The 576,716-nt window shown below is 39.7% G+C and overlaps 3 protein-coding genes across 3 annotated transcripts; 2 read left to right on the forward strand and 1 right to left on the reverse strand.

The window, feature by feature from the left end:
• The first annotated feature begins 16,092 nt into the window (after positions 1 to 16,092).
• commd8 (COMM domain containing 8) lies at positions 16,093 to 18,605 on the forward strand. Its single transcript, XM_079262197.1, has 5 exons — positions 16,093 to 16,160; positions 16,494 to 16,646; positions 16,739 to 16,885; positions 16,964 to 17,113; positions 18,487 to 18,605. Exons 1-5 carry the CDS (start codon positions 16,116 to 16,118, stop codon positions 18,505 to 18,507), a joined length of 516 nt encoding a protein of 171 aa, XP_079118323.1. The 5' UTR covers positions 16,093 to 16,115; the 3' UTR covers positions 18,508 to 18,605.
• A 13,747-nt stretch (positions 18,606 to 32,352) lies between these two features.
• gabrb1 (gamma-aminobutyric acid type A receptor subunit beta1) lies at positions 32,353 to 350,271 on the reverse strand (the record flags this gene model as incomplete). The annotated part of the gene is made up of 8 exons (XM_079262436.1): positions 350,196 to 350,271; positions 350,046 to 350,113; positions 339,358 to 339,578; positions 337,494 to 337,576; positions 330,791 to 330,934; positions 326,454 to 326,606; positions 33,124 to 33,374; positions 32,353 to 32,691 (listed from the first exon to the last, which is right to left on the reverse strand). The coding sequence occupies exons 1-8, from the start codon at positions 350,266 to 350,268 to the stop codon at positions 32,353 to 32,355; spliced, it is 1,332 nt and encodes a 443-aa protein (XP_079118562.1). The 5' UTR covers positions 350,269 to 350,271.
• Positions 350,272 to 464,225: 113,954 nt separating this feature from the next.
• Positions 464,226 to 531,274, forward strand: gabra2a (gamma-aminobutyric acid type A receptor subunit alpha2a; the record flags this gene model as incomplete). The annotated part of the gene is made up of 8 exons (XM_079261956.1): positions 464,226 to 464,334; positions 465,886 to 465,953; positions 490,725 to 490,945; positions 494,669 to 494,751; positions 494,852 to 494,995; positions 511,764 to 511,916; positions 512,010 to 512,212; positions 530,972 to 531,274. The coding sequence occupies exons 2-8, from the start codon at positions 465,951 to 465,953 to the stop codon at positions 531,272 to 531,274; spliced, it is 1,110 nt and encodes a 369-aa protein (XP_079118082.1). The 5' UTR covers positions 464,226 to 464,334; positions 465,886 to 465,950.
• Between the last annotated feature and the right edge of the window lie 45,442 nt (positions 531,275 to 576,716).

Below are 576,716 nucleotides of genomic sequence, written 5' to 3' on the forward strand. Positions count from 1 at the left end.
CATCAGGTCACATCGGGTCACATCAGGCCACATCGGGTCACGTCAGTCATATCGGGCCACATTAGGTCATTTCAGGTCATATCGGGCCACATTAGGTCATATCAGGTCACATCAGGTCACATCAGATCACATCGGGTCACATCAGGTCACATCGGGTCACGTCAGTCATATCGGGCCACATTAGGTCATTTCAGGTCATATCGGGCCACATTAGGTCATATCAGGTCACATCGGGTCACGTCAGGTAGTATCGGGTCACGTCAGGTCATATCAGGTCACATCTGGCTACATCGGGTCACATCAAATCATATCGGGCCACATCAGGTCACATCAGGTCACATCGGGCAACACCAGGTCACATCAGGTCACATCGGGCCACATCAGGTCACATCAGATCACATCGGGTCACATCAGGTCACATCGGGCCACATCAGGTCACATCGGGTCACGTCGGGTCACATCGGGTCACATCAAATCATATCGGGCCACATCAGGTCACATCGGGCCACATCAGGTCACGTCAGGCCATATCGGGCCACATCAGGTCACATCATGTCACGTCAGGTCACATCGGGTCACATCAGGCCACATCGGGCCACGTCAAGTCACATCGGGTCACGTCAGGTCATATCGGGCCACATTAGGTCATTTCAGGTCATATCGGGCCACATTAGGTCATTTCAGGTCATATCGGGCCACATGAGGTCACATCTGGCCACATCAGGTCACATCATGTCACATCATGTCACATCATGTCACATCATGTCACATCAGGTCACGTCGGGTCACATCGGGTCACATCAAATCATATCGGGCCACATCAGGTCACATCAGGTCACATCGGGCCACATCAGGTCACATCAGGTCACTTCGGGCCACATCAGGTCACATCAGGTCACATCGGGTCACATCGGGTCACATCAGGTCACATCAGGTCACATCGGGTCACATCAGGTCACATCGGGTCACATCAGGTCACATCAGATCACATCAGGCCACATCGGGCCATGTCAGGTCACATCGGGTCACGTCAGGTCATATCGGGCCACATTAGGTCATTTCAGGTCATATCGGGCCACATTAGGTCATATCAGGTCACATCGGGTCACGTCAGGTAGTATCGGGTCACGTCAGGTAGTATCGGGTCATGTCAGGTCATATCAGGTCACATCTGGCCACATCAGGTCACATCATGTCACATCAGGTCACGTCGGGTCACATCAGGTCACATCAAATCATATCGGGCCACATCAGGTCACATCAGGTCACATCGGGCCACATCAGGTCACATCAGGTCACATCGGGCCACGTCAGGTCACATCGGGCAACATCGGGTCACATCAGGTCACATCGGGTCACATCAGGTCATATCGGGCCACATCAGGTCACATCAGGTCACATCAGATCACATCGGGTCACATCAGGCCACATCGGGTCACGTCAGGTCACATCGGGTCACGTCAGGTCATATCGGGCCACATTAGGTCATTTCAGGTCATATCAGGTCACATTAGGTCATATCAGGTCACATCGGGTCACGTCAGGTAGTATCGGGTCATGTCAGGTCATATCAGGTCACATCTGGCCACATCAGGTCACATCATGTCACATCAGGTCACGTCGGGTCACATCGGGTCACATCAAATCATATCGGGCCACATCGGGCCACATCAGGTCACATCAGGTCACATCGGGCCACATCAGGTCACATCAGATCACATCAGGCCACATCGGGCCACATCGGGCCACGTCAGGTCACATCGGGTCACGTCAGGTCATATCGGGCCACATTATGTCATTTCAGGTCATATCGGGCCACATTATGTCATTTCAGGTCATATCGGGCCACATTAGGTCATATCAGGTCACATCGGGTCACGTCAGGTAGTATCGGGTCATGTCAGGTCATATCAGGTCACATCTGGCCACATCAGGTCACATCATGTCACATCAGGTCACATCGGGTCACATCGGGTCACATCAAATCATATCGGGCCACATCAAGTCACATCAGGTCACATCGGGCCACATCAGGTCACATCGGGCCACATCAGCTCACATCGGGCCACATCAGGTCACATCAGGTCACATCGGGCCACATCAGGTCACATCGGGTCACATCGGGTCACATCGGGTCACATCAGGTCACATCGGGTCACATCGGGTCACATCAGGTCACATCAGGTCACATCAGGTCACATCAGATCACATCGGGTCACATCAGGCCACATCGGGTCACGTCAGTCATATCGGGCCACATTAGGTCATTTCAGGTCATATCGGGCCACATTAGGTCATATCAGGTCACATCAGGTCACATCAGATCACATCGGGTCACATCAGGTCACATCGGGTCACGTCAGTCATATCGGGCCACATTAGGTCATTTCGGGTCATATCGGGCCACATTAGGTCATATCAGGTCACATCGGGTCACGTCAGGTAGTATCGGGTCACGTCAGGTCATATCAGGTCACATCTGGCCACATCGGGTCACATCAAATCATATCGGGCCACATCAGGTCACATCAGGTCACATCGGGCAACACCAGGTCACATCAGGTCACATCGGGCCACATCAGGTCACATCAGATCACATCGGGTCACATCAGGTCACATCGGGCCACATCAGGTCACATCGGGTCACGTCGGGTCACATCGGGTCACATCAAATCATATCGGGCCACATCAGGTCACATCGGGCCACATCAGGTCACGTCAGGCCATATCGGGCCACATCAGGTCACATCATGTCACGTCAGGTCACATCGGGTCACATCAGGCCACATCGGGCCACGTCAAGTCACATCGGGTCACGTCAGGTCATATCGGGCCACATTAGGTCATTTCAGGTCATATCGGGCCACATTAGGTCATATCAGGTCACATCGGGTCACGTCAGGTTACATCGGGTCACGTCAGGTCACATCGGGTCACATCAGGTCACGTCAGGTCATATCGGGCCACATCAGGTCACATCATGTCACATCAGGTCACGTCGGGTCACATCGGGTCACATCAAATCATATCGGGCCACATCAGGTCACATCAGGTCACATCGGGCCACATCAGGTCACATCGGGTCACATCAGGTCACATCAGGTCACATCGGGTCACATCAGGTCACATCAGGTCACATCAGGTCACATCGGGCCACATCAGGTCACATCGGGTCACATCGGGTCACATCGGGTCACATCAGGTCACATCAGGTCACATCAGGTCACATCAGGTCACATCGGGTCACATCAGGCCACATCGGGTCACGTCAGTCATATCGGGCCACATTAGGTCATTTCAGGTCATATCGGGCCACATTAGGTCATATCAGGTCACATCAGGTCACATCAGATCACATCGGGTCACATCAGGTCACATCGGGTCACGTCAGTCATATCGGGCCACATTAGGTCATTTCAGGTCATATCGGGCCACATTAGGTCATATCAGGTCACATCGGGTCACGTCAGGTAGTATCGGGTCACGTCAGGTCATATCAGGTCACATCTGGCCACATCGGGTCACATCAAATCATATCGGGCCACATCAGGTCACATCAGGTCACATCGGGCAACACCAGGTCACATCAGGTCACATCGGGCCACATCAGGTCACATCAGATCACATCGGGTCACATCAGGTCACATCGGGCCACATCAGGTCACATCGGGTCACGTCGGGTCACATCGGGTCACATCAAATCATATCGGGCCACATCAGGTCACATCGGGCCACATCAGGTCACGTCAGGCCATATCGGGCCACATCAGGTCACATCATGTCACGTCAGGTCACATCGGGTCACATCAGGCCACATCGGGCCACGTCAAGTCACATCGGGTCACGTCAGGTCATATCGGGCCACATTAGGTCATTTCAGGTCATATCGGGCCACATTAGGTCATTTCAGGTCATATCGGGCCACATGAGGTCACATCTGGCCACATCAGGTCACATCATGTCACATCATGTCACATCATGTCACATCAGGTCACGTCGGGTCACATCGGGTCACATCAAATCATATCGGGCCACATCAGGTCACATCAGGTCACATCGGGCCACATCAGGTCACATCAGGTCACTTCGGGCCACATCAGGTCACATCAGGTCACATCGGGTCACATCGGGTCACATCAGGTCACATCAGGTCACATCGGGTCACATCAGGTCACATCGGGTCACATCAGGTCACATCAGATCACATCAGGCCACATCGGGCCATGTCAGGTCACATCGGGTCACGTCAGGTCATATCGGGCCACATTAGGTCATTTCAGGTCATATCGGGCCACATTAGGTCATATCAGGTCACATCGGGTCACGTCAGGTAGTATCGGGTCACGTCAGGTAGTATCGGGTCATGTCAGGTCATATCAGGTCACATCTGGCCACATCAGGTCACATCATGTCACATCAGGTCACGTCGGGTCACATCAGGTCACATCAAATCATATCGGGCCACATCAGGTCACATCAGGTAACATCGGGCCACATCAGGTCACATCAGGTCACATCGGGCCACGTCAGGTCACATCGGGCAACATCGGGTCACATCAGGTCACATCGGGTCACATCAGGTCATATCGGGCCACATCAGGTCACATCAGGTCACATCAGATCACATCGGGTCACATCAGGCCACATCGGGTCACGTCAGGTCACATCGGGTCACGTCAGGTCATATCGGGCCACATTAGGTCATTTCAGGTCATATCAGGTCACATTAGGTCATATCAGGTCACATCGGGTCACGTCAGGTAGTATCGGGTCATGTCAGGTCATATCAGGTCACATCTGGCCACATCAGGTCACATCATGTCACATCAGGTCACGTCGGGTCACATCGGGTCACATCAAATCATATCGGGCCACATCGGGCCACATCAGGTCACATCAGGTCACATCGGGTCACATCGGGCCACATCAGGTCACATCAGATCACATCAGGCCACATCGGGCCACATCGGGCCACGTCAGGTCACATCGGGTCACGTCAGGTCATATCGGGCCACATTATGTCATTTCAGGTCATATCGGGCCACATTATGTCATTTCAGGTCATATCGGGCCACATTAGGTCATATCAGGTCACATCGGGTCACGTCAGGTAGTATCGGGTCATGTCAGGTCATATCAGGTCACATCTGGCCACATCAGGTCACATCATGTCACATCAGGTCACATCGGGTCACATCGGGTCACATCAAATCATATCGGGCCACATCAGGTCACATCAGGTCACATCGGGCCACATCAGGTCACATCGGGCCACATCAGGTCACATCGGGCCACATCAGGTCACATCAGGTCACATCGGGCCACATCAGGTCACATCGGGTCACATCGGGTCACATCGGGTCACATCAGGTCACATCGGGTCACATCGGGTCACATCAGGTCACATCAGGTCACATCAGATCACATCGGGTCACATCAGGCCACATCGGGTCACGTCAGTCATATCGGGCCACATTAGGTCATTTCAGGTCATATCGGGCCACATTAGGTCATATCAGGTCACATCAGGTCACATCAGATCACATCGGGTCACATCAGGTCACATCGGGTCACGTCAGTCATATCGGGCCACATTAGGTCATTTCAGGTCATATCGGGCCACATTAGGTCATATCAGGTCACATCGGGTCACGTCAGGTAGTATCGGGTCACGTCAGGTCATATCAGGTCACATCTGGCCACATCGGGTCACATCAAATCATATCGGGCCACATCAGGTCACATCAGGTCACATCGGGCAACACCAGGTCACATCAGGTCACATCGGGCCACATCAGGTCACATCAGATCACATCGGGTCACATCAGGTCACATCGGGCCACATCAGGTCACATCGGGTCACGTCGGGTCACATCGGGTCACATCAAATCATATCGGGCCACATCAGGTCACATCGGGCCACATCAGGTCACGTCAGGCCATATCGGGCCACATCAGGTCACATCATGTCACGTCAGGTCACATCGGGTCACATCAGGCCACATCGGGCCACGTCAAGTCACATCGGGTCACGTCAGGTCATATCGGGCCACATTAGGTCATTTCAGGTCATATCGGGCCACATTAGGTCATATCAGGTCACATCGGGTCACGTCAGGTTACATCGGGTCACGTCAGGTCACATCGGGTCACATCAGGTCACGTCAGGTCATATCGGGCCACATCAGGTCACATCATGTCACATCAGGTCACGTCGGGTCACATCGGGTCACATCAAATCATATCGGGCCACATCAGGTCACATCAGGTCACATCGGGCCACATCAGGTCACATCGGGTCACATCAGGTCACATCAGGTCACATCGGGTCACATCAGGTCACATCGGGTCACATCGGGTCCTATCAGGTCATATCGGGCCACATCAGGTCACATCGGGCCACATCAGGTCACATCGGGTCACGTCAGGTCATATCAGGTCATGTCAGGTCACATCGGGTCACGTCAGGTCATATCGGGTCACGTCAGGTCATATCGGGTCACATCGGGTCACGTCAGGTCACATCGGGCCACATCAGGTCACGTCAGGTTTCATCGGGTCAAATTAGGTCACATCAGGTCATATCGGGCCACATCAGGTCATATTGGGTCACATCGGGCCAAATCAGGTCACATCATGTCACGTCAGGCCACATCGGGTCACGTCAGGTCATATCAGGTAACATCGGGTCAAATCGGGTCACATCAGGTCATATCGGGCCACATCAGGTCACATCAGGTCACATCGGGTCACATCGGGTCACATCGGGTCACATCGGGCCACATCAGGTCACATCAGGTCACATCGGGTCACATCAGGTCCTATCAAGTCATATCGGGCCACATCAGGTCACATCAGGTCATATCGGGTCACATCAGGTCACATCAAGTCATATTGGGTCACATCAGGTCCTATCAAGTCATATCGGGCCACATCAGGTCACATCAGGTCACATCGGGTCACATCGGGCCATATCAGGTCCTATCAGGTCATATCGGGCCACATCAGGTCACATCAGGTCACATCGGGCCACATCAGGTCACATCGGGTCACGTCAGGTCACGTCGGGTCACGTCGGGTCACATCAGGTCACGTCAGGTCACATCGGGTCACGTCAGGTCATATCGGGTCACGTCAGGTCATATCGGGTCACATCGGGTCACGTCAGGTCATATCGGGTCACGTCAGGTCACATCGGGTCACGTCAGGTCACATCGGGCCACATCAGGTCACATCGGGCCACATCAGGTCACGTCAGGTTTTATCGGGTCAAATTAGGTCACATCAGGTCATATCGGGCCACATCAGGTCATATTGGGTCACATCGGGCCACATCATGTCACGTCAGGCCACATCGGGTCACGTCAGGTCATATCAGGTAACATCGGGTCAAATCGGGTCACATCAGGTCATATCGGGCCACATCAGGTCACATCATGTCACATCAGGTCATATCGGGCCATATCAGGTCACATCATGTCACGTCAGGTCACATCGGGTCACATCAGGCCACATCGGGCCACGTCAAGTCACATCGGGTCACGTCAGGTCATATCGGGCCACATTAGGTCATTTCAGGTCATATCGGGTCACGTCAGGTCACATCGGGTCACATCAAATCATATCGGGCCACATCAGGTCACATCAGGTCACATCGGGCCACATCAGGTCACATCGGGTCACATCAGGTCACATCGGGTCACATCGGGTCACGTCAGGTCACATCGGGTCACGTCAGGTCACATCGGGTCACGTCAGGTCACATCGGGCCACATCAGGTCACATCGGGCCACATCAGGTCACGTCAGGTTTTATCGGGTCAAATTAGGTCACATCAGGTCATATCGGGCCACATCAGGTCATATTGGGTCACATCGGGCCAAATCAGGTCACATCATGTCACGTCAGGCCACATCGGGTCACGTCAGGTCATATCAGGTAACATCGGGTCAAATCGGGTCACATCAGGTCACATCAGGTCATATCGGGCCACATCAGGTCACATCATGTCACGTCAGGCCATATCATGTCACGTCAGGTCATATCGGGCCACATCAGGTCACATCATGTCACATCAGATCACATCGGGTCACATCGGGTCACATCAGGTCATATCGGGCCACATCATGTCACGCCATGTCACATCAGGTCATATCGGGCCATATCAGGTCACATCATGTCACGTCAGGCCATATCGGGCCACATCAGGTCACATCATGTCACGTCAGGTCACATCGGGTCACATCAGGCCACATCGGGCCACGTCAAGTCACATCGGGTCACGTCAGGTCATATCGGGCCACATTAGGTCATTTCAGGTCATATCGGGTCACGTCAGGTCACATCGGGTCACATCAAATCATATCGGGCCACATCAGGTCACATCAGGTCACATCGGGCCACATCAGGTCACATCGGGTCACATCGGGTCACATCGGGTCACATCAGGTCACATCGGGTCACATCGGGTCACGTCAGGTCACATCAGGTCACATCGGGTCACATCGGGTCACGTCAGGTCACATCGGGCCACATCAGGTCACGTCAGGTTTTATCGGGTCAAATTAGGTCACATCAGGTCATATCGGGCCACATCAGGTCATATTGGGTCACATCGGGCCAAATCAGGTCACATCATGTCACGTCAGGCCACATCGGGTCACGTCAGGTCATATCAGGTAACATCGGGTCAAATCGGGTCACATCAGGTCACATCAGGTCATATCGGGCCACATCAGGTCACATCATGTCACGTCAGGCCATATCATGTCACGTCAGGTCATATCGGGCCACATCAGGTCACATCATGTCACGTCAGGTCACATCGGGTCACATCAGGTCATATCGGGCCACATCAGGTCACATCAGGTCACATCAGATCACATCGGGTCACATCAGGCCACATCGGGCCACGTCAAGTCACATCGGGTCACGTCAGGTCATATCGGGCCACATTAGGTCATATCAGGTCACATCGGGTCACGTCAGGTAGTATCGGGTCACGTCAGGTCACATCGGGTCACGTCAGGTCATATCGGGCCACATCAGGTCACATCATGTCACATCAGGTCACGTCGGGTCACATCGGGTCACATCAAATCATATCGGGCCACATCAGGTCACTTCAGGTCACATCGGGCCACATCAGGTCACATCGGGCCACATCAGGTCACATCGGGTCACATCGGGTCATATCGGGCCACATCAGGTCACATCAGGTCACATCGGGTCACATCGGGCCACATCAGGTCCTATCAGGTCATATCGGGCCACATCAGGTCACATCGGGTCACATCAGGTCCTATCAAGTCATATCGGGCCACATCAGGTCACATCAGGTCATATCGGGTCACATCAGGTCACATCAAGTCATATTGGGCCACATCAGGTCATATCGGGTCACGTCAGGTCACATCAGGTCACATCAGGTCATATGGGGCCACATCAGGTCATATCGGGCCACATCAGGTCACATCAGGTCACATCGGGTCACATCAGGTCACATCGGGCCACATCAGGTCACATCAGGTCACATCGGGTCACATCGGGCCACATCAGGTCCTATCAGGTCATATCGGGCCACATCAGGTCACATCAGGTCACATCGGGTCACGTCAGGTCACGTCGGGTCACGTCGGGTCACGTCGGGTCACGTCGGGTCACGTCAGGTCACGTCAGGTCACATCAGGTCACGTCAGGTCACATCGGGTCACGTCAGGTCATATCGGGTCACGTCAGGTCATATCGGGTCACGTCAGGTCACATCGGGCCACATCAGGTCACATCGGGCCACATCAGGTCACGTCAGGTTTTATCGGGTCAAATTAGGTCACATCAGGTCATATCGGGCCACATCAAGTCATATTGGGTCACATCGGGCCACATCATGTCACGTCAGGCCACATCGGGTCACGTCAGGTCATATCAGGTAACATCGGGTCAAATCGGGTCACATCAGGTCATATCGGGCCATATCAGGTCACATCATGTCACGTCAGGCCATATCGGGCCACATCAGGTCACATCATGTCACGTCAGGTCACATCGGGTCACATCAGGCCACATCGGGCCACGTCAAGTCACATCGGGTCACGTCAGGTCATATCGGGCCACATTAGGTCATTTCAGGTCATATCGGGCCACATTAGGTCATATCAGGTCACATCGGGTCACGTCAGGTAGTATCGGGTCACGTCAGGTCACATCGGGTCACGTCAGGTCACATCGGGTCACATCAGGTCACGTCAGGTCATATCGGGCCACATCAGGTCACATCGGGTCACATCGGGCCACATCAGGTCACATCGGGTCACATCAGGTCACATCGGGTCACATCGGGTCCTATCAGGTCATATCGGGCCACATCAGGTCACATCAGGTCACATCGGGCCACATCGGGTCACATCGGGCCACGTCAGGTCACATCGGGTCACGTCAGGTCATATCAGGTCATGTCAGGTCACATCGGGTCACGTCAGGTCATATCGGGTCACGTCAGGTCACATCGGGTCACATCGGGTCACGTCAGGTCACATCGGGTCACGTCAGGTCACATCGGGTCACGTCAGGTCACATCGGGTCACGTCAGGTCACGTCAGGTTTTATCGGGTCAAATTAGGTCACATCAGGTCATATCGGGCCACATCAGGTCATATTGGGTCACATCGGGCCAAATCAGGTCACATCATGTCACGTCAGGCCACATCGGGTCACGTCAGGTCATATCAGGTAACATCGGGTCAAATCGGGTCACATCAGGTCACATCAGGTCATATCGGGCCACATCAGGTCACATCATGTCACGTCAGGCCATATCATGTCACGTCAGGTCATATCGGGCCACATCAGGTCACATCATGTCACGTCAGGTCACATCGGGTCACATCAGGTCATATCGGGCCACATCAGGTCACATCAGGTCACATCAGATCACATCAGATCACATCAGATCACATCGGGTCACATCAGGCCACATCGGGCCACGTCAAGTCACATCGGGTCACGTCAGGTCATATCGGGCCACATTAGGTCATATCAGGTCACATCGGGTCACGTCAGGTCACATCGGGTCACGTCAGGTCATATCGGGCCACATCAGGTCACATCATGTCACATCAGGTCACGTCGGGTCACATCGGGTCACATCAAATCATATCGGGCCACATCAGGTCACTTCAGGTCACATCGGGCCACATCAGGTCACATCGGGCCACATCAGGTCACATCAGGTCACATCGGGTCACATCGGGTCACATCGGGTCACATCAGGTCATATCGGGCCACATCAGGTCACATCAGGTCACATCGGGTCACATCGGGCCATATCAGGTCCTATCAGGTCATATCGGGCCACATCAGGTCACATCGGGTCACATCAGGTCCTATCAAGTCATATCGGGCCACATCAGGTCACATCAGGTCATATCGGGTCACATCAGGTCATATCAAGTCATATTGGGCCACATCAGGTCATATCGGGTCACGTCAGGTCACATCAGGTCACATCAGGTCATATGGGGCCACATCAGGTCATATGGGGCCACATCAGGTCATATCGGGCCACATCAGGTCACATCAGGTCACATCGGGTCACATCGGGTCACATCAGGTCATATCGGGCCACATCAGGTCACATCAGGTCACATCGGGTCACATCGGGCCATATCAGGTCCTATCAGGTCATATCGGGCCACATCAGGTCACATCGGGTCACGTCAGGTCACGTCGGGTCACGTCGGGTCACATCAGGTCACGTCGGGTCATATCAGGTCACGTCAGGTCACGTCAGGTCACATCGGGTCACGTCAGGTCATATCGGGTCACGTCAGGTCATATCGGGTCACATCGGGTCACGTCAGGTCATATCGGGTCACGTCAGGTCACATCGGGTCACGTCAGGTCACATCGGGTCACGTCAGGTCACATCGGGCCACGTCAGGTCACTTCAGGTTTTATCGGGTCAAATTAGGTCACATCAGGTCATATCGGGCCACATCAGGTCATATTGGGTCACATCGGGCCACATCATGTCACGTCAGGCCACATCGGGTCACGTCAGGTCATATCAGGTAACATCGGGTCAAATCGGGTCACATCAGGTCATATCGGGCCATATCAGGTCCTATCAGGTCATATCGGGCCACATCAGGTCACATCGGGTCACATCGGGCCACATCAGGTCCTATCAAGTCATATCGGGCCACATCAGGTCACATCAGGTCATATCGGGTCACATCAGGTCACATCAGGTCATATCGGGTCACATCAGGTCACATCGGGTCACATCAAGTCATATTGGGCCACATCAGGTCATATCGGCTCACGTCAGGTCACATCAGGTCACATCAAGTCATATTGGGCCACATCAGGTCACATCATGTCACGTCAGGTCACATCAAGTCACATCAGGTCACGTCAGGTCATATCGGGCCACATCAGGTCACATCATGTCACATCGGGTCACATCGGGTCACATCGGGCCAAATCGGGCCACATCGGGCCAAATCGGGTCACATCAGGTCACGTCAGGTCACATCGGGTCACATCGGGCCAAATCGGGTCACATCAGGTCACGTCAGGTCATATCGGGCCACATCAGGCAACATTAACATTCTATATTCTGCCGTCTGTTGGCAGCAAATTGTAGTAGCTCTGACTTGCTATCTTGATTTCTTTTAAAGTACAAACTCTTTTCACATAGATATTACCTCAAAATAATTTGAGGTAATATCTATGTGAGAAGAGAAAATTATTCTTTTTTCCTGAGGATTTCATGCCGGTTTGGAGGGTGTGCTGCAAGGAAGATTTTTCTGCATATTTTTGCTCTTTCAAGTCTTGTTATGATGAGTCTCCATGGCAACGAAAGACTTGTTTACAATTGGGATCAACTGATTAACCTCTCCCAGATCAGGATCATCAGTGAAACAACACATCAAATCCTGATGGAGTTGAAAAGAAAGAGAAGAGGATGCAGAGCGGGAGTGAGACAGCGGAGAAAGCGATGGAGATTTAAACCATTTCTCCCGACCGTCTTAATAGGTAATGTGAGATCGCTAGCTAACAAAACGGACGAGCTGGAGATGCTAACAAGGTCTCAGAAAGAATGCAGAGAGTGCAGTATTATGTGCTTCACCGAGACATGGCTGCATGAACACATCCCTGACTGTAATGTGTCTGTACCGGGCTTTAAAACGGTCCGTGCAGACTGCAGTAGACAACACAGCGGAAAGCTAAAGGGTGGTGGAATTGCAGTGCTGGTTAACCAGCGTTGGTGTCATCCTGGACATGTTACTGTCAAGGAGAAGATATGCACAAGGGACATGGAACTGTTAGCTGTGAGCTTCCGTCCATATTATTTACCCAGAGAGTTTACCTGTGTTATTCTGGTAGTGGTTTATATAATACCTGGTACCGCACCAGACACAGCCTGTGATGTCATCAGCTCCGTCGTTGCTCGGCTACAAACACGGCATCCAAACTCATTCATGGCGATCTCCGGAGACTTCAACAACGTCTCCCTCTCTGCAACTCTACCAACATTCCAGCAGTTTGTCAGCTGCTCCACCAGAGAAAATAAGATGTTGGACTTCATTTTATGCAAATATGAATAATGGATCCAGTTGTTCTGCCCTGCCTCCTTTAGGAAGATCTGACCATAATCTGGTTCTTCTCACCTCCACCTACAAGCCCATCGTTCAGCAGCAACCAGTCATCACAAAGACTATCAAAATCTGGTCTGCTGAAGCTGAAGATGCTCTTAGAGGAGGCTTTGAGGCTACAGACTGGAACGTCCTCTGTGAACCTCATGGAGACGACATCAACGCCATGACTGAGTGTGTGACAGATTACATAAACTTCTGTGTGGACAGCATCGTCCCAACAAGAACAGTGAGGTGCTTCCCCAATAACAAACCCTGGATCACCAGTGACCTGAAAAAGCTGCTGAACATCAAAAAGAAAGCCTTCAGGGATGGAGACAGGGAGTTATTGAGGGCAACACAAAAACAACTTAAAACCCAAACTAAGAAGTGCAAGGAGGACTACAGGAAGAAGTTAGAAAGTCAGCTCCAGCAGAATAACCTGAGGGATGTGTGGTCTGGAATGAAGAAGATCACCGGCTTCAAGTTAAAGGGGGACCAGCCTGATGGAGGTCTGGACAGAGCTAATGAGCTGAACATATTCTTCAACAGGTTCAGTTCACCCCCTACCTCCAGCCCAACAGACCACACACCCTCCATAAGCCCACTGCTTTCCTGTCACGCCTCCAATCTGTCACCCTGCAGCTCAGTCATGGACCAGAACACAGCTTCATCTCCCTCCACATCAGGACATCCTGAGACCTCCACCTTGTTTGTCTCACCTTGATGGAGGTCAGCAGCACTGGTGCACCACAAGGAACTGTACTCTGGCCATTCCTCTTCACTCTGTACACCTCAGACTTCCAGTACAACTCTGAGTCCTGTCATCTGCAGAAATACTCTGATGACTCTGCAGTTGTGGGGTGTATCAGGGATGGACAAGAAGCAGAGTACAGAGAACTGGTCAGTCAGTTTGTTAAATGCTGCGGTGACAATCATCTCATATTAAATAGCAGCAAAACAAAAGAGATGATTGTTGACTTCAGGAGGAAGAAGAATAAACAAAGCACTGTTTCCATCCTGGGAGAGGAGGTGGAGGTGGTGGAGGAATACAAGTATCTTGGAGTTCAGCTGGACAACAAACTGGACTGGAAATGCAACACTGACTACATCTACAAGAAAGGTCAGAGCAGACTGTACTTCTTAAGGAAGCTGAGATGGTTTAACGTCTGCACCAAGATGTTGCATATCTTCTATAAGTCTGTTGTGGAGAGTGCAGTCAGCTTTGCAGCATCTGCTGGGGTAGTAGCATCAGAACCAGAGACTTGAAGAGAATCAACAAACTGATCCAGAAAGCTGCTTCTGTGCTTGGAGTAACTCTGGAGCCGCTGGAGCTGATTGTCCAAAGAAGAATGCTGCACAAGCTGATGAAGATGATGGAGGATTCTTCACACCCTCTCCACAACACAGTGATGAAACAACAAAGTGTGTTCAGTGAGAGGCTTCTTCAGGTCCCATGTAAGACTGCAAGATACAGAAGATCATTCCTGCCAGCAGCCATCTGCCTCCAGAACAAGACCTCCTCTAGTTATTATTATTATATACTACAATATTTCCCTTTGGGGATTAATGAAGTGTTTTTCGTTTCATTTTCATTTTATTTCATTGGGTCACATGACCCCCAGAGTTTAATTAAAACAGTCTTTATGGAAATCTGTGGATGAATCTGGTATATGGTGACTGTGTGAACAGACCTGAAGAGATAAATCATGGATGTGTGACGCTGAGTGACCCAGAACCAGGACCTCTATGGGTCCGATGGACGGATCTTTTCCAGAACCCGGCTTCTCTATCAGGGTTCAGACCAGGGTGAAGAATACCAATACTTTATTTTCAGATGGTGGATTTATATTCTATGTTTGCGGGTGGTGGTACTTTAGGTACTTTGTGTACTTCCTGGACTGTGTAAATGTGAGTTAAACCTCGTGACATCAGCTGGAAGCTGCTGAACCGTGAATGCATCATGACTGTGAACGGAGTGAAGATGAAACCGGAATCTAAAACCAGACTTCCAGAAACGATTAACCGACAAAAACCGGACTTTAGGAGGACATCGTGTCCTTACAGAAACTCACAGTGAAGCTGAAGCCTGGCGGCTCCGTCCTCCATGTCTGTCCCGGACCGGGACTTCCGTAAACCAGGTGTGTCGTCCCGCATCAGCGGCCTGTGGTCGCTACCTCCGCCGGTCTCACGGTGACTTCCAGCGGTGTCTCCTCCATGTCCCTCCGAGACAAACATGCAGCAGCAGGATGTGAAAGCTGCACTTTCTTCCGCTGATAAAATCACTTTCACATCAAGAAACCTCAAATTATTCCTCTAACTCCCTTTCTCTCGATGTCGCCTCAATAATTCAACAGTTGTAAGTTTAACTTTTTACGTTCATTCCAAGAAATGTGGAAATTTCCCAGCAGCATTGGAGGCACCGTCACGTGACTGAAGTCAGCTGATTGGCGGCTGGAGGCGGAAGTGGAGGACAACATGGTGGATGTGCTGAACAGACTCTCTGACACGGACTGCATCGCGGTGAGAAGACACATTTTAGCCTTTTATTGGTGGAATGAATATAAAAACCAGAAAATCAGTAAATGCTCAGATAGTGAAAGCGACCAATCAGAGGAGCACATTTTTCTCCTCTTCTTCTATGGCTATAAATAATGTAGTTTGTTTACCCGGTAAAATCCAACCTTAAACTTTTATTTAACCATTTAAAGATGAAAAGTCCTTAAAGATGCAGCAAAAAACAAACAAAATGCTTAATTTCTCTGTGATTCACGCGCCCTGTGGGCCAAAGTGGTTCAAACTAAATGTGAACAGAGAATCCGGTTTCACGCTGAATTCTGGTTTCCATGGCAACAGCTGTGTCACGGCGTGGTGGACGGTCTGTGTGGACGGCCATGTCCCCGCCAGGTAGACTACAGCGACACCTGGAGTCCGCGGGAGTGGCTGCACCTGCTGCGTTCCCTCACCACCATTTTCCGACTGGCGGGGGGCGGCGTCTCCGATGAGGAGGTGAGGGGGGGTGGGGGGGGAGTCCTGGTCTGGGTCTGGGTCTGGGTCTGGGTCCGGGTCCGAGTCTGAGGTCCGGTTCTGTCCCCCTGCAGGTTCTGGTCCGGCTGGAAGGAAGCCGCCACGCCAAGGCGGTCCTGGGAGTCCTGCGAGGCCGGCAGGAGGAGATCCGCCGGGCCCTGCTGGAGAGAACCGCCGCCGTCTCCTCGGCGGTCCTGCAGGACTTCGACTGGCAGCTGAAGGTGAAACCCGACCCGGTCCACCAGAACCGGACCCCCTTCTCTGCTCTCTGATTGGACAGTCTTCTTCTTCTCCTGCAGCTCGCGCTGTCCAGCGATAAAATCTCGTGTCTCAACGCTCCGTTGCTCCGCCTCCACCTGGACCTGTCGCCATGGCGACGGCCGGTCGCCATGGAGATGACCAGAGACGAACTGAGCATGCTCATAGCTTCCCTGGAGGCTGCTAATAAGGTCACGCCATGACACCTCCTCCTCCACCCACTATGCATCTCCCCCTCCACCCACTATGCACCTCCTCCACCCACTATACACCTCCTCCTCCACCCACTGTGCACCCCCTCCACCCACTGTGCACCCCCTCCACCCACTATGCACCTCCTCCACCCACTATACACCTCCTCCTCCACCCACTATGCACCCCCTCCACCCACTATGCACCTCCTCCACCCACTATACACCTCCTCCTCCACCCACTATGCACCTCCTCCACCCACTATACACCTCCTCCTCCACCCACTATGCACCCCCTCCACCCACTATGCACCTCCTCCACCCACTATACACCTCCTCCTCCACCCACTGTGCACCCCCTCCACCCACTATGCACCTCCTCCACCCACTATACACCTCCTCCTCCACCCACTATGCACCCCCTCCACCCACTATGCACCTCCTCCACCCACTATACACCTCCTCCTCCACCCACTATGCACCCCCTCCACCCACTATGCACCTCCTCCACCCACTATGCACCTCCTCCACCCACTATACACCTCCTCCTCCACCCACTATGCACCCCCTCCACCCACTATGCACCTCCTCCACCCACTATACACCTCCTCCTCCACCCACTATGCACCTCCTCCACCCACTATACACCTCCTCCTCCACCCACTATGCACCCCCTCCACCCACTATGCACCTCCTCCACCCACTATACACCTCCTCCTCCACCCACTGTGCACCCCCTCCACCCACTATGCACCTCCTCCACCCACTATACACCTCCTCCTCCACCCACTATGCACCCCCTCCACCCACTATGCACCTCCTCCACCCACTATACACCTCCTCCTCCACCCACTATGCACCCCCTCCACCCACTATGCACCTCCTCCACCCACTATGCACCTCCTCCACCCACTATACACCTCCTCCTCCACCCACTATGCACCCCCTCCACCCACTATGCACCTCCTCCACCCACTATGCACCTCCTCCACCCACTATGCACCTCCTCCACCCACTATACACCTCCTCCTCCACCCACTATGCACCTCCTCCACCCACTATACACCTCCTCCTCCACCCACTATGCACCCCCTCCACCCACTATGCACCTCCTCCACCCACTATACACCTCCTCCTCCACCCACTATGCACCTCCTCCACCCACTATACACCTCCTCCTCCACCCACTATGCACCCCCTCCACCCACTATGCACCTCCTCCACCCACTATACACCTCCTCCTCCACCCACTATGCACCTCCTCCACCCACTATACACCTCCTCCTCCACCCACTATGCACCTCCTCCACCTGTCTCTCTGAACAGATGAAACACAGTAAGATCAGCAGATAATGTGTCTGTCTGTTATTCAGGTGGTGCTGCAGCTAAAGTGAGGAATCCCCCCCCCCACCCCCTACCAGATGATGACGATGATGATCTGGAGTTTGTTCTTCCTGTTTCCTTGAAATAAATAAATCTTTTCCATCAGAAAGTTCTGGATTTCATCATCAATACGGTCAATACACTTCCTGCTGACGCACACAGTTGACCCGCTGCTAGCATAATGACATAGCTCGGCGACGTAGCTACGTCTAGCGTGGCGACGTAACTCGGCACCGTAGCTCGGCGACGTCTGCGCTACGTTTAGCAGTTTTTCAGAACGTCTGGAGACTAAAGAAAAAGTGTGGAGACAAATCTCCGTGGAGACAAATTGCTGCGGAGACAAACCGCTGCAAAGACAAACTGCCGTGTGTGTGCCTGTTTCCCTGGCAACCAAGTCCACACCAGGTTCTCATCAGGAAATCAGCAGCAGCAAGATAAAATGCCAGCTCAGTTCACCAGTCATCGCCTGATTGTTGTTTCATCAAGTGAGCATGTTTCTTGCCTGCCCGTCAACCTGCCATTCTGCCCAGGAAAACAATAAACCCTTCCGAGTATCCACATCCAATCTGCACTTGGGTCTTTGTTTGTCCCACACTACAACAGAACATTCAGGCCATCAGGTATGGATCCAGGTATGGATTCTAACCCAGAAGGCGCCGCCGGACAACTTCAGCAAGCCCTATCCAGTCAGAATGCTCACTTACCTCGACATGAGCAGATGCTTCTAACTTTGGACCAGAATTACCACACCATCCTTACGCAGTTGTCTCAACTCACCAGTCATGTGGCTGGTCTAGCCCAGCCTGCTTCCAATCAGCAACGGGTTCCTGACTTATCCAGGCATCCTACCGCTTCTGCCACCCCGGTAAGAGAGACACACATCCCGGACCCCAAACCTTATGCCGGGGATCTGGGTAAATGTAGAGGGTTCTTACTCCAATGCTCACTTGTGTTCGACCAGAAGCCCATCACTTATGCCAGTGACAAATCCAAGATCTCCTACATCATCGGACTTCTGGAGGGCAAGGCTTTGTCATGGACAGAAGCAGCGTTTGAACGACAGGGTTTCAGGCACATGTCTTATCCAGCTTTTATGGATGAGATGAAGAAGGTGTTTGACCATCCAGTGAGAGGGGGCGATGCCGTTAAGCGGCTGATTAATCTCCAAGGAAAAATGTGTGTTGCTGAGTTTGCTGTGGATTTCAGGACTGCGGATTCGGGCTGGAATGATCAGGCTCTTTGTGGAATCTTCACAAATGGTTTAAGCAGCCGGCTTAAGGATGAGCTTGCCACCCGTGATGCATCAGATTCCCTGGACGACCTGGTTTCCCTCTCAATAAGGCTGGACAACCGCTTACGGGAGAGAGACAGAGCGGCAGACTCGTTCTGAGCTGTATTTTCCCGGCTCCACCATCGGAGCGGTCCGCCCTTCCCTTCCTAGCACAACACAGTCCGAGGAGCCCATGCAGCTGGGCCGAGCTCATCTGTCCACGGAGGAACGACAGAGGAGGACGACAGAGGAGGAGGGACACCGGCGTTTGTTTTTATTGTGGAAGACCAGGACACCAGAGAGCTGTCTGCACAGAACGGCCAAAAGATCTGGGTCGTCAGTAGCTGTGGGAGTACTGACGACCACCACTCCAAAGGTAATTCCCCACACAAAGACACTCATTCCAGCGGTGCTATATGTCAAGGGTTTCTCTCATCCAGTACAGGCTTTAGTGGATTCTGGAGCTGAAGCAAACTTTATTGACAAGGAATGGGCTGCAAGGATTAATCTAGACCTGGAGTCTCTCTTCCCTCCTGTTTCTGCCCGGGCTCTGGATGGTAGCATTCTTTACTCCATCACCCAAGAGTCTGTTCCGGTTAAACAAATTGTTTCGGGAAATCACCAGGAGTTTATCAGTTTCTTTGTTGTAAACTCACCAAATTCACCCCTGGTTTTAGGACACCCCTGGTTATCGTTACACAATCCCCATCTGGATTGGACTACTGGGAGGATTATTAACTGGAGTTCTTATTGTCATGCAACTTGTCTTCACTCTGCCATCCCATCTGGTATAACCACTACCAGTCATTGTCCCACTTCTCAGGATTTGTCAGACATTCCTCTAGCCTACCATGACCTCGCTGAGGTGTTCAGTAAAGAGAGGGCCCTTTCTCTTCCTCCTCACCGACCATATGACTGCGCCATAGACTTGTTACCTGGGGCTCCGTTGCCAGCCAGTCGTCTGTACAATCTTTCTAAGCCAGAGACTGAGGCCATGGAGAAATATATTTCGGATTCGCTGGCTGCTGGTTTAATTAGACCTTCTTCTTCCCCTGTTGGCGCAGGTTTTTTCTTTGTATCTAAAAAGGACGGTTCTCTCCGGCCTTGTATTGACGACCGGAGATTAAATGCTATAACCATAAAGAATAAGTATCCTCTGCCACTTCTTGAGTCTGCCTTCAACTCTCTCCATGGCTCAACAATCTTCACAAAGCTAGATCTCCGCAACGCATATCATCTGGTCAGGATAAAAGAGGGAGATGAGTGGAAGACAGCCTTCAAGACCCCACTCGGCCATTTTGTGTATCGAGTCATGCCTTTTGGACTTTGTAATGCCCCTGCTGTTTTCCAAACCTTAGTTAATGATGTGCTGAGAGACTTCCTGAACCGTTTTGTTTTCGTCTATTTAGACGATATCCTCATCTTTTCCCACAACCTCACCGAACATATACAACATGTCCGACAAGTCCTGCAGAGACTTCTGGAGAATCGCCTATTCGTTAAGGCCGAGAAGTGTGATTTTCACAAGAACACTGTTTCTTTTCTCGGATACATTTTTGAGAGTGGGCGGGTCCGAGCAGATCCTGAGAAGGTCAAAGCTGTTACCGAATGGCCAGTCCCAACTTCTGTCAAGCAGCTGCAATGTTTCTTGGGTTTTGCTAATTTTTATCGCAGATTCATTCGCAATTATAGCTGCATCGCAGCTCCCCTGACAAAACTTACATCGCCTACAGTCCCATTTGTCTGGTCTGAGGCGGCGGCTCAGGCTTTTGCCAAATTAAAGGATCTATTCACCACTGCTCCTGTCCTCCTCCACCCTGATCTCAACCATCAATTTGTGGTGGAGGTTGATGCTTCAGATGTCGGCGTTGGAGCTGTGTTGTCCCAACGATCCCCGGAGTCTCAGAAGTTACATCCTTGTGCCTTATGTCTCGACGTCTAACACCAGCTGAGCAGAACTACCATGTCGGTGATGGGGAACTCTTAGCCATAAAACTCGCCCTGGAGCAGTGGCGCCATTGGTTGGAGGGATCCAAAGTGCCATTCCTCATCTGGACACACCATAAGAACCTGGAATACCTACAGTCTGCAAGACAAATGAATCCCCAACAGGCCCGTTGGTCTCTTTTCTTCAATCAATTCCACTTCACGCTGTCATACAGACCTGGGTCCAAAAACCAGAAACCGGACTCTCTCTCTCGCCAATTTCCACCCAAGACTGCAGTTTCCCCTGATATCATCTTACCTGCAACCTGTGTTGTAGCCACTGTTTCCTGGGAGGTGGAGGACACGGTTAGAGAAGCCCAACAGCAACAGCCTGACCCTGGCACAGGTCCCCGTAACCGCCTTTATGTCCCCAATTCTGTACGTTCCCAAGTCCTCCAGTGGGGACATTCCTCCCGCCTAGCATGCCACCCTGGTTCCGTGCAAACACTTTCTTTTCTGAAACGCAGATTCTGGTGGCCCACAATGGATAAAGATGTTCGGGAGTTTGTTGCAGCCTGTACGATGTGTGTGTATAAGTCATCGCATCAGCCACCTGCGGGATTTCTTCGTCCATTACCTGTTCCAAGCAGACCCTGGTCGCACATTGCTCTGGACTTCGTCACTGGTCTTCCAGCCTCAAGAGGTAACACCACCATCCTCACAGTTGTTGATCGCTTTTCCAAAGCTGTTCACTTTATTGCCCTTCCCAAGCTTCCTGCTGCCAAGGAGACAGCCAACCTACTTGTTCATCATGTCTTTCGGCTCCATGGTCTGCCCACAGACATAGTATCAGACAGAGGACCCCAATTTACATCCCAGGTATGGAAGTCGTTTTGTCACTCACTCGGGGCCACTGTGAGCCTGTCGTCTGGTTTCCATCCCCAGACCAATGGCCAGGCTGAGAGGTCTAATCAGGATCTGGAAACTGCCCTGAGATGTGTGGCTTAGGCCAACCCCTCCTCCTGGAGTGACCATCTGGACTGGGTAGAGTACACTCACAACTCCCTTACCTCTTCTGCTTCAGGCTTATCACCTTTTGAATGCTCCCTAGGATATCAGCCGCCCCTGTTTCCAGCACAGGAGGAGGTTTCTGTACCATCGGTCCAGCTACACATCCGCCGCTGCCAACGGATTTGGAGGAAGGCTCGGACTGCGCTCCTTCGTGCTTCCGTATGTACCTGCCGCATGGTGGATCGTTATCGGACTCCTGGACCCCATTACACACCTGGCCAAATGGTTTGGTTATCAGCAAGGAACATTCCATTGTGTACTGATGCCAAGAAGTTGGCCCCCCGCTTTTTGGGTCCTTTTGAGGTTGAGCGGATCATTAATCCCACCGTGGTCAAACTGAAACTCCCCAGTTCCATGAGAGTCCACCCTTCTTTCCATGTCTCCCAACTCAAGCCTGTTTCCTATAGTCCTCTCGTCCCGCCCGGCTTGTGGCGGGTCGTCCTACCTATTCTGTCCGGCGTCTCCTGCATGTGCGGCGTCGGGGTCGTGGCTTCCAGTTTCTGGTGGACTGGGAGGGGTATGGTTCTGAGGAGCGTGCCTTGGTTCCGCGCTCGTTTATTCTGGATGCGTCCCTGGTCCGGGATTTGCGTGCCTGTTTCCCTGGCAACCAAGTCCACACCAGGTTCTCATCAGGAAATCAGCAGCAGCAAGATAAGGCCAGCTTAGTTCACCAGTCATCGCCTGATTGTTGTTTCATCAAGTGAGCGTGTTTCTTGCCTGCCTGCCCGTCAACCTGCCTACCTGGCCACCTGCCATTCTGCCAGGAAAACAATAAACCCTTCCGAGTATCCACATCGAATCTGCACTTGGGTCCTTGTTTGTCCTACACCACAACAAAACTGCCATGGAGACAAACCGCTGTGGAGACAAACCGCTGTAAAGACAAACCGCTGTAAAGACAAACCGCCGTGGAGACTGTGGTGGAATTATGCGTATAGTGTAGTTTTAATATGTTACTCATTTATTAAGTTAAGATATATATTCTGCATAGTTAGAGTAGTTCAGTAAGCTTGCTTTGGTAGATTCATGCATAAAACTAAGTGTTCTGTTCAAGGCCTGTTTCAGCTTTGACTGTTGTTATCTCCAAGCTAGCAGTTGTTTTGACTAGTGCTGCCAGGCAAGGGTTGTTTGTGTCTGCTTAAAGAACGCTGTAGCACTCTGAGCAGGGGCAGAGCTCTCGAGACCTCTCGCCCGCAACATCTGTACATGCCCAATAAATTGAACAGAAAACAGTTGATTTATAGATTTATTTCTCATCGGATAAATTCCACGACAATTTGGTGTCAGAAGTGGGATCCCATGTGTTTCTGCTGGGACCGGACTGAGGGGCAGGCTGCCGGAATCCAAACAGATTCATCTTCAAACCTCGAATAGGCCTTAAGAGTGACGAGGGCCACAGTCACCGGTTTCGGTCGATCACGAAGGGATCTCAACCCACGTGTGGATTTATCTGGTGAGAAGTATATTTTTCCAAATTATAATTTGATTGAAAGTGGTTTTTGATATAATATTATAGACTGAGTGATTCTTAATACTAATCGAACTGAAACAGTTTTGTTTATAAAATTGTCGACTGTTTTCATAATAATGGTGGTTGTGCTCCTTTTCCCCAGGACTGACTTTGACAATAAATAAAAATAAAGCAAAATTAAAACAAAAACAGAGATATAGACTCTACGAGATCAGGTTCCAAAACGAAGCCCTGTGAGTGCGAGATCAGGTTACTAAACGAAGCCCTGTGAGTAGAAATACGAGATCAGGTTCCAAAACGAAGCCCTGTGAGTAGAAATACGAGATCAGGTTCCAAAAAGAAGCCCTGTGGGTAGTACTACGAGATCAGGTTCCAAAACGAAGCCCTGTGAGTAGAAATACGAGATCAGGTTCCAAAAAGAAGCCCTGTGGGTAGTACTACGAGATCAGGTTCCAAAACGAAGCCCTGTGATTGCGAGAACAGGTTACTAAACGAAGCCCTGTGAGTGCGAGATCAGGTTACTAAACGAAGCCCTGTGAGTAGAAATACGAGATCAGGTTACTAAACGAAGCCCTGTGAGTTAGGACTGACATAACAGAAATATAAGACCAGGTGACGATGGGGACTATAGGGGGAAAGGAGGAGCAACCTAAACCAAATTTTATGAAGGTGTTTTTAAAGCAGCAATATGTCAGTAAACTATTTAACGTTCTGCTGTGAAGAATGTGGGTTTCCAGAAGGAAGCTTTATGAGCATGTATCAGATGAAAAAGTTGGAACAGAAAAGAAAAAAAAGAGAGAAAAAGCAGAAATACATTAAAGTGTGGGCTGGTTCACTCTCCATAAGAGGAATTAAAAATAGAGGTCTGACCTGCTATTCTCTGGAGAGTTGTGTGGAAATATTGTAGGAGATTTTTGTTGTTTTTGGTGACTCTTTTCATGGGTGGATTAAAACTGTGATTGGCTGGTTTGGTTGACATCACAGGGCCATAGCGGCCATTCACACAGAAATCAGTGTGTGTGTAAGATTGCTCATATGGTGGCAAGTCCCGTGAAGGATCTGCAAATGGTAAATGGTAAAGAACAAGAATATATATATGTATATATAAATATATATATATATATATATATATATATATTAAAGATTGAAAATCAGATCACGGGCATTTCTCCAAAAGATGACAGTAAAACCTGGTTCAGGCAGACTCTGTTAGATGTGACAGGACGTGCCTGGATGGATCAGGAAAGAAAAGAGAGAATATTATCTTCCCTTAACAGTTTAGTGAAGAGGAGGTTAGAGATTAAATGACAGACAAATATGTATTATTGCAAAGTTTAGCAAATTGTAAGAACTTCAGAAACAACTGTTAGATGTAGAAAATGAGTTCAGAGCACATCTAACATGTTTACATGTATTTTACAAACTACTGATCAGTGCAGGTGGAGGAGATCAGGAGAAGCTTGGATGAGGAAGGCAGAGCAAAGGAAAGGAAAACATGAGAGAGCGATGTGAGGAAGAAGAGTGTGTTCATTCAAGGCCTTATGCTCACTGAAGGGGATGATGTCATAGCATTTTTAGTTGTAACAACACATTGGATGAAGTAAAGAATAAACCGAAAGATGAGGGACGTGATGTGTGGTGTTGGGAGCTGATTCTGTTGGGTTGGTGTGCATTGCGTGGACTGGATGGGCTTCTGTTTAATCCCTTTCAGACATTAAATGGTGACTTTTGTTTCTTTAAGATTACAGTTATTTTTATGTTTATTATGACTAAATAAACTGACGTTGACTGAAAATAAACGGAGGAAGACTTTGGGCTGTGCTTGTTAAATACCCAGCTGAGAGAGATCTCAAGCTTTAAAACAGGAATGACACACCAACATCATCTTCATGTGTTAAAGCTGCGTTATCTTCTTGGCGAGGTCATGTTCAGCTTTCCCAGGGAAACACTGAGTTATGGATCCACTGCCACTATAGTCTCACACAGATACAGTTATGATCCAAAGTCCAGGATTTTCACAGCACAGAACATGGTCCACATGATATGTTTAACAGTATTCAACAGAAGAACATTATAATTATGAGACTATAATCACATGACTAAATGATTCAGATGCAGCCTCAGAAGCTCGTCTGCTGCACGGCGTCGACCACGGCAGCTCACCGCCCCTTTAACCCTTGTCAGCATGCACCATGGTCTCCACAGGGACCCCAACATGTTAACATGCCCGAGGGGGATTAGGGGGGTGGACTGGGGAAGGGAAAGTTTTGGTCTCTCGGGGGGGGGGTGACTGTAGTGGATCTGATTCCTGAGCAGACCGAGTGGTCCGAGCTGAATGATTATACACACCTACATGTATTCCTGGCATTGTATCCACATGACCAGGCCACACAATTAGGCCAGAGATCAAACATTTTCATTATTTCTGCTTAGCTTCATACCACATGAACATGCATACAAAGTTCTGCAGTCCTGCAGACTTTTGCAACTGAAAAAGGTCCCAGTATTTTCTCTGCTCTGCTGCTGTGAAGCAAAACATCAGTTCTTACAGACAAAACAACTTCTGGCACGCTCTACATCTCTAGCTGTGCCTTATCACAAAACATTTATCTTCAGTGTCTCTGACAGAACATGCACCAGGCAGGCCGTTACGGTGGCAAACCTGTTTAAAGACAGCACACAGATGATCTCTGAGTATTCCTGGCTCGAGTACGTTTCTAAATTTTCAGCCCAGACAACATAAGGCTGCATTAACTGTATGACAATAAATAAGAAGGTAATTTCCTGGCTTCGGTGTACGCCATTCAGGTGCAATATGTCCGATCGAAGAAAAATATTAGGGAGGGTTGGAATCCTCCATGTTTTTATTTGCTGACAGCCCGGTGTCTTAGTCCTGATCTGACTAAGTTAGTCCGATTAATTTCACATCAAGTGCTTTTATTTGACGAAGGGAAGCAACTCTTGTGAAGGCTGCCAGTAGACAGCCCGGTCTCTGGCTCAACATGCTCAACAAACAAATATTTGTACCCTGTACGTCTTCAAAATACCATAAACGTGAGGCCGATCATCTGGGATAATATTGGTCTTTCCAAGGTTAAGCTAGTTATGCTAAACCGTTAGCCATAGCCTTTTCTGATACACACCTTTGTGTTAAGTCCAGTGGAGAAGTGTGTGTAACATTGGAAAACATTCTCAAGAAGGAGGTGTTGCTGTGTGTGTGTGTGTGTGTGTGTGTGTATGTGTGTGTGTGTGTGTGTGTGTGTGTGTGGGTCTTGTTGTAGTGGATGAAATCATCTTTAACATCAGTGTTGGATGTTTTATTCCCACTGTCAATCGACACACAGTCCTACATCCAGCCTCTCTACTCCCCGCTCCTGTCGATGACACCATGACTGTGTGGCTGGACTGGCCATCCTCTGCACCCCCAGACCTGACCTCTCTGACCGACCTCGAGTTGACCCTGACTTGATGGCTCCGCTCTCAGAACCCAGACCCAGGTGTGGGTTTTGGAGCACTGTGGAAACACTGTGGTTTCCTGACATCTGATGGTGACCCAGTTCGTCACCGTCGCCTTATTGACTCCCTTCTTTCTGCCATTTTGCTCCCTTGACAGGTTGCTGTATGCACATGTGCACTAACTTCTGACCCTGTCTCTACAGGTGACTCTCCTGCAGATGAAGGCTGCGTCTCTGACCCACCCTCCTTTTACAGCCTCTCCCTTCCTCTTTTCTCTCACGGCCCACAGATGGAGAGATTTCCTCCTTGGTCTCTCTCAGGCCTTCCTTGGACCAAAGCACTTCCTATCATGCTGTTGTCCATGCACATGCGTAAAAGGGGAGGACCCAAAAGCCCCCCCCCCCCCCCCCGTAGATTCTTTTCACAGGTCCACCCGAATGGGCATGGGCCCCTCCGAGGCTCCCCCTCCAGACACGGCCCTGTGTGATAGTAATGTTTTAACATACTGTGCTGATCTCATGTGAACCATTTCAGGCATTTGCTCTCAGGTTGCTGCAGACCTTCCTGAACCAGCGTCTAAGTAGCTCCGTTTACTTCAGCCTGGAGACTTTGTACTGATGAGAAGCTTCAAACGTCAGTGCTGGGACCACCTGTTTCAGATTCTTCTGGCGACCCAGACAGATGACCGTGCTACTTGGCTACCGTAATACCATATCATTGCTGCAGGGAGGTTCCTGCACCGACCGTGGCTCTCCGGCTTGCTGCTGATCCTGACGCAGCAGTGTGACGCACCACCCAGCAGAGGGCAGAATAATCCCTGTGGTAGCGTGGGTAGTGAGACAGTCTACTCTCACACCTGAAGACCAGCCGCCGTTCTCAAGCAATCTCAGTGTGGAGTGAAATTAGCGTCCACCTGCAACAGTAGCATGCCAAGCTCCAACGCAAGCTCCGCCCACCCGGCATCATGGAGAGAGATCGACCCTGGCATCCATTTAGGGTTCATGTCTGATCATTAACGAGCTCAATGTGTTGCTTGGTTATTTTAGCTATCATGATTGTGTTTCCTATTGTCTTCTTTAATCAATCTGCTTCACCCCCTGTTAACCGCTCTGCCACTCACTACAGTTCCTTCTTTGCCCCGCGGTCGCTGAGTGCCCAGAGGGGTTCTAGGGGCAACCTCCGGCGGTTAAAAGTGAAGCCTATGCTGAAGTGCATTCGGCTGCAGTTGCCCCTTCATCCGCTAGGGGCTGGCTCCAAAACAGAGCAAATCCCCATAGACTCCCATGTCACCTTGTTCCCATGCGGGTCCTTTTTATTGACAGGTACCAATCTCTGGCTTCAAGGACGAAGGACATAGAACAACCACGGTTTTTAGCCGGTGATCAATGTGACTTAGCTTTAGCCCGCTTACATCCTCCTCCTAGTCGATATCGGGGTGGTACTTTTAGTAACTCCTGTTGTCATGTGAGGTTATTTGTGTATGTTCCGGGCCCTCGCCGGGACCCGTTAGAAGATTTTCTCTTTGCAGTGATGTCGCGTTGTCGCCTCGTAGCTTGGCTGAGTCCTATGCTGATTTCCCTGTTGTCGCTCTTTTCCCGGGTCCCAAGTCTGAACTTGAGAAGTAAGTGGATGGTTGCTTTGTGATGATGACTGGCATGTCTGCTCAGAGTAATAATTGGATATTGCTGGCTGAGAAGGTAGACGTGTTTGTTGGAGTTGCCTGTGTGGTCTACCTGGGGCCCAGACCTGTGCTGCATGTAGTTACCCCTCCACCTGAGTTTGACTCCACCTGTATGATTGATTTGCTCTCTTCTGAAAACCCTAACCCTATCCCTTTCAGATATGTATTTCCTTGGATGTTCCTTTCCTTCTTACCCGCACACAGTCCCCTCCTCTCTGGTTCAGGTGTGACGAAGTGAGATTTTACTTGCTTCATGAGCTCCTCTCCGGGTTCTGGTTTTGTTGAGGTTTTGGTCTGTGCTTGGTGTGACAGTGTTTATGCTGTTAATTTTCTGTGGCCTGCGCCGGCCTTTGGTGGTGGTACGGTGGTCTGGTTCTTGGGGGGCGTGCTGCCATCGAAGTGGGCTGGTATATATGCCCCTGTCACCCTTCTCTTGCCTACAGTTGTCTTCCTGGGTTTCCCATCTGCCCCCTTATCTGGTCACTCGGTCCAGGCACTCTGTTCATCCTGACGACTCAGCTGCTTCTGCCTACGTCAACGCTATTGGGGTTCCATTGCAGTACTTGCTGCCCTTTTTGTTCTGTGTTTGCTGTGTCGTCCCGTGTATCAGAGCCTTGATGGTTGGGCTGATTGACTCTGCCTTAGGATGTCGCATTCCTCGGCTTGTTTATTACTCTCTTCCTGCTTCGGATCTCCCTCACTTTGATCCTTTTTCCTTCTTTGATAGTGATGGCTTTTCTGATTCTGACTCTGACACGTGAGTGTTTTTCCTTTCAGGATGTTTTTCTTCAACCCTGCCAGGAGTGACCATTCTGATGTTTTAGTTTCCTGCATCTCTTTGGGTAGTTAGTGTTATTTTATGGGTTTGTTTTGTTGCTTTATGTTCATGAATTGTGTTTCTTTTGTGTTGATCCTGAAAGGATCAAAAGGGGGGAATGTGGTGGAATTATGCGTATAGTGTAGTTTTAATATGTTACTCATTTATTAAGTTATATTAAGATATATATTCTGCATAGTTAGGGTAGTTCAGTAAGCTTGCTTTAGTAGATTCATGCATAAAACTAAGTGTTCTGTTCAAGGCCTGTTTCAGCTTTGACTGTTGTTATCTCCAAGCTAGCAGTTGTTTTGACTAGTGCTGCCAGGCAAGGGTTGTTTGTGTCTGCTTAAAGAACGCTGTAGCACTCTGAGCAGGGGCAGAGCTCTCGAGACCACTCGCCCGCAACATCTGTACATGCCCAATAAATTGAACAGAAAACAGTTGATTTATAGATTTATTTCTCATCGGATAAATTCCACGACAAGACAGACCGCTGTGGAGACAGACCGCTGTGGAGACAGACCGCTGTGGAGACAAAGCGCCGTAAAGACAGACCGCCGTAAAGACAGACCGCCGTAAAGACAGACCGCCGTAAAGACAGACCGCCCTGGAGACAAACAGATGTAAAGACAAGCCGTTGTGGAGACAAACAGATGTAAAGACAAGCCGTTGTGGAGACAAACCACTGTAAAGACAAACCGCCGTGGAGACAAAATAATTACACACACACACACACACACACACACACACACACACACACACACACACACACACACACACACACACACACACACACACATATTTATGTACACTGCTCAAAAAACAAAGGGAACACTAAAGACAATGTAGATCTGAATGAATGAAATATTTCTATTAAATACTTTGTTCTTTCCATAGCTGAATGTTCTGACAACAAAATCACACAAAAATGATCAATAAAAACCAAACATATCAACCCATGGAGGTCTGGATTTGGAGTTCTACTCCAAATGAAAGTAGAAAAACACACTACAGGCTGATCCAACTTTGATGTAATGTCCTTTAAACAAGTCAGAATGAGGCTCAGTAGTGTGTGTGGCCTCCGCGTGCCTGTATGACCTCCCTACAACACCTGGGCATGCTCCTGATGAGGCGGCGGATGTTCTCCTGAGGGATCTCCTCCCAGACCTGGACTAAAGCATCCGCCAACTCCTGGACAGTCTGTGGTGCAACTTGGTGTTGGTGGATGGAGCGAGACATGATGTCCCAGATGTGCTCAGCTGGATTCAGGTCTGGGGAACGGGCGGGCCGGTCCATAACATCAATGCCTTGGTGTTGCAGGAACTGCTGACACACTCCAGCCACATGAGGTCTAGCATTGTCTTGCATTAGGAGGAACCCAGGGCCAAACGCACCAGCATATGGTCCCACAAGGGGTCTGAGGATCTCATCTCGGTTCCTCCTTGCACAAAGAAGCAGGTAGCGATCCTGCTGCTGGGTTGTTGCCCTCCCACGGCCTCCTCCACGTCTCCTGATGTACTGGCCTGTCTCCTGGTAGCGCCTCCATGCTCTGGACACTACGCTGACAGACACAGCAAACCTTCTTGCCACAGCTGGCATTGATGTGCCATCCTGGATGAGCTGCACTACCTGAGCCACTTGTGTGGGTTGTAGACTCCGTCTCATGCTACCACTAGAGTGAAAGCACCGCCAGCATTCAGACCAAAACATCATCCAGAAAGCATCGGAACTGAGAAGTGGTCACCACCTGCAGAACCACTCCTTTATTGGGTGGGTCTTGCCAGTTGCCTATAATTTCCACCTGTTGTCTGTTCCATTTGCACAACAGCAGGTGGAACTGGTTGTCAATCAGTGTTGCTTCCTAAGTGGACAGTTCCATTTCACAGAAGTCTGGTTGACTTGGAGTTACACTGTGTTGTTTTAAGTGCTTTGAGCCGTATGTGTGTTTGTATTATATAAATAAATTATATATATATATATAATACGTTTGTGTATAAATTTATTTATGTATAATTATGTATAATTGATTAAACTGTATTTACATTGTAAAGACCAAGAGTAGCTGTTCCAAGAGAAGATTTATACAATGGAACGAACCTTCCTGCCTGTACAGAACCAGTTTCTTAAGGAAGTGCGTACGTGACTTGTGCTCACTAACGCTGCCCTAGTGAACATAGTAGAGCCAGTAAACCAGGTTGAAGAAGGTGAAGGTAATAGGAAAAATGACTCGGGACCACTTGTCTATGGCGTTGACGTCTGTAAGGGCCGGGATCTTGACTTTGAGCTGAGAGGCCCGTCTCCTCAGGCGACTCTTCTTGTGTCTACTTAGGTCCATAGCCGGTCGTCCATACAGGTCTCCGCTGGTTATGGGCTTGCGGTACTGTATGCTGGCACTGTCGTAGGAGAACATGGTGGCCCGAGGGTCGTTGAGAGTGCTCATCATATCTTGTCCTCCCACCTCGGTGTGCAGGTTGCTCAGGAGAATGTTGCCATGGGCATCAACCTAAAAGAAGAAAAGTGTTTTGAGAACAGCATCAGATTCTGAGGCTAAAGCAGAATAAAGATTCATCTCCACGTCTTCCTGCTACTATCTACCTGCTATCCTCACTGCAGCACCTCCACCTCAGCTGCATCCCAAACATCTTGTTGGCTTTATTCCAGCCATAGAGGATCATTATTTTCCTGCTTTTCTCATCACTTGTTGATCTTTGGCTGCTCCTGATTGGACGCTACTGTGAGTTTAAGCCTTTGTAGATCAGCTGAAGGCTTACACACTGCTGTTCCTGTTGGTGGAAGGCGTCCACCTTGAGGGATGTCTGATGGACTTAACTAAATGAATTAGAAAAATTTATCTCTCGTTCCTGCAGAGGAAGCTATCGTGGCATGGTTAGAAACCACCTGGTCAAACTGAAAACAGTACAATGAAGTTCCCCACCTGCACCTTGTTGCTCTCCAGCCGGCTCTTATTCTCATTGTTAGACTTTGCTTTTTCCATCGCCTTCTTCTGCAAGTGAGGACCACGGCCGAAAAAAATGTAGTTGACAAAGGCGTACTCTAGCAAAGCCAGAAAGACGAAGACAAAGCAACCCATCAGATAGATGTCAATGGCCTTGACATAAGGGATCTTGGGCAGGGTCTCCCTGAGGTGGGTGTTGATGGTGGTCATCGTTAGCACCGTGGTGATACCTGCACAGACAACAAATTCACACGTCTTTCAGATTTCTCACAGAGGAGCTATGTAGACCAGCTGAGAGAAGTTAGAGAATGAAATAGAAGTCTGGTGTTCAGCTGGATGAAAAAAATCATTTACAGCATTTATGTCTGGCTTTACTAAACCTGATGAATGCCAAGACTATTTACTGTTTAGGTTGACTGCTTGTGTTTACCATTTACTGTTTACGTTTACTGCTTATGTTTACCATTTACTGTTTACGTTGACTGCTTGTGTTTACCATTTACTGTTTACGTTTACTGCTTATGTTTACCATTTACTGTTTACGTTGACTGCTTGTGTTTACCATTTACTGTTTACGTTGACTGCTTGTGTTTACCATTTACTGTTTACGTTTACTGCTTGTGTTTACCATTTACTGTTTACGTTTACCATTTACTGTTCACCTTTACTGCTTACGTTTACCATTTACTGTTTACGTTTACTGCTTACGTTTACCATTTACTGTTTACGTTTACTGCTTGTGTTTACCATTTACGTTTACCATTTACTGTTTATGTTTACTGCTTATGTTTACGATTTACTGTTTACGTTTACCATTTGCTGTTTACGTTTACCATTTACTGCTTATGTTTACCATTTACTGTTTACTTTGACTGCTTGTGTTTACCATTTACTGTTTAAGTTTACTGCTTATGTTTACCATTTACTCTTTACGTTGACTGCTTGTGTTTACCATTTACTGTTTATGTTTACCATTTACTGTTTACGTTTACCATTTACTGTTTACGTTTGCCATTTGCTGTTTACGTTTACCATTTGCTGTTTACCATTTACTGCTTACGTTCACCATTTACTGTTTTCATTTACCATTTGCTGTTTACGTTTACTGCTTATGTTTACCATTTACTGTTTACGTTTACTGCTTACGTTTACCATTTTCTGTTTACGTTTACTGCTTACGTTTACCATTGTCTGTTTACATTTACTGCTTATGTTTACCATTGTCTGTTTACATTTACTGCTTACGTTTACCATTTACTGTTTACGTTTACTGCTTACGTTTACCATTTTCTGTTTACGTTTACTGCGTACGTTTACCATTGTATGTTTACATTTACTGCTTACATTTACCATGGTCTGTTTACGTTTACTGCTTACGTTTTTCATTTACTGTTTACGTTTACTCCTTACCTTTGCCATTTACTGTTTACGTTTACCATTTGCTGTTTACGTTTACCATTTGCTGTTTACGTTTACCATTTACTGTTTACATTTACCATTTGCTGTTTACGTTTACCATTTGCTGCTTATGTTTACCATTTACTGTTTACGTTTACCATTTGCTCTTTACATTTACTGCTTACATTTAACATTTTCTGTTTACTTTTACCATTTGCTGTTTACCATTTACTGTTTACGTTTACCATTTGCTGTTTACGTTTACATTTACCTTTGCCATTTATTGTTTATATGTACCATTTAATATTTACATTTACCATTAACTGTTTACATTTCCAATTTACTGTTTACCATTTACTGTTTTGCCATTTACAGTTTACGTTTATAATGAACTGTTAATTAACTTATAATTAACCATTCTCTGTGTGCCATATACAGTTTGCACTTATGAATTACTGTTTAAATTTACCCTTTACTGTTTGTTTACAATTGACTTTTTTATTTAGTGTTTACGTTAAGTATTTACTGTTTACATTTATCATTTTCTGTTTACATTTACCATTAACTGTTTACATTTCCAATTTACTGTTTACCATTTACTGTTTTGCCATTTACAGTTTGCATTTACAATTTACTGTTTACGTTTACTGCTTGTGTTTACCATTTACTGTTTACGTTTACCATTTACTGTTTACGTTTACTCCTTACAATTGCCATTTACTGTTTACTTTTACTGCTTATGTTTACCATTTACTGTTTATGTTTACCATTTATTGTTTACGTTTACCATTTACTGTTTACGTTTACCATTTACTGTTTACCGTTTACTGTTTACGTTTACTGCTTATGTTTACCATTTACTGTTTACCATTTATTGTTTACGTTTGCCATTTACTGTTTACGTTTGCCATTTGCTGTTTACGTTTACTGCTTATGTTTACCATTTACTGTTTATGTTTACCATTTACTGTTTACGTTCACCATTTACTGTTTACATTTACCATTTGCTGTTTACGTTTACCATTGTCTGTTTACATTTACTGCTTACATTTACCATTTACTGTTTACATTTACCATTTGCTGTTTACGTTTACTGCTTATGTTTACAATTTACTGTTTACGTTTACCATTTACTGTTTACGTTTACCATTTGCTGTTTACGTTTACCATTTGCTGTTTACGTTTACTGCTTACGTTTACCATTTAGTGTTTACATTTACTGCTTACGTTTACCATTTAATCTTTACGTTTACTGCTTACATTTACCATTTTCTGTTTACATTTACTGCTTACGTTTACCATTGTCTGTTGACATTTACTGCTTACGTTTACCATTTACTGTTTACGTTTACCATTTACTGTTTACATTTACCATTTGCTGTTTACGTTTACCATTTGCTGTTTACGTTTACTGCTTATGTTTACCATTTACTGTTTACGTTTACCATTTGCTCTTTACATTTACTGCTTACATTTAACATTTTCTGTTTACTTTTACCATTTGCTGTTAACCATTTACTGTTTACGTTTACCATTTGCTGTTTACGTTTACATTTACCTTTGCCATTTATTGTTTATATGTACCATTTAATATTTACATTTACCATTAACTGTTTACATTTCCAATTTACTGTTTACCATTTACTGTTTTGCCATTTACAGTTTACGTTTATAATTAAATGTTAATTAACTTATAATTAACCATTCTCTGTGTGCCATATACAGTTTGCACTTATGAATTACTGTTTAAATTTACCCTTTACTGTTTGTTTACAATTGACTTTTTTATTTAGTGTTTACGTTAACTATTTACTGTTTACATTTATCATTTTCTGTTTACATTTACCATTTGATGTTTACTATTTACTGTTTACATTTACCATTTACTGTTTGTTTACCATTTACTGTTTGTTTACAATTTACCTTTTACTGTTACATTAACTATTAACTATTTAACTATTTACTGTTTACATTATCATTTAATGTTTACCATTTACAGTTTGTTTGGAATTTAATATTTACATTGACCAATAATGTTTATCCTTTATTGTTTGCATGTACCATTTGATGGTTACATTTAACATGAACTGTTTACATTTGCTATTTACTGTTTAGCATTTACAGTTGTTTATTTAATATTTACATTTACCAGTTAATGTTTACATTTCCAATTTACTATATACCTTTTACAGTTTATGTTTACCGTCAACTGATTACAATTTACCATTTACGTTTACTATTTGCTGTTTGCCATTTACAGTTTGCATTTACAATTTACGGTTTACGTTTACTGCTTGTGTTTACCATTTACTGTTTATGTTTAGCATTTGCTGTTTACGATTACTGCTTACGTTTCCCATTGTCTGTTTACATTTACTGCTTACGTTTACCATTTACTGTTTACGTTTACCATTTACTGTTTACGTTTACTCCTTACATTTGCCATTTACTGTTTACTTTTACTGCTTACGTTTACCATTGTCTGTTTACGTTTACGTTTACCATTTACTGTTTACGTTTACCATTTGCTGTTTACGTTTACTGCTTATGTTTACCATTTACTGTTTACGTTTACTGCTTATGTTTACCATTTACTACTTACGTTTACCATTTACTGTTTACGTTTGCCATTTACTGTTTACGTTTGCCATTTGCTGTTTACGTTTACTGCTTATGTTTACCATTTACTGTTTACGTTTACCATTTACTGTTTACGTTCACCATTTGCTGTTTACGTTTACCATTTGCTGTTTACCATTTACTGCTTACGTTCACCATTTACTGTTTACATTTACCATTTGCTGTTTACGTTTACTGCTTATGTTTACCATTTACTGTTTACGTTTACTGCTTACGTTTACCATTTTCTGTTTACGTTTACTGCTTACGTTTACCATTGTCTGTTTACATTTACTGCTTATGTTTACAATTGCCTGTTTACATTTACTGCTTACGTTTACCATTTACTGTTTACGCTTACTGCTTACGTTTACCATTTTCTGTTTACGTTTACTGCGTACGTTTACCATTGTCTGTTTACATTTACTGCTTACATTTACCATGGTCTGTTTACGTTTACTGCTTACGTTTACCATTTACTGTTTACGTTTACCATTTACTGTTTACATTTACCATTTGCTGTTTACGTTTACCATTTGCTGTTTACCATTTACTGCTTACGTTCACCATTTACTGTTTACATTTACCATTTGCTGTTTACGTTTACTGCTTATGTTTACCATTTACTGTTTACGTTTACTGCTTACGTTTACCATTTTCTGTTTACGTTTACTGCTTACGTTTACCATTGTCTGTTTACATTTACTGCTTATGTTTACAATTGGCTGTTTACATTTACTGCTTACGTTTACCATTTACTGTTTACGCTTACTGCTTACGTTTACCATTTTCTGTTTACGTTTACTGCGTACGTTTACCATTGTCTGTTGACATTTACTGCTTACGTTTACCATTGTCTGTTTACGTTTACCATTTACTGTTTACATTTACCATTTGCTGTTTACGTTTACCATTTACTGTTTACGTTTACCATTTACTGTTTACGTTTACCATTTGCTCTTTACATTTACTGCTTACATTTAACATTTTCTGTTTACTTTTACCATTTGCTGTTTACCATTTACTGTTTACGTTTACCATTTGCTGTTTACGTTTACATTTACCTTTGCCATTTATTGTTTATATGTACCATTTAATATTTACATTTCCAATTTACTGTTTACCATTTACTGTTTTGCCATTTACAGTTTACGTTTATAATTAAATGTTAATTAACTTATAATTAACCATTCTCTGTGTGCCATATACAGTTTGCACTTATGAATTACTGTTTAAATTTACCCTTTACTGTTTGTTTACAATTGACTTTTTTATTTAGTGTTTACGTTAAGTATTTACTGTTTACATTTATCATTTTCTGTTTACATTTACCATTTGATGTTTACTATTTACTGTTTACATTTACCATTTACTGTTTGTTTACCATTTACTGTTTGTTTACAATTTACCTTTTACTGTTACATTAACTATTAACTATTTAACTATTTACTGTTTACATTATCATTTAATGTTTACCATTTACAGTTTGTTTGGAATTTAATATTTACATTGACCAATAATGTTTATCCTTTATTGTTTGCATGTACCATTTGATGGTTACATTTAACATTAACTGTTTACATTTGCTATTTACTGTTTAGCATTTACAGTTGTTTATTTAATATTTACATTTACCAGTTAATGTTTACATTTCCAATTTACTATATACCTTTTACAGTTTATGTTTACCGTCAACTGATTACAATTTACCATTTACGTTTACTATTTGCTGTTTGCCATTTACAGTTTGCATTTACAATTTACTGTTTACGTTTACTGCTTGTGTTTACCATTTACTGTTTATGTTTAGCATTTGCTGTTTACGATTACTGCTTACGTTTCCCATTGTCTGTTTACATTTACTGCTTACGTTTACCATTTACTGTTTACGTTTACTATTTACTGTTTACGTTTACCATTTACTGTTTACGTTTACTCCTTACATTTGCCATTTACTGTTTACTTTTACTGCTTACGTTTACCATTGTCTGTTTACGTTTACGTTTACCATTTACTGTTTACGTTTACCATTTACTGTTTACGTTTACTGCTTATGTTTACCATTTACTGTTTACGTTTGCCATTTACTGTTTACGTTTGCCATTTGCTGTTTACGTTTACTGCTTATGTTTACCATTTACTGTTTACGTTTACCATTTACTGTTTACGTTCACCATTTGCTGTTTACGTTTACCATTTGCTGTTTACCATTTACTGCTTACGTTCACCATTTACTGTTTACATTTACCATTTGCTGTTTACGTTTACTGCTTATGTTTACCATTTACTGTTTACGTTTACTGCTTACATTTACCATTTTCTGTTTACGTTTACTGCTTACCTTTACCATTGTCTGTTTACATTTACTGCTTACGTTTACCATTTACTGTTTACATTTACCATTTGCTGTTTACGTTTACTGCTTATGTTTACAATTTACTGTTTACGTTTACCATTTACTGTTTATGTTTACCATTTGCTGTTTACGTTTACTGCTTACGTTTACCATTTACTCTTTACGTTTACTGCTTACATTTACCATTTTCTGTTTACGTTTACCGCTTACGTTTACCATTGTCTGTTTACATTTACTGCTTACGTTTACCATTGTCAGTTTACGTTCACCATTTACTGTTTACGTTTACCATTTACTGTTTACGTTTACTGCTTATGTTTACCGTTTACTGTTTACGTTTACTGCTTGTGTTTACCATTTACTGTTTACGTTTACCATTTACTGTTTACGTTTACTGCTTATGTTTACCATTTACTGTTTACGTTTACCATTTACTGTTTACGTTTGCCATTTGCTGGTTACGTTTACTGCTTATGTTTACCATTTACTGTTTACGTTTCCCATTTGCTGTTTACGTTTACCATTTGCTGTTTACCATTTACTGCTTACGTTCACCATTTATTGTTCACATTTACCATTTGCTGTTTACGTTTACTGCTTATGTTTACCATTTACTGTTTACGTTTACTGCTTACGTTTACCATTTTCTGTTTACGTTTACTGCTTATGTTTACCATTTACTGTTTACGTTTACTGCTTACGTTTACCATTTTCTGTTTACATTTACTGCTTACGTTTACCATTGTCTGTTTACATTTACTGCTTACGTTTACCATTGTCTGTTTACGTTTACCATTTACTGTTTACATTTAAAATTAGCTGTTTACGTTTACCATTTACTGTTTACGTTTACCATTTACTGTTTACGTTTACTGCTTATGTTTACCGTTTACTGTTTACGTTTACTGCTTGTGTTTACCATTTACTGTTTACGTTCACCATTTACTGTTTACGTTTACTGCTTATGTTTACCATTTACTGTTTACGTTTACCATTTACTGTTTACGTTTGCCATTTGCTGGTTACGTTTACTGCTTATGTTTACCATTTACTGTTTACGTTTACCATTTGCTGTTTACCTTTACCATTTGCTGTTTACGTTTACCATTTGCTGTTTACCATTTACTGCTTACGTTCACCATTTATTGTTTACATTTACCATTTGCTGTTTACGTTTACTGCTTATGTTTACCATTTACTGTTTACGTTCACTGCTTACGTTTACCATTTTCTGTTTACGTTTACTGCTTACGTTTACCATTTACTGTTTACGTTTACTGCTTATGTTTACCATTTTCTGTTTACGTTTACTGCTTACGTTTACCATTGTCTGTTTACATTTACTGCTTATGTTTACAATTGGCTGTTTACATTAACTGCTTACGTTTACCATTTACTGTTTACGCTTACTGCTTACGTTTACCATTTTCTGTTTACGTTTACTGCGTACGTTTACTATTGTCTGTTTACATTTACTGCTTACATTTACCATGGTCTGTTTACGTTTACTGCTTACGTTTACCATTCACTGTTTACGTTTACCATTTACTGTTTACGTTCACCATTTACTGTTTACATTTACTGTTTACGTTTACCATTTGCTGTTTACCATTTACTGCTTACGTTCACCATTTACTGTTTACATTTACCATTTGCTGTTTACGTTTACTGCTTATGTTTACCATTTACTGTTTATGTTTACTGCTTACGTTTACCATTTTCTGTTTACATTTACTGCTTATGTTTACCATTGTCTGTTTACATTTACTGCTTACGTTTACCATTTACCGTTTACATTTACCATTTGCTGTTTACGTTTACTGCTTATGTTTACAATTTACTGTTTACGTTTACCATTTACTGTTTGTTTACCATTTACTGTTTGTTTACAATTTACCTTTTACTGTTACATTAACTATTAACTATTTACTGTTTACATTATCATTTAATGTTTACCATTTACAGTTTGTTTGGAATTTAATATTTACATTGACCAATAATGTTTATCCTTTATTGTTTGCATGTACCATTTGATGGTTACATTTAACATTAACTGTTTACATTTGCTATTTACTGTTTAGCATTTACAGTTGTTTATTTAATATTTACATTTACCAGTTAATGTTTACATTTCCAATTTACTATATACCTTTTACAGTTTATGTTTACCGTCAACTGATTACAATTTACCATTTACGTTTACTATTTGCTGTTTGCCATTTACAGTTTGCATTTACAATTTACTGTTTACGTTTACTGCTTGTGTTTACCATTTACTGTTTATGTTTAGCATTTGCTGTTTACGATTACTGCTTACGTTTCCCATTGTCTGTTTACATTTACTGCTTACGTTTACCATTTACTGTTTACGTTTACCATTTACTGTTTACGTTTCCCATTTACTGTTTACGTTTACTCCTTACATTTGCCATTTACTGTTTACTTTTACTGCTTACGTTTACCATTGTCTGTTTACGTTTACGTTTACCATTTACTGTTTACGTTTACCATTTACTGTTTACGTTTACTGCTTATGTTTACCATTTACTGTTTACGTTTACTGCTTATGTTTACCATTTCCTACTTACGTTTACCATTTACTGTTTACGTTTGCCATTTACTGTTTACGTTTGCCATTTGCTGTTTACGTTTACTGCTTATGTTTACCATTTACTGTTTACGTTTACCATTTACTGTTTACGTTCACCATTTGCTGTTTACGTTTACCATTTGCTGTTTACCATTTACTGCTTACGTTCACCATTTACTGTTTACATTTACCATTTGCTGTTTACGTTTACTGCTTATGTTTACTGTTTACGTTTACTGCTTACGTTTACCATTTTCTGTTTACGTCTACTGCTTACGTTTACCATTGTCTGTTTACATTTACTGCTTATGTTTACAATTGGCTGTTTACATTTACTGCTTACGTTTACCATTTACTGTTTACGCTTACTGCTTACGTTTACCATTTTCTGTTTACGTTTACTGCGTACGTTTACCATTGTCTGTTGACATTTACTGCTTACGTTTACCATTGTCTGTTTACGTTTACCATTTACTGTTTACATTTACCATTTGCTGTTTACGTTTACCATTTACTGTTTACGTTTACCATTTGCTCTTTACATTTACTGCTTACATTTAACATTTTCTGTTTACTTTTACCATTTGCTGTTTACCATTTACTGTTTACGTTTACCATTTGCTGTTTACGTTTACATTTACCTTTGCCATTTATTGTTTATATGTACCATTTAATATTTACATTTACCATTAACTGTTTACATTTCCAATTTACTGTTTACCATTTACTGTTTTGCCATTTACAGTTTACGTTTATAATTAAATGTTAATTAACTTATAATTAACCATTCTCTGTGTGCCATATACAGTTTGCACTTATGAATTACTGTTTAAATTTACCCTTTACTGTTTGTTTACAATTGACTTTTTTATTTAGTGTTTACGTTAACTATTTACTGTTTACATTTATCATTTTCTGTTTACATTTACCATTTGATGTTTACTATTTACTGTTTACATTTACCATTTACTGTTTGTTTACCATTTACTGTTTGTTTACAATTTACCTTTTACTGTTACATTAACTATTAACTATTTAACTATTTACTGTTTACATTATCATTTAATGTTTACCATTTACAGTTTGTTTGGAATTTAATATTTACATTGACCAATAATGTTTATCCTTTATTGTTTGCATGTACCATTTGATGGTTACATTTAACATTAACTGTTTACATTTGCTATTTACTGTTTAGCATTTACAGTTGTTTATTTAATATTTACATTTACCAGTTAATGTTTACATTTCCAATTTACTATATACCTTTTACAGTTTATGTTTACCGTCAACTGATTACAATTTACCATTTACGTTTACTATTTGCTGTTTGCCATTTACAGTTTGCATTTACAATTTACTGTTTACGTTTACTGCTTGTGTTTACCATTTACTGTTTATGTTTAGCATTTGCTGTTTACGATTACTGCTTACGTTTCCCATTGTCTGTTTACATTTACTGCTTACGTTTACCATTTACTGTTTACGTTTACCATTTACTGTTTACGTTTACCATTTACTGTTTACGTTTACTCCTTACATTTGCCATTTACTGTTTACTTTTACTGCTTACGTTTACCATTGTCTGTTTACGTTTACGTTTACCATTTACTGTTTACGTTTACCATTTACTCTTTACGTTTGCCATTTGCTGTTTACGTTTACTGCTTATGTTTACCATTTACTGTTTACGTTTACCATTTACTGCTTACGTTCACCATTTGCTGTTTACGTTTACCATTTGCTGTTTACCATTTACTGCTTACGTTCACCATTTACTGTTTACATTTACCATTTGCTGTTTACGTTTACTGCTTATGTTTACCATTTATTGTTTACGTTTACTGCTTACATTTACCATTTTCTGTTTACGTTTACTGCTTACCTTTACCATTGTCTGTTTACATTTACTGCTTATGTTTACCATTGTCTGTTTACATTTACTGCTTACGTTTACCATTTACTGTTTACATTTACCATTTGCTGATTACGTTTACTGCTTATGTTTACAATTTACTGTTTACGTTTACCATTTACTGTTTATGTTTACCATTTGCTGTTTACGTTTACTGCTTACGTTTACCATTTCCTGTTTATATTTACTGCTTACGTTTACCATTTACTCTTTACGTTTACTGCTTACATTTACCATTTTCTGTTTACGTTTACTGCTTACGTTTACCATTGTCTTTTTACATTTACTGCTTACGTTTACCATTGTCTGTTTACGTTCACCATTTACTGTTTACGTTTACCATTTACTGTTTACGTTTACTGCTTATGTTTACCATTTACTGTTTACGTTTACCATTTACTGTTTACGTTTGCCATTTGCTGGTTACGTTTACTGCTTATGTTTACCATTTACTGTTTACGTTTCCCATTTGCTGTTTACGTTTACCATTTGCTGTTTACCATTTACTGCTTACGTTCACCATTTATTGTTTACATTTACCATTTGCTGTTTACGTTTACTGCTTACGTTTACCATTGTCTTTTTACATTTACTGCTTACGTTTACCATTGTCTGTTTACGTTCACCATTTACTGTTTACGTTTACCATTTACTGTTTACGTTTACTGCTTATGTTTACCATTTACTGTTTACGTTTACCATTTACTGTTTACGTTTACCATTTGCTCTTTACATTTACTGCTTACATTTAACATTTTCTGTTTACTTTTACCATTTGCTGTTTACCATTTACTGTTTACGTTTACCATTTGCTGTTTACGTTTACATTTACCTTTGCCATTTATTGTTTATATGTACCATTTAATATTTACATTTACCATTAACTGTTTACATTTCCAATTTACTGTTTACCATTTACTGTTTTGCCATTTACAGTTTACGTTTATAATTAAATGTTAATTAACTTATAATTAACCATTCTCTGTGTGCCATATACAGTTTGCACTTATGAATTACTGTTTAAATTTACCCTTTACTGTTTGTTTACAATTGACTTTTTTATTTAGTGTTTACGTTAACTATTTACTGTTTACATTTATCATTTTCTGTTTACATTTACCATTTGATGTTTACTATTTACTGTTTACATTTACCATTTACTGTTTGTTTACCATTTACTGTTTGTTTACAATTTACCTTTTACTGTTACATTAACTATTAACTATTTAACTATTTACTGTTTACATTATCATTTAATGTTTACCATTTACAGTTTGTTTGGAATTTAATATTTACATTGACCAATAATGTTTATCCTTTATTGTTTGCATGTACCATTTGATGGTTACATTTAACATGAACTGTTTACATTTGCTATTTACTGTTTAGCATTTACAGTTGTTTATTTAATATTTACATTTACCAGTTAACATTTCCAATTTACTATATACCTTTTACAGTTTATGTTTACCGTCAACTGATTACAATTTACCATTTACGTTTACTATTTGCTGTTTGCCATTTACAGTTTGCATTTACAATTTACTGTTTACGTTTACTGCTTGTGTTTACCATTTACTGTTTATGTTTAGCATTTGCTGTTTACGATTACTGCTTACGTTTCCCATTGTCTGTTTACATTTACTGCTTACGTTTACCATTTACTGTTTACGTTTACCATTTACTGTTTACGTTTACCATTTACTGTTTACGTTTACTCCTTACATTTGCCATTTACTGTTTACTTTTACTGCTTACGTTTACCATTGTCTGTTTACGTTTACGTTTACCATTTACTGTTTACGTTTACCATTTACTGTTTACGTTTACTGCTTATGTTTACCATTTACTGTTTACGTTTACTGCTTATGCTTACCATTTACTACTTACGTTTACCATTTACTGTTTACGTTTGCCATTTACTGTTTACGTTTGCCATTTGCTGTTTACGTTTACTGCTTATGTTTACCATTTACTGTTTACGTTTACCATTTACTGCTTACGTTCACCATTTGCTGTTTACGTTTACCATTTGCTGTTTACCATTTACTGCTTACGTTCACCATTTACTGTTTACATTTACCATTTGCTGTTTACGTTTACTGCTTATGTTTACCATTTACTGTTTACGTTTACTGCTTACATTTACCATTTTCTGTTTACGTTTACTGCTTACCTTTACCATTGTCTGTTTACATTTACTGCTTATGTTTACCATTGTCTGTTTACATTTACTGTTTACGTTTACCATTTACTGTTTATGTTTACCATTTGCTGTTTACGTTTACTGCTTACGTTTACCATTTCCTGTTTATATTTACTGCTTACGTTTACCATTTACTCTTTACGTTTACTGCTTACATTTACCATTTTCTGTTTACGTTTACTGCTTACGTTTACCATTGTCTTTTTACATTTACTGCTTACGTTTACCATTGTCTGTTTACGTTCACCATTTACTGTTTACGTTTACCATTTACTGTTTACGTTTACTGCTTATGTTTACCATTTACTGTTTACGTTTACCATTTACTGTTTACGTTTGCCATTTGCTGGTTACGTTTACTGCTTATGTTTACCATTTACTGTTTACGTTTCCCATTTGCTGTTTACGTTTACCATTTGCTGTTTACCATTTACTGCTTACGTTCACCATTTATTGTTTACATTTACCATTTGCTGTTTACGTTTACTGCTTATGTTTACCATTTACTGTTTACGTTTACTGCTTACGCTTACCATTTTCTGTTTATGTTTACTGCTTATGTTTACCATTTACTGTTTACGTTTACTGGTTACGTTTACCATTTTCTGTTTACATTTACTGCTTATGTTTACCATTGTCTGTTTACATTTACTGCTTACGTTTACCATTGTCTGTTTACGTTTACCATTTAATGTTTACATTTAAAATTTGCTGTTTACGTTTACCATTTACTGTTTACGTTTACCATTTACTGTTTACGTTTACTGCTTATGTTTACCGTTTACTGTTTACGTTTACTGCTTGTGTTTACCATTTGCTGTTTACGTTTACTGCTTATGTTTACAATTTACTGTTTACGTTTACCATTTACTGTTTACGTTTGCCATTTGCTGGTTACGTTTACTGCTTATGTTTACCATTTACTGTTTACGTTTACCATTTGCTGTTTACCTTTACCATTTGCTGTTTACGTTTACCATTTGCTGTTTACCATTTACTGCTTACGTTCACCATTTATTGTTTACATTTACCATTTGCTGTTTACGTTTACTGCTTATGTTTACCCTTTACTGTTTACGTTTACTGCTTACGTTTACCATTTTCTGTTTACGTTTACTGCTTATGTTTACCATTTACTGTTTACGTTTACTGCTTACGTTTACCATTTTCTGTTTACATTTACTGCTTACGTTTACCATTGTCTGTTTACATTTACTGCTTACGTTTACCATTGTCTGTTTACGTTTACCATTTAATGTTTACATTTAAAATTTGCTATTTACGTTTACCATTTACTGTTTACGTTTACCATTTACTGTTTACGTTTACTGCTTATGTTTACCGTTTACTGTTTACGTTTACTGCTTGTGTTTACCATTTGCTGTTTACGTTTACTGCTTATGTTTACAATTTACTGTTTACGTTTACCATTTACTGTTTACGTTTGCCATTTGCTGGTTACGTTTACTGCTTATGTTTACCATTTACTGTTTACGTTGACCATTTGCTGTTTACCTTTACCATTTGCTGTTTACGTTTACCATTTGCTGTTTACCATTTACTGCTTACGTTCACCATTTATTGTTTACATTTACCATTTGCTGTTTACGTTTACTGCTTATGTTTACCATTTACTGTTTACGTTTACTGCTTACATTTACCATTTTCTGTTTACGTTTACTGCTTACCTTTACCATTGTCTGTTTACATTTACTGCTTATGTTTACCATTGTCTGTTTACATTTACTGCTTACGTTTACCATTTACTGTTTACATTTACCATTTGCTGTTTACGTTTACTGCTTATGTTTACAATTTACTGTTTACGTTTACCATTTACTGTTTATGTTTACCATTTGCTGTTTACGTTTACTGCTTACGTTTACCATTTACTGTTTATATTTACTGCTTACGTTTACCATTTACTCTTTACGTTTACTGCTTACATTTACCATTTTCAGTTTACGTTTACTGCTTACGTTTACCATTGTCTGTTTACATTTACTGCTTACGTTTACCATTTACTGTTTACGTTTACCATTTACTGTTTACGTTTACCATTTACTGTTTACGTTTACTCCTTACATTTGCCATTTACTGTTTACTTTTACTGCTTACGTTTACCATTGTCTGTTTACGTTTACGTTTACCATTTACTGTTTACGTTTACCATTTACTGTTTACGTTTACTGCTTATGTTTACCATTTACTGTTTACGTTTACTGCTTATGCTTACCATTTACTACTTACGTTTACCATTTACTGTTTACGTTTGCCATTTACTGTTTACGTTTGCCATTTGCTGTTTACGTTTACTGCTTATGTTTACCATTTACTGTTTACGTTTACCATTTACTGCTTACGTTCACCATTTGCTGTTTACGTTTACCATTTGCTGTTTACCATTTACTGCTTACGTTCACCATTTACTGTTTACATTTACCATTTGCTGTTTACGTTTACTGCTTATGTTTACCATTTACTGTTTACGTTTACTGCTTACATTTACCATTTTCTGTTTACGTTTACTGCTTACCTTTACCATTGTCTGTTTACATTTACTGCTTATGTTTACCATTGTCTGTTTACATTTACTGTTTACGTTTACCATTTACTGTTTATGTTTACCATTTGCTGTTTACGTTTACTGCTTACGTTTACCATTTCCTGTTTATATTTACTGCTTACGTTTACCATTTACTCTTTACGTTTACTGCTTACATTTACCATTTTCTGTTTACGTTTACTGCTTACGTTTACCATTGTCTTTTTACATTTACTGCTTACGTTTACCATTGTCTGTTTACGTTCACCATTTACTGTTTACGTTTACCATTTACTGTTTACGTTTACTGCTTATGTTTACCATTTACTGTTTACGTTTACCATTTACTGTTTACGTTTGCCATTTGCTGGTTACGTTTACTGCTTATGTTTACCATTTACTGTTTACGTTTCCCATTTGCTGTTTGCGTTTACCATTTGCTGTTTACCATTTACTGCTTACGTTCACCATTTATTGTTTACATTAACCATTTGCTGTTTACGTTTACTGCTTATGTTTACCATTTACTGTTTACGTTTACTGCTTACGTTTACCATTTTCTGTTTACGTTTACTGCTTATGTTTACCATTTACTGTTTACGTTTACTGCTTACGTTTACCATTTTCTGTTTACATTTACTGCTTACGTTTACCATTGTCTGTTTACATTTACTGCTTACGTTTACCATTGTCTGTTTACGTTTACCATTTAATGTTTACATTTAAAATTTGCTGTTTACGTTTACCATTTACTGTTTACGTTTACCATTTACTGTTTACGTTTACTGCTTATGTTTACCGTTTACTGTTTACGTTTACTGCTTGTGTTTACCATTTGCTGTTTACGTTTACTGCTTATGTTTACAATTTACTGTTTACGTTTACCATTTACTGTTTACGTTTGCCATTTGCTGGTTACGTTTACTGCTTATGTTTACCATTTACTGTTTACGTTTACCATTTGCTGTTTACCTTTACCATTTGCTGTTTACGTTTACCATTTGCTGTTTACCATTTACTGCTTACGTTCACCATTTATTGTTTACATTTACCATTTGCTGTTTACGTTTACTGCTTATGTTTACCCTTTACTGTTTACGTTTACTGCTTACGTTTACCATTTTCTGTTTACGTTTACTGCTTATGTTTACCATTTACTGTTTACGTTTACTGCTTACGTTTACCATTTTCTGTTTACATTTACTGCTTACGTTTACCATTGTCTGTTTACATTTACTGCTTACGTTTACCATTGTCTGTTTACGTTTACCATTTAATGTTTACATTTAAAATTTGCTGTTTACGTTTACCATTTACTGTTTACGTTTACCATTTACTGTTTACGTTTACTGCTTATGTTTACCGTTTACTGTTTACGTTTACTGCTTGTGTTTACCATTTGCTGTTTACGTTTACTGCTTATGTTTACAATTTACTGTTTACGTTTACCATTTACTGTTTACGTTTGCCATTTGCTGGTTACGTTTACTGCTTATGTTTACCATTTACTGTTTACGTTTACTGCTTATGTTTACCATTTACTACTTACGTTTACCATTTACTGTTTACGTTTGCCATTTACTGTTTACGTTTGCCATTTGCTGTTTACGTTTACTGCTTATGTTTACCATTTACTGTTTACGTTTACCATTTACTGTTTACGTTCACCATTTGCTGTTTACGTTTACCATTTGCTGTTTACCACTTACTGCTTACGTTCACCATTTACTGTTTACATTTACCATTTGCTGTTTACGTTTACTGCTTATGTTTACCATTTACTGTTTACGTTTACTGCTTACGTTTGCCATTTTCTGTTTACGTTTACTGCTTACGTTTACCATTGTCTGTTTACATTTACTGCTTATGTTTACAATTGGCTGTTTACATTTACTGCTTACGTTTACCATTTACTGTTTACGCTTACTGCTTACGTTTACCATTTTCTGTTTACGTTTACTGCGTACGTTTACCATTGTCTGTTTACATTTACTGCTTACATTTACCATGGTCTGTTTACGTTTACTGCTTACGTTTACCATTTACTGTTTACGTTTACCATTTACTGTTTACGTTCACCATTTACTGTTTACATTTACTGTTTACGTTTACCATATGCCGTTTACCATTTACTGCTTACGTTCACCATTTACTGTTTACATTTACCATTTGTTGTTTACGTTTACCATTTGCTCTTTACGTTTACTGCTTATGTTTACCATTTACTGTTTACGTTTACCATTTACTGTTTACGTTTACCATTTACTGTTTACGTTCACCATTTGCTGTTTACGTTTACCATTTGCTGTTTACCATTTACTGCTTACGTTCACCATTTACTGTTTACATTTACCATTTGCTGTTTACGTTTACTGCTTATGTTTACCATTTACTGTTTACGTTTACTGCTTACATTTACCATTTTCTGTTTACGTTTACTGCTTACCTTTACCATTGTCTGTTTACATTTACTGCTTATGTTTACCATTGTCTGTTTACATTTACTGCTTACGTTTACCATTTACTGTTTACATTTACCATTTGCTGTTTACGTTTACTGCTTATGTTTACAATTTACTGTTTACGTTTACCATTTACTGTTTATGTTTACCATTTGCTGTTTACGTTTACTGCTTACGTTTACCATTTCCTGTTTATGTTTACCATTTGCTGTTTACGTTTACTGCTTACGTTTACCATTTCCTGTTTATATTTACTGCTTACGTTTACCATTTACTCTTTACGTTTACTGCTTACATTTACCATTTTCTGTTTACGTTTACTGCTTACGTTTACCATTGTCTTTTTACATTTACTGCTTACGTTTACCATTGTCTGTTTACGTTCACCATTTACTGTTTACGTTTACCATTTACTGTTTACGTTTACTGCTTATGTTTACCATTTACTGTTTACGTTTACCATTTACTGTTTACGTTTGCCATTTGCTGGTTACGTTTACTGCTTATGTTTACCATTTACTGTTTACGTTTCCCATTTGCTGTTTGCGTTTACCATTTGCTGTTTACCATTTACTGCTTACGTTCACCATTTATTGTTTACATTAACCATTTGCTGTTTACGTTTACTGCTTATGTTTACCATTTACTGTTTACGTTTACTGCTTACGTTTACCATTTTCTGTTTACGTTTACTGCTTATGTTTACCATTTACTGTTTACGTTTACTGCTTACGTTTACCATTTTCTGTTTACATTTACTGCTTACGTTTACCATTGTCTGTTTACATTTACTGCTTACGTTTACCATTGTCTGTTTACGTTTACCATTTAATGTTTACATTTAAAATTTGCTGTTTACGTTTACCATTTACTGTTTACGTTTACCATTTACTGTTTACGTTTACTGCTTATGTTTACCGTTTACTGTTTACGTTTACTGCTTGTGTTTACCATTTGCTGTTTACGTTTACTGCTTATGTTTACAATTTACTGTTTACGTTTACCATTTACTGTTTACGTTTGCCATTTGCTGGTTACGTTTACTGCTTATGTTTACCATTTACTGTTTACGTTTACCATTTGCTGTTTACCTTTACCATTTGCTGTTTACGTTTACCATTTGCTGTTTACCATTTACTGCTTACGTTCACCATTTATTGTTTACATTTACCATTTGCTGTTTACGTTTACTGCTTATGTTTACCCTTTACTGTTTACGTTTACTGCTTACGTTTACCATTTTCTGTTTACGTTTACTGCTTATGTTTACCATTTACTGTTTACGTTTACTGCTTACGTTTACCATTTTCTGTTTACATTTACTGCTTACGTTTACCATTGTCTGTTTACATTTACTGCTTACGTTTACCATTGTCTGTTTACGTTTACCATTTAATGTTTACATTTAAAATTTGCTGTTTACGTTTACCATTTACTGTTTACGTTTACCATTTACTGTTTACGTTTACTGCTTATGTTTACCGTTTACTGTTTACGTTTACTGCTTGTGTTTACCATTTGCTGTTTACGTTTACTGCTTATGTTTACAATTTACTGTTTACGTTTACCATTTACTGTTTACGTTTGCCATTTGCTGGTTACGTTTACTGCTTATGTTTACCATTTACTGTTTACGTTTACCATTTGCTGTTTACCATTTACTGCTTACGTTCACCATTTATTGTTTACATTTACCATTTGCTGTTTACGTTTACTGCTTATGTTTACCATTTACTGTTTACGTTTACTGCTTACATTTACCATTTTCTGTTTACGTTTACTGCTTACCTTTACCATTGTCTGTTTACATTTACTGCTTATGTTTACCATTGTCTGTTTACATTTACTGCTTACGTTTACCATTTACTGTTTACATTTACCATTTGCTGTTTACGTTTACTGCTTATGTTTACAATTTACTGTTTACGTTTACCATTTACTGTTTATGTTTACCATTTGCTGTTTACGTTTACTGCTTACGTTTACCATTTACTGTTTATATTTACTGCTTACGTTTACCATTTACTCTTTACGTTTACTGCTTACATTTACCATTTTCTGTTTACGTTTACTGCTTACGTTTACCATTGTCTGTTTACATTTACTGCTTACGTTTACCATTTACTGTTTACGTTTACCATTTACTGTTTACGTTTACCATTTACTGTTTACGTTTACTCCTTACATTTTCCATTTACTGTTTACTTTTACTGCTTACGTTTACCATTGTCTGTTTACGTTTACGTTTACCATTTACTGTTTACGTTTACCATTTACTGTTTACGTTTACTGCTTATGTTTACCATTTACTGTTTACGTTTACTGCTTATGCTTACCATTTACTACTTACGTTTACCATTTACTGTTTACGTTTGCCATTTACTGTTTACGTTTGCCATTTGCTGTTTACGTTTACTGCTTATGTTTACCATTTACTGTTTACGTTTACCATTTACTGTTTACGTTCACCATTTGCTGTTTACGTTTACCATTTGCTGTTTACCACTTACTGCTTACGTTCACCATTTACTGTTTACATTTACCATTTGCTGTTTACGTTTACTGCTTATGTTTACCATTTACTGTTTACGTTTACTGCTTACGTTTGCCATTTTCTGTTTACGTTTACTGCTTACGTTTACCATTGTCTGTTTACATTTACTGCTTATGTTTACAATTGGCTGTTTACATTTACTGCTTACGTTTACCATTTACTGTTTACGCTTACTGCTTACGTTTACCATTTTCTGTTTACGTTTACTGCGTACGTTTACCATTGTCTGTTTACATTTACTGCTTACATTTACCATGGTCTGTTTACGTTTACTGCTTACGTTTACCATTTACTGTTTACGTTTACCATTTACTGTTTACGTTCACCATTTACTGTTTACATTTACTGTTTACGTTCACCATTTACTGTTTACATTTACTGTTTACGTTTACCATTTGCCGTTTACCATTTACTGCTTACGTTCACCATTTACTGTTTACATTTACCATTTGCTGTTTACGTTTACCATTTGCTGTTTACGTTTACTGCTTATGTTTACCATTTACTGTTTACGTTTACCATTTACTGTTTACGTTTACCATTTACTGTTTACGTTCACCATTTGCTGTTTACGTTCACCATTTGCTGTTTACCATTTACTGCTTACGTTCACCATTTACTGTTTACATTTACCATTTGCTGTTTACGTTTACTGCTTATGTTTACCATTTACTGTTTACGTTTACTGCTTACATTTACCATTTTCTGTTTACGTTTACTGCTTACCTTTACCATTGTCTGTTTACATTTACTGCTTATGTTTACCATTGTCTGTTTACATTTACTGCTTACGTTTACCATTTACTGTTTACATTTACCATTTGCTGTTTACGTTTACTGCTTATGTTTACAATTTACTGTTTACGTTTACCATTTACTGTTTATGTTTACCATTTGCTGTTTACGTTTACTGCTTACGTTTACCATTTCCTGTTTATGTTTACCATTTGCTGTTTACGTTTACTGCTTACGTTTACCATTTCCTGTTTATATTTACTGCTTACGTTTACCATTTACTCTTTACGTTTACTGCTTACATTTACCATTTTCTGTTTACGTTTACTGCTTACGTTTACCATTGTCTTTTTACATTTACTGCTTGCGTTTACCATTGTCTGTTTACGTTCACCATTTACTGTTTACGTTTACCATTTACTGTTTACGTTTACTGCTTATGTTTACCATTTACTGTTTACGTTTACCATTTACTGTTTACGTTTGCCATTTGCTGGTTACGTTTACTGCTTATGTTTACAATTTACTGTTTACGTTTCCCATTTGCTGTTTGCGTTTACCATTTGCTGTTTACATTTACTGTTTACGTTTACCATTTGCTGTTTACCATTTACTGCTTACGTTCACCATTTACTTTTTACATTTACCATTTGCTGTTTACGTTTACTGCTTATGTTTACCATTTACTGTTTACGTTTACTGCTTACGTTTACCATTGTCTGTTGACATTTACTGCTTACGTTTACCATTGTCTGTTTACGTTTACCATTTACTGTTTACATTTACCATTTGCTGTTTACGTTTACCATTTGCTGTTTACGTTTACTGCTTACGTTTACCATTTTCTGTTTACGTTTACTGCGTACGTTTACCATTGTCTGTTTACATTTACTGCTTACATTTACCATGGTCTGTTTACGTTTACTGCTTACGTTTACCATTTACTGTTTACGTTTACCATTTACTGTTTACGTTCACCATTTACTGTTTACATTTACTGTTTACGTTTACCATTTGCTGTTTACCATTTACTGCTTAGGTTCACCATTTACTGTTTACATTTACCATTTGCTGTTTACGTTTACTGCTTATGTTTACCATTTACTGTTTACGTTTACCATTTTCTGTTTACGTTTACTGCTTACCTTTACCATTGTCTGTTTACATTTATTGCTTATGTTTACCATTGTCTGTTTACCATTTACTGTTTACATTTACCATTTGCTGTTTACGTTTACTGCTTATGTTTACCGTTTACTGTTTACGTTTACTGCTTGTGTTTACCATTTACTGTTTACGTTTACCATTTACTGTTTACGTTCACCATTTACTGTTTACATTTACTGTTTACGTTTACTGCTTACGTTTACCATTTACTGTTTACGTTTACCATTTACTGTTTACGTTTGCCATTTGCTGTTTACGTTTACTGCTTAAGTTTACCATTTACTGTTTACGTTTACCATTTGCTGTTTACGTTTTCCATTTGCTGTTTACGTTTACCATTTGCTGTTTACCATTTACTGCTTACGTTCACCATTTATTGTTGACATTTACCATTTGCTGTTTACGTTTACTGCTTATGTTTACCATTTACTGTTTACGTTTACTGCTTACGTTTACCATTTTCTGTTTACGTTTACTGCTTATGTTTACCATTTACTGTTTACGTTTACTGCTTACGTTTACCATTTTCTGTTTACGTTTACTGCTTATGTTTATCATTGTCTGTTGACATTTACTGCTTACGTTTACCATTTACTGTTTACGTTTACCATTTACTGTTTACGTTTACCATTTACTGTTTACGTTTACTGCTTATGTTTACCGTTTACTGTTTACGTTTACTGCTTGTGTTTACCATTTACTGTTTACGTTTACAATTTACTGTTTACGTTTGCCATTTGCTGGTTACGTTTACTGCTTATGTTTACCATTTACTGTTTACGTTTACCATTTGCTGTTTACCATTTACTGCTTACGTTCACCATTTATTGTTTACATTTACCATTTACTGTTTACGTTTACTGCTTACATTTACCATTTACTGATTACGTTTACTGCTTGTGTTCACCATTTACTGTTTACGTTTACCATTTACTGTTTACGTTTACTCCTTACCTTTGCCATTTACTGTTTACGTTTACTGCTTACATTTACCATTTTCTGTTTCTGTTTACTGCTTATGTTTACCGTTTACGTTTACTATTTACTGTTTACGTTTACCATTTACTGTTTACGTTTACCATTTGCTGTTTACGTTTACCATTTGCTGTTTACTTTTACCATTTACTGTTTACGTTTACTGCTGACGTTTACCATTTACTGTTTACGTTTACTGCTTGTGTTTACCATTTACTGTTTACGTTTACTGCTTACGTTTACCATTTTCTGTTTACGTTTACTGCTTACGTTTACCATTGTCTGTATACATTTACTGCTTATGTTTACCATTGTCTGTTTACATTTACTGCTTACATTTACCATGGTCTGTTTACGTTTACTGCTTACGTTTACCATTTACTGTTTACGTTTACCATTTACTGTTTACGTTCACCATTTACTGTTTACATTTACTGTTTACGTTTACCATTTGCTGTTTACCATTTACTGCTTACGTTCACCATTTACTGTTTACATTTACCATTTGCTGTTTACGTTTACTGCTTATGTTTACCATTGTCTGTTTACATTTACTGCTTACGTTTACCATTTACTGTTTACGTTTACCATTTACTGTTTACGTTTACTGTTTACGTTTACCATTTGCTGTTTACGTTTACCATTTACTGTTTACGTTTACTGCTTACATTTACCATTTACTGATTACGTTTACTGCTTGTGTTCACCATTTACTGTTTACGTTTACCATTTACTGTTTACGTTTACTCCTTACCTTTGCCATTTACTGTTTACGTTTACTGCTTACATTTACCATTTTCTGTTTCTGTTTACTGCTTATGTTTACCGTTTACGTTTACTATTTACTGTTTACGTTTACCATTTACTGTTTACGTTTACCATTTGCTGTTTACGTTTACCATTTGCTGTTTACTTTTACCATTTACTGTTTACGTTTACTGCTGACGTTTACCATTTACTGTTTACGTTTACTGCTTGTGTTTACCATTTACTGTTTACGTTTACTGCTTACGTTTACCATTTTCTGTTTACGTTTACTGCTTACGTTTACCATTGTCTGTATACATTTACTGCTTATGTTTACCATTGTCTGTTTACATTTACTGCTTACATTTACCATGGTCTGTTTACGTTTACTGCTTACGTTTACCATTTACTGTTTACGTTTACCATTTACTGTTTACGTTCACCATTTACTGTTTACATTTACTGTTTACGTTTACCATTTGCTGTTTACCATTTACTGCTTACGTTCACCATTTACTGTTTACATTTACCATTTGCTGTTTACGTTTACTGCTTATGTTTACCATTTTCTGTTTACGTTTACTGCTTACCTTTACCATTTACTGTTTACGTTTACCATTTGCTGTTTACGTTTACCATTTGCTGTTTACTTTTACCATTTACTGTTTACGTTTACTGCTTACGTTTACCATTTACTGTTTACGTTTACTGCTTGTGTTTACCATTTACTGTTTACGTTTACCATTTACTGTTTACGTTTACTGCTTATGTTTACCATTTACTGTTTACGTTTGCCATTTGCTGGTTACGTTTACTGCTTATGTTTACCATTTACTGTTTACGTTTACCATTTGCTGTTTACGTTTACCATTTGCTGTTTACCATTTACTGCTTACGTTCACCATTTATTGTTGACATTTACCATTTGCTGTTTACGTTTACTGCTTATGTTTACCATTTACTGTTTACGTTTACTGCTTACGTTTACCATTTTCTGTTTACGTTTACTGCTTATGTTTACCATTTAATGTTTACGTTTACTGCTTACGTTCACCATTTTCTGTTTACGTTTACTGCTTACGTTTACCATTGTCTGTTTACATTTACTGCTTATGTTTACAATTGCCTGTTTACATTTACTGCTTACGTTTACCATTGTCTGTATACATTTACTGCTTATGTTTACCATTGTCTGTTTACATTTACTGCTTACATTTACCATGGTCTGTTTACGTTTACTGCTTACGTTTACCATTTACTGTTTACGTTTACCATTTACTGTTTACGTTCACCATTTACTGTTTACATTTACTGTTTACGTTTACCATTTGCTGTTTACCATTTACTGCTTACGTTCACCATTTTCTGTTTACGTTTACTGCTTATGTTTACCATTTACTGTTTACGTTTACTGCTTACGTTTACCATTTTCTGTTTACGTTTACTGCTTATGTTTATCATTGTCTGTTGACATTTACTGCTTACGTTTACCATTTACTGTTTACGTTTACCATTTACTGTTTACGTTTACTGCTTATGTTTACCGTTTACTGTTTACGTTTACTGCTTGTGTTTACCATTTACTGTTTACGTTTACCATTTACTGTTTACGTTTACTGCTTACGTTTACCATTTTCTGTTTACGTTTACTGCTTATGTTTATCATTGTCTGTTGACATTTACTGCTTACGTTTACCATTTACTGTTTACGTTTACCATTTACTGTTTACGTTTACCATTTACTGTTTACGTTTACTGCTTATGTTTACCATTTACTGTTTACGTTTACTGCTTACGTTTACCATTTTCTGTTTACGTTTACTGCTTATGTTTATCATTGTCTGTTGACATTTACTGCTTACGTTTACCATTTACTGTTTACGTTTACCATTTACTGTTTACGTTTACTGCTTATGTTTACCGTTTACTGTTTACGTTTACTGCTTGTGTTTACCATTTACTGTTTACGTTTACCATTTACTGTTTACGTTTACTGCTTACGTTTACCATTTTCTGTTTACGTTTACTGCTTATGTTTATCATTGTCTGTTGACATTTACTGCTTACGTTTACCATTTACTGTTTACGTTTACCATTTACTGTTTACGTTTACCATTTACTGTTTACGTTTACTGCTTATGTTTACCGTTTACTGTTTACGTTTACTGCTTGTGTTTACCATTTACTGTTTACGTTTACAATTTACTGTTTACGTTTGCCATTTGCTGGTTACGTTTACTGCTTATGTTTACCATTTACTGTTTACGTTTACCATTTGCTGTTTACCATTTACTGCTTACGTTCACCATTTATTGTTTACATTTACCATTTGCTGTTTACATTTACTGCTTATGTTTACCATTGTCTGTTTACATTTACTGCTTACGTTTACCATTTACTGTTTACGTTTACCATTTACTGTTTACGTTTACTGTTTACGTTTACCATTTGCTGTTTACGTTTACCATTTACTGTTTACGTTTACTGCTTACATTTACCATTTACTGATTACGTTTACTGCTTGTGTTCACCATTTACTGTTTACGTTTACCATTTACTGTTTACGTTTACCATTTACTGTTTACGTTTACTCCTTACCTTTGCCATTTACTGTTTACGTTTACTGCTTACATTTACCATTTTCTGTTTCTGTTTACTGCTTATGTTTACCGTTTACGTTTACTATTTACTGTTTACGTTTACCATTTACTGTTTACGTTTACCATTTGCTGTTTACGTTTACCATTTGCTGTTTACTTTTACCATTTACTGTTTACGTTTACTGCTGACGTTTACCATTTACTGTTTACGTTTACTGCTTGTGTTTACCATTTACTGTTTACGTTTACTGCTTACGTTTACCATTTTCTGTTTACGTTTACTGCTTACGTTTACCATTGTCTGTATACATTTACTGCTTATGTTTACCATTGTCTGTTTACATTTACTGCTTACATTTACCATGGTCTGTTTACGTTTACTGCTTACGTTTACCATTTACTGTTTACGTTTACCATTTACTGTTTACGTTCACCATTTACTGTTTACATTTACTGTTTACGTTTACCATTTGCTGTTTACCATTTACTGCTTACGTTCACCATTTATTGTTTACATTTACCATTTGCTGTTTACGTTTACTGCTTATGTTTACCATTTTCTGTTTACGTTTACTGCTTACCTTTACCATTTACTGTTTACGTTTACCATTTGCTGTTTACGTTTACCATTTGCTGTTTACTTTTACCATTTACTGTTTACGTTTACTGCTTACGTTTACCATTTACTGTTTACGTTTACTGCTTGTGTTTACCATTTACTGTTTACGTTTACCATTTACTGTTTACGTTTACTGCTTATGTTTACCATTTACTGTTTACGTTTGCCATTTGCTGGTTACGTTTACTGCTTATGTTTACCATTTACTGTTTACGTTTACCATTTGCTGTTTACGTTTACCATTTGCTGTTTACCATTTACTGCTTACGTTCACCATTTATTGTTGACATTTACCATTTGCTGTTTACGTTTACTGCTTATGTTTACCATTTACTGTTTACGTTTACTGCTTACGTTTACCATTTTCTGTTTACGTTTACTGCTTATGTTTACCATTTACTGTTTATGTTTACTGCTTACGTTTACCATTTTCTGTTTACGTTTACTGCTTACGTTTACCATTGTCTGTTTACATTTACTGCTTATGTTTACAATTGCCTGTTTACATTTACTGCTTACGTTTACCATTGTCTGTATACATTTACTGCTTATGTTTACCATTGTCTGTTTACATTTACTGCTTACATTTACCATGGTCTGTTTACGTTTACTGCTTACGTTTACCATTTACTGTTTACGTTTACCATTTACTGTTTACGTTCACCATTTACTGTTTACATTTACTGTTTACGTTTACCATTTGCTGTTTACCATTTACTGCTTACGTTCACCATTTACTGTTTACATTTACCATTTGCTGTTTACGTTTACTGCTTATGTTTACCATTTTCTGTTTACGTTTACTGCTTACCTTTACCATTTACTGTTTACGTTTACCATTTGCTGTTTACTTTTACCATTTACTGTTTACGTTTACTGCTTACGTTTACCATTTACTGTTTACGTTTACTGCTTGTGTTTACCATTTACTGTTTACGTTTACCATTTACTGTTTACGTTTACTGCTTATGTTTACCATTTACTGTTTACGTTTGCCATTTGCTGGTTACGTTTACTGCTTATGTTTACCATTTACTGTTTACGTTTACCATTTGCTGTTTACGTTTACCATTTGCTGTTTACCATTTACTGCTTACGTTCACCATTTATTGTTGACATTTACCATTTGCTGTTTACGTTTACTGCTTATGTTTACCATTTACTGTTTACGTTTACTGCTTACGTTTACCATTTTCTGTTTACGTTTACTGCTTATGTTTATCATTTACTGTTTACGTTTACTGCTTACGTTTACCATTTTCTGTTTACGTTTACTGCTTACATTTACCATTGTCTGTTTACATTTACTGCTTATGTTTACAATTGCCTGTTTACATTTACTGCTTACGTTTACCATTTACTGTTTACGTTTACTGCTTACGTTTACCATTTTCTGTTTACGTTTACTGCGTACGTTTACCATTGTCTGTTTACATTTACTGCTTACATTTACCATGGTCTGTTTACGTTTACTGCTTACGTTTACCATTGACTGTTTACGTTTACCATTTACTGTTTACGTTCACCATTTACTGTTTACATTTACTGTTTACGTTCACCATTTGCTGTTTACCATTTACTGCTTACGTTCACCATTTACTGTTTACATTTACCATTTGCTGTTTACGTTTACTGCTTATGTTTACCATTTACTGTTTACGTTTACCATTTTCTGTTTACGTTTACTGCTTACCTTTACCATTGTCTGTTTACATTTATTGCTTATGTTTACCATTGTCTGTTTACCATTTACTGTTTACATTTACCATTTGCTGTTTACGTTTACTGCTTATGTTTACAATTTACTGTTTACGTTTACAATTTACTGTTTATGTTTACCATTTGCTGTTTACGTTTACCATTTGCTGTTTACCATTTACTGCTTACGTTTACCATTTTCTGTTTACGTTTACTGCTTATGTTTACCATTTACTGTTTACGTTTACTGCTTACGTTTACCATTTTCTGTTTACGTTTACTGCTTACGTTTACCATTGTCTGTTTACATTTACTGCTTATGTTTACAATTGCCTGTTTACATTTACTGCTTACGTTTACCATTTACTGTTTACGTTTACTGCTTACGTTTACCATTTTCTGTTTACGTTTACTGCGTACGTTTACCATTGTCTGTTTACATTTACTGCTTACATTTACCATGGTCTGTTTACGTTTACTGCTTACGTTTACCATTGACTGTTTACGTTTACCATTTACTGTTTACGTTCACCATTTACTGTTTACATTTACTGTTTACGTTCACCATTTGCTGTTTACCATTTACTGCTTACGTTCACCATTTACTGTTTACATTTACCATTTGCTGTTTACGTTTACTGCTTATGTTTACCATTTACTGTTTACGTTTACCATTTTCTGTTTACGTTTACTGCTTACCTTTACCATTGTCTGTTTACATTTATTGCTTATGTTTACCATTGTCTGTTTACCATTTACTGTTTACATTTACCATTTGCTGTTTACGTTTACTGCTTATGTTTACAATTTACTGTTTACGTTTACAATTTACTGTTTATGTTTACCATTTGCTGTTTACGTTTACCATTTGCTGTTTACGTTTACCATTTACTGTTTACGTTTACTGCTTATGTTTACTGTTTACTGTTTACGTTTACTGCATGTGTTTACCATTTACTGTTTACGTTTACCATTTACTGTTTACGTTTACTGCTTATGTTTACCATTTACTGTTTACGGTTACCATTTGCTGTTTACGTTTACTATTTGCTGTTTACCATTTACTGCTTACGTTCACCATTTATTGTTTACATTTACCATTTGCTGTTTACGTTTACTGCTTATGTTTACCATTTACTGTTTACGTTTACTGCTTACGTTTACCATTTTCTGTTTACGTTTACTGCTTATGTTTACCATTTACTGTTTACGTTTACTGCTTACGTTTACCATTTTCTGTTTACGTTTACTGCTTATGTTTACCATTGTCTGTTTACGTTTACTGTTTACGTTCACCATTTACTGTTTACATTTACTGTTTACGTTTACCATTTGCTGTTTACCATTTACTGCTTACGTTCACCATTTACTGTTTACATTTACCATTTGCTGTTTACGTTTACTGCTTATGTTTACCATTTACTGTTTACGTTTACTGCTTACGTTTACCATTTTCTGTTTACGTTTACTGCTTACGTTTACCATTGTCTGTTTACGTTTACCATTTACTGTTTACATTTAGCATTTGCTGTTTACGTTTACCATTTGCTGTTTACGTTTACTGCTTACGTTTACCATTTTCTGTTTACGTTTACTGCGTACGTTTACCATTTTCTGTTGAAATTTACTGCTTACATTTACCATGGTCTGTTTACGTTTACTGCTTACGTTTACCACTTACTGTTTACGTTTACCATTTACTGTTTACGTTCACCATTTACTGTTTACATTTACTGTTTACGTTTACCATTTGCTGTTTACCATTTACTGCTTAGGTTCACCATTTACTGTTTACATTTACCATTTGCTGTTTACGTTTACTGCTTATGTTTACCATTTACTGTTTACGTTTACCATTTTCTGTTTACGTTTACTGCTTACCTTTACCATTGTCTGTTTACATTTATTGCTTATGTTTACCATTGTCTGTTTACCATTTACTGTTTACATTTACCATTTGCTGTTTACGTTTACTGCTTATGTTTACAATTTACTGTTTACGTTTACCATTTACTGTTTATGTTTACCATTTGCTGTTTACGTTTACCATTTGCTGTTTACGTTTACCATTTACTGTTTACGTTTACTGCTTATGTTTACCGTTTACTGTTTACGTTTACTGCTTGTGTTTACCATTTACTGTTTACGTTTACCATTTTCTGTTTACGTTCACCATTTACTGTTTACTTTTACTGTTTACGTTTACCATTTGCTGTTTACCATTTACTGCTTACGTTCACCATTTACTGTTTACATTTACCATTTGCTGTTTACGTTTACTGCTTATGTTTACCATTTACTGTTTACGTTTACCATTTTCTGTTTACGTTTACTGCTTACCTTTGCCATTTACTGTTCACGTTTACTGCTTACATTTACCATTTTCTGTTTCTGTTTACTGCTTATGTTTACCGTTTACTGTTTACGTTTACCATTTACTGTTTACGTTTACTGTTTACGTTTACCATTTGCTGTTTACGTTTACCATTTACTGTTTAAGTTTACCATTTGCTGTTTACGTTTACAGTTTGCTGTTTACGTTTACCATTTGCTGTTTACCATTTATTGCTTACGTTCACCATTTATTGTTTACATTTACCATTTGCTGTTTACGTTTACTGCTTATGTTTACCATTTACTGTTTACGTTTACTGCTTACGTTTACCATTTTCTGTTTACGTTTACTGCTTATGTTTACCATTTACTGTTTACGTTTACTGCTTACGTTTACCATTTTCTGTTTACTGCTTACGTTTACCATTGTCTGTTTACATTTACTGCTTATGTTTACCATTGTCTGTTTACATTTACTGCTTACGTTTACCATTTACTGTTTACGTTTACTCCTTACCTTTGCCATTTACTGTTTACGTTTACTGCTTACATTTACCATTTTCTGTTTCTGTTTACTGCTTATGTTTACCGTTTACTGTTTACGTTTACCATTTACTGTTTACGTTTACCATTTACTGTTTACGTTTACTGTTTACGTTTACCATTTGCTGTTTACGTTTACCATTTACTGTTTACGTTTACTGCTTACGTTTACCATTTACTGTTTACGTTTACCATTTACTGTTTACGTTTACCATTTACTGTTTACGTTTGCCATTTGCTGGTTACGTTTACTGCTTATGTTTACCATTTACTGTTTACGTTTACCATTTGCTGTTTACCATTTACTGCTTACGTTCACCATTTATTGTTTACATTTACCATTTGCTGTTTACGTTTACTGCTTATGTTTACCATTGCCTGTTTACATTTACTGCTTAGGTTTACCATTTACTGTTTACGTTTACTGCTTATGTTTACCGTTTACTGTTTACGTTTACTGCTTGTGTTTACCATTTACTGTTTACGTTCACCATTTACTGTTTACGTTTACTGCTTATGTTTACCATTTACTGTTTACGTTTACCATGTACTGTTTAATTTTGCCATTTGCTGGTTACGTTTACTGCTTATGTTTACCATTTACTGTTTACGTTTACCATTTGCTGTTTACCTTTACCATTTGTTGTTTACGTTTACCATTTGCTGTTTACCATTTACTGCTTACGTTCACCATTTATTGTTTACATTTACCATTTGCTGTTTACGTTTACTGCTTATGTTTACCATTTACTAGTTACGTTTACTGCTTACGTTTACCATTTTCTGTTTACGTTTACTGCTTACGTTTACCATTTACTGTTTACGTTTACTGCTTACGTTTACCATTTTCTGTTTACGTTTACTGCTTACGTTTACCATTGTCTGTTTACATTTACTGCATATGTTTACAATTGGCTGTTTACATTTACTGCTTACGTTTACCATTTACTGTTTACGTTTACTGCGTACGTTTACCATTGTCTGTTTACATTTACTGCTTACATTTACCATGGTCTGTTTACGTTTACTGCTTACGTTTACCATTCATTGTTTACGTTTACCATTTACTGCTTACGTTCACCATTTACTGTTTACATTTACCATTTGCTGTTTACGTTTACTGCTTATGTTTACCATTTACTGTTTACGTTTACTGCTTACGTTTACCATTTTCTGTTTACGTTTACTGCTTACCTTTACCATTTACTGTTTACGTTTACCATTTGCTGTTTACGTTTACCATTTGCTGCTTACGTTTACCATTTACTGTTTACGTTTACTGCTTGTGTTTACCATTTACTGTTTACGTTTACCATTTACTGTTTACGTTTACTGCTTATGTTTACCATTTACTGTTTACGTTTACCATTTACTGTTTACGTTTGCCATTTGCTGGTTACGTTTACTGCTTATGTTTACCATTTACTGTTTACGTTTACCATTTGCTGTTTACGTTTTCCATTTGCTGTTTACGTTTACCATTTGCTGTTTACCATTTACTGCTTACGTTCACCATTTATTGTTGACATTTACCATTTGCTGTTTACGTTTCCTGCTTATGTTTACCATTTACTCTTTACGTTTACTGCTTACGTTTACCATTTTCTGTTTACGTTTACTGCTTATGTTTACCATTTACTGTTTACGTTTACTGCTTACGTTTACCATTTTCTGTTTACATTTACTGCTTACGTTTACCATTGTCTGTTTACATTTACTGCTTACGTTTACCATTGTCTGTTTACGTTTACCATTTACTGTTTACATTTAAAATTTGCTGTTTACGTTTACCATTTACTGTTTACGTTTACCATTTACTGTTTACGTTTACTGCTTATGTTTACCGTTTACTGTTTACGTTTACTGCTTGTGTTCACCATTTACTGTTTACATTCACCATTTACTGTTTACGTTTACTGCTTATGTTTACCATTTACTGTTTACGTTTACCATTTACTGTTTACGTTTGCCATTTGCTGGTTACGTTTACTGCTTATGTTTACAATTTACTGTTTACGTTTACCATTTGCTGTTTACCTTTACCATTTACTGTTTACGTTTACCATTTGCTGTTTACGTTTACCATTTGCTGTTTACTTTTACCATTTACTGTTTACGTTTACTGCTTACGTTTACCATTTACTGTTTACGTTTACTGCTTACGTTTACCATTTTCTGTTTACGTTTACTGCTTACGTTTACCATTGTCTGTTTACATTTACTGCTTATTTTTACCATTGTCTGTTTACATTTACTGCTTACATTTACCATGGTCTGTTTACGTTTACTGCTTACGTTTACCATTTACTGTTTACGTTTACCATTTACTGTTTACGTTCACCATTTACTGTTTACGTTTACCATTTGCTGTTTACCATTTACTGCTTACGTTCACCATTTACTGTTTACATTTACCATTTGCTGTTTACGTTTACTGCTTATGTTTACCATTTACTGTTTACGTTTACTGCTTACGTTTACCATTTTCTGTTTACGTTTACTGCTTACCTTTACCATTTACTGTTTACGTTTACCATTTGCTGTTTACGTTTACCATTTGCTGCTTACGTTTACCATTTACTGTTTACGTTTACTGCTTGTGTTTACCATTTACTGTTTACGTTTACCATTTACTGTTTACGTTTACTTCTTATGTTTACCATTTACTGTTTACGTTTACCATTTACTGTTTACGTTTGCCATTTGCTGGTTACGTTTACTGCTTATGTTTACCATTTACTGTTTACGTTTACCATTTGCTGTTTACGTTTTCCATTTGCTGTTTACGTTTGCCATTTGCTGGTTACGTTTACTGCTTACGTTCACCATTTATTGTTGACATTTACCATTTGCTGTTTACGTTTACTGCTTATGTTTACCATTTACTCTTTACGTTTACTGCTTACGTTTACCATTTTCTGTTTACGTTTACTGCTTATGTTTACCATTTACTGTTTACGTTTACTGCTTACGTTTACCATTTTCTGTTTACATTTACTGCTTACGTTTACCATTGTCTGTTTACATTTACTGCTTACGTTTACCATTGTCTGTTTACGTTTACCATTTACTGTTTACATTTAAAATTTGCTGTTTACGTTTACCATTTACTGTTTACGTTTACCATTTACTGTTTACGTTTACTGCTTATGTTTACCATTTACTGTTTACGTTTACCATTTTCTGTTTACATTTACTGCTTACGTTTACCATTGTCTGTTTACATTTACTGCTTACGTTTACCATTGTCTGTTTACGTTTACCATTTACTGTTTACATTTAAAATTTGCTGTTTACGTTTACCATTTACTGTTTACGTTTACCATTTACTGTTTACGTTTACTGCTTATGTTTACCGTTTACTGTTTACGTTTACTGCTTGTGTTCACCATTTACTGTTTACATTCACCATTTACTGTTTACGTTTACTGCTTATGTTTACCATTTACTGTTTACGTTTACCATTTACTGTTTACGTTTGCCATTTGCTGGTTACGTTTACTGCTTATGTTTACAATTTACTGTTTACGTTTACCATTTGCTGTTTACCTTTACCATTTGCTGTTTACGTTTACCATTTGCTGTTTACCATTTACTGCTTACGTTCACCATTTATTGTTTACATTTACCATTTGCTGTTTACGTTTACTGCTTATGTTTACCATTTACTGTTTACGTTTACTGCTTACATTTACCATTTTCTGTTTACGTTTACTGCTTACCTTTACCATTGTCTGTTTACATTTACTGCTTATGTTTACCATTGTCTGTTTACATTTACTGCTTACGTTTACCATTTAATGTTTACATTTACCATTTGCTGTTTACATTTAAAATTTGCTGTTTACGTTTACCATTTACTGTTTACGTTTACCATTTACTGTTTACGTTTACTGCTTATGTTTACCGTTTATTGTTTACGTTTACTGCTTGTGTTTACCATTTACTGTTTACGTTCACCATTTACTGTTTACGTTTACTGCTTATGTTTACCATTTACTGTTTACGTTTACCATTTACTGTTTACGTTTGCCATTTGCTGGTTACGTTTACTGCTTATGTTTACCATTTACTGTTTACGTTTACCATTTGCTGTTTACCATTTACTGCTTACGTTCACCATTTATTGTTTACATTTACCATTTACTGTTTACGTTTACTGCTTACATTTACCATTTTCTGTTTACGTTTACTGCTTACCTTTACCATTGTCTGTTTACATTTACTGATTATGTTTACCATCGTCTGTTTACATTTACTGCTTACGTTTACCATTTACTGTTTACATTTACCATTTGCTGTTTATGTTTACTGCTTATGTTTACAATTTACTGTTTACGTTTACCATTTACTGTTTGTTTACCATTTGCTGTTTACGTTTACTGCTTACGTTTACCATTTACTGTTTATATTTACTGCTTACGTTTACCATTTACTCTTTACGTTTACTGCTTACATTTACCATTTTCTGTTTACGTTTACTGCTTACGTTTACCATTGTCTGTTTACATTTACTGCTTACGTTTACCATTGTCTGTTTACGTTCACCAATTACTGTTTACGTTTACCATTTACTGTTTACGTTTACTGCTTATGTTTACCGTTTACTGTTTACGTTTACTGCTTGTGTTTACCATTTACTGTTTACGTTTACCATTTACTGTTTACGTTTACTGCTTATGTTTACCATTTACTGTTTACGTTTCCCATTTGCTGTTTACGTTTACCATTTATTGTTTACATTTACCATTTGCTGTTTACGTTTACTGCTTATGTTTACCATTTACTGTTTACGTTTACTGCTTACGTTTACCATTTTCTGTTTACGTTTACTGCTTATGTTTACCATTTACTGTTTACGTTTACTGCTTACGTTTATCATTTTCTGTTTACATTTACTGCTTACGTTTACCATTGTCTGTTTACATTTACTGCTTACGTTTACCATTGTCTGTTTACATTTAAAATTTGCTGTTTACGTTTACCATTTACTGTTTACGTTTACCATTTACTGTTTACGTTTACTGCTTATGTTTACCGTTTACTGTTTACGTTTACTGCTTGTGTTTACCATTTACTGTTTACGTTCACCATTTACCGTTTACGTTTACTGCTTATGTTTACCATTTACTGTTTACGTTTACCATGTACTGTTTAATTTTGCCATTTGCTGGTTACGTTTACTGCTTATGTTTACCATTTACTGTTTACGTTTACCATTTGCTGTTTACCTTTACCATTTGTTGTTTACGTTTACCATTTGCTGTTTACCATTTACTGCTTACGTTCACCATTTATTGTTTACATTTATCATTTGCTGTTTACGTTTACTGCTTATGTTTACCATTTACTAGTTACGTTTACTGCTTACGTTTACCATTTTCTGTTTACGTTTACTGCTTACGTTTACCATTTACTGTTTACGTTTACTGCTTACGTTTACCATTTTCTGTTTACGTTTACTGCTTACGTTTACCATTGTCTGTTTACATTTACTGCATATGTTTACAATTGGCTGTTTACATTTACTGCTTACGTTTACCATTTACTGTTTACGCTTACTGCTTACGTTTACCATTTTCTGTTTACGTTTACTGCGTACGTTTACCATTGTCTGTTTACATTTACTGCTTACATTTACCATGGTCTGTTTACGTTTACTGCTTACGTTTACCATTCATTGTTTACGTTTACCATTTACTGTTTACGTTCACCATTTACTGTTTACATTTACTGTTTACGTTTACCATTTGCTGTTTACCATTTACTGCTTACGTTCACCATTTACTGTTTACATTTACCATTTGCTGTTTACGTTTACTGCTTATGTTTACCATTTACTGTTTACGTTTACTGCTTACGTTTACCATTTTCTGTTTACGTTTACTGCTTACCTTTACCATTGTCTGTTTACATTTACTGCTTATGTTTATCATTTTCTGTTTACATTTACTGCTTACGTTTACCATTTACTGTTTACATTTACCATTTGCTGTTTACGTTTACTGCTTATGTTTACAATTTACTGTTTACGTTTACCATTTACTGTTTATGTTTACCATTTGCTGTTTACGTTTACCATTTGCTGTTTACGTTTACTGCTTGTGTTTACCATTTACTGTTTACGTTTACCATTTACTGTTTACGTTTACTTCTTATGTTTACCATTTACTGTTTACGTTTACCATTTACTGTTTACGTTTGCCATTTGCTGGTTACGTTTACTGCTTATGTTTACCATTTACTGTTTACGTTTACCATTTGCTGTTTACGTTTTCCATTTGCTGTTTACGTTTGCCATTTGCTGGTTACGTTTACTGCTTACGTTCACCATTTATTGTTGACATTTACCATTTGCTGTTTACGTTTACTGCTTATGTTTACCATTTACTCTTTACGTTTACTGCTTACGTTTACCATTTTCTGTTTACGTTTACTGCTTATGTTTACCATTTACTGTTTACGTTTACTGCTTACGTTTACCATTTTCTGTTTACATTTACTGCTTACGTTTACCATTGTCTGTTTACATTTACTGCTTACGTTTACCATTGTCTGTTTACGTTTACCATTTACTGTTTACATTTAAAATTTGCTGTTTACGTTTACCATTTACTGTTTACGTTTACCATTTACTGTTTACGTTTACTGCTTATGTTTACCATTTACTGTTTACGTTTACCATTTTCTGTTTACATTTACTGCTTACGTTTACCATTGTCTGTTTACATTTACTGCTTACGTTTACCATTGTCTGTTTACGTTTACCATTTACTGTTTACATTTAAAATTTGCTGTTTACGTTTACCATTTACTGTTTACGTTTACCATTTACTGTTTACGTTTACTGCTTATGTTTACCGTTTACTGTTTACGTTTACTGCTTGTGTTCACCATTTACTGTTTACATTCACCATTTACTGTTTACGTTTACTGCTTATGTTTACCATTTACTGTTTACGTTTACCATTTACTGTTTACGTTTGCCATTTGCTGGTTACGTTTACTGCTTATGTTTACAATTTACTGTTTACGTTTACCATTTGCTGTTTACCTTTACCATTTGCTGTTTACGTTTACCATTTGCTGTTTACCATTTACTGCTTACGTTCACCATTTATTGTTTACATTTACCATTTGCTGTTTACGTTTACTGCTTATGTTTACCATTTACTGTTTACGTTTACTGCTTACATTTACCATTTTCTGTTTACGTTTACTGCTTACCTTTACCATTGTCTGTTTACATTTACTGCTTATGTTTACCATTGTCTGTTTACATTTACTGCTTACGTTTACCATTTAATGTTTACATTTACCATTTGCTGTTTACATTTAAAATTTGCTGTTTACGTTTACCATTTACTGTTTACGTTTACCATTTACTGTTTACGTTTACTGATTATGTTTACCGTTTATTGTTTACGTTTACTGCTTGTGTTTACCATTTACTGTTTACGTTCACCATTTACTGTTTACGTTTACTGCTTATGTTTACCATTTACTGTTTACGTTTACCATTTACTGTTTACGTTTGCCATTTGCTGGTTACGTTTACTGCTTATGTTTACCATTTACTGTTTACGTTTACCATTTGCTGTTTACCATTTACTGCTTACGTTCACCATTTATTGTTTACATTTATCATTTGCTGTTTACGTTTACTGCTTATGTTTACCATTTACTAGTTACGTTTACTGCTTACGTTTACCATTTTCTGTTTACGTTTACTGCTTACGTTTACCATTTACTGTTTACGTTTACTGCTTACGTTTACCATTTTCTGTTTACGTTTACTGCTTACGTTTACCATTGTCTGTTTACATTTACTGCATATGTTTACAATTGGCTGTTTACATTTACTGCTTACGTTTACCATTTACTGTTTACGCTTACTGCTTACGTTTACCATTTTCTGTTTACGTTTACTGCGTACGTTTACCATTGTCTGTTTACATTTACTGCTTACATTTACCATGGTCTGTTTACGTTTACTGCTTACGTTTACCATTCATTGTTTACGTTTACCATTTACTGTTTACGTTCACCATTTACTGTTTACATTTACTGTTTACGTTTACCATTTGCTGTTTACCATTTACTGCTTACGTTCACCATTTACTGTTTACATTTACCATTTGCTGTTTACGTTTACTGCTTATGTTTACCATTTACTGTTTACGTTTACTGCTTACGTTTACCATTTTCTGTTTACGTTTACTGCTTACCTTTACCATTGTCTGTTTACATTTACTGCTTATGTTTATCATTTTCTGTTTACATTTACTGCTTACGTTTACCATTTACTGTTTACATTTACCATTTGCTGTTTACGTTTACTGCTTATGTTTACAATTTACTGTTTACGTTTACCATTTACTGTTTGTTTACCATTTGCTGTTTACGTTTACTGCTTACGTTTACCATTTACTGTTTATATTTACTGCTTACGTTTACCATTTACTCTTTACGTTTACTGCTTACATTTACCATTTTCTGTTTACGTTTACTGCTTACGTTTACCATTGTCTGTTTACATTTACTGCTTACGTTTACCATTGTCTGTTTACGTTCACCAATTACTGTTTACGTTTACCATTTACTGTTTACGTTTACTGCTTATGTTTACCGTTTACTGTTTACGTTTACTGCTTGTGTTTACCATTTACTGTTTACGTTTACCATTTACTGTTTACGTTTACTGCTTATGTTTACCATTTACTGTTTACGTTTCCCATTTGCTGTTTACGTTTACCATTTATTGTTTACATTTACCATTTGCTGTTTACGTTTACTGCTTATGTTTACCATTTACTGTTTACGTTTACTGCTTACGTTTACCATTTTCTGTTTACGTTTACTGCTTATGTTTACCATTTACTGTTTACGTTTACTGCTTACGTTTATCATTTTCTGTTTACATTTACTGCTTACGTTTACCATTGTCTGTTTACATTTACTGCTTACGTTTACCATTGTCTGTTTACATTTAAAATTTGCTGTTTACGTTTACCATTTACTGTTTACGTTTACCATTTACTGTTTACGTTTACTGCTTATGTTTACCGTTTACTGTTTACGTTTACTGCTTGTGTTTACCATTTACTGTTTACGTTCACCATTTACCGTTTACGTTTACTGCTTATGTTTACCATTTACTGTTTACGTTTACCATGTACTGTTTAATTTTGCCATTTGCTGGTTACGTTTACTGCTTATGTTTACCATTTACTGTTTACGTTTACCATTTGCTGTTTACCTTTACAATTTGTTGTTTACGTTTACCATTTGCTGTTTACCATTTACTGCTTACGTTCACCATTTATTGTTTACATTTATCATTTGCTGTTTACGTTTACTGCTTATGTTTACCATTTACTAGTTACGTTTACTGCTTACGTTTACCATTTTCTGTTTACGTTTACTGCTTACGTTTACCATTTACTGTTTACGTTTACTGCTTACGTTTACCATTTTCTGTTTACGTTTACTGCTTACGTTTACCATTGTCTGTTTACATTTACTGCATATGTTTACAATTGGCTGTTTACATTTACTGCTTACGTTTACCATTTACTGTTTACGCTTACTGCTTACGTTTACCATTTTCTGTTTACGTTTACTGCGTACGTTTACCATTGTCTGTTTACATTTACTGCTTACATTTACCATGGTCTGTTTACGTTTACTGCTTACGTTTACCATTCATTGTTTACGTTTACCATTTACTGTTTACGTTCACCATTTACTGTTTACATTTACTGTTTACGTTTACCATTTGCTGTTTACCATTTACTGCTTACGTTCACCATTTACTGTTTACATTTACCATTTGCTGTTTACGTTTACTGCTTATGTTTACCATTTACTGTTTACGTTTACTGCTTACGTTTACCATTTTCTGTTTACGTTTACTGCTTACCTTTACCATTGTCTGTTTACATTTACTGCTTATGTTTATCATTTTCTGTTTACATTTACTGCTTACGTTTACCATTTACTGTTTACATTTACCATTTGCTGTTTACGTTTACTGCTTATGTTTACAATTTACTGTTTACGTTTACCATTTACTGTTTATGTTTACCATTTGCTGTTTACGTTTACCATTTGCTGTTTACGTTTACTGCTTACGTTTACCATTTACTGTTTACATTTACTGCTTACGTTTACCATTTACTCTTTACGTTTACTGCTTACATTTACCATTTTCTGTTTACGTTTACTGCTTACGTTTACCATTGTCTGTTTACAGTTACTGCTTACGTTTACCATTGTCTGTTTACGTTTACCATTTACTGTTTACATTTAAAATTTGCTGTTTACGTTTACTGCTTATGTTTACCATTGTCTGTTGACATTTACTGCTTACATTTACCATTTACTGTTTACGTTTACCATTTACTGTTTACGTTTACCATTTACTGTTTAGGTTTACTGCTTATGTTTACCATTGTCTGTTTACATTTACTGCTTGTGTTTACCATTTACTGTTTACGTTTACCATTTACTGTTTACGTTTACTGCTTATGTTTACCGTTTACTGTTTACGTTTACCATTTACTGTTTACGTTTACTGTTTACGTTTACCATTTGCTGTTTACGTTTACCATTTACTGTTTACGTTTACTGCTTACGTTTACCATTTACTGTTTACGTTTACCATTTACTGTTTACGTTTACCATTTACTGTTTACGTTTGCCATTTGCTGGTTACGTTTACTGCTTATGTTTACCATTTACTGTTTACGTTTACCATTTGCTGTTTACGTTTACCATTTGCTGTTTACCATTTACTGCTTACGTTCACCATTTATTGTTTACATTTACCATTTGCTGTTTACGTTTACTGCTTATGTTTACCATTGCCTGTTTACATTTACTGCTTACGTTTACCATTTACTGTTTACGTTTACTGCTTACGTTTACCATTCATTGTTTACGTTTACCATTTACTGCTTACGTTCACCATTTACTGTTTACATTTACCATTTGCTGTTTACGTTTACTGCTTATGTTTACCATTTACTGTTTACGTTTACTGCTTACGTTTACCATTTTCTGTTTACGTTTACTGCTTACCTTTACCATTTACTGTTTACGTTTACCATTTGCTGTTTACGTTTACCATTTGCTGCTTACGTTTACCATTTACTGTTTACGTTTACTGCTTGTGTTTACCATTTACTGTTTACGTTTACCATTTACTGTTTACGTTTACTGCTTATGTTTACCATTTACTGTTTACGTTTACCATTTACTGTTTACGTTTGCCATTTGCTGGTTACGTTTACTGCTTATGTTTACCATTTACTGTTTACGTTTACCATTTGCTGTTTACGTTTTCCATTTGCTGTTTACGTTTACCATTTGCTGTTTACCATTTACTGCTTACGTTCACCATTTATTGTTGACATTTACCATTTTCTGTTTACATTTACTGCTTACGTTTACCATTGTCTGTTTACATTTACTGCTTACGTTTACCATTGTCTGTTTACGTTTACCATTTACTGTTTACATTTAAAATTTGCTGTTTACGTTTACCATTTACTGTTTACGTTTACCATTTACTGTTTACGTTTACTGCTTATGTTTACCGTTTACTGTTTACGTTTACTGCTTGTGTTCACCATTTACTGTTTACATTCACCATTTACTGTTTACGTTTACTGCTTATGTTTACCATTTACTGTTTACGTTTACCATTTACTGTTTACGTTTGCCATTTGCTGGTTACGTTTACTGCTTATGTTTACAATTTACTGTTTACGTTTACCATTTGCTGTTTACCTTTACCATTTACTGTTTACGTTTACCATTTGCTGTTTACGTTTACCATTTGCTGTTTACTTTTACCATTTACTGTTTACGTTTACTGCTTACGTTTACCATTTACTGTTTACGTTTACTGCTTACGTTTACCATTTTCTGTTTACGTTTACTGCTTACGTTTACCATTGTCTGTTTACATTTACTGCTTATTTTTACCATTGTCTGTTTACATTTACTGCTTACATTTACCATGGTCTGTTTACGTTTACTGCTTACGTTTACCATTTACTGTTTACGTTTACCATTTACTGTTTACGTTCACCATTTACTGTTTACGTTCACCATTTACTGTTTACATTTACCATTTGCTGTTTACGTTTACTGCTTATGTTTACCATTTACTGTTTACGTTTACTGCTTACGTTTACCATTTTCTGTTTACGTTTACTGCTTACCTTTACCATTTACTGTTTACGTTTACCATTTGCTGTTTACGTTTACCATTTGCTGCTTACGTTTACCATTTACTGTTTACGTTTACTGCTTGTGTTTACCATTTACTGTTTACGTTTACCATTTACTGTTTACGTTTACTGCTTATGTTTACCATTTACTGTTTACGTTTACCATTTACTGTTTACGTTTGCCATTTGCTGGTTACGTTTACTGCTTATGTTTACCATTTACTGTTTACGTTTACCATTTGCTGTTTACGTTTTCCATTTGCTGTTTACGTTTGCCATTTGCTGGTTACGTTTACTGCTTACGTTCACCATTTATTGTTGACATTTACCATTTGCTGTTTACGTTTACTGCTTATGTTTACCATTTACTCTTTACGTTTACTGCTTACGTTTACCATTTTCTGTTTACGTTTACTGCTTATGTTTACCATTTACTGTTTACGTTTACTGCTTACGTTTACCATTTTCTGTTTACATTTACTGCTTACGTTTACCATTGTCTGTTTACATTTACTGCTTACGTTTACCATTGTCTGTTTACGTTTACCATTTACTGTTTACATTTAAAATTTGCTGTTTACGTTTACCATTTACTGTTTACGTTTACCATTTACTGTTTACGTTTACTGCTTATGTTTACCGTTTACTGTTTACGTTTACTGCTTGTGTTCACCATTTACTGTTTACATTCACCATTTACTGTTTACGTTTACTGCTTATGTTTACCATTTACTGTTTACGTTTACCATTTACTGTTTACGTTTGCCATTTGCTGGTTACGTTTACTGCTTATGTTTACAATTTACTGTTTACGTTTACCATTTGCTGTTTACCTTTACCATTTGCTGTTTACGTTTACCATTTGCTGTTTACCATTTACTGCTTACGTTCACCATTTATTGTTTACATTTACCATTTGCTGTTTACGTTTACTGCTTATGTTTACCATTTACTGTTTACGTTTACTGCTTACATTTACCATTTTCTGTTTACGTTTACTGCTTACCTTTACCATTGTCTGTTTACATTTACTGCTTATGTTTACCATTGTCTGTTTACATTTACTGCTTACGTTTACCATTTAATGTTTACATTTACCATTTGCTGTTTACATTTAAAATTTGCTGTTTACGTTTACCATTTACTGTTTACGTTTACCATTTACTGTTTACGTTTACTGCTTATGTTTACCGTTTATTGTTTACGTTTACTGCTTGTGTTTACCATTTACTGTTTACGTTCACCATTTACTGTTTACGTTTACTGCTTATGTTTACCATTTACTGTTTACGTTTACCATTTACTGTTTACGTTTGCCATTTGCTGGTTACGTTTACTGCTTATGTTTACCATTTACTGTTTACGTTTACCATTTGCTGTTTACCATTTACTGCTTACGTTCACCATTTATTGTTTACATTTACCATTTACTGTTTACGTTTACTGCTTACATTTACCATTTTCTGTTTACGTTTACTGCTTACCTTTACCATTGTCTGTTTACATTTACTGATTATGTTTACCATTGTCTGTTTACATTTACTGCTTACGTTTACCATTTACTGTTTACATTTACCATTTGCTGTTTACGTTTACTGCTTATGTTTACAATTTACTGTTTACGTTTACCATTTACTGTTTGTTTACCATTTGCTGTTTACGTTTACTGCTTACGTTTACCATTTACTGTTTATATTTACTGCTTACGTTTACCATTTACTCTTTACGTTTACTGCTTACATTTACCATTTTCTGTTTACGTTTACTGCTTACGTTTACCATTGTCTGTTTACATTTACTGCTTACGTTTACCATTGTCTGTTTACGTTCACCAATTACTGTTTACGTTTACCATTTACTGTTTACGTTTACTGCTTATGTTTACCGTTTACTGTTTACGTTTACTGCTTGTGTTTACCATTTACTGTTTACGTTTACCATTTACTGTTTACGTTTACTGCTTATGTTTACCATTTACTGTTTACGTTTCCCATTTGCTGTTTACGTTTACCATTTGCTGTTTACCATTTACTGCTTACGTTCACCATTTATTGTTTACATTTACCATTTGCTGTTTACGTTTACTGCTTATGTTTACCATTTACTGTTTACGTTTACTGCTTACGTTTACCATTTTCTGTTTACGTTTACTGCTTATGTTTACCATTTACTGTTTACGTTTACTGCTTACGTTTATCATTTTCTGTTTACATTTACTGCTTACGTTTACCATTGTCTGTTTACATTTACTGCTTACGTTTACCATTGTCTGTTTACATTTAAAATTTGCTGTTTACGTTTACCATTTACTGTTTACGTTTACCATTTACTGTTTACGTTTACTGCTTATGTTTACCGTTTACTGTTTACGTTTACTGCTTGTGTTTACCATTTACTGTTTACGTTCACCATTTACCGTTTACGTTTACTGCTTATGTTTACCATTTACTGTTTACGTTTACCATGTACTGTTTAATTTTGCCATTTGCTGGTTACGTTTACTGCTTATGTTTACCATTTACTGTTTACGTTTACCATTTGCTGTTTACCTTTACCATTTGTTGTTTACGTTTACCATTTGCTGTTTACCATTTACTGCTTACGTTCACCATTTATTGTTTACATTTATCATTTGCTGTTTACGTTTACTGCTTATGTTTACCATTTACTAGTTACGTTTACTGCTTACGTTTACCATTTTCTGTTTACGTTTACTGCTTACGTTTACCATTTACTGTTTACTTTTACTGCTTACGTTTACCATTTTCTGTTTACGTTTACTGCTTACGTTTACCATTGTCTGTTTACATTTACTGCATATGTTTACAATTGGCTGTTTACATTTACTGCTTACGTTTACCATTTACTGTTTACGCTTACTGCTTACGTTTACCATTTTCTGTTTACGTTTACTGCGTACGTTTACCATTGTCTGTTTACATTTACTGCTTACATTTACCATGGTCTGTTTACGTTTACTGCTTACGTTTACCATTCATTGTTTACGTTTACCATTTACTGTTTACGTTCACCATTTACTGTTTACATTTACTGTTTACGTTTACCATTTGCTGTTTACCATTTACTGCTTACGTTCACCATTTACTGTTTACATTTACCATTTGCTGTTTACGTTTACTGCTTATGTTTACCATTTACTGTTTACGTTTACTGCTTACGTTTACCATTTTCTGTTTACGTTTACTGCTTACCTTTACCATTGTCTGTTTACATTTACTGCTTATGTTTATCATTTTCTGTTTACATTTACTGCTTACGTTTACCATTTACTGTTTACATTTACCATTTGCTGTTTACGTTTACTGCTTATGTTTACAATTTACTGTTTACGTTTACCATTTACTGTTTATGTTTACCATTTGCTGTTTACGTTTACCATTTGCTGTTTACGTTTACTGCTTACGTTTACCATTTACTGTTTACATTTACTGCTTACGTTTACCATTTACTCTTTACGTTTACTGCTTACATTTACCATTTTCTGTTTACGTTTACTGCTTACGTTTACCATTGTCTGTTTACATTTACTGCTTACGTTTACCATTGTCTGTTTACGTTTACCATTTACTGTTTACATTTAAAATTTGCTGTTTACGTTTACTGCTTATGTTTACCATTGTCTGTTGACATTTACTGCTTACATTTACCATTTACTGTTTACGTTTACCATTTACTGTTTACGTTTACCATTTACTGTTTAGGTTTACTGCTTATGTTTACTATTGTCTGTTTACATTTACTGCTTGTGTTTACCATTTACTGTTTACGTTTACCATTTACTGTTTACGTTTACTGCTTATGTTTACCATTTACTGTTTACGTTTACCATTTACTGTTTACGTTTACTGTTTACGTTTACCATTTGCTGTTTACGTTTACCATTTACTGTTTAAGTTTACCATTTGCTGTTTACGTTTACAGTTTGCTGTTTACGTTTACCATTTGCTGTTTACCATTTATTGCTTACGTTCACCATTTATTGTTTACATTTACCATTTGCTGTTTACGTTTACTGCTTATGTTTACCATTTACTGTTTACGTTTACTGCTTACGTTTACCATTTTCTGTTTACGTTTACTGCTTATGTTTACCATTTACTGTTTACGTTTACTGCTTACGTTTACCATTTTCTGTTTACTGCTTACGTTTACCATTGTCTGTTTACATTTACTGCTTATGTTTACCATTGTCTGTTTACATTTACTGCTTACGTTTACCATTTACTGTTTACGTTTACTCCTTACCTTTGCCATTTACTGTTTACGTTTACTGCTTACATTTACCATTTTCTGTTTCTGTTTACTGCTTATGTTTACCGTTTACTGTTTACGTTTACCATTTACTGTTTACGTTTACCATTTACTGTTTACGTTTACTGTTTACGTTTACCATTTGCTGTTTACGTTTACCATTTACTGTTTACGTTTACTGCTTACGTTTACCATTTACTGTTTACGTTTACCATTTACTGTTTACGTTTACCATTTACTGTTTACGTTTGCCATTTGCTGGTTACGTTTACTGCTTATGTTTACCATTTACTGTTTACGTTTACCATTTGCTGTTTACGTTTACCATTTGCTGTTTACCATTTACTGCTTACGTTCACCATTTATTGTTTACATTTACCATTTGCTGTTTACGTTTACTGCTTATGTTTACCATTGTCTGTTTACATTTACTGCTTACGTTTACCATTTACTCTTTACGTTTACTGCTTATGTTTACCGTTTACTGTTTACGTTTACTGCTTGTGTTTACCATTTACTGTTTACGTTTACCATTTACTGTTTACGTTTACTGCTTATGTTTACCATTTACTGCTTACGTTTACCATTGTCTGTTTACATTTACTGCATATGTTTACAATTGGCTGTTTACATTTACTGCTTACGTTTACCATTTACTGTTTACGCTTACTGCTTACGTTTACCATTTTCTGTTTACGTTTACTGCGTACGTTTACCATTGTCTGTTTACATTTACTGCTTACATTTACCATGGTCTGTTTACGTTTACTGCTTACGTTTACCATTCATTGTTTACGTTTACCATTTACTGTTTACGTTCACCATTTACTGTTTACATTTACTGTTTACGTTTACCATTTGCTGTTTACCATTTACTGCTTACGTTCACCATTTACTGTTTACATTTACCATTTGCTGTTTACGTTTACTGCTTATGTTTACCATTTACTGTTTACGTTTACTGCTTACGTTTACCATTTTCTGTTTACGTTTACTGCTTACCTTTACCATTGTCTGTTTACATTTACTGCTTATGTTTATCATTTTCTGTTTACATTTACTGCTTACGTTTACCATTTACTGTTTACATTTACCATTTGCTGTTTACGTTTACTGCTTATGTTTACAATTTACTGTTTACGTTTACCATTTACTGTTTATGTTTACCATTTGCTGTTTACGTTTACCATTTGCTGTTTACGTTTACTGCTTACGTTTACCATTTACTGTTTACGTTTACTGCTTACATTTACCATTTTCTGTTTACGTTTACTGCTTACGTTTACCATTGTCTGTTTACATTTACTGCTTACGTTTACCATTGTCTGTTTACGTTTACCATTTACTGTTTACATTTAAAATTTGCTGTTTACGTTTACTGCTTATGTTTACCATTGTCTGTTGACATTTACTGCTTACATTTACCATTTACTGTTTACGTTTACCATTTACTGTTTACGTTTACCATTTACTGTTTAGGTTTACTGCTTATGTTTACCATTGTCTGTTTACATTTACTGCTTGTGTTTACCATTTACTGTTTACGTTTACCATTTACTGTTTACGTTTACTGCTTATGTTTACCATTTACTGTTTACGTTTACCATTTACTGTTTACGTTTACTGTTTACGTTTACCATTTGCTGTTTACGTTTACCATTTACTGTTTAAGTTTACCATTTGCTGTTTACGTTTACAGTTTGCTGTTTACGTTTACCATTTGCTGTTTACCATTTATTGCTTACGTTCACCATTTATTGTTTACATTTACCATTTGCTGTTTACGTTTACTGCTTATGTTTACCATTTACTGTTTACGTTTACTGCTTACGTTTACCATTTTCTGTTTACGTTTACTGTTTACGTTTACCATTTGCTGTTTACGTTTACCATTTACTGTTTAAGTTTACCATTTGCTGTTTACGTTTACAGTTTGCTGTTTACGTTTACCATTTGCTGTTTACCATTTATTGCTTACGTTCACCATTTATTGTTTACATTTACCATTTGCTGTTTACGTTTACTGCTTATGTTTACCATTTACTGTTTACGTTTACTGCTTACGTTTACCATTTTCTGTTTACGTTTACTGCTTATGTTTACCATTTACTGTTTACGTTTACTGCTTACGTTTACCATTTTCTGTTTACTGCTTACGTTTACCATTGTCTGTTTACATTTACTGCTTATGTTTACCATTGTCTGTTTACATTTACTGCTTACGTTTACCATTTACTGTTTACGTTTACTCCTTACCTTTGCCATTTACTGTTTACGTTTACTGCTTACATTTACCATTTTCTGTTTCTGTTTACTGCTTATGTTTACCGTTTACTGTTTACGTTTACCATTTACTGTTTACGTTTACCATTTACTGTTTACGTTTACTGTTTACGTTTACCATTTGCTGTTTACGTTTACCATTTACTGTTTACGTTTACTGCTTACGTTTACCATTTACTGTTTACGTTTACCATTTACTGTTTACGTTTACCATTTACTGTTTACGTTTGCCATTTGCTGGTTACGTTTACTGCTTATGTTTACCATTTACTGTTTACGTTTACCATTTGCTGTTTACGTTTACCATTTGCTGTTTACCATTTACTGCTTACGTTCACCATTTATTGTTTACATTTACCATTTGCTGTTTACGTTTACTGCTTATGTTTACCATTGCCTGTTTACATTTACTGCTTACGTTTACCATTTACTGTTTACGTTTACTGCTTATGTTTACCGTTTACTGTTTACGTTTACTGCTTGTGTTTACCATTTACTGTTTACGTTCACCATTTACTGTTTACGTTTACTGCTTATGTTTACCATTTACTGTTTACGTTTACCATTTGCTGTTTACCTTTACCATTTGTTGTTTACGTTTACCATTTGCTGTTTACCATTTACTGCTTACGTTCACCATTTATTGTTTACATTTACCATTTGCTGTTTACGTTTACTGCTTATGTTTACCATTTACTAGTTACGTTTACTGCTTACGTTTACCATTTTCTGTTTACGTTTACTGCTTACGTTTACCATTTACTGTTTACGTTTACTGCTTACGTTTACCATTTTCTGTTTACGTTTACTGCTTACGTTTACCATTGTCTGTTTACATTTACTGCATATGTTTACAATTGGCTGTTTACATTTACTGCTTACGTTTACCATTTACTGTTTACGCTTACTGCTTACGTTTACCATTTTCTGTTTACGTTTACTGCGTACGTTTACCATTGTCTGTTTACATTTACTGCTTACATTTACCATGGTCTGTTTACGTTTACTGCTTACGTTTACCATTCATTGTTTACGTTTACCATTTACTGTTTACGTTCACCATTTACTGTTTACATTTACTGTTTACGTTTACCATTTGCTGTTTACCATTTACTGCTTACGTTCACCATTTACTGTTTACATTTACCATTTGCTGTTTACGTTTACTGCTTACGTTTACCATTTTCTGTTTACGTTTACTGCTTACCTTTACCATTGTCTGTTTACATTTACTGCTTATGTTTATCATTTTCTGTTTACATTTACTGCTTACGTTTACCATTTACTGTTTACATTTACCATTTGCTGTTTACGTTTACTGCTTATGTTTACAATTTACTGTTTACGTTTACCATTTACTGTTTATGTTTACCATTTGCTGTTTACGTTTACCATTTGCTGTTTACGTTTACTGCTTACGTTTACCATTTACTGTTTACATTTACTGCTTACGTTTACCATTTACTCTTTACCTTTACTGCTTACATTTACCATTTTCTGTTTACGTTTACTGCTTACGTTTACCATTGTCTGTTTACATTTACTGCTTACGTTTACCATTGTCTGTTTACGTTTACCATTTACTGTTTACATTTAAAATTTGCTGTTTACGTTTACTGCTTATGTTTACCATTGTCTGTTGACATTTACTGCTTACATTTACCATTTACTGTTTACGTTTACCATTTACTGTTTACGTTTACCATTTACTGTTTAGGTTTACTGCTTATGTTTACCATTGTCTGTTTACATTTACTGCTTGTGTTTACCATTTACTGTTTACGTTTACCATTTACTGTTTACGTTTACTGCTTATGTTTACCATTTACTGTTTACGTTTACCATTTACTGTTTACGTTTACTGTTTACGTTTACCATTTGCTGTTTACGTTTACCATTTACTGTTTAAGTTTACCATTTGCTGTTTACGTTTACAGTTTGCTGTTTACGTTTACCATTTGCTGTTTACCATTTATTGCTTACGTTCACCATTTATTGTTTACATTTACCATTTGCTGTTTACGTTTACTGCTTATGTTTACCATTTACTGTTTACGTTTACTGCTTACGTTTACCATTTTCTGTTTACGTTTACTGCTTATGTTTACCATTTACTGTTTACGTTTACTGCTTACGTTTACCATTTTCTGTTTACTGCTTACGTTTACCATTGTCTGTTTACATTTACTGCTTATGTTTACCATTGTCTGTTTACATTTACTGCTTACGTTTACCATTTACTGTTTACGTTTACTCCTTACCTTTGCCATTTACTGTTTACGTTTACTGCTTACATTTACCATTTTCTGTTTCTGTTTACTGCTTATGTTTACCGTTTACTGTTTACGTTTACCATTTACTGTTTACGTTTACCATTTACTGTTTACGTTTACTGTTTACGTTTACCATTTGCTGTTTACGTTTACCATTTACTGTTTACGTTTACTGCTTACGTTTACCATTTACTGTTTACGTTTACCATTTACTGTTTACGTTTACCATTTACTGTTTACGTTTGCCATTTGCTGGTTACGTTTACTGCTTATGTTTACCATTTACTGTTTACGTTTACCATTTGCTGTTTACGTTTACCATTTGCTGTTTACCATTTACTGCTTACGTTCACCATTTATTGTTTACATTTACCATTTGCTGTTTACGTTTACTGCTTATGTTTACCATTGTCTGTTTACATTTACTGCTTACGTTTACCATTTACTGTTTACGTTTACTGCTTATGTTTACCGTTTACTGTTTACGTTTACTGCTTGTGTTTACCATTTACTGTTTACGTTTACCATTTACTGTTTACGTTTACTGCTTATGTTTACCATTTACTGCTTACGTTTACCATTGTCTGTTTACATTTACTGCATATGTTTACAATTGGCTGTTTACATTTACTGCTTACGTTTACCATTTACTGTTTACGCTTACTGCTTACGTTTACCATTTTCTGTTTACATTTACTGCGTACGTTTACCATTGTCTGTTTACATTTACTGCTTACATTTACCATGGTCTGTTTACGTTTACTGCTTACGTTTACCATTCATTGTTTACGTTTACCATTTACTGTTTACGTTCACCATTTACTGTTTACATTTACTGTTTACGTTTACCATTTGCTGTTTACCATTTACTGCTTACGTTCACCATTTACTGTTTACATTTACCATTTGCTGTTTACGTTTACTGCTTATGTTTACCATTTACTGTTTACGTTTACTGCTTACGTTTACCATTTTCTGTTTACGTTTACTGCTTACCTTTACCATTGTCTGTTTACATTTACTGCTTATGTTTATCATTTTCTGTTTACATTTACTGCTTACGTTTACCATTTACTGTTTACATTTACCATTTGCTGTTTACGTTTACTGCTTATGTTTACAATTTACTGTTTACGTTTACCATTTACTGTTTATGTTTACCATTTGCTGTTTACGTTTACCATTTGCTGTTTACGTTTACTGCTTACGTTTACCATTTACTGTTTACATTTACTGCTTACGTTTACCATTTACTCTTTACGTTTACTGCTTACATTTACCATTTTCTGTTTACGTTTACTGCTTACGTTTACCATTGTCTGTTTACATTTACTGCTTACGTTTACCATTGTCTGTTTACGTTTACCATTTACTGTTTACATTTAAAATTTGCTGTTTACGTTTACTGCTTATGTTTACCATTGTCTGTTGACATTTACTGCTTACATTTACCATTTACTGTTTACGTTTACCATTTACTGTTTACGTTTACCATTTACTGTTTAGGTTTACTGCTTATGTTTACTATTGTCTGTTTACATTTACTGCTTGTGTTTACCATTTACTGTTTACGTTTACCATTTACTGTTTACGTTTACTGCTTATGTTTACCATTTACTGTTTACGTTTACCATTTACTGTTTACGTTTACTGTTTACGTTTACCATTTGCTGTTTACGTTTACCATTTACTGTTTAAGTTTACCATTTGCTGTTTACGTTTACAGTTTGCTGTTTACGTTTACCATTTGCTGTTTACCATTTATTGCTTACGTTCACCATTTATTGTTTACATTTACCATTTGCTGTTTACGTTTACTGCTTATGTTTACCATTTACTGTTTACGTTTACTGCTTACGTTTACCATTTTCTGTTTACGTTTACTGCTTATGTTTACCATTTACTGTTTACGTTTACTGCTTACGTTTACCATTTTCTGTTTACTGCTTACGTTTACCATTGTCTGTTTACATTTACTGCTTATGTTTACCATTGTCTGTTTACATTTACTGCTTACGTTTACCATTTACTGTTTACGTTTACTCCTTACCTTTGCCATTTACTGTTTACGTTTACTGCTTACATTTACCATTTTCTGTTTCTGTTTACTGCTTATGTTTACCGTTTACTGTTTACGTTTACCATTTACTGTTTACGTTTACCATTTACTGTTTACGTTTACTGTTTACGTTTACCATTTGCTGTTTACGTTTACCATTTACTGTTTACGTTTACTGCTTACGTTTACCATTTACTGTTTACGTTTACCATTTACTGTTTACGTTTACCATTTACTGTTTACGTTTGCCATTTGCTGGTTACGTTTACTGCTTATGTTTACCATTTACTGTTTACGTTTACCATTTGCTGTTTACGTTTACCATTTGCTGTTTACCATTTACTGCTTACGTTCACCATTTATTGTTTACATTTACCATTTGCTGTTTACGTTTACTGCTTATGTTTACCATTGTCTGTTTACATTTACTGCTTACGTTTACCATTTACTCTTTACGTTTACTGCTTATGTTTACCGTTTACTGTTTACGTTTACTGCTTGTGTTTACCATTTACTGTTTACGTTTACCATTTACTGTTTACGTTTACTGCTTATGTTTACCATTTACTGCTTACGTTTACCATTGTCTGTTTACATTTACTGCATATGTTTACAATTGGCTGTTTACATTTACTGCTTACGTTTACCATTTACTGTTTACGCTTACTGCTTACGTTTACCATTTTCTGTTTACGTTTACTGCGTACGTTTACCATTGTCTGTTTACATTTACTGCTTACATTTACCATGGTCTGTTTACGTTTACTGCTTACGTTTACCATTCATTGTTTACGTTTACCATTTACTGTTTACGTTCACCATTTACTGTTTACATTTACTGTTTACGTTTACCATTTGCTGTTTACCATTTACTGCTTACGTTCACCATTTACTGTTTACATTTACCATTTGCTGTTTACGTTTACTGCTTATGTTTACCATTTACTGTTTACGTTTACTGCTTACGTTTACCATTTTCTGTTTACGTTTACTGCTTACCTTTACCATTGTCTGTTTACATTTACTGCTTATGTTTATCATTTTCTGTTTACATTTACTGCTTACGTTTACCATTTACTGTTTACATTTACCATTTGCTGTTTACGTTTACTGCTTATGTTTACAATTTACTGTTTACGTTTACCATTTACTGTTTATGTTTACCATTTGCTGTTTACGTTTACCATTTGCTGTTTACGTTTACTGCTTACGTTTACCATTTACTGTTTACGTTTACTGCTTACATTTACCATTTTCTGTTTACGTTTACTGCTTACGTTTACCATTGTCTGTTTACATTTACTGCTTACGTTTACCATTGTCTGTTTACGTTTACCATTTACTGTTTACATTTAAAATTTGCTGTTTACGTTTACTGCTTATGTTTACCATTGTCTGTTGACATTTACTGCTTACATTTACCATTTACTGTTTACGTTTACCATTTACTGTTTACGTTTACCATTTACTGTTTAGGTTTACTGCTTATGTTTACCATTGTCTGTTTACATTTACTGCTTGTGTTTACCATTTACTGTTTACGTTTACCATTTACTGTTTACGTTTACTGCTTATGTTTACCATTTACTGTTTACGTTTACCATTTACTGTTTACGTTTACTGTTTACGTTTACCATTTGCTGTTTACGTTTACCATTTACTGTTTAAGTTTACCATTTGCTGTTTACGTTTACAGTTTGCTGTTTACGTTTACCATTTGCTGTTTACCATTTATTGCTTACGTTCACCATTTATTGTTTACATTTACCATTTGCTGTTTACGTTTACTGCTTATGTTTACCATTTACTGTTTACGTTTACTGCTTACGTTTACCATTTTCTGTTTACGTTTACTGCTTATGTTTACCATTTACTGTTTACGTTTACTGCTTACGTTTACCATTTTCTGTTTACTGCTTACGTTTACCATTGTCTGTTTACATTTACTGCTTATGTTTACCATTGTCTGTTTACATTTACTGCTTACGTTTACCATTTACTGTTTACGTTTACTCCTTACCTTTGCCATTTACTGTTTACGTTTACTGCTTACATTTACCATTTTCTGTTTCTGTTTACTGCTTATGTTTACCATTTACTGTTTACGTTTACCATTTACTGTTTACGTTTACTGTTTACGTTTACCATTTGCTGTTTACGTTTACCATTTACTGTTTACGTTTACCATTTACTGTTTACGTTTACCATTTACTGTTTACGTTTACCATTTACTGTTTACGTTTGCCATTTGCTGGTTACGTTTACTGCTTATGTTTACCATTTACTGTTTACGTTTACCATTTGCTGTTTACGTTTACCATTTGCTGATTACCATTTACTGCTTACGTTCACCATTTATTGTTTACATTTACCATTTGCTGTTTACGTTTACTGCTTATGTTTACCATTGTCTGTTTACATTTACTGCTTACGTTTACCATTTACTGTTTACGTTTACTGCTTATGTTTACCGTTTACTGTTTACGTTTACTGCTTGTGTTTACCATTTACTGTTTACGTTTACCATTTACTGTTTACGTTTACTGCTTATGTTTACCATTTACTGTTTACGTTTACCATTTGCTGTTTACGTTTACAGTTTGCTGTTTACGTTTACTATTTGCTGTTTACCATTTACTGCTTACGTTCACCATTTATTGTTTACATTTACCATTTGCTGTTTACGTTTACTGCTTATGTTTACCATTTACTGTTTACGTTTACTGCTTACGTTTACCATTTTCTGTTTACGTTTACTGCTTATGTTTACCATTTACTGTTTACGTTTACTGCTTACGTTTACCATTTTCTGTTTACGTTTACTGCTTACGTTTACCATTGTCTGTTTACATTTACTGCTTATGTTTACCATTGCCTGTTTACATTTACTGCTTACGTTTACCATTTACTGTTTACGTTTACTCCTTACCTTTGCCATTTACTGTTTACGTTTACTGCTTACATTTACCATTTTCTGTTTCTGTTTACTGTTTACGTTTACCATTTACTGTTTACGTTTACCATTTACTGTTTACGTTTACTATTTGTTGTTTACGTTTACCATTTGCTGTTTACGTTTACCATTTACTGTTTACGTTTACTGCTTACGTTTACCATTTACTGTTTACGTTTACTGCTTGTGTTTACCATTTACTGTTTACGTTTACCATTTACTGTTTACGTTTACTGCTTATGTTTACCATTTACTGTTTACGTTTACCATTTACTGTTTACGTTTGGCATTTGCTGGTTACGTTTACTGCCTATGTTCACCATTTACTGTTTACGTTTACCATTTGCTGTTTACGTTTACCATTTGCTGTTTACGTTCACCATTTGCTGTTTACCATTTACTGCTTACGTTCACCATTTATTGTTTACATTTACCATTTGCTGTTTACGTTTACTGCTTATGTTTACCATTGTCTGTTTACATTTACTGCGTACGTTTACCATTTACTGTTTACGTTTACCATTTACTGTTTACGTTTACTGCTTATGTTTACCGTTTACTGTTTACGTTGACTGCTTGTGTTTACCATTTACTGATTACGTTTACCATTTACTGTTTACGTTTACTGCTTATGTTTACCATTTACTGTTTACGTTTACCATTTGCTGTTTACGTTTACAGTTTGCTGTTTACGTTTACTATTTGCTGTTTACCATTTACTGCTTACGTTCACCATTTATTGTTTACATTTACCATTTGCTGTTTACGTTTACTGCTTATGTTTACCATTTACTGTTTACGTTTACTGCTTACGTTTACGATTTTCTGTTTACGTTTACTGCTTATGTTTACTATTTACTGTTTACGTTTACTGCTTACGTTTACCATTTTCTGTTTACGTTTACTGCTTACGTTTACCATTGTCTGTTTACATTTACTGCTTATGTTTACCATTGTCTGTTTACATTTACTGCTTACGTTTACCGTTTACTGTTTAGGTTTACTCCTTACCTTTGCCATTTACTGTTTACGTTTACTGCTTACATTTACCATTTTCTGTTTCTGTTTACTGCTTATGTTTACCGTTTACTGTTTACGTTTACCATTTACTGTTTACGTTTACCATTTACTGTTTACGTTTACCATTTGCTGTTTACGTTTACCATTTGCTGTTTACTTTTACCATTTACTGTTTACGTTTACTGCTTACGTTTACCATTTACTGTTTACGTTTACTGCTTACGTTTACCATTTTCTGTTTACGTTTACTGCTTACGTTTACCATTGTCTGTTTACATTTACTGCTTATTTTTACCATTGTCTGTTTACATTTACTGCTTACATTTACCATGGTCTGTTTACGTTTACTGCTTACGTTTACCATTTACTGTTTACGTTTACCATTTACTGTTTACGTTCACCATTTACTGTTTACATTTACTGTTTACGTTTACCATTTGCTGTTTACCATTTACTGCTTACGTTCACCATTTACTGTTTACATTTACCATTTGCTGTTTACGTTTACTGCTTATGTTTACCATTTACTGTTTACGTTTACTGCTTACGTTTACCATTTTCTGTTTACGTTTACTGCTTACCTTTACCATTTACTGTTTACGTTTACCATTTGCTGTTTACGTTTACCATTTGCTGCTTACGTTTACCATTTACTGTTTACGTTTACTGCTTGTGTTTACCATTTACTGTTTACGTTTACCATTTACTGTTTACGTTTACTGCTTATGTTTACCATTTACTGTTTACGTTTACCATTTACTGTTTACGTTTGCCATTTGCTGGTTACGTTTACTGCTTACGTTTACCATTTACTGTTTACGTTTACCATTTGCTGTTTACGTTTTCCATTTGCTGTTTACGTTTACCATTTGCTGTTTACCATTTACTGCTTACGTTCACCATTTATTGTTGACATTTACCATTTGCTGTTTACGTTTACTGCTTATGTTTACCATTTACTCTTTACGTTTACTGCTTACGTTTACCATTTTCTGTTTACGTTTACTGCTTATGTTTACCATTTACTGTTTACGTTTACTGCTTACGTTTAGCATTTTCTGTTTACGTTTACTGCTTATGTTTACCATTGTCTGTTGACATTTACTGCTTACGTTTACCATTTACTGTTTACGTTTACCATTTACTGTTTACGTTTACCATTTACTGTTTACGTTTACTGCTTATGTTTACCGTTTACTGTTTACGTTTACTGCTTGTGTTTACCATTTACTGTTTACGTTTACAAGTTACTGTTTACGTTTACCATTTGCTGTTTACGTTTACAGTTTGCTGTTTACGTTTACCATTTGCTGTTTACCATTTACTGCTTACGTTCACCATTTATTGTTTACATTTACCATTTGCTGTTTACATTTACTGCTTATGTTTACCATTGTCTGTTTACATTTACTGCTTACGTTTACCATTTACTGTTTACGTTTACTCCATACCTTTGCCATTTACTGTTTACGTTTACTGCTTACATTTACCATTTTCTGTTTCTGTTTACTGCTTATGTTTACCGTTTACTGTTTACCATTTACTGTTTACGTTTACTGTTTACGTTTACCATTTGCTGTTTACGTTTACCATTTGCTGTTTACGTTTACCATTTACTGTTTACGTTTACTGCTTACATTTACCATTTACTGTTTACGTTTACTGCTTGTGTTCACCATTTACTGTTTACGTTTACCATTTACTGTTTACGTTTACTCCTTACCTTTGCCATTTACTGTTTACGTTTACTGCTTACATTTACCATTTTCTGTTTCTGTTTACTGCTTATGTTTACCGTTTACTGTTTACGTTTACCATTTACTGTTTACGTTTACCATTTACTGTTTACGTTTACCATTTGCTGTTTACGTTTACCATTTGCTGTTTACTTTTACCATTTACTGTTTACGTTTACTGCTGACGTTTACCATTTTCTGTTTACGTTTACTGCTTGTGTTTACCATTTACTGTTTACGTTTACTGCTTACGTTTACCATTTTCTGTTTACGTTTACTGCTTACGTTTACCATTGTCTGTATACATTTACTGCTTATGTTTACCATTGTCTGTTTACATTTACTGCTTACATTTACCATGGTCTGTTTACGTTTACTGCTTACGTTTACCATTTACTGTTTACGTTTACCATTTACTGTTTACGTTCACCATTTACTGTTTACATTTACTGTTTACGTTTACCATTTGCTGTTTACCATTTACTGCTTACGTTCACCATTTACTGGTTACCTTTACCATTTACTGTTTACGTTTACTGTTTACGTTTACCATTTGCTGTTTACGTTTACCATTTGCTGTTTACTTTTACCATTTACTGTTTACGTTTACTGCTTACGTTTACCATTTACTGTTTACGTTTACTGCTGGTGTTTACCATTTACTGTTTACGTTTACCATTTACTGTTTACATTTACCATTTGCTGTTTACGTTTACTGCTTATGTTTACCATTTACTGTTTACGTTTACTGCTTACGTTTACCATTTTCTGTTTACGTTTACTGCTTACCTTTACCATTTACTGTTTACGTTTACCATTTGCTGTTTACGTTTACCATTTGCTGCTTACGTTTACCATTTACTGTTTACGTTTACTGCTTGTGTTTACCATTTACTGTTTACGTTTACCATTTACTGTTTACGTTTACTGCTTATGTTTACCATTTACTGTTTACGTTTACCATTTACTGTTTACGTTTGCCATTTGCTGGTTACGTTTACTGCTTACGTTTACCATTTACTGTTTACGTTTACCATTTGCTGTTTACGTTTTCCATTTGCTGTTTACGTTTACCATTTGCTGTTTACCATTTACTGCTTACGTTCACCATTTATTGTTGACATTTACCATTTGCTGTTTACGTTTACTGCTTATGTTTACCATTTACTCTTTACGTTTACTGCTTACGTTTACCATTTTCTGTTTACGTTTACTGCTTATGTTTACCATTTACTGTTTACGTTTACTGCTTACGTTTACCATTTTCTGTTTACGTTTACTGCTTATGTTTACCATTGTCTGTTGACATTTACTGCTTACGTTTACCATTTACTGTTTACGTTTACCATTTACGTTTACCATTTACTGTTTACGTTTACTGCTTATGTTTACCGTTTACTGTTTACGTTTACTGCTTGTGTTTACCATTTACTGTTTACGTTTACAAGTTACTGTTTACGTTTACCATTTGCTGTTTACGTTTACAGTTTGCTGTTTACGTTTACCATTTGCTGTTTACCATTTACTGCTTACGTTCACCATTTATTGTTTACATTTACCATTTGCTGTTTACATTTACTGCTTATGTTTACCATTGTCTGTTTACATTTACTGCTTACGTTTACCATTTACTGTTTACGTTTACTCCATACCTTTGCCATTTACTGTTTACGTTTACTGCTTACATTTACCATTTTCTGTTTCTGTTTACTGCTTATGTTTACCGTTTACTGTTTACCATTTACTGTTTACGTTTACTGTTTACGTTTACCATTTGCTGTTTACGTTTACCATTTACTGTTTACGTTTACTGCTTACATTTACCATTTACTGTTTACGTTTACTGCTTGTGTTCACCATTTACTGTTTACGTTTACCATTTACTGTTTACGTTTACTCCTTACCTTTGCCATTTACTGTTTACGTTTACTGCTTACATTTACCATTTTCTGTTTCTGTTTACTGCTTATGTTTACCGTTTACTGTTTACGTTTACCATTTACTGTTTACGTTTACCATTTACTGTTTACGTTTACCATTTGCTGTTTACGTTTACCATTTGCTGTTTACTTTTACCATTTACTGTTTACGTTTACTGCTGACGTTTACCATTTTCTGTTTACGTTTACTGCTTGTGTTTACCATTTACTGTTTACGTTTACTGCTTACGTTTACCATTTTCTGTTTACGTTTACTGCTTACGTTTACCATTGTCTGTATACATTTACTGCTTATGTTTACCATTGTCTGTTTACATTTACTGCTTACATTTACCATGGTCTGTTTACGTTTACTGCTTACGTTTACCATTTACTGTTTACGTTCACCATTTACTGTTTACATTTACTGTTTACGTTTACCATTTACTGTTTACGTTTACTGTTTACGTTTACCATTTGCTGTTTACTTTTACCATTTGCTGTTTACTTTTACCATTTACTGTTTACGTTTACTGCTTACGTTTACCATTTACTGTTTACGTTTACTGCTGGTGTTTACCATTTACTGTTTACGTTTACCATTTACTGTTTACGTTTACTGCTTATGTTTACCATTTACTGTTTACGTTTGCCATTTGCTGGTTACGTTTACTGCTTATGTTTACCATTTACTGTTTACGTTTACCATTTGCTGTTTACGTTTACCATTTTCTGTTTACGTTTACTGCTTATGTTTACCATTGTCTGTTGACATTTACTGCTTACGTTTACCATTTACTGTTTACGTTTACCATTTACTGTTTACGTTTACCATTTACTGTTTACGTTTACTGCTTATGTTTACCGTTTACTGTTTACGTTTACTGCTTGTGTTTACCATTTACTGTTTACGTTTACAAGTTACTGTTTACGTTTACCATTTGCTGTTTACGTTTACAGTTTGCTGTTTACGTTTACCATTTGCTGTTTACCATTTACTGCTTACGTTCACCATTTATTGTTTACATTTACCATTTGCTGTTTACATTTACTGCTTATGTTTACCATTGTCTGTTTACATTTACTGCTTACGTTTACCATTTACTGTTTACGTTTACTCCATACCTTTGCCATTTACTGTTTACGTTTACTGCTTACATTTACCATTTTCTGTTTCTGTTTACTGCTTATGTTTACCGTTTACTGTTTACCATTTACTGTTTACGTTTACTGTTTACGTTTACCATTTGCTGTTTACGTTTACCATTTGCTGTTTACGTTTACCATTTACTGTTTACGTTTACTGCTTACATTTACCATTTACTGTTTACGTTTACTGCTTGTGTTCACCATTTACTGTTTACGTTTACCATTTACTGTTTACGTTTACTCCTTACCTTTGCCATTTACTGTTTACGTTTACTGCTTACATTTACCATTTTCTGTTTCTGTTTACTGCTTATGTTTACCGTTTACTGTTTACGTTTACCATTTACTGTTTACGTTTACCATTTACTGTTTACGTTTACCATTTGCTGTTTACGTTTACCATTTGCTGTTTACTTTTACCATTTACTGTTTACGTTTACTGCTGACGTTTACCATTTTCTGTTTACGTTTACTGCTTGTGTTTACCATTTACTGTTTACGTTTACTGCTTACGTTTACCATTTTCTGTTTACGTTTACTGCTTACGTTTACCATTGTCTGTATACATTTACTGCTTATGTTTACCATTGTCTGTTTACATTTACTGCTTACATTTACCATGGTCTGTTTACGTTTACTGCTTACGTTTACCATTTACTGTTTACGTTTACCATTTACTGTTTACGTTCACCATTTACTGTTTACATTTACTGTTTACGTTTACCATTTGCTGTTTACCATTTACTGCTTACGTTCACCATTTACTGTTTACCTTTACCATTTACTGTTTACGTTTACTGTTTACGTTTACCATTTGCTGTTTACGTTTACCATTTGCTGTTTACTTTTACCATTTACTGTTTACGTTTACTGCTTACGTTTACCATTTACTGTTTACGTTTACTGCTGGTGTTTACCATTTACTGTTTACGTTTACCATTTACTGTTTACGTTTACTGCTTATGTTTACCATTTACTGTTTACGTTTGCCATTTGCTGGTTACGTTTACTGCTTATGTTTACCATTTACTGTTTACGTTTACCATTTGCTGTTTACGTTTACCATTTGCTGTTTACCATTTACTGCTTACGTTCACCATTTATTGTTGACATTTACCATTTGCTGTTTACGTTTACTGCTTATGTTTACCATTTACTGTTTACGTTTACTGCTTACGTTTACCATTTTCTGTTTACGTTTACTGCTTATGTTTACCATTTACTGTTTACGTTTACTGCTTACGTTTACCATTTTCTGTTTACGTTTACTGCTTACGTTTACCATTGTCTGTTTACATTTACTGCTTATGTTTACAATTGCCTGTTTACATTTACTGCTTACGTTTACCATTTACTGTTTACGTTTACTGCTTACGTTTACCATTTTCTGTTTACGTTTACTGCGTACGTTTACCATTGTCTGTTTACATTTACTGCTTACATTTACCATGGTCTGTTTACGTTTACTGCTTACGTTTACCATTTACTGTTTACGTTTACCATTTACTGTTTACGTTCACCATTTACTGTTTACATTTACTGTTTATGTTTACCATTTGCTGTTTACCATTTACTGCTTACGTTCACCATTTACTGTTTACATTTACCATTTGCTGTTTACGTTTACTGCTTATGTTCACCATTTACTGTTTACGTTTACCATTTTCTGTTTACGTTTACTGCTTACCTTTACCATTGTCTGTTTACATTTATTGCTTATGTTTACCATTTTCTGTTTACGTTTACCATTTACTGTTTACATTTACCATTTGCTGTTTACGTTTACTGCTTATGTTTACAATTTACTGTTTACGTTTACCATTTACTGTTTATGTTTACCATTTGCTGTTTACGTTTACCATTTGCTGTTTACGTTTACCATTTACTGTTTACGTTTACTGCTTATGTTTACCGTTTACTGTTTACGTTTACTGCTTGTGTTTACCATTTACTGTTTACGTTTACCATTTACTGTTTACGTTTACTGCTTATGTTTACCATTTACTGTTTACGGTTACCATTTGCTGTTTACGTTTACAGTTTGCTGTTTACGTTTACTATTTGCTGTTTACCATTTACTGCTTACGTTCACCATTTATTGTTTACATTTACCATTTACTGTTTACGTTTACTGCTTACGTTTACCATTTTCTGTTTACGTTTACTGCTTATGTTTACCATTTACTGTTTACGTTTACTGCTTACGTTTACCATTTTCTGTTTACGTTTACTGCTTACGTTTACCATTGTCTGTTTACATTTACTGCTTATGTTTACAATTGTCTGTTTACATTTACTGCTTACGTTTACCATTTACTGTTTACGTTTACTCCTTACCTTTGCCATTTACTGTTTACGTTTACTGCTTGTGTTTACCATTTACTGTTTACGTTTACTGCTTACGTTTACCATTTTCTGTTTACGTTTACTGCTTACGTTTACCATTGTCTGTATACATTTACTGCTTATGTTTACCATTGTCTGTTTACATTTACTGCTTACATTTACCATGGTCTGTTTACGTTTACTGCTTACGTTTACCATTTACTGTTTACGTTTACCATTTACTGTTTACGTTCACCATTTACTGTTTACATTTACTGTTTACGTTTACCATTTGCTGTTTACCATTTACTGCTCACGTTCACCATTTACTGTTTACATTTACCATTTACTGTTTACGTTTACTGCTTACGTTTACCATTTTCTGTTTACGTTTACTGCTTACCGTTACCATTTACTGTTTACGTTTACTGTTTACGTTTACCATTTGCTGTTTACTTTTACCATTTACTGTTTACGTTTACTGCTTACGTTTACCATTTACTGTTTACGTTTACTGCTTGTGTTTACCATTTACTGTTTACGTTTACCATTTACTGTTTACGTTTACTGCTTATGTTTACCATTTACTGTTTACGTTTGCCATTTGCTGGTTACGTTTACTGCTTATGTTTACCATTTACTGTTTACGTTTACCATTTGCTGTTTACGTTTACCATTTGCTGTTTACGTTTACCATTTGCTGTTTACCATTTACTGCTTACGTTCACCATTTATTGTTGACATTTACCATTTGCTGTTTACGTTTACTGCTTATGTTTACCATTTACTGTTTACGTTTACTGCTTACGTTTACCATTTTCTGTTTACGTTTACTGCTTATGTTTACCATTTACTGTTTACGTTTACTGCTTACGTTTACCATTTTCTGTTTACGTTTACTGCTTACGTTTACCATTGTCTGTTTACATTTACTGCTTATGTTTACAATTGCCTGTTTACATTTACTGCTTACGTTTACCATTTACTGTTTACGTTTACTGCTTACGTTTACCATTTTCTGTTTACGTTTACTGCGTACGTTTACCATTGTCTGTTTACATTTACTGCTTACATTTACCATGGTCTGTTTACGTTTACTGCTTACGTTTACCATTTACTGTTTACGTTTACCATTTACTGTTTACGTTCACCATTTACTGTTTACATTTACTGTTTACGTTTACCATTTGCTGTTTACCATTTACTGCTTACGTTCACCATTTACTGTTTACATTTACCATTTGCTGTTTACGTTTACTGCTTATGTTTACCATTTACTGTTTACGTTTACTGCTTACGTTTACCATTTTCTGTTTACGTTTACTGCTTACGTTTACCATTGTCTGTTGACATTTACTGCTTACGTTTACCATTGTCTGTTTACGTTTACCATTTACTGTTTACATTTACCATTTGCTGTTTACGTTTACCATTTGCTGTTTACGTTTACCATTTTCTGTTTACGTTTACTGCGTACGTTTACCATTGTCTGTTTACATTTACTGCTTACATTTACCATGGTCTGTTTACGTTTACTGCTTACGTTTACCATTTACTGTTTACGTTTACCATTTACTGTTTACGTTCACCATTTACTGTTTACATTTACTGTTTACGTTTACCATTTGCTGTTTACCATTTACTGTTTACGTTCACCATTTACTGTTTACATTTACTGTTTACGTTTACCATTTGCTGTTTACCATTTACTGCTCACGTTCACCATTTACTGTTTACATTTACCATTTACTGTTTACGTTTACTGCTTACGTTTACCATTTTCTGTTTACGTTTACTGCTTACCGTTACCATTTACTGTTTACGTTTACTGTTTACGTTTACCATTTGCTGTTTACTTTTACCATTTACTGTTTACGTTTACTGCTTACGTTTACCATTTACTGTTTACGTTTACTGCTTGTGTTTACCATTTACTGTTTACGTTTACCATTTACTGTTTACGTTTACTGCTTATGTTTACCATTTACTGTTTACGTTTGCCATTTGCTGGTTACGTTTACTGCTTATGTTTACCATTTACTGTTTACGTTTACCATTTGCTGTTTACGTTTACCATTTGCTGTTTACGTTTACCATTTGCTGTTTACCATTTACTGCTTACGTTCACCATTTATTGTTGACATTTACCATTTGCTGTTTACGTTTACTGCTTATGTTTACCATTTACTGTTTACGTTTACTGCTTACGTTTACCATTTTCTGTTTACGTTTACTGCTTATGTTTACCATTTACTGTTTACGTTTACTGCTTACGTTTACCATTTTCTGTTTACGTTTACTGCTTACGTTTACCATTGTCTGTTTACATTTACTGCTTATGTTTACAATTGCCTGTTTACATTTACTGCTTACGTTTACCATTTACTGTTTACGTTTACTGCTTACGTTTACCATTTTCTGTTTACGTTTACTGCGTACGTTTACCATTGTCTGTTTACATTTACTGCTTACATTTACCATGGTCTGTTTACGTTTACTGCTTACGTTTACCATTTACTGTTTACGTTTACCATTTACTGTTTACGTTCACCATTTACTGTTTACATTTACTGTTTACGTTTACCATTTGCTGTTTACCATTTACTGCTTACGTTCACCATTTACTGTTTACATTTACCATTTGCTGTTTACGTTTACTGCTTATGTTTACCATTTACTGTTTACGTTTACTGCTTACGTTTACCATTTTCTGTTTACGTTTACTGCTTACGTTTACCATTGTCTGTTGACATTTACTGCTTACGTTTACCATTGTCTGTTTACGTTTACCATTTACTGTTTACATTTACCATTTGCTGTTTACGTTTACCATTTGCTGTTTACGTTTACCATTTTCTGTTTATGTTTACTGCGTACGTTTACCATTGTCTGTTTACATTTACTGCTTACATTTACCATGGTCTGTTTACGTTTACTGCTTACGTTTACCATTTACTGTTTACGTTTACCATTTACTGTTTACGTTCACCATTTACTGTTTACATTTACTGTTTACGTTTACCATTTGCTGTTTACCATTTACTGCTTAGGTTCACTATTTACTGTTTACATTTACCATTTGCTGTTTACGTTTACTGCTTATGTTTACCATTTACTGTTTACGTTTACTGCTTACCTTTACCATTGTCTGTTTACATTTATTGCTTATGTTTACCATTGTCTGTTTACCATTTACTGTTTACATTTACCATTTGCTGTTTACGTTTACTGCTTATGTTTACAATTTACTGTTTACGTTTACCATTTACTGTTTATGTTTACCATTTGCTGTTTACGTTTACCATTTGCTGTTTACGTTTACCATTTACTGTTTACGTTTACTGCTTATGTTTACCATTTACTGTTTACGTTTACCATTTACTGTTTACGTTTACTGCTTATGTTTACCATTTACTGTTTACGTTTACTGCTCACGTTTACCATTTTCTGTTTACGTTTACTGCTTATGTTTACCATTTACTGTTTACGTTTACTGCTTACGTTTACCATTTTCTGTTTACGTTTACTGCTTACGTTTACCATTGTCTGTTTACATTTACTGCTTATGTTTACCATTGTCTGTTTACATTTACTGCTTACGTTTACCATTTACTGTTTACGTTTACTCCTTACCTTTGCCATTTACTGTTTACGTTTACTGCTTGTGTTTACCATTTACTGTTTACGTTTACTGCTTACGTTTACCATTTTCTGTTTACGTTTACTGCTTACGTTTACCATTGTCTGTTTACATTTACTGCTTATGTTTACCATTGTCTGTTTACATTTACTGCTTACATTTACCATGGTCTGTTTACGTTTACTGCTTACGTTTACCATTTACTGTTTACGTTTACCATTTACTGTTTACGATCACCATTTACTGTTTACATTTACTGTTTACGTTTACCATTTGCTGTTTACCATTTACTGCTTACGTTCACCATTTACTGTTTACATTTACCATTTGCTGTTTACGTTTACTGCTTATGTTTACCATTTACTGTTTACGTTTACTGCTTACGTTTACCATTTTCTGTTTACGTTTACTGCTTACCGTTACCATTTACTGTTTACGTTTACCATTTGCTGTTTACTTTTACCATTTACTGTTTACGTTTACTGCTTACGTTTACCATTCACTGTTTACGTTTACTGCTTGTGTTTACCATTTACTGTTTACGTTTACCATTTACTGTTTACGTTTACTGCTTATGTTTACCATTTACTGTTTACGTTTACCATTTACTGTTTACATTTACTGCTTATGTTTACCATTTACTGTTTACGTTTACCATTTACTGTTTACGTTTACTGCTTATGTTTACCATTTACTGTTTACATTTACCATTTTCTGTTTACGTTTACTGCTTATGTTTACCATTTACTGTTTACGTTTACTGCTTACGTTTACCATTTTCTGTTTACGTTTACTGCTTACGTTTACCATTGTCTGTTTACATTTACTGCTTATGTTTACAATTGCCTGTTTACATTTACTGCTTACGTTTACCATTTACTGTTTACGTTTACTGCTTACGTTTACCATTTTCTGTTTACGTTTACTGCGTACGTTTACCATTGTCTGTTTACATTTACTGCTTACATTTACCATGGTCTGTTTACGTTTACTGCTTACGTTTACCATTTACTGTTTACGTTTACCATTTACTGTTTACGTTCACCATTTACTGTTTACATTTACTGTTTACGTTTACCATTTGCTGTTTACCATTTACTGCTTACGTTCACCATTTACTGTTTACATTTACCATTTGCTGTTTACGTTTACTGCTTATGTTTACCATTTACTGTTTACGTTTACTGCTTACGTTTACCATTGTCTGTTGACATTTACTGCTTACGTTTACCATTGTCTGTTTACGTTTACCATTTACTGTTTACATTTACCATTTGCTGTTTACGTTTACCATTTGCTGTTTACGTTTACTGCTTACGTTTACCATTTTCTGTTTACGTTTACTGCGTACGTTTACCATTGTCTGTTTACATTTACTGCTTATGTTTACCATTGTCTGTTTACATTTACTGCTTACATTTACCATGGTCTGTTTACGTTTACTGCTTACGTTTACCATTTACTGTTTACGTTTACCATTTACTGTTTACGTTCACCATTTACTGTTTACATTTACTGTTTACGTTTACCATTTGCTGTTTACCATTTACTGCTTACGTTCACCATTTACTGTTTACATTTACCATTTGCTGTTTACGTTTACTGCTTATGTTTACCATTTACTGTTTACGTTTACTGCTTACGTTTACCATTTTCTGTTTACGTTTACTGCTTACGTTTACCATTGTCTGTTGACATTTACTGCTTACGTTTACCATTGTCTGTTTACGTTTACCATTTACTGTTTACATTTACCATTTGCTGTTTACGTTTACCATTTGCTGTTTACGTTTACCATTTTCTGTTTACGTTTACTACGTACGTTTACCATTGTCTGTTTACATTTACTGCTTACATTTACCATGGTCTGTTTACGTTTACTGCTTACGTTTACCATTTACTGTTTACGTTTACCATTTACTGTTTACGTTCACCATTTACTGTTTACATTTACTGTTTACGTTTACCATTTGCTGTTTACCATTTACTGCTTACGTTCACCATTTACTGTTTACATTTACCATTTGCTGTTTACGTTTACTGCTTATGTTTACCATTTACTGTTTACGTTTACTGCTTACGTTTACCATTTTCTGTTTACGTTTACTGCTTACCGTTACCATTTACTGTTTACGTTTACCATTTGCTGTTTACTTTTACCATTTACTGTTTACGTTTACTGCTTACGTTTACCATTCACTGTTTACGTTTACTGCTTGTGTTTACCATTTACTGTTTACGTTTACCATTTACTGTTTACGTTTACTGCTTATGTTTACCATTTACTGTTTACGTTTACCATTTACTGTTTACATTTACTGCTTATGTTTACCATTTACTGTTTACGTTTACCATTTACTGTTTATGTTTACTGCTTATGTTTACCATTTACTGTTTACATTTACCATTTTCTGTTTACGTTTACTGCTTATGTTTACCATTTACTGTTTACGTTTACTGCTTACGTTTACCATTTTCTGTTTACGTTTACTGCTTACGTTTACCATTGTCTGTTTACATTTACTGCTTATGTTTACAATTGCCTGTTTACATTTACTGCTTACGTTTACCATTTACTGTTTACGTTTACTGCTTACGTTTACCATTTTCTGTTTACGTTTACTGCGTACGTTTACCATTGTCTGTTTACATTTACTGCTTACATTTACCATGGTCTGTTTACGTTTACTGCTTACGTTTACCATTTACTGTTTACGTTTACCATTTACTGTTTACGTTCACCATTTACTGTTTACATTTACTGTTTACGTTTACCATTTGCTGTTTACCATTTACTGCTTACGTTCACCATTTACTGTTTACATTTACCATTTGCTGTTTACGTTTACTGCTTATGTTTACCATTTACTGTTTACGTTTACTGCTTACGTTTACCATTGTCTGTTGACATTTACTGCTTACGTTTACCATTGTCTGTTTACGTTTACCATTTACTGTTTACATTTACCATTTGCTGTTTACGTTTACCATTTGCTGTTTACGTTTACTGCTTACGTTTACCATTTTCTGTTTACGTTTACTGCGTACGTTTACCATTGTCTGTTTACATTTACTGCTTATGTTTACCATTGTCTGTTTACATTTACTGCTTACATTTACCATGGTCTGTTTACGTTTACTGCTTACGTTTACCATTTACTGTTTACGTTTACCATTTACTGTTTACGTTCACCATTTACTGTTTACATTTACTGTTTACGTTTACCATTTGCTGTTTACCATTTACTGCTTACGTTCACCATTTACTGTTTACATTTACCATTTGCTGTTTACGTTTACTGCTTATGTTTACCATTTACTGTTTACGTTTACTGCTTACGTTTACCATTTTCTGTTTACGTTTACTGCTTACCGTTACCATTTACTGTTTACGTTTACCATTTGCTGTTTACTTTTACCATTTACTGTTTACGTTTACTGCTTACGTTTACCATTCACTGTTTACGTTTACTGCTTGTGTTTACCATTTACTGTTTACGTTTACCATTTACTGTTTACGTTTACTGCTTATGTTTACCATTTACTGTTTACGTTTACCATTTACTGTTTACATTTACTGCTTATGTTTACCATTTACTGTTTACGTTTACCATTTACTGTTTACGTTTACTGCTTATGTTTACCATTTACTGTTTACATTTACCATTTTCTGTTTACGTTTACTGCTTATGTTTACCATTTACTGTTTACGTTTACTGCTTACGTTTACCATTTTCTGTTTACGTTTACTGCTTACGTTTACCATTGTCTGTTTACATTTACTGCTTATGTTTACAATTGCCTGTTTACATTTACTGCTTACGTTTACCATTTACTGTTTACGTTTACTGCTTACGTTTACCATTTTCTGTTTACGTTTACTGCGTACGTTTACCATTGTCTGTTTACATTTACTGCTTACATTTACCATGGTCTGTTTACGTTTACTGCTTACGTTTACCATTTACTGTTTACGTTTACCATTTACTGTTTACGTTCACCATTTACTGTTTACATTTACTGTTTACGTTTACCATTTGCTGTTTACCATTTACTGCTTACGTTCACCATTTACTGTTTACATTTACCATTTGCTGTTTACGTTTACTGCTTATGTTTACCATTTACTGTTTACGTTTACTGCTTACGTTTACCATTGTCTGTTGACATTTACTGCTTACGTTTACCATTGTCTGTTTACGTTTACCATTTACTGTTTACATTTACCATTTGCTGTTTACGTTTACCATTTGCTGTTTACGTTTACTGCTTACGTTTACCATTTTCTGTTTACGTTTACTGCGTACGTTTACCATTGTCTGTTTACATTTACTGCTTATGTTTACCATTGTCTGTTTACATTTACTGCTTACATTTACCATGGTCTGTTTACGTTTACTGCTTACGTTTACCATTTACTGTTTACGTTTACCATTTACTGTTTACGTTCACCATTTACTGTTTACATTTACTGTTTACGTTTACCATTTGCTGTTTACCATTTACTGCTTACGTTCACCATTTACTGTTTACATTTACCATTTGCTGTTTACGTTTACTGCTTATGTTTACCATTTACTGTTTACGTTTACTGCTTACGTTTACCATTTTCTGTTTACGTTTACTGCTTACGTTTACCATTGTCTGTTGACATTTACTGCTTACGTTTACCATTGTCTGTTTACGTTTACCATTTACTGTTTACATTTACCATTTGCTGTTTACGTTTACCATTTGCTGTTTACGTTTACCATTTTCTGTTTACGTTTACTGCGTACGTTTACCATTGTCTGTTTACATTTACTGCTTACATTTACCATGGTCTGTTTACGTTTACTGCTTACGTTTACCATTTACTGTTTACGTTTACCATTTACTGTTTACGTTCACCATTTACTGTTTACATTTACTGTTTACGTTTACCATTTGCTGTTTACCATTTACTGCTTAGGTTCACTATTTACTGTTTACATTTACCATTTGCTGTTTACGTTTACTGCTTATGTTTACCATTTACTGTTTACGTTTACTGCTTACCTTTACCATTGTCTGTTTACATTTATTGCTTATGTTTACCATTGTCTGTTTACCATTTACTGTTTACATTTACCATTTGCTGTTTACGTTTACTGCTTATGTTTACAATTTACTGTTTACGTTTACCATTTACTGTTTATGTTTACCATTTGCTGTTTACGTTTACCATTTGCTGTTTACGTTTACCATTTACTGTTTACGTTTACTGCTTATGTTTACCATTTACTGTTTACGTTTACCATTTACTGTTTACGTTTACTGCTTATGTTTACCATTTACTGTTTACGGTTACCATTTGCTGTTTACGTTTACAGTTTGCTGTTTACGTTTACTATTTGCTGTTTACCATTTACTGCTTACGTTCACCATTTATTGTTTACATTTACCATTTGCCGTTTACGTTTACTGCTTATGTTTACCATTTACTGTTTACGTTTACTGCTTACGTTTACCATTTTCTGTTTACGTTTACTGCTTATGTTTACCATTTACTGTTTACGTTTACTGCTTACGTTTACCATTTTCTGTTTACGTTTACTGCTTACGTTTACCATTGTCTGTTTACATTTACTGCTTATGTTTACCATTGTCTGTTTACATTTACTGCTTACGTTTACCATTTACTGTTTACGTTTACTCCTTACCTTTGCCATTTACTGTTTACGTTTACTGCTTGTGTTTACCATTTACTGTTTACGTTTACTGCTTACGTTTACCATTTTCTGTTTACGTTTACTGCTTACGTTTACCATTGTCTGTATACATTTACTGCTTATGTTTACCATTGTCTGTTTACATTTACTGCTTACATTTACCATGGTCTGTTTACGTTTACTGCTTACGTTTACCATTTACTGTTTACGTTTACCATTTACTGTTTACGATCACCATTTACTGTTTACATTTACTGTTTACGTTTACCATTTGCTGTTTACCATTTACTGCTTACGTTCACCATTTACTGTTTACATTTACCATTTGCTGTTTACGTTTACTGCTTATGTTTACAATTTACTGTTTACGTTTACCATTTACTGTTTATGTTTACCATTTGCTGTTTACGTTTACCATTTGCTGTTTACGTTTACCATTTACTGTTTACGTTTACTGCTTATGTTTACCATTTACTGTTTACGTTTACCATTTACTGTTTACGTTTACTGCTTATGTTTACCATTTACTGTTTACGGTTACCATTTGCTGTTTACGTTTACAGTTTGCTGTTTACGTTTACTATTTGCTGTTTACCATTTACTGCTTACGTTCACCATTTATTGTTTACATTTACCATTTGCCGTTTACGTTTACTGCTTATGTTTACCATTTACTGTTTACGTTTACTGCTTACGTTTACCATTTTCTGTTTACGTTTACTGCTTATGTTTACCATTTACTGTTTACGTTTACTGCTTACGTTTACCATTTTCTGTTTACGTTTACTGCTTACGTTTACCATTGTCTGTTTACATTTACTGCTTATGTTTACCATTGTCTGTTTACATTTACTGCTTACGTTTACCATTTACTGTTTACGTTTACTCCTTACCTTTGCCATTTACTGTTTACGTTTACTGCTTGTGTTTACCATTTACTGTTTACGTTTACTGCTTACGTTTACCATTTTCTGTTTACGTTTACTGCTTACGTTTACCATTGTCTGTATACATTTACTGCTTATGTTTACCATTGTCTGTTTACATTTACTGCTTACATTTACCATGGTCTGTTTACGTTTACTGCTTACGTTTACCATTTACTGTTTACGTTTACCATTTACTGTTTACGATCACCATTTACTGTTTACATTTACTGTTTACGTTTACCATTTGCTGTTTACCATTTACTGCTTACGTTCACCATTTACTGTTTACATTTACCATTTGCTGTTTACGTTTACTGCTTATGTTTACCATTTACTGTTTACGTTTACTGCTTACGTTTACCATTTTCTGTTTACGTTTACTGCTTACCGTTACCATTTACTGTTTACGTTTACCATTTGCTGTTTACTTTTACCATTTACTGTTTACGTTTACTGCTTACGTTTACCATTCACTGTTTACGTTTACTGCTTGTGTTTACCATTTACTGTTTACGTTTACCATTTACTGTTTACGTTTACTGCTTATGTTTACCATTTACTGTTTACGTTTACCATTTACTGTTTACATTTACTGCTTATGTTTACCATTTACTGTTTACGTTTACCATTTACTGTTTACGTTTACTGCTTATGTTTACCATTTACTGTTTACATTTACCATTTTCTGTTTACGTTTACTGCTTATGTTTACCATTTACTGTTTACGTTTACTGCTTACGTTTACCATTTTCTGTTTACGTTTACTGCTTACGTTTACCATTGTCTGTTTACATTTACTGCTTATGTTTACAATTGCCTGTTTACATTTACTGCTTACGTTTACCATTTACTGTTTACGTTTACTGCTTACGTTTACCATTTTCTGTTTACGTTTACTGCGTACGTTTACCATTGTCTGTTTACATTTACTGCTTACATTTACCATGGTCTGTTTACGTTTACTGCTTACGTTTACCATTTACTGTTTACGTTTACCATTTACTGTTTACGTTCACCATTTACTGTTTACATTTACTGTTTACGTTTACCATTTGCTGTTTACCATTTACTGCTTACGTTCACCATTTACTGTTTACATTTACCATTTGCTGTTTACGTTTACTGCTTATGTTTACCATTTACTGTTTACGTTTACTGCTTACGTTTACCATTGTCTGTTGACATTTACTGCTTACGTTTACCATTGTCTGTTTACGTTTACCATTTACTGTTTACATTTACCATTTGCTGTTTACGTTTACCATTTGCTGTTTACGTTTACTGCTTACGTTTACCATTTTCTGTTTACGTTTACTGCGTATGTTTACCATTGTCTGTTTACATTTACTGCTTATGTTTACCATTGTCTGTTTACATTTACTGCTTACATTTACCATGGTCTGTTTACGTTTACTGCTTACGTTTACCATTTACTGTTTACGTTTACCATTTACTGTTTACGTTCACCATTTACTGTTTACATTTACTGTTTACGTTTACCATTTGCTGTTTACCATTTACTGCTTACGTTCACCATTTACTGTTTACATTTACCATTTGCTGTTTACGTTTACTGCTTATGTTTACCATTTACTGTTTACGTTTACTGCTTACGTTTACCATTTTCTGTTTACGTTTACTGCTTACGTTTACCATTGTCTGTTGACATTTACTGCTTACGTTTACCATTGTCTGTTTACGTTTACCATTTACTGTTTACATTTACCATTTGCTGTTTACGTTTACCATTTGCTGTTTACGTTTACCATTTTCTGTTTACGTTTACTGCGTACGTTTACCATTGTCTGTTTACATTTACTGCTTACATTTACCATGGTCTGTTTACGTTTACTGCTTACGTTTACCATTTACTGTTTACGTTTACCATTTACTGTTTACGTTCACCATTTACTGTTTACATTTACTGTTTACGTTTACCATTTGCTGTTTACCATTTACTGCTTAGGTTCACTATTTACTGTTTACATTTACCATTTGCTGTTTACGTTTACTGCTTATGTTTACCATTTACTGTTTACGTTTACTGCTTACCTTTACCATTGTCTGTTTACATTTATTGCTTATGTTTACCATTGTCTGTTTACCATTTACTGTTTACATTTACCATTTGCTGTTTACGTTTACTGCTTATGTTTACAATTTACTGTTTACGTTTACCATTTACTGTTTATGTTTACCATTTGCTGTTTACGTTTACCATTTGCTGTTTACGTTTACCATTTACTGTTTACGTTTACTGCTTATGTTTACCATTTACTGTTTACGTTTACCATTTACTGTTTACGTTTACTGCTTATGTTTACCATTTACTGTTTACGGTTACCATTTGCTGTTTACGTTTACAGTTTGCTGTTTACGTTTACTATTTGCTGTTTACCATTTACTGCTTACGTTCACCATTTATTGTTTACATTTACCATTTGCCGTTTACGTTTACTGCTTATGTTTACCATTTACTGTTTACGTTTACTGCTTACGTTTACCATTTTCTGTTTACGTTTACTGCTTATGTTTACCATTTACTGTTTACGTTTACTGCTTACGTTTACCATTTTCTGTTTACGTTTACTGCTTACGTTTACCATTGTCTGTTTACATTTACTGCTTATGTTTACCATTGTCTGTTTACATTTACTGCTTACGTTTACCATTTACTGTTTACGTTTACTCCTTACCTTTGCCATTTACTGTTTACGTTTACTGCTTGTGTTTACCATTTACTGTTTACGTTTACTGCTTACGTTTACCATTTTCTGTTTACGTTTACTGCTTACGTTTACCATTGTCTGTATACATTTACTGCTTATGTTTACCATTGTCTGTTTACATTTACTGCTTACATTTACCATGGTCTGTTTACGTTTACTGCTTACGTTTACCATTTACTGTTTACGTTTACCATTTACTGTTTACGATCACCATTTACTGTTTACATTTACTGTTTACGTTTACCATTTGCTGTTTACCATTTACTGCTTACGTTCACCATTTACTGTTTACATTTACCATTTGCTGTTTACGTTTACTGCTTATGTTTACCATTTACTGTTTACGTTTACTGCTTACGTTTACCATTTTCTGTTTACGTTTACTGCTTACCGTTACCATTTACTGTTTACGTTTACCATTTGCTGTTTACTTTTACCATTTACTGTTTACGTTTACTGCTTACGTTTACCATTCACTGTTTACGTTTACTGCTTGTGTTTACCATTTACTGTTTACGTTTACCATTTACTGTTTACGTTTACTGCTTATGTTTACCATTTACTGTTTACGTTTACCATTTACTGTTTACATTTACTGCTTATGTTTACCATTTACTGTTTACGTTTACCATTTACTGTTTACGTTTACTGCTTATGTTTACCATTTACTGTTTACATTTACCATTTTCTGTTTACGTTTACTGCTTATGTTTACCATTTACTGTTTACGTTTACTGCTTACGTTTACCATTTTCTGTTTACGTTTACTGCTTACGTTTACCATTGTCTGTTTACATTTACTGCTTATGTTTACAATTGCCTGTTTACATTTACTGCTTACGTTTACCATTTACTGTTTACATTTACTGTTTACGTTTACCATTTGCTGTTTACCATTTACTGCTTACGTTCACCATTTACTGTTTACATTTACCATTTGCTGTTTACGTTTACTGCTTATGTTTACAATTTACTGTTTACGTTTACCATTTACTGTTTATGTTTACCATTTGCTGTTTACGTTTACCATTTGCTGTTTACGTTTACCATTTACTGTTTACGTTTACTGCTTATGTTTACCATTTACTGTTTACGTTTACCATTTACTGTTTACGTTTACTGCTTATGTTTACCATTTACTGTTTACGGTTACCATTTGCTGTTTACGTTTACAGTTTGCTGTTTACGTTTACTATTTGCTGTTTACCATTTACTGCTTACGTTCACCATTTATTGTTTACATTTACCATTTGCCGTTTACGTTTACTGCTTATGTTTACCATTTACTGTTTACGTTTACTGCTTACGTTTACCATTTTCTGTTTACGTTTACTGCTTATGTTTACCATTTACTGTTTACGTTTACTGCTTACGTTTACCATTTTCTGTTTACGTTTACTGCTTACGTTTACCATTGTCTGTTTACATTTACTGCTTATGTTTACCATTGTCTGTTTACATTTACTGCTTACGTTTACCATTTACTGTTTACGTTTACTCCTTACCTTTGCCATTTACTGTTTACGTTTACTGCTTGTGTTTACCATTTACTGTTTACGTTTACTGCTTACGTTTACCATTTTCTGTTTACGTTTACTGCTTACGTTTACCATTGTCTGTATACATTTACTGCTTATGTTTACCATTGTCTGTTTACATTTACTGCTTACATTTACCATGGTCTGTTTACGTTTACTGCTTACGTTTACCATTTACTGTTTACGTTTACCATTTACTGTTTACGATCACCATTTACTGTTTACATTTACTGTTTACGTTTACCATTTGCTGTTTACCATTTACTGCTTACGTTCACCATTTACTGTTTACATTTACCATTTGCTGTTTACGTTTACTGCTTATGTTTACCATTTACTGTTTACGTTTACTGCTTACGTTTACCATTTTCTGTTTACGTTTACTGCTTACCGTTACCATTTACTGTTTACGTTTACCATTTGCTGTTTACTTTTACCATTTACTGTTTACGTTTACTGCTTACGTTTACCATTCACTGTTTACGTTTACTGCTTGTGTTTACCATTTACTGTTTACGTTTACCATTTACTGTTTACGTTTACTGCTTATGTTTACCATTTACTGTTTACGTTTACCATTTACTGTTTACATTTACTGCTTATGTTTACCATTTACTGTTTACGTTTACCATTTACTGTTTACGTTTACTGCTTATGTTTACCATTTACTGTTTACATTTACCATTTTCTGTTTACGTTTACTGCTTATGTTTACCATTTACTGTTTACGTTTACTGCTTACGTTTACCATTTTCTGTTTACGTTTACTGCTTACGTTTACCATTGTCTGTTTACATTTACTGCTTATGTTTACAATTGCCTGTTTACATTTACTGCTTACGTTTACCATTTACTGTTTACGTTTACTGCTTACGTTTACCATTTTCTGTTTACGTTTACTGCGTACGTTTACCATTGTCTGTTTACATTTACTGCTTACATTTACCATGGTCTGTTTACGTTTACTGCTTACGTTTACCATTTACTGTTTACGTTTACCATTTACTGTTTACGTTCACCATTTACTGTTTACATTTACTGTTTACGTTTACCATTTGCTGTTTACCATTTACTGCTTACGTTCACCATTTACTGTTTACATTTACCATTTGCTGTTTACGTTTACTGCTTATGTTTACCATTTACTGTTTACGTTTACTGCTTACGTTTACCATTGTCTGTTGACATTTACTGCTTACGTTTACCATTGTCTGTTTACGTTTACCATTTACTGTTTACATTTACCATTTGCTGTTTACGTTTACCATTTGCTGTTTACGTTTACTGCTTACGTTTACCATTTTCTGTTTACGTTTACTGCGTATGTTTACCATTGTCTGTTTACATTTACTGCTTATGTTTACCATTGTCTGTTTACATTTACTGCTTACATTTACCATGGTCTGTTTACGTTTACTGCTTACGTTTACCATTTACTGTTTACGTTTACCATTTACTGTTTACGTTCACCATTTACTGTTTACATTTACTGTTTACGTTTACCATTTGCTGTTTACCATTTACTGCTTACGTTCACCATTTACTGTTTACATTTACCATTTGCTGTTTACGTTTACTGCTTATGTTTACCATTTACTGTTTACGTTTACTGCTTACGTTTACCATTTTCTGTTTACGTTTACTGCTTACGTTTACCATTGTCTGTTGACATTTACTGCTTACGTTTACCATTGTCTGTTTACGTTTACCATTTACTGTTTACATTTACCATTTGCTGTTTACGTTTACCATTTGCTGTTTACGTTTACCATTTTCTGTTTACGTTTACTGCGTACGTTTACCATTGTCTGTTTACATTTACTGCTTACATTTACCATGGTCTGTTTACGTTTACTGCTTACGTTTACCATTTACTGTTTACGTTTACCATTTACTGTTTACGTTCACCATTTACTGTTTACATTTACTGTTTACGTTTACCATTTGCTGTTTACCATTTACTGCTTAGGTTCACTATTTACTGTTTACATTTACCATTTGCTGTTTACGTTTACTGCTTATGTTTACCATTTACTGTTTACGTTTACTGCTTACCTTTACCATTGTCTGTTTACATTTATTGCTTATGTTTACCATTGTCTGTTTACCATTTACTGTTTACATTTACCATTTGCTGTTTACGTTTACTGCTTATGTTTACAATTTACTGTTTACGTTTACCATTTACTGTTTATGTTTACCATTTGCTGTTTACGTTTACCATTTGCTGTTTACGTTTACCATTTACTGTTTACGTTTACTGCTTATGTTTACCATTTACTGTTTACGTTTACCATTTACTGTTTACGTTTACTGCTTATGTTTACCATTTACTGTTTACGGTTACCATTTGCTGTTTACGTTTACAGTTTGCTGTTTACGTTTACTATTTGCTGTTTACCATTTACTGCTTACGTTCACCATTTATTGTTTACATTTACCATTTGCCGTTTACGTTTACTGCTTATGTTTACCATTTACTGTTTACGTTTACTGCTTACGTTTACCATTTTCTGTTTACGTTTACTGCTTATGTTTACCATTTACTGTTTACGTTTACTGCTTACGTTTACCATTTTCTGTTTACGTTTACTGCTTACGTTTACCATTGTCTGTTTACATTTACTGCTTATGTTTACCATTGTCTGTTTACATTTACTGCTTACGTTTACCATTTACTGTTTACGTTTACTCCTTACCTTTGCCATTTACTGTTTACGTTTACTGCTTGTGTTTACCATTTACTGTTTACGTTTACTGCTTACGTTTACCATTTTCTGTTTACGTTTACTGCTTACGTTTACCATTGTCTGTATACATTTACTGCTTATGTTTACCATTGTCTGTTTACATTTACTGCTTACATTTACCATGGTCTGTTTACGTTTACTGCTTACGTTTACCATTTACTGTTTACGTTTACCATTTACTGTTTACGATCACCATTTACTGTTTACATTTACTGTTTACGTTTACCATTTGCTGTTTACCATTTACTGCTTACGTTCACCATTTACTGTTTACATTTACCATTTGCTGTTTACGTTTACTGCTTATGTTTACCATTTACTGTTTACGTTTACTGCTTACGTTTACCATTTTCTGTTTACGTTTACTGCTTACCGTTACCATTTACTGTTTACGTTTACCATTTGCTGTTTACTTTTACCATTTACTGTTTACGTTTACTGCTTACGTTTACCATTCACTGTTTACGTTTACTGCTTGTGTTTACCATTTACTGTTTACGTTTACCATTTACTGTTTACGTTTACTGCTTATGTTTACCATTTACTGTTTACGTTTACCATTTACTGTTTACATTTACTGCTTATGTTTACCATTTACTGTTTACGTTTACCATTTACTGTTTACGTTTACTGCTTATGTTTACCATTTACTGTTTACATTTACCATTTTCTGTTTACGTTTACTGCTTATGTTTACCATTTACTGTTTACGTTTACTGCTTACGTTTACCATTTTCTGTTTACGTTTACTGCTTACGTTTACCATTGTCTGTTTACATTTACTGCTTATGTTTACAATTGCCTGTTTACATTTACTGCTTACGTTTACCATTTACTGTTTACGTTTACTGCTTACGTTTACCATTTTCTGTTTACGTTTACTGCGTACGTTTACCATTGTCTGTTTACATTTACTGCTTACATTTACCATGGTCTGTTTACGTTTACTGCTTACGTTTACCATTTACTGTTTACGTTTACCATTTACTGTTTACGTTCACCATTTACTGTTTACATTTACTGTTTACGTTTACCATTTGCTGTTTACCATTTACTGCTTACGTTCACCATTTACTGTTTACATTTACCATTTGCTGTTTACGTTTACTGCTTATGTTTACCATTTACTGTTTACGTTTACTGCTTACGTTTACCATTGTCTGTTGACATTTACTGCTTACGTTTACCATTGTCTGTTTACGTTTACCATTTACTGTTTACATTTACCATTTGCTGTTTACGTTTACCATTTGCTGTTTACGTTTACTGCTTACGTTTACCATTTTCTGTTTACGTTTACTGCGTACGTTTACCATTGTCTGTTTACATTTACTGCTTACATTTACCATGGTCTGTTTACGTTTACTGCTTACGTTTACCATTTACTGTTTACGTTTACCATTTACTGTTTACGTTCACCATTTACTGTTTACATTTACTGTTTACGTTTACCATTTGCTGTTTACCATTTACTGCTTAGGTTCACCATTTACTGTTTACATTTACCATTTGCTGTTTACGTTTACTGCTTATGTTTACCATTTACTGTTTACGTTTACCATTTTCTGTTTACGTTTACTGCTTACCTTTACCATTGTCTGTTTACATTTATTGCTTATGTTTACCATTGTCTGTTTACCATTTACTGTTTACATTTACCATTTGCTGTTTACGTTTACTGCTTATGTTTACAATTTACTGTTTACGTTTACAATTTACTGTTTATGTTTACCATTTGCTGTTTACGTTTACCATTTGCTGTTTACGTTTACCATTTACTGTTTACGTTTACTGCTTATGTTTACCGTTTACTGTTTACGTTTACTGCTTGTGTTTACCATTTACTGTTTACGTTTACCATTTACTGTTTACGTTCACCATTTACTGTTTACGTTTACTGCTTACGTTTACCATTTACTGTTTACGTTTACCATTTACTGTTTACGTTTGCCATTTGCTGTTTACGTTTACTGCTTAAGTTTACCATTTACTGTTTACGTTTACCATTTGCTGTTTACGTTTTCCATTTGCTGTTTACGTTTACCATTTGCTGTTTACCATTTACTGCTTACGTTCACCATTTATTGTTGACATTTACCATTTGCTGTTTACGTTTACTGCTTATGTTTACCATTTACTGTTTACGTTTACTGCTTACGTTTACCATTTTCTGTTTACGTTTACTGCTTATGTTTACCATTTACTGTTTACGTTTACTGCTTACGTTTACCATTTTCTGTTTACGTTTACTGCTTATGTTTATCATTGTCTGTTGACATTTACTGCTTACGTTTACCATTTACTGTTTACGTTTACCATTTACTGTTTACGTTTACCATTTACTGTTTACGTTTACTGCTTATGTTTACCGTTTACTGTTTACGTTTACTGCTTGTGTTTACCATTTACTGTTTACGTTTACAATTTACTGTTTACGTTTGCCATTTGCTGGTTACGTTTACTGCTTATGTTTACCATTTACTGTTTACGTTTACCATTTGCTGTTTACCATTTACTGCTTACGTTCACCATTTATTGTTTACATTTACCATTTGCTGTTTACATTTACTGCTTATGTTTACCATTGTCTGTTTACATTTACTGCTTACGTTTACCATTTACTGTTTACGTTTACCATTTACTGTTTACGTTTACTGTTTACGTTTACCATTTGCTGTTTACGTTTACCATTTACTGTTTACGTTTACTGCTTACATTTACCATTTACTGATTACGTTTACTGCTTGTGTTCACCATTTACTGTTTACGTTTACCATTTACTGTTTACGTTTACTCCTTACCTTTGCCATTTACTGTTTACGTTTACTGCTTACATTTACCATTTTCTGTTTCTGTTTACTGCTTATGTTTACCGTTTACGTTTACTATTTACTGTTTACGTTTACCATTTACTGTTTACGTTTACCATTTGCTGTTTACGTTTACCATTTGCTGTTTACTTTTACCATTTACTGTTTACGTTTACTGCTGACGTTTACCATTTACTGTTTACGTTTACCATTTACTGTTTACGTTCACCATTTACTGTTTACATTTACTGTTTACGTTTACCATTTGCTGTTTACCATTTACTGCTTACGTTCACCATTTACTGTTTACATTTACCATTTGCTGTTTACGTTTACTGCTTATGTTTACCATTTTCTGTTTACGTTTACTGCTTACCTTTACCATTTACTGTTTACGTTTACCATTTGCTGTTTACGTTTACCATTTGCTGTTTACTTTTACCATTTACTGTTTACGTTTACTGCTTACGTTTACCATTTACTGTTTACGTTTACTGCTTGTGTTTACCATTTACTGTTTACGTTTGCCATTTGCTGGTTACGTTTACTGCTTACGTTTACCATTTACTGTTTACGTTTACCATTTGCTGTTTACGTTTACCATTTGCTGTTTACCATTTACTGCTTACGTTCACCATTTATTGTTGACATTTACCATTTGCTGTTTACGTTTACTGCTTATGTTTACCATTTACTGTTTACGTTTACTGCTTACGTTTACCATTTTCTGTTTACGTTTACTGCTTATGTTTACCATTTACTGTTTACGTTTACTGCTTACGTTTACCATTTTCTGTTTACGTTTACTGCTTACGTTTACCATTGTCTGTTTACATTTACTGCTTATGTTTACAATTGCCTGTTTACATTTACTGCTTACGTTTACCATTGTCTGTATACATTTACTGCTTATGTTTACCATTGTCTGTTTACATTTACTGCTTACATTTACCATGGTCTGTTTACGTTTACTGCTTACGTTTACCATTTACTGTTTACGTTTACCATTTACTGTTTACGTTCACCATTTACTGTTTACATTTACTGTTTACGTTTACCATTAGCTGTTTACCATTTACTGCTTACGTTCACCATTTACTGTTTACATTTACCATTTGCTGTTTACGTTTACTGCTTATGTTTACCATTTTCTGTTTACGTTTACTGCTTACCTTTACCATTTACTGTTTACGTTTACCATTTGCTGTTTACGTTTACCATTTGCTGTTTACTTTTACCATTTACTGTTTACGTTTACTGCTTACGTTTACCATTTACTGTTTACGTTTACTGCTTGTGTTTACCATTTACTGTTTACGTTTACCATTTACTGTTTACGTTTACTGCTTATGTTTACCATTTACTGTTTACGTTTGCCATTTGCTGGTTACGTTTACTGCTTATGTTTACCATTTACTGTTTACGTTTACCATTTGCTGTTTACGTTTACCATTTGCTGTTTACCATTTACTGCTTACGTTCACCATTTATTGTTGACATTTACCATTTGCTGTTTACGTTTACTGCTTATGTTTACCATTTACTGTTTACGTTTACTGCTTACGTTTACCATTTTCTGTTTACGTTTACTGCTTATGTTTACCATTTACTGTTTACGTTTACTGCTTACGTTTACCATTTTCTGTTTATGTTTACTGCTTACGTTTACCATTGTCTGTTTACATTTACTGCTTATGTTTACAATTGCCTGTTTACATTTACTGCTTACGTTTACCATTTACTGTTTACGTTTACTGCTTACGTTTACCATTTTCTGTTTACGTTTACTGCGTACGTTTACCATTGTCTGTTTACATTTACTGCTTACATTTACCATGGTCTGTTTACGTTTACTGCTTACGTTTACCATTGACTGTTTACGTTTACCATTTACTGTTTACGTTCACCATTTACTGTTTACATTTACTGTTTACGTTCACCATTTGCTGTTTACCATTTACTGCTTACGTTCACCATTTACTGTTTACATTTACCATTTGCTGTTTACGTTTACTGCTTATGTTTACCATTTACTGTTTACGTTTACCATTTTCTGTTTACGTTTACTGCTTACCTTTACCATTGTCTGTTTACATTTATTGCTTATGTTTACCATTGTCTGTTTACCATTTACTGTTTATATTTACCATTTGCTGTTTACGTTTACTGCTTATGTTTACAATTTACTGTTTACGTTTACAATTTACTGTTTATGTTTACCATTTGCTGTTTACGTTTACCATTTGCTGTTTACCATTTACTGCTTACGTTTACCATTTTCTGTTTACGTTTACTGCTTATGTTTACCATTTACTGTTTACGTTTACTGCTTACGTTTACCATTTTCTGTTTACGTTTACTGCTTACGTTTACCATTGTCTGTTTACATTTACTGCTTATGTTTACAATTGCCTGTTTACATTTACTGCTTACGTTTACCATTTACTGTTTACGTTTACTGCTTACGTTTACCATTTTCTGTTTACGTTTACTGCGTACGTTTACCATTGTCTGTTTACATTTACTGCTTACATTTACCATGGTCTGTTTACGTTTACTGCTTACGTTTACCATTGACTGTTTACGTTTACCATTTACTGTTTACGTTCACCATTTACTGTTTACATTTACTGTTTACGTTCACCATTTGCTGTTTACCATTTACTGCTTACGTTCACCATTTACTGTTTACATTTACCATTTGCTGTTTACGTTTACTGCTTATGTTTACCATTTACTGTTTACGTTTACCATTTTCTGTTTACGTTTACTGCTTACCTTTACCATTGTCTGTTTACATTTATTGCTTATGTTTACCATTGTCTGTTTACCATTTACTATTTACATTTACCATTTGCTGTTTACGTTTACTGCTTATGTTTACAATTTACTGTTTACGTTTACAATTTACTGTTTATGTTTACCATTTGCTGTTTACGTTTACCATTTGCTGTTTACGTTTACCATTTACTGTTTACGTTTACTGCTTATGTTTACCGTTTACTGTTTACGTTTACTGCTTGTGTTTACCATTTACTGTTTACGTTTACCATTTACTGTTTACGTTTATTGCTTATGTTTACCATTTACTGTTTACGGTTACCATTTGCTGTTTACGTTTACTATTTGCTGTTTACCATTTACTGCTTACGTTCACCATTTATTGTTTACATTTACCATTTGCTGTTTACGTTTACTGCTTATGTTTACCATTTACTGTTTACGTTTACTGCTTACGTTTACCATTTTCTGTTTACGTTTACTGCTTATGTTTACCATTTACTGTTTACGTTTACTGCTTACGTTTACCATTTTCTGTTTACGTTTACTGCTTATGTTTACCATTGTCTGTTTACGTTTACTGTTTACGTTCACCATTTACTGTTTACATTTACTGTTTACGTTTACCATTTGCTGTTTACCATTTACTGCTTACGTTCACCATTTACTGTTTACATTTACCATTTGCTGTTTACGTTTACTGCTTATGTTTACCATTTACTGTTTACGTTTACTGCTTACGTTTACCATTTTCTGTTTACGTTTACTGCTTACGTTTACCATTGTCTGTTTACGTTTACCATTTACTGTTTACATTTAGCATTTGCTGTTTACGTTTACCATTTGCTGTTTACGTTTACTGCTTACGTTTACCATTTTCTGTTTACGTTTACTGCGTACGTTTACCATTGTCTGTTGACATTTACTGCTTACATTTACCATGGTCTGTTTACGTTTACTGCTTACGTTTACCACTTACTGTTTACGTTTACCATTTACTGTTTACGTTCACCATTTACTGTTTACATTTACTGTTTACGTTTACCATTTGCTGTTTACCATTTACTGCTTAGGTTCACCATTTACTGTTTACATTTACCATTTGCTGTTTACGTTTACTGCTTATGTTTACCATTTACTGTTTACGTTAACCATTTTCTGTTTACGTTTACTGCTTACCTTTACCATTGTCTGTTTACATTTATTGCTTATGTTTACCATTGTCTGTTTACCATTTACTGTTTACATTTACCATTTGCTGTTTACGTTTACTGCTTATGTTTACAATTTACTGTTTACGTTTACCATTTACTGTTTATGTTTACCATTTGCTGTTTACGTTTACCATTTGCTGTTTACGTTTACCATTTACTGTTTACGTTTACTGCTTATGTTTACCGTTTACTGTTTACGTTTACTGCTTGTGTTTACCATTTACTGTTTACGTTTACCATTTTCTGTTTACGTTCACCATTTACTGTTTACATTTACTGTTTACGTTTACCATTTGCTGTTTACCATTTACTGCTTACGTTTACCATTTTCTGTTTACGTTTACTGCTTACCTTTACCATTGTCTGTTTACATTTATTGCTTATGTTTACCATTGTCTGTTTACCATTTACTGTTTACATTTACCATTTGCTGTTTACGTTTACTGCTTATGTTTACAATTTACTGTTTACGTTTACAATTTACTGTTTATGTTTACCATTTGCTGTTTACGTTAACCATTTGCTGTTTACCATTTACTGCTTACGTTTACCATTTTCTGTTTACGTTTACTGCTTATGTTTACCATTTACTGTTTACGTTTACTGCTTACGTTTACCATTTTCTGTTTACGTTTACTGCTTACGTTTACCATTGTCTGTTTACATTTACTGCTTATGTTTACAATTGCCTGTTTACATTTACTGCTTACGTTTACCATTTACTGTTTACGTTTACTGCTTACGTTTACCATTTTCTGTTTACGTTCACTGCGTACGTTTACCATTGTCTGTTTACATTTACTGCTTACATTTACCATGGTCTGTTTACGTTTACTGCTTACGTTTACCATTGACTGTTTACGTTTACCATTTACTGTTTACGTTCACCATTTACTGTTTACATTTACTGTTTACGTTCACCATTTGCTGTTTACCATTTACTGCTTACGTTCACCATTTACTGTTTACATTTACCATTTGCTGTTTACGTTTACTGCTTATGTTTACCATTTACTGTTTACGTTTACCATTTTCTGTTTACGTTTACTGCTTACCTTTACCATTGTCTGTTTACATTTATTGCTTATGTTTACCATTGTCTGTTTACCATTTACTGTTTACATTTACCATTTGCTGTTTACGTTTACTGCTTATGTTTACAATTTACTGTTTACGTTTACAATTTACTGTTTATGTTTACCATTTGCTGTTTACGTTTACCATTTGCTGTTTACGTTTACCATTTACTGTTTACGTTTACTGCTTATGTTTACCGTTTACTGTTTACGTTTACTGCTTGTGTTTACCATTTACTGTTTACGTTTACCATTTACTGTTTACGTTTATTGCTTATGTTTACCATTTACTGTTTACGGTTACCATTTGCTGTTTACGTTTACTATTTGCTGTTTACCATTTACTGCTTACGTTCACCATTTATTGTTTACATTTACCATTTGCTGTTTACGTTTACTGCTTATGTTTACCATTTACTGTTTACGTTTACTGCTTACGTTTACCATTTTCTGTTTACGTTTACTGCTTATGTTTACCATTTACTGTTTACGTTTACTGCTTACGTTTACCATTTTCTGTTTACGTTTACTGCTTATGTTTACCATTGTCTGTTTACGTTTACTGTTTACGTTCACCATTTACTGTTTACATTTACTGTTTACGTTTACCATTTGCTGTTTACCATTTACTGCTTACGTTCACCATTTACTGTTTACATTTACCATTTGCTGTTTACGTTTACTGCTTATGTTTACCATTTACTGTTTACGTTTACTGCTTACGTTTACCATTTTCTGTTTACGTTTACTGCTTACGTTTACCATTGTCTGTTTACGTTTACCATTTACTGTTTACATTTAGCATTTGCTGTTTACGTTTACCATTTGCTGTTTACGTTTACTGCTTACGTTTACCATTTTCTGTTTACGTTTACTGCGTACGTTTACCATTGTCTGTTGACATTTACTGCTTACATTTACCATGGTCTGTTTACGTTTACTGCTTACGTTTACCACTTACTGTTTACGTTTACCATTTACTGTTTACGTTCACCATTTACTGTTTACATTTACTGTTTACGTTTACAATTTGCTGTTTACCATTTACTGCTTAGGTTCACCATTTACTGTTTACATTTACCATTTGCTGTTTACGTTTACTGCTTATGTTTACCATTTACTGTTTACGTTTACCATTTTCTGTTTACGTTTACTGCTTACCTTTACCATTGTCTGTTTACATTTATTGCTTATGTTTACCATTGTCTGTTTACCATTTACTGTTTACATTTACCATTTGCTGTTTACGTTTACTGCTTATGTTTACAATTTACTGTTTACGTTTACCATTTACTGTTTATGTTTACCATTTGCTGTTTACGTTTACCATTTGCTGTTTACGTTTACCATTTACTGTTTACGTTTACTGCTTATGTTTACCGTTTAATGTTTACGTTTACTGCTTGTGTTTACCATTTACTGTTTACGTTTACCATTTTCTGTTTACGTTCACCATTTACTGTTTACATTTACTGTTTACGTTTACCATTTACTGTTTACATTTACTGTTTACGTTTACTGCTTACGTTTACCATTTACTGTTTACGTTTACCATTTACTGTTTACGTTTGCCATTTGCTGTTTACGTTTACTGCTTAAGTTTACCATTTACTGTTTACGTTTACCATTTGCTGTTTACGTTTTCCATTTGCTGTTTACGTTTACCATTTGCTGTTTACCATTTACTGCTTACGTTCACCATTTATTGTTGACATTTACCATTTGCTGTTTACGTTTACTGCTTATGTTTACCATTTACTGTTTACGTTTACTGCTTACGTTTACCATTTTCTGTTTACGTTTACTGCTTATGTTTACCATTTACTGTTTACGTTTACTGCTTACGTTTACCATTTTCTGTTTACGTTTACTGCTTATGTTTATCATTGTCTGTTGACATTTACTGCTTACGTTTACCATTTACTGTTTACGTTTACCATTTACTGTTTACGTTTACCATTTACTGTTTACGTTTACTGCTTATGTTTACCGTTTACTGTTTACGTTTACTGCTTGTGTTTACCATTTACTGTTTACGTTTACAATTTACTGTTTACGTTTGCCATTTGCTGGTTACGTTTACTGCTTATGTTTACCATTTACTGTTTACGTTTACCATTTGCTGTTTACCATTTACTGCTTACGTTCACCATTTATTGTTTACATTTACCATTTGCTGTTTACATTTACTGCTTATGTTTACCATTGTCTGTTTACATTTACTGCTTACGTTTACCATTTACTGTTTACGTTTACCATTTACTGTTTACGTTTACTGTTTACGTTTACCATTTGCTGTTTACGTTTACCATTTACTGTTTACGTTTACTGCTTACATTTACCATTTACTGATTACGTTTACTGCTTGTGTTCACCATTTACTGTTTACGTTTACCATTTACTGTTTACGTTTACTCCTTACCTTTGCCATTTACTGTTTACGTTTACTGCTTACATTTACCATTTTCTGTTTCTGTTTACTGCTTATGTTTACCGTTTACGTTTACTATTTACTGTTTACGTTTACCATTTACTGTTTACGTTTACCATTTGCTGTTTACGTTTACCATTTGCTGTTTACTTTTACCATTTACTGTTTACGTTTACTGCTGACGTTTACCATTTACTGTTTACGTTTACTGCTTGTGTTTACCATTTACTGTTTACGTTTACTGCTTACGTTTACCATTTTCTGTTTACGTTTACTGCTTACGTTTACCATTGTCTGTATACATTTACTGCTTATGTTTACCATTGTCTGTTTACATTTACTGCTTACATTTACCATGGTCTGTTTACGTTTACTGCTTACGTTTACCATTTACTGTTTACGTTTACCATTTACTGTTTACGTTCACCATTTACTGTTTACATTTACTGTTTACGTTTACCATTTGCTGTTTACCATTTACTGCTTACGTTCACCATTTACTGTTTACATTTACCATTTGCTGTTTACGTTTACTGCTTATGTTTACCATTTTCTGTTTACGTTTACTGCTTACCTTTACCATTTACTGTTTACGTTTACCATTTGCTGTTTACGTTTTCCATTTGCTGTTTACTTTTACCATTTACTGTTTACGTTTACTGCTTACGTTTACCATTTACTGTTTACGTTTACTGCTTGTGTTTACCATTTACTGTTTACGTTTGCCATTTGCTGGTTACGTTTACTGCTTATGTTTACCATTTACTGTTTACGTTTACCATTTGCTGTTTACGTTTACCATTTGCTGTTTACCATTTACTGCTTACGTTCACCATTTATTGTTGACATTTACCATTTGCTGTTTACGTTTACTGCTTATGTTTACCATTTACTGTTTACGTTTACTGCTTACGTTTACCATTTTCTGTTTACGTTTACTGCTTATGTTTACCATTTACTGTTTACGTTTACTGCTTACGTTTACCATTTTCTGTTTACGTTTACTGCTTACGTTTACCATTGTCTGTTTACATTTACTGCTTATGTTTACAATTGCCTGTTTACATTTACTGCTTACGTTTACCATTGTCTGTATACATTTACTGCTTATGTTTACCATTGTCTGTTTACATTTACTGCTTACATTTACCATGGTCTGTTTACGTTTACTGCTTACGTTTACCATTTACTGTTTACGTTTACCATTTACTGTTTACGTTCACCATTTACTGTTTACATTTACTGTTTACGTTTACCATTTGCTGTTTACCATTTACTGCTTACGTTCACCATTTACTGTTTACATTTACCATTTGCTGTTTACGTTTACTGCTTATGTTTACCATTTTCTGTTTACGTTTACTGCTTACCTTTACCATTTACTGTTTACGTTTACCATTTGCTGTTTACGTTTACCATTTGCTGTTTACTTTTACCATTTACTGTTTACGTTTACTGCTTACGTTTACCATTTACTGTTTACGTTTACTGCTTGTGTTTACCATTTACTGTTTACGTTTACCATTTACTGTTTACGTTTACTGCTTATGTTTACCATTTACTGTTTACGTTTGCCATTTGCTGGTTACGTTTACTGCTTATGTTTACCATTTACTGTTTACGTTTACCATTTGCTGTTTACGTTTACCATTTGCTGTTTACCATTTACTGCTTACGTTCACCATTTATTGTTGACATTTACCATTTGCTGTTTACGTTTACTGCTTATGTTTACCATTTACTGTTTACGTTTACTGCTTACGTTTACCATTTTCTGTTTACGTTTACTGCTTATGTTTACCATTTACTGTTTACGTTTACTGCTTACGTTTACCATTTTCTGTTTACGTTTACTGCTTACGTTTACCATTGTCTGTTTACATTTACTGCTTATGTTTACAATTGCCTGTTTACATTTACTGCTTACGTTTACCATTTACTGTTTACGTTTACTGCTTACGTTTACCATTTTCTGTTTACGTTTACTGCGTACGTTTACCATTGTCTGTTTACATTTACTGCTTACATTTACCATGGTCTGTTTACGTTTACTGCTTACGTTTACCATTGACTGTTTACGTTTACCATTTACTGTTTACGTTCAACATTTACTGTTTACATTTACTGTTTACGTTCACCATTTGCTGTTTACCATTTACTGCTTACGTTCACCATTTACTGTTTACATTTACCATTTGCTGTTTACGTTTACTGCTTATGTTTACCATTTACTGTTTACGTTTACCATTTTCTGTTTACGTTTACTGCTTACCTTTACCATTGTCTGTTTACATTTATTGCTTATGTTTACCATTGTCTGTTTACCATTTACTGTTTACATTTACCATTTGCTGTTTACGTTTACTGCTTATGTTTACAATTTACTGTTTACGTTTACAATTTACTGTTTATGTTTACCATTTGCTGTTTACGTTTACCATTTGCTGTTTACCATTTACTGCTTACGTTTACCATTTTCTGTTTACGTTTACTGCTTATGTTTACCATTTACTGTTTACGTTTACTGCTTACGTTTACCATTTTCTGTTTACGTTTACTGCTTACGTTTACCATTGTCTGTTTACATTTACTGCTTATGTTTACAATTGCCTGTTTACATTTACTGCTTACGTTTACCATTTACTGTTTACGTTTACTGCTTACGTTTACCATTTTCTGTTTACGTTTACTGCGTACGTTTACCATTGTCTGTTTACATTTACTGCTTACATTTACCATGGTCTGTTTACGTTTACTGCTTACGTTTACCATTTACTGTTTACGTTTACCATTTACTGTTTACGTTCACCATTTACTGTTTACATTTACTGTTTACGTTTACCATTTGCTGTTTACCATTTACTGCTTACGTTCACCATTTACTGTTTACATTTACCATTTGCTGTTTACGTTTACTGCTTATGTTTACCATTTTCTGTTTACGTTTACTGCTTACCTTTACCATTTACTGTTTACGTTTACCATTTGCTGTTTACGTTTACCATTTGCTGTTTACTTTTACCATTTACTGTTTACGTTTACTGCTTACGTTTACCATTTACTGTTTACGTTTACTGCTTGTGTTTACCATTTACTGTTTACGTTTACCATTTACTGTTTACGTTTACTGCTTATGTTTACCATTTACTGTTTACGTTTGCCATTTGCTGGTTACGTTTACTGCTTATGTTTACCATTTACTGTTTACGTTTACCATTTGCTGTTTACGTTTACCATTTGCTGTTTACCATTTACTGCTTACGTTCACCATTTATTGTTGACATTTACCATTTGCTGTTTACGTTTACTGCTTATGTTTACCATTTACTGTTTACGTTTACTGCTTACGTTTACCATTTTCTGTTTACGTTTACTGCTTATGTTTACCATTTACTGTTTACGTTTACTGCTTACGTTTACCATTTTCTGTTTACGTTTACTGCTTACGTTTACCATTGTCTGTTTACATTTACTGCTTATGTTTACAATTGCCTGTTTACATTTACTGCTTACGTTTACCATTTACTGTTTACGTTTACTGCTTACGTTTACCATTTTCTGTTTACGTTTACTGCGTACGTTTACCATTGTCTGTTTACATTTACTGCTTACATTTACCATGGTCTGTTTACGTTTACTGCTTACGTTTACCATTGACTGTTTACGTTTACCATTTACTGTTTACGTTCAACATTTACTGTTTACATTTACTGTTTACGTTCACCATTTGCTGTTTACCATTTACTGCTTACGTTCACCATTTACTGTTTACATTTACCATTTGCTGTTTACGTTTACTGCTTATGTTTACCATTTACTGTTTACGTTTACCATTTTCTGTTTACGTTTACTGCTTACCTTTACCATTGTCTGTTTACATTTATTGCTTATGTTTACCATTGTCTGTTTACCATTTACTGTTTACATTTAGCATTTGCTGTTTACGTTTACTGCTTATGTTTACAATGTACTGTTTACGTTTACAATTTACTGTTTATGTTTACCATTTGCTGTTTACGTTTACCATTTGCTGTTTACCATTTACTGCTTACGTTTACCATTTTCTGTTTACGTTTACTGCTTATGTTTACCATTTACTGTTTACGTTTACTGCTTACGTTTACCATTTTCTGTTTACGTTTACTGCTTACGTTTACCATTGTCTGTTTACATTTACTGCTTATGTTTACAATTGCCTGTTTACATTTACTGCTTACGTTTACCATTTACTGTTTACGTTTACTGCTTACGTTTACCATTTTCTGTTTACGTTTACTGCGTACGTTTACCATTGTCTGTTTACATTTACTGCTTACATTTACCATGGTCTGTTTACGTTTACTGCTTACGTTTACCATTGACTGTTTACGTTTACCATTTACTGTTTACGTTCACCATTTACTGTTTACATTTACTGTTTACGTTCACCATTTGCTGTTTACCATTTACTGCTTACGTTCACCATTTACTGTTTACATTTACCATTTGCTGTTTACGTTTACTGCTTATGTTTACCATTTACTGTTTACGTTTACCATTTTCTGTTTACGTTTACTGCTTACCTTTACCATTGTCTGTTTACATTTATTGCTTATGTTTACCATTGTCTGTTTACCATTTACTGTTTACATTTACCATTTGCTGTTTACGTTTACTGCTTATGTTTACAATTTACTGTTTACGTTTACAATTTACTGTTTATGTTTACCATTTGCTGTTTACGTTTACCATTTGCTGTTTACGTTTACCATTTACTGTTTACGTTTACTGCTTATGTTTACCGTTTACTGTTTACGTTTACTGCTTGTGTTTACCATTTACTGTTTACGTTTACCATTTACTGTTTACGTTTATTGCTTATGTTTACCATTTACTGTTTACGGTTACTATTTGCTGTTTACGTTTACTATTTGCTGTTTACCATTTACTGCTTACGTTCACCATTTATTGTTTACATTTACCATTTGCTGTTTACGTTTACTGCTTATGTTTACCATTTACTGTTTACGTTTACTGCTTACGTTTACCATTTTCTGTTTACGTTTACTGCTTATGTTTACCATTTACTGTTTACGTTTACTGCTTACGTTTACCATTTTCTGTTTACGTTTACTGCTTATGTTTACCATTGTCTGTTTACGTTTACTGTTTACGTTCACCATTTACTGTTTACATTTACTGTTTACGTTTACCATTTGCTGTTTACCATTTACTGCTTACGTTCACCATTTACTGTTTACATTTACCATTTGCTGTTTACGTTTACTGCTTATGTTTACCATTTACTGTTTACGTTTACTGCTTACGTTTACCATTTTCTGTTTACGTTTACTGCTTACGTTTACCATTGTCTGTTTACGTTTACCATTTACTGTTTACATTTAGCATTTGCTGTTTACGTTTACCATTTGCTGTTTACGTTTACTGCTTACGTTTACCATTTTCTGTTTACGTTTACTGCGTACGTTTACCATTGTCTGTTGACATTTACTGCTTACATTTACCATGGTCTGTTTACGTTTACCACTTACTGTTTACGTTTACCATTTACTGTTTACGTTCACCATTTACTGTTTACATTTACTGTTTACGTTTACCATTTGCTGTTTACCATTTACTGCTTAGGTTCACCATTTACTGTTTACATTTACCATTTGCTGTTTACGTTTACTGCTTATGTTTACCATTTACTGTTTACGTTTACCATTTTCTGTTTACGTTTACTGCTTACCTTTACCATTGTCTGTTTACATTTATTGCTTATGTTTACCATTGTCTGTTTACCATTTACTGTTTACATTTACCATTTGCTGTTTACGTTTACTGCTTATGTTTACAATTTACTGTTTACGTTTACCATTTACTGTTTATGTTTACCATTTGCTGTTTACGTTTACCATTTGCTGTTTACGTTTACCATTTACTGTTTACGTTTACTGCTTATGTTTACCGTTTACTGTTTACGTTTACTGCTTGTGTTTACCATTTACTGTTTACGTTTACCATTTTCTGTTTACGTTCACCATTTACTGTTTACATTTACTGTTTACGTTTACCATTTGCTGTTTACCATTTACTGCTTACGTTTACCATTTTCTGTTTACGTTTACTGCTTACCTTTACCATTGTCTGTTTACATTTATTGCTTATGTTTACCATTGTCTGTTTACCATTTACTGTTTACATTTACCATTTGCTGTTTACGTTTACTGCTTATGTTTACAATTTACTGTTTACGTTTACAATTTACTGTTTATGTTTACCATTTGCTGTTTACGTTAACCATTTGCTGTTTACCATTTACTGCTTACGTTTACCATTTTCTGTTTACGTTTACTGCTTATGTTTACCATTTACTGTTTACGTTTACTGCTTACGTTTACCATTTTCTGTTTACGTTTACTGCTTACGTTTACCATTGTCTGTTTACATTTACTGCTTATGTTTACAATTGCCTGTTTACATTTACTGCTTACGTTTACCATTTACTGTTTACGTTTACTGCTTACGTTTACCATTTTCTGTTTACGTTCACTGCGTACGTTTACCATTGTCTGTTTACATTTACTGCTTACATTTACCATGGTCTGTTTACGTTTACTGCTTACGTTTACCATTGACTGTTTACGTTTACCATTTACTGTTTACGTTCACCATTTACTGTTTACATTTACTGTTTACGTTCACCATTTGCTGTTTACCATTTACTGCTTACGTTCACCATTTACTGTTTACATTTACCATTTGCTGTTTACGTTTACTGCTTATGTTTACCATTTACTGTTTACGTTTACCATTTTCTGTTTACGTTTACTGCTTACCTTTACCATTGTCTGTTTACATTTATTGCTTATGTTTACCATTGTCTGTTTACCATTTACTGTTTACATTTACCATTTGCTGTTTACGTTTACTGCTTATGTTTACAATTTACTGTTTACGTTTACAATTTACTGTTTATGTTTACCATTTGCTGTTTACGTTTACCATTTGCTGTTTACGTTTACCATTTACTGTTTACGTTTACTGCTTATGTTTACCGTTTACTGTTTACGTTTACTGCTTGTGTTTACCATTTACTGTTTACGTTTACCATTTACTGTTTACGTTTATTGCTTATGTTTACCATTTACTGTTTACGGTTACCATTTGCTGTTTACGTTTACTATTTGCTGTTTACCATTTACTGCTTACGTTCACCATTTATTGTTTACATTTACCATTTGCTGTTTACGTTTACTGCTTATGTTTACCATTTACTGTTTACGTTTACTGCTTACGTTTACCATTTTCTGTTTACGTTTACTGCTTACGTTTACCATTGTCTGTTTACGTTTACCATTTACTGTTTACATTTAGCATTTGCTGTTTACGTTTACCATTTGCTGTTTACGTTTACTGCTTACGTTTACCATTTTCTGTTTACGTTTACTGCGTACGTTTACCATTGTCTGTTGACATTTACTGCTTACATTTACCATGGTCTGTTTACGTTTACTGCTTACGTTTACCATTTACTGTTTACGTTTACCATTTGCTGTTTACGTTTACTGCTTACGTTTACCATTTTCTGTTTACGTTTACTGCGTACGTTTACCATTGTCTGTTTACATTTACTGCTTACATTTACCATGGTCTGTTTACGTTTACTGCTTACGTTTACCATTTACTGTTTACGTTTACCATTTACTGTTTACGTTCACCATTTACTGTTTACATTTACTGTTTACGTTTACCATTTGCTGTTTACCATTTACTGCTTACGTTCACCATTTACTGTTTACATTTACCATTTGCTGTTTACGTTTACTGCTTATGTTTACCATTTTCTGTTTACGTTTACTGCTTACCTTTACCATTTACTGTTTACGTTTACCATTTGCTGTTTACGTTTTCCATTTGCTGTTTACTTTTACCATTTACTGTTTACGTTTACTGCTTACGTTTACCATTTACTGTTTACGTTTACTGCTTGTGTTTACCATTTACTGTTTACGTTTGCCATTTGCTGGTTACGTTTACTGCTTATGTTTACCATTTACTGTTTACGTTTACCATTTGCTGTTTACGTTTACCATTTGCTGTTTACCATTTACTGCTTACGTTCACCATTTATTGTTGACATTTACCATTTGCTGTTTACGTTTACTGCTTATGTTTACCATTTACTGTTTACGTTTACTGCTTACGTTTACCATTTTCTGTTTACGTTTACTGCTTATGTTTACCATTTACTGTTTACGTTTACTGCTTACGTTTACCATTTTCTGTTTACGTTTACTGCTTACGTTTACCATTGTCTGTTTACATTTACTGCTTATGTTTACAATTGCCTGTTTACATTTACTGCTTACGTTTACCATTGTCTGTATACATTTACTGCTTATGTTTACCATTGTCTGTTTACATTTACTGCTTACATTTACCATGGTCTGTTTACGTTTACTGCTTACGTTTACCATTTACTGTTTACGTTTACCATTTACTGTTTACGTTCACCATTTACTGTTTACATTTACTGTTTACGTTTACCATTTGCTGTTTACCATTTACTGCTTACGTTCACCATTTACTGTTTACATTTACCATTTGCTGTTTACGTTTACTGCTTATGTTTACCATTTTCTGTTTACGTTTACTGCTTACCTTTACCATTTACTGTTTACGTTTACCATTTGCTGTTTACGTTTACCATTTGCTGTTTACTTTTACCATTTACTGTTTACGTTTACTGCTTACGTTTACCATTTACTGTTTACGTTTACTGCTTGTGTTTACCATTTACTGTTTACGTTTACCATTTACTGTTTACGTTTACTGCTTATGTTTACCATTTACTGTTTACGTTTGCCATTTGCTGGTTACGTTTACTGCTTATGTTTACCATTTACTGTTTACGTTTACCATTTGCTGTTTACGTTTACCATTTGCTGTTTACCATTTACTGCTTACGTTCACCATTTATTGTTGACATTTACCATTTGCTGTTTACGTTTACTGCTTATGTTTACCATTTACTGTTTACGTTTACTGCTTACGTTTACCATTTTCTGTTTACGTTTACTGCTTATGTTTACCATTTACTGTTTACGTTTACTGCTTACGTTTACCATTTTCTGTTTACGTTTACTGCTTACGTTTACCATTGTCTGTTTACATTTACTGCTTATGTTTACAATTGCCTGTTTACATTTACTGCTTACGTTTACCATTTACTGTTTACGTTTACTGCTTACGTTTACCATTTTCTGTTTACGTTTACTGCGTACGTTTACCATTGTCTGTTTACATTTACTGCTTACATTTACCATGGTCTGTTTACGTTTACTGCTTACGTTTACCATTGACTGTTTACGTTTACCATTTACTGTTTACGTTCAACATTTACTGTTTACATTTACTGTTTACGTTCACCATTTGCTGTTTACCATTTACTGCTTACGTTCACCATTTACTGTTTACATTTACCATTTGCTGTTTACGTTTACTGCTTATGTTTACCATTTACTGTTTACGTTTACCATTTTCTGTTTACGTTTACTGCTTACCTTTACCATTGTCTGTTTACATTTATTGCTTATGTTTACCATTGTCTGTTTACCATTTACTGTTTACATTTACCATTTGCTGTTTACGTTTACTGCTTATGTTTACAATTTACTGTTTACGTTTACAATTTACTGTTTATGTTTACCATTTGCTGTTTACGTTTACCATTTGCTGTTTACCATTTACTGCTTACGTTTACCATTTTCTGTTTACGTTTACTGCTTATGTTTACCATTTACTGTTTACGTTTACTGCTTACGTTTACCATTTTCTGTTTACGTTTACTGCTTACGTTTACCATTGTCTGTTTACATTTACTGCTTATGTTTACAATTGCCTGTTTACATTTACTGCTTACGTTTACCATTTACTGTTTACGTTTACTGCTTACGTTTACCATTTTCTGTTTACGTTTACTGCGTACGTTTACCATTGTCTGTTTACATTTACTGCTTACATTTACCATGGTCTGTTTACGTTTACTGCTTACGTTTACCATTTACTGTTTACGTTTACCATTTACTGTTTACGTTCACCATTTACTGTTTACATTTACTGTTTACGTTTACCATTTGCTGTTTACCATTTACTGCTTACGTTCACCATTTACTGTTTACATTTACCATTTGCTGTTTACGTTTACTGCTTATGTTTACCATTTTCTGTTTACGTTTACTGCTTACCTTTACCATTTACTGTTTACGTTTACCATTTGCTGTTTACGTTTACCATTTGCTGTTTACTTTTACCATTTACTGTTTACGTTTACTGCTTACGTTTACCATTTACTGTTTACGTTTACTGCTTGTGTTTACCATTTACTGTTTACGTTTACCATTTACTGTTTACGTTTACTGCTTATGTTTACCATTTACTGTTTACGTTTGCCATTTGCTGGTTACGTTTACTGCTTATGTTTACCATTTACTGTTTACGTTTACCATTTGCTGTTTACGTTTACCATTTGCTGTTTACCATTTACTGCTTACGTTCACCATTTATTGTTGACATTTACCATTTGCTGTTTACGTTTACTGCTTATGTTTACCATTTACTGTTTACGTTTACTGCTTACGTTTACCATTTTCTGTTTACGTTTACTGCTTATGTTTACCATTTACTGTTTACGTTTACTGCTTACGTTTACCATTTTCTGTTTACGTTTACTGCTTACGTTTACCATTGTCTGTTTACATTTACTGCTTATGTTTACAATTGCCTGTTTACATTTACTGCTTACGTTTACCATTTACTGTTTACGTTTACTGCTTACGTTTACCATTTTCTGTTTACGTTTACTGCGTACGTTTACCATTGTCTGTTTACATTTACTGCTTACATTTACCATGGTCTGTTTACGTTTACTGCTTACGTTTACCATTGACTGTTTACGTTTACCATTTACTGTTTACGTTCAACATTTACTGTTTACATTTACTGTTTACGTTCACCATTTGCTGTTTACCATTTACTGCTTACGTTCACCATTTACTGTTTACATTTACCATTTGCTGTTTACGTTTACTGCTTATGTTTACCATTTACTGTTTACGTTTACCATTTTCTGTTTACGTTTACTGCTTACCTTTACCATTGTCTGTTTACATTTATTGCTTATGTTTACCATTGTCTGTTTACCATTTACTGTTTACATTTAGCATTTGCTGTTTACGTTTACTGCTTATGTTTACAATGTACTGTTTACGTTTACAATTTACTGTTTATGTTTACCATTTGCTGTTTACGTTTACCATTTGCTGTTTACCATTTACTGCTTACGTTTACCATTTTCTGTTTACGTTTACTGCTTATGTTTACCATTTACTGTTTACGTTTACTGCTTACGTTTACCATTTTCTGTTTACGTTTACTGCTTACGTTTACCATTGTCTGTTTACATTTACTGCTTATGTTTACAATTGCCTGTTTACATTTACTGCTTACGTTTACCATTTACTGTTTACGTTTACTGCTTACGTTTACCATTTTCTGTTTACGTTTACTGCGTACGTTTACCATTGTCTGTTTACATTTACTGCTTACATTTACCATGGTCTGTTTACGTTTACTGCTTACGTTTACCATTGACTGTTTACGTTTACCATTTACTGTTTACGTTCACCATTTACTGTTTACATTTACTGTTTACGTTCACCATTTGCTGTTTACCATTTACTGCTTACGTTCACCATTTACTGTTTACATTTACCATTTGCTGTTTACGTTTACTGCTTATGTTTACCATTTACTGTTTACGTTTACCATTTTCTGTTTACGTTTACTGCTTACCTTTACCATTGTCTGTTTACATTTATTGCTTATGTTTACCATTGTCTGTTTACCATTTACTGTTTACATTTACCATTTGCTGTTTACGTTTACTGCTTATGTTTACAATTTACTGTTTACGTTTACAATTTACTGTTTATGTTTACCATTTGCTGTTTACGTTTACCATTTGCTGTTTACGTTTACCATTTACTGTTTACGTTTACTGCTTATGTTTACCGTTTACTGTTTACGTTTACTGCTTGTGTTTACCATTTACTGTTTACGTTTACCATTTACTGTTTACGTTTATTGCTTATGTTTACCATTTACTGTTTACGGTTACTATTTGCTGTTTACGTTTACTATTTGCTGTTTACCATTTACTGCTTACGTTCACCATTTATTGTTTACATTTACCATTTGCTGTTTACGTTTACTGCTTATGTTTACCATTTACTGTTTACGTTTACTGCTTACGTTTACCATTTTCTGTTTACGTTTACTGCTTATGTTTACCATTTACTGTTTACGTTTACTGCTTACGTTTACCATTTTCTGTTTACGTTTACTGCTTATGTTTACCATTGTCTGTTTACGTTTACTGTTTACGTTCACCATTTACTGTTTACATTTACTGTTTACGTTTACCATTTGCTGTTTACCATTTACTGCTTACGTTCACCATTTACTGTTTACATTTACCATTTGCTGTTTACGTTTACTGCTTATGTTTACCATTTACTGTTTACGTTTACTGCTTACGTTTACCATTTTCTGTTTACGTTTACTGCTTACGTTTACCATTGTCTGTTTACGTTTACCATTTACTGTTTACATTTAGCATTTGCTGTTTACGTTTACCATTTGCTGTTTACGTTTACTGCTTACGTTTACCATTTTCTGTTTACGTTTACTGCGTACGTTTACCATTGTCTGTTGACATTTACTGCTTACATTTACCATGGTCTGTTTACGTTTACCACTTACTGTTTACGTTTACCATTTACTGTTTACGTTCACCATTTACTGTTTACATTTACTGTTTACGTTTACCATTTGCTGTTTACCATTTACTGCTTAGGTTCACCATTTACTGTTTACATTTACCATTTGCTGTTTACGTTTACTGCTTATGTTTACCATTTACTGTTTACGTTTACCATTTTCTGTTTACGTTTACTGCTTACCTTTACCATTGTCTGTTTACATTTATTGCTTATGTTTACCATTGTCTGTTTACCATTTACTGTTTACATTTACCATTTGCTGTTTACGTTTACTGCTTATGTTTACAATTTACTGTTTACGTTTACCATTTACTGTTTATGTTTACCATTTGCTGTTTACGTTTACCATTTGCTGTTTACGTTTACCATTTACTGTTTACGTTTACTGCTTATGTTTACCGTTTACTGTTTACGTTTACTGCTTGTGTTTACCATTTACTGTTTACGTTTACCATTTTCTGTTTACGTTCACCATTTACTGTTTACATTTACTGTTTACGTTTACCATTTGCTGTTTACCATTTACTGCTTACGTTTACCATTTTCTGTTTACGTTTACTGCTTACCTTTACCATTGTCTGTTTACATTTATTGCTTATGTTTACCATTGTCTGTTTACCATTTACTGTTTACATTTACCATTTGCTGTTTACGTTTACTGCTTATGTTTACAATTTACTGTTTACGTTTACAATTTACTGTTTATGTTTACCATTTGCTGTTTACGTTTACCATTTGCTGTTTACCATTTACTGCTTACGTTTACCATTTTCTGTTTACGTTTACTGCTTATGTTTACCATTTACTGTTTACGTTTACTGCTTACGTTTACCATTTTCTGTTTACGTTTACTGCTTACGTTTACCATTGTCTGTTTACATTTACTGCTTATGTTTACAATTGCCTGTTTACATTTACTGCTTACGTTTACCATTTACTGTTTACGTTTACTGCTTACGTTTACCATTTTCTGTTTACGTTTACTGCGTACGTTTACCATTGTCTGTTTACATTTACTGCTTACATTTACCATGGTCTGTTTACGTTTACTGCTTACGTTTACCATTGACTGTTTACGTTTACCATTTACTGTTTACGTTCACCATTTACTGTTTACATTTACTGTTTACGTTCACCATTTGCTGTTTACCATTTACTGCTTACGTTCACCATTTACTGTTTACATTTACCATTTGCTGTTTACGTTTACTGCTTATGTTTACCATTTACTGTTTACGTTTACCATTTTCTGTTTACGTTTACTGCTTACCTTTACCATTGTCTGTTTACATTTATTGCTTATGTTTACCATTGTCTGTTTACCATTTACTGTTTACATTTACCATTTGCTGTTTACGTTTACTGCTTATGTTTACAATTTACTGTTTACGTTTACAATTTACTGTTTATGTTTACCATTTGCTGTTTACGTTTACCATTTGCTGTTTACGTTTACCATTTACTGTTTACGTTTACTGCTTATGTTTACCGTTTACTGTTTACGTTTACTGCTTGTGTTTACCATTTACTGTTTACGTTTACCATTTACTGTTTACGTTTATTGCTTATGTTTACCATTTACTGTTTACGGTTACCATTTGCTGTTTACGTTTACTATTTGCTGTTTACCATTTACTGCTTACGTTCACCATTTATTGTTTACATTTACCATTTGCTGTTTACGTTTACTGCTTACGTTTACCATTTTCTGTTTACGTTTACTGCTTATGTTTACCATTTACTGTTTACGTTTACTGCTTACGTTTACCATTTTCTGTTTACGTTTACTGCTTATGTTTACCATTGTCTGTTTACGTTTACTGTTTACGTTCACCATTTACTGTTTACATTTACTGTTTACGTTTACCATTTGCTGTTTACCATTTACTGCTTACGTTCACCATTTACTGTTTACATTTACCATTTGCTGTTTACGTTTACTGCTTATGTTTACCATTTACTGTTTACGTTTACTGCTTACGTTTACCATTTTCTGTTTACGTTTACTGCTTACGTTTACCATTGTCTGTTTACGTTTACCATTTACTGTTTACATTTAGCATTTGCTGTTTACGTTTACCATTTGCTGTTTACGTTTACTGCTTACGTTTACCATTTGCTGTTTACGTTTACTGCTTATGTTTACCATTTACTGTTTACGTTTACCATTTTCTGTTTACGTTTACTGCTTACCTTTACCATTGTCTGTTTACATTTATTGCTTATGTTTACCATTGTCTGTTTACCATTTACTGTTTACATTTACCATTTGCTGTTTACGTTTACTGCTTATGTTTACAATTTACTGTTTACGTTTACAATTTACTGTTTATGTTTACCATTTGCTGTTTACGTTTACCATTTGCTGTTTACCATTTACTGCTTACGTTTACCATTGTCTGTTTACGTTTACCATTTACTGTTTACATTTAGCATTTGCTGTTTACGTTTACCATTTGCTGTTTACGTTTACTGCTTACGTTTACCATTTTCTGTTTACGTTTACTGCGTACGTTTACCATTGTCTGTTGACATTTACTGCTTACATTTACCATGGTCTGTTTACGTTTACTGCTTACGTTTACCACTTACTGTTTACGTTTACCATTTACTGTTTACGTTCACCATTTACTGTTTACATTTACTGTTTACGTTTACCATTTGCTGTTTACCATTTACTGCTTAGGTTCACCATTTACTGTTTACATTTACCATTTGCTGTTTACGTTTACTGCTTATGTTTACCATTTACTGTTTACGTTTACCATTTTCTGTTTACGTTTACTGCTTACCTTTACCATTGTCTGTTTACATTTATTGCTTATGTTTACCATTGTCTGTTTACCATTTACTGTTTACATTTACCATTTGCTGTTTACGTTTACTGCTTATGTTTACAATTTACTGTTTACGTTTACCATTTACTGTTTATGTTTACCATTTGCTGTTTACGTTTACCATTTGCTGTTTACGTTTACCATTTACTGTTTACGTTTACTGCTTATGTTTACCGTTTACTGTTTACGTTTACTGCTTGTGTTTACCATTTACTGTTTACGTTTACCATTTTCTGTTTACGTTCACCATTTACTGTTTACATTTACTGTTTACGTTTACCATTTACTGTTTACATTTACTGTTTACGTTTACTGCTTACGTTTACCATTTACTGTTTACGTTTACCATTTACTGTTTACGTTTGCCATTTGCTGTTTACGTTTACTGCTTAAGTTTACCATTTACTGTTTACGTTTACCATTTGCTGTTTACGTTTTCCATTTGCTGTTTACGTTTACCATTTGCTGTTTACCATTTACTGCTTACGTTCACCATTTATTGTTGACATTTACCATTTGCTGTTTACGTTTACTGCTTATGTTTACCATTTACTGTTTACGTTTACTGCTTACGTTTACCATTTTCTGTTTACGTTTACTGCTTATGTTTACCATTTACTGTTTACGTTTACTGCTTACGTTTACCATTTTCTGTTTACGTTTACTGCTTATGTTTATCATTGTCTGTTGACATTTACTGCTTACGTTTACCATTTACTGTTTACGTTTACAATTTACTGTTTACGTTTGCCATTTGCTGGTTACGTTTACTGCTTATGTTTACCATTTACTGTTTACGTTTACCATTTGCTGTTTACCATTTACTGCTTACGTTCACCATTTATTGTTTACATTTACCATTTGCTGTTTACATTTACTGCTTATGTTTACCATTGTCTGTTTACATTTACTGCTTACGTTTACCATTTACTGTTTACGTTTACCATTTACTGTTTACGTTTACTGTTTACGTTTACCATTTGCTGTTTACGTTTACCATTTACTGTTTACGTTTACTGCTTACATTTACCATTTACTGATTACGTTTACTGCTTGTGTTCACCATTTACTGTTTACGTTTACCATTTACTGTTTACGTTTACTCCTTACCTTTGCCATTTACTGTTTACGTTTACTGCTTACATTTACCATTTTCTGTTTCTGTTTACTGCTTATGTTTACCGTTTACGTTTACTATTTACTGTTTACGTTTACCATTTACTGTTTACGTTTACCATTTGCTGTTTACGTTTACCATTTGCTGTTTACTTTTACCATTTACTGTTTACGTTTACTGCTGACGTTTACCATTTACTGTTTACGTTTACTGCTTGTGTTTACCATTTACTGTTTACGTTTACTGCTTACGTTTACCATTTTCTGTTTACGTTTACTGCTTACGTTTACCATTGTCTGTATACATTTACTGCTTATGTTTACCATTGTCTGTTTACATTTACTGCTTACATTTACCATGGTCTGTTTACGTTTACTGCTTACGTTTACCATTTACTGTTTACGTTTACCATTTACTGTTTACGTTCACCATTTACTGTTTACATTTACTGTTTACGTTTACCATTTGCTGTTTACCATTTACTGCTTACGTTCACCATTTACTGTTTACATTTACCATTTGCTGTTTACGTTTACTGCTTATGTTTACCATTTTCTGTTTACGTTTACTGCTTACCTTTACCATTTACTGTTTACGTTTACCATTTGCTGTTTACGTTTACCATTTGCTGTTTACTTTTACCATTTACTGTTTACGTTTACTGCTTACGTTTACCATTTACTGTTTACGTTTACTGCTTGTGTTTACCATTTACTGTTTACGTTTGCCATTTGCTGGTTACGTTTACTGCTTATGTTTACCATTTACTGTTTACGTTTACCATTTGCTGTTTACGTTTACCATTTGCTGTTTACCATTTACTGCTTACGTTCACCATTTATTGTTGACATTTACCATTTGCTGTTTACGTTTACTGCTTATGTTTACCATTTACTGTTTACGTTTACTGCTTACGTTTACCATTTTCTGTTTACGTTTACTGCTTATGTTTACCATTTACTGTTTACGTTTACTGCTTACGTTTACCATTTTCTGTTTACGTTTACTGCTTACGTTTACCATTGTCTGTTTACATTTACTGCTTATGTTTACAATTGCCTGTTTACATTTACTGCTTACGTTTACCATTGTCTGTATACATTTACTGCTTATGTTTACCATTGTCTGTTTACATTTACTGCTTACATTTACCATGGTCTGTTTACGTTTACTGCTTACGTTTACCATTTACTGTTTACGTTTACCATTTACTGTTTACGTTCACCATTTACTGTTTACATTTACTGTTTACGTTTACCATTTGCTGTTTACCATTTACTGCTTACGTTCACCATTTACTGTTTACATTTACCATTTGCTGTTTACGTTTACTGCTTATGTTTACCATTTTCTGTTTACGTTTACTGCTTACCTTTACCATTTACTGTTTACGTTTACCATTTGCTGTTTACGTTTACCATTTGCTGTTTACTTTTACCATTTACTGTTTACGTTTACTGCTTACGTTTACCATTTACTGTTTACGTTTACTGCTTGTGTTTACCATTTACTGTTTACGTTTACCATTTACTGTTTACGTTTACTGCTTATGTTTACCATTTACTGTTTACGTTTGCCATTTGCTGGTTACGTTTACTGCTTATGTTTACCATTTACTGTTTACGTTTACCATTTGCTGTTTACGTTTACCATTTGCTGTTTACCATTTACTGCTTACGTTCACCATTTATTGTTGACATTTACCATTTGCTGTTTACGTTTACTGCTTATGTTTACCATTTACTGTTTACGTTTACTGCTTACGTTTACCATTTTCTGTTTACGTTTACTGCTTATGTTTACCATTTACTGTTTACGTTTACTGCTTACGTTTACCATTTTCTGTTTACGTTTACTGCTTACGTTTACCATTGTCTGTTTACATTTACTGCTTATGTTTACAATTGCCTGTTTACATTTACTGCTTACGTTTACCATTTACTGTTTACGTTTACTGCTTACGTTTACCATTTTCTGTTTACGTTTACTGCGTACGTTTACCATTGTCTGTTTACATTTACTGCTTACATTTACCATGGTCTGTTTACGTTTACTGCTTACGTTTACCATTGACTGTTTACGTTTACCATTTACTGTTTACGTTCAACATTTACTGTTTACATTTACTGTTTACGTTCACCATTTGCTGTTTACCATTTACTGCTTACGTTCACCATTTACTGTTTACATTTACCATTTGCTGTTTACGTTTACTGCTTATGTTTACCATTTACTGTTTACGTTTACCATTTTCTGTTTACGTTTACTGCTTACCTTTACCATTGTCTGTTTACATTTATTGCTTATGTTTACCATTGTCTGTTTACCATTTACTGTTTACATTTACCATTTGCTGTTTACGTTTACTGCTTATGTTTACAATTTACTGTTTACGTTTACAATTTACTGTTTATGTTTACCATTTGCTGTTTACGTTTACCATTTGCTGTTTACCATTTACTGCTTACGTTTACCATTTTCTGTTTACGTTTACTGCTTATGTTTACCATTTACTGTTTACGTTTACTGCTTACGTTTACCATTTTCTGTTTACGTTTACTGCTTACGTTTACCATTGTCTGTTTACATTTACTGCTTATGTTTACAATTGCCTGTTTACATTTACTGCTTACGTTTACCATTTACTGTTTACGTTTACTGCTTACGTTTACCATTTTCTGTTTACGTTTACTGCGTACGTTTACCATTGTCTGTTTACATTTACTGCTTACATTTACCATGGTCTGTTTACGTTTACTGCTTACGTTTACCATTTACTGTTTACGTTTACCATTTACTGTTTACGTTCACCATTTACTGTTTACATTTACTGTTTACGTTTACCATTTGCTGTTTACCATTTACTGCTTACGTTCACCATTTACTGTTTACATTTACCATTTGCTGTTTACGTTTACTGCTTATGTTTACCATTTTCTGTTTACGTTTACTGCTTACCTTTACCATTTACTGTTTACGTTTACCATTTGCTGTTTACGTTTACCATTTGCTGTTTACTTTTACCATTTACTGTTTACGTTTACTGCTTACGTTTACCATTTACTGTTTACGTTTACTGCTTGTGTTTACCATTTACTGTTTACGTTTACCATTTACTGTTTACGTTTACTGCTTATGTTTACCATTTACTGTTTACGTTTGCCATTTGCTGGTTACGTTTACTGCTTATGTTTACCATTTACTGTTTACGTTTACCATTTGCTGTTTACGTTTACCATTTGCTGTTTACCATTTACTGCTTACGTTCACCATTTATTGTTGACATTTACCATTTGCTGTTTACGTTTACTGCTTATGTTTACCATTTACTGTTTACGTTTACTGCTTACGTTTACCATTTTCTGTTTACGTTTACTGCTTATGTTTACCATTTACTGTTTACGTTTACTGCTTACGTTTACCATTTTCTGTTTACGTTTACTGCTTACGTTTACCATTGTCTGTTTACATTTACTGCTTATGTTTACAATTGCCTGTTTACATTTACTGCTTACGTTTACCATTTACTGTTTACGTTTACTGCTTACGTTTACCATTTTCTGTTTACGTTTACTGCGTACGTTTACCATTGTCTGTTTACATTTACTGCTTACATTTACCATGGTCTGTTTACGTTTACTGCTTACGTTTACCATTGACTGTTTACGTTTACCATTTACTGTTTACGTTCAACATTTACTGTTTACATTTACTGTTTACGTTCACCATTTGCTGTTTACCATTTACTGCTTACGTTCACCATTTACTGTTTACATTTACCATTTGCTGTTTACGTTTACTGCTTATGTTTACCATTTACTGTTTACGTTTACCATTTTCTGTTTACGTTTACTGCTTACCTTTACCATTGTCTGTTTACATTTATTGCTTATGTTTACCATTGTCTGTTTACCATTTACTGTTTACATTTAGCATTTGCTGTTTACGTTTACTGCTTATGTTTACAATTTACTGTTTACGTTTACAATTTACTGTTTATGTTTACCATTTGCTGTTTACGTTTACCATTTGCTGTTTACCATTTACTGCTTACGTTTACCATTTTCTGTTTACGTTTACTGCTTATGTTTACCATTTACTGTTTACGTTTACTGCTTACGTTTACCATTTTCTGTTTACGTTTACTGCTTACGTTTACCATTGTCTGTTTACATTTACTGCTTATGTTTACAATTGCCTGTTTACATTTACTGCTTACGTTTACCATTTACTGTTTACGTTTACTGCTTACGTTTACCATTTTCTGTTTACGTTTACTGCGTACGTTTACCATTGTCTGTTTACATTTACTGCTTACATTTACCATGGTCTGTTTACGTTTACTGCTTACGTTTACCATTGACTGTTTACGTTTACCATTTACTGTTTACGTTCACCATTTACTGTTTACATTTACTGTTTACGTTCACCATTTGCTGTTTACCATTTACTGCTTACGTTCACCATTTACTGTTTACATTTACCATTTGCTGTTTACGTTTACTGCTTATGTTTACCATTTACTGTTTACGTTTACCATTTTCTGTTTACGTTTACTGCTTACCTTTACCATTGTCTGTTTACATTTATTGCTTATGTTTACCATTGTCTGTTTACCATTTACTGTTTACATTTACCATTTGCTGTTTACGTTTACTGCTTATGTTTACAATTTACTGTTTACGTTTACAATTTACTGTTTATGTTTACCATTTGCTGTTTACGTTTACCATTTGCTGTTTACGTTTACCATTTACTGTTTACGTTTACTGCTTATGTTTACCGTTTACTGTTTACGTTTACTGCTTGTGTTTACCATTTACTGTTTACGTTTACCATTTACTGTTTACGTTTATTGCTTATGTTTACCATTTACTGTTTACGGTTACTATTTGCTGTTTACGTTTACTATTTGCTGTTTACCATTTACTGCTTACGTTCACCATTTATTGTTTACATTTACCATTTGCTGTTTACGTTTACTGCTTATGTTTACCATTTACTGTTTACGTTTACTGCTTACGTTTACCATTTTCTGTTTACGTTTACTGCTTATGTTTACCATTTACTGTTTACGTTTACTGCTTACGTTTACCATTTTCTGTTTACGTTTACTGCTTATGTTTACCATTGTCTGTTTACGTTTACTGTTTACGTTCACCATTTACTGTTTACATTTACTGTTTACGTTTACCATTTGCTGTTTACCATTTACTGCTTACGTTCACCATTTACTGTTTACATTTACCATTTGCTGTTTACGTTTACTGCTTATGTTTACCATTTACTGTTTACGTTTACTGCTTACGTTTACCATTTTCTGTTTACGTTTACTGCTTACGTTTACCATTGTCTGTTTACGTTTACCATTTACTGTTTACATTTAGCATTTGCTGTTTACGTTTACCATTTGCTGTTTACGTTTACTGCTTACGTTTACCATTTTCTGTTTACGTTTACTGCGTACGTTTACCATTGTCTGTTGACATTTACTGCTTACATTTACCATGGTCTGTTTACGTTTACCACTTACTGTTTACGTTTACCATTTACTGTTTACGTTCACCATTTACTGTTTACATTTACTGTTTACGTTTACCATTTGCTGTTTACCATTTACTGCTTAGGTTCACCATTTACTGTTTACATTTACCATTTGCTGTTTACGTTTACTGCTTATGTTTACCATTTACTGTTTACGTTTACCATTTTCTGTTTACGTTTACTGCTTACCTTTACCATTGTCTGTTTACATTTATTGCTTATGTTTACCATTGTCTGTTTACCATTTACTGTTTACATTTACCATTTGCTGTTTACGTTTACTGCTTATGTTTACAATTTACTGTTTACGTTTACCATTTACTGTTTATGTTTACCATTTGCTGTTTACGTTTACCATTTGCTGTTTACGTTTACCATTTACTGTTTACGTTTACTGCTTATGTTTACCGTTTACTGTTTACGTTTACTGCTTGTGTTTACCATTTACTGTTTACGTTTACCATTTTCTGTTTACGTTCACCATTTACTGTTTACATTTACTGTTTACGTTTACCATTTGCTGTTTACCATTTACTGCTTACGTTTACCATTTTCTGTTTACGTTTACTGCTTACCTTTACCATTGTCTGTTTACATTTATTGCTTATGTTTACCATTGTCTGTTTACCATTTACTGTTTACATTTACCATTTGCTGTTTACGTTTACTGCTTATGTTTACAATTTACTGTTTACGTTTACAATTTACTGTTTATGTTTACCATTTGCTGTTTACGTTTACCATTTGCTGTTTACCATTTACTGCTTACGTTTACCATTTTCTGTTTACGTTTACTGCTTATGTTTACCATTTACTGTTTACGTTTACTGCTTACGTTTACCATTTTCTGTTTACGTTTACTGCTTACGTTTACCATTGTCTGTTTACATTTACTGCTTATGTTTACAATTGCCTGTTTACATTTACTGCTTACGTTTACCATTTACTGTTTACGTTTACTGCTTACGTTTACCATTTTCTGTTTACGTTTACTGCGTACGTTTACCATTGTCTGTTTACATTTACTGCTTACATTTACCATGGTCTGTTTACGTTTACTGCTTACGTTTACCATTGACTGTTTACGTTTACCATTTACTGTTTACGTTCACCATTTACTGTTTACATTTACTGTTTACGTTCACCATTTGCTGTTTACCATTTACTGCTTACGTTCACCATTTACTGTTTACATTTACCATTTGCTGTTTACGTTTACTGCTTATGTTTACCATTTACTGTTTACGTTTACCATTTTCTGTTTACGTTTACTGCTTACCTTTACCATTGTCTGTTTACATTTATTGCTTATGTTTACCATTGTCTGTTTACCATTTACTGTTTACATTTACCATTTGCTGTTTACGTTTACTGCTTATGTTTACAATTTACTGTTTACGTTTACAATTTACTGTTTATGTTTACCATTTGCTGTTTACGTTTACCATTTGCTGTTTACGTTTACCATTTACTGTTTACGTTTACTGCTTATGTTTACCGTTTACTGTTTACGTTTACTGCTTGTGTTTACCATTTACTGTTTACGTTTACCATTTACTGTTTACGTTTATTGCTTATGTTTACCATTTACTGTTTACGGTTACCATTTGCTGTTTACGTTTACTATTTGCTGTTTACCATTTACTGCTTACGTTCACCATTTATTGTTTACATTTACCATTTGCTGTTTACGTTTACTGCTTACGTTTACCATTTTCTGTTTACGTTTACTGCTTACGTTTACCATTTTCTGTTTACGTTTACTGCTTATGTTTACCATTGTCTGTTTACGTTTACTGTTTACGTTCACCATTTACTGTTTACATTTACTGTTTACGTTTACCATTTGCTGTTTACCATTTACTGCTTACGTTCACCATTTACTGTTTACATTTACCATTTGCTGTTTACGTTTACTGCTTATGTTTACCATTTACTGTTTACGTTTACTGCTTACGTTTACCATTTTCTGTTTACGTTTACTGCTTACGTTTACCATTGTCTGTTTACGTTTACCATTTACTGTTTACATTTAGCATTTGCTGTTTACGTTTACCATTTGCTGTTTACGTTTACTGCTTACGTTTACCATTTTCTGTTTACGTTTACTGCGTACGTTTACCATTGTCTGTTGACATTTACTGCTTACATTTACCATGGTCTGTTTACGTTTACTGCTTACGTTTACCACTTACTGTTTACGTTTACCATTTACTGTTTACGTTCACCATTTACTGTTTACATTTACTGTTTACGTTTACCATTTGCTGTTTACCATTTACTGCTTAGGTTCACCATTTACTGTTTACATTTACCATTTGCTGTTTACGTTTACTGCTTATGTTTACCATTTACTGTTTACGTTTACCATTTTCTGTTTACGTTTACTGCTTACCTTTACCATTGTCTGTTTACATTTATTGCTTATGTTTACCATTGTCTGTTTACCATTTACTGTTTACATTTACCATTTGCTGTTTACGTTTACTGCTTATGTTTACAATTTACTGTTTACGTTTACCATTTACTGTTTATGTTTACCATTTGCTGTTTACGTTTACCATTTGCTGTTTACGTTTACCATTTACTGTTTACGTTTACTGCTTATGTTTACCGTTTACTGTTTACGTTTACTGCTTGTGTTTACCATTTACTGTTTACGTTTACCATTTTCTGTTTACGTTCACCATTTACTGTTTACATTTACTGTTTACGTTTACCATTTGCTGTTTACCATTTACTGCTTACGTTCACCATTTACTGTTTACATTTACCATTTGCTGTTTACGTTTACTGCTTATGTTTACCATTTACTGTTTACGTTTACTGCTTACGTTTACCATTTTCTGTTTACGTTTACTGCTTACCTTTGCCATTTACTGTTCACGTTTACTGCTTACATTTACCATTTTGTTTCTGTTTACTGCTTATGTTTACCGTTTACTGTTTACGTTTACCATTTACTGTTTACGTTTACTGTTTACGTTTACCATTTGCTGTTTACGTTTACTGCGTACGTTTACCATTGTCTGTTTACATTTACTGCTTACATTTACCATGGTCTGTTTACGTTTACTGCTTACGTTTACCATTGACTGTTTACGTTTACCATTTACTGTTTACGTTCACCATTTACTGTTTACATTTACTGTTTACGTTCACCATTTGCTGTTTACCATTTACTGCTTACGTTCACCATTTACTGTTTACATTTACCATTTGCTGTTTACGTTTACTGCTTATGTTTACCATTTACTGTTTACGTTTACCATTTTCTGTTTACGTTTACTGCTTACCTTTACCATTGTCTGTTTACATTTATTGCTTATGTTTACCATTGTCTGTTTACCATTTACTGTTTACATTTACCATTTGCTGTTTACGTTTACTGCTTATGTTTACAATTTACTGTTTACGTTTACAATTTACTGTTTATGTTTACCATTTGCTGTTTACGTTTACCATTTGCTGTTTACGTTTACCATTTACTGTTTACGTTTACTGCTTATGTTTACCGTTTACTGTTTACGTTTACTGCTTGTGTTTACCATTTACTGTTTACGTTTACCATTTACTGTTTACGTTTATTGCTTATGTTTACCATTTACTGTTTACGGTTACCATTTGCTGTTTACGTTTACTATTTGCTGTTTACCATTTACTGCTTACGTTCACCATTTATTGTTTACATTTACCATTTGCTGTTTACGTTTACTGCTTACGTTTACCATTTTCTGTTTACGTTTACTGCTTATGTTTACCATTTACTGTTTACGTTTACTGCTTACGTTTACCATTTTCTGTTTACGTTTACTGCTTATGTTTACCATTGTCTGTTTACGTTTACTGTTTACGTTCACCATTTACTGTTTACATTTACTGTTTACGTTTACCATTTGCTGTTTACCATTTACTGCTTACGTTCACCATTTACTGTTTACATTTACCATTTGCTGTTTACGTTTACTGCTTATGTTTACCATTTACTGTTTACGTTTACTGCTTACGTTTACCATTTTCTGTTTACGTTTACTGCTTACGTTTACCATTGTCTGTTTACGTTTACCATTTACTGTTTACATTTAGCATTTGCTGTTTACGTTTACCATTTGCTGTTTACGTTTACTGCTTACGTTTACCATTTGCTGTTTACGTTTACTGCTTATGTTTACCATTTACTGTTTACGTTTACCATTTTCTGTTTACGTTTACTGCTTACCTTTACCATTGTCTGTTTACATTTATTGCTTATGTTTACCATTGTCTGTTTACCATTTACTGTTTACATTTACCATTTGCTGTTTACGTTTACTGCTTATGTTTACAATTTACTGTTTACGTTTACAATTTACTGTTTATGTTTACCATTTGCTGTTTACGTTTACCATTTGCTGTTTACCATTTACTGCTTACGTTTACCATTGTCTGTTTACGTTTACCATTTACTGTTTACATTTAGCATTTGCTGTTTACGTTTACCATTTGCTGTTTACGTTTACTGCTTACGTTTACCATTTTCTGTTTACGTTTACTGCGTACGTTTACCATTGTCTGTTGACATTTACTGCTTACATTTACCATGGTCTGTTTACGTTTACTGCTTACGTTTACCACTTACTGTTTACGTTTACCATTTACTGTTTACGTTCACCATTTACTGTTTACATTTACTGTTTACGTTTACCATTTGCTGTTTACCATTTACTGCTTAGGTTCACCATTTACTGTTTACATTTACCATTTGCTGTTTACGTTTACTGCTTATGTTTACCATTTACTGTTTACGTTTACCATTTTCTGTTTACGTTTACTGCTTACCTTTACCATTGTCTGTTTACATTTATTGCTTATGTTTACCATTGTCTGTTTACCATTTACTGTTTACATTTACCATTTGCTGTTTACGTTTACTGCTTATGTTTACAATTTACTGTTTACGTTTACCATTTACTGTTTATGTTTACCATTTGCTGTTTACGTTTACCATTTGCTGTTTACGTTTACCATTTACTGTTTACGTTTACTGCTTATGTTTACCGTTTACTGTTTACGTTTACTGCTTGTGTTTACCATTTACTGTTTACGTTTACCATTTTCTGTTTACGTTCACCATTTACTGTTTACATTTACTGTTTACGTTTACCATTTACTGTTTACATTTACTGTTTACGTTTACTGCTTACGTTTACCATTTACTGTTTACGTTTACCATTTACTGTTTACGTTTGCCATTTGCTGTTTACGTTTACTGCTTAAGTTTACCATTTACTGTTTACGTTTACCATTTGCTGTTTACGTTTTCCATTTGCTGTTTACGTTTACCATTTGCTGTTTACCATTTACTGCTTACGTTCACCATTTATTGTTGACATTTACCATTTGCTGTTTACGTTTACTGCTTATGTTTACCATTTACTGTTTACGTTTACTGCTTACGTTTACCATTTTCTGTTTACGTTTACTGCTTATGTTTACCATTTACTGTTTACGTTTACTGCTTACGTTTACCATTTTCTGTTTACGTTTACTGCTTATGTTTATCATTGTCTGTTGACATTTACTGCTTACGTTTACCATTTACTGTTTACGTTTACAATTTACTGTTTACGTTTGCCATTTGCTGGTTACGTTTACTGCTTATGTTTACCATTTACTGTTTACGTTTACCATTTGCTGTTTACCATTTACTGCTTACGTTCACCATTTATTGTTTACATTTACCATTTGCTGTTTACATTTACTGCTTATGTTTACCATTGTCTGTTTACATTTACTGCTTACGTTTACCATTTACTGTTTACGTTTACCATTTACTGTTTACGTTTACTGTTTACGTTTACCATTTGCTGTTTACGTTTACCATTTACTGTTTACGTTTACTGCTTACATTTACCATTTACTGATTACGTTTACTGCTTGTGTTCACCATTTACTGTTTACGTTTACCATTTACTGTTTACGTTTACTCCTTACCTTTGCCATTTACTGTTTACGTTTACTGCTTACATTTACCATTTTCTGTTTCTGTTTACTGCTTATGTTTACCGTTTACGTTTACTATTTACTGTTTACGTTTACCATTTACTGTTTACGTTTACCATTTGCTGTTTACGTTTACCATTTGCTGTTTACTTTTACCATTTACTGTTTACGTTTACTGCTGACGTTTACCATTTACTGTTTACGTTTACTGCTTGTGTTTACCATTTACTGTTTACGTTTACTGCTTACGTTTACCATTTTCTGTTTACGTTTACTGCTTACGTTTACCATTGTCTGTATACATTTACTGCTTATGTTTACCATTGTCTGTTTACATTTACTGCTTACATTTACCATGGTCTGTTTACGTTTACTGCTTACGTTTACCATTTACTGTTTACGTTTACCATTTACTGTTTACGTTCACCATTTACTGTTTACATTTACTGTTTACGTTTACCATTTGCTGTTTACCATTTACTGCTTACGTTCACCATTTACTGTTTACATTTACCATTTGCTGTTTACGTTTACTGCTTATGTTTACCATTTTCTGTTTACGTTTACTGCTTACCTTTACCATTTACTGTTTACGTTTACCATTTGCTGTTTACGTTTACCATTTGCTGTTTACTTTTACCATTTACTGTTTACGTTTACTGCTTACGTTTACCATTTACTGTTTACGTTTACTGCTTGTGTTTACCATTTACTGTTTACGTTTGCCATTTGCTGGTTACGTTTACTGCTTATGTTTACCATTTACTGTTTACGTTTACCATTTGCTGTTTACGTTTACCATTTGCTGTTTACCATTTACTGCTTACGTTCACCATTTATTGTTGACATTTACCATTTGCTGTTTACGTTTACTGCTTATGTTTACCATTTACTGTTTACGTTTACTGCTTACGTTTACCATTTTCTGTTTACGTTTACTGCTTATGTTTACCATTTACTGTTTACGTTTACTGCTTACGTTTACCATTTTCTGTTTACGTTTACTGCTTACGTTTACCATTGTCTGTTTACATTTACTGCTTATGTTTACAATTGCCTGTTTACATTTACTGCTTACGTTTACCATTGTCTGTATACATTTACTGCTTATGTTTACCATTGTCTGTTTACATTTACTGCTTACATTTACCATGGTCTGTTTACGTTTACTGCTTACGTTTACCATTTACTGTTTACGTTTACCATTTACTGTTTACGTTCACCATTTACTGTTTACATTTACTGTTTACGTTTACCATTTGCTGTTTACCATTTACTGCTTACGTTCACCATTTACTGTTTACATTTACCATTTGCTGTTTACGTTTACTGCTTATGTTTACCATTTTCTGTTTACGTTTACTGCTTACCTTTACCATTTACTGTTTACGTTTACCATTTGCTGTTTACGTTTACCATTTGCTGTTTACTTTTACCATTTACTGTTTACGTTTACTGCTTACGTTTACCATTTACTGTTTACGTTTACTGCTTGTGTTTACCATTTACTGTTTACGTTTACCATTTACTGTTTACGTTTACTGCTTATGTTTACCATTTACTGTTTACGTTTGCCATTTGCTGGTTACGTTTACTGCTTATGTTTACCATTTACTGTTTACGTTTACCATTTGCTGTTTACGTTTACCATTTGCTGTTTACCATTTACTGCTTACGTTCACCATTTATTGTTGACATTTACCATTTGCTGTTTACGTTTACTGCTTATGTTTACCATTTACTGTTTACGTTTACTGCTTACGTTTACCATTTTCTGTTTACGTTTACTGCTTATGTTTACCATTTACTGTTTACGTTTACTGCTTACGTTTACCATTTTCTGTTTACGTTTACTGCTTACGTTTACCATTGTCTGTTTACATTTACTGCTTATGTTTACAATTGCCTGTTTACATTTACTGCTTACGTTTACCATTTACTGTTTACGTTTACTGCTTACGTTTACCATTTTCTGTTTACGTTTACTGCGTACGTTTACCATTGTCTGTTTACATTTACTGCTTACATTTACCATGGTCTGTTTACGTTTACTGCTTACGTTTACCATTGACTGTTTACGTTTACCATTTACTGTTTACGTTCAACATTTACTGTTTACATTTACTGTTTACGTTCACCATTTGCTGTTTACCATTTACTGCTTACGTTCACCATTTACTGTTTACATTTACCATTTGCTGTTTACGTTTACTGCTTATGTTTACCATTTACTGTTTACGTTTACCATTTTCTGTTTACGTTTACTGCTTACCTTTACCATTGTCTGTTTACATTTATTGCTTATGTTTACCATTGTCTGTTTACCATTTACTGTTTACATTTACCATTTGCTGTTTACGTTTACTGCTTATGTTTACAATTTACTGTTTACGTTTACAATTTACTGTTTATGTTTACCATTTGCTGTTTACGTTTACCATTTGCTGTTTACCATTTACTGCTTACGTTTACCATTTTCTGTTTACGTTTACTGCTTATGTTTACCATTTACTGTTTACGTTTACTGCTTACGTTTACCATTTTCTGTTTACGTTTACTGCTTACGTTTACCATTGTCTGTTTACATTTACTGCTTATGTTTACAATTGCCTGTTTACATTTACTGCTTACGTTTACCATTTACTGTTTACGTTTACTGCTTACGTTTACCATTTTCTGTTTACGTTTACTGCGTACGTTTACCATTGTCTGTTTACATTTACTGCTTACATTTACCATGGTCTGTTTACGTTTACTGCTTACGTTTACCATTTACTGTTTACGTTTACCATTTACTGTTTACGTTCACCATTTACTGTTTACATTTACTGTTTACGTTTACCATTTGCTGTTTACCATTTACTGCTTACGTTCACCATTTACTGTTTACATTTACCATTTGCTGTTTACGTTTACTGCTTATGTTTACCATTTTCTGTTTACGTTTACTGCTTACCTTTACCATTTACTGTTTACGTTTACCATTTGCTGTTTACGTTTACCATTTGCTGTTTACTTTTACCATTTACTGTTTACGTTTACTGCTTACGTTTACCATTTACTGTTTACGTTTACTGCTTGTGTTTACCATTTACTGTTTACGTTTACCATTTACTGTTTACGTTTACTGCTTATGTTTACCATTTACTGTTTACGTTTGCCATTTGCTGGTTACGTTTACTGCTTATGTTTACCATTTACTGTTTACGTTTACCATTTGCTGTTTACGTTTACCATTTGCTGTTTACCATTTACTGCTTACGTTCACCATTTATTGTTGACATTTACCATTTGCTGTTTACGTTTACTGCTTATGTTTACCATTTACTGTTTACGTTTACTGCTTACGTTTACCATTTTCTGTTTACGTTTACTGCTTATGTTTACCATTTACTGTTTACGTTTACTGCTTACGTTTACCATTTTCTGTTTACGTTTACTGCTTACGTTTACCATTGTCTGTTTACATTTACTGCTTATGTTTACAATTGCCTGTTTACATTTACTGCTTACGTTTACCATTTACTGTTTACGTTTACTGCTTACGTTTACCATTTTCTGTTTACGTTTACTGCGTACGTTTACCATTGTCTGTTTACATTTACTGCTTACATTTACCATGGTCTGTTTACGTTTACTGCTTACGTTTACCATTGACTGTTTACGTTTACCATTTACTGTTTACGTTCAACATTTACTGTTTACATTTACTGTTTACGTTCACCATTTGCTGTTTACCATTTACTGCTTACGTTCACCATTTACTGTTTACATTTACCATTTGCTGTTTACGTTTACTGCTTATGTTTACCATTTACTGTTTACGTTTACCATTTTCTGTTTACGTTTACTGCTTACCTTTACCATTGTCTGTTTACATTTATTGCTTATGTTTACCATTGTCTGTTTACCATTTACTGTTTACATTTAGCATTTGCTGTTTACGTTTACTGCTTATGTTTACAATTTACTGTTTACGTTTACAATTTACTGTTTATGTTTACCATTTGCTGTTTACGTTTACCATTTGCTGTTTACCATTTACTGCTTACGTTTACCATTTTCTGTTTACGTTTACTGCTTATGTTTACCATTTACTGTTTACGTTTACTGCTTACGTTTACCATTTTCTGTTTACGTTTACTGCTTACGTTTACCATTGTCTGTTTACATTTACTGCTTATGTTTACAATTGCCTGTTTACATTTACTGCTTACGTTTACCATTTACTGTTTACGTTTACTGCTTACGTTTACCATTTTCTGTTTACGTTTACTGCGTACGTTTACCATTGTCTGTTTACATTTACTGCTTACATTTACCATGGTCTGTTTACGTTTACTGCTTACGTTTACCATTGACTGTTTACGTTTACCATTTACTGTTTACGTTCACCATTTACTGTTTACATTTACTGTTTACGTTCACCATTTGCTGTTTACCATTTACTGCTTACGTTCACCATTTACTGTTTACATTTACCATTTGCTGTTTACGTTTACTGCTTATGTTTACCATTTACTGTTTACGTTTACCATTTTCTGTTTACGTTTACTGCTTACCTTTACCATTGTCTGTTTACATTTATTGCTTATGTTTACCATTGTCTGTTTACCATTTACTGTTTACATTTACCATTTGCTGTTTACGTTTACTGCTTATGTTTACAATTTACTGTTTACGTTTACAATTTACTGTTTATGTTTACCATTTGCTGTTTACGTTTACCATTTGCTGTTTACGTTTACCATTTACTGTTTACGTTTACTGCTTATGTTTACCGTTTACTGTTTACGTTTACTGCTTGTGTTTACCATTTACTGTTTACGTTTACCATTTACTGTTTACGTTTATTGCTTATGTTTACCATTTACTGTTTACGGTTACTATTTGCTGTTTACGTTTACTATTTGCTGTTTACCATTTACTGCTTACGTTCACCATTTATTGTTTACATTTACCATTTGCTGTTTACGTTTACTGCTTATGTTTACCATTTACTGTTTACGTTTACTGCTTACGTTTACCATTTTCTGTTTACGTTTACTGCTTATGTTTACCATTTACTGTTTACGTTTACTGCTTACGTTTACCATTTTCTGTTTACGTTTACTGCTTATGTTTACCATTGTCTGTTTACGTTTACTGTTTACGTTCACCATTTACTGTTTACATTTACTGTTTACGTTTACCATTTGCTGTTTACCATTTACTGCTTACGTTCACCATTTACTGTTTACATTTACCATTTGCTGTTTACGTTTACTGCTTATGTTTACCATTTACTGTTTACGTTTACTGCTTACGTTTACCATTTTCTGTTTACGTTTACTGCTTACGTTTACCATTGTCTGTTTACGTTTACCATTTACTGTTTACATTTAGCATTTGCTGTTTACGTTTACCATTTGCTGTTTACGTTTACTGCTTACGTTTACCATTTTCTGTTTACGTTTACTGCGTACGTTTACCATTGTCTGTTGACATTTACTGCTTACATTTACCATGGTCTGTTTACGTTTACCACTTACTGTTTACGTTTACCATTTACTGTTTACGTTCACCATTTACTGTTTACATTTACTGTTTACGTTTACCATTTGCTGTTTACCATTTACTGCTTAGGTTCACCATTTACTGTTTACATTTACCATTTGCTGTTTACGTTTACTGCTTATGTTTACCATTTACTGTTTACGTTTACCATTTTCTGTTTACGTTTACTGCTTACCTTTACCATTGTCTGTTTACATTTATTGCTTATGTTTACCATTGTCTGTTTACCATTTACTGTTTACATTTACCATTTGCTGTTTACGTTTACTGCTTATGTTTACAATTTACTGTTTACGTTTACCATTTACTGTTTATGTTTACCATTTGCTGTTTACGTTTACCATTTGCTGTTTACGTTTACCATTTACTGTTTACGTTTACTGCTTATGTTTACCGTTTACTGTTTACGTTTACTGCTTGTGTTTACCATTTACTGTTTACGTTTACCATTTTCTGTTTACGTTCACCATTTACTGTTTACATTTACTGTTTACGTTTACCATTTGCTGTTTACCATTTACTGCTTACGTTTACCATTTTCTGTTTACGTTTACTGCTTACCTTTACCATTGTCTGTTTACATTTATTGCTTATGTTTACCATTGTCTGTTTACCATTTACTGTTTACATTTACCATTTGCTGTTTACGTTTACTGCTTATGTTTACAATTTACTGTTTACGTTTACAATTTACTGTTTATGTTTACCATTTGCTGTTTACGTTTACCATTTGCTGTTTACCATTTACTGCTTACGTTTACCATTTTCTGTTTACGTTTACTGCTTATGTTTACCATTTACTGTTTACGTTTACTGCTTACGTTTACCATTTTCTGTTTACGTTTACTGCTTACGTTTACCATTGTCTGTTTACATTTACTGCTTATGTTTACAATTGCCTGTTTACATTTACTGCTTACGTTTACCATTTACTGTTTACGTTTACTGCTTACGTTTACCATTTTCTGTTTACGTTTACTGCGTACGTTTACCATTGTCTGTTTACATTTACTGCTTACATTTACCATGGTCTGTTTACGTTTACTGCTTACGTTTACCATTGACTGTTTACGTTTACCATTTACTGTTTACGTTCACCATTTACTGTTTACATTTACTGTTTACGTTCACCATTTGCTGTTTACCATTTACTGCTTACGTTCACCATTTACTGTTTACATTTACCATTTGCTGTTTACGTTTACTGCTTATGTTTACCATTTACTGTTTACGTTTACCATTTTCTGTTTACGTTTACTGCTTACCTTTACCATTGTCTGTTTACATTTATTGCTTATGTTTACCATTGTCTGTTTACCATTTACTGTTTACATTTACCATTTGCTGTTTACGTTTACTGCTTATGTTTACAATTTACTGTTTACGTTTACAATTTACTGTTTATGTTTACCATTTGCTGTTTACGTTTACCATTTGCTGTTTACGTTTACCATTTACTGTTTACGTTTACTGCTTATGTTTACCGTTTACTGTTTACGTTTACTGCTTGTGTTTACCATTTACTGTTTACGTTTACCATTTACTGTTTACGTTTATTGCTTATGTTTACCATTTACTGTTTACGGTTACCATTTGCTGTTTACGTTTACTATTTGCTGTTTACCATTTACTGCTTACGTTCACCATTTATTGTTTACATTTACCATTTGCTGTTTACGTTTACTGCTTACGTTTACCATTTTCTGTTTACGTTTACTGCTTACGTTTACCATTTTCTGTTTACGTTTACTGCTTATGTTTACCATTGTCTGTTTACGTTTACTGTTTACGTTCACCATTTACTGTTTACATTTACTGTTTACGTTTACCATTTGCTGTTTACCATTTACTGCTTACGTTCACCATTTACTGTTTACATTTACCATTTGCTGTTTACGTTTACTGCTTATGTTTACCATTTACTGTTTACGTTTACTGCTTACGTTTACCATTTTCTGTTTACGTTTACTGCTTACGTTTACCATTGTCTGTTTACGTTTACCATTTACTGTTTACATTTAGCATTTGCTGTTTACGTTTACCATTTGCTGTTTACGTTTACTGCTTACGTTTACCATTTTCTGTTTACGTTTACTGCGTACGTTTACCATTGTCTGTTGACATTTACTGCTTACATTTACCATGGTCTGTTTACGTTTACTGCTTACGTTTACCACTTACTGTTTACGTTTACCATTTACTGTTTACGTTCACCATTTACTGTTTACATTTACTGTTTACGTTTACCATTTGCTGTTTACCATTTACTGCTTAGGTTCACCATTTACTGTTTACATTTACCATTTGCTGTTTACGTTTACTGCTTATGTTTACCATTTACTGTTTACGTTTACCATTTTCTGTTTACGTTTACTGCTTACCTTTACCATTGTCTGTTTACATTTATTGCTTATGTTTACCATTGTCTGTTTACCATTTACTGTTTACATTTACCATTTGCTGTTTACGTTTACTGCTTATGTTTACAATTTACTGTTTACGTTTACCATTTACTGTTTATGTTTACCATTTGCTGTTTACGTTTACCATTTGCTGTTTACGTTTACCATTTACTGTTTACGTTTACTGCTTATGTTTACCGTTTACTGTTTACGTTTACTGCTTGTGTTTACCATTTACTGTTTACGTTTACCATTTTCTGTTTACGTTCACCATTTACTGTTTACATTTACTGTTTACGTTTACCATTTGCTGTTTACCATTTACTGCTTACGTTCACCATTTACTGTTTACATTTACCATTTGCTGTTTACGTTTACTGCTTATGTTTACCATTTACTGTTTACGTTTACTGCTTACGTTTACCATTTTCTGTTTACGTTTACTGCTTACCTTTGCCATTTACTGTTCACGTTTACTGCTTACATTTACCATTTTGTTTCTGTTTACTGCTTATGTTTACCGTTTACTGTTTACGTTTACCATTTACTGTTTACGTTTACTGTTTACGTTTACCATTTGCTGTTTACGTTTACCATTTACTGTTTACGTTTACCATTTACTGTTTACGTTTACTGTTTACATTTACCATTTGCTGTTTACGTTTACCATTTACTGTTTACGTTTACTGCTTACGTTTACCATTTACTGTTTACGTTTACTGCTTGTGTTTACCATTTACTGTTTACGTTTACCATTTACTGTTTACGTTTACTGCTTGTGTTTACCATTTACTGTTTACGTTTACCATTTACTGTTTACGTTTACCATTTACTGTTTACGTTTGCCATTTGCTGGTTACGTTTACTGCTTATGTTTACCATTTACTGTTTACGTTTACCATTTGCTGTTTACGTTTACCATTTGCTGTTTACCATTTACTGCTTACGTTCACCATTTATTGTTTACATTTACCATTTGCTGTTTACGTTTACTGCTTATGTTTACCATTGTCTGTTTACATTTACTGCTTACGTTTACCATTTACTGTTTACGTTTACTGCTTATGTTTACCGTTTACTGTTTACGTTTACTGCTTGTGTTTACCATTTACTGTTTACGTTTACCATTTACTGTTTACGTTTACTGCTTATGTTTACCATTTACTGTTTACGTTTACCATTTGCTGTTTACGTTTACAGTTTTCTGTTTACGTTTACTATTTGCTGTTTACCATTTACTGCTTACGTTCACCATTTATTGTTTACATTTACCATTTGCTGTTTACGTTTACTGCTTATGTTTACCATTTACTGTTTACGTTTACTGTTTACGTTTACCATTTGCTGTTTACTTTTACCATTTACTGTTTAGGTTTACTGCTTACGTTTACCATTTACTGTTTACGTTTACTGCTTGTGTTTACCATTTACTGTTTACGTTTACCATTTACTGTTTACGTTTACTGCTTACGTTTACCATTTTCTGTTTACATTTACTGCTTACATTTACCATGGTCTGTTTACGTTTACTGCTTACATTTACCATTGACTGTTTACGTTTACCATTTACTGTTTACGTTCACCATTTACTGTTTACATTTACTGTTTACGTTCACCATTTGCTGTTTACCATTTACTGCTTACGTTCACCATTTACTGTTTACATTTACCATTTGCTGTTTACGTTTACTGCTTATGTTTACCATTTACTGTTTACGTTTACCATTTTCTGTTTACGTTTACTGCTTACCTTTACCATTGTCTGTTTACATTTATTGCTTATGTTTACCATTGTCTGTTTACCATTTACTGTTTACATTTACCATTTGCTGTTTACGTTTACTGCTTATGTTTACAATTTACTGTTTACGTTTACAATTTACTGTTTATGTTTACCATTTGCTGTTTACGTTTACCATTTGCTGTTTACGTTTACCATTTACTGTTTACGTTTACTGCTTATGTTTACCGTTTACTGTTTACGTTTACTGCTTGTGTTTACCATTTACTGTTTACGTTTACCATTTACTGTTTACGTTTATTGCTTATGTTTACCATTTACTGTTTACGGTTACCATTTGCTGTTTACGTTTACTATTTGCTGTTTACCATTTACTGCTTACGTTCACCATTTATTGTTTACATTTACCATTTGCTGTTTACGTTTACTGCTTACGTTTACCATTTTCTGTTTACGTTTACTGCTTATGTTTACCATTTACTGTTTACGTTTACTGCTTACGTTTACCATTTTCTGTTTACGTTTACTGCTTATGTTTACCATTGTCTGTTTACGTTTACTGTTTACGTTCACCATTTACTGTTTACATTTACTGTTTACGTTTACCATTTGCTGTTTACCATTTACTGCTTACGTTCACCATTTACTGTTTACATTTACCATTTGCTGTTTACGTTTACTGCTTATGTTTACCATTTACTGTTTACGTTTACTGCTTACGTTTACCATTTTCTGTTTACGTTTACTGCTTACGTTTACCATTGTCTGTTTACGTTTACCATTTACTGTTTACATTTAGCATTTGCTGTTTACGTTTACCATTTGCTGTTTACGTTTACTGCTTACGTTTACCATTTTCTGTTTACGTTTACTGCGTACGTTTACCATTGTCTGTTGACATTTACTGCTTACATTTACCATGGTCTGTTTACGTTTACTGCTTACGTTTACCACTTACTGTTTACGTTTACCATTTACTGTTTACGTTCACCATTTACTGTTTACATTTACTGTTTACGTTTACCATTTGCTGTTTACCATTTACTGCTTAGGTTCACCATTTACTGTTTACATTTACCATTTGCTGTTTACGTTTACTGCTTATGTTTACCATTTACTGTTTACGTTTACCATTTTCTGTTTACGTTTACTGCTTACCTTTACCATTGTCTGTTTACATTTATTGCTTATGTTTACCATTGTCTGTTTACCATTTACTGTTTACATTTACCATTTGCTGTTTACGTTTACTGCTTATGTTTACAATTTACTGTTTACGTTTACCATTTACTGTTTATGTTTACCATTTGCTGTTTACGTTTACCATTTGCTGTTTACGTTTACCATTTACTGTTTACGTTTACTGCTTATGTTTACCGTTTACTGTTTACGTTTACTGCTTGTGTTTACCATTTACTGTTTACGTTTACCATTTTCTGTTTACGTTCACCATTTACTGTTTACATTTACTGTTTACGTTTACCATTTGCTGTTTACCATTTACTGCTTACGTTCACCATTTACTGTTTACATTTACCATTTGCTGTTTACGTTTACTGCTTATGTTTACCATTTACTGTTTACGTTTACTGCTTACGTTTACCATTTTCTGTTTACGTTTACTGCTTACCTTTGCCATTTACTGTTCACGTTTACTGCTTACATTTACCATTTTGTTTCTGTTTACTGCTTATGTTTACCGTTTACTGTTTACGTTTACCATTTACTGTTTACGTTTACTGTTTACGTTTACCATTTGCTGTTTACGTTTACCATTTACTGTTTACGTTTACCATTTACTGTTTACGTTTACTGTTTACGTTTACCATTTGCTGTTTACGTTTACCATTTACTGTTTACGTTTACTGCTTACGTTTACCATTTACTGTTTACGTTTACTGCTTGTGTTTACCATTTACTGTTTACGTTTACCATTTACTGTTTACGTTTACTGCTTGTGTTTACCATTTACTGTTTACGTTTACCATTTACTGTTTACGTTTACCATTTACTGTTTACGTTTGCCATTTGCTGGTTACGTTTACTGCTTATGTTTACCATTTACTGTTTACGTTTACCATTTGCTGTTTACGTTTACCATTTGCTGTTTACCATTTACTGCTTACGTTCACCATTTATTGTTTACATTTACCATTTGCTGTTTACGTTTACTGCTTATGTTTACCATTGTCTGTTTACATTTACTGCTTACGTTTACCATTTACTGTTTACGTTTACTGCTTATGTTTACCGTTTACTGTTTACGTTTACTGCTTGTGTTTACCATTTACTGTTTACGTTTACCATTTACTGTTTACGTTTACTGCTTATGTTTACCATTTACTGTTTACGTTTACCATTTGCTGTTTACGTTTACAGTTTTCTGTTTACGTTTACTATTTGCTGTTTACCATTTACTGCTTACGTTCACCATTTATTGTTTACATTTACCATTTGCTGTTTACGTTTACTGCTTATGTTTACCATTTACTGTTTAGGTTTACTGTTTACGTTTACCATTTTCTGTTTACGTTTACTGCTTACCTTTACCATTGTCTGTTTACATTTACTGCTTATGTTTACCATTGTCTGTTTACATTTACTGCTTACGTTTACCATTTACTGTTTACATTTACCATTTGCTGTTTACGTTTACTGCTTATGTTTACAATTTACTGTTTACGTTTACCATTTACTGTTTATGTTTACCATTTGCTGTTTACGTTTACTGCTTACGTTTACCATTTACTGTTTATATTTACTGCTTACGTTTACCATTTACTCTTTACGTTTACTGCTTACATTTACCATTTTCTGTTTACGTTTACTGCTTACGTTTACCATTGTCTTTTTACATTTACTGCTTACGTTTACCATTGTCTGTTTACGTTCACCATTTACTGTTTACATTTACTGTTTACGTTTACCATTTGCTGTTTACCATTTACTGCTTACGTTCACCATTTATTGTTTACATTTACCATTTGCTGTTTACGTTTACTGCTTATGTTTACCATTTACTGTTTACGTTTACTGCTTACGTTTACCATTTTCTGTTTACGTTTACTGCTTATGTTTACCATTTACTGTTTACGTTTACTGCTTACGTTTACCATTTTCTGTTTACATTTACTGCTTACGTTTACCATTGTCTGTTTACATTTACTGCTTACGTTTACCATTGTCTGTTTACGTTTACCATTTACTGTTTACATTTAAAATTTGCTGTTTACGTTTACCATTTACTGTTTACGTTTACCATTTACTGTTTACGTTTACTGCTTATGTTTACCGTTTACTGTTTACGTTTACTGCTTGTGTTCACCATTTACTGTTTACATTCACCATTTACTGTTTACGTTTACTGGTTACGTTTACCATTTACTGTTTACGTTTACCATTTACTGTTTACGTTTACCATTTGCTGTTTACCTTTACCATTTGCTGTTTACGTTTACCATTTGCTGTTTACCATTTACTGCTTACGTTCACCATTTATTGTTTACATTTACCATTTGCTGTTTACGTTTACTGCTTATGTTTACCATTTACTGTTTACGTTTACTGCTTACATTTACCATTTTCTGTTTACGTTTACTGCTTACCTTTACCATTGTCTGTTTACATTTACTGCTTATGTTTACCATTGTCTGTTTACATTTACTGCTTACGTTTACCATTTACTGTTTACATTTACCATTTGCTGTTTACATTTAAAATTTGCTGTTTACGTTTACTGCTTATGTTTACAATTTACTGTTTACGTTTACCATTTACTGTTTATGTTTACCATTTGCTGTTTACGTTTACTGCTTACGTTTACCATTTTCTGTTTACATTTACTGCTTACGTTTACCATTGTCTGTTTACATTTACTGCTTACGTTTACCATTGTCTGTTTACGTTTACCATTTACTGTTTACATTTAAAATTTGCTGTTTACGTTTACCATTTACTGTTTACGTTTACCATTTACTGTTTACGTTTACTGCTTATGTTTACCGTTTACTGTTTACGTTTACTGCTTGTGTTCACCATTTACTGTTTACATTCACCATTTACTGTTTACGTTTACTGGTTACGTTTACCATTTACTGTTTACGTTTACCATTTACTGTTTACGTTTACCATTTGCTGTTTACCTTTACCATTTGCTGTTTACGTTTACCATTTGCTGTTTACCATTTACTGCTTACGTTCACCATTTATTGTTTACATTTACCATTTGCTGTTTACGTTTACTGCTTATGTTTACCATTTACTGTTTACGTTTACTGCTTACATTTACCATTTTCTGTTTACGTTTACTGCTTACCTTTACCATTGTCTGTTTACATTTACTGCTTATGTTTACCATTGTCTGTTTACATTTACTGCTTACGTTTACCATTTACTGTTTACATTTACCATTTGCTGTTTACATTTAAAATTTGCTGTTTACGTTTACTGCTTATGTTTACAATTTACTGTTTACGTTTACCATTTACTGTTTATGTTTACCATTTGCTGTTTACGTTTACTGCTTACGTTTACCATTTACTGTTTATATTTACTGCTTACGTTTACCATTTACTCTTTACGTTTACTGCTTACATTTACCATTTTCTGTTTACGTTTACTGCTTACGTTTACCATTGTCTTTTTACATTTACTGCTTACGTTTACCATTGTCTGTTTACGTTCACCATTTACTGTTTACGTTTACCATTTACTGTTTACGTTTACTGCTTATGTTTACCATTTACTGTTTACGTTTACCATTTACTGTTTACGTTTGCCATTTGCTGGTTACGTTTACTGCTTATGTTTACCATTTACTGTTTACGTTTCCCATTTGCTGTTTACGTTTACCATTTGCTGTTTACCATTTACTGCTTACGTTCACCATTTATTGATTACATTTACCATTTGCTGTTTACGTTTACTGCTTATGTTTACCATTTACTGTTTACGTTTACTGCTTACGTTTACCATTTTCTGTTTACGTTTACTGCTTACGTTTACCATTTTCTGTTTACGTTTACTGCGTACGTTTACCATTGTCTGTTGACATTTACTGCTTACATTTACCATGGTCTGTTTACGTTTACTGCTTACGTTTACCACTTACTGTTTACGTTTACCATTTACTGTTTACGTTCACCATTTACTGTTTACATTTACTGTTTACGTTTACCATTTGCTGTTTACCATTTACTGCTTAGGTTCACCATTTACTGTTTACATTTACCATTTGCTGTTTACGTTTACTGCTTATGTTTACCATTTACTGCTTACGTTTACCATTTTCTGTTTACGTTTACTGCTTACGTTTACCATTTTCTGTTTACGTTTACTGCGTACGTTTACCATTGTCTGTTGACATTTACTGCTTACATTTACCATGGTCTGTTTACGTTTACTGCTTACGTTTACCACTTACTGTTTACGTTTACCATTTACTGTTTACGTTCACCATTTACTGTTTACATTTACTGTTTACGTTTACCATTTGCTGTTTACCATTTACTGCTTAGGTTCACCATTTACTGTTTACATTTACCATTTGCTGTTTACGTTTACTGCTTATGTTTACCATTTACTGTTTACGTTTACCATTTTCTGTTTACGTTTACTGCTTACCTTTACCATTGTCTGTTTACATTTATTGCTTATGTTTACCATTGTCTGTTTACCATTTACTGTTTACATTTACCATTTGCTGTTTACGTTTACTGCTTATGTTTACAATTTACTGTTTACGTTTACCATTTACTGTTTATGTTTACCATTTGCTGTTTACGTTTACCATTTGCTGTTTACGTTTACCATTTACTGTTTACGTTTACTGCTTATGTTTACCGTTTACTGTTTACGTTTACTGCTTGTGTTTACCATTTACTGTTTACGTTTACCATTTTCTGTTTACGTTCACCATTTACTGTTTACATTTACTGTTTACGTTTACCATTTGCTGTTTACCATTTACTGCTTACGTTTACCATTTTCTGTTTACGTTTACTGCTTACCTTTACCATTGTCTGTTTACATTTATTGCTTATGTTTACCATTGTCTGTTTACCATTTACTGTTTACATTTACCATTTGCTGTTTACGTTTACTGCTTATGTTTACAATTTACTGTTTACGTTTACAATTTACTGTTTATGTTTACCATTTGCTGTTTACGTTTACCATTTGCTGTTTACCATTTACTGCTTACGTTTACCATTTTCTGTTTACGTTTACTGCTTATGTTTACCATTTACTGTTTACGTTTACTGCTTACGTTTACCATTTTCTGTTTACGTTTACTGCTTACGTTTACCATTGTCTGTTTACATTTACTGCTTATGTTTACAATTGCCTGTTTACATTTACTGCTTACGTTTACCATTTACTGTTTACGTTTACTGCTTACGTTTACCATTTTCTGTTTACGTTTACTGCGTACGTTTACCATTGTCTGTTTACATTTACTGCTTACATTTACCATGGTCTGTTTACGTTTACTGCTTACGTTTACCATTGACTGTTTACGTTTACCATTTACTGTTTACGTTCACCATTTACTGTTTACATTTACTGTTTACGTTCACCATTTGCTGTTTACCATTTACTGCTTACGTTCACCATTTACTGTTTACATTTACCATTTGCTGTTTACGTTTACTGCTTATGTTTACCATTTACTGTTTACGTTTACCATTTTCTGTTTACGTTTACTGCTTACCTTTACCATTGTCTGTTTACATTTATTGCTTATGTTTACCATTGTCTGTTTACATTTACCATTTGCTGTTTACGTTTACTGCTTATGTTTACAATTTACTGTTTACGTTTACAATTTACTGTTTATGTTTACCATTTGCTGTTTACGTTTACCATTTGCTGTTTACGTTTACCATTTACTGTTTACGTTTACTGCTTATGTTTACCGTTTACTGTTTACGTTTACTGCTTGTGTTTACCATTTACTGTTTACGTTTACCATTTACTGTTTACGTTTATTGCTTATGTTTACCATTTACTGTTTACGGTTACCATTTGCTGTTTACGTTTACTATTTGCTGTTTACCATTTACTGCTTACGTTCACCATTTATTGTTTACATTTACCATTTGCTGTTTACGTTTACTGCTTATGTTTACCATTTACTGTTTACGTTTACTGCTTACGTTTACCATTTTCTGTTTACGTTTACTGCTTATGTTTACCATTTACTGTTTACGTTTACTGCTTACGTTTACCATTTTCTGTTTACGTTTACTGCTTATGTTTACCATTGTCTGTTTACGTTTACTGTTTACGTTCACCATTTACTGTTTACATTTACTGTTTACGTTTACCATTTGCTGTTTACCATTTACTGCTTACGTTCACCATTTACTGTTTACATTTACCATTTGCTGTTTACGTTTACTGCTTATGTTTACCATTTACTGTTTACGTTTACTGCTTACGTTTACCATTTTCTGTTTACGTTTACTGCTTACGTTTACCATTGTCTGTTTACGTTTACCATTTACTGTTTACATTTAGCATTTGCTGTTTACGTTTACCATTTGCTGTTTACGTTTACTGCTTACGTTTACCATTTTCTGTTTACGTTTACTGCGTACGTTTACCATTGTCTGTTGACATTTACTGCTTACATTTACCATGGTCTGTTTACGTTTACTGCTTACGTTTACCACTTACTGTTTACGTTTACCATTTACTGTTTACGTTCACCATTTACTGTTTACATTTACTGTTTACGTTTACCATTTGCTGTTTACCATTTACTGCTTAGGTTCACCATTTACTGTTTACATTTACCATTTGCTGTTTACGTTTACTGCTTATGTTTACCATTTACTGTTTACGTTTACCATTTTCTGTTTACGTTTACTGCTTACCTTTACCATTGTCTGTTTACATTTATTGCTTATGTTTACCATTGTCTGTTTACCATTTACTGTTTACATTTACCATTTGCTGTTTACGTTTACTGCTTATGTTTACAATTTACTGTTTACGTTTACCATTTACTGTTTATGTTTACCATTTGCTGTTTACGTTTACCATTTGCTGTTTACGTTTACCATTTACTGTTTACGTTTACTGCTTATGTTTACCGTTTACTGTTTACGTTTACTGCTTGTGTTTACCATTTACTGTTTACGTTTACCATTTTCTGTTTACGTTCACCATTTACTGTTTACATTTACTGTTTACGTTTACCATTTGCTGTTTACCATTTACTGCTTACGTTCACCATTTACTGTTTACATTTACCATTTGCTGTTTACGTTTACTGCTTATGTTTACCATTTACTGTTTACGTTTACTGCTTACGTTTACCATTTTCTGTTTACGTTTACTGCTTACCTTTGCCATTTACTGTTCACGTTTACTGCTTACATTTACCATTTTGTTTCTGTTTACTGCTTATGTTTACCGTTTACTGTTTACGTTTACCATTTACTGTTTACGTTTACTGTTTACGTTTACCATTTGCTGTTTACGTTTACCATTTACTGTTTACGTTTACCATTTACTGTTTACGTTTACTGTTTACGTTTACCATTTGCTGTTTACGTTTACCATTTACTGTTTACGTTTACTGCTTACGTTTACCATTTACTGTTTACGTTTACTGCTTGTGTTTACCATTTACTGTTTACGTTTACCATTTACTGTTTACGTTTACTGCTTGTGTTTACCATTTACTGTTTACGTTTACCATTTACTGTTTACGTTTACTGCTTGTGTTTACCATTTACTGTTTACGTTTACCATTTACTGTTTACGTTTACCATTTACTGTTTACGTTTGCCATTTGCTGGTTACGTTTACTGCTTGTGTTTACCATTTACTGTTTACGTTTACCATTTACTGTTTACGTTTACTGCTTGTGTTTACCATTTACTGTTTACGTTTACCATTTACTGTTTACGTTTACCATTTACTGTTTACGTTTACCATTTGCTGTTTACGTTTACCATTTGCTGTTTACCATTTACTGCTTACGTTCACCATTTATTGTTTACATTTACCATTTGCTGTTTACGTTTACTGCTTATGTTTACCATTGTCTGTTTACATTTACTGCTTACGTTTACCATTTACTGTTTACGTTTACTGCTTATGTTTACCGTTTACTGTTTACGTTTACTGCTTGTGTTTACCATTTACTGTTTACGTTTACCATTTACTGTTTACGTTTACTGCTTATGTTTACCATTTACTGTTTACGTTTACCATTTGCTGTTTACGTTTACAGTTTTCTGTTTACGTTTACTATTTGCTGTTTACCATTTACTGCTTACGTTCACCATTTATTGTTTACATTTACCATTTGCTGTTTACGTTTACTGCTTATGTTTACCATTTACTGTTTAGGTTTACTGTTTACGTTTACCATTTTCTGTTTACGTTTACTGCTTACCTTTACCATTGTCTGTTTACATTTACTGCTTATGTTTACCATTGTCTGTTTACATTTACTGCTTACGTTTACCATTTACTGTTTACATTTACCATTTGCTGTTTACGTTTACTGCTTATGTTTACAATTTACTGTTTACGTTTACCATTTACTGTTTATGTTTACCATTTGCTGTTTACGTTTACTGCTTACGTTTACCATTTACTGTTTATATTTACTGCTTACGTTTACCATTTACTCTTTACGTTTACTGCTTACATTTACCATTTTCTGTTTACGTTTACTGCTTACGTTTACCATTGTCTTTTTACATTTACTGCTTACGTTTACCATTGTCTGTTTACGTTCACCATTTACTGTTTACGTTTACCATTTACTGTTTACGTTTACTGCTTATGTTTACCATTTACTGTTTACGTTTACCATTTACTGTTTACGTTTGCCATTTGCTGGTTACGTTTACTGCTTATGTTTACCATTTACTGTTTACGTTTCCCATTTGCTGTTTACGTTTACCATTTGCTGTTTACCATTTACTGCTTACGTTCACCATTTATTGTTTACATTTACCATTTGCTGTTTACGTTTACTGCTTATGTTTACCATTTACTGTTTACGTTTACTGCTTACGTTTACCATTTTCTGTTTACGTTTACTGCTTATGTTTACCATTTACTGTTTACGTTTACTGCTTACGTTTACCATTTTCTGTTTACATTTACTGCTTACGTTTACCATTGTCTGTTTACATTTACTGCTTACGTTTACCATTGTCTGTTTACGTTTACCATTTACTGTTTACATTTAAAATTTGCTGTTTACGTTTACCATTTACTGTTTACGTTTACCATTTACTGTTTACGTTTACTGCTTATGTTTACCGTTTACTGTTTACGTTTACTGCTTGTGTTCACCATTTACTGTTTACATTCACCATTTACTGTTTACGTTTACTGGTTACGTTTACCATTTACTGTTTACGTTTACCATTTACTGTTTACGTTTACCATTTGCTGTTTACCTTTACCATTTGCTGTTTACGTTTACCATTTGCTGTTTACCATTTACTGCTTACGTTCACCATTTATTGTTTACATTTACCATTTGCTGTTTACGTTTACTGCTTATGTTTACCATTTACTGTTTACGTTTACTGCTTACATTTACCATTTTCTGTTTACGTTTACTGCTTACCTTTACCATTGTCTGTTTACATTTACTGCTTATGTTTACCATTGTCTGTTTACATTTACTGCTTACGTTTACCATTTACTGTTTACATTTACCATTTGCTGTTTACATTTAAAATTTGCTGTTTACGTTTACTGCTTATGTTTACAATTTACTGTTTACGTTTACCATTTACTGTTTATGTTTACCATTTGCTGTTTACGTTTACTGCTTACGTTTACCATTTTCTGTTTACATTTACTGCTTACGTTTACCATTGTCTGTTTACATTTACTGCTTACGTTTACCATTGTCTGTTTACGTTTACCATTTACTGTTTACATTTAAAATTTGCTGTTTACGTTTACCATTTACTGTTTACGTTTACCATTTACTGTTTACGTTTACTGCTTATGTTTACCGTTTACTGTTTACGTTTACTGCTTGTGTTCACCATTTACTGTTTACATTCACCATTTACTGTTTACGTTTACTGGTTACGTTTACCATTTACTGTTTACGTTTACCATTTACTGTTTACGTTTACCATTTGCTGTTTACCTTTACCATTTGCTGTTTACGTTTACCATTTGCTGTTTACCATTTACTGCTTACGTTCACCATTTATTGTTTACATTTACCATTTGCTGTTTACGTTTACTGCTTATGTTTACCATTTACTGTTTACGTTTACTGCTTACATTTACCATTTTCTGTTTACGTTTACTGCTTACCTTTACCATTGTCTGTTTACATTTACTGCTTATGTTTACCATTGTCTGTTTACATTTACTGCTTACGTTTACCATTTACTGTTTACATTTACCATTTGCTGTTTACATTTAAAATTTGCTGTTTACGTTTACTGCTTATGTTTACAATTTACTGTTTACGTTTACCATTTACTGTTTATGTTTACCATTTGCTGTTTACGTTTACTGCTTACGTTTACCATTTACTGTTTATATTTACTGCTTACGTTTACCATTTACTCTTTACGTTTACTGCTTACATTTACCATTTTCTGTTTACGTTTACTGCTTACGTTTACCATTGTCTTTTTACATTTACTGCTTACGTTTACCATTGTCTGTTTACGTTCACCATTTACTGTTTACGTTTACCATTTACTGTTTACGTTTACTGCTTATGTTTACCATTTACTGTTTACGTTTACCATTTACTGTTTACGTTTGCCATTTGCTGGTTACGTTTACTGCTTATGTTTACCATTTACTGTTTACGTTTCCCATTTGCTGTTTACGTTTACCATTTGCTGTTTACCATTTACTGCTTACGTTCACCATTTATTGTTTACATTTACCATTTGCTGTTTACGTTTACTGCTTATGTTTACCATTTACTGTTTACGTTTACTGCTTACGTTTACCATTTTCTGTTTACGTTTACTGCTTACGTTTACCATTTTCTGTTTACGTTTACTGCGTACGTTTACCATTGTCTGTTGACATTTACTGCTTACATTTACCATGGTCTGTTTACGTTTACTGCTTACGTTTACCACTTACTGTTTACGTTTACCATTTACTGTTTACGTTCACCATTTACTGTTTACATTTACTGTTTACGTTTACCATTTGCTGTTTACCATTTACTGCTTAGGTTCACCATTTACTGTTTACATTTACCATTTGCTGTTTACGTTTACTGCTTATGTTTACCATTTACTGCTTACGTTTACCATTTTCTGTTTACGTTTACTGCTTACGTTTACCATTTTCTGTTTACGTTTACTGCGTACGTTTACCATTGTCTGTTGACATTTACTGCTTACATTTACCATGGTCTGTTTACGTTTACTGCTTACGTTTACCACTTACTGTTTACGTTTACCATTTACTGTTTACGTTCACCATTTACTGTTTACATTTACTGTTTACGTTTACCATTTGCTGTTTACCATTTACTGCTTAGGTTCACCATTTACTGTTTACATTTACCATTTGCTGTTTACGTTTACTGCTTATGTTTACCATTTACTGTTTACGTTTACCATTTTCTGTTTACGTTTACTGCTTACCTTTACCATTGTCTGTTTACATTTATTGCTTATGTTTACCATTGTCTGTTTACCATTTACTGTTTACATTTACCATTTGCTGTTTACGTTTACTGCTTATGTTTACAATTTACTGTTTACGTTTACCATTTACTGTTTATGTTTACCATTTGCTGTTTACGTTTACCATTTGCTGTTTACGTTTACCATTTACTGTTTACGTTTACTGCTTATGTTTACCGTTTACTGTTTACGTTTACTGCTTGTGTTTACCATTTACTGTTTACGTTTACCATTTTCTGTTTACGTTCACCATTTACTGTTTACATTTACTGTTTACGTTTACCATTTGCTGTTTACCATTTACTGCTTACGTTTACCATTTTCTGTTTACGTTTACTGCTTACCTTTACCATTGTCTGTTTACATTTATTGCTTATGTTTACCATTGTCTGTTTACCATTTACTGTTTACATTTACCATCTGCTGTTTACGTTTACTGCTTATGTTTACAATTTACTGTTTACGTTTACAATTTACTGTTTATGTTTACCATTTGCTGTTTACGTTTACCATTTGCTGTTTACCATTTACTGCTTACGTTTACCATTTTCTGTTTACGTTTACTGCTTATGTTTACCATTTACTGTTTACGTTTACTGCTTACGTTTACCATTTTCTGTTTACGTTTACTGCTTACGTTTACCATTGTCTGTTTACATTTACTGCTTATGTTTACAATTGCCTGTTTACATTTACTGCTTACGTTTACCATTTACTGTTTACGTTTACTGCTTACGTTTACCATTTTCTGTTTACGTTTACTGCGTACGTTTACCATTGTCTGTTTACATTTACTGCTTACATTTACCATGGTCTGTTTACGTTTACTGCTTACGTTTACCATTGACTGTTTACGTTTACCATTTACTGTTTACGTTCACCATTTACTGTTTACATTTACTGTTTACGTTCACCATTTGCTGTTTACCATTTACTGCTTACGTTCACCATTTACTGTTTACATTTACCATTTGCTGTTTACGTTTACTGCTTATGTTTACCATTTACTGTTTACGTTTACCATTTTCTGTTTACGTTTACTGCTTACCTTTACCATTGTCTGTTTACATTTATTGCTTATGTTTACCATTGTCTGTTTACATTTACCATTTGCTGTTTACGTTTACTGCTTATGTTTACAATTTACTGTTTACGTTTACAATTTACTGTTTATGTTTACCATTTGCTGTTTACGTTTACCATTTGCTGTTTACGTTTACCATTTACTGTTTACGTTTACTGCTTATGTTTACCGTTTACTGTTTACGTTTACTGCTTGTGTTTACCATTTACTGTTTACGTTTACCATTTACTGTTTACGTTTATTGCTTATGTTTACCATTTACTGTTTACGGTTACCATTTGCTGTTTACGTTTACTATTTGCTGTTTACCATTTACTGCTTACGTTCACCATTTATTGTTTACATTTACCATTTGCTGTTTACGTTTACTGCTTATGTTTACCATTTACTGTTTACGTTTACTGCTTACGTTTACCATTTTCTGTTTACGTTTACTGCTTATGTTTACCATTTACTGTTTACGTTTACTGCTTACGTTTACCATTTTCTGTTTACGTTTACTGCTTATGTTTACCATTGTCTGTTTACGTTTACTGTTTACGTTCACCATTTACTGTTTACATTTACTGTTTACGTTTACCATTTGCTGTTTACCATTTACTGCTTACGTTCACCATTTACTGTTTACATTTACCATTTGCTGTTTACGTTTACTGCTTATGTTTACCATTTACTGTTTACGTTTACTGCTTACGTTTACCATTTTCTGTTTACGTTTACTGCTTACGTTTACCATTGTCTGTTTACGTTTACCATTTACTGTTTACATTTAGCATTTGCTGTTTACGTTTACCATTTGCTGTTTACGTTTACTGCTTACGTTTACCATTTTCTGTTTACGTTTACTGCGTACGTTTACCATTGTCTGTTGACATTTACTGCTTACATTTACCATGGTCTGTTTACGTTTACTGCTTACGTTTACCACTTACTGTTTACGTTTACCATTTACTGTTTACGTTCACCATTTACTGTTTACATTTACTGTTTACGTTTACCATTTGCTGTTTACCATTTACTGCTTAGGTTCACCATTTACTGTTTACATTTACCATTTGCTGTTTACGTTTACTGCTTATGTTTACCATTTACTGTTTACGTTTACCATTTTCTGTTTACGTTTACTGCTTACCTTTACCATTGTCTGTTTACATTTATTGCTTATGTTTACCATTGTCTGTTTACCATTTACTGTTTACATTTACCATTTGCTGTTTACGTTTACTGCTTATGTTTACAATTTACTGTTTACGTTTACCATTTACTGTTTATGTTTACCATTTGCTGTTTACGTTTACCATTTGCTGTTTACGTTTACCATTTACTGTTTACGTTTACTGCTTATGTTTACCGTTTACTGTTTACGTTTACTGCTTGTGTTTACCATTTACTGTTTACGTTTACCATTTTCTGTTTACGTTCACCATTTACTGTTTACATTTACTGTTTACGTTTACCATTTGCTGTTTACCATTTACTGCTTACGTTCACCATTTACTGTTTACATTTACCATTTGCTGTTTACGTTTACTGCTTATGTTTACCATTTACTGTTTACGTTTACTGCTTACGTTTACCATTTTCTGTTTACGTTTACTGCTTACCTTTGCCATTTACTGTTCACGTTTACTGCTTACATTTACCATTTTGTTTCTGTTTACTGCTTATGTTTACCGTTTACTGTTTACGTTTACCATTTACTGTTTACGTTTACTGTTTACGTTTACCATTTGCTGTTTACGTTTACCATTTACTGTTTACGTTTACCATTTACTGTTTACGTTTACTGTTTACGTTTACCATTTGCTGTTTACGTTTACCATTTACTGTTTACGTTTACTGCTTACGTTTACCATTTACTGTTTACGTTTACTGCTTGTGTTTACCATTTACTGTTTACGTTTACCATTTACTGTTTACGTTTACTGCTTGTGTTTACCATTTACTGTTTACGTTTACCATTTACTGTTTACGTTTACCATTTACTGTTTACGTTTGCCATTTGCTGGTTACGTTTACTGCTTATGTTTACCATTTACTGTTTACGTTTACCATTTGCTGTTTACGTTTACCATTTACTGCTTACGTTCACCATTTATTGTTTACATTTACCATTTGCTGTTTACGTTTACTGCTTATGTTTACCATTGTCTGTTTACATTTACTGCTTACGTTTACCATTTACTGTTTACGTTTACTGCTTATGTTTACCGTTTACTGTTTACGTTTACTGCTTGTGTTTACCATTTACTGTTTACGTTTACCATTTACTGTTTACGTTTACTGCTTATGTTTACCATTTACTGTTTACGTTTACCATTTGCTGTTTACGTTTACAGTTTTCTGTTTACGTTTACTATTTGCTGTTTACCATTTACTGCTTACGTTCACCATTTATTGTTTACATTTACCATTTGCTGTTTACGTTTACTGCTTATGTTTACCATTTACTGTTTACGTTTACTGTTTACGTTTACCATTTGCTGTTTACTTTTACCATTTACTGTTTAGGTTTACTGCTTACGTTTACCATTTACTGTTTACGTTTACTGCTTGTGTTTACCATTTACTGTTTACGTTTACCATTTACTGTTTACGTTTACTGCTTATGTTTACCATTTACTGTTTACGTTTGCCATTTGATGGTTACGTTTACTGCTTATGTTTACCATTTTCTGTTTACGTTTACTGCTTACCTTTACCATTGTCTGTTTACATTTACTGCTTATGTTTACCATTGTCTGTTTACATTTACTGCTTACGTTTACCATTTACTGTTTACATTTACCATTTGCTGTTTACGTTTACTGCTTATGTTTACAATTTACTGTTTACGTTTACCATTTACTGTTTATGTTTACCATTTGCTGTTTACGTTTACTGCTTACGTTTACCATTTACTGTTTATATTTACTGCTTACGTTTACCATTTACTCTTTACGTTTACTGCTTACATTTACCATTTTCTGTTTACGTTTACTGCTTACGTTTACCATTGTCTTTTTACATTTACTGCTTACGTTTACCATTGTCTGTTTACATTCACCATTTACTGTTTACGTTTACTGGTTACGTTTACCATTTACTGTTTACGTTTACCATTTACTGCTTACGTTTACCATTTACTGTTTACATTTACCATTTGCTGTTTACATTTAAAATTTGCTGTTTACGTTTACTGCTTATGTTTACAATTTACTGTTTACGTTTACCATTTACTGTTTATGTTTACCATTTGCTGTTTACGTTTACTGCTTACGTTTACCATTTACTGTTTATATTTACTGCTTACGTTTACCATTTACTCTTTACGTTTACTGCTTACATTTACCATTTTCTGTTTACGTTTACTGCTTACGTTTACCATTGTCTTTTTACATTTACTGCTTACGTTTACCATTGTCTGTTTACGTTCACCATTTACTGTTTACGTTTACCATTTACTGTTTACGTTTACTGCTTATGTTTACCATTTACTGTTTACGTTTACCATTTACTGTTTACGTTTGCCATTTGCTGGTTACGTTTACTGCTTATGTTTACCATTTACTGTTTACGTTTCCCATTTGCTGTTTACGTTTACCATTTGCTGTTTACCATTTACTGCTTACGTTCACCATTTATTGTTTACATTTACCATTTGCTGTTTACGTTTACTGCTTATGTTTACCATTTACTGTTTACGTTTACTGCTTACGTTTACCATTTTCTGTTTACGTTTACTGCTTACGTTTACCATTTTCTGTTTACGTTTACTGCGTACGTTTACCATTGTCTGTTGACATTTACTGCTTACATTTACCATGGTCTGTTTACGTTTACTGCTTACGTTTACCACTTACTGTTTACGTTTACCATTTACTGTTTACGTTCACCATTTACTGTTTACATTTACTGTTTACGTTTACCATTTGCTGTTTACCATTTACTGCTTAGGTTCACCATTTACTGTTTACATTTACCATTTGCTGTTTACGTTTACTGCTTATGTTTACCATTTACTGCTTACGTTTACCATTTTCTGTTTACGTTTACTGCTTACGTTTACCATTTTCTGTTTACGTTTACTGCGTACGTTTACCATTGTCTGTTGACATTTACTGCTTACATTTACCATGGTCTGTTTACGTTTACTGCTTACGTTTACCACTTACTGTTTACGTTTACCATTTACTGTTTACGTTCACCATTTACTGTTTACATTTACTGTTTACGTTTACCATTTGCTGTTTACCATTTACTGCTTAGGTTCACCATTTACTGTTTACATTTACCATTTGCTGTTTACGTTTACTGCTTATGTTTACCATTTACTGTTTACGTTTACCATTTTCTGTTTACGTTTACTGCTTACCTTTACCATTGTCTGTTTACATTTATTGCTTATGTTTACCATTGTCTGTTTACCATTTACTGTTTACATTTACCATTTGCTGTTTACGTTTACTGCTTATGTTTACAATTTACTGTTTACGTTTACCATTTACTGTTTATGTTTACCATTTGCTGTTTACGTTTACCATTTGCTGTTTACGTTTACCATTTACTGTTTACGTTTACTGCTTATGTTTACCGTTTACTGTTTACGTTTACCATTTGCTGTTTACGTTTACTGCTTATGTTTACCATTTACTGTTTACGTTTACTGCTTACGTTTACCATTTTCTGTTTACGTTTACTGCTTACCTTTACCATTTACTGTTTACGTTTACTGTTTACGTTTACCATTTGCTGTTTACTTTTACCATTTACTGTTTACGTTTACTGCTTACGTTTACCATTTACTGTTTACGTTTACTGCTTGTGTTTACCATTTACTGTTCACGTTTACCATTTACTGTTTACGTTTACTGCTTATGTTTACCATTTACTGTTTACGTTTACCATTTACTGTTTACGTTTGCCATTTGCTGGTTACGTTTACTGCTTATGTTTACCATTTACTGTTTTTGTTTACCATTTGCTGTTTACGTTTACCATTTGCTGTTTACGTTTACCATTTGCTGTTTACCATTTACTGCTTACGTTCACCATTTATTGTTTACATTTACCATTTGCTGTTTACGTTTACTGCTTATGTTTACCATTTACTGTTTACGTTTACTGCTTACGTTTACCATTTTCTGTTTACGTTTACTGCTTATGTTTACCATTTACTGTTTACGTTTACCATTTTCTGTTTACGTTTACTGCTTACGTTTACCATTGTCTGTTTACATTTACTGCTTATGTTTACAATTGTCTGTTTACATTTACTGCTTATGTTTACCATGGTCTGTTTACGTTTACTGCTTACGTTTACCATTTACCGTTTACGTTTACCATTTACTGTTTACGTTCACCATTTACTGTTTACGTTTACTGCTTATGTTTACCATTTACTGTTTACGTTTACTGCTTACGTTTACCATTTTCTGTTTACGTTTACTGCTTACGTTTACCATTGTCTGTTTACGTTTACCATTTACTGTTTACATTTAGCATTTGCTGTTTACGTTTACCATTTGCTGTTTACGTTTACTGCTTACGTTTACCATTTTCTGTTTACGTTTACTGCGTACGTTTACCATTGTCTGTTGACATTTACTGCTTACATTTACCATGGTCTGTTTACGTTTACCACTTACTGTTTACGTTTACCATTTACTGTTTACGTTCACCATTTACTGTTTACATTTACTGTTTACGTTTACCATTTGCTGTTTACCATTTACTGCTTAGGTTCACCATTTACTGTTTACATTTACCATTTGCTGTTTACGTTTACTGCTTATGTTTACCATTTACTGTTTACGTTTACCATTTTCTGTTTACGTTTACTGCTTACCTTTACCATTGTCTGTTTACATTTATTGCTTATGTTTACCATTGTCTGTTTACCATTTACTGTTTACATTTACCATTTGCTGTTTACGTTTACTGCTTATGTTTACAATTTACTGTTTACGTTTACCATTTACTGTTTATGTTTACCATTTGCTGTTTACGTTTACCATTTGCTGTTTACGTTTACCATTTACTGTTTACGTTTACTGCTTATGTTTACCGTTTACTGTTTACGTTTACTGCTTGTGTTTACCATTTACTGTTTACGTTTACCATTTTCTGTTTACGTTCACCATTTACTGTTTACATTTACTGTTTACGTTTACCATTTGCTGTTTACCATTTACTGCTTACGTTTACCATTTTCTGTTTACGTTTACTGCTTACCTTTACCATTGTCTGTTTACATTTATTGCTTATGTTTACCATTGTCTGTTTACCATTTACTGTTTACATTTACCATTTGCTGTTTACGTTTACTGCTTATGTTTACAATTTACTGTTTACGTTTACAATTTACTGTTTATGTTTACCATTTGCTGTTTACGTTTACCATTTGCTGTTTACCATTTACTGCTTACGTTTACCATTTTCTGTTTACGTTTACTGCTTATGTTTACCATTTACTGTTTACGTTTACTGCTTACGTTTACCATTTTCTGTTTACGTTTACTGCTTACGTTTACCATTGTCTGTTTACATTTACTGCTTATGTTTACAATTGCCTGTTTACATTTACTGCTTACGTTTACCATTTACTGTTTACGTTTACTGCTTACGTTTACCATTTTCTGTTTACGTTTACTGCGTACGTTTACCATTGTCTGTTTACATTTACTGCTTACATTTACCATGGTCTGTTTACGTTTACTGCTTACGTTTACCATTGACTGTTTACGTTTACCATTTACTGTTTACGTTCACCATTTACTGTTTACATTTACTGTTTACGTTCACCATTTGCTGTTTACCATTTACTGCTTACGTTCACCATTTACTGTTTACATTTACCATTTGCTGTTTACGTTTACTGCTTATGTTTACCATTTACTGTTTACGTTTACCATTTTCTGTTTACGTTTACTGCTTACCTTTACCATTGTCTGTTTACATTTATTGCTTATGTTTACCATTGTCTGTTTACCATTTACTGTTTACATTTACCATTTGCTGTTTACGTTTACTGCTTATGTTTACAATTTACTGTTTACGTTTACAATTTACTGTTTATGTTTACCATTTGCTGTTTACGTTTACCATTTGCTGTTTACGTTTACCATTTACTGTTTACGTTTACTGCTTATGTTTACCGTTTACTGTTTACGTTTACTGCTTGTGTTTACCATTTACTGTTTACGTTTACCATTTACTGTTTACGTTTATTGCTTATGTTTACCATTTACTGTTTACGGTTACCATTTGCTGTTTACGTTTACTATTTGCTGTTTACCATTTACTGCTTACGTTCACCATTTATTGTTTACATTTACCATTTGCTGTTTACGTTTACTGCTTACGTTTACCATTTTCTGTTTACGTTTACTGCTTATGTTTACCATTTACTGTTTACGTTTACTGCTTACGTTTACCATTTTCTGTTTACGTTTACTGCTTATGTTTACCATTGTCTGTTTACGTTTACTGTTTACGTTCACCATTTACTGTTTACATTTACTGTTTACGTTTACCATTTGCTGTTTACCATTTACTGCTTACGTTCACCATTTACTGTTTACATTTACCATTTGCTGTTTACGTTTACTGCTTATGTTTACCATTTACTGTTTACGTTTACTGCTTACGTTTACCATTTTCTGTTTACGTTTACTGCTTACGTTTACCATTGTCTGTTTACGTTTACCATTTACTGTTTACATTTAGCATTTGCTGTTTACGTTTACCATTTGCTGTTTACGTTTACTGCTTACGTTTACCATTTTCTGTTTACGTTTACTGCGTACGTTTACCATTGTCTGTTGACATTTACTGCTTACATTTACCATGGTCTGTTTACGTTTACTGCTTACGTTTACCACTTACTGTTTACGTTTACCATTTACTGTTTACGTTCACCATTTACTGTTTACATTTACTGTTTACGTTTACCATTTGCTGTTTACCATTTACTGCTTAGGTTCACCATTTACTGTTTACATTTACCATTTGCTGTTTACGTTTACTGCTTATGTTTACCATTTACTGTTTACGTTTACCATTTTCTGTTTACGTTTACTGCTTACCTTTACCATTGTCTGTTTACATTTATTGCTTATGTTTACCATTGTCTGTTTACCATTTACTGTTTACATTTACCATTTGCTGTTTACGTTTACTGCTTATGTTTACAATTTACTGTTTACGTTTACCATTTACTGTTTATGTTTACCATTTGCTGTTTACGTTTACCATTTGCTGTTTACGTTTACGATTTACTGTTTACGTTTACTGCTTATGTTTACCGTTTACTGTTTACGTTTACTGCTTGTGTTTACCATTTACTGTTTACGTTTACCATTTTCTGTTTACGTTCACCATTTACTGTTTACATTTACTGTTTACGTTTACCATTTGCTGTTTACCATTTACTGCTTACGTTCACCATTTACTGTTTACATTTACCATTTGCTGTTTACGTTTACTGCTTATGTTTACCATTTACTGTTTACGTTTACTGCTTACGTTTACCATTTTCTGTTTACGTTTACTGCTTACCTTTGCCATTTACTGTTCACGTTTACTGCTTACATTTACCATTTTGTTTCTGTTTACTGCTTATGTTTACCGTTTACTGTTTACGTTTACCATTTACTGTTTACGTTTACTGTTTACGTTTACCATTTGCTGTTTACGTTTACCATTTACTGTTTACGTTTACCATTTACTGTTTACGTTTACTGTTTACGTTTACCATTTGCTGTTTACGTTTACCATTTACTGTTTACGTTTACTGCTTACGTTTACCATTTACTGTTTACGTTTACTGCTTGTGTTTACCATTTACTGTTTACGTTTACCATTTACTGTTTACGTTTACTGCTTGTGTTTACCATTTACTGTTTACGTTTACCATTTACTGTTTACGTTTACCATTTACTGTTTACGTTTGCCATTTGCTGGTTACGTTTACTGCTTATGTTTACCATTTACTGTTTACGTTTACCATTTGCTGTTTACGTTTACCATTTGCTGTTTACCATTTACTGCTTACGTTCACCATTTATTGTTTACATTTACCATTTGCTGTTTACGTTTACTGCTTATGTTTACCATTGTCTGTTTACATTTACTGCTTACGTTTACCATTTACTGTTTACGTTTACTGCTTATGTTTACCGTTTACTGTTTACGTTTACTGCTTGTGTTTACCATTTACTGTTTACGTTTACCATTTACTGTTTACGTTTACTGCTTATGTTTACCATTTACTGTTTACGTTTACCATTTGCTGTTTACGTTTACAGTTTTCTGTTTACGTTTACTATTTGCTGTTTACCATTTACTGCTTACGTTCACCATTTATTGTTTACATTTACCATTTGCTGTTTACGTTTACTGCTTATGTTTACCATTTACTGTTTACGTTTACTGTTTACGTTTACCATTTGCTGTTTACTTTTACCATTTACTGTTTAGGTTTACTGCTTACGTTTACCATTTACTGTTTACGTTTACTGCTTGTGTTTACCATTTACTGTTTACGTTTACCATTTACTGTTTACGTTTACTGCTTATGTTTACCATTTACTGTTTACGTTTGCCATTTGATGGTTACGTTTACTGCTTATGTTTACCATTTTCTGTTTACGTTTACTGCTTACCTTTACCATTGTCTGTTTACATTTACTGCTTATGTTTACCATTGTCTGTTTACATTTACTGCTTACGTTTACCATTTACTGTTTACATTTACCATTTGCTGTTTACGTTTACTGCTTATGTTTACAATTTACTGTTTACGTTTACCATTTACTGTTTATGTTTACCATTTGCTGTTTACGTTTACTGCTTACGTTTACCATTTACTGTTTATATTTACTGCTTACGTTTACCATTTACTCTTTACGTTTACTGCTTACATTTACCATTTTCTGTTTACGTTTACTGCTTACGTTTACCATTGTCTTTTTACATTTACTGCTTACGTTTACCATTGTCTGTTTACGTTCACCATTTACTGTTTACGTTTACCATTTACTGTTTACGTTTACTGCTTATGTTTACCATTTACTGTTTACGTTTACCATTTACTGTTTACGTTTGCCATTTGCTGGTTACGTTTACTGCTTATGTTTACCATTTACTGTTTACGTTTCCCATTTGCTGTTTACGTTTACCATTTGCTGTTTACCATTTACTGCTTACGTTCACCATTTATTGTTTACATTTACCATTTGCTGTTTACGTTTACTGCTTATGTTTACCATTTACTGTTTACGTTTACTGCTTACGTTTACCATTTTCTGTTTACGTTTACTGCTTATGTTTACCATTTACTGTTTACGTTTACTGCTTACGTTTACCATTTTCTGTTTACATTTACTGCTTACGTTTACCATTGTCTGTTTACATTTACTGCTTACGTTTACCATTGTCTGTTTACGTTTACCATTTACTGTTTACATTTAAAATTTGCTGTTTACGTTTACCATTTACTGTTTACGTTTACCATTTACTGTTTACGTTTACTGCTTATGTTTACCGTTTACTGTTTACGTTTACTGCTTGTGTTCACCATTTACTGTTTACATTCACCATTTACTGTTTACGTTTACTGGTTACGTTTACCATTTACTGTTTACGTTTACCATTTACTGTTTACGTTTACCATTTGCTGTTTACCTTTACCATTTGCTGTTTACGTTTACCATTTGCTGTTTACCATTTACTGCTTACGTTCACCATTTATTGTTTACATTTACCATTTGCTGTTTACGTTTACTGCTTATGTTTACCATTTACTGTTTACGTTTACTGCTTACATTTACCATTTTCTGTTTACGTTTACTGCTTACCTTTACCATTGTCTGTTTACATTTACTGCTTATGTTTACCATTGTCTGTTTACATTTACTGCTTACGTTTACCATTTACTGTTTACATTTACCATTTGCTGTTTACATTTAAAATTTGCTGTTTACGTTTACTGCTTATGTTTACAATTTACTGTTTACGTTTACCATTTACTGTTTATGTTTACCATTTGCTGTTTACGTTTACTGCTTACGTTTACCATTTTCTGTTTACATTTACTGCTTACGTTTACCATTGTCTGTTTACATTTACTGCTTACGTTTACCATTGTCTGTTTACGTTTACCATTTACTGTTTACATTTAAAATTTGCTGTTTACGTTTACCATTTACTGTTTACGTTTACCATTTACTGTTTACGTTTACTGCTTATGTTTACCGTTTACTGTTTACGTTTACTGCTTGTGTTCACCATTTACTGTTTACATTCACCATTTACTGTTTACGTTTACTGGTTACGTTTACCATTTACTGTTTACGTTTACCATTTACTGTTTACGTTTACCATTTGCTGTTTACCTTTACCATTTGCTGTTTACGTTTACCATTTGCTGTTTACCATTTACTGCTTACGTTCACCATTTATTGTTTACATTTACCATTTGCTGTTTACGTTTACTGCTTATGTTTACCATTTACTGTTTACGTTTACTGCTTACATTTACCATTTTCTGTTTACGTTTACTGCTTACCTTTACCATTGTCTGTTTACATTTACTGCTTATGTTTACCATTGTCTGTTTACATTTACTGCTTACGTTTACCATTTACTGTTTACATTTACCATTTGCTGTTTACATTTAAAATTTGCTGTTTACGTTTACTGCTTATGTTTACAATTTACTGTTTACGTTTACCATTTACTGTTTATGTTTACCATTTGCTGTTTACGTTTACTGCTTACGTTTACCATTTACTGTTTATATTTACTGCTTACGTTTACCATTTACTCTTTACGTTTACTGCTTACATTTACCATTTTCTGTTTACGTTTACTGCTTACGTTTACCATTGTCTTTTTACATTTACTGCTTACGTTTACCATTGTCTGTTTACGTTCACCATTTACTGTTTACGTTTACCATTTACTGTTTACGTTTACTGCTTATGTTTACCATTTACTGTTTACGTTTACCATTTACTGTTTACGTTTGCCATTTGCTGGTTACGTTTACTGCTTATGTTTACCATTTACTGTTTACGTTTCCCATTTGCTGTTTACGTTTACCATTTGCTGTTTACCATTTACTGCTTACGTTCACCATTTATTGTTTACATTTACCATTTGCTGTTTACGTTTACTGCTTATGTTTACCATTTACTGTTTACGTTTACTGCTTACGTTTACCATTTTCTGTTTACGTTTACTGCTTACGTTTACCATTTTCTGTTTACGTTTACTGCGTACGTTTACCATTGTCTGTTGACATTTACTGCTTACATTTACCATGGTCTGTTTACGTTTACTGCTTACGTTTACCACTTACTGTTTACGTTTACCATTTACTGTTTACGTTCACCATTTACTGTTTACATTTACTGTTTACGTTTACCATTTGCTGTTTACCATTTACTGCTTAGGTTCACCATTTACTGTTTACATTTACCATTTGCTGTTTACGTTTACTGCTTATGTTTACCATTTACTGCTTACGTTTACCATTTTCTGTTTACGTTTACTGCTTACGTTTACCATTTTCTGTTTACGTTTACTGCGTACGTTTACCATTGTCTGTTGACATTTACTGCTTACATTTACCATGGTCTGTTTACGTTTACTGCTTACGTTTACCACTTACTGTTTACGTTTACCATTTACTGTTTACGTTCACCATTTACTGTTTACATTTACTGTTTACGTTTACCATTTGCTGTTTACCATTTACTGCTTAGGTTCACCATTTACTGTTTACATTTACCATTTGCTGTTTACGTTTACTGCTTATGTTTACCATTTACTGTTTACGTTTACCATTTTCTGTTTACGTTTACTGCTTACCTTTACCATTGTCTGTTTACATTTATTGCTTATGTTTACCATTGTCTGTTTACCATTTACTGTTTACATTTACCATTTGCTGTTTACGTTTACTGCTTATGTTTACAATTTACTGTTTACGTTTACCATTTACTGTTTATGTTTACCATTTGCTGTTTACGTTTACCATTTGCTGTTTACGTTTACCATTTACTGTTTACGTTTACTGCTTATGTTTACCGTTTACTGTTTACGTTTACTGCTTGTGTTTACCATTTACTGTTTACGTTTACCATTTTCTGTTTACGTTCACCATTTACTGTTTACATTTACTGTTTACGTTTACCATTTGCTGTTTACCATTTACTGCTTACGTTTACCATTTTCTGTTTACGTTTACTGCTTACCTTTACCATTGTCTGTTTACATTTATTGCTTATGTTTACCATTGTCTGTTTACCATTTACTGTTTACATTTACCATTTGCTGTTTACGTTTACTGCTTATGTTTACAATTTACTGTTTACGTTTACAATTTACTGTTTATGTTTACCATTTGCTGTTTACGTTTACCATTTGCTGTTTACCATTTACTGCTTACGTTTACCATTTTCTGTTTACGTTTACTGCTTATGTTTACCATTTACTGTTTACGTTTACTGCTTACGTTTACCATTTTCTGTTTACGTTTACTGCTTACGTTTACCATTGTCTGTTTACATTTACTGCTTATGTTTACAATTGCCTGTTTACATTTACTGCTTACGTTTACCATTTACTGTTTACGTTTACTGCTTACGTTTACCATTTTCTGTTTACGTTTACTGCGTACGTTTACCATTGTCTGTTTACATTTACTGCTTACATTTACCATGGTCTGTTTACGTTTACTGCTTACGTTTACCATTGACTGTTTACGTTTACCATTTACTGTTTACGTTCACCATTTACTGTTTACATTTACTGTTTACGTTCACCATTTGCTGTTTACCATTTACTGCTTACGTTCACCATTTACTGTTTACATTTACCATTTGCTGTTTACGTTTACTGCTTATGTTTACCATTTACTGTTTACGTTTACCATTTTCTGTTTACGTTTACTGCTTACCTTTACCATTGTCTGTTTACATTTATTGCTTATGTTTACCATTGTCTGTTTACATTTACCATTTGCTGTTTACGTTTACTGCTTATGTTTACAATTTACTGTTTACGTTTACAATTTACTGTTTATGTTTACCATTTGCTGTTTACGTTTACCATTTGCTGTTTACGTTTACCATTTACTGTTTACGTTTACTGCTTATGTTTACCGTTTACTGTTTACGTTTACTGCTTGTGTTTACCATTTACTGTTTACGTTTACCATTTACTGTTTACGTTTATTGCTTATGTTTACCATTTACTGTTTACGGTTACCATTTGCTGTTTACGTTTACTATTTGCTGTTTACCATTTACTGCTTACGTTCACCATTTATTGTTTACATTTACCATTTGCTGTTTACGTTTACTGCTTATGTTTACCATTTACTGTTTACGTTTACTGCTTACGTTTACCATTTTCTGTTTACGTTTACTGCTTATGTTTACCATTTACTGTTTACGTTTACTGCTTACGTTTACCATTTTCTGTTTACGTTTACTGCTTATGTTTACCATTGTCTGTTTACGTTTACTGTTTACGTTCACCATTTACTGTTTACATTTACTGTTTACGTTTACCATTTGCTGTTTACCATTTACTGCTTACGTTCACCATTTACTGTTTACATTTACCATTTGCTGTTTACGTTTACTGCTTATGTTTACCATTTACTGTTTACGTTTACTGCTTACGTTTACCATTTTCTGTTTACGTTTACTGCTTACGTTTACCATTGTCTGTTTACGTTTACCATTTACTGTTTACATTTAGCATTTGCTGTTTACGTTTACCATTTGCTGTTTACGTTTACTGCTTACGTTTACCATTTTCTGTTTACGTTTACTGCGTACGTTTACCATTGTCTGTTGACATTTACTGCTTACATTTACCATGGTCTGTTTACGTTTACTGCTTACGTTTACCACTTACTGTTTACGTTTACCATTTACTGTTTACGTTCACCATTTACTGTTTACATTTACTGTTTACGTTTACCATTTGCTGTTTACCATTTACTGCTTAGGTTCACCATTTACTGTTTACATTTACCATTTGCTGTTTACGTTTACTGCTTATGTTTACCATTTACTGTTTACGTTTACCATTTTCTGTTTACGTTTACTGCTTACCTTTACCATTGTCTGTTTACATTTATTGCTTATGTTTACCATTGTCTGTTTACCATTTACTGTTTACATTTACCATTTGCTGTTTACGTTTACTGCTTATGTTTACAATTTACTGTTTACGTTTACCATTTACTGTTTATGTTTACCATTTGCTGTTTACGTTTACCATTTGCTGTTTACGTTTACCATTTACTGTTTACGTTTACTGCTTATGTTTACCGTTTACTGTTTACGTTTACTGCTTGTGTTTACCATTTACTGTTTACGTTTACCATTTTCTGTTTACGTTCACCATTTACTGTTTACATTTACTGTTTACGTTTACCATTTGCTGTTTACCATTTACTGCTTACGTTCACCATTTACTGTTTACATTTACCATTTGCTGTTTACGTTTACTGCTTATGTTTACCATTTACTGTTTACGTTTACTGCTTACGTTTACCATTTACTGTTCACGTTTACTGCTTACATTTACCATTTTGTTTCTGTTTACTGCTTATGTTTACCGTTTACTGTTTACGTTTACCATTTACTGTTTACGTTTACTGTTTACGTTTACCATTTGCTGTTTACGTTTACCATTTACTGTTTACGTTTACCATTTACTGTTTACGTTTACTGTTTACGTTTACCATTTGCTGTTTACGTTTACCATTTACTGTTTACGTTTACTGCTTACGTTTACCATTTACTGTTTACGTTTACTGCTTGTGTTTACCATTTACTGTTTACGTTTACCATTTACTGTTTACGTTTACTGCTTGTGTTTACCATTTACTGTTTACGTTTACCATTTACTGTTTACGTTTACCATTTACTGTTTACGTTCACCATTTATTGTTTACATTTACCATTTGCTGTTTACGTTTACTGCTTATGTTTACCATTGTCTGTTTACATTTACTGCTTACGTTTACCATTTACTGTTTACGTTTACTGCTTACGTTTACCATTTACTGTTTACGTTTACTGCTTGTGTTTACCATTTACTGTTTACGTTTACCATTTACTGTTTACGTTTACTGCTTATGTTTACCATTTACTGTTTACGTTTACCATTTGCTGTTTACGTTTACCATTTACTGCTTACGTTCACCATTTATTGTTTACATTTACCATTTGCTGTTTACGTTTACTGCTTATGTTTACCATTGTCTGTTTACATTTACTGCTTACGTTTACCATTTACTGTTTACGTTTACTGCTTATGTTTACCGTTTACTGTTTACGTTTACTGCTTGTGTTTACCATTTACTGTTTACGTTTACCATTTACTGTTTACGTTTACTGCTTATGTTTACCATTTACTGTTTACGTTTACCATTTGCTGTTTACGTTTACAGTTTTCTGTTTACGTTTACTATTTGCTGTTTACCATTTACTGCTTACGTTCACCATTTATTGTTTACATTTACCATTTGCTGTTTACGTTTACTGCTTATGTTTACCATTTACTGTTTACGTTTACTGTTTACGTTTACCATTTGCTGTTTACTTTTACCATTTACTGTTTAGGTTTACTGCTTACGTTTACCATTTACTGTTTACGTTTACTGCTTGTGTTTACCATTTACTGTTTACGTTTACCATTTACTGTTTACGTTTACTGCTTATGTTTACCATTTACTGTTTACGTTTGCCATTTGATGGTTACGTTTACTGCTTATGTTTACCATTTTCTGTTTACGTTTACTGCTTACCTTTACCATTGTCTGTTTACATTTACTGCTTATGTTTACCATTGTCTGTTTACATTTACTGCTTACGTTTACCATTTACTGTTTACATTTACCATTTGCTGTTTACGTTTACTGCTTATGTTTACAATTTACTGATTACGTTTACCATTTACTGTTTATGTTTACCATTTGCTGTTTACGTTTACTGCTTACGTTTACCATTTACTGTTTATATTTACTGCTTACGTTTACCATTTACTCTTTACGTTTACTGCTTACATTTACCATTTTCTGTTTACGTTTACTGCTTACGTTTACCATTGTCTTTTTACATTTACTGCTTACGTTTACCATTGTCTGTTTACATTCACAATTTACTGTTTACGTTTACTGGTTACGTTTACCATTTACTGTTTACGTTTACCATTTACTGCTTACGTTTACCATTTACTGTTTACATTTACCATTTGCTGTTTACATTTAAAATTTGCTGTTTACGTTTACTGCTTATGTTTACAATTTACTGTTTACGTTTACCATTTACTGTTTATGTTTACCATTTGCTGTTTACGTTTACTGCTTACGTTTACCATTTACTGTTTATATTTACTGCTTACGTTTACCATTTACTCTTTACGTTTACTGCTTACATTTACCATTTTCTGTTTACGTTTACTGCTTACGTTTACCATTGTCTTTTTACATTTACTGCTTACGTTTACCATTGTCTGTTTACGTTCACCATTTACTGTTTACGTTTACCATTTACTGTTTACGTTTACTGCTTATGTTTACCATTTACTGTTTACGTTTACCATTTACTGTTTACGTTTGCCATTTGCTGGTTACGTTTACTGCTTATGTTTACCATTTACTGTTTACGTTTCCCATTTGCTGTTTACGTTTACCATTTGCTGTTTACCATTTACTGCTTACGTTCACCATTTATTGTTTACATTTACCATTTGCTGTTTACGTTTACTGCTTATGTTTACCATTTACTGTTTACGTTTACTGCTTACGTTTACCATTTTCTGTTTACGTTTACTGCTTACGTTTACCATTTTCTGTTTACGTTTACTGCGTACGTTTACCATTGTCTGTTGACATTTACTGCTTACATTTACCATGGTCTGTTTACGTTTACTGCTTACGTTTACCACTTACTGTTTACGTTTACCATTTACTGTTTACGTTCACCATTTACTGTTTACATTTACTGTTTACGTTTACCATTTGCTGTTTACCATTTACTGCTTAGGTTCACCATTTACTGTTTACATTTACCATTTGCTGTTTACGTTTACTGCTTATGTTTACCATTTACTGCTTACGTTTACCATTTTCTGTTTACGTTTACTGCTTACGTTTACCATTTTCTGTTTACGTTTACTGCGTACGTTTACCATTGTCTGTTGACATTTACTGCTTACATTTACCATGGTCTGTTTACGTTTACTGCTTACGTTTACCACTTACTGTTTACGTTTACCATTTACTGTTTACGTTCACCATTTACTGTTTACATTTACTGTTTACGTTTACCATTTGCTGTTTACCATTTACTGCTTAGGTTCACCATTTACTGTTTACATTTACCATTTGCTGTTTACGTTTACTGCTTATGTTTACCATTTACTGTTTACGTTTACCATTTTCTGTTTACGTTTACTGCTTACCTTTACCATTGTCTGTTTACATTTATTGCTTATGTTTACCATTGTCTGTTTACCATTTACTGTTTACATTTACCATTTGCTGTTTACGTTTACTGCTTATGTTTACAATTTACTGTTTACGTTTACCATTTACTGTTTATGTTTACCATTTGCTGTTTACGTTTACCATTTGCTGTTTACGTTTACCATTTACTGTTTACGTTTACTGCTTATGTTTACCGTTTACTGTTTACGTTTACCATTTGCTGTTTACGTTTACTGCTTATGTTTACCATTTACTGTTTACGTTTACTGCTTACGTTTACCATTTTCTGTTTACGTTTACTGCTTACCTTTACCATTTACTGTTTACGTTTACTGTTTACGTTTACCATTTGCTGTTTACTTTTACCATTTACTGTTTACGTTTACTGCTTACGTTTACCATTTACTGTTTACGTTTACTGCTTGTGTTTACCATTTACTGTTCACGTTTACCATTTACTGTTTACGTTTACTGCTTATGTTTACCATTTACTGTTTACGTTTACCATTTACTGTTTACGTTTGCCATTTGCTGGTTACGTTTACTGCTTATGTTTACCATTTACTGTTTTTGTTTACCATTTGCTGTTTACGTTTACCATTTGCTGTTTACGTTTACCATTTGCTGTTTACCATTTACTGCTTACGTTCACCATTTATTGTTTACATTTACCATTTGCTGTTTACGTTTACTGCTTATGTTTACCATTTACTGTTTACGTTTACTGCTTACGTTTACCATTTTCTGTTTACGTTTACTGCTTATGTTTACCATTTACTGTTTACGTTTACCATTTTCTGTTTACGTTTACTGCTTACGTTTACCATTGTCTGTTTACATTTACTGCTTATGTTTACAATTGTCTGTTTACATTTACTGCTTATGTTTACCATGGTCTGTTTACGTTTACTGCTTACGTTTAACATTTACCGTTTACGTTTACCATTTACTGTTTACGTTCACCATTTACTGTTTACATTTACTGTTTACGTTTACCATTTGCTGTTTACCATTTACTGCTTACGTTCACCATTTACTGTTTACATTTACCATTTGCTGTTTACGTTTACTGCTTATGTTTACCATTTACTGTTTACGTTTACCATTTTCTGTTTACGTTTACTGCTTACCTTTACCATTGTCTGTTTACATTTATTGCTTATGTTTACCATTGTCTGTTTACCATTTATTGTTTACATTTACCATTTGCTGTTTACGTTTACTGCTTATGTTTACAATTTACTGTTTACGTTTACCATTTATTGTTTATGTTTACCATTTGCTCTTTGCGTTTACCATTTGCTGTTTACGTTTACCATTTACTGTTTACGTTTACCATTTACTGTTTACGTTTACTGCTTATGTTTACCGTTTACTGTTTACGTTTACTGCTTGTGTTTACCATTTACTGTTTACGTTTACCATTTACTGTTTACATTTACTGCTTATGTTTACCATTTACTGTTTACGGTTACCATTTGCTGTTTACGTTTACAGTTTGCTGTTTACGTTTACTATTTGCTGTTTACCATTTACTGCTTACGTTCACCATTTATTGTTTACATTTACCATTTGCTGTTTACGTTTACTGCTTATGTTTACCATTTACTGTTTACGTTTACTGCTTACGTTTACCATTTTCTGTTTACGTTTACTGCTTATGTTTACCATTTACTGTTTACGTTTACTGCTTACCTTTGCCATTTACTGTTTACGTTTACTATTTACTGTTTACGTTTACCATTTGCTGTTTACTTTTACCATTTACTGTTTACGTTTACTGCTTACGTTTACCATTTTCTGTTCACGTTTACTGCTTATGTTTACCATTTACTGTTTACGTTTACTGCTTGTGTTTACCATTTACTGTTTACGTTTACTGCTTACGTTTACCATTTTCTTTTTACGTTTACTGCTTACGTTTACCATTGTCTGTTTACATTTACTGCTTACATTTGCCATGGTCTGTTTACGTTTACTGCTTGCGTTTACCATTTACTGTTTACGTTTACCATTTACTGTTTACGTTCACCATTTACTGTTTACATTTACTGTTTACGTTTACCATTTGCTGTTTACCATTTACTGCTTACGTTCACCATTTACTGTTTACATTTACCATTTGCTGTTTACGTTTACTGCTTATGTTTACCATTTACTGTTTACGTTTACTGCTTACGTTTACCATTTTCTGTTTACGTTTACTGCTTACCTTTACCATTTACTGTTTACGTTTACTGTTTACGTTTACCATTTGCTGTTTTAACATTTACTGTTTACGTTTACTGCTTACGTTTACCATTGTCTGTTGACATTTACTGCTTACATTTACCATGGTCTGTTTACGTTTACTGCTTACGTTTACCACTTACTGTTTACGTTTACCATTTACTGTTTACGTTCACCATTTACTGTTTACATTTACTGTTTACGTTTACCATTTGCTGTTTACCATTTACTGCTTAGGTTCACCATTTACTGTTTACATTTACCATTTGCTGTTTACGTTTACTGCTTATGTTTACCATTTACTGTTTACGTTTACCATTTTCTGTTTACGTTTACTGCTTACCTTTACCATTGTCTGTTTACATTTATTGCTTATGTTTACCATTGTCTGTTTACCATTTACTGTTTACATTTACCATTTGCTGTTTACGTTTACTGCTTATGTTTACAATTTACTGTTTACGTTTACCATTTACTGTTTATGTTTACCATTTGCTGTTTACGTTTACCATTTGCTGTTTACGTTTACCATTTACTGTTTACGTTTACTGCTTATGTTTACCGTTTACTGTTTACGTTTACCATTTGCTGTTTACGTTTACTGCTTATGTTTACCATTTACTGTTTACGTTTACTGCTTACGTTTACCATTTTCTGTTTACGTTTACTGCTTACCTTTACCATTTACTGTTTACGTTTACTGTTTACGTTTACCATTTGCTGTTTACTTTTACCATTTACTGTTTACGTTTACTGCTTACGTTTACCATTTACTGTTTACGTTTACTGCTTGTGTTTACCATTTACTGTTCACGTTTACCATTTACTGTTTACGTTTACTGCTTATGTTTACCATTTACTGTTTACGTTTACCATTTACTGTTTACGTTTGCCATTTGCTGGTTACGTTTACTGCTTATGTTTACCATTTACTGTTTTTGTTTACCATTTGCTGTTTACGTTTACCATTTGCTGTTTACGTTTACCATTTGCTGTTTACCATTTACTGCTTACGTTCACCATTTATTGTTTACATTTACCATTTGCTGTTTACGTTTACTGCTTATGTTTACCATTTACTGTTTACGTTTACTGCTTACGTTTACCATTTTCTGTTTACGTTTACTGCTTATGTTTACCATTTACTGTTTACGTTTACCATTTTCTGTTTACGTTTACTGCTTACGTTTACCATTGTCTGTTTACATTTACTGCTTATGTTTACAATTGTCTGTTTACATTTACTGCTTATGTTTACCATGGTCTGTTTACGTTTACTGCTTACGTTTACCATTTACCGTTTACGTTTACCATTTACTGTTTACGTTCACCATTTACTGTTTACATTTACTGTTTACGTTTACCATTTGCTGTTTACCATTTACTGCTTACGTTCACCATTTACTGTTTACATTTACCATTTGCTGTTTACGTTTACTGCTTATGTTTACCATTTACTGTTTACGTTTACCATTTTCTGTTTACGTTTACTGCTTACCTTTACCATTGTCTGTTTACATTTATTGCTTATGTTTACCATTGTCTGTTTACCATTTATTGTTTACATTTACCATTTGCTGTTTACGTTTACTGCTTATGTTTACAATTTACTGTTTACGTTTACCATTTATTGTTTATGTTTACCATTTGCTCTTTGCGTTTACCATTTGCTGTTTACGTTTACCATTTACTGTTTACGTTTACCATTTACTGTTTACGTTTACTGCTTATGTTTACCGTTTACTGTTTACGTTTACTGCTTGTGTTTACCATTTACTGTTTACGTTTACCATTTACTGTTTACATTTACTGCTTATGTTTACCATTTACTGTTTACGGTTACCATTTGCTGTTTACGTTTACAGTTTGCTGTTTACGTTTACTATTTGCTGTTTACCATTTACTGCTTACGTTCACCATTTATTGTTTACATTTACCATTTGCTGTTTACGTTTACTGCTTATGTTTACCATTTACTGTTTACGTTTACTGCTTACGTTTACCATTTTCTGTTTACGTTTACTGCTTATGTTTACCATTTACTGTTTACGTTTACTGCTTACCTTTGCCATTTACTGTTTACGTTTACTATTTACTGTTTACGTTTACCATTTGCTGTTTACTTTTACCATTTACTGTTTACGTTTACTGCTTACGTTTACCATTTTCTGTTTACGTTTACTGCTTACATTTACCATTTTCTGTTTACGTTTACTGCTTACCTTTACCATTTTCTGTTTACCATTTACTGCTTAGGTTCACCATTTACTGTTTACGTTTACCATTTGCTGTTTACCATTTACTGCTTACGTTCACCATTTATTGTTTACATTTACCATTTGCTGTTTACGTTTACTGCTTATGTTTACCATTTACTGTTTACGTTTACTGCTTACATTTACCATTTTCTGTTTACGTTTACTGCTTACCTTTACCATTGTCTGTTTACATTTACTGCTTATGTTTACCATTGTCTGTTTACATTTACTGCTTACGTTTACCATTTACTGTTTACATTTACCATTTGCTGTTTACATTTAAAATTTGCTGTTTACGTTTACTGCTTATGTTTACAATTTACTGTTTACGTTTACCATTTACTGTTTATGTTTACCATTTGCTGTTTACGTTTACTGCTTACGTTTACCATTTTCTGTTTACATTTACTGCTTACGTTTACCATTGTCTGTTTACATTTACTGCTTACGTTTACCATTGTCTGTTTACGTTTACCATTTACTGTTTACATTTAAAATTTGCTGTTTACGTTTACCATTTACTGTTTACGTTTACCATTTACTGTTTACGTTTACTGCTTATGTTTACCGTTTACTGTTTACGTTTACTGCTTGTGTTCACCATTTACTGTTTACATTCACCATTTACTGTTTACGTTTACTGGTTACGTTTACCATTTACTGTTTACGTTTACCATTTACTGTTTACGTTTACCATTTGCTGTTTACCTTTACCATTTGCTGTTTACGTTTACTGCTTACGTTTACCATTTACTGTTTACGTTTACTGCTTGTGTTTACCATTTACTGTTTACGTTTACCATTTACTGTTTACGTTTACTGCTTGTGTTTACCATTTACTGTTTACGTTTACCATTTACTGTTTACGTTTACCATTTACTGTTTACGTTTGCCATTTGCTGGTTACGTTTACTGCTTATGTTTACCATTTACTGTTTACGTTTACCATTTGCTGTTTACGTTTACCATTTACTGCTTACGTTCACCATTTATTGTTTACATTTACCATTTGCTGTTTACGTTTACTGCTTATGTTTACCATTGTCTGTTTACATTTACTGCTTACGTTTACCATTTACTGTTTACGTTTACTGCTTATGTTTACCGTTTACTGTTTACGTTTACTGCTTGTGTTTACCATTTACTGTTTACGTTTACCATTTACTGTTTACGTTTACTGCTTATGTTTACCATTTACTGTTTACGTTTACCATTTGCTGTTTACGTTTACAGTTTTCTGTTTACGTTTACTATTTGCTGTTTACCATTTACTGCTTACGTTCACCATTTATTGTTTACATTTACCATTTGCTGTTTACGTTTACTGCTTATGTTTACCATTTACTGTTTACGTTTACTGTTTACGTTTACCATTTGCTGTTTACTTTTACCATTTACTGTTTAGGTTTACTGCTTACGTTTACCATTTACTGTTTACGTTTACTGCTTGTGTTTACCATTTACTGTTTACGTTTACCATTTACTGTTTACGTTTACTGCTTATGTTTACCATTTACTGTTTACGTTTGCCATTTGATGGTTACGTTTACTGCTTATGTTTACCATTTTCTGTTTACGTTTACTGCTTACCTTTACCATTGTCTGTTTACATTTACTGCTTATGTTTACCATTGTCTGTTTACATTTACTGCTTACGTTTACCATTTACTGTTTACATTTACCATTTGCTGTTTACGTTTACTGCTTATGTTTACAATTTACTGTTTACGTTTACCATTTACTGTTTATGTTTACCATTTGCTGTTTACGTTTACTGCTTACGTTTACCATTTACTGTTTATATTTACTGCTTACGTTTACCATTTACTCTTTACGTTTACTGCTTACATTTACCATTTTCTGTTTACGTTTACTGCTTACGTTTACCATTGTCTTTTTACATTTACTGCTTACGTTTACCATTGTCTGTTTACATTCACCATTTACTGTTTACGTTTACTGGTTACGTTTACCATTTACTGTTTACGTTTACCATTTACTGCTTACGTTTACCATTTACTGTTTACATTTACCATTTGCTGTTTACATTTAAAATTTGCTGTTTACGTTTACTGCTTATGTTTACAATTTACTGTTTACGTTTACCATTTACTGTTTATGTTTACCATTTGCTGTTTACGTTTACTGCTTACGTTTACCATTTACTGTTTATATTTACTGCTTACGTTTACCATTTACTCTTTACGTTTACTGCTTACATTTACCATTTTCTGTTTACGTTTACTGCTTACGTTTACCATTGTCTTTTTACATTTACTGCTTACGTTTACCATTGTCTGTTTACGTTCACCATTTACTGTTTACGTTTACCATTTACTGTTTACGTTTACTGCTTATGTTTACCATTTACTGTTTACGTTTACCATTTACTGTTTACGTTTGCCATTTGCTGGTTACGTTTACTGCTTATGTTTACCATTTACTGTTTACGTTTCCCATTTGCTGTTTACGTTTACCATTTGCTGTTTACCATTTACTGCTTACGTTCACCATTTATTGTTTACATTTACCATTTGCTGTTTACGTTTACTGCTTATGTTTACCATTTACTGTTTACGTTTACTGCTTACGTTTACCATTTTCTGTTTACGTTTACTGCTTACGTTTACCATTTTCTGTTTACGTTTACTGCGTACGTTTACCATTGTCTGTTGACATTTACTGCTTACATTTACCATGGTCTGTTTACGTTTACTGCTTACGTTTACCACTTACTGTTTACGTTTACCATTTACTGTTTACGTTCACCATTTACTGTTTACATTTACTGTTTACGTTTACCATTTGCTGTTTACCATTTACTGCTTAGGTTCACCATTTACTGTTTACATTTACCATTTGCTGTTTACGTTTACTGCTTATGTTTACCATTTACTGCTTACGTTTACCATTTTCTGTTTACGTTTACTGCTTACGTTTACCATTTTCTGTTTACGTTTACTGCGTACGTTTACCATTGTCTGTTGACATTTACTGCTTACATTTACCATGGTCTGTTTACGTTTACTGCTTACGTTTACCACTTACTGTTTACGTTTACCATTTACTGTTTACGTTCACCATTTACTGTTTACATTTACTGTTTACGTTTACCATTTGCTGTTTACCATTTACTGCTTAGGTTCACCATTTACTGTTTACATTTACCATTTGCTGTTTACGTTTACTGCTTATGTTTACCATTTACTGTTTACGTTTACCATTTTCTGTTTACGTTTACTGCTTACCTTTACCATTGTCTGTTTACATTTATTGCTTATGTTTACCATTGTCTGTTTACCATTTACTGTTTACATTTACCATTTGCTGTTTACGTTTACTGCTTATGTTTACAATTTACTGTTTACGTTTACCATTTACTGTTTATGTTTACCATTTGCTGTTTACGTTTACCATTTGCTGTTTACGTTTACCATTTACTGTTTACGTTTACTGCTTATGTTTACCGTTTACTGTTTACGTTTACTGCTTGTGTTTACCATTTACTGTTTACGTTTACCATTTTCTGTTTACGTTCACCATTTACTGTTTACATTTACTGTTTACGTTTACCATTTGCTGTTTACCATTTACTGCTTACGTTTACCATTTTCTGTTTACGTTTACTGCTTACCTTTACCATTGTCTGTTTACATTTATTGCTTATGTTTACCATTGTCTGTTTACCATTTACTGTTTACATTTACCATTTGCTGTTTACGTTTACTGCTTATGTTTACAATTTACTGTTTACGTTTACAATTTACTGTTTATGTTTACCATTTGCTGTTTACGTTTACCATTTGCTGTTTACCATTTACTGCTTACGTTTACCATTTTCTGTTTACGTTTACTGCTTATGTTTACCATTTACTGTTTACGTTTACTGCTTACGTTTACCATTTTCTGTTTACGTTTACTGCTTACGTTTACCATTGTCTGTTTACATTTACTGCTTATGTTTACAATTGCCTGTTTACATTTACTGCTTACGTTTACCATTTACTGTTTACGTTTACTGCTTACGTTTACCATTTTCTGTTTACGTTTACTGCGTACGTTTACCATTGTCTGTTTACATTTACTGCTTACATTTACCATGGTCTGTTTACGTTTACTGCTTACGTTTACCATTGACTGTTTACGTTTACCATTTACTGTTTACGTTCACCATTTACTGTTTACATTTACTGTTTACGTTCACCATTTGCTGTTTACCATTTACTGCTTACGTTCACCATTTACTGTTTACATTTACCATTTGCTGTTTACGTTTACTGCTTATGTTTACCATTTACTGTTTACGTTTACCATTTTCTGTTTACGTTTACTGCTTACCTTTACCATTGTCTGTTTACATTTATTGCTTATGTTTACCATTGTCTGTTTACATTTACCATTTGCTGTTTACGTTTACTGCTTATGTTTACAATTTACTGTTTACGTTTACAATTTACTGTTTATGTTTACCATTTGCTGTTTACGTTTACCATTTGCTGTTTACGTTTACCATTTACTGTTTACGTTTACTGCTTATGTTTACCGTTTACTGTTTACGTTTACTGCTTGTGTTTACCATTTACTGTTTACGTTTACCATTTACTGTTTACGTTTATTGCTTATGTTTACCATTTACTGTTTACGGTTACCATTTGCTGTTTACGTTTACTATTTGCTGTTTACCATTTACTGCTTACGTTCACCATTTATTGTTTACATTTACCATTTGCTGTTTACGTTTACTGCTTATGTTTACCATTTACTGTTTACGTTTACTGCTTACGTTTACCATTTTCTGTTTACGTTTACTGCTTATGTTTACCATTTACTGTTTACGTTTACTGCTTACGTTTACCATTTTCTGTTTACGTTTACTGCTTATGTTTACCATTGTCTGTTTACGTTTACTGTTTACGTTCACCATTTACTGTTTACATTTACTGTTTACGTTTACCATTTGCTGTTTACCATTTACTGCTTACGTTCACCATTTACTGTTTACATTTACCATTTGCTGTTTACGTTTACTGCTTATGTTTACCATTTACTGTTTACGTTTACTGCTTACGTTTACCATTTTCTGTTTACGTTTACTGCTTACGTTTACCATTGTCTGTTTACGTTTACCATTTACTGTTTACATTTAGCATTTGCTGTTTACGTTTACCATTTGCTGTTTACGTTTACTGCTTACGTTTACCATTTTCTGTTTACGTTTACTGCGTACGTTTACCATTGTCTGTTGACATTTACTGCTTACATTTACCATGGTCTGTTTACGTTTACTGCTTACGTTTACCACTTACTGTTTACGTTTACCATTTACTGTTTACGTTCACCATTTACTGTTTACATTTACTGTTTACGTTTACCATTTGCTGTTTACCATTTACTGCTTAGGTTCACCATTTACTGTTTACATTTACCATTTGCTGTTTACGTTTACTGCTTATGTTTACCATTTACTGTTTACGTTTACCATTTTCTGTTTACGTTTACTGCTTACCTTTACCATTGTCTGTTTACATTTATTGCTTATGTTTACCATTGTCTGTTTACCATTTACTGTTTACATTTACCATTTGCTGTTTACGTTTACTGCTTATGTTTACAATTTACTGTTTACGTTTACCATTTACTGTTTATGTTTACCATTTGCTGTTTACGTTTACCATTTGCTGTTTACGTTTACCATTTACTGTTTACGTTTACTGCTTATGTTTACCGTTTACTGTTTACGTTTACTGCTTGTGTTTACCATTTACTGTTTACGTTTACCATTTTCTGTTTACGTTCACCATTTACTGTTTACATTTACTGTTTACGTTTACCATTTGCTGTTTACCATTTACTGCTTACGTTCACCATTTACTGTTTACATTTACCATTTGCTGTTTACGTTTACTGCTTATGTTTACCATTTACTGTTTACGTTTACTGCTTACGTTTACCATTTACTGTTCACGTTTACTGCTTACATTTACCATTTTGTTTCTGTTTACTGCTTATGTTTACCGTTTACTGTTTACGTTTACCATTTACTGTTTACGTTTACTGTTTACGTTTACCATTTGCTGTTTACGTTTACCATTTACTGTTTACGTTTACCATTTACTGTTTACGTTTACTGTTTACGTTTACCATTTGCTGTTTACGTTTACCATTTACTGTTTACGTTTACTGCTTACGTTTACCATTTACTGTTTACGTTTACTGCTTGTGTTTACCATTTACTGTTTACGTTTACCATTTACTGTTTACGTTTACTGCTTGTGTTTACCATTTACTGTTTACGTTTACCATTTACTGTTTACGTTTACCATTTACTGTTTACGTTTGCCATTTGCTGGTTACGTTTACTGCTTATGTTTACCATTTACTGTTTACGTTTACCATTTGCTGTTTACGTTTACCATTTACTGCTTACGTTCACCATTTATTGTTTACATTTACCATTTGCTGTTTACGTTTACTGCTTATGTTTACCATTGTCTGTTTACATTTACTGCTTACGTTTACCATTTACTGTTTACGTTTACTGCTTATGTTTACCGTTTACTGTTTACGTTTACTGCTTGTGTTTACCATTTACTGTTTACGTTTACCATTTACTGTTTACGTTTACTGCTTATGTTTACCATTTACTGTTTACGTTTACCATTTGCTGTTTACGTTTACAGTTTTCTGTTTACGTTTACTATTTGCTGTTTACCATTTACTGCTTACGTTCACCATTTATTGTTTACATTTACCATTTGCTGTTTACGTTTACTGCTTATGTTTACCATTTACTGTTTACGTTTACTGTTTACGTTTACCATTTGCTGTTTACTTTTACCATTTACTGTTTAGGTTTACTGCTTACGTTTACCATTTACTGTTTACGTTTACTGCTTGTGTTTACCATTTACTGTTTACGTTTACCATTTACTGTTTACGTTTACTGCTTATGTTTACCATTTACTGTTTACGTTTGCCATTTGATGGTTACGTTTACTGCTTATGTTTACCATTTTCTGTTTACGTTTACTGCTTACCTTTACCATTGTCTGTTTACATTTACTGCTTATGTTTACCATTGTCTGTTTACATTTACTGCTTACGTTTACCATTTACTGTTTACATTTACCATTTGCTGTTTACGTTTACTGCTTATGTTTACAATTTACTGATTACGTTTACCATTTACTGTTTATGTTTACCATTTGCTGTTTACGTTTACTGCTTACGTTTACCATTTACTGTTTATATTTACTGCTTACGTTTACCATTTACTCTTTACGTTTACTGCTTACATTTACCATTTTCTGTTTACGTTTACTGCTTACGTTTACCATTGTCTTTTTACATTTACTGCTTACGTTTACCATTGTCTGTTTACATTCACCATTTACTGTTTACGTTTACTGGTTACGTTTACCATTTACTGTTTACGTTTACCATTTACTGCTTACGTTTACCATTTACTGTTTACATTTACCATTTGCTGTTTACATTTAAAATTTGCTGTTTACGTTTACTGCTTATGTTTACAATTTACTGTTTACGTTTACCATTTACTGTTTATGTTTACCATTTGCTGTTTACGTTTACTGCTTACGTTTACCATTTACTGTTTATATTTACTGCTTACGTTTACCATTTACTCTTTACGTTTACTGCTTACATTTACCATTTTCTGTTTACGTTTACTGCTTACGTTTACCATTGTCTTTTTACATTTACTGCTTACGTTTACCATTGTCTGTTTACGTTCACCATTTACTGTTTACGTTTACCATTTACTGTTTACGTTTACTGCTTATGTTTACCATTTACTGTTTACGTTTACCATTTACTGTTTACGTTTGCCATTTGCTGGTTACGTTTACTGCTTATGTTTACCATTTACTGTTTACGTTTCCCATTTGCTGTTTACGTTTACCATTTGCTGTTTACCATTTACTGCTTACGTTCACCATTTATTGTTTACATTTACCATTTGCTGTTTACGTTTACTGCTTATGTTTACCATTTACTGTTTACGTTTACTGCTTACGTTTACCATTTTCTGTTTACGTTTACTGCTTACGTTTACCATTTTCTGTTTACGTTTACTGCGTACGTTTACCATTGTCTGTTGACATTTACTGCTTACATTTACCATGGTCTGTTTACGTTTACTGCTTACGTTTACCACTTACTGTTTACGTTTACCATTTACTGTTTACGTTCACCATTTACTGTTTACATTTACTGTTTACGTTTACCATTTGCTGTTTACCATTTACTGCTTAGGTTCACCATTTACTGTTTACATTTACCATTTGCTGTTTACGTTTACTGCTTATGTTTACCATTTACTGCTTACGTTTACCATTTTCTGTTTACGTTTACTGCTTACGTTTACCATTTTCTGTTTACGTTTACTGCGTACGTTTACCATTGTCTGTTGACATTTACTGCTTACATTTACCATGGTCTGTTTACGTTTACTGCTTACGTTTACCACTTACTGTTTACGTTTACCATTTACTGTTTACGTTCACCATTTACTGTTTACATTTACTGTTTACGTTTACCATTTGCTGTTTACCATTTACTGCTTAGGTTCACCATTTACTGTTTACATTTACCATTTGCTGTTTACGTTTACTGCTTATGTTTACCATTTACTGTTTACGTTTACCATTTTCTGTTTACGTTTACTGCTTACCTTTACCATTGTCTGTTTACATTTATTGCTTATGTTTACCATTGTCTGTTTACCATTTACTGTTTACATTTACCATTTGCTGTTTACGTTTACTGCTTATGTTTACAATTTACTGTTTACGTTTACCATTTACTGTTTATGTTTACCATTTGCTGTTTACGTTTACCATTTGCTGTTTACGTTTACCATTTACTGTTTACGTTTACTGCTTATGTTTACCGTTTACTGTTTACGTTTACCATTTGCTGTTTACGTTTACTGCTTATGTTTACCATTTACTGTTTACGTTTACTGCTTACGTTTACCATTTTCTGTTTACGTTTACTGCTTACCTTTACCATTTACTGTTTACGTTTACTGTTTACGTTTACCATTTGCTGTTTACTTTTACCATTTACTGTTTACGTTTACTGCTTACGTTTACCATTTACTGTTTACGTTTACTGCTTGTGTTTACCATTTACTGTTCACGTTTACCATTTACTGTTTACGTTTACTGCTTATGTTTACCATTTACTGTTTACGTTTACCATTTACTGTTTACGTTTGCCATTTGCTGGTTACGTTTACTGCTTATGTTTACCATTTACTGTTTTTGTTTACCATTTGCTGTTTACGTTTACCATTTGCTGTTTACGTTTACCATTTGCTGTTTACCATTTACTGCTTACGTTCACCATTTATTGTTTACATTTACCATTTGCTGTTTACGTTTACTGCTTATGTTTACCATTTACTGTTTACGTTTACTGCTTACGTTTACCATTTTCTGTTTACGTTTACTGCTTATGTTTACCATTTACTGTTTACGTTTACCATTTTCTGTTTACGTTTACTGCTTACGTTTACCATTGTCTGTTTACATTTACTGCTTATGTTTACAATTGTCTGTTTACATTTACTGCTTATGTTTACCATGGTCTGTTTACGTTTACTGCTTACGTTTACCATTTACCGTTTACGTTTACCATTTACTGTTTACGTTCACCATTTACTGTTTACATTTACTGTTTACGTTTACCATTTGCTGTTTACCATTTACTGCTTACGTTCACCATTTACTGTTTACATTTACCATTTGCTGTTTACGTTTACTGCTTATGTTTACCATTTACTGTTTACGTTTACCATTTTCTGTTTACGTTTACTGCTTACCTTTACCATTGTCTGTTTACATTTATTGCTTATGTTTACCATTGTCTGTTTACCATTTATTGTTTACATTTACCATTTGCTGTTTACGTTTACTGCTTATGTTTACAATTTACTGTTTACGTTTACCATTTATTGTTTATGTTTACCATTTGCTCTTTGCGTTTACCATTTGCTGTTTACGTTTACCATTTACTGTTTACGTTTACCATTTACTGTTTACGTTTACTGCTTATGTTTACCGTTTACTGTTTACGTTTACTGCTTGTGTTTACCATTTACTGTTTACGTTTACCATTTACTGTTTACATTTACTGCTTATGTTTACCATTTACTGTTTACGGTTACCATTTGCTGTTTACGTTTACAGTTTGCTGTTTACGTTTACTATTTGCTGTTTACCATTTACTGCTTACGTTCACCATTTATTGTTTACATTTACCATTTGCTGTTTACGTTTACTGCTTATGTTTACCATTTACTGTTTACGTTTACTGCTTACGTTTACCATTTTCTGTTTACGTTTACTGCTTATGTTTACCATTTACTGTTTACGTTTACTGCTTACCTTTGCCATTTACTGTTTACGTTTACTATTTACTGTTTACGTTTACCATTTGCTGTTTACTTTTACCATTTACTGTTTACGTTTACTGCTTACGTTTACCATTTTCTGTTCACGTTTACTGCTTATGTTTACCATTTACTGTTTACGTTTACTGCTTGTGTTTACCATTTACTGTTTACGTTTACTGCTTACGTTTACCATTTTCTTTTTACGTTTACTGCTTACGTTTACCATTGTCTGTTTACATTTACTGCTTACATTTGCCATGGTCTGTTTACGTTTACTGCTTGCGTTTACCATTTACTGTTTACGTTTACCATTTACTGTTTACGTTCACCATTTACTGTTTACATTTACTGTTTACGTTTACCATTTGCTGTTTACCATTTACTGCTTACGTTCACCATTTACTGTTTACATTTACCATTTGCTGTTTACGTTTACTGCTTATGTTTACCATTTACTGTTTACGTTTACTGCTTACGTTTACCATTTTCTGTTTACGTTTACTGCTTACCTTTACCATTTACTGTTTACGTTTACTGTTTACGTTTACCATTTGCTGTTTTAACATTTACTGTTTACGTTTACTGCTTACGTTTACCATTGTCTGTTGACATTTACTGCTTACATTTACCATGGTCTGTTTACGTTTACTGCTTACGTTTACCACTTACTGTTTACGTTTACCATTTACTGTTTACGTTCACCATTTACTGTTTACATTTACTGTTTACGTTTACCATTTGCTGTTTACCATTTACTGCTTAGGTTCACCATTTACTGTTTACATTTACCATTTGCTGTTTACGTTTACTGCTTATGTTTACCATTTACTGTTTACGTTTACCATTTTCTGTTTACGTTTACTGCTTACCTTTACCATTGTCTGTTTACATTTATTGCTTATGTTTACCATTGTCTGTTTACCATTTACTGTTTACATTTACCATTTGCTGTTTACGTTTACTGCTTATGTTTACAATTTACTGTTTACGTTTACCATTTACTGTTTATGTTTACCATTTGCTGTTTACGTTTACCATTTGCTGTTTACGTTTACCATTTACTGTTTACGTTTACTGCTTATGTTTACCGTTTACTGTTTACGTTTACCATTTGCTGTTTACGTTTACTGCTTATGTTTACCATTTACTGTTTACGTTTACTGCTTACGTTTACCATTTTCTGTTTACGTTTACTGCTTACCTTTACCATTTACTGTTTACGTTTACTGTTTACGTTTACCATTTGCTGTTTACTTTTACCATTTACTGTTTACGTTTACTGCTTACGTTTACCATTTACTGTTTACGTTTACTGCTTGTGTTTACCATTTACTGTTCACGTTTACCATTTACTGTTTACGTTTACTGCTTATGTTTACCATTTACTGTTTACGTTTACCATTTACTGTTTACGTTTGCCATTTGCTGGTTACGTTTACTGCTTATGTTTACCATTTACTGTTTTTGTTTACCATTTGCTGTTTACGTTTACCATTTGCTGTTTACGTTTACCATTTGCTGTTTACCATTTACTGCTTACGTTCACCATTTATTGTTTACATTTACCATTTGCTGTTTACGTTTACTGCTTATGTTTACCATTTACTGTTTACGTTTACTGCTTACGTTTACCATTTTCTGTTTACGTTTACTGCTTATGTTTACCATTTACTGTTTACGTTTACCATTTTCTGTTTATGTTTACTGCTTACGTTTACCATTGTCTGTTTACATTTACTGCTTATGTTTACAATTGTCTGTTTACATTTACTGCTTATGTTTACCATGGTCTGTTTACGTTTACTGCTTACGTTTACCATTTACCGTTTACGTTTACCATTTACTGTTTACGTTCACCATTTACTGTTTACATTTACTGTTTACGTTTACCATTTGCTGTTTACCATTTACTGCTTACGTTCACCATTTACTGTTTACATTTACCATTTGCTGTTTACGTTTACTGCTTATGTTTACCATTTACTGTTTACGTTTACCATTTTCTGTTTACGTTTACTGCTTACCTTTACCATTGTCTGTTTACATTTATTGCTTATGTTTACCATTGTCTGTTTACCATTTATTGTTTACATTTACCATTTGCTGTTTACGTTTACTGCTTATGTTTACAATTTACTGTTTACGTTTACCATTTATTGTTTATGTTTACCATTTGCTCTTTGCGTTTACCATTTGCTGTTTACGTTTACCATTTACTGTTTACGTTTACCATTTACTGTTTACGTTTACTGCTTATGTTTACCGTTTACTGTTTACGTTTACTGCTTGTGTTTACCATTTACTGTTTACGTTTACCATTTACTGTTTACATTTACTGCTTATGTTTACCATTTACTGTTTACGGTTACCATTTGCTGTTTACGTTTACAGTTTGCTGTTTACGTTTACTATTTGCTGTTTACCATTTACTGCTTACGTTCACCATTTATTGTTTACATTTACCATTTGCTGTTTACGTTTACTGCTTATGTTTACCATTTACTGTTTACGTTTACTGCTTACGTTTACCATTTTCTGTTTACGTTTACTGCTTATGTTTACCATTTACTGTTTACGTTTACTGCTTACCTTTGCCATTTACTGTTTACGTTTACTATTTACTGTTTACGTTTACCATTTGCTGTTTACTTTTACCATTTACTGTTTACGTTTACTGCTTACGTTTACCATTTTCTGTTTACGTTTACTGCTTACGTTTACCATTTTCTGTTCACGTTTACTGCTTATGTTTACCATTTACTGTTTACGTTTACTGCTTGTGTTTACCATTTACTGTTTACGTTTACTGCTTACGTTTACCATTTTCTTTTTACGTTTACTGCTTACGTTTACCATTGTCTGTTTACATTTACTGCTTACATTTGCCATGGTCTGTTTACGTTTACTGCTTGCGTTTACCATTTACTGTTTACGTTTACCATTTACTGTTTACGTTCACCATTTACTGTTTACATTTACTGTTTACGTTTACCATTTGCTGTTTACCATTTACTGCTTACGTTCACCATTTACTGTTTACATTTACCATTTGCTGTTTACGTTTACTGCTTATGTTTACCATTTACTGTTTACGTTTACTGCTTACGTTTACCATTTTCTGTTTACGTTTACTGCTTACCTTTACCATTTACTGTTTACGTTTACTGTTTACGTTTACCATTTGCTGTTTTAACATTTACTGTTTACGTTTACTGCTTACGTTTACCATTTACTGTTTACGTTTACCATTTACTGTTTACGTTTACTGCTTATGTTTACCATTTACTGTTTACGTTTACCATTTACTGTTTACGTTTGCCATTTGCTGGTTACGTTTACTGCTTATGTTTACCATTTACTGTTTTTGTTTACCATTTGCTGTTTACGTTTACCATTTGCTGTTTACGTTTACCATTTGCTGTTTACCATTTACTGCTTACGTTCACCATTTATTGTTTACATTTACCATTTGCTGTTTACGTTTACTGCTTATGTTTACCATTTACTGTTTACGTTTACTGCTTACGTTTACCATTTTCTGTTTACGTTTACTGCTTATGTTTACCATTTACTGTTTACGTTTACTGCTTACGTTTACCATTTTCTGTTTACGTTTACTGCTTACGTTTACCATTGTCTGTTTACATTTACTGCTTATGTTTACAATTGTCTGTTTACATTTACTGCTTACGTTTACCATTTACTGTTTACGTTTACTGCTTATATTTACCATTTTCTGTTTACGTTTACTGCGTACGTTTACCATTGTCTGTTTACATTTACTGCTTACATTTGCCATGGTCTGTTTACGTTTACTGCTTACGTTTACCATTTACTGTTTACGTTTACCATTTACTGTTTACGTTCACCATTTACTGTTTACATTTACTGTTTACGTTTACCATTTGCAGTTTACAATTTACTGCTTACGTTCACCATTTACTGTTTACATTTACCATTTGCTGTTTACGTTTACTGCTTATGTTTACCATTTACTGTTTACGTTTACTGCTTACGTTTACCATTTTCTGTTTACGTTTACTGCTCACCTTTACCATTGTCTGTTTACATTTACTGCTTATGTTTACCATTGTCTGTTTACCATTTACTGTTTACATTTACCATTTGCTGTTTACGTTTACTGCTTATATTTACAATTTACTGTTTACGTTTACCATTTACTGTTTATGTTTACCATTTGCTCTTTACGTTTACCATTTGCTGTTTACGTTTACCATTTACTGCTTACGTTTACCATTTACTCTTTACGTTTACTGCATACATTTACCATTTTCTGTTTACGTTTACCATTTGCTGTTTACGTTTACCATTTACTGTTTACGTTTACTGCTTATGTTTACCGTTTACTGTTTACGTTTACTGCTTGTGTTTACCATTTACTGTTTACGTTTACTGCTTATGTTTACCATTTACTGTTTACGTTTGCCATTTGCTGGTTACGTTTACTGCTTATGTTTACCATTTACTGCTTACGTTTACCATTTACTGTTTACGTTTACTGCTTGTGTTTACCATTTACTGTTTCCGTTTACCATTTACTGTTTACGTTTACTGCTTATGTTTACCATTTACTGTTTACGTTTACCATTTACTGTTTACGTTTGCCATTTGCGGGTTACGTTTACTGCTTATGTTTACCATTTACTGTTTACGTTTACCATTTGCTGTTTACGTTTACCATTTGCTGTTTACGTTTACCATTTGCTGTTTACCATTTACTGCTAACGTTCACCATTTATTGTTTACATTTACCATTTGCTGTTTACGTTTACTGCTTATGTTTACCATTGTCTGTTTACATTTACTGCTTACGTTCACCATTTACTGTTTACGTTTACCATTTACTGTTTACGTTTACCATTTACTGTTTACGTTTACCATTTACTGTTTACGTTTACTGCTTATGTTTACCGTTTACTGTTTACGTTTACTGCTTGTGTTTACCATTTACTGTTTACGTTTAATGCTTATGTTTACCATTTACTGTTTACGTTTGCCATTTGCTGGTTACGTTTACTGCTTATGTTTACCATTTACTGTTTACGTTTACCATTTACTGTTTACGTTTGCCATTTGCTGGTTACGTTTACTGCTTATGTTTACCATTGTCTGTTTACATTTATTGTTTACGTTTACCATTTACTGTTTACGTTTACTCCTTACCTTTGCCATTTACTGTTTACGTTTACTGCTTACATTTACCATTTTCTGTTTCTGTTCACTGCTTATGTTTACCGTTTACTGTTTACGTTTACCATTTACTGTTTACGTTTACCATTTGCTGTTTACGTTTACCATTTGCTGTTTACGTTTACCATTTACTGTTTACGTTTACTGCTTACGTTTACCATTTACTGTTTACGTTTACTGCTTGTGTTTACCATGTACTGTTTACGTTTACCATTTACTGTTTACGTTTACTGTTTATGTTTACCATTTACTGTTTACGTTTACCATTTACTGTTTACGTTTGCCATTTGCTGGTTACGTTTACTGCTTATGTTTACCATTTACTGTTTACGTTTACTGCTTACGTTTACCATTGTCTGTTTACATTTACTGCTTAGGTTTACCATTGTCTGTTTACATTTACTGCTTACGTTTACCATTGTCTGTTTACATTTACTGCTTACGATTACCATTGTCTGTTTACGTTTACTGCTTACGTTTACCATTTACTGTTTACGTTTACTCCTTACCTTTGCCATTTACTGTTTACGTTTACCATTTGCTGTTTACGTTTAATGCTTACGTTTACCATTTACTGTTTACGTTTACCATTTGCTGTTTACGTTTACTGCTTATGTTTACCATTTACTGTTTACGTTCACCATTTACTGTCTATGTTTACTGCTTACGTTTACCATTTACAGTTTACCTTTACTGCTTACGTTTACCATTTACTGTTTACATTTACTGTTTATGTTTCCCATTTACTGTTTACGTTTACCATTTACTGTTTACGTTTACTGCTTATGTTTACCATTTACTGTTTACGTTTACCATTTACTGTTTACGTTTACTGCTTATGTTTACCATTTACTGTTTACGTTTACCATTTGTTGATTACGTTTACTGCTTACATTTACCATTTGCTGTTTACGTTTACTGCTTACATTTACCATTTACTGTTTATGTTTACTGCTTACGTTTACCATTTTCTGTTTACATTTACTGCTTACGTTTACCATTTACTGTTTACGTTCACCATTTACTGTTTACATTTACTGTTTACGTTTACCATTTGCTGTTTACCATTTACTGCTTACGTTCACCATTTACTGTTTACATTTACCATTTGCTGTTTACGTTTACTGCTTATGTTTACCATTTACTGTTTACGTTTACTGCTTACGTTTACCATTTTCTGTTTACGTTTACTGCTTACCTTTACCATTTACTGTTTACGTTTACTGTTTACGTTTACCATTTGCTGTTTACTTTTACCATTTACTGTTTACGTTTACTGTTTACGTTTACCATTTACTGTTTACGTTTACTGCTTGTGTTTACCATTTACTGTTCACGTTTACCATTTACTGTTTACGTTTACTGCTTATGTTTACCATTTACTGTTTACGTTTACCATTTACTGTTTACGTTTGCCATTTGCTGGTTACGTTTACTGCTTATGTTTACCATTTACTGTTTTTGTTTACCATTTGCTGTTTACGTTTACCATTTGCTGTTTACGTTTACCATTTGCTGTTTACCATTTACTGCTTACGTTCACCATTTATTGTTTACATTTACCATTTGCTGTTTACGTTTACTGCTTATGTTTACCATTTACTGTTTACGTTTACTGCTTACGTTTACCATTTTCTGTTTACGTTTACTGCTTATGTTTACCATTTACTGTTTACGTTTACCATTTTCTGTTTACGTTTACTGCTTACGTTTACCATTGTCTGTTTACATTTACTGCTTATGTTTACAATTGTCTGTTTACATTTACTGCTTATGTTTACCATGGTCTGTTTACGTTTACTGCTTACGTTTACCATTTACTGTTTACGTTTACCATTTACTGGTTACGTTCACCATTTACTGTTTACATTTACTGTTTACGTTTACCATTTGCTGTTTACCATTTACTGCTTACGTTCACCATTTACTGTTTACATTTACCATTTGCTGTTTACGTTTACTGCTTATGTTTACCATTTACTGTTTACGTTTACCATTTTCTGTTTACGTTTACTGCTTACCTTTACCATTGTCTGTTTACATTTATTGCTTATGTTTACCATTGTCTGTTTACCATTTATTGTTTACATTTACCATTTGCTGTTTACGTTTACTGCTTATGTTTACAATTTACTGTTTACGTTTACCATTTATTGTTTATGTTTACCATTTGCTCTTTGCGTTTACCATTTGCTGTTTACGTTTACCATTTACTGTTTACGTTTACCATTTACTGTTTACGTTTACTGCTTATGTTTACCATTTACTGTTTACGTTTACTGCTTGTGTTTACCATTTACTGTTTACGTTTACCATTTACTGTTTACATTTACTGCTTATGTTTACCATTGACAGTTTACGGTTACCATTTGCTGTTTACGTTTACAGTTTGCTGTTTACGTTTACTATTTGCTGTTTACCATTTACTGCTTACGTTCACCATTTATTGTTTACATTTACCATTTGCTGTTTACGTTTACTGCTTATGTTTACCATTTACTGTTTACGTTTACTGCTTACGTTTACCATTTTCTGTTTACGTTTACTGCTTATGTTTACCATTTACTGTTTACGTTTACTGCTTACCTTTGCCATTTACTGTTTACGTTTACTATTTACTGTTTACGTTTACCATTTGCTGTTTACTTTTACCATTTACTGTTTACGTTTACTGCTTACGTTTACCATTTTCTGTTTACGTTTACTGCTTACGTTTACCATTTTCTGTTTACGTTTACTGCTTATGTTTACCATTTACTGTTTACGTTTACTGCTTGTGTTTACCATTTACTGTTTACGTTTACTGCTTACGTTTACCATTTTCTTTTTACGTTTACTGCTTACGTTTACCATTGTCTGTTTACATTTACTGCTTATGTTTACCATTGTCTGTTTACATTTACTGCTTACATTTACCATGGTCTGTTTACGTTTACTGCTTACGTTTACCATTTACTGTTTACGTTTACCATTTACTGTTTACGTTCACCATTTACTGTTTACATTTACTGTTTACGTTTACCATTTGCTGTTTACCATTTACTGCTTACGTTCACCATTTACTGTTTACATTTACCATTTGCTGTTTACGTTTACTGCTTATGTTTACCATTTACTGTTTACGTTTACTGCTTACGTTTACCATTTTCTGTTTACGTTTACTGCTTACCTTTACCATTTACTGTTTACGTTTACTGTTTACGTTTACCATTTGCTGTTTTAACATTTACTGTTTACGTTTACTGCTTACGTTTACCATTTACTGTTTACGTTTACTGCTTGTGTTTACCATTTACTGTTTACGTTTACCATTTACTGTTTACATTTACTGCTTATGTTTACCATTTACTGTTTACGGTTACCATTTGCTGTTTACGTTTACAGTTTGCTGTTTACGTTTACTATTTGCTGTTTACCATTTACTGCTTACGTTCACCATTTATTGTTTACATTTACCATTTGCTGTTTACGTTTACTGCTTATGTTTACCATTTACTGTTTACGTTTACTGCTTACGTTTACCATTTTCTGTTTACGTTTACTGCTTATGTTTACCATTTACTGTTTACGTTTACTGCTTACCTTTGCCATTTACTGTTTACGTTTACTATTTACTGTTTACGTTTACCATTTGCTGTTTACTTTTACCATTTACTGTTTACGTTTACTGCTTACGTTTACCATTTTCTGTTTACGTTTACTGCTTACGTTTACCATTTTCTGTTCACGTTTACTGCTTATGTTTACCATTTACTGTTTACGTTTACTGCTTGTGTTTACCATTTACTGTTTACGTTTACTGCTTACGTTTACCATTTTCTTTTTACGTTTACTGCTTACGTTTACCATTGTCTGTTTACATTTACTGCTTACATTTGCCATGGTCTGTTTACGTTTACTGCTTGCGTTTACCATTTACTGTTTACGTTTACCATTTACTGTTTACGTTCACCATTTACTGTTTACATTTACTGTTTACGTTTACCATTTGCTGTTTACCATTTACTGCTTACGTTCACCATTTACTGTTTACATTTACCATTTGCTGTTTACGTTTACTGCTTATGTTTACCATTTACTGTTTACGTTTACTGCTTACGTTTACCATTTTCTGTTTACGTTTACTGCTTACCTTTACCATTTACTGTTTACGTTTACTGTTTACGTTTACCATTTGCTGTTTTAACATTTACTGTTTACGTTTACTGCTTACGTTTACCATTTACTGTTTACGTTTACCATTTACTGTTTACGTTTACTGCTTATGTTTACCATTTACTGTTTACGTTTACCATTTACTGTTTACGTTTGCCATTTGCTGGTTACGTTTACTGCTTATGTTTACCATTTACTGTTTTTGTTTACCATTTGCTGTTTACGTTTACCATTTGCTGTTTACGTTTACCATTTGCTGTTTACCATTTACTGCTTACGTTCACCATTTATTGTTTACATTTACCATTTGCTGTTTACGTTTACTGCTTATGTTTACCATTTACTGTTTACGTTTACTGCTTACGTTTACCATTTTCTGTTTACGTTTACTGCTTATGTTTACCATTTACTGTTTACGTTTACTGCTTACGTTTACCATTTTCTGTTTACGTTTACTGCTTACGTTTACCATTGTCTGTTTACATTTACTGCTTATGTTTACAATTGTCTGTTTACATTTACTGCTTACGTTTACCATTTACTGTTTACGTTTACTGCTTATATTTACCATTTTCTGTTTACGTTTACTGCGTACGTTTACCATTGTCTGTTTACATTTACTGCTTACATTTGCCATGGTCTGTTTACGTTTACTGCTTACGTTTACCATTTACTGTTTACGTTTACCATTTACTGTTTACGTTCACCATTTACTGTTTACATTTACTGTTTACGTTTACCATTTGCAGTTTACGTTTACCATTTACTGTTTACGTTTACTGCTTATGTTTACCGTTTACTGTTTACGTTTACTGCTTGTGTTTACCATTTACTGTTTACGTTTACTGCTTATGTTTACCATTTACTGTTTACGTTTGCCATTTGCTGGTTACGTTTACTGCTTATGTTTACCATTTACTGCTTACGTTTACCATTTACTGTTTACGTTTACTGCTTGTGTTTACCATTTACTGTTTCCGTTTACCATTTACTGTTTACGTTTACTGCTTATGTTTACCATTTACTGTTTACGTTTACCATTTACTGTTTACGTTTGCCATTTGCTGGTTACGTTTACTGCTTATGTTTACCATTTACTGTTTACGTTTACCATTTGCTGTTTACGTTTACCATTTGCTGTTTACGTTTACCATTTGCTGTTTACCATTTACTGCTAACGTTCACCATTTATTGTTTACATTTACCATTTGCTGTTTACGTTTACTGCTTATGTTTACCATTGTCTGTTTACATTTACTGCTTACGTTCACCATTTACTGTTTACGTTTACCATTTACTGTTTACGTTTACCATTTACTGTTTACGTTTACCATTTACTGTTTACGTTTACTGCTTATGTTTACCGTTTACTGTTTACGTTTACTGCTTGTGTTTACCATTTACTGTTTACGTTTAATGCTTATGTTTACCATTTACTGTTTACGTTTGCCATTTGCTGGTTACGTTTACTGCTTATGTTTACCATTGTCTGTTTACATTTATTGTTTACGTTTACCATTTACTGTTTACGTTTACTCCTTACCTTTGCCATTTACTGTTTACGTTTACTGCTTACATTTACCATTTTCTGTTTCTGTTCACTGCTTATGTTTACCGTTTACTGTTTACGTTTACCATTTACTGTTTACGTTTACCATTTACTGTTTACGTTTACCATTTGCTGTTTACGTTTACCATTTGCTGTTTACGTTTACCATTTACTGTTTACGTTTACTGCTTACGTTTACCATTTACTGTTTACGTTTACTGCTTGTGTTTACCATGTACTGTTTACGTTTACCATTTACTGTTTACGTTTACTGTTTATGTTTACCATTTACTGTTTACGTTTACCATTTACTGTTTACGTTTGCCATTTGCTGGTTACGTTTACTGCTTATGTTTACCATTTACTGTTTACGTTTACTGCTTACGTTTACCATTGTCTGTTTACATTTACTGCTTAGGTTTACCATTGTCTGTTTACATTTACTGCTTACGTTTACCATTGTCTGTTTACATTTACTGCTTACGATTACCATTGTCTGTTTACGTTTACTGCTTACGTTTACCATTTACTGTTTACGTTTACTCCTTACCTTTGCCATTTACTGTTTACGTTTACCATTTGCTGTTTACGTTTAATGCTTACGTTTACCATTTACTGTTTACGTTTACCATTTGCTGTTTACGTTTACTGCTTATGTTTACCATTTACTGTTTACGTTCACCATTTACTGTCTATGTTTACTGCTTACGTTTACCATTTACAGTTTACCTTTACTGCTTACGTTTACCATTTACTGTTTACATTTACTGTTTATGTTTCCCATTTACTGTTTACGTTTACCATTTACTGTTTACGTTTACTGCTTATGTTTACCATTTACTGTTTACGTTTACCATTTACTGTTTACGTTTACTGCTTATGTTTACCATTTACTGTTTACGTTTACCATTTGTTGATTACGTTTACTGCTTACATTTACCATTTGCTGTTTACGTTTACTGCTTACATTTACCATTTACTGTTTATGTTTACTGCTTACGTTTACCATTTTCTGTTTACATTTACTGCTTACGTTTACCATTTACTGTTTACGTTCACCATTTACTGTTTACATTTACTGTTTACGTTTACCATTTGCTGTTTACCATTTACTGCTTACGTTCACCATTTACTGTTTACATTTACCATTTGCTGTTTACGTTTACTGCTTATGTTTACCATTTACTGTTTACGTTTACTGCTTACGTTTACCATTTTCTGTTTACGTTTACTGCTTACCTTTACCATTTACTGTTTACGTTTACTGTTTACGTTTACCATTTGCTGTTTACTTTTACCATTTACTGTTTACGTTTACTGTTTACGTTTACCATTTACTGTTTACGTTTACTGCTTGTGTTTACCATTTACTGTTCACGTTTACCATTTACTGTTTACGTTTACTGCTTATGTTTACCATTTACTGTTTACGTTTACCATTTACTGTTTACGTTTGCCATTTGCTGGTTACGTTTACTGCTTATGTTTACCATTTACTGTTTTTGTTTACCATTTGCTGTTTACGTTTACCATTTGCTGTTTACGTTTACCATTTGCTGTTTACCATTTACTGCTTACGTTCACCATTTATTGTTTACATTTACCATTTGCTGTTTACGTTTACTGCTTATGTTTACCATTTACTGTTTACGTTTACTGCTTACGTTTACCATTTTCTGTTTACGTTTACTGCTTATGTTTACCATTTACTGTTTACGTTTACCATTTTCTGTTTACGTTTACTGCTTACGTTTACCATTGTCTGTTTACATTTACTGCTTATGTTTACAATTGTCTGTTTACATTTACTGCTTATGTTTACCATGGTCTGTTTACGTTTACTGCTTACGTTTACCATTTACTGTTTACGTTTACCATTTACTGGTTACGTTCACCATTTACTGTTTACATTTACTGTTTACGTTTACCATTTGCTGTTTACCATTTACTGCTTACGTTCACCATTTACTGTTTACATTTACCATTTGCTGTTTACGTTTACTGCTTATGTTTACCATTTACTGTTTACGTTTACCATTTTCTGTTTACGTTTACTGCTTACCTTTACCATTGTCTGTTTACATTTATTGCTTATGTTTACCATTGTCTGTTTACCATTTATTGTTTACATTTACCATTTGCTGTTTACGTTTACTGCTTATGTTTACAATTTACTGTTTACGTTTACCATTTATTGTTTATGTTTACCATTTGCTCTTTGCGTTTACCATTTGCTGTTTACGTTTACCATTTACTGTTTACGTTTACCATTTACTGTTTACGTTTACTGCTTATGTTTACCATTTACTGTTTACGTTTACTGCTTGTGTTTACCATTTACTGTTTACGTTTACCATTTACTGTTTACATTTACTGCTTATGTTTACCATTGACAGTTTACGGTTACCATTTGCTGTTTACGTTTACAGTTTGCTGTTTACGTTTACTATTTGCTGTTTACCATTTACTGCTTACGTTCACCATTTATTGTTTACATTTACCATTTGCTGTTTACGTTTACTGCTTACGTTTACCATTTTCTGTTTACGTTTACTGCTTATGTTTACCATTTACTGTTTACGTTTACTGCTTACCTTTGCCATTTACTGTTTACGTTTACTATTTACTGTTTACGTTTACCATTTGCTGTTTACTTTTACCATTTACTGTTTACGTTTACTGCTTACGTTTACCATTTTCTGTTTACGTTTACTGCTTACGTTTACCATTTTCTGTTTACGTTTACTGCTTATGTTTACCATTTACTGTTTACGTTTACTGCTTGTGTTTACCATTTACTGTTTACGTTTACTGCTTACGTTTACCATTTTCTTTTTACGTTTACTGCTTACGTTTACCATTGTCTGTTTACATTTACTGCTTATGTTTACCATTGTCTGTTTACATTTACTGCTTACATTTACCATGGTCTGTTTACGTTTACTGCTTACGTTTACCATTTACTGTTTACGTTTACCATTTACTGTTTACGTTCACCATTTACTGTTTACATTTACTGTTTACGTTTACCATTTGCTGTTTACCATTTACTGCTTACGTTCACCATTTACTGTTTACATTTACCATTTGCTGTTTACGTTTACTGCTTATGTTTACCATTTACTGTTTACGTTTACTGCTTACGTTTACCATTTTCTGTTTACGTTTACTGCTTACCTTTACCATTTACTGTTTACGTTTACTGTTTACGTTTACCATTTGCTGTTTTAACATTTACTGTTTACGTTTACTGCTTACGTTTACCATTTACTGTTTACGTTTACTGCTTGTGTTTACCATTTACTGTTCACGTTTACCATTTACTGTTTACGTTTACTGCTTATGTTTACCATTTACTGTTTACGTTTACCATTTACTGTTTACGTTTGCCATTTGCTGGTTACGTTTACTGCTTATGTTTACCATTTACTGTTTTTGTTTACCATTTGCTGTTTACGTTTACCATTTGCTGTTTACGTTTACCATTTGCTGTTTACCATTTACTGCTTACGTTCACCATTTATTGTTTACATTTACCATTTGCTGTTTACGTTTACTGCTTATGTTTACCATTTACTGTTTACGTTTACTGCTTACGTTTACCATTTTCTGTTTACGTTTACTGCTTATGTTTACCATTTACTGTTTACGTTTACTGCTTACGTTTACCATTTTCTGTTTACGTTTACTGCTTACGTTTACCATTGTCTGTTTACATTTACTGCTTATGTTTACAATTGTCTGTTTACATTTACTGCCTACGTTTACCATTTACTGTTTACGTTTACTGCTTACATTTACCATTTTCTGTTTACGTTTACTGCGTACGTTTACCATTGTCTGTTTACATTTACTGCTTACATTTGCCATGGTCTGTTTACGTTTACTGCTTACGTTTACCATTTACTGTTTACGTTTACCATTTACTGTTTACGTTCACCATTTACTGTTTACATTTACTGTTTACGTTTACCATTTGCTGTTTACCATTTACTGCTTACGTTCACCATTTACTGTTTACATTTACCATTTGCTGTTTACGTTTACTGCTTATGCTTACCATTTACTGTTTACGTTTACTGCTTACGTTTACCATTTTCTGTTTACGTTTACTGCTCACCTTTACCATTGTCTGTTTACATTTACTGCTTATGTTTACCATTGTCTGTTTACCATTTACTGTTTACATTTACCATTTGCTGTTTACGTTTACTGCTTATATTTACAATTTACTGTTTACGTTTACCATTTACTGTTTATGTTTACCATTTGCTCTTTACGTTTACCATTTGCTGTTTACGTTTACCATTTACTGTTTACATTTACTGCTTACGTTTACCATTTACTCTTTACGTTTACTGCATACATTTACCATTTTCTGTTTACGTTTACCATTTGCTGTTTACGTTTACCATTTACTGTTTACGTTTACTGCTTATGTTTACCGTTTACTGTTTACGTTTACTGCTTGTGTTTACCATTTACTGTTTACGTTTACTGCTTATGTTTACCATTTACTGTTTACGTTTGCCATTTGCTGGTTACGTTTACTGCTTATGTTTACCATTTACTGCTTACGTTTACCATTTACTGTTTACGTTTACTGCTTGTGTTTACCATTTACTGTTTCCGTTTACCATTTACTGTTTACGTTTACTGCTTATGTTTACCATTTACTGTTTACGTTTACCATTTACTGTTTACGTTTGCCATTTGCTGGTTACGTTTACTGCTTATGTTTACCATTTACTGTTTACGTTTACCATTTGCTGTTTACGTTTACCATTTGCTGTTTACGTTTACCATTTGCTGTTTACCATTTACTGCTAACGTTCACCATTTATTGTTTACATTTACCATTTGCTGTTTACGTTTACTGCTTATGTTTACCATTGTCTGTTTACATTTACTGCTTACGTTCACCATTTACTGTTTACGTTTACCATTTACTGTTTACGTTTACCATTTACTGTTTACGTTTACCATTTACTGTTTACGTTTACTGCTTATGTTTACCGTTTACTGTTTACGTTTACTGCTTGTGTTTACCATTTACTGTTTACGTTTAATGCTTATGTTTACCATTTACTGTTTACGTTTGCCATTTGCTGGTTACGTTTACTGCTTATGTTTACCATTTACTGTTTACGTTTACCATTTACTGTTTACGTTTGCCATTTGCTGGTTACGTTTACTGCTTATGTTTACCATTGTCTGTTTACATTTATTGTTTACGTTTACCATTTACTGTTTACGTTTACTCCTTACCTTTGCCATTTACTGTTTACGTTTACTGCTTACATTTACCATTTTCTGTTTCTGTTCACTGCTTATGTTTACCGTTTACTGTTTACGTTTACCATTTACTGTTTACGTTTACCATTTACTGTTTACGTTTACCATTTGCTGTTTACGTTTACCATTTGCTGTTTACGTTTACCATTTACTGTTTACGTTTACTGCTTACGTTTACCATTTACTGTTTACGTTTACTGCTTGTGTTTACCATTTACTGTTTACGTTTACCATTTACTGTTTACGTTTACTGCTTATGTTTACCATTTACTGTTTACGTTTACCATTTACTGTTTACGTTTGCCATTTGCTGGTTACGTTTACTGCTTATGTTTACCATTTACTGTTTACGTTTACTGCTTACGTTTACCATTGTCTGTTTACATTTACTGCTTAGGTTTACCATTGTCTGTTTACATTTACTGCTTACGTTTACCATTGTCTGTTTACATTTACTGCTTACGATTACCATTGTCTGTTTACGTTTACTGCTTACGTTTACCATTTACTGTTTACGTTTACTCCTTACCTTTGCCATTTACTGTTTACGTTTACCATTTACTGTTTACGTTTACCATTTGCTGTTTACGTTTAATGCTTACGTTTACCATTTACTGTTTACGTTTACCATTTGCTGTTTACGTTTACTGCTTATGTTTACCATTTACTGTTTACGTTCACCATTTACTGTCTATGTTTACTGCTTACGTTTACCATTTACAGTTTACCTTTACTGCTTACGTTTACCATTTACTGTTTACATTTACTGTTTATGTTTCCCATTTACTGTTTACGTTTACCATTTACTGTTTACGTTTACTGCTTATGTTTACCATTTACTGTTTACGTTTACCATTTACTGTTTACGTTTACTGCTTATGTTTACCATTTACTGTTTACGTTTACCATTTGTTGATTACGTTTACTGCTTACATTTACCATTTGCTGTTTACGTTTACTGCTTACATTTACCATTTACTGTTTATGTTTACTGCTTACGTTTACCATTTTCTGTTTACATTTACTGCTTACGTTTACCATTGTCTGTTTACGTTTACCATTTACTGTTTACATTTAAAATTTGCTGTTTACGTTTACTGCTTATGTTTACCATTGTCTGTTTACATTTACTGCTTACGTTTACCATTTACTGTTTACGTTTACCATTTACTGTTTACGTTTACTGCTTATGTTTACCGTTTACTGTTTACGTTTACTGCTTGTGTTTACCATTTACTGTTTACGTTTACTGCTTATGTTTACCATTTACTGTTTACGTTTGCCATTTGCTGGTTACGTTTACTGCTTATGTTTACCATTTACTGCTTACGTTTACCATTTACTGTTTACGTTTACTGCTTGTGTTTACCATTTACTGTTTCCGTTTACCATTTACTGTTTACGTTTACTGCTTATGTTTACCATTTACTGTTTACGTTTGCCATTTGCTGGTTACGTTTACTGCTTATGTTTACCATTTACTGTTTACGTGTACCATTTGCTGTTTACGTTTACCATTTGCTGTTTACGTTTACCATTTGCTGTTTGCCATTTACTGCTAACGTTCACCATTTATTGTTTACATTTACCATTTGCTGTTTACGTTTACTGCTTATGTTCACCATTGTCTGTTTACATTTACTGCTTACGTTCACCATTTACTGTTTACGTTTACCATTTACTGCTTACGTTTACCATTTACTGTTTACGTTTACCATTTACTGTTTACGTTTACTGCTTATGTTTACCGTTTACTGTTTACGTTTACTGCTTGTGTTTACCATTTACTGTTTACGTTTACTGCTTATGTTTACCATTTACTGTTTACGTTTGCCATTTGCTGGTTACGTTTACTGCTTATGTTTACCATTTACTGTTTACGTTTACCATTTACTGTTTACGTTTGCCATTTGCTGGTTACGTTTACTGCTTATGTTTACCATTGTCTGTTTACATTTATTGTTTACGTTTACCATTTACTGTTTACGTTTACTCCTTACCTTTGCTATTTACTGTTTACGTTTACTGCTTACATTTACCATTTTCTGTTTCTGTTCACTGCTTATGTTTACCGTTTACTGTTTACGTTTACCATTTACTGTTTACGTTTACCATTTACTGTTTACGTTTACTCCTTACCTTTGCCATTTACTGTTTACGTTTACCATTTACTGTTTACGTTTACCATTTGCTGTTTACGTTTAATGCTTACGTTTACCATTTACTGTTTACGTTTACCATTTGCTGTTTACGTTTACTGCTTATGTTTACCATTTACTGTTTACGTTCACCATTTACTGTCTATGTTTACTGCTTACGTTTACCATTTACAGTTTACATTTACTGTTTACATTTACTGTTTATGTTTCCCATTTACTGTTTACGTTTACCATTTACTGTTTACGTTTACTGCTTATGTTTACCATTTACTGTTTACGTTTACCATTTACTGTTTACGTTTACTGCTTATGTTTACCATTTACTGTTTACGTTTACCATTTGTTGATTACGTTTACTGCTTACATTTACCATTTGCTGTTTACGTTTACTGCTTACATTTACCATTTACTGTTTATGTTTACTGCTTACGTTTACCATTTACTGTTTACGTTTACCATTTGCTGTTTACGTTTACTGCTTATGTTTACCATTTACTGTTTATGTTTACTGCTTATGTTTACCATTTACTGTTTACGTTTACTGCTTACGTTTACTATTGTCTGTTTACGTTTACCATTTACTGTTTACGTTTACCATTTACCGTTTACGTTTACTGCTTATGTTTACCATTTACTGTTTACGTTTACCATTTACTACTTACGTTTACCATTTACTGTTTACGTTTACCATCTACTGTTTACGTTTACTGCTTATGTTTACCATTTACTGTTTACGTTTACTGCTTGTGTTTACCATGTACTGTTTACGTTTACCATTTACTGTTCACGTTTACCATTTGCTGTTTACGTTCACCATTTGCTGTTTACGATTACTGCTTACGTTTACCATTTACTGTTTACATTTAAAATTTGCTGTTTACATTTACTGCTTATGTTTACCATTGTCTGTTCACATTTACTGCTTACGTTTACCATTTACTGTTTACGTTTACTGCTTACATTTACCATTGTCTGTTTATGTTTACTGCTTACGTTTACCATTTACCGTTTACGTTTACTGCTTACGTTTACCATTTACTGTTTATGTTTACCATTTACTGTTTACGTTTACTGCTTATGTTTACCATTTGCTGTTTACGTTTACCATTTGCTGTTCACGTTTACTGCTTACGTTTACCATTTACCGTTTACGTTTACTGCTTATGTTTACCATTTACTGTTTATGTTTACCATTTACTGTTTACGTTTACTGCTTACGTTTACCATTTACTGTTTACGTTTACTGCTTATGTTTACCGTTTACTGTTTACGTTTACTGCTTATGTTTACCGTTTACTGTTTACATTTACCATTTACTGTTTACGTTTACCATTTACTGTTTACGTTTACCTTTTACTGTTTACTTTTACTGCTTACGTTTACCATTTACTGTTTACGTTTACCATTTATTGTTTACGTTTACCATTTACTGTTCACAGCTTACGTTTACCATTTACTGTTTACGTTTACCATTTTCTGTTTACGTTTACTGCTTACGTTTACCATTGTCTGTTTACATTTACTGCTTACGTTTACCATTTACTGGTTACGGTTACTGCTTATATTTACCGTTTACTGTTTACGTTCACCATTTACTGTTTACGTTTACCATTTGCTGTTTACGTTTACCATTTGCTGTTTACGTTTACTGCTTATGTTTACCATTTACTGTTTACATTTACCATTTACTGTTTACATTTACTGCTTATGTTTACCATTTACTGTTTACGTTTACTACTTATGTTTACCATTTACTGTTTACGTTCACCATTTACTGTTTACGTTCACCATTTACTGTTTATGTTTACTGCTTACGTTTACCATTTACAGTTTACCGTTACTGCTTATGTTTACCATTTACTGTTTATGTTTCCCATTTACTGTTTACGTTTACTGCTTACGTTTACCATTTACTGTTTACGTTTACTGCTTATGTTTACCGTTTACTGTTTACGTTTACTGCTTATGTTTACCGTTTACTGTTTACATTTACCATTTACTGTTTACGTTTACCATTTACTGTTTACGTTTACCTTTTACTGTTTACTTTTACTGCTTACGTTTACCATTTACTGTTTACGTTTACCATTTATTGTTTACGTTTACCATTTACTGTTCACTGCTTACGTTTACCATTTACTGTTTACGTTTACCATTTTCTGTTTACGTTTACTGCTTACGTTTACCATTGTCTGTTTACATTTACTGCTTACGTTTACCATTTACTGTTTACGTTCACTGCTTACGTTTACCATTTTCTGTTTACGTTTACTGCCTACGTTTACCATTGTCTGTTTACATTTACTGCTTACATTTACCATTGTCTGTTTATGTTTACTGCTTACGTTTACCATTTACTGTTTACGTTTACTGCTTATGTTTACCATTTACTGTTTATGTTTACCATTTACTGTTTATGTTTACCATTTACTGTTTACGTTTACTGCTTACGTTTACCATTTTCTGTTTCTGGTTACTGCTTACGTTTACCATTGTCTGTTTACATTTACTGCTTACGTTTACCATTTACTGGTTACGGTTACTGCTTATATTTACCGTTTACTGTTTACGTTCACCATTTACTGTTTACGTTTACCATTTGCTGTTTACGTTTACCATTTGCTGTTTACGTTTACTGCTTATGTTTACCATTTACTGTTTACATTTACCATTTACTGTTTACATTTACTGCTTATGTTTACCATTTACTGTTTACCTTTACTGCTTACGTTTACCATTTACTGTTTATGTTTCCCATTTACTGTTTACGTTTCCCATTTACTGTTTACGTTTACTGCTTATGTTTACCATTTACTGTTTACGTTTACCATTTGTTGTTTACGTTTACTGCTTACATTTACCATTTGCTGTTTACATTTACTGCTTATGTTTACCATTTTCTGTTTACGTTTACTGCTTACGTTTACCATTGTCTGTTTACATTTACTGCTTAGGTTTACCATTGTCTGTTTACATTTACTGCTTACGTTTACCATTGTCTGTTTACATTTACTGCTTACGATTACCATTTACTGTTTACGTTTACCATTTACTGTTTACGTTTACCATTTACTGTTTACTTTTACTGCTTATGTTTACCATTTACTGTCGTTTACTGCTTACGTTTACCATTGTCTGTTTACGTTTACGTTTGCCATTTACTGTTTACATTTACCATTTACTGTTTATGTTTACTGCTTATGTTTACCATTTACTGTTTACGTTTACCATTTACTGCTTACGTTAACCATTTACTGTTTACGTTTACCATTTACTGTTTACGTTTACTGCTTATGTTTACCATTTACTTTTTACGTTTACTGCTTGTGTTTACCATGTACTGTTTACGTTTACCATTTACAGTTTACGTTTACCATTTACTGTTTACGTTTACCATTTGCTGTTTACGATTACTGCTTACGTTTACCATTTACTGTTTACATTTAAAATTTGCTGTTTACATTTACTGCTTATGTTTACCATTTACTGTTTACGTTTACCATTTACTGTTTACGTTTACTCCTTATATTTGCCATTTACGGTTTACTTTTACTGCTTACGTTTACCATTGTCTGTTTACGTTTACGTTTACCATTTACTGTTTACGTTTACCATTTACTGTTTCTGTTTACTGCTTGTGTTTACCATTTACTGTTTACGTTTACCACTTACTGTTTACGTTTACTGCTTATGTTCACCATTTACTGTTTACGTTTACCATTTACTGTTTACGTTTACCATTAACTGTTTACGTTTGCCATTTGCTGTTTACGTTTACTGCTTATGTTTACCATTGTCTGTTTATATTTACTGCTTACGTTTACCATTTACTGTTTACGTTCACTGCTTACGTTTACCATTTTCTGTTTACGTTTACTACCTACGTTTACCATTGTCTGTTTACATTTACTGCTTACATTTACCATTGTCTGTTTATGTTTACTGCTTACGTTTACCATTTACTGTTTACGTTTACGGCTTATGTTTACCATTTACTGTTTATGTTTACCATTTACTGTTTACGTTTACTGCTTACGTTTACCATTTTCTGTTTCTGGTTACTGCTTACGTTTACCATTGTCTGTTTACATTTACTGCTTACGTTTACCATTTACTGTTTACGGTTACTGCTTATATTTACCGATTACTGTTTACGTTTACCATTTACTGTTTACGTTTACCATTTACTCTTTACGTTTACTGCTTACATTTACCATTTGCTGTTTACGTTTAACATTTACTGTTTACGTTTGCCATTTGCTGGTTACGTTTACTGCTTATGTTTACCATTTACTGTTTACGTTTACTCCTTACATTTGCCATTTACTGTTTACTTTTACTGTTTACGTTTACCATTTGCTGTTTACGTTCACTGCTTACGTTTACCATTTACTGTTTACATTTACCATTTGCTGTTTACGTTTACTGCTTATGTTTACCATTTTCTGTTTACATTTACTGCTTACGTTTACCATTGTCTGTTTACGTTTACCATTTTCTGTTTACGTTTACTGCTTACGTTTACCATTGTCTGCTTACATTTACTGCTTACATTTACCATTGTCTGTTTATGTTTACTGCTTACGTTTACCATTTACCGTTTACGTTTACTGCTTACGTTTACCATTTACTGTTTATGTTTACCATTTACTGTTTACGTTTACTGCTTACGTTTACCATTTACTGTTTACATTTACCACTTGCTGTTTACGTTTACTGCTTACGTTTACTATTTACTGTTTACGTTTACCATTTACTGTTTACGTTTACCATTTACTGTTTACATTTACCATTTGCTGTTTACGTTTACCATTTGCTGTTTACGTTTACCATTTGCTGTTCACGTTTACTGCTTACGTTTACCATTTACCGTTTACGTTTACTGCTTATGTTTACCATTTACTGTTTATGTTTACCATTTACAGTTTACGTTTACCATTTACTCTTTACGTTTACCATTTGCTGTTTACGATTACTGCTTACGTTTACCATTTACTGTTTACATTTAAAATTTGCTGTTTACATTTACTGCTTATGTTTACCATTTACTGTTTACGTTTACCATTTACTGTTTACGTTTACTCCTTACATTTGCCATTTACGGTTTACTTTTACTGCTTACGTTTACCATTGTCTGTTTACGTTTACGTTTACCATTTACTGTTTACGTTTACCATTTACTGTTTCTGTTTACTGCTTGTGTTTACCATTTACTGTTTACGTTTACCACTTACTGTTTACGTTTACTGCTTATGTTCACCATTTACTGTTTACGTTTACCATTTACTGTTTACGTTTACCATTAACGGTTTACGTTTGCCATTTGCTGTTTACGTTTACTGCTTATGTTTACCATTGTCTGTTTATATTTACTGCTTACGTTTACCATTTACTGTTTACGTTCACTGCTTACGTTTACCATTTTCTGTTTACGTTTACTACCTACGTTTACCATTGTCTGTTTACATTTACTGCTTACATTTACCATTGTCTGTTTATGTTTACTGCTTACGTTTACCATTTACTGTTTACGTTTACGGCTTATGTTTACCATTTACTGTTTATGTTTACCATTTACTGTTTACGTTTACTGCTTACGTTTACCATTTTCTGTTTCTGGTTACTGCTTACGTTTACCATTGTCTGTTTACATTTACTGCTTACGTTTACCATTTACTGTTTACGGTTACTGCTTATATTTACCGATTACTGTTTACGTTTACCATTTACTGTTTACGTTTACCATTTACTCTTTACGTTTACTGCTTACATTTACCATTTGCTGTTTACGTTTAACATTTACTGGTTACGTTTGCCATTTGCTGGTTACGTTTACTGCTTATGTTTACCATTTACTGTTTACGTTTACTCCTTACATTTGCCATTTACTGTTTACTTTTACTGTTTATGTTTACCATTTGCTGTTTACGTTCACTGCTTACGTTTACCATTTACTGTTTACATTTACCATTTGCTGTTTACGTTTACTGCTTATGTTTACCATTTTCTGTTTACATTTACTGCTTACGTTTACCATTGTCTGTTTACGTTTACCATTTTCTGTTTACGTTTACTGCTTACGTTTACCATTTACTGTTTATGTTTACCATTTACTGTTTACGTTTACTGCTTACGTTTACCATTTACTGTTTACATTTACCATTGTCTGTTTATGTTTACTGCTTACGTTTACCATTTACCGTTTACGTTTACTGCTTATGTTTACCATTTACTGTTTATGTTTACCATTTACTGTTTACGTTTACTGCTTACGTTTACCATTTACTGTTTACATTTACCACTTGCTGTTTACGTTTACTGCTTACGTTTACCATTTACTGTTTACGTTTACCATTTACTGTTTACGTTTACCATTTGCTGTTTACGTTTACCATTTGCTGTTTACGTTTACCATTTGCTGTTCACGTTTACTGCTTACGTTTACCATTTACCGTTTACGTTTACTGCTTATGTTTACCATTTACTGTTTATGTTTACCATTTACTGTTCACGTTTACTGCTTACGTTTACCATTTACTGTTTACGTTTACTGCTTATGTTTACCGTTTACTGTTTACGTTTACTGCTTATGTTTACCGTTTACTGTTTACATTTACCATTTACTGTTTACGTTTACTGCTTACGTTTACCATTTGCTGTTTACGTTTACCATTTGCTGTTTACTTTTACCATTTGCTGTTTACGTTTACTGCTTACGTTTACCATTTACTGTTTACGTTTACTGCTTGTGTTTACCATTTACTGTTTACGATTACTGCTTATGTTTACCATTTACTGTTTACGTTTACCATTTACTGTTTACGTTTGCCATTTGCTGGTTACGTTTACTGGTTATGTTTACCATTTACTGTTTACGTTTACCATTTGCTGTTTACGTTTACCATTTGCTGTTTACGTTTAACATTTGCTGTTTACCATTTACTGCTTACGTTCACCATTTATTGTTGACATTTACCATTTGCTGTTTACGTTTACTGCTTATGTTTACCATTTACTGTTTACGTTTACTGCTTACGTTTACCATTTTCTGTTTACGTTTACTGCTTATGTTTACCATTTACTGTTTACGTTTACTGTTTACGTTTACCATTTACTGTTTACGTTTACTGCTTATGTTTACCGTTTACTGTTTACGTTTACTGCTTATGTTTACCGTTTACTGTTTACATTTACCATTTACTGTTTACGTTTACTGCTTACGTTTACCATTTGCTGTTTACGTTTACCATTTGCTGTTTACTTTTACCATTTGCTGTTTACGTTTACTGCTTACGTTTACCATTTACTGTTTACGTTTACTGCTTATGTTTACCATTTACTGTTTACGTTTACCATTTACTGTTTACGTTTGCCATTTGCTGGTTACGTTTACTGGTTATGTTTACCATTTACTGTTTACGTTTACCATTTGCTGTTTACGTTTACCATTTGCTGTTTACGTTTAACATTTGCTGTTTACCATTTACTGCTTACGTTCACCATTTATTGTTGACATTTACCATTTGCTGTTTACGTTTACTGCTTATGTTTACCATTTACTGTTTAAGTTTACTGCTTACGTTAACCATTTTCTGTTTATGTTTACTGCTTACGTTTACCATTTACTGTTTACGTTTACTGCTTACGTTTACCATTTACTGTTTATGTTTACCATTTACTGTTTACGTTTACTGCTTACGTTTACCATTTACTGTTTACATTTACCACTTGCTGTTTACGTTTACTGCTTACGTTTACTATTTACTGTTTACGTTTACCATTTATTGTTTACGTTTACCATTTACTGTTTACGTTTACCATTTGCTGTTTACGTTTACCATTTGCTGTTTACGTTTACCATTTGCTGTTCACGTTTACTGCTTACGTTTACCATTTACCGTTTACGTTTACTGCTTATGTTTACCATTTACTGTTTATGTTTACCATTTACAGTTTACGTTTACCATTTACTGTTTACGTTTACCATTTGCTGTTTACGATTACTGCTTACGTTTACCATTTACTGTTTACATTTAAAATTTGCTGTTTACATTTACTGCTTATGTTTACCATTTACTGTTTACGTTTACCATTTACTGTTTACGTTTACTGCTTACGTTTACCATTTACTGTTTACATTTACCACTTGCTGTTTACGTTTACTGCTTACGTTTACTATTTACTGTTTACGTTTACCATTTATTGTTTACGTTTACCATTTACTGTTTACGTTTACCATTTGCTGTTTACGTTTACCATTTGCTGTTTACGTTTACCATTTGCTGTTCACGTTTACTGCTTACGTTTACCATTTACCGTTTACGTTTACTGCTTATGTTTACCATTTACTGTTTATGTTTACCATTTACAGTTTACGTTTACCATTTACTGTTTACGTTTACCATTTGCTGTTTACGATTACTGCTTACGTTTACCATTTACTGTTTACATTTAAAATTTGCTGTTTACATTTACTGCTTATGTTTACCATTTACTGTTTACGTTTACCATTTACTGTTTACGTTTACTCCTTACATTTGCCATTTACGGTTTACTTTTACTGCTTACGTTTACCATTGTCTGTTTACGTTTACGTTTACCATTTACTGTTTACGTTTACCATTTACTGTTTCTGTTTACTGCTTGTGTTTACCATTTACTGTTTACGTTTACCACTTACTGTTTACGTTTACTGCTTATGTTCACCATTTACTGTTTACGTTTACTGCTTATGTTTACCATTTACTGTTTACGTTTACCATTTACTGTTTACGTTTGCCATTTGCTGGTTACGTTTACTGGTTATGTTTACCATTTACTGTTTACGTTTACCATTTGCTGTTTACGTTTACCATTTGCTGTTTACGTTTAACATTTGCTGTTTACCATTTACTGCTTACGTTCACCATTTATTGTTGACATTTACCATTTGCTGTTTACGTTTACTGCTTATGTTTACCATTTACTGTTTAAGTTTACTGCTTACGTTTACCATTTTCTGTTTATGTTTACTGCTTACGTTTACCATTTACTGTTTACGTTTACTGCTTACGTTTACCATTTACTGTTTATGTTTACCATTTACTGTTTACGTTTACTGCTTACGTTTACCATTTACTGTTTACATTTACCACTTGCTGTTTACGTTTACTGCTTACGTTTACTATTTACTGTTTACGTTTACCATTTATTGTTTACGTTTACCATTTACTGTTTACGTTTACCATTTGCTGTTTACGTTTACCATTTGCTGTTTACGTTTACCATTTGCTGTTCACGTTTACTGCTTACGTTTACCATTTACCGTTTACGTTTACTGCTTATGTTTACCATTTACTGTTTATGTTTACCATTTACAGTTTACGTTTACCATTTACTGTTTACGTTTACCATTTGCTGTTTACGATTACTGCTTACGTTTACCATTTACTGTTTACATTTAAAATTTGCTGTTTACATTTACTGCTTATGTTTACCATTTACTGTTTACGTTTACCATTTACTGTTTACGTTTACTGCTTACGTTTACCATTTACTGTTTACATTTACCACTTGCTGTTTACGTTTACTGCTTACGTTTACTATTTACTGTTTACGTTTACCATTTATTGTTTACGTTTACCATTTACTGTTTACGTTTACCATTTGCTGTTTACGTTTACCATTTGCTGTTTACGTTTACCATTTGCTGTTCACGTTTACTGCTTACGTTTACCATTTACCGTTTACGTTTACTGCTTATGTTTACCATTTACTGTTTATGTTTACCATTTACAGTTTACGTTTACCATTTACTGTTTACGTTTACCATTTGCTGTTTACGATTACTGCTTACGTTTACCATTTACTGTTTACATTTAAAATTTGCTGTTTACATTTACTGCTTATGTTTACCATTTACTGTTTACGTTTACCATTTACTGTTTACGTTTACTCCTTACATTTGCCATTTACGGTTTACTTTTACTGCTTACGTTTACCATTGTCTGTTTACGTTTACGTTTACCATTTACTGTTTACGTTTACCATTTACTGTTTCTGTTTACTGCTTGTGTTTACCATTTACTGTTTACGTTTACCACTTACTGTTTACGTTTACTGCTTATGTTCACCATTTACTGTTTACGTTTACCATTTACTGTTTACGTTTACCATTAACTGTTTACGTTTGCCATTTGCTGTTTACGTTTACTGCTTATGTTTACCATTGTCTGTTTACATTTACTGCTTACGTTTACCATTTACTGTTTACGTTTACCATTTACTGTTTACGTTTACCATTTACTGTTTACGTTTACTGCTTATGTTTACCGTTTACTGTTTACGTTTACTGCTTGTGTTTACCATTTACTGTTTACGTTTACTGCTTATGTTTACCATTTACTGTTTACGTTTGCCATTTGCTGGTTACGTTTACTGCTTATGTTTACCATTTACTGCTTACGTTTACCATTTGCTGTTTACGTTTACCATTTGCTGTTTACCATTTACTGCTAACGTTCACCATTTATTGTTTACATTTACCATTTGCTGTTTACGTTTACTGCTTATGTTTACCATTGTCTGTTTATATTTACTGCTTACGTTTACCATTTACTGTTTACGTTCACTGCTTACGTTTACCATTTTCTGTTTACGTTTACTACCTACGTTTACCATTGTCTGTTTACATTTACTGCTTACATTTACCATTGTCTGTTTATGTTTACTGCTTACGTTTACCATTTACTGTTTACGTTTACGGCTTATGTTTACCATTTACTGTTTATGTTTACCATTTACTGTTTACGTTTACTGCTTACGTTTACCATTTTCTGTTTCTGGTTACTGCTTACGTTTACCATTGTCTGTTTACATTTACTGCTTACGTTTACCATTTATTGTTTACGGTTACTGCTTATATTTACCGATTACTGTTTACGTTTACCATTTACTGTTTACGTTTACCATTTACTGTTTACGTTTACTGCTTACATTTACCATTTGCTGTTTACGTTTAACATTTACTGTTTACGTTTGCCATTTGCTGGTTACGTTTACTGCTTATGTTTACCATTTACTGTTTACGTTTACTCCTTACATTTGCCATTTACTGTTTACTTTTACTGTTTATGTTTACCATTTGCTGTTTACGTTCACTGCTTACGTTTACCATTTACTGTTTACATTTACCATTTGCTGTTTACGTTTACTGCTTATGTTTACCATTTTCTGTTTACATTTACTGCTTACGTTTACCATTGTCTGTTTACGTTTACCATTTTCTGTTTACGTTTACTGCTTACGTTTACCATTGTCTGTTTACATTTACTGCTTACATTTACCATTGTCTGTTTATGTTTACTGCTTACGTTTACCATTTACCGTTTACTGCTTACGTTTACCATTTACTGTTTATGTTTACCATTTACTGTTTACGTTTACTGCTTACGTTTACCATTTACTGTTTACATTTACCATTTACTGTTTACGTTTACCATTTGCTGTTTACGTTTACCATTTGCTGTTTACGTTTACCATTTGCTGTTCACGTTTACTGCTTACGTTTACCATTTACCGTTTACGTTTACTGCTTATGTTTACCATTTACTGTTTATGTTTACCATTTACTGTTTACGTTTACTGCTTACGTTTACCATTTACTGTTTACGTTTACTGCTTATGTTTACCGTTTACTGTTTACGTTTACTGCTTATGTTTACCGTTTACTGTTTACATTTACCATTTACTGTTTACGTTTACTGCTTACGTTTACCATTTGCTGTTTACGTTTACCATTTGCTGTTTACTTTTACCATTTGCTGTTTACGTTTACTGCTTACGTTTACCATTTACTGTTTACGTTTACTGCTTGTGTTTACCATTTACTGTTTACGTTTACCATTTACTGTTTACGTTTACTGCTTATGTTTACCATTTACTGTTTACGTTTACCATTTACTGTTTACGTTTGCCATTTGCTGGTTACGTTTACTGCTTATGTTTACCATTTACTGTTTACGTTTACCATTTGCTGTTTACGTTTACCATTTGCTGTTTACCATTTACTGCTAACGTTCACCATTTATTGTTTACATTTACCATTTGCTGTTTACGTTTACTGCTTATGTTTACCATTGTCTGTTTATATTTACTGCTTACGTTTACCATTTACTGTTTACGTTCACTGCTTACGTTTACCATTTTCTGTTTACGTTTACTACCTACGTTTACCATTGTCTGTTTACATTTACTGCTTACATTTACCATTGTCTGTTTATGTTTACTGCTTACGTTTACCATTTACTGTTTACGTTTACGGCTTATGTTTACCATTTACTGTTTATGTTTACCATTTACTGTTTACGTTTACTGCTTACGTTTACCATTTTCTGTTTCTGGTTACTGCTTACGTTTACCATTGTCTGTTTACATTTACTGCTTACGTTTACCATTTATTGTTTACGGTTACTGCTTATATTTACCGATTACTGTTTACGTTTACCATTTACTGTTTACGTTTACCATTTACTGTTTACGTTTACTGCTTACATTTACCATTTGCTGTTTACGTTTAACATTTACTGTTTACGTTTGCCATTTGCTGGTTACGTTTACTGCTTATGTTTACCATTTACTGTTTACGTTTACTCCTTACATTTGCCATTTACTGTTTACTTTTACTGTTTATGTTTACCATTTGCTGTTTACGTTCACTGCTTACGTTTACCATTTACTGTTTACATTTACCATTTGCTGTTTACGTTTACTGCTTATGTTTACCATTTTCTGTTTACATTTACTGCTTACGTTTACCATTGTCTGTTTACGTTTACCATTTTCTGTTTACGTTTACTGCTTACGTTTACCATTGTCTGTTTACATTTACTGCTTACATTTACCATTGTCTGTTTATGTTTACTGCTTACGTTTACCATTTACGTTTACTGCTTACGTTTACCATTTACTGTTTATGTTTACCATTTACTGTTTACGTTTACTGCTTACGTTTACCATTTACTGTTTACATTTACCACTTGCTGTTTACGTTTACTGCTTACGTTTACCATTTACTGTTTACGTTTACCATTTACTGTTTACGTTTACCATTTGCTGTTTACGTTTACCATTTGCTGTTTACGTTTACCATTTGCTGTTCACGTTTACTGCTTACGTTTACCATTTACCGTTTACGTTTACTGCTTATGTTTACCATTTACTGTTTATGTTTACCATTTACTGTTTACGTTTACTGCTTACGTTTACCATTTACTGTTTACGTTTACTGCTTATGTTTACCGTTTACTGTTTACGTTTACTGCTTATGTTTACCGTTTACTGTTTACATTTACCATTTACTGTTTACGTTTACTGCTTACGTTTACCATTTGCTGTTTACGTTTACCATTTGCTGTTTACTTTTACCATTTGCTGTTTACGTTTACTGCTTACGTTTACCATTTACTGTTTACGTTTACTGCTTGTGTTTACCATTTACTGTTTACGTTTACCATTTACTGTTTACGTTTACTGCTTATGTTTACCATTTACTGTTTACGTTTACCATTTACTGTTTACGTTTGCCATTTGCTGGTTACGTTTACTGGTTATGTTTACCATTTACTGTTTACGTTTACCATTTGCTGTTTACGTTTACCATTTGCTGTTTACGTTTAACATTTGCTGTTTACCATTTACTGCTTACGTTCACCATTTATTGTTGACATTAACCATTTGCTGTTTACGTTTACTGCTTATGTTTACCATTTACTGTTTACGTTTACTGCTTACGTTTACCATTTTCTGTTTACGTTTACTGCTTATGTTTACCATTTACTGTTTACGTTTACTGCTTACGTTTACCATTTACTGTTTACGTTTACTGCTTATGTTTACCGTTTACTGTTTACGTTTACTGCTTATGTTTACCGTTTACTGTTTACATTTACCATTTACTGTTTACGTTTACTGCTTACGTTTACCATTTGCTGTTTACGTTTACCATTTGCTGTTTACTTTTACCATTTGCTGTTTACGTTTACTGCTTACGTTTACCATTTACTGTTTACGTTTACTGCTTATGTTTACCATTTACTGTTTACGTTTACCATTTACTGTTTACGTTTGCCATTTGCTGGTTACGTTTACTGGTTATGTTTACCATTTACTGTTTACGTTTACCATTTGCTGTTTACGTTTACCATTTGCTGTTTACGTTTAACATTTGCTGTTTACCATTTACTGCTTACGTTCACCATTTATTGTTGACATTTACCATTTGCTGTTTACGTTTACTGCTTATGTTTACCATTTACTGTTTACGTTTACTGCTTACGTTTACCATTTTCTGTTTATGTTTACTGCTTACGTTTACCATTTACCGTTTACGTTTACTGCTTACGTTTACCATTTACTGTTTATGTTTACCATTTACTGTTTACGTTTACTGCTTACGTTTACCATTTACTGTTTACATTTACCACTTGCTGTTTACGTTTACTGCTTACGTTTACTATTTACTGTTTACGTTTACCATTTATTGTTTACGTTTACCATTTACTGTTTACGTTTACCATTTGCTGTTTACGTTTACCATTTGCTGTTTACGTTTACCATTTGCTGTTCACGTTTACTGCTTACGTTTACCATTTACCGTTTACGTTTACTGCTTATGTTTACCATTTACTGTTTATGTTTACCATTTACAGTTTACGTTTACCATTTACTGTTCACGTTTACCATTTGCTGTTTACGATTACTGCTTACGTTTACCATTTACTGTTTACATTTAAAATTTGCTGTTTACAGTTACTGCTTATGTTTACCATTTACTGTTTACGTTTACCATTTACTGTTTACGTTTACTCCTTACATTTGCCATTTACGGTTTACTTTTACTGCTTACGTTTACCATTGTCTGTTTACGTTTACGTTTACCATTTACTGTTTACGTTTACCATTTACTGTTTCTGTTTACTGCTTGTGTTTACCATTTACTGTTTACGTTTACCACTTACTGTTTACGTTTACTGCTTATGTTCACCATTTACTGTTTACGTTTACCATTTACTGTTTACGTTTACCATTAACTGTTTACGTTTGCCATTTGCTGTTTACGTTTACTGCTTATGTTTACCATTGTCTGTTTATATTTACTGCTTACGTTTACCATTTACTGTTTACGTTCACTGCTTACGTTTACCATTTTCTGTTTACGTTTACTACCTACGTTTACCATTGTCTGTTTACATTTACTGCTTACATTTACCATTGTCTGTTTATGTTTACTGCTTACGTTTACCATTTACTGTTTACGTTTACGGCTTATGTTTACCATTTACTGTTTATGTTTACCATTTACTGTTTACGTTTACTGCTTACGTTTACCATTTTCTGTTTCTGGTTACTGCTTACGTTTACCATTGTCTGTTTACATTTACTGCTTACGTTTACCATTTACTGTTTACGGTTACTGCTTATATTTACCGATTACTGTTTACGTTTACCATTTACTGTTTACGTTTACCATTTACTCTTTACGTTTACTGCTTACATTTACCATTTGCTGTTTACGTTTAACATTTACTGTTTACGTTTGCCATTTGCTGGTTACGTTTACTGCTTATGTTTACCATTTACTGTTTACGTTTACTCCTTACATTTGCCATTTACTGTTTACTTTTACTGTTTATGTTTACCATTTGCTGTTTACGTTCACTGCTTACGTTTACCATTTACTGTTTACATTTACCATTTGCTGTTTACGTTTACTGCTTATGTTTACCATTTTCTGTTTACATTTACTGCTTACGTTTACCATTGTCTGTTTACGTTTACCATTTTCTGTTTACGTTTACTGCTTACGTTTACCATTGTCTGTTTACATTTACTGCTTACATTTACCATTGTCTGTTTATGTTTACTGCTTACGTTTACCATTTACCGTTTACGTTTACTGCTTACGTTTACCATTTACTGTTTATGTTTACCATTTACTGTTTACGTTTACTGCTTACGTTTACCATTTACTGTTTACATTTACCACTTGCTGTTTACGTTTACTGCTTACGTTTACCATTTACTGTTTACGTTTACCATTTACTGTTTACGTTTACCATTTGCTGTTTACGTTTACCATTTGCTGTTTACGTTTACCATTTGCTGTTCATGTTTACTGCTTACGTTTACCTTTTACCGTTTACGTTTACTGCTTATGTTTACCATTTACTGTTTATGTTTACCATTTACTGTTTACGTTTACTGCTTTCGTTTACCATTTACTGTTTACGTTTACTGCTTATGTTTACCGTTTACTGTTTACGTTTACTGCTTATGTTTACCGTTTACTGTTTACATTTACCATTTACTGTTTACGTTTACTGCTTACGTTTACCATTTGCTGTTTACGTTTACCATTTGCTGTTTACTTTTACCATTTGCTGTTTACGTTTACTGCTTACGTTTACCATTTACTGTTTACGTTTACTGCTTGTGTTTACCATTTACTGTTTACGTTTACCATTTACTGTTTACGTTTACTGCTTATGTTTACCATTTACTGTTTACGTTTACCATTTACTGTTTACGTTTGCCATTTGCTGGTTACGTTTACTGGTTATGTTTACCATTTACTGTTTACGTTTACCATTTGCTGTTTACGTTTACCATTTGCTGTTTACGTTTAACATTTGCTGTTTACCATTTACTGCTTACGTTCACCATTTATTGTTGACATTTACCATTTGCTGTTTACGTTTACTGCTTATGTTTACCATTTACTGTTTACGTTTACCATTTTCTGTTTACGTTTACTGCTTATGTTTACCATTTACTGTTTACGTTTACTGCTTACGTTTACAATTTTCTGTTTACGTTTACTGCTTATGTTTACCATTGTCTGTTGACATTTACTGCTTACGTTTACCATTTACTGTTTACGTTTACCATTTACTGTTTACGTTTACTGCTTATGTTTACCGTTTACTGTTTACGTTTACTGCTTGTGTTTACCATTTACTGTTTACGTTTACAATTTACTGTTTACGTTTGCCATTTGCTGGTTACGTTTACTGCTTATGTTTACCATTTACTGTTTACGTTTACCATTTGCTGTTTACGTTTACAGTTTGCTGTTTACGTTTACCATTTGCTGTTTACCATTTACTGCTTACGTTCACCATTTATTGTTTACATTTACCATTTGCTGTTTACATTTACTGCTTATGTTTACCATTGTCTGTTTACATTTACTGCTTACGTTCACCATTTACTGTTTACATTTACGCCTTACCTTTGCCATTTACTGTTTACGTTTACTGCTTACATTTACCATTTTCTGTTTCTGTTTACTGCTTATGTTTACCGTTTACTGTTTACGTTTACCATTTACTGTTTACGTTTACCATTTACTGTTTATGTTTACTGTTTACGTTTACCATTTGCTGTTTACGTTTACCATTTGCTGTTTACGTTTACCATTTACTGTTTACGTTTACTGCTTACGTTTACCATTTACTGTTTACGTTTACTGCTTGTGTTTACCATTTACTGTTTACGTTTACCATTTACTGTTTACGTTTACTGCTTATGTTTACCATTTACTGTTTACGTTTACCATTTACTGTTTACGTTTGCCATTTGCTGGTTACGTTTACTGCTTATGTTTACCATTTACTGTTTACGTTTACCATTTGCTGTTTACGTTTACCATTTGCTGTTTACGTTTACCATTTACTGTTTACGTTTACCATTTACTGCTTACGTTCACCATTTATTGTTTACATTTACCATTTGCTGTTTACGTTTACTGCTTATGTTTACCATTGTCTGTTTACATTTACTGTTTACGTTTACCATTTACTGTTTACGTTTACCATTTGCTGTTTACGTTTACCATTTACTGTTTACATTTACTGCTTACGTTTACCATTTACTCTTTACGTTTACTGCATACATTTACCATTTTCTGTTTACGTTTACTGCTTACGTTTACCATTGTCTGTTTACATTTACTGCTTACGTTTACCATTGTCTGTTTACGTTTACCATTTACTGTTTACATTTAAAATTTGCTGTTTACGTTTACTGCTTATGTTTACCATTGTCTGTTTACATTTACTGCTTACGTTTACCATTTACTGTTTACGTTTACCATTTACTGTTTACGTTTACCATTTACTGTTTACGTTTACTGCTTATGTTTACCGTTTACTGTTTACGTTTACTGCTTGTGTTTACCATTTACTGTTTACGTTTACTGCTTATGTTTACCATTTACTGTTTACGTTTGCCATTTGCTGGTTACGTTTACTGCTTATGTTTACCATTTACTGCTTACGTTTACCATTTACTGTTTACGTTTACTGCTTGTGTTTACCATTTACTGTTTACGTTTACCATTTACTGTTTACGTTTACTGCTTATGTTTACCATTTACTGTTTACGTTTGCCATTTGCTGGTTACGTTTACTGCTTATGTTTACCATTTACTGCTTACGTTTACCATTTACTGTTTACGTTTACTGCTTGTGTTTACCATTTACTGTTTACGTTTACCATTTACTGTTTACGTTTACTGCTTATGTTTACCATTTACTGTTTACGTTTGCCATTTGCTGGTTACGTTTACTGCTTATGTTTACCATTTACTGTTTACGTTTACCATTTGCTGTTTACGTTTACCATTTGCTGTTTACCATTTACTGCTAACGTTCACCATTTATTGTTTACATTTACCATTTGCTGTTTACGTTTACTGCTTATGTTTACCATCGTCTGTTTACATTTACTGCTTAAGTTCACCATTTACTGTTTACGTTTACCATTTACTGTTTACGTTTACCATTTACTGTTTATGTTTACTGCTTATGTTTACCGTTTACTGTTTACGTTTACTGCTTGTGTTTACCATTTACTGTTTACGTTTACCATTTACTGTTTACGTTTACTGCTTATGTTTACCATTTACTGTTTACGTTTACCATTTACTGTTTACGTTTGCCATTTGCTGGTTACGTTTACTGCTTATGTTTACCATTGTCTGTTTACATTTATTGTTTACGTTTACCATTTACTGTTTATGTTTACTCCTTACCTTTGCCATTTACTGTTTACGTTTAATGCTTACATTTACCATTTTCTGTTTCTGTTCACTGCTTATGTTCACCGTTTACTGTTTACGTTTACCATTTACTGTTTACGTTTACCATTTACTGTTTACGTTTACTGTTTACGTTTACCATTTGCTGTTTACGTTTACCATTTGCTGTTTACGTTTGCCATTTGCTGGTTACGTTTACTGCTTATGTTTACCATTTACTGTTTACATTTACCATTTGCTGTTTACGTTTACTGCTTATGTTTACCATTGTCTGTTTACATTTACTGTTTACGTTTACCATTTACTGTTTACGTTTACCATTTGCTGTTTACGTTTACCATTTACTGTTTACATTTACTGCTTACGTTTACCATTTACTCTTTACGTTTACTGCATACATTTACCATTTTCTGTTTACGTTTACTGCTTACGTTTACCATTGTCTGTTTACATTTACTGCTTACGTTTACCATTGTCTGTTTACGTTTACCATTTACTGTTTACATTTAAAATTTGCTGTTTACGTTTACTGCTTATGTTTACCATTGTCTGTTTACATTTACTGCTTACGTTTACCATTTACTGTTTACGTTTACCATTTACTGTTTACGTTTACCATTTACTGTTTACGTTTACTGCTTATGTTTACCGTTTACTGTTTACGTTTACTGCTTGTGTTTACCATTTACTGTTTACGTTTACTGCTTATGTTTACCATTTACTGTTTACGTTTGCCATTTGCTGGTTACGTTTACTGCTTATGTTTACCATTTACTGCTTACGTTTACCATTTACTGTTTACGTTTACTGCTTGTGTTTACCATTTACTGTTTACGTTTACCATTTACTGTTTACGTTTACTGCTTATGTTTACCATTTACTGTTTACGTTTGCATTTTGCTGGTTACGTTTACTGCTTATGTTTACCATTTACTGCTTACGTTTACCATTTACTGTTTACGTTTACTGCTTGTGTTTACCATTTACTGTTTACGTTTACCATTTACTGTTTACGTTTACTGCTTATGTTTACCATTTACTGTTTACGTTTACCATTTACTGTTTACGTTTGCCATTTGCTGGTTACGTTTACTGCTTATGTTTACCATTTACTGTTTACGTTTACCATTTGCTGTTTACGTTTACCATTTGCTGTTTACCATTTACTGCTAACGTTCACCATTTATTGTTTACATTTACCATTTGCTGTTTACGTTTACTGCTTATGTTTACCATTTACTGTTTACGTTTACCATTTACTGTTTACGTTTACCATTCACTGTTTATGTTTACTGCTTATGTTTACCGTTTACTGTTTACGTTTACTGCTTGTGTTTACCATTTACTGTTTACGTTTACCATTTACCGTTTACGTTTACTGCTTATGTTTACCATTTACTGTTTACGTTTACCATTTACTACTTACGTTTACCATTTACTGTTTACGTTTACCATCCACTGTTTACGTTTACTGCTTATGTTTACCATTTACTGTTTACGTTTACTGCTTGTGTTTACCATGTACTGTTTACGTTTACCATTTACTGTTTACGTTTACCATTTGCTGTTCACGTTCACCATTTGCTGTTTACGATTACTGCTTACGTTTACCATTTACTGTTTACATTTAAAATTTGCTGTTTACATTTACTGCTTATGTTTACCATTGTCTGTTTACATTTACTGCTTACGTTTACCATTGTCTGTTTACGTTTACCATTTACTGTTTACATTTAAAATTTGCTGGTTACGTTTACTGCTTATGTTTACCATTGTCTGTTTACATTTATTGTTTACGTTTACCATTTACTGTTTATGTTTACTCCTTACCTTTGCCATTTACTGTTTACGTTTACTGCTTACATTTACCATTTTCTGTTTCTGTTCACTGCTTATGTTTACCGTTTACTGTTTACGTTTACCATTTACTGTTTACGTTTACCATTTACTGTTTACGTTTACTGTTTACGTTTACCATTTGCTGTTTACGTTTACCATTTGCTGTTTACGTTTGCCATTTGCTGGTTACGTTTACTGCTTATGTTTACCATTTACTGTTTACGTTTACCATTTGCTGTTTACGTTTACAGTTTGCTGTTTACGTTTACCATTTGCTGTTTACCATTTACTGCTTACGTTCACCATTTATTGTTTACATTTACCATTTGCTGTTTACATTTACTGCTTATGTTTACCATTGTCTGTTTACATTTACTGCTTACGTTTACCATTTACTGTTTACGTTTACGCCTTACCTTTGCCATTTACTGTTTACGTTTACTGCTTACATTTACCATTTTCTGTTTCTGTTTACTGCTTATGTTTACCGTTTACTGTTTACGTTTACCATTTACTGTTTACTTTCACCATTTACTGTTTATGTTTACTGTTTACGTTTACCATTTGCTGTTTACGTTTACCATTTGCTGTTTACGTTTACCATTTACTGTTTACGTTTACTGCTTGTGTTTACCATTTACTGTTTACGTTTACCATTTACTGTTTACGTTTACTGCTTATGTTTACCATTTACTGTTTACGTTTACCATTTACTGTTTACGTTTGCCATTTGCTGGTTACGTTTACTGCTTATGTTTACCATTTACTGTTTACGTTTACCATTTGCTGTTTACGTTTACCATTTGCTGTTTACGTTTACCATTTACTGTTTACGTTTACCATTTACTGCTTACGTTCACCATTTATTGTTTACATTTACCATTTGCTGTTTACGTTTACTGCTTATGTTTACCATTGTCTGTTTACATTTACTGTTTACGTTTACCATTTACTGTTTACGTTTACCATTTGCTGTTTACGTTTACCATTTACTGTTTACATTTACTGCTTACGTTTACCATTTACTCTTTACGTTTACTGCATACATTTACCATTTTCTGTTTACGTTTACTGTTTACGTTTACCATTGTCTGTTTACATTTACTGCTTACGTTTACCATTGTCTGTTTACGTTTACCATTTACTGTTTACATTTAAAATTTGCTGTTTACGTTTACAGCTTATGTTTACCATTGTCTGTTTACATTTACTGCTTACGTTTACCATTTACTGTTTACGTTTACCATTTACTGTTTACGTTTACCATTTACTGTTTACGTTTACGCCTTACCTTTGCCATTTACTGTTTACGTTTACTGCTTACATTTACCATTTTCTGTTTCTGTTTACTGCTTATGTTTACCGTTTACTGTTTACGTTTACCATTTACTGTTTACGTTTACCATTTACTGTTTACGTTTACCATTTACTGTTTATGTTTACTGTTTACGTTTACCATTTGCTGTTTACGTTTACCATTTGCTGTTTACGTTTACCATTTACTGTTTACGTTTACTGCTTGTGTTTACCATTTACTGTTTACGTTTACCATTTACTGTTTACGTTTACTGCTTATGTTTACCATTTACTGTTTACGTTTACCATTTACTGTTTACGTTTGCCATTTGCTGGTTACGTTTACTGCTTATGTTTACCATTTACTGTTTACGTTTACCATTTGCTGTTTACGTTTACCATTTGCTGTTTACGTTTACCATTTACTGTTTACGTTTACCATTTACTGCTTACGTTCACCATTTATTGTTTACATTTACCATTTGCTGTTTACGTTTACTGCTTATGTTTACCATTGTCTGTTTACATTTACTGTTTACGTTTACCATTTACTACGTTTACCATTTACTGTTTACATTTACTGCTTACGTTTACCATTTACTCTTTACGTTTACTGCATACATTTACCATTTTCTGTTTACGTTTACTGCTTACGTTTACCATTGTCTGTTTACATTTACTGCTTACGTTTACCATTGTCTGTTTACGTTTACCATTTACTGTTTACATTTAAAATTTGCTGTTTACGTTTACTGCTTATGTTTACCATTGTCTGTTTACGTTTACCATTTACTGTTTACATTTAAAATTTGCTGTTTACGTTTACTGCTTATGTTTACCATTGTCTGTTTACATTTACTGCTTACGTTTACCATTTACTGTTTACGTTTACGCCTTACCTTTGCCATTTACTGTTTACGTTTACTGCTTACATTTACCATTTTCTGTTTCTGTTTACTGCTTATGTTTACCGTTTACTGTTTACGTTTACCATTTACTGTTTACGTTTACCATTTACTGTTTATGTTTACTGTTTACGTTTACCATTTGCTGTTTACGTTTACCATTTGCTGTTTACGTTTACCATTTACTGTTTACGTTTACTGCTTACGTTTACCATTTACTGTTTACGTTTACTGCTTGTGTTTACCATTTACTGTTTACGTTTACCATTTACTGTTTACGTTTACTGCTTATGTTTACCATTTACTGTTTACGTTTACCATTTACTGTTTACGTTTGCCATTTGCTGGTTACGTTTACTGCTTATGTTTACCATTTACTGTTTACGTTTACCATTTGCTGTTTACGTTTACCATTTGCTGTTTACGTTTACCATTTACTGTTTACGTTTACCATTTACTGCTTACGTTCACCATTTATTGTTTACATTTACCATTTGCTGTTTACGTTTACTGCTTATGTTTACCATTGTCTGTTTACATTTACTGTTTACGTTTACCATTTACTGTTTACGTTTACCATTTGCTGTTTACGTTTACCATTTACTGTTTACATTTACTGCTTACGTTTACCATTTACTCTTTACGTTTACTGCATACATTTACCATTTTCTGTTTACGTTTACTGCTTACGTTTACCATTGTCTGTTTACATTTACTGCTTACGTTTACCATTGTCTGTTTACGTTTACCATTTACTGTTTACATTTAAAATTTGCTGTTTACGTTTACTGCTTATGTTTACCATTGTCTGTTTACATTTACTGCTTACGTTTACCATTTACTGTTTACGTTTACCATTTACTGTTTACGTTTACCATTTACTGTTTACGTTTACTGCTTATGTTTACCGTTTACTGTTTACGTTTACTGCTTGTGTTTACCATTTACTGTTTACGTTTACTGCTTATGTTTACCATTTACTGTTTACGTTTGCCATTTGCTGGTTACGTTTACTGCTTATGTTTACCATTTACTGCTTACGTTTACCATTTACTGTTTACGTTTACTGCTTGTGTTTACCATTTACTGTTTACGTTTACCATTTACTGTTTACGTTTACTGCTTATGTTTACCATTTACTGTTTACGTTTGCCATTTGCTGGTTACGTTTACTGCTTATGTTTACCATTTACTGCTTACGTTTACCATTTACTGTTTACGTTTACTGCTTGTGTTTACCATTTACTGTTTACGTTTACCATTTACTGTTTACGTTTACTGCTTATGTTTACCATTTACTGTTTACGTTTGCCATTTGCTGGTTACGTTTACTGCTTATGTTTACCATTTACTGTTTACGTTTACCATTTGCTGTTTACGTTTACCATTTGCTGTTTACCATTTACTGCTAACGTTCACCATTTATTGTTTACATTTACCATTTGCTGTTTACGTTTACTGCTTATGTTTACCATCGTCTGTTTACATTTACTGCTTAAGTTCACCATTTACTGTTTACGTTTACCATTTACTGTTTACGTTTACCATTTACTGTTTATGTTTACTGCTTATGTTTACCGTTTACTGTTTACGTTTACTGCTTGTGTTTACCATTTACTGTTTACGTTTACCATTTACTGTTTACGTTTACTGCTTATGTTTACCATTTACTGTTTACGTTTACCATTTACTGTTTACGTTTGCCATTTGCTGGTTACGTTTACTGCTTATGTTTACCATTGTCTGTTTACATTTATTGTTTACGTTTACCATTTACTGTTTATGTTTACTCCTTACCTTTGCCATTTACTGTTTACGTTTAATGCTTACATTTACCATTTTCTGTTTCTGTTCACTGCTTATGTTCACCGTTTACTGTTTACGTTTACCATTTACTGTTTACGTTTACCATTTACTGTTTACGTTTACTGTTTACGTTTACCATTTGCTGTTTACGTTTACCATTTGCTGTTTACGTTTGCCATTTGCTGGTTACGTTTACTGCTTATGTTTACCATTTACTGTTTACATTTACCATTTGCTGTTTACGTTTACTGCTTATGTTTACCATTGTCTGTTTACATTTACTGTTTACGTTTACCATTTACTGTTTACGTTTACCATTTGCTGTTTACGTTTACCATTTACTGTTTACATTTACTGCTTACGTTTACCATTTACTCTTTACGTTTACTGCATACATTTACCATTTTCTGTTTACGTTTACTGCTTACGTTTACCATTGTCTGTTTACATTTACTGCTTACGTTTACCATTGTCTGTTTACGTTTACCATTTACTGTTTACATTTAAAATTTGCTGTTTACGTTTACTGCTTATGTTTACCATTGTCTGTTTACATTTACTGCTTACGTTTACCATTTACTGTTTACGTTTACCATTTACTGTTTACGTTTACCATTTACTGTTTACGTTTACTGCTTATGTTTACCGTTTACTGTTTACGTTTACTGCTTGTGTTTACCATTTACTGTTTACGTTTACTGCTTATGTTTACCATTTACTGTTTACGTTTGCCATTTGCTGGTTACGTTTACTGCTTATGTTTACCATTTACTGCTTACGTTTACCATTTACTGTTTACGTTTACTGCTTGTGTTTACCATTTACTGTTTACGTTTACCATTTACTGTTTACGTTTACTGCTTATGTTTACCATTTACTGTTTACGTTTGCATTTTGCTGGTTACGTTTACTGCTTATGTTTACCATTTACTGCTTACGTTTACCATTTACTGTTTACGTTTACTGCTTGTGTTTACCATTTACTGTTTACGTTTACCATTTACTGTTTACGTTTACTGCTTATGTTTACCATTTACTGTTTACGTTTACCATTTACTGTTTACGTTTGCCATTTGCTGGTTACGTTTACTGCTTATGTTTACCATTTACTGTTTACGTTTACCATTTGCTGTTTACGTTTACCATTTGCTGTTTACCATTTACTGCTAACGTTCACCATTTATTGTTTACATTTACCATTTGCTGTTTACGTTTACTGCTTATGTTTACCATTTACTGTTTACGTTTACCATTTACTGTTTACGTTTACCATTCACTGTTTATGTTTACTGCTTATGTTTACCGTTTACTGTTTACGTTTACTGCTTGTGTTTACCATTTACTGTTTACGTTTACCATTTACCGTTTACGTTTACTGCTTATGTTTACCATTTACTGTTTACGTTTACCATTTACTACTTACGTTTACCATTTACTGTTTACGTTTACCATCCACTGTTTACGTTTACTGCTTATGTTTACCATTTACTGTTTACGTTTACTGCTTGTGTTTACCATGTACTGTTTACGTTTACCATTTACTGTTTACGTTTACCATTTGCTGTTCACGTTCACCATTTGCTGTTTACGATTACTGCTTACGTTTACCATTTACTGTTTACATTTAAAATTTGCTGTTTACATTTACTGCTTATGTTTACCATTGTCTGTTTACATTTACTGCTTACGTTTACCATTGTCTGTTTACGTTTACCATTTACTGTTTACATTTAAAATTTGCTGGTTACGTTTACTGCTTATGTTTACCATTGTCTGTTTACATTTATTGTTTACGTTTACCATTTACTGTTTATGTTTACTCCTTACCTTTGCCATTTACTGTTTACGTTTACTGCTTACATTTACCATTTTCTGTTTCTGTTCACTGCTTATGTTTACCGTTTACTGTTTACGTTTACCATTTACTGTTTACGTTTACCATTTACTGTTTACGTTTACTGTTTACGTTTACCATTTGCTGTTTACGTTTACCATTTGCTGTTTACGTTTGCCATTTACTGTTTACGTTTACTGCTTGTGTTTACCATTTACTGTTTACGTTTACCATTTACTGTTTACGTTTACTGCTTATGTTTACCATTTACTGTTTACGTTTGCCATTTGCTGGTTACGTTTACTGCTTATGTTTACAATTTACTGCTTACGTTTACCATTTACTGTTTACGTTTACTGCTTATGTTTACCATTTACTGCTTACGTTTACCATTTACTGTTTACGTTTACTGCTTGTGTTTACCATTTACTGTTTACGTTTACCATTTACTGTTTACGTTTACTGCTTATGTTTACCATTTACTGTTTACGTTTGCCATTTGCTGGTTACGTTTACTGCTTATGTTTACAATTTACTGCTTACGTTTACCATTTACTGTTTACGTTTACTGCTTGTGTTTACCATTTACTGTTTACGTTTACCATTTACTGTTTACGTTTACTGCTTATGTTTACCATTTACTGTTTACGTTTGCCATTTGCTGGTTACGTTTACTGCTTATGTTTACCATTTACTGTTTACGTTTACCATTTGTTGTTTAAGTTTACCATTTGCTGTTTACCATTTACTGCTAACGTTCACCATTTATTGTTTACATTTACCATTTGCTGTTTACGTTTACTGCTTATGTTTACCATCGTCTGTTTACATTTACTGCTTACGTTCACCATTTACTGTTTACGTTTACCATTTACTGTTTACGTTTACCATCCACTGTTTATGTTTACTGCTTATGTTTACCGTTTACTGTTTACGTTTACTGCTTGTGTTTACCATTTACTGTTTACGTTTACCATTTACTGTTTACGTTTGCCATTTGCTGGTTACGTTTACTGCTTATGATTACCATTGTCTGTTTACATTTATTGTTTACGTTTACCATTTACTGTTTATGTTTACTCCTTACCTTTGCCATTTACTGTTTACGTTTACTGCTTACATTTACCATTTTCTGTTTCTGTTCACTGCTTATGTTTACCGTTTACTGTTTACGTTTACCATTTACTGTTTACGTTTACCATTTACTGTTTACGTTTACTGTTTACGTTTACCATTTGCTGTTTACGTTTACCATTTACTGTTTACGTTTACTGCTTACGTTTACCATTTACTGTTTACGTTTACCATTCACTGTTTACGTTTGCCATTTGCTGGTTACGTTTACTGCTTATGTTTACCATTTACTGTTTACGTTTACCATTTACTGTTTACGTTTACTGCTTACGTTTACCATTGTCTGTTTACATTTACTGCTTAGGTTTACCATTGTCTGTTTACATTTACTGCTTACGTTTACCATTGTCTGTTTACATTTACTGCTTACGATTACCATTGTCTGTTTACGTTTCCTGCTTACGTTTACCATTTACTGTTTACGTTTACTCCTTACCTTTGCCATTTACTGTTTACGTTTACCATTTACTGTTTACGTTTACCATTTGCTGTTTACGTTTAATGCTTACGTTTACCATTTACTGTTTACGTTTACCATTTGCTGTTTACGTTTACTGCTTATGTTTACCATTTACTGTTTACGTTCACCATTTACTGTTTATGTTTACTGCTTACGTTTACCATTTACAGTTTACCTTTACTGCTTACGTTTACCATTTACTGTTTACATTTACTGTTTATGTTTCCCATTTACTGTTTACGTTTACCATTTACTGTTTACGTTTACTGCTTATGTTTACCATTTACTGTTTACGTTTACCATTTACTGTTTACGTTTACTGCTTATGTTTACCATTTACTGTTTACGTTTACCATTTGTTGATTACGTTTACTGCTTACATTTACCATTTACTGTTTACGTTTACTGCTTACATTTACCATTTACTGTTTATGTTTACTGCTTACGTTTACCATTTACTGTTTACGTTTACCATTTGCTGTTTATGTTTACTGCTTATGTTTACCATTTACTGTTTATATTTACTGCTTATGTTTACCATTTACTGTTTACGTTTACTGCTTACGTTTACTATTGTCTGTTTACGTTTACCATTTACTGTTTACGTTTACCATTTACCGTTTACGTTTACTGCTTATGTTTACCATTTACTGTTTACGTTTACCATTTACTACTTACGTTTACCATTTACTGTTTACGTTTACCATCCACTGTTTACGTTTACTGCTTATGTTTACCATTTACTGTTTACGTTTACTGCTTGTGTTTACCATGTACTGTTTACGTTTACCATTTACTGTTTACGTTTACCATTTGCTGTTCACGTTCACCATTTGCGTTTTACGATTACTGCTTACGTTTACCATTTACTGTTTACATTTAAAATTTGCTGTTTACATTTACTGCTTATGTTTACCATTTACTGCTTACGTTTACCATTTACAGTTTACGTTTACTGCTTGTGTTTACCATTTACTGTTTACGTTTACCATTTACTGTTTACGTTTACTGCTTATGTTTACCATTTACTGTTTAAGTTTGCCATTTGCTGGTTACGTTTACTGCTTATGTTTACCATTTACTGCTTACGTTTACCATTTACTGTTTACGTTTACTGCTTGTGTTTACCATTTACTGTTTACGTTTACCATTTACTGTTTACGTTTACTGCTTATGTTTACCATTTACTGTTTACGTTTACCATTTACTGTTTACGTTTGCCATTTGCTGGTTACGTTTACTGCTTATGTTTACCATTTACTGTTTACGTTTACCATTTGCTGTTTACGTTTACCATTTGCTGTTTACCATTTACTGCTAACGTTCACCATTTATTGTTTACATTTACCATTTGCTGTTTACGTTTACTGCTTATGTTTACCATCGTCTGTTTACATTTACTGCTTACGTTCACCATTTACTGTTTACGTTTACCATTTACTGTTTACGTTTACCATTTACTGTTTATGTTTACTGCTTATGTTTACCGTTTACTGTTTACGTTTACTGCTTGTGTTTACCATTTACTGTTTACGTTTACCATTTACTGTTTACGTTTACTGCTTATGTTTACCATTTACTGTTTACGTTTACCATTTACTGTTTACGTTTGCCATTTGCTGGTTACGTTTACTGCTTATGTTTACCATTGTCTGTTTACATTTATTGTTTACGTTTACCATTTACTGTTTATGTTTACTCCTTACCTTTGCCATTTACTGTTTACGTTTACTGCTTACATTTACCATTTTCTGTTTCTGTTCACTGCTTATGTTTACCGTTTACTGTTTACGTTTACCATTTACTGTTTACGTTTACCATTTACTGTTTACGTTTACTGTTTACGTTTACCATTTGCTGTTTACGTTTACCATTTGCTGTTTACGTTTGCCATTTGCTGGTTACGTTTACTGCTTATGTTTACCATTTACTGTTTACATTTACCATTTGCTGTTTACGTTTACTGCTTATGTTTACCATTGTCTGTTTACATTTACTGTTTACGTTTACCATTTACTGTTTACGTTTACCATTTGCTGTTTACGTTTACCATTTACTGTTTACATTTACTGCTTACGTTTACCATTTACTCTTTACGTTTACTGCATACATTTACCATTTTCTGTTTACGTTTACTGCTTACGTTTACCATTGTCTGTTTACATTTACTGCTTACGTTTACCATTGTCTGTTTACGTTTACCATTTACTGTTTACATTTAAAATTTGCTGTTTACGTTTACTGCTTATGTTTACCATTGTCTGTTTACATTTACTGCTTACGTTTACCATTTACTGTTTACGTTTACCATTTACTGTTTACGTTTACCATTTACTGTTTACGTTTACTGCTTATGTTTACCGTTTACTGTTTACGTTTACTGCTTGTGTTTACCATTTACTGTTTACGTTTACTGCTTATGTTTACCATTTACTGTTTACGTTTGCCATTTGCTGGTTACGTTTACTGCTTATGTTTACCATTTACTGCTTACGTTTACCATTTACTGTTTACGTTTACTGCTTGTGTTTACCATTTACTGTTTACGTTTACCATTTACTGTTTACGTTTACTGCTTATGTTTACCATTTACTGTTTACGTTTGCATTTTGCTGGTTACGTTTACTGCTTATGTTTACCATTTACTGCTTACGTTTACCATTTACTGTTTACGTTTACTGCTTGTGTTTACCATTTACTGTTTACGTTTACCATTTACTGTTTACGTTTACTGCTTATGTTTACCATTTACTGTTTACGTTTACCATTTACTGTTTACGTTTGCCATTTGCTGGTTACGTTTACTGCTTATGTTTACCATTTACTGTTTACGTTTACCATTTGCTGTTTACGTTTACCATTTGCTGTTTACCATTTACTGCTAACGTTCACCATTTATTGTTTACATTTACCATTTGCTGTTTACGTTTACTGCTTATGTTTACCATTTACTGTTTACGTTTACCATTTACTGTTTACGTTTACCATTCACTGTTTATGTTTACTGCTTATGTTTACCGTTTACTGTTTACGTTTACTGCTTGTGTTTACCATTTACTGTTTACGTTTACCATTTACCGTTTACGTTTACTGCTTATGTTTACCATTTACTGTTTACGTTTACCATTTACTACTTACGTTTACCATTTACTGTTTACGTTTACCATCCACTGTTTACGTTTACTGCTTATGTTTACCATTTACTGTTTACGTTTACTGCTTGTGTTTACCATGTACTGTTTACGTTTACCATTTACTGTTTACGTTTACCATTTGCTGTTCACGTTCACCATTTGCTGTTTACGATTACTGCTTACGTTTACCATTTACTGTTTACATTTAAAATTTGCTGTTTACATTTACTGCTTATGTTTACCATTGTCTGTTTACATTTACTGCTTACGTTTACCATTGTCTGTTTACGTTTACCATTTACTGTTTACATTTAAAATTTGCTGGTTACGTTTACTGCTTATGTTTACCATTGTCTGTTTACATTTATTGTTTACGTTTACCATTTACTGTTTATGTTTACTCCTTACCTTTGCCATTTACTGTTTACGTTTACTGCTTACATTTACCATTTTCTGTTTCTGTTCACTGCTTATGTTTACCGTTTACTGTTTACGTTTACCATTTACTGTTTACGTTTACCATTTACTGTTTACGTTTACTGTTTACGTTTACCATTTGCTGTTTACGTTTACCATTTGCTGTTTACGTTTGCCATTTGCTGGTTACGTTTACTGCTTATGTTTACCATTTACTGTTTACGTTTACCATTTGCTGTTTACGTTTACAGTTTGCTGTTTACGTTTACCATTTGCTGTTTACCATTTACTGCTTACGTTCACCATTTATTGTTTACATTTACCATTTGCTGTTTACATTTACTGCTTATGTTTACCATTGTCTGTTTACATTTACTGCTTACGTTTACCATTTACTGTTTACGTTTACGCCTTACCTTTGCCATTTACTGTTTACGTTTACTGCTTACATTTACCATTTTCTGTTTCTGTTTACTGCTTATGTTTACCGTTTACTGTTTACGTTTACCATTTACTGTTTACTTTCACCATTTACTGTTTATGTTTACTGTTTACGTTTACCATTTGCTGTTTACGTTTACCATTTGCTGTTTACGTTTACCATTTACTGTTTACGTTTACTGCTTGTGTTTACCATTTACTGTTTACGTTTACCATTTACTGTTTACGTTTACTGCTTATGTTTACCATTTACTGTTTACGTTTACCATTTACTGTTTACGTTTGCCATTTGCTGGTTACGTTTACTGCTTATGTTTACCATTTACTGTTTACGTTTACCATTTGCTGTTTACGTTTACCATTTGCTGTTTACGTTTACCATTTACTGTTTACGTTTACCATTTACTGCTTACGTTCACCATTTATTGTTTACATTTACCATTTGCTGTTTACGTTTACTGCTTATGTTTACCATTGTCTGTTTACATTTACTGTTTACGTTTACCATTTACTGTTTACGTTTACCATTTGCTGTTTACGTTTACCATTTACTGTTTACATTTACTGCTTACGTTTACCATTTACTCTTTACGTTTACTGCATACATTTACCATTTTCTGTTTACGTTTACTGTTTACGTTTACCATTGTCTGTTTACATTTACTGCTTACGTTTACCATTGTCTGTTTACGTTTACCATTTACTGTTTACATTTAAAATTTGCTGTTTACGTTTACTGCTTATGTTTACCATTGTCTGTTTACATTTACTGCTTACGTTTACCATTTACTGTTTACGTTTACCATTTACTGTTTACGTTTACCATTTACTGTTTACGTTTACCATTTACTGTTTACGTTTACGCCTTACCTTTGCCATTTACTGTTTACGTTTACTGCTTACATTTACCATTTTCTGTTTCTGTTTACTGCTTATGTTTACCGTTTACTGTTTACGTTTACCATTTACTGTTTACGTTTACCATTTACTGTTTACGTTTACCATTTACTGTTTATGTTTACTGTTTACGTTTACCATTTGCTGTTTACGTTTACCATTTGCTGTTTACGTTTACCATTTACTGTTTACGTTTACTGCTTGTGTTTACCATTTACTGTTTACGTTTACCATTTACTGTTTACGTTTACTGCTTATGTTTACCATTTACTGTTTACGTTTACCATTTACTGTTTACGTTTGCCATTTGCTGGTTACGTTTACTGCTTATGTTTACCATTTACTGTTTACGTTTACCATTTGCTGTTTACGTTTACCATTTGCTGTTTACGTTTACCATTTACTGTTTACGTTTACCATTTACTGCTTACGTTCACCATTTATTGTTTACATTTACCATTTGCTGTTTACGTTTACTGCTTATGTTTACCATTGTCTGTTTACATTTACTGTTTACGTTTACCATTTACTACGTTTACCATTTACTGTTTACATTTACTGCTTACGTTTACCATTTACTCTTTACGTTTACTGCATACATTTACCATTTTCTGTTTACGTTTACTGCTTACGTTTACCATTGTCTGTTTACATTTACTGCTTACGTTTACCATTGTCTGTTTACGTTTACCATTTACTGTTTACATTTAAAATTTGCTGTTTACGTTTACTGCTTATGTTTACCATTGTCTGTTTACGTTTACCATTTACTGTTTACATTTAAAATTTGCTGTTTACGTTTACTGCTTATGTTTACCATTGTCTGTTTACATTTACTGCTTACGTTTACCATTTACTGTTTACGTTTACCATTTACTGTTTACGTTTACCATTTACTGTTTACGTTTACTGCTTATGTTTACCGTTTACTGTTTACGTTTACTGCTTGTGTTTACCATTTACTGTTTACGTTTACTGCTTATGTTTACCATTTACTGTTTACGTTTGCCATTTGCTGGTTACGTTTACTGCTTATGTTTACCATTTACTGCTTACGTTTACCATTTACTGTTTACGTTTACTGCTTGTGTTTACCATTTACTGTTTACGTTTACCATTTACTGTTTACGTTTACTGCTTATGTTTACCATTTACTGTTTACGTTTGCCATTTGCTGGTTACGTTTACTGCTTATGTTTACCATTTACTGCTTACGTTTACCATTTACTGTTTACGTTTACTGCTTGTGTTTACCATTTACTGTTTACGTTTACCATTTACTGTTTACGTTTACTGCTTATGTTTACCATTTACTGTTTACGTTTACCATTTACTGTTTACGTTTGCCATTTGCTGGTTACGTTTACTGCTTATGTTTACCATTTACTGTTTACGTTTACCATTTGCTGTTTACGTTTACCATTTGCTGTTTACCATTTACTGCTAACGTTCACCATTTATTGTTTACATTTACCATTTGCTGTTTACGTTTACTGCTTATGTTTACCATCGTCTGTTTACATTTACTGCTTACGTTCACCATTTACTGTTTACGTTTACCATTTACTGTTTACGTTTACCATCCACTGTTTATGTTTACTGCTTATGTTTACCGTTTACTGTTTACGTTTACTGCTTGTGTTTACCATTTACTGTTTACGTTTACCATTTACTGTTTACGTTTACTGCTTATGTTTACCATTTACTGTTTACGTTTACCATTTACTGTTTACGTTTGCCATTTGCTGGTTACGTTTACTGCTTATGATTACCATTGTCTGTTTACATTTATTGTTTACGTTTACCATTTACTGTTTATGTTTACTCCTTACCTTTGCCATTTACTGTTTACGTTTACTGCTTACATTTACCATTTTCTGTTTCTGTTCACTGCTTATGTTTACCGTTTACTGTTTACGTTTACCATTTACTGTTTACGTTTACCATTTACTGTTTACGTTTACTGTTTACGTTTACCATTTGCTGTTTACGTTTACCATTTACTGTTTACGTTTACTGCTTACGTTTACCATTTACTGTTTACGTTTACCATTTACTGTTTACGTTTACCATTTACTGTTTACGTTTACCATTTACTGTTTACGTTTACGCCTTACCTTTGCCATTTACTGTTTACGTTTACTGCTTACATTTACCATTTTCTGTTTCTGTTTACTGCTTATGTTTACCGTTTACTGTTTACGTTTACCATTTACTGTTTACGTTTACCATTTACTGTTTACGTTTACCATTTACTGTTTATGTTTACTGTTTACGTTTACCATTTGCTGTTTACGTTTACCATTTGCTGTTTACGTTTACCATTTACTGTTTACGTTTACTGCTTGTGTTTACCATTTACTGTTTACGTTTACCATTTACTGTTTACGTTTACTGCTTATGTTTACCATTTACTGTTTACGTTTACCATTTACTGTTTACGTTTGCCATTTGCTGGTTACGTTTACTGCTTATGTTTACCATTTACTGTTTACGTTTACCATTTGCTGTTTACGTTTACCATTTGCTGTTTACGTTTACCATTTACTGTTTACGTTTACCATTTACTGCTTACGTTCACCATTTATTGTTTACATTTACCATTTGCTGTTTACGTTTACTGCTTATGTTTACCATTGTCTGTTTACATTTACTGTTTACGTTTACCATTTACTACGTTTACCATTTACTGTTTACATTTACTGCTTACGTTTACCATTTACTCTTTACGTTTACTGCATACATTTACCATTTTCTGTTTACGTTTACTGCTTACGTTTACCATTGTCTGTTTACATTTACTGCTTACGTTTACCATTGTCTGTTTACGTTTACCATTTACTGTTTACATTTAAAATTTGCTGTTTACGTTTACTGCTTATGTTTACCATTGTCTGTTTACGTTTACCATTTACTGTTTACATTTAAAATTTGCTGTTTACGTTTACTGCTTATGTTTACCATTGTCTGTTTACATTTACTGCTTACGTTTACCATTTACTGTTTACGTTTACCATTTACTGTTTACGTTTACCATTTACTGTTTACGTTTACTGCTTATGTTTACCGTTTACTGTTTACGTTTACTGCTTGTGTTTACCATTTACTGTTTACGTTTACTGCTTATGTTTACCATTTACTGTTTACGTTTGCCATTTGCTGGTTACGTTTACTGCTTATGTTTACCATTTACTGCTTACGTTTACCATTTACTGTTTACGTTTACTGCTTGTGTTTACCATTTACTGTTTACGTTTACCATTTACTGTTTACGTTTACTGCTTATGTTTACCATTTACTGTTTACGTTTGCCATTTGCTGGTTACGTTTACTGCTTATGTTTACCATTTACTGCTTACGTTTACCATTTACTGTTTACGTTTACTGCTTGTGTTTACCATTTACTGTTTACGTTTACCATTTACTGTTTACGTTTACTGCTTATGTTTACCATTTACTGTTTACGTTTACCATTTACTGTTTACGTTTGCCATTTGCTGGTTACGTTTACTGCTTATGTTTACCATTTACTGTTTACGTTTACCATTTGCTGTTTACGTTTACCATTTGCTGTTTACCATTTACTGCTAACGTTCACCATTTATTGTTTACATTTACCATTTGCTGTTTACGTTTACTGCTTATGTTTACCATCGTCTGTTTACATTTACTGCTTACGTTCACCATTTACTGTTTACGTTTACCATTTACTGTTTACGTTTACCATCCACTGTTTATGTTTACTGCTTATGTTTACCGTTTACTGTTTACGTTTACTGCTTGTGTTTACCATTTACTGTTTACGTTTACCATTTACTGTTTACGTTTACTGCTTATGTTTACCATTTACTGTTTACGTTTACCATTTACTGTTTACGTTTGCCATTTGCTGGTTACGTTTACTGCTTATGATTACCATTGTCTGTTTACATTTATTGTTTACGTTTACCATTTACTGTTTATGTTTACTCCTTACCTTTGCCATTTACTGTTTACGTTTACTGCTTACATTTACCATTTTCTGTTTCTGTTCACTGCTTATGTTTACCGTTTACTGTTTACGTTTACCATTTACTGTTTACGTTTACCATTTACTGTTTACGTTTACTGTTTACGTTTACCATTTGCTGTTTACGTTTACCATTTACTGTTTACGTTTACTGCTTACGTTTACCATTTACTGTTTACGTTTACCATTCACTGTTTACGTTTGCCATTTGCTGGTTACGTTTACTGCTTATGTTTACCATTTACTGTTTACGTTTACCATTTACTGTTTACGTTTACTGCTTACGTTTACCATTGTCTGTTTACATTTACTGCTTAGGTTTACCATTGTCTGTTTACATTTACTGCTTACGTTTACCATTGTCTGTTTACATTTACTGCTTACGATTACCATTGTCTGTTTACGTTTCCTGCTTACGTTTACCATTTACTGTTTACGTTTACTCCTTACCTTTGCCATTTACTGTTTACGTTTACCATTTACTGTTTACGTTTACCATTTGCTGTTTACGTTTAATGCTTACGTTTACCATTTACTGTTTACGTTTACCATTTGCTGTTTACGTTTATTGCTTATGTTTACCATTTACTGTTTACGTTCACCATTTACTGTTTATGTTTACTGCTTACGTTTACCATTTACTGTTTACGTTTACCATTTGCTGTTTATGTTTACTGCTTATGTTTACCATTTACTGTTTATATTTACTGCTTATGTTTACCATTTACTGTTTACGTTTACTGCTTACGTTTACTATTGTCTGTTTACGTTTACCATTTACTGTTTACGTTTACCATTTGCTGTTTACGTTTACTGCTTACGTTTACTATTGTCTGTTTACGTTTACCATTTGCTGTTTACGTTTACCATTTACTGTTTACGTTTACTGCTTGTGTTTACCATTTACTGTTTACGTTTACCATTTACTGTTTACGTTTACTGCTTATGTTTACCATTTACTGTTTACGTTTACCATTTACTGTTTACGTTTGCCATTTGCTGGTTACGTTTACTGCTTATGTTTACCATTTACTGTTTACGTTTACCATTTGCTGTTTACGTTTACCATTTGCTGTTTACGTTTACCATTTACTGTTTACGTTTACCATTTACTGCTTACGTTCACCATTTATTGTTTACATTTACCATTTGCTGTTTACGTTTACTGCTTATGTTTACCATTGTCTGTTTACATTTACTGTTTACGTTTACCATTTACTGTTTACGTTTACCATTTGCTGTTTACGTTTACCATTTACTGTTTACATTTACTGCTTACGTTTACCATTTACTCTTTACGTTTACTGCATACATTTACCATTTTCTGTTTACGTTTACTGCTTACGTTTACCATTGTCTGTTTACATTTACTGCTTACGTTTACCATTGTCTGTTTACGTTTACCATTTACTGTTTACATTTAAAATTTGCTGTTTACGTTTACTGCTTATGTTTACCATTGTCTGTTTACATTTACTGCTTACGTTTACCATTTACTGTTTACGTTTACCATTTACTGTTTACGTTTACCATTTACTGTTTACGTTTACCATTTACTGTTTACGTTTACGCCTTACCTTTGCCATTTACTGTTTACGTTTACTGCTTACATTTACCATTTTCTGTTTCTGTTTACTGCTTATGTTTACCGTTTACTGTTTACGTTTACCATTTACTGTTTACGTTTACCATTTACTGTTTACGTTTACCATTTACTGTTTATGTTTACTGTTTACGTTTACCATTTGCTGTTTACGTTTACCATTTGCTGTTTACGTTTACCATTTACTGTTTACGTTTACTGCTTGTGTTTACCATTTACTGTTTACGTTTACCATTTACTGTTTACGTTTACTGCTTATGTTTACCATTTACTGTTTACGTTTACCATTTACTGTTTACGTTTGCCATTTGCTGGTTACGTTTACTGCTTATGTTTACCATTTACTGTTTACGTTTACCATTTGCTGTTTACGTTTACCATTTGCTGTTTACGTTTACCATTTACTGTTTACGTTTACCATTTACTGCTTACGTTCACCATTTATTGTTTACATTTACCATTTGCTGTTTACGTTTACTGCTTATGTTTACCATTGTCTGTTTACATTTACTGTTTACGTTTACCATTTACTACGTTTACCATTTACTGTTTACATTTACTGCTTACGTTTACCATTTACTCTTTACGTTTACTGCATACATTTACCATTTTCTGTTTACGTTTACTGCTTACGTTTACCATTGTCTGTTTACATTTACTGCTTACTGTTTACATTTAAAATTTGCTGTTTACGTTTACTGCTTATGTTTACCATTGTCTGTTTACGTTTACCATTTACTGTTTACATTTAAAATTTGCTGTTTACGTTTACTGCTTATGTTTACCATTGTCTGTTTACATTTACTGCTTACGTTTACCATTTACTGTTTACGTTTACCATTTACTGTTTACGTTTACCATTTACTGTTTACGTTTACTGCTTATGTTTACCGTTTACTGTTTACGTTTACTGCTTGTGTTTACCATTTACTGTTTACGTTTACTGCTTATGTTTACCATTTACTGTTTACGTTTGCCATTTGCTGGTTACGTTTACTGCTTATGTTTACCATTTACTGCTTACGTTTACCATTTACTGTTTACGTTTACTGCTTGTGTTTACCATTTACTGTTTACGTTTACCATTTACTGTTTACGTTTACTGCTTATGTTTACCGTTTACTGTTTACGTTTGCCATTTGCTGGTTACGTTTACTGCTTATGTTTACCATTTACTGCTTACGTTTACCATTTACTGTTTACGTTTACTGCTTGTGTTTACCATTTACTGTTTACGTTTACCATTTACTGTTTACGTTTACTGCTTATGTTTACCATTTACTGTTTACGTTTACCATTTACTGTTTACGTTTGCCATTTGCTGGTTACGTTTACTGCTTATGTTTACCATTTACTGTTTACGTTTACCATTTGCTGTTTACGTTTACCATTTGCTGTTTACCATTTACTGCTAACGTTCACCATTTATTGTTTACATTTACCATTTGCTGTTTACGTTTACTGCTTATGTTTACCATCGTCTGTTTACATTTACTGCTTACGTTCACCATTTACTGTTTACGTTTACCATTTACTGTTTACGTTTACCATCCACTGTTTATGTTTACTGCTTATGTTTACCGTTTACTGTTTACGTTTACTGCTTGTGTTTACCATTTACTGTTTACGTTTACCATTTACTGTTTACGTTTACTGCTTATGTTTACCATTTACTGTTTACGTTTACCATTTACTGTTTACGTTTGCCATTTGCTGGTTACGTTTACTGCTTATGATTACCATTGTCTGTTTACATTTATTGTTTACGTTTACCATTTACTGTTTATGTTTACTCCTTACCTTTGCCATTTACTGTTTACGTTTACTGCTTACATTTACCATTTTCTGTTTCTGTTCACTGCTTATGTTTACCGTTTACTGTTTACGTTTACCATTTACTGTTTACGTTTACCATTTACTGTTTACGTTTACTGTTTACGTTTACCATTTGCTGTTTACGTTTACCATTTACTGTTTACGTTTACTGCTTACGTTTACCATTTACTGTTTACGTTTACCATTCACTGTTTACGTTTGCCATTTGCTGGTTACGTTTACTGCTTATGTTTACCATTTACTGTTTACGTTTACCATTTACTGTTTACGTTTACTGCTTACGTTTACCATTGTCTGTTTACATTTACTGCTTAGGTTTACCATTGTCTGTTTACATTTACTGCTTACGTTTACCATTGTCTGTTTACATTTACTGCTTACGATTACCATTGTCTGTTTACGTTTCCTGCTTACGTTTACCATTTACTGTTTACGTTTACTCCTTACCTTTGCCATTTACTGTTTACGTTTACCATTTACTGTTTACGTTTACCATTTGCTGTTTACGTTTAATGCTTACGTTTACCATTTACTGTTTACGTTTACCATTTGCTGTTTACGTTTATTGCTTATGTTTACCATTTACTGTTTACGTTCACCATTTACTGTTTATGTTTACTGCTTACGTTTACCATTTACTGTTTACGTTTACCATTTGCTGTTTATGTTTACTGCTTATGTTTACCATTTACTGTTTATATTTACTGCTTATGTTTACCATTTACTGTTTACGTTTACTGCTTACGTTTACTATTGTCTGTTTACGTTTACCATTTACTGTTTACGTTTACCATTTGCTGTTTACGTTTACTGCTTACGTTTACTATTGTCTGTTTACGTTTACCATTTGCTGTTTACGTTTACCATTTACTGTTTACGTTTACTGCTTGTGTTTACCATTTACTGTTTACGTTTACCATTTACTGTTTACGTTTACTGCTTATGTTTACCATTTACTGTTTACGTTTACCATTTACTGTTTACGTTTGCCATTTGCTGGTTACGTTTACTGCTTATGTTTACCATTTACTGTTTACGTTTACCATTTGCTGTTTACGTTTACCATTTGCTGTTTACGTTTACCATTTACTGTTTACGTTTACCATTTACTGCTTACGTTCACCATTTATTGTTTACATTTACCATTTGCTGTTTACGTTTACTGCTTATGTTTACCATTGTCTGTTTACATTTACTGTTTACGTTTACCATTTACTGTTTACGTTTACCATTTGCTGTTTACGTTTACCATTTACTGTTTACATTTACTGCTTACGTTTACCATTTACTCTTTACGTTTACTGCATACATTTACCATTTTCTGTTTACGTTTACTGCTTACGTTTACCATTGTCTGTTTACATTTACTGCTTACGTTTACCATTGTCTGTTTACGTTTACCATTTACTGTTTACATTTAAAATTTGCTGTTTACGTTTACTGCTTATGTTTACCATTGTCTGTTTACATTTACTGCTTACGTTTACCATTTACTGTTTACGTTTACCATTTACTGTTTACGTTTACCATTTACTGTTTACGTTTACCATTTACTGTTTACGTTTACTGCTTATGTTTACCGTTTACTGTTTACGTTTACTGCTTGTGTTTACCATTTACTGTTTACGTTTACTGCTTATGTTTACCATTTACTGTTTACGTTTGCCATTTGCTGGTTACGTTTACTGCTTATGTTTACCATTTACTGCTTACGTTTACCATTTACTGTTTACGTTTACTGCTTGTGTTTACCATTTACTGTTTACGTTTACCATTTACTGTTTACGTTTACTGCTTATGTTTACCATTTACTGTTTACGTTTGCCATTTGCTGGTTACGTTTACTGCTTATGTTTACAATTTACTGCTTACGTTTACCATTTACTGTTTACGTTTACTGCTTGTGTTTACCATTTACTGTTTACGTTTACCATTTACTGTTTACGTTTACTGCTTATGTTTACCATTTACTGTTTACGTTTGCCATTTGCTGGTTACGTTTACTGCTTATGTTTACCATTTACTGTTTACGTTTACCATTTGTTGTTTAAGTTTACCATTTGCTGTTTACCATTTACTGCTAACGTTCACCATTTATTGTTTACATTTACCATTTGCTGTTTACGTTTACTGCTTATGTTTACCATCGTCTGTTTACATTTACTGCTTACGTTCACCATTTACTGTTTACGTTTACCATTTACTGTTTACGTTTACCATCCACTGTTTATGTTTACTGCTTATGTTTACCGTTTACTGTTTACGTTTACTGCTTGTGTTTACCATTTACTGTTTACGTTTACCATTTACTGTTTACGTTTGCCATTTGCTGGTTACGTTTACTGCTTATGATTACCATTGTCTGTTTACATTTATTGTTTACGTTTACCATTTACTGTTTATGTTTACTCCTTACCTTTGCCATTTACTGTTTACGTTTACTGCTTACATTTACCATTTTCTGTTTCTGTTCACTGCTTATGTTTACCGTTTACTGTTTACGTTTACCATTTACTGTTTACGTTTACCATTTACTGTTTACGTTTACTGTTTACGTTTACCATTTGCTGTTTACGTTTACCATTTACTGTTTACGTTTACTGCTTACGTTTACCATTTACTGTTTACGTTTACCATTCACTGTTTACGTTTGCCATTTGCTGGTTACGTTTACTGCTTATGTTTACCATTTACTGTTTACGTTTACCATTTACTGTTTACGTTTACTGCTTACGTTTACCATTGTCTGTTTACATTTACTGCTTAGGTTTACCATTGTCTGTTTACATTTACTGCTTACGTTTACCATTGTCTGTTTACATTTACTGCTTACGATTACCATTGTCTGTTTACGTTTCCTGCTTACGTTTACCATTTACTGTTTACGTTTACTCCTTACCTTTGCCATTTACTGTTTACGTTTACCATTTACTGTTTACGTTTACCATTTGCTGTTTACGTTTAATGCTTACGTTTACCATTTACTGTTTACGTTTACCATTTGCTGTTTACGTTTACTGCTTATGTTTACCATTTACTGTTTACGTTCACCATTTACTGTTTATGTTTACTGCTTACGTTTACCATTTACAGTTTACCTTTACTGCTTACGTTTACCATTTACTGTTTACATTTACTGTTTATGTTTCCCATTTACTGTTTACGTTTACCATTTACTGTTTACGTTTACTGCTTATGTTTACCATTTACTGTTTACGTTTACCATTTACTGTTTACGTTTACTGCTTATGTTTACCATTTACTGTTTACGTTTACCATTTGTTGATTACGTTTACTGCTTACATTTACCATTTACTGTTTACGTTTACTGCTTACATTTACCATTTACTGTTTATGTTTACTGCTTACGTTTACCATTTACTGTTTACGTTTACCATTTGCTGTTTATGTTTACTGCTTATGTTTACCATTTACTGTTTATATTTACTGCTTATGTTTACCATTTACTGTTTACGTTTACTGCTTACGTTTACTATTGTCTGTTTACGTTTACCATTTACTGTTTACGTTTACCATTTACCGTTTACGTTTACTGCTTATGTTTACCATTTACTGTTTACGTTTACCATTTACTACTTACGTTTACCATTTACTGTTTACGTTTACCATCCACTGTTTACGTTTACTGCTTATGTTTACCATTTACTGTTTACGTTTACTGCTTGTGTTTACCATGTACTGTTTACGTTTACCATTTACTGTTTACGTTTACCATTTGCTGTTCACGTTCACCATTTGCGTTTTACGATTACTGCTTACGTTTACCATTTACTGTTTACATTTAAAATTTGCTGTTTACATTTACTGCTTATGTTTACCATTTACTGCTTACGTTTACCATTTACAGTTTACGTTTACTGCTTGTGTTTACCATTTACTGTTTACGTTTACCATTTACTGTTTACGTTTACTGCTTATGTTTACCATTTACTGTTTAAGTTTGCCATTTGCTGGTTACGTTTACTGCTTATGTTTACCATTTACTGCTTACGTTTACCATTTACTGTTTACGTTTACTGCTTGTGTTTACCATTTACTGTTTACGTTTACCATTTACTGTTTACGTTTACTGCTTATGTTTACCATTTACTGTTTACGTTTACCATTTACTGTTTACGTTTGCCATTTGCTGGTTACGTTTACTGCTTATGTTTACCATTTACTGTTTACGTTTACCATTTGCTGTTTACGTTTACCATTTGCTGTTTACCATTTACTGCTAACGTTCACCATTTATTGTTTACATTTACCATTTGCTGTTTACGTTTACTGCTTATGTTTACCATCGTCTGTTTACATTTACTGCTTACGTTCACCATTTACTGTTTACGTTTACCATTTACTGTTTACGTTTACCATTTACTGTTTATGTTTACTGCTTATGTTTACCGTTTACTGTTTACGTTTACTGCTTGTGTTTACCATTTACTGTTTACGTTTACCATTTACTGTTTACGTTTACTGCTTATGTTTACCATTTACTGTTTACGTTTACCATTTACTGTTTACGTTTGCCATTTGCTGGTTACGTTTACTGCTTATGTTTACCATTGTCTGTTTACATTTATTGTTTACGTTTACCATTTACTGTTTATGTTTACTCCTTACCTTTGCCATTTACTGTTTACGTTTACTGCTTACATTTACCATTTTCTGTTTCTGTTCACTGCTTATGTTTACCGTTTACTGTTTACGTTTACCATTTACTGTTTACGTTTACCATTTACTGTTTACGTTTACTGTTTACGTTTACCATTTGCTGTTTACGTTTACCATTTGCTGTTTACGTTTACCATTTACTGTTTACGTTTACTGCTTACGTTTACCATTTACTGTTTACGTTTACCATTCACTGTTTACGTTTGCCATTTGCTGGATACGTTTACTGCTTATGTTTACCATTTACTGTTTACGTTTACCATTTACTGTTTACGTTTACTGCTTACGTTTACCATTGTCTGTTTACATTTACTGCTTAGGTTTACCATTGTCTGTTTACATTTACTGCTTACGTTTACCATTGTCTGTTTACATTTACTGCTTACGATTACCATTGTCTGTTTACGTTTCCTGCTTACGTTTACCATTTACTGTTTACGTTTACTCCTTACCTTTGCCATTTACTGTTTACGTTTACCATTTACTGTTTACGTTTACCATTTGCTGTTTACGTTTAATGCTTACGTTTACCATTTACTGTTTACGTTTACCATTTGCTGTTTACGTTTACTGCTTATGTTTACCATTTACTGTTTACGTTCACCATTTACTGTTTATGTTTACTGCTTACGTTTACCATTTACAGTTTACCTTTACTGCTTACGTTTACCATTTACTGTTTACATTTACTGTTTATGTTTCCCATTTACTGTTTACGTTTACCATTTACTGTTTACGTTTACTGCTTATGTTTACCATTTACTGTTTACGTTTACCATTTACTGTTTACGTTTACTGCTTATGTTTACCATTTACTGTTTACGTTTACCATTTGTTGATTACGTTTACTGCTTACATTTACCATTTACTGTTTACGTTTACTGCTTACATTTACCATTTACTGTTTATGTTTACTGCTTACGTTTACCATTTACTGTTTACGTTTACCATTTGCTGTTTACGTTTACTGCTTATGTTTACCATTTACTGTTTATATTTACTGCTTATGTTTACCATTTACTGTTTACGTTTACTGCTTACGTTTACTATTGTCTGTTTACGTTTACCATTTACTGTTTACGTTTACCATTTACCGTTTACGTTTACTGCTTATGTTTACCATTTACTGTTTACGTTTACCATTTACTACTTACGTTTACCATTTACTGTTTACGTTTACCATCCACTGTTTACGTTTACTGCTTATGTTTACCATTTACTGTTTACGTTTACTGCTTGTGTTTACCATGTACTGTTTACGTTTACCATTTACTGTTTACGTTTACCATTTGCTGTTTACATTTAAAATTTGCTGTTTACATTTACTGCTTATGTTTACCATTGTCTGTTCACATTTACTGCTTACGTTTACCATTTACTGTTTACGTTTACCATTTACTGTTTACGTTTACTCCTTACATTTGCCATTTACTGTTTACTTTTACTGCTTACGTTTACCATTGTCTGTTTACGTTTACCATTTACTGTTTACGTTTACCATTTACTGTTTACGTTTACTGCTTGTGTTTACCATTTACTGTTTACGTTTACCATTTACTGTTTACGTTTACTGCTTATGTTTAGCATTTACTGTTCACGTTTACCATTTACTGTTTACGTTTGCCATTTGCTGTTTACGTTTACTGCTTATGTTAACCATTTACTGTTTACGTTTACCATTTACTGTTTCCTCTCCCTGAGCCGTCACCTTATCGTGGTGGAGGGGTTTGTGCGTCCCGAAGATCCTAGCAGCTATGTTGTCGGGGGCTTTATGCCCCTGGTAGGGTCACCCATGGCAAACAGGTGTCTAGGGGAGGGACCAGACCAAGCACGGCTCATAGACCCCTATGACGATGACAAACCTGGGCATAAATGTTCCCTTGCCCGGACGCGGGTTACCGGGACCCCCCTCTGGAGCCAGGCCTGGAGGCGGGGTACGAGAGCGAGCGTCTGGTGGCCGGGCCTTCGCCCATGGGGCCCGGTCGGGCTCAGCCCGAAAGGGTTACATGGGCCCCACCTCCCGTGGGCTCACCATCTGCGGGAGGAGCCGTAGGGGTCGGGTGCAATGTGAGCTGGGCGGCAGCAAGGGGCGGGGACCCTGGCGGTCCGATCCCCGGCTGCAGAAGCTGGCTCTAGGGACGTGGAACGTCACCTCTCTGGTGGGGAAGGAGCCTGAGCTTGTGCGCGAGGTTGAGCGGTTCCGACTAGATATAGTTGGACTCACCTCGACGCATGGCTTGGGCTCTGGAACCAGTACCCTCGAGAGGGGCTGGACCTTCTTCCACTCTGGAGTTGCTCATGGTGAGAGGCGCCGAGCAGGTGTGGGCATTCTCATCAGCCCCCAGCTTGGTGCCTGCACATTGGGGTTTACCCCGGTGGATGAAAGGGTAGTTTCCCTCCGCCTCCGGGTGGGGGGACGGGTCCTGACTGTTGTCTGTGCTTATGCACCGAACAGCAGTTCAGAGTACCCACCCTTTCTGGGGTCCTTGGAGGGAGTGCTGGAGGGTGCTCCTTCTGGGGACTCCATTGTTCTGCTGGGGGACTTCAATGCTCACGTGGGCAATGACAGTGAGACCTGGAGGGGAGTGATTGGGAGGCATGGTCCCCTCCCTCTGAACCCAAATGGTGTTTTGTTGTTGGACTTCTGTGCTCGTCATGGATTGTCTATAACGAACACCATGTTCCAGCATAAGAGTGTCCATATGTACACCTGGCATCAGGATTCCCTGGGCCGCAGTTCAATGATCGACTTTGTAGTGGTATCGTCGGACCTGCGGCCACATGCCTTGGACACTCGGGTGAAGAGGGGGGTGGAGCTGTCAACTGATCACCACCTGGTGGTGAGTTGGCTCAGATGGTGGGGGAGGAAGCCGGTCAGAGCTGGCAGGCCCAAACGTGTTGTGAGGGTCTGCTGGGAACGTCTGGCTGAGTCCCCTGTCAGAGCGAGCTTCAACTCCCACCTTCAGCAGAGCTTCGAACATGTCCCGGGTGAGGCGGGGGACATTGAGTCCGAATGGGCTGTGTTCCGTGCCTCTATTGCTGAGGCGGCCGGCCGGAGCTGTGGCTGCAAGGTCGTTGGTGCCTGTCGTGGCGGTAATCCCAGGACTCGTTGGTGGACACCAGCAGTGAGGGATGCTGTCAAGCTGAAGAAGGAGTCCTATCGGGCCTTCTTGGCCTGTGGGACTCTGGAGGCAGCTGATGGGTACCGACGGGCTAAGCGGCATGCGGCTTCGGCTGTCGCCAAGGCAAAAACTCGGGCATGGGAGGAGTTCGGCGAGGCCATGGAGAAAGACTTCCGGACGGCTTCGAGGAGATTCTGGTCCACCATCCGGCGGCTCAGGGGGGGGAAGCAGTGCTCCGTCAATACTGTGTACAGTGGAGATGGGGAGCTGCTGACCTCAACTCGGGACGTTGTGGGTCGGTGGAGGGAATACTTCGAAGACCTCCTCAATCCTACCAACACGGCTTCCCATGAGGGAGCAGAGCTGATGGACTCAGGGGTGGACTCTCCTATCTCTGGGGCTGAAGTCGCTGAGGTGGTCAAAAAGCTCCTTGGCGGCAAGGCCCCGGGGGTGGATGAGATCCGCCCGGAGTTCCTTAAGGCTCTGGATGCTGTGGGGCTGTCCTGGCTGACACGCCTCTGCAGCATTGCGTGGACATCGGGGGCAGTACCGCTGGATTGGCAGACTGGGGTGGTGGTCCCCCTTTTTAAGAAGGGGGACCGGAGGGTGTATTCCAATTACAGGGGAATCACACTCCTCAGCCTCCCTGGTAAGGTCTATTCAGGGGTCCTGGAGAGGAGGGTCCGCCGGATAGTCGAATCCCGGATTGAGGAGGAGCAGTGTGGTTTTCGTCCTGGTCGCGGAAAAGTGGACCAGCTCTATACCCTCTCTGGGGTCCTGGAGGGGGCATGGGAGTTTGCCCAACCAGTCTACATGTGCTTTGTGGACCTGGAGAAGGCGTTCGACCGTGTCCCCCGGGGGCTCCTGTGGGGGGTACTCCGGGAGTATGGGGTACCGGACCCCCTTGTACGAGCTGTCCGGTCCCTGTACGACAGGTGTCAGAGCTTGGTCCGCATTGCCGGTAGTAAGTCGGATTCGTTTCCGGTGAGGGTTGGACTCCGCCAAGGCTGCCCTTTATCACCGATTCTGTTCATAACTTATATGGACAGAATTTCTAGGCGCAGCCGAGGTGTTGAGGGGATCCGACTTGGTGGCCTCAGGATTGGGTCCCTGCTTTTTGCGGATGACGTGGTCCTGTTGGCTTCATCTGGTCGTGATCTCCAGCTCTCGCTTGAGCGATTCGCGGCCGAGTGTGAAGCGGCTGGGATGAGAATCAGCACCTCCAAATCTGAGACCATGGTCCTCAGCCGGAATAGGGTGGATTGCCCTCTCCGGGTCGGGAGTGAGGTCCTGCCTCAAGTGGAGGAGTTTAAATATCTCGGGGTCTTGTTCACGAGTGAGGGAAGGATGGAGCGTGAGATCGACAGACGGATCGGTGCGGCGTCTGCAGTAATGCGGGCTCTGCGCCGGTCTGTCGTGGTGAAGAAGGAGCTGATCCAGAAGGCGAAGCTCTCGATTTATCAGTCGATCTACGTTCCTACCCTCACCTATGGTCATGAGCTGTGGGTCGTGACCGAAAGAACGAGATCTCGTATACAGGCGGCTGAAATGAGTTTCCTCCGCAGGGTGGCCGGGCTCTCCCTTAGAGATAGGGTGAGGAGCTCGGTCATCCGGGAGGGGCTCAGAGTAGAGCCGCTGCTCCTTCGCATCGAGAGGAACCAGTTGAGGTGGCTCGGGCATCTGGTCAGGATGCCTCCTGGACGCCTCCCTGGTGAGGTGTTCCAGGCACGTCCCTCGGGGAGGAGACCCCGGGGAAGACCCAGGACACGCTGGAGGGATTACATCTCTCGGCTGGCCTGGGAACGCCTCGGGATCCCCCCCGCAGAGTTGGCAAATGTGGCTGGGGAGAGGGAAGTCTGGGCTTCCCTGCTTAGGCTACTGCCCCCGCGACCCGACCCCGGATAAGCGGCAGAAGATGGATGGATGGATGGATGGATGTTTACGTTTACCATTTGCTGTTTACGTTTACCATTTGCTGTTTACGTTTACCATTTGCTTTTTACAATTTACTGCTTACGTTCACCATTTACTGTTTACATTTACCATTTGCTGTTTACGTTTACTGCTTACGTTTACCATTTTCTGTTTACGTTTACCATTTTCTGTTTACGTTTACTGCTTACGTTTACCATTGTCTGTTTACATTTACTGCTTACGTTTACCATTTACTGTTTACGTTCACTGCTTACGTTTACCATTTTCTGTTTACGTTTACTGCCTACGTTTACCATTGTCTGTTTACATTTACTGCTTACATTTACCATTGTCTGTTTATGTTTACTGCTTACGTTTACCATTTACTGTTTACGTTTACTGCTTATGTTTACCATTTACTGTTTATGTTTACCATTTACTGTTTACGTTTACTGCTTACGTTTACCATTTTCTGTTTCTGGTTACTGCTTACGTTTACCATTTACTGGTTACGGTTACTGCTTATATTTACCGTTTACTGTTTACGTTTACCATTTACTGTTTACGTTTACCATTTACTGTTTACGTTTACTGCTTACATTTACCATTTGCTGTTTACGTTTGCCATTTGCTGGTTACGTTAACTGCTTATGTTTACCATTTACTATTTACGTTTACTCCTTACATTTGCCATTTACTGTTTACTTTTACTGTTTACGTTTACCATTTGCTGTTTACGTTTACTGCTTACGTTTACCATTTACTGTTTACATTTACCATTTGCGGTTTACGTTTACTGCTTATGTTTACCATTTTCTGTTTACGTTTACTGCTTACGTTTACCATTGTCTGTTTACATTTACTGCTTACATTTACCATTGTCTGTTTATGTTTACTGCTTACGTTTACCATTTACCGTTTACGTTTACTGCTTACGTTTACCATTTACTGTTTACGTTTACTGCTTACGTTTACCATTTGCTGTTTACGTTTACCATTTGCTGTTCACGTTTACTGCTTACGTTTACCATTTACCGTTTACGTTTACTGCTTATGTTTACCATTTACTGTTTATGTTTACCATTTCTGTTTACGTTTACTGCTTACGTTTACCATTTACTGTTTACGTTTACTGCTTATGTTTACCGTTTACTGTTTACGTTTACTGCTTATGTTTACAGTTTACTGTTTAAATTTACCATTTACTGTTTACGTTTACCATTTACTGTTTACGTTTACCTTTTACTGTTTACTTTTACTGCTTACGTTTACCATTTACTGTTTACGTTTACCATTTATTGTTTACGTTTACCATTTACTGTTCACTGCTTACGTTTACCATTTACTGTTTACGTTTACTGCTTACGTTTACCACTTACTGTTTACGTTTAGCATTTACTGTTTACGTTTACCATTTGCTGTTTACGTTTACCATTTGCTGTTTACGTTTACTGCTTATGTTTACCATTTACTGTCTACATTTACCATTTACTGTTTACGTTTACCATTTGCTGTTTACGTTTACCATTTGCTGTTTACGTTTACTGCTTATGTTTACCATTTACTGTTTACATTTACCATTTACTGTTTACATTTACTGCTTATGTTTACCATTTACTGTTTACGTTTACTGCTTACGTTTACCATTTACTGTTTACGTTTACCATTTACTGTTTACGTTTACCATTTGCTGTTTACGTTTACCATTTGCTGTTTACGTTTACTGCTTATGTTTACCATTTACTGTTTACATTTACCATTTACTGTTTACATTTACTGCTTATGTTTACCATTTACCGTTTACGTTCACCATTTACTGTTTACGTTCACCATTTACTGTTTATGTTTACTGCTTACGTTTACCATTTACAGTTTACCTTTACTGCTTACGTTTACCATTTACTGTTTATGTTTCCCATTTACTGTTTACGTTTCCCATTTACTGTTTACATTTACTGCTTATGTTTACCATTTACTGTTTACGTTTACCATTTGTTGTTTACGTTTACTGCTTACATTTACCATTTGCTGTTTACATTTACTGCTTATGTTTACCATTTTCTGTTTACGTTTACTGCTTACGTTTACCATTGTCTGTTTACATTTACTGCTTAGGTTTACCATTGTCTGTTTACATTTACTGCTTACGTTTACCATTGTTTGTTTACATTTACTGCTTACGATTACCATTTACTGTTTACGTTTACTGCTTACGTTTACCATTTACTGTTTACGTTTACCATTTACTGTTTACCTTTACTGCTTATGTTTACCATTTACTGTCGTTTACTGCTTACGTTTACCATTGTCTGTTTACGTTTACGTTTGCCATTTACTGTTTACGTTTACCATTTACCGTTTACGTTTACTGCTTATGTTTACCATTTACTGTTTATGTTTACCATTTACTGTTTACGTTTACTGCTTACGTTTACCATTTACTGTTTACGTTTACTGCTTATGTTTACCGTTTACTGTTTACGTTTACTGCTTATGTTTACCGTTTAGTTTAAATTTACCATTTACTGTTTACGTTTACCATTTACTGTTTACGTTTACCTTTTACTGTTTACTTTTACTGCTTACGTTTACCATTTACTGTTTACGTTTACCATTTATTGTTTACGTTTACCATTTACTGTTCACTGCTTACGTTTACCATTTACTGTTTACGTTTACTGCTTACGTTTACCACTTACTGTTTACGTTTAGCATTTACTGTTTACGTTTACCATTTGCTGTTTACGTTTACTGCTTATGTTTACCATTTACTGTCTACATTTACCATTTACTGTTTACGTTTACCATTTGCTGTTTACGTTTACCATTTGCTGTTTACGTTTACTGCTTATGTTTACCATTTACTGTTTACATTTACCATTTACTGTTTACATTTACTGCTTATGTTTACCATTTACTGTTAACGTTTACTGCTTACGTTTACCATTTACTGTTTACGTTTACCATTTACTGTTTACGTTTACCATTTGCTGTTTACGTTTACCATTTGCTGTTTACGTTTACTGCTTATGTTTACCATTTACTGTTTACATTTACCATTTACTGTTTACATTTACTGCTTATGTTTACCATTTACTGTTTACGTTTACTGCTTATGTTTACCATTAACTGTTTACGTTCACCATTTACTGTTTACGTTCACCATTTACTGTTTATGTTTACTGCTTACGTTTACCATTTACAGTTTACCTTTACTGCTTACGTTTATCATTTACTGTTTATGTTTCCCATTTACTGTTTACGTTTCCCATTTACTGTTTACGTTTACTGCTTATGTTTACCATTTACTGTTTACGTTTACCATTTACTGTTTACGTTTGCCATTTGCTGGTTACGTTTACTGCTTATGTTTACCATTTACTGTTTACGTTTACCATTTATTGTTTACGTTTACTGCTTACGTTTACCATTGTCTGTTTACATTTACTGCTTATGATTACCATTGTCTGTTTACGTTTACTGCTTACGTTTACCATTTACTGTTTACGTTTACTCCTTACCTTTGCCATTTACTGTTTACGTTTACCATTTACTGTTTACGTTTTCCATTTGCTGTTTACGTTTACAGTTTGCTGTTTACGTTTACCATTTGCTGTTTACCATTTACTGCTTACGTTTACCATTTATTGTTTACATTTACCATTTGCTGTTTACATTTACTGCTTATGTTTACCATTGTCTATTTACATTTACTGCTTACGTTTACCATTTACTGTTTACGTTTACTCCTTACCTTTGCCATTTACTGTTTACGTTTACTGCTTACATTTACCATTTTCTGTTTCTGTTTACTGCTTATGTTTACCGTTTACTGTTTACGTTTACCATTTACTGTTTACGTTTACCATTTACTGTTTACGTTTACCATTTACTGCTTACGTTAACCATTTACTGTTTACGTTTACCATTTACTGTTTACGTTTACTGCTTATGTTTACCATTTACTTTTTACGTTTACTGCTTGTGTTTACCATGTACTGTTTACGTTTACCATTTACAGTTTACGTTTACCATTTACTGTTTTTGTTTACCATTTGCTGTTTACGATTACTGCTTACATTTACCATTTACTGTTTACATTTAAAATTTGCTGTTTACATTTACTGCTTATGTTTACCATTTACTGTTTACGTTTACCATTTACTGTTTACGTTTACTCCTTACATTTGCCATTTACGGTTTACTTTTACTGCTTACGTTTACCATTGTCTGTTTACGTTTACCATTTACTGTTTACGTTTACCATTTACTGTTTCTGTTTACTGATTGTGTTTACCATTTACTGTTTACGTTTACCACTTACTGTTTACGTTTACTGCTTATGTTCACCATTTACTGTTTACGTTTACCATTTACTGTTTACGTTTACCATTAACTGTTTACGTTTGCCATTTGCTGTTTACGTTTACTGCTTATGTTTACCATTTACTGTTTACGTTTACCATTTGCTGTTTACGTTTACCATTTGCTGTTTACGTTTACCATTTACTGTTTACATTTAAAATTTGCTGTTTACATTTACTGCTTATGTTTACCATTGTCTGTTTACATTTACTGCTTACGTTCACCATTTACTGTTTACATTTACCATTTGCTGTTTACGTTTACTGCTTATGTCTACCATTTACTGTTTACGTTTACCATTTTCTGATTATGTTTACTGCTTACGTTTACCATTTACTGTTTACGTTCACTGCTTACGTTAACAATTTTCTGTTTACGTGTACTGTTTACGTTTACCATTGTCTGTTTACATTTACTGCTTACGTTTACCATGGTCTGTTTACGTTTACTGCTTACGTTTACCATTTTCTGTTTATGTTTACTGCCTACGTTTACCATTGTCTGTTTACATTTACTGCTTACATTTACCATTGTCTGTTTATGTTTACTGCTTACGTTTACCATTTACTGTTTACGTTTACTGCTTATGTTTACCATTTACTGTTTATGTTTACCATTTACTGTTTACGTTTACTGCTTACGTTTACCATTTTCTGTTTCTGGTTACTGCTTACGTTTACCATTGTCTGTTTACATTTACTGCTTACGTTTACCATTTACTGTTTACGGTTACTGCTTATGTTTACCGTTTACTGTTTATGTTTACCATTTACTGTTTACGTTTACCATTTACTGTTTACAATTACTGCTTACATTTACCATTTGCTGTTTACGTTTAACATTTACTGTTCACGTTTGCCATTTGCTGGTTACGTTTACTGCTTATGTTTACCATTTACTGTTTACGTTTACTCCTTACATTTGCCATTTACCGTTTACTTTTACTGTTTACGTTTACCATTTGCTGTTTACGTTTACTGCTTACGTTTACCATTTACTGTTTACATTTACCATTTGCTGTTTACGTTTACTGCTTATGTTTACCATTTTCTGTTTACATTTACTGCTTACGTTTACCATTGTCTGTTTACGTTTACTGTTTACGTTTACCATTGTCTGTTTACATTTACTGCTTACGTTTACCATTTACTGTTTACGTTTACTGCTTACGTTTACCATTTTCTGTTTACGTTTACTGCTTACGTTTACCATTGTCTGTTTAAATTTACTGCTTACATTTACCATTGTCTGTTTATGTTTACTGCTTACGTTTACCATTTACTTTTTACGTTTACTGCTTATGTTTACCATTTACTGTTTATGTTTACCATTTGCTGTTTACGTTTACCATTTGCTGTTTACGTTTACCATTTACTGTTTACGTTTACTGCTTACGTTTACCATTTACTGTTTACGTTTACTGCTTGTGTTTACCATTTACTGTTTACATTTACCATTTACTGTTTACGTTTACCATTTGCTGTTTACGTTTACCATTTACTGTTTACATTTAAAATTTGTTGTTTACATTTACTGCTTATGTTTACCATTGTCTGTTTACATTTACTGCTTACGTTCACCATTTACTGTTTACATTTACCATTTGCTGTTTACGTTTACTGCTTATGTCTACCATTTACTGTTTACGTTTACCATTTTCTGTTTATGTTTACTGCTTACGTTTACCATTTACTGTTTACGTTAACTGCTTACGTTAACAATTTTCTGTTTACGTTTACTGCGTACGTTTACCATTGTCTGTTTACATTTACTGCTTACGTTTACCATGGTCTGTTTACGTTTACTGTTTACGTTTACTCCTTACCTTTGCCATTTACTGTTTACGTTTACTGCTTACGTTTACCATTTTCTGTTTCTGGTTACTGCTTACGTTTACCATTGTCTGTTTACATTTACTGCTTACGTTTACCATTTACTGTTTACGGTTACTGCTTATGTTTACCGTTTACTGTTTACGTTTACCATTTACTGTTTACGTTTACTGCTTACATTTACCATTTGCTGTTTACGTTAAACATTTACTGTTTACGTTTACCATTTACTGTTTACGTTTGCCATTTGCTGGTTACGTTTACTGCTTATGTTTACCATTTACTGTTTACGTTTACCATTTATTGTTTACGTTTACTGCTTACGTTTACCATTGTCTGTTTACATTTACTGCTTAGGTTTACCATTGTCTGTTTACATTTACTGCTTACGTTTACCATTGTCTGTTTACGTTTACTGCTTACGTTTACCATTTACTGTTTACGTTTACTGCTTATGTTTACCATTTACTGTTTACGTTTACCATTTACTGTTTACGTTTACTGCTTATGTTTACCATTTACTGTTTACGTTTACCATTTGTTGATTACGTTTACTGCTTACATTTACCATTTGCTGTTTACGTTTACTGCTTACATTTACCATTTACTGTTTATGTTTACTGCTTACGTTTACCATTTACTGTTTACGTTTACCATTTGCTGTTTACGTTTACTGCTTATGTTTACCATTTACTGTTTATGTTTACCATTTGCTGTTTACGTTTACCATTTGCTGTTTACGTTTACTGCTTATGTTTACCATTTACTGTTTACGTTTACCATTTACTACTTACGTTTACCATTTACTGTTTACGTTTACCATCTACTGTTTACGTTTAGTGCTTATGTTTACCATTTGCTGTTTACGTTTACTGCTTATGTTTACCATTGTCTGTTTACATTTACTGCTTACGTTCACCATTTACTGTTTACGTTTACCACTTACTGTTTACGTTTACTGCTTATGTTCACCATTTACTGTTTACGTTTACCATTTACTGTTTATGTTTACCATTAACTGTTTACGGTTGCCATTTGCTGTTTACGTTTACTGCTTATGTTTACCATTTACTGTTTACGTTTACCATTTGCTGTTTACGTTTACCATTTGCTGTTTACGTTTACCATTTACTGTTTACATTTAAAATTTGTTGTTTACATTTACTGCTTATGTTTACCATTGTCTGTTTACATTTACTGCTTACGTTCACCATTTACTGTTTACATTTACCATTTACTGTTTATGTTTACTGCTTATATTTACCATTTACTGTTTACGTTTACTGCTTATGTTTACCATTTACTGTTTATGTTTACCATTTGCTGTTTACGTTTACCATTTGCTGTTTACGTTTACTGCTTATGTTTACCATTTACTGTTTACGTTTACCATTTACTACTTACGTTTACCATTTACTGTTTACGTTTACCATCTACTGTTTACGTTTAGTGCTTATGTTTACCATTTGCTGTTTACGTTTGCTGCTTATGTTTACCATTGTCTGTTTACATTTAAAATTTGTTGTTTACATTTACTGCTTATGTTTACCATTGTCTGTTTACATTTACTGCTTACGTTCACCATTTACTGTTTACATTTACCATTTACTGTTTATGTTTACTGCTTATATTTACCATTTACTGTTTACGTTTACTGCTTATGTTTACCATTTACTGTTTATGTTTACCATTTGCTGTTTACGTTTACCATTTGCTGTTTACGTTTACTGCTTATGTTTACCATTTACTGTTTACGTTTACCATTTACTACTTACGTTTACCATTTACTGTTTACGTTTACCATCTACTGTTTACGTTTAGTGCTTATGTTTACCATTTGCTGTTTACGTTTGCTGCTTATGTTTACCATTGTCTGTTTACATTTACTGCTTACGTTCACCATTTACTGTTTACGTTTACCACTTACTGTTTACGTTTACTGCTTATGTTCACCATTTACTGTTTACGTTTACCATTTACTGTTTATGTTTACCATTAACTGTTTACGGTTGCCATTTGCTGTTTACGTTTACTGCTTATGTTTACCATTTACTGTTTACGTTTACCATTTGCTGTTTACGTTTACCATTTGCTGTTTACGTTTACCATTTACTGTTTACATTTAAAATTTGTTGTTTACATTTACTGCTTATGTTTACCATTGTCTGTTTACATTTACTGCTTACGTTCACCATTTACTGTTTACATTTACCATTTGCTGTTTACGTTTACTGCTTATGTCTACCATTTACTGTTTACGTTTACCATTTTCTGTTTATGTTTACTGCTTACGTTTACCATTTACTGTTTACGTTCACTGCTTACGTTAACAATTTTCTGTTTACGTTTACTGCGTACGTTTACCATTGTCTGTTTACATTTACTGCTTACGTTTACCATGGTCTGTTTACGTTTACTGTTTACGTTTACTCCTTACCTTTGCCATTTACTGTTTACGTTTACTGCTTACGTTTACCATTTTCTGTTTCTGGTTACTGCTTACGTTTACCATTGTCTGTTTACATTTACTGCTTACGTTTACCATTTACTGTTTACGGTTACTGCTTATGTTTACCGTTTACTGTTTACGTTTACCATTTACTGTTTACGTTTACTGCTTACATTTGTCATTTGCTGTTTACGTTTAACATTTACTGTTTACGTTTGCCATTTGCTGGTTACGTTTACTGCTTATGTTTACCATTTACTGTTTACGTTTACTCCTTATATTTGCCATTTACTGTTTACTTTTACTGTTTACGTTTACCATTTGCTGTTTACGTTTACTGCTTACGTTTACCATTTACTGTTTACATTTACCATTTGCTGTTTACATTTACTGCTTATGTTTACCATTTTCTGTTTACATTTACTGCTTACGTTTACCATTTGCTGTTTACGTTTACTGCTTATGTTTACCATTTACTGTTTATGTTTACCATTTGCTGTTTACGTTTACCATTTGCTGTTTACGTTTACTGCTTATGTTTACCATTTACTGTTTACGTTTACCATTTACTACTTACGTTTACCATTTACTGTTTACGTTTACCATCTACTGTTTACGTTTAGTGCTTATGTTTACCATTTGCTGTTTACGTTTACTGCTTATGTTTACCATTGTCTGTTTACATTTACTGCTTACGTTCACCATTTACTGTTTACGTTTACCACTTACTGTTTACGTTTACTGCTTATGTTCACCATTTACTGTTTACGTTTACCATTTACTGTTTATGTTTACCATTAACTGTTTACGGTTGCCATTTGCTGTTTACGTTTACTGCTTATGTTTACCATTTACTGTTTACGTTTACCATTTGCTGTTTACGTTTACCATTTGCTGTTTACGTTTACCATTTACTGTTTACATTTAAAATTTGTTGTTTACATTTACTGCTTATGTTTACCATTGTCTGTTTACATTTACTGCTTACGTTCACCATTTACTGTTTACATTTACCATTTACTGTTTATGTTTACTGCTTATATTTACCATTTACTGTTTACGTTTACTGCTTATGTTTACCATTTACTGTTTATGTTTACCATTTGCTGTTTACGTTTACCATTTGCTGTTTACGTTTACTGCTTATGTTTACCATTTACTGTTTACGTTTACCATTTACTACTTACGTTTACCATTTACTGTTTACGTTTACCATCTACTGTTTACGTTTAGTGCTTATGTTTACCATTTGCTGTTTACGTTTACTGCTTATGTTTACCATTGTCTGTTTACATTTACTGCTTACGTTCACCATTTACTGTTTACGTTTACCACTTACTGTTTACGTTTACTGCTTATGTTCACCATTTACTGTTTACGTTTACCATTTACTGTTTATGTTTACCATTAACTGTTTACGGTTGCTATTTGCTGTTTACGTTTACTGCTTATGTTTACCATTTACTGTTTACGTTTACCATTTGCTGTTTACGTTTACCATTTGCTGTTTACGTTTACCATTTACTGTTTACATTTAAAATTTGTTGTTTACATTTACTGCTTATGTTTACCATTGTCTGTTTACATTTACTGCTTACGTTCACCATTTACTGTTTACATTTACCATTTGCTGTTTACGTTTACTGCTTATGTCTACCATTTACTGTTTACGTTTACCATTTTCTGTTTATGTTTACTGCTTACGTTTACCATTTACTGTTTACGTTCACTGCTTACGTTAACAATTTTCTGTTTACGTTTACTGCGTACGTTTACCATTGTCTGTTTACATTTACTGCTTACGTTTACCATGGTCTGTTTACGTTTACTGTTTACGTTTACTCCTTACCTTTGCCATTTACTGTTTACGTTTACTGCTTACGTTTACCATTTTCTGTTTCTGGTTACTGCTTACGTTTACCATTGTCTGTTTACATTTACTGCTTACGTTTACCATTTACTGTTTACGGTTACTGCTTATGTTTACCGTTTACTGTTTACGTTTACCATTTACTGTTTACGTTTACTGCTTACATTTACCATTTGCTGTTTACGTTGAACATTTACTGTTTACGTTTGCCATTTGCTGGTTACGTTTACTGCTTATGTTTACCATTTACTGTTAACGTTTACTCCTTACATTTGCCATTTACTGTTTACTTTTACTGTTTACGTTTACCATTTGCTGTTTACGTTTACTGCTTACGTTTACCATTTACTGTTTACATTTACCATTTGCTGTTTACGTTTACTGCTTATGTTTACCATTTTCTGTTTACATTTACTGCTTACGTTTACCATTGTCTGTTTACGTTTACTGTTTACGTTTACCATTGTCTGTTTACATTTACTGCTTACGTTTACCATTTACTGTTTACGTTTACTGCTTACGTTTACCATTTTCTGTTTACGTTTACTGCCTACGTTTACCATTGTCTGTTTACATTTACTGCTTACATTTACCATTGTCTGTTTATGTTTACTGCTTACGTTTACCATTTACTGTTTACGTTTACTGTTTACGTTTACCATTTACTGTTTACGTTTACCATTTACTGTTTACGTTTACCATTTACTGCTTACGTTAACCATTTACTGTTTACGTTTACCATTTACTGTTTACGTTTACTGCTTATGTTTACCATTTACTTTTTACGTTTACTGCTTGTGTTTACCATGTACTGTTTACGTTTACCATTTACAGTTTACGTTTACCATTTACTGTTTTTGTTTACCATTTGCTGTTTACGATTACTGCTTACATTTACCATTTACTGTTTACATTTAAAATTTGCTGTTTACATTTACTGCTTATGTTTACCATTTACTGTTTACGTTTACCATTTACTGTTTACGTTTACTCCTTACATTTGCCATTTACGGTTTACTTTTACTGCTTACGTTTACCATTGTCTGTTTACGTTTACGTTTACCATTTACTGTTTACGTTTACCATTTACTGTTTCTGTTTACTGATTGTGTTTACCATTTACTGTTTACGTTTACCACTTACTGTTTACGTTTACTGCTTATGTTCACCATTTACTGTTTACGTTTACCATTTACTGTTTACGTTTACCATTAACTGTTTACGTTTGCCATTTGCTGTTTACGTTTACTGCTTATGTTTACCATTTACTGTTTACGTTTACCATTTGCTGTTTACGTTTACCATTTGCTGTTTACGTTTACCATTTACTGTTTACATTTAAAATTTGCTGTTTACATTTACTGCTTATGTTTACCATTGTCTGTTTACATTTACTGCTTACGTTCACCATTTACTGTTTACATTTACCATTTGCTGTTTACGTTTACTGCTTATGTCTACCATTTACTGTTTACGTTTACCATTTTCTGTTTATGTTTACTGCTTACGTTTACCATTTACTGTTTACGTTCACTGCTTACGTTAACAATTTTCTGTTTACGTGTACTGTTTACGTTTACCATTGTCTGTTTACATTTACTGCTTACGTTTACCATGGTCTGTTTACGTTTACTGCTTACGTTTACCATTTTCTGTTTATGTTTACTGCCTACGTTTACCATTGTCTGTTTACATTTACTGCTTACATTTACCATTGTCTGTTTATGTTTACTGCTTACGTTTACCATTTACTGTTTACGTTTACTGCTTATGTTTACCATTTACTGTTTATGTTTACCATTTACTGTTTACGTTTACTGCTTACGTTTACCATTTTCTGTTTCTGGTTACTGCTTACGTTTACCATTGTCTGTTTACATTTACTGCTTACGTTTACCATTTACTGTTTACGGTTACTGCTTAAGTTTACCGTTTACTGTTTATGTTTACCATTTACTGTTTACGTTTACCATTTACTGTTTACAATTACTGCTTACATTTACCATTTGCTGTTTACGTTTAACATTTACTGTTCACGTTTGCCATTTGCTGGTTACGTTTACTGCTTATGTTTACCATTTACTGTTTACGTTTACTCCTTACATTTGCCATTTACCGTTTACTTTTACTGTTTACGTTTACCATTTGCTGTTTACGTTTACTGCTTACGTTTACCATTTACTGTTTACATTTACCATTTGCTGTTTACGTTTACTGCTTATGTTTACCATTTTCTGTTTACATTTACTGCTTACGTTTACCATTGTCTGTTTACGTTTACTGTTTACGTTTACCATTGTCTGTTTACATTTACTGCTTACGTTTACCATTTACTGTTTACGTTTACTGCTTACGTTTACCATTTTCTGTTTACGTTTACTGCTTACGTTTACCATTGTCTGTTTAAATTTACTGCTTACATTTACCATTGTCTGTTTATGTTTACTGCTTACGTTTACCATTTACTTTTTACGTTTACTGCTTATGTTTACCATTTACTGTTTATGTTTACCATTTGCTGTTTACGTTTACCATTTGCTGTTTACGTTTACCATTTACTGTTTACGTTTACTGCTTACGTTTACCATTTACTGTTTACGTTTACTGCTTGTGTTTACCATTTACTGTTTACATTTACCATTTACTGTTTACGTTTACCATTTGCTGTTTACGTTTACCATTTACTGTTTACATTTAAAATTTGTTGTTTACATTTACTGCTTATGTTTACCATTGTCTGTTTACATTTACTGCTTACGTTCACCATTTACTGTTTACATTTACCATTTGCTGTTTACGTTTACTGCTTATGTCTACCATTTACTGTTTACGTTTACCATTTTCTGTTTATGTTTACTGCTTACGTTTACCATTTACTGTTTACGTTAACTGCTTACGTTAACAATTTTCTGTTTACGTTTACTGCGTACGTTTACCATTGTCTGTTTACATTTACTGCTTACGTTTACCATGGTCTGTTTACGTTTACTGTTTACGTTTACTCCTTACGTTTACCATTTTCTGTTTCTGGTTACTGCTTACGTTTACCATTGTCTGTTTACATTTACTGCTTACGTTTACCATTTACTGTTTACGTTTACTGCTTACATTTACCATTTTCTGTTTCTGGTTACTGCTTACGTTTACCATTGTCTGTTTACATTTACTGCTTACGTTTACCATTTACTGTTTACGTTTACTGCTTACATTTACCATTTGCTGTTTACGTTAAACATTTACTGTTTACGTTTACCATTTACTGTTTACGTTTGCCATTTGCTGGTTACGTTTACTGCTTATGTTTACCATTTACTGTTTACGTTTACCATTTATTGTTTACGTTTACTGCTTACGTTTACCATTGTCTGTTTACATTTACTGCTTAGGTTTACCATTGTCTGTTTACATTTACTGCTTACGTTTACCATTGTCTGTTTACGTTTACTGCTTACGTTTACCATTTACTGTTTACGTTTACTGCTTATGTTTACCATTTACTGTTTACGTTTACCATTTACTGTTTACGTTTACTGCTTATGTTTACCATTTACTGTTTACGTTTACCATTTGTTGATTACGTTTACTGCTTACATTTACCATTTGCTGTTTACGTTTACTGCTTACATTTACCATTTACTGTTTATGTTTACTGCTTACGTTTACCATTTACTGTTTACGTTTACCATTTGCTGTTTACGTTTACTGCTTATGTTTACCATTTACTGTTTATGTTTACCATTTGCTGTTTACGTTTACCATTTGCTGTTTACGTTTACTGCTTATGTTTACCATTTACTGTTTACGTTTACCATTTACTACTTACGTTTACCATTTACTGTTTACGTTTACCATCTACTGTTTACGTTTAGTGCTTATGTTTACCATTTGCTGTTTACGTTTACTGCTTATGTTTACCATTGTCTGTTTACATTTACTGCTTACGTTCACCATTTACTGTTTACGTTTACCACTTACTGTTTACGTTTACTGCTTATGTTCACCATTTACTGTTTACGTTTACCATTTACTGTTTATGTTTACCATTAACTGTTTACGGTTGCCATTTGCTGTTTACGTTTACTGCTTATGTTTACCATTTACTGTTTACGTTTACCATTTGCTGTTTACGTTTACCATTTGCTGTTTACGTTTACCATTTACTGTTTACATTTAAAATTTGTTGTTTACATTTACTGCTTATGTTTACCATTGTCTGTTTACATTTACTGCTTACGTTCACCATTTACTGTTTACATTTACCATTTACTGTTTATGTTTACTGCTTATATTTACCATTTACTGTTTACGTTTACTGCTTATGTTTACCATTTACTGTTTATGTTTACCATTTACTGTTTACGTTTACTGCTTACGTTTACCATTTTCTGTTTCTGGTTACTGCTTACGTTTACCATTGTCTGTTTACATTTACTGCTTACGTTTACCATTTACTGTTTACGGTTACTGCTTAAGTTTACCGTTTACTGTTTATGTTTACCATTTACTGTTTACGTTTACCATTTACTGTTTACAATTACTGCTTACATTTACCATTTGCTGTTTACGTTTAACATTTACTGTTCACGTTTGCCATTTGCTGGTTACGTTTACTGCTTATGTTTACCATTTACTGTTTACGTTTACTCCTTACATTTGCCATTTACCGTTTACTTTTACTGTTTACGTTTACCATTTGCTGTTTACGTTTACTGCTTACGTTTACCATTTACTGTTTACATTTACCATTTGCTGTTTACGTTTACTGCTTATGTTTACCATTTTCTGTTTACATTTACTGCTTACGTTTACCATTGTCTGTTTACGTTTACTGTTTACGTTTACCATTGTCTGTTTACATTTACTGCTTACGTTTACCATTTACTGTTTACGTTTACTGCTTACGTTTACCATTTTCTGTTTACGTTTACTGCTTACGTTTACCATTGTCTGTTTAAATTTACTGCTTACATTTACCATTGTCTGTTTATGTTTACTGCTTACGTTTACCATTTACTTTTTACGTTTACTGCTTATGTTTACCATTTACTGTTTATGTTTACCATTTGCTGTTTACGTTTACCATTTGCTGTTTACGTTTACCATTTACTGTTTACGTTTACTGCTTACGTTTACCATTTACTGTTTACGTTTACTGCTTGTGTTTACCATTTACTGTTTACATTTACCATTTACTGTTTACGTTTACCATTTGCTGTTTACGTTTACCATTTACTGTTTACATTTAAAATTTGTTGTTTACATTTACTGCTTATGTTTACCATTGTCTGTTTACATTTACTGCTTACGTTCACCATTTACTGTTTACATTTACCATTTGCTGTTTACGTTTACTGCTTATGTCTACCATTTACTGTTTACGTTTACCATTTTCTGTTTATGTTTACTGCTTACGTTTACCATTTACTGTTTACGTTAACTGCTTACGTTAACAATTTTCTGTTTACGTTTACTGCGTACGTTTACCATTGTCTGTTTACATTTACTGCTTACGTTTACCATGGTCTGTTTACGTTTACTGTTTACGTTTACTCCTTACCTTTGCCATTTACTGTTTACGTTTACTGCTTACGTTTACCATTTTCTGTTTCTGGTTACTGCTTACGTTTACCATTGTCTGTTTACATTTACTGCTTACGTTTACCATTTACTGTTTACGTTTACTGCTTACATTTACCATTTGCTGTTTACGTTAAACATTTACTGTTTACGTTTACCATTTACTGTTTACGTTTGCCATTTGCTGGTTACGTTTACTGCTTATGTTTACCATTTACTGTTTACGTTTACCATTTATTGTTTACGTTTACTGCTTACGTTTACCATTGTCTGTTTACATTTACTGCTTAGGTTTACCATTGTCTGTTTACATTTACTGCTTACGTTTACCATTGTCTGTTTACGTTTACTGCTTACGTTTACCATTTACTGTTTACGTTTACTGCTTATGTTTACCATTTACTGTTTACGTTTACCATTTACTGTTTACGTTTACTGCTTATGTTTACCATTTACTGTTTACGTTTACCATTTGTTGATTACGTTTACTGCTTACATTTACCATTTGCTGTTTACGTTTACTGCTTACATTTACCATTTACTGTTTATGTTTACTGCTTACGTTTACCATTTACTGTTTACGTTTACCATTTGCTGTTTACGTTTACTGCTTATGTTTACCATTTACTGTTTATGTTTACCATTTGCTGTTTACGTTTACCATTTGCTGTTTACGTTTACTGCTTATGTTTACCATTTACTGTTTACGTTTACCATTTACTACTTACGTTTACCATTTACTGTTTACGTTTACCATCTACTGTTTACGTTTAGTGCTTATGTTTACCATTTGCTGTTTACGTTTACTGCTTATGTTTACCATTGTCTGTTTACATTTACTGCTTACGTTCACCATTTACTGTTTACGTTTACCACTTACTGTTTACGTTTACTGCTTATGTTCACCATTTACTGTTTACGTTTACCATTTACTGTTTATGTTTACCATTAACTGTTTACGGTTGCCATTTGCTGTTTACGTTTACTGCTTATGTTTACCATTTACTGTTTACGTTTACCATTTGCTGTTTACGTTTACCATTTGCTGTTTACGTTTACCATTTACTGTTTACATTTAAAATTTGTTGTTTACATTTACTGCTTATGTTTACCATTGTCTGTTTACATTTACTGCTTACGTTCACCATTTACTGTTTACATTTACCATTTACTGTTTATGTTTACTGCTTATATTTACCATTTACTGTTTACGTTTACTGCTTATGTTTACCATTTACTGTTTATGTTTACCATTTGCTGTTTACGTTTACCATTTGCTGTTTACGTTTACTGCTTATGTTTACCATTTACTGTTTACGTTTACCATTTACTACTTACGTTTACCATTTACTGTTTACGTTTACCATCTACTGTTTACGTTTAGTGCTTATGTTTACCATTTGCTGTTTACGTTTACTGCTTATGTTTACCATTGTCTGTTTACATTTACTGCTTACGTTCACCATTTACTGTTTACGTTTACCACTTACTGTTTACGTTTACTGCTTATGTTCACCATTTACTGTTTACGTTTACCATTTACTGTTTATGTTTACCATGAACTGTTTACGGTTGCCATTTGCTGTTTACGTTTACTGCTTATGTTTACCATTTACTGTTTACGTTTACCATTTGCTGTTTACGTTTACCATTTGCTGTTTACGTTTACCATTTACTGTTTACATTTAAAATTTGTTGTTTACATTTACTGCTTATGTTTACCATTGTCTGTTTACATTTACTGCTTACATTCACCATTTACTGTTTACATTTACCATTTGCTGTTTACGTTTACTGCTTATGTCTACCATTTACTGTTTACGTTTACCATTTTCTGTTTATGTTTACTGCTTACGTTTACCATTTACTGTTTACGTTCACTGCTTACGTTAACAATTTTCTGTTTACGTTTACTGCGTACGTTTACCATTGTCTGTTTACATTTACTGCTTACGTTTACCATGGTCTGTTTACGTTTACTGTTTACGTTTACTCCTTACCTTTGCCATTTACTGTTTACGTTTACTGCTTACGTTTACCATTTTCTGTTTCTGGTTACTGCTTACGTTTACCATTGTCTGTTTACATTTACTGCTTACGTTTACCATTTACTGTTTACGGTTACTGCTTATGTTTACCGTTTACTGTTTACGTTTACCATTTACTGTTTACGTTTACTGCTTACATTTGTCATTTGCTGTTTACGTTTAACATTTACTGTTTACGTTTGCCATTTGCTGGTTACGTTTACTGCTTATGTTTACCATTTACTGTTTACGTTTACTCCTTATATTTGCCATTTACTGTTTACTTTTACTGTTTACGTTTACCATTTGCTGTTTACGTTTACTGCTTACGTTTACCATTTACTGTTTACATTTACCATTTGCTGTTTACATTTACTGCTTATGTTTACCATTTTCTGTTTACATTTACTGCTTACGTTTACCATTTGCTGTTTACGTTTACTGCTTATGTTTACCATTTACTGTTTATGTTTACCATTTGCTGTTTACGTTTACCATTTGCTGTTTACGTTTACTGCTTATGTTTACCATTTACTGTTTACGTTTACCATTTACTACTTACGTTTACCATTTACTGTTTACGTTTACCATCTACTGTTTACGTTTAGTGCTTATGTTTACCATTTGCTGTTTACGTTTACTGCTTATGTTTACCATTGTCTGTTTACATTTACTGCTTACGTTCACCATTTACTGTTTACGTTTACCACTTACTGTTTACGTTTACTGCTTATGTTCACCATTTACTGTTTACGTTTACCATTTACTGTTTATGTTTACCATTAACTGTTTACGGTTGCCATTTGCTGTTTACGTTTACTGCTTATGTTTACCATTTACTGTTTACGTTTACCATTTGCTGTTTACGTTTACCATTTGCTGTTTACGTTTACCATTTACTGTTTACATTTAAAATTTGTTGTTTACATTTACTGCTTATGTTTACCATTGTCTGTTTACATTTACTGCTTACGTTCACCATTTACTGTTTACATTTACCATTTACTGTTTATGTTTACTGCTTATATTTACCATTTACTGTTTACGTTTACTGCTTATGTTTACCATTTACTGTTTATGTTTACCATTTGCTGTTTACGTTTACCATTTGCTGTTTACGTTTACTGCTTATGTTTACCATTTACTGTTTACGTTTACCATTTACTACTTACGTTTACCATTTACTGTTTACGTTTACCATCTACTGTTTACGTTTAGTGCTTATGTTTACCATTTGCTGTTTACGTTTACTGCTTATGTTTACCATTGTCTGTTTACATTTACTGCTTACGTTCACCATTTACTGTTTACGTTTACCACTTACTGTTTACGTTTACTGCTTATGTTCACCATTTACTGTTTACGTTTACCATTTACTGTTTATGTTTACCATTAACTGTTTACGGTTGCCATTTGCTGTTTACGTTTACTGCTTATGTTTACCATTTACTGTTTACGTTTACCATTTGCTGTTTACGTTTACCATTTGCTGTTTACGTTTACCATTTACTGTTTACATTTAAAATTTGTTGTTTACATTTACTGCTTATGTTTACCATTGTCTGTTTACATTTACTGCTTACGTTCACCATTTACTGTTTACATTTACCATTTGCTGTTTACGTTTACTGCTTATGTCTACCATTTACTGTTTACGTTTACCATTTTCTGTTTATGTTTACTGCTTACGTTTACCATTTACTGTTTACGTTCACTGCTTACGTTAACAATTTTCTGTTTACGTTTACTGCGTACGTTTACCATTGTCTGTTTACATTTACTGCTTACGTTTACCATGGTCTGTTGACGTTTACTGTTTACGTTTACTCCTTACCTTTGCCATTTACTGTTTACGTTTACTGCTTACGTTTACCATTTTCTGTTTCTGGTTACTGCTTACGTTTACCATTGTCTGTTTACATTTACTGCTTACGTTTACCATTTACTGTTTACGGTTACTGCTTATGTTTACCGTTTACTGTTTACGTTTACCATTTACTGTTTACGTTTACTGCTTACATTTGTCATTTGCTGTTTACGTTTAACATTTACTGTTTACGTTTGCCATTTGCTGGTTACGTTTACTGCTTATGTTTACCATTTACTGTTTACGTTTACTCCTTATATTTGCCATTTACTGTTTACTTTTACTGTTTACGTTTACCATTTGCTGTTTACGTTTACTGCTTACGTTTACCATTTACTGTTTACATTTACCATTTGCTGTTTACATTTACTGCTTATGTTTACCATTTTCTGTTTACATTTACTGCTTACGTTTACCATTGTCTGTTTACGTTTACTGTTTACGTTTACCATTGTCTGTTTACATTTACTGCTTACATTTACCATTTACTGTTTACGTTTACTGCTTACGTTTACCATTTTCTGTTTACGTTTGCTGCCTACGTTTACCATTGTCTGTTTACATTTACTGCTTACATTTACCATTGTCTGTTTATGTTTACTGCTTACGTTTACCATTTACTGTTTACGTTTACTGCTTATGTTTACCATTTACTGTTTATGTTTACCATTTACTGTTTACGTTTACTGCTTACGTTTACCATTTTCTGTTTCTGGTTACTGCTTACGTTTACCATTGTCTGTTTACATTTACTGCTTACGTTTACCATTTACTGTTTACGGTTACTGCTTATGTTTACCGTTTACTGTTTACGTTTACCATTTACTGTTTACGTTTACTGCTTACATTTACCATTTGCTGTTTACGTTGAACATTTACTGTTTACGTTTGCCATTTGCTGGTTACGTTTACTGCTTATGTTTACCATTTACTGTTTACGTTTACTCCTTACATTTGCCATTTACTGTTTACTTTTACTGTTTACGTTTACCATTTGCTGTTTACGTTTACTGCTTACGTTTACCATTTACTGTTTACATTTACCATTTGCTGTTTACGTTTACTGCTTATGTTTACCATTTTCTGTTTACATTTACTGCTTACGTTTACCATTGTCTGTTTACGTTTACTGTTTACGTTTACCATTGTCTGTTTACATTTACTGCTTACGTTTACCATTTACTGTTTACGTTTACTGCTTACGTTTACCATTTTCTGTTTACGTTTACTGCCTACGTTTACCATTGTCTGTTTACATTTACTGCTTACATTTACCATTGTCTGTTTATGTTTACTGCTTACGTTTACCATTTACTGTTTACGTTTACTGCTTATGTTTACCATTTACTGTTTATGTTTACCATTTACTGTTTACGTTTACTGCTTACGTTTACCATTTTCTGTTTCTGGTTACTGCTTACGTTTACCATTGTCTGTTTACATTTACTGCTTACGTTTACCATTTACTGTTTACGTTTACTGCTTACATTTACCATTTGCTGTTTACGTTTAACATTTACTGTTTACGTTTGCCATTTACTGTTTACGTTTACTGCTTACATTTACCATTTGCTGTTTACGTTTAACATTTACTGTTTACGTTTGCCATTTGCTGGTTACGTTTACTGCTTATGTTTACCATTTACTGTTTACGTTTACTCCTTACATTTGCCATTTACTGTTTACTTTTACTGTTTACGTTTACCATTTGCTGTTTACGTTTACTGCTTACGTTTACCATTTACTGTTTACATTTACCATATGCTGTTTACGTTTACTGCTTATGTTTACCATTTTCTGTTTACATTTACTGCTTACGTTTACCATTGTCTGTTTACGTTTACTGTTTACGTTTACCATTGTCTGTTTACATTTACTGCTTACGTTTACCATTTACTGTTTATGTTTACTGCTTACGTTTACCATTTACCGTTTACGTTTACTGCTTATGTTTACCATTTACTGTTTATGTTTACCATTTACTGTTTACGTTTACTGCTTACGTTTACCATTTACTGTTTCTGGTTACTGCTTACGTTTACCATTGTCTGTTTACATTTACTGCTTACGTTTACCATTTACTGTTTACGGTTACTGCTTATGTTTACCGTTTACTGTTTACGTTTACCATTTACTGTTTACGTTTACTGCTTACATTTGTCATTTGCTGTTTACGTTTAACATTTACTGTTTACGTTTGCCATTTGCTGGTTACGTTTACTGCTTATGTTTACCATTTACTGTTTACGTTTACTCCTTATATTTGCCATTTACTGTTTACTTTTACTGTTTACGTTTACCATTTGCTGTTTACGTTTACTGCTTACGTTTACCATTTACTGTTTACATTTACCATTTGCTGTTTACATTTACTGCTTATGTTTACCATTTTCTGTTTACATTTACTGCTTACGTTTACCATTGTCTGTTTACGTTTACTGTTTACGTTTACCATTGTCTGTTTACATTTACTGCTTACATTTACCATTTACTGTTTACGTTTACTGCTTACGTTTACCATTTTCTGTTTACGTTTGCTGCCTACGTTTACCATTGTCTGTTTACATTTACTGCTTACATTTACCATTGTCTGTTTATGTTTACTGCTTACGTTTACCATTTACTGTTTACGTTTACTGCTTATGTTTACCATTTACTGTTTATGTTTACCATTTACTGTTTACGTTTACTGCTTACGTTTACCATTTTCTGTTTCTGGTTACTGCTTACGTTTACCATTGTCTGTTTACATTTACTGCTTACGTTTACCATTTACTGTTTACGGTTACTGCTTATGTTTACCGTTTACTGTTTACGTTTACCATTTACTGTTTACGTTTACTGCTTACATTTACCATTTGCTGTTTACGTTGAACATTTACTGTTTACGTTTGCCATTTGCTGGTTACGTTTACTGCTTATGTTTACCATTTACTGTTTACGTTTACTCCTTACATTTGCCATTTACTGTTTACTTTTACTGTTTACGTTTACCATTTGCTGTTTACGTTTACTGCTTACGTTTACCATTTACTGTTTACATTTACCATTTGCTGTTTACGTTTACTGCTTATGTTTACCATTTTCTGTTTACATTTACTGCTTACGTTTACCATTGTCTGTTTACGTTTACTGTTTACGTTTACCATTGTCTGTTTACATTTACTGCTTACGTTTACCATTTACTGTTTACGTTTACTGCTTACGTTTACCATTTTCTGTTTACGTTTACTGCCTACGTTTACCATTGTCTGTTTACATTTACTGCTTACATTTACCATTGTCTGTTTATGTTTACTGCTTACGTTTACCATTTACTGTTTACGTTTACTGCTTATGTTTACCATTTACTGTTTATGTTTACCATTTACTGTTTACGTTTACTGCTTACGTTTACCATTTTCTGTTTCTGGTTACTGCTTACGTTTACCATTGTCTGTTTACATTTACTGCTTACGTTTACCATTTACTGTTTACGTTTACTGCTTACATTTACCATTTGCTGTTTACGTTTAACATTTACTGTTTACGTTTGCCATTTACTGTTTACGTTTACTGCTTACATTTACCATTTGCTGTTTACGTTTAACATTTACTGTTTACGTTTGCCATTTGCTGGTTACGTTTACTGCTTATGTTTACCATTTACTGTTTACGTTTACTCCTTACATTTGCCATTTACTGTTTACTTTTACTGTTTACGTTTACCATTTGCTGTTTACGTTTACTGCTTACGTTTACCATTTACTGTTTACATTTACCATATGCTGTTTACGTTTACTGCTTATGTTTACCATTTTCTGTTTACATTTACTGCTTACGTTTACCATTGTCTGTTTACGTTTACTGTTTACGTTTACCATTGTCTGTTTACATTTACTGCTTACGTTTACCATTTACTGTTTATGTTTACTGCTTACGTTTACCATTTACCGTTTACGTTTACTGCTTATGTTTACCATTTACTGTTTATGTTTACCATTTACTGTTTACGTTTACTGCTTACGTTTACCATTTACTGTTTACATTTACCACTTGCTGTTTACGTTTACTGCTTACGTTTACTATTTACTGTTTACGTTTACCATTTACTGTTTACGTTTACCATTTACTGTTTACGTTTACCATTTGCTGTTTACGTTTACCATTTGCTGTTCACGTTTACTGCTTACGTTTACCATTTACTGTTTACATTTACCACTTGCTGTTTACGTTTACTATTTACCGTTTACGTTTACCATTTACTGTTTACGTTTACCATTTACTGTTTACGTTTACCATTTGCTGTTTACGTTTACCATTTGCTGTTTACGTTTACCATTTGCTGTTCACGTTTACTGCTTACGTTTACCATTTACCGTTCACGTTTACTGCTTACGTTCACCATTTACTGTTTATGTTTACCATTTACTGTTTATGTTTACTGCTTACGTTTACCATTTACTGTTTACGTTTACTGCTTATGTTTACCGTTTAGTTTACATTTACCATTTACTGTTTACGTTTACCATTTACTGTTTACGTTTACCTTTTACTGTTTACGTTTACCATTTGCTGTTTACGTTTACCATTTGCTGTTTACGTTTACTGCTTACGTTTACCATTTACTGTTTACGTTTACCATTTGCTGTTTACCTTTACCATTTGCTGTTTACGTTTACTGCTTACGTTTACCATTTACTGTTTACATTTACCATTTGCTGTTTACGTTTACTGGTTATGTTTACCATTGTCTGTTTACATTTACTGTTTACGTTTACCATTGTCTGTTTACATTTACTGCTTACATTTACCATTGTCTGTTTATGTTTACTGCTTACGTTTACCATTTACTGTTTATGTTTACCATTTACTGTTTACGTTTACTGCTTACGTTTACCATTTACTGTTTACATTTACCATTTGCTGTTTACGTTTACTGCTTACGTTTACCATTTGCTGTTTATGTTTACTATTTACTGTTTACGTTTACCATTTGCTGTTTACGTTTACTGCTTATGTTTACCATTTATTGTTTATGTTTACTGCTTATGTTTACCATTTACTGTTTACATTATCATTTAATGTTTACCATTTACAGTTTGTTTAGAATTTAATATTTACATTGACCAATTATGTTTATCCTTTATTGTTTGCATGTACCACTTGATGGTTACATTTAACATTAACTGTTTACATTTGCTATTTACTGTTTAGCATTTACAGTTGTTTATTTAATATTTATATTTACCAGTTACTGTTTACATTTCCAATTTACTATTTACCATTTACAGTTTATGTTTACCGTCAACTGATTACAATTTACCATTTACGTTTACTATTTGCTGTTTGCCATTTACAGTTTGCATTTACAATTTACGGTTTACGTTTACTGCTTGTGTTTACCATTTACTGTTTACGTTCACCATTTGCTGTTTACGTTTACTGCTTATGTTTACCATTTTCTGTTTACATTTACTGCTTACGTTTACCATTGTCTGTTTACGTTTACTGTTTACGTTTACCATTGTCTGTTTACATTTACTGCTTACGTTTACCATTTACTGTTTACGTTTACTGCTTACGTTTACCATTTTCTGTTTACGTTTACTGCCTACGTTTACCATTGTCTGTTTACATTTACTGCTTACATTTACCATTGTCTGTTTATGTTTACTGCTTACGTTTACCATTTACTGTTTACGTTTACTGCTTATGTTTACCATTTACTGTTTATGTTTACCATTTACTGTTTACGTTTACTGCTTACGTTTACCATTTTCTGTTTCTGGTTACTGCTTACGTTTACCATTGTCTGTTTACATTTACTGCTTACGTTTACCATTTACTGTTTACGTTTACTGCTTACATTTACCATTTGCTGTTTACGTTTAACATTTACTGTTTACGTTTGCCATTTACTGTTTACGTTTACTGCTTACATTTACCATTTGCTGTTTACGTTTAACATTTACTGTTTACGTTTGCCATTTGCTGGTTACGTTTACTGCTTATGTTTACCATTTACTGTTTACGTTTACTCCTTACTTTTGCCATTTACTGTTTACTTTTACTGTTTACGTTTACCATTTGCTGTTTACGTTTACTGCTTACGTTTACCATTTACTGTTTACATTTACCATATGCTGTTTACGTTTACTGCTTATGTTTACCATTTTCTGTTTACATTTACTGCTTACGTTTACCATTGTCTGTTTACGTTTACTGTTTACGTTTACCATTGTCTGTTTACATTTACTGCTTACGTTTACCATTTACTGTTTATGTTTACTGCTTACGTTTACCATTTACCGTTTACGTTTACTGCTTATGTTTACCATTTACTGTTTATGTTTACCATTTACTGTTTACGTTTACTGCTTACGTTTACCATTTACTGTTTACATTTACCACTTGCTGTTTACGTTTACTGCTTACGTTTACTATTTACTGTTTACGTTTACCATTTACTGTTTACGTTTACCATTTACTGTTTACGTTTACCATTTGCTGTTTACGTTTACCATTTGCTGTTCACGTTTACTGCTTACGTTTACCATTTACTGTTTACATTTACCACTTGCTGTTTACGTTTACTATTTACCGTTTACGTTTACCATTTACTGTTTACGTTTACCATTTACTGTTTACGTTTACCATTTGCTGTTTACGTTTACCATTTGCTGTTTACGTTTACCATTTGCTGTTCACGTTTACTGCTTACGTTTACCATTTACCGTTCACGTTTACTGCTTACGTTCACCATTTACTGTTTATGTTTACCATTTACTGTTTATGTTTACTGCTTACGTTTACCATTTACTGTTTACGTTTACTGCTTATGTTTACCGTTTAGTTTACATTTACCATTTACTGTTTACGTTTACCATTTACTGTTTACGTTTACCTTTTACTGTTTACGTTTACCATTTGCTGTTTACGTTTACCATTTGCTGTTTACGTTTACTGCTTACGTTTACCATTTACTGTTTATGTTTACCATTTGCTGTTTACCTTTACCATTTGCTGTTTACGTTTACTGCTTACGTTTACCATTTACTGTTTACATTTACCATTTGCTGTTTACGTTTACTGGTTATGTTTACCATTGTCTGTTTACATTTACTGTTTACGTTTACCATTGTCTGTTTACATTTACTGCTTACATTTACCATTGTCTGTTTATGTTTACTGCTTACGTTTACCATTTACTGTTTATGTTTACCATTTACTGTTTACGTTTACTGCTTACGTTTACCATTTACTGTTTACATTTACCATTTGCTGTTTACGTTTACTGCTTACGTTTACCATTTGCTGTTTATGTTTACTATTTACTGTTTACGTTTACCATTTGCTGTTTACGTTTACTGCTTATGTTTACCATTTATTGTTTATGTTTACTGCTTATGTTTACCATTTACTGTTTACATTATCATTTAATGTTTACCATTTACAGTTTGTTTAGAATTTAATATTTACATTGACCAATTATGTTTATCCTTTATTGTTTGCATGTACCACTTGATGGTTACATTTAACATTAACTGTTTACATTTGCTATTTACTGTTTAGCATTTACAGTTGTTTATTTAATATTTATATTTACCAGTTACTGTTTACATTTCCAATTTACTATTTACCATTTACAGTTTATGTTTACCGTCAACTGATTACAATTTACCATTTACGTTTACTATTTGCTGTTTGCCATTTACAGTTTGCATTTACAATTTACGGTTTACGTTTACTGCTTGTGTTTACCATTTACTGTTTACGTTCACCATTTGCTGTTTACGATTACTGCTTACGTTTACCATTTACTGTTTACATTTAAAATTTGCTGTTTACGTTTACTGCTTATGTTTACCATTTACTGTTTACGTTTACTGCTTACGTTTACCATTTACTGTTTACATTTACCATTTGCTGTTTACGTTTACTGCTTACGTTTACCATTTACTGTTTACGTTTACCATTTGCTGTTTACGTTTACCATTTGCTGTTTACGTTTACTGCTTACGTTTACCATTTGCTGTTTACATTTACTGCTTACATTTACCATTGTCTGTTTATGTTTACTGCTTACGTTTACCATTTACTGTTTACGTTTACTGCTTATGTTTACCATTTACTGTTTATGTCTACCATTTACTGTTTACGTTTACTGCTTACGTTTACCATTTACTGTTTATGTTTACCATTTACTGTTTACGTTTACCATTTGCTGTTTACGTTTACTGCTTATGTTTACCATTTATTGTTTATGTTTACTGCTTATGTTTACCATTTACTGTTTACGTTTACCATTTGCTCTTTACGTTTACTGCTTACATTTAACATTTTCTGTTTACTTTTACCATTTGCTGTTAACCATTTACTGTTTACGTTTACCAATTGCTGTTTACGTTTACATTTACCTTTGCCATTTATTGTTTATATGTACCATTTAATATTTACATTTACTATTAACTGTTTACATTTCCAATTTACTGTTTACTATTTACTGTTTTGCCATTTACAGTTTACGTTTATAATTAACTCTTAATTAACTTATAATTAACCATTCTCTGTGTGCCATATACAGTTTGCACTTATGAATTACTGTTTAAATTTACCCTTTACTGTTTGTTTACAATTGACTTTTTTATTTAGTGTTTACGTTAACTATTTACTGTTTACATTTATCATTTTCTGTTTACATTTACCATTTGATGTTTACTATTTACTGTTTACATTTACCATTTGATGTTTACTATTTACTGTTTACATTTACCATTTACTGTTTGTTTACAATTTACCTTTTACTGTTACATTAACTATTTAACTATTTAATGTTTACATTATCATTTAATGTTTACCATTTACAGTTTGTTTAGAATTTAATATTTACATTGACCAATTATGTTTATCCTTTATTGTTTGCATGTACCATTTGATGGTTACATTTAACATTAACTGTTTACATTTGCTATTTACTGTTTAGCATTTACAGTTGTTTATTTAATATTTACATTTACCAGTTACTGTTTACATTTCCAATTTACTATTTACCATTTACAGTTTATGTTTACCGTCAACTGATTACAATTTACCATTTACGTTTACTATTTGCTGTTTGCCATTTACAGTTTGCATTTACAATTTACTGTTTACGTTTATCTCACGCTCCATCCTTCCCTCACTCGTGAACAAGACCCCGAGATATTTAAACTCCTCCACTTGAGGCAGGACCTGACTCCCGACCCGGAGAGGACAATCCACCCTATTCCGGCTGAGGACCATGGTCTCAGATTTGGAGGTGCTGATTCTCATTTAATTCAATTCAACTTTGTTTATATAGTATCTGTCACAATCAGCCTTGCTTCCTCCAGCATTGCTGCTTGCCACACCCCTAATCAGTTCACTGCTCTCACCTGCCTCTGCCACCTGTTCACAATCCCCATCAGTTCAGCCTGCGCATATATGCAGCCTCCACCATTCACTCACTGCCAGATTGTCATTGCTCTCATGCCTGACCTTCCAGCACTCCGACCACAATTGCCTGCCCGTTACCGACCTGATCAGTCCCCGACTTCCGCTTCCTGCCTTGCCCTTGGAGCCTGCTCCCCAGTGGTTACTGGGTTTCTGTCCTGGAGGACCCCCAACCGTGAGTTGTGGATCTTTAGTCACCTTGTTGTGCTAGGTGGCTACTCTGTTGGCCCAGAGGAAAGTTGCTCTGCTCTACTCATTGGGAACCAGAGTTCAACTCCAGCACCGAACCTCACCAAGTGGCTAAAATAAAGACTGTTAACCTGCCCAGATCTCTTGTGCTGCTTTTGGGTCCTTTCTCCGATCATTTCAGTATCAAATCACGGCAATGCCATCTCAAGACGCTTTACAGACAGAGAAAAGAAAACATAATGAAAGCCAATTCATAATAGCCTATATAAGGAAACCAACAGATTGAGTTGAGTCCAACTCAATCTCCCATCCTGAGCAAGCACACTGGCGACAGTGGGAAGGAAAAAACTCCCTTTTAACAGGAAGGAAACCTCCGGCAGAACCCGGCTCAGGACAGGCAGCCATCTGCCTCTGCTGTGTGGGGGGAATCCCAGCCGCTTCACACTCGGCCTCGAATCGCTCAAGCGAGAGCTGGAGATCACGACCAGATGAAGCCAACAGGACCACGTCATCTGCAAAAAGCAGAGACCCAATCCTGAGGCCACCAAGTCGGATCCCCTCAACACCTCGGCTGCACCTAGAAATTCTGTCCATATAAGTTATGAACAGAATCGGTGATAAAGGGCAGCCTTGGCGGAGTCCAACCCTCACCGGAAACGGATCCGACTTACTACCGGCAATGCGGACCAAGCTCTGACACCTGTCGTACAGGGACCGGACAGCCCGTACAAGGGGGTCCGGTACCCCATACTCCCGGAGTACCCCCCACAGGAGCCCCCGGGGGACACGGTCGAATGCCTTCTCCAGGTCCACAAAGCACATGTAGACTGGTTGGGCAAACTCCCATGCCCCCTCCAGGACCCCAGAGAGGGTATAGAGCTGGTCCACTGTTCCACGACCAGGACGAAAACCACACTGCTCCTCCTCAATCCGAGATTCGACTATCCGGCGGACCCTCCTCTCCAGGACCCCTGAATAGACCTTACCAGGGAGGCTGAGGAGTGTGATTCCCCTGTAATTGGAACACACCCTCCGGCCCCCCTTCTTAAAAAAACCGGAAGTCTTTCTCCATGGCCTCGCCAAACGCCTCCCATGCCCGAGTTTTTGCCTCGGCGACAGCCGAAGCCGCATGCCGCTTAGCCCGCCGGTACCCATCAGCTGCCTCCAGAGTCCCACAGGCCAAGAAGGCCTGATAGGACTCCTTCTTCAGCTTGACGGCATCCCTCACTGCTGGTGTCCACCAACGAGTCCTGGGATTACCGCCATGACAGGCACCAACGACCTTACAGCCACAGCTCCGGCTGGCCGCCTCAGCAATAGAGGCACGGAACACAGCCCATTCGGACTCAATGTCCCCCGCCTCACTCGAGACATGGTTGAAGCTCTGCTGAAGGTGGGAGTTGAAGCTCGCTCTGACGGGGGACTCAGCCAGACGTTCCCAGCAGACCCTCACAACACGTTTGGGCCTGCCAGATCTGACCGGCTTCCTCCCCCACCATCTGAGCCAACTCACCACCAGGTGGTGATCAGTTGAAGCTCCGCCCCCCTCTTCACCTGAGTGTCCAAGGCATGTGGCCGCAGGTCCGACGATACGACTACAAAATCCATCATCGAACTGCGGCCCAGGGAATCCTGATGCCAGGTGTACATATGGACACTCTTATGCTGGTACATGGTGTTCGTTATGGACAATCCATGACGAGCACAGAAGTCCAATAACAAAACACCATTTGGGTTCAGAGGGGGGGGACCATGCCTCCCAATCACTCCCCTCAGGGTCTCACTGTCATTGCCCACGTGAGCATTGAAGTCCCCCAGCAGAACAATGGAGTCCTCAGAAGGAGCACCCTCCAGCACTCCCTCCAAGGACTCCAGAAAGGGTGGGTACTCTGAACTGCTGTTCGGTGCATAAGCACAGACAACAGTCAGGACCCGTCCCCCCACCCGGAGGCGGAGGGAAACTACCCTTTCATCCACCGGGGTAAACCCCAACGTGCAGGCACCAAGCTGGGGGCTGATGAGAATGCCCACACCAGCTCGGCACCTCTCACCATGAGCAACTCCAGAGTGGAAGAAGGTCCAGCCCCTCTCGAGGGTACTGGTTCCAGAGCCCAAGCCATGCGTCGAGGTGAGTCCAACTATATCTAGCCGGAACCGCTCAACCTCGCGCACAAGCTCAGGCTCCTTCCCCACCAGAGAGGTGACGTTCCACGTCCCAAGAGCCAGCTTCTGCAGCCGGGATCGGACCGCCAGGGTCCCCGCCCCTTGCTGCCGCCCAGCTCACATTGCACCCGACCCCTACGGCTCCTCCCGCAGATGGTGAACCCACGGGAGGTGGGGCCCATGTAACCCTTTCGGGCTGAGCCCGACCGGGCCCCATGGGCGAAGGCCCGGCCACCAGACGCTCGCTCTCATACCCCACCCCCAGGCCTGGCTCCAGAGGGGGGTCCCGGTAACCCGCGTCCGGGCAAGGGAATATTTCCTCCTATGTTCATCGTCATCATAGGGGTTGATGAGCCGTGCTTGTTCTGGTCCCTCCCCTAGACACCTGTTTGCCATGGGTGACCCTACCAGGGACATGAAGCCCCTGACAACATAGCTGCTAGGATCTTCGGGACACACAAACCCCTCCACCACAATAAGGTGACGGCTCAGGGAGAACTAGTTGGTATATGTAAATAGGAAATGGTAAACAGTATATGGAAAACATAAACAATATATGGTAAACAGTAAACACTAAATGTTAAACCTAAACAGTCAATTATGAAAGTCAGTGGTAAGCAGTAAATGCTAAATCAATGGTAAACAGTAAATGTAAATAGTATAAAAAAAATCTGTGCATTGCACACGTGTGAACATGTGTGCAATGCTGTTCAAAAATGCAACCCAAAGCTTAACAAATTATAATTACCGTGATGGTAAGAGAAAATGCTGCCCAGCCAGAGGAGAAAAACCCAGGGAGTGAGTCTGGCAAAAGCAGGCTTTATAAGTTAAGCCACTCCCACCTCTGCTGGTGCATTACATTCTCTCCTAATCACACCTAATACAAACAAACTGAGATGGCAGGCCATCACACTCCCCCCCACAAAACAAGGGCAGAAGTGACCCTTGCCATACAAGCCTTCCAACAACCTGTAAGAGACAAAAGACATGGTTAGTAGAAGACAAACAGCAAACTACCGGGGCAAAACCCTCGACAGGGCATCAGCCACAACATTCTCCGACCCCTTGATGTGATGAACATCCAAGGCATATGGCTGAAGAAACATACACCACCTCATCAAACGCTGATTAGGGTTTTGCAAGGAATGGAGGAAAGTAAGGGGATTATGATCGGTGTACACCGTAATAGGCAAACCACCACCCACATAAACCTCAAAATGCTGTAGTCCCCAAATCAGAGCCAAAGCCTCTTTCTCCACGATGGAATAGTTCCGCTGGCAAACACTGAACTTCCGGGAAAAAAAACTAATAGGATGCAGAAAACCGTCCTGCCCCCTTTGTAGCAAAACAGCACCAGCTCCTACATGACTAGCATCCATTTGCAACTGAAAAGGCTCACCCATTTTGGGAGCAGCCAATACCGGGGCAGACGAGAGCAAACATTTAACATCCTGAAAGGCCTTCTGACACACAGGTGTCCACTCAAACTTAACCTTGGAACTAAGGAGACTGGTTAAAGGGGCAGCCACAGTCGAAAAATCCTTACAGAATTGCCGGTAGTAGCCAACCATCCCCAGGAAGCGCATAAGTTCTTTCCTAGTAGAGGGAGGAGGAAACTGGTCAATAGCCTGGACCTTAGCCCGCACGGGACGAACCTGGCCCCGACCGACAACTTTACCCAAGTAAGTGACCGTGGCCCTAGCAAACTCACATTTCGCAAGATTTACTGTCAGTCGAGCCCACGCAAGACGCCGAAACAGTGCCTGCACTCTCTGTGTATGTTCTTCCCAGGTGTCACTGTAGATGACAACATCATCTAAATACACTGCACAACCTTCCAGGCCATCTACCACCCGGTTCATCAACCTCTGAAAAGTAGCAGGTGCATTTTTCAGGCCAAATGGCATGACCGTATAAGATTATAAACCAGATGAGGTGACAAATGAGGCTCCTGAGCACGTTTTGACAGGGGTACCTGCCAATAACCCTTCAGTAGGTCAAACTTACTCACAAATTTTGCCCCCCCTACTCTATCCACACAGTCATCCACACGCGGCAAAGGGAAACTATCAGGCTTTGTGACTTTATTTACCTTACGAAAGTCAGCGCATGGCCGAAAAGTGTGGTCGGGTTTCCTCACAAGCACACAAGGAGAAGACCAACTTGAACATGAAGGAACAGCAATGTTGTTTTCCAACATGTAACGTATTTCAACCTCCAACTGCTCCTGTTTCTCTGGTGATGTGCGATAAAAACTTTGCCGTATTGGAACAGCATCTCCGACATCAATATCATGCTCGATTACATGAGTAACAGAAGGGGTATCTGAAAACAAAGAGGGAAATGACAAGATCAACCCCTTCAACTCCTCCCTTTTAGGTTCAGGTAAATGCCCCAAAGAAGCATCCAGATTACTCAGCGCTTCAGAATTCTTAAGGCGACACTGCAAAATACCATCATCAGGCCCACAAATATCCTCCGACTCACCAAGTGAGGAAACAGATTGCACGATCCCGTCATGAGCTGCAACAGCAGCTGGATGAACATCATTCGGACTACTCGGACGGACATGATAAGACTTCAACAGATTTATATGGAAAAGTTGGGACTTCCGTCTTCAGTCAGGAGTAGCAACCACATAATTCTGATCTGAAACCCGCCGGACAACGGAATATGGACCAGAAAAACGTGCTTGGAACGGAGAGGAAACCACAGGAAGTAGTGCCAACACTTGGTCACCTGGATTAAACTTGCGCTGTTCGGCTCCACGGTCAAAGAACCTTTTCATCTTCTCCTGAGATTTGCCCAGGGTTAGTTTTGCTTGCTTCCCAGCCTCATACAATCTCCGCCGAAAACCATTCACATAATGGATTAGCGTAGTAGGGGGCGAAGTTTTCTTCCAGTCATCCTGTAAAACAGCCAAAGGATGACGAACCGTATGACCAAAGACCAGATCATTTGGGCTATATCCTGTACTCGCCTGCGTAACCTCTCGTGCTGCCAACATGAGCCAGGGCAACCCATCTTCCCAGTCCCGATCCAGTTCAGTGCAATAAGCACGCAACAACCTTTTTAGGGTTTGGTGAAATCGTTCTAAAGCTCCCTGACTCTGTGGATGATATGGTGTGGACGTGGCATGTTTCACATTAAGTTGGTTCAAAACCTCCGAAAACATGTTTGACGTAAAGTTTGTTCCCATATCACTTTGAATGACCTTTGGAATACCAAAAACAGAGATAAATTGAGACAATGCCTTTACCACAGATTTTGTGGTTATATTTCGCAGGGGGTAAGCTGCTGGGTAGCGAGTTGTCAAACACATCACAGTTAGCAAATATAGACAACCAGATTTAGACTTGGGCAATGGGCCTACACAATCAATGAGTAAATGTTCAAAAGTTTGTTCCACAACAGAAAGTGGACACAAAGGTACAGGCTTCAATGGCTGATTAGGTTTTCCAACCAGTTGACAGGTGGGGCAAGTCTTTACATATGCCGAAATGTCCTTTTTGAGTTTTGGCCAATAAAAATGGCGCAAAATCCGATCATGTGTTTTCTGAACACCGAGATGTCCTGCCGTGGAACCATGAGCAGCCTCCAGAATGTTAGTCCGTAATGTTGCCGGAGCAACAATCTGAAAAATGGCATCAGTCATAAGATCACCCCCCTGTTGAACCCACTTTCTAATCAGCAATCCGTCTTCTAAAAAATACCCCCAGTCAGTCAACTTCAGCTCCCTTGCTGAACGCACCTGCTGAAACAGCTCATATAAAGATGGATCATTTTTCTGCTCACTGGCTACTTCAGCACGGGTTAGGGTTGGTAAATGATCTGGCAAAGGGAAAGACACATTGCCCATTTTCGAAGGATTGTCAGTCAACAAAGTTCCTAAAGTAGCTATTCAGCTCTGCGCCCGTGTGACCACACATGCAACAGAAGGACTTTTCATCTGCTTAGCCTCTTCTTTTTCCATGACTGAGTGGAAGTGGGAGCTTCTCCCCATATTCTAGAACCGGCCAAATCATTTCCCAAAATTACCTGAATTCCACGCACAGGCAAACCAGGACAAACTCCAAGAGCAACCTCCCCCTGTACTAGATCCGAGGACAAAAAAAAGACGATGTAAGGGTACAGTCAAAACATTCAACCCCATTCCTTGTACTTTAGTAAAACTCCCAGTATGGGTATCAGATGTAAATGACAGGACAGATCCCACAATGAAAGAGTCCAAAGCACCTGAATCCCTCAGAATATTCACAGGTACTGTCTGGTTACTTCCCACCAAAGAGACAAATCCCCTTGAAACGTATGGCCTATACCCAGAGTCGATCAACTCGAAATCCATTGGATTTACTTCGGGTTCTGGAGTAAGAGAGAGTTTAGTGTGACACTTCACTGCGGCTATCGCGGCCGTTCTCTCAGTGGGAGAGGGAGGAACAGCTAGGGCTACAGGCTTCATAGAATGGAATCCTGACGAGAATTTATTCCTAGCCTTTAACAATGGACAATCCTTTTTCCAATGACCTTTTTCTAAACAATAATTACATGTCCCACTTTTCTCCTTTTGGGAAGGCCCAGAATTACACTTGGAGCACAAATTCTCTGGGTCTGTCACAACTCCTCTCCGGGGGCTGCAATAAGTTCTCCAATGATCATTACTTTTGAGTGTCAACACAAAATCATCAGCCAAAACAGCTGCATCAGCGGCACTCGTTACCTTATGTTCATTTACATAAATGGCCACACGTTCGGGAAGAGTGGCCTTAAATTGTTCCAGCAACAGTAACTCACAAAGCTGTGAAAAAGTCTCCACCTCAGATGCAACTTGCCAACGGCTAAACAAAGTAGTCAGCTCACGAACAAACTCGGCATAGGTTTGATTCTCGTGTTTCCTGGAGTTTCTAAATCTTTGTCGATAAGCTTCTGGGACCAGTTCATATGCTCTTAAGACAGCAGCCTTAACTTTTTTATAACTTTCACTGTCCTTCATTTTTAAAGCAGCAAAAGCCTCCTGAGCTTTTCCAGTTAGAACACACTGCAAGAGTAAAGTCTGTTCTGAATCTGACCATTGCCTCATTTTAGCCAACCTCTCAAAAAGCAGGAAAAATGTGTCTGGATCCTCCTCAGAAAATTTCGGCATGAGCTTTAAACTTTCAGAAACATAAAAAAGGTCGCTAACCCCTTGGGACCTACTGGACGCAGAACCATAAAAGTGTCCTTCCTTTTGCTTTAACTCTGCCTCACGCAGACGGGTCTGTGACCTTAACCTTTCCAGTTCAAGCTCCATCTCTTTTCGTCGTCCTTCAAGCTCCATAGCGTGATGGTGCTGTAATGTCAAAAGTTCCTTTTGCTGCTCAAATGTTAGATTACCCCCTAACGGAGGAGCTATCTTATCGGTAGAGTCATGGGGTTCTGTTTCCTCTGAAGCCATGACATCAGAAACATCTTCAACCAACAACACACCATGTTTCACTAAGTTTGTTTTAATATGGCAAAAGATTTTTTCCTTACAAGACAGTTTCGAACAATCAATCTTGTAATGTTCAGCCAATACAAGTAACTGTTCTTTTTTTAGAGCCTTCAACAAATCCCCACTTGGGTTTTCAAAAAACCTCTGCACATTATCCTTTATTAAGCTTCTTTTGTGTCATACAAAATATATATTCTGCATAGTTAGAGTAGTTCAGTAAGCTTGCTTTAGTAGATTCATTCATAAAACTAAGTGTTCTGTTCAAGGCCTGTTTCAGCTTCGACTGTTGTTATCTCCAAGCTAGCAGCTGTTTTGACTAGTGCTGCCAGGCAAAAGTTGTTTGTGTCTGCTTAAAGAACGCTGTAGCACTCTGAGCAGGGGCAGAGCTCTCGAGACCTCTCGCTCGCAACATCTGTACATGGCCAATAAACTGGACAGAGGACAGTTGATATCTAGATTTATTTCTCATCAGATAAATTCCACAACAGTTTGGTGTCAGAAGTGAGATCTCAAGTGTTTCCACCGGGATTAGACGGGGGGTTAGGCTGCCTGAATCCAAACAGATTCATCTTCAAACCTCGAATAGGCCTTAAGAATGACGAGGGCCACAGTCAACGGTTTTGGTCTATCCCGGCGGGATCTCCACCCACTTGCTGACTTGTCTGGTGAGAAGTGTATCTTTCCAAATTAGAATCTGGTCATTTGTAGAAGAATTATTTTTGGATTTAATTACTGCATAGTTGAATGGATCAAATTACTAATCAGGCTGTAACAGGAACTTGTTTGTGTGAATGGTCAACTGTTTCATACTGATGGTGGTTGCGCTCCTTTTCCCCTCCCAGGAATTACTTGACGATAAGATAAATAAATAAATAAATAAATAAAGACGTAAACTCCACGAGATCAGGTTCCAAAATGAAGTCCTGTGAGTACGAGATCAGGTAGAAATGTAAGACTGACATAGCAGAAATACAAGACCAGGTGACAATGGGGACTATAGGGGGAAAGGAGGAGCAACTTAAACCAGATTCTATTATGGTTTATAAAGAGGAAATATGGTGAAGACGTCAGTAAATTTTTTAACATTTTGGTGTGAAGAATGTGGGTTTCCAGAAGGAAGCTTTATGAGCATGGTGACTCTTTTGCTGGGTGAAATGAAACAGTGTGATTGGCTGGCTTGTTTGACATCACAGGGCCATAGCGGCCATTCACACAGAAATCAGTGTGTGTGTAAGTTTGCTTATATGATGGCAAGTCCCGTGAAAGATCTGCAAATGGTAAAGTGGTTGGAGGATCCACATATCTGATGTACCTAGCATCAAAATTATAAACACACATTGCTGTCCACACTAACTAATGATTCAGCAAATTTTCTCAAGTCAATGTCTAAGAATGTGAATATATTAGATTGAAAATCAGATCACGGGCATTTCTCCAAAAGATGACAGTAAAGCCTGGTTCAGGCAGACTCTGTTAGATGTGGCAGAACGTGCCTGGATGGATCAGGAAAGAAAAGAGAGAATATTATCTTCCTCTAACAGTTTAGTGAAGAGGAGGTTAGAGATTAAATAACAAATATGTATTATTGCAGAGTTTAGCAAATTGTAAGAACTTTAGAAAGAACTGTTAGAGGCAGAGGTCGAGTTCAGAGCACATCTAACATGTTTACATGTATTTTACAAACTACTGATCAGTGCAGGTGGAGGAGATCAGGAGAAGCTTGGATGAGGAAGGCAGAGCAAAGGAATGGAAAACATGAGAGAGGGGAGTGAGGAAGAAGAGTGTGTTCATTCAAGGCTTTATGCTCACTGAAGGGGATGATGTCATAGCATGTGTAGACAGGAACAAGCATAAAAATCCTGTGTAACATAGCTGTCTGTGCTGTTCTTCCTAAAGCTTTTGTATCAACATAAAAGCCACTCTTTGTGTGAATGCGGTACCCTTTTCTTAGAGGAAACACAATTCTATCATCTGAGAAGATTTTTAGTTGTAACAACACATTGGAAGAAGTAAAGAATAAACCGAAAGATGAGGGACGTGATGTGTGGCGTTGGGAGCTGATTCTGTTGGGTTGGTGTGCATTGCGTGGACTGGATGGGCTTCTGTTTAATCCCTTTCAGACATTTAAATGGTGACTTTTGTTTCTTTAAGATTACAGTTATTTTTATGTTTATGTCTAGTATGACTAAATAAACTGATGTTGACTGAAAATAAACGGAGAAAGACTTTGGCCTGTGCTTGTTAAATACCCAGCTGAGAGATGTTGAAGATAAGCATGGTGGTATAGGAAAAAAAAAAGAGGTAAAATCTCAAGCTTTAAAACAGGAATGACACACCAACATCATCTTCATGTGTTAAAGCTGCGTTATCTTCTTGGCGAGGTCATGTTCAGCTTTCCCAGGGAAACACTGACTTATGGATCCACTGCCACTATAGTCTCACACAGATACAGTTATGATCCAAAGTCCAGGATTTTCACAGCACAGAACATGGTCCACATGATATGTTTAACAGTATTCAACAGAAGAACATTATAATTATGAGACTATAATCACATGACTAAATGATTCAGATGCAGCCTCAGAAGCTCGTCTGCTGCACGGCGTCGACCACGGCAGCTCACCGCCCCTTTAACCCTTGTCAGCATGCACCATGGTCTCCACAGGGACCCCAACATGTTAACATGCCCGAGGGGGATTCAGGGGGTGGACTAGGGAAGAGGGAGTTTTTGGTCTGGGTCACTGCAGAGTTCTGGGTGTCACACATGCTGTCAGTCAGGACACTGGAGCAGAAACAGTCCCTACAACATGCTGCAACACTCCACCTCCCTCCTGTGTCAGCTCTGAGTCCTGGAGCAGGACCTGATATGCAGATGTGACTGCAGGGACCCGGCCGCTGCTGATGGGGCCCGGGGACCCCAGAACCAGAGGGTCTGGCAGAGCCCTGCTGGTTGTGACTGTGAACAGTGTGGATATGGATTTTATGGGGGACATGTGGGCTTGGTTTTCACCTTAGACCTCTGGAGGTGATGGATCCTCCTTGTCCTCAGACTGACTGTGGGATTTTCTGGAAGTAAGAGACTAACGGATGTGGCCGGCAGGCAGCACGAGTCCCACCTCGACTACAGAGTCAGATGATGTTTTCTGGAATAAGCTGCACCCTGATTCTGTCAGAAAGACTGTTGTGTTCACTCAGTTCTCTGTGGAAAACCTGGATCTGCTTCCTGGAACCTTTGGACCCTCTCTGATCCTTTACATGTCACTCTTTATTAATTACACATATGAACCTGATTTATCAACCAGGAAGCTTTAATAGACATGTGTTGGGCACTTCCTGGCATAAATTTCTGCTTGTATGCTGATTGGGGGGGGGTGGGGGGGGGGGGGGGTGGTGGTGACTGTAGTGGATCTGATTCCTGAGCAGACCGAGTGGTCCGAGCTGAATGATTATACACACCTACATGTATTCCTGGCATTGTATCCACATGACCAGGCCACACAATTAGGCCAAAGATCAAATATTTTCTCATTATTTCTGCTTAGCTTCATACCACATGAACATGCATACAAAGTTCTGCAGTCCTGCAGACTTTTGCAACTGAACAAGGTCCCAGTATTTTCTCTGCTCTGCTGCTGTGAAGCAAAACATCAGTTCTTACAGACAAAACAACTTCTGGCACGCTCTACATCTCTAGCTGTGCCTTATCACAAAACATTTATCTTCAGTGTCTCTGACAGAACATGCACCAGGCAGGCCGTTACGGTGGCAAACCTGTTTAAAGACAGCACACAGATGATCTCTGAGTATTCCCGGCTCGAGTACGTTTCTAAATTTTCAGCCCAGACAACATAAGGCTGCATTAACTGTATGACAATAAATAAGAAGGTAATTTCCTGGCTTCGGTGTACGCCACTCAGGTGCAATATGTCCGATCGAAGAAAAATATTAGGGAGGGTTGGAATCCTCCATGTTTTTATTTGCTGACAGCCCGGTGTCTTAGTCCTGATCTGACTAAGTTAGTCCGATTAATTTCACATCAAGTGCTTTTATTTGACGAAGGGAAGCAACTCTTGTGAAGGCTGCCAGTAGACAGCCCGTTCTCTGGCTCAACATGCTCAACAAACAAATATTTGTACCCTGTAGGTCTTCAAAATACCATAAACGTGAGGCCGATCATCTGGGATAATATTGGTCTTTCCAAGGTTAAGCTAGTTATGCTAAACCGTTAGCCATAGCCTTTTCTGATACACACATTTGTGTTAAGTCCAGTGGAGAAGTGTGTGTAACATTGGAAAACATTCTCAAGAAGGAGGTGTTGCTGTGTGTGTGTGTGTGTGTGTGTGTGTGTGTGTGTGTGTGTGTGTGTGTGTGTGTGTGTGAGTCTTGTTGTAGTGGATGAAATCATCTTTAACATCAGTGTTGGATGTTTTATTCCCGATTTGACACACAGTCCTACATCCAGCCTCTCTACTCCCCGCTCCTGCCGATGACACGCTCCATGACTGTGTGGCTGGACTGGCCATCCTCTGCACCCCCAGACCTGACCTCTCTGACCGACCTCGAGTTGACCCTGACTTGATGGCTCCGCTCTCAGAACCCAGACCCAGGTGTGGGTTTTGGAGCACTGTGGAAACACTGTGGTTTCCTGACATCTGATGGTGACCCAGTTCGTCACCGCCGCCTTATTGACTCCCTTCTTTCTGCCATTTTGCTCCCTTGACAGGTTGCTGTATGCACATGTGCACTGACTCTTCTGACCCTGTCTCTACAGGTGACTCTCCTGCAGATGAAGGCTGCGTCTCTGACCCACCCTCCTCTTGCAGCCTCTCACTTCCTCTTTTCTCTCACGGCCCACAGATGGAGAGATTTCCTCCTTGGTCTCTCTCAGGCCTTCCTTTGACCAAAGCACTTCCTCTCGTGCTGTTGTCCATGCACATGCGTAAAAGGGGAGGACCCAAAAGCCCCCCCCCCCCCCCCCCCCCCCCCCCCCGTAGATTCTTTTCACAGGTCCACCCGAATGGGCATGGGCCCCTCCAAGGCTCCCCCTCCAGACACGGCCCTGTGTGATAGTAATGTTTTAACATACTGTGCTGATCTCATGTGAACCATTTCAGGCATTTGCTCTCAGGTTGCTGCAGACCTTCCTGAACCAGCGTCTAAGCAGCTCCGTTTACTTCAGCCTGGAGACTTTGTACTGATGAGAAGCTTCAAACGTCAGTGCTGGGACCACCTGTTTCAGATTCTTCTGGCGACCCAGACAGATGACCGTGCTACTGGGCTGAATACATGCTATTTGGGTGCACGTAGTATCCAACTGCTGTAGTATCACTTCAGGAAGTTTCCTGCACCGACCGTGGCTCTCCGGCTTGCTGCTGATCCTGACGCAGCAGTGTAACGCACCACCCAGCAGAGGGCAGAATAATCCCTGTGGTAGCGTGGGTAGTGAGACAGTCTACTCTCACACCTGAAGACCAGCCGCCGTTCTCAAGCAATCTCAGTGTGGAGTGAAATTAGCGTCCACCTGCAACAGTAGCGTACCAAGCTCCAATGCAAGCTCCGCCCACCCGGCATCATGGAGAGAGATCGACCCTGGCATCCATTTAGGGTTCATGTCTGATCATTAAAGGGCTCAATGTGTTGCTTGGTTATTTTAGCTATCATGATTGTGTTTCCTATTGTCTTCTTTAATCAATCTGCTTCACCCCCTGTTAACCGCTCTGCCACTCACTACAGCTCCTTCTCTGCCCCGCGGTCACTGAGTGTCCAGAAGGGTTCTAACAGGTAGACGTGCAGTCTTTTATTCCCCAGCTAGCACTCTAAGGAGCCCCTGTGCGGTCTCCTCTGTCATTAAGATACCTGCACCGTGTGTGCTCCGGTTCTTTGGATGGCATGGTGATCGGTGGACTGGTTGCCGGTGGTGTTTGTCTGATTCTATCTTCATCTCTACTTGGGGGAATGTTTTTGCGTGTACAGGGACCTACCCTTTCATTCATTTTTCTGTGTGCCGTAGTGTTATAACTGCGTCTCGTACCTTAACTGATTCCTTTCCCATTCCCCCCGTTAGCATCCTCGTTCCAGGACCCGATTCTCAGTTAGACGAGGTGATACTTGTGTGTAATGGTGAACCGGACATAGATGTTTCTTTTGAAATGATGACTGGCATATCCGCATCAGCAATAACTGGCTGCTGTTAGTAGAACGGGTAGGTGTGTCTGTTGGAGTTGCTTGTGTGGTCTGCCTGGGGCCCAGACTTGAACTGCGTGTAGTTACCCCTCCACCTGAGTTTGACTCCGCCTGTATGATTGATTTACTCTCTTCTGTGAACCCTAATCCTCTCAATAATACATTTCCTGGGATGTTCCTTTCCCTGTTACATCCTGCACATAGTCCCCTGTTTGGTTCAGGTGTGATGAAGCAAGATTTTACTTGCTTCATGAGCTCCTCTTCGGGTTCTGGTTTTGTAGGGGTTTTGGACCATGCTTGGTGTGACAGTTTTTATGCTGTTAATTTTCTGTGACCTGCGCCGGCCTTTGGTGGTGGTACGGTGGTCTGGTTCTTAGGGGCGTGCTGCCATGGAAGTGAACTGGTATATGTGCCCCTGTCGCCCTTCTCTTGCCTACAGCTGTCTTCCTGGGTTTCCCATCTGCCCCCTTATCTGGTCACCCGGTCCAGACACTCTGTTCATCCTGACGACTCAGCTGCTTCTGCCTACGTCAACGCTATTGGGGTTCCATTGCAGTATTTGCTGCTCTTCTTGTTCTGTGTTTGGTCCCGTGTATCAGAGCCTTGTTGGTTAGGTTGATTGACACTGCCTTAGGATGTCACGTTCCTCGGCTGGTTTATGGCTCTCTTCCTGCTTCAGATCTCCCTCTCTCTGATCCTTTTTCCTTCTTTTTTTTAATAGTGATGGCTTTTCTGATTTTGACACTTCTGTTTTTCCTTTCAGGATGTTTTTATGACAAATGTTCTTCAACCCTGCCGGGAGTGACCATTCTGATGTTTAGATATTCCTGTATCTCTTTGTGATGAAGCAGTTGCCCGTTACCTTAAGTGTTTTAAGTAATAAAAGAAGAATAATAAAAATTTAAAGTAAATACTGGTGGCACATTTGGGTGGTTTAGGCACATTTGCACTTTATTCATATTTGTTCACAGTAAATATTCAATCATTGAATCATGCGAATGTATATTAATATTATGTCATTTGTTTTCCAGACAGCTGTGGAGGAAAGAAATGATTAAATGTGTAGATGTGGTATGGTAATGGCTGTTAGCTCACCTGGCTGATGTCCTCTTCCTTGGTTAATTCAGGCAAATGTTTCCCTCAGGGCCTGAGAACTTTTTAAAGGTTCCAGGAGAGGCCATCAAGCAGATGGGTGGGGCTCAGGCCAAGGGCACTTGGGTTTTAGGTTTGAAAAATGGTTTTAGGCTTAGTTATTTAAATTTATACAATCTGTGGGTAGGTATTTTTTATACATCTATAAGATTTATTTAGGGAGTTGTTTTTTAAAAAATGTATTTAATGTAGATTGTTATATGGGAAGCACCTCTATGGGTTGGAAGGTGGTTTAGCCCAGTCAGCAGCAGAAAGGATAAATGGGGCCATTTGGCTCATTGGCAGGGGCTGCTGGTGGAGGCGAGGGCGCTCCACAAACCGTTGGTGATTCCCCTGGTCTAAATACTTGCCTCTCCAAAGAAATAAAGACGTTTGAATTGGAGTCTTTTTGAGTCGATGTCACTGATTCCAGCCGCTCAGAGGCAAGCATTCTTAACACTCTTTAAGCAGTTCATTTTTTCTGGGTTTGTTTTATTGTGTCCCTGAATTGTGCTTCTCTTGTGTTGATTCTGAAAGGATCAAAAGGGGGGAATGTGGTGGAAATTATGCACATAGTTTAGTTCTAATATGTTACTCCTTTATTAAACTTCTTTTATGTCATACAAAATCTATATAGTTTATAGTTTATTATCTGCATAGTATTTCAGAAAGCTTGCTTTAGTAGATTCATGCATAAAACTAAGTGTTCTGTTCAAGGCCTGTTTAAGCTTTGACTGTTGTTATTTTCAAGCTGGCAGTTGTTCTGACTAGTGCTGCCAGGCAAAGGTTGTTTGTGTATGCCTAAAGATCGCTGTAACACCCTGATAGAATAGAATTTACAGGTACTTACTACCATTTGAATATAGTAACATGTACCCATTTTCAGGTACCGATGTTTACATGTATGAGTACTCACCTAAAGCGACTCTAGCAGCTGAGGCATCATAGTTTATCCAGAAGGAGACCCAGGACAGGATGGTGATCAGGATAGAGGGCATGTAGGTCTGCAGGATGAAATATCCGATGTTCCTCTTCAGCTTGAAACTTAGCGACAGACGTGGATATGAACCTGTTAGAGACAGAGAACATGACTCAGGTCTGCATGTAAAAGGTAGCAAAATACATAATGGTTACTTCCTGACCTGACCCCAACTGAGCCCCAAACTAATCAAACCTGATGCATTGCACTGCTGATTGGACAATGAGATCATTGCTTTACTATTTACAGTTATAAAAATTGAGATACATGTTGTGCATGAATCCTTTTATCTTGCTTTTCCTTCCTGGCTCTGGTCCTGATAGAGGTTTAGGTTTTGTTCAAGATTCAGGCAGCTTAAATTGTCTCCATTGTGCACATTTCAGGATTATTTAGTTTAATATGCAAGTCCAGAAAGACAGGAAATAATCAACCTGTAGCAACCCCCAAGGCCGAATTCACCCCCAAATCAGATAAGGACTCAGTACTTCCTACTTCAAAAGGAAGTCCCTCCACACATCCAAACAGAGCTCAATGAAAGCCCTAAAAATCAGATCCATCTTAATCCGGGTAGACAGACCTCCACGTTAAACCAGGAACCCTGCTGGTCTTATCTTGTTCCTGGTAGGAAATTTCTACACAGACAGACTGTGGCACTCTTTTGAAGTTGAACCCTGGTAAGAGCCTGTTGTCCATCACCCCAGGAGGTCCCTTTGTATTCACAGCACACAGAGACCAGATTCCAGAGCAGAACCTTCAAGCTCTGAACTCTAAAACTGTATAAAATACTGGATGTATCCTCAGCACACCTGGATAAATGGACTCTTCTTCCTTTCTAAATTAATCCAAGACTTTAACCGTTTTTCAGATGTGAAATCCACAGAAGTTAGCAAGTTAGTTCATTTCTGTGATTCCTTGGATGGAGCAATGGCGCCATCTAGCAGACACCCTCAAACAGGTTGAGATATGCATTTCAGGCTGATTAAATACACAGTGATTAACATTATATGCTGTTGTTATTAACGACTCTGACTCAGTAAGTAAGTAACAAGTAAGAACTTGTGTGGAAATGATTTCTTGACTGACTAGGTCTGTGGAAAGTGAAAATCATCGATGCAGGGTATTGAAATGTCTTGAAATGTCTTTATGAAATGTCTTGTACCTGCTAACAAACCTTTTCCCCTTTTGACAGCAGAAAAACTGTTTTAAGGTTCATGTTTACAAGGATCATTCATACTTCTTCTCATCTATAAATGTTAAGTTTAATTCCCCAAGAACTTAGTATTTTGACCAAACCTTTAGACCCCATGTCCTGACCCCTGCGCTCTGATTAGATAATCTAAAGTCCGCCCCAGAGCGCCGGCAAATTTAACTGCGGGTCTTACCGGAACTCGCTCTTCTTCTTCGTTTTTCGCTCTTTTGTTCTTACCTTTTTTTTATTTTGTTTCCTCTCTCATTTTTCTCTCTCGTTTCTGTTGTTTCTCTCTTTTTTTTCTTTTCGTTTTCGTTTAATGTTTGCTTTAGTCGTGTATTTGTCCGTCTCGCGTCATGTTCGTTTTTATTAAGTAAGTAAGCTCGCTCGACTGCTTAACACCAGAAAACTCATCCAATTCTGGCTGAACAATTTTTGCTTCTGACACACCATCGAAGCTGCTCTCCCGGCCCACAAAGACTGTGACCAGTAACTTACGGATGACCCGAACGTTACTACTCCAGCTGATCCCAGGACTTTGCCGACACCCGTGACCCGTGGATTCTAATCGGAGTTGGGTCCAGCTTCAGACGTCGAACCAGGTGGTTCCAGGCGAGCTCCTGACCTCTGCGGAGGTCCCCTTTGGACAAGTATCAGGACGACCACTGAATCCTTGCCCACTGGACCCAAGGTTTGGGTTCTCGACCACCAAGGCACTGAAGTAAGGCCGACCCATTATTCCACTCTCTCCAATCCAGCTGGTGTCTTAGCAGAAGCTGCCCCTTTTTAAATCCATTCCCCCGGTATCCGCCTGATAGTCTACCCTGACATAGTTAGTTAACTTCATTAGACTTGCCATCTTTCCAACCTTCCTAGTTGTGTGAGTTATATAAGCTGCTTACATAACTTTAACTCTAATAGTTTTATTTTACATTTGTGTTTTTGGCTCGGCTTGAGCTTCCATACTCTCTCTCTCTCGCTCTCTCCCTCTCTCTCATCTTGGCTAGTTCAGTATTTGATGCTTGCTGAGGCTACTTCTGGTTTACATTATTAATTTCATTTGTGCCTGATGATTTTAACCGGTGTGGTTTTTAATAAAGTGTGTTATATTTTAAGAAGTTGTGGTAGCGTGATCGATCTTTAAGGAAGTGATTTGTTCCCTCTGACGAGAGCTTACAGTAAGCGTATTCTGAGGCTGATGGTTATCTGTTATTAGACAAATATCATTGTCATATTACGGTATTCCCTGCCTGACCGTATAACAAATTTAGGGCTGGGTGGTGCCCCGAGATTGTCGGCTTGTCTAAGGACAAAGCGAATTACTAATTAAAACACCCACTGTCGCTCTGACATTGGATCCCAGGTTAACGTTAATGATAATACGCTACAAACCCATTTTCACTAACCCCTTCATTCATTAGGCCCAAGCACCGAGGCGGTGCGGATGCCTGTTGAAATGCAAATGTTTATTGTACTTATTCTTTGCACAAATTAACTGCATTTTTGAAGGCCTGACATGCTCCAAAACTCACCGAATTTTGATCCCCCCCCCCACTGGAATGTAAAAAAAATAATATTTTGGGGTGATCAGGACAATTGGGAAGCTGAACCATATTTTTGGTGCCATGCCACTGCATGTCATTAATCTTTCTGAAAATTGACACACACGTTCTACATGACAGGGCGAAGAAAAAAAAAATTTTTTAACGTCATGGAGAAAAGTCGACAGGAAGTGGGTCCTTTGGCCCACATATTAAGCAGGTTACTAAAACAGCCTTCTTTCATTTACGTAATATAGCCAAAATTAGGCACATTCTTTCTCAGAGTGATGCAGAAAAACTGGTTCATGCTTTTGTTACTTCGAGACTAGATTACTGTAACTCTCTATTACTGGGCTGTCCTAAATATGCCCTGAAAAGCCTTCAGCTGATCCAGAATTCTGCAGCCAGAGTCCTGACCAGAACCAGCAGGAGAGATCATATTTCTCCAGTTTTAGCCCCCCCCCTCCCCAGATTGAGACAGATTGAGTTGGACCTCCAACTCAATCTGTTGGTTTCCTTATATAGGCTGTTATGAATTGGCCTTCATTATGTTTTCCCCTTTGTCTGTAAAGCGTCTTGAGATGGCATTGCCATGATTTGATGCTTAAATAAATAAAGTTGAATTGAATTGAATTGAATTAAAAACGAGAGTGAACAACTCAGCAACCACAGCAGCGAATGCAACAAGACGTATCTGGCAAATACTTGCTTTCCAGCTATAGTTGAAAATAACATTGTTTGTTTTTTTTTCACTTGCATTTTATAATCATTAATGTTCCTGTTAATAGGTGTACATGTGGCAAATGTACCACAATGCCATCTAAATCTATTGCTCCATGTAGCGTATCACTATGATGGTTTTATTTTGGTCGTTATGTTGGTTGTTATGGTTTTATTTCCAGCTTGTGTCTCAGGATGGGAAACACAGTCCTTGGTTGTAGGAACAGACCCTCCTTTCAGCAGAAGCCTGGTAGCAAATCCCCATAATGGTGGTCCTTGTTGATAAAGCAGTCTGCAGCCAAGTGCCGGTCACAAATAAAAACATTGTTTTTGCAATTCTGTGGATGCTCCCCAAAAACAAACTCCACCCATTGCTGTCTCATCATTGTTTCATTGGGAAATGTGAACAGATTTAGATTTCCTTCACAGCCGACATGTTAGACATGTTCCACCAAAGTTTTAGCCTCTTCCATCTCACAATGAGCAGTGAAGGTGGGAATGGCTTTCTTCGTGTGATCTTAGGTCAGAGATTATCGTTGTCATGCTCATCTTTATTATCAGGTTTTTTTTCCTGGATGAAAGCTGTTGGTACAGAAACCGACTGAACACACAAGTGCTCTTTCTTTTATTTTGTCTAGGTTAAAGCTGAGCAGAACCCAGACAGGCTCCGTCTACGAGTTACAGTAAACTCCTGTCAAGACCTTGTCCTGGGGTAGAAACCTGATGCTCTGATTGCTGCTGAAACACCAGCCCGAGGTTCAACTGAGGAAGGGAACGTTAAGGCTGAGGAGAAATGAGGATGAAAGTATCTTACAGATGCTTACCTGTAGCAAACACGGCTTTCTTGGAGAGCGTTTGGTAGTCGATGATGGAGAACTGAGGTAGTTCGATGTTCTCCACCCCAGTGACAGAGTCTGCATTGCTTCTTCCCTGCCAGTAAAATTCGATGTCATCAGTGGTGTATCCGTCTGAGGGAAAACAACATGTTCAGTCAGAACACCTAGAGCAAAGTGATACACCTTCTTCAGGACATTTCTGTCTCACACAACATTTACCAGAAAACCAGAACTTTGTTCAAGTTTCTGTTCAGGGGAATAAGGATGTTCAAATTTAATTCCTGGACATGAGGCAACATCTGGGGCTGAGAGAGAATGGCTGCGTCTTTCATCATCTCTCTCTACATGAGACCAGACGTCAGGAGTCGTGCCATCTCTGATGTCAAACAAGGTAGCGTGTGGGAACACCTGAACGACCCAGAGGACGACTGAAAACTGGCCTTAGTCTGTGCTGAAGATGGAAATACTTCCAGAGAAAGATCACTCTCCGAGAAGCACATACTCCAGAATTCTATGAATTTTACACATTGGTCCAATAAAAATGTTAATGAACAGTTAATTGGTGCCAATGCTAAAGCGGCTAATTAAGCTGGTTAGCCTAAAACATGTTAAAGAGCTATTAGTTATTGGTGTGTGACTGCACCAACCTAGATGATAATTTCATGGAAACTTCATGTTCCTGAAGGAAACCAGCTTTGTCCTATGCATTTATATCATGTTTGAATATTGATGCCAGCAGCATCCATAATTTGCGCTCTCCAGGTGAGATCGGAAAGGAAGTGTCAGGTCTGATTAGTCAGCACGAGGAGCAGAGTGACCAATGAGGAAGAGGATTCTGACTTGAGGAAGACCAGCTCTGAGTTTTTTAAAGCCTGGAGGAATTTTCACTGTGACTGAGACACTGAAGGTATATGAACATAAAATATTTCATTCCCCTCCCTAAGCTGCCACCTTATAGTGGTGAAGGGATTTGTGTGTCCTGAAGCATGCTGGGGAGGGATGTGACTAAGTACGGCTCAGCGACCCCATGATGATGACGACCATGGGCATAAATGTTCCCTTGCCCAGATGCGGGTTACCGGGGCCCCCCTCTGGAGCCAGGCCTGGAGGTGGGGCACGAGAGCGAGTGTCTGGTGGCCGGGCCTTCGCCTATGGGGCCCGGTCGGGCTCAGCCCGAAAGGGTTACATGGGCCCCACCTCCCGTGGGCTCACCATCTGCAGGAGGAGCCGTAGGGGTCGGGTGCAATGTGAGCTGGGTGGCAGCAAGGGGCGGGGACCCTGGCGGTCCGATCCCCGGCTGCAGAAGCTGGCTCTAGGGACGTGGAACGTCACCTCTCTGGTGGGGAAGGAGCCTGAGCTTGTGCGCGAGGTTGAGCGGTTCCGACTAGATATAGTTGGACTCACCTCGACGCATGGCTTGGGCTCTGGAACCAGAACCCTCGAGAGGGGCTGGACCTTCTTCCACTCTGGAGTTGCTCATGGTGAGAGGCGCCGAGCAGGTGTGGGCATTCTCATCAGCCCCCAGCTTGGTGCCTGCACGTTGGGGTTTACCCCGGTGGATGAAAGGGTAGTTTCCCTCCGCCTCCGGGTGGGGGGGGACGGGTCCTGACTGTTGTCTGTGCTTATGCACCGAACAGCAGTTCAGAGTATCCACCCTTTCTGGAGTCCTTGGAGGGAGTGCTGGAGGGTGCTCCTTCTGGGGACTCCATTGTTCTGCTGGGGGACTTCAATGCTCACGTGGGCAATGACAGTGAGACCTGGAGGGGAGTGATTTGGAGGCATGGTCCCCCCTCTGAACCCAAATGGTATTTTGTTATTGGACTTCTGTGCTCGTCATGGATTGTCCATAACGAACACCATGTTCCAACATAAGAGTGTCCATATGTACACCTGGCATCAGGACTCCCTGGGCCGCAGTTCCATGATGGATTTTGTAGTTGTATCGTCGGACCTGCGGCCACATGCCTTGGACACTCGGGTGAAGAGGGGGGCGGAGCTTCAACTGATCACCACCTGGTGGTGAGTTGGCTCAGATGGTGGGGGAGGAAGCCGGTCAGATCTGGCAGGCCCAAACGTGTTGTGAGGGTCTGCTGGGAACGTCTGGCTGAGTCCCCCGTCAGAGCGAGCTTCAACTCCCACCTTCAGCAGAGCTTCAACCATGTCCCGAGTGAGGCGGGGGACATTGAGTCCGAATGGGCTGTGTTCCGTGCCTCTATTGCTGAGGCGGCCAGCCGGAGCTGTGGCTGTAAGGTCGTTGGTGCCTGTCGTGGCGGTAATCCCAGGACTCGTTGGTGGACACCAGTAGTGAGGGATGCCGTCAAGCTGAAGAAGGAGTCCTATCGGGCCTTCTTGGCCTGTGGGACTCTGGAGGCAGCTGATGGGTACCGACAGGCTAAGTGGCATGCGGCTTCGGCTGTCGCCAAGACAAAAACTCGGGTATGGGAGGAGTTCGGCGAGGCCATGGAGAAAGACTTCCGGACGGCTACGAGGTGATTCTGGTCCACCATCAGGCGGCTCAGGAGGGGGAAGCAGTGCTCCATCAATACTGTGTACAGTGGAGATGGGAGCTGCTGACCTCAACTCGGGACGTTGTGGGTCGGTGGAGGGAATACTTCGAAGACCTCCTCAATCCTACCAACACGTCTTCCGATGAGGAAGCAGAGCTGGTGGACTCAGGGGTGGACTCTCCTATCTCTGGGGCTGAAGTCGCTGAGGTGGTCAAAAAGCTCCTTGGCAGCAAGGCCCCGGGGGTGGATGAGATCCGCCCAGAGTTCCTTAAGGCTCTGGATGCTGTGGGGCTGTCCTGGCTGACACGCCTCTGCAGCATCGCGTGGACATCGGGGGCAGTACCGCTGGATTGGCAGACTGGGGTGGTGGTCCCCCTTTTTAAGAAGGGGGACCGGAGGGTGTGTTCCAATTACAGGGGAATCACACTCCTCAGCCTCCCTGGTAAGGTCTATTCAGGGGTCCTGGAGAGGAGGGTCCGCCGGATAGTCGAATCCCGGATTGAGGAGGAGCAGTGTGGTTTTCGTCCTGGTCGCGGAACAGTGGACCAGCTCTATACCCTCTTTGGGGTCCTGGAGGGGGCATGGGAGTCAGGTCCTGCCTCAAGTGGAGGAGTTTAAATATCTCGGGGTCTTGTTCACGAGTGAGGGAAGGATGGAGCGTGAGATCGACAGACAGATCGGTGCGGCGTCTGCAGTAATGCGGACTCTGCGCCGGTCTGTCGTGGTGAAGAAGGAGCTGAGCCAGAAGGCGAAGCTCTCGATTTACCAGTCGATCTACGTTCCTACCCTCACCTATGGTCATGAGCTGTGGGTCGTGACCAAAAGAAGGAGATCTCGTATACAGGCGGCTGAAATGGGTTTCCTCCGCAGGGTGGCCGGGCTCTCCCTTAGAGATAGGGTGAGGAGCTTGGTCATTCGGGAGGAGATCAGAGTAGAGCCGCTGCTCCTCCACATCGAGAGGAACCAGTTGAGGTGGCTCGGGCATCTGGTCAGGATGCCTCCTGGACCTCCCTGGTGAGGTGTTCCAGGCACGTCCCTCTGGGAGGAGACCCCGGGGAAGACCCAGGACACGCTGGAGGGATTATATCTCTCTGCTGGCCTGGGAACGCCTCGGGATCCCCCCGCAGAGTTGGCAAATGTGGCTGGGGAGAGGGAAGTCTGGGCTTCCCTGCTTAGGCTGCTGCCCCCGCGACCCGACCCCGGATAAGCGGCAGAAGATAGATGGAAGGATGGATGGATGTTTCATTTACATATTTCATCTTTTGAAAGTAGAAGAAGCTCTGAGGAATCAAACAAGTCACATTTTGCATTTCATTGGCAGCTGGAGATGTCATCAATGTAAACTTGTCTGAACGTTATGGGGAAGCAAATCCCAGATGGATTCTGAACCAGGTGATCCTCCAGGTTTTGAAATGAATGAACATTCACAGTATGTTACACCAGTCTTAGATGGCAGTATTTCTACACTCTCAAAAATAGAGGTACAAGATAGGGACATTTCTGTACCTATAGGTACATTTTAAAGAAATGTTCTCTCAAAAGTACAATACTGGTCTTTAAGAGACCAGAAGCACCTTCAGAGTACAAAAAAGGGTTCAAAGTGACATAAAGTACAAATTTGTACCATTTTAACCATAAGGGTACCTGCAGCATTGAAAAATGTTTGTCGTGACAAAAACTATTGTTAGTAGCAGTGCTTTAAGTGGGCCGGTACGCAGTACCGCCACTTTTAAATTCTATCCTTTTGCGTACCGGGACTATTTTTTACAGCGTATAGTGCACACTGGGACGTTTACCAGCTTTTCTTCAGCAATCAGTATACCCCCCCTACGACTTCACCACATATTACAACTGATATTTGATGATTTTATTTTAAAAAAAATTTTAAAAGTCGCCTCAAAAGAAATGTATTGTTAAGACCGGTTTAGACGCACAACACTTGCTGTAGCCCACAATGTCAGTATTTTGAGTTTTTGAAGATTTTTTCTAGATTAAAGATAAGATAATATTGCTAAGTGGAATGGACCAGGCCTAATGCTGTGAAAAACTTGATGAGGTGAGGTTAAACTTGATAAGGTACAAAAATAGACCAGAACTGAAGGGTACAGAAATGTCTCTCAAAAGAGTACACCCCCAGCGACAAGCATTTGTACCTTTTTAGGTACAAGCTGGTACCTCTATTTTTGAGTGTACAGACTGCACCTTTTAATGCCTGAAATGAGGGTTTTTCATCCAAACATATCTATTCCTGTGTGTTTTAGCAGTACATGTGTCCCCCCCAGGGCTACCATAGAATTGACAGGATGGATGGTGGATTTTGTATAAGGTGTCTTGGTTCTGGTTGGATTTGGTTCATTAACAAAATATTCATTTTCATTTACAGCAGTAAAACTCAACTATCTTCATCTTAACCATCACAATCATGACTGGTCACAGGTGAGTCTACTGGACCAGTTTGCCAAGTCCAGATATGAGTTTTTAGGAAGCTGAGTTGTTTAAAGGAATTGTTCTGGGGTGTCTTCTCTGTGACTTTCCTACTTGGGTCGCCCCCTATCCCATAAAATATGGAATAGTCCTTTAACTGACGCACAAACGTTGCGTCCTGGATTGAACCCATACAAGACGCACTTTGTTCCGTATTTTCATAACTTTCCAGCAGCCTGCACATGTCGGTCACACACATCAACACTCAGTTTAAAAATAATTAACAAAATAAAACAGAAAATACAACAGCCATCAAAAATGTCTCTTCAGGCAGAATCAGTACCAGCCCTGCCCCATTCCCCGCTGCACAAGCCCCGCCCCCTTCCCTCGGCGTATTGCACAATCACGGTTGCCTCGAGACAGACATGACTCATCCTTCTCAGAAGACCTGCAGATTTGAAAAAGGTCTACTATAGCTCGTGTTTAGGAGCTTTATGTGTTTTTACGTAAATATTTCTAAGGAATCTGTGTTCAGTGATCATTCAAGAAATTATTTTATTATTGTTGTTAAACTGTTATGATGACATGACTTCCCTTCAAGTCATGAGACAGGCAGCAAACACATACAGTCCTAAATGTAAGGATTAAACAGCGAGGAGCCGCATTTCACGGCACGACGAGGAGTGTCCCACTATGGTCCCATCATGGTCCCTTCATGGTTCCACACTGTAAACATTTTATTACAAATGTTTATTTCTGTTTTTAAAAAACTTTCTAAATATACTAAAGTATAGGAACTACTTTATGTTGGCCTCGGAGGTGTTTTATGCTAAATAGCTCTGGTCAAGTAGTGAGTTTCTCTCATTCACCTGTCAAAAACTCAGCTGATCTGAACCGGTTGATGCGTTGTCATGGTGACGCCCATAACGAAGTGATAAGACAGTAATTTGCTTTCCCAACTATCAGTGACCACGGCATAAATTATACTCCTCCTGTCTTACCACGTGCAGGTGAAGTGACACAGGTGTTATTTATTGTAAAGTTCTATGTTACACACTCTACACACAGAAATCTTTCATTAATTGTACAACAGTTTAGTGTTGTGCATACGGCACTTTATTAAATAAAGTATTTTCCTCATGTTAGTAGATATCAATGTAATCACAGCTTCATGTCGCCTAATTAGTAAAACTTTATACCCAGCAATGTTGCACAACAAAGAATGTTTTAATTTCTAATGAAGCATTTCAATTTTAAGTTTGATTAATTGATTACTTGGTCACTCCTGCACACTAGCACAAAACATAGCACTGTTGTGGGCACCCCACCCACCTGGATTGGGGCTACGCCTGCCTTATTTTAACTTCCGAAAGGTGGCAACACTTTCTCCTACAGACCCAGTCCAATTTGGACACCTGATAAGCTAGGTTCAGATTCCGACAGAAAAACTGAAACCAGTTTTTCAGTTAGCATATTTAGCATGGTTATCATAGCTAGCAGCATTAGCATTGTTAGCATCATTAGCATAAGCCATCTTCTTTCAGATTGAATGAGAAGGGGTAGGGAGATGCAGAACCAGGAAGCTCAGTTTCATCAGCTTCCATCCTGAAATTAAAATAACAAGAACTAAAAACAAGAAATGCTGCTGAATATTCTGGGACATTCCAGATAAAACTGGTTTGAGTAGATCTAGATGTTTAGTGACTATGGACTGATGTCCATGCTAAGGTTCTCTGGTAGAAAACATCAAATATACTCACAGCTCTCAATCTCCAGAGTACAGTTCTGCTCATCCAGTGGGTAGCGACGCAGGTCCATCATGCAGGCAGCTGTTGTGGTGATCCTGCAGAACAACAACAGAACATCTGACGAACCCTGAAGATGCTGCAGCCCTAAAGAATCACTACGTTTATCCTAGTTTCTGAAGCTTCTACGCCTCAGCTGGAGTAGAAACATCTGCTCCATCAAAATTCACTGCAGGACACTGTTTAGATTCAAATGCACCTTCCAACAAACAACAACAACCAGCGACAAAGCTGATCCAAATTCAGTTTTTATTACTGCTGATAGGAAACAACCCCAGCCAAACAGGAGAAAACTCCTCCATCTGGATGGATGGATGGATCTAAGCAGATGTTTTACATGAAAGTTGCCATGGAAACAGGTGGTGTGTCATGTATTTTTCATGTGTGGGTACCATGTGGCAGCTAAAGGAGATAAATGTAAAGGAGAAGCAGATGGAACAGCTTTTTCAGGGATGACAGGTAGAGTGAAAAACAAGGAAAACCCTCTAATGCTCCATCCTGATTCGGCATTCCGAGGCTTTCCGCTGGATTCGAAACATGGAAAGCTCATCACATGAAATGAATATTCATCCACTCTCACCTCTAGAATATGACCAGTACACATTAGAAAGCTCCTGATGAATATTGAAACAGGAGAAGGTGGAGATGGAAGGTCTGACAGTGTGAGAACAATCAGCGACCTCCGGGGGTTAAAAGCAAAGCCAAACCTGCAGTCCCCCCCCCCCAATCCACTAGCAGCTCCAGAAGGACATCAACTCCCATAGAGTCCCATGCTAGAAAGAGCAGCTTGACTCAGAAATAAAACCTGGACATGAGGAATCTGTGAAACAGCCTCATTCCAGGACACCACAACACCCCCAAGTCAGATGTGTTCATGAGTCCTGGCTCCATGGGACATGTCCCTAACTGGAAGACGTCCTGACTGGAGATCAGAACAGATGTGGTCCAAATGTCTTCCTCATCCCACAGAGGAGCTGGACCAGGAGATCCCTCAGGGAGGACATCTGAGCAGCAGGAGTGCTGGATAAGGACATGTTGGGGCCTTTATGGGACGATGGAGGACATCATGGTTCTTAACCTGAAGTACTGTGGTCCAGCAGGACAGACAGAACAATTAAAGATTGCAATCCTGAAACTGGTGGATATAAGGAGGACGCTGCAAGACCCTTCCAGATTCTGGCCGTTATTCAGATGTCTCTGAGCTGCATTCAGGTTTTTCTGCTGAAGAAAATGTCTTCATTCTGATGCTGAATAATTTAAAGTCTGTCGTGTTACGTTGGTTTCATTCTTCACCTGAATAAAACATCTTGTCCTACCTGAAGCCCAAAATAAAACTCCCTCAGTCCAGACCTCATCTCGGCTGCAGGAACCCAACCGGCTTGAGGCATACCAGGTCTCAGTGTCTCACTACAACTAGACTGGACCGCCGAACCAAACATAAACTCAGTACTGGATGGATCAAGTCTCCCGCTGACAGGTTGGACGTGTTTGACACCTTCTACTAGGATTTTGTTACAGATGTGTAGCTCCGCCCTCTCCACCTCCAGATATAGACTCTGGTGTACCTGAAGTTATTTTCATGACAGACAAAAACTTAGAGACGTGTCCGCTATGCTCCCATCCAGCTATCCTACCTTCAGGTCACAAAAATCCTCTTTTTAGCTCCAAGTGCAGCTTCCATCACTCGGTGGTGAGCAAACAATCAAGGCCGACCACCCAAGCCACATTCTTTGCTTTTGAGTCAGGATCATCCAATAATCCAGCAATAAACACCGAGACCGAAGGTCAGGTCCTGAAAGGTTTTATTAGCAGGTCTTACCTGAGACCATAGAGGACAGTTCCGTCAGGATGCAGACGGATCATCCGGTTCTTCACGGTCACCCCATGGACGAAAGACTTCTTGTCATTGATGAAGTAGGTGTCGGGGACCCAGAGCTGGTCTGCCACCCGGTTGTCCAGGGTCAGGTTCAGAGGGATCCCAGTGTAGGACAGACGCTTGTCTCTCCAGGACTGCTGAAAGTACATGGTGATGGTGTAGTCCTAAAAGAACAGAGGACAGAGACAACAGGTCCTCATTCAGATTTTAGATCTCCACCCTGCACTGAGACAACATCCTAAAATCTGCTGCAGACTCTGGAGCTCACTCTGGATCTTCCTGTTGCACCAGAACTTTAAGAACTGGTTCTGCAAGTTCAGCCTGGAACAGTTTTTCTGTTGTGGGGCGGGGCCTCTGTTACATCACCAAAACTCACCTGCTTGAAACACTAAAAGGTTATCAGACCAGCAGACTGATCCTCTGGACCAGTGATCCTCACTGTTAATTCAACAAGAGCTACACTCAATGTACAAGAGGACAACCACTTTTACAAAAAGGTGTTCCCACACTATGGACCCCGCTGCATTGCAGAATCAGTAACCATCCATCCATCTCCTGCCGTTTCTGTCTCTCTTCTATCTTCTCCGCTCTGGTCCAGCAGTAGAAACTCTGCATTATAATTATACAAAATAAATAAAGAAATAAAATAAGAATCCAGAAAATCAAGGGGATCATCATACCAATAATGCTTCCCTTGGCAAAGTAAATTTGCTCAGCAGAACAGCATCCAGACCATCATTCTTCTGCTTAAATGCAGGACACGAGAAAAGGAAAAAAAAAAGAGATAGGAGAGTCCACCCCTGAGTCCACCAGCTCTGCTTCCTCATCGGAAGACGTGTTGGTAGGATTGAGGAGGTCTTCGAAGTATTCCCTCCACCGACCCACAACGTCCCGAGATGAGGTCAGCAGCTCCCCATCTCCACTGTACACAGTATTGATGGAGCACTGCTTCCCCCCCCTGAGCCGCCGGATGGTGGACCAGAATCTCCTCGAAGCCGTCCGGAAGTCTTTCTCCATGGCCTCGCCGAACTCCTCCCATGCCCGAGTTTTTGCCACGGCAACGGCCGAAGCCGCATGCCGCTTAGCCCGCCGGTACCCATCAGCTGCCTCCAGAGTCCCACAGGCCAAGAAGGCCCGATAGGACTCCTTCTTCAGCTTGACGGCATCCCTCACTGCTGGTGTCCACCAACGAGTCCTGGGATTACCGCCACGACAGGCACCAACGACCTTGCAGCCACAGCTCCGGCTGGCCGCCTCAGCAATAGAGGCACGGAACACAGCCCATTCAGACTCAATGTCCCCCGCCTCACTCGGGACATGGTTGAAGCTCTGCTGAAGGTGGGAGTTGAAGCTCGCTCTGACGGGGGACTCAGCCAGACGTTCCCAGCAGACCCTCACAACACGTTTGGGCCTGCCAGATCTGACCGGCTTCCTCCCCCACCATCTGAGCCAACTCACCACCAGGTGGTGATCAGTTGAAGCTCCGCCCCCCTCTTCACCCGAGTGTCCAAGGCATGTGGCCGCAGGTCCGACGATACGACTACAAAATCCATCATGGAACTGCGGCCCAGGGAATCCTGTTGCCAGGTGTACATATGGACACTCTTATGTTGGAACATGGTGTTCGTTATAGACAATCCATGACGAGCACAGAAGTCCAATAACAAAACACCATTTGGGTTCAGAGGGGGGGGACCATGCCTGCCAATCACTCCCCTCCAGGTCTCACTGTCATTGCCCACGTGAGCATTGAAGTCCCCCAGCAGAACAATGGAGTCCTCAGAAGGAGCACCCTCCAGCACTCCCTCCAAGGACTCCAGAAAGGGTGGATACTCTGAACTGCTGTTCGGTGCATAAGCACAGACAACAGTCAGGACCCGTCCCCCCACCCGGAGGCGGAGGGAAACTACCCTTTCATCCACCGGGGTAAACCCCAACGTGCAGGCACCAAGCTGGGGGCTGATGAGAATGCCCACACCTGCTCGGCGCCTCTCACCATGAGCAACTCCAGAGTGGAAGAAGGTCCAGCCCCTCTCGAGGGTTCTGGTTCCAGAGCCCAAGCCATGCGTCGAGGTGAGTCCAACTATATCTAGTCGGAACCGCTCAACCTCGCGCACAAGCTCAGGCTCCTTCCCCACCAGAGAGGTGACGTTCCACGTCTCTAGAGCCAGCTTCTGCAGCCGGGGATCGGACCGCCAGGGTCCCCGCCCCTTGCTGCCGCCCAGCTCACATTGCACCCGACCCCTACAGCTCCTCCTGCAGATGGTGAGCCCACGGGAGGTGGGGCCCATGTAACCCTTTCGGGCTGAGCCCGACCGGGCTCCATGGGCAAAGGCCCGGCCACCAGACGCTCGCTCTCGTACCCCGCCTCCAGGCCTGGCTCCAGAGGGGGGTCCCGGTAACCCGCGTCTGGGCAAGGGAACATTTATGCCCAGGTTTGTCATCGTCATAGGGGTCTATGAGCCGTGCTTGGTCTGGTCCCTCCCCTAGACACCTGTTTGCCATGGGTGACCCTACCAGGGGCATAAAGCCCCCGACAACATAGCTGCTGGGATCTTCGGGACGCACAAACCCCTCCACCACGATAAGGTGACGGCTCAGGGAGAGGTCCGACGATACGACTGCAAAATCCATCATGGAACTGCGGCCCAGGGAGTCCTGATGCCAGGTGTACATATGGACACTCTTATGTTGGAACATGGTGTTCGTTATGGACAATCCATGACGAGCACAGAAGTCCAATAACAAAACACCATTTGGGTTCAGAGGGGGCCTCCCAATCACTCCCTTCCAGGTCTCACTGTCATTGCTCACGTGAGCATTGAAGTCCCCCAGCAGAACAATGGAGTCCCCAGAAGGAGCACCCTCCAGCACTCCCTCCAAGGACTCCAGAAAGGGTGGGTACTCTGAACTATATATATATATATATATATATATATATATATATATATATATATATATATATATATACATATAGCTACAAACATAGCAGTTCTTTGGCGGAGTTCGGTGCAGTCGACATCAGCCAAAAGTGGCAACTCTAACCTCTTGTTTGTGGAGAGAACTGCACTGTTGAGGATCATTATGACTTGTTTAGAAAGCATTTTCAGAAAGCCAGTGACTGCATCACGAGCCACAAGTCAAGAGTCAGAGCCGCATGCGGCTCGCAAGACGTGCAATGAGTAACACTGATCTGGACCGTCCAAACCTGGATCAGGTCAGCAGGTTTGTTGATGACTTGTCAAAGCGCAGAAATATTAAACATTAATAAAATATATTAAAGACAATTTGAATGAAATATCAGTCAAAAGGTTGCCTGTATCCTCGAGGATTCAAAAACAAAATAACATTTCTGAGAGGACCAAGTGTGAATTTGTAGACTTGAATAGGACCTGAATAAGTTGCAGCACGGTGAGCTGCAGCCCAGCAACCTAAAACCCCAGGTATCTGCAACTCCTTGCAACCTGCACCCCCGACAACATGTACCCCCATCAACCTACAGATTGGCGAACTGCACCCCCAGGAACCTGGAGCCCAGTAACCTGCTGCCTTCCTGTAGTCCTCAAAGACAGAAAATGACATGGCTTTTGATCCTCTACCAGGTTGGAATGTGTGACACCACCAGGTGTATTTATAAAAAATCAGCAGGAATGGGTAAAGGACTAGATAGAGGACCAGGTAGACGACCAGTTGAAGGACCAGGAACAGGAACAGGTACAAGACCAGACACAAGACCACGTAGAGGACCAGATACAAGCCCAGGGACAAATACACAAATGGGACCATGTCGGGGACCACATGTAGGACCAAGTACAGGACAAGACAAACGAAAAGGTAGAGAAACACATACAGGATCAGGACCACAAACTGGAACAGGACCACCTACAGGAACAGGTAGGGAAGCAGGGAAAGACAAGGTACAGGACCAGATACATGACCAGGTAAAGGACCAGATACAAGACCAGATAGAGGACCAGGTAAGGACTAGGTACAGGACCAAATACAGGACCAGATACAAGACCATGGAGAAGAACAGATACAGGACCAGGCAGAGGACCACAAATAAGACCACTTACAGAACATAATACAAGAAAGGGTTGAGGACCGGACACAGGACCAAGTAAAGGAATAAGTTCAGGACCAGGTTAAGAACCAGATAAAAGACCAGCTACAGGACCAGACACAGGGCCAGATGCATGACCAGGTACAGGACCAGATACATAACCAGGTCAAAAGACTAAATTCAGGACCAGGTAGAGGACCAGGTAACGGGCAAGATCTATGACCAGGTAAAGGAACAGACACAAGACCAGGTAAAGCACAAGATACAGCAACAGGTAGAGGACCAGTAAGAGGGCAAAGTTCAGGACCACATCCAAGACCAAGTACCAGGTGACAGCAACCCCAGCGGTGAAAAGAGAGGAGACACAAAAGGCGACACTAAAGGAGACACCAAAGTCAACACCAGGGGAGACACTAGAATAGACACCATAACAGACACCAGAGGTGAAACCAGAGGACACACGAGAAAAGACAACAAAGGAGACATTAGAAGAGACAACAAATCAATGGCTAATCAGCAAACTTGTGCAGAGTTTGACTTCAACCAGGACTTAACTGAGAATTTGATGTTTTTGTTGATATTAAATATTTTTGTTTTTATTTCCAGCCCCCTGAATATTTAATGTCAACTTAATGATTTCCATTGTAGCATTTATTTCATAACTTCTGTCATAACAACATTTATTACTGGGTTAGGGTTAATGTCGGCACAAAACCGTAAATCAGCAGACAAATGAGAATGATGGCAAAGAAAATTTCTGATCTTTTCATGTCAAGCTGCTGCTTGTGGAACTGAAACGTCTCCACGCCCGACAGAACTTGGATCGACTGATCTCTGATCAGTGAATGAGCTGCTATGTAGGTATGCTCATGCGCCGTCTGTTGGCAGCAAATTGTAGTAGCTCTGACTTGCTATCTTGATTTGTTTTAAACAGCGGACTCTTCTCACATAGATATTACCTCAAATTAGTTTTTTTTTTCTGAGGATTTCATGCCGGTTCGGAGGGTGTGCTGCAAGGAAGATTTTTCTGCATATTTTTTGGCTCTTTCAAGTCTTGTTAAGATGAGTCTCCATGGCAACGAAAGACTTGTTTACAATCGGAATCAACTGATTAACCTCTCCCAGATCAGGATTATCAGCAAAACAACACATCAAATCCCGATGAAGTTGAAAAGAAAGAGAAGAGGATGCAGAGCGGGAGTGAGACAGCGGAGAAAGCGATGGAGATTTAAACCATTTCTCCCGACCGTCGTCATGGCTAATGTGAGATCGCTAGCTAACAAAACGGACGAGCTGGAGATGCTAACAAGGTCTCAGAAAGAATACAGAGAGTGCAGTATTATGTGCTTCACCGAGACATGGCTGCATGAACACATCCCTGACTGTAATGTGTCTGTACCGGGCTTTAAAACGGTCCGTGCAGACTGCAGTAGACAACACAGCGGAAAGCTAAAGGGTGGTGGAATTGCAGTGCTGGTTAACCAGCGTTGGTGTCATCCTGGACATGTTACTGTCAAGGAGAAGAGATGCACAAGGGACATGGAACTGTTAGCTGTGAGCTTCCGTCCATATTATTTACCCAGAGAGTTTACCTGTGTTATTCTGGTAGCGGTTTATATAATACCTGGTACCGCACCAGACACAGCCTGTGATGTCATCAGCTCCGTCGTTGCTCGGCTACAAACACGGCATCCAAACTCATTCATGGCGATCTCCGGAGACTTCAACAACGTCTCCCTCTCTGCAACTCTACCAACATTCCAGCAGTTTGTCAGCTGCTCCACCAGAGAAAATAAGATGTTGGACTTATTTTATGCAAATATGAATAATGGATCCAGTTGTTCTGCCCTGCCTCCTTTAGGAAGATCTGACCATAATCTGGTTCTTCTCACCTCCACCTACAAGCCCATCGTTCAGCAGCAACCAGTCATCACAAAGACTGTCAAAATCTGGTCTGCTGAAGCTGAAGATGCTCTTAGAGGAGGCTTTGAGGCTACAGACTGGAACGTCCTCTGTGAACCTCATGGAGACGACATCAACGCCATGACTGAGTGTGTGACAGATTACATAAACTTCTGTGTGGACAGCATCGTCCCAACAAGAACAGTGAGGTGCTTCCCCAATAACAAACCCTGGATCACCAGTGACCTGAAAAAGCTGCTGAACATCAAAAAGAAAGCCTTCAGGGATGGAGACAGGGAGTTATTGAGGGCAACACAAAAACAACTTAAAACCCAAACTAAGAAGTGCAAGGAGGACTACAGGAAGAAGTTAGAAAGTCAGCTCCAGCAGAATAACCTGAGGGATGTGTGGTCTGGAATGAAGAAGATCACCGGCTTCAAGTTAAAGGGGGACCAGCCTGATGGAGGTCTGGACAGAGCTAATGAGCTGAACATATTCTTCAACAGGTTCAGTTCACCCCCTACCTCCAGCCCAACAGACCACACACCCTCCATAAGCCCACTGCTTTCCTGTCACGCCTCCAATCTGTCACCCTGCAGCTCAGTCATGGACCAGAACACAGCTTCATCTCCCTCCACATCAGGACATCCTGAGACCTCCACCTTGTTTGTCTCACCTTGATGGAGGTCAGCAGCACTGGTGCACCACAAGGAACTGTACTCTGGCCATTCCTCTTCACTCTGTACACCTCAGACTTCCAGTACAACTCTGAGTCCTGTCATCTGCAGAAATACTCTGATGACTCTGCAGTTGTGGGGTGTATCAGGGATGGACAAGAAGCAGAGTACAGAGAACTGGTCAGTCAGTTTGTTAAATGCTGCGGTGACAATCATCTCATATTAAATAGCAGCAAAACAAAAGAGAGGATTGTTGACTTCAGGAGGAAGAAGAATAAACAAAGCACTGTTTCCATCCTGGGAGAGGAGGTGGAGGTGGTGGAGGAATACAAGTATCTTGGAGTTCAGCTGGACAACAAACTGGACTGGAAATGCAACACTGACTACATCTACAAGAAAGGTCAGAGCAGACTGTACTTCTTAAGGAAGCTGAGATGGTTTAACGTCTGCACCAAGATGTTGCATATCTTCTATAAGTCTGTTGTGGAGAGTGCAGTCAGCTTTGCAGCATCTGCTGGGGTAGTAGCATCAGAACCAGAGACTTGAAGAGAATCAACAAACTGATCCAGAAAGCTGCTTCTGTGCTTGGAGTAACTCTGGAGCCGCTGGAGCTGATTGTCCAAAGAAGAATGCTGCACAAGCTGATGAAGATGATGGAGGATTCTTCACACCCTCTCCACAACACAGTGATGAAACAACAAAGTGTGTTCAGTGAGAGGCTTCTTCAGGTCCCATGTAAGACTGCAAGATACAGAAGATCATTCCTGCCAGCAGCCATCTGCCTCCGGAACAAGACCTCCTCTAGTTATTATTATTATATACTACAATATTTCCCTTTGGGGATTAATAAAGTATTTTTTGTTTCATTTCATGCTGTGCTAAATTTTACACATGAAATTGGCAGGCAGGCAAAAGAAGTAGTTCCTAAGAGTTTAGATACTTTCCACGGTGTTGAGTATTGATATGTTCAGGAGATCAGCTGTGAGAACCAGCAGATCCTCTAGAATAGAGTTGATATGACTGTGTGCGTCAGTCCACATCACAACTCATCCGACTTCTAGGGATGCCACACAGATTCACCTGGAACCACAAATCTAAATGGTGAAGTTTGTGGCTGCAGTCATTGGGATGGTATGACCCACCCAAGTGGTACCTGCCAGGATCCGGTTTCTCCTGCACTCATCATCATGGCGACAGCGCGCAACAGATTTATGATCATATTAATGTTTGATGGGGTTCGGGGACAGAAATGTCTCAAATCTTTGTTCTTATGATGCAGACTGATTCCTGACTGAACCGTCTCTACCTGTCTGGTGGCGTTGGCATGGAAACAAGGTGAAGGACAGAAGAGAGCTGATTGGATACAGAAAGAAAATTCTCTGCATCTGCATTCATGTGGATCCGACTTAATCTGCAGACATGAAGATTCAGAAAAGGCTGTCTCTGGTCTGGTTCCTGCAGTCTGGATGAAGTCTGGACCACACTGATACCTGATCCCCCTCCAACCTGGTCTTAGACCAAGTCCACCCTCCGACCCGATGATGGCCTGAAGCCCGGTTCACTAATTGTTGCGGCAGCTTCAAATCCACTCCAGCCCACTGTGTCGGTCTGGGGTCGGTTTCAGGGTCCAGGCCGTTCGGTTTGTCTCGGCATGACTTCTCTGTTCCGGAACCGTCACATGGGTCCGGACTCAGACTCCAGACCAGCAGGTCTGGTTTTCACAGCAAGTCCAACAAACTAACGTCTTCCTGTCTTTATTCCAGTCCTACTGCTGCTGGAGCAACGGGAACCAGGACCGATAGAACCAACGGGAACCAGGACCGATAGAACCAACGGGAACCAGGACCGATAGAACCAACGGGAACCAGGACCGGTAGAACCAACGGGAACTGGGACCAAGAGAACCAATGGGAACCGGGACCGGTAGAACCAACGGGAACCAGGACCAAGAGAACCAACGGGAACCAGGACCGGTAGAACCAACGGGAACCAGGACCAAGAGAACCAACGGGAACCGGGACCAAGAGAACCAACGGGAACCGGGACCGGTAGAACCAACAGGAACCAGGACCAAGAGAACCAACGGGAACCGGGACCGGTAGAACCAACGTGAACCAGGACCAAGAGAACCAACGGGAACCGGGACCGGTAGAACCAACGGGAACCAGGACCAAGAGAACCAACGGGAACCGGGACCAAGGGAACCAACGGGAACCAGGACCAAGAGAACCAACGGGAACCGGGACCAGTAGAACCAACGGGAACCAGGACCAAGAGAACCAACGGGAACCGGGACCGGTAGAACCAACGGGAACCGGGACCAAGAGAACCAACGGGAACCGGGACCAGGGGAACCAACGGGAACCGGGACCAGGAGAACCAACGGGAACCGGGACCAGGAGAACCAACAGGAACCGTGAACGGGACCAGGAGAACCAACATCATACTAGATCTGGACCAGACTGTGGTCCACTGAGTCCGGTTCGGATCCCGGACCTTCAGCTGGACTGGAACCCTTTTTACTGCTGAACACCTGATCAGATCAGCCAATCAGAGAGCAGCGACAGGCTGGACAGGAGGAGGAGCAGGAGAAGAGGAGAAGGAGGAGCAGTAAGAGGATGAGGAGGAGGAGCAGGAGGAGGAGGAAGAGGAGCAGGGGCAGGAGGAGGTGGAGCAGGAGGAGGAGGAGGAGGAGGAGGAAGAGGAGGAGGAACAGGAGCAGGAGGAGAAGCAGGAGGAGGAGGAGGAAGAGGAGGAAGAGCAGGAGGAGGAAGAGGAGAAGCAGAAGGAGGAGGAGGAGGAGGAGGAGCAGGAGGAGGAGGAGGAGGAAGAGGAGCAGTAGAAGGATGAGCAGGAGCGGGAGGAGGAGCAGGAAGAACAGGAGGAGGAGTAGAAGGAGGAGGAAAAACAAGAGGAGGAGGAAGAACAGGAGGAGCAGGAGGAGGAGGAAAAACAAGAGGAGGAGGAGCGGGAGGAGGAGCAGGAAGAACAGGAGGAGGAGGAGAAGGAGGAGGAAAAACAAGAGGAGGAGGAGCGGGAGGAGGAGGAGGAGGAAAAGGAGGAGGAGCAGGAGGAACAGGAGCAGGAGGAGGAGCAGGAGGAGTAGGACGAGGAAGAGGAGCAGGAGGAGCAGGAGGAGGAGGGGGAGGAGTAGGAGAAGCAGGAAGAGCAGGAGGAGGAGGAAGAACAAGAGGAGGAGGAGCAGGAGGAGCGGAGGAGCGGGAGGAGCAGGAGGAGGAGGAGGAGCAGCAGGAGGAGCGGCAGGAGGAGCGGGAGGAGCAGCAGGAGAAGCGGCAGGAGGAGCGGGAGGAGCAGCAGGAGGAGCGGCAGGAGGAGCGGCAGGAGGAGCAGCAGGAGGAGCGGCAGGAGGAGCAGCAGGAGGAGCGGCAGGAGGAGCGGGAGGAGCAGCAGGAGGAGCGGGAGGAGCAGCAGGAGAAGCGGCAGGAGGAGCGGGAGGAGCAGCAGGAGGAGCAGCAGGAGGAGCGGGAGGAGCAGCAGGAGGAGCGGGAGGAGCAGCAGGAGGAGCGGGAGGAGCGGCGGGAGGAGCAGCAGGAGGAGCGGGAGGAGGAGCGGGAGGAGCAGCAGGAGGAGCGGCAGGAGGAGCGGGAGGAGCAGCAGGAGGAGCGGGAGGAGGAGCGGGAGGAGCAGCAGGAGGAGCGGCAGGAGGAGCGGGAGGAGCAGCGGGAGGAGCGGCGGGAGGAGCAGCAGGAGGAGCGGGAGGAGGAGCGGGAGGAGCAGCAGGAGGAGCAGCAGGAGGAGCGGGAGGAGGAGCGGGAGGAGCGGCGGGAGGAGCAGCAGGAGGAGCGGCAGGAGGAGCGGGAGGAGCAGCAGGAGGAGCGGGAGGAGGAGCGGGAGGAGCAGCAGGAGGAGCGGGAGGAGGAGCGGGAGGAGCAGCAGGAGGAGCGGCAGGAGGAGCGGGAGGAGCGGGAGGAGCAGCGTGCGTCCTCCAGTTTACGTCGTGCAGAGAGTCACGCGCCAGCAGAACTCACCATGTTGACTTCAGACACCATGTCGATGCTCGCGATGTCGATGCGCATGCCCACGTCCACGGGCGCGCCTGCGGTAATGACAGCAGAGGGTTAGTTGCGGCGGCGCGTGCCGCGCGGCGCGGAGCGGTACGCGCCGCCACTCGCGTTTACCTCCAAAGTCCGGCCGCAGACGGATGTCGTAGCCCCTCAGCAGCTGGTCCACGGTGGTCTTCACGCGGGACATGTTGCTGGGGAGAGAACACACTGCGGCTCAGAGACAGCACGCGGGGGCTGCGGGACACTGCGCGCGCTCACACCTCACCTTTGCGCACCGCAGACGGCAGAAACCAGCAGAGACCAGCAGCTGAACCAGAAGCAGGCGCGAGCGCCGGCGTTCCGCATCCTGCCCGCACGAGACGCAACTTCACATCCCACAAAAACACATGCGCGTGCTTCCTCCAGCATGCGGGATTCGGCGCACGAGCCGGGACGAGAATGAAACCACGAAGAAGAAAAAAGAAAGAAAGAAAAGGAGTGTGCGTGGGTCCGCGTGCGTACACGCGCGTAGTCCGCCAGACCTGGTCCGGAGAGGGTCGAATAATGAGCGCGGAGCGCGAGCCCCGCTCACCTTTACCGGGGGGGGGGGGGGGGGACCTGCGCATTAAGGTGCTCCGCCACGCAGCGTCACGCGCTCATTACTTTCTCATTGTTTGAGATCCGGAGAAGCGGCGCGAGACTCAAACTTCAAACCAGGAATTAATGAAGAACCGGTTCTGGTTCTGATCCGGATTGTGGTTCTGGTTCTGATCCGGATTGTGGTTCTGGTTCTGATCCGGATTGTGGTTCTGGTTCTGAAGAACGGGAATAAAAAGAGACATAAAAAATAATTAGAATCTACACTTGGATCCTCTTCCTCCTCCTGGAAGGACTCCTGGTAGGCCAGATCCCCCCAGGACCAGAACCCTGGTAGGCCAGATCCCCCCAGGACCAGAACCCTGGTAGGCCAGATCCCCCCAGGACCAGAACCCTGGTAGGCCAGATCCCCCCAGGACCAGAACCCTGGTAGGCCAGAACCCTGGTAGGCCAGATCCCCCCAGGACCAGAACCCTGGTAGGCCAGATCCCCCCAGGACCAGAACCCTGGTAGGCCAGATCCCCCCAGGACCAGAACCCTGGTAGGCCAGATCCCCCCAGGACCAGAACCCTGGTAGGCCAGATCCCCCCAGGACCAGAACCCTGGTAGGCCAGAACCCTGGTAGGCCAGATCCCCCCAGGACCAGAACCCTGGTAGGCCTGGTAGGCAGATCTGAGCCTGATCGGCTTCTGATCCGTTTCAGTGAGAAATAAACTACGTTTTCTGGACTTTTCCAAAACATTCTCGTTTCCGGTCACGTGCACATTGTTGATCCCGACACCGGAACCAGCTGCCGGTTAGCGCACGGTAACAGTTAACATCTCCATGGCAACCTTTATCAGCTGACCTGTTTCTATGGTGATGGCAGCCTGAATAAAACACACAGTGGCACAGTGGTCAGCACTGTGGCCTCACAGCAAGAAGGTTGCTGGTTCGATCCTTGGCTGGGAGGTTTGCTCAGTGGTCTTTCTGTGTGGAGTTTACATGTTCTCTCTGTGTATGTGTGGGTTCTCTGGCTTCCTCCCACTGTCCAAAGACATGATGTAAGGTTAATTACTCTAAATTGCCCCTAGGTGTGAGTGGTTGTGTGTCTCTGCTTAGTGGGTTAGGGTGTACCCAAAGCCAGCTGGGATAGGCTCCAGCTTCCCCGCCACCCTGAATTGGATTAAGCAGTTTAGAAAATGAATGAAATCTCGATTATAAAGAAAAGAGCAGAAACTTGGACGTGTTGCAAAAACGTGTCTGAAAAATGCTGAAAACACCACGTGACCTGATGTTGATAGTGTTGCTGGTCTCCATGGCAACCGCTCTGCCAGAGGCAGACGCAATGTTTTGACGTTTGCTGCGTACGTCAGGGAAGATTTCCTCTTCTGCAGTATTTTCCGTGTTCGTGTGATTTCCATCAGCAACGTTCAGCAGGCGTGTTGGTGTTTCTCCTGTCTCACCACCAGATGGCGCTCCATCTCTACATCTTCCTGTCGGAAGAAGCAGCGGATTTCTCTTCTTGCATAGATTAATGTATTTTACATTTTATAAACTTACAAAACTGAATGAAATGACACTAATTAATCAGTTATAATAAATTGTACATTATCAGTAAAATGCCAGTGGATGACTTTCTGTTTATTTGCTTTTCAATTTCAAATTTATTCATTTTCTAAACTGCTTAATCCATCAGGGTGGCAGGAAGCTGGAGCCTATCCCAGCAGGCTGAAGGGCAGGTACACCCTGGACGTCTCGCTGGTCCAACAGGTCATATAGAGAACCCCGGGGAGAACATGCAGACTCCACACAGAAAGGCCTCTGACCAAACACAGCTCACAGCTGAGGATCAAACCAATGACTTTCTTGCTGGGATGCCACAGTGCTAACCACTACACCACTGTGCCGCCTTAGATAATGGATGGATAATGGAAAGATTAAAAGATCTCATTGCTGCCAGTTCCTGTGTCCTCCTCTTACCACAACAGACGTCATATTTAGGAAGAAGCTTCCGGCACCGACCGAACCTCCGACCGAACCTCCGACCGAACATCTGGCACCGACTGAACCTCCGGCATAGACCGAACCTCCGACCGAACTTCCGGCACCGACCGAACCTCCGACCGAACATCTGGCACCGACTGAACCTCCGACCGAACCTCCGGCACCGACCGAACCTCCGATCGAACATCTGGCACCGACCGAACCTCCGGCCGAATCTCTGGAACCGACCGAACATCCGACCGAACCTCCGACCGAACATCTGGCACCGACTGAACCTCCGGCATAGACCGAACCTCCGACCGAACATCAGACACCGACTGAACCTCCGGCACCGACCGAACCTCCGACCGAACATCTGGCACCGACTGAACCTCCGGCATAGACCGAACCTCCGACCGAACATCTGGCACCGACTGAACCTCCGGCACCGACCGAACCTCCGACCGAACATCAGACACCGACTGAACCTCCGGCACCGACCGAACCTCCGACCGAACATCAGACACCGACTGAACCTCCGGCACCGACCGAACCTCCGACCGAACATCTGGCACCGACCGAACCTCTGACCGAACATCTGACACCGACTGAACCTCCGGCACCGACCGAACCCCCGACCGAACTTCCGGCACCGACCGAACCTCCGAACGAACATCTGACACCGACTGAACCTCCGGCACCGACCGAACCCCCGACCGAACTTCCGGCACCGACCGAACCTCCGGCACCGACCGAATCTCCGACCGAACATCTGGCACCGACTGAACCTCCGGCACCGACCGAACATCCGGCTCCGACCGAACTTCTGACACCGACCGAACCTCCGACCGAACATCTGACACCGACTGAAGCTCCGGCACCGACCGAACCCCCGACCGAACTTCCGGCACCGACCGAACCTCCGGCACCGACCGAATCTCCGACCGAACATCTGGCACCGACTGAACCTCCGGCACCGACCGAACCTCCGACTGAACATCCGGCTCCGACCGAACTTATGACACCGACCGAACCTCAGATCGAATCTCTGGCACCGACCGAACATCCGACCGAACCTCCGGCACCGACCGAACCTCTGACTGAACCTCCGACCGAAGTTCTGACACCGACCGAACCTCTGACCGAACATCCGGCACAGACCGAACCTCCGACCGAACATCCGGCACCGACCGAACCTCCGGCACCGACCGAACCTCCGACTGAACCTCCGACCGAATGTCCGGCACCGACCGAACCCCCGGTACCGACTGAACCTCCGACTGAACATCCGGCTCCGACCGAACTTATGACACCGACCGAACCTCAGACCGAATCTCTGGCACCGACCGAACCTCCGACCGAACCTCCGGCACCGACCAAACCTCCGGCACCGACCGAACCTCCGACCGAATGTCCGGCACCGACCGAACCTCCGGCACTGACCGGACCTCAGACCGAATCTCTGGCACCGACCGAACCTCCGACCGAACCTCCGGCACCGACCAAACCTCCGGCACCGACCGAACCTCCGACCGAACCTCCAACCGAACCTCCGGCACTGACTGAACCTCCGGCACCGACCGAACCTCCGACCAAACCTCCAACCGAACCTCCGGCACCGACCGAACCTCCGACCGAACCTCCAACCGAACCTCCGGCACCGACCGAACAACCGACCGAACCTCCGACTGAACCTCCGACCGAACCTCCGGCATCGACTGAACCTCTGACTGAACCTCCGACCGAACCTCCGGAACCGACCGAACCTCCGACCGAACTTCTGACACCGACCGAACCTCTAACCGAACCTCTGACCGAACCTCCTGCACCGACCGAACATCCGACCAAACCTCCGGCACCAACCGAACCTCTGGCACCAAACCTCCGGCACCGACCGAACCTCTGGCACTGATCCTCCCGCACCGATCGCACCTCCGGCATCGACCGAACCTCTGGCACCAACCGAACCTCTGGCACCGACCGAAAATCAGGTACCGACTGAACCTCCGGCACCGACCGAACCTCCGACCGAACATCTGGCACCGACCAAACCTCCGGCACCGACCGAACCTCCGACCAAACATCTGGCACCGACTGAACCTCCGGCACAGACCGAACCTGTGACCGAACATCCGGCACCGACCGAACCTCTGACCGAACCTCCAACCGAACTTCTGACACCGACCGAACCTCAGACCGAATCTCCGGCACCGACCGAAACTCTGACCGAACCTCCGACCGAACCTCCGGCACCGACCGAACCTCCGACTGAACATCCGGCTCCGACCGAACTTATGACACCGACCGAACCTCAGATCGAATCTCTGGCACCGACCGAACATCCGACCGAACCTCCGGTACCGACCGAACCTCTGACTGAACCTCCGACCGAAGTTCTGACACCGACCGAACCTCTGACCGAACATCCGGCACAGACCGAACCTCCGACCGAACATCCGGCACCGACCGAACCTCCGGCACCGACCGAACCTCCGACTGAACCTCCAACCGAATGTCCGGCACCGACCGAACCCCCGGTACCGACTGAACCTCCGACTGAACATCCGGCTCCGACCGAACTTATGACACCGACCGAACCTCAGACCGAATCTCTGGCACCGACCGAACATCCGACCGAACATCCGGCACAGACCGAACCTCCGACCGAATGTCCGGCACCGACCGAACCTCCGGCACTGACCGGACCTCAGACCGAATCTCTGGCACCGACCGAACCTCCGACCGAACCTCCGGCACCGACCAAACCTCCGGCACCGACCGAACCTCCGACCGAACCTCCAACCGAACCTCCGGCACTGACTGAACCTCCGGCACCGACCGAACCTCCAACCGAACCTCCAACCGAACCTCCGGCACCGACCGAACCTCCGACCGAACCTCCAACCGAACCTCCGGCACCGACCGAACAACCGACCGAACCTCTAACCAAAACTCCGGCACCGACCAAACCTCCGACCGAACATCAGACACCGACTGAACCTCCGGCACCGACCGAACCTCCGACCGAACATCCGGCACCGACCGAACCTCTGACCGAACATCTGACACCGACTGAACCTCCGGCACCGACCGAACCCCTGACCGAACTTCCGGCACCGACCGAACCTCCGAACGAACATCTGACACCGACTGAACCTCCGGCACCGACCGAACCCCCGACCGAACTTCCGGCACCGACCGAACCTCCGGCACCGACCGAATCTCCGACCGAACATCTGGCACCGACTGAACCTCCGGCACCGACCGAACCTCCGGCACCGACCGAACCTCCGACCAAACATCTGACACCGACTGAACCTCCGGCACCGACCGCACCTCCGACCGAACATCCGGCACCGACCGAACCCCCGACCGAACATCTGACACCGACTGAACGTCCGGCACCGACCGAACCTCCGACCGAACTTCCGGCACCGACCGAACCTCCGGCACCTACCGAACCTCCGACCGAACATCCGGCTCCGACCGAACTTCTGACACCGACCGAACCTCAGACCGAATCTCTGGCACCGACCGAACATCCGACCGAACATCCGGCTCCGACCGAACTTCTGACACCGACCGAACCTCAGACCGAATCTCTGGCACCGACCGAATATCCGACCGAACCTCCGGCACCGACCGAACCTCTGACCGAACCTCCGACCGAAGTTCTGACACCGACCGAACCTCTGACCGAACCTCCGACCGAACGTCCGGCACCGACCGAACCTCTGAACGAACATCTGGCACCGACCGAACCTCCGACCGAACCTCCGGCACCGACTGAACCTCGGTAACGACCGAACGTCCGGCACCGACCGAACCTCTGACCGAACATCTGGCACCGACCGAACCTCTGGTACCGACCAAACCTCTGACCGAACCTCTGGCACCGATCGAACTCCCGACACTGACCGAACCTCCGGCACCAACCGAACCTCAGGCACCGACCCAACCTCCGGTACCGACCCAACCTCCGGCCGAACATCTGGCACCGACCGAACCTCCGGCACAGACTGAACCTCCGACCGAACATCCGGCACCGACCGAACCTCCGACCGAACATCCGGCACCGAGCGAACCTCCGACCGAACATCCGACCGAACCTCAGGCACCGACCGAACCTCCGACCGAACGTCCGGCACCGACCGAACCTCCGACCGAACATCTGGCACCGACTGAACCTCCGGCACCGACCGAACCTCCGACCGAACGTCTGGCACCGACCGAACCTCTGACCGAACATCTGGCACCGACCGAACCTCCGACCGAACATCTGACACCGACTGAACCTCCGGCACCGACCGAACCTCCGACCTAACATCTGGCACCGACTGAACCTCCGGCACCGACCGAACCTCCGACCGAACGTCTGGCACCGACCGAACCTCTGACCGAACATCTGGCACCGACCGAACCTCCGACCGAACATCTGACACCGACTGAACCTCCGGCACCGACCGAACCTCCGACCTAACATCTGGCACCGACTGAACCTCCGGCATAGACCGAACCTCCGACCAAACTTCCGGCACCGACCGAACCTCCGACCGAACATCAGACACCGACTGAACCTCCGGCACCGACCGAACCTCCGACCGAACATCCGGCACCGACCGAACCTCTGACCGAACATCTGACACCGACTGAACCTCCGGCACCGACCGAACCCCCGACCGAACTTCCGGCACCGACCGAACCTCCGAACGAACATCTGACACCGACTGAACCTCCGGCACCGACCGAACCCCCGACCGAACTTCCGGCACCGACCGAACCTCCGGCACCGACCGAATCTCCGACCGAACATCTGGCACCGACTGAACCTCCGGCACCGACCGAACCTCCGGCACCGACCGAACCTCCGACCAAACATCTGACACCGACTGAACCTCCGGCACCGACCGCACCTCCGACCGAACATCCGGCACCGACCGAACCCCCGACCGAACATCTGACACCGACTGAACGTCCGGCACCGACCGAACCTCCGACCGAACTTCCGGCACCGACCGAACCTCCGGCACCTACCGAACCTCCGACCGAACATCCGGCTCCGACCGAACTTCTGACACCGACCGAACCTCAGACCGAATCTCTGGCACCGACCGAACATCCGACCGAACATCCGGCTCCGACCGAACTTCTGACACCGACCGAACCTCAGACCGAATCTCTGGCACCGACCGAATATCCGACCGAACCTCCGGCACCGACCGAACCTCTGACCGAACCTCCGACCGAAGTTCTGACACCGACCGAACCTCTGACCGAACCTCCGACCGAACGTCCGGCACCGACCGAACCTCTGAACGAACATCTGGCACCGACCGAACCTCCGACCGAACCTCCGGCACCGACTGAACCTCGGTAACGACCGAACGTCCGGCACCGACCGAACCTCTGACCGAACATCTGGCACCGACCGAACCTCTGGTACCGACCAAACCTCTGACCGAACCTCTGGCACCGATCGAACTCCCGACACTGACCGAACCTCCGGCACCAACCGAACCTCAGGCACCGACCCAACCTCCGGTACCGACCCAACCTCCGGCCGAACATCTGGCACCGACCGAACCTCCGGCACAGACTGAACCTCCGACCGAACATCCGGCACCGACCGAACCTCCGACCGAACATCCGGCACCGAGCGAACCTCCGACCGAACATCCGACCGAACCTCAGGCACCGACCGAACCTCCGACCGAACGTCCGGCACCGACTGAACCTCCGACCGAACTTCCGGCACCGACCGAACCTCCGAACGAACATCTGACACCGACTGAACCTCCGGCACCGACCGAACCCCCGACCGAACTTCCGGCACCGACCGAACCTCCGGCACCGACCGAATCTCCGACCGAACATCTGGCACCGACTGAACCTCCGGCACCGACCGAACCTCCGGCACCGACCGAACCTCCGACCAAACATCTGACACCGACTGAACCTCCGGCACCGACCGCACCTCCGACCGAACATCCGGCACCGACCGAACATCTGACACCGACTGAACGTCCGGCACCGACCGAACCTCCGACCGAACTTCCGGCACCGACCGAACCTCCGGCACCTACCGAACCTCCGACCGAACATCCGGCTCCGACCGAACTTCTGACACCGACCGAACCTCAGACCGAATCTCTGGCACCGACCGAACATCCGACCGAACATCCGGCTCCGACCGAACTTCTGACACCGACCGAACCTCAGACCGAATCTCTGGCACCGACCGAATATCCGACCGAACCTCCGGCACCGACCGAACCTCTGACCGAACCTCCGACCGAAGTTCTGACACCGACCGAACCTCTGACCGAACCTCCGACCGAACGTCCGGCACCGACCGAACCTCTGAACGAACATCTGGCACCGACCGAACCTCCGACCGAACCTCCGGCACCGACTGAACCTCGGTAACGACCGAACGTCCGGCACCGACCGAACCTCTGACCGAACATCTGGCACCGACCGAACCTCTGGTACCGACCAAACCTCTGACCGAACCTCTGGCACCGATCGAACTCCCGACACTGACCGAACCTCCGGCACCAACCGAACCTCAGGCACCGACCCAACCTCCGGTACCGACCCAACCTCCGGCCGAACATCTGGCACCGACCGAACCTCCGGCACAGACTGAACCTCCGACCGAACATCCGGCACCGACCGAACCTCCGACCGAACATCCGGCACCGAGCGAACCTCCGACCGAACATCCGACCGAACCTCAGGCACCGACCGAACCTCCGACCGAACGTCCGGCACCGACTGAACCTCCGACCGAACTTCCGGCACCGACCGAACCTCCGAACGAACATCTGACACCGACTGAACCTCCGGCACCGACCGAACCCCCGACCGAACTTCCGGCACCGACCGAACCTCCGGCACCGACCGAATCTCCGACCGAACATCTGGCACCGACTGAACCTCCGGCACCGACCGAACCTCCGGCACCGACCGAACCTCCGACCAAACATCTGACACCGACTGAACCTCCGGCACCGACCGCACCTCCGACCGAACATCCGGCACCGACCGAACCCCCGACCGAACATCTGACACCGACTGAACGTCCGGCACCGACCGAACCTCCGACCGAACTTCCGGCACCGACCGAACCTCCGGCACCTACCGAACCTCCGACCGAACATCCGGCTCCGACCGAACTTCTGACACCGACCGAACCTCAGACCGAATCTCTGGCACCGACCGAACATCCGACCGAACATCCGGCTCCGACCGAACTTCTGACACCGACCGAACCTCAGACCGAATCTCTGGCACCGACCGAATATCCGACCGAACCTCCGGCACCGACCGAACCTCTGACCGAACCTCCGACCGAAGTTCTGACACCGACCGAACCTCTGACCGAACCTCCGACCGAACGTCCGGCACCGACCGAACCTCTGAACGAACATCTGGCACCGACCGAACCTCCGACCGAACCTCCGGCACCGACTGAACCTCGGTAACGACCGAACGTCCGGCACCGACCGAACCTCTGACCGAACATCTGGCACCGACCGAACCTCTGGTACCGACCAAACCTCTGACCGAACCTCTGGCACCGATCGAACTCCCGACACTGACCGAACCTCCGGCACCAACCGAACCTCAGGCACCGACCCAACCTCCGGTACCGACCCAACCTCCGGCCGAACATCTGGCACCGACCGAACCTCCGGCACAGACTGAACCTCCGACCGAACATCCGGCACCGACCGAACCTCCGACCGAACATCCGGCACCGAGCGAACCTCCGACCGAACATCCGACCGAACCTCAGGCACCGACCGAACCTCCGACCGAACGTCCGGCACCGACTGAACCTCCGACCGAACATCCGGCACCGACCGAACATCCGGCACCGACCGAACCTCCGACCGAACATCCGGCACCGACCGAACATCCGACCGAACCTCAGGCACCGACCGAACCTCCGACCGAACATCCGGCACCGACCGAACCTCCGGCACCGACCGAACCTCCGACCGAATGTCCGGCACCGACCGAACCTCCGACCGAACATCCGGCTCCGACCGAACTTATGACACCGACCGAACCTCAGACCGAATCTCTGGCACCGACCGAACATCCGACCGAACATCCGGCACAGACCGAACCTCCGACCGAACATCCGGCACCGACCGAACCTCCGGCACCGACCGAACCTCCGACTGAACCTCCGACCGAATGTCCGGCACCGACCGAACCCCCGGTACCGACCGAACCTCCGACCGAACATCCGGCTCCGACCGAACTTATGACACCGACCGAACCTCCGACCGAATCTCTGGCACCGACCGAACATCCGACCGAACATCCGGCACAGACCGAACCTCCGACCGAACATCCGGCACCGACTGAACCTCAGGCACCGACCGAACCTCCGACCGAACGTCCGGCACCGACCGAACCTCCGACCGAACATCTGGCACCGACTGAACCTCCGGCACCGACCGAACCTCCGACCGAACGTCTGGCACCGACCGAACCTCTGAACGAACATCTGGCACCGACCGAACCTCCGACCGAACATCTGACACCGACTTAACCTCCGGCACCGACCGAACCTCCGACCGAACATCTGGCACCGACTGAACCTCCGGCATAGACCGAACCTCCGACCAAACTTCCGGCACCGACCGAACCTCCGACCGAACATCAGACACCGACTGAACCTCCGGCACCGACCGAACCTCCGACCGAACATCCGGCACCGACCGAACCTCTGACCGAACATCTGACACCGACTGAACCTCCGGCACCGACCGAACCCCCGACCGAACTTCCGGCACCGACCGAACCTCCGAACGAACATCTGACACCGACTGAACCTCCGGCACCGACCGAACCCCCGACCGAACTTCCGGCACCGACCGAACCTCCGGCACCGACCGAATCTCCGACCGAACATCTGGCACCGACTGAACCTCCGGCACCGACCGAACCTCCGGCACCGACCGAACCTCCGACCAAACATCTGACACCGACTGAACCTCCGGCACCGACCGCACCTCCGACCGAACATCCGGCACCGACCGAACCCCCGACCGAACATCTGACACCGACTGAACGTCCGGCACCGACCGAACCTCCGACCGAACTTCCGGCACCGACCGAACCTCCGGCACCTACCGAACCTCCGACCGAACATCCGGCTCCGACCGAACTTCTGACACCGACCGAACCTCAGACCGAATCTCTGGCACCGACCGAACATCCGACCGAACATCCGGCTCCGACCGAACTTCTGACACCGACCGAACCTCAGACCGAATCTCTGGCACCGACCGAATATCCGACCGAACCTCCGGCACCGACCGAACCTCTGACCGAACCTCCGACCGAAGTTCTGACACCGACCGAACCTCTGACCGAACCTCCGACCGAACGTCCGGCACCGACCGAACCTCTGAACGAACATCTGGCACCGACCGAACCTCCGACCGAACCTCCGGCACCGACTGAACCTCGGTAACGACCGAACGTCCGGCACCGACCGAACCTCTGACCGAACATCTGGCACCGACCGAACCTCTGGTACCGACCAAACCTCTGACCGAACCTCTGGCACCGATCGAACTCCCGACACTGACCGAACCTCCGGCACCAACCGAACCTCAGGCACCGACCCAACCTCCGGTACCGACCCAACCTCCGGCCGAACATCTGGCACCGACCGAACCTCCGGCACAGACTGAACCTCCGACCGAACATCCGGCACCGACCGAACCTCCGACCGAACATCCGGCACCGAGCGAACCTCCGACCGAACATCCGACCGAACCTCAGGCACCGACCGAACCTCCGACCGAACGTCCGGCACCGACTGAACCTCCGACCGAACATCCGGCACCGACCGAACATCCGGCACCGACCGAACCTCCGACCGAACATCCGGCACCGACCGAACATCCGGCCGAACCTCAGGCACCGACCGAACCTCCGACCGAACATCCGGCACCGACCGAACATCCGGCCGAACCTCAGGCACCGACCGAACCTCCGACCGAACATCCGGCACCGACCGAACCTCCGGCACCGACCGAATGTCCGGCACCGACCGAACCTCCGACCGAACATCCGGCTCCGACCGAACTTATGACACCGACCGAACCTCAGACCCAATCTCTGGCACCGACCGAACATCCGACCGAACATCCGGCACAGACCGAACCTCCGACCGAACATCCGGCACCGACCGAACCTCTGGCACCGACCGAACCTCCTACTGAACCTCCGACCGAATGTCCGGCACCGACCGAACCCCCGGTACCGACCGAACCTCCGACCGAACATCCGGCTCCGACCGAACTTATGACACCGACCGAACCTCCGACCGAATCTCTGGCACCGACCGAACATCCGACCGAACATCCGGCACAGACCGAACCTCGGACCGAATGTCCGGCACCGACCGAACCTCCGGCACTGACCGGACCTCAGACCGAATCTCTGGCACCGACCGAACCTCCGACCGAACCTCCGGCACCGACCAAACCTCCGGCACCGACCGAACGTCCGACCGAACCTCCGACCGAACCTCCGGCACCGACCAAACCTCCGGCACCGACCGAACCTCCGACCGAACCTCCAACCGAACCTCCGGCACTGACTGAACCTCTGGCACCGACCGAACCTCCGACCGAACCTCCAACCGAACCTCCGGCACCGACCGAACCTCCGACCGAACCTCCGGCACCGACCGACCGAACCTCTGGCACCGACCGAACAACCGACCGAACCTCTAACCAAAACTCCGGCACCGTCCAAACCTCCGGCACCGTCCAAACCTCCGACACCGACCGAACCTCTGGCACCGACCGAACCTCTGGCACCGACCGAACCTCTGGCACCGACCGAACCTCTGGCACCGACCGAACCTCTTACCAAACGTCCGGCACCGACCGAACCTCTGGCACCGAACCTCCGGCACCGATCGAACCTCCGGCACCGATCGAACCTCCGGCACCGACCGAACCTCTTACCAAACGTCCGGCACCGACCGAACCTCTGGCACCGAACCTCCGGCACCGATCGAACCTCCGGCACCGATCGAACCTCCGGCACCGACCGAACCTCTTGCACCGACCGACCGAACCTCTGGCACCGGCCGAACAACTGACCGAACCTCCAACCGAACCTCCGGTACCGACTGAACCTCAGGCACCGACCGAACCTCCGACCGAACGTCCGGCACCGACCGAACCTCCGACCGAACATCTGGCACCGACTGAACCTCCGGCACCGACCGAACCTCCGACCGAACGTCTGGCACCGACCGAACCTCTGACCGAACATCTGGCACCGACCGAACCTCCGACCGAACTTCTGACACCGACCGAACCTCAGACCGAACCTCCGGCACCAACCGAACCTCCGACCGAACCTCCGGCACCGACTGAACCTCCGGCAACGACCGAACCTCAGGCACCGACCGAACCTCAGACACCGACCGAACCTCTGACCGAACATCTGGCACCGACCAAACCTCTGGTACCGACAAAACCTCTGACCGAACCTCTGGTACCGACCAAACCTCTGACCGAACCTCTGGCACCGACCGAACCTCTGGCACCGACTGAACCTCTAACCGAACCTCCAGCACCGACCGAACCTCTTACCAAACCTCCGGCACCGACCGAACCTCTGGCACCGAACCTCCGGCACCGATCGAACCTCCGGCACCGATCGAACCTCCGGCACCGACCGAACCTCTGGCACCGGCCGAACAACTGACCGAACCTCCAACCAAACCTCCGGTACCGACTGAACCTCAGGCACCGACCGAACCTCCGACCGAACGTCCGGCACCGACCGAACCTCCGACCGAACATCTGGCATCGACTGAACCTCCGGCACCGACCAAACCTCCGACCGAACGTCTGGCACCGACCGAACCTCTGACCGAACATCTGGCACCGACCGAACCTCCGGCACCGACCGAACCTCCGACCGAACATCTGGCACCGACTGAACCTCCGGCATAGACCGAACCTCCGACCAAACTTCCGGCACCGACCGAACCTCCGACCGAACATCAGACACCGACTGAACCTCCGGCACCGACCGAACCTCCGACCGAACATCCGGCACCGACCGAACCTCTGACCGAACATCTGACACCGACTGAACCTCCGGCACCGACCGAACCCCCGACCGAACTTCCGGCACCGACCGAACCTCCGAACGAACATCTGACACCGACTGAACCTCCGGCACCGACCGAACCCCCGACCGAACTTCCGGCACCGACCGAACCTCCGGCACCGACCGAATCTCCGACCGAACATCTGGCACCGACTGAACCTCCGGCACCGACCGAACCTCCGGCACCGACCGAACCTCCGACCAAACATCTGACACCGACTGAACCTCCGGCACCGACCGCACCTCCGACCGAACATCCGGCACCGACCGAACCCCCGACCGAACATCTGACACCGACTGAACGTCCGGCACCGACCGAACCTCCGACCGAACTTCCGGCACCGACCGAACCTCCGGCACCTACCGAACCTCCGACCGAACATCCGGCTCCGACCGAACATCCGGCTCCGACCGAACTTCTGACACCGACCGAACCTCAGACCGAATCTCTGGCACCGACCGAACATCCGACCGAACATCCGGCTCCGACCGAACTTCTGACACCGACCGAACCTCAGACCGAATCTCTGGCACCGACCGAATATCCGACCGAACCTCCGGCACCGACCGAACCTCTGACCGAACCTCCGACCGAAGTTCTGATACCGACCGAACCTCTGACCGAACCTCCGACCGAACGTCCGGCACCGACCGAACCTCTGAACGAACATCTGGCACCGACCGAACCTCCGACCGAACCTCCGGCACCGACTGAACCTCGGTAACGACCGAACGTCCGGCACCGACCGAACCTCTGACCGAACATCTGGCACCGACCGAACCTCTGGTACCGACCAAACCTCTGACCGAACCTCTGGCACCGATCGAACTCCCGACACTGACCGAACCTCCGGCACCAACCGAACCTCAGGCACCGACCCAACCTCCGGTACCGACCCAACCTCCGGCCGAACATCTGGCACCGACCGAACCTCCGGCACAGACTGAACCTCCGACCGAACATCCGGCACCGACCGAACCTCCGACCGAACATCCGGCACCGAGCGAACCTCCGACCGAACATCCGACCGAACCTCAGGCACCGACCGAACCTCCGACCGAACGTCCGGCACCGACTGAACCTCCGACCGAACATCCGGCACCGACCGAACATCCGGCACCGACCGAACCTCCGACCGAACATCCGGCACCGACCGAACATCCGGCCGAACCTCAGGCACCGACCGAACCTCCGACCGAACATCCGGCACCGACCGAACCTCCGGCACCGACCGAACCTCCGACCGAATGTCCGGCACCGACCGAACCTCCGACCGAACATCTGGCTCCGACCGAACTTATGACACCGACCGAACCTCAGACCGAATCTCTGGCACCGACCGAACATCCGACCGAACATCCGGCACAGACCGAACCTCCGACCGAACATCCGGCACCGACCGAACCTCCGGCACCGACCGAACCTCCGACTGAACCTCCGACCGAATGTCCAGCACCGACCGAACCCCCGGTACCGACCGAACCTCCGACCGAACATCCGGCTCCGACCGAACTTATGACACCGACCGAACCTCCGACCGAATCTCTGGCACCGACCGAACATCCGACCGAACATCCGGCACAGACCGAACCTCCGACCGAATGTCCGGCACCGACCGAACCTCCGGCACTGACCGGACCTCAGACCGAATCTCTGGCACCGACCGAACCTCCGACCGAACCTCCGGCACCGACCAAACCTCCGGCACCGACCGAACCTCCGACCGAACCTCCGACCGAACCTCCGGCACCGACCAAACCTCCGGCACCGACCGAACCTCCGACCGAACCTCCAACCGAACCTCCGGCACTGACTGAACCTCTGGCACCGACCGAACCTCCGACCGAACCTCCAACCGAACCTCCGGCACCGACCGAACCTCCGACCGAACCTCCAACCGAACCTCCGGCACCGACCGAACCTCCGGCACCGACCGACCGAACCTCTGGCACCGACCGAACAACCGACCGAACCTCTAACCAAAACTCCGGCACCGTCCAAACCTCCGGCACCGTCCAAACCTCCGACACCGACCGAACCTCTGGCACCGACCGACCGAACTTCTGGCACCGACCGAACAACCGACCAAACCTGTGGCACCGGCCGAAGTTCTCACACTTACCGAACCTCTAACCGAACCTCCGACCGAACCTCTGGCACCGACCGGACCTCCGACACCGACCGACCAAACCTTAGACACCGAATCTCTGGCACCGACCAAACCTCTGACCGAACCTCCGGCACCGATCGAACCTCTGACCGAAACTCTGGCACCGACCGAACCTCCAGCACCGACCGAACCTCCGACTGAACCTCCGACCGAATGTCCGGCACAGACCGAACCCCCGGTACCGACCGAACCTCCGACCGAACATCCGGCTCCGACCGAACTTATGACACCGACCGAACCTCAGACCGAATCTCTGGCTCCGACCGAACATCCGACCGAACATCCGGCACAGACCGAACCTCCGACCGAATGTCCGGCACCGACCGAACCTCCGGCACTGACCGGACCTCAGACCGAATCTCTGGCACCGACCGAACCTCCAACCGAACCTCCGGCACCGACCAAACCTCCGGCACCGACCGAACCTCCGACCGAACCTCCAACCGAACCTCCGGCACTGACTGAACCTCTGGCACCGACCGAACCTCCGACCGAACCTCCAACCGAACCTCCGGCACCGACCAAACCTCCGACCGAACCTCCAACCGAACCTCCGGCACCGACCGAACCTCCGGCACCGACCGACCGAACCTCTGGCACCGACCGAACAACCGACCGAACCTCTAACCAAAACTCCGGCACCGTCCAAACCTCCGGCACCGTCCAAACCTCCGACACCGACCGAACCTCTGGCACCGACCAAACCTCTGGCACCGACCGAACCTCTGGCACCGACCGAACCTCTGGCACCGACCGAACCTCTAACCGAACCTCCGGCACCGACCGAACCTCTTAGCAAACGTCCGGCACCGACCGAACCTCTGGCACCGAACCTCCGGCACCGATCGAACCTCCGGCACCGATCGAACCTCCGGCACCGACCGAACCTCTTGCACCGACCGACCGAACCTCTGGCACCGGCCGAACAACTGACCGAACCTCCAACCGAACCTCCGGTACCGACTGAACCTCAGGCACCGACCGAACCTCCGACCGAACGTCCGGCACCGACCGAACCTCCGACCGAACATCTGGCACCGACTGAACCTCCGGCACCGACCGAACCTCCAACCGAACGTCTGGCACCGACCGAACCTCTGACCGAACATCTGGCACCGACCGAACCTCCGACCGAACTTCTGACACCGACCGAACCTCAGACCGAACCTCCGGCACCAACCGCACCTCCGACCGAACCTCCGGCACCGACTGAACCTCCGGCAACGACCGAACCTCAGGCACCGACCGAACCTCAGACACCGACCGAACCTCTGACCGAACATCTGGCACCGACCAAACCTCTGGTACCGACCAAACCTCTGACCGAACCTCTGGTACCGACCAAACCTCTGACCGAACCTCTGGCACCGACCGAACCTCTGGCACCGACTGAACCTCTAACCGAACCTCCGGCACCGACCGAACCTCTTACCAAACCTCCGGCACCGACCGAACCTCTGGCACCGAACCTCCGGCACGATCGAACCTCCGGCACCGATCGAACCTCCGGCACCGACCGAACCTCTGGCACCGACCGACCGAACCTCTGGCACCGGCCGAACAACTGACCGAACCTCCAACCGAACCTCCGGTACCGACTGAACCTCAGGCACCGACCGAACCTCCGACCGAACGTCCGGCACCGACCGAACCTCCGACCGAACATCTGGCACCGACTGAACCTCCGGCACCGACCAAACCTCTGGTACCGACCAAACCTCTGACCGAACCTCTGGTACCGACCAAACCTCTGACCGAACCTCTGGCACCGATCGAACCCCCGACACCGACCGAACCTCCGGCACCAACCGAACCTCTGGCACCGACCTAACCTCAGGCACATACCGAACCTCCGGAACCGACCGAACCTCCGGCCGAACCTCCGACCGAACTTCTGACACAGACCGTACCTCTAACCGAACCTCCGACCGAACCTCTGGCACCGACCGAACATCCGACCGAACCGGCCGAACATCCGACCAAACCTCCGGCAACGACCGAACCTCCGGCACCGACTGAACCTCTGACCGAACCTCCGGCACCGACTGAACCTCCGACCGAACCGTCGTCCGAACCTCCGGCAACGACCGAACCTCCGGCACCGACTGAACCTCCGACCGAACCTCCGGCACCGACCGAACCTCCGACCGAACCTTCGACCGAACCTCCGGCAACGACCGAACCTCCGGCACCGACTGAACCTCCGACCGAACCGTCGTCTGAACCTCCGGCAACGACCGAACCTCCGGCACCGACTGAACCTCCGACCGAACCTTCGACCGAACCTCCGGCAATGACCGAAACTCCGGCAACGACTGAACCTCAGGCACCGACCGAACCTCAGACACCGACCGAACCTCAGGCACCGACCGAACCTCTGGCACCGATCGGATCCCCGACACCGACCGAACCTGTGACACCAACCGAATCCCAGACCGAACCACCGTCCGAACCTCCGGCACCGATCGAACCTCCGACCGAACGTCCGGCATCTACCGAACCTCAGGTGCCGACCGAACCTCCGGCACCGATTGAACCTCCGGCACCGACCGAACCTCAAGTACCGACCGAACCTCCGGCACCGACCGACCAAACCTCTGGCACCGGCCGAACTTCTGACACCTACCGAACCTCTAACCGAACCTCCGGCACCGACCGAACCTCTGGCACCGACCAAACCTCTGGCACCGACCAAACCTCCGGCACCGACCGAACCTCAAGTACCGACCGAACCTCTGGCACCGACCGACTGAACCTCTGGCACCGGCCAAACAGCCGATCGAACCTCTGGCACCGACCGAACTTCTGACACCGACCGAACCTCAGGCACCGACCGAACCTCTGGCACCGGCCAAACAGCCGATCGAACCTCTGGCACCGACCGAACTTCTGACACCGACCGAACCTCAGGCACCGACCGAACCTCCGGCACCGACCGAACTTCTGACACCGACCGAACCTCAGGCACCGACCGAACCTCTGGCACCGGCCGAACCTCAGGCACCGACTGAACCTCAGGCACCGACCAAACCTCCGGCCGAACTTCCGGCACCGACCGAACCTCCGGCACCAACCAAACCTCTAGCACCGATCAAACCCCCGACACCGACCGAACCTCCGGCACCAACCGAACCTCTAGCACCGAACGGCCGGCATCTACCGAACCTCAGGTACCGACCGAACCTCCGGCACCAACCGACCGAACCTCTGGCACCAACCGAACAACCGACCGAACCTCTAACCGAAACTCCGGCACCGACCAAACCTCAGGCACCGACCGAACCTCCGGCACCGACCGAACCTCCGGCACCGACTGAACCTCTGGCACCGACCGAACCTCCGGCACCGACTGAACCTCTGGCACCGACCGAACCTCTGGCACCGACCGAACCTCTTACCGAACCTCCGGCACCGACCGAACCTCTGGCACCGAACCTCCGGCACCGATCGAACCTCCGGCACCGACCGACCGAACCTCTGGCACCGACCGAACAACCGACCGAACCTCTGACACCGGCCGAACTTCTGACACCGACCGAACCTCTAACCGAACCTCCGGCACCGACCGAACCTCTAACCGAACCTCCGGCACCGACCGAACCTCTTACCGAACCTCCGGCACCGACCGAACCTCTGGCACCGAACCTCCGGCACCGATCGAACCTCCGGCACCGACCGAACCTCTAACCGAACCTCCGGCACCGACCGAACCTTAGGCACCGACCGAACCTCTGGCACCGGCCGAACAACTGACCGAACCTCTGGCACCGACCGAACCTCAGACACCGACCGAACCTCTGACCGAACCTCTGGCAACGACCGAACCTCTGACCGAACCTCTGGCAACGACCGAACCTCTGACCGAACCTCCGGCACCGACCAAACCTCCGGCACCGACCGAACCTCAGGTACCGACCGAACATCAGACACCGACCGAACCTCCGGCCAAACCTCAGACACCGACCGAACCTCTGACCGAACCTCCGACCGAACCTCCAACCAAACCTCCGGCACCGACCGACCGAACTTCTGGCACCGACCGAACAACCGACCAAACCTGTGGCACCGGCCGAAGTTCTCACACTTACCGAACCTCTAACCGAACCTCCGACCGAACCTCTGGCACCGACCGGACCTCCGACACCGACCGACCAAACCTTAGACACCGAATCTCTGGCACCGACCAAACCTCTGACCGAACCTCCGGCACCGATCGAACCTCTGACCGAAACTCTGGCACCGACCGAACCTCCAGCACCGACCGAACCTCCGACTGAACCTCCGACCGAATGTCCGGCACAGACCGAACCCCCGGTACCGACCGAACCTCCGACCGAACATCCGGCTCCGACCGAACTTATGACACCGACCGAACCTCAGACCGAATCTCTGGCACCGACCGAACATCCGACCGAACATCCGGCACAGACCGAACCTCCGACCGAATGTCCGGCACCGACCGAACATCCGGCACTGACCGGACCTCAGACCGAATCTCTGGCACCGACCGAACCTCCAACCGAACCTCCGGCACCGACCAAACCTCCGGCACCGACCGAACCTCCGACCGAACCTCCAACCGAACCTCCGGCACTGACTGAACCTCTGGCACCGACCGACCGAACCTCTGGCACCGACCGAACAACCGACCGAACCTCTAACCAAAACTCCGGCACCGTCCAAACCTCCGGCACCGTCCAAACCTCCGACACCGACCGAACCTCTGGCACCGACCAAACCTCCGGCACCGTCCAAACCTCCGACACCGACTGAACCTCCGGCACCGACCGACCGAACTTCTGGCACCGACCGAACCTCCAACCGAACCTCCGGCACCGACCGAATGTCCGGCACCGACCGAACATCCGGCACTGACCGGACCTCAGACCGAATCTCTGGCACCGACCGAACCTCCGACCGAACCTCCAACCGAACCTCCGGCACTGACTGAACCTCTGGCACCGACCGAACCTCCGACCGAACCTCCAACCGAACCTCCGGCACCGACCAAACCTCCGGCACCGACCGAACCTCCGACCGAACCTCCAACCGAACCTCCGGCACTGACTGAACCTCTGGCACCGACCGAACCTCCGACCGAACCTCCAACCGAACCTCCGGCACCGACCAAACCTCCGACCGAACCTCCAACCGAACCTCCGGCACCGACCGAACCTCCGGCACCGACCGACCGAACCTCTGGCACCGACCGAACAACCGACCGAACCTCTAACCAAAACTCCGGCACCGTCCAAACCTCCGGCACCGTCCAAACCTCCGACACCGACCGAACCTCTGGCACCGACCAAACCTCCGGCACCGTCCAAACCTCCGACACCGACTGAACCTCCGGCACCGACCGACCGAACTTCTGGCACCGACCGAACAACCGACCAAACCTGTGGCACCGGCCGAAGTTCTCACACTTACCGAACCTCTAACCGAACCTCCGACCGAACCTCTGGCACCGACCGGACCTCCGACACCGACCGACCAAACCTTAGACACCGAATCTCTGGCACCGACCAAACCTCTGACCGAACCTCCGGCACCGATCGAACCTCTGACCGAAACTCTGGCACCGACCGAACCTCCAGCACCGACCGAACCTCCGACTGAACCTCCGACCGAATGTCCGGCACAGACCGAACCCCCGGTACCGACCGAACCTCCGACCGAACATCCGGCTCCGACCGAACTTATGACACCGACCGAACCTCAGACCGAATCTCTGGCACCGACCGAACATCCGACCGAACATCCGGCACAGACCGAACCTCCGACCGAATGTCCGGCACCGACCGAACATCCGGCACTGACCGGACCTCAGACCGAATCTCTGGCACCGACCGAACCTCCAACCGAACCTCCGTCACCGACCAAACCTCCGGCACCGACCGAACCTCCGACCGAACCTCCAACCGAACCTCCGGCACTGACTGAACCTCTGGCACCGACCGAACCTCCGACCGAACCTCCAACCGAACCTCCGGCACCGACCAAACCTCCGACCGAACCTCCAACCGAACCTCCGGCACCGACCGAACCTCCGGCACCGACCGACCGAACCTCTGGCACCGACCGAACAACCGACCGAACCTCTAACCAAAACTCCGGCACCGTCCAAACCTCCGGCACCGTCCAAACCTCCGACACCGACCGAACCTGTGGCACCGACCAAACCTCCGGCACCGTCCAAACCTCCGACACCGACTGAACCTCCGGCACCGACCGACCGAACTTCTGGCACCGACCGAACAACCGACCAAACCTGTGGCACCGGCCGAAGTTCTCACACTTACCGAACCTCTAACCGAACCTCCGACCGAACCTCTGGCACCGACCGGACCTCCGACACCGACCGACCAAACCTTAGACACCGAATCTCTGGCACCGACCAAACCTCTGACCGAACCTCCGGCACCGATCGAACCTCTGACCGAAACTCTGGCACCGACCGAACCTCCAGCACCGACCGAACCTCCGACTGAACCTCCGACCGAATGTCCGGCACAGACCGAACCCCCGGTACCGACCGAACAACCGACTGAACCTCTAACCAAAACTCCGGCACCGTCCAAAGCTCCGGCACCGTCCAAACCTCCGACACCGACCGAACCTCTGGCACCGACCGAACCTCCGGCACCGACCAAACCTCCGGCACCGACCGAACCTCCGACCGAACCTCCAACCGAACCTCCGGCACTGACTGAACCTCTGGCACCGACCGAACCTCCGACCGAACCTCCAACCGAACCTCCGGCACCGACCAAACCTCCGACCGAACCTCCAACCGAACCTCCGGCACCGACCGAACCTCCGGCACCGACCGAACAACCGACTGAACCTCTAACCAAAACTCCGGCACCGTCCAAAGCTCCGGCACCGTCCAAACCTCCGACACCGACCGAACCTCTGGCACCGACCGAACCTCCGGCACCGACCGAACCTCCGGCACCGACTGAACCTCTGGCACCGACCGAACCTCCGGCACCGACTGAACCTCTGGCACCGACCGAACCTCTGGCACCGACCGAACCTCTTACCGAACCTCCGGCACCGACCGAACCTCTGGCACCGAACCTCCGGCACCGATCGAACCTCCGGCACCGACCGACCGAACCTCTGGCACCGACCGAACAACCGACCGAACCTCTGACACCGGCCGAACTTCTGACACCGACCGAACCTCTAACCGAACCTCCGGCACCGACCGAACCTCTAACCGAACCTCCGGCACCGACCGAACCTCTTACCGAACCTCCGGCACCGACCGAACCTCTGGCACCGAACCTCCGGCACCGATCGAACCTCCGGCACCGACCGAACCTCTAACCGAACCTCCGGCACCGACCGAACCTTAGGCACCGACCGAACCTCTGGCACCGGCCGAACAACTGACCGAACCTCTGGCACCGACCGAACCTCAGACACCGACCGAACCTCTGACCGAACCTCTGGCAACGACCGAACCTCTGACCGAACCTCTGGCAACGACCGAACCTCTGACCGAACCTCCGGCACCGACCAAACCTCCGGCACCGACCGAACCTCAGGTACCGACCGAACATCAGACACCGACCGAACCTCCGGCCAAACCTCAGACACCGACCGAACCTCTGACCGAACCTCCGACCGAACCTCCAACCAAACCTCCGGCACCGACCGACCGAACTTCTGGCACCGACCGAACAACCGACCAAACCTGTGGCACCGGCCGAAGTTCTCACACTTACCGAACCTCTAACCGAACCTCCGACCGAACCTCTGGCACCGACCGGACCTCCGACACCGACCGACCAAACCTTAGACACCGAATCTCTGGCACCGACCAAACCTCTGACCGAACCTCCGGCACCGATCGAACCTCTGACCGAAACTCTGGCACCGACCGAACCTCCAGCACCGACCGAACCTCCGACTGAACCTCCGACCGAATGTCCGGCACAGACCGAACCCCCGGTACCGACCGAACCTCCGACCGAACATCCGGCTCCGACCGAACTTATGACACCGACCGAACCTCAGACCGAATCTCTGGCACCGACCGAACATCCGACCGAACATCCGGCACAGACCGAACCTCCGACCGAATGTCCGGCACCGACCGAACATCCGGCACTGACCGGACCTCAGACCGAATCTCTGGCACCGACCGAACCTCCAACCGAACCTCCGGCACCGACCAAACCTCCGGCACCGACCGAACCTCCGACCGAACCTCCAACCGAACCTCCGGCACTGACTGAACCTCTGGCACCGACCGAACCTCCGACCGAACCTCCAACCGAACCTCCGGCACCGACCAAACCTCCGACCGAACCTCCAACCGAACCTCCGGCACCGACCGAACCTCCGGCACCGACCGACCGAACCTCTGGCACCGACCGAACAACCGACCGAACCTCTAACCAAAACTCCGGCACCGTCCAAACCTCCGGCACCGTCCAAACCTCCGACACCGACCGAACCTCTGGCACCGACCAAACCTCCGGCACCGTCCAAACCTCCGACACCGACTGAACCTCCGGCACCGACCGACCGAACTTCTGGCACCGACCGAACAACCGACCAAACCTGTGGCACCGGCCGAAGTTCTCACACTTACCGAACCTCTAACCGAACCTCCGACCGAACCTCTGGCACCGACCGGACCTCCGACACCGACCGACCAAACCTTAGACACCGAATCTCTGGCACCGACCAAACCTCTGACCGAACCTCCGGCACCGATCGAACCTCTGACCGAAACTCTGGCACCGACCGAACCTCCAGCACCGACCGAACCTCCGACTGAACCTCCGACCGAATGTCCGGCACAGACCGAACCCCCGGTACCGACCGAACCTCCGACCGAACATCCGGCTCCGACCGAACTTATGACACCGACCGAACCTCAGACCGAATCTCTGGCACCGACCGAACATCCGACCGAACATCCGGCACAGACCGAACCTCCGACCGAATGTCCGGCACCGACCGAACCTCCGGCACTGACCGGACCTCAGACCGAATCTCTGGCACCGACCGAACCTCCAACCGAACCTCCGGCACCGACCAAACCTCCGGCACCGACCGAACCTCCGACCGAACCTCCAACCGAACCTCCGGCACTGACTGAACCTCTGGCACCGACCGAACCTCCGACCAAACTCCAACCGAACCTCCGGCACCGACCAAACCTCCGACCGAACCTCCAACCGAACCTCCGGCACCGACCGAACCTCTGGCACCGACCGAACAACCGACTGAACCTCTAACCAAAACTCCGGCACCGTCCAAAGCTCCGGCACCGTCCAAACCTCCGACACCGACCGAACCTCTGGCACCGACCAAACCTCTGGCACCGACCGAACATCTGGCACCGACCGAACCTCTGGCACCGACCGAACCTCTAACCGAACCTCCGGCACCGACCGAACCTCTTACCAAACGTCCGGCACCGACCGAACCTCTGGCACCGAACCTCCGGCACCGATCGAACCTCCGGCACCGATCGAACCTCCGGCACCGACCGAACCTCTTGCACCGACCGACCGAACCTCTGGCACCGGCCGAACAACTGACCGAACCTCCAACCGAACCTCCGGTACCGACTGAACCTCAGGCACCGACCGAACCTCCGACCGAACGTCCGGCACCGACCGAACCTCCGACCGAACATCTGGCACCGACTGAACCTCCGGCACCGACCGAACCTCCGACCGAACGTCTGGCACCGACCGAACCTCTGACCGAACATCTGGCACCGACCGAACCTCCGACCGAACTTCTGACACCGACCGAACCTCAGACCGAACCTCCGGCACCAACCGAACCTCCGACCGAACCTCCGGCACCGACTGAACCTCCGGCAACGACCGAACCTCAGGCACCGACCGAACCTCAGACACCGACCGAACCTCTGACCGAACATCTGGCACCGACCAAACCTCTGGTACCGACCAAACCTCTGACCGAACCTCTGGTACCGACCAAACCTCTGACCGAACCTCTGGCACCGACCGAACCTCTGGCACCGACTGAACCTCTAACCGAACCTCCGGCACCGACCGAACCTCTTACCAAACCTCCGGCACCGACCGAACCTCTGGCACCGAACCTCCGGCACGATCGAACCTCCGGCACCGATCGAACCTCCGGCACCGACCGAACCTCTTGCACCGACCGACCGAACCTCTGGCACCGGCCGAACAACTGACCGAACCTCCAACCGAACCTCCGGTACCGACTGAACCTCAGGCACCGACCGAACCTCCGACCGAACGTCCGGCACCGACCGAACCTCCGACCGAACATCTGGCACCGACTGAACCTCCGGCACCGACCAAACCTCTGGTACCGACCAAACCTCTGACCGAACCTCTGGTACCGACCAAACCTCTGACCGAACCTCTGGCACCGATCGAACCCCCGACACCGACCGAACCTCCGGCACCAACCGAACCTCTGGCACCGACCTAACCTCAGGCACATACCGAACCTCCGGAACCGACCGAACCTCCGGCCGAACCTCCGACCGAACTTCTGACACAGACCGTACCTCTAACCGAACCTCCGACCGAACCTCTGGCACCGACCGAACATCCGACCGAACCGGCCGAACATCCGACCAAACCTCCGGCAACGACCGAACCTCCGGCACTGACTGAACCTCTGACCGAACCTCCGGCACCGACTGAACCTCCGACCGAACCGTCGTCCGAACCTCCGGCAACGACCGAACCTCCGGCACCGACTGAACCTCCGACCGAACCTCCGGCACCGACCGAACCTCCGACCGAACCTTCGACCGAACCTCCGGCAACGACCGAACCTCCGGCACCGACTGAACCTCCGACCGAACCGTCGTCTGAACCTCCGGCAACGACCGAACCTCCGGCACCGACTGAACCTCCGACCGAACCTTCGACCGAACCTCCGGCAATGACCGAAACTCCGGCAACGACTGAACCTCAGGCACCGACCGAACCTCAGACACCGACCGAACCTCAGGCACCGACCGAACCTCTGGCACCGATCGGATCCCCGACACCGACCGAACCTGTGACACCAACCGAATCCCAGACCGAACCACCGTCCGAACCTCCGGCACCGATCGAACCTCCGACCGAACGTCCGGCATCTACCGAACCTCAGGTGCCGACCGAACCTCCGGCACCGATTGAACCTCCGGCACCGACCGAACCTCAAGTACCGACCGAACCTCCGGCACCGACCGACCGAACCTCTGGCACCGGCCGAACTTCTGACACCTACCGAACCTCTAACCGAACCTCCGGCACCGACCGAACCTCTGGCACCGACCAAACCTCTGGCACCGACCAAACCTCCGGCACCGACCGAACCTCAAGTACCGACCGAACCTCTGGCACCGACCGACTGAACCTCTGGCACCGGCCAAACAGCCGATCGAACCTCTGGCACCGACCGAACTTCTGACACCGACCGAACCTCAGGCACCGACCGAACCTCTGGCACCGGCCAAACAGCCGATCGAACCTCTGGCACCGACCGAACTTCTGACACCGACCGAACCTCAGGCACCGACCGAACCTCTGGCACCGGCCGAACCTCAGGCACCGACTGAACCTCAGGCACCGACCAAACCTCCGGCCGAACTTCCGGCACCGACCGAACCTCCGGCACCAACCAAACCTCTAGCACCGAACGTCCGGCATCTACCGAACCTCAGGTACCGACCGAACCTCCGGCACCAACCGACCGAACCTCTGGCACCAACCGAACAACCGACCGAACCTCTAACCGAAACTCCGGCACCGACCAAACCTCAGGCACCGACCGAACCTCCGGCACCGACCGAACCTCCGGCACCGACTGAACCTCTGGCACCGACCGAACCTCTGGCACCGACCGAACCTCTGGCACCGACCGAACCTCTTACCGAACCTCCGGCACCGACCGAACCTCTGGCACCGAACCTCCGGCACCGATCGAACCTCCGGCACCGACCGACCGAACCTCTGGCACCGACCGAACAACCGACCGAACCTCTGACACCGGCCGAACTTCTGACACCGACCGAACCTCTAACCGAACCTCCGGCACCGACCGAACCTCTAACCGAACCTCCGGCACCGACCGAACCTCTTACCGAACCTCCGGCACCGACCGAACCTCTGGCACCGAACCTCCGGCACCGATCGAACCTCCGGCACCGACCGAACCTCTAACCGAACCTCCGGCACCGACCGAACCTCTGGCACCGAACCTCCGGCACCGATCGAACCTCCGGCACCGACCGAACCTCAGGTACCGACCGAACCTCCGGCACCGACCGACCGAACCTCTGGCACCGACCGAACAACCGACCGAACCTCTGGCACCGACCGAACCTCCGACTGAACCTCCGGCACCGATCGAACCTCTGGTACCGACCGAACAACCGACCGAACCTCTGGCACCGACCGAACAACCGACCGAACCTCTGGCACCGACCGAACCTCCGACTGAACCTCTGGCACCGATCGAACCTCTGGTACCGACCGAACATCAGACACCGACCGAACCTCCAACCGAAATTCAGGCACCGATTGAACCTCCGACACCGACCGAACATCTGGCACCTCCACAGATGTGGGTTTAGAGCCGCAGTTTCACTGTAGAATCTGGATGAATTGAGATTGGACGCTGCTGATGGGAAAAGACACTGGTGTGAGAGAACTGCTGAGCAAAATTAAAATTTGGAAAATTGAGAGGGCCACTAAATTTTAATTGGGAAACTGATAACACATTGAGGAATTTACTCTTTATGCCTTCCTGACCCTCTTCCAAAAGTGGAAGTTTAAAACTAATAGATAAGGAATCACTGTGTCCTCTAATGCATTGAAGCTTCACACAGACAATAGTTTATTCATACAGCAGCAGCTGAACACAACAACTCTCCACAGTCTGAAACACTAAAAACTGGAATTAAAAACTGTCGTGGAATTTATCCGATGAGAAATAAATCTATTAATCAACTGTTTTCTGTTCAGATTTATTGAGCATGTACAGATGTTGCGAGCGAGAGGTCTCGAGAGCTCTGCCCCTGCTCAGAGTGTTACAGCGTTCTTTAAACAACCTCTGCCTGGCAGCACTAGTCAAAACAACTGCTAGCTTGGAGATAACAACAGTTAAAGCTGAAGCAGGCCTTGAACAGAACACTTGGTTTTATGCATGAATCTACTAAAGCAAGCTTACTGAACTACTCTAAACTATGCAGAATATAAAACTTGTACTACATAAAAGAAGCTTAATAAATGAGTAACATATTAAAACAGGATCCCACCACACCAAAAAAACTGGAATAAAAGTTAAGTCAAATACACAAAGGAAAAGGTCAACTATGATCCAATGCCAGAACAAAGAAGTGACTGGGAAGACTGGGAAGCTGTTCCACATGTTGGAGCTCCGTCACCTGGACTCCAGTCTGGCAGGTGAGAGGAGGACCTCAGAGTCCAGGCTGGAGCTGCTGAACTCTGACCAATACGCCGGAGCTGGAACCATTTAAAAGATCCAGTACCGGGTCCTAAAACGGACTGGAAGCCAGTGCAGAGAGGCGAGCATGATGTGATCATGTCGTTGTGTTCCTGTATGAAACCGAGCGGCAGCGTTTAGGCCAAACTGCAACCGCTGCAGTTAACGGATCAACTGATGAAAATAAAAAGAGTTGCAATAATCTAAACGGGACATGATGAGCAGGTGGAGGACGTTCTCTAGAGCCGGCGTGGGAACATAAAGGATTTACTACCCAGTCAGCTTTAAGGTAAAGAAAACACTGAAATGTCCAGAGTCAACCTGCCAACTCGTCGATGATCACACATCTGCAAAGCAGCGAGAAACTTTATGATGTCCAGAGCTTTAAGTGGAACCAAGCGGTTGTACTCCATTAATGACTCGTCATGCAAATATGGGACAAAAACATGGCTGATACTGACATGTAGATCTATGAATTGATCTGTAGATAAATAGTTTTATAGCACAGAAATGACAAAAAACAAACGCAGCATGTTCTGAATCAAATCCACATTTGCCAAATTCAAAGTACCATGGAGACACTTTTATGAGCCTCATTACTGGACATTAAAAATAACACTGAAAATTAAACACATGAACCTAAAGTTCATTAACCCTTTCATGCATGAATTAATAATAAAACAATGAAACATTTTTCACATTTTTGTAAAAACAAACACGGAAGTGGTTTATTTACAGAAATACCCTCCTCATTCATGAATATGCAGAAAAAAACTTGTAAATAGGTTTCCCTACAGGTCCACTATGCATGAAAGGGTTAAAAACATAAAGTTTTACATTTAGACATATTTAGCTTATTACCAGACTGATTTAACATTGTATTACTACTATTATTATTATTATTATTATTATTATTATTATTATTATTATTATTATTATTATTATTATCATAGGACTATTACATTTTTCCTCTGTGAAATATGTGTTTCCAGCATCAGGCCTGGTCCATAACACTTAGTAATATTATCTTTAATCTAGAAATAATTTTCATAAATACTGGCCAGCCGTACACTTAGTCTGTTGTAGTACTGTTAGTAGTACTACTGTAGTATATGACTGTTAGCAGTACTCCTGTAGTACAGGTCCGTTAGTACTACTGTAGTAAATGACTGTTAGTAGTACTACTGTAGTAAATGATTGTTAGTAGTACTACTGTAGTACATGACTGTTAGTAGTACTACTGTAGTAAATAACTGTTAGTAGTACTACTGTAGTACATGACTGTTAGTAGTACTACTGTAGTAAATGACTGTTAGTAGTACTACTGTAGTAAATGACTGTTAGTAGTACTACTGTATTACATGACTGTTAGTAGTACTACTGTAGTACAGGTCCGTTAGTACTACTGTAGTACAGGTCCGTTAGTACTACTGTAGTAAATGACTGTTAGTAGTACTACTGTAGTAAATGACTCTTAGTAGTACTACTGTAGTACATGACTGTTAGTAGTACTACTGTAGTAAATGACTGTTAGTAGTACTACTGTAGTACATGACTGTTAGTAGTACTACTGTAGTAAATGACTGTTAGTAGTACTACTGTAGTACATGACTGTTAGTAGTACTACTGTAGTAAATGACTGTTAGTAGTACTACTGTAGTAAATGACTGTTAGTAGTACTACTGTATTACATGACTGTTAGTAGTACTACTGTAGTACAGGTCCGTTAGTACTACTGTAGTAAATGACTGTTAGTAGTACTACCGTAGTAAATGACTGTTAGTAGTACTACTGTAGTACATGACTGTTAGTAGTACTACTGTAGTACATGTCCGTTAGTACTACTGTAGTAAATGACTGTTAGTAGTACTACTGTAGTACATGACTGTTAGTAGTACTACTGTAGTACATGGCTGTCAGTAGTACTACTGTAGTACATGACTGTTAGTAGTACTACTGTAGTAAATGACTGTTAGTAGTACTACTGTATGACATGACTGTTAGTAGTACTACTGTAGTACAGGTCCGGTAGTACTACTGTAGTACAGGTCCGTTAGTACTACTGTAGTAAATGACTGTTAGTAGTACTACTGTAGTAAATGACTGTTAGTAGTACTACTGTATGACATGACTGTTAGTAGTACTACTGTAGTACAGGTCCGTTAGTACTACTGTAGTAAATGACTGTTAGTAGTCATTTACTACAGTAGTACTACTAACAGTTAGTTACTACAGTAGTACTACTAACAGTCATTTACTACAGTAGTACTACTAACAGTCATGTACTACAGTAGTACTACTAACAGCCATGTACTACAGTAGTACTACCAACAGTCATTTACTACAGTAGTACTACTAACAGTCATTTACTACAGTAGTACTACTAACAGTCATGTACTACAGTAGTACTACTAACAGTCATTTACTACAGTAGTACTAACGGACCTGTACTACAGTAGTACTACTAACAGTCATGTAATACAGTAGTACTACTAACAGTCATTTACTACAGTAGTATTACTAACAGTCATGTACTACTGTAGTACTACTAACTGCCATGTAATACAGTAGTAATACTAACAGTCATTTACTACAGTAGTACTACTAACAGTATTTACTACAGTAGTACTAACGGACCTGTAATACAGTAGTACTACTAACAGTCATGTAATTCATTTGTACTACTAACAGTCATTTACTACAGTAGTACTACTAACAGTCATGTACTACAGTAGAACTACTAACGGACCAGTACTACAGTGGTACTACTGACAGCCATGTACTACAATAGTACTACTAACAGTCATTTACTACAGTAGTACTACTAACAGCCATATACTACAGTAGTACTACTAACAGTCATGTACTACAGTAGTACTACTAACAGTCATTTACTACAGTAGTACTAACGGACCTGTACTACAGTAGTACTACTACCAGTCATGTAATACAGTAGTACTACTAACAGTCATTTACTACAGTAGTACTACTAACGGACCTTTAATACAGTAGTACCACTAACAGTCATTTACTACAGTAGTACTACTAACAGTCCTTTACTACAGTAGTACTAACAGTCATTTACTACAGTAGTACTACTAACAGTCATGTACTACAGTAGTACTACTAACAGTCATTTATTACAGTAGTACTACTAAAAGCCATGTACTACAGTAGTACTACTAACAGTCATTTACTACAGTAGTACTACTAACAGCCATGTACTACAGTAGTACTACTAACAGTCATGTACTACAGTAGTACTACTAACAGTCATTTACTACAGTAGTACTACTAACAGTTATTTACTACAGTAGTACTACTAACAGTCATTTACTACAGTAGTACTACTAACAGTCATTTACTACAGTAGTACTACTAACAGTCATGTACTACAGTAGTACTACTAACAGTTATTTACTACAGTAGTACTACTAACAGTCATTTACTACAGTAGTACTTCTAACAGTCATTTACTACAGTAGTAGTACTAACAGTCATTTACTACAGTAGTGCTACTAACAGTCATTTACTACAGTAGTACTACTAACAGTCATGTACTACAGTAGTACTACTAACAGTCATGTACTACAGTAGTACTACTAACAGTCATTTACTACAGTAGTACTACTAACAGTCATGTACTACAGTAGTACTACTAACAGTCATGTACTACAGTAGTACTACTAACAGTCATTTACTACAGTAGTACTACAAACAGTCATTTACTACAGTAGTACTACTAATGGACCTGTACTACAGTAGTACTACTAACAGTCATTTACTACAGTAGTACTACTAACAATCATTTACTACAGTAGTACTACTAACAGTCATGTACTACCGTAGTACTACTAACAGTGATTTACTACAGTAGTACTACTGACAGCCATTTACTACAGTAGTACTACTAACAGTCATTTACTACAGTAGTACTACTAACGGACCTTTACTACAGTAGTACTACTAACAGTCATTTACTACAGTAGTACTACTAACAGTCATTTACTACAGTAGTACTACTAACAGTCATTTACTACAGTAGTACTACTAACAGTCATGTACTACAGTAGTACTAGTAACAGTCATTTACTACAGTAGTACTACTAACAGTCATTTACTACAGTAGTACTACTAACAGTCATTTACTACAGTAGTACTACTAACAGTCATGTACTACAGTAGTACTAGTAACAGTCATTTACTACAGTAGTACTACTAACAGTCATTTACTACAGTAGTACTAACGGACCTGTACTACAGTAGTACTACTGACAGTCATGTAATACAGTAGTACTACTAACAGTCATTTACTACAGTAGTACTACTAACAGTCATGTAATACAGTAGTACTACTAACAGCCATATACTACAGTAGTACTACTAACAGTCATTTACTAGAGTAGTACTAACGGACCTGTACTACAGTAGTACTACTAACAGTCATTTACTACAGTAGTACTAACGGACCTGTACTACAGTAGTACTACTAACAGTCATGTAATACAGTAGTACTACTAACAGCCATGTACTACAGTAGTACTACTAACAGTCATTTACTACAGTAGTACTACTAACAATCATTTACTACAGGAGTACTACTAACAGTCATGTACAACTGTAGTACTACTAACAGTCATTTACTACAGTAGTACTACTAACAGTCATTTACTACAGTAGTACTACTAACAGTGATGTACTACAGTAGTACTACTAACAGTCATTTACTACAGTAGAACTACTAACGGACCAGTACTACAGTGGTACTACTGACAGCCATGTACTACAATAGTACTACTAACAGTCATTTACTACAGTAGTACTACTAACAGTCATTTACTACAGTAGTACTACTAACGGACCTTTACTACAGTAGTACTACTAACAGTCATGTAATACAGTAGTACTACTAACAGTCATGTACTACAGTAGTACTACTAACAGTCATTTACTACAGTAGTACTACTAACAGCCATATACTACAGTAGTACTACTAACAGTCATGTACTACAGTAGTACTACTAACAGTCATTTACTACAGTAGTACTACTAACAGTCATTTACTACAGTAGTACTACTAACAGTCATTTACTACAGTAGTACTACTAACAGTCATGTACTACAGTAGTACTAGTAACAGTCATTTACTACAGTAGTACTACTAACAGTCATTTACTAGAGTAGTACTAACGGACCTGTACTACAGTAGTACTACTGACAGTCATGTAATACAGTAGTACTACTAACAGTCATTTACTACAGTAGTACTACTAACAGTCATTTACTACAGTAGTACTACTAACAGTCATTTACTACAGTAGTACTACTAACAGTTAGTTACTACAGTAGTACTACTAACAGTCATTTACTACAGTAGTACTACTAACAGACCTGTACTACAGTAGTACTACTAACAGCCATGTACTACAGTAGTACTACCAACAGTCATTTACTACAGTAGTACTACTAACAGTCATTTACTACAGTAGTACTACTAACAGTCATTTACTACAGTAGTACTAACGGACCTGTACTACAGTAGTACTACTGACAGTCATGTAATACAGTAGTACTACTAACAGTCATTTACTACAGTAGTACTACTAACAGTCATTTACTACAGTAGTACTACTAACAGTCATTTACTACAGTAGTACTACTAACGGACCTGTACTACAGTAGTACTACTAACAGTCATTTACTACAGTAGTACTAACGGACCTGTACTACAGTAGTACTACTAACAGTCATGTAATACAGTAGTACTACTAACAGCCATGTACTACAGTAGTACTACTAACAGTCATTTACTACAGTAGTACTACTAACAATCATTTACTACAGTAGTACTACTAACAGTCATGTACTACTGTAGTACTACTAACAGTCATTTACTACAGTAGTACTACTAACAGTCATTTACTACAGTAGTACTACTAACAGTCATGTACTACAGTAGTACTACTAACAGTCATTTACTACAGTAGAACTACTAACGGACCAGTACTACAGTGGTACTACTGACAGCCATGTACTACAATAGTACTACTAACAGTCATTTACTACAGTAGTACTACTAACAGTCATTTACTACAGTAGTACTACTAACGGACCTTTACTACAGTAGTACTACTAACAGTCATGTACTACAGTAGTACTACTAACAGTCATTTACTACAGTAGTACTACTAACAGCCATATACTACAGTAATACTACTAACAGTCATGTACTACAGTAGTACTACTAACAGTCATTTACTACAGTAGTACTACTAACAGTCATTTACTACAGTAGTACTACTAACAGTCATTTACTACAGTAGTACTACTAACAGTCATTTACTACAGTAGTACTACTAACAGTCATTTACTACAGTAGTACTACTAACAGTCATTTACTACAGTAGTACTACTAACAGTCATGTACTACCGTAGTACTACTAACAGTCATTTACTACAGTAGTACTACTAACAGTCATGTACTACAGTAGTACTACTAACAGTCATTTACTACATTAGTACTACTAACAGTCATTTACTACAGTAGTATTGCTTAACAGTCATTTACTACAGTAGTACTACTAACAGTCATGTACTACAGTAGTACTACTAACAGTCATGTACTACAGTAGTACTACTAACAGTCATTTACTACAGTAGTATTGCTTAACAGTCATTTACTACATTAGTACTACTAACAGTCATGTAATACAGTAGTACTACTAACAGTCATGTACTACAGTAGTACTACTAACAGTCATTTACTACATTAGTACTACTAACAGTCATTTACTACAGTAGTATTGCTTAACAGTCATTTACTACAGTAGTACTACTAACAGTCATGTAATACAGTAGTACTACTAACAGCCATATACTACAGTAGTACTACTAACAGTCATTTACTACAGTAGTATTGCTTAACAGTCATTTACTACAGTAGTACTACTAACAGTCCTTTACTACAGTAGTACTACTAACAGTCATGTACTACAGTAGTACTACTAACAGTCATTTACTACAGTAGTACTACTAACAGTCATTTACTACAGTAGTACTACAATCGGACCTGTACTACAGTAGTACTACTAACAGTCATTTACTACAGTAGTACTACTAACAGTCATTTACTACAGTAGTACTACTAATGGACCTGTACTACAGTAGTACTACTAACAGCCATGTACTACAGTAGTACTACTAACAGTCATTTACTACAGTAGTACTACTAACAATCATTTACTACAGTAGTACTACTAACAGTCATGTACTACTGTAGTACTACTAACAGTCATTTACTACAGTAGTACTACTAACAGTCATTTACTACAGTAGTACTACTAACAGTCATGTACTACAGTAGTACTACTAACAGTCATTTACTACAGTAGAACTACTAACGGACCAGTACTACAGTGGTACTACTGACAGCCATGTACTACAATAGTACTACTAACAGTCATTTACTACAGTAGTACTACTAACAGTCATTTACTACAGTAGTACTACTAACGGACCTTTACTACAGTAGTACTACTAATAGTCATGTAATACAGTAGTACTACTGACAGTCATGTACTACAGTAGTACTACTAACAGTCATTTACTACAGTAGTACTACTAACAGTCATTTACTACAGTAGTACTACTAACAGTCATTTACTACAGTAGTACTACTAACAGTCATTTACTACAGTAGTACTACTAACAGTCATGTACTACCGTAGTACTACTAACAGTCATTTACTACAGTAGTACTACTAACAGTCATGTACTACAGTAGTACTACTAACAGTCATTTACTACATTAGTACTACTAACAGTCATTTACTACAGTAGTATTGCTTAACAGTCATTTACTACAGTAGTACTACTAACAGTCATGTAATACAGTAGTACTACTAACAGTCATGTACTACAGTAGTACTACTAACAGTCATTTACTACAGTAGTATTGCTTAACAGTCATTTACTACAGTAGTACTACTAACAGTCCTTTACTACAGTAGTACTACTAACAGTCATGTACTACAGTAGTACTACTAACAGTCATTTACTACAGTAGTACTACTAACAGTCATTTACTACAGTAGTACTACTAACGGACCTGTACTACAGTAGTACTACTAACAGTCATTTACTACAGTAGTACTACTAACAGTCATTTACTACAGTAGTACTACTAATGGACCTGTACTACAGTAGTACTACTAACAGCCATGTACTACAGTAGTACTACTAACAGTCATTTACTACAGTAGTACTACTAACAATCATTTACTACAGTAGTACTACTAACAGTCATGTACTACTGTAGTACTACTAACAGTCATTTACTACAGTAGTACTACTAACAGTCATTTACTACAGTAGTACTACTAACAGTCATGTACTACAGTAGTACTACTAACAGTCATTTACTACAGTAGAACTACTAACGGACCAGTACTACAGTGGTACTACTGACAGCCATGTACTACAATAGTACTACTAACAGTCATTTACTACAGTAGTAGTACTAACAGTCATTTACTACAGTAGTACTACTAACGGACCTTTACTACAGTAGTACTACTAATAGTCATGTAATACAGTAGTACTACTGACAGTCATGTACTACAGTAGTACTACTAACAGTCATTTACTACAGTAGTACTACTAACAGTCATTTACTACAGTAGTACTACTAACAGTCATTTACTACAGTAGTACTACTAACAGTCATTTACTACAGTAGTACTACTAACAGTCATTTACTACAGTAGTACTACTAACAGTCATGTACTACCGTAGTACTACTAACAGTCATTTACTACAGTAGTACTACTAACAGTCATGTACTACAGTAGTACTACTAACAGTCATTTACTACATTAGTACTACTAACAGTCATTTACTACAGTAGTATTGCTTAACAGTCATTTACTACAGTAGTACTACTAACAGTCATGTAATACAGTAGTACTACTAACAGTCATGTAATACAGTAGTACTACTAACAGTCATTTACTACAGTAGTATTGCTTAACAGTCATTTACTACAGTAGTACTACTAACAGTCATGTACTACAGTAGTACTACTAACAGTCATGTACTACAGTAGTACTACTAACAGTCATTTACTACAGTAGTACTACTAACAGTCATTTACTACAGTAGTACTACTAACGGACCTGTACTAAAGTAGTACTACTAACAGTCATTTACTACAGTAGTACTACTAACAGTCATTTACTACAGTAGTACTACTAATGGACCTGTACTACAGTAGTACTACTAACAGCCATGTACTACAGTAGTACTACTAACAGTCATTTACTACAGTAGTACTACTAACAATCATTTACTACAGTAGTACTACTAACAGTCATGTACTACTGTAGTACTACTAACAGTCATTTACTACAGTAGTACTACTAACAGTCATTTACTACAGTAGTACTACTAACAGTCATGTACTACAGTAGTACTACTAACAGTCATTTACTACAGTAGAACTACTAACGGACCAGTACTACAGTGGTACTACTGACAGCCATGTACTACAATAGTACTACTAACAGTCATTTACTACAGTAGTACTACTAACAGTCATTTACTACAGTAGTACTACTAACGGACCTTTACTACAGTAGTACTACTAATAGTCATGTAATACAGTAGTACTACTGACAGTCATGTACTACAGTAGTACTACTAACAGTCATTTACTACAGTAGTACTACTAACAGCCATATACTACAGTAGTACTACTAACAGTCATGTACTACAGTAGTACTACTAACAGTCATTTACTACAGTAGTACTAACGGACCTGTACTACAGTAGTACTACTACCATTCATGTAATACAGTAGTACTACTAACAGTCATTTACTACATTAGTACTACTAACAGCCATGTACCACAGTAGTACTACTAACAGTCATGTACTACAGTAGTACTACTAACGGCCATTTACTACAGTAGTACTACTAACAGTCATTTACTACAGTAGTACTACTAACAGTCATTTACTACAGTAGTACTACTAACGGACCTGTACTACAGTAGTACTACTAACAGTCATTTACTACAGTAGTACTACTCACAGTCATTTACTACAGTAGTACTACTAACAGTCATTTACTACAGTAGTACTAGTAACAGTCATGTACTACAGTAGTACTAGTAACAGTCATTTACTACAGTAGTACTACTAACAGTCATTTACTACAGTAGTACTAACGGACCTGTACTACAGTAGTACTACTGACAGTCATGTAATACAGTAGTACTACTAACAGTCATTTACTACAGTAGTACTACTAACAGTCATGTACTACAGTAGTACTACTAACAGTCATGTACTACAGTAGTACTACTAACAGTCATTTACTACAGTAGTACTACAAACAGTCATTTACTACAGTAGTACTACTAACGGACCTGTACTACAGTAGTACTACTAAAAGTAATGTACTACAGTGGTACTACTAACAGTCATTTACTACAGTAGTACTACTAACAGTCATTTACTACAGTAGTACTACTAACGGACCTGTACTACAGTAGTGCTACTAACAGTCATTTACTACAGTAGTACTACTAACAGTCATTTACTACAGTATTACTACTAATGGACCTGTACTACAGTAGTACTACTAACAGCCATGTACTACAGTAGTACTACTAACAGTCATTTACTACAGTAGTACTACTAACAATCATTTACTACAGTAGTACTACTAACAGTCATGTACTACTGTAGTACTACTAACAGTCATTTACTACCGTAGTACTACTAACAGTCATTTACTACAGTAGTACTACTAACAGTCATGTACTACAGTAGTACTACTAACAGTCATTTACTACAGTAGAACTATTAACGGACCAGTACTACAGTGGTACTACTGACAGCCATGTACTAGAATAGTACTACTAACAGTCATTTACTACAGTAGTACTACTAACAGTCATTTACTACAGTAGTACTACTAACGGACCTTTACTACAGTAGTACTACTAACAGTCATGTAATACAGTAGTACTACTAACAGTCATGTACTACAGTAGTACTACTAACAGTCATTTACTACAGTAGTACTACTAACAGTCATTTACTACAGTAGTACTACTAACGGACCTTTACTACAGTAGTACTACTAATAGTCATGTAATACAGTAGTACTACTGACAGTCATGTACTACAGTAGTACTACTAACAGTCATTTACTACAGTAGTACTACTAACAGTCATTTACTACAGTAGTACTACTAACAGTCATTTACTACAGTAGTACTACTAACAGTCATTTACTACAGTAGTACTACTAACAGTCATTTACTACAGTAGTACTACTAACAGTCATGTACTACCGTAGTACTACTAACAGTCATGTACTACAGTAGTACTACTAACAGTCATGTACTACAGTAGTACTACTAACAGTCATTTACTACATTAGTACTACTAACAGTCATTTACTACAGTAGTATTGCTTAACAGTCATTTACTACAGTAGTACTACTAACAGTCATGTAATACAGTAGTACTACTAACAGTCATGTAATACAGAAGTACTACTAACAGTCATTTACTACAGTAGTATTGCTTAACAGTCATTTACTACAGTAGTACTACTAACAGTCATGTACTACAGTAGTACTACTAACAGTCATGTACTACAGTAGTACTACTAACAGTCATTTACTACAGTAGTACTACTAACAGTCATTTACTACAGTAGTACTACTAACGGACCTGTACTACAGTAGTACTACTAACAGTCATTTACTACAGTAGTACTACTAACAGTCATTTACTACAGTAGTACTACTAATGGACCTGTACTACAGTAGTACTACTAACAGCCATGTACTACAGTAGTACTACTAACAGTCATTTACTACAGTAGTACTACTAACAATCATTTACTACAGTAGTACTACTAACAGTCATGTACTACTGTAGTACTACTAACAGTCATTTACTACAGTAGTACTACTAACAGTCATTTACTACAGTAGTACTACTAACAGTCATGTACTACAGTAGTACTACTAACAGTCATTTACTACAGTAGAACTACTAACGGACCAGTACTACAGTGGTACTACTGACAGCCATGTACTACAATAGTACTACTAACAGTCATTTACTACAGTAGTACTACTAACAGTCATTTACTACAGTAGTACTACTAACGGACCTTTACTACAGTAGTACTACTAATAGTCATGTAATACAGTAGTACTACTGACAGTCATGTACTACAGTAGTACTACTAACAGTCATTTACTACAGTAGTACTACTAACAGCCATATACTACAGTAGTACTACTAACAGTCATGTACTACAGTAGTACTACTAACAGTCATTTACTACAGTAGTACTACTAACGGACCTTTACTACAGTAGTACTACTAATAGTCATGTAATACAGTAGTACTACTACCATTCATGTAATACAGTAGTACTACTAACAGTCATTTACTACATTAGTACTACTAACAGCCATGTACCACAGTAGTACTACTAACAGTCATGTACTACAGTAGTACTACTAACGGCCATTTACTACAGTAGTACTACTAACAGTCATTTACTACAGTAGTACTACTAACAGTCATTTACTACAGTAGTACTACTAACGGACCTGTACTACAGTAGTACTACTAACAGTCATTTACTACAGTAGTACTACTAACAGTCATTTACTACAGTAGTACTACTAACAGTCATTTACTACAGTAGTACTAGTAACAGTCATGTACTACAGTAGTACTAGTAACAGTCATTTACTACAGTAGTACTACTAACAGTCATTTACTACAGTAGTACTAACGGACCTGTACTACAGTAGTACTACTGACAGTCATGTAATACAGTAGTACTACTAACAGTCATTTACTACAGTAGTACTACTAACAGTCATGTACTACAGTAGTACTACTAACAGTCATGTACTACAGTAGTACTACTAACAGTCATTTACTACAGTAGTACTACAAACAGTCATTTACTACAGTAGTACTACAAACAGTCATTTACTACAGTAGTACTACTAACGGACCTGTACTACAGTAGTACTACTAAAAGTAATGTACTACAGTGGTACTACTAACAGTCATTTACTACAGTAGTACTACTAACAGTCATTTACTACAGTAGTACTACTAACGGACCTGTACTACAGTAGTGCTACTAACAGTCATTTACTACAGTAGTACTACTAACAGTCATTTACTACAGTATTACTACTAATGGACCTGTACTACAGTAGTACTACTAACAGCCATGTACTACAGTAGTACTACTAACAGTCATTTACTACAGTAGTACTACTAACAATAATTTACTACAGTAGTACTACTAACAGTCATGTACTACTGTAGTACTACTAACAGTCATTTACTACAGTAGTACTACTAACAGTCATTTACTACAGTAGTACTACTAACAGTCATGTACTACAGTAGTACTACTAACAGTCATTTACTACAGTAGAACTATTAACGGACCAGTACTACAGTGGTACTACTGACAGCCATGTACTAGAATAGTACTACTAACAGTCATTTACTACAGTAGTACTACTAACAGTCATTTACTACAGTAGTACTACTAACGGACCTTTACTACAGTAGTACTACTAACAGTCATGTAATACAGTAGTACTACTAACAGTCATGTACTACAGTAGTACTACTAACAGTCATTTACTACAGTAGTACTACTAACAGCCATATACTACAGTAGTACTACTAACAGTCATTTACTACAGTAGTACCACTAACAGTCATTTACTACAGTAGTACTACTAACAGTTAGTTACTACAGTAGTACTACTAACAGTCATTTACTACAGTAGTACTACTAACAGACCTGTACTACAGTAGTACTACTAACAGTCATTTACTACAGTAGTACTACTAACAGTCATTTACTACAGTAGTATTGCTTAACAGTCATTTACTACAGTAGTACTACTAACAGTCATGTAATACAGTAGTACTACTAACAGTCATGTACTACAGTAGTACTACTAACAGTCATTTACTACAGTAGTACTACTAACAGCCATATACTACAGTAGTACTACTAACAGTCATTTACTACAGTAGTACTACTAACAGTCATTTACTACAGTAGTACTACTAACAGTTAGTTACTACAGTAGTACTACTAACAGTCATTTACTACAGTAGTACTACTAACAGACCTGTACTACAGTAGTACTACTAACAGCCATGTACTACAGTAGTACTACCAACAGTCATTTACTACAGTAGTACTACTAACAGTCATTTACTACAGTAGTACTACTAACAGTCATTTACTACATTAGTACTACTAACAGCCATGTACCACAGTAGTACTACTAACAGTCATGTACTACAGTAGTACTACTAACGGCCATTTACTACAGTAGTACTACTAACAGTCATTTACTACAGTAGTACTACTAACAGTCATTTACTACAGTAGTACTACTAACGGACCTGTACTACAGTAGTACTACTAACAGTCATTTACTACAGTAGTACTACTAACAGTCATTTACTACAGTAGTACTACTAACAGTCATTTACTACAGTAGTACTAGTAACAGTCATGTACTACAGTAGTACTAGTAACAGTCATTTACTACAGTAGTACTACTAACAGTCATTTACTACAGTAGTACTAACGGACCTGTACTACAGTAGTACTACTGACAGTCATGTAATACAGTAGTACTACTAACAGTCATTTACTACAGTAGTACTACTAACAGTCATGTACTACAGTAGTACTACTAACAGTCATGTACTACAGTAGTACTACTAACAGTCATTTACTACAGTAGTACTACAAACAGTCATTTACTACAGTAGTACTACTAACGGACCTGTACTACAGTAGTACTACTAAAAGTAATGTACTACAGTGGTACTACTAACAGTCATTTACTACAGTAGTACTACTAACAATCATTTACTACAGTAGTACTACTAACAGTCATGTACTACTGTAGTACTACTAACAGTCATTTACTACAGTAGTACTACTAACAGTCATTTACTACAGTAGTACTACTAACGGACCTTTACTACAGTAGTACTACTAACAGTCATGTAATACAGTAGTACTACTAACAGTCATGTACTACAGTAGTACTACTAACAGTCATTTACTACAGTAGTACTACTAACAGCCATATACTACAGTAGTACTACTAACAGTCATTTACTACAGTAGTACCACTAACAGTCATTTACTACAGTAGTACTACTAACAGTTAGTTACTACAGTAGTACTACTAACAGTCATTTACTACAGTAGTACTACTAACAGCCATATACTACAGTAGTACTACTAACGGACCTGTACTACAGTAGTACTACTAACAGCCATGTACTACAGTAGTACTACTAACAGTCATTTACTACAGTAGTACTACTAACAGTCATGTACTACAGTAGTACTACTAACAGCCATGTACTACAGTAGTACTACTAACAGTCATTTACTACAGTAGTACTACTAACAGTCATTTACTATTCAATTCAATTCAATTCAACTTTATTTATATAGCGTCAAATCACGGCAATGCCATCTCAAGACGCTTTACAGACAGAGAGGAAAACATAATGAAAGCCAATTCATAACAGTCTATATAAGGAAACCAACAGATTGAGTTGAGTCCAACTCAATCTCCCATCCTGAGCAAGCACACTGGCGACAGTGGGAAGGAAAAAACTCCCTTTTAACAGGAAGGAAACCTCCGGCAGAACCCGGCTCAGGACAGGCAGCCATCTGCCTCTGCTGTGTGGGGGGAAGAGGACAGAAAGACAACAGACAACAGGAACTGCTACTCCCGGCCAGGGAGACCTGCTGAGGCAGGAGACATACATGTTAATGATAAAAGAGAGAGATAAAAAGAAAGAAGCTCAGTGTATCAGGAAATGTCCCTCAGCAGTCTAAACCTATAGCAGCATAACTAAGGGATGCTAACCATCCCTAGCTATAGGACTTATCAAAAAGATAAGTCTTCAGCCTAGTCTTAAAGGTGGGGAGGGTGTCTGCTTCCCTAACACTAACTGGGAGCTTATTCCATAAGAGAGGGGCCTGATAACCAAAGGCTCTGCCTCCTGCTCGGCTCTTTGAGACTCTAGGAACCACAAGTAAGCCTGCAGTCTCCAAATTTAATCAGTGATGACATGTTTAGCCGCATGTAATCCTTCAACCGCTGGTTGTCTAGGTGGTGTCCCGATAACAACGTGGGTTTTATAGATAATTGGAGCGCTTTTTGGGGAAAGCCTGGTCTTATTAGGAGAGATGGCATCCATCCCACGTTGGATGGAGCCGCTCTCTTATCCAGCAATATGGACTCTTTTATTAGTCAGCTAAATTGACAACTCAGGGTTGGGACCAGGAGGCAGAATTGTAGTCCTACACACTTTTCTGCAGCTTCCCACCTGCCGCCGCCCACCCAAAACCCCATTCCGACCTTATACAACTCCCCAGCAGTAAGAATTAAACAACACAAAAACACTTCTGGGGTTAATCGTGAAAACCTCATAAAAATAAAAACAATGGATCTAATAAAATCTGAAAATAAGACCATAAAGCCAATGAAGAGAGGCTAAAACTGGAGAAATATGATCTCTCCTGCTGGTTCTGGTCAGGACTCTGGCTGCAGAATTCTGGATCAGCTGAAGGCTTTTCAGGGCATATTTAGGACAGCCCAGTAATAGAGAGTTACAGTAATCTAGTCTCGAAGTAACAAAAGCATGAACCAGTTTTTCTGCATCACTCTGAGACAGAATGTCCCTAATTTTGGCTATATTACGTAAATGAAAGAAGGCTGTTTTAGTAACCTGCTTAATATGTGGGCCAAAGGACAGGTCAGGGTCAAATATTACTCCAAGGTTTCTCACTGTAGCACTGGAAGCTAAAGTAATGCCATCCAGGTTCATTACAAAACTGGAAAATTTAGCTCTGAGTTTTTCAGATCCAACGAGAATTACTTCAGTCTTATCTGAGTTTAAGAGGAGAAAATTTCTAGACATCCAAGTCTTTATGTCTATGAGACAATTTTGTAGCCTATTGGGCTGATTTGTTACATCTGGTTTAAAGGATAAGTATATCTGAGTATCATCTGCATAACAATGAAAGTTTATTCCATGCTGTCTAATAATTTTGCCTAAAGGGAGCATATATAGCGTGAAGAGTATTGGTCCAAGTACAGAACCTTGAGGAACTCCATGACTTACTGTAGTTTGTGAGGAGGACTTGTCATTTACATGAACAAACTGAAGTCTATCAGATAAATATGATTTAAACCAGCTTAACGCTGTACCTGTAATTCCAATCACCTGTTCTAGTCTTTGTAACAGAATGTTATGATCGACTGTATCAAATGCAGCACTAAGATCAAGCAAGATAAGTACGGACACAAGTCCTTTGTCTGAGGCCATAAGAAGGTATGGTATATACATACACAGTAGTACTATGGTATATAGTACAGGTCACTTAGTACTACTGTAGTAAATGACTGTTAGTAGTACTACTATAGTAAATGACTGTTAGTAGTACTACTGTAGTACATGACTGTTAGTAATACTACTGTAGTAAATGACTATTAGTAGTTCTACTGTAGTAAATGACTGTTAGTAGTACTACTGTAGTACATGGCTGTCAGTAGTACTACTGTAGTACAGGTCCGTTAGTAGTTCTACTGTAGTAAATGACTGTTAGTAGTACTACTGTAGTACATGACTGTTAGTAGTACTACTGTAGTAAATGACTGTTAGTAGTACTACTGTAGTACATGACTGTTAGTAGTACTACTGTAGTATATGGCTGTTAGTAGTACTACTGCAGTAAATGACTGTTAGTAGTACTACTGTAGTACATGACTGTTAGTAGTACTACTGTATTACATCACTGTTAGTAGTACTACTGTAGTACAGGTCCGTTAGTATTACTGTAGTAAATGACTGTTAGTAGTACTACTGTGTTACATGACTGTTAGTAGTACTACTGTAGTAAATGACTGTTAGTAGTACTACTGTAGTAAATGACTGTTAGTAGTACTACTGTAGTAAATGACTATTAGTAGTACTACTGTAGTAAATGACTGTTAGTAGTACTACTGTATTAAATGACTGTTAGTATTACTACTGTAGTACATGACTGTTAGTAGTACTACTGTAGTAAATGACTGTTAGTAGTACTACTGTAGTAAATGACTATTAGTAGTACTACTGTAGTAAATGACTGTTAGTAGTACTACTGTAGTAAATGACTGTTAGTAGTACTACTGTAGTACATGACTGTTAGTAGTACTACTGTAGTAAATGACTCTTAGTAGTACTACTGTAGTACATGACTTTTAGTAGTACTACTGTAGTAAATGACTGTTAGTAGTACTACTGTAGTAAATGACTGTTAGTAGTACTACTGTATTACATGACTGTTAGTAGTACTACTGTAGTACAGGTCCGTTAGTACTACTGTAGTACAGGTCCGTTAGTACTACTGTAGTAAATGACTGTTAGTAGTACTACTGTAGTAAATGACTCTTAGTAGTACTACTGTAGTACATGACTGTTAGTAGTACGACTGTAGTAAATGACTGTTAGTAGTACTACTGTAGTAAATGACTGTTAGTAGTACTACTGTAGTACATGACTGTTAGTAGTACTACTGTAGTAAATGACTGTTAGTAGTACTACTGTATTACATGACTGTTAGTAGTACTACTGTAGTACAGGTCCGTTAGTAGTACTGCTGTAGTACATGACTGTTAGTAGTACTACTGTAGTAAATGACTGTTAGTAGTACTACTGTAGTAAATGACTGTAAGTAGTATTACTGTATTAAATTACTGTTAGTAGTACTACTGTAGTACATGACTGTTAGTAGTACTACTGTAGTACATGACTGTTAGTAGTACTACTGTAGTACATGACTGTTAGTAGTACTACTGTAGTACATGGATGTTATTAGTACTACTGTAGTACAGGTCCGTTAGTAGTACTACTGTAGTAAATGACTGTTAGTAGTACTACTGTAGTAACTAACTGTTAGTAGTACTACTGTAGTAAATGACTGTTAGTAGTACTACTGTAGTACATGACTGTTAGTAGTACTCCTGTAGTACAGGTCCGTTAGTACTACTGTAGTAAATGACTGTTAGTAGTACTACTGTAGTACATGACTGTTAGTAGTACTACTGTGGTACATGACTGTTAGTAGTACTACTGTAGTAAATGACTGTTATTAGTACTACTGTAGTACATGACTGTTAGTAGTACTACTGTAGTAAATGACTGTTAGTAGTACTACTGTAGTAAATGACTGTTAGTAGTACTACTGTAGTACATGACTGTTAGTAGTACTACTGTAGTAAATGACTGTTAGTAGTACTACTGTAGTAAATGACTGTTAGTAGTACTACTGTAGTACAGGTCCGTTAGTACTACTGTAGTACAGGTCCGTTAGTACTACTGTAGTAAATGACTGTTAGTAGTACTACTGTAGTAAATGACTCTTAGTAGTACTACTGTAGTACATGACTGTTAGTAGTACGACTGTAGTAAATGACTGTCAGTAGTACTACTGTAGAAAATGACTGTTAAGCAATACTACTGTAGTAAATGACTGTTAGTAATACTACTGTAGTACATGACTGTTAGTAGTACTACTGTAGTAAATGACTGTTAGTAGTACTACTGTAGTAAATGACTATTAGTAGTACTACTGTAGTAAATGACTGTTAGTAGTATTACTGTATTAAATGACTGTTAGTAGTACTACTGTAGTACATGACTGTTAGTAGTACTACTGTAGTACATGACTGTTAGTAGTACTACTGTAGTAAATGACTGTTAGTAGTACTACTGTAGTACAGGTCACTTAGTACTACTGTAGTAAATGACTGTTAGTAGTACTACTGTAGTAAATGACTGTTAGTAGTACTACTGTAGTAAATGACTGTTAGTAGTACTACTGTGTTACATGACTGTTAGTAGTACTACTGTAGTACAAGTCCGTTAGTACTACTGTAGTACAGGTCCGTTAGTACTACTGTAGTACAGGTCCGTTAGTACTACTGTAGTAAATGACTGTTAGTAGTACTACTGTAGTGAATGACTCTTAGTAGTACTACTGTAGTACAGGTCCGTTAGTACTACTGTAGTAAATGACTGTTAGTAGTACTACTGTAGTAAATGACTGTTAGTAGTACTACTGTAGTACATGACTGTTAGTAGTACTACTGTAGTACATGGATGTTATTAGTACTACTGTAGTACAGGTCCGTTAGTAGTACTACTGTAGTAAATGACTGTTAGTAGTACTACTGTAGTAAATGACTGTTAGTAGTACTAATGTAGTAAAGGATTGTTAGTAGTACTACTGTATTACATGACTGTTAGTAGTACTCCTGTAGTACAGGTCCGTTAGTACTACTGTAGTAAATGACTGTTAGTAGTACTACTGTAGTACATGACTGTTAGTAGTACTACTGTAGTAAATGACTGTTAGTACTACTACTGTAGTACATGACTGTTAGTAGTACTACTGTAGTAAAGGACTGTTAGTAGTACTACTGTAGTAAATGACTGTTAGTAGTACTACTGTATTACATGACTGTTAGTAGTACTACTGTAGTACAAGTCCGTTAGTACTACTGTAGTACAGGTCCGTTAGTACTACTGTAGTAAATGACTGTTAGTAGTACTACTGTAGTAAATGACTCTTAGTAGTACTACTGTAGTACATGACTGTTAGTAGTACGACTGTAGTAAATGACTGTTAGTAGTACTACTGTAGTAAATGACTGTTAGTAGTACTACTGTAGTACATGACTGTTAGTAGTACTACTGTAGTACATGACTGTTAGTAGTACTACTGTAGTAAATGACTGTTAGTAGTACTACTGTAGTACATGACTGTTAGTAGTACTACTGTAGTAAATGACTGTTAGTAGTACTACTGTAGTACATGACTGTTAGTAGTACTACTGTAGTAAATGACTGTTAGTAGTACTACTGTAGTAAATGACTGTTAAGCAATACTACTGTACTAAATGACTGTTAGTCATCCTACTGTAGTACATGACTGTTAGTAGTACTACTGTAGTAAATGACTGTTAGTAGTACTACTGTAGTAAATGACTATTAGTAGTACTACTGTAGTACATGACTGTTAGTAGTATTACTGTATTAAATGACTGTTAGTAGTACTACTGTAGTACATGACTGTTAGTAGTACTACTGTAGTACATGACTGTTAGTAGTACTACTGTAGTAAATGACTGTTAGTAGTACTACTGTGGTACAGGTCACTTAGTACTACTGTAGTAAATGACTGTTAGTAGTACTACTATAGTAAATGACTGTTAGTAGTACTACTGTAGTACATGACTATTAGTAGTACTACTGTAGTAAATGACTGTTAGTAGTACTACTGTAGTACATGGCTGTCAGTAGTACTACTGTAGTACAGGTCCGTTAGTAGTTCTACTGTAGTAAATGACTGTTAGTAGTACTACTGTAGTACATGACTGTTAGTAGTACTACTGTAGTAAATGACTGTTAGTAGTACTACTGTATTACATGACTGTTAGTAGTACTCCTGTAGTACAGGTCCGTTAGTACTACTGTAGTAAATGACTGTTAGTAGTACTACTGTAGTACATGACTGTTAGTAGTACTACTGTAGTAAATGACTGTTAGTACTACTACTGTAGTACATGACTGTTAGTAGTACTACTGTAGTAAAGGACTGTTAGTAGTACTACTGTAGTAAATGACTGTTAGTAGTACTACTGTATTACATGACTGTTAGTAGTACTACTGTAGTACAAGTCCGTTAGTACTACTGTAGTACAGGTCCGTTAGTACTACTGTAGTAAATGACTGTTAGTAGTACTACTGTAGTAAATGACTCTTAGTAGTACTACTGTAGTACATGACTGTTAGTAGTACGACTGTAGTAAATGACTGTTAGTAGTACTACTGTAGTAAATGACTGTTAGTAGTACTACTGTAGTACAAGTCCGTTAGTACTACTGTAGTACAGGTCCGTTAGTACTACTGTAGTAAATGACTGTTAGTAGTACTACTGTAGTAAATGACTCTTAGTAGTACTACTGTAGTACATGACTGTTAGTAGTACGACTGTAGTAAATGACTGTTAGTAGTACTACTGTAGTAAATGACTGTTAGTAGTACTACTGTAGTACATGACTGTTAGTAGTACTACTGTAGTACATGACTGTTAGTAGTACTACTGTAGTAAATGACTGTTAGTAGTACTACTGTATTACATGACTGTTAGTAGAACTACTGTAGTACAGGTCCGTTAGTACTACTGTAGTAAATGACTGTTAGTAGTACTACTGTAGTACATGACTGTTAGTAGTACTACTGTAGTACATGACTGTTAGTAGTACTACTGTAGTAAATGACTGTTAGTAGTACTACTGTAGTAAATGACTGTTAAGCAATACTACTGTACTAAATGACTGTTAGTCATCCTACTGTAGTACATGACTGTTAGTAGTACTACTGTAGTAAATGACTGTTAGTAGTACTACTGTAGTAAATGACTATTAGTAGTACTACTGTAGTACATGACTGTTAGTAGTATTACTGTATTAAATGACTGTTAGTAGTACTACTGTAGTACATGACTGTTAGTAGTACTACTGTAGTACATGACTGTTAGTAGTACTACTGTAGTAAATGACTGTTAGTAGTACTACTGTGGTACAGGTCACTTAGTACTACTGTAGTAAATGACTGTTAGTAGTACTACTATAGTAAATGACTGTTAGTAGTACTACTGTAGTACATGACTGTTAGTAATACTACTGTAGTAAATGACTGTTAGTAGTACTACTGTAGTACATGGCTGTCAGTAGTACTACTGTAGTACAGGTCCGTTAGTAGTTCTACTGTAGTAAATGACTGTTAGTAGTACTACTGTAGTACATGACTGTTAGTAGTACTACTGTAGTAAATGACTGTTAGTAGTACTACGGTAGTACATGACTGTTAGTAGTAGTACTGTAGTAAATGACTGTTAGTAGTACTACTGTAGTAAATGACTGTTAGTAGTACTACTGTAGTACTGGTCCGTCGGTAGTACTACTGTAGTTAATGACTGTTAGTAGTACTACTGTAGTAACTAACTGTTAGTAGTACTACTGTAGTAAATGACTGTTAGTAGTACTACTGTAGTACATGACTGTTAGTAGTACTACTGTAGTATATTGCTGTTAGTAGTACTAATGCAGTAAATGACTGTTAGTAGTACTACTGTAGTACATGACTGTTAGTAGTACTACTGTATTACATCACTGTTAGTAGTACTACTGTAGTACAGGTCCGTTAGTATTACTGTAGTAAATGACTGTTAGTAGTACTACTGTGTTACATGACTGTTAGTAGTACTACTGTAGTAAATGACTGTTAGTAGTACTACTGTAGTAAATGACTGTTAGTAGTACTACTGTAGTAAATGACTATTAGTAGTACTACTGTAGTAAATGACTGTTAGTAGTACTACTGTATTAAATGACTGTTAGTATTACTACTGTAGTACATGACTGTTAGTAGTACTACTGTAGTAAATGACTGTTAGTAGTACTACTGTAGTAAATGACTATTAGTAGTACTACTGTAGTAAATGACTGTTAGTAGTACTACTGTAGTACATGACTGTTAGTAGTACTACTGTAGTAAATGACTCTTAGTAGTACTACTGTAGTACATGACTTTTAGTAGTACTACTGTAGTAAATGACTGTTAGTAGTACTACTGTAGTAAATGACTGTTAGTAGTACTACTGTATTACATGACTGTTAGTAGTACTACTGTAGTACAGGTCCGTTAGTACTACTGTAGTACAGGTCCGTTAGTACTACTGTAGTAAATGACTGTTAGTAGTACTACTGTAGTAAATGACTCTTAGTAGTACTACTGTAGTACATGACTGTTAGTAGTACGACTGTAGTAAATGACTGTTAGTAGTACTACTGTAGTAAATGACTGTTAGTAGTACTACTGTAGTACATGACTGTTAGTAGTACTACTGTAGTAAATGACTGTTAGTAGTACTACTGTATTACATGACTGTTAGTAGTACTACTGTAGTACAGGTCCGTTAGTAGTACTACTGTAGTACATGACTGTTAGTAGTACTACTGTAGTAAATGACTGTTAGTAGTACTACTGTAGTAAATGACTAAGTAGTATTACTGTATTAAATTACTGTTAGTAGTACTACTGTAGTACATGACTGTTAGTAGTACTACTGTAGTACATGACTGTTAGTAGTACTACTGTAGTACATGACTGTTAGTAGTACTACTGTAGTACATGGATGTTATTAGTACTACTGTAGTACAGGTCCGTTAGTAGTACTACTGTAGTAAATGACTGTTAGTAGTACTACTGTAGTAACTAACTGTTAGTAGTACTACTGTAGTAAATGACTGTTAGTAGTACTACTGTAGTACATGACTGTTAGTAGTACTCCTGTAGTACAGGTCCGTTAGTACTACTGTAGTAAATGACTGTTAGTAGTACTACTGTAGTAAATGACTATTAGTAGTACTACTGTAGTACATGACTGTTAGTAGTATTACTGTATTAAATGACTGTTAGTAGTACTACTGTAGTACATGACTGTTAGTAGTACTACTGTAGTACATGACTGTTAGTAGTACTACTGTAGTAAATGACTGTTAGTAGTACTACTGTGGTACAGGTCACTTAGTACTACTGTAGTAAATGACTGTTAGTAGTACTACTATAGTAAATGACTGTTAGTAGTACTACTGTAGTACATGACTGTTAGTAATACTACTGTAGTAAATGACTGTTAGTAGTACTACTGTAGTACATGGCTGTCAGTAGTACTACTGTAGTACAGGTCCGTTAGTAGTTCTACTGTAGTAAATGACTGTTAGTAGTACTACTGTAGTACATGACTGTTAGTAGTACTACTGTAGTAAATGACTGTTAGTAGTACTACTGTAGTAAATGACTGTTAGTAGTACTACTGTAGTACTGGTCCGTCGGTAGTACTACTGTAGTTAATGACTGTTAGTAGTACTACTGTAGTAACTAACTGTTAGTAGTACTACTGTAGTAAATGACTGTTAGTAGTACTACTGTAGTACATGACTGTTAGTAGTACTACTGTAGTATATGGCTGTTAGTAGTACTAATGCAGTAAATGACTGTTAGTAGTACTACTGTAGTACATGACTGTTAGTAGTACTACTGTATTACATCACTGTTAGTAGTACTACTGTAGTACAGGTCCGTTAGTATTACTGTAGTAAATGACTGTTAGTAGTACTACTGTGTTACATGACTGTTAGTAGTACTACTGTAGTAAATGACTGTTAGTAGTACTACTGTAGTAAATGACTGTTAGTAGTACTACTGTAGTAAATGACTATTAGTAGTACTACTGTAGTAAATGACTGTTAGTAGTACTACTGTATTAAATGACTGTTAGTATTACTACTGTAGTACATGACTGTTAGTACTACTACTGTAGTAAATGACTGTTAGTAGTACTACTGTAGTAAATGACTATTAGTAGTACTACTGTAGTAAATGACTGTTAGTAGTACTACTGTAGTAAATGACTGTTAGTAGTACTACTGTAGTACATGACTGTTAGTAGTACTACTGTAGTAAATGACTCTTAGTAGTACTACTGTAGTACATGACTTTTAGTAGTACTACTGTAGTAAATGACTGTTAGTAGTACTACTGTAGTAAATGACTGTTAGTAGTACTACTGTATTACATGACTGTTAGTAGTACTACTGTAGTACAGGTCCGTTAGTACTACTGTAGTACAGGTCCGTTAGTACTACTGTAGTAAATGACTGTTAGTAGTACTACTGTAGTAAATGACTCTTAGTAGTACTACTGTAGTACATGACTGTTAGTAGTACGACTGTAGTAAATGACTGTTAGTAGTACTACTGTAGTAAATGACTGTTAGTAGTACTACTGTAGTACATGACTGTTAGTAGTACTCCTGTAGTACAGGTCCGTTAGTACTACTGTAGTAAATGACTGTTAGTAGTACTACTGTAGTACATGACTGTTAGTAGTACTACTGTGGTACATGACTGTTAGTAGTACTACTGTAGTAAATGACTGTTATTAGTACTACTGTAGTACATGACTGTTAGTAGTACTACTGTAGTACATGACTGTTAGTAGTACTACTGTAGTAAATGACTGTTAGTAATACTACTGTAGTACATGACTGTTAGTAGTACTACTGTAGTAAATGACTGTTAGTAGTACTACTGTAGTAAATGACTATTAGTAGTACTACTGTAGTAAATGACTGTTAGTAGTAATACTGTATTAAATGACTGTTAGTAGTACTACTGTAGTACATGACTGTTAGTAGTACTACTGTAGTACATGACTGTTAGTAGTACTACTGTAGTAAATGACTGTTAGTAGTACTACTGTAGTACAGGTCACTTAGTACTACTGTAGTAAATGACTGTTAGTAGTACTACTGTAGTAAATGACTGTTAGTAGTACTACTGTAGTAAATGACTGTTAGTAGTACTACTGTGTTACATGACTGTTAGTAGTACTACTGTAGTACAGGTCCGTTAGTACTACTGTAGTACAGGTCCGTTAGTACTACTGTAGTAAATGACTGTTAGTAGTACTACTGTAGTGAATGACTCTTAGTAGTACTACTGTAGTACAGGTCCGTTAGTACTACTGTAGTAAATGACTGTTAGTAGTACTACTGTAGTAAATGACTGTTAGTAGTACTACTGTAGTACATGACTGTTAGTAGTACTACTGTAGTAACTAACTGTTAGTAGTACTACTGTAGTAAATGACTGTTAGTAGTACTACTGTAATACAGGTCCGTTAGTACTACTGTAGTAAATGACTGTTAGTAGTACTACTGTAGAAAATGACTGTTAGTAGTACTACTGTAGTAAATGACTGTTAGTAGTACTACTGTAGTAAATGACTGTTAGTAGTACTAATGTTGTAAATGATTGTTAGTAGTACTACTGTATTACATGACTGTTAGTAGTACTCCTGTAGTAAAGGTCCGTTAGTACTACTGTAGTAAATTACTGTTAGTAGTACTACTGTAGTACATGACTGTTAGTAGTACTACTGTAGTACATGACTGTTAGTAGTACTACTGTAGTAAATGACTGTTAGTACTACTACTGTAGTACATGACTCTTAGTAGTACTACTGTAGTAAATGACTGTTAGTAGTACTACTGTAGTACATGACTGTTAGTAGTACTACTGTAGTAAATGACTGTTAGTAGTACTACTGTATTACATGACTGTTAGTAGTACTACTGTAGTACAGGTCCGTTAGTAGTACTACTGTAGTACATGACTGTTAGTAGTACTACTGTAGTAAATGACTGGTAGTAGTACTACTGTAGTAAATGACTAAGTAGTATTACTGTATTAAATTACTGTTAGTAGTACTACTGTAGTACATGACTGTTAGTAGTACTACTGTAGTACATGACTGTTAGTAGTACTACTGTAGTACATGACTGTTAGTAGTACGACTGTAGTAAATGACTGTTAGTAGTACTACTGTAGTAAATGACTGTTAGTAGTACTACTGTAGTACATGACTGTTAGTAGTACTACTGTAGTAAATGACTGTTAGTAGTACTACTGTATTACATGACTGTTAGTAGTACTACTGTAGTACAGGTCCGTTAGTAGTACTACTGTAGTACATGACTGTTAGTAGTACTACTGTAGTAAATGACTGTTAGTAGTACTACTGTAGTAAATGACTAAGTAGTATTACTGTATTAAATTACTGTTAGTAGTACTACTGTAGTACATGACTGTTAGTAGTACTACTGTAGTACATGACTGTTAGTAGTACTACTGTAGTACATGGATGTTATTAGTACTACTGTAGTACAGGTCCGTTAGTAGTACTACTGTAGTAAATGACTGTTAGTAGTACTACTGTAGTAACTAACTGTTAGTAGTACTACTGTAGTAAATGACTGTTAGTAGTACTACTGTAGTACATGACTGTTAGTAGTACTCCTGTAGTACAGGTCCGTTAGTACTACTGTAGTAAATGACTGTTAGTAGTACTACTGTAGTACATGACTGTTAGTAGTACTACTGTGGTACATGACTGTTAGTAGTACTACTGTAGTAAATGACTGTTATTAGTACTACTGTAGTACATGACTGTTAGTAGTACTACTGTAGTACATGACTGTTAGTAGTACTACTGTAGTAAATGACTGTTAGTAATACTACTGTAGTACATGACTGTTAGTAGTACTACTGTAGTAAATGACTGTTAGTAGTACTACTGTAGTAAATGACTATTAGTAGTACTACTGTAGTAAATGACTGTTAGTAGTAATACTGTATTAAATGACTGTTAGTAGTACTACTGTAGTACATGACTGTTAGTAGTACTACTGTAGTACATGACTGTTAGTAGTACTACTGTAGTAAATGACTGTTAGTAGTACTACTGTAGTACAGGTCACTTAGTACTACTGTAGTAAATGACTGTTAGTAGTACTACTGTATTACATGACTGTTAGTAGTACTACTGTAGTACATGACTGTTAGTAGTACGACTGTAGTAAATGACTGTTAGTAGTACTACTGTAGTAAATGACTGTTAGTAGTACTACTGTAGTACATGACTGTTAGTAGTACTACTGTAGTACATGACTGTTAGTAGTACTACTGTAGTAAATGACTGTTAGTAATACTACTGTAGTACATGACTGTTAGTAGTACTACTGTAGTAAATGACTGTTAGTAGTACTACTGTAGTAAATGACTATTAGTAGTACTACTGTAGTAAATGACTGTTAGTAGTACTACTGTAGTACAGGTCACTTAGTACTACTGTAGTAAATGACTGTTAGTAGTATTACTGTAGTAAATGACTGTTAGTAGTACTACTGTAGTAAATGACTGTTAGTAGTACTACTGTGTTACATGACTGTTAGTAGTACTACTGTAGTACAGGTCCGTTAGTACTACTGTAGTACAGGTCCGTTAGTACTACTGTAGTAAATGACTGTTAGTAGTACTACTGTAGTGAATGACTCTTAGTAGTACTACTGTAGTACAGGTCCGTTAGTACTACTGTAGTAAATGACTGTTAGTAGTACTACTGTAGTAAATGACTGTTAGTAGTACTACTGTAGTACATGACTGTTAGTAGTACTACTGTAGTACATGGATGTTATTAGTACTACTGTAGTACAGGTCCGTTAGTAGTACTACTGTAGTAAATGACTGTTAGTAGTACTACTGTAGTAACTAACTGTTAGTAGTACTACTGTAGTAAATGACTGTTAGTAGTACTACTGTAATACAGGTCCGTTAGTACTACTGTAGTAAATGATTGTTAGTAGTTCTACTGTAGAAAATGACTGTTAGTAGTACTACTGTAGTAAATGACTGTTAGTAGTACTACTGTAGTAAATGACTGTTAGTAGTACTAATGTTGTAAATGATTGTTAGTAGTACTACTGTATTACATGACTGTTAGTAGTACTCCTGTAGTACAGGTCCGTTAGTACTACTGTAGTAAATGACTGTTAGTAGTACTACTGTAGTACATGACTGTTAGTAGTACTACTGTAGAACATGACTGTTAGTAGTACTCCTGTAGTACAGGTCCGTTAGTACTACTGTAGTAAATGACTGTTAGTAGTACTACTGTAGTACATGACTGTTAGTAGTACTACTGTAGTACATGACTGTTAGTAGTACTACTGTAGTAAATGACTGTTAGTACTACTACTGTAGTACATGACTCTTAGTAGTACTACTGTAGTACATGACTGTTAGTAGTACTACTGTAGTAAATGACTGTTAGTAGTACTACTGTAGTAAATGACTGTTAGTAGTACTACTGTAGTACATGACTGTTAGTAGTACTACTGTAGTACATGACTGTTAGTAGTACTACTGTAGTAAATGACTGTTAGTAGTACTACTGTATTACATGACTGTTAGTAGTACTACTGTAGTACAGGTCCGTTAGTACTACTGTAGTAAATGACTGTTAGTAGTACTACTGTAGTAAATGACTGTTAGTAATACTACTGTAGTACATGACTGTTAGTAGTACTACTGTAGTAAATGACTGTTAGTAGTACTACTGTAGTAAATGACGATTAGTAGTACTACTGTAGTAAATGACTGTTAGTAGTACTACTGTAGTACAGGTCACTTAGTACTACTGTAGTAAATGACTGTTAGTAGTACTACTGTAGTAAATGACTGTTAGTAGTACTACTGTAGTAAATGACTGTTAGTAGTACTACTGTAGTAAATGACTGTTAGTAGTACTACTGTAGTACATGACTGTTAGTAGTACTCCTGTAGTACAGGTCCGTTAGTACTACTGTAGTAAATGACTGTTAGTAGTACTACTGTAGTACATGACTGTTAGTAGTACTACTGTGGTACATGACTGTTAGTAGTACTACTGTAGTAAATGAATGTTATTAGTACTACTGTAGTACATGACTGTTAGTAGTACTACTGTAGTACATGACTGTTAGTAGTACTACTGTAGTAAATGACTGTTAGTAATACTACTGTAGTACATGACTGTTAGTAGTACTACTGTAGTAAATGACTGTTAGTAGTACTACTGTAGTAAATGACTATTAGTAGTACTACTGTAGTAAATGACTGTTAGTAGTAATACTGTATTAAATGACTGTTAGTAGTACTACTGTAGTACATGACTGTTAGTAGTACTACTGTAGTACATGACTGTTAGTAGTACTACTGTAGTAAATGACTGTTAGTAGTACTACTGTAGTACAGGTCACTTAGTACTACTGTAGTAAATGACTGTTAGTAGTACTACTGTAGTAAATGACTGTTAGTAGTACTACTGTAGTAAATGACTGTTAGTAGTACTACTGTGTTACATGACTGTTAGTAGTACTACTGTAGTACAGGTCCGTTAGTACTACTGTAGTACAGGTCCGTTAGTACTACTGTAGTAAATGACTGTTAGTAGTACTACTGTAGTGAATGACTCTTAGTAGTACTACTGTAGTACAGGTCCGTTAGTACTACTGTAGTAAATGACTGTTAGTAGTACTACTGTAGTAAATGACTGTTAGTAGTACTACTGTAGTACATGACTGTTAGTAGTACTACTGTAGTACATGGATGTTATTAGTACTACTGTAGTACAGGTCCGTTAGTAGTACTACTGTAGTACATGACTGTTAGTAGTACTACTGTAGTAACTAACTGTTAGTAGTACTACTGTAGTAAATGACTGTTAGTAGTACTACTGTAATACAGGTCCGTTAGTACTACTGTAGTAAATGACTGTTAGTAGTACTATTGTAGAAAATGACTGTTAGTAGTACTACTGTAGTAAATGACTGTTAGTAGTACTACTGTAGTAAATGACTGTTAGTAGTACTAATGTTGTAAATGATCGTTAGTAGTACTACTGTATTACATGACTGTTAGTAGTACTCCTGTAGTACAGGTCCGTTAGTACTACTGTAGTAAATGACTGTTAGTAGTACTACTGTAGTACATGACTGTTAGTAGTACTACTGTAGTACATGACTGTTAGTAGTACTACTGTAGTAAATGACTGTTAGTACTACTACTGTAGTACATGACTCTTAGTAGTACTACTGTAGTACATGACTGTTAGTAGTACGACTGTAGTAAATGACTGTTAGTAGTACTACTGTAGTAAATGACTGTTAGTAGTACTACTGTAGTAAATGACTGTTAGTAGTACTACTGTATTACATGACTGTTAGTAGTACTACTGTAGTACAGGTCCGTTAGTACTACTGTAGTAAATGACTGTTAGTAGTACTACTGTAGTAAATGACTGTTAGTAATACTACTGTAGTACATGACTGTTAGTAGTACTACTGTAGTAAATGACTGTTAGTAGTACTACTGTAGTAAATGACTATTAGTAGTACTACTGTAGTAAATGACTGTTAGTAGTACTACTGTAGTACAGGTCACTTAGTACTACTGTAGTAAATGACTGTTAGTAGTACTACTTTAGTAAATGACTGTTAGTAGTACTACTGTAGTAAATGACTGTTAGTAGTACTACTGTGTTACATGACTGTTAGTAGTACTACTGTAGTACAGGTCCGTTAGTACTACTGTAGTACAGGTCCGTTAGTACTACTGTAGTAAATGACTGTTAGTAGTACTACTGTAGTAAATGACTGTTAGTAGTACTACTGTAGTACATGACTGTTAGTAGTACTACTGTAGTACATGGATGTTATTAGTACTACTGTAGTACAGGTCCGTTAGTAGTACTACTGTAGTAAATGACTGTTAGTAGTACTACTGTAGTAACTAACTGTTAGTAGTACTACTGTAGTAAATGAATGTTAGTAGTACTACTGTAATACAGGTCCGTTAGTACTACTGTAGTAAATGACTGTTAGTAGTACTACTGTAGAAAATGACTGTTAGTAGTACTACTGTAGTAAATGACTGTTAGTAGTACTAATGTTGTAAATGATTGTTAGTAGTACTACTGTAGTGAATAACTCTTAGTAGTACTCCTGTAGTACAGGTCCGTTAGTACTACTGTAGTAAATGACTGTTAGTAGTACTACTGTAGTACATGACTGTTAGTAGTACTACTGTGGTACATGACTGTTAGTAGTACTACTGTAGTAAATGACTGTTATTAGTACTACTGTAGTACATGACTGTTAGTAGTACTACTGTAGTAAATGACTGTTAGTAGTACTACTGTAGTAAATGACTGTTAGTAGTACTACTGTAGTACATGACTGTTAGTAGTACTACTGTAGTAAATGACTGTTAGTAGTACTACTGTAGTAAATGACTGTTAGTAGTACTACTGTAGTACAGGTCCGTTAGTACTACTGTAGTACAGGTCCGTTAGTACTACTGTAGTAAATGACTGTTAGTAGTACTACTGTAGTAAATGACTCTTAGTAGTACTACTGTAGTACATGACTGTTAGTAGTACGACTGTAGTAAATGACTGTCAGTAGTACTACTGTAGAAAATGACTGTTAAGCAATACTACTGTAGTAAATGACTGTTAGTAATACTACTGTAGTACATGACTGTTAGTAGTACTACTGTAGTAAATGACTGTTAGTAGTACTACTGTAGTAAATGACTATTAGTAGTACTACTGTAGTAAATGACTGTTAGTAGTATTACTGTATTAAATGACTGTTAGTAGTACTACTGTAGTACATGACTGTTAGTAGTACTACTGTAGTACATGACTGTTAGTAGTACTACTGTAGTAAATGACTGTTAGTAGTACTACTGTAGTACAGGTCACTTAGTACTACTGTAGTAAATGACTGTTAGTAGTACTACTGTAGTAAATGACTGTTAGTAGTACTACTGTAGTAAATGACTGTTAGTAGTACTACTGTGTTACATGACTGTTAGTAGTACTACTGTAGTACAAGTCCGTTAGTACTACTGTAGTACAGGTCCGTTAGTACTACTGTAGTACAGGTCCGTTAGTACTACTGTAGTAAATGACTGTTAGTAGTACTACTGTAGTGAATGACTCTTAGTAGTACTACTGTAGTACAGGTCCGTTAGTACTACTGTAGTAAATGACTGTTAGTAGTACTACTGTAGTAAATGACTGTTAGTAGTACTACTGTAGTACATGACTGTTAGTAGTACTACTGTAGTACATGGATGTTATTAGTACTACTGTAGTACAGGTCCGTTAGTAGTACTACTGTAGTAAATGACTGTTAGTAGTACTACTGTAGTAAATGACTGTTAGTAGTACTAATGTAGTAAAGGATTGTTAGTAGTACTACTGTATTACATGACTGTTAGTAGTACTCCTGTAGTACAGGTCCGTTAGTACTACTGTAGTAAATGACTGTTAGTAGTACTACTGTAGTAAATGACTGTTAGTAGTACTACTGTAGTACAGGTCCGTTAGTACTACTGTAGTACAGGTCCGTTAGTACTACTGTAGTAAATGACTGTTAGTAGTACTACTGTAGTAAATGACTCTTAGTAGTACTACTGTAGTACATGACTGTTAGTAGTACGACTGTAGTAAATGACTGTCAGTAGTACTACTGTAGAAAATGACTGTTAAGCAATACTACTGTAGTAAATGACTGTTAGTAATACTACTGTAGTACATGACTGTTAGTAGTACTACTGTAGTAAATGACTGTTAGTAGTACTACTGTAGTAAATGACTATTAGTAGTACTACTGTAGTAAATGACTGTTAGTAGTATTACTGTATTAAATGACTGTTAGTAGTACTACTGTAGTACATGACTGTTAGTAGTACTACTGTAGTACATGACTGTTAGTAGTACTACTGTAGTAAATGACTGTTAGTAGTACTACTGTAGTACAGGTCACTTAGTACTACTGTAGTAAATGACTGTTAGTAGTACTACTGTAGTAAATGACTGTTAGTAGTACTACTGTAGTAAATGACTGTTAGTAGTACTACTGTGTTACATGACTGTTAGTAGTACTACTGTAGTACAAGTCCGTTAGTACTACTGTAGTACAGGTCCGTTAGTACTACTGTAGTACAGGTCCGTTAGTACTACTGTAGTAAATGACTGTTAGTAGTACTACTGTAGTGAATGACTCTTAGTAGTACTACTGTAGTACAGGTCCGTTAGTACTACTGTAGTAAATGACTGTTAGTAGTACTACTGTAGTAAATGACTGTTAGTAGTACTACTGTAGTACATGACTGTTAGTAGTACTACTGTAGTACATGGATGTTATTAGTACTACTGTAGTACAGGTCCGTTAGTAGTACTACTGTAGTAAATGACTGTTAGTAGTACTACTGTAGTAAATGACTGTTAGTAGTACTAATGTAGTAAAGGATTGTTAGTAGTACTACTGTATTACATGACTGTTAGTAGTACTCCTGTAGTACAGGTCCGTTAGTACTACTGTAGTAAATGACTGTTAGTAGTACTACTGTAGTACATGACTGTTAGTAGTACTACTGTAGTAAATGACTGTTAGTACTACTACTGTAGTACATGACTGTTAGTAGTACTACTGTAGTAAAGGACTGTTAGTAGTACTACTGTAGTAAATGACTGTTAGTAGTACTACTGTATTACATGACTGTTAGTAGTACTACTGTAGTACAAGTCCGTTAGTACTACTGTAGTACAGGTCCGTTAGTACTACTGTAGTAAATGACTGTTAGTAGTACTACTGTAGTAAATGACTCTTAGTAGTACTACTGTAGTACATGACTGTTAGTAGTACGACTGTAGTAAATGACTGTTAGTAGTACTACTGTAGTAAATGACTGTTAGTAGTACTACTGTAGTACATGACTGTTAGTAGTACTACTGTAGTACATGACTGTTAGTAGTACTACTGTAGTAAATGACTGTTAGTAGTACTACTGTAGTACATGACTGTTAGTAGTACTACTGTAGTAAATGACTGTTAGTAGTACTACTGTAGTACATGACTGTTAGTAGTACTACTGTAGTAAATGACTGTTAGTAGTACTACTGTAGTAAATGACTGTTAAGCAATACTACTGTACTAAATGACTGTTAGTCATCCTACTGTAGTACATGACTGTTAGTAGTACTACTGTAGTAAATGACTGTTAGTAGTACTACTGTAGTAAATGACTATTAGTAGTACTACTGTAGTACATGACTGTTAGTAGTATTACTGTATTAAATGACTGTTAGTAGTACTACTGTAGTACATGACTGTTAGTAGTACTACTGTAGTACATGACTGTTAGTAGTACTACTGTAGTAAATGACTGTTAGTAGTACTACTGTGGTACAGGTCACTTAGTACTACTGTAGTAAATGACTGTTAGTAGTACTACTATAGTAAATGACTGTTAGTAGTACTACTGTAGTACATGACTGTTAGTAGTACTACTGTAGTAAATGACTGTTAGTAGTACTACTGTAGTACATGGCTGTCAGTAGTACTACTGTAGTACAGGTCCGTTAGTAGTTCTACTGTAGTAAATGACTGTTAGTAGTACTACTGTAGTACATGACTGTTAGTAGTACTACTGTAGTAAATGACTGTTAGTAGTACTACTGTATTACATGACTGTTAGTAGTACTCCTGTAGTACAGGTCCGTTAGTACTACTGTAGTAAATGACTATTAGTAGTACTACTGTAGTACATGACTGTTAGTAGTACTACTGTAGTAAATGACTGTTAGTACTACTACTGTAGTACATGACTGTTAGTAGTACTACTGTAGTAAAGGACTGTTAGTAGTACTACTGTAGTAAATGACTGTTAGTAGTACTACTGTATTACATGACTGTTAGTAGTACTACTGTAGTACAAGTCCGTTAGTACTACTGTAGTACAGGTCCGTTAGTACTACTGTAGTAAATGACTGTTAGTAGTACTACTGTAGTAAATGACTCTTAGTAGTACTACTGTAGTACATGACTGTTAGTAGTACGACTGTAGTAAATGACTGTTAGTAGTACTACTGTAGTAAATGACTGTTAGTAGTACTACTGTAGTACAAGTCCGTTAGTACTACTGTAGTACAGGTCCGTTAGTACTACTGTAGTAAATGACTGTTAGTAGTACTACTGTAGTAAATGACTCTTAGTAGTACTACTGTAGTACATGACTGTTAGTAGTACGACTGTAGTAAATGACTGTTAGTAGTACTACTGTAGTAAATGACTGTTAGTAGTACTACTGTAGTACATGACTGTTAGTAGTACTACTGTAGTACATGACTGTTAGTAGTACTACTGTAGTAAATGACTGTTAGTAGTACTACTGTATTACATGACTGTTAGTAGAACTACTGTAGTACAGGTCCGTTAGTACTACTGTAGTAAATGACTGTTAGTAGTACTACTGTAGTACATGACTGTTAGTAGTACTACTGTAGTACATGACTGTTAGTAGTACTACTGTAGTAAATGACTGTTAGTAGTACTACTGTAGTAAATGACTGTTAAGCAATACTACTGTACTAAATGACTGTTAGTCATCCTACTGTAGTACATGACTGTTAGTAGTACTACTGTAGTAAATGACTGTTAGTAGTACTACTGTAGTAAATGACTATTAGTAGTACTACTGTAGTACATGACTGTTAGTAGTATTACTGTATTAAATGACTGTTAGTAGTACTACTGTAGTACATGACTGTTAGTAGTACTACTGTAGTACATGACTGTTAGTAGTACTACTGTAGTAAATGACTGTTAGTAGTACTACTGTGGTACAGGTCACTTAGTACTACTGTAGTAAATGACTGTTAGTAGTACTACTATAGTAAATGACTGTTAGTAGTACTACTGTAGTACATGACTGTTAGTAATACTACTGTAGTAAATGACTGTTAGTAGTACTACTGTAGTACATGGCTGTCAGTAGTACTACTGTAGTACAGGTCCGTTAGTAGTTCTACTGTAGTAAATGACTGTTAGTAGTACTACTGTAGTACATGACTGTTAGTAGTACTACTGTAGTAAATGACTGTTAGTAGTACTACGGTAGTACATGACTGTTAGTAGTAGTACTGTAGTAAATGACTGTTAGTAGTACTACTGTAGTAAATGACTGTTAGTAGTACTACTGTAGTACTGGTCCGTCGGTAGTACTACTGTAGTTAATGACTGTTAGTAGTACTACTGTAGTAACTAACTGTTAGTAGTACTACTGTAGTAAATGACTGTTAGTAGTACTACTGTAGTACATGACTGTTAGTAGTACTACTGTAGTATATTGCTGTTAGTAGTACTAATGCAGTAAATGACTGTTAGTAGTACTACTGTAGTACATGACTGTTAGTAGTACTACTGTATTACATCACTGTTAGTAGTACTACTGTAGTACAGGTCCGTTAGTATTACTGTAGTAAATGACTGTTAGTAGTACTACTGTGTTACATGACTGTTAGTAGTACTACTGTAGTAAATGACTGTTAGTAGTACTACTGTAGTAAATGACTGTTAGTAGTACTACTGTAGTAAATGACTATTAGTAGTACTACTGTAGTAAATGACTGTTAGTAGTACTACTGTATTAAATGACTGTTAGTATTACTACTGTAGTACATGACTGTTAGTAGTACTACTGTAGTAAATGACTGTTAGTAGTACTACTGTAGTAAATGACTATTAGTAGTACTACTGTAGTAAATGACTGTTAGTAGTACTACTGTAGTAAATGACTGTTAGTAGTACTACTGTAGTACATGACTGTTAGTAGTACTACTGTAGTAAATGACTCTTAGTAGTACTACTGTAGTACATGACTTTTAGTAGTACTACTGTAGTAAATGACTGTTAGTAGTACTACTGTAGTAAATGACTGTTAGTAGTACTACTGTATTACATGACTGTTAGTAGTACTACTGTAGTACAGGTCCGTTAGTACTACTGTAGTACAGGTCCGTTAGTACTACTGTAGTAAATGACTGTTAGTAGTACTACTGTAGTAAATGACTCTTAGTAGTACTACTGTAGTACATGACTGTTAGTAGTACGACTGTAGTAAATGACTGTTAGTAGTACTACTGTAGTAAATGACTGTTAGTAGTACTACTGTAGTACATGACTGTTAGTAGTACTACTGTAGTAAATGACTGTTAGTAGTACTACTGTATTACATGACTGTTAGTAGTACTACTGTAGTACAGGTCCGTTAGTAGTACTACTGTAGTACATGACTGTTAGTAGTACTACTGTAGTAAATGACTGTTAGTAGTACTACTGTAGTAAATGACTAAGTAGTATTACTGTATTAAATTACTGTTAGTAGTACTACTGTAGTACATGACTGTTAGTAGTACTACTGTAGTACATGACTGTTAGTAGTACTACTGTAGTACATGGATGTTATTAGTACTACTGTAGTACAGGTCCGTTAGTAGTACTACTGTAGTAAATGACTGTTAGTAGTACTACTGTAGTAACTAACTGTTAGTAGTACTACTGTAGTAAATGACTGTTAGTAGTACTACTGTAGTACATGACTGTTAGTAGTACTCCTGTAGTACAGGTCCGTTAGTACTACTGTAGTAAATGACTGTTAGTAGTACTACTGTAGTAAATGACTATTAGTAGTACTACTGTAGTACATGACTGTTAGTAGTATTACTGTATTAAATGACTGTTAGTAGTACTACTGTAGTACATGACTGTTAGTAGTACTACTGTAGTACATGACTGTTAGTAGTACTACTGTAGTAAATGACTGTTAGTAGTACTACTGTGGTACAGGTCACTTAGTACTACTGTAGTAAATGACTGTTAGTAGTACTACTATAGTAAATGACTGTTAGTAGTACTACTGTAGTACATGACTGTTAGTAATACTACTGTAGTAAATGACTGTTAGTAGTACTACTGTAGTACATGGCTGTCAGTAGTACTACTGTAGTACAGGTCCGTTAGTAGTTCTACTGTAGTAAATGACTGTTAGTAGTACTACTGTAGTACATGACTGTTAGTAGTACTACTGTAGTAAATGACTGTTAGTAGTACTACTGTAGTAAATGACTGTTAGTAGTACTACTGTAGTACTGGTCCGTCGGTAGTACTACTGTAGTTAATGACTGTTAGTAGTACTACTGTAGTAACTAACTGTTAGTAGTACTACTGTAGTAAATGACTGTTAGTAGTACTACTGTAGTACATGACTGTTAGTAGTACTACTGTAGTATATGGCTGTTAGTAGTACTAATGCAGTAAATGACTGTTAGTAGTACTACTGTAGTACATGACTGTTAGTAGTACTACTGTATTACATCACTGTTAGTAGTACTACTGTAGTACAGGTCCGTTAGTATTACTGTAGTAAATGACTGTTAGTAGTACTACTGTGTTACATGACTGTTAGTAGTACTACTGTAGTAAATGACTGTTAGTAGTACTACTGTAGTAAATGACTGTTAGTAGTACTACTGTAGTAAATGACTATTAGTAGTACTACTGTAGTAAATGACTGTTAGTAGTACTACTGTATTAAATGACTGTTAGTATTACTACTGTAGTACATGACTGTTAGTACTACTACTGTAGTAAATGACTGTTAGTAGTACTACTGTAGTAAATGACTATTAGTAGTACTACTGTAGTAAATGACTGTTAGTAGTACTACTGTAGTAAATGACTGTTAGTAGTACTACTGTAGTACATGACTGTTAGTAGTACTACTGTAGTAAATGACTCTTAGTAGTACTACTGTAGTACATGACTTTTAGTAGTACTACTGTAGTAAATGACTGTTAGTAGTACTACTGTAGTAAATGACTGTTAGTAGTACTACTGTATTACATGACTGTTAGTAGTACTACTGTAGTACAGGTCCGTTAGTACTACTGTAGTACAGGTCCGTTAGTACTACTGTAGTAAATGACTGTTAGTAGTACTACTGTAGTAAATGACTCTTAGTAGTACTACTGTAGTACATGACTGTTAGTAGTACGACTGTAGTAAATGACTGTTAGTAGTACTACTGTAGTAAATGACTGTTAGTAGTACTACTGTAGTACATGACTGTTAGTAGTACTACTGTAGTAAATGACTGTTAGTAGTACTACTGTATTACATGACTGTTAGTAGTACTACTGTAGTACAGGTCCGTTAGTAGTACTACTGTAGTACATGACTGTTAGTAGTACTACTGTAGTAAATGACTGTTAGTAGTACTACTGTAGTAAATGACTAAGTAGTATTACTGTATTAAATTACTGTTAGTAGTACTACTGTAGTACATGACTGTTAGTAGTACTACTGTAGTACATGACTGTTAGTAGTACTACTGTAGTACATGACTGTTAGTAGTACTACTGTAGTACATGGATGTTATTAGTACTACTGTAGTACAGGTCCGTTAGTAGTACTACTGTAGTAAATGACTGTTAGTAGTACTACTGTAGTAACTAACTGTTAGTAGTACTACTGTAGTAAATGACTGTTAGTAGTACTACTGTAGTACATGACTGTTAGTAGTACTCCTGTAGTACAGGTCCGTTAGTACTACTGTAGTAAATGACTGTTAGTAGTACTACTGTAGTACATGACTGTTAGTAGTACTACTGTGGTACATGACTGTTAGTAGTACTACTGTAGTAAATGACTGTTATTAGTACTACTGTAGTACATGACTGTTAGTAGTACTACTGTAGTACATGACTGTTAGTAGTACTACTGTAGTAAATGACTGTTAGTAATACTACTGTAGTACATGACTGTTAGTAGTACTACTGTAGTAAATGACTGTAAGTAGTACTACTGTAGTAAATGACTATTAGTAGTACTACTGTAGTAAATGACTGTTAGTAGTAATACTGTATTAAATGACTGTTAGTAGTACTACTGTAGTACATGACTGTTAGTAGTACTACTGTAGTACATGACTGTTAGTAGTACTACTGTAGTAAATGACTGTTAGTAGTACTACTGTAGTACAGGTCACTTAGTACTACTGTAGTAAATGACTGTTAGTAGTACTACTGTAGTAAATGACTGTTAGTAGTACTACTGTAGTAAATGACTGTTAGTAGTACTACTGTGTTACATGACTGTTAGTAGTACTACTGTAGTACAGGTCCGTTAGTACTACTGTAGTACAGGTCCGTTAGTACTACTGTAGTAAATGACTGTTAGTAGTACTACTGTAGTGAATGACTCTTAGTAGTACTACTGTAGTACAGGTCCGTTAGTACTACTGTAGTAAATGACTGTTAGTAGTACTACTGTAGTAAATGACTGTTAGTAGTACTACTGTAGTACATGACTGTTAGTAGTACTACTGTAGTAACTAACTGTTAGTAGTACTACTGTAGTAAATGACTGTTAGTAGTACTACTGTAATACAGGTCCGTTAGTACTACTGTAGTAAATGACTGTTAGTAGTACTACTGTAGAAAATGACTGTTAGTAGTACTACTGTAGTAAATGACTGTTAGTAGTACTACTGTAGTAAATGACTGTTAGTAGTACTAATGTTGTAAATGATTGTTAGTAGTACTACTGTATTACATGACTGTTAGTAGTACTCCTGTAGTAAAGGTCCGTTAGTACTACTGTAGTAAATTACTGTTAGTAGTACTACTGTAGTACATGACTGTTAGTAGTACTACTGTAGTACATGACTGTTAGTAGTACTACTGTAGTAAATGACTGTTAGTACTACTACTGTAGTACATGACTCTTAGTAGTACTACTGTAGTAAATGACTGTTAGTAGTACTACTGTAGTACATGACTGTTAGTAGTACTACTGTAGTAAATGACTGTTAGTAGTACTACTGTATTACATGACTGTTAGTAGTACTACTGTAGTACAGGTCCGTTAGTAGTACTACTGTAGTACATGACTGTTAGTAGTACTACTGTAGTAAATGACTGGTAGTAGTACTACTGTAGTAAATGACTAAGTAGTATTACTGTATTAAATTACTGTTAGTAGTACTACTGTAGTACATGACTGTTAGTAGTACTACTGTAGTACATGACTGTTAGTAGTACTACTGTAGTAAATGACTCTTAGTAGTACTACTGTAGTACATGACTTTTAGTAGTACTACTGTAGTAAATGACTGTTAGTAGTACTACTGTAGTAAATGACTGTTAGTAGTACTACTGTATTACATGACTGTTAGTAGTACTACTGTAGTACAGGTCCGTTAGTACTACTGTAGTACAGGTCCGTTAGTACTACTGTAGTAAATGACTGTTAGTAGTACTACTGTAGTAAATGACTCTTAGTAGTACTACTGTAGTACATGACTGTTAGTAGTACGACTGTAGTAAATGACTGTTAGTAGTACTACTGTAGTAAATGACTGTTAGTAGTACTACTGTAGTACATGACTGTTAGTAGTACTACTGTAGTAAATGACTGTTAGTAGTACTACTGTATTACATGACTGTTAGTAGTACTACTGTAGTACAGGTCCGTTAGTAGTACTACTGTAGTACATGACTGTTAGTAGTACTACTGTAGTAAATGACTGTTAGTAGTACTACTGTAGTAAATGACTAAGTAGTATTACTGTATTAAATTACTGTTAGTAGTACTACTGTAGTACATGACTGTTAGTAGTACTACTGTAGTACATGACTGTTAGTAGTACTACTGTAGTACATGGATGTTATTAGTACTACTGTAGTACAGGTCCGTTAGTAGTACTACTGTAGTAAATGACTGTTAGTAGTACTACTGTAGTAACTAACTGTTAGTAGTACTACTGTAGTAAATGACTGTTAGTAGTACTACTGTAGTACATGACTGTTAGTAGTACTCCTGTAGTACAGGTCCGTTAGTACTACTGTAGTAAATGACTGTTAGTAGTACTACTGTAGTACATGACTGTTAGTAGTACTACTGTGGTACATGACTGTTAGTAGTACTACTGTAGTAAATGACTGTTATTAGTACTACTGTAGTACATGACTGTTAGTAGTACTACTGTGGTACATGACTGTTAGTAGTACTACTGTAGTAAATGACTGTTATTAGTACTACTGTAGTACATGACTGTTAGTAGTACTACTGTAGTACATGACTGTTAGTAGTACTACTGTAGTACATGGATGTTATTAGTACTACTGTAGTACAGGTCCGTTAGTAGTACTACTGTAGTAAATGACTGTTAGTAGTACTACTGTAGTAACTAACTGTTAGTAGTACTACTGTAGTAAATGACTGTTAGTAGTACTACTGTAGTACATGACTGTTAGTAGTACTCCTGTAGTACAGGTCCGTTAGTACTACTGTAGTAAATGACTGTTAGTAGTACTACTGTAGTACATGACTGTTAGTAGTACTACTGTGGTACATGACTGTTAGTAGTACTACTGTAGTAAATGACTGTTATTAGTACTACTGTAGTACATGACTGTTAGTAGTACTACTGTAGTACATGACTGTTAGTAGTACTACTGTAGTAAATGACTGTTAGTAATACTACTGTAGTACATGACTGTTAGTAGTACTACTGTAGTAAATGACTGTTAGTAGTACTACTGTAGTAAATGACTATTAGTAGTACTACTGTAGTAAATGACTGTTAGTAGTAATACTGTATTAAATGACTGTTAGTAGTACTACTGTAGTACATGACTGTTAGTAGTACTACTGTAGTACATGACTGTTAGTAGTACTACTGTAGTAAATGACTGTTAGTAGTACTACTGTAGTACAGGTCACTTAGTACTACTGTAGTAAATGACTGTTAGTAGTACTACTGTATTACATGACTGTTAGTAGTACTACTGTAGTACATGACTGTTAGTAGTACGACTGTAGTAAATGACTGTTAGTAGTACTACTGTAGTAAATGACTGTTAGTAGTACTACTGTAGTACATGACTGTTAGTAGTACTACTGTAGTACATGACTGTTAGTAGTACTACTGTAGTAAATGACTGTTAGTACTACTACTGTAGTACATGACTCTTAGTAGTACTACTGTAGTACATGACTGTTAGTAGTACTACTGTAGTAAATGACTGTTAGTAGTACTACTGTAGTAAATGACTGTTAGTAGTACTACTGTAGTACATGACTGTTAGTAGTACTACTGTAGTACATGACTGTTAGTAGTACTACTGTAGTAAATGACTGTTAGTAGTACTACTGTATTACATGACTGTTAGTAGTACTACTGTAGTACAGGTCCGTTAGTACTACTGTAGTAAATGACTGTTAGTAATACTACTGTAGTACATGACTGTTAGTAGTACTACTGTAGTAAATGACTGTTAGTAGTACTACTGTAGTAAATGACTATTAGTAGTACTACTGTAGTAAATGACTGTTAGTAGTACTACTGTAGTACAGGTCACTTAGTACTACTGTAGTAAATGACTGTTAGTAGTATTACTGTAGTAAATGACTGTTAGTAGTACTACTGTAGTAAATGACTGTTAGTAGTACTACTGTGTTACATGACTGTTAGTAGTACTACTGTAGTACAGGTCCGTTAGTACTACTGTAGTACAGGTCCGTTAGTACTACTGTAGTAAATGACTGTTAGTAGTACTACTGTAGTGAATGACTCTTAGTAGTACTACTGTAGTACAGGTCCGTTAGTACTACTGTAGTAAATGACTGTTAGTAGTACTACTGTAGTAAATGACTGTTAGTAGTACTACTGTAGTACATGACTGTTAGTAGTACTACTGTAGTACATGGATGTTATTAGTACTACTGTAGTACAGGTCCGTTAGTAGTACTACTGTAGTAAATGACTGTTAGTAGTACTACTGTAGTAACTAACTGTTAGTAGTACTACTGTAGTAAATGACTGTTAGTAGTACTACTGTAATACAGGTCCGTTAGTACTACTGTAGTAAATGATTGTTAGTAGTTCTACTGTAGAAAATGACTGTTAGTAGTACTACTGTAGTAAATGACTGTTAGTAGTACTACTGTAGTAAATGACTGTTAGTAGTACTAATGTTGTAAATGATTGTTAGTAGTACTACTGTATTACATGACTGTTAGTAGTACTCCTGTAGTACAGGTCCGTTAGTACTACTGTAGTAAATGACTGTTAGTAGTACTACTGTAGTACATGACTGTTAGTAGTACTACTGTAGAACATGACTGTTAGTAGTACTCCTGTAGTACAGGTCCGTTAGTACTACTGTAGTAAATGACTGTTAGTAGTACTACTGTAGTACATGACTGTTAGTAGTACTACTGTAGTACATGACTGTTAGTAGTACTACTGTAGTAAATGACTGTTAGTACTACTACTGTAGTACATGACTCTTAGTAGTACTACTGTAGTACATGACTGTTAGTAGTACTACTGTAGTAAATGACTGTTAGTAGTACTACTGTAGTAAATGACTGTTAGTAGTACTACTGTAGTACATGACTGTTAGTAGTACTACTGTAGTACATGACTGTTAGTAGTACTACTGTAGTAAATGACTGTTAGTAGTACTACTGTATTACATGACTGTTAGTAGTACTACTGTAGTACAGGTCCGTTAGTACTACTGTAGTAAATGACTGTTAGTAGTACTACTGTAGTAAATGACTGTTAGTAATACTACTGTAGTACATGACTGTTAGTAGTACTACTGTAGTAAATGACTGTTAGTAGTACTACTGTAGTAAATGACGATTAGTAGTACTACTGTAGTAAATGACTGTTAGTAGTACTACTGTAGTACAGGTCACTTAGTACTACTGTAGTAAATGACTGTTAGTAGTACTACTGTAGTAAATGACTGTTAGTAGTACTACTGTGTTACATGACTGTTAGTAGTACTACTGTAGTACAGGTCCGTTAGTACTACTGTAGTACAGGTCCGTTAGTACTACTGTAGTAAATGACTGTTAGTAGTACTACTGTAGTGAATGACTCTTAGTAGTACTACTGTAGTACAGGTCCGTTAGTACTACTGTAGTAAATGACTGTTAGTAGTACTACTGTAGTAAATGACTGTTAGTAGTACTACTGTAGTACATGACTGTTAGTAGTACTACCATAGTACATGGATGTTATTAGTACTACTGTAGTACAGGTCCGTTAGTAGTACTACTGTAGTAAATGACTGTTAGTAGTACTACTGTAGTAACTAACTGTTAGTAGTACTACTGTAGTAAATGACTGTTAGTAGTACTACTGTCATACAGGTCCGTTAGTACTACTGTAGTAAATGACTGTTAGTAGTACTACTGTAGAAAATGACTGTTAGTAGTACTACTGTAGTAAATGACTGTTAGTAGTACTACTGTAGTAAATGACTGTTAGTAGTACTAATGTTGTAAATGATTGTTAGTAGTACTACTGTATTACATGACTGTTAGTAGTACTCCTGTAGTACAGGTCCGTTAGTACTACTGTAGTAAATGACTGTTAGTAGTACTACTGTAGTACATGACTGTTAGTAGTACTACTGTAGAACATGACTGTTAGTAGTACTACTGTAGTAAATGACTGTTAGTACTACTACTGTAGTACATGACTGTTAGTAGTACTACTGTAGTAAATGACTGTTAGTAGTACTACTGTAGTAAATGACTGTTAGTAGTACTACTGTATTACATGACTGTTAGTAGTACTACTGTAGAACAAGTCCGTTAGTACTACTGTAGGACAGGTCCGTTAGTACTACTGTAGTAAATGACTGTTAGTAGTACTACTGTAGTAAATGACTCTTAGTAGTACTACTGTAGTACATGACTGTTAGTAGTACGACTGTAGTAAATGACTGTTAGTAGTACTACTGTAGTAAATGACTGTTAGTAGTACTACTGTAGCACATGACTGTTAGTAGTACTACTGTAGTAAATGACTGTTAGTAGTACTACTGTATTACATGACTGTTAGTAGTACTACTGTAGTACAGGTCCGTTAGTACTACTGTAGTAAATGACTGTTAGTAGTACTACTGTAGTAAATGACTGTTAGTAATACTACTGTAGTACATGACTGTTAGTAGTACTACTGTAGTAAATGACTGTTAGTAGTACTACTGTAGTAAATGACTATTAGTAGTACTACTGTAGTAAATGACTGTTAGTAGTATTACTGTATTAAATGACTGTTAGTAGTACTACTGTAGTACATGACTGTTAGTAGTACTACTGTAGTACATGACTGTTAGTAGTACTACTGTAGTAAATGACTGTTAGTAGTACTACTGTAGTACAGGTCACTTAGTACTACTGTAGTAAATGACTGTTAGTAGTACTACTATAGTAAATGACTGTTAGTAGTACTACTGTAGTACATGACTGTTAGTAATACTACTGTAGTAAATGACTGTTAGTAGTACTACTGTAGTACATGACTGTTAGTAGTACTACTGTAGTAAATGACTGTTAGTAGTACTACTGTAGTACAGGTCCGTTAGTAGTACTACTGTAGTAAATGACTGTTAGTAGTACTACTGTAGTAACTAACTGTTAGTAGTACTACTGTAGTAAATGACTGTTAGTAGTACTACTGTAGTACATGACTGTTAGTAGTACTACTGTAGTATATGGCTGTTAGTAGTACTACTGCAGTAAATGACTGTTAGTAGTACTACTGTAGTACATGACTGTTAGTAGTACTACTGTATTACATGACTGTTAGTAGTACTACTGTAGTACAGGTCCGTTAGTATTACTGTAGTAAATGACTGTTAGTAGTACTACTGTAGTAAATGACTGTTAGTAGTACTAATGTAGTAAATGATTGTAAGTAGTACTACTGTATTACATGACTGTTAGTAGTACTACTGTAGTACAGGTCCGTTAGTACTACTGTAGTAAATGACTGTTAGTAGTACTACTGTAGTAAATGACTGTTAGTAGTACTACTGTAGTACATGACTGTTAGTAGTACTACTGTAGTAAATGACTGTTAGTAGTACTACTGTAGTACATGACTGTTAGTAGTACTACTGTAGTAAATGACTGTTAGTAGCACTACTGTATTACATGACTGTTGGTAGTACTACTGTAGTACAGGTCCGTTAGTACTACTGTAGTACAGGTCGTTAGTACTACTGTAGTAAATGACTGTTAGTAGTACTACTGTAGTAAATGACTCTTAGTAGTACTACTGTAGTACATGACTGTTAGTAGTACGACTGTAGTAAATGACTGTTAGTAGTACTACTGTAGTAAATGACTGTTAGTAGTACTACTGTGGTACATGGCTGTTAGTAGTACTACTGTAGTAAATGACTGTTAGTAGTACTACTGTATTACATGACTGGTAGTAGTACTACTGTAGTACAGGTCCGTTAGTACTACTGTAGTAAATGACTGTTAGTAGTACTACTGTATTACATGACTGTTAGTAGTACTACTGTAGTAAATGACTGTTAGTAGTACTACTGTAGTACTTGACTGTTAGTAGTACTACTGTAGTAAATGACTGTTAGTAGTACTACTGTATTAAATGACTGTTAGTAGTACTACTGTAGTAAATGACTATTAGTAGTACTACTGTAGTAAATGACTGGTAGTAGTACTACTGTATTAAATGACTGTTAGTAGTACTACTGTAGTAAATAACTGTTAGTAGTACTACTGTAGTACATGACTGTTAGTAGTACTACTGTAGTAAATGACTGTTAGTAGTACTACTGTAGTAAATGACTGTTAGTGGTACCACTGTAGTAAATGACTGTTAGTAGTACTACTGTAGTAAATGACTATTAGTAGTACTACTGTAGTAAATGACTATTAGTAGTACTACTGTAGTAAATGACTGTTAGTAGTACTACTGTATTAAATGACTGTTAGTAGTACTACTGTAGTAAATGACTATTAGTAGTACTACTGTAGTAAATGACTGGTAGTAGTACTACTGTAGTAAATGACTGTTAGTAGTACTACTGTAGTACTTGACTGTTAGTAGTACTACTGTAGTAAATGATTGTTAGTAGTACTACTGTAGTAAATGACTGTTAGTAGTACTACTGTAGTACAGGTCTGTTAGTACTACTGTAGTAAATGACTGTTAGTAGTACTACTGTAGTACATGACTGTTAGTAGTACTACTGTAGTAAATGACTGTTAGTAGTACTACTGTAGTAAATGACTATTAGTAGTACTACTTTAGTAAATGACTGTTAGTAGTACTACTGTATTAAATGACTGTTAGTAGTACTACTGTAGTAAATGACTATTAGTAGTACTACTGTAGTAAATGACTGGTAGTAGTACTACTGTATTAAATGGCTGTTAGTAGTACTACTGTAGTACATGACTGTTAGTAGTACTACTGTAGTACTTGACTGTTAGTAGTACTACTGTAGTAAATGATTGTTAGTAGTACTACTGTAGTAAATGACTGTTAGTAGTACTACTGTAGTACAGGTCTGTTAGTACTACTGTAGTAAATGACTGTTAGTAGTACTACTGTAGTACATGACTGTTAGTAGTACTACTGTAGTAAATGACTGTTAGTAGTACTACTGTAGTAAATGACTATTAGTAGTACTACTTTAGTAAATGACTGTTAGTAGTACTACTGTATTAAATGACTGTTAGTAGTACTACTGTAGTAAATGACTATTAGTAGTACTACTGTAGTAAATGACTGGTAGTAGTACTACTGTATTAAATGGCTGTTAGTAGTACTACTGTAGTACATGACTGTTAGTAGTACTACTGTAGTAAATGACTGTTAGTAGTACTACTGTAGTAAATGACTGTTAGTAGTACTACTGTAGTAAATGACTATTAGTAGTACTACTGTAGTAAATGACTATTAGTAGTACTACTGTAGTAAATGACTGTTAGTAGTACTACTGTATTAAATGACTGTTAGTAGTACTACTGTAGTAAATGACTATTAGTAGTACTACTGTAGTAAATGACTGGTAGTAGTACTACTGTATTAAATGACTGTTAGTAGTACTACTGTAGTATATGGCTGTTAGTAGTACTACTGCAGTAAATGACTGTTAGTAGTACTACTGTAGTACATGACTGTTAGTAGTACTACTGTATTACATGACTGTTAGTAGTACTACTGTAGTACAGGTCCGTTAGTATTACTGTAGTAAATGACTGTTAGTAGTACTACTGTAGTAAATGACTGTTAGTAGTACTACTGTAGTACATGACTGTTAGTAGTACGACTGTAGTAAATGACTGTTAGTAGTACTACTGTAGTAAATGACTGTTAGTAGTACTACTGTGGTACATGGCTGTTAGTAGTACTACTGTAGTAAATGACTCTTAGTAGTACTACTGTAGTAAATGACTGTTAGTAGTACTACTGTATTACATGACTGGTAGTAGTACTACTGTAGTACAGGTCCGTTAGTACTACTGTAGTAAATGACTGTTAGTAGTACTACTGTAGTAAATGACTGTTAGTAGTACTACTGTATTACATGACTGTTAGTAGTACTACTGTAGTAAATGACTGTTAGTAGTACTACTGTAGTACATGACTGTTAGTAGTACTACTGTAGTAAATGACTGTTAGTAGTACTACTGTAGTAAATGACTGTTAGTAGTACTACTGTATTACATGACTGTTAGTAGTACTACTGTAGTACAGGTCCGTTAGTACTACTGTAGTAAATGACTGTTAGTAGTACTACTGTAGTAAATGACTGTTAGTAGTACTAATGTTGTAAATGACTGTTAGTAGTACTACTGTAGTACATTGCTGTTAGTAGTACTACTGTAGTAAATGACTGTTAGTAGTACTACTGTAGTAAATGACTGTTAGTAGTACTACTGTAGTAAATGACTATTAGTAGTACTACTGTAGTAAATGACTGTTAGTAGTACTACTGTATTAAATGACTGTTAGTATTACTACTGTAGTACATGACTGTTAGTAGTACTACTGTAGTAAATGACTGGTAGTAGTACTACTGTAGTAAATGACTATTAGTAGTACTACTGTAGTAAATGACTGGTAGTAGTACTACTGTAGTAAATGACTGTTAGTAGTACTAATGTAGTAAATGATTGTAAGTAGTACTACTGTATTACATGACTGTTAGTAGTACTACTGTAGTACAGGTCCGTTACTACTACTGTAGTAAATGACTGTTAGTAGTACTACTGTAGTAAATGACTGTTAGTAGTACTACTGTAGTACATGACTGTTAGTAGTACTACTGTAGTAAATGACTGTTAGTAGTACTAATGTAGTACATGACTGTTAGTAGTACTACTGTAGTAAATGACTGTTAGTAGTACTACTGTAGTAAATGACTGTTAGTAGTACTACTGTATTACATGACTGTTAGTAGTACTACTGTAGTACAGGTCCGTTAGTACTACTGTAGTAAATGACTGTTAGTAGTACTACTGTAGTAAATGACTCTTAGTAGTACTACTGTAGTACATGACTGTTAGTAGTACAACTGTAGTAAATGACTGTTAGTAGTACTACTGTAGTAAATGACTGTTAGTAGTACTACTTTGGTACATGGCTGTTAGTAGTACTACTGTAGTAAATGACTCTTAGTAGTACTACTGTAGTAAATGACTGTTAATAGTACTACTGTATTACATGACTGGTAGTAGTACTACTGCAGTACAGGTCCGTTAGTACTACTGTAGTAAATGACTGTTAGTAGTACTACTGTAGTCAATGACTGTTAGTAGTACTACTGTATTACATGACTGTTAGTAGTACTACTGTAGTAAATGACTGTTAGTAGTACTACTGTAGTACATGACTGTTAGTAGTACTACTGTAGTAAATGACTGTTAGTAGTACTACTGTAGTAAATGACTGTTAGTAGTACTACTGTATTACATGACTGTTAGTAGTACTACTGTAGTAAATGACTGTTAGTAGTACTACTGTAGTAAATGACTGTTAGTAGTACTACTGTATTACATGACTGTTAGTAGTACTACTGTAGTAAAGGTCCGTTAGTACTACTGTAGTACAGTTCCGTTAGTACTACTGTAGTAAATGACTGTTAGTAGTACTACTGTAGTACATGACTGTTAGTAGTACTACTGTAGTACATGACTGTTAGTAGAACTACTGTAGTAAATGACTGTTAGTAGTAATACTGTAGTACATGACTGTTAGTAGTACTACTGTAGTATATGACTGTTAGTAGAACTACTGAAGTAAATGACTGTTAGTAGTACTACTGTAGTACATGGCTGTTAGTAGTACTACTGTAGTAAATGACTGTTAGTAGTACTACTGTAGTACATGACTGTTAGTAGCACTACTGTAGTACATGACTGTTAGTAGTACTACTGTAGTAACTAACTGTTAGTAGTACTACTGTAGTAAATGACTGTTAGTAGTACTACTGTAGTACATGACTGTTAGTAGTACTACTGTAGTATATGGCTGTTAGTGGTACTACTGCAGTAAATGACTGTTAGTAGTACTACTGTAGTAAATGACTGTTAGTAGTACTACTGTATTACATGACTGTTAGTAGTACTACTGTATTAAATGACTGTTAGTAGTACTACTGTAGTACATGACTGTTAGTACTACTGTAGTAAATGACTGTTAGTAGTACTACTGTAGTAAATGACTGTTAGTAGTACTACTGCAGTAAATGACTGTTAGTAGTACTACTGTAGTACATGACTGTTAGTAGTACTACTGTATTAAATGACTATTAGTAGTACTACTGTAGCACATGACTGTTAGTAGTATTACTGTAGTAAATGACTGTTAGTAGTACTACTGTAGTACATGACTGTTAGTAGTACTACTGTAGTATATGGCTGTTAGTAGTACTACTGTAGTAAATGACTGTTAGTAGTACTACTGTAGTAAATGACTGTTAGTAGTACTACTGTAGTAAATGACTGTTAGTAGTACCACTGTAGTAAATGACTATTAGTAGTACTACTGTAGTACATGACTGTTAGTAGTACTACTGTAGTAAATGACTATTAGTAGTACTACTGTAGTAAATGACTGTTAGTAGTACTACTGTAGTAAATCACTGTTAGTAGTACTACTGTAGTACATGACTGTTAGTAGTACTACTGTAGTAAATAACTGTTAGTAGTACTACTGTAGTAAATGACTGTTAGTAGTACTACTGTAGTACATGACTGTTAGTAGTACTACTGTAGTACATGACTGTTAGTAGTACTACTGTAGTATATGGCTGTTAGTAGTACTACTGTAGTAAATGACTGTTAGTAGTACTACTGTAGTACATGACTGTTAGTAGTACTACTGTAGTAAATGACTGTTAGTAGTACTACTGCAGTACAGGTCCGTTAGTACTACTGTAGTAAATGACTGTTAGTAGTACTACTGTAGTCAATGACTGTTAGTAGTACTACTGTATTACATGACTGTTAGTAGTACTACTGTAGTAAATGACTGTTAGTAGTACTACTGTAGTAAATGACTGTTAGTAGTACTACTGTAGTACATTGCTGTTAGTAGTACTACTGTAGTAAATGACTGTTAGTAGTACTACTGTAGTAAATGACTGTTAGTAGTACTACTGTAGTAAATGACTGTTAGTAGTACTACTGTAGTAAATGACTGTTAGTAGTACTACTGTATTAAATGACTGTTAGTAGTAATACTGTAGTAAATGACTGTTAGTATTACTACTGTAGTACATGACTATTAGTAGTACTACTGTAGTAAATGACTGTTAGTAGTACTACTGTAGTAAATGACTGTTAGTAGTACTACTGTATTAAATGACTGTTAGTAGTACTAATGTAGTAAATGATTGTAAGTAGTACTACTGTATTACATGACTGTTAGTAGTACTACTGTAGTACAGGTCCGTTACTACTACTGTAGTAAATGACTGTTAGTAGTACTACTGTAGTAAATGACTGTTAGCAGTACTACTGTAGTACATGACTGTTAGTAGTACTACTGTAGTAAATGACTGTTAGTAGTACTACTGTAGTACATGACTGTTAGTAGTACTACTGTAGTAAATGACTGTTAGTAGTACTACTGTAGTAAATGACTGTTAGTAGTACTACTGTATTACATGACTGTTAGTAGTACTACTGTAGTACAGGTCCGTTAGTACTACTGTAGTAAATGACTGTTAGTAGTACTACTGTAGTAAATGACTCTTAGTAGTACTACTGTAGTACATGACTGTTAGTAGTACAACTGTAGTAAATGACTGTTAGTAGTACTACTGTAGTAAATGACTGTTAGTAGTACTACTGTGGTACATGGCTGTTAGTAGTACTACTGTAGTAAATGACTCTTAGTAGTACTACTGTAGTAAATGACTGTTAGTAGTACTACTGTATTACATGACTGGTAGTAGTACTACTGCAGTACAGGTCCGTTAGTACTACTGTAGTAAATGACTGTTAGTAGTACTACTGTAGTCAATGACTGTTAGTAGTACTACTGTATTACATGACTGTTAGTGGTACTACTGTAGTACATGACTGTTAGTAGTACTACTGTAGTAAATGACTGTTAGTAGTACTACTGTAGTAAATGACTGTTAGTAGTACTACTGTATTACATGACTGTTAGTAGTACTACTGTAGTAAAGGTCCGTTAGTACTACTGTAGTACAGTTCCGTTAGTACTACTGTAGTAAATGACTGTTAGTAGTACTACTGTAGTACATGACTGTTAGTAGTACTACTGTAGTACATGACTGTTAGTAGAACTACTGTAGTAAATGACTGTTAGTAGTACTACTGTAGTACATGACTGTTAGTAGTACTACTGTAGTATATGACTGTTAGTAGAACTACTGTAGTAAATGACTGTTAGTAGTACTACTGTAGTACATGGCTGTTAGTAGTACTACTGTAGTAAATGACTGTTAGTAGTACTACTGTAGTACATGACTGTTAGTAGCACTACTGTAGTACATGACTGTTAGTAGTACTACTGTAGTAACTAACTGTTAGTAGTACTACTGTAGTAAATGACTGTTAGTAGTACTACTGTAGTACATGACTGTTAGTAGTACTACTGTAATATATGGCTGTTAGTGGTACTACTGCAGTAAATGACTGTTAGTAGTACTACTGTAGTAAATGACTGTTAGTAGTACTACTGTATTACATGACTGTTAGTAGTACTACTGTAGTACAGGTCCGTTAGTACTACTGTAGTAAATGACTGTTAGTAGTACTACTGTAGTAAATGACTGTTAGTAGTACTACTGTAGTACATGACTGTTAGTAGTACTACTGTAGTAAATGACTGTTAGTAGTACTACTGTATTACATGACTGTTAGTAGTACTACTGTAGTACAGGTCCGTTAGTACTACTGTAGTAAATGACTGTTAGTAGTACTACTGTAGTAAATGACTGTTAGTAGTACTACTGTAGTACATGACTGTTAGTAGTACTACTGTAGTAAATGACTGTTACTAGCACTACTGTAGTAAATGACTGTTAGTAGTACTACTGTAGTACATGACTGTTAGTAGTACTACTGTAGTACATGGCTGTTAGTAGTACTACTGTAGTAAATGACTGTTAGTAGTACTACTGTAGTACATGACTGTTAGTAGTACTACTGTAGTAAATGACTGTTAATAGTACTACTGTAGTAAATGACTGTTAGTAGTACTACTGTATTAAATTACTGTTAGTAGTACTACTGTAGTACATGACTGTTAGTAGTACTACTGTAGTAAATGACTGTTAGTAGTACTACTGTAGTAAATGACTGTTAGTAGTACTACTGTAGTACATGACTGTTAGTAGTACTACTGTAGTAAATGACTGTTAGTAGTACTACTGTAGTAAATGACTGTTAGTAGTACTACTGTATTAAATGACTGTTAGTAGTACTACTGTAGTAAATGACTATTAGTAGTACTACTGTAGTAAATGACTGTTAGTAGTACTACTGTATTAAATGACTGTTAGTAGTACCACTGTAGTACATGACTGTTAGTAGTACTACTGTAGTAAATGACTATTAGTAGTACTACTGTAGTAAATGACTGTTAGTAGTACTACTGTAGTAAATGACTGTTAGTAGTACTACTGTAGTACATGACTGTTAGTAGTACTACTGTAGTAAATGACTGTTAGTAGTACTACTGTAGTAAATGACTGTTAGTAGTACTACTGTAGTACATGGCTGTTAGTAGTACTACTGTAGTAAATGACTGTTAGTAGTACTACTGTAGTAAATGACTGTTAGTAGTACTACTGTAGTAAATGACTGTTAGTAGTACTACTGTAGTAAATGACTGTTAGTAGTACTACTGTAGTACATGACTGTTAGTAGTACTACTGTAGTAAATGACTGTTAGTAGTACTACTGTGGTAAATGACTGTTAGTAGTACTACTGTAGTACATGGCTGTTAGTAGTACTACTGTAGTAAATGACTGTTAGTAGTACTACTGTAGTAAATGACTGTTAGTAGTACTACTGTAGTACATGACTGTTAGTCGTACTATTGTAGTAAATGACTGTTAGTAGTACTACTGTAGTACATGACTGTTAGTAGTACTACTGTAGTAAATGACTGTTAGTAGTACTACTGTAGTACATGACTGTTAGTAGTACTACTGTAGTAAATGACTGTTAGTAGTACTACTGTAGTAAATGACTGTTAGTAGTACTACTGTAGTAAATGACTATTAGTAGTACTACTGTAGTAAATGACTGTTAGTAGTACTACTGTATTACATGACTGTTAGTAGTACTACTGTATTAAATGACTGTTAGTAGTACTACTGTAGTACATGACTGTTAGTACTACTGTAGTAAATGACTGTTAGTAGTACTACTGTAGTAAATGACTGTTAGTAGTACTACTGTAGTAAATGACTGTTAGTAGTACTACTGTAGTACATGACTGTTAGTAGTACTACTGTATTAAATGACTATTAGTAGTACTACTGTAGTACATGACTGTTAGTAGTATTACTGTAGTAAATGACTGTTAGTAGTACTACTGTAGTACATGACTGTTAGTAGTACTACTGTAGTATATGGCTGTTAGTAGTACTACTGTAGTAAATGACTGTTAGTAGTACTACTGTAGTAAATGACTGTTAGTAGTACCACTGTAGTAAATGACTATTAGTAGTACTACTGTAGTAAATGACTGTTAGTAGTACTACTGTAGTAAATGACTATTAGTAGTACTACTGTAGTAAATGACTGTTAGTAGTACTACTGTAGTAAATCACTGTTAGTAGTACTACTGTAGTACATGACTGTTAGTAGTACTACTGTAGTAAATAACTGTTAGTAGTACTACTGTAGTAAATGACTGTTAGTAGTACTACTGTAGTACATGACTGTTAGTAGTACTACTGTAGTACATGAGTGTTAGTAGTACTACTGTAGTATATGGCTGTTAGTAGTACTACTGTAGTAAATGACTGTTAGTAGTACTACTGTAGTACATGACTGTTAGTAGTACTACTGTAGTAAATGACTGTTAGTAGTACTACTGTAGTACATGACTGTTAGTAGTACTACTGTAGTAAATGACTGTTAGTAGTACTACTGTAGTAAATGACTGTTAGTAGTACTACTGTAGTACATAGCTGTTAGTAGTACTACTGTAGTACATGACTGTTAGTAGTACTACTGTAGTAAATGACTGTTAGTAGTACTACTGTAGTACATGACTGTTAGTAGTACTACTGTAGTAAATGACTGTTAGTAGTACTACTGTAGTAAATGACTGTTAGTAGTACTACTGTATTAAATGACTGTTAGTAGTACTACTGTAGTAAATGACTATTAGTAGTACTACTGTAGTAAATGACTGTTAGTAGTACTACTGTATTAAATGACTGTTAGTAGTACCACTGTAGTACATGACTGTTAGTAGTACTACTGTAGTAAATGACTATTAGTAGTACTACTGTAGTAAATGACTGTTAGTAGTACTACTGTAGTAAATGACTGTTAGTAGTACTACTGTAGTACATGACTGTTAGTAGTACTACTGTAGTAAATGACTGTTAGTAGTACTACTGTAGTAAATGACTGTTAGTAGTACTACTGTAGTACATGGCTGTTAGTAGTACTACTGTAGTAAATGACTGTTAGTAGTACTACTGTAGTACATGACTGTTAGTAGTACTACTGTAGTAAATGACTGTTAGTAGTACTACTGTAGTAAATGACTGTTAGTAGTACTACTGTATTAAATGACTGTTAGTAGTACTACTGTAGTAAATGACTATTAGTAGTACTACTGTAGTAAATGACTGTTAGTAGTACTACTGTATTAAATGACTGTTAGTAGTACCACTGTAGTACATGACTGTTAGTAGTACTACTGTAGTAAATGACTGTTAGTAGTACTACTGTAGTAAATGACTGTTAGTAGTACTACTGTATTACATGACTGTTAGTAGTACTACTGTAGTAAAGGTCCGTTAGTACTACTGTAGTACAGTTCCGTTAGTACTACTGTAGTAAATGACTGTTAGTAGTACTACTGTAGTACATGACTGTTAGTAGTACTACTGTAGTACATGACTGTTAGTAGAACTACTGTAGTAAATGACTGTTAGTAGTACTACTGTAGTACATGACTGTTAGTAGTACTACTGTAGTATATGACTGTTAGTAGAACTACTGTAGTAAATGACTGTTAGTAGTACTACTGTAGTACATGGCTGTTAGTAGTACTACTGTAGTAAATGACTGTTAGTAGTACTACTGTAGTACATGACTGTTAGTAGCACTACTGTAGTACATGACTGTTAGTAGTACTACTGTAGTAACTAACTGTTAGTAGTACTACTGTAGTAAATGACTGTTAGTAGTACTACTGTAGTACATGACTGTTAGTAGTACTACTGTAATATATGGCTGTTAGTGGTACTACTGAAGTAAATGACTGTTAGTAGTACTACTGTAGTAAATGACTGTTAGTAGTACTACTGTATTACATGACTGTTAGTAGTACTACTGTAGTACAGGTCCGTTAGTACTACTGGAGTAAATGACTGTTAGTAGTACTACTGTAGTAAATGACTGTTAGTAGTACTACTGTAGTACATGACTGTTAGTAGTACTACTGTAGTAAATGACTGTTACTAGCACTACTGTAGTAAATGACTGTTAGTAGTACTACTGTAGTACATGACTGTTAGTAGTACTACTGTAGTACATGGCTGTTAGTAGTACTACTGTAGTAAATGACTGTTAGTAGTACTACTGTAGTACATGACTGTTAGTAGTACTACTGTAGTAAATGACTGTTAATAGTACTACTGTAGTAAATGACTGTTAGTAGTACTACTGTATTAAATTACTGTTAGTAGTACTACTGTAGTACATGACTGTTAGTAGTACTACTGTAGTAAATGACTGTTAGTAGTACTACTGTAGTACATGGCTGTTAGTAGTACTACTGTAGTACATGACTGTTAGTAGTACTACTGTAGTAAATGACTGTTAGTAGTACTACTGTAGTAAATGACTGTTAGTAGTACTACTGTATTAAATGACTGTTAGTAGTACTACTGTAGTAAATGACTATTAGTAGTACTACTGTAGTAAATGACTGTTAGTAGTACTACTGTATTAAATGACTGTTAGTAGTACCACTGTAGTACATGACTGTTAGTAGTACTACTGTAGTAAATGACTATTAGTAGTACTACTGTAGTAAATGACTGTTAGTAGTACTACTGTAGTAAATGACTGTTAGTAGTACTACTGTAGTACATGACTGTTAGTAGTACTACTGTAGTAAATGACTGTTAGTAGTACTACTGTAGTAAATGACTGTTAGTAGTACTACTGTAGTACATGGCTGTTAGTAGTACTACTGTAGTAAATGACTGTTAGTAGTACTACTGTAGTAAATGACTGTTAGTAGTACTACTGTAGTAAATGACTGTTAGTAGTACTACTGTAGTAAATGACTGTTAGTAGTACTACTGTAGTACATGACTGTTAGTAGTACTACTGTAGTAAATGACTGTTAGTAGTACTACTGTGGTAAATGACTGTTAGTAGTACTACTGTAGTACATGGCTGTTAGTAGTACTACTGTAGTAAATGACTGTTAGTAGTACTACTGTAGTAAATGACTGTTAGTAGTACTACTGTAGTACATGACTGTTAGTCGTACTATTGTAGTAAATGACTGTTAGTAGTACTACTGTAGTACATGACTGTTAGTAGTACTACTGTAGTAAATGACTGTTAGTAGTACTACTGTAGTACATGACTGTTAGTAGTACTACTGTAGTAAATGACTGTTAGTAGTACTACTGTAGTAAATGACTGTTAGTAGTACTACTGTAGTAAATGACTATTAGTAGTACTACTGTAGTAAATGACTGTTAGTAGTACTACTGTATTACATGACTGTTAGTAGTACTACTGTATTAAATGACTGTTAGTAGTACTACTGTAGTACATGACTGTTAGTACTACTGTAGTAAATGACTGTTAGTAGTACTACTGTAGTAAATGACTGTTAGTAGTACTACTGTAGTAAATGACTGTTAGTAGTACTACTGTAGTACATGACTGTTAGTAGTACTACTGTATTAAATGACTATTAGTAGTACTACTGTAGTACATGACTGTTAGTAGTATTACTGTAGTAAATGACTGTTAGTAGTACTACTGTAGTACATGACTGTTAGTAGTACTACTGTAGTATATGGCTGTTAGTAGTACTACTGTAGTAAATGACTGTTAGTAGTACTACTGTAGTAAATGACTGTTAGTAGTACCACTGTAGTAAATGACTATTAGTAGTACTACTGTAGTAAATGACTGTTAGTAGTACTACTGTAGTAAATGACTATTAGTAGTACTACTGTAGTAAATGACTGTTAGTAGTACTACTGTAGTAAATCACTGTTAGTAGTACTACTGTAGTACATGACTGTTAGTAGTACTACTGTAGTAAATAACTGTTAGTAGTACTACTGTAGTAAATGACTGTTAGTAGTACTACTGTAGTACATGACTGTTAGTAGTACTACTGTAGTACATGAGTGTTAGTAGTACTACTGTAGTATATGGCTGTTAGTAGTACTACTGTAGTAAATGACTGTTAGTAGTACTACTGTAGTACATGACTGTTAGTAGTACTACTGTAGTAAATGACTGTTAGTAGTACTACTGTAGTACATGACTGTTAGTAGTACTACTGTAGTAAATGACTGTTAGTAGTACTACTGTAGTAAATGACTGTTAGTAGTACTACTGTAGTACATAGCTGTTAGTAGTACTACTGTAGTACATGACTGTTAGTAGTACTACTGTAGTAAATGACTGTTAGTAGTACTACTGTAGTACATGACTGTTAGTAGTACTACTGTAGTAAATGACTGTTAGTAGTACTACTGTAGTAAATGACTGTTAGTAGTACTACTGTATTAAATGACTGTTAGTAGTACTACTGTAGTAAATGACTATTAGTAGTACTACTGTAGTAAATGACTGTTAGTAGTACTACTGTATTAAATGACTGTTAGTAGTACCACTGTAGTACATGACTGTTAGTAGTACTACTGTAGTAAATGACTATTAGTAGTACTACTGTAGTAAATGACTGTTAGTAGTACTACTGTAGTAAATGACTGTTAGTAGTACTACTGTAGTACATGACTGTTAGTAGTACTACTGTAGTAAATGACTGTTAGTAGTACTACTGTAGTAAATGACTGTTAGTAGTACTACTGTAGTACATGGCTGTTAGTAGTACTACTGTAGTAAATGACTGTTAGTAGTACTACTGTAGTAAATGACTGTTAGTAGTACTACTGTAGTAAATGACTGTTAGTAGTACTACTGTAGTAAATGACTGTTAGTAGTACTACTGTAGTACATGACTGTTAGTAGTACTACTGTAGTAAATGACTGTTAGTAGTACTACTGTAGTAAATGACTGTTAGTAGTACTACTGTAGTACATGGCTGTTAGTAGTACTACTGTAGTAAATGACTGTTAGTAGTACTACTGTAGTAAATGACTGTTAGTAGTACTACTGTAGTACATGACTGTTAGTCGTACTATTGTAGTAAATGACTGTTAGTAGTACTACTGTAGTACATGACTGTTAGTAGTACCACTGTAGTAAATGACTGTTAGTAGTACTACTGTAGTACATGACTGTTAGTAGTACTACTGTAGTAAATGACTGTTAGTAGTACTACTGTAGTAAATGACTGTTAGTAGTACTACTGTAGTAAATGACTATTAGTAGTACTACTGTAGTAAATGACTGTTAGTAGTACTACTGTATTACATGACTGTTAGTAGTACTACTGTAGTAAATGACTGTTAGTAGTACTACTGTAGTACATGACTGTTAGTACTACTGTGGTAAATGACTGTTAGTAGTACTACTGTAGTAAATGACTGTTAGTAGTACTACTGTAGTAAATGACTGTTAGTAGTACTACTGTAGTACATGACTGTTAGTAGTACTACTGTATTAAATGACTATTAGTAGTACTACTGTAGTACATGACTGTTAGTAGTATTACTGTAGTAAATGACTGTTAGTAGTACTACTGTAGTACATGACTGTTAGTAGTACTACTGTAGTATATGGCTGTTAGTAGTACTACTGTAGCAAATGACTGTTAGTAGTACTACTGTAGTAAATGACTGTTAGTAGTACCACTGTAGTAAATGACTATTAGTAGTACTACTGTAGTACATGACTGTTAGTAGTACTACTGTAGTAAATGACTATTAGTAGTACTACTGTAGTAAATGACTGTTAGTAGTACTACTGTAGTAAATCACTGTTAGTAGTACTACTGTAGTACATGACTGTTAGTAGTACTACTGTAGTAAAGGTCCGTTAGTACTACTGTAGTACAGTTCCGTTAGTACTTCTGTAGTAAATGACTGTTAGTAGTACTACTGTAGTACATGACTGTTAGTAGTACTACTGTAGTACATGACTGTTAGTAGAACTACTGTAGTAAATGACTGTTAGTAGTACTACTGTAGTACATGACTGTTAGTAGTACTACTGTAGTATATGACTGTTAGTAGAACTACTGTAGTAAATGACTGTTAGTAGTACTACTGTAGTACATGGCTGTTAGTAGTACTACTGTAGTAAATGACTGTTAGTAGTACTACTGTAGTACATGACTGTTAGTAGCACTACTGTAGTACATGACTGTTAGTAGTACTACTGTAGTAACTAACTGTTAGTAGTACTACTGTAGTAAATGACTGTTAGTAGTACTACTGTAGTACATGACTGTTAGTAGTACTACTGTAGTATATGGCTGTTAGTGGTACTACTGCAGTAAATGACTGTTAGTAGTACTACTGTAGTAAATGACTGTTAGTAGTACTACTGTATTACATTACTGTTAGTAGTACTACTGTAGTACAGGTCCGTTAGTACTACTGTAGTAAATGACTGTTAGTAGTACTACTGTAGTAAATGACTGTTAGTAGTACTACTGTAGTACATGACTGTTAGTAGTACTACTGTAGTAAATGACTGTTACTAGCACTACTGTAGTAAATGACTGTTAGTAGTACTACTGTAGTACATGACTGTTAGTAGTACTACTGTAGTACATGGCTGTTAGTAGTACTACTGTAGTAAATGACTGTTAGTAGTACTACTGTAGTACATGACTGTTAGTAGTACTACTGTAGTAAATGACTGTTAATAGTACTACTGTAGTAAATGACTGTTAGTAGTACTACTGTATTAAATTACTGTTAGTAGTACTACTGTAGTACATGACTGTTAGTAGTACTACTGTAGTAAATGACTGTTAGTAGTACTACTGTAGTAAATGACTGTTAGTAGTACTACTGTAGTACATGACTGTTAGTAGTACTACTGTAGTAAATGACTGTTAGTAGTACTACTGTATTAAATGACTGTTAGTAGTACTACTGTAGTAAATGACTATTAGTAGTACTACTGTATTAAATGACTGTTAGTAGTACTACTGTATTAAATGACTGTTAGTAGTACCACTGTAGTACATCACTGTTAGTAGTACTACTGTAGTAAATGACTATTAGTAGTACTACTGTAGTAAATGACTGTTAGTAGTACTACTGTAGTAAATGACTGTTAGTAGTACTACTGTAGTACATGACTGTTAGTAGTACTACTGTAGTAAATGACTGTTAGTAGTACTACTGTAGTAAATGACTGTTAGTAGTACTACTGTAGTACATGGCTGTTAGTAGTACTACTGTAGTAAATGACTGTTAGTAGTACTACTGTAGTAAATCACTGTTAGTAGTACTACTGTAGTAAATGACTGTTAGTAGTACTACTGTAGTAAATGACTGTTAGTAGTACTACTGTAGTACATGACTGTTAGTAGTACTACTGTAGTAAATGACTGTTAGTAGTACTACTGTGGTAAATGACTGTTAGTAGTACTACTGTAGTACATGGCTGTTAGTAGTACTACTGTAGTAAATGACTGTTAGTAGTACTACTGTAGTAAATGACTGTTAGTAGTACTACTGTAGTACATGACTGTTAGTCGTACTATTGTAGTAAATGACTGTTAGTAGTACTACTGTAGTACATGACTGTTAGTAGTACTACTGTAGTAAATGACTGTTAGTAGTACTACTGTAGTACATGACTGTTAGTAGTACTACTGTAGTAAATGACTATTAGTAGTACTACTGTAGTAAATGACTGTTAGTAGTACTACTGTAGTAAATGACTATTAGTAGTACTACTGTAGTAAATGACTGTTAGTAGTACTACTGTAGTAAATCACTGTTAGTAGTACTACTGTAGTACATGACTGTTAGTAGTACTACTGTAGTAAATAACTGTTAGTAGTACTACTGTAGTAAATGACTGTTAGTAGTACTACTGTAGTACATGACTGTTAGTAGTACTACTGTAGTACATGAGTGTTAGTAGTACTACTGTAGTATATGGCTGTTAGTAGTACTACTGTAGTAAATGACTGTTAGTAGTACTACTGTAGTACATGACTGTTAGTAGTACTACTGTAGTAAATGACTGTTAGTAGTACTACTGTAGTACATGACTGTTAGTAGTACTACTGTAGTAAATGACTGTTAGTAGTACTACTGTAGTAAATGACTGTTAGTAGTACTACTGTAGTACATAGCTGTTAGTAGTACTACTGTAGTACATGACTGTTAGTAGTACTACTGTAGTAAATGACTGTTAGTAGTACTACTGTAGTACATGACTGTTAGTAGTACTACTGTAGTAAATGACTGTTAGTAGTACTACTGTAGTAAATGACTGTTAGTAGTACTACTGTATTAAATGACTGTTAGTAGTACTACTGTAGTAAATGACTATTAGTAGTACTACTGTAGTAAATGACTGTTAGTAGTACTACTGTATTAAATGACTGTTAGTAGTACCACTGTAGTACATGACTGTTAGTAGTACTACTGTAGTAAATGACTATTAGTAGTACTACTGTAGTAAATGACTGTTAGTAGTACTACTGTAGTAAATGACTGTTAGTAGTACTACTGCAGTACATGACTGTTAGTAGTACTACTGTAGTAAATGACTGTTAGTAGTACTACTGTAGTAAATGACTGTTAGTAGTACTACTGTAGTACATGGCTGTTAGTAGTACTACTGTAGTAAATGACTGTTAGTAGTACTACTGTAGTAAATGACTGTTAGTAGTACTACTGTAGTAAATGACTGTTAGTAGTACTACTGTAGTAAATGACTGTTAGTAGTACTACTGTAGTACATGACTGTTAGTAGTACTACTGTAGTAAATGACTGTTAGTAGTACTACTGTAGTAAATGACTGTTAGTAGTACTACTGTAGTACATGACTGTTAGTAGAACTACTGTAGTAAATGACTGTTAGTAGTACTACTGTAGTACATGACTGTTAGTAGTACTACTGTAGTATATGACTGTTAGTAGAACTACTGTAGTAAATGACTGTTAGTAGTACTACTGTAGTACATGGCTGTTAGTAGTACTACTGTAGTAAATGACTGTTAGTAGTACTACTGTAGTACATGACTGTTAGTAGCACTACTGTAGTACATGACTGTTAGTAGTACTACTGTAGTAAATGACTGTTAGTAGTACTACTGTAGTAAATGACTGTTAGTAGTACTACTGTAGTACATGACTGTTAGTAGTACTACTGTAGTATATGGCTGTTAGTGGTACTACTGCAGTAAATGACTGTTAGTAGTACTACTGTATTACATTACTGTTAGTAGTACTACTGTAGTACAGGTCCGTTAGTACTACTGTAGTAAATGACTGTTAGTAGTACTACTGTAGTAAATGACTGTTAGTAGTACTACTGTAGTACATGACTGTTAGTAGTACTACTGTAGTAAATGACTGTTACTAGCACTACTGTAGTAAATGACTGTTAGTAGTACTACTGTAGTACATGACTGTTAGTAGTACTACTGTAGTACATGGCTGTTAGTAGTACTACTGTAGTAAATGACTGTTAGTAGTACTACTGTAGTACATGACTGTTAGTAGTACTACTGTAGTAAATGACTGTTAATAGTACTACTGTAGTAAATGACTGTTAGTAGTACTACTGTATTAAATTACTGTTAATAGTACTACTGTAGTAAATGACTGTTAGTAGTACTACTGTATTAAATGACTGTTAGTAGTACCACTGTAGTACATGACTGTTAGTAGTACTACTGTAGTAAATGACTATTAGTAGTACTACTGTAGTAAATGACTGTTAGTAGTACTACTGTAGTACATGACTGTTAGTAGTACTACTGTAGTATATGGCTGTTAGTGGTACTACTGCAGTAAATGACTGTTAGTAGTACTACTGTATTACATTACTGTTAGTAGTACTACTGTAGTACAGGTCCGTTAGTACTACTGTAGTAAATGACTGTTAGTAGTACTACTGTAGTAAATGACTGTTAGTAGTACTACTGTAGTAAATGACTGTTAGTAGTACTACTGTAGTAAATGACTGTTAGTAGTACTACTGTAGTAAATGACTGTTAGTAGTACTACTGTAGTACATGACTGTTAGTAGTACTACTGTAGTAAATGACTGTTAGTAGTACTACTGTAGTACATGACTGTTAGTAGTACTACTGTAGTAAATGACTGTTAATAGTACTACTGTAGTAAATGACTGTTAGTAGTACTACTGTATTAAATTACTGTTAGTAGTACTACTGTAGTACATGACTGTTAGTCGTACTATTGTAGTAAATGACTGTTAGTAGTACTACTGTAGTACATGACTGTTAGTAGTACTACTGTAGTACATGGCTGTTAGTAGTACTACTGTAGTACATGACTGTTAGTAGTACTACTGTAGTACATGGCTGTTAGTAGTACTACTGTAGTAAATGACTGTTAGTAGTACTACTGTAGTACATGACTGTTAGTAGTACTACTGTAGTAAATGACTGTTAATAGTACTACTGTAGTAAATGACTGTTAGTAGTACTACTGTATTAAATTACTGTTAGTAGTACTACTGTAGTACATGACTGTTAGTAGTACTACTGTAGTAAATGACTGTTAGTAGTACTACTGTAGTAAATGACTGTTAGTAGTACTACTGTAGTACATGACTGTTAGTAGTACTACTGTAGTAAATGACTGTTAGTAGTACTACTGTAGTAAATGACTGTTAGTAGTACTACTGTATTAAATGACTGTTAGTAGTACTACTGTAGTAAATGACTGTTAGTAGTACTACTGTATTAAATGACTGTTAGTAGTACCACTGTAGTACATGACTGTTAGTAGTACTACTGTAGTAAATGACTATTAGTAGTACTACTGTAGTAAATGACTGTTAGTAGTACTACTGTAGTAAATGACTGTTAGTAGTACTACTGTAGTACATGACTGTTAGTAGTACTACTGTAGTAAATGACTATTAGTAGTACTACTGTAGTAAATGACTGTTAGTAGTACTACTGTAGTACATGGCTGTTAGTAGTACTACTGTAGTAAATGACTGTTAGTAGTACTACTGTAGTAAATGACTGTTAGTAGTACTACTGTAGTAAATGACTGTTAGTAGTACTACTGTAGTACATGACTGTTAGTAGTACTACTGTAGTAAATGACTGTTAGTAGTACTACTGTAGTACATGACTGTTAGTAGTACTACTGTAGTAAATGACTGTTAATAGTACTACTGTAGTAAATGACTGTTAGTAGTACTACTGTATTAAATTACTGTTAGTAGTACTACTGTAGTACATGACTGTTAGTCGTACTATTGTAGTAAATGACTGTTAGTAGTACTACTGTAGTACATGACTGTTAGTAGTACTACTGTAGTAAATGACTGTTAGTAGTACTACTGTAGTACATGACTGTTAGTAGTACTACTGTAGTAAATGACTGTTAGTAGTACTACTGTAGTAAATGACTGTTAGTAGTACTACTGTAGTAAATGACTATTAGTAGTACTACTGTAGTAAATGACTGTTAGTAGTACTACTGTATTACATGACTGTTAGTAGTACTACTGTAGTAAATGACTGTTAGTAGTACTACTGTAGTACATGACTGTTAGTACTACTGTAGTAAATGACTGTTAGTAGTACTACTGTAGTAAATGACTGTTAGTAGTACTACTGTAGTAAATGACTGTTAGTAGTACTACTGTAGTACATGACTGTTAGTAGTACTACTGTATTAAATGACTATTAGTAGTACTACTGTAGTACATGACTGTTAGTAGTATTACTGTAGTAAATGACTGTTAGTAGTACTACTGTAGTACATGACTGTTAGTAGTACTACTGTAGTATATGGCTGTTAGTAGTACTACTGTAGCAAATGACTGTTAGTAGTACTACTGTAGTAAATGACTGTTAGTAGTACCACTGTAGTAAATGACTATTAGTAGTACTACTGTAGTACATGACTGTTAGTAGTACTACTGTAGTAAATGACTATTAGTAGTACTACTGTAGTAAATGACTGTTAGTAGTACTACTGTAGTAAATCACTGTTAGTAGTACTACTGTAGTACATGACTGTTAGTAGTACTACTGTAGTAAAGGTCCGTTAGTACTACTGTAGTACAGTTCCGTTAGTACTACTGTAGTAAATGACTGTTAGTAGTACTACTGTAGTACATGACTGTTAGTAGTACTACTGTAGTACATGACTGTTAGTAGAACTACTGTAGTAAATGACTGTTAGTAGTACTACTGTAGTACATGACTGTTAGTAGTACTACTGTAGTACATGACTGTTAGTAGAACTACTGTAGTAAATGACTGTTAGTAGTACTACTGTAGTACATGACTGTTAGTAGTACTACTGTAGTATATGACTGTTAGTAGAACTACTGTAGTAAATGACTGTTAGTAGTACTACTGTAGTACATGGCTGTTAGTAGTACTACTGTAGTAAATGACTGTTAGTAGTACTACTGTAGTACATGACTGTTAGTAGCACTACTGTAGTACATGACTGTTAGTAGTACTACTGTAGTAAATGACTGTTAGTAGTACTACTGTAGTAAATGACTGTTAGTAGTACTACTGTAGTACATGACTGTTAGTAGTACTACTGTAGTATATGGCTGTTAGTGGTACTACTGCAGTAAATGACTGTTAGTAGTACTACTGTAGTAAATGACTGTTAGTAGTACTACTGTATTACATTACTGTTAGTAGTACTACTGTAGTACAGGTCCGTTAGTACTACTGTAGTAAATGACTGTTAGTAGTACTACTGTAGTAAATGACTGTTAGTAGTACTACTGTAGTACATGACTGTTAGTAGTACTACTGTAGTAAATGACTGTTACTAGCACTACTGTAGTAAATGACTGTTAGTAGTACTACTGTAGTACATGACTGTTAGTAGTACTACTGTAGTACATGGCTGTTAGTAGTACTACTGTAGTAAATGACTGTTAGTAGTACTACTGTAGTACATGACTGTTAGTAGTACTACTGTAGTAAATGACTGTTAATAGTACTACTGTAGTAAATGACTGTTAGTAGTACTACTGTATTAAATTACTGTTAGTAGTACTACTGTAGTACATGACTGTTAGTAGTACTACTGTAGTAAATGACTGTTAGTAGTACTACTGTAGTAAATGACTGTTAGTAGTACTACTGTAGTACATGACTGTTAGTAGTACTACTGTAGTAAATGACTGTTAGTAGTACTACTGTAGTAAATGACTGTTAGTAGTACTACTGTATTAAATGACTGTTAGTAGTACTACTGTAGTAAATGACTATTAGTAGTACTACTGTAGTACATGACTGTTAGTCGTACTATTGTAGTAAATGACTGTTAGTAGTACTACTGTAGTACATGACTGTTAGTAGTACTACTGTAGTAAATGACTGTTAGTAGTACTACTGTAGTACATGACTGTTAGTAGTACTACTGTAGTAAATGACTGTTAGTAGTACTACTGTAGTAAATGACTGTTAGTAGTACTACTGTAGTAAATGACTATTAGTAGTACTACTGTAGTAAATGACTGTTAGTAGTACTACTGTATTACATGACTGTTAGTAGTACTACTGTATTAAATGACTGTTAGTAGTACTACTGTAGTACATGACTGTTAGTACTACTGTAGTAAATGACTGTTAGTAGTACTACTGTAGTAAATGACTGTTAGTAGTACTACTGTAGTAAATGACTGTTAGTAGTACTACTGTAATACATGACTGTTAGTAGTACTACTGTATTAAATGACTATTAGTAGTACTACTGTAGTACATGACTGTTAGTAGTATTACTGTAGTAAATGACTGTTAGTAGTACTACTGTAGTACATGACTGTTAGTAGTACTACTGTAGTATATGGCTGTTAGTAGTACTACTGTAGTAAATGACTGTTAGTAGTACTACTGTAGTAAATGACTGTTAGTAGTACCACTGTAGTAAATGACTATTAGTAGTACTACTGTAGTAAATGACTGTTAGTAGTACTACTGTAGTAAATGACTATTAGTAGTACTACTGTAGTAAATGACTGTTAGTAGTACTACTGTAGTAAATCACTGTTAGTAGTACTACTGTAGTACATGACTGTTAGTAGTACTACTGTAGTAAATAACTGTTAGTAGTACTACTGTAGTAAATGACTGTTAGTAGTACTACTGTAGTACATGACTGTTAGTAGTACTACTGTAGTACATGAGTGTTAGTAGTACTACTGTAGTATATGGCTGTTAGTAGTACTACTGTAGTAAATGACTGTTAGTAGTACTACTGTAGTACATGACTGTTAGTAGTACTACTGTAGTAAATGACTGTTAGTAGTACTACTGTAGTACATGACTGTTAGTAGTACTACTGTAGTAAATGACTGTTAGTAGTACTACTGTAGTAAATGACTGTTAGTAGTACTACTGTAGTACATAGCTGTTAGTAGTACTACTGTAGTACATGACTGTTAGTAGTACTACTGTAGTAAATGACTGTTAGTAGTACTACTGTAGTACATGACTGTTAGTAGTACTACTGTAGTAAATGACTGTTAGTAGTACTACTGTAGTAAATGACTGTTAGTAGTACTACTGTATTAAATGACTGTTAGTAGTACTACTGTAGTAAATGACTATTAGTAGTACTACTGTAGTAAATGACTGTTAGTAGTACTACTGTATTAAATGACTGTTAGTAGTACCACTGTAGTACATGACTGTTAGTAGTACTACTGTAGTAAATGACTATTAGTAGTACTACTGTAGTAAATGACTGTTAGTAGTACTACTGTAGTAAATGACTGTTAGTAGTACTACTGTAGTACATGACTGTTAGTAGTACTACTGTAGTAAATGACTGTTAGTAGTACTACTGTAGTAAATGACTGTTAGTAGTACTACTGTAGTACATGGCTGTTAGTAGTACTACTGTAGTAAATGACTGTTAGTAGTACTACTGTAGTAAATGACTGTTAGTAGTACTACTGTAGTAAATGACTGTTAGTAGTACTACTGTAGTAAATGACTGTTAGTAGTACTACTGTAGTAAATGACTGTTAGTAGTACTACTGTAGTACATGACTGTTAGTAGTACTACTGTAGTAAATGACTGTTAGTAGTACTACTGTAGTAAATGACTGTTAGTAGTACTACTGTAGTACATGGCTGTTAGTAGTACTACTGTAGTAAATGACTGTTAGTAGTACTACTGTAGTAAATGACTGTTAGTAGTACTACTGTAGTACATGACTGTTAGTCGTACTATTGTAGTAAATGACTGTTAGTAGTACTACTGTAGTACATGACTGTTAGTAGTACTACTGTAGTAAATGACTGTTAGTAGTACTACTGTAGTACATGACTGTTAGTAGTACTACTGTAGTAAATGACTGTTAGTAGTACTACTGTAGTAAATGACTGTTAGTAGTACTACTGTAGTAAATGACTATTAGTAGTACTACTGTAGTAAATGACTGTTAGTAGTACTACTGTATTACATGACTGTTAGTAGTACTACTGTATTAAATGACTGTTAGTAGTACTACTGTAGTACATGACTATTAGTAGTACTACTGTAGTAAATGACTGTTAGTAGTACTACTGTAGTAAATCACTGTTAGTAGTACTACTGTAGTACATGACTGTTAGTAGTACTACTGTAGTAAATAACTGTTAGTAGTACTACTGTAGTAAATGACTGTTAGTAGTACTACTGTAGTACATGACTGTTAGTAGTACTACTGTAGTACATGAGTGTTAGTAGTACTACTGTAGTATATGGCTGTTAGTAGTACTACTGTAGTAAATGACTGTTAGTAGTACTACTGTAGTACATGACTGTTAGTAGTACTACTGTAGTAAATGACTGTTAGTAGTACTACTGTAGTACATGACTGTTAGTAGTACTACTGTAGTAAATGACTGTTAGTAGTACTACTGTAGTAAATGACTGTTAGTAGTACTACTGTAGTAAATGACTATTAGTAGTACTACTGTAGTACATGACTGTTAGTAGTACTACTGTAGTAAATGACTATTAGTAGTACTACTGTAGTAAATGACTGTTAGTAGTACTACTGTAGTAAATCACTGTTAGTAGTACTACTGTAGTACATGACTGTTAGTAGTACTACTGTAGTAAATAACTGTTAGTAGTACTACTGTAGTACATGACTGTTAGTAGTACTACTGTAGTAAATGACTGTTAGTAGTACTACTGTAGTAAATGACTGTTAGTAGTACCACTGTAGTAAATGACTATTAGTAGTACTACTGTAGTACATGACTGTTAGTAGTACTACTGTAGTAAATGACTGTTAGTAGTACTACTGTAGTAAATGACTGTTAGTAGTACTACTGTAGTAAATCACTGTTAGTAGTACTACTGTAGTACATGACTGTTAGTAGTACTACTGTAGTAAATAACTGTTAGTAGTACTACTGTAGTAAATGACTGTTAGTAGTACTACTTTAGTACATGACTGTTAGTAGTACTACTGTAGTACATGAGTGTTAGTAGTACTACTGTAGTATATGGCTGTTAGTAGTACTACTGTAGTAAATGACTGTTAGTAGTACTACTGTAGTACATGACTGTTAGTAGTACTACTGTAGTAAATGACTGTTAGTAGTACTACTGTAGTACATGACTGTTAGTAGTACTACTGTAGTAAATGACTGTTAGTAGTACTACTGTAGTAAATGACTGTTAGTAGTACTACTGTAGTACATAGCTGTTAGTAGTACTACTGTAGTACATGACTGTTAGTAGTACTACTGTAGTAAATGACTGTTAGTAGTACTACTGTAGTACATGACTGTTAGTAGTACTACTGTAGTACATGACTGTTAGTAGTACTACTGTAGTAAATGACTGTTAGTAGTACTACTGTAGTACATGACTGTTAGTAGTACTACTGTAGTAAATGACTGTTAGTAGTACTACTGTAGTAAATGACTGTTAGTAGTACTACTGTAGTACATAGCTGTTAGTAGTACTACTGTAGTACATGACTGTTAGTAGTACTACTGTAGTACATGACTGTTAGTAATACTACTGTAGTAAATGACTGTTAGTAGTACTACTGTAGTACATGACTGTTAGTACTACTGTAGTACATGACTGTTTGTAGTACTACTGTAGTACATGACTGTTAGTAGTACTACTGTAGTAAATGACTGTTAGTAGTACTACTGTAGTAAATGACTGTTAGTAGTACTACTGTAGTACATAGCTGTTAGTAGTACTACTGTAGTACATGACTGTTAGTAGTACTACTGTAGTAAATGACTGTTAGTAGTACTACTGTAGTACATGACTGTTAGTAGTACTACTGTAGTACATGACTGTTAGTAGTACTACTGTAGTAAATGACTGTTAGTAGTACTACTGTAGTACATGACTGTTAGTAGTACTACTGTAGTAAATGACTGTTAGTAGTACTACTGTAGTAAATGACTGTTAGTAGTACTACTGTAGTACATAGCTGTTAGTAGTACTACTGTAGTACATGACTGTTAGTAGTACTACTGTAGTACATGACTGTTAGTAATACTACTGTAGTAAATGACTGTTAGTAGTACTACTGTAGTACATGACTGTTAGTACTACTGTAGTACATGACTGTTAGTAGTACTACTGTAGTACATGACTGTTAGTAGTACTACTGTAGTAAATAACTGTTAGTAGTACTACTGTAGTACATGACTGTTAGTAGTACTACTGTAGTAAATGACTGTTAGTAGTACTACTGTAGTAAATGACTGTTAGTAGTACCACTGTAGTAAATGACTATTAGTAGTACTACTGTAGTACATGACTGTTAGTAGTACTACTGTAGTAAATGACTATTAGTAGTACTACTGTAGTAAATGACTGTTAGTAGTACTACTGTAGTAAATCACTGTTAGTAGTACTACTGTAGTACATGACTGTTAGTAGTACTACTGTAGTAAATAACTGTTAGTAGTACTACTGTAGTAAATGACTGTTAGTAGTACTACTTTAGTACATGACTGTTAGTAGTACTACTGTAGTACATGAGTGTTAGTAGTACTACTGTAGTATATGGCTGTTAGTAGTACTACTGTAGTAAATGACTGTTAGTAGTACTACTGTAGTACATGACTGTTAGTAGTACTACTGTAGTAAATGACTGTTAGTAGTACTACTGTAGTACATGACTGTTAGTAGTACTACTGTAGTAAATGACTGTTAGTAGTACTACTGTAGTAAATGACTGTTAGTAGTACTACTGTAGTACATAGCTGTTAGTAGTACTACTGTAGTACATGACTGTTAGTAGTACTACTGTAGTAAATGACTGTTAGTAGTACTACTGTAGTACATGACTGTTAGTAGTACTACTGTAGTACATGACTGTTAGTAGTACTACTGTAGTAAATGACTGTTAGTAGTACTACTGTAGTACATGACTGTTAGTAGTACTACTGTAGTAAATGACTGTTAGTAGTACTACTGTAGTAAATGACTGTTAGTAGTACTACTGTAGTACATAGCTGTTAGTAGTACTACTGTAGTACATGACTGTTAGTAGTACTACTGTAGTACATGACTGTTAGTAATACTACTGTAGTAAATGACTGTTAGTAGTACTACTGTAGTACATGACTGTTAGTACTACTGTAGTACATGACTGTTAGTAGTACTACTGTAGTAAATAACTGTTAGTAGTACTACTGTAGTAAATGACTGTTAGTAGTACTACTGTAGTACATGACTGTTAGTAGTACTACTGTAGTACATGAGTGTTAGTAGTACTACTGTAGTATATGGCTGTTAGTAGTACTACTGTAGTAAATGACTGTTAGTAGTACTACTGTAGTACATGACTGTTAGTAGTACTACTGTAGTAAATGACTGTTAGTAGTACTACTGTAGTACATGACTGTTAGTAGTACTACTGTAGTAAATGACTGTTAGTAGTACTACTGTAGTAAATGACTGTTAGTAGTACTACTGTAGTAAATGACTATTAGTAGTACTACTGTAGTACATGACTGTTAGTAGTACTACTGTAGTAAATGACTATTAGTAGTACTACTGTAGTAAATGACTGTTAGTAGTACTACTGTAGTAAATCACTGTTAGTAGTACTACTGTAGTACATGACTGTTAGTAGTACTACTGTAGTAAATAACTGTTAGTAGTACTACTGTAGTACATGACTGTTAGTAGTACTACTGTAGTAAATGACTGTTAGTAGTACTACTGTAGTAAATGACTGTTAGTAGTACCACTGTAGTAAATGACTATTAGTAGTACTACTGTAGTACATGACTGTTAGTAGTACTACTGTAGTAAATGACTATTAGTAGTACTACTGTAGTAAATGACTGTTAGTAGTACTACTGTAGTAAATCACTGTTAGTAGTACTACTGTAGTACATGACTGTTAGTAGTACTACTGTAGTAAATAACTGTTAGTAGTACTACTGTAGTAAATGACTGTTAGTAGTACTACTTTAGTACATGACTGTTAGTAGTACTACTGTAGTACATGAGTGTTAGTAGTACTACTGTAGTATATGGCTGTTAGTAGTACTACTGTAGTAAATGACTGTTAGTAGTACTACTGTAGTACATGACTGTTAGTAGTACTACTGTAGTAAATGACTGTTAGTAGTACTACTGTAGTACATGACTGTTAGTAGTACTACTGTAGTAAATGACTGTTAGTAGTACTACTGTAGTAAATGACTGTTAGTAGTACTACTGTAGTACATAGCTGTTAGTAGTACTACTGTAGTACATGACTGTTAGTAGTACTACTGTAGTAAATGACTGTTAGTAGTACTACTGTAGTACATGACTGTTAGTAGTACTACTGTAGTACATGACTGTTAGTAGTACTACTGTAGTAAATGACTGTTAGTAGTACTACTGTAGTACATGACTGTTAGTAGTACTACTGTAGTAAATGACTGTTAGTAGTACTACTGTAGTAAATGACTGTTAGTAGTACTACTGTAGTACATAGCTGTTAGTAGTACTACTGTAGTACATGACTGTTAGTAGTACTACTGTAGTACATGACTGTTAGTAATACTACTGTAGTAAATGACTGTTAGTAGTACTACTGTAGTACATGACTGTTAGTACTACTGTAGTACATGACTGTTTGTAGTACTACTGTAGTAAATGACTGTTTGTAGTACTACTGTAGTAAATGACTGTTAGTAGTACTACTGTAGTACATAGCTGTTAGTAGTACTACTGTAGTAAATGACTGTTAGTAGTACTACTGTAGTACATGACTGTTTGTAGTACTACTGTAGTAAATGACTGTTAGTAGTACTACTGTAGTACATAGCTGTTAGTAGTACTACTGTAGTAAATGACTGTTAGTAGTACTACTGTAGTACATAGCTGTTAGTAGTACTACTGTAACATTACAGTCATAGTTTCTTTCCTCCCATCCAAACAACTTCAGTGTGAACACAGAAGTGAACAAGGTGATGTGCGGCGTGACGTGCGGCGTGACACTACAGCGAGCGTTCTTTGTCTAAACCGGTCTAAACAACGCATTTCTTTTGAGGTGACTTTTTTATTTTATTTTTTCATTAAAATCAACAACTATAAGCTGTAATATGTGGTGAAGTTGTAGGAGGGTTTTCTAGGTTGCTGAGGAAAGCCAATAACAGTCCCAGTGTGCACCATACGTTGTAAAAAGTAGTACCGGTACGCAAAGGGATGGAATTAAAAACTGCCAGTACTGCGTACCGCTGCATACCGGCCCACTCAGAGCACTGATTATGTCTCAGATAAATAGAACCCTGGGGCAACACATACAGGGAGAAAAGAAGAGGACCTAAAATGGACCCCTGTGGGACCCCATAACTGAGAGGGGCTGCAGCTGAGGAAAACTCACCCAGATTCACACTAAATGACCGATCCATTGACTGGAACCAGCAAAGGACTGGTCCTCTAACCCTGACACAGTGCTCCAAGACAACAGGAGGATCTGGTGATGAACCGTGTCGACAGCTGCACTCAGGTCCAAAAGAATCCTAACAGCAGGACTTGCAGAGTCAGCAGCTAACAAGAGATCATTAAAAACTCGTAAAAGGGCAGTTTCAGTCCTGTGGAGAGACTTAAAACACTTTATAAATGCACTTTATGTGGGGGTTAGTGGGTCCTCCGTGGCCCGTCTTCAGATGGTGCAAAATGCTGCTGCACGTCTTTTAACTGGCACACGTAAACACGAGCACATTTCCCCCATTTTAGCCTCACTTCACTGGCTGCCCATACGTTTTAGGATCAGTTTTAAAATTCTTTTATTTACTTTTAAATCCCTCAATGGTCTTGCCCCGCTCTACCTTTCCGAGCTGCTGCAGCCTTATACACCCCCCCGCTCTCTCAGGTCAGCTGATCAACTGCTCCTGAGTGTACCTAAAACGAAGCGCAAGCTGAGAGGTGACCGTGCCTTTGCTGTGGCAGCTCCTAAACTATGGAATGATCTGCCTCTCCACATCAGACAGGCCTCCTCTCTGTCTGTTTTTAAATCTCATCTTAAAACCCATCTTTTCTCCTTGGCTTTTGACACCATGTGAGATGTTGAATGTACTATTATTTTTATTTTATTTTTATTATTTATTTATTTTTTTTGTTTTGTTTTTGTTTATTGTTTTAATTGTATAGCTGTTTTATGTCTTATTCTTCTGTACAGCACTTTGGTCCACTGTGGTTGTTTTAAAGTGCTTTACAAATAAAGTTGGATTGGATTGGATAAAACCAGACTGAAATTTCTCTAAAACCTTACTAGACTCTAAATGAGCCTGTAACTGTATGGACACTATCTTTTCTAAAACTTTTGATAAAAAAACGGTAGCTTAGAAATTGGCCTATAGTTAGACAGAACCGATGCATCCAAGTTAGGTTTCTTTACAAGCGGCTGGACAAGAGCTTAAAAGCAGTGTGTGTTGCAAGTAGAAGAGTGATAACCAACTGAATCTGGTTGAAAACCCGTTACTGGGACAAGAGGTGTTGAGTGGTGGGTGAAAGGTCAATCAAACTGACACTGTTAGCAGCCAAGGTATCTTTGATCATCAATGCTTCATATCAGTAAGATGTGATTGACAAACAATTTCACAATTTCACCATCAGCTGTGGTCTCTATTATACACCCACATTAGACCTCTTCAAATTTGACCTTTTTCATTAAACATATGCAAACTGATATTATTCCCATTCTCCAAGGTCTAAACAAACTAAATATATCTGTTATTTTGGTCCTGGACCTTGGCTATGCCTGCCTCATGAGCCATGTTGTTTTATTTTTGACGTTTTTCAAAAACAATGCAAAATTTGGGACATTATGTCCTTGTTTTCATTGTAGCTTCCCAGAGGTTGATGCTATTACATTGAAAGTTGTACCAAATGAAAGCTGTTCTACACAAGCCACTGTGTAACCATCACATCCGACGCAGCTATCTGCTGACACAGCATCCATGACCTCCAGCTTATGATCCTCCTGTTGAGGACCTCCTGTCCTCAACACAGCTACAGACCTGGTAGGCCCAAAGTCTCACTTTGTTTGATGCTCTTGGAGTGAAATGTGACTGCCTCACTACTCTTGCTGACACCTAAATAAAATGCGTTCAAATTTACACTGTTGTTAATGTGTTTACAACCATATGCAAGAACATTTTATTAGCTTTCATTTGGTACAACTTTCAATGTAATACCATCAACCTCTGGGAAGCTACAATGAAAACAAGGACATGATGTCCCAAATTTTGCATTGTTTTTGAAAAACGTCAAAAATAAAACTACATGGCTCATGAGGCAGGCATAGCCAAGGTCCAAGATCAAAGAAAATAATATATTTAGTTTATTTAGACCTTGGAGAATGGGGATAATATCAGTTTGTACATGTTTAATGAAAAAGGTCAAATTTGAAGAGGTCTAATGTGAGTGTATAATAGAGACAAGGTATCCAGAAATTGACTAAAAAAAGGAATAAGCGGACACGAAATCTTGACTTACCTTGGATAAAACTAGGATTCCAAATGTCTGGAATTGCTGATTTTGAACTTATTCAAAGCAGAAGCACAAAAAGGCAGACTCCATTGTAAAAATTTGTCTAAGCTTTATAAAAATGTTATTGATACTGCCACAAGTTTACCAGAATTTATCCTGCCTGATCAAGCGGCAACCTCCGGCAGTTGAAAGTGAAGCCGATGTAGAAGTGCATAAAACTGCAGTTCCCCCTCCATCCACTAGGGGCTGCAAAACAGAGCAAATCCCCATAGACTCCCATGTTAAAAAGATCAACTTCACAGCAGAAATAAACACGTTTACAGCAGGAATAAACAAAATAAACATGTTTACAGCCTGGTACAAAACTCCATTTTAGGTTTAATAGGTCAGGTTTACCTTCATAACAACTGTAGGGAGAGTGATTTTTTTTCTAACTCGCCCGTTTAAAAGTAATTTAATCTCGAAGTTCAACATATTTAGGGGCGTGTCCTTTTGATTGACAGGTACCCGATCTCCCGCTTCAAGTCAGAAGAACGTAGAACAACCGCGGTTTTTTAGCCGGTTAACAACGTGACTTAGCTTTAGCCCGCTTACCTCCGTAAGCTGGTTAGCTCCTGTTATCTCCGGGTTAGCTCGGTTAGCTCTTAGCTACAGAATGCTCGGAGTTTGCACGATGTCAATCATCCACCATGACGCTCACAGCCCCCCTCTCAGCTCCACCTCTTTGCCCATATTTGTATTTTCCAGGTGAGACGACACGCATGCCCCTTCCAAGATGGTGACGGTAGGAACCGCCCACCGAGCTTCAATTCAGCTCTTCAGAAACCTACGGGTGACGTCATGGAGGCTCCGCCCATCTCTATATACAGTTTATGTGCCTGATACAGAAAATAATGCAAAAAAAAAAGTTCCTTTTGGTCACATGTGCTTTAAATTTCAGGTGGGTGTTTGCAGATGCAAGACCCCCTAGAGGAGATGTATGGAAGAGATTCTTTCATTCGTTTTTTAAATCTTTAAATGGTCTGGCCCCTCCTGACCTCTTTGAGCTCCTCCACCCCCACACACCTGCTCATGTCAGCTGACCTGCTGCTCCTGGACGTACCGAGGTCCAAACGGAAGCTCAGGGGGGACAGAGCTTTCTCAGTTGCCGGTCCAAAACTGTGGAAGGAGCTCTGCCTATCCATTGGACAAGCTTCCTCACTGTCCATTTATAAAACTTATCTTAAAACCCATTTTTATTCTTTGGCCTTTAACCCAATGTAAGACAGCTTCTGGTCAGTGTGCTATATTTTGGTTTTAACTTTGGTTTTATTGGTTTTATTCAATATTTATTCATTGTGTTTTATTATGTTATTTTTTTTTATTCCTTGTATGATCTATTGTTTTATTGTGTTTTTTATTTATTTCGCAATTTTTGGCTGATGTACAGAACTTTGTCCCAACTTTGGTTGTTTTAAAAGGCTTTATAAGTAAAGTTGAGTTGAGTTGAGATGAATGGATGGATGGATGATGGATGAAAGGATGATGGATGGATGCTTGGATGGATGGCTGGATGGATGGATGGATGGATGGCTGGATGAAAGGATGATGGATGGATGCTTGGATGGATGGATGGATGCTTGGATGGATGGATGGCTGGATGGATGGATGGATGGATGGATGGCTGGATGAAAGGATGATGGATGGATGCTTGGATGGATGGATGGCTGGATGGATGGATGGATGGATGGATGGATGGATGGCTGGATGAAAGGATGATGGATGGATGCTTGGATGGATGGATGGATGCTTGGATGGATGGATGGCTGGATGGATGGATGGATGGATGGATGGATGGATGGATGGATGGATGGATGGCTGGATGAAAGGATGATGGATGGATGCTTGGATGGATGGATGGATGCTTGGATGGATGGATGCTTGGATGGATGGATGGATGATGGATGGCTGGATGCATGTCTCGAGGTGTTGTTATTCTATTCTATTCTATTGTTTTATCCACAGCACCTCCTCGTCTACGAGCTGGAAATGTCTGCTTAATGTTCCTTTGAAAGAAAACCATCAACATGGAGGTCAAACTGATGACCGATGTCCACCATGTCGCTGCTGGAGGACAGAGATGTTAGTGTAGTGTGAGGCTGCATACTCTGATGTACGCTTACCGTTAGTGAAATGAGACGGCCTGCCTCACAGGTGTCAAACTCCAGTCTTAGAAGGCCGGTCTCCTGCAGCTTTTTGTTGTCTCCATGCTCCAACACACCTGACTGAAATTAATGAATAGGTTGACAAGAAGCTGCTGGATCCATTTGATATGAATCAGGTGTGTTTGTAAAGGTAAACAACAAAGACCTCGAGGACTGACATCCCTGGCCTACCTAGTGTACGAAAATGACCCATAGTGCTACAGTCCTCCGTTGCCTAGCAACTACATATGCCAAGTTTATCTAATTACTGATCCCATTCTTTCACAAAAAAACAAAAATATTTCTTAATGACAGAAAATGGTGCCAGTAATTTCAATTTTAAGTTTAATATAATTTACCAGGGTCTCTAAATAACAAACATGAGGAGGCAGCCAGGACCAGCTCTCCTGATTCAGTCCTGATGAAGAGGAGGGTGGACCTGAGGAAGCTGAACTAGGTGCAGTTCCGCCTTTTAGCCAGCAGAGGTCACCATCGTGTCTTTTACAGTGTTCAGCTTCATTGATCAGACTTCCGCTTGTATTTCTGCAATTAAACATGAATCTGGACATATTTTCATCTTTTTGTTATTTCGACTGGAGTCATAAAACAGCTCCTGTGTGTCCAGCTTCCTAATAGTAATCTGATTACTCCCAGTGTGATTACTCTTCTCTCAGAAGTAACGGAGCGCGTCTCTCTCCAGTTTCTTTTATTCTGCACGTAGAAATCACGCCCCGCGCAGCTTCAGCTGCGAGCAGCGTGCACATAGATTAGAACCCTCCGCGCGCGCGCGCGCGCGTGCCAGAAGACGGACAGTGAAAGCTTCTTCGCTCCGGTCCTCGCGCACATCACCGCATGCGCTGTCTCCTGGCCACAGCAGAAACACCTGTCGGGTTCCAGCTGCTTTTATTTGTATTTTCAAGTGGATGTCGGGAAGAAGTCCGCGTGCGCGTGTGTGAGTTTTCCAGGTTTCATGATGATCAGACCCTGGAGATCTGCTGCTCCACTGCCGCTTCTCCTCTGCTTCTCTGCGCTGTGGAACACACGGTGAGTGCTCCAGACCCGGTTCCAGACCCGTTGTGGTTCATTTGTGGTACTGGACCACTTCCAGTCTTGCTGCAAGAAAGGCCAACCCGAAGAAGAAAGCATGATTCACTAACAGAACTTTGTAAAACAACATGCAGAGACCAGCTTCTGTGGAGCTGATGGAGGTTTAAGGGTTAAAATGTGGTGTTTTTCTCTTGTTTAGGTCAAAAACAGATTCCGATTCAACGCAGAACTCCAAGGACATTGCAACGTTCACCAAGATCCTGGACAGTCTTCTGGATGGATATGACAACAGGCTGAGACCTGGGCTGGGAGGTAAGACCTGGGTCTCCATGACAACCTTGTGATCCGTACAACAAGCTGAAAATAATAAATGAGCTTTAAAAATAAAACATTTCTGATGTTAATGCGATGTCTGCGGCCATCCAACCCAACTAGCAGTTTCTAACTCGCTGCAGGAGACGTGAAGCACCAGAACGAAGCAATGTGAGGATGGTACTCAGATTCATGAAACCAAGTTCCAGAGGTTTTAATTGTCACGGTGTGATGGAGGGGAGGACCCAAATGCTGGAACAGGAGCCAGAGTTGCGGAATATCAAGAAGTTTTAATGCAAGAACTGAACTGAAGGGACACAAACATGAGCAGAAGTAATGAACGGAGACAGAGGGCTGTAGATACAGACGGAACCCAAACAAGACAGATGGAATGAATAAACTAATGAGACCAGGTGAATCTACCTCGCAAGAACAAAGGCTACACAAGGAACAAGACACAAGGGAACTAAACAGGGAGGACCAGAACTAAATATGCAGAACACACATCATGACATAATTTAAGAGATCGCTAGTTATTTTCAGAGAGGAATCTGGCACTTACAACTCTGTCCCACAGCCTTTAAACACAGCTCCATCTCTTCTTCTGTGGTGAAGCGTTTCTTCTGGACGTCATTTTGTCCAGAAGTGGAAAAAAAGTGGAGAAAAACTCTGCCAAAACAGGAAATATTGGAAATACTTCCAGTAACTGTGAAGTGGGAGGGTAAACCTGACTGCCCCATCAGCTTCTTAACATGATTAATCCACATTTTAATCATGTGATTGAGTAGAATTATACTGATGTCACCGAGGTTATGTCCACCTCACCAAACATCAACGCTGATCAGATCCATGTAACGAGGCAAAACATAGTTATTTCACTGCATTTACTGCCCACAGGACCACGCTGCTAGCCAGATGGATGCCAGTACAACCCACATGACTGGAATCAACCAATCAGACAAGGTTTTTCTGACTTCAGTCCAACTTTATAACTGCTCAACCTCCCACCATAGAACTAACTTCTGCAGCCGAGGATCGGACCAGCAGGATGTCTTTGGTTGCCACCCAGCTCACATAGTACCCGACCCCTATGGCTCCTGCCTAGGTGGTGAGCCACAGGAGAGGGTCCATGTTACCCTTTCAAGATGAGCCCGATCTGCCCCACGGCAAAGGAGCAGCCACGAGGCAATGCCTCACGTGCCCCAACTCTAGAACTGGTTCCAGAGGGAGGCCCTAAGGGGGCTTAGGGAACCCTGAATCCCATGTCTTTATTCATCATCGGCATCTCTAAGCTGTGCTTCGTTTGGTCCTCACTGAGAGAGCCGTTGGCCATTGATGGCCATCTGAGCAAACGTTTCCACCACCATGTGGTGGGAGTGAAATAAAGTAAAATCAAATCATGTAAAATTTGTACCGCCCACCTCATCAGTTATACATGCTGAAGATATTTGATTATTTTTCTGTAGCTGAATATAAAATGATCATGATGAAAGTGAAAAGTCAGGGTATTCAGCATTTCCAGGACTCATGTCCATGTTTCTGTCCGTCCAGACCGAGTCACAGAGGTGGAGACCGACATTTACGTGACCAGCTTCGGGCCGGTGTCCGACACAGATATGGTGAGTTTTCATTATGTTCCTCCAGAAAGAGGTTTCCGACACATCCTCCTTCTCGTCAGAAGGTTTCATACATGTTCTCCTTCTCCAGAGGTTCTCTCACGTTCTACCTCGGACCAGGTGTCATCCACGTTCTCCCTTTAGAGAGGAAGGACTCTTCCTCCATGTTCTCCCTCTGAGGGAGAGAGAGAAGCATGAATGAGTGAATCTCATGCAAAAAATAAAACTGGTTTTAACTGGGATTAAAGAGTATGTCTTTAATCCCAGTTAGTCTGACATACTGAAGCTGTGAAAACAGATTTCAGCCACGAGCAGCTCTTTGTCAGAAACCTGCCTTCCAGTGAATATGCGGTTACTCACATTCAGTTGATAAAATCTTCAACAGACAGACCTCTGGTTGCTGTTGGAAACTAGCTGGTCCAATCAGCAGAGCGATGATACAGCAAGGGTCAGAGTATGATGTCTGATCCTCATCTGCTGTACAGATGCTGATAAATATGAATGTTATTGTAAGTTTATCAGCAAAAGCTGCTGCGTTATGTTTGTTGTCATTAAAAGTCCCGTTTCAGTCTTCTGCAAAAGCAACAAAAACAAACACAAAATGATCCAAATACAAGAATGAAGAAGAAGAGAGAGGGAAAATCCTGAAGGGGTGATCTGGTCTGTTTTCAGGGTTTAGAAGCACCAGCTGTTGATCGAGGTGTTTTCAGTCTTCTCCAGTCAATGTGATGATTCCTTCTTGGTCAGCTGTGGAATGTCGCTTCCCAGTGATCAGCTGTTTCAGCTGCACAACGTTGTCCAGGTGGTAGTCCACTTCAGTAAAACCAGAAAACACACCAAGGTGGTCAGCATTCATGTCCAATCAGAGTCCCCTGGACTCTTGGAAAAGACTCTGGACGTGCCTTTGGATCTCCAGACATCAAGGTCAACATGTGGTTTCTTCCCTGTTCAGTAACGTCTAAAGTGACATCTGGAGGGTTCAGCAGAAACCCAAGTTCCTGTTCCAGGTCTTTCTGGGGGATCAGGAGTGTGTGGATCTTTATTTTAAATAGACTAAACCCTCCCAGTCCATGGCTCACTGAGACGTCACAGAGCAGGTCTCAGGCCAGCAGAAAGAAAAGAAGTCCCTGACTTGTCAGAGTCCCAGCAGAACCTCTCAGTCTTCACATCCAGCCTGACGGCTGCCAACATAGACTTCTATCAGAAGCAGATCCACAAAGCTCCCAACACACGGCAGCTGTTCATGGCCTTTAACTGTCTTCTTTCTCCAGCAGCTGCTCAGCCTCCCGCCACGCTGACTGCAGACATGTTGGCTTCCTGTTTTACTGAAAAGGTTGCTACCATCAGGAATCACTTCTCTGAGCCTGACCAGCTCAGTCCACCACATCCAGCTAGTGGTGCCTCACTTTGCTCTTTCTGCCCTCTGAATGAGGACCAAGTCTCTAAACTTCTAGTCAACTCTAAAGCCACTAGCTGTCCTCTGGATCCGGTCCCTACCGACATCCTGCAGAGCATTTTACCTCCAATCAATCTGCAGTGACCCATATTATCATCTCCTCTCTGGAATCCGCTGTCTTTCCCTCTGTCTTCCAGCAAGCTCGGGTCACCCCGCTGCTGAAGAAACCCACACTCAACCCAGTCCAGGTTGGAAACTACCGGCTGGTCCCACTGGTGCCGTTCATGTCCACACTACTGGAGCGGGTCGTCTTCACTCTCCCAGTTCCTCCATGATAGAAACCAGTTAGATCCACATCAGTCTGGCTTTAGGCGAGGTCATTCCACTGGAACTGCTCTCCTGTCTGCTACTGGTTCCCTCCTGCTGGACCAGATCCACCTGTCAGTCCTGGTCCTGCTGGACCAGATCCACCGGTCGGTCCTGGTCCTGCTGGACCAGATCCACCGGTCGGTCCTGGTCCTGCTGGACCAGATCCACCGGTCAGTCCTCAGTCCTGCTGGACCTGTCTGCTGGTTCTGCCAACCATCAGATTCTCCTCTCCACTCTCTGAGCTCGGCATCTCTGGATCTGTCCTCTCCTGGTCCACGTCCTACCTCTCAGGAAGATCCTTCAGAGTATCCTGGTGAGGAGAAGTGTCCAGATCACATGAAAACAGGGGAGCCTCAGGGATCGGTGCTCGGCCCTCTTCTCTTTCCACTATACACCTCCTCACTCGGTGCAGTTAGAAGCTCTCATGGCTTCTCCTACCACTGCTATGCAGATGACACTCAGCTTTTGCTCTCCTTCCCACCAGACGACACAACATTTCACTGAGAATATCAGCTTGTCTTGCTGATATCTCTGCATGGATGAAGGATCGCCACCTTCAGCTCCATCTGTCCAAGACAGAGCTCATTGTCTGTCCAGCCAATCCTTCCTTACCTCCACAGATACGTGTGAAGCTCCACTCTGTCACACTTGTTCCTACGTCTGCTGCCTGGAATCTGGGTGTCATGGTGGATGACCAGCTGACCTTTAAGGTCCATGTTGCCTCGGACCTGCTGATATGCTCTCTACAACATCAAGAGAATCAGACGTACCTGACAGAACACACGACTCATCTTCTGGTTCAGGTTCTGGTCATCTCACACATTGATTACTGCAGTTCCCTACTGGCAGGTCTGCCTGCATGCTGGTTAAACCTCTGCAGATGATCCAGAACCAGCAGCGCGTCTGGTTTTTAACCAGTCCAAACTGGTTCCTGTCACTCCGCTGCTAATTGCTCTTCACTGGTTTCCAGTTGCAGAGCATCAGATTTAAAGCTTTGCTTCTAGTTTACAAAACAGTAACTGAAACGTCTCCCGTCTACCTTCACTCCCTAATCCAGACCTACACTCCCTCTCCACAGCTACGTTCCACCAGTGAAAGACGCCTCGTGTTACCACCAATACGTGGGACTAAATCACCAGCCAGACTCTTTTCCTCTGTTGTTCCACGATGGTGGAATGATCTCCCAAACTCTGTCCGCTCTGCAGAGTCCCTGTCTGCTTTTAAGACCCAGCTGAAGACTCAGCTCTTCAAGGAGAACTTCAACACTTAGTTTAGCTGTATTTATTGGAAAGTTGGAGAACTTAGCCCAGTTCTTTGCAACAAACTTTATGGTGTTAATTCAGTCTTTGTATTTTAACATAGATAATATTGTGGCGTGGGGGGGGGGGGGGGGGGGAAGCCTGGAGCAATACACATCAAAACCGGCGTCCAACTGGACTCCAGCCATTCACCAGCACTTTCCTGTGATGTTCCGACTGTTTGATTTCCTGCTTGCTTTGTTCTCACTCTCATATGTAAGTCGCTTTGGATAAACGCCTCTGCTAATGACTATAGAATAGAATAGAATAGAATAAAGATTCTGGAGATCTTTGGTCCTCAGAGAACTCATTGTCTTTATGGAACTGACTTTAAAGACCCCCACCCCATCCTGTTTTTAATGTACTGCAGCTACATGTTATTTTGTGGATTCCTCCATCCAGCTCGTGTCACATGGTTCCAGTTAAACATCTAGTTTCTGACGAGTAGAGTTGTCACAGAAACACTCATCTTGCCTTAAAAGCCTTCTTTTTCTACGGCAACAACCTGGCGCCAACGGGCCTCCTCCAAGACCACCTGCTGCTCCTCAAATATGAAAGATGGAAGTGCTTCAGATGGAGATGGGTCCTGAAGAGAACCAAGAGAACTCAAGGTTTTAATACATGTCTGCAGAACATAATTGGTTCAGATACACAAACATGGCAGGTTCAGAATCTTTCTTTAAACTCGTCTCAAGCTGGCAGAAAATTCTAAAACCTTCAGCAGAACCTCAAGTCCTACTGATAGGTCTAATTCCACCTCATCATGATGAGAATCTCCAGTTCCACCACATCATGATGATAATCTCCCGTTCCACCTCATCACTATGAGAATCTCCCGTTCCACCTCATCACCATGAGAATCTCCCGTTCCATCTCATCATGATGAGAATCTCCAGTTCCACCAAATCACCATGAGAATCTCCCGTTCCACCTCATCACCATGAGAATCTCCCGTTCCATCTCATCACCATGAGAATCTCCCGTTCCATCTCATCATGATGAGAATCTCCAGTTCCACCAAATCACCATGAGAATCTCCCGTTCCACCTCATCACCATGAGAATCTCCCGTTCCACCTCATCACTATGAGAATCTCCCGTTCCACCTCATCACTATGAGAATCTCCCGTTCCACCTCATCATGATGATTATCTCCCGTTCCACCTCATCACCATGAGAATCTCCCGTTCCACCTCATCACTATGAGAATCTCACATCCACCACATCATGATGAGAATCTCCCGTTCCACCTCATCACCATGAGAATCTCCCGTTCCACCTCATCACTATGAGAATCTCCCGTTCCACCTCATCACCATGAGAATCTCCCGTTCCACCTCATCATGATGATTATCTCCCGTTCCACCTCATCACCATGAGAATCTCCCGTTCCACCTCATCACTATGAGAATCTCCCGTTCCACCTCATCACCATGAGAATCTCCCGTTCCACCTCATCACCATGAGAATCTCACATCCACCACATCATGATGATTATCTCCCGTTCCACCTCATCACTATGACAATCTCCCGTTCCATCTCATCACCATGAGAATCTCACATCCACCACATCATGATGATTATCTCCCGTTCCACCTCATCACCATGAGAATCTCCCGTTCCACCTCATCACCATGAGAATCTCCCGTTCCACCTCATCACTATGAGAATCTCCCGTTCCATCTCATCATGATGAGAATCTCCTGTTCCACCTCATCACCATGAGAATCTCCCGTTCCACCTCATCACCATGAGAATCTCCGTTCCACCTCATCACCATGAGAATCTCCTGTTCCACCTCATCACCATGAGAATCTCCCGTTCCATCTCATCACCATGAGAATCTCACATCCACCACATCATGATGATTATCTCCCGTTCCACCTCATCACCATGAGAATCTCCCGTTCCACCTCATCACCATGAGAATCTCCCGTTCCACCTCATCACCATGAGAATCTCCCGTTCCACCTCATCACTATGAGAATCTCCCGTTCCATCTCATCATGATGAGAATCTCCAGTTCCACCTCATCACAATGAGAATCTCCCGTTCCACCTCATCACCATGAGAATCTCCGTTCCACCTCATCACCATGAGAATCTCCCGTTCCACCTCATCACCATGAGAATCTCCGTTCCACCACATCACCATGAGAATCTCCCGTTCCACCTCATCATGATGAGAATCTCCAGTTCCACCACATCACCATGAGAATCTCCCGTTCCATCTCATCATGATGAGAATCTCCAGTTCCACCTCATCACAATGAGAATCTCCCGTTCCACCTCATCACGTTGAGAATCTCCGTTCCACCTCATCACCATGAGAATCTCCCGTTCCATCTCATCATGATGAGAATCTCCAGTTCCACCTCATATCCATGAGAATCCCCCGTTCCACCTCATCACCATGAAAATCTCCCGTTAAACGTCATCACCATGAGAATCTCCCGTTCCACCTCATCACTATGAGAATCTCACATCCACCACATCATGATGAGAATCTCCCGTTCCACCTCATCACCATGAGAATCTCCCGTTCCACCTCATCACTATGAGAATCTCCCGTTCCACCTCATCACCATGAGAATCTCCCGTTCCACCTCATCATGATGATTATCTCCCGTTCCACCTCATCACCATGAGAATCTCCCGTTCCACCTCATCACTATGAGAATCTCCCGTTCCACCTCATCACCATGAGAATCTCCCGTTCCACCTCATCACCATGAGAATCTCACATCCACCACATCATGATGATTATCTCCCGTTCCACCTCATCACTATGACAATCTCCCGTTCCATCTCATCACCATGAGAATCTCACATCCACCACATCATGATGATTATCTCCCGTTCCACCTCATCACCATGAGAATCTCCCGTTCCACCTCATCACCATGAGAATCTCCCGTTCCACCTCATCACTATGAGAATCTCCCGTTCCATCTCATCATGATGAGAATCTCCTGTTCCACCTCATCACCATGAGAATCTCCCGTTCCACCTCATCACCATGAGAATCTCCGTTCCACCTCATCACCATGAGAATCTCCTGTTCCACCTCATCACCATGAGAATCTCCCGTTCCATCTCATCACCATGAGAATCTCACATCCACCACATCATGATGATTATCTCCCGTTCCACCTCATCACCATGAGAATCTCCCGTTCCACCTCATCACCATGAGAATCTCCCGTTCCACCTCATCACCATGAGAATCTCCCGTTCCACCTCATCACTATGAGAATCTCCCGTTCCATCTCATCATGATGAGAATCTCCAGTTCCACCTCATCACAATGAGAATCTCCCGTTCCACCTCATCACCATGAGAATCTCCGTTCCACCTCATCACCATGAGAATCTCCCGTTCCACCTCATCACCATGAGAATCTCCGTTCCACCACATCACCATGAGAATCTCCCGTTCCACCTCATCATGATGAGAATCTCCAGTTCCACCACATCACCATGAGAATCTCCCGTTCCATCTCATCATGATGAGAATCTCCAGTTCCACCTCATCACAATGAGAATCTCCCGTTCCACCTCATCACGTTGAGAATCTCCGTTCCACCTCATCACCATGAGAATCTCCCGTTCCATCTCATCATGATGAGAATCTCCAGTTCCACCTCATATCCATGAGAATCCCCCGTTCCACCTCATCACCATGAAAATCTCCCGTTAAACGTCATCACCATGAGAATCTCCCGTTAAACCTCATCACTATGAGAATCTCACATCCACCACATCATGATGATAATCTCCTGTTCCACCTCATCACCATGAGAATCTCCCGTTCCACCTCATCACCATGAGAATCTCCCGCTCCACCTCATCACCAAGAGAATCTCCCGTTCCACCACATCACCATGAGAATCTCCCGTTCCACCACATCACCATGAGAATCTCCCGTTCCACCACATCACCATGAGAATCTCCCGTTCCACCACATCACCATGAGAATCTCCCGTTCCACCACATCACTTTGAGAATCTCCCGTTCCACCACATCACCATGAGAATCTCCCGTTCCACCACATCACCATGAGAATCTCCCGTTCCACCACATCACCATGAGAATCTCCCGTTCCACCACATCACCATGAGAATCTCTGTTCCACCTCATCACCATGAGAATCTCCCGTTCCACCACATCACCATGAGAATCTCCCGTTCCACCTCATCACCATGAGAATCTCCCGTTCCACCACATCACTTTGAGAATCTCCCGTTCCACCACATCACCATGAGAATCTCCCGTTCCACCTCATCAGAATGAGAATCTCCCGTTCCACCTCATCACCATGAGAATCTCCCGTTCCACCTCATCACCATGACAATCTCCCGTTCCACCACATCACCATGAGAATCTCCCGTTCCACCTCATCACCATGAGAATCTCCCGTTCCACCTCATCACCATGAGAATCTCCCGTTCCACCTCATCACCATGAGAATCTCCCGTTCCACCTCATCACCATGAGAATCTCCCGTTCCACCTCATCACCATGAGAATCTCCCGTTCCACCCCATCACCATGAGAATCTCCCGCTCCACCTCATCACCATGAGAATCTCCCGTTCCACCTCATCACCATGAGAATCTCACATCCACCACATCATGATGATAATCTCCTGTTCCACCACGTCACCATGAGAATCTCCCGTTCCACCTCATCACTATGAGAATCTCCCGTTCCACCGCAACACCATGAGAATCTCCCGTTCCACCTCATCACTATGACAATCTCCCGTTCCACCACATCACCATGAGAATCTCCCGTTCCACCTCATCAAATAATCTCCCGCTCCACCTCATCACCATGAGAATCTCCCGTTCCACCACATCACCATGAGAATCTCCCGTTCCACCTCATCACTATGACAATCTCCCGTTCCACCACATCATGATGAGAATCTCCCGTTCCACCTCATCACTATGACAATCTCCCGTTCCACCACATCATGATGAGAATCTCCCGTTCCACCTCATCACTATGACAATCTCCCGTTCCACCACATCACCATGAGAATCTCCCGTTCCACCTCATCAAATAATCTCCCGCTCCACCTCATCACCATGAGAATCTCCCGTTCCACCACATCACCATGAGAATCTCCCGTTCCACCTCATCACTATGACAATCTCCCGTTCCACCTCATCATGATGAGAATCTCCCGTTCCACCTCATCATGATGAGAATCTCCCGTTCCACCTCATCACCATGAGAATCTCCCGTTCCACCTCATCACCATGAGAATCTCCCGTTCCACCTCATCACCATGTGGATCTCCCGTTCCACCTCATCATGATGAGAATCTCCTGTTCCACCTCATCACCATGAGAATCTCCCGTTCCACCTCATCACCATGAGAATCTCTTTTCCACCACATCACCATGAGAATCTCCCGTTCCACCTCATCATGATGAGAATCTCCCGTTCCACCTCATCACCATGAGAATCTCCCGTTCCACCACATCACCATGAGAATCTCCCGTTCCACCTCATCACCATGAGGATCTCCCGTTCCACCTCATCATGATGAGAATCTCCTGTTCCACCTCATCACCATGAGAATCTCCCGTTCCACCTCATCACCATGAGAATCTCACATCCACCACATCATGATGATAATCTCCCGTTCCACCTCATCACCATGAGAATCTCCCGTTGCACCTCATCACTATGAGAATCTCACATCCACCACATCATGATGATAATCTCCTGTTCCACCTCATCACCATGAGAATCTCCCATTCCACCTCATCCCCATGAGAATCTCCCGTTCCACCTCATCACCATGAGAATCTCACATCCACCACATCATGATGATAATCTCATGTTCCACCACATCACCTTGAGAATCTCTGTTCCACCACATCACCATGAGAATCTCCCGTTCCACCTCATCGTGATGAGAATCTCCCGTTCCACCTCATCACCATGAGAATCTCCCGTTCCACCTCATCACCATGAGAATCTCCCGTTCCACCTCATCACCATGAGAATCTCCCGTTCCACGTCATCACCATGAGAATCTCCCGTTCCACCCCATCACCATGAGAATCTCCCGCTCCACCTCATCACCATGAGAATCTCCCGTTCCACCTCATCACCATGAGAATCTCACATCCACCACATCATGATGATAATCTCCTGTTCCACCACATCACCATGAGAATCTCCCGTTCCACCTCATCACTATGAGAATCTCCCGTTCCACCTCAACACCATGAGAATCTCCCGTTCCACCTCATCACCATGAGAATCTCTGTTCCACCTCATCACCATGAGAATCTCCCGTTCCACCTCATCAAATAATCTCCCGCTCCACCTCATCACCATGAGAATCTCTGTTCCACCACATCACCATGAGAATCTCCCGTTCCACCTCATCACTATGACAATCTCCCGTTCCACCACATCACCATGAGAATCTCCCGTTCCACCTCATCACTATGACAATCTCCCGTTCCACCTCATCATGATGAGAATCTCCCGTTCCACCTCATCACCATGAGAATCTCCCGTTCCACCTCATCACCATGTGGATCTCCCGTTCCACCTCATCATGATGAGAATCTCCTGTTCCACCTCATCACCATGAGAATCTCCCGTTCCACCTCATCACCATGAGAATCTCTTTTCCACCCCATCACCATGAGAATCTCCCGTTCCACCTCATCACCATGTGGATCTCCCGTTCCACCTCATCATGATGAGAATCTCCTGTTCCACCTCATCACCATGAGAATCTCCCGTTCCACCTCATCACCATGAGGATCTCCCGTTCCACCTCATCATGATGAGAATCTCCTGTTCCACCTCATCACCATGAGAATCTCACATCCACCACATCATGATGATAATCTCCCGTTCCACCTCATCACCATGAGAATCTCCCGTTGCACCTCATCACTATGAGAATCTCACATCCACCACATCATGATGATAATCTCCTGTTCCACCTCATCACCATGAGAATCTCCCATTCCACCTCATCCCCATGAGAATCTCCCGTTCCACCTCATCACCATGAGAATCTCACATCCACCACATCATGATGATAATCTCATGTTCCACCACATCACCTTGAGAATCTCTGTTCCACCACATCACCATGAGAATCTCCCGTTCCACCTCATCACCATGAGAATCTCCCGTTCCACCACATCACCATGAGAATCTCCCGTTCCACCACATCACTTTGAGAATCTCCCGTTCCACCACATCACCATGAGAATCTCCCGTTCCACCTCATCACCATGAGAATCTCCCGTTCCACCTCATCACCATGAGAATCTCCCGTTCCACCTCATCAAATAATCTCCCGCTCCACCTCATCACCATGAGAATCTCCCGTTCCACCACATCACCATGAGAATCTCCCGTTCCACCTCATCACCATGACAATCTCCCGTTCCACCACATCACCATGAGAATCTCCCGTTCCACCTCATCATGATGAGAATCTCCCGTTCCACCTCATCACCATGAGAATCTCCCGTTCCACCTCATCACCATGACAATCTCCCGTTCCACCACATCACCATGAGAATCTCCCGTTCCACCTCATCATGATGAGAATCTCCCGTTCCACCTCATCACCATGAGAATCTCCCGTTCCACCTCATCACCATGAGAATCTCCCGTTCCACCTCATCACCATGAGAATCTCCCGTTCCACCTCATCACTATGAGGATCTCCCGTTCCACCTCATCATGATGAGAATCTCCTGTTCCACCTCATCACCATGAGAATCTCCCGTTCCACCTCATCACCATGACAATCTCACATCCACCACATTATGATGATAATCTCCCGTTCCACCTCATCACCATGAGAATCTCCCGTTCCAATTCATCACCATGAGAATCTCCCGTTCCAATTCATCACCATGAGGATTTCCCGTTCCACCTCATATCCATGAGAATCCCCCATTCCACCTCATCACAATAAAAATCTCCTCTTCTACCTCATCACCATGAGAATCTCCCGTTCCACTTCGTCAACATGAGAATCTCCCGTTCCAATTCATCACCATGAGAATCTCCGACTCCAACTCATATCCATGAGAATCCCCCATTCCACCTCATCACAATAAAAATCTCCTCTTCTACCTCATCACCATGAGAATCTCCCGTTCCACCTCATATCCATGAGAATCTCCCGTTCCACCTCATCACGATGAGAATCTCCCGTTCCACCTCATCACCATGAGAATCTCCCGTTCCACCTCATATCCATGAGAATCTCCCGTCAAACCTCATCACCATGAGAATCTCCCGTTCCACCTCATCACCATGAGAGACTCCCGTTCCACCACATCACCATGAGAATCTCCTTTTCTACCTCATCACCATGAGAATCTCCTATTCCAACTCATATCCATGAGAATCCCCCGTTCCACCTCATCACCATGAAAATCTCCCGTTAAACGTCATCACCATGAAAATCTCCCGTTAAACGTCATCACCATGAAAATCTCCCGTTACACCTCATCACCATGAGAATCTCCAGTTCCACCTCATCACCATGAGAATCTCCCGTTGAACCTCATCATGAGTAGAATCTCCCGTTCCACCTCATCACCATGAGAATCTCCCGTTCCACCTCATAACCATGAGAATCTCCCGTTCCACCTCATCATGATGAGAATCTCTTGTTCCACCTCATCACCATGAGAATCTCCCGTTCCACCTCATCACCATGAGAATCTCACATCCACCACATCATGATGATAATCTCCCGTTCCACCTCATCACCATGAGAATCTCCTGTTCCACCACATCACCATGAGAATCTCCCGTTCAACCTCATCACTATGAGAATCTCCCGTTCCACCTCATCACCATGAGAATCTCCCGTTCCACCTCATCACCATTAGAATCTCTGTTCCATCTCATCATGATGAGAATCTCCAGTTCCACCACATCGCCATGAGAATCTCCCGTTCCATCTCATCATGATGAGAATCTCCAGTTCCACCACATCGCCATGAGAATCTCCCGTTCCAGCTCATCACCATGAGAATCTCCCGTTCCACCTCATCACCATTAGAATCTCTGTTCCATCTCATCATGATGAGAATCTCCAGTTCCACCACATCACCATGAGAATCTCCCGTTCCACCTCATCACCATGAGAATCTCCGTTCCACCTCATCACCATGAGAATCTCCCGTTCCACCTCATCACCATGAGAATCTCCGTTCCACCTCATCACCATGAGAATCTCCCGTTCCATCTCATCATGATGAGAATCTCCAGTTCCACCACATCACCATGAGAATCTCCCGTTCCATCTCATCATGATGAGAATCTCCAGTTCCACCTCATCACAGTGAAAATCTCCCGTTCCACCTCATCACCTTGAGAATCTGCGTTCCACCTCATCACCATGAGAATCTCCCATTCCACCTCATCACCATGAGAATCAACCGTTCCACCTCAATACCACGAGAATTTTCCGTTCCAACTCATCACCATCAGAATCTCCCGTTCCACCTCATCACCATGAGAATCTCATGTTCCACCTCATCATGATGAGAATATCCCGTTCCACCTCATCACCATGAGAATCTCCCGTTCAACCTCATCACCATGAGAATCTCCCGTTCCACCTCATCACCATGAGAATCTCCCGTTCCATCTCATCATGATGAGAATCTCCAGTTCCACCACATCACCATGAGAATCTCCCGTTCCATCTCATCATGATGAGAATCTCCAGTTCCACCTCATCACAGTGAAAATCTCCCGTTCCACCTCATCACCTTGAGAATCTGCGTTCCACCTCATCACCATGAGAATCTCCTGTTCCACCACATCACCATGAGAATCTCCCGTCCCACCTCATCACCATGAGAATCTCACACCCACCACATCATGATGATGATCTCCCGTTCCACCTCAACACCATGAGAATCTCCCGTTCCACCTCATCACTATGAGAATCTCACATCCACCACATCATGATGATAATCTCCTGTTCCACCTCATCACCATGAGAATCTCACATCCACCACATCATGATGATAATCTCCTGTTCCACCTCATCACCATGAGAATCTCCCATTCCACCTCATCCCCATGAGAATCTCCCGTTCCACCTCATCACCATGAGAATCTCACATCCACCACATCATGATGATAATCTCATGTTCCACCACATCATGATGATAATCTCCTCTTCCACCTCATCACCATGAGAATCTCACATCCACCACATCATGATGATAATCTCCTGTTCCACCTCATCACCATGAGAATCTCCCATTCCACCTCATCCCCATGAGAATCTCCCGTTCCACCTCATCACCATGAGAATCTCACATCCACCACATCATGATGATAATCTCATGTTCCACCACATCACCTTGAGAATCTCTGTTCCACCACATCACCATGATAATCTCCTGTTCCACCTCATCACCATGAGAATCTCCCATTCCACCTCATCCCCATGAGAATCTCCCGTTCCACCTCATCACCATGAGAATCTCACATCCACCACATCATGATGATAATCTCATGTTCCACCACATCACCTTGAGAATCTCTGTTCCACCACATCACCATGAGAATCTCCCGTTCCACCTCATCACCATGAGAATCTCCCGTTCCACCACATCACCATGAGAATCTCCCGTTCCACCACATCACTTTGAGAATCTCCCGTTCCACCACATCACCATGAGAATCTCCCGTTCCACCTCATCACCATGAGAATCTCCCGTTCCACCTCATCACCATGAGAATCTCCCGTTCCACCTCATCACCATGAGGATCTCCCGTTCCACCTCATCATGATGAGAATCTCCCGTTCCACCACATCACCATGACAATCTCCCGTTCCACCTCATCACCATGAGGATCTCCCGTTCCACCTCATCATGATGAGAATCTCCTGTTCCACCTCATCACCATGAGAATCTCCCGTTCCACCTCATCACCATGACAATCTCACATCCACCACATTATGATGATAATCTCCCGTTCCACCTCATCACCATGAGAATCTCCCGTTCCACCTCATCACCATGAGAATCTCCCGTTCCACCTCATCACCATGAGGATCTCCCGTTCCACCTCATCATGATGAGAATCTCCTGTTCCACCTCATCACCATGAGAATCTCCCGTTCCAATTCATCACCATGAGAATCTCCCGTTCCAATTCATCACCATGAGGATTTCCCGTTCCACCTCATCACAATAAAAATCTCCTCTTCTACCTCATCACCATGAGAATCTCCCGTTCCAATTCATCACCATGACAATCTCCCGTTCCACCACATCACCATGAGAATCTCCCGTTCCACCTCATCATGATGAGAATCTCCCGTTCCACCTCATCACCATGAGAATCTCCCGTTCCACCTCATCACCATGACAATCTCCCGTTCCACCACATCACCATGAGAATCTCCCGTTCCACCTCATCATGATGAGAATCTCCCGTTCCACCTCATCACCATGAGAATCTCCCGTTCCACCTCATCACCATGAGAATCTCCCGTTCCACCTCATCACCATGAGAATCTCCCGTTCCACCTCATCACCATGAGGATCTCCCGTTCCACCTCATCATGATGAGAATCTCCTGTTCCACCTCATCACCATGAGAATCTCCCGTTCCACCTCATCACCATGACAATCTCACATCCACCACATTATGATGATAATCTCCCGTTCCACCTCATCACCATGAGAATCTCCCGTTCCAATTCATCACCATGAGAATCTCCCGTTCCAATTCATCACCATGAGGATTTCCCGTTCCACCTCATATCCATGAGAATCCCCCATTCCACCTCATCACAATAAAAATCTCCTCTTCTACCTCATCACCATGAGAATCTCCCGTTCCACTTCGTCACCATGAGAATCTCCCGTTCCAATTCATCACCATGAGAATCTCCGACTCCAACTCATATCCATGAGAATCCCCCATTCCACCTCATCACAATAAAAATCTCCTCTTCTACCTCATCACCATGAGAATCTCCCGTTCCACCCCGTCACCATGAGAATCTCCAGTTCCACCTCATCACCATGAGAATCTCCCGTTCCACCTCATCACCATGACAATCTCCCGTTCCACCACATCACCATGAGAATCTCCCGTTCCACCTCATCATGATGAGAATCTCCCGTTCCACCTCATCACCATGAGAATCTCCCGTTCCACCTCATCACCATGAGAATCTCCCGTTCCACCTCATCACCATGAGAATCTCCCGTTCCACCTCATCACCATGAGGATCTCCCGTTCCACCTCATCGTGATGAGAATCTCCTGTTCCACCTCATCACCATGAGAATCTCCCGTTCCACCTCATCACCATGACAATCTCACATCCACCACATTATGATGATAATCTCACGTTCCACCTCATCACCATGAGAATCTCCCGTTCCAATTCATCACCATGAGAATCTCCCGTTCCAATTCATCACCATGAGGATTTCCCGTTCCACCTCATATCCATGAGAATCCCCCATTCCACCTCATCACAATAAAAATCTCCTCTTCTACCTCATCACCATGAGAATCTCCCGTTCCACTTCGTCACCATGAGAATCTCCCGTTCCAATTCATCACCATGAGAATCTCCGACTCCAACTCATATCCATGAGAATCCCCCATTCCACCTCATCACAATAAAAATCTCCTCTTCTACCTCATCACCATGAGAATCTCCCGTTCCACCCCGTCACCATGAGAATCTCCAGTTCCACCTCATCACCATGAGAATCTCCCGTTCCACCTCATCACCATGAGAATCTCCCGTTCCACCTCATATCCATGAGAATCTCCCGTTCCACCTCATCACCATGAGAATCTCCCGTTCCACCTCATCACCATGAGAATCTCCCGTTCCACCTCATATCCATGAGAATCTCCCGTCAAACCTCATCACCATGAGAATCTCCCGTTCCACCTCATCACCATGAGAGACTCCCGTTCCACCACATCACCATGAGAATCTCCTTTTCTACCTCATCACCATGAGAATCTCCTATTCCAACTCATATCCATGAGAATCCCCCGTTCCACCTCATCACCATGAAAATCTCCCGTTAAACGTCATCACCATGAAAATCTCCCGTTACACCTCATCTACATGAGAATCTCCAGTTCCACCTCATCACCATGAGAATCTCCCGTTCCACCTCATCATGAGTAGAATCTCCCGTTCCACCTCATCACCATGAGAATCTCCCGTTCCACCTCATAACCATGAGAATCTCCCGTTCCACCTCATCATGATGAGAATCTCTTGTTCCACCTCATCACCATGAGAATCTCCCGTTCCACCTCATCACCATGAGAATCTCACATCCACCACATCACCATGAGAATCTCCCGTTCCACCTCATCAAATAATCTCCCGCTCCACCTCATCACCATGAGAATCTCCCGTTCCACCACATCACCATGAGAATCTCCCGTTCCACCTCATCACTATGACAATCTCCCATTCCACCACATCACCATGAGAATCTCCCGTTCCACCTCATCATGATGAGAATCTCCCGTTCCACCTCATCACCATGAGAATCTCTGTTCCACCACATCACCATGAGAATCTCCCGTTCCACCACATCACCATGAGAATCTCCCGTTCCACCACATCACCATGAGAATCTCCCGTTCCACCACATCACTTTGAGAATCTCCCGTTCCACCAACATCACCATGAGAATCTCCCGTTCCACCTCATCACCATGAGAATCTCCCGTTCCACCTCATCACCATGAGAATCTCCCGTTCCACCTCATCAAATAATCTCCCGCTCCACCTCATCACCATGAGAATCTCCCGTTCCACCACATCACCATGAGAATCTCCCGTTCCACCTCATCACCATGACAATCTCCCGTTCCACCACATCACCATGAGAATCTCCCGTTCCACCTCATCATGATGAGAATCTCCCGTTCCACCTCATCACCATGAGAATCTCCCGTTCCACCTCATCACCATGAGAATCTCCCGTTCCACCTCATCACCATGAGGATCTCCCGTTCCACCTCATCATGATGAGAATCTCCCGTTCCACTTCATCATCATGAGAATCTCCCGTTCCACCTCATCACCATGAGAATCTCACATCCACCACATCATGATGATGATCTCCCGTTCCACCTCAACACCATGAGAATCTCCCGTTCCACCTCATCACCATGAGAATCTCACATCCACCACATCATGATGATAATCTCCCGTTCCACCTGATCACCATGAGAATCTCCCGTTGCACCTCATCACTATGAGAATCTCACATCCACCACATCATGATGATAATCTCCTGTTCCACCACATCACCATGAGAATCTCCCGTTCCACCTCATCACTATGAGAATCTCCCGTTCCACCTCAACACCATGAGAATATCCCGTTCCACCTCATCACCATGAGAATCTCCCGTTCCACCTCATCACCATGAGAATCTCCTGTTCCACCACATCACCATGAGAATCTCCCGTTCCACCTCATCAAATAATCTCCCGCTCCACCTCATCATCATGAGAATCTCCCGTTCCACCACATCACCATGAGAATCTCCCGTTCCACCTCATCACTATGACAATCTCCCGTTCCACCACATCACCATGAGAATCTCCCGTTCCACCTCATCACCATGAGAATCTCCCGTTCCACCTCATCATGATGAGAATCTCCCGTTCCACCTCATCACCATGAGAATCTCCCGTTCCACCTCATCACCATGAGAATCTCCCGTTCCACCTCATCACCATGAGAATCTCACATCCACCACATCATGATGATAATCTGCCGTTCCACCTCATCACCATGAGAATCTCCCGTTCCACCTCATCACCATGAGAATCTCCCGTTCCACCACATCACCATGAGAATCTCCCGTTCCACCTCATCACCATGAGAATCTCCCGTTCCACCTCATCACCATGAGAATCTCCCGTTCCATCTCATCATGATGAGAATCTCCAGTTCCACCACATCACCATGAGAATCTCCCGTTCCATCTCATCATGATGAGAATCTCCAGTTCCACCTCATCACAGTGAAAATCTCCCGTTCCACCACATCACCATGAGAATCTCCCGTTCCACCTCATCAGAATGAGAATCTCCCGTTCCACCTCATCACCATGAGAATCTCCCGTTCCACCTCATCACCATGACAATCTCCCGTTCCACCTCATCACCTTGAGAATCTGCGTTCCACCTCATCACCATGAGAATCTCCTGTTCCACCACATCACCATGAGAATCTCCCGTCCCACCTCATCACCATGAGAATCTCACACCCACCACATCATGATGATGATCTCCCGTTCCACCTCAACACCATGAGAATCTCCCGTTCCACCTCATCACTATGAGAATCTCACATCCACCACATCATGATGATAATCTCCTGTTCCACCACATCATGATGATAATCTCCTCTTCCACCTCATCACCATGAGAATCTCACATCCACCACATCATGATGATAATCTCCTGTTCCACCTCATCACCATGAGAATCTCCCATTCCACCTCATCACCATGAGAATCTCCCGTTCCACCTCATCACCATGAGAATCTCACATCCACCACATCATGATGATAATCTCATGTTCCACCACATCACCTTGAGAATCTCTGTTCCACCACATCACCATGAGAATCTCCCGTTCCACCTCATCACCATGAGAATCTCCCGTTCCACCACATCACCATGAGAATCTCCCGTTCCACCACATCACTTTGAGAATCTCCCGTTCCACCAACATCACCATGAGAATCTCCCGTTCCACCTCATCACCATGAGAATCTCCCGTTCCACCTCATCACCATGAGAATCTCCCGTTCCACCTCATCAAATAATCTCCCGCTCCACCTCATCACCATGAGAATCTCCCGTTCCACCACATCACCATGAGAATCTCCCGTTCCACCTCATCACCATGACAATCTCCCGTTCCACCACATCACCATGAGAATCTCCCGTTCCACCTCATCATGATGAGAATCTCCCGTTCCACCTCATCACCATGAGAATCTCCCGTTCCACCTCATCACCATGAGAATCTCCCGTTCCACCACATCACCATGAGAATCTCCCGTTCCACCTCATCACCATGACAATCTCCCGTTCCACCACATCACCATGAGAATCTCCCGTTCCACCTCATCATGATGAGAATCTCCCGTTCCACCTCATCATGATGAGAATCTCCCGTTCCACCTCATCACCATGAGAATCTCCCGTTCCACCTCATCACCATGAGAATCTCACATCCACCACATCATGATGATGATCTCCCGTTCCACCTCAACACCATGAGAATCTCCCGTTCCACCTCATCACCATGAGAATCTCACATCCACCACATCATGATGATAATCTCCCGTTCCACCTCATCACCATGAGAATCTCCCGTTGCACCTCATCACTATGAGAATCTCACATCCACCACATCATGATGATAATCTCCTGTTCCAGCACATCACCATGAGAATCTCCCGTTCCACCTCATCACTATGAGAATCTCCCGTTCCACCTCAACACCATGAGAATCTCCCGTTCCACCTCATCACCATGAGAATCTCTGTTCCACCTCATCACCATGAGAATCTCCTGTTCCACCACATCACCATGAGAATCTCCGTTCCACCTCATCACCATGAGAATCTCCTCTTCCACCTCATCACCATGAGAATCTCACATCCACCACATCATGATGATAATCTCCCGTTCCACCTCATCACCATGAGAATCTCCCGTTCCACCTCATCACCATGAGAATCTCCCGTTCCACCACATCACCATGAGAATCTCCTGTTCCACCACATCACCATGAGAATCTCCCGTTCCACCTCATCAAATAATCTCCCGCTCCACCTCATCACCATGAGAATCTCCCGTTCCACCACATCACCATGAGAATCTCCCGTTCCACCTCATCACTATGACAATCTCCCATTCCACCACATCACCATGAGAATCTCCCGTTCCACCTCATCATGATGAGAATCTCCCGTTCCACCTCATCACCATGAGAATCTCCCGTTCCACCTCATCACCATGAGAATCTCCCGTTCCACCTCATCACCATGAGAATCTCCCGTTCCACCTCATCACCATGAGAATCTCACATCCACCACATCATGATGATAATCTGCCGTTCCACCTCATCACCATGAGAATCTCCCGTTCCACCTCATCACCATGAGAATCTCCCGTTCCACCACATCACCATGAGAATCTCCCGTTCCACCTCATCACCATGAGAATCTCCCGTTCCACCTCATCACCATGAGAATCTCACATCCACCACATCATGATGATAATCTCCCGTTCCACCTCATCACCATGAGAATCTCCCGTTCCACCTCATCACCATGAGAATCTCCCGTTCCACCACATCACCATGAGAATCTCCCGTTCCACCTCATCACCATGAGAATCTCCTGTTCCACCACATCACCATGAGAATCTCCCGTTCCACCTCATCACCATGAGAATCTCCTGTTCCACCACATCACCATGAGAATATCCCGTTCCACCACATCACCATGAGAATCTCCCGTTCCACCTCATCACAATGACAATCTCCCGTTCCACCACATCACCATGAGAATCTCCCGTTCCACCTCATCACCATGAGACTCTCCCGTTCCACCTCATCACCATGAGGATCTCCCGTTCCACCTCATCATGATGAGAATCTCCTGTTCCACCTCATCACCATGAGAATCTCCCGTTCCACCTCATCACCATGAGAATCTCACATCCACCACATCATGATGATAATCTCCCGTTCCACCTCATCACCATGAGAATCTCCCGTTCCACCTCATCATGATGAGAATCTCCCGTTCCACCTCATCACCATGAGGATCTCCCGTTCCACCTCATCATGATGAGAATCTCCCGTTCCACCTCATCACCATGAGAATCTCCCGTTCCACCTCATCACCATGAGAATATCCCGATCCACCACATCACCATGAGAATCTCCCGCTCCACCTCATCACCATGAGAATCTCTGTTCCATCTCATCATGATGAGAATCTCCCGTTCCACCACATCACCATGAGAATCTCCCGTTCCACCTCATCATGATGAGAATCTCCCGTTCCACCTCATCACCATGAGAATCTCCCGTTCCACCTCATCACCATGAGAATCTCCCGTTCCACCTCATCACCATGAGAATCTCCCGTTCCACCTCATCACCATGAGAATCTCACATCCACCACATCATGATGATAATCTCCCGTTCCACCTCATCACCATGAGAATCTCCCGTTGCACCTCGTCACTATGAGAATCTCACATCCACCACATCATTATGATAATCTCCTGTTCCACCACATCACCATGAGAATCAACCGTTCCACCTCATCATGAAGAGAATTTTCCGTTCCAACTCATCACCATCAGAATCTCCCGTTCCACCTCATCACCATGAGAATCTCATGTTCCACCTCATCATGATGAGAATCTCCCGTTCCACCTCATCACCATGAGAATCTCATGTTCCACCTCATCATGATGAGAATCTCCCGTTCCACCTCATCACTATGAGAATCTCCCGTTCAACCTCATCACCATGAGAATCTCCCGTTCCATCTCATTACCATGAGAATCTCCCGTTCCACCTCATCATGATGAGAATCTCCCGTTCCACCTCATCACCATGAGAATATCCCGATCCACCACATCACCATGAGAATCTCCCGTTCCACCTCATCACCATGAGAATCTCCCGTTCCACCTCATCACCATGAGAATCTCCCGTTCCAACTCATCACAATGAGAATCTCCCGTTCCACCTCATCACCATGAGAATCTCCCGTTCCAATTCATCACCATGAGAATCTCCCGTTCCACCTCATATCCATGAGAATCCCCCATTCCACCTCATCACAATAAAAATCTCCTCTTCTACCTCATCACCATGAGAATCTCCCGTTCCACTTCGTCACCATGAGAATCTCCCGTTCCAATTCATCACCATGAGAATCTCCGACTCCAACTCATATCCATGAGAATCCCCCATTCCACCTCATCACAATAAAAATCTCCTCTTCTACCTCATCACCATGAGAATCTCCCGTTCCACCCCGTCACCATGAGAATCTCCCGTTCCACCTCATCACCATGAGAATCTCCCGTTAAACGTCATCACCATGAAAATCTCCCGTTAAACCTCATCACCATGAGAATCTCCAGTTCCACCTCATCACCATGAGAATCTCCCGTTCCACCTCATCACCATGAGAATCTCCCGTTCCACCTCATATCCATGAGAATCTCCCGTCAAACCTCATCACCATGAGAATCTCCCGTTCCACCTCATCACCATGAGAGACTCCCGTTCCACCTCATCACCATGAGAATCTCCTGTTCCAACTCATATCCATGAGAATCTCCCGTTCCACCTCATCACCATGAGAATCTCCCGTTCCACCTCATCATGATGAGAATCTCCCGTTCCACCTCATCACCATGAGAATATCCCGATCCACCACATCACCATGAGAATCTCCCGTTCCACCTCATCACCATGAGAATCTCCCGATCCACCACATCACCATGAGAATCTCCCGTTCCACCTCATCACCATGAGAATCTCCCGTTCCAACTCATCACAATGAGAATCTCCCGTTCCACCTCATCACCATGAGAATCTCCCGTTCCAATTCATCACCATGAGAATCTCCCGTTCCACCTCATATCCATGAGAATCCCCCATTCCACCTCATCACAATAAAAATCTCCTCTTCTACCTCATCACCATGAGAATCTCCCGTTCCACCCCGTCACCATGAGAATCTCCCGTTCCACCTCATCACCATGAGAATCTCCCGTTAAACGTCATCACCATGAAAATCTCCCGTTAAACCTCATCACCATGAGAATCTCCAGTTCCACCTCATCACCATGAGAATCTCCCGTTCCACCTCATCACCATGAGAATCTCCCGTTCCACCTCATATCCATGAGAATCTCCCGTCAAACCTCATCACCATGAGAATCTCCCGTTCCACCTCATCACCATGAGAGACTCCCGTTCCACCTCATCACCATGAGAATCTCCTGTTCCAACTCATATCCATGAGAATCTCCCGTTCCACCTCATATCCAAGAGACTCTCCCGTTCCACCTCATATCCATGAGAATCTCCCGTTCCACCTCATCACCATGAGAATCTCCCATTCCACCTCATCACCATGAGAATCAACCGTTCCACCTCAATACCACGAGAATTTTCCGTTCCAACTCATCACCATCAGAATCTCCCGTTCCACCTCATCACCATGAGAATCTCATGTTCCACCTCATCATGATGAGAATATCCCGTTCCACCTCATCACCATGAGAATCTCCCGTTCAACCTCATCACCATGAGAATCTCCCGTTCCACCACATCACCATGAGAATCTCCCGTTCCACCTCATCACCATGAGAATCTCCCGTTCCAACTCATCATGATGAGAATCTCCCGTTCCACCTCATCACCATGAGAATATCCCGATCAACCACATCACCATGAGAATCTCCCGTTCCACCTCATCACCATGAGAATCTCCCGTTCCACCTCATCACCATGAGAATCTCCCGTTCCAACTCATCACCATCAGAATCTCCCGTTCCACCTCATCACCATGAGAATCTCCCGTTCCACCTCATCACCATCACAATCTCCCGTTCCACCTCATATCCATGAGAATCTCCTGTTAAACCTCATCACCATGAAAATCTCCCGTTAAACCTCGTCACCATGAGAATCTCCCGTTCCACCTCATCACCATGAGAATCTCCCGTTCCACCTCATCACCATGAGAATCTCCCTTTCCAACTCATATCCATGAGAATCTCCCTTTCCACCTCATCACCATGAGAATCAACCGTTCCACCTCATCACCATGAGAATCAACCGTTCCACCTCATCATGAAGAGAATTTTCCGTTCCAACTCATCACCATCAGAATCTCCCGTTCCACCTCATCACCATGAGAATATCATGTTCCACCTCATCATGATGAGAATCTCCCGTTCAACCTCATCACCATGAGAATCTCCCGTTCCACCTCATTACCATGAGAATCTCCCGTTCCACCTCATCATGATGAGAATCTCCCGTTCCACCTCATCACCATGAGAATATCATGTTCCACCTCATCACCATGAGAATCTCCCGTTCAACCTCATCACCATGAGAATCTCCCGTTCCACCTCATTACCATGAGAATCTCCCGTTCCACCTCATCATGATGAGAATCTCCCGTTCCACCTCATCACCATGAGAATATCCCGATCCACCACATCACCATGAGAATCTCCCGTTCCACCTCATCACCATGAAAATCTCCTGTTCCACCTCATCATGATGAGAATCTCCCGTTCCACCTCATCACCATGAGAATATCCCGATCCACCACATCACCATGAGAATCTCCCGTTCCACCTCATTACCATGAGAATCTCCCGTTCCACCTCATCATGATGAGAATCTCCCGTTCCACCTCATCACCATGAGAATATCCCGATCCACCACATCACCATGAGAATCTCCCGTTCCACCTCATCACCATGAAAATCTCCCGTTCAGGTCTGGATCAGACTCCAGGTTTTACAGAACTCTCCAGGTCTGGATCTTGTCAGAGAAGAATGAGTAAGTGAATGTGGACTTTCTACTCCTTCCATCAGGAATACACGGTGGACGTGTTCTTCCGTCAGAGCTGGAAGGACGAGCGCTTGAAGTTTCATGGACCAATGAAAACTCTGCCTCTCAACAACCTGATGGCCAGTAAGATCTGGACTCCAGACACCTTCTTCCACAATGGCAAGAAGTCTGTAGCTCACAACATGACAATGCCCAACAAGCTGCTGAGGATCATGGAGGATGGAAAGCTGCTCTACACGATGAGGTACCTGCATTGTGTTCATTCGGTTCCTCCATCATGAGGTAACTCAGGCCCGACCGATTTGTTGGCTGACCAATTAATTTGGCCAATTTTCATCCTTTTCAAAATAATCATCAGCCAGAGTTTTGCCAATTAAACACTGATTTATTCTCTGCATTTCTCCAGTTCTAGTTTAACTCTCTTTGATGTGTGTAATAATGACTGAGAGCTTTTCATTTACGCTATTTTCCTAAAGTTGTGCTAACTTAGCTTAAGTTATTACTGCCTGTCTGTAGTATATAGGGCATGCACTAAGTGTGATCTGTGTGTGTGATGCGATCAGCAATCACACACACACACACACACACACACACACACACATATATATATATATATATATATATATATATATATATATATATATATATATATATATATATATATATATATATATATATATATATATATATATACCCAGCCAGCCACCCTCCCAGGGTGGGTGGGTGGATGTTCATCTCTCCAGCTCAGGTTCTCTACCAGAGTCCTGGGAGGCTCCTCTTCAGTATCTCAGCTGTTCCTAGGACTGATCTCTTCTGGACGGAGATGTCTGATGTTCCACCAGGTATCTGTTGGAGCCACTTCTCCAGTGGGGGGGACACGGCCCCCAGTGCTCCCATCACTATGGGTACTACTGTTGCTTTCACCCTCCAGGCCTTCTCCAGTTCTTCCTTGAGGCCTTGTTACTTCTCCAGTTTCTCCTTTTTCCTGATATTTCCATCATTGGGGATGGATCCATCGATCACTACGGCTTTCCTCTGCTGCTTATCCATGATCACTATGTCCGCTTGGTTGGCCACCACCATTTTATCTGTCTGGATCTGGAAGTCCCAAAGGATCTTAGCCCTCTCATTCTCCACCACCTTGGGGGGAGTTTCCCACTGGGACTTTAGGATCTCCAGTCCATATTCTGCACAGATGTTCCTGTACACTATGCCGGCTAAGTGGTTATGGCGCTCCATGTATTCTTTGCCTGCAAGTATCTTACACCCTGCTGTGAGGTGCTGGATTCTTTCAGGGGCTCCTTTGCATCGTCTGCACCCGGGATCCTGCCTGGTCTGGTAGACCTGGGATCCTGCCTGGTCTGGTAGATCTGGGATCCTGCCTGGTTTGGTAGATCTGGGATCCTGTCTGGTTTGGTAGATCTGGGATCCTGCCTGGTCTGGTAGATCTGGGATCCTGCCTGGTCTGGTAGATCTGGGATCCTGCCTGGTCTGGTAGATCAGGACCTGCTCCTGTGCTGCCATGATTAGTGCCTCTGTGCTGTCCTTCAGTCCAGCCCTCTCCAGCCATTGATAGGACTTGTTTATATCGGCCACTTCGGTGATCTGCCGGTGGTACATCCCATGCAGGGGCTTTTCCTCCCATGATGGTTCTTCCATCTCGTGTTCCTCCAGACTCCGTTGTCTGAGACATTCACTAAGTGCTTCATCCCTCGGTGCCCTCTTCCTGATGTATTTGTGGAGCTTGGATGTTTCATCTTGGATAGTGGCCTTGATGCTCACTAGTCCCCGGCCCCCTTCTTTGCTCTTAGTGTATAGCCGCTGGACACTGGACTTGGGGTGGAACCCTCCATGCATGGTGAGCAGCTTCCGTGTTTTGACATCCGTGGTCTGAGCTTCCTCCTTTGACCAGCTTATTATCCCAGCAGGGTATCGGATCACTGGCAGGGTGGAGCTGTTAATTGCCTGGATCTTGTTCTTGCCATTGAGCTGACTTCTCAGTACTTGCCTCAGTCGCTGCAGGTATGTAGCTGTGGCAGCTTTCCTTGTGGCTTCTTCATGATTGCCATTCGCCTGTGGTATGCCCAGGTACTTGTAGCTTTCCTCCACAGCAGCATATATATATATATACATATATATATATATATATATATATATATATATATATATATATATATATATATATATATACATACATATACAAGACGACACCTAACAATGGAACAACAGTCCCTTGCCATTGCCATGCTTCAAACAGGACGTTCTCAGACAGAAGTGGCCACTGAGCTTGGAGTGTGACAGAGTGTCATCAGCAGGTTGCAACAGAGATATGGAGAGACTGGAAGAGTCACAGAAAGGCCTAGAAGTGGACGTCCTTTGGCCACATCCCGTGCTGATGACCGCTACATTGTGAACACTGCCCTGAGAAACCGGATGATGAATGCCACTCAACTCCAGGCACGTTTAAGAGAGGTGAGAGGCACCCAAGTGTCACGTCAGACCATTCCAATCCGTTTCCATCAGCGTGGTCTGCGTGCTAGACGACCTGCACGGGTACCTGACCGCACCACCAGGCACAGGCATCATCGTCTCGCATGGGCCAGGGAGCATTTACGCTGGACGAGGAACCAGTGGGCCTCAGTGCTGTTCTCTGATGAAAGTCGATTCACACTGAGCAGAAATGATGGCCGGCAACGATGTTGGAGACGTCAGGGAGAGCGCTATGCATCAGCCACTGTTGTCACCAGGCCAGCTTTTGGTGGTGGCGGTGTTACAGTGTGGGCAGGGGTGTCCACTTGGTACAGAACTGCCCTACACTTTGTGAATGGTACAGTGACAAGCCCATACTACCTGAATAACATCATTAATCCAGTGATTGTGCCCCTACATGAACAGCACAGGCCTAATTTCATCTTCATGGACGACAATGCTCCTGCTCATCGAGGCCGCATCATCAGGGAACGGCTGTTGGAGACTGGTGTACCTCAAATGGAACGGCCTGCACTCTCTCCAGACCTGAATCCCATTGAAAACCTGTGGGATCAGCTGAGCCGTCGTGTAGAGGCTCGAAACCCTGCACCCCAGAACCTCAATGACCTGAGGGCTGCCCTTCAAGAAGAGTGGGATGCCATGCCTCAGCAGGCAATAAGTTGCCTTGTGAACAGCATGAGACGTCGTTGTCAAGCTGTAATTGATGCTCAAGGGCACATGACCAGATACTGAGACGTTCACATTTTTTGTTGTGGTGTAACTACCATTGTTGTTACCTTTTGTGTTGAATGAATTTTTTGAGATGAGGAAATCAGTAGTGCATCCTTCTACTTAAATGTCTTACTTTTATGATATTATATCACTGTAGCATCAACATATTGCATTTTCCATAAATTTCACCTGAAAGCCAAATATCCCTAACTTTTTGTGAGTAGTGTATATATATACACACACACACACATATATATATATATATGTATATATGTATATATATATATGTATATATGTATATATGTATATATATATATGTATATATATATATATATATGTATATATGTATATATATATATATATATATATATATATGTATATATGTATATATATATATGTATATATGTATATATGTATATATATATATGTATATATGTATATATGTATATATATATATATATATATATATATATATATATATATATATATATATATATATATATGTATGTATGTATATATATGTATATATATATATATATATATATATATATATATATATATATGTATATATATATATATGTATATATATATATATGTATATATATATATATATATAATGATTTAATTAATTGGTTATCTGTTTTTTTTTCTGCCAAAATATCCATATCGGCCGCGCCCTAGAAGTAACGTCATCATGCGTTCATCTGGTTCCTTTGTCATTGGTGTCCTCCAGCCTGAAATATAGACTTTTTCTCCATGTTTTCAGGTTAACAGTTCAGGCTGAGTGTCCGATGCACCTGGAGGATTTCCCCATGGACTCACACTCATGCCCACTCAAGTTTGGCAGCTGTAAGAGCCTCCATCACTACATTAATCATCCATCCCTCCATCTGGTTAAAATGAATAAATGATGAACAAAGAAGTGCAGATGTTTCTTTCCCGTCATCAGACGCCTACACTAATACAGAGGTGACCTACATCTGGAGTAGAAATGCCTCCCATTCGGTGGACGTAGCAGCTGATGGATCCAGGTTAAACCAGTATGACCTGGTAGGTCAGACTGTGGGAAAGGAGACAATTAAATCCAGTACAGGTAAGCAGGCCACACCTGTTATAAGTAGGTCTGTCTCACATCTCTCTATTCTATTCTATTCTATTCTATTCTATTCTATTCTATTCTATTCTGCTTTTATCCAAAGTAACTTACAAATGAGAGTGAGAAGAACACAAGCAGAAAATTCAACAGTAGAGGACATAATAGAAAGGTGCTGGTGGACTGCAGGAGTCCAGGTGGATGCAGGTGTTAACGTGTAGTTCGAAAGGCTTTTTCGGTTCTCTTCCCCTCCTTCAATCGTCTTTCTGTTTATGTAGGAGAACAGAATTTCATCACAAATTATTGTCTTGGATGTAGGGCTGGGCGACATGGCCAAAAAATAAAATCTCCCTTTTTTTTTTTTAAACAAATCCGATTTCCGATTTTAATAGATTTTTTTCCCTTACTGTAAAGAAAAAAAAACATTACAAATGTCAAAAATTATTCGTTTTCAAAAGTGCTTTTTTTTTAAACATACATTTAATAATACACCTCACTTCACTTGTGTAACTTTATTCTAAAAAACTGATAAATAAATAAATACATAATGCCTTCTCTTGGAAGAAAAATAGTTATTCCTTTTAGAGTATTTTGACATCAAATAACCAAAACAATTTCCCACAATGAGTTAATATAAATAAATGTTTCTTTACACTTAAAATGTGTTTGGAGAAAATTGACCTCTTTGATACAAAAATCCCTGAATTAACATTCAGGGATTTTTAAAAAATACCTGAATGTTAATTAAAGCTATATTTCTAACACATATGTATTATTACATTCTGCTGTTTTTTGTTTAATTTACACATTTTTTGCAGAAAGACGAGCCTGTCAGCATCTGGCTTCAGACCCCTGTGGCATGTGCCCCCTCCCACACTGAAAACCTGCGTTTCCATCACACCGAGAACTTCGCAAAATCTAAACATCATCATAAAAACCGCTGCTATTTTACGATATCAAGAGGTGGTTTTCAGACATTTCAATACAGAAATATATTGCAGAAGTGGAATGGAAACACTTTTTTTTTGCGTTTACGTATCCGCAGATGTGACGTGGGGGTCATGACCATTAATTCCAGGTAAAGATGGCGCGGTGTGGAACAAACAGCAAATTTCAGATTTTTAAAAAGAAAGTGAGAGAGAAAAACTTTGACAATCCGAAGTAAATTCTTAGCAGCAAGTAGAAAAACCCTAAAATAATGCTACATGTCCACTTTGCATAAACCCAAACGTGATGCTAATGTGCTAAACATTGTTAAATGGAAACACCCGCATATCACAACTGTTTGTCAAAACGTACAAATATTGTTTTTGCTTTGCAAAAAAATGTAATGGAAACGCAGAGGGTGCACTTGTTGTACGTCGCTAGCTGCCATGTTGTGTTTATGCGTTTCTGTGTGAAAATCCCAATTTTCATAAAAATAAATCTTCATAAACAGCAAATTCGAATTAATCGATTAAATTGATAATCGCCCTACTTGGGTGTAAGAGCAGTATATTGAGTGCTGAGCAGGAAGAATCTTTCTAACTTATTGTGACAAGCAGAGTGGTTATACTAACTGCAGAAATGAACAGCCGAGTCTTCACCTTGGAAGCAAATCGTACCGAATTCGGCAGGTCGTTCCGCCATCGTGGAACATCTGGACTCTGCAGGTCGTTCCGCCATCGTGGAACATCTGGACTCTTCAGGTCGTTCCGCCATCGTGGAACATCTGGACTCTGCAGGTCGTTCCGCCATCGTGGAACATCTGGACTCTGCAGGTCGTTCCGCCATCGTGGAACATCTGGACTCTTCAGGTCGTTCCGCCATCGTGGAACATCTGGACTCTGCAGGTCGTTCCGCCATCGTGGAACATCTGGACTCTGCAGGTCGTTCCGCCATCGTGGAACATCTGGACTCTTCAGGTCGTTCCGCCATCGTGGAACATCTGGACTCTGCAGGTCGTTCCGCCATCGTGGAACATCTGGACACTGCAGGTCGTTCCGCCATCGTGGAACATCTGGACTCTTCAGGTCGTTCCGCCATCGTGGAACATCTGGACTCTGCAGGTCGTTCCGCCATCGTGGAACATCTGGACTCTTCAGGTCGTTCCGCCATCGTGGAACATCTGGACTCTGCAGGTCGTTCCGCCATCGTGGAACATCTGGACTCTGCAGGTCGTTCCGCCATCGTGGAACATCTGGACTCTTCAGGTCGTTCCGCCATCGTGGAACATCTGGACACTGCAGGTCGTTCCGCCATCGTGGAACATCTGGACTCTGCAGGTCGTTCCGCCATCGTGGAACATCTGGACTCTTCAGGTCGTTCCGCCATCGTGGAACATCTGGACTCTGCAGGTCGTTCCGCCATCGTGGAACATCTGGACTCTGCAGGTCGTTCCGCCATCGTGGAACATCTGGACTCTGCAGGTCGTTCCGCCATCGTGGAACATCTGGACTCTGCAGGTCGTTCCGCCATCGTGGAACATCTGGACTCTGCAGGTCGTTCCGCCATCGTGGAACATCTGGACTCTGCAGGTCGTTCCGCCATCGTGGAACATCTGGACTCTGCAGGTCGTTCCGCCATCGTGGAACATCTGGACTCTGCAGGTCGTTCCGCCATCGTGGAACATCTGGACTCTGCAGGTCGTTCCGCCATCGTGGAACATCTGGACTCTGCAGGTCGTTCCGCCATCGTGGAACATCTGGACTCTTCAGGTCGTTCCGCCATCGTGGAACATCTGGACACTGCAGGTCGTTCCGCCATCGTGGAACATCTGGACTCTGCAGGTCGTTCCGCCATCGTGGAACATCTGGACTCTTCAGGTCGTTCCGCCATCGTGGAACATCTGGACTCTGCAGGTCGTTCCGCCATCGTGGAACATCTGGACACTGCAGGTCGTTCCGCCATCGTGGAACATCTGGACTCTTCAGGTCGTTCCGCCATCGTGGAACATCTGGACTCTGCAGGTCGTTCCGCCATCGTGGAACATCTGGACTCTTCAGGTCGTTCCGCCATCGTGGAACATCTGGACTCTGCAGGTCGTTCCGCCATCGTGGAACATCTGGACTCTGCAGGTCGTTCCGCCATCGTGGAACATCTGGACTCTTCAGGTCGTTCCGCCATCGTGGAACATCTGGACACTGCAGGTCGTTCCGCCATCGTGGAACATCTGGACTCTGCAGGTCGTTCCGCCATCGTGGAACATCTGGACTCTTCAGGTCGTTCCGCCATCGTGGAACATCTGGACTCTGCAGGTCGTTCCGCCATCGTGGAACATCTGGACTCTGCAGGTCGTTCCGCCATCGTGGAACATCTGGACTCTGCAGGTCGTTCCGCCATCGTGGAACATCTGGACTCTGCAGGTCGTTCCGCCATCGTGGAACATCTGGACTCTGCAGGTCGTTCCGCCATCGTGGAACATCTGGACTCTGCAGGTCGTTCCGCCATCGTGGAACATCTGGACTCTGCAGGTCGTTCCGCCATCGTGGAACATCTGGACTCTGCAGGTCGTTCCGCCATCGTGGAACATCTGGACTCTGCAGGTCGTTCCGCCATCGTGGAACATCTGGACTCTTCAGGTCGTTCCGCCATCGTGGAACATCTGGACACTGCAGGTCGTTCCGCCATCGTGGAACATCTGGACTCTGCAGGTCGTTCCGCCATCGTGGAACATCTGGACTCTTCAGGTCGTTCCGCCATCGTGGAACATCTGGACTCTGCAGGTCGTTCCGCCATCGTGGAACATCTGGACTCTGCAGGTCGTTCCGCCATCGTGGAACATCTGGACTCTTCAGGTCGTTCCGCCATCGTGGAACATCTGGACTCTGCAGGTCGTTCCGCCATCGTGGAACAGCTGGACTCTGCAGGTCGTTCCGCCATCGTGGAACATCTGGACTCTGCAGGTCGTTCCGCCATCGTGGAACATCTGGACACTGCAGGTCGTTCCGCCATCGTGGAACATCTGGACTCTTCAGGTCGTTCCGCCATCGTGGAACAGCTGGACTCTGCAGGTCGTTCCGCCATCGTGGAACATCTGGACTCTGCAGGTCGTTCCGCCATCGTGGAACATCTGGACTCTGCAGGTCGTTCCGCCATCGTGGAACATCTGGACTCTTCAGGTCGTTCCGCCATCGTGGAACATCTGGACTCTGCAGGTCGTTCCGCCATCGTGGAACATCTGGACTCTGCAGGTTGTTCCGCCATCGTGGAACATCTGGACTCTGCAGGTCGTTCCGCCATCGTGGAACATCTGGACTCTGCAGGTCGTTCCGCCATCGTGGAACATCTGGACTCTGCAGGTCGTTCCGCCATCGTGGAACATCTGGACTCTGCAGGTCGTTCCGCCATCGTGGAACATCTGGACTCTGCAGGTCGTTCCGCCATCGTGGAACATCTGGACTCTGCAGGTCGTTCCGCCATCGTGGAACATCTGGACTCTGCAGGTCGTTCCGCCATCGTGGAACATCTGGACTCTGCAGGTCGTTCCGCCATCGTGGAACATCTGGACTCTTCAGGTCGTTCCGCCATCGTGGAACATCTGGACACTGCAGGTCGTTCCGCCATCGTGGAACATCTGGACTCTGCAGGTCGTTCCGCCATCGTGGAACATCTGGACTCTTCAGGTCGTTCCGCCATCGTGGAACATCTGGACTCTTCAGGTCGTTCCGCCATCGTGGAACATCTGGACTCTTCAGGTCGTTCCGCCATCGTGGAACATCTGGACTCTTCAGGTCGTTCCGCCATCGTGGAACATCTGGACTCTGCAGGTCGTTCCGCCATCGTGGAACATCTGGACTCTTCAGGTCGTTCCGCCATCGTGGAACATCTGGACTCTTCAGGTCGTTCCGCCATCGTGGAACATCTGGACTCTGCAGGTCGTTCCGCCATCGTGGAACATCTGGACTCTTCAGGTCGTTCCGCCATCGTGGAACATCTGGACTCTTCAGGTCGTTCCGCCATCGTGGAACATCTGGACTCTGCAGGTCGTTCCGCCATCGTGGAACATCTGGACACTGCAGGTCGTTCCGCCATCGTGGAACATCTGGACACTGCAGGTCGTTCCGCCATCGTGGAACATCTGGACTCTGCAGGTCGTTCCGCCATCGTGGAACATCTGGACTCTTCAGGTCGTTCCGCCATCGTGGAACATCTGGACTCTGCAGGTCGTTCCGCCATCGTGGAACATCTGGACTCTTCAGGTCGTTCCGCCATCGTGGAACCTCTGGACTCTGCAGGTCGTTCCGCCATCGTGGAACATCTGGACACTGCAGGTCGTTCCGCCATCGTGGAACATCTGGACTCTGCAGGTCGTTCCGCCATCGTGGAACATCTGGACTCTTCAGGTCGTTCCGCCATCGTGGAACATCTGGACTCTGCAGGTCGTTCCGCCATTGTGGAACATCTGGACTCTTCAGGTCGTTCCGCCATCGTGGAACATCTGGACTCTGCAGGTCGTTCCGCCATCGTGGAACATCTGGACTCTGCAGGTCGTTCCGCCATCGTGGAACATCTGGACTCTGCAGGTCGTTCCGCCATCGTGGAACATCTGGACTCTGCAGGTCGTTCCGCCATCGTGGAACATCTGGACTCTTCAGGTCGTTCCGCCATCGTGGAACATCTGGACTCTGCAGGTCGTTCCGCCATCGTGGAACATCTGGACTCTAACTCTACACCTCTGCTGTACCTGATACTCTTTTTTTTTTACCTGTTACTCTACGGCACCTGGTACTGTACTTGGTACTTCACTGTACATGGTTGGTACTCTACTCTACCTGGTTGGTACTCTACTGTACCTGGTTGGTACTCTACTCTACCTGGTTGGTACTCTACTGTACATGGTTGGTACTCTACTCTACCTGGTTGGTACTCTACTCTACCTGGTTGGTACTCTACTGTACCTGGCTGATAATTATATTAAGTAAATCTTTTATATAATACAGCTGGATCATTTCCTTTTCCCATTTATCACAAAGGCAAACTTACATAATTCCATTATGTTCAGTTATATCATATATTTATTTATTCTCCAGTGAGTGGAAGCGTCTTGGAAACGACCCACTAACATCCACTGAAGTGGTTTATTAACAAAAATACCATCCTCATTCATAAATGTGCAAGAAAAGCTTGTAAAGAGGTGTCCACTAACGACCACGATGCATGGAAGGGCAATGTTGCACACTCTACACACAGAAATCTTCCTTTAGGTGCTGTCGGTGCTTTAGTCGTGTGATTCATTACACAGTATTAACTAGGTTAATAATTACACAGTATTAACTAGGTTAATAATCACAGTATTAACTAGGTTAATAATCACACAGTATTAACTAGGTTAATAATCACAGTATTAACTAGGTTAATAATCACACAGTATTAACTAGGTTAATAATTACACAGTATTAACTAGGTTAATAAACACAGTATTAACTAGGTTAATAATCACACAGTATTAACTAGGTTAATAATCACAGTATTAACTAGGTTAATAATCACAGTATTAACTAGGTTAATAATCACACAGTATTAACTAGGTTAATAATCACACAGTATTAACTAGGTTAATAATCACAGTATTAACTAGGTTAATAATCACACAGTATTAACTAGGTTAATAATTACACAGTAGCTAAATATTCTGCATATGGCTCTTTATTCCATCTCGCCTCGTATGTTTGCGTAGAGATCCATGCAGTCACTGCTTTATGAAGTTTAAAGTGGAACTATTATGTTCATTTCAGGCTAATTTATTTTTATTTCTGAGCCCAGAAGGGCTGGGATTGATGGAGTTATTGTCCCAAATGGCTTTATTTACTTCAGACCGACCCTCTCCGTAGGCTGTCAGATCAGCCTGCGGGCAAAACGAGTGGATTGAGACTCTTCCGCATTAAGCCCCGCCTCCCGCCACTGCACAACATCGGGAGCGCGCACCGCACCTGCTTTCACCGTCATTGTAACGTCTCATAAACAGAAGGATTAGGCTCATATGAACTCCATGAAAAAACAAACTACAATGTCAACACATAGCATCCAGCCCTACATGTTGGAACCTGAATCAGAGCCTGAAAACGAAGTGAAAAACAGCAACCCACAGCAACGAATGCAGCAGGATGTCTCTCTTTGGTAAACTCACCAGCCATCGTTGGAAATAACTTTATCCCACGTTTTCCACCCGCCTGATGTATTTGTACATGCCCTTGTTAACCAGTAGAAGGTAACCAATCACCCAACCTTATCCCCCGGGACGTCACAAGGATTTCCACGTAGAAAAAACTCTCTAAAACCACGCGTTTTTCGTCGCCATGGAAACCGAACGGAGGGAGTGCTGGAACTCAAACTCAAACTCAAACATGTGTTTAGGTGATAAAAAACAGCGTCGTTCACATGTCTGATGAGGATTCAACACTGTAACACTGTAGAAAGCTCAGAAAACTCCACACACCAGAATAGGAACCCTTTAACTAGCATCACTGTATATCCAACAATGTTGCATAAGAATATATTCATTAAAGAATTTCAATCTTTAAGTTTCATTAATTGATGACTTGATCATTCCTTTACTGAAGACACAAGGACAAAACATAACTGGCGCACCACTAAACGTGGACTGGGGCTGCGGTAGGCGGTACCCTAACCCTTCATTTCATTTGTGAAAGATGGCAACCTCATCCCCATGTCTTCTCCTTATGCCTCAGTACGTCTCCTCCTTACATCTCTTACGGTCCAGCTGACTGTTACAGCCACAGGCCTCAGCTTCTTATGCATTTAAAGAGTTGAGGACTGACTCCTCAAGATTTCAAGCTGCCATCACACCTCCATGATTGACTGCCTTAGCAGGACACACCCGCATGTGCCATCACCCGCCATTGGCCTTCTCCTTGGCTGGCCAGCATTTTTAATTTTATTGTTTACATTTGTAAACAAAATAGTATGGTGTTGTTGAATCAAATCAAAATTCAAGTGTCTGTTTTCACGGTCAGACTGCATCTTTGGAGTTGTGTGTGTATTTAAACTTGTGCTAGATGTACAAAGGTCATGTCATTTTGACACTAGTTTGTTAACAATATTGGATCAATATTTTTCTTTTTATTTCAGAGACTTAATATTCAGGTTTTTGTCCTGCGATGGACTGGTGAGCTGTCCAGGGTGCACCCCGCCTTTCGCCCAAAGACTGCTGGGATAGGCTCCAGCTTCCCCGCGACCATTCATTGGACTAAGCTGTTGGATAAGGTTTTATGGTTGTGACATAATTCATGTTTGCTCAGGCCAGATCGGGTGTAACCACAAACAGAATTAATGCCACGTCATTCACTAATGATATATGTTATAACAGTTGGCCCATTTTGGATAGTACTTTGCGCTGTGAATTTGATCCTTTTTGATCAGTCAACCCCATGGACCTTGGACTACCTCTGCTTTAATTTTTGTTTATTTTTAAAAAATAAATGGAACACTGAAACTTACAGCAACAAGCTAAACAATGTTTGTAGCAAGTTTTCTTTTTTGCAAAAGTAATTCAAATTTTAAACCACTTTAAAGCTAAATTAAGTTTTTAATAGCATGATGAATGCTAACTCATTTCACTTTTCCTATTTTCTAAAGTACATCATTTGAGCAAGTTAGAGTACATTTAAATTGATTCTACCTAGAAAGTGGTGAAGTGTTCGATTGAACTGCTTTTTGTACAAAATAAGTGTTTAAACTGGTTTTCTTTTGCTCCAGCATGGTAATGAGTTTACAGAATTTATTTGGCAATCTTAATTTGTACAATGAACAATTTTAACTTTTACAAATGTGGAAACATTAATTTTGGAAACAAAATAAATATTTAAAATGAATGAATGAATGAATAAATTAAATTAAATGAAAAATACTTTATTAATCCCCAAAGGGAAATATTGTAGTATATAATAATAATAACTAGAGGAGGTCTTGTTCTGGAGGCTGATGGCTGCTGGCAGGAATGATCTTCTGTATCTTTCAGTCTTACATCGGACCTGAAGAAGCCTCTCACTGAACACACTTTGTTGTTTCATCACTGTGTTGTGGAGAGGGTGTGAAGAATCCTCCATCATCTTCATCAGCTTGTGCAGCATTCTTCTTTGGACAATCAGCTCCAGCGGCTCCAGAGTTACTCCAAGCACAGAAGCAGCTTTCTGGATCAGTTTGTTGATTCTCTTCAAGTCTCTGGTTCTGATGCTACTACCCCAGCAGATGCTGCAAAGCTGACTGCACTCTCCACAACAGACTTATAGAAGATATGCAACATCTTGGTGCAGACGTTAAACCATCTCAGCTTCCTTAAGAAGTACAGTCTGCTCTGACCTTTCTTGTAGATGTAGTCAGTGTTGCATTTCCAGTCCAGTTTGTTGTCCAGCTGAACTCCAAGATACTTGTATTCCTCCACCACCTCCACCTCCTCTCCCAGGATGGAAACACTGCTTTGTTTATTCTTCTTCCTCCTGAAGTCAACAATCCTCTCTTTTGTTTTGCTGCTATTTAATATGAGATGATTGTCACCGCAGCATTTAACAAACTGACTGACCAGTTCTCTGTACTCTGCTTCTTGTCCATCCCTGATACACCCCACAACTGCAGAGTCATCAGAGTATTTCTGCAGATGACAGGACTCAGAGTTGTACTGGAAGTCTGAGGTGTACAGAGTGAAGAGGAATGGCCAGAGTACAGTTCCTTGTGGTGCACCAGTGCTGCTGACCTCCATCAAGGTGAGACAAACAAGGTGGAGGTCTCAGGATGTCCTGATGTGGAGGGAGATGAAGCTGTGTTCTGGTCCATGACTGAGCTGCAGGGTGACAGATTGGAGGCGTGACAGGAAAGCAGTGGGCTTATGGAGGGTGTGTGGTCTGTTGGGCTGGAGGTAGGGGGTGAACTGAACCTGTTGAAGAATATGTTCAGCTCATTAGCTCTGTCCAGACCTCCATCAGGCTGGTCCCCCTTTAACTTGAAGCCGGTGATCTTCTTCATTCCAGACCACACATCCCTCAGGTTATTCTGCTGGAGCTGACTTTCTAACTTCTTCCTGTAGTCCTCCTTGCACTTCTTAGTTTGTGTTTTAAGTTGTTTTTGTGTTGTCCTCAATAACTCCCTGTCTCCATCCCTGAAGGCTTTCTTTTTGATGTTCAGCAGCTTTTTCAGGTCACTGGTGATCCAGGGTTTGTTATTGGGGAAGCACCTCACTGTTCTTGTTGGGACGATGCTGTCCACACAGAAGTTTATGTAATCTGTCACACACTCAGTCATGGCGTTGATGTCGTCTCCATGAGGTTCACAGAGGACGTTCCAGTCTGTAGCCTCAAAGCCTCCTCTAAGAGCATCTTCAGCTTCAGCAGACCAGATTTTGATAGTCTTTGTGATGACTGGTTGCTGCTGAACGATGGGCTTGTAGGTGGAGGTGAGAAGAACCAGATTATGGTCAGATCTTCCTAAAGGAGGCAGGGCAGAACAACTGGATCCATTATTCATATTTGCATAAAATAAGTCCAACATCTTATTTTCTCTGGTGGAGCAGCTGACAAACTGCTGGAATGTTGGTAGAGTTGCAGAGAGGGAGACGTTGTTGAAGTCTCCGGAGATCGCCATGAATGAGTTTGGATGCCGTGTTTGTAGCCGAGCAACGACGGAGCTGATGACATCACAGGCTGTGTCTGGTGCGGTACCAGGTATTATATAAACCACTACCAGAATAACACAGGTAAACTCTCTGGGTAAATAATATGGACGGAAGCTCACAGCTAACAGTTCCATGTCCCTTGTGCATATCTTCTCCTTGACAGTAACATGTCCAGGATGACACCAACGCTGGTTAACCAGCACTGCAATTCCACCACCCTTTAGCTTTCCGCTGTGTTGTCTACTGCAGTCTGCACGGACCGTTTTAAAGCCCGGTACAGACACATTACAGTCAGGGATGTGTTCATGCAGCCATGTCTCGGTGAAGCACATAATACTGCACTCTCTGCATTCTTTCTGACACCTTGTTAGCATCTCCAGCTCGTCCGTTTTGTTAGCTAGCAATCTCACATTACCCATGATGACGGTCGGGAGAAATGGTTTAAATCTCCATCGCTTTCTCCTCTGTATCACTCCCGCTCTGCATCTTCTTCTCTTTCTTTTCAACTCCATCAGGATTTGATGTGTTGTTTTGCTGATAATCCTGATCTGGGAGAGGTTAATCAGTTGATTCCGATTGTAAACAAGTCTTTCGTTGCCATGGAGACTCATCATAACAAGACTTGAAAGAGCGAAAATATGCAGAAAAATCCTCCTTGCAGCACACCCTCCGAACCGGCATGAAAGACCTAATTTGAGCTAATATCTATATGAGAAGAGTTTGCACTTGAAAATAAAAGGCAGGACTAATCTTTGTTTGCCATCATTACCCAAACTTGTGTGTGTATATATGTGGAAAACAAATTATCTTAAGAAAAAAATATTTGGACCATCTGGAAGTCATTTTTTCAAAACTCAAAAATCTAGTGCAGACGGTCGTCTTGAAAGTTTGAGTTTTCTGATCTTTTTCTATTTTAAAATTTGCTCCTCTTCCTCGATACTGCTCCTCCTCCTCATGTGTAATGCACTTCCTTATGTCTCCTCGTCATTACATCTTGCATCTCTTCCTCCACGCTGCTCCCCCTCTTCACATCTAATGCTCCTTACGTCTCCCTCTTATGTTGATTAACATTGACACATAACCATCTGTGACAAACGACGTGCTGACGTTGCGGTAACGTATTGTGTCATTTCCTGTTTTCCTAGCGTGTGTCACTGCGGATTGCTACGAGCCGTTGGCTCCTTTAACTTCTTTCTAACTTCTATCTATTGTTAACCAACCACTCACTTTAGCGCACAATATCTTCCCAAACCACTGTTCTATATATTGCATTTATTTTTGGGATCTTTGGCTTTCTGTTTACTGACTTAAACAGCTCAAGCACTCGGTTTTAGCATGGCTGCTAGCTCTCTTCCCACACCCCGGTCCCCTGCCTTTTCTTGCTCGGTGTGTCTGATGTTTAGCTACTCCTCCGCCTCCTTTAGTGATAACGGTAGGTGTATTAAGTGTAGCAGCTTGGCAGCTTTGGAGGCGAGGCTCTGCGAGTTAGAAGCCCAGCTCCGCACTCAGTTAGGGAAGCAGTTAGTCAGCAAGCCCCCATTAGCCAGTGCGGAGCTACCAGCCAGGGCAGCTAGTCCACCTAGCCGTCCCTCAGCAGTTCCCGCGCAGCCGGGAGCCGAGGCGGGCTGGACGACGGTCAGGCGGAAGCGTAGCCCCAAACCAAAACCCACTGGCCACCACCGACCTGTTCACGTTTCTAACAGATTTTCCCCGCTCGGCGACACACCCGCTGAGGCAGAAACCCTGATTATAGGTAGTTCCATAGTCAGAAACGTGGCTCTAGAGACACCGGGGACCATAGTCAAATGCATTCCTGGGGCCAGAGCGGGCCACGTCGAATCGTATTTGAAACTGCTGACTAAGGCTAAACGTAAATACCGTAAGATTGTAATTCACGTCGGCGGTAACGACACCCGATTACGCCAATCGGAGGTCACTAAAATTAATGTTGCTTCGGTGTGTAACTTTGCCAAGAGCATGTCGGACTCCGTAGTTTTCTCTGGTCCCTTGCCAAATTTAATCAGCGATGACATGTTTAGCCGCATGTCATCCTTCAACCGCTGGTTGTCTAGGTGGTGTCCCGATAACAACGTGGGTTTTATAGATAACTGGAGCGCTTTTTGGGGAAAGCCTGGTCTTATTAGGAGAGATGGCATCCATCCCACGTTGGATGGAGCCGCTCTCTTATCCAGCAATATGGACTCTTTTATTAGTCAGCTAAATTGACAACTCAGGGTTGGGACCAGGAGGCAGAATTGTAGTCCTACACACTTTTCTGCAGCTTCCCACCTGCCGCCGCCCACCCAAAACCCCATTCCGACCTTATACAACTCCCCAGCAGTAAGAATTAAACACAAAAACACTTCTGGGGTTAATCGTGAAAACCTCATAAAAATAAAAACAATGGATCTAATAAAATCTGAAAATAAGACAATAAAGTGTGGCCTACTGAATATCAGATCCCTCCCATATTAAGTCTTTATTAGTCAATGACTTGATAGGTGATCACCACATTGATTTATTCTGTCTTACGGAAACCTGGTTACAGCAAGAGGATTATGTTAGTATTAATGAAGCCATGCCAGCTAACTATTTAAACTTTCACATTCCTAGAACTACAGGCAGAGGAGGAGGTGTTGCAGCTATTTTTCAGTCAGAACTTTTAATTAATCCTAAGCACAAAACTAACTATAAATCCTTTGAATTCCTGACATTAAATTTATCTCATCCAAAATGGAATCCAGAGAAACCACTCCTTTTAGCATTAGTGTATCGCCCACCTGGACCTTACTCCGAGTTTCTGACCCAATTCTCTGATCTCTTGTCTGAGTTAGTGCTGACTACTGATAAGGTCATTGTACTAGGTGATTTTAATATTCATGTTGACCATGAAAATGATAGTTTAAACATTTCCTTTAGCTCTATTCTAAACTCAATTGGGTTTTCACAAAATGTCCATGGAGCCACTCACTCTCATGGTCACACTCTTGATCTGGTTCTAACATCTGGTATTGAGACTGATAAGCTCAAAGTATTTCCTCAAAACCCTGTCTTGTCCGATCACTTCTTATTAACCTTTGAATTCACTTTATTGGATTACTCACTGACCAAAAATAAATTCTACTATAGTAGATGTTTATCAGACAATAATATTACAAAATTTAAACAATCAATTGAATCAATTTTTCCCCTCTACCATGTGTTAGCATGACTGAGAGTCCCCCTTTAAGCCTTACTCCTGCTCAGATTGATCAACATGCTGATACTATAACAGCTTCAATGCGTACAACCTTGGATAATGTTGCTCCCCTAAAGAAGAAGAAATTAGGTAAGATTATGAAGGCTCCCTGGTTTAATTCCCATCTTCGAGCTCTAAAACAGGCGTCAAGGCGTTTGGAAAACAGATGGCGATCATCAGGACTAGAGGAGTCTCACTTAACCTGGAAAGAAAGTTTAATCGTATACAAAAAAGCCTTACGTACGGCAAGAACAGCTTATTATTCATCATTGATAGAGGAAAACCAAAACAACCCTCGGTTTCTTTTCAGCACTGTAGCTAGGCTTACTAGGAGCCGGAGCGCTGTGGAGCCATGTATTCCTTTCTCACTTAGCTGTGATGATTTCATGTATTTTTTCAGGAATAAAATTGATACTATTAGAGATCAAATTCACAATACTCTTCCTTCTACCTATAATGTTGAGCCTGTTGTGGTCTCCGAAGCATCCTTAGAACCAGGATCTGACTTGTGTCTAAATAGTTTCTGTCCTGTCCAACCCTCTGCATTAACTAAAATAATAGCTTCATCTAAACCATCCACCTGTATCTTAGACCCTCTCCCAACGAGCCTCTTTAAGGACATTTTCCCTTTAATTAATACATCACTACTAAATCTTATCAATATGTCTTTAGTGACAGGATATGTACCACAATCATTTAAAACTGCTGGAATCAAGCCTTTACTTAAAAAGCAATCTCTGGATCCAGAGGTGATAGCAAATTATAGACCTATATCTAACCTCCCGTTTATGTCCAAAATTCTGGAGAAAATAGTTTCAGCTCAGCTACATGCCCACCTGAGCAGAAATAATTTATGCGAGGAGTTTCAGTCAGGATTAGAGCTCATCATAGCACTGAGACGGCATTGGTGAAAGTTACTAATGACCTTCTTATGGCCTCAGACAAAGGACTTGTGTCTGTACTTATCTTGCTTGATCTTAGTGCTGCATTTGATACGGTCGATCATAACATTCTGTTACAAAGACTAGAACAGGTGATTAGAATTACAGGTACAGCGTTAAGCTGGTTTAAATCATATTTATCTGATAGACTTCAGTTTGTTCATGTAAATGACAAGTCCTCCTCACAAACTACAGTAAGTCATGGAGTTCCTCAAGGTTCTGTACTTGGACCAGTACTCTTCACGCTATATATGCTCCCTTTAGGCAAAATTATTAGACAGCATGGAATAAACTTTCATTGTTATGCAGATGATACTCAGATATACTTATCCTTTAAACCAGATGAAACAAATCAGCCCAATAGGCTACAAAATTGTCTCATAGACATAAAGACTTGGATGTCTAGAAATTTTCTCCTCTTAAACTCAGATAAGACTGAAGTAATTCTCGTTGGATCTGAAAAACTCAGAGCTAAATTTTCCAGTTTTGTAATGAACCTGGATGGCATTACTTTGGCTTCCAGTGCTACAGTGAGAAACCTTGGAGTAATATTTGACCCTGACCTGTCCTTTGGCCCACATATTAAGCAGGTTACTAAAACAGCCTTCTTTCATTTACGTAATATAGCCAAAATTAGGGACATTCTGTCTCAGAGTGATGCAGAAAAACTGGTTCACGCTTTTGTTACTTCGAGACTAGATTACTGTAACTCTCTATTACTGGGCTGTCCTAAATATGCCCTGAAAAGCCTTCAGCTGATCCAGAATTCTGCAGCCAGAGTCCTGACCAGAACCAGCAGGAGAGATCATATTTCTCCAGTTTTAGCCTCTCTTCATTGGCTGCCTGTTGAATCTAGAATAGAATTTAAAATCCTTGTCCTTACATATAAAGCCCTCCACAACCAGGCACCACTATATATCAAAGACCTCATTGTTCCTTATATACCAAGCAGAGTACTTCGTTCGCAGACTGCAGGCTTACTTGTGGTTCCTAGAGTCTCAAAGAGCCGAGCAGGAGGCAGAGCCTTTGGTTATCAGGCCCCTCTCTTATGGAATAAGCTCCCAGTTAGTGTTAGGGAAGCAGACACCCTCCCCACCTTTAAGACTAGGCTGAAGACTTATCTTTTTGATAAGTCCTATAGCTAGGGATGGTTAGCATCCCTTAGTTATGCTGCTATAGGTTTAGACTGCTGAGGGACATTTCCTGATACACTGAGCTTCTTTCTCTTTATCTCTCTCTTTTATCCCCCCCTCCCCCCATAACAGTGTTGCATCATTAACATGTATGTCTCCTGTCTCAGCAGGTCTCCCTGGCCGGGAGTAGCAGTTCCTGTTGTCTGTTGTCTTTCTGTCCTCTTCCCCCCACACAGCAGAGGCAGATGGCTGCCTGTCCTGAGCCGGGTTCTGCCGGAGGTTTCCTTCCTGTTAAAAGGGAGTTTTTTCCTTCCCACTGTCGCCAGTGTGCTTGCTCAGGATGGGAGACTGAGTTGGACTCAACTCAATCTGTTGGTTTCCTTATATAGGCTGTTATGAATTGGCCTTCATTATGTTTTCCCCTCTGTCTGTAAAGCGTCTTGAGATGGCATTGCCGTGATTTGACGCTATATAAATAAAGTTGAATTGAATTGAATGTCTCCTCCTTCCCCTTATATCTCACCAACGCTTCTCCTCCATGTTCCTCTTTCTACTCCTCCATACTGCTCCCCCGCATGTGTAATGCTCCTCCTTATGTCTCCTCGCCATTACATCTTGCATCTCCTCCTCCTCCATGCTGCTCCTCCTCCACCATTTTCTCGCTGTCAAATCTGAACTTCCAGTTTCCATAACAAGGAGATGAATGAAAGCAGGAAAATTCAAATTAACATGAACACCCATTTCCAAACGCGAGATGTCTGCTGATCATAATGGACAGATCTATAAATCATCTTAATGTATGAGACATTTATCATACATGTAAGCTGACACACATGTTTCCATTGCTCAGGTGAATACACAGTCATGACGGCTCTTTTCCACCTGAAGAGGAAGATCGGTTACTTTGTCATCCAGACCTACCTGCCCTGCATCATGACCGTCATCCTGTCCCAGGTCTCCTTCTGGCTCAATCGGGAGTCCGTCCCAGCCAGGACTGTGTTTGGTGAGTCTCTAGACCCCATATGGACCCAGACCAGGTCTCCTTATACCCTAAAGCAGAGCCCAATCAGACCCTACATACTGGCTTTCCTTCCAGGTGTTACTACAGTCCTCACCATGACGACGCTCAGCATCAGTGCTCGTAATTCGCTGCCTAAGGTTGCCTATGCGACAGCGATGGACTGGTTCATCGCCGTCTGCTACGCCTTCGTCTTTTCTGCCCTGATTGAGTTTGCCACTGTCAACTACTTCACCAAGCGAGGCTGGGCCTGGGATGGGAAGAGTGTCGTCAATGACAAGGTAAAGCCCGGGGCGGGGGGGACCAGAACCAGATACCATCCATTGACATGGGAACCAGATACCGTCACATGGGACAGAAACCAGATACCGTCCCATGAGACAGAAACCAGATACCGTCCCATGAGACAGAAACCAGATACCGTCCCATGAGACAGAAACCAGATACCGTCCCATGAGACAGAAACCAGATACCGTCCCATGAGACAGAAACCAGATACCGTCCCATGAGACAGAAACCAGATACCGTCCCATGAGACAGAAACCAGATACCGTCCCATGAGACAGAAACCAGATACCGTCCCATGGGACAGAAACCAGATACCGTCCCATGAGACAGAAACCAGATACCGTCCCATGAGACAGAAACCAGATACCGTCCCATGAGACAGAAACCAGATACCGTCCCATGAGACAGAAACCAGATACCGTCCCATGAGACAGAAACCAGATACCGTCCCATGAGACAGAAACCAGATACCGTCCCATGAGACAGAAACCAGATACCGTCCCATGGGACAGAAACCAGATACCGTCCCATGGGACAGAAACCAGATACCGTCCCATGAGACAGAAACCAGATACCGTCCCATGAGACAGAAACCAGATACCGTCCCATGAGACAGAAACCAGATACCGTCCCATGAGACAGAAACCAGATACCGTCCCATGGGACAGAAACCAGATACCGTCCCATGAGACAGAAACCAGATACCGTCCCATGGGACAGAAACCAGATACCGTCCCATGGGACAGAAACCAGATACCGTCCCATGAGACAGAAACCAGATACCGTCCCATGAGACAGAAACCAGATACCGTCCCATGGGACAGAAACCAGATACCGTCCCATGAGACAGAAACCAGATACCGTCCCATGAGACAGAAACCAGATACCGTCCCATGAGACAGAAACCAGATACCGTCCCATGGGACAGAAACCAGATACCGTCCCATGGGACAGAAACCAGATACCGTCCCATGGGACAGAAACCAGATACCGTCCCATGAGACAGAAACCAGATACCGTCCCATGAGACAGAAACCAGATACCGTCCCATGAGACAGAAACCAGATACCGTCCCATGAGACAGAAACCAGATACCGTCCCATGAGACAGAAACCAGATACCGTCCCATGAGACAGAAACCAGATACCGTCCCATGGGACAGAAACCAGATACCGTCCCATGAGACAGAAACCAGATACCGTCCCATGAGACAGAAACCAGATACCGTCCCATGAGACAGAAACCAGATACCGTCCCATGGGACAGAAACCAGATACCGTCCCATGGGACAGAAACCAGATACCGTCCCATGAGACAGAAACCAGATACCGTCCCATGAGACAGAAACCAGATACCGTCCCATGAGACAGAAACCAGATACCGTCCCATGAGACAGAAACCAGATACCGTCCCATGAGACAGAAACCAGATACCGTCCCATGAGACAGAAACCAGATACCGTCCCATGAGACAGAAACCAGATACCGTCCCATGAGACAGAAACCAGATACCATCCCATGAGACAGAAACCAGATACCGTCCCATGAGACAGAAACCAGATACCGTCCCATGAGACAGAAACCAGATACCATCCCATGAGACCAGAAGCAGATAGCTCCATTGAGACTGGAACCAGATAACATCCCATGGGACTGGAACCAGATAACATCCCATGGGACTGGAACCAGATACCATCCCATGGGACTGGAACCAGATACCATCCCATGGGACTGGAACCAGATAACATCCCATGGGACTGGAACCAGATAACATCCCATGGGACTGGAACCAGATAACATCCCATGGGAGATGTCGTATTTTAGGTAACTCTGAACTAAAAGATTAAAAAAAATTGAGATTTCAGGAAAATGTTCCAACATTCTGTCCATCCATGACCAGCAGCAGTAAAACACCAGTAGAACCAACATGGTTGCAGTCATAATATTTCAAGTAAACTCAAATTTTAAATAAGGCCTTTATTTGTATGTTCACTAAACTCTAGCCCTGCAACACAACACAACCTACTCGCCACCCTGATCAAATCAGAATTAACTCCTTTTGAACCTGAAGCTCTTCCCCTAACTGAACACTTCCCAATTATCCGTTACATTACATTACAAGTTACATTTGTTCTACACAATAAATACACATACACATACAAAAATATTCCCTAATGGAGATGCATTTTAACAACCCCAATATCACAATAATCACTCTAGAACAGGGAAAAATAAAGACAATATGCCGTGTGCGGCGTTTCAGTGTGGCACTTGACGATGATGTCACTGCCGTATTGCGACACACATCGATGTCTTAAGCGCCATGCGGACGTTGCCTCGGTTTACCCACATGACCAACCAACATGGCGACCCACGGTAAGCAAAACAGCACATTCATAGCAGCATTAGCGTGAATATCAGCTGTGCACCTCTAATAACATGCTGATGGCAGGTAGAATGTCGGGAATGTGGTTGCAAAATCACACTGCTGCTGTGTCGCAGGTGGCATACTGGTCCTTGGGACAACCACCTGGTAAGTACCAGTGTGTGTGTGTGTGTGTGTCTTTGTCACAAGGTCAATGTGTGTATATGTGGACATGCAAACACACAGATACACACATACACATACATACATGGTTGGTGCCTTCTGTGGCCGGTGGCGGCTCTTTGGTTAGTGTCACTGAGGGCTCTGGCTGTTGAGGCCGCTGCCCCTGGCTTGTCCTGGCCTTCGAAGACCCCGGGCTTTGGAGGCGTACCTAGATAAGATAAGAGTTAAGATAAGATAAGACTTTATTTATCTCACAGTGGAGAAATTCACTGTTACATAGGCTCTCAGAAACAACAAGGAGGGTGCAAATAGTAATGAAAGGTGCAAACAAAGTAGATAGTGCAAATAGGTAGTGAATAATAATAATAAAAATAAAAATATAACTAAAATCCACTACGAGTTAAAAAAAAATCTAAAGAACAAGCAAAACGAGCAAAATACCATAGACAATGCACATTAAAGATGTGATATACAATATATATATAAAATATAATATATATTTATTTATAAGATATATACATCTGTCTATACATACGAGATCTATACATCTATACATCTGCATCTGCACTATTTCCACAGTGGAGTTGTACAGTCTAACAGCTGTGGGTATGAAGGACCTGCGGTAGCGCTCCTTCCTGCACTGAGGGTGTCCAAGTCGCCCACTGAAGGAGCTGCTCAGCTCCTCTACAGTCTGGTGCAGTGGGTGAGAGCTGTTGTCCATGATGGATGTGAGTTTGGCCAACACCCTTCTCTCCCCCACCTCCTCTACAGAGTCCAGTGGGCAGCCCAGGACAGAGCTGGCCCTCCTGACCAGCTTGTTAAGTCTCTTCCTGTCCCGCTCTGTGCTGCCCGGGGCCCAGCAGACTTCGGCGTAGTGGATAGCAGAGGCTACTCCAGAGTCATAAAATGTCCTGAGCAGAGGTCTGCAGACTCCGAAGGACCTCAGTCTCCTCAGAAGGTGGAGGCGACTCTGACCCTTCTTGTACAGGGCATCAGTGTTGTGAGACCAGTCCAGTTCATTGTTGAGGTGAACACCCAGGATTCTTAAAACTGTCCACTACCTCAATGTTCTCCCCCTGGATGTTCACCGGTAGGTGTGGTAATGTCCTCCTGGATGTTCACCGGTAGGTGTGGTAATGTCCTCCTGGATGTTCACCGGTAGGTGTGGTAATGTCCTCCTGGATGTTCACCGGTAGGTGTGGTAATGTCCTCCTGGATGTTCACCGGTAGGTGTGGTAATGTCCTCCTGGATGTTCACCGGTAGGTGTGGTAATGTCCTCCTGGATGTTCACCGGTAGGTGTGGTAATGTCCTCCTGGATGTTCACCGGTAGGTGTGGTAATGTCCTCCTGGATGTTCACCGGTAGGTGTGGTAATGTCCTCCTGGATGTTCACCGGTAGGTGTGGTAATGTCCTCCTGGATGTTCACCGGTAGGTGTGGTAATGTCCTCCTGGATGTTCACCGGTAGGTGTGGTAATGTCCTCCTGGATGTTCACCGGTAGGTGTGGTAATGTCCTCCTGGATGTTCACCGGTAGGTGTGGTAATGTCCTCCTGGATGTTCACCGGTAGGTGTGGTAATGTCCTCCTGGATGTTCACCGGTAGGTGTGGTAATGTCCTCCTCCTGGATGTTCACCGGTAGGTGTGGTAATGTCCTCCTGGATGTTCACCGGTAGGTGTGGTAATGTCCTCCTGGATGTTCACCGGTAGGTGTGGTAATGTCCTCCTGGATGTTCACCGGTAGGTGTGGTAATGTCCTCCTGGATGTTCACCGGTAGGTGTGGTAATGTCCTCCTGGATGTTCACCGGTAGGTGTGGTAATGTCCTCCTGGATGTTCACCGGTAGGTGTGGTAATGTCCCCCTGGATGTTCACCGGTAGGTGTGGTAATGTCCTCCTGGATGTTCACCGGTAGGTGTGGTAATGTCCCCCTGGATGTTCACCGGTAGGTGTGGTAATGTCCTCCTGGATGTTCACCGGTAGGTGTGGTAATGTCCCCCTGGATGTTCACCGGTGGGTGTGGTAATGTCCTCCTGGATGTTCACCGGTAGGTGTGGTAATGTCCCCCTGGATGTTCACCGGTGGGTGTGGTAATGTCCTCCTGGATGTTCACCGGTAGGTGTGGTAATGTCCTCCTGGATGTTCACCGGTAGGTGTGGTAATGTCCTCCTGGATGTTCACCGGTAGGTGTGGTAATGTCCTCCTGGATGTTCACCGGTAGGTGTGGTAATGTCCTCCTGGATGTTCACCGGTAGGTGTGGTAATGTCCTCCTGGATGTTCACCGGTGGGTGTGGTAATGTCCTCCTCCTGAAGTCGACCACCATCTCCTTCGTCTTACTGGTGTTCAGGCACAGGTGGTTGCGCTCACACCAGTTCACAAAGTCCATGATGACCGATCAGTACTCAAGTTCGTTTCCCTCCAACACCCGTCCCACAATGGCGGAGTCGTCAGAGAACTTCTGTAGATAGCAGCTGTCCGTGTTGTAGGTGAAGTCCGAGGTGTAGATGGTGAAGAGGAAAGGTGAGAGGACTGTGCCCTGAGGTACCCCTGTGCTGCAGACCTCTGACTCACAGCCACACAGCCGTACGTACTGTGGACGGTCAGTGAGGTAGTCGATGGTCCAGGTAGCGAGATGTCCGTCTACTCCCACGTCCTCCAGCTTCCCTGGAAGCAACGCCGGCATGATGGTGTTGAAGGCGCTGGAGAAGTCGAAGAACATGACCCTCACAGCGCAGCCGGTGGTCTCCAGGTGGGTGAGCGCCCGCTGCAGCAGGTAGATGACGGCGTCTTCTACCCCGATGTTAGGCCTGTAGGCAAACTGCAGCGGGTCTAGTGAGGAGCTCACCACGGAGCGGAGGTGCTCTAGGAGAAGCCTCTCCATGGTCTTCATGAGGTGGGAGGTCAGGGCGACAGGTCTGTAGTGGGCTGGTTCCTTAGCGTGTGCTGTTTTAGGAACCAGGACCACACAGGAGGTCTTCCACAGGACCGGGACCTTCTCCAGGCTCAGGCTCAGGTTGTAGATGTGGCAGAGAACCTCACTGAGCTCGTCCGCACAGGTCCTCAGCAGCCTGGGAGTGATACCATCTGGTCCTGGAGATTTCCTCTGCTTCAGTCGCCTCAGCTGGTCTGACATGAGGGAGAGGAGGGAGTGAGGGGGGACTGGGGTGGACTGCAGAGGGAGAGGGCTGGAGGGCGGCTGGAGACAGTCTGTGTGGGTGTGGGGCAGGAGCGGTCAGGTGAAGCTGGTAGTGGTCCAGGGAGGGGGGAGGTGTCCCCTGGACTGGAGACATGTGAAGAGGGACCTACCTAGTGCCGATGGTGGCTCACCTTCTGGAGGGTAGGTCACTTTCCTCTGGACCTAAATCCCCAGACCCCGCTCCTTCTCCGCTCTCCATCACACACAGGCAGGGTGTTGGGCATGTTGTTCTAGGTGGTGAGAGAGGACATGAAGGTGGTCTTGATCGCTGCACCCATTATCGGCTTACCTCCCAGTTTTAATTACACTTAGTCATCACAACACAAAAACACTGACAACTCCTGGACACGTTTTTGGGGGGCGGGCCATGCAGTGTACGGTGGGTGGGGCTGCTTAGGCGGTCCCTCTCCCAACACGGTGGGGTTACTTCCCCTCAATATTAATTGCAAATAATGCACACTTCATAATTATTAGTGGGTTCTTCTGCGCCCCTATTTCCCGGGCTTTGCCGACGGGGGCATTTCAGGTGGGGGAGGAGTACTGTCTTAGACAGTGTGTTTGGGGGGGTCTTGGTGCCTGGGGAGCGTGGCTGGTGCATTGGGGTGCGGCCTGGCTGTTGCTCGGTTGGAATCTGGGGTTCCTGGCTCTCTGTAGGTGTGGGCTGTGCCATCTTCCTAGGGGACGTCGGGGGCTGCTTTCGGGCTCCATGGGGGCCTACTCTCTGTCTGCCCTGGGCAGCCGGTGACTCTGGCTGGGGGGCCGCCTCCTGAGTGGGCGCATGGCTGGCTCCGAAGTGGAGCGGTTGGGGTTTGTGGGGCTGGTTGCCAGCTGCCCGGGTCTCAGGGTTCTCCTGGCCTGCATGTGTGGGCGGGATCACATTATTTTGGTGCAGGCTGCACAGTGGCATAGTGGTTAGCACTGTAACCTCACAGCAAAAAGGTCCCTGGTTCAATCCTTGGCTTGGGCTGTGTGGAGTTTGGTTATTGTAAATTGCCCATAGTATGTATAATATGCCCATTTCTAGATTGTGCCATCTGATGGCAGCAAATTGTAGTGGCTCTGACTTGCTATCTTGATTTTTTTCAAGTCAACTTTATTTGTACAGCGCCATTTCACAACAATGTTGCCACAGGACACTTTAAATACACATCATTTCAAGCCAATTCATACATATCCTATAATAGAAACCAACTGATTGCATCCATTCATGACTTGGATCCAATCCCCCATCCTGAGCTGCACGAGGCGACAGTGGGAAGGAAAAAACTCCCCTTTAACAGGAAGAAAACCTCCGGCAGAACCCGGCTCAGGGAGGGCAGCCATCTGCCTCGACTGGTTGGGGTGGAGAGGACAGGAAAGACAGATCAACATGTACAACTGCACTTATTCAGGAAGACCTGCGGAAAAAAGGAGAAATAAGTTAGAGACGGCAATATTGTCATATATTTATACATTAATATATTAGAGAAATAGAGCGAGTTACTTCTCAGTGCATCAGGTAACATCTCCATTGCTACATAAGTAATGGATGGCTAGACTCTACCATGTGTTAGCATGACTGAGAGTCCCCCTTTAAGCCTTACTCCTGCTCAGATTGATCAACATGCTGATACTATAACAGCTTCAATGCGTACTACCTTGGATAATGTTGCTCCCCTAAAGAAGAAGAAATTAGGTAAGATTATGAAGGCTCCCTGGTTTAATTCCCATCTTCGAGCTCTAAAACAGGCGTCAAGGCGTTTGGAAAACAGATGGCGATCATCAGGACTAGAGGAGTCTCACTTAACCTGGAAAGAAAGTTTAATCGTATACAAAAAAGCCTTACGTACGGCAAGAACAGCTTATTATTCATCATTGATAGAGGAAAACAAGAACAACCCTCGGTTTCTTTTCAGCACTGTAGCCAGGCTTACTAGGAGCCGGAGCGCTGTGGAGCCATGTATTCCTTTCTCACTTAGCTGTGATGATTTCATGTATTTTTTCAGGAATAAAATTGATACTATTAGAGATCAAATTGACAATACTCTTCCTTCTACCTATAATGTTGAGCCTGTTGTGGTCTCCGAAGCATCCTTAGAACCAGGATCTGACTTGTGTCTAAATAGTTTCTGTCCTGTCCAACCCTCTGAATTAACTAAAATAATAGCTTCATCTAAACCATCCACCTGTATCTTAGACCCTCTCCCAACGAGCCTCTTTAAGGACATTTTCCCTTTAATTAATACATCACTACTAAATCTTATCAATATGTCTTTAGTGACAGGATATGTACCACAATCATTTAAAACTGCTGTAATCAAGCTTTTACTTAAAAAGCAATCTCTGGATCCAGACAAAGGACTTGTGTCTGTACTTATCTTGCTTGATCTTAGTGCTGCATTTGATACAGTCGATCATAACATTCTGTTACAAAGACTAGAACAGGTGGTTGGAATTACAGGTACAGCGTTAAGCTGGTTTAAATCATATTTATCTGATAGACTTCAGTTCGTTCATGTAAATGACAAGTCCTCCTCCCAAACTACAGTAAGTCATGGAGTTCCTCAAGGTTCTGTACTTGGACCAATATTCTTCACGCTATATATGCTCCCTTTAGGCAAAATTATTAGACAGCATGGAATAAACTTTCATTGTTATGCAGATGATACTCAGATATACTTATCCTTTAAACCAGATGAAACAAATCAGCCCGATAGGCTATAAAATTGTCTCATAGACATAAAGACTTGGATGTCTAGAAATTTTCTCCTCTCAAACTCAGATAAGACTGAAGTAATTCTCGTTGGATCTGAAAAACTCAAGAGCTAAATTTTCCAGTTTTGTAATGAACCTGGATGGCATTACTTTAGCTTCCAGTGCTACAGTGAGAAACCTTGGAGTAATATTTGACCCTGACCTGTCCTTTGGCCCACATATTAAGCAGGTTACTAAAACAGCCTTCTTTCATTTACGTAATATAGCCAAAATTAGGGACATTCTGTCTCAGAGTGATGCAGAAAAACTGGTTCACGCTTTTGTTACTTCGAGACTAGATTACTGTAACTCTCTATTACTGGGCTGTCCTAAATATGCCCTGAAAAGCCTTCAGCTGATCCAGAATTCTGCAGCCAGAGTCCTGACCAGAACCAGCAGGAGAGATCATATTTCTCCAGTTTTAGCCTCTCTTCATTGGCTGCCTGTTGAATCTAGAATAGAATTTAAAATCCTTGTCCTTACATATAAAGCCCTCCACAACCAGGCACCACTATATATCAAAGACCTCATTGTTCCTTATATACCAAGCAGAGTACTTCGTTCGCAGACTGCAGGCTTACTTGTGGTTCCTAGAGTCTCAAAGAGCCGAGCAGGAGGCAGAGCCTTGGGTTATCAGGCCCCTCTCTTATGGAATAAGCTCCCAGTTAGTGTTAGGGAAGCAGACACCCTCCCCACCTTTAAGACTAGGCTGAAGACTTATCTTTTTGATAAGTCCTATAGCTAGGGATGGTTAGCATCCCTTAGTTATGCTGCTATAGGTTTAGACTGCTGAGGGACATTTCCTGATACACTGAGCTTCTTTCTCTTTATCTCTCTCTTTTATCCCCCCCCCCCCCCATAACAGTGCTGCATCATTAACATGTATGTCTCCTGTCTCAGCAGGTCTCCCTGGCCGGGAGTAGCAGTTCCTGTTGTCTGTTGTCTTTCTGTCCTCTTCCCCCCACACAGCAGAGGCAGATGGCTGCCTGTCCTGAGCCGGGTTCTGCCGGAGGTTTCCTTCCTGTTAAAAGGGAGTTTTTTCCTTCCCACTGTCGCCAGTGTGCTTGCTCAGGATGGGAGACTGAGTTGGACTCAACTCAATCTGTTGGTTTCCTTATATAGGCTGTTATGAATTGGCCTTCATTATGTTTTCCTCTCTGTCTGTAAAGCGTCTTCAGATGGCATTGCCGTGATTTGATGCTATATAAATAAAGTTGAATTGAATTGAATGGCTAGACTACCCATAACTATAAGAGCAATGAGCAGAACCTGGACAGTTGGGTCCCGTACATGCAGACTCCAACTCAGGAGATGCTCATATCCTAACTATAAGAATCATGGAAAAGGAAGGTTTTCAGCTCCATCTTAAAGGTGTGGAGGGAGTCTGCCTCCTGAACCCACGGTGGGAGCTGGTTCCATAAGAGAGGAGCCTGATAGCTAAAGGCCCTTCCTCCCATAGGACTCTTTGAGACTCTGGGAACCACCAGTAAACCTGCAGTCTGAGAGCCAAGTGCTCTATTTGGAATATATGGAACTATAAGATCTTTTATGTACAATGGAGCTTGGTCATGGAGAGCTTTATATGTGAGGAGAAGAATTTTAAACTTGATCCTGGATTTAACAGGGAGCCAGTGTAGAGAGGCTAAAACTGGTGAAACATGATCTCTCCTGCTAGTCCTCATCAGAACCCTCGCTGCAGCATTTTGGATCAGCTGGAGACTTTTCAGGCCATATTTGGGACAACCCATAAATAAGGACTTGCAGTAATCCAGTCTGGAAGTAATAAAGGCATGGACTCATTTTTCTGCTTCTTTCTGAGACAAGATGCTCCTAATTTTTGCAATATTACGCAGGTGGAAGAAGGCGGTTCTAGAAACCTGTTTTACATGTGAGCTAAAAGACAAGTCCTGGTCAATAATGACTCCAAGGTTTCTCACAGTGGTACTGGAGGCCAGATTAATGCCATCCAGATTAATTATATAACTGGATCATTTTGTTCTAAGTTTTTCAGCCCGAAGATAACGACCTCTGTCTTGTCTGAGTTTAAAAGGAGAAAATTCAGAGTCATCCAGGTCTTGATGTCTGTAAGACATCTTTGTAATCTAAGAAACTGATTGGTTTCATCTGGCTTCATGGAGAGGTAGATCTGAGTGTCATCCGCATAGCAATGAAAATTTATACCATGCTGCCTGATGATATTTCCTAAGGGAAGCATGTATAATGTGAAAAGTATTGGTCCAAGTACAGAACCCTGAGGAACTCCATGACTTACCCTGGTGTGTGAGGAAGACTCATCATTTACATTTACAAACTGAAATCTATCAGATAAATCTGACTGGAACCAGTCTAATGCGGTCCCTTTAATCCCAATAACATGTTCCAGCCTCTGTAGCAGAATATTGTGATCAATAGTGTCGAATGCAGCACTGAGATCTAAAAGAATGAGTCCAGACAGAAGTCCTTTATCTGAGGCCACGAGAAGATCATTAGACTTTCACCAGTGCTGTCTCTGTGCTATGATGAGCTCTAAATCCTGACTGGAACTCTTCACGTTGGTTCTGCTCAGATAGGAACATAGTTGGGTTGAAACTGAGAATTTTAGACCAGAAGGGGAGATTAGATATTTGTCTATAATTAGCTAAAACTCCTGGATCCAGAGTTAGTTTTAAGCAACGGTTTAATTACAGCTGTCTTAACATATTGAGGTCCATATCCTATTAATAGAGATGTATTGATCAGGTCCAGTACAGATGTATTGATTAAGAAACATATTTCCTTGAATAATCTGGTTGGGATGGGGTCTAAAACACAGGTTGAAGGTTTAGATGAAGCTATTATGTTGGTTAAAGCCTGTTCCATCCTCCACGAGAAACAAGAACTGAGTTCTTGTTCTCGAGGCTGCAAGAACAAGAAAAAACATTTTGTTCGGCAGGTCCATCCATCCTCCAGGAGAAGCAGGTCTGCAGCGGGGAGGGATAACCCGGTTGTTATCTCCGCCGAGGGGGTTGTTTTCCCGGCGTCTTTTCGCTCAAGATAACTTAAAAGGTTATGGAGGGATTTTTATAAAGAGTTGTTGCAAATGTAAAAATGAAGAAGTGATTAAATTCTGGAGGTGATCCGGATCACCGTTTGGATCCAGGAATGTTTTAAAAGGATTCTTTAACATTGTGCTTGGCGGAGGTTTCTGCTCTCCGCGTGATTTTCTAGTTTCATATTTAAGCTTCGTCCGCGGCGGGGCGGATCGTGCACGCGGCGGGGCGGATCGTGCACGCGGCGGGGCGGGTCGTGCACGCGGCTGGGTCCGAGTGTTTTAATGTAAAAATGTTGGTACTTTCTCACCACCTCGATCAGCTGTTTTATCAAAACAATCCGTTTTTCCGGCAACAGGAAACACACGGAAGCAGCAACTCCACTTCCTGCTTTCTCTGTGTTAACCACACCCACCTCACATGTCCGACCAATCACACCATACTTCTTGGGGCCCCACAAGAAAAAAGTTCTGCAGCCCGGTGTGTCAAGAACTGTCCTCAAACACGTCCGCGAGAACAAAATGACGCCATTTTCTTCTCGGAGCCTCGAGAACAAGGAAAAAGTTCTGGCTTCTTGTGGAGGATGGAACAGGCTTAACTCGGAGAGCTGTACAGGCAAGAAACGGTCCAAATGACCATCAGCTTCTAAAGACGTCTCTAAGGCTGCTGCAGATGAAATAACATTAGTAGTGTTCAGGTTATTACTGATTTCCTTCCTGATAGAAACTATTTTGTTTCCAAAGAAACTCATAAAGTCGTCACAGCTGAGGTTGAAAGGAATAGATGGCTCAACGGCACTATGGCTCTTAGTCAGTCTGGTTCCAGTGCTGAAGAGAAACCTGGGGTTGTTCTTCTTCTCCTCTATCAATGATGAATAATAAGCTGTTCTAGCCACACGCAAGGCTTTTTATACACTATTAAACTTTCTTTCCAGACTATGTGACACTCTTCTAAGCCAGATGAACGCCATTTTCTTTCCAAACGTCTTGATGTCTGTTTTAAAGCTTGAAGCTGGGAATTAAACCACCGGGCCGCTTCTTCTGACTGGTTCTCTTCTTCTTTAGAGGAGCAACATTATCTAGTGTTATACGCATTAAAGCTGTCATTCTAGCAACACATTCATGGACCTGTGTTGGAGTAAAGCTCGGATGGGTGTTTCCTGTCAGGTTAACACATGGTGTTGGAGGAAATACTGCTGAAATAGACTTCTTACATTTGTTAACAACACTATCTGACAAACATCGACTAAAATGAATTTTCTTCTCAGCCCTTGTGTAGTCAAGTAAAGTAAACTCTAAAGTTATTAAATGATCAGACAGAACAGGGTTATGAGGAAAAACTGTTAGTTGATCACTTTTGATGCCACATGTCAGAAGAAGATCCAGAGTGTGACGATGAGAATGAGTCGATCTGTGGACATTTTAGGAAAATCCAATTGAACTTAATATAGAGTTAAAGGCAATGGTTAACTGTCCTGTTCATCATCAACATTGATGATGGGGTTGAAGATGCCATCATATACCTGCTCCAGAGAGCACACTCTCATCTGGACCATTCAGGCAGCACTCTGAGGGTCATGTTCTTTCATTTCTCAGTGCTTTTAATACCATTCAGCCTGCTTTGTTATGTGAGAAGCTCCATAAATTCCAGGTGGATACCTCCACAACCACCTGGATCTATGACTACCTCACAAACAGACCCCAGTTTGTGAGACTGAAAGGTTGTGTGTCTAAGATGGAGGTCAGCAGCACTGGTGCACCACAAGGAACTGTACTCTGGCCATTCCTCTTCACTCTGTACACCTCAGACTTCCAGTACAACTCTGAGTCCTGTCATCTGCAGAAATACTCTGATGACTCTGCAGTTGTGGGGTGTATCAGGGATGGACAAGAAGCAGAGTACAGAGAACTGGTCAGTCAGTTTGTTAAATGCTGCGGTGACAATCATCTCATATTAAATAGCAGCAAAACAAAAGAGATGATTGTTGACTTCAGGAGGAAGAAGAATAAACAAAGCACTGTTTCCATCCTGGGAGAGGAGGTGGAGGTGGTGGAGGAATACAAGTATCTTGGAGTTCAGCTGGACAACAAACTGGACTGGAAATGCAACACTGACTACATCTACAAGAAAGGTCAGAGCAGACTGTACTTCTTAAGGAAGCTGAGATGGTTTAACGTCTGCACCAAGATGTTGCATATCTTCTATAAGTCTGTTGTGGAGAGTGCAGTCAGCTTTGCAGCATCTGCTGGAGTAGTAGCATCAGAACCAGAGACTTGAAGAGAATCAACAAACTGATCCAGAAAGCTGCTTCTGTGCTTGGAGTAACTCTGGAGCCGCTGGAGCTGATTGTCCAAAGAAGAATGCTGCACAAGCTGATGAAGATGATGGAGGATTCTTCACACCCTCTCCACAACACAGTGATGAAACAACAAAGTGTGTTCAGTGAGAGGCTTCTTCAGGTCCCATGTAAGACTGAAAGATACAGAAGATCATTCCTGCCAGCAGCCATCAGCCTCCGGAACAAGACCTCCTTTAGTTATTATTATTATATACTACAATATTTCCCTTTGGGGATTAATAAAGTGTTTTTAATTTAATTTAATTTAATTTAATTTCATAAGTGTGAGTGGTTGTGTGTCTCTGTGCGTCCCTGCGATGGACTGGCAAGCTGTCCAGGGTGTACCCAGCCTTTCGCCCAAAGACAGCTGGGATAGGCTCCAGCTTCCAGCCACCCTGAATTGGACTCAGCGGTTGGGATAATGAATGAGTCAGTTTTTGGTGCTCCTGGCAGTTGATGGATCAGTCCTCTGCATGGGGAATATGAATCTAAGGTTGGCTTGTTTGTGTATTTGTGTGTCTGTATATCTGTTTATCCAGGCAAATGCATATGTGTGTTTTTCTTTTTCTTTCTCTTTCTGTCTCTCTTCTATCCTTGCCGGTCCGATCCAGCAGTACAAACGCTGCATTACACACAATTATGCAAAATACATAGAGAAATAGAATAATAATTTAGAAAATCAATAAAGCATTATACTAGTAATGCTCCCCTTAGCAAAGTAAATTTGCTCAGCAGAATACAGCATCCAGACCATCATTCTGCTGTTTCAATGCTGGACAAGACACACAAAAAAAGAAACTGACATACACATACATATACTTTTATATACATATATGTATAAACAAATGTATGACTACACACACACACATATTCATATATGAATTTGCATATATTCAACAAATTCCTCCGCTTTTATCTTTTTGACATGTTTCATCTGTCACTTCAGTTTTCACCTGATGTCTATCGTGATGTGTCCTTAACAGCTAGTGTATTCCTGGAGGCATGGCCCAGTGGGCAAATCAGTGTGATTGCCCACTCCTGCTGCCAGTGAACAGCACAATGCCACCTCGTTGCGGCTGATGGTGCCCTTTCTACAGCCCCTTCAATCCCCTTGAACTTGTTGCTCTCCGGATGCAACAGAACCGACTTGCCAAAATATAGAAGGATTCTAAAGCTGCAAAATTTCCAGAAAGCAACGTCCAAGAAGGGAAATAAGGCAATAAGCACTCTAAAAATGAACAAAACCATTACTAACAACAATATTCAGAGAACGTACGTTGGGGTTTACCCCGGTGGATGAAAGGGTAGTTTCCCTCCGCCTCCGGGTGGGGGGACGGGTCCTGACTGTTGTCTGTGCTTATGCACCGAACAGCAGTTCAGAGTACCCACCCTTTCTGGAGTCCTTGGAGGGAGTGCTGGAGGGTGCTCCTTCTGGGGACTCCATTGTTCGGCTGGGGGACTTCAATGCTCACGTGGGCAATGACAGTGAGACCTGGAGGGGAGTGATTGGGAGGCATGGTCCCCCCCCCTCTGAACCCAAATGGTGTTTTGTTATTGGACTTCTGTGATCGTCATGGATTGTGCATAACGAACACCATGTTCCAGCATAAGAGTGTCCATATGTACACCTGGCATCAGGATTCCCTGGGCCGCAGTTCCATGATGGATTTTGTAGTCGTATCGTCGGACCTGCGGCCACATGCCTTGGACACTCGGGTGAAGAGGGGGGCGGAGCTTCAACTGATCACCACCTGGTGGTGAGTTGGCTCAGATGGTGGGGGAGGAAGCCGGTCAGATCTGGCAGGCCCAAACGTGTTGTGAGGGTCTGCTGGGAACGTCTGGCTGAGTCCCCCGTCAGAGCGAGCTTCAACTCCCACCTTCAGCAGAGCTTCAACCATGTCCCGAGTGAGGCGGGGGACATTGAGTCTGAATGGGCTGTGTTCCGTGTCTCTATTGCTGAGGCGGCCAGCCGGAGCTGTGGCTGTAAGGTAGTTGGTGCCTGTCGTGGCGGTAATCCCAGGACTCGTTGGTGGACACCAGCAGTGAGGGATGCCGTCAAGCTGAAGAAGGAGTCCTATCGGGACTTCTTGGCCTGTGGGACTCTGGAGGCAGCTGATGGGTACCGACGGGCTAAGCGGCATGCGGCTTCGGCTGTCGCCGAAGCAAAAACTCTGGCATGGGAGGAGTTCGGCGAGGCCATGGAGAAAGACTTCCGGACGGCTTCGAGGAGATTCTGGTCCACCATCCGGCGGCTCAGGAGGGGGAAGCAGTGCTCCATCAACACTGTGTACAGTGGAGATGGGAGCTGCTGGCCTCAACTCGGGGCGTTGTGGGTCAGTGGAGGGAATACTTCGAAGACCTCCTCAATCCTACCAACACGTCTTCCGATGAGGAAGCAGAGCTGGTGGACTCAGGGGTGGACTCTCCTATCTCTGGGGCTGAAGTCGCTGAGGTGGTCAAAAAGCTCCTTGGCGGCAAGGCCCCGGGGGTGGATGAGATCCGCCCGGAGTTCCTTAAGGCTCTGGATGCTGTGGGGCTGTCCTGGCTGACACGCCTCTGCAGCATCGCGTGGACATCGGGGGCAGTACCGCTGGATTGGCAGACTGGGGTGGTGGTCCCCCTTTTTAAGAAGGGGGACCGGAGGGTGTGTTCCAATTACAGGGGAATCACACTCCTCAGCCTCCCTGGTAAGGTCTATTCAGGGGTCCTGGAGAGGAGGGTCCGCCGGATAGTCGAATCCCGGATTGAGGAGGAGCAGTGTGGTTTTCGTCCTGGTCGCGGAACAGTGGACCAGCTCTATACCCTCTTTGGGGTCCTGGAGGGGGCATGGGAGTTTGCCCAACCAGTCTACATGTGCTTTGTGGACCTGGAGAAGGCATTCGACCGTGTCCCCCGGGGGCTCCTGTGGGGGGTACTCCGGGAGTATGGGGTACCGGACCCCCTTGTACGAGCTGTCCGGTCCCTGTACGACAGGTGTCAGAGCTTGGTCCACATTGCCGGTAGTAAGTCGGATTCGTTTGCGGTGAGAGTTGGACTCCGCCAAGGCTGCCCTTTATCACCGATTCTGTTCATAACTTATATGGACAGAATTTCTAGGTGCAGCCGAGGTGTTGAGGGGATCCGGCTTGGTGGCCTCAGGATTGGGTCCCTGCTTTTTGCAGATGACGTGGTCCTGTTGGCTTCATCTGGTCGTGATCTCCAGCTCTCGCTTGAGCGATTCGCGGCCGAGTGTGAAGCGGCTGGGATGAGAATCAGCACCTCCAAATCTGAGACCATGGTCCTCAGCCGGAATAGGGTGGATTGCCCTCTCCGGGTCGGGAGTCAGGTCCTGCCTCAAGTGGAGGAGTTTAAATATCTCGGGGTCTTGTTCACGAGTGAGGGAAGGATGGAGCGTGAGATCGACAGACGGATCGGTGCGGCGTCTGCAGTAATGCGGACTCTGCGCCGGTCTGTCGTGGTGAAGAAGGAGCTGAGCCAGAAGGCGAAGCTCTCGATTTACCAGTCGATCTACGTTCCTACCCTCACCTATGGTCATGAGCTGTGGGTCGTGACCGAAAGAAGGAGATCTCGTATACAGGCGGCTGAAATGAGTTTCCTCCGCAGGGTGGCCGGGCTCTCCCTTAGAGATAGGGTGAGGAGCTCGGTCATCCGGGAGGAGAACAGAGTAGAGCCGCTGCTCCTCCGCATCGAGAGGAACCAGTTGAGGTGGCTCGGGCATCTGGTCAGGATGCCTCCTGGACCTCCCTGGTGAGGTGTTCCAGGCACGTCCCTCTGGGAGGAGACCCCGGGGAAGACCCAGGACACGCTGGAGGGATTATATCTCTCGGCTGGCCTGGGAACGCCTCGGGATCCCCCCCGCAGAGTTGGCAAATGTGGCTGGGGAGAGGGAAGTCTGGGCTTCCCTGCTTAGGCTGCTGCCCCCGCGACCCGACCCCGGATAAGCGGCAGAAGATGGATGGATGGATGGAATATTCAGAGAAACTTACAAAACCCAGACTGAAACTGTTTGGCGAGCGCATATGAAACGGTCAAACAAGATCCCACTGAAGCAAAGGAAGTTAAAAGCTCTGATCAAACCTCTATTGGAACAAAGAGGACATGTACAAACACTTAAAATCAACTACAATCATCATCCTCAGGATTTATGGCACACCAAATAATTCATAAAAAGGTCACTGCATGAGGCCTGATAGAAGATAGCATCGGTTCTGTCACACGAACCTGTCAAAAGGGCTGGTTAAGATATTCCAACCTGTCCTAAGTCTTAACGACCAGTACTGCAAAAACACAAACAAACTGGAACAAGAACTAAAACACAAAACTAGAAACAGATTAGATCTTCATTTCACATGATGTATCTTCATCAGCATATATCATCACACAACACTCTCTGTTAACATCACACTTGTAAAGGAAGGCCTTAGCAAGAACAAGGCCAAACACATCCTGCCTCCTACATTTCGTTGCCATATCCATACCTTTCAGATTCAGAAGCAAAAACTGCTGACAGAATGAAGGATTGGCTGTTGGCCATCATGAGCAGTTTCTTTATGGAAGATCTGGAAGTAAAAACCACCAAGCACAGAATGGAAAAACTATCTCCTTCCCAAAAACACCCGGATGATGACAAACTGGAGATGAGGTCAAAATGGTGACGATGTCATCAGAAGGACTAGGTCAGGGTGGTGATGACGCGATCAAAATGATGATGATAATGTGTTTAGGATGGTGGTAATGTCATGAGGATGATGATGTGATCAGGATTGTGACGATGATGATCTAATGAGAGTGATGTTGTAATCAGGTAATGTAAGAGGTAACAGGTGTTATCGGCTGGTAAATAGATAACTTCTGACAGGAATCTGTTCCTATCTGATTTCAGTTCTCTAACTTTGTGCCCTTCCTGCAGAAAAAGGAAGCAGCTGTCATAAAGAAGAACAACGCCTATGCTGTTGCTGTGGCAAATTATGCTCCTAATATCACCAAAGACTCTGTTCTTCCCACCATCTCCAAGTGTTCCCTGAGCAATCCCAGTCAAAGCTCTGCGGAAACCAAGCCGGTGCAGAACAAGAAGACCTTCAACAGTGTGAGCAAGATCGACCGCATCTCACGCATCATGTTCCCCGTTCTGTTTGGGAGCTTCAACCTGGTCTACTGGGCCACATACCTGAACAGGGAGCTAATCATCAATGACATGGACCAATCAAAATGAGCTGCTTTTTACCTGCTGGCTCCCCAGTCAGGTAGTTCCTTCCAGACTGGGGGTCATTATTGGACATCAAACATCTGATAGTAGAATATTACACATGGTGATATTTTGACGGTTTTATCAGAATATTGCCCTTCCCAGAGTAACATTGTGTTGTTTATCACCTTTTTTAAAAGATCACTGTGCACCTTCTGAGCAGAAAGTTACCTGCTGGAAACACCTGCTTCATGTAGCTGAGACGAAAACTGTTGTTTTATATCAAAGTATTACTGACATCACTGTAATAATCTACAACTGATACAAAACCAGAATCCCATCATGTCACATTCCCAGGAGAAAATAAACATCGTGTGAGATGATAAAACAGGCATTTTGTTATCTGATGTAAATATGAGCCAATGACAAATCTGATGCTAGCAACATATCTATAAAAGGCTTTTCCAGGTGTTGTGGGAAAAAGTCTGTCAATGACGAGGAGTCTGGTTCTGAAGTGAAAAAGATTACAAAGTTTATTGAACAGAAAATAAAGTACAGAATAACACAAATTGCAATTTGGAGAGACAGTCCAGAGGTCCGACGGGGCAGAAGTCTGGAATGCTCTACCTGAGTCCCGGGCTGAACCATCCTTTTACCCTCGCATAAGGGCATAAATTGTCTGCACTTAATCTATGTTATTCTAAACAAGAAATATCTGTTGTTAGCTGTAACCCTCTTAAAGGAAGAGTGTGTTCTAACTAATCAGATCCCAGATGTCTGAATGCAGACATGTGAGATTTCTACACATCGCTATGTCTGTAAAGGGGAATAAGCAGACACTGTGTAACTAAGCTTAAGTTCTTAAGTTCATCATGACCTTTTCAGAAAGCCCACAGAGCCATAATCAGAAATGAATATACGCCAGGACTATTAAATATATGAATATTTAAGTCAGGACATAACATTTCCAAGACACAGGGTAATATTTAGCATCATTAGCAGCTGTAAAAAAGCTGTGAAAAGTAGTTCCAGCCTGTATGCAGCCACTGCATTTAGGCCAAACAGATCAGCTTGTGTTCTGTCAGGAGATCAGCCCTAATTGCTGACACATAGAGCAGCTCTCACCACATAAGCAGGTGTTAACAAAGTTCTTAAAGGGTGATAATTAGTATTGTTACCAGCTGTTAGTATTGTAAAATGTAATTCCAAAGTGATGTTTAACATTATTAGCAGCTGTTTGCATCTGCTAGTGTTTGTAAAATGTAGCTCCAGGGTAATGTTTAGCATTGTTTGCAGTTATTAGCAACTGTTATCCATCCATCCATCCATCTTCTGCTGCTTATCCGGGGTCGGGTCGCGGGGGCAGCAGCCTAAGCAGGGAAGCCCAGACTTCCTTCTCCCCAGCCACATTTGCCAACTCTGCGGGGGGATCCCGAGGCGTTCCCAGGCCAGCCGAGAGATATAATCCCTCCAGCGTGTCCTGGGTCTTCCCCGGGGTCTCCTCCCAGAGGGACGTGCCTGGAACACCTCACCAGGGAGGTCCAGGAGGCATCCTGACCAGATGCCCGAGCCACCTCAACTGGTTCCTCTCGATGCGGAGGAGCAGCGGTTCTACTCTGATCTCCTCCCGGATGACCGAGCTCCTCACCCTATCTCTAAGGGAGAGCCCGGCCACCCTGCGGAGGAAACTCATTTCAGCCGCCTGTATACGAGATCTCCTTCTTTCGGTCACGACCCACAGCTCATGACCATAGGTGAGGGTAGGAACGTAGATCGACTGGTAAATCGAGAGCTTTGCCTTCTGGCTCAGCTCCTTCTTCACCACGACAGACCGGCGCAGAGTCCGCATTACTGCAGACGCCGCACCGATCCGTCTGTCGATCTCACGCTCCATCCTTCCCTCACTCATGAACAAGACCCCGAGATATTTAAACTCCTCCACTTGAGGCAGGACCTGACTCCCGACCCGGAGAGGACAATCCACCCTATTCCGGCTGAGGACCATGGTCTCAGATTTGGAGGTGCTGATTCTCATCCCAGCCGCTTCACACTCGGCCGCGAATCGCTCAAGCGAGAGCTGGAGATCACGACCAGATGGAGCCAACAGGACCACGTCATCTGCAAAAAGCAGGGACCCAATCCTGAGGCCACCAAGTCGGATCCCCTCAACACCTCGGCTGCACCTAGAAATTCTGTCCATATAAGTTATGAACAGAATCGGTGATAAAGGGCAGCCTTGGCGGAGTCCAACCTTCACCGGAAACGAATCCGACTTACTACCGGCAATGTGGACCAAGCTCTGACACCTGTCGTACAGGGACCGGACAGCTCGTACAAGGGGGTCCGGCACCCCATACTCCTGGAGTATCCTCCACAGGAGCCCCCGGGGGACACGGTCGAATGCCTTCTCCAGGTCCACAAAACACATGTAGACTGGTTGGGCAAACTCCCATGCCCCCCTCCAGGACCCCAGAGAGGGTATAGAGCTGGTCCACTGTTCCGCGACCAGGACGAAAACCACACTGCTCCTCCTCAATCCGGGATTCGACTATCCGGCGGACCCTCCTCTCCAGGACCCCTGAATAGACCTTACCAGGGAGGCTGAGGAGTGTGATTCCCCTGTAATTGGAACACACCCTCCGGTCCCCCTTCTTAAAAAGGGGGACCACCACCCCAGTCAGCCAGTCCAGCGGTACTGCCCCTGATGTCCACGCGATGCTGCAGAGGCGTGTCAGCCAGGACAGCCCCACAGCATCCAGAGCCTTAAGGAACTCCGGGCGGATCTCATCCACCCCCGGGGCCTTGCCACCAAGGAGCTTTTTGACCACCTCAGCGACTTCAGCCCCAGAGATAGGAGAGTCCACCCCTGAGTCCACCAGCTCTGCTCCCTCATGGGAAGACGTGTTGGTAGGATTGAGGAGGTCTTCGAACTATTCCCTCCACCGACCCACAACGTCCCGAGTTGAGGTCAGCAGCTCCCATCTCCACTGTACACAGTATTGATGGAGCACTGCTTCCCCCTCCCGAGCCGCCGGATGGTGGACCAGAATCTCCTCGAAGCCGTCCGGAAGTCTTTCTCCATGGCCTCGCTGAACTCCTCCCATGCCCGAGTTTTTGCCTCGGCAACAGCCGAAGCCGCATGCCGCTTAGCCTGTCGGTACCCATCAGCTGCCTCCAGAGTCCCACAGGCCAAGAAGGCCCGATAGGACTCCTTCTTCAGCTTGACGGCATCCCTCACTGCTGGTGTCCACCAACGAGTCCTGGGATTACCGCCATGACAGGCACCAACGACCTTACAGCCACAGCTCCGGCTGGCCGCCTCAGCAATAGAGGCACGGAACACAGCCCATTCAGACTCAATGTCCCCCGCCTCACTCGGGACATGGTTGAAGCTCTGCTGAAGGTGGGAGTTGAAGCTCGCTCTGACGGGGGACTCAGCCAGACGTTCCCAGCAGACCCTCACAACACGTTTGGGCCTGCCAGATCTGACCGGCTTCCTCCCCCACCATCTGAGCCAACTCACCACCAGGTGGTGATCAGTTGAAGCTCCGCCCCCCTCTTCACCCGAGTGTCCAAGGCATGTGGCCGCAGGTCCGACGATACGACTACAAAATCCATCATGGAACTGCGGCCCAGGGAATCCTGATGCCAGGTGTACATATGGACACTCTTATGTTGGAACATGGTGTTCGTTATGCACAATCCATGACGATCACAGAAGTCCAATAACAAAACACCATTTGGGTTCAGAGGGGGGGGGACCATGCCTCCCAATCACTCCCCTCCAGGTCTCACTGTCATTTCCCACGTGAGCATTGAAGTCCCCCAGCAGAACAATGGAGTCCCCAGAAGGAGCACCCTCCAGCACTCCCTCCAAGGACTCCAGAAAGGGTGGGTACTCTGAACTGCTGTTCGGTGCATAAGCACAGACAACAGTCAGGACCCGTCCCCCCACCCGGAGGCGGAGGGAAACTACCCTTTCATCCACCGGGGTAAACCCCAACGTGCAGGCACCAAGCTGGGGGCTGATGAGAATGCCCACACCTGCTCGGCGCCTCCCACCATGAGCAACTCCAGAGTGGAAGAAGGTCCAGCCCCTCTCGAGGGTTCTGGTTCCAGAGCCCAAGCCATGCGTCGAGGTGAGTCCAACTATATCTAGTCGGAACCGCTCAACCTCGCGCACAAGCTCAGGCTCCTTCCCCACCAGAGAGGTGACGTTCCACGTCCCTAGAGCCAGCTTCTGCAGCCGGGGATCGGACCACCAGGGTCCCCGCCCCTTGCTGCCACCCAGCTCACATTGCACCCGACCCCTACGGCTCCTCCCGCAGATGGTGAGCCCACGGGAGGTGGGGCCCATGTAACCCTTTCAGCAACTGTTAGTATTTGTAAAATTTAACTCCAGGATTATGTTTAGCATTGTTAGCAGTTATTAGTGGCTATTAGTATTTGAAAATGTAGTTTCAGGGTGATATTAGCATTGTTGGCAGCTGTTTGCATCAGTTTTGTTTTTATAAAAATGTAGTTCCATGATTTTCATCAATGTTAGCAGTTTTTAGCAGCTGTTAGTATTTGTGAAAAGTAGTTCTAGGGTAATGTTCAGAATTGTTAGCAGTTTTTAGCAGCTGTTAGTATTTGTGAAAAGTAGTTCTAGGGTAATGTTCAGAATTGTTAGCAGTTTTTAGCAGCTGTTAGTATTTGTGAAAAGTAGTTCTAGGGTAATGTTCAGAATTGTTAGCAGTTTTTAGCAGCTGTTAGTATTTGTGAAAAGTAGTTCTAGGGTAATGTTCAGAATTGTTAGCAGTTTTTAGCAGCTGTTAGTATTTGTGAAAAGTAGTTCTAGGGTAATGTTCAGAATTGTTAGCAGTTTTTAGCAGCTGTTAGTATTTGTGAAAAGTAGTTCTAGGGTAATGTTCAGAATTGTTAGCAGTTTTTAGCAGCTGTTAGTATTTGTGAAAAGTAGTTCTAGGGTAATGTTTAGAATTGTTAGTAGTTATTAGCAGCTGTTAGTATTTGTAAAATATAGTTTTAGGATGATGTTTAGCACTGTTAGCAGCTGTTAGCATCTGGTAGTATTTGTAAAATCTAGTTCCTGAGTGGTTTATCAATGCCTTGCTAAAGTATACAATGCATTACCTGAAAGACAATTTGTTTAGATGGGAGCAGATGGTGGGGTGCACAGATCTTCTCTCTAATTTCTGAATAAGATTGATAGTTATCACACATTTTCCATGAAATCATATATCACCATCTGATATGTTGTTTATTTTCTACTGTGAATAAAATATGACTGTGTGAGATTCTGGTTTATATATATCGTATACACCCTTTTGGGGTCATAAAGTATTTTTGACCAGTTAACATTCTGAATATAATCTCGAGGAACCACGCAAGTTTTTATGCACCTTAATTTTCCTGTGGGAGCATAGCTGTTGATTTTAGCCTTTTAGTGTAGCGTTTATTGAAAAGAGAGTAAGTTCATTAGCTTACAGTAGCTACTGGGGACTGCAGACTACTTACTGTTTGAGTAAGTAGTCTGTTTGAGTAGGAAGTTTGAGTTGAGTGAATCTTTATAAAACAGAGGAAAAAACAAAGGAAAAATTTACTCTGCACAAACATTTCTCATAAATATTGACATCAGAATCAGGATGTAGTTTTGTTAGCATGTTTAGCTAATGCATATGTTTTACTGATAGATGATTCTTTCTGCTGAGTAAATGAGAAAAAATTTTCCCTGAAGGAAATGATTGTTTATTGTGAACATTTTATGGAAAGGATTCTGGCCAAGGCTGCATGGTGGCATCGTGGTTACCACAGTGTGCTTGCTCAGGATGGGAGATGGTTTCCTTATATAGGCTGTTATGAATTGGCTTTCATGATGTTTTCTTCTCTGTCTGTAAAGCGTCTTGAGATGGCATTGCCGTGATTTGATGCTATATAAATAAAGTTGAATTGAATAGAATTGCGGCCTCGGTTCGATCCTTGGCTTGGGGAAGGTTTGGACAATGGCTTTTCTGTGTGGAGTTTGCATGTGCTCTCAGGGTTCTCTGGCCTCCTCCCACCCACCAAAAGACAAAGGCTGTGTCTCAATCAGCGCACTAACACTACTTTGTTATGTTTCAGTGCGTTTACACTGACTTTTGTGCAAAAACCTCAGTGCACTGAAAGTACCCGGATGCTGCCCTAAACCCGCCCATAAATGCAGTGTGGAACGATGGACACTTCGCGCAGTAAATCGACGCCATTTTGCTGACGTAGCGGAAGAGGATGGACTTTCCATCAGTTTACCAGGTAAATAATGGCGGAGTTTAACGCCGGTCCAGGCGGGGATTCATTTGTATAAATGTAAGTATTAAATTATCCCGTTATGATTGTGATGTATACTGCAGCCTGACGACAGTTATGGATCTGACCATTTGTCAGACTCGGTAGTTAGCACCGTAGGTTAGCACACTGTTAGCAGTTTTTATCCGCTGTAGTGGACGTATACAGGTTATATGTGTTATAAATGATGAATGTTATAGGTTCTGTATGTTCATTCATCCTTGTTGAACGTCCAGATGAAGCATTGTGGTGTTTATAACGTAAACTATTAATACCGATATAGCGCCAGTTTTTAGAGAGCGGTCCGTTACTATGGTTACCACTGATGCCATAAATCTGCATCGTATCGTCAGATCTGAACTGCTGAGACTGAACGAGAAAATATAGATATAAAATAAACATAGTAGTGAATTTAGTTGGTTTGATTATTAGAGTGCAAAGTGTGTAACTTTCTTCTGCATGGCTCCACCTCGTCTGTCCCTGATTGAAAATCCATCGTATGTGTGTGTGTGTGTGTGTGTGTGTGTGTGTGTTTAGTTTACTTTGTAGTTGGTGTCATGTAATATTTACTGAATGTTTCGTGTGTTTTGTGTATGGTAATAAATGAATCATTACAAAATATTTAACTATATTAGAAAAATGTAAAGAGAAGTTCATTGTAGATCTTCATCATATAGAGACACACAATTTGTTTCCCATTCGCCCAATTATTTATTGTTTAGATATATTCATCATCATCATCATCATCTGGCTCCAGAAGGTCAACATGCAGATGTTGTGGAGGACGGAGGACGTACTTCACCTCCTTCCAGAGCCTGTAGGAACACAGACCTCCACCTGGTCTCTAGGATCCTGAAAGACGGACCTCCACCTGGTCTCTAGGATCCTGAAAGACGGACCTCCACCTGGTCTCTAGGATCCTGAAAGACGGACCTCCACCTGGTCTCTGGGATCCTGAAAGACGGACCTCCACCTGGTCTCTAGGATCCTGAAAGACGGACCTCCACCTGGTCTCTAGGATCCTGAAAGACGGACCTCCACCTGGTCTCTAGGATCCTGAAAGACGGACCTCCACCTGGTCTCTGGGATCCTGAAAGACGGACCTCAACCTGGTCTCTAGGATCCTGAAAGACGGACCTCCACCTGGTCTCTAGGATCCTGAAAGACGGACCTCCACCTGGTCTCTAGGATCCTGAAAGACGGACCTCCACCTGGTCTCTAGGATCCTGAAAGACGGACCTCCACCTGGTCTCTAGGATCCTGAAAGACGGACCTCCACCTGGTCTCTAGGATCCTGAAAGACGGACCTCCACCTGGTCTCTGGGATCCTGAAAGACGGACCTCCACCTGGTCTCTAGGATCCTGAAAGACGGACCTCCACCTGGTCTCTGGGATCCTGAAAGACGGACCTCCACCTGGTCTCTGGGATCCTGAAAGACGGACCTCCACCTGGTCTCTGGGATCCTGAAAGACGGACCTCCACCTGGTCTCTGGGATCCTGAAAGACGGACCTCCACCTGGTCTCTAGGATCCTGAAAGACGGACCTCCACCTGGTCTCTAGGATCCTGAAAGACGGACCTCCACCTGGTCTCTAGGATCCTGAAAGACGGACCTCCACCTGGTCTCTAGGATCCTGAAAGACGGACCTCCACCTGGTCTCTAGGATCCTGAAAGACGGACCTCCACCTGGTCTCTAGGGTCCTGAAAGACGGACCTCCACCTGGTCTCTAGGATCCTGAAAGACGGACCTCCACCTGGTCTCTGGGATCCTGAAAGACGGACCTCAACCTGGTCTCTGGGATCCTGAAAGACGGACCTCCACCTGGTCTCTGGGATCCTGAAAGACGGACCTCCACCTGGTCTCTGGGATCCTGAAAGACGGACCTCCACCTGGTCTCCAGGATCCTGAAAGACGGACCTCCACCTGGTCTCTAGGATCCTGAAAGACGGACCTCCACCTGGTCTCTGGGATCCTGAAAGACGGACCTCCACCTGGTCTCTAGGGTCCTGAAAGACGGACCTCCACCTGGTCTCTGGGATCCTGAAAGACGGACCTCCACCTGGTCTCTGGGATCCTGAAAGACGGACCTCCACCTGGTCTCTGGGATCCTGAAAGACTGACCTCCACCTGGTCTCTAGGATCCTGAAAGACGGACCTCCACCTGGTCTCTAGGATCCTGAAAGACGGACCTCCGCCTGGTCTCTAGGATCCTGAAAGACGGACCTCCACCTGGTCTCTAGGATCCTGAAAGACGGACCTCCACCTGGTCTCTAGGATCCTGAAAGACGGACCTCCGCCTGGTCTCTAGGATCCTGAAAGACGGACCTCCACCTGGTCTCTAGGGTCCTGAAAGACGGACCTCCACCTGGTCTCTAGGATCCTGAAAGACGGACCTCCACCTGGTCTCTAGGACCCTGAAAGACGGACCTCCACCTGGTCTCTGGGATCCTGAAAGACGGACCTCCACCTGGTCTCTAGGACCCTGAAAGACGGACCTCCACCTGGTCTCTAGGATCCTGAAAGACGGACCTCCACCTGGTCTCTAGGATCCTGAAAGACGGACCTCCACCTGGTCTCTAGGATCCTGAAAGACGGACCTCCGCCTGGTCTCTAGGATCCTGAAAGACGGACCTCCACCTGGTCTCTAGGACCCTGAAAGACGGACCTCCGCCTGGTCTCTGGGATCCTGAAAGACGGACCTCCACCTGGTCTCTAGGATCCTGAAAGACGGACCTCCACCTGGTCTCTGGGATCCTGAAAGATGGACCTCCACCTGGTCTCTAGGACCCTGAAAGACGGACCTCCGCCTGGTCTCTGGGATCCTGAAAGACGGACCTCCACCTGGTCTCTAGGATCCTGAAAGACGGACCTCCACCTGGTCTCTAGGACCCTGAAAGACGGACCTCCGCCTGGTCTCTGGGATCCTGAAAGACGGACCTCCACCTGGTCTCTAGGATTCTGAAAGACGGACCTCCACCTGGTCTCTAGGATCCTGAAAGATGGACCTCCACCTGGTCTCTAGGATCCTGAAAGACGGACCTCCACCTGGTCTCTAGGATCCTGAAAGACGGACCTCCACCTGGTCTCTAGGATCCTGAAAGACGGACCTCCACCTGGTCTCTAGGATCCTGAAAGACGGACCTCCACCTGGTCTCTGGGATCCTGAAAGACGGACCTCCACCTGGTCTCTGGGATCCTGAAAGACGGACCTCCACCTGGTCTCTAGGGTCCTGAAAGACGGACCTCCACCTGGTCTCTAGGGTCCTGAAAGACGGACCACCACCTGGTCTCTGGGATCCTGAAAGACGGACCTCCACCTGGTCTCTAGGACCCTGAAAGACGGACCTCCACCTGGTCTCTGGGATCCTGAAAGACGGACCTCCACCTGGTCTCTAGGGTCCTGAAAGACGGACCTCCACCTGGTCTCTAGGATCCTGAAAGACGGACCTCCGCCTGGTCTCTAGGATCCTGAAAGACGGACCTCCACCTGGTCTCTAGGATCCTGAAAGACGGACCTCCACCTGGTCTCTGGGATCCTGAAGGACGGACCTCCACCTGGTCTCTAGGACCCTGAAAGACGGACCTCCACCTGGTCTCTAGGATCCTGAAAGACGGACCTCCACCTGGTCTCTAGGATCCTGAAAGACGGACCTCCACCTGGTCTCTAGGATCCTGAAAGACGGACCTCCGCCTGGTCTCTAGGATCCTGAAAGACGGACCTCCACCTGGTCTCTAGGATCCTGAAAGACGGACCTCCACCTGGTCTCTAGGATCCTGAAAGACGGACCTCCACCTGGTCTCTAGGATCCTGAAAGACGGACCTCCACCTGGTCTCTAGGATCCTGAAAGACGGACCTCCACCTGGTCTCTAGGATCCTGAAAGACGGACCTCCACCTGGTCTCTAGGATCCTGAAAGACGGACCTCCACCTGGTCTCTAGGATCCTGAAAGACGGACCTCCACCTGGTCTCTAGGATCCTGAAAGACCTCCACCTGGTCTCTAGGATCCTGAAAGACGGACCTCCACCTGGTCTCTAGGATCCTGAAAGACGGACCTCCACCTGGTCTCTAGGATCCTGAAAGACGGACCTCCACCTGGTCTCTAGGATCCTGAAAGACCTCCACCTGGTCTCTGGGATCCTGAAAGACGGACCTCCACCTGGTCTCTAGGATCCTGAAAGACGGACCTCCACCTGGTCTCTAGGGTCCTGAAAGACGGACCTCCACCTGGTCTCTAGGATCCTGAAAGACGGACCTCCACCTGGTCTCTGGGATCCTGAAAGACGGACCTCCACCTGGTCTCTAGGGTCCTGAAAGACGGACCTCCACCTGGTCTCTAGGATCCTGAAAGACGGACCTCCACCTGGTCTCTGGGATCCTGACAGACGGACCACCACCTGGTCTCTGGGGTCCTGAAAGACGGACCTCCACCTGGTCTCTAGGGTCCTGAAAGACGGACCTCCACCTGGTCTCTAGGGTCCTGAAAGACGGACCTCCACCTGGTCTCTGGGATCCTGAAAGACGGACCTCCACCTGGTCTCTAGGATCCTGAAAGACGGACCTCCACCTGGTCTCTGGGATCCTGAAAGACGGACCTCCACCTGGTCTCTAGGATCCTGAAAGACGGACCTCCACCTGGTCTCTGGGATCCTGAAAGACGGACCTCCACCTGGTCTCTAGGGTCCTGAAAGACGGACCTCCACCTGGTCTCTGGGATCCTGAAAGACGGACCTCCACCTGGTCTCTAGGATCCTGAAAGACGGACCTCCACCTGGTCTCTGGGATCCTGAAAGACGGACCTCCACCTGGTCTCTAGGATCCTGAAAGACGGACCTCCACCTGGTCTCTAGGATCCTGAAAGACGGACCTCCACCTGGTCTCTGGGATCCTGAAAGACGGACCTCCACCTGGTCTCTAGGATCCTGAAAGACGGACCTCCACCTGGTCTCTGGGATCCTGAAAGACGGACCTCCACCTGGTCTCTAGGATCCTGAAAGACGGACCTCCACCTGGTCTCTAGGATCCTGAAAGACGGACCTCCACCTGGTCTCTGGGACCCTGAAAGACCTCCACCTGGTCTCTAGGATCCTGAAAGACGGACCTCCACCTGGTCTCTGGGATCCTGAAAGACGGACCTCCACCTGGTCTCTGGGATCCTGAAAGACGGACCTCCACCTGGTCTCTAGGATCCTGAAAGACGGACCTCCACCTGGTCTCTAGGGTCCTGAAAGACGGACCTCCACCTGGTCTCTAGGATCCTGAAAGACGGACCTCCACCTGGTCTCTAGGATCCTGAAAGACGGACCTCCACCTGGTCTCTAGGATCCTGAAAGACGGACCTCCACCTGGTCTCTAGGATCCTGAAAGACGGACCTCCACCTGGTCTCTGGGATCCTGAAAGACGGACCTCCACCTGGTCTCTAGGATCCTGAAAGACGGACCTCCACCTGGTCTCTAGGATCCTGAAAGACGGACCTCCACCTGGTCTCTGGGATCCTGAAAGACGGACCTCCACCTGGTCTCTAGGACCCTGAAAGACGGACCTCCACCTGGTCTCTAGGATCCTGAAAGACGGACCTCCACCTGGTCTCTGGGATCCTGAAAGACGGACCTCCACCTGGTCTCTAGGATCCTGAAAGACGGACCTCCACCTGGTCTCTGGGATCCTGAAAGACGGACCTCCACCTGGTCTCTAGGATCCTGAAAGACGGACCACCACCTGGTCTCTGGGATCCTGAAAGACGGACCTCCACCTGGTCTCTGGGATCCTGAAAGACGGACCTCCGCCTGGTCTCTAGGATCCTGAAAGACGGACCTCCACCTGGTCTCTAGGATCCTGAAAGACTGACCTCCACCTGGTCTCTAGGATCCTGAAAGACGGACCTCCACCTGGTCTCTAGGATCCTTAAAGACGGACCTCCACCTGGTCTCTAGGATCCTGAAAGACGGACCTCCACCTGGTCTCTGGGATCCTGAAAGACGGACCTCCACCTGGTCTCTGGGATCCTGAAAGACGGACCTCCACCTGGTCTCTAGGATCCTGAAAGACGGACCTCCACCTGGTCTCTAGGACCCTGAAAGACGGACCTCCACCTGGTCTCTAGGATCCTGAAAGACGGACCTCCACCTGGTCTCTGGGATCCTGAAAGACGGACCTCCACCTGGTCTCTAGGATCCTGAAAGACGGACCTCCACCTGGTCTCTGGGACCCTGAAAGACCTCCACCTGGTCTCTAGGATCCTGAAAGACGGACCTCCACCTGGTCTCTGGGATCCTGAAAGACGGACCTCCACCTGGTCTCTGGGATCCTGAAAGACGGACCTCCACCTGGTCTCTAGGATCCTGAAAGACGGACCTCCACCTGGTCTCTAGGATCCTGAAAGACGGACCTCCACCTGGTCTCTAGGATCCTGAAAGACAGACCTCCACCTGGTCTCTAGGATCCTGAAAGACGGACCTCCACCTGGTCTCTAGGATCCTGAAAGACGGACCTCCACCTGGTCTCTAGGATCCTGAAAGACGGACCTCCACCTGGTCTCTAGGATCCTGAAAGACGGACCTCCACCTGGTCTCTAGGATCCTGAAAGACGGACCTCCACCTGGTCTCTGGGATCCTGAAAGACGGACCTCCACCTGGTCTCTAGGATCCTGAAAGACGGACCTCCACCTGGTCTCTAGGGTCCTGAAAGACGGACCTCCACCTGGTCTCTAGGATCCTGAAAGACGGACCTCCACCTGGTCTCTAGGATCCTGAAAGACGGACCTCCACCTGGTCTCTAGGGTCCTGAAAGACGGACCTCCACCTGGTCTCTAGGATCCTGAAAGACGGACCTCCACCTGGTCTCTAGGATCCTGAAAGACGGACCTCCACCTGGTCTCTGGGATCCTGAAAGACGGACCTCCACCTGGTCTCTAGGATCCTGAAAGACGGACCTCCACCTGGTCTCTAGGATCCTGAAAGACGGACCTCCACCTGGTCTCTAGGGTCCTGAAAGACAGACCTCCACCTGGTCTCTAGGATCCTGAAAGACGGACCTCCACCTGGTCTCTAGGGTCCTGAAAGACGGACCTCCACCTGGTCTCTAGGATCCTGAAAGACGGACCTCCACCTGGTCTCTAGGGTCCTGAAAGACGGACCTCCACCTGGTCTCTAGGATCCTGAAAGACGGACCTCCACCTGGTCTCTAGGATCCTGAAAGACGGACCTCCACCTGGTCTCTAGGATCCTGAAAGACAGACCTCCACCTGGTCTCTAGGATCCTGAAAGACGGACCTCCACCTGGTCTCTAGGGTCCTGAAAGACGGACCTCCACCTGGTCTCTAGGATCCTGAAAGACGGACCTCCACCTGGTCTCTAGGGTCCTGAAAGACGGACCTCCACCTGGTCTCTAGGATCCTGAAAGACGGACCTCCACCTGGTCTCTAGGATCCTGAAAGACGGACCTCCACCTGGTCTCTAGGGTCCTGAAAGACGGACCTCCACCTGGTCTCTAGGATCCTGAAAGACGGACCTCCACCTGGTCTCTGGGATCCTGAAAGACAGACCTCCACCTGGTCTCTAGGATCCTGAAAGACGGACCTCCACCTGGTCTCTAGGATCCTGAAAGACGGACCTCCACCTGGTCTCTAGGATCCTGAAAGACGGACCTCCACCTGGTCTCTAGGATCCTGAAAGACGGACCTCCACCTGGTCTCTGGGATCCTGAAAGACGGACCTCCACCTGGTCTCTAGGATCCTGAAAGACGGACCTCCACCTGGTCTCTAGGATCCTGAAAGACGGACCTCCACCTGGTCTCTAGGATCCTGAAAGACGGACCTCCACCTGGTCTCTAGGATCCTGAAAGACGGACCTCCACCTGGTCTCTAGGATCCTGAAAGACGGACCTCCACCTGGTCTCTAGGGTCCTGAAAGACGGACCTCCACCTGGTCTCTAGGATCCTGAAAGACGGACCTCCACCTGGTCTCTAGGATCCTGAAAGACGGACCTCCACCTGGTCTCTGGGATCCTGAAAGACGGACCTCCACCTGGTCTCTAGGATCCTGAAAGACGGACCTCCACCTGGTCTCTAGGGTCCTGAAAGACGGACCTCCACCTGGTCTCTAGGATCCTGAAAGACGGACCTCCACCTGGTCTCTGGGACCCTGAAAGACGGACCTCCACCTGGTCTCTAGGATCCTGAAAGACGGACCTCCACCTGGTCTCTGGGATCCTGAAAGACGGACCTCCACCTGGTCTCTAGGATCCTGAAAGACGGACCTCCACCTGGTCTCTAGGATCATGAAAGACGGACCTCCACCTGGTCTCTAGGATCATGAAAGACGGACCTCCACCTGGTCTCTAGGATCCTGAAAGACGGACCTCCACCTGGTCTCTAGGATCCTGAAAGACGGACCTCCACCTGGTCTCTAGGATCCTGAAAGACGGACCTCCACCTGGTCTCTAGGATCCTGAAAGACGGACCTCCACCTGGTCTCTAGGATCCTGAAAGACGGACCTCCACCTGGTCTCTAGGATCCTGAAAGACGGACCTCCACCTGGTCTCTGGGATCCTGAAAGACGGACCTCCGCCTGGTCTCTAGGATCCTGAAAGACGGACCTCCACCTGGTCTCTGGGATCCTGAAAGACGGACCTCCACCTGGTCTCTAGGATCCTGAAAGACAGACCTCCACCTGGTCTCTGGGATCCTGAAAGACGGACCTCCACCTGGTCTCTAGGATCCTGAAAGACGGACCTCAACCTGGTCTCTAGGATCCTGAAAGACTGACCTCCACCTGGTCTCTAGGATCCTGAAAGACGGACCTCCACCTGGTCTCTGGGATCCTGAAAGACGGACCTCCACCTGGTCTCTGGGATCCTGAAAGACGGACCTCCACCTGGTCTCTAGGATCCTGAAAGACGGACCTCCACCTGGTCTCTAGGGTCCTGAAAGACGGACCTCCACCTGGTCTCTGGGATCCTGAAAGACGGACCTCCACCTGGTCTCTAGGATCCTGAAAGACGGACCTCCACCTGGTCTCTGGGATCCTGAAAGACCTCCACCTGGTCTCTGGGACCCTGAAAGACGGACCTCCACCTGGTCTCTAGGGTCCTGAAAGACGGACCTCCACCTGGTCTCTGGGATCCTGAAAGACGGACCTCCACCTGGTCTCTGGGATCCTGAAAGACGGACCTCCACCTGGTCTCTAGGGTCCTGAAAGACGGACCTCCACCTGGTCTCTAGGATCCTGAAAGACGGACCTCCACCTGGTCTCTAGGATCCTGAAAGACGGACCTCCACCTGGTCTCTAGGATCCTGAAAGACGGACCTCCACCTGGTCTCTAGGGTCCTGAAAGACGGACCTCCACCTGGTCTCTAGGATCCTGAAAGACGGACCTCCACCTGGTCTCTAGGGTCCTGAAAGACGGACCTCCACCTGGTCTCTAGGATCCTGAAAGACGGACCTCCACCTGGTCTCTGGGATCCTGAAAGACGGACCTCCACCTGGTCTCTAGGATCCTGAAAGACGGACCTCCACCTGGTCTCTAGGATCCTGAAAGACGGACCTCCACCTGGTCTCTAGGATCCTGAAAGACGGACCTCCACCTGGTCTCTAGGATCCTGAAAGACGGACCTCCACCTGGTCTCTAGGATCCTGAAAGACGGATCTCCACCTGGTCTCTAGGATCCTGAAAGACGGACCTCCACCTGGTCTCTAGGATCCTGAAAGACGGACCTCCACCTGGTCTGTGGGATCCTGAAAGACGGACCTCCACCTGGTCTCTGGGATCCTGAAAGACGGACCTCCACCTGGTCTGTGGGATCCTGAAAGACGGACCTCCACCTGGTCTCTAGGATCCTGAAAGACGGACCTCCACCTGGTCTCTAGGATCCTGAAAGACGGACCTCCACCTGGTCTCTAGGGTCCTGAAAGACGGACCTCCACCTGGTCTCTAGGATCCTGAAAGACGGACCTCCACCTGGTCTCTAGGATCCTGAAAGACGGACCTCCACCTGGTCTCTAGGATCCTGAAAGACGGACCTCCACCTGGTCTCTAGGATCCTGAAAGACGGACCTCCACCTGGTCTCTAGGATCCTGAAAGACGGACCTCCACCTGGTCTCTAGGATCCTGAAAGACGGACCTCCACCTGGTCTCTAGGGTCCTGAAAGACGGACCTCCACCTGGTCTCTAGGATCCTGAAAGACGGACCTCCACCTGGTCTCTAGGATCCTGAAAGACGGACCTCCACCTGGTCTCTAGGATCCTGAAAGACGGACCTCCACCTGGTCTCTGGGATCCTGAAAGACGGACCTCCACCTGGTCTCTGGGATCCTGAAAGACGGACCTCCACCTGGTCTCTGGGATCCTGAAAGACGGACCTCCACCTGGTCTCTAGGATCCTGAAAGACGGACCTCCACCTGGTCTCTAGGATCCTGAAAGACGGACCTCCACCTGGTCTCTAGGGTCCTGAAAGACGGACCTCCACCTGGTCTCTAGGATCCTGAAAGACGGACCTCCACCTGGTCTCTAGGATCCTGAAAGACGGACCTCCACCTGGTCTCTGGGATCCTGAAAGACGGACCTCCACCTGGTCTCTAGGATCCTGAAAGACGGACCTCCACCTGGTCTCTAGGATCCTGAAAGACGGACCTCCACCTGGTCTCTAGGATCCTGAAAGACGGACCTCCACCTGGTCTCTAGGGTCCTGAAAGACGGACCTCCACCTGGTCTCTAGGATCCTGAAAGACGGACCTCCACCTGGTCTCTAGGATCCTGAAAGACGGACCTCCACCTGGTCTCTGGGATCCTGAAAGACGGACCTCCACCTGGTCTCTAGGATCCTGAAAGACGGACCTCCACCTGGTCTCTAGGATCCTGAAAGACGGACCTCCACCTGGTCTCTGGGATCCTGAAAGACGGACCTCCACCTGGTCTCTAGGATCCTGAAAGACGGACCTCCACCTGGTCTCTAGGGTCCTGAAAGACGGACCTCCACCTGGTCTCTAGGATCCTGAAAGACGGACCTCCACCTGGTCTCTAGGATCCTGAAAGACGGACCTCCACCTGGTCTCTAGGATCCTGAAAGACGGACCTCCACCTGGTCTCTAGGATCCTGAAAGACGGACCTCCACCTGGTCTCTGGGATCCTGAAAGACTGACCTCCACCTGGTCTCTAGGGTCCTGAAAGACGGACCTCCACCTGGTCTCTAGGGTCCTGAAAGACGGACCTCCACCTGGTCTCTAGGGTCCTGAAAGACGGACCTCCACCTGGTCTCTGGGATCCTGAAAGACGGACCTCCACCTGGTCTCTAGGGTCCTGAAAGACGGACCTCCACCTGGTCTCTGGGATCCTGAAAGACGGACCTCCACCTGGTCTCTAGGATCCTGAAAGACGGACCTCCACCTGGTCTCTAGGATCCTGAAAGACGGACCTCCACCTGGTCTCTAGGGTCCTGAAAGACGGACCTCCACCTGGTCTCTAGGGTCCTGAAAGACGGACCTCCACCTGGTCTCTAGGATCCTGAAAGACGGACCTCCACCTGGTCTCTGGGATCCTGAAAGACGGACCTCCACCTGGTCTCTAGGATCCTGAAAGACGGACCTCCACCTGGTCTCTAGGGTCCTGAAAGACGGACCTCCACCTGGTCTCTAGGGTCCTGAAAGACGGACCTCCACCTGGTCTCTGGGATCCTGAAAGACGGACCTCCACCTGGTCTCTAGGATCCTGAAAGACGGACCTCCACCTGGTCTCTAGGATCCTGAAAGACGGACCTCCACCTGGTCTCTAGGATCCTGAAAGACGGACCTCCACCTGGTCTCTAGGATCCTGAAAGACGGACCTCCACCTGGTCTCTAGGATCCTGAAAGACGGACCTCCACCTGGTCTCTAGGATCCTGAAAGACGGACCTCCACCTGGTCTCTAGGATCCTGAAAGACGGACCTCCACCTGGTCTCTGGGATCCTGAAAGACGGACCTCCACCTGGTCTCTAGGGTCCTGAAAGACGGACCTCCACCTGGTCTCTGGGATCCTGAAAGACGGACCTCCACCTGGTCTCTAGGATCCTGAAAGACGGACCTCCACCTGGTCTCTAGGGTCCTGAAAGACGGACCTCCACCTGGTCTCTGGGATCCTGAAAGACGGACCTCCACCTGGTCTCTAGGATCCTGAAAGACGGACCTCCACCTGGTCTCTAGGATCCTGAAAGACGGACCTCCACCTGGTCTCTAGGATCCTGAAAGACGGACCTCCACCTGGTCTCTGGGATCCTGAAAGACGGACCTCCACCTGGTCTCTAGGATCCTGAAAGACGGACCTCCACCTGGTCTCTAGGATCCTGAAAGACGGACCTCCACCTGGTCTCTGGGATCCTGAAAGACGGACCTCCACCTGGTCTCTAGGATCCTGAAAGACGGACCTCCACCTGGTCTCTAGGGTCCTGAAAGACGGACCTCCACCTGGTCTCTAGGATCCTGAAAGACGGACCTCCACCTGGTCTCTAGGATCCTGAAAGACGGACCTCCACCTGGTCTCTAGGATCCTGAAAGACGGACCTCCACCTGGTCTCTGGGATCCTGAAAGACGGACCTCCACCTGGTCTCTAGGATCCTGAAAGACGGACCTCCACCTGGTCTCTGGGATCCTGAAAGACGGACCTCCACCTGGTCTCTAGGATCCTGAAAGACGGACCTCCACCTGGTCTCTAGGATCCTGAAAGACGGACCTCCACCTGGTCTCTGGGATCCTGAAAGACGGACCTCCACCTGGTCTCTAGGATCCTGAAAGACGGACCTCCACCTGGTCTCTAGGATCCTGAAAGACGGACCTCCACCTGGTCTCTAGGACCCTGAAAGACGGACCTCCACCTGGTCTCTGGGATCCTGAAAGACGGACCTCCGCCTGGTCTCTAGGATCCTGAAAGACGGACCTCCACCTGGTCTCTAGGATCCTGAAAGACGGACCTCCACCTGGTCTCTGGGATCCTGAAAGACGGACCTCCACCTGGTCTCTAGGATCCTGAAAGACGGACCTCCACCTTGGGGTTGGAGCAAAGTTTGCTGCATCTCTGTGTCTGAGCATCTTCTTTACAGCATTACATTCCCTACATTATCATTTATAATCCCTTTCCTGTTGCCAGATGTGCACAGCTTCAGAGTAAACACCAGTTAAAACACGTGTTTCATGTAAAGGACATTTTTATACTGACAATATCTTTGCATATTTAAAAGCTGTTTTATTAGTGTTTTGATTTAAACTTTATGATACTAATAAGCCTGTGGGAGACATGCAGAGACACATGACAGTCTGATGTTGCTTTATACAGTTAACAACTGAGATAGATCCCTCTAGTGTAGGCCATAATATATGATGATATGATACATAAAGTTATGTTTGCTGGATTTGTTCATTTATTTATTAGAACTTCCTAAAAAGAATTTAGTGGGACGAACCGTCTCTGAAACGATGAGCCAATAATGAAGCGAGGCTGGCAACAGGTCTGTACTCTGGGTACGTATGCAGGCGGGTCATACACGTTAGAAATAAATAAATATACATACCAACTCATGTTCAGCCAGTCGGAGGAGAATCCTTCGTCACCTTTAATGCGATGGAGTTTCATGAGAAACAAATTCATTCTCCTTATTTAGCGCTTTGTTTTACTTTTGGTGGCAGAATAATTGTGGTCAAATGTGAGTTCGTCACCACCGGTTAGTGCTCTACGTCCATGTTCCATTTGGGACAGTACTTACCCACCATAGTGTGCACTACGCACTGCATTCCAGTGCACTAACGAATTGAGCCATAATGTTAGGTTAACTGGTTACTTTAAATTGCCCCTAGTAATGAGTGTGAGTGGTTATTTGTCTAAGTGTGGCCCTGCTATGGACTGGCAAGCTGTCCAGGGTGTACCCTGCCTTTTGCCCAAGAGACTGCTGGGATAGGCTCCAGCTTCCCGCCGCCCTGAATTGAATTAAGCGGTTAGGAAAAGGAATGAATGAAAGTATTCTGGTCAAGCAGAAACATTTAAATTCTGTTTGTATAGGATTTTCTAGGCGTTACGCCTCTGATGGAGATGACAACAAGACATCTTTTTGCAGCGCTGGAGCTGGGACAGGAAGATGTAACCAGTCTGGTTTGTCACAGTGTTCTGCAGCATGACTACTGCTCCAATGAAGAACATCTTGATCCAACTTCGTTGTATGTTGCCATTTACTTGTTCCTAAGCAGATGGCTGCTTTGAGCCTGGCCCGTCAAGTAAGACAACATCCGCTCGTCTGATTCTGACAGATCTGCTGAACATTAAAATAACCTGATGCTGCATCATCATCATAATCCTCACATTTGTCATCATGCCTGCACTTTTCTTCCGCCCGCCTTTCATCTGCAACAGCAGCATTTCATGCTCTCTGCTGACGAGGCTCGCAGGGAATCATCTGTCCATTCAGACAGGACTTAAACCGAAGCTCTAAAGACATCACGGATGTGAGTCAGACATCACCGGGGACTGTAGGAGAAATGAAGATGGATTTTGTTTGTATTAGATATTAGACATAAATGCATTGATTTGCTGTGATCCTGCTGTGTTTTGTGTCTATGCACAAAGCTTTCTTTAAGTTATATGATGATTGTCTGGAATGTGCAGACAAAGTCTGAGACAGGAAGAGTTTCCTGCAGGGCATCTGTTTTTGTCAGCTGCTTGTTGACCAGTTGGTTAAAGGTTAAAGGTTAAAGGCTAAAGGTTATATAGTGAGTGATTGATGCTTATTGAGCTCAGTTTAGCTCTGAATGAGATTGTTTTCTGTGTTCTGCCCAGCAACTATGAAGAGTTAAGCATGGTTTATAATCGAGTGTTACTTCAGAATCTGGGGAGAGACTTCTCTCTCCAAGCTCCAGCGTGTGCTTGTATTAGTTTATAATATAATGTTCACTGTAAGAAGACAGTTGACTCTTAGATGTATTACAGCATCTCAAGGCCAGAGTAGTTCCACCACAGGAACCTGAGCCGGAACCTCAGCGGGGACCTGAGCCGGAACCTCAGCGGGGACCTGAGCCGGAACCTCAGCGGGGACCTGAGCCGGAACCTCGTTGGGACCTGAGCCGGAACCTCAGCGTGGACCTGAGCCGGAACCTCAGCGGGGACCTGAGCCGGAACCTCAGCGGGGACCTGAGCCGGAACCTCAGCGTGGACCTGAGCCGGAACCTCAGCAGGGACCTGAGCCGGAACCTCGTTGGGACCTGAGCCGGAACCTCAGCGTGGACCTGAGCCGGAACCTCAGCGTGGACCTGAGCCGGAACCTCAGCGGGGACCTGAGCCGGAACCTCAGCGGGGACCTGAGCCGGAACCTCAGCAGGGACCTGAGCCGGAACCTCGTTGGGACCTGAGCCGGAACCTCAGCAGGGACCTGAGCCGGAACCTCAGCGGGGACCTGAGCCGGAACCTCAGCGGGGACCTGAGCCGGAACCTCAGCAGGAACCTGAGCCGGAACCTCAGCAGGAACCTGAGCCGGAACCTCAGCAGGGACCTGAGCCGGAACCTCGTTGGGACCTGAGCCGGAACCTCAGCGGGGACCTGAGCCGGAACCTCAGCGGGGACCTGAGCCGGAACCTCAGCGGGGACCTGAGCCGGAACCTCGTTGGGACCTGAGCCGGAACCTCAGCAGGGACCTGAGCCGGAACCTCAGCAGGGACCTGAGCCGGAACCTCGTTGGGACCTGAGCCGGAACCTCAGCGGGGACCTGAGCCGGAACCTCAGCAGGGACCTGAGCCGGAACCTCAGCGGGGACCTGAGCCGAAACCTCAGCGGGGACCTGAGCCGGAACCTCAGCGGGGACCTGAGCCGAAACCTCAGCGGGGACCTGAGCCGGAACCTCAGCGGGGACCTGAGCCGGAACCTAAGCGGGGACCTGAGCCGGAACCTCAGCAGGGACCTGAGCCGGAAACTAAGCAGGGACCTGAGCCGGAACCTCAGCAGGGACCTGAGCCGGAACCTCAGCGGGGACCTGAGCCGGAACCTCAGCAGGGACCTGAGCCGGAAACTAAGCAGGGACCTGAGCCGGAAACTAAACAGGGACCTGAGCCGGAACCTCAGCAGGGACCTGAGCCGGAACCTCAGCGGGGACCTGAGCCGGAAACTAAACAGGGACCTGAGCCGGAAACTAAACAGGGACCTGAGCCGGAACCTCAGCGGGGACCTGAGCCGGAACCTCAGCGGGGACCTGAGCCGGAACCTCAGCGGGGACCTGAGCCGGAACCTCAGCAGGGACCTGAGCCGGAACCTCAGCAGGGACCTGAGCCGGAACCTCGTTGGGACCTGAGCCGGAACCTCAGCAGGGACCTGAGCCGGAACCTCAGCGGGGACCTGAGCCGGAACCTCAGCAGGGACCTGAGCCGGAACCTCAGCGGGGACCTGAGCCGGAACCTCAGCGGGGACCTGAGCCGGAACCTCAGCGGGGACCTGAGCCGGAACCTCAGCGGGGACCTGAGCCGGAACCTCAGCGGGGACCTGAGCCGGAACCTCAGCAGGGACCTGAGCCGGAACCTCAGCGGGGGGACCTGAGCCGGAACCTCAGCAGGGACCTGAGCCGGAACCTCAGCGGGGACCTGAGCCGGAACCTCAGCAGGGACCTGAGCCGGAACCTCAGCGGGGACCTGAGCCGGAAACTAAGCAGGGACCTGAGCCGGAACCTCAGCGGGGACCTGAGCCGGAACCTCAGCGGGGACCTGAGCCGGAACCTCAGCGGGGACCTGAGCCGGAACCTCAGCAGGGACCTGAGCCGGAACCTGAGCCGGAACCTCAGCAGGGACCTGAGCCGGAACCTCAGCGGGGACCTGAGCCGGAACCTCAGCAGGGACCTGAGCCGGAACCTCAGCGGGGACCTGAGCCGGAACCTCAGCGGGGACCTGAGCCGGAACCTCAGCGGGGACCTGAGCCGGAACCTCAGCGGGGACCTGAGCCGGAACCTCAGCGGGGACCTGAGCCGGAACCTCAGCGGGGACCTGAGCCGGAACCTAAGCGGGGACCTGAGCCGGAACCTCAGCAGGGACCTGAGCCGGAAACTAAGCAGGGACCTGAGCCGGAACCTCAGCGGGGACCTGAGCCGGAACCTCAGCAGGGACCTGAGCCGGAAACTAAGCAGGGACCTGAGCCGGAAACTAAACAGGGACCTGAGCCGGAACCTCAGCGGGGACCTGAGCCGGAACCTCAGCAGGGACCTGAGCCGGAACCTCAGCGGGGACCTGAGCCGGAACCTAAGCGGGGACCTGAGCCGGAACCTCAGCAGGGACCTGAGCCGGAACCTCGTTGGGACCTGAGCCGGAACCTCAGCGGGGACCTGAGCCGGAACCTCAGCGGGGACCTGAGCCGGAACCTCAGCCGGGACCTGAGCCGGAACCTCGTTGGGACCTGAGCCGGAACCTCGTTGGGACCTGAGCCGGAACCTCAGCGGGGACCTGAGCCGGAACCTCAGCGGGGACCTGAGCCGGAACCTCAGCGGGGACCTGAGCCGGAACCTCAGCGGGGACCTGAGCCGGAACCTCAGCAGGGACCTGAGCCGGAACCTCGTTGGGACCTGAGCCGGAACCTCAGCAGGGACCTGAGCCGGAACCTCAGCAGGGACCTGAGCCGGAACCTCGTTGGGACCTGAGCCGGAACCTCAGCAGGGACCTGAGCCGGAACCTCAGCAGGGACCTGAGCCGGAACCTCAGCGGGGACCTGAGCCGGAACCTCGTTGGGACCTGAGCCGGAACCTCAGCAGGGACCTGAGCCGGAACCTCAGCAGGGACCTGAGCCGGAACCTCAGCAGGGACCTGAGCCGGAACCTCGTTGGGACCTGAGCCGGAACCTCAGCAGGGACCTGAGCCGGAACCTCAGCGGGGACCTGAGCCGGAACCTCGTTGGGACCTGAGCCGGAACCTCGTTGGGACCTGAGCCGGAAACTAAACAGGGACCTGAGCCGGAACCTCAGCGGGGACCTGAGCCGGAACCTCGTTGGGACCTGAGCCGGAACCTCAGCGGGGACCTGAGCCGGAACCTCAGCGGGGACCTGAGCCGGAACCTCATCGGGGACCTGAGCCGGAACCTCGTTGGGACCTGAGCCGGAACCTCAGCGGGGACCTGAGCCGGAACCTCAGCGGGGACCTGAGCCGGAACCTCAGCGGGGACCTGAGCCGGAACCTCAGCGGGGACCTGAGCCGGAACCTCAGCGGGGACCTGAGCCGGAACCTCATCGGGGACCTGAGCCGGAAACTAAGCAGGGACCTGAGCCGTAACCTCATCGGGGACCTGAGCCGGAACCTCAGCGGGGACCTGAGCCGGAACCTCAGCGGGGACCTGAGCCGGAACCTCAGCGGGGACCTGAGCCAGAACCTCAGCAGGGACCTGAGCCGGAACCTCAGCAGGGACCTGAGCCGGAACCTCAGCGGGGACCTGAGCCGGAACCTCAGCAGGGACCTGAGCCGGAACCTCAGCAGGGACCTGAGCCGGAACCTCAGCGGGGACCTGAGCCGGAACCTCAGCAGGGACCTGAGCCGGAACCTCGTTGGGACCTGAGCCGGAACCTCAGCAGGGACCTGAGCCGGAACCTCGTTGGGACCTGAGCCGGAACCTCGTTGGGACCTGAGCCGGAAACTAAACAGGGACCTGAGCCGGAACCTCAGCGGGGACCTGAGCCGGAACCTCAGCGGGGACCTGAGCCGGAACCTCAGCAGGGACCTGAGCCGGAACCTCGTTGGGACCTGAGCCGGAACCTCAGCAGGGACCTGAGCCGGAACCTCAGCAGGGACCTGAGCCGGAACCTCGTTGGGACCTGAGCCGGAACCTCAGCAGGGACCTGAGCCGGAACCTCAGCAGGGACCTGAGCCGGAACCTCAGCGGGGACCTGAGCCGGAACCTCGTTGGGACCTGAGCCGGAACCTCAGCAGGGACCTGAGCCGGAACCTCAGCAGGGACCTGAGCCGGAACCTCGTTGGGACCTGAGCCGGAACCTCAGCGGGGACCTGAGCCGGAACCTCAGCGGGGACCTGAGCCGGAACCTCGTTGGGACCTGAGCCGGAACCTCGTTGGGACCTGAGCCGGAAACTAAACAGGGACCTGAGCCGGAACCTCAGCAGGGACCTGAGCCGGAACCTCAGCGGGGACCTGAGCCGGAACCTCAGCAGGGACCTGAGCCGGAACCTCAGCAGGGACCTGAGCCGGAACCTGAGCCGGAACCTCAGCAGGGACCTGAGCCGGAACCTCAGCGGGGACCTGAGCCGGAACCTCAGCGGGGACCTGAGCCGGAACCTCAGCAGGGACCTGAGCCGGAACCTCAGCGGGGACCTGAGCCGGAACCTTGGCGGGGACCTGAGCCGGAACCTCAGCGGGGACCTGAGCCGGAACCTCAGCAGGGACCTGAGCCGGAACCTCAGCAGGGACCTGAGCCGGAACCTCGTTGGGACCTGAGCCGGAACCTCAGCAGGGACCTGAGCCGGAACCTCAGCAGGGACCTGAGCCGGAACCTCAGCAGGGACCTGAGCCGGAACCTCAGCAGGGACCTGAGCCGGAAACTAAGCAGGGACCTGAGCCGGAAACTAAACAGGGACCTGAGCCGGAACCTCAGCAGGGACCTGAGCCGGAACCTCAGCGGGGACCTGAGCCGGAACCTCGTTGGGACCTGAGCCGGAACCTCAGCAGGGACCTGAGCCGGAACCTCGGCGGGGACCTGAGCCGGAACCTCAGCAGGGACCTGAGCCGGAACCTCAGCGGGGACCTGAGCCGGAACCTCAGCGGGGACCTGAGCCGGAACCTCAGCGGGGACCTGAGCCGGAACCTCAGCGGGGACCTGAGCCGGAACCTCAGCGGGGACCTCAGCGGGGACCTGAGCCGGAACCTCAGCGGGGACCTGAGCCGGAAACTAAGCAGGGACCTGAGCCGGAACCTCAGCAGGGACCTGAGCCGGAAACTCAGCGGGGACCTGAGCCGGAACCTCAGCGGGGACCTGAGCCGGAACCTCAGCGGGGACCTGAGCCGGAACCTCAGCGGGGACCTGAGCCGGAACCTCAGCGGGGACCTGAGCCGGAACCTCAGCAGGGACCTGAGCCGGAACCTCAGCAGGGACCTGAGCCGGAACCTCAGCAGGGACCTGAGCCGGAACCTCAGCAGGGACCTGAGCCGGAACCTCGTTGGGACCTGAGCCGGAACCTCAGCAGGGACCTGAGCCGGAACCTCAGCAGGGACCTGAGCCGGAACCTTGGCGGGGACCTGAGCCGGAAACTAAGCAGGGACCTGAGCCGGAACCTAAGCGGGGCCCTGAGCCGGAACCTCAGCAGGGACCTGAGCCGGAACCTAAGCGGGGACCTGAGCCGGAACCTAAGCGGGGACCTGAGCCGGAAACTAAGCGGGGACCTGAGCCGGAACCTCAGCAGGGACCTGAGCCGGAACCTCGTTGGGACCTGAGCCGGAACCTTGGCGGGGACCTGAGCTGGAACCTAAGCGGGGACCTGAGCCGGAACCTCAGCGGGGACCTGAGCCGGAACCTCAGCAGGGACCTGAGCCGGAACCTCAGCAGGGACCTGAGCCGGAACCTCGTTGGGACCTGAGCCGGAACCTCGTCGCTGACCTGAGCCGGAACCTCAGCAGGGACCTGAGCCGGAACCTCAGCAGGGACCTGAGCCGGAACCTCGGCGGGGACCTGAGCCGGAACCTCAGCAGGGACCTGAGCTGGAACCTAAGCGGGGACCTGAGCCGGAACCTTGGTGGGGACCTGAGCCGGAACCTCAGCAGGGACCTGAGCCGGAACCTTGGCGGGGACCTGAGCCGGAACCTCAGCAGGGACCTGAGCCGGAACCTTGGCGGGGACCTGAGCCGGAAACTAAGCAGGGACCTGAGCCGGAACCTCAGCAGGGACCTGAGCCGGAACCTCAGCAGGGACCTGAGCCGGAACCTTGGCGGGGACCTGAGCCGGAAACTAAGCAGGGACCTGAGCCGGAAACTAAGCAGGGACCTGAGCCGGAACCTCAGCGGGGACCTGAGCCGGAACCTCAGCGGGGACCTGAGCCGGAACCTTGGCGGGGACCTGAGCCGGAACCTCAGCGGGGACCTGAGCCGGAACCTTGGCGGGGACCTGAGCCGGAACCTCAGCGGGGACCTGAGCCGGAACCTCAGCGGGGACCTGAGCCGGAACCTCAGCGGGGACCTGAGCCGGAACCTCAGCGGGAACCTGAGCCGGAACCTCAGCGGGGACCTGAGCCGGAACCTCAGCGGGGACCTGAGCCGGAACCTCAGCGGGGACCTGAGCCGGAACCTCAGCAGGGACCTGAGCCGGAACCTTGGCGGGGACCTGAGCCGGAACCTCAGCAGGGACCTGAGCCGGAACCTCGGCGGGGACCTGAGCCGGAACCTTGGTGGGGACCTGAGCCGGAACCTCGTCGCTGAGCTGAGCCGGAACCTAAGCGGGGACCTGAGCCGGAACCTGACCACGGACCTGAGCCGGAACCTCAGCAGGGACCTGAGCCGGAACCTCAGCAGGGACCTGAGCCGGAACCTCAGCAGGGACCTGAGCCGGAACCTTGGCGGGGACCTGAGCCGGAACCTCAGCAGGGACCTGAGCCGGAACCTTGGCGGGGACCTGAGCCGGAACCTCAGCAGGGACCTGAGCCGGAACCTCGGCGGGGACCTGAGCCGGAACCTCAGCAGGGACCTGAGCCGGAACCTCGGCGGGGACCTGAGCCGGAACCTCAGCAGGGACCTGAGCCGGAACCTTGGCGGGGACCTGAGCCGGAACCTCAGCAGGGACCTGAGCCGGAACCTCGGCGGGGACCTGAGCCGGAACCTCAGCAGGGACCTGAGCCGGAACCTTGGCGGGGACCTGAGCCGGAACCTCAGCAGGGACCTGAGCCGGAACCTCAGCGGGGACCTGAGCCGGAACCTTGGCGGGGACCTGAGCCGGAACCTTGGCGGGGACCTGAGCCGGAAACTAAGCAGGGACCTGAGCCGGAACCTAAGCGGGGACCTGAGCCGGAACCTCAGCAGGGACCTGAGCCGGAACCTAGGCGGGGACCTGAGCCGGAACCTTGGCGGGGACCTGAGCCGGAACCTCAGCGGGGACCTGAGCCGGAACCTCAGCGGGGACCTGAGCCGGAACCTCAGCAGGGACCTGAGCCGGAACCTAAGCGGGGACCTGAGCCGGAACCTAAGCGGGGACCTGAGCCGGAACCTCAGCAGGGACCTGAGCCGGAACCTAAGCGGGGACCTGAGCCGGAACCTAAGCAGGGACCTGAGCCGGAACCTAAGCAGGGACCTGAGCCGGAACCTTGGCGGGGACCTGAGCCGGAAACTAAGCAGGGACCTGAGCCGGAACCTAAGCGGGGCCCTGAGCCGGAACCTCAGCAGGGACCTGAGCCGGAACCTCATCAGGGACCTGAGCCGGAACCTCAGCAGGGACCTGAGCCGGAACCTAAGCGGGGACCTGAGCCGGAACCTAAGCGGGGACCTGAGCCGGAACCTAAGCGGGGACCTGAGCCGGAACCGCAGCGGGGACCTGAGCTGGAACCTAAGCGGGGACCTGAGCCGGAACCTCAGCAGGGACCTGAGCCGGAACCTAAGCGGGGACCTGAGCCGGAACCTCAGCGGGGACCTGAGCCGGAACCTAAGCGGGGACCTGAGCCGGAACCTTGGCGGGGACCTGAGCCGGAAACTAAGCAGGGACCTGAGCCGGAACCTAAGCGGGGCCCTGAGCCGGAACCTCAGCAGGGACCTGAGCCGGAACCTAAGCGGGGACCTGAGCCGGAACCTAAGCGGGGACCTGAGCCGGAAACTAAGCAGGGACCTGAGCCGGAACCTAAGCGGGGACCTGAGCCGGAACCTAAGCGGGGACCTGAGCCGGAACCTCAGCAGGGACCTGAGCCGGAACCTAAGCGGGGACCTGAGCCGGAACCTCAGCGGGGACCTGAGCCGGAACCTCAGCGGGGACCTGAGCCGGAACCTAAGCGGGGACCTGAGCCGGAACCTCAGCAGGGACCTGAGCCGGAACCTAAGCGGGGACCTGAGCCGGAACCTAAGCGGGGACCTGAGCCGGAAACTAAGCAGGGACCTGAGCCGGAACCTAAGCGGGGACCTGAGCCGGAACCTTGGCGGGGACCTGAGCTGGAACCTAAGCGGGGACCTGAGCCGGAACCTTGGTGGGGACCTGAGCCGGAACCTCAGCGGGGACCTGAGCCGGAACCTCGGCGGGGACCTGAGCCGGAACCTCGGCGGGGACCTGAGCTGGAACCTCTGGTATGGTGCAAAAAAAAAAAAAAAACACTCAGCAGATGCATGTAAACATGATCACCTCATCTCATAACCTCCTGATCTAAAAGCCTGGACGCAGCCAAGCGACACACATGTTCACAATGCTCGTCCACATCCCCCCTACATGCAGGATATCCTGCTGTTTTGCTGGTGCTGGCAGTTTCCATGGTAACCAGACACCATATATAGTCTTAATATATGAGCTATACCTCCTAAATATTCCTGCCACTGTATCTGTACCTTACAAATACTTCTAACATATAAAATATACCTTGTAGCGTACTCGAGCTACGCAAATCAGCATGTCAGATTTTCTTGCGTTTATACACTGTTCCATGTCATCACAAATATGTGATGACATATTTGTGTCAGACTGAAATACAGTCAGTCAGACATCTTCTTTTGAAAATCCCACTTTGTTCAGTAGAACACAGCAGCCAGACCATCATTATGCTCACCCTAAATCTCATCATGACGTGATGTTTATCTTCTACTGGGAATGTGACATGATGCAATTCTGGTTTTGTATCAGTTGAGGATTATTACAGTGATATTTGTATTATTTTTATATGTAACAATAGAATACACGAAGCATAGCTGTCAAGTCTCCTGTTTTGGCTGGGAAAGTCCTGTATTTTTAATTTCCCGTATTTTGACATAGGGAGAAAATACACAGATATGAGGAGATACCACCCCCCCCCACCCCATGGCGAAGAATAATCACGCAGCTACCTTCATTTCCACCAAGGAAAGAATGGCACAGTCTATAAATGATGACTCAAACCCAAATTTGTTTAAAGTTGCAAATAAAGATTTCCAGTTTATACGGTCAAATGTTTTTTCTGCGTCTAAAGAAATATTTGTGGACTCCAGATTACGTAATGTTGAGTGATCATCGACCTGCCTGCTTGCTACTCTCCCAACAGGCCTGTGTCTAACTTCACTTCCATCATTGCCATTGTTCATTCCTCTCTCAACAGCGGCCATCTTCCATCTGACTTCAAGACAGCTGCCGTCACTTCGACCCTTTCGTCCTTTTTCCAACCTTCCTTCATCTCCAAAAAAAGTTGTTTCCTCTCTGCTCCACAAACATCTTACTGAAAATACCCAGTATGAACAATTCCAGTATGAACGATTCCAGTATCAACGATTCCAGTCTGGCTTCTGTCCCCTTCACAGCACAGAATCATCTAAAAACCACCAACAACCTTCTGATGACAGCAGCCTCTGGTCTCCTCACCATCCTCATCCTCCTAGATCTTACTGCAGTGTTTCATACCGTTTCCCACAGTGTCCTGCTAAATAGGCTGGCATCCCTCAGGGTCTCCCATAAACCTCTCACCAGGTTCTCTTCATGTCTGTCTCACCTGGTTCTCTTCATGTCTGTCTCACCTGGTTCTCTTCATGTCTGTCTGTTGGGAATTTCAGTTGTTATAATATTTTCAGTTCATATTATGATAATCTTTTATTAATCTTACATTGATGTTCTTCATTAATCCTCATGTACAAGTTAAAAGTTTTCCTCTGTGTGCTGTTTGGATAAGCAGGACATTCCAGTGAAGTGCAAGGTCAAAGTGGTCTGACCAAACTTGATAAACATTCGGTTCCTATCAGAATGGTATCTTTAAGAAGAGCACACATACGCATTGGACTTTTGAACCAAGCAAACACCCATACACACACACACATTGAATTGTATCAACTTGTATGAATGTCACATGGTATCATTCAGTCAATGGCTTGGAGGTTTTTTGAAGCTCAGGCTTCTGAGATGAGCCTCCTTGCAAGTTGAACAAGATTGTCTCGTCTGACTTCCTCCTTATTTACTGATAATTATGTTAAGATGTTAAGGGTTTAAACTTAACATATTTGGTCCTTCTGAAGCCAGATTCCAAGGTCGGTGACAGCTGAGGATGGGAGGGAGACACTTTGTTTAGTCTGTCAACAGCCGGGACGTGAGTGCGTCCTGTAACAAAGTCCTGTGGCATGAATTTGTCACTTGGCCGGTGGTATACCCAACTTTCCTCACTGGACATCGGTTGACGGAATTCCAAACATCTGGAGCCAGATGACGTGAAAAGGTGAGATCAGGGTTTTCTTTTCTTTCTAAGTGAGGCATCTCTGCCTAGAAGGAGGTTGGTTGACTAGTTAAGCTAGTTAACACAAGGGTTTGTTGACTAATTTATTAAGTCAGCAAGAGATTTCTCCACCTTGTGGAGGTAAATAAGTGGTTCGTTAACTAATTAATTTAGTTAGCAAGAAGGTTTCTCCGCCTTTCTTAAAGGAGGTTGACGGCATGTCCACTGAATAAGGAGGTTAAAAATGTGTTGGTAGCTCAGCCAGAAGGGAGCCTATAGCAAGAGTTAGGTCTTTCTCTTTTTCCTTCTCACCTCGCATGTGTGTGTATGTGTAAGGAGAGTTTGTGAGTGCCACTCTCGTGGAATCATGGGACGGTGTTAAAAACATCTGATCCTGTGAAGTATACGAAATGAGTGGATTGGATTTATGCTCTAACACAGGGGTGTCCAAAGTCGGTCCTCGAGGGCCGCTGTCCTGCAGGTTTCCCATGTATTCCTGATCTAGCTTCCACTAAATGGATCAAACAGCCAATGACGTGCACAACTGATTAAGCTCTACTACTAATTAATTTGAATCAGGTGTGTCTGAGCAGGGATACATAGAAAACCTGCAGGATTCTGGCCCTCGAGGACTGGAGCTGGACACCTCTGCTCTAACAGACACATAGTCTGTACGGAGCACAAGTTGTCATAATGGGAACAAAAAACAGTAAGACTGTCTTAGAGGGAGACGGGAAGTTCATGGAACAAAATTTCCCTGGCAGCACAAAATTTCAAAGCAAGAAGTATAAATTTGCAGGAAGATTAACAGTGGAAGAATGTGAAACGCTTGTTAAACAGCTGACTTTGGACGTAGCAGAGCGGACGGGGAAAAACAAGCAGGAAAACAGAGTTTCCACTCAGGATGTCAAGATTATGGTTAACTCAAGCTTGAAGACGATCAGGGAATAAACAAACAGAAGTTTTTCAGGCAGTTGCTGTTGTGAAGTCAGACAAGGAGACGTTGGTCCCGTCAGATGCAGTGAGGAGAGAAAAAATTAGGCAAGATGCCAGAACAGAGACCCAGATTATGGCCTTGGCCTCCTCTGCACTTCTGACACTAGTTAAACAGTTATCAACATAGAAAGCAGTCTCTACAAGGTGTAGGATATCGTCATGACCTCTGCTGTTATCTCTCACATATCTCTGGAGGGCATATGTGGCACAGCAGGGACTGCATGTTGTCCCAAATGGCAAGATCTGCCACTCATAAACCGTAGGTTCTTCTTCTCTTCTCATGTTCCTCCAGAGAAAATAAAGAAGAGGCTTGTCCTCCGGTAACAGCCATACCTGGTGAAACATGGCTTTGATGTCACCACTTATAGCCACACTGTGTTCTCAAAACCGAAGGAGTACGCCAAGGAGGGTAGGGCCTAATATCGGACCAGGCAGGAGTTGACTGTTGAGACTTTGGCCATCATGTTGGTCGGAACAATTGTAGACAATCCTGGCTTTGCCATTGTGGTGATACCAGGACTCCGTGGAGCTGTCAACTGCTTCGTAACCTAACTGTTCGAGCTTCTGTGTCTCTTGACAGTAGGTTTTAGCTAGAGTAGCGTCTTTAGCCAGCGGCGTTCAGTACTCCGCAGCTGTGGGAGCAGGGTGTGCTTTGGAGCCCAGAGTATGGGGCTTGACTTACGTCTAAGCAGTGGAGTGGCATACCTTGTTACTCCATCTATCTCTACTTTGACTGTGCGCTGGTTTAACAGTTCCAGGGCTTGTTGATCTTTTTTGGATTGTGTAGCATTTTTGATGTTGGCATAAGGGTTTAGGTCAACTTCCCACAGACGTTGAACATGTCTTTGTAACTCTGAGTTGGGAGACATGGTGAAGTAGCAGTGAGTGTGTTCACCAGTGAAGTCCAGATTGGTTGGGCCTTGCAGTGTCCATCCAAGAGCAGTACGCACAGCTAGGGGACTCGCAGGAGGTCCTTTCATCAACTTTAGCATGACTTTCTGCGGGCGACTAGGACGGTCAACGTAGACAGTGTTTGGAGCAGCAGTAACCATTAATACTTTCTTAGCCTCTTTATGGCACCCTCTTTATGAAGCACAGTAAGGTGTTGTTGACAGGGCTTCTTGAGAGTACATGCTTCAGGTGCATGGTTTCTGCCACACCTCCAACAGCCTCTGTCTTTAATCCATGCAGAAATGTCAGATGGACTAAGAACTTTAAATTTGGGGCACACACTGAGGTAATGCTCTCGGGTGTTGCAGTAAGGGCAGTAAGGCTTCAAGCTAGTTTTAGCTTTGGGGAACTTTGTGCTGAGAGCAGGGTCAGGAGAAGACATTTTCGCCTGGCTTTCTGTGTTATAGAACACATTGGCTGAATGACCCTGTGGTTTCCTTTTGCTCTTAACTGGCTTAGGTTGGTCTTGGAATATGAGAGCTGCTCTAGATGAAATATGCTTTTCTTGTGACTTTAACTCAAGCCATGCGGAAAAGTCAGTGAGCGTGTAAGTCTGATCAGTACCAGTCCTCAGAATGCCTTGGTTTATGCTGTATTCCACAAACCCATCTCGATAGTTAGTAGGCAGTTTGCTAAGCAGCCTGTCAATATGAGAGCCACATCACAGTTCATATCCATTCTCGCCTTTGAGGGAGCGTAACATTCCCACTAGACCCTTTACTGATAAGGCAAAGTTGTCAAAGGCCTATGGTTCTCCAGGTCTTATTGGTGGCGAGTTTAAGATTGCACCGAGCTCACTCTGCACAAGCTGACACGGTTGTCCATATTTATCTTGGAGGGCCTGGAGAGCTGAGGTGTATGGCCTAGGGTCATGCATATAAGCTTGGGCTAGTTTGTATGCACTTGGCAGCTTCAGATGCTCAAGGAGAACTTGATACTTGAACTGCTCTGTGAGGTGAGCATGTGTGTTGAGCAGGTTGTCCAATGCCATCTTTAGCAGGACAAAGTCAGATTCTCTTCCTGAGGTGAAATTAGGTAGGGTAGGTCTCGGGAGACCTAGGAAGAGGCAACTAGAAGCTCCATGAGGTCTGTGCCCGGAGGTGCTCTGTGACCTGAGGGTGGTGCTGTCACCGATGGTAGAAGTGGCGTAGCAGCGTGTGGATAAGGCAATGTATTGGTGCCTTGTGGCACTAGCTGCTGGGTTGAGACAGGTGGAGGCACATGCTGGACTTGTGCTTGCTTATGGTATAACTGTGGTTGGTGGAGCAGGGCCATATCTTGCTCTATGGATTGTGATGGAATATGTGGTGTTAAGGCGCTCACGGTTAACTTAGGAGGTTGCTGTGGTGCTGAGTTGAGTGCTACCTCGGGAGGACGCAAGGTGGTGTGTGTCTGCTGAGTGAACATACCAGTATTAGCAGCAAATAACGGGAGTTGAGAGGTCTGGACTGGGACTGACTGGAGGCAGGTGGGTTGGTGACTGCACTGGGAACTGGTGGCAACACATGAGTGAATGTAGTAGGGTGGAGCAATCCAGGTGCACCCTGTGAAGTAGTTGTTGGAGGCGGGTGCCTGGTTGATGAGCTCGGGTTGTACTCACATTCACTGAGGGGCCTGAAAGATGGAGAACACACTGATTCCTCCTCTTTCAGGAAAGATGTGATTAGTGCTGCTTGCGCAAATTCCATCTCCTCTTTCAGTCGTTGTTGCAGCACTTGGTGTCTGGTTATAGCTTCTTTGCTCTTGTATGCCATCTCTGCCCTTGTCATGGTTTGCTGTTTGAGTCTGTGCAGGTTGCCATGGGGACTCGAGGCGGAGTCTGGAGCTTCAATTACAACCACCTGGAGCTCATCTTCCTGATTGATTATCCTGCTATTTAAGGACAAGCTGGAGCTCCAGTCTTTGCCAGATTGTCTCTCTTTTCTGCGTGGTAATCAGGCCAGTTCAGTACTTGTGGCTCATAGCTAGAGTTTTCATGTTGTTTTTCTTTGCCCCCCTCAGCACATCAAGATCATCATAATTGTCTCCCTGAATCGGGATCCGTTTCTTTGACCAAACTTCACCTACTGCTGATGCCTGCCTGCTCGCCCTGCCTCAAACCCAGACCAACCACCACAACCAGAGACCACATCCCAGCAACCTCCACTCATCGGAATTCCAGTTGTCTAAGAAAGCTCTTCCTGGCCCTGGACCAGACCAACAGGATCAGAGTAACTAAATAAATACTTCATTCACCTCTCCCTCTGTGCGTTCCGCTTTTGGGTCCACCCCTCCACCCCGGTCTCCGACTGACAGTACAAACTGGCCAGAACATGGACCCAGCGAACACACTCCAAACAGCCCTGACTGAACAGGGAAGACTTCTAGAGGAGCATGAGAAAGCATTGCACTTCCTGGGTGAACAACAGGGACATTGTAACCACCGTCTGGACCATGTCTTTGATCAGATACAGAGCATTAATAACTTACTGTCTGTTTCTTCTGCAGCTTCTGGATCCTCCTCCACTTCAACCCCACAAAGCATTACACCCTCACCTGATCCGGTGTTCCGTGATGCTGCATTCCCAACACCGGAGCCATTCCTTGGGAATGTAAGCAAGTGTGGGGGTTTTATCCTTCAATGCTCATTAGCCATATCTCGCTCTCCACGATCGTTTTCCTCGGATGCCACAAAAATATCTTTTGTCATTGCTCTCCTACGCGACAAGGCGCTGGATTGGGCATTAGCCTATTTTCAGTCTCATCCTATGGATTCAACCTCTTTTTCTTCTTTATTTAAATGACTTTCGCAAGACCTTCGACCACCCTTTGAAGGAGGCTGATGCAGTCAAGAGACTGCTAAATCTTAGACAGGGCATTCGACCTGCAGTAGAGTTCATTGTGGACTTCCGTGGTTTGGCAGCTGAGACAGGGTGGCCTACCGAGGTGTTAAAGGGAGTTCTGTTAAATGCTCTTAATGACCATCTAAAGGATCAGCTTGCTTTCCGGGAGGAGCCGGCCTCGTTCGAGGAGTTGATCACCACAGTGATACAGGTAGATAACAGACTGACCGAGAGGCGTCAGGAGCGAGGGGTTCGGGACCCTCTGTCCAGTCGGAGGCCGGTTCTCAGCCCGAGGACCCTTCCAATTGCGGCTGGTAGTACATCATCGTCTCTACCTGCACCTGAAGGTCAGAGTGAACCTGTGCAGGTAGGGCGAGCTGGGTTGATGCTGGAGGAACGCCAACACCAGTTGCGGAATCATTTGTGCTTTTACTGCAGCTCTCCGGATCATCTCGTGTCCAGTTGCCGGCTGCAATCAAAAGATCACACCCGCCAGTAGAGGCAGGACTACTGGTGGGCGGGATTCAGCAGCCGAGTCCTCCACGTTGTGTACTACCCGTAACTCTCTCGCTGGACGGCACTGACCACCGGTTTCAGGCCTTAATTGACTCAGGAGCTGAACAGAATCCAATGGATCCTACTGTGGCCACTAAACTGAAAGTCCCCGCTGTTCTCCTGTCAACTCCTATTTCTGTTACTGCTTTGGATGGAAGACTTACAACTATTACACATAAGACCCGTGCTCTTACCCTACTAGTGTCTGGAAATCACAGTGAGAGAATTGAGTTCTTCCTTTTCCCTGTGGCTAATGTGCCCATCACTCTTGGATACCCCTGGCTGACTTTGCACAACCCTCATCAATTGGCGCAAAGACCACCTGGACAGTTGGAGCCTTTTCTGTCTGTCCAACTGTTTGAGGTCGGCTCGTCAACCTGCTAGTGCACCCGTTTGTATTCCTGAACAACCGGCGTACTTATCTACAATTCCGTCAGTATACCATGACTTAGGTGCAGTTTTCAGCAAAGACAAGGCTCAGTCTCTCCCACCGCACCGGCCGTATGACTGCGCTACAGATCTTCTCCCAGGGGCATCACTTCCTAGAGGTAGACTTTTTAACCTGTCCAAACCTGAACGGGAGGCCATGGAGAACTACATCCGTGAATCTCTAGAGGCAGGTCTCATCAGGCCTTCCTTTTCTCCCGTTGGGGCGGGGTTTTTCTTTGTGCAAAAGAAAGAAAAGACTTTACGCCCATGCATTGATTATCGGGATCTGAACAACATTACCATCAAGAATAAATTTGCTTTTGGGTCCACCCCTCCACCCTGGTCTTCAACCGTGACAGCCCTCTCCTCCAACCAACGTCTCTGCCGCTCTTCTCTGAGGAGCTCCTCCTTCCCGTTGAGGGCATCTCTAGCTTCTTTGCCCAGACGACTGCACTGCTCATCCACTAGCGTCTGTTCCAAAATCTGCCTTTGCACTTCTGCTAGTTCCATGCGCTTTACTTGTTCCTCCAGCATGGCACTCTGTAGCTCGGTTAGCCCCCCTGTAATGGACTTCTGAGTAAGCGAATAAGTGCCATCTTGGCTTCTCGCTCTGCTACGATGAGCAGATGTAGAGGACTGGGATGACTGTGCCTTTGCAGAAAGTGGCTCATGAACTAGAACTGTTTCTCCAGGTTCCTCACCTTCAGTGGTAGGAGGTAATGTGACTCCAGCCCGGTAACCAACTTCAAAGTCATTGAAGTGTGCTGGTAACTGTCCCGCTGGGGTCTTGAATACACTGCTGTTCCTGCAGATGGTTGTTCAGACTCCATATTGTTTCTAGAAAGCTATCATCCGGCTCGAAGGACCATGTGATAGAGTGGGATACTCTGGAGGGATAGTGCTGGGTTGATAGTCTCTTTCAACAGATCTCCGGTCAGAGAGATCGGCACCGAGATATAGTTCTCAAGCACACTTTATTACATGTGTTTTTAAAGGAATGCAGGTGAGGACATGATGTAGATGCATGTGTGGTCTATGAAGAAACAAGAGTACAAATAACATTACTAATATTGTACATGTATATAAGAATACATAAGTGATAAAGAATGAAAATATCCAGCTGTAAATGCATTTATCTTGTCCGAATAAACAAAGCAGCAAAATCCAGTCATGTAGAGAGCTAAACCCAAGATCAGAGAAATTTAACAATTTGGTGGTTTCTGGCTCCATCTACTGGTAGCAAATGCAACTGCACCGCATACTTACAACACGTGAGTACCACATGAACCGGTGGTGTCAAATTAAACTTGAGAGAAATAAAATAAAAGTGAAAGGCTGCAGCGCAAATACGGATAAATCAACTTAAAAGGGACTCTCAGCAAAACAGCTGAAAGCCAGCGGATAACGTCTTAGTCTACCAGGGACTTGTTATATATTCAGATGTACTGGTTAGCCATGTAATGCACTTCCAACATTCCCAGATGCAAATGAAACACAAAACAGGTCGGCTGTTTAACCACACAAAGTCCATTCAGATGCAAAAAATAACGTGAGATTAATAACACACATTAAACTTACTTTCAATTATGCATGCACACAGCAGGTGTCCAGCTCTTGGAATGCGCTGTCGGTATAAACGCTCAGAAAGGAAACTACGTCACTAACAGAGACTTTCAAATTAAGATAACTGATAAAACTTACAAAGACTTTCTGACACTTTTGGTTTTGTTTCTTTTTCAAAGAAGTTTTTGCCGACCTTGTCTTATTTGTTGTAAACATATTTCCCAGGGAAATGTCAGACCAAAGAAAGGACAATTTCCCAAAGCAGAACATCCTTTTCAGTTTTTGCACATGGATTTTATTGAGTTGAATGCATGTCAATAATATAAGTATTGTTTAGTACTTATTTGTCCCTTATAAATGGGTTGAAATCGTACCAAGCAAGCACGCTGACGCATTAGTGGTGGCAAAAGCAATATGTAAGATCATAATTCCACAACATGGAATTCCTGAATGACTTTTTTCAGACAATGGGTCTCATTTTACAAATAAAGTCATTTCTGAAATCGCTGTTAATTTAGGAATTACCTTAAAAAAAAAAAAACACTGTTCATATCATTCACAATCTGCAGGGTTAGTTGAACGAACAAACTATACTATAAAGTTTAGGTTACATAAAACAATGGAACACACAGGACATAATTGGGTTGATTGTTTAGGCTTAGTTAAACTGTATATGTGTATCACGCCCACAGATGGAAATGGATTGACCCCCTTTGAAATTGTGCATTGAAGAGCTTTTAAGCTGCCAATGTTTGGGGATGATGAAGCTAAGGCCGACCAAGAAAATACATTAGCAGATTTGATGATACAAATGTTTAAGAATAAATCTGTTGTTAAAAGCAATGATCTGCCAGTCTGTTCTCCTTCTCTGGAGGAACCATCAGTTTTGGCCCCTGGGGTTTTTGTCCTGGTACGCGTTCTCAAGCGGAAATGTTGGGCTTCTCCGAGATGGGCAGGTCCATTCCGTGTCTTACTCGCAACCTCTTCTTCCAAGCTGCTGTTCAAGGACGTCCGTAAATGTAAAAGAGTTCATGTGTTCAGCAAGCGGTGTGTCTACGCTTTTATTTTGAAAAGGCCAGAACAGAAGTCTGCGCTATGTTATTGGTGAAAGTTTGACAGTGCTGATTAAGGGTGTTTCTCAATTCAGGGTCTGCACCATAGACCGTATATGAAAGAAGGATGGAGCCTTTAGCAGTTAAAAGTGAAGCCGATGCAGATGTGAATAAAACTGCAGTTCCCCCTTCATCCACTAGGGGCTGCAAAACGGATTAAATCCCCATAGACTCCCATGTTAAAAAGACCAACTTCACAGCAGAAATAAACATGTTTACAGCAGAAATAAACATGTTTACAGGCTGAAATAAACATGTTTACAGCAGAAATAAACATGTTTACAGGCTGAAATAAACATGTTTACAGCAGAAATAAACATGTTTACAGCAGGAATAAACATGTTTACAGGCTGAAATAAACATGTTTACAGCAGGAATAAACATGTTTACAGCAGAAATAAACATGTTTACAGGCTGAAATAAACATGTTTACAGCAGGAATAAACATGTTTACAGGCTGAAATAAACATGTTTACAGCAGGAATAAACATGTTTACAGCAGAAATAAACATGTTTACAGGCTGAAATAAACATGTTTACAGCAGGAATAAACATGTTTACAGGCTGAAATAAACATGTTTACAGCAGGAATAAACATGTTTACAGGCTGAAATAAACATGTTTACAGGCTGAAATAAACATGTTTACAGCAGGAATAAACATGTTTACAGCAGAAATAAACATGTTTACAGGCTGAAATAAACATGTTTACAGCAGGAATAAACATGTTTACAGGCTGAAATAAACATGTTTACAGCAGGAATAAACATGTTTACAGCAGAAATAAACATGTTTACAGGCTGAAATAAACATGTTTACAGCAGGAATAAACATGTTTACAGGCTGAAATAAACATGTTTACAGCAGGAATAAACATGTTTACAGGCTGAAATAAACATGTTTACAGGCTGAAATAAACATGTTTACAGCAGAAATAAACATGTTTACAGGCTGAAATAAACATGTTTACAGCAGAAATAAACATGTTTACAGCAGGAATAAACATGTTTACAGGCTGAAATAAACATGTTTACAGGCTGAAATAAACATGTTTACAGCAGGAATAAACATGTTTACAGCAGAAATAAACATGTTTACAGGCTGAAATAAACATGTTTACAGCAGAAATAAACATGTTTACAGCAGGAATAAACATGTTTACAGGCTGAAATAAACATGTTTACAGCAGGAATAAACATGTTTACAGCAGAAATAAACATGTTTACAGGCTGAAATAAACATGTTTACAGCAGGAATAAACATGTTTACAGGCTGAAATAAACATGTTTACAGCAGGAATAAACATGTTTACAGCAGGAATAAACATGTTTACAGCAGAAATAAACATGTTTACAGGCTGAAATAAACATGTTTACAGCAGGAATAAACATGTTTACAGGCTGAAATAAACATGTTTACAGCAGGAATAAACATGTTTACAGCAGGAATAAACATGTTTACAGCAGGAATAAACATGTTTGCATCAGGAATAAACACGTTTACAGCAGGAAAAAACATGTTTACAGCAGGAATAAACATGTTTACAGCAGGAATAAACATGTTTACAGCTGAAATAAACATGTTTACAGCCTGGTTCAAAAATCTATTTTAGGTTTAATAGGTCAGGTTTACCTTCATGGCAACTGTAGGGGGAGTGAATTTTATTCTAACTCGCCCGTTTAAAAGTAATTTAATCTCGAAGTTTGGCACATTTAGGGGCGTGTCCTTTTGATTGACAGGTACCCGATCTCCGGCTTCAAGAAAGAAGAACGTAGAACAACCGCGGTTTTTAGCCGGTTAACAACGTGACGAGGACTGTGTCTCAATTCGTTAGTGCACTGGAATGCAGTGCGTAGTGCACACTATGGTGGGTAAGTACTGTCCCAAATGGAACATGGACGTAGAGCACTAACCGGTGGTGACGAACTCACATTTGACCACAATTCTTCTGCCACCAAAAGTAAAACAAAGCGCTAAATAAGGAGAATGAATTTGCTTCTCTCATGAAACTCCATCGCATTAAAGGTGACGAAGGATTCTCCTCCGACTGGCTGAACATGAGTTGGTACGTATATTTATTTATTTCTAACGTGTATGACCCGCCTGCATACGTACCCAGAGTACAGACCTGTTGCCAGCCTCGCTTCATTATTGGCTCATCGTTTCAGAGACGGTTCGTCCCACTAAATTCTTTTTAGGAAGTTCTAATAAATAAATGAACAAATCCAGCAAACATAACTTTATGTATCATATCATCATATATTATGGCCTACACTAGAGGGATCTATCTCAGTTGTTAACTGTATAAAGCAACATCAGACTGTCATGTGTCTCTGCATGTCTCCCACAGGCTTATTAGTATCATAAAGTTTAAATCAAAACAATAAAACAGCTTTTAAATATGCAAAGATATTGTCAGTATAAAAATGTCCTTTACATGAAACACGTGTTTTAACTGGTGTTTACTCTGAAGCTGTGCACATCTGGCAACAGGAAAGGGATTATAAATGATAATGTAGGGAATGTAATGCTGTAAAGAAGATGCTCAGACACAGAGATGCAGCAAACTTTGCTCCAACCCCAAGGTGGAGGTCCGTCTTTCAGGATCCTAGAGACCAGGTGGAGGTCCGTCTTTCAGGATCCCAGAGACCAGGTGGAGGTCCGTCTTTCAGGATCCTAGAGACCAGGTGGAGGTCCGTCTTTCAGGATCCTAGAGACCAGGTGGAGGTCCGTCTTTCAGGATCCTAGAGACCAGGTGGAGGTCCGTCTTTCAGGATCCCAGAGACCAGGTGGAGGTCCGTCTTTCAGGATCCTAGAGACCAGGTGGAGGTCCGTCTTTCAGGATCCTAGAGACCAGGTGGAGGTCCGTCTTTCAGGATCCTAGAGACCAGGTGGAGGTCCGTCTTTCAGGATCCTAGAGACCAGGTGGAGGTCCGTCTTCCAGGATCCTAGAGACCAGGTGGAGGTCTGTGTTCCTAAAGGCTCTGGAAGGAGGTGAAGTACGTCCTCCGTCCTCCACAACATCTGCATGTTGACCTTCTGGAGCCAGATGATGATGATGATGATGATGATGATGATGATGATGATGATGATGATGATGATGATGAAGATGATGATGAAGATGTCAGGAGGGCAGCTGGGGAACAACCAGCAGGAGAACCAGCAGCATCTCCAGGAACCGTCTGTGAGGCTGATGAGAGGCAGAGGATGGTAATGATGTGTTACTCCCCAGATCATGACTGCATTTATATCTAAACAATAAATAATTGGGCGAATGGGAAACAAATTGTGTGTCTCTATATGATGAAGATCTACAACCAACTTCTCTTTACATTTTTCTAATATAATTATATATTTTGTAATGATTCATTTATTACCATACACAAAACACACGAAACATTCAGTAAATATTACATGACACCAACTACAATGTAAACTAAACACACACACACACACACACATACGATGGATTTTCAATCAGAGACAGACGAGGTGGAGCCATGCAGAAGAAAGTTACACACTTTGCACTCTAATAATCAAACCAACTAAATTCACTACTATGTTTATTTTATATCTATATTTTCTCGTTCAGTCTCAGCAGTTCAGATCTGACGATACGATGCAGATTTATGGCATCAGTGGTAACCATAGTAACGGACCGCGCTCTAAAAACTGGCGCTATATCGGTATTAATAGTTTACGGTATAAACACTACAATGCTTCATCTGGACGTTCAACAAGGATGAATGAACATACAGAACCTATAACATGCATCATTTATCACACATATAACCTGTATACGTCCACTACAGCGGATAAAAACTGCTATGAATTCTGGGATAGGAGAGGGTGCTTAGGATATCTCTTGTAGCCTTCGCTTTTAGCTAATCTGGAGCCAAATGATGGGCGGACTGGGAGTCTGTCTGGTACTGATTCCCTACTACTTGCCAGATCCACTGGTCAGTCCTCAGTCCTGGTCCTGCTGGACCAGATCCACCGGTCAGTCCTGGTCCTGCTGGACCAGATCCACCGGTCAGTCCTGGTCCTGCTGGACCAGATCCACCGGTCAGTCCTCAGTCCTGCTGGACCAGATCCACCGGTCGGTCCTCAGTCCTGCTGGACCAGATCCACCGGTCAGTCCTCAGTCCTGCTGGACCAGATCCACCGGTCAGTCCTGGTCCTGCTGGACCAGATCCACCGGTCAGTCCTCAGTCCTGCTGGACCAGATCCACCGGTCAGTCCTGGTCCTGCTGGACCAGATCCACCGGTCAGTCCTCAGTCCTGCTGGACCAGATCCACCGGTCAGTCCTCAGTCCTGCTGGACCAGATCCACCGGTCAGTCCTCAGTCCTGCTGGACCAGATCCACCGGTCAGTCCTCAGTCCTGGTCCTGCTGGACCAGATCCACCGGTCAGTCCTGGTCCTGCTGGACCAGATCCACCGGTCAGTCCTGGTCCTGCTGGACCAGATCCACCGGTCAGTCCTCAGTCCTGCTGGACCTGTCTGCTGGTTCTGCCAACCATCAGATTCTCCTCTCCACTCTCTGAGCTCGGCATCTCTGGATCTGTCCTCTCCTGGTCCACGTCCTACCTCTCAGGAAGATCCTTCAGAGTATCCTGGTGAGGAGAAGTGTCCAGATCACATGAAAACAGGGGAGCCTCAGGGATCGGTGCTCGGCCCTCTTCTCTTTCCACCATACACCTCCTCACTCGGTGCAGTTAGAAGCTCTCATGGCTTCTCCTACCACTGCTATGCAGATGACACTCAGCTTTTCCTCTCCTTCCCACCAGACGACACAACATTTCACTGAGAATATCAGCTTGCCTTGCTGATATCTCTGCATGGATGAAGGATCGCCACCTTCAGCTCCATCTGTCCAAGACAGAGCTCATTGTCTGTCCAGCCAATCCTTCCTTACCTCCACAGATACGTGTGAAGCTCCACTCTGTCACACTTGTTCCTACGTCTGCTGCCTGGAATCTGGGTGTCATGGTGGATGACCAGCTGACCTTTAAGGTCCATGTTGCCTCGGACCTGCTGATATGCTCTCTACAACATCAAGAGAATCAGACGTACCTGACAGAACACACGACTCATCTTCTGGTTCAGGTTCTGGTCATCTCACACATGGATTACTGCAGTTCCCTACTGGCAGGTCTGCCTGCATGCTGGTTAAACCTCTGCAGATGATCCAGAACCAGCAGCGCGTCTGGTCTTCAACCAACCCAAACGAGTTCACATTACTCCACTACTAATCATGCATCACTGGCATGATTTGCAACTCTGCTTCTGGTTTACAAAACAAGTCAAACGACTCCTGTCTGCCTTTACTCTTTCATCCAGACATACAGTCCCTCTCCACAGTTATGCTCTACCAGTGAAAGATG

This window comes from Telmatherina bonti, assembly GCF_933228915.1.
Source record: "Telmatherina bonti genome assembly, chromosome: 22".
In the NCBI taxonomy this organism is placed as follows: Eukaryota; Metazoa; Chordata; class Actinopteri; order Atheriniformes; family Telmatherinidae; genus Telmatherina; species Telmatherina bonti.

Bases quoted from the DNA above. Each gene is read 5' to 3' on its own strand.
- commd8 (XM_079262197.1), top strand. From the start codon at position 16,116: ATGGTGGATGTGCTGAACAGACTCTCTGACACGGACTGCATCGCG. The intron at 16,647-16,738 runs GTGAGGGGGGGT...GTCCCCCTGCAG, and splicing joins GCGGCGTCTCCGATGAGGAG to GTTCTGGTCCGGCTGGAAGG. The intron at 16,886-16,963 runs GTGAAACCCGAC...CTTCTCCTGCAG, and splicing joins ACTTCGACTGGCAGCTGAAG to CTCGCGCTGTCCAGCGATAA.